Consider the following 576,716-nt stretch of genomic DNA (forward strand, 5'->3'; position numbering starts at 1 on the left):
CCTTTGTAAAGGAGTCAGGTCTGGGTTCCCAGATCCAACTCATTTTCCAGGCAGCCACACAGCGGCCATGAGGGAACTAATTTTTGAAGTATCACCAGGGCAATACTCAGATCAAAATCGCAGCATAGAGAAAGGTGGGGCGTCTGCGTCCTTCCTCTGTGCTGTTTTCCTGAGGCAAGATGCCCCACAATGGGACAAATAACATCCCAAGTGCCATTTTACGTCAGGAAAACAATACAGAGGAGAAACTCTCCTCCCCTCCCTGTGCCATGAATCTGAGTCAGGTCCTGGCAGTACTTTAAGAATGAGTTTCCAGCAGCAGCTGTGAGACTGGAGAGAAAGTGAGTTGACTTTAAGGAACCCAGACCCAACTTATCTAATAAGCTGATTCTAAAGAAAGAGATTAGGTAGAACTTGCTGTTTCGGCTAATGAGTGAAAACAGAACATTTTAGTGTCTAGTTTAGTTTAGTTTAGACTCTCAAAAGAATCAAGGCTAGTATGTGTTCATTATGCCCATAGCTACTCAGAGATGTGGAGGCCCAGAAAAAATATCTGAAGTACTGGGAGCATTCATCCCTTCCGGAGTGGACTTTGTTCCAATTTTTCTGACACGAAAAAAAAAAACCTCTTATGATTTTTTTACAATATATTAAGAGCATTTTTAAGAAAAGGCTTTTGTTTCTCCCTACAAACAGCATGAAAAAGTCTCAGAACTTTTTTCAGTTTTTTAACTGGTGAAATCCAAACATACCACAAAATAACACTCTGAACATTTCTCAGAAAGTTCATCATCAGCCCACCATTGCTATAACAGCTTGATCACAACTCAGTTCACAAGATATCCTAAATGCAAGCAGGGCTGAGTCCACAAGCAATCAAGTCATCCTTTTTGTATCCGAGCGCATCTTTTCCCCTTTTAAAATCCAGGTACTATTGTTCATGGAAACAAGTCTATTCAAGACTATTTGAAAATTGGTTTAACAAACCAAACAATGAGTTTTAAGTAAACAGGATGCCTCTGCTTCTTTGTACTACAAAGCAACTGGCTCATCTCTGGCAAGTCAGAGCTTAATATACATTACTTGGATCTAGATTTGTTTCTTCAACTTCAACCCTTTCCTGTTTTATAAAACATTGCAAACTTGTCCCGCCCACCCCCAGCCTTGCTTTCAAGCAATGGGTTGGATCCAGACAGATTTCCCATTCAGTCTTGCCCAATTTCCCTTCCCCGCACATGGCTTTTGTGCATTCCAGTCCTATGATCCCCAGCAGAACCATTTTTGATGGTCAAGGTCAATCCCCTCCTTTCTCATTCACCAACAGAAAAGGCTGCTTGGATCCAACACAATGGGCAGGATTCTACCACTCCATTGAGCAATGTTTGTTTGTTTGTTTATATTTATAACCCACTTTTCCTTTTGACTCAAGTTTCAAGCCTTTTCCCTGTCTAAGGAATCTTCTTCCATTATAAGTAGCAATGGAAGAACCCTACTTGGAGTAGGATTGCCAACTTCCAGGTGATGCCTGAAGATCTCCTGGGATTACGTTACAACTGATCTACAGGTAACAGAGATTAGTTCACCTGGAGAAAATGTTCGCTTTGGTAGGTGGACTCTATGGTGTTATACTCCACTGATATCCCTCCCCTCCCAAAATAGTGTCCACCTCAGGTTCCACCCCCAAAATCTCAAGGTATTTCCCAGTCTTGAGCTGGCAACCCTAACTTGGAAGCTGATTCTAAAGAAAGAGATTAGGTAGAACTTGCTGTTTCAGCTAATGAGTGAAAACAGAACATTCCTTGGAAAAGAATTCCCAAGATAACTCTGGTAATTACAAACTTTTTGAATATGCTACCATTTGAGATGCTTTTAAATCCCTGCTACATAGGGTTTCAACTAATGGTTCAGTATCTCTACTGACTTAAAGAATGCAGGAAGGTGTCCGAACCATAAAACAGTTGTTGCTAGTTATTTTGCTTTTGAATCGCTTACTTCTGTTTCTTGACTTGAAAATCCCCATTTCTATTTCACTTCTGCTTTGCTGCAAGCTGAACCTGTGATGACAGACTGCATCCTACCACCTTTTCCACTGGTGAATGAGGACAAGTAGGGTCAGCCCATGGTGGAGATTATGGGATCCATGTGAACAAAAGCCATAAGGGATGGTGGCTGTGAGGGAGAGAACTGGAAGAGATCAAGTAGAAAGACTGCTAAGATCCAACCCTCTGTTTTAGCACATTGTGTTAAAGCTGTAGTACTGCAGTCCTAAGCTCTGCTCATGACCTGAATTCGATCCATGGCGGAAGCTGGGTTTTCAGGTAGCCGGCTCCAGGTTGACTCAGCCTTCCATCCTTCTGAGGTCGGTAAAATGAGTACCCAGCTTGCTGGGGGGAGAGTGTAGATGACTGGGGAAGGCAATGGCAAAACCACCCCGTAAAAAGTCTGCCATGAAAACGTTGTGAAAGCAACATCACCCCAGGGTCAGAAACGACTGGTGCTTGCCCAGGGGACCTTTCCTTTCTTCTGTTTCCAGACACAAATTATTTCTTGCATATTTCCATGGTATTTGTATATCAATAAATCAGCCTTAAAGATTATACATATAAATGATGTGCATCTCTGTAGTTAACGGTATAAAAATACTGAACAACATTGTATATATAAACAAAGCTACAAAACCAACATGGATGTATTTTCCAGGCATGTACAACTTTAGTACATACAAACAGAATCCCAGATTGTTTAGATGATGCATTCACATGTTCTAAAACTGTATGGAAATAGAATAGGCATGCATTGCCCCATTCACAAAAAACAATCTATATTGGGAGGGTCATGCAAAGTGTTTGCTATTATATATGGTTGGAATGCCAAAACAGAATAGGGGTTAGAATAGCCAGATTCAAGTCCAACTTTGAAGACTAAAAAGATTTAGGGGGCATAAACTTTTGAGAGTCCAAGCTCTCTGTGTCATTCTGACTCTCAAGAACTTATACCCCAAGAATCTTGTTGGTATTTAAGTTCCTGGTGGAATCACGTCACAGCTGACTTGCAGTGATCCTCAGGCTGCCAGGTCTTATCTGGCTCCCAGTTTCTGGTGCCATAGAGTTTTTACCCCAAATCCTAGCACATCCGCTGCGTGAAGTGCCCACAGCAATTATGTCACTTCCAAGTGACATCATCATAGTGAGCACATCAGGTGCCGATGGAGCTCTTTGGGGGTGGGGATCCCCCTGCCAGTCGGCTCTATGCTGGTGAGTTGGGGGTCCCCAAACCAAGGAAACCCCTGCCCCCAGCAGGAGACTGGGAATACTAAGTGATCCCATAGGGTTTTCAAGGCAAGAGACATTCAAGGGTATTTGGCCATTGCCTGCCTCTGTGTAGCACCCCTGGACTTCCTTGGTGGTCTCCCATCAAAGTACTATTGAATGTGTAATTTTTATAATATGTATCGATTTTAAATTGTTTGTTGTGGTTTTTATACTGTGAGCCGCTCTGAGCCTGCTTCGGCGGGGAAGGCGGGATATAAATCAAATAAAATAAAATAAATAAAATCCAACAGGAACTTAGTAATGTATTTAAAGTGACACTGTCTTCAATAGCGCTATATTTTCCAATGCAGTTACAGAAGATGTGTTTTTAAAAGATGACCTTCCGCAGAAGTTTCAAATCTCAAACTCCACCCCATTGCGACAGGTAATCGACTTGCACACCTGTTTCAAAGTTATCTTCAGGCAAAGGATTTTATATACATAGAAAACAGCTTGTTAAAATTATTTTGCAATATTTCAAATGGCACACAAAGATTCCACAAGGATTTCCAAATAGTCAACATGCTCAAAATAGCTCACCTGCGAACAAGAGGATTACTCCTTATAAACATGTGGGTTTTCCTGTGAACTGATGAGGTCAGCCTAGCCTGGGCTATCCAGGTGAGGACTCTCAACAACGGAGGAGGTGTCTTTCTTCCTGCAATGAGGAAAGACTTTCCCAAATGGAACAAAAAAACCCTTTTTGTTGGGGGAATTCTTTCTCTGTTAGAAAAAAAGACTTCACAGAAGTCTTGGCAGAAAGGAGTCATTGGCTCTAATCCATATAGTTTATTTGAAAAAAATGTTTAATGAACCCAAAGATTTGGGGATATTATACTAAATCTTAATCTGTATTTCAAAGGTACAGGATATTTGCCTAAAGCTCCTTCAAAATATATGCAAGTACATACTAGCTGGGGGAGGGAAGGCACCATGATACAGCTCTTCAAAGCCAAGCAGGGTGGGTTCTTGGCAGGGAGACCACCAAGGAAGACTCTGCAGAGGAAGCCTAACCACCTCTGCTTCTGTCTTGAAAACCCCTTGCTGGGATCGCTACATGTCAGCTGCGGCTTGGCAGCACTTTATACACACGCATGCATGCTCTCCACAACAGCCTCCACATTCCTTTACAGTACATCTAGAACATCACAGAGACTTTCTCGGAACCAGTTTGGCTGCCAGAGTCCAGAGTTGTTGACTTTCTTGAGAGTTTATCTGGGAAAAGTCAGCAGCTGCTTAACAACCGACCAATATTGTGACATCTTTTGAAAAAGTCGAAGTGACAGGCTGCTTGAAGAACAAAGGCAATCTGTAATCTGAAGGGGGGTGGGGTGGGGAGAGAGCCTGAAAATAATACAGTCACCAACTGTTTGCAGTATGGTGTGTGGGCACACTCAGAGGCTGGTGTAAAGAAGAGGCCACGCATGAAACAAATGTTCTGAGCTTATCAGAGGAAAAGCATATTGCTTGACGCCTCAACGTGTGACATCCCATTTATATGATAGCAATCTGCCTCATGCTGTCCCTGGCAAAGTCTCAGATGAAGAAAAGGAAAGCAGTGTTTGCCCAGGGGAAACTGTGGGGAGGGGGAAGCTCCCTCAAAGATACTGCCGCTTCCTAAGACATGCACACACAGGTTTGTCTGGTTTTTTTTAAAAAAAAAATTGTAGGGCATTGCATTTTATGCCCATAGATTCCGTTGTTCATGGGTACAGAAGCGTCTGTCAGGGTCTGAACATACACAATTCTGACTGAGACAAGGTTGCCAGCACTGGGTTTGGAAATTCCTGGAGATTTTGGAGATGGAATCTGTGGAGGGCAGAGTTTGAAAGGACCTCAGCAGGGTACAATGCCATATGATGATAATGATATTGGATTTATACCCCGCCTTTGTCGGAGCGGGAGTAGCAGAGTGAGGGAGATGACTTGCCCGACACAGGGCTTCAGGAAAGAAAATCAGGCAGACACGTGCAACTAGTGCCAAAAGGTGTATTAACATATATACACGACAAGTGCTCTCTTGTGCAGTCTATACAATATCACCTCCACGGACAAAGTGCTTCGCCTAACCACCATCTCACAGGGAGAGACCTGTGTGATGCACACACAGATCATATATAGTCCAAGCAGCCAATCCTGGCCGTGCTGACTCAGCAGATTGCATCACTTGGCTTCTGCCGGCTCAAGCCGGTCTGCTGATCAGGTCACTGTGACCTAGCCTGGGAGCTAGATCACCAGCTGTCATACTGTAGCTGTCAGACTGGGTTTATGTAGATTCTTGCTCCAACACACCTCCTAATCTATTTAAACCCAGTGCACCAAAACACTTTACACAGTTTACGTACATGTCCACCAGCAACATTACAGTTCATATTTACGTAGCTCGGAACCCTTTCCGGAATTCGTTCAGGAACTCATCATGATTGTAAAACACATCATCGTGTTCCTGTTCAGCCAGCTCTTTCAGACGCTTGGCTTCAGCCTCCTTCTCCCTTGCCTCGCACTCTGCCACCCAGGCTTTCCATTTCTTAGCCTTTTCTTTTAACATTTCCTCTAATCCGGGTGGGTCTGGATTGACAGTCAGAGTGACATAGGGACACTTGTACCTAGCGGGACGTTGGCCTTTGGTGGACCTGGCAGACACCCGTGGCCCTGTGCTTGGACCAGCTTTGTCTTCTTCGGGTTGCTCTGTTCCCACCTCCTGGGCTGGTTGCTCTGCCCCTGTAATTGGGTGTTGAACCTCCTGACTCTCACACTTTACCTCCAGTTCCTGCATTTGAGGCTCTGCCTCCTGACTCTGCTCGTCAGGCTCTGTGCCAGCATTCGGCTCACCTTCTCCAGCCCCACTGGGTGCCACCTCCTGGGCTGGAGTTCTGGGCTGCGCTCCAACATCGTTATCGCTACTTGGCAGCAGGACAAATTGTTTCTGCAAGGAGTGCAACCTTGGCCAGCTGCTTTTTTCATTGAACTGGGCACTCTTACTAAGTGTTATCTTGCTTTTGCTATTGCAGAAACGATAACACCTGGCCCTTGGCTTGTAGCCCAGAAAAATTAGGCTCTCTGCCCGGACATCCCCCTCCCCGCTACTCGTGGAGTGGATGCCAACCCGAGCCCGTGACCCAAAGACTTTTAAAGAACTCAAATCTGGGGTCTTGTTCAACAGTAACCTGTAAGGCACATTTTTCACAGTATTACACCAAACCCTATTTTGCAAAAAAACAGCTGCATGTATGGTTTCTGCCCAATAGGTCATTGGCAGTTGTGCATCCTCTAACATGCAATACATCACATTCTGCAATACAGCCCCATGCCCATTTTCTCGGGGCGTTGCCGGGTTCGTCAGACGGTGGGCAATGCCCTTGTTCTCCAGCCAACGTTTCATCTGGTTAGATAAGAATTCCCCCCCTCTGTCGGTTTGTACGGCTAGGAGATTAACCCCTAATTGTCTCTCCACTGCTTTGACCCACTTGGTGAATGTCTTATACACCTCAGACTTATGCACCATGGTGAAAACCCACGCGTACCTCGTGTGGTCGTCGGTGGCCACCAAGCAGTATCTCCTCCCCGACAGACTCTTTGGCAATGGGCCAATAACGTCTAAATGGACTAGTTCCAGGGCTCGTGTGCTTTCCCTTGAGCTTTCTTTAGCAACAGCACACGCCTTGCTTTTGGTCTTCTTGCAGACCTGGCAATCCAAGTAACATTTGCAAGGATTTACTTTCAAACTAGGCACAAGCTCCAGGGTTTTCTTTAACGCCCTAAATCCGCAGTGCCCAAGTCTCCTATGGAGCAAATGTATACAATTATTGTGCACAGGCTCATTCGACACCTGAGCCACCTGGGCACAATCACTCTGGACCACATACAGTTTACCTTCCCTCTTTCCTGTCACAAGCAACTTTCCCCCACCTCCCAGGATTTTGCAGCAGGTTTTCTCAAATCTCACCTGGTATCCCTGGTCAAACAGTGTACTAACACTCAACAGGTTAGACTGCAGTGAGGGTACATACAACACATTTTGCAACATACAGTTCAGTGCAGGAAATTCCACATTGCCTGAGCAAACAGAATTGGCAGTGGTCCCATCAGCCAATCTCACATACTTATGCTCAGGACTGTCAATGTTTTTCAACAACTCCTTCTCGCAGCAGAGATGGCTCGTTGCCCCGGAGTCTAAAATCCAAGCAGACCCTGTGCTCTCTACTGCAGACGTGACCAGCCGGGTTGCTTCCTCACACGGGCTGGCGGTCCTCCGCTCTCGCCGCACACGCCCCCGCCTCTTCTCCCTCTCAGGGCAAGCTCGGAGCAGGTGCTGCGACGACCCGCATCCATAGCAGCGACGGACTGCAAACGCAGTCGGCTCCACTTCCTCCACCTTCGGACGCCTGCCAGCAGCAAAAGCTGGCTCATTCTTGGCTGTCTTCCCGGACACACCGATAACAGCACGCTGCCCGGCCGACACCCCCGGACAGCTCACGGCCGCAATTCTCTCTTGGAAGTCAAGCAGGTGGGCACAGACGTATTCCATGGTCAGGGTCGCTACGTCCACCGTCTCCAGAGAAGTTATCAGGGGAGTGTACTCAGGTGGCAACGACGACAGCAAAATGTACACTCTGTCGTCTGGAGCTACAGTCTTGCCTCTTGCCTCCAGCTCAACGAAACAGTCCGTTAGCCGTTTGATGTGATCTTTCACACACCCTCCAGCCGGCATAACGGTGCGGAACATCCTCCTTGTCAAGGCCATGAGGGAACCAGCAGTGGTGCTAACATGCACCGCACTCAACGCGTCCCAGGCAGCCTTGGGAGTGTCCTTCCCTCGCACATAAACCAGCTGGTCATCTCCTATAGATAGCACTATGTTGGCCAGTGCCTTATCCGATAACACAGTCTCGGCAGGAGATAAGTCAGCAGGGGGGTTACTCACGAACAGCCATTGCCCTTCACGCTTGAGGTAGTGTTGCATTCTCAGGCTCCACACCGCGTAGTTGGCTGAGGTGAGCTTCTCAACGGCTACTCCAAGCTGTTGCTGAGCCATCGTGCCGACTCCTCCTCACAGCTGGCTGCCGACGTCCCTCTGGCTCTCAAACAGAGAACGGTGGTGCTTCTGTGTCCTTCACCGGCGTTCCTCGCCTCCGGCTCTTTCCAAACTCACAGTCAGCTCAACTCTCAACTCTCTCCTCCGCGCAGCGGAACCGCCCTGGGCCCATAACCCTGTCGGAGCGGGAGTAGCAGAGTGAGGGAGATGACTTGCCCGACACAGGGCTTCAGGAAAGAAAATCAGGCAGACACGTGCAACTAGTGCCAAAAGGTGTATTAACATATATACACGACAAGTGCTCTCTTGTGCAGTCTATACAATATCACCTCCACGGACAAAGTGCTTCGCCTAACCACCATCTCACAGGGAGAGACCTGTGTGATGCACACACAGATCATATATAGTCCAAGCAGCCAATCCTGGCCGTGCTGACTCAGCAGATTGCATCACTTGGCTTCTGCCGGCTCAAGCCGGTCTGCTGATCAGGTCACTGTGACCTAGCCTGGGAGCTAGATCACCAGCTGTCATACTGTAGCTGTCAGACTGGGTTTATGTAGATTCTTGCTCCAACAGCCTTATACTCTAAATCTCAGAGTCTCAGAGCGGCTCACAATCTCCTTTATCTTCCTCCCCCACAACAGACACCCTATGAGGAAGGTGGGGGGCTGAGAGAACTTTCACAGAAGCGGCCCTTTTCAAAGACAGGTCTGTGACAGCTATGGCTGACCCAAGGCCATTCCAGCAGGTGCAAGTGGGGCAGTGGGGAATCAAACCTGGTTTTCCCAGATAAGAGTCCACACACAAACCACTTCACCAAACATAGAGTCCCCGCCTCCAAAGCAGCCATTTTCTCCAGGGGTTGAAGTAACCAAAGAGAGATCATGGCATTAATGGATAGAAAGCAATTAACAACAACCATGTATTTACAAAAGACTAAGTAAATTTTCCATGTATTTGATAAATATTAATACATAAACATCAAGGACTCACTCTACAGTGTTAACAAGCCCAGTCCAATCATCTGAAGCTGTTCTCTGTTGCAGAAGTCCGCTCGGTCCTCTTCACCTCAAGCGTCACCCAGTGCAAATAAAGTGCAATAGCCAATTAATGTTCTTTGTGTCTTTCTCATACTTGTGTTAAGTTGTAGACAAATAGCATAAAAGGCCACAATTCTGCAGACAGGGTTGCTCAAACACCTGTTTCAATAGGCTTCTTCAGAGCAGAATATGGGTAGCTACAGGGGGACTCATCCTGGTCATCTGCAGATCAATTGTAATAGCAGGTCTCCAGGAGCCACCTGGAAGTTGGCAACCCTAGAACTGGTTGAATAACCATAAGATGTACTATATTATTACCAATTTATATTGTTACCAATTTAAATACATTTGTTTTCATACTTTCCAATCTAGTAATTACCCAAATCATGTTTTAAGTGCATTGAATCAATGTGTATACAACTGTGAGAATCACAAGGACATACCCTGATTGTGTGAAAAGATTTTTTTTTCTTTCACAGTTATACAGCCCATTTTCTCCCATGGTTATGTCAAGACAGCCTATATGGGGTTGTCCATCTGGACTCCCATATGAGCACTGACCAAATCCAGACCACGGAATAGATCCTTCTCCGCTTCTTTTGTAGCTTCCAATGGCACACAGAAAGCTGCCACTATGGGTTGTCAGACACTCAGAAACAGAGATTAAGACTAGGCAAGAAGGGTCTATGAAAGAGGGATCATCTCCCATATTGAGAGCCAGTTTGGTGTAGTGGTTAAGTGCGTGGACTCTTATCTGGGAGAACTGGGTTTGATTCCCCACTCCTCCACATGAACCTGCTGATGTGATCTTGAGTCAGTCACAAGTTCTCACAGAGCTGTTCCGTTCAAGAACAGTTCTGGAAGAACTCTCTCAGCTCCCCCTACTCACAGGGTGTCTGTTGTGGGGAGGGGAAGGGAAGGGAAAGGAGATTGTAAGCCACTCTGAGACTCGTGTGGTTAGTAAAGGGCGGGATATAAATCCAATCTCTTCCTCTTCCTCATCCTCCCTAGGAATTAAGATCACAAGGAGAAGTCCTCTTGACTGCCACATCAACCAAAGAAGTTTGTCTGATGGCTGCACAGGAGAGGGCCTTTCTCAATGACAGTTCCTTGATAATGGAACAACCTCCCAAGCAAGGTGTGCCTGGCCCCGTCACTTCCAGTTTTTGGGATACAACTGAAGACAGTTTTATTCATGAGGGCATTCGCCTGCCTTATCAGCAGTTTAAAATTATTAATTTTAACTAGTGGCTTTTAGTCATTGTATTTTATTGCCCTAATCAAGCTAGCTTGCTCTCGTTAGATCTTGGAAACTAAGCAGGATTGGCCCTGGCTAGTTTTTGGATGGGAAGCCTCCATGGAAAACCAGGGACATAATATGAAGATATGCAGGGCTTTTTTTTGTGGCAGGAACTCCTTTGCATATTAGGCCACACACCTCTGATGTAGCCAATCTTCCAAGAGTTTACAGGGCTCTTCTTACAGGGCCTTCTGTAAGCTCTTAAGAGAACTGGCTAAATATAAAGGAGTGCCTGCTACAACCCTCCACCCCCCTGGAAACTGGTAATGGCAAATCACCTCTGAGGATCTCTTGCCTTGAAAACCCTACAGAGTCATCAAAACTCATCTCTGATTTGACAGCATTTTCTACCTTTGCATTTTGTTTTTATTTCCATTGCAAGCTGACTCAAGTTCCTTACAAGGTAGAAAGGGGGGCTGATAAACGTTTTAAATAACATTTGAGAAAGTGGCATTTTTAATCAGGGAGATGGTGCAGGGAATGAAATAAATAGCCCCTCTTCCCCCACCCCCGTCTTCCCCTTAAAACTGGAACGGCAGTGGCTCCGTGCTGTTAAGAAAATGTCAGGAAAAAGAATCACAGAGGTACATTGGACATTTCATTGCCAACAGAAGACTAACAGAACCCACTCTGAGCAGTTGTCTGGATAGCAAAACCTTTGTATTTTGGCAAGTATTTATTGCCCCATGTAAAGGATGTGATGTGCCTCGTTCCATTCACATTTGATAGTTCGCAAACGATATGGCCCTCGATGTATTTCTGTCTCCTTGCAACCGGCTTCCCTTTTATTAAAATGCAGGATAAATTGATTTACGGGAGAACAGATCTATGATATATTTTCCGGCTTTAAAAGGAAAGAGATTAGTAAAACTGCAGTTTGGAAAAAACTACTGCTTTCATGCAGTCAAGATTAAAAATTGAGGCTATGCCTTCCTTCCAAATCGCACCTCCTCTAGCAGAAATGAAGTTAAAAAAAAACAGCACTCTGAAGTTTAAGGATTGTTATGACTGCTTCTTGAATTTTTAAACACATGTCTTGACTGTTTATCTGAAATTGCATGTCAGCGGCAGCCATACCAGATACTTCACAGTTAATCTGAGCGGCTCACCTACTTTTCAGTGGCCCAATACCTATACAGTGAGCGAGTGTAAAGCTAAAAAGAGGATCTGGTTGTGTCTGAGCACAATGTTCTGTCACCTCCCCACTCTCTGAGGCAGTTACGATAAATATTTATAGCCAGGAATGACTTTGCATTTCTCATTTCTCATCACAGCTGTTTTGACCCGTCCCCCCCAAGTCACTCTGTCAGTTCCTCTTGTGCAAAATTAATCCGTCATTCTTTGCTTTTAGTTTTCTCACACCATTTCCCCCCCCCAACTAATGTGAAGAAGAAGAAGAAGGAGGAGGAGGAGGAGGAGGAGGAGGTTGCCAGTTCTGTATTGGAAAATACCTGGAGCCTTTGGGGGCAGATCTGAGAGAGGGTGGGATTGCAGGGGGGCCTAAGCACGGTGCAATGCCATAGAGCAGGGCTCTTTTGTAGAAAAAAGCCATCAGGAACTCATTTGCATATTAGGCCACACTCTTAATGTCACCATTGTTTCACACAGGGGTTTTTGTAGAAAAGGCCCTGTGGGGCCTCATTTGCATATTAGGCCACACCTCCTTACACTAAGAAAGCTGGAACTGTGTGTTCCTGCTCAAAAAAAGCCCTGCCGTAGAGTCCACCCTTCAAAGCAGCTATTTTATCTAGAGGAGCTGATCTCTGCCAGCTGGAGATCAGTTATAAAGGCAGGAGATCACCAGGCCCCACCTGGAGATTCGGCAAACAACTGGGAACGATACACAAATAGGTGGTTGTACTGGAGAGAACCATGCACAAAAAGTACACAATCACAATGTTTTCAATCTGCTATTTGTACCACTTATAAACTCCAAAATGCATAAAGCACACAGTTATACACACAAGTAAAGCACTAAATATAGCGCCAATGGCAATCTCAGTCGAAGTACTTGCGAGTCCACAGTCACTGTGATAATTGTCATCTTGCCCTGAAAATTATTCTCGTGGTGCTGGAAATCTTGCTGAAAACTCCAAAGGTAATTATATGAATAACTGAAGGATGACACGTCTCCTGGGTAAACTTCCACGTGTTTCGGCAATGTCCTTCATCGGATCACAATTATTCATAAATCTGGAACCAATGCTCAAGCTATTAACAATGCTGCTAATCTAACTCTTGCTTCAACAAACATTCACAGCTCTCCGTTGAAGCAAGAGATAGACTATCTGCATTGAAAACCCCCAGCAGGAACTCATTTGCATATCAGGCCATACCTCCTGATGTCACCACTGTTTCACACAGCAGAAACTTATTTGCATATTAGGCCACACTCTTTGATGCCAAATCAGCTGGAACTGCGTTCCTGTGCGTTCCTGCTTAAAAAAAAAAAATAAAACCCTGGTACCTTCCATTGTTCTGACTCAACGCTCTGCCATCTCATCTCAATGGATTCATTGCATAGGCCTCAGATAGATGAATGGAAGATATCTGCCTGCTTCCCCCGGTTTGGAGGCCCTCCCCTTGCTTCAGGGTTAGCAGAAAACTGGGGGGGAGGGAAATGTCTGCTCCATTATATCCTATGGAGACCAATTTCCACAGGGTATAATGGAGAGTTAACCCATGGGTATCTGGAGCTTGGGAGGGGGCGTTATTTCTTGAGATAGAAGCACCAAATTTTCAGCATAGTATCCAGTGCCTCTCCTCAAAACTCCCCCAAGTTTAAAAAAATGAGGTCCAGTTCTATGAGCCCCCAAAGAAGATGCCCCTATCCTTCATTATTTCCAAAAGAAGGGAAGACATTTAAAAGGTTTGTAGTCCCTTTAAATGTGATCACCAGAACTCCCTTCGGAGTTCAGTTGTGCTTGTCACACCTTTGCTCCTGTTTCCACTCCCAAAATCTCTCGGCTCCACCCCCAAAGTCCCCAGATGTTTCTTGAGTCAGACCTGGCAACCCTAGGCTGCTCCTAGGAGAATGCAGAAATTAAGGAGCTTTCTAGGATGGAGGGAAGCCCACTGTTGTGGGCTTCTCTAGAATATACCTGATTTCCTTCTGAGACGGCTACTTATCAAGCAGTTTAATTTGCACTTACATAGCAGTTACATTCTTTGTCACTTTTTAGGAGTTTTTCAAAATGAGATTTGATGCATTTAAAACAAAAATTAAATGCAAACTTTTAAAAGCAGCAGATTTCTGTACTAAATGATACATATCCACTCATTTATTCTCTTTTAAAATAATTATCAGTAATTGTTTCCAGTTACTTAGCAGTTTCAGTGTTTCCAATTGCCTTTTTGTAGTATTTCAAGTAAAGTGCACTCACATCTCAGGTAATGCTTCATGTTTCAATAAATTCTGTCACACTCCATTTTTTAATGCATTTTCCCTATAATTTCTGCTTGATGAACACACATCTGTTCCGCATGTTTCTCTTTGTCATTCTCATTTCCATATTAAATCTGATTTCTTACATGACACAGTGCCTGTTCTATTCTCTCAAGGTGTGGACTTCTACAAGCACCATGCAGCCAACAAATTTAACACAAATGCATCCATATATCTGTTTCTCTAGTCAGAGCAGATCTGCAGATCTCTAACTCTGTTAATTGGTCCCGCACGGAAAGAAAGATTTTTCTCCAAACTTGGAGGGACCCTCTAGGTTTGCAGAAAAATCCTAAAAGTTAAAAAAAAATAATCAGATACCGATTTCCCACTCACCTTACATCGCTCTCAGGTTCCTCGTCTCAGCGGGGCTTCCTTCCGATTTCAAACTATCTGCAGCTAGTGTTGGCTTGTTTGCGCTGCAAACAGAAACTGGTTTTTAGAGGTTTCTGTTTGCAGCCAACACTAGCTGCAGCCCTGGGGCAGATAGTGTGAAATCGGAAGGAAGCCCTGTTAAGAAGAGGAACTTGAGAGCAGCATAAGGTGAGTGGGAAATCAGCCAGAGGGAGTTAACCCCCCAAACAATGTCATCTGTGCATGCACATCCAATAAAGTGGCTACCTGGGGCCCTGCCAGCTGCTCTGCTACTGAGAAGACCGCTCCCGGGGAACCTGCCAGCTCCCAAGACTGTAGCTGAAGAGGAGGTCAAGATGCTTTAGAATGGCCACGGTCAGATGTACATTTTTATCTGACACAGCAGCGAATGCTCTTTGGATTTAAAGTACATGCCCATACAACAACATCTGGGAGTAGTCGGTGAGTTGTGGGTATCCCGTCATGCTGCGATTTACGGTCAGACTTTTTTGATAGTGGAGAAAATCCGGTCCTAAATGCTTGATGACGGGCCAAAAATGGATTTCCCTGTTTGATCACACCAGCGTTAGCAAGTCATCACAACTTGCATCCCAGATCGGTGCCATTTTTTTAAAAAATCTTAGCAATACACACATAACCACAGAATCAGCGAAAGGCAGCAGGGGCTCCCGGGTGCATTAAGCACCACAACAGATGCATTGCGAGCAACTGCAAATATTTCTTTTTAATTTGTTGGGGTTTAATTTTGTGACACAATCATTATTTAGTCCATGCTTCTAGAAAATAGTCCCTACGAGGTTGAGCCAATCAGCGGCATAGTGCAGGTGCAAGGGTCAAGCTGTCTGATCAGTCAACGATGGGACAGGCACTCTGCAAGGCAGATTATGTTTGGGATGTCTGATCGGGCAACAATGTTTCAAATAAGGACAGACAAAACAGGAGCGCCGTGCTGATGGATTAAATGGTGCATCTGACGGCAGCCTATCAATAATAAAAATAATCTGAAAGGCTGAGTCCAGCCTGGCAGTTTAAACTGACACAGGGACGGCTGGTAGACAGATTTAAAACTCAAGTCCAAATGTGCACATTTACCTCCCGTCCTATACTCACCCCGTCCTCTGGAGTCTCTGAAGCGGCTTACAAAGTGGTAGCAAATTCTTCTGCTGCACACCATCCACCCTTCCTGACGTTTGAACACGGGAGTGTGCAAGCGAGGCGGACAGGCAGTGTGAAGTTGTGAACCTGCCAATCTGCTCTAGGCACTCACTAGGGGTTTTTTTTTAAAAACTGCCCTGGGCGCATGGGCACATGAGTGCATGGCCACTAAAAATGTAAGGGGAAAAATAGGGTTGCCAAGTCCAATGAAAGAAAAATCTGGGGACTTTGGGGGTGGAGCCAGGAGACATTGGGGGTGGAGCCAAGAACAAGGATGTGACAAGCATAATTGAACTTCAAGGGAGTTCTTGCCATCACATTTAAAGAGACAGCACACCTTTTAAAATGCCTTTCTTCCATAGGAAATAATTAAGGATAGGGGCACCATATTTTGGGGCTCATAGAATTGGACCCTCTGGTCCAATCGTTTTGAAACTTGGGGGGTATTTTGGGGAGAGGCACTAGATGCTATACTAAAAATTTGGTGCCTCTACTTCAAAAAATAGCCCCCCAGAGCCCCCAATACCCACAGATCAATTTCCTATTATTCCCTATGGGAATCGTTCTCCATAGGGAATAATAGAGTGCCTAGTAGACATTTCCCTCCCCCCCCCACGCTTTCTAAAGGGGGGGAGGGCCTCCAAACTAGGGAATCCCTTGCCCCCTCCCTCTCTCACACACACACACTTACCAGATCTTCCTCCGGACAACTCTACTTCCTGTGAAAACGAAAGCAAAGAAAGGGAGGGGCCGTTCTCAAAAGCCCTTCCTGCTTCCGGCTTCCTGCCCAGCCTTAAAGGGGCAGACATTTTGCAAACGGCTCAGGAGCTCTACATGAAGCCTAAAGGTATGTTCTCCCCCCCCCTCCACCCCCCACCCCCGCTTCCAGAGTTTTGAAAAGCGGGAGGTGAGGCTGTGAAACCAGAAGTCTCCCGCCAGAGCGGGAGATTTGGGAAGCCTAGGGAAAAAAGAAACCCACACTGCACTATGGGGATGTTGCGTGACAACTGTCTCACTGCCAAAGTGCCTTCCGTGCAATATACGGGGGCTTTGTGGGGGAGGGCCAGAACGAGCTTCCACCACTCCTTTTTTAACCGGTACAATTTGGGAGGCCTGAAGCTGCCAGTCTAAACCCAGCCAAAGATTCCCCCTGGCAAAGCTACACGTGAAATGTGTAGGGGTCATATAATTATTAAAGGTTCTTTTTCCTGTGCACCATTTTGTGTTTTTCTCCTTCTGATTTTTTTTTACAGCCAAAGAGAATTCCTACCCCCTTAAACCTCCAGTTTCTCCTCAGTGATCTCTATTTATACTTTCCCCTTCATTAAAAGTGTACTCTTGCCCTCTCTCGGCCTGTTTTGGCTTCCAGCATGCCCACTTGTGGGATACCTAGTTTTGGAAAAGTGGTAATAAAAGATCCAGGCAAAACAAGCACATCAAGATAAGATGCAGCATCAGCTATGGGTATTTCTACAGAGATGTTTCAAAAAGGGCTGATAACCTTAGTGTTAGGCAATCCTCAGCATTTGTGCCAAACCATGGTACCACAGACCATTTTTGTTTGGGATGCAGGGGCCAGTTCCCCACCCTAAGTCCCTCAAGCACTGGCTGCACCACTGGGGCCACCTGAGTGGGAGAAGGCTATGGACATATTCAGGGCTTTTTTGTAGCAGGAACTCCTTTGCATATTAGGCCACACACCCCAATGTAGCCAATCCTCCAAGAGCTAACAGGGCTCTTTGTACAGGGCCTACTGTAAGCCCCAGGAGGATTGGCAACAACAGGGGTGTGTGGCCTAATAGGCAACGGAGTTCCTGCTACAGAAAAGGTCCCAGACATATCATTATTTCAAAGGAAGCCCCCCTGGAGAAAATAGTAAGTACAACTGGAGCCGGTGTGAAGATAAGCATTACAAGATAACCACCGGAAGCAATAAAACTTTCACACCAAGCGTTTAAATATGCATTTTTAGTGAAGTAAAACAAAAACAAAACTAAGGAACACTGAATATTCTTGAAATTTTTCCCGCAAAGTCTCTCAACAGTCACAAAGAATTATAGCCTCTTCAAACAGGACTTAATGAAGACGTGGGTGAAGTCTTTAAATTCTTAGTGTTCCACTTGTGATGGTACTAGGGTTGCCAAGTCCAACCCCAGAAATATCTGGGGACTTTGGGGGTGGAGCCAGGAGACTTTGGGGGTGGAGCCAGGAGACACTGAGGTGGAGCTAGGGGGAGGGGGGAAATGGCGCCGGGGAGCGTGGCGAGCCGCTGCGCCACTGCCGCCTCTTCTCCGCTCGCCGTGGCTGCTCCTCCGAGATGGGCTCAGCCTGAGCCCATCTCGGAGGAGCAGCCACGGCGAGCGGAGAAGAGGCGGCGCGGCGGCCTCGCCCGCTCCGCCTCTGGGGTGGAATCGGAGGTGGGGTGGAGGCGAGCCGGGGGCATGGCGAGCCGCGAGTCCGGGTCTTAGAAGGGCCTGGATTTGCGGCTCGCCATGCTCCTGGCCTGCCTCGCCCTCCCCTGCGCTGCTGCCGCCTCTTGGCTGCTCCTCCGAGATGGGCTCAGCCTGGGCCCATCTTGGAGGAGCAGCTGCGATGGGCGGGGAGGAGACGGCAGGCCCGCTCCAGGATGGGGCGGCTCACCATGCTCCCCGGTGCCGTTTCCCCCCTCCCCCCGCTTCCGTTTTTTTGGGGAGCGGGGGAAGAGGGTGGAAATCCTGGTGTCCCCCGCCAGGGCGGGAGGGTTGGGAAGCCTAGATGGTACAGAGAGAATAAGGAACCGCTTTTAAAAGGACTCCTCACGGCTTCAATAGTTCTTCCTCAGCCTCTTTCTCTCGACGTTACACGGAGCCACAGCTCTACTCCTTACAACATGGATCCACATGCTCTAATTTGCTGCTACTGGCTCTGCTACCGGTAGCAGCAAATTAGAGCATGTGGATCTATGTTGTAAGGAGTAGAGCTGTGGCTCCGTGTAACGTCGGGAGAAAGAGGCTGAGGAAGAACTATTGAAGCCGTGAGGAGTCCTTTTAAAAGTTCCTTATTACCTCTGTACCATCACGAGTGGAACACTAAGAATTTAAAGACTTCACCCACGTCTTCATTAAGTCCTATTTGAGGAGGCTATAATTCTTTGTGACTGTTGAGAGACTTTGTGGGGAAAATTTCAAGAATGTTTAGTGTTCCTTAGTTTTGTTTTGTTTTTTTACTTCACTAAAAATGCATATTTACATGCTTTGCGTGAAAGTTTTATTGCTTCCGGTGGTTATCTTGTATTGCTTATCCCCTGTAGAAAATGGCTGCTCTGGAGGATGGGCTCTGTGACATTATACCCTCCTGAGGTCCCTCCCCCCCAACCCACCTTTCCAGGCTCCTCCCCCAAATCTCCAGAGATTTCTGAACCCAACCTTAGCTTCGAGTGTGTTTGGTCTGGTCCTCATCTCTCCCTCTCCTTTTTGTTTGCCAGCACACCAATATCTTCAGTAAATATTGTGTGGGGTTTTGTTGGAGGGAAGTACTTGGGCCGCAACTTAAAGCTATTTAACGTGTGGGAAAGACAGAAGCAACGGAATCCATTGCAAGGAAGTTAATTTAAGTTAAACAAAGAGGAAACCACCGTTATAGTTACCAAGAAAATAAACTGCTCGTGACTGTTGCAGAATTTTAGAGATTCTAAGAGAAAACTAGATAAGTTTCTGCTGAGGATGCGGTTTTTTGGGGCACAGCAAATTCTGCTCTAAAGCAGTGGCTTGGATCATGGATCTCCAACCTTTCTGAGCTTCCAGGCACCTTCAGAATTCTGACACGGCTGCAAAACCAGTGCCACAAAATGGTTTGTATAGGAAACCGAGCCAGTCACAAAATGCCTGCTGCAGCTTAGCTTCAATCAGCAATATTTTTTTTTTAAATTTGCTCAACCAGCAGCCAATCAGAAGCTTTGCAGGGTAAAAGTGCCACCTGGCACCTCCCACTTTCTAAAAACATTTGGCAGATGTCAGTAAAAATGTTGATGGGCACTTTGGTGCCCACAGGCACCATGTTGGGGGGCTGGCTTAGATCTTTGGGTGATTCTTACAGTTGTATGATTCCTCAACAAAAGGAACAGCAGATTGCTGTGACTGCCACCAGATTAACCACAAGGAGGAAACAAGGAAACACTATATTAGATTTACGAAGTCTATAATCCACTTGCAAATAAGATAATTTTTGCAGATTGAATTAGGACGGAACAGAAGGACAATCACAGCAATGTCAGCAGTCTGGCACAACACACTGAAGCCTTTTGTGGGGTTTTTTTTTTTTTTGTGGGTGGAGAAACAGACAGCACCTCTCCTCGCTCCAAACATCAATTGAACAAGGAATCAGTTCACTCTTTCTTTGCTGTTTTTCACCTATCTTTTGTGGTCTGGCAGGTAGGCAGAGGTAGGCCATCACTGGCCCTCTGTATGTTCGTTCTTTTTACACACCTAGAATCATAGAGTTGGAAGTGTCATCTAGTCGAACCGCCTGCACAGTGCAGGAAATTCACAACTACCTCCCGTCCCCACCGACCCCTGCTGCATACCCAGAAGATGGCAAAAACAAAACAAAACCCCACTCCAGGATTCCTCAAGGATATCAAACCAGATCCAATGAGATGTACAAGTTTATGACAAGTAGATTTTCTGTGCCTGACATGCCTAAACTTAGTTGAAATTGCTCAATATAAAGAAGGGACTATTGAGCATTTGAGATGTCAGATTGCAACCCCAGAGATCTCCCCTTTACATTTAAATATGATGCTGAACTGGGAGGGGAAGGAATCCATTGCCACCCATGGGCTACATGACATACCTGGAATAATGCTTAATCAGAAGACACGGGGAGAGAAAGACAGTAGGATCAGAGAAAGTCTCGGGGGAGGGAAGCCATGGTTATCTTTTCTCCTGCTCTAGCAGAATATCTTAGAAGAGGGGGTCTTGGAGTTGTAGTTAGAGAAGATTTATTATTTTCTTTATTGGTCTGCTGTGTTGGGATAGAATACACAATTTAAAGACATTTCTTTCAGTTTACAGTGTCAAGGAATTGGTAATTTGTGAATTTGCTCTAAGATCACATGATCTTAATTTGTTCTAGAAAAGGCTAAAGTAGGGTTGCCAGGTATTGCCTGGCAACCAGTGGGAGGGGCCGTGGGCACAGATATGGGGGGCATGATGCCAGCTGCAGCATCATGTCATTTCTGGGAAAAATACCCCCCCCCCCCAGAAGTAACATAGGTAACTATAGGGCTGAGAACAGATGGCTGGTTCAGAGTGGCATCAAGCCACCCCGGAAGTGAGCCAGCCAGAAATGGAGCGGCTGGGAGCCTCTGGATGGCACGTAGCCTGTCCCAGAACAGGGACAGGCTGTGTGTGCCCTGGAGGAACTTCCAGAGTGCTCATGTGCCTGCTGGCCGCTCCCCGGGCACTTCCCAGACAGCTGGGGAAGCACCAGACAGCTGGGGAAGCACCTCAGAGTCGCCTCAGAATTTATGTACCACTTTGAAAGTGGTACCTTTCTAAGGCAGCTTCAATCCAGCCCAGGACGGGCTGCATGCAGGATGGGGATGGCAGGCAGAAATGCATATTTGTACATGCTTTTTTAATCCACCTGCCTGCAATCCCCAGGGCTGCTTAAACCGCCCATCTGTTATCAGCCTCGAAATCGCCAGAAACTCTCATATTGTTTTACCATAGAGTTATGGTGATTCCTAGAGCTACGCTATATCATTTCTGAGTTTTCACCAGAAATGATGTGACACTGCAGCTGGCATTGTGCTTTTAAAAAAAACAACAACACTCACACATGCACAGAGGAAGAAATCCCCCTCCCACACAAATGGCTTGCCAGCCATGGGCTTAAGACATTGTTATACAAGAAATTTTAATCATTATTAATTTTGGTTTTAAGCCATTCCTCATTTTGTTAACTCTGTATCTTTGGACCCAGAAACACAACATTTTCTTTATGAGTTAAGCTTTAATGAAGAGAATTTCTAAAATTAATTCCCTCCAGTTCAGCACTATAAAGGAGTATGGGAACTGCTGTGGCATGCATGCATGTTGAATAGCTTGGCTTAGCCTTTTAGAGGATGCCCAGATCCTTCATATGGTGCATTCCAGTGTGAACGTGTCACGTCTGGTGCAACTCTTTGTGGCTCTTACCGATTCTCCGGAACAGCTGCAAGAAGCGAAGGCACCTAAACTCTTTCTCCCTAGAAGGAGAAACCAAAGAAAAATTGTGGGTGTCTTGAAAGCAGACGTATCATTTTGCAAACACTGATTGGTCCTGAAGGTATTACTTAACTGTTCTTGTCACAAAATGTCATAGCATGGGCAATCAAAGAGGAAAGCGTTCAACTCCCCACAAATATCAAGTTCCACACGATACTCAGGCACAACAGAGTCACCGAACAAAACACCAGAATTATTTCAAACCAGCAGAGATACATGAACACCCTCATTACTGACAATTTATTAGTGATATAGGACTCAAACTGCTTGCTCAGAGGAATAAATTACCAAGTATAAATGGTTCAACCACCACTAATCAGCACTATTTTGACACTTACTGTGCATTTTAATGACACCATAAAGGGCAAAGTGTTATTACCCCTGCTGTCTTTTTATAAAGTACTCTAATGGTAGTGGGGGGAGGAAGATATTGGCTTGAGGGTGCTTTGGGGGGGGGGGGGGTAGGAACTGTTGATTATTAATTCACCAAACGGGTGTGAAATGCTTTCCATTTTCTTGCAGCTGCTTGCTGAAATTATTGATCTTCAGAAAAGCAGCTTCGGGCTTATCCTTTTTTGAAAAACAAAAAAATGTTATTAATAATGCAAAATACAAATCTTTGCATTGCAAACAGACAAAAAAATACACATCACAAGAGATGTTTATAAATACCCCTGGGCTGAATCCAAGTGTAACCTTCTGTCCATGGGAGGCACATCTGCTGGTGAAATGGAACTTCTGCTACCCACTGAAGTATATTGGACTTCCTAAAATGCAGCTCCTGGGAGCAGGGGACTCTCAGGAGCAGTGTGGATGATGAAGAGAGAGTCTGTGGGGGCAGTGGTGGGGTAGAGGCAAAAATCGCATGCGCACATCCTTCTGTTGGCAGAAAATAACTGTTGGATTTATAGGGTCTTCAGGTCCATGCTGGAAAATACCTGGAGACTTTGGGGATAGATCCAGGAGAGGGCGGGGTTTGAGAAGGGGAGGGGCCTCAGCATGGTGCAATGCCCTAGAGTCCACCCTTCCAAGCAGCCATTTTCTCCAGGGGAGTGGATCTCTGCCAGCTGGAGATCAGTTGTAAAAGCGGGAGATCTCCAGGCCCCACCTGGAGGCTGTCAATCCTATTTTAGCCCAATTTGATATTTCATATTTTAAACACTTTCTTTTTAGATTTTGTGCAAATAACATCTAAGAACAGGCAACGAGAAGAAGGAAGACAAAACTTAGCTGGGGATTGGCAACCCTAGTCAGAGCATGCACAAAGTGCCTTTTATTTTCCACAAATGGTAAAAAATAGGGCTTAGGTTTGCCAGGTCTCCCCTGGCCAGTGATGGGCTATGGTGCATTGGGGGTACCAGATCCAGGTGGGAACTTCTAGAGATGTGGGGATAGAGCCTGGGGAAGACAAGGACTTCAATGAGCCACCATGTCACAGAGTCCACCATCCAAGGCATCCAATGGAACTGATCTCAGTAGTATGGAGATAAGCTGTAATTCCAGGGATCCCATGCCCTTCCTGGAGGCTGGCATCCCTCTCTATGGTGGGGAATTCCTGGATATCAGTGTGTGGAGCTTAGGGAAGGGAGGAACCTCAGGTGGGAAGGTATAATACTATAGACTCCACCCTCCAAAGCAGTCATTTTCTCCAGGGGACCTGATCTCTGTCACCTGGTGGTTATGGCAGCCCTTGGTGTATGCTTAATCAGAAGTAACCAGTGCTTTTTTTAAGCAGGAACACACAGGAACGCAGTTCCGGCTGACTTGGTGTCAGGGGTGTGGACTAATATGCAAATAAGCTCCTGCTGGACTTTTTCTACAAAAAAAGCCCTGGAAGCAACTCAGGGCGTTTTCGCACAGGGCTTACCCCGGAGCGACGTCCCTCTTCACTGCGCAGCGACTGAGCGGATTTCGCACCAACTGCTCCACAGAACCCGGAAGAGCCGCGAAGAGCCGCGGCTTTTGCGTCACAAATGTAAACTGGTTTTTGGCAGTTTACATTTGCGATGCAAAAGCCACGGTACTTTGCGGCTCTTCCGGGTTCTGCGGAGCAGTTGGTGCGAAATCCACGCAGACGCTGCGCGGTGAAGAGGGACGTCGCTCCGGGGTAAGCCCTGTGTGAAAACGCCCTCAGTCTATCTTCAGTAGGATTTACTCTCAGCCAAATCTGTATAGTACTAAAGATGTAGGAGATTTGTTTATTCACAACCTAAGCCAGCAATTAAAACTGAATGACCATAAAATCATACATAAAAAGATTGGAGTGAACAGGTTTTGGATTGTTATGGCTAGGAAGTTATGAGAGGGGGGAGATGCAAGTTCCAAATTTCTTTTCTGGAACTGAGTTACTGAAGAAGTTAACTTCCGTTACTCTTCTCAGAGTCAGAGAAAAGGGTGAAAGGCAATATTTTCCTCCTCATACTAACAAAGAAGTTGCTATTATAGCAGAATTTCATTGTGAACCACATACTGGCGGACTTTCCTCTCCTGGGTTTTGTCTTTTATTAAAAGAAAACAGCTACCCTCCTTCTTGTTTAAAGGAGCATGCTCTGAATGTTTAAAAAGGGAAAAAAAACACCAAGCCTTATTCTGTTGTAGGCGCTTCTGAACAGGTGAGAAAACATCATGATTAAAAGCGACAGTACCCTACTTCTTTTAGGCTTTGGTAGCCATCAAAAGGTCTGCATCAGAGAAAGTTCCCGATTGGACAATTTTTTCCTTCCTCTTCTTCTGCCATTGAAAGAAGAAAGTGAGCTGTAAGCATGGGTAACCTACCCAATGAGCTACCATAATAGTTTGAATGTCCCTGAGTAAATGATTCTACAAAATTCCTCTATTGTTGCAGGCCAGGAAGGGACTTGCTACACTACTTAATTAAACAAAGAGATGGAAGACTGACAGCCTGCCATAAAGGTAAAGGTAGTCCCCTGTGCAAGCACCAGTCATTTCCGACTCTGGGGTGATGTTGCTTTCACGATGTTTTCGTGGCAGACTTTTTAATGGGGTGGTTTGCCATTGCCTTCCCCAGTCATCCACACTTGACCCCCAGCAATCTGGGTACTCATTTTACCGACCTCAAAAGGATGGAAGGCTGAGTCAATCTTGAGCCAGCTACCTGAACCCAGCTTCCACTGGGATTGAGCTCAGGTCGTGAGCAGAGCTTGGACTGCAGTACTGCAGCCTGCACCATACCCTGCACTATTTGGCAGAAACTGGGAGGGGATAAGCAGGAGGGGACTGGGGGCAGCCTGAGTTGGTAGATGCTGCCCCATTTGCCCTAATGGGCCAGACTCTATTATGAGCCTGTAAGCTGTATCCTTAGAGTTGCCAGCCTACATGTGGACCCTGGAGATCTAGAATTACAACTGTCCAGATGACAGAAATCAGTTCCTCTGAGGCAAATGGATGCTTTGGAGAGTGGGCTATATGGCATTGTACTCCACTGGGCTCCCTCTTGTCCCCAAACCCCACCCTCTCTCCAGCCCCTAGGGTTGCCAGGTCCCCTCATCGCTTCAGTGGGAGGGGTGTTGGGGGGCATTCTCGAGTGGGTTGGGGATGTTGCATGACATCACATCATCTACGCCAACGGTAATGCTCTGGGTTTTGGGTGAAAATCTATGATAAATTCACCCTCAAACCATAGAGTTCTGCCCAAATACCAGAGCATTCCCATGCAACATACCTCACAGCAACGTTCTTGTTTAGGGGCAGGTTTCCCCTGCCAGCCAGCTGATTCATGGCAGAGAGAAGCCCCCAAAACTGGGGGGGGGGGCTTCTCTGACCCAACCTTCTCTGACTGGCAACCCTACCATCTCCAAATCTCCAGATATTCCCCAGCCCAGAGCTGGCAACCCTTGTATTGTGAGCTTCTTTGGGTCCCCATGGGAGAGAAAAGTGGGATACCAATAAATAAATGATTTTTTGAGAATAAAGAAAACGCCTAGCAGTCCTTATATTAAAATTTTAAAAAATCATTTGGTCACTTTGGAGTTAATATTTGGAGTCAATAGAAACCAAACTGTGGTAAATTACTGGTGAACTTTCTATGATTGTCAGGTCTCTCTTAGCTACCAGTGGAGGAGGGGAGGGACCTTGCCAGAGCCAGGTTGGGAAACTCCTGGGCATTTCAGGATGGCGCTTGGGGAGGACAGGAACCTCAGTGGGGTACAATGCCACAGAGCCCACCCTCCAAAGCAGCCATTTTCTCCAGGGGAACTAATCTCTGTAGTCTGAGGATGAGGTGAAATTCCAGGGGATTCCCAGGTCCCACCTGGAGGCTGGCATCCTTAGAAGTCTCCTATATTCTCCCCCCGCCCCGTGGCGCGGAGTGGTAAAGCTGCAGTACTGCAGTCGGAACTCTCTGCTCATGACCTGAATTCGATCCCAGCGGAAGCTGGTTCAGGTAGCCGGCTCAGGTTGACTCAGCCTTCCATTCTTCCGAGGTCAGTAAAATGAGTCCCCAGTTTGCTGGGGGGGAAGTGTAGATGACTGTGGAAGGCAATGGCAAACCACCCCGTAAAAAGTCTGCCGTGAAAATGTGAAAGCAACGTCACCCCAGAGTTGGAAACGACTGGTGCTTGCACAGGGGACTACTTTTACCTTTTATATTTCCCCACCTGTTTAATTATTTGTGGTTTAACTGCTGCCTAATGCTAATTCATTCTTTCCTATAGCAAGTTGTAAGAAGTTGGGGGGTGGGGAGTCCTCTGTTCAGTGTTTTTAAAAATTCCATTAGGGTTGCCAATTCCAGGTTGGAGAAAGCAGGATTTGGTGAGGCAAGAAACCTCAGTGGAGTTTAAAAACCATAGAGTCTACCCTCCAAAGCAGTCCTTTTCCCAAGAAGAACTTCTCTCTGTAGCTAGAAGATGCACAGGCCCTTTGGACTCACTTGCAGTAATTTTTCGGAATTCTATCCCAATATTAATGTTTACTCTTAGTGTTAAGAACCACAGGAATTGTCTCTGGATTCAAAGTCCCCCACTCCCACCATTTCAAAACCAGGTTTCTGCTTTCAGAGCAACATGACACCGTTCCAAAATCAAATCAGCGTTTGGACTCCAAAGCTACCTGATGAGCTGTTTATGCTTCCACTATGAATGGAACTTTTGTGAAGCAAACACTTTACACTAAATACCACATTAAAATTGGCTGTACTGAGAAGGAAACAAAATACTAAGCCTAGCTATGTCCTGTCCTAAACTGTAAGTGAAGCGTTCTGTTTTTAATCTTTTCTAAATGAACCAATAAAAAATAGTGGCCGGGTGGGGGGGGGGCGCGGGGGTTGTTTGCTGAAGGTAGGCCATAGATGTTCACATCTGAAGGGCTGAAATTCAATTGCTGTTGTCTACAGGGTTTTTGTTTGTGGGTTTTTGTAGGGTTTTTGTGGGGAGGGGATCACGGCATTTTCAAAAATATGGAATCCACCTGTCATTTGGCTGCTCCATCAAGTGGAGTTTGTGATCTGTGTAGAAATGATTGTTAAAAAATACTAAGCCTGTATTTTGAAGGCTGAGGTAAATTGCAGCCATAGTGGCCAGTTCACTGAGTTAACCTTTTCCCGCCATCCAGTTTTGCCTCCCAGTGTTAATAACAGCCTGAGGGAGTTTGTTTGGATCAACAAAACTGCATGGGGAGGGAAAGGATCAAACCCTCCTCACTGCCTTTCTGCTCTAAATAGGCCCCCGTGGATGTTAATTTACCTTTAAAAAAGCACTGAACAAATATACTCACAGATCTCCCAGTTTCTCATTTAACTTAATCCTTAGAATTAATGTTGACAATAACATAAGAACATAAGAGAAGCCCTGCTGGATCAGGCCAGTGGCCCATCTCATCCAACACTCTGTCATTCAGTGGCCAAAACCTAGAAGGTCCACCAGTGAGGCCAGAAGCCCTCCCACTGTTGCTCCCTAAGCACCAAGTATACAGAGCATCACTGCCCCAGACAGCGTGTTCCGCCTATACTTTGTGGCTAATAGCTATTCATGGACCTCTGCTCCATACCTTTAACCAGTTCCTTCTTGAACTTGTCTATGCTTGTAGGTGCCGCCACTTCCCAAACAATGGAAATTATTTATTTGGACATTGATATGCAGCAGCCACTTCAGATACCTGTGACAATTTTCTCTTTAGAAATGCTGTTATATCCCTGTGGTTTTTCAAATAATCCCCTAAGACTGTCTGGAAGCATGACACAATGACCATGGAAGGATTGTAAAAAAAATAAGTTCTCCTTTGCACCAGTCGCATGATAAATGCAGTTAATCTTCACAGCCTTGACTATATTCAAAAATATATTTGCAGTTTCATTTTAAATGAATCTCATTCAGCAAGAACTTCTGCCTGAAATATTGAAAATTTACAGTTAGTTACACATAACCTCACTCCCTGATATTTTGTGGTTGCCTCTGCCTCTTGATGCAGCCATCTTGCGGTTGTATGTACCACTCGGTATCAAAAATCTAAAGGTGATCACAGGCTCAAAAGGGCTGAGGACCCCTGCATTAGGATATGTCAGTAAGAAGAAGATGAAGAAGATATTGGATTTATATCCCACCCTCCACTCCGAAGAGTCTCAGAGCGGTTCACAATCTCCTTTACCTTCCTCCCCCACAACGGACACCCTGTGAGGTGGGTGGGGCTGAGAGAGCTCTCCCAGAAGCCGCCCTTTCAAGGACAACTCTGTAAGAGCTATGGCTGACCCAAGGCCATGCCAGCAGGTGCAAGTGGAGGAGTGGGGAATCAAACCCGGTTCTCCCAGATAAGAGTCTGCACACTTAACCATTACACCAAACTGGTTTACAAATTTAAGCTTAAGGCTTACAAACATCTTATTTAGACAACAGCCACCTGGTTATTTCTCACTGTATGGAAAATACAGGGAATATCTTTAAACACTTTCTAATGAGGCCATACTTTCTTTTTGTGGTTGGCAACAGATATTCTAGGCCTGCTACACCTGAAAGCCAGTGTGGTTTAGTGGTTAAGAGTGGCAGATTCTAATCTGGGGTTTGATTCCCCACTTCTTCACATGAAGCCTGCTGGGCATTCTTCGGTTAGTCAGAGTTCTTTCAAAACACTCTCAATTTCACCAACCTCGCAAGCGACTGTTGTGGGAAGAAGAAAGAAGGGCAACTGTAAGCCACTTTGAGAAAGTGAGGTATAAAGACCAACTCTTCTACTTTGTTTTGAATTTACTTGAAAGGACTGTTTGGAACTTAGTGAAAGAAGTCTAAGCAGGTCTGCTTGGAAGTAAATGAGGCTCGGGAAACTGTTCTTAGGAGCATAGTCTTAGAACATTACATAGCTCCCTCATATTCGACAAAACCAAAGTCTCTTAGCACCCCCAAACATCTCTCACAGCGTGTGTCTCAGCCCAGCAGGGAACATGGGAAAAAGCTTCCCTTCTTTCCTCCAGGTGTAACAGGTTGACTTGTTTTCACCTTGACCCTGTCATTCAAAGGTCCTCCGTAAATATGCCCTCTGCAAAATGAGTCTCTTGACCTGTGCCCTCTTCTCCCGTTCCTCAAATAGATTTCATATTACAAACTCACAACTGGTAATTTAGTCCAATTCCTTTCAGCCAGCAGCCTCTCTCAGGAACAGGTTTTTGTTGGACTTAATATAGAAGTGATATTACTGCTAGGTTCACTCTCCACTACTCTCTTATTTCTGGGATGACATCCAATCCTCTCACCCCAGCCGTTTTTCCAGGAGTCTGACTTTTGTGAGCAATGAGGCTGCTTGGCTTTAAGTCACCACAACAAATGTTTACTCCCCCCTTACACACATCAGCAAAATTCCCAGCCCACCCACCAAAGCCATTATTCTGGACTTGGCTATACAAACTTCTGGTTATGTTTCTTGTTTGAAACAGTGCTTTTCTTACAAAGGTTACATTTTAGGGATTTGAGTCCAGCGACACCTTTAAGACGGATAAAAGGAAGTACTTCTTCACCCAAAGGGTGATTAACATGTGGAATTCACTGCCACAGGAGGTGGTGGGGGCTACAAGCATAGCCACCTTCAAGAGGGGGTTAGATAAAAATATGGAGCAGAGGTCCATCAGTGGCTATTAGCCACAGTGTGTGTGTGTGTGTATATATATATATATATATATATATATATATATATATATATATATATATATATATATATATTTGGCCGCTGTGTGACACAGAATGTTGGACTGGATGGGCCATTGGCCTGATCTAACATGGCTTCTCTTATGTTCTTAAGACCAGCAAAGTTTAATTTTGGGTACAAGCTTTCATACGCATGCACACTTATACTGAGAATTAAAAACTTTGTTGGTCTTAAAGGTGCCACTGGACTCAAACTTTGTTCAGTTGCTTCAGACCAACATGGCTACTCACCTGAGTTTAGGGACTTGTGGTGTTTGTTGTAGGCATAAAACTAATTTTTGATCCACATGACTTGACACTATTTAAAGCAAATTAGAGCTTAAAAAATTGTTCCTTCCTTTCCTTGCTCAGACTCTTCCCCCTATCTTCATTCCTCTGGAGTATTCCCTTTTCCACCCCACTCCTTCTTAGCCATGTTATTTCATCTGATCTCTTTTCAGACCCTCTCTCCATTTATAATTCTACTACTTCTCTTTCCCTAGGCAGCACAACAGCCAAGGTAGGGTTGCCAGGTCCAATTCAAGAAATATCTGGGGACTTTGGCAGTGGAGCCAGGAGACATTGGGGTCATACTGGTCTTCTTCAGTTAATCAGGCTGTTAAAATGGAACCCCATTTCAATAATTTCTTACACAGATTCGACGTTCAAAGCTAAAACAGAATCATTGGGTTCTCCAGCCTGGAGACTGGCAACCCTAAGCCAAGCCAAGGCCTGTAAATGCATCACCTCACCTGGAACATCAATTTGCTAGACCTCAGAATTTGGGGTGGGGAGGCAGGAATTAGGCTTTCTTAATGTGTGATGTTACAGCTTGCTTTTAAAGAATGAGAACTTAGAATAGGGCAGTTTTTAGCTAAAGAAAAAGAGGCTGGTGTTGCAATGGACTGGTCCCTTTTTAGCAGCCTCTTGTGAATTCAGACAATTGTTCAAGAGTAAGCAGAACGTCATGGAAGGACGTTCTAGTAGCTTCAGAAAAAGCAGTAAGGAGGTGGAAGGCTGTCAAAGGTGCCAAGCAGACTATTAAGTCTAGCTGTTTCAAAGTCTCCAAGAGTACCTTGCTTAATTGGACCCTGTGCAGCTGCAGAGTATTTGGTCTAATTGGCAAGTCACCTGATCAGCAACACGAATTATTGGTCAAGTTACATCACTGGCTATATGTTTGATTGGTCAACCAGAATCAGGCCATTGCAGGTCACTAGGCATAAAGAAAGATTCTTCACTTTGTTTCTGTCTTTTGTCAGTGTTACATCTAAACTTTGGTACCTTCTTGATTCTAAGTGGGCTGGAACTCCTCTTTGACAGATTTTTAAATACTGTTGCAATCAGTCTTGTCAAGGTAACATCTGGATCTAGAGCCAGTTTGGTGTAGTGGTTAAGTGCATGGACTCTTATCTGGGAGAACTGGGTTTGGTTCCCCACTCCTCCACTTGCAGCTGCTGGAATGGTCTTGGGTCAGCCATTGTCTGGCAGAGGTTGTCCTTGAAAGGGCAGCTGCTGTGAGAGCCCTCTCAGCCTCACCCACCTCACAGGATGTCTGTTGTGGGGGGAGGAGATATAGGAGATATTGTGAGCCACTCTGAGTCTGTGATTCAGGGAGAAGGGCAGGGTATAAATCTGCGATTCTTTTTCTTCAATGCTTGTAAAAGTGCTTAGGTCAGAGAGTTGTTGTTATTACTTTACCTTCTCTGTTCTTTTGTTGTTTATTCCTGCACAATCTTGTAATAAGTTGATTTAAATATCCCTTGCTCTATTCTTGGGTTTGGGGTCTTCAACCTGAATGCAGCTCTTATCTGCTACAGCTACCAAATTTACTGTTTATGGAACTCACTTAATAAGTGTTCTACCTTGCAGGGTTGACTTGTTTTTAGACCCAGGAGGGCTAGAGGCCAGTGGCATACCTAGCATATTTGACACCCAGGGTGGATCGTTTTTTAACACCCCCCTCTAAAATAGAAGGGGGGGGGGCAGCAGCAACAAGAGAGCTAACTTTGCAAGCTTTGTATGAGGAAGTGCAGGGAACATGATTCAGCCTAGAAACTGTACAGCTTGTCTCCCTGTCTAAGTACACCACTGGGAAGCAGGCACTCTCTTGTAACTCTCCCCCCCCCTCTCTCTCTCTCACACACACACATGCACAATGACAAGGGGTTTATGGGTGTGCAAGCATGTGTTGTCCACAAACATCCCTCTGTGGTTATGGTGCATATGTAAGCTCTCATCTCATGCTTCTCTGGGAATAAGCAAGTGAGTGTGGAAGGCGGGGAACTATTTTCACAGAACAAGCTTCCATGGTGAGAATTCAGGCTTTGAGGGGACAGCAGATGGAAATTTCCCCCCACCCCGTCCATTGTGTGTTGCCAGATGCGAGAATCTTGGTACACTGTAGGAAAATTAAAGGCCTCCTTAGGAAGGATGTGACTTGTTTCATTCTTGCAAGGCAATACGAGAGAATTCAGAGCTCCTCTAACTTTGGGTCCAAGTATTATGGCTGTTGCACCTTCTTGTGTAGCCAGAGATTCTCTTGCAACAGCATGGGGACCCCATTAAGAGCACACATTAACCAGCTGCATTGGCTCCAGGTTGAGTACTGGGTCAAATTCAAGGTTTTGATATTAACCTTCAAAGTCTCGAACAGTCTGGGGCCAGTGGACCTTCAGGACCGCCTCTCCCAATATACCCCCCAAAGAAGATGATATTGGATTTTTATGCCCCGCCATTTACTCAGAGCAGCTTACAATCTCCTTTCCCTTCCCTACAACAAACACCCTGTGAGGTAGGTGGGGCTGAGAGAGCTCTGAGAGAACTGCTTTTGAGAGAGTAACTCTGAGAGAACCCAAGGTTACCCAGCAGCTGCATGTGGAAGAGTGGGGAATCAAACCCAGTTCTCCCAGGTTAGCGTCTCCATCCCTAACCACGACACCAAACTGGCACTACGCTCTAGGGAGCAAACTCTCCTGGTGATCCCTGGCCCAAAAGATAGCCAGTTGTCCTTGACCAGGGCCTTTTCAGCCTTGGCCCCAGCCTGGTGGAGCTTTTTGCCTGGTGACATCCATGTCCTGCAGGACCTGGGACAATTCCACAGAGCCTGCAAGACAGAGATGTTCCACCAGGCCTATGGTTGAGGACAACAACGGTCCAGCATCAAGCCTTGCCTCCACTTCTTGCTCTCCTTCCATGGGGAGGGCATAAACTGACATCAGAACTTGTTTGTACTGTTTTGTTATTGACATTGTTATTAATCCAATCTCTTCTTTTATATTAAGTAATGTTTATAAATACAGAGGCAGACAAGGAGAGAGGCGGTCCAATGAGAGTCAGTGAGGAAACACCAAACAAAACAGAGGAATCTTTAAAAAATATTGCTATTTGTAACAAGAGTTACAATAAATAAATGGCATATAAACAATGATACCAACAGAAGTAGTATAAAATTCGATAACTTGAGAAGCTTCTTGAGCAATCATTTACATAACACAGTGCAGAAAAAAACATGGGAGAGGTAAATACAAGTACATTAAATACAGCTATAGTTCCAAGATATATCGGTTTGAGCAATCATATATCAGCATAGGTTAAATAATAGAAGTCAGGTTACATTAAGTTGTCAAAACGAAATCTAGTAAGCCTGGCCAATATTTCTTTAAAATTGGTTGCCATTTCTTAACTAAGTCTGTTAGGTTTGAAATATTCTCATGCTGAGTGATAGAATTTGTAATTTTGTCAGACATACAGTATTCTAGCAACTTAGACCGCCATCGTTGTAAGCTAGGGATAGAATCTTTTTTTGCAATAGGAGGTTGTGAGTGCTTTAGCAGCCATCAGCATCATCATGACAAGTTCATTTGGAGTCTTCACCAGGTGACAGAAAATAATGACAAAGGGAGACAGATGAATCTCTTTGGGGAGGGGAGTTCCAGAGTTTTGGCACCACAACCGTAGAGGCCTCTACTTAGGGTTGCCAAGTCCAATTCAAGAAATATCTGGGGACTTTGGGGGCGGAGCCAGGAACAAGGGTGTGACAAGCATAACTGAACTCCAAGGGAGTTCTGGCCATCACATTTAAAGGGACAGCACACTTTTTAAAATGTCTTCCTTCCATAGGAAATAATGAAGGATAGAGGCACCTTCTTTTGAAGCTCATAGAACTGGACCCCCTGGTCCAATCGTTTTGAAACTTGGGGGATACTTTGGGGAGAGGCACTAGATACGATACTGAAAATTTGGTGCCTCTACCTCAAAAAATAGCTCCCCCAGAGCCCCCGAAACCTCCAGATCAATTTCCCATTATACCCTATGAGAAATGATCTCCACATAGGGAATAATGAAGACGTTTCCCTCTCCTCCACACACACACACACCCTTCTCGCAAATCTGATGTAGGGGATTGGCCTCTCTACTCACCAGCCAGCTTCTTCATAGCAACACAGACACAGAAAGTTGAAGCCTTTCACCACCTCCGGAGGTGCAAAGGCACATGGTCCTTTGGGGTGGGGCAGGAAGCAGCCTAGGAAAGCTCCAGCTGCTGCAATGGAGCTGGGTGGGAAGGGGAGGGGCAAGGAGAAGCTGCTGCGATCCAAGGTGAGAAGGGAAGGGAAGGGAGGAGGAGAAGCATCGGGGATCGGTGGGAAGGGGGGAAGGGGAGAGGAAAAGCTGCTGGGATCTAAGCTGCGTGGGAAGGGCTGCCATTCCCCCCCCCCGCTTTCTGGATTTTGGGCGAGCGGAGGGAGGAGACTCCAAATCGGGGGTCCCCCGCCCAGGCGGGGGATTTGGGAAGCCTACCTCTTCTTGGGTTGCCACCATGTAGCCTCAGATGACAAGGACTTCTGATGATTTCTGGAGGGTTCAGATATGGCTGTAGGCAGTCCTTAAGGTATACTAGCCCCAGCCATATGTAGATTTAAAGGTCAATACCAGCACCTTGAATATGAACTAACCCATGCATTTAACAGCTATTGTACCTATCAAAACCATTGTCACTTGCTAATATGTACAGATATAGACAAGGCTTTTTTTGTAGCAGGAACTCCTTTGAATATTAGGCCTAACCCCCCTGATGTAGCCAATCCTCCCAAGAGCTTACAGGGCCTACTGTAAGCTCCAGGAAGATTGGCTACATTAGGAGTGTGTGACCTAATATGCAAAGGAGTTCCTGCCACAAAAAAAAGCTCTGGATGTAGGTGCTGTTAATGGCTGAAGGTCAAGAGCCAATTAAAAACTTAGCAACCCAGTCTTAGCAGGGATTCACAGGAAAGGCATTCTAAAAATGAGAACAAACAACAGTGAACAAGTAATATTAGGGACATAGCATTTTTTCTTTTTTTTTACTCCGAGGAAAAAGTTGAAATTGAAGCCTTCAGAAATCTGATCCATAAAAAGTAATTTGTTCACACTTTTTTTTGGTCATTCAGACACATCACACTTCCTGCCCTTGCAGGCCCTGCCAAACTGTCATGGAGCTGCATTTGCAAGAACGAAGCCAATTCTCTGTTCTGAAGCACAAAAAGCTGAAAACCCCACTCTCCCCGTCACTGACCACCTGGCCCAGCACAGAGCAGCTGAGAATTTCACTTCGCTAAAAACTCATTTCATGATGTTCCAAAGGAAGGTCTGAACACCAGCAGATCAAAGCATTCAACAATGAATGATTTGTTTATCTCCTGCCATTTTTTTGCCCCTGGGGAGTTCTCCTGGCATCATTTTAGAACATGTAACTTTGCATAAGCATAGGTGATTTGACAGCTTCTGGAACTAAAAAATAATAATAATATTTCATAAATATTCAAGCCACATCGCCAGTTTCAGACAAAAGCCTTGAACACCTGTCAGCTAAATTTTTCAAAAGACAATAAAATGCTGTTAAAAGAAATACTGTTTCCTTATCCAGAATTCAATTAGCCCATATTTGTTGTAAGGATAAACCAACTACATTAGCTTCCAATGATGCCCTTGCCATCATTTGGGGAAGACATTTATTTGTTAAAAGATTTGTATCTAACCTTTCCCATTACTACAAAGTTAAAACCAACTAATCCTGGGAGTAAGTTTTCATGTGGACACAAACCAACACAGCTATCCCCAACACTCTGGTGATGGCCTCTGTGTGACACAGAGTGTTGGACTGGATGGTCCATTGGCCTGATCCAGCACGGCTTTTCTTATGCTCTTATCTACCTGAATCGATCTTCATGAGTATCTGAAGAAGTATGCAAGCATGATGCACATGAAAGCTTATACCTAGAAATAAACTTTGTTGGTCTTAAAGGTGCCACTGAATTCAAACATGGTTCTGCTGCTTCAGACCAACACGATAGAAAAAAACAATGGTGACACAGTGTGAACAAGAACCCAAAAAACAACTGCGTCAGAAATACAAAACACTTATAACAAATTTTACAAAACATTTCTATTATAAATGTGCAAAAGCATCCACAAATTCATCTAAAGACAATAAAATACATAAAGAACATGAAGTCCCGAACAAAAGAATACTGTTCCAAGGGATGACTCCAAAGAACTTCAAAAAGTCTTTGTAGAGTAATACTACTCGAAAGTAGTAACCGTCACTTAAAATACGAAAGATGGGCGTGTGAGAGAAGCTAGTCTGAGGACTTTGTAAGTTGGCTTGTGAAGAAGCTGCGATGCAGCAGAACGTGATAAAAGCCGGTGATGGCGTGAAGGCAAGATTTTTTCCTTCGGAAGCCGACATCAGTGGAAGGACTCCGTTTGGGATTTACTTTCGAGTAGTATTATTCTACAAAGACTTTTTAAAGTTCTTCGGAGTCATCCTTTGGAACAGTATTCTTTTGTTCGGGACTTCATGTTTTTTATGTATTTTATTGTCTTTGGATGAATTTGTTGGTGCTTTTGCACATTTATAATAGAAATATTTTGTAAAATTTGTTATAAGTGTTTTGTATTTCTGGCGCAGTTGCTTCAGACCAGCATGGCTACCCACCTGAATCTTTCCCATTACTGTATAGTTTAATGCAGGGCTTTTTGTGTAGAAAAAAGCCCAGCAGGGACTCATTTGCATATTAGGCCACACTCTCTGATATCACCATTGTTTTGCACAGGGCTTTTCTGTAGAAAAAGCCCAGCATGAGCTCATTTGCATAGTAGGCCACACCCCTTGAAGCCAAGCCAGCTGGAACTGCGTTCCTGTATGTTCCTTCTGGCATGCAGAAGGTCCTAAGCTCCATCTCTGGCATCTCCAGTCACATGTATCTGGTAGGAGGTGATATGCAGGAACTCTACCTAAGATTCTAGAGAGATGCTGCCAGTCAGAGCAGGTGGAACTGATCTTCTTAGACCAATGATCTGACCCAGTATAAGGCAGCTTCATGTGGTCTTGTGTGCATTCAACTCAAACACTAGACATATGTCTTTAAATCTCTTCCAGGAGATAAAGCAGCCATAGTGCATTTTACCCACTCCTTCCCTGGTCCAGATGTCTGCCCCCCCCCCCTTTCTTCCTCCTATGACAAACAAGACTTCATGTGTGGCTATGTTCAATATGCTGCTTGCAACCCTGTCTTCTTGAATGCAGAATAGCTGCCACCTGTCACTAAGGTAACCTAACCACTGCATCTTAAAGTTACACAACGGCCGTGTTTTGCAGATGAGAATTAGCACGTTTTAAAAAACGCAGCCCTTGTGAGAAGTAACTATAGTCTCCCCACTTAACACAAAGAAATACAGTCTTGTTCGTCTTTCATTGTGATAACAACAAGCCTGCATTTGAATTATGTTCATTCAACGCTGCCTTTATTGAGCAAGGTCACTCAACACCACCAGCATAATTATGCGCTTTCGTCAACTGCTAGTCAATTGCAGTATATGGTGACTGTCAAGTGTCCATAGAAACTGTCGATCAAACACATTCTATCAAAGATTATCAGAATCCCAAACCAGATGAGAAATCTATGTATGACGCTCTAAGAGGGTCCTTAGGCCTCCTTTTCTTTTGATAGCTGATGTGTGGGGCTGCAATTGTTATTAAGACCAGAGCTTTTTTTTTTTTTTTTTTAGCAGGAACACACCAGAACACAGTTCTGACTGGCTTGGTGTCAGGGGGTGTGGCCTAATATGCAAATGAGTTCCTGCTGGGCGTTTTCCACAAAAAAGCTCGACGTGAAACAATTGCAATGTCAGGGGGTGTGGCCTAATATGCGAATGAATTCCTGCTGGGCTTTTTCTACCAAAAAAAGCCCAGATTAAGACTATGTTGTGAATGAAGAGGTCAGAGTTGCTGCTTTCCCAACCCTGAAAAGCCTATATGTTTGCCCTGATGGGGCAGATGGCACTGCTGTGGTGTTATTTTAGGCTGCAAAATGGGAGAGGACTAGAAGGCTTAAATAAATTTGTGGTGGTGGAAAGTGCCATCAAGTTGCTGATGACTTACAGAAACCCGGTAGGCAGCAGCCCTGCTCAGAACTCATGACAACAAGTATAGGCTCTGAGGCCCACACTATGCTCTTTCCTCCACTCAGTCTGTGGAGATGGCAGAAGAGACAGCATCGCTAGCCTTTTCCTTGAGCAAGACCAGAAGATGACTGAGGAGGGAAACTGCAGTTCTACATAAGGCTGCCAGCACTAGATTGGGTAGTGTTGCCAGCCTCCAGGTGGGGTCTGGAGATCTTCTGCTTTTATGACTGATCTTCAGCTGCCAGAGATCATCTCCCCTGGAGAAAATGGCTGCTGTGAAGGCTGGACTCTATGGCACTGTACCATGCTGAGGCCCCTCCCCTTCTCAAACCCCGCCCTCTCCTGGATCTACCCTCAAGGTCTCCAGGTATTTTCCAACACCAACCTGTCAACCCTAGGGTTGGGAAATACCTGGAGATTTTGGGGGTGGAGTCTGGGAGGGAAGGAAACTCAGTGGGGTATAATGCCATAGAGCAGGGGTGGCCAACGGTAGCTCTCCAGATGTTTTTTGCCTACAACTCCCATAAGCCCCAGCCATTGGCCATGCTGGCTGGGGCTGATGGGAGTTGTAGGCAAAAAACATCTGGATAGCTACCGTTGAAGAAATCCTTTGAAGAATTTCCTTGAAGAAATCCCTTGGCACCTGTCGCATCAACCATCACCAGTGGTCTGACCTAGCCTCAGATCACAAAGCATGGAGACACACCATCCACCAGGCTGTCTCTTCCTTTGAGAACGCACGCATAGCTGGTCTTGAGGACAAAAGGAGATTGAGGAAGAATTGCACTGCTACAGCACCAACCCTAAATCAGACTTTTCCCTGCAGCCACTGTGGCTGGAGCTGCCTGTCCCGCATTGGTCTTGTCAGCCACCAGCGAGCCTGCAGCAGACGTGGACTATTGCACCCTTCTTAAATCTTCGTTCGCGAAGCCAAGCCGAGAGAGAGCTACCGTTGTCCACCCCTGCCATAGAGTCCACCTTCCAAAGCAGTCATTTCCTCCAGGTGAACTGATCCCTGTTGCCTGGAGACCAATTGTAATAGTGGGAGATCTCTAGCCACCACCTGGAGGCTGGTGACCCTAGTACTATGAGTCCTTTAAAGCTAAAGAAAATTTTAAAAACTGGAACATTAAAAGCTCAGGGCTTGTCCATTACCAGAGAATAGGTTCCTCAGTATGGACTAAGAAACCAGTTACGAAAAAAGTGATAGCATTTCCCTGCATTACACTGCTTGAACCAGATGGTCTTTACATGCAGTATCACATAGAGAGAACTACTTTGTCTGGATTGTGCCACTTCAGATTGCAGGGCGGAAATCTCACATGTAAAGGCTGCTGATTAATTTGTCAGAAATAAGGCTACTCTTGCCTTTCTCCTCTTGTGTAATAATTTTCTGGGAGATTTTGTTGTTTTAAGAGAAAACATTCAGGCACGAGTTTCCCTCTTCTTGCCATCTGAAGTGATATAATCCACGGCCACCACTTGAAACATATGATATAGCTGGTGAGGTGGTTTGTTGGAGTGTGGTTTTGAGTACCATTTGAGTGCCAATGAACAAGAGCGAATTTTCTCTTACAGCTGACAGTCGTCTGCCAACAGGGCCGGCCCTAGATTGTCCCTAGGCAAGGCTAACTTTTGGTGCCCACTAGGGGTCCCAAATCCCCCGCTAGGCCTGGAGACCCCCGATTTGGAGCCTCCTCCTCCCGCTGGGTATAAAAGGGAAAGCGGGGGGGGGAGGGGGAGAACGGCAGCCCTTCCCACCCAGCCCCGATCGCAGCAGCCAGAGCTCTTCCTTTTTCTCAGGCTGCTTCCCGCCCCCAGTCAGCTGGCCGGTGAAGGGAGGGGAGCCCAGCCACGCCCCCAAAGGACCATGTGCCTTTGCACCTCCGGAGGTGAGTGAGTTCTGTCTCCTGCATCAGATTTCCCAGAAGGGGGGGGGGGGGCGGGGTGGAGGGGGGTGGAGAGGGAAACGTCTTCTCATAGGGTATAATGGGGAATTGATCTGGAGGTTTCGGGGGCTCTGGGGGAGCTGTTTTTTGAGGTAGAGGCACCAAATTTTCAATATAGTATCTAGTGCCTCTCCCCAAAGTATCCCCCAAATTTCAAAACGATTGGACCAAGGGGTCCAATTCTATGAGCCCCAAAAGAAGGTGCCCTTATCCTTCATTATTTCCTATGGAAGGAAGACATTTTAAAAGGTGTGCTGTCCCTTTAAATGTGATGGCCAGAACTCTCTTGGAGTTCAATTATGCTTGTCACACTCTTGTTCCTGGCTCCGCCCCAATGTCTCCTGGCTCCACCCCCAAAGTCTCCTGGCTCCACCCCCAAAGTCCCCAGATATTTCTTGAATTGGACTTGGCAACCCTAGTGCCCACCCCCCCCACTGATAACATGGTCACATGGGGGCACCCAATTCAGTGCTCCCAGAAGGCTGGCACCCTAGGAAATTGCCTGGGTCGCCTCGTGGCAGGACCAGCCCTGTCAGCCAAGGAAAAATAGTAAGCACCTGAAGTGAAGAACAAGCTCCTCTTTAGCCATTCATGGATGTTATCCTCGTTGGTGTTAACAGGGAACCCTTTGGGTTTCAGGGCTGTCATTCCAGGAAACTTCCACAAACATGAAGTTCAATTTCCATTTTTTTTTTAAAGAAGCAAAACATCACCAGGGCCCTTTACGCAACGTTCCTGGATAGAGACAGCTGAGTTTCTATAACAACACAGCTGTGTAACCTTCATGATGAAGTATGTCAGCACTTCCATTATTATAACCCCCATTTTTCAGAGGTTAATAACTTTGATGTAAAAATCTGCCGCTGTCTAAAGCTACACACAAGGACCCACGTGAAGCAGAGATGGTTATTTCCCCCACCACCACCATTCAAGTATGGCTGATTGCCCTCAAAGATCAAGATGGAGAGCAGTAGAAAAGAGCAGGAGTCCAGTTGCACCTTCAAGACTAACAAAATTTGTGGCAGGGGACGAGCTTTCACAAGTCACTGCTCATTCTTCAGATTAGCTCATCCCCTGCCACAAATTTTGTTAGTCTTTAAGAGTGGGACCTCAGAAGCATATAATGCCATACAGTCCATCTTCTAAAGCAGCCATTTTCTTCAGGAGAACTGATCTCTGTTGTCTGGAGAGCTCCAGGTCACACCTGAATATCGACACAACCCTTGCTCCAGTGGCATGGGCATTGTTGCACTATGTCTAAACAAATTGGGTCTGTGAAGCATGGCAAAGTAAAGATTGAGGGGAAACATGATCAAACCCTTCAAATACCCGGAGGGTTTCCATTTGAAGGAAGGCAAAGCCTTGTGTTCTCTGTTACTACAGAGGGCAAGACTAGATTTAATGAGGATAGAGCACATTTGAACATAAGGAGAAATTCTCTAATAGTAAAAGCATTTTGACAGTAAAACTAATTGCCTGGGAAAGCTTTAAAGGTTTTCAAGCAGAAGCTGGACAGCCATCTGTCAGAAATGCTCTAGCTTTGGATTTCTGGCACTGAGCAGGGTGCTGGAGTTGAGGGCCTAACAGCCATTCTCCCAGCTAGGGTTGCCAGGTCCAGCTCAGGAAATATCTGGGGACTTTGGGGGTGGAGACAGGAGCAAGGTTGTAACAAGAAAAATTGAACTATGAAGGGAGTTCTCACCATCACATTTAAAGGAGCCATGTTCCTTCCCTCCACTGGAAATACTAGGGGATGGGGCATATTATTTTGGGGCTCATAGAACTGGACCCCCTGGTCCAATCTTTAAAAAAAAATTGGGGGGGATGTTGAGGAGAGACACCAGATGCTATGCTAAAACTTTGGTGCCTCTACCTCAAAAAACAGTCCCCCCAGAGTAGGGCTGCCAATCCCCGGGTGGAGACAGGGGATCCCCCGGTTTGGAGGCCCTCCCCCCCCGCTTCAGGGTCATCAGAAACCAGGGGGAGGGGAGGGAAATGTCTGCCGGGAATTCTTATTATTCCCTACGGAGACTTATTCCCATAGGAAATAATGGATAATTGATCCGCAGGTATCTGGGGCTCTGGAAGGGTTGTTTTTTTGAGGTAGAGGCACCAAATTTTCAGTATAGCATCTGGTGCCCTCCCCAAAATACCCCCCCCCCAAGTTTCAAAAAGATTGGACCAGGGGGTTCAATTCTATGAGCCCCCCAAAGAAGGTGCCCCTATCCTGCATTATTTCCTATGGAAGGAAGGCATTTTAAATGGTGTGCAGTCCCTTTAAATGTGACGGCAAGAACTCCCTTTAGAGTTCAATTATGATTGCCACACCCTTGCTCTAGGTTCCATCCCCAATGTCTCCTGGCTCCACCCCCAAAGTCCCCTGGCTCCACCCCCAAAGTCCCCAGATATTTCTTGAATTGGACTTGGCAACCCTACCCCAGAGCCCCAGATACCTATAGATCAATTCCCCATGGAGACCAGGATATAATGGAATATAATGGAATGCTCAGCAGACATCCACCCCCTTCTGCTTTCTGATAACCCTGAAGCAGGGGGAGGGCCTCCAAATCAGGGGATCTCCCATCCCCAATTGGGGACTGGCAACCCTACTCCCAGTGACGGTGTGCCAGGTCCCTTCCCCTGGCTCCAGACCTAGATGTCAAGCATGTGGGTTCAATGACGAGTCGAAGTTGATACAAAGACTACATTTATTGATAGACCGATACTTTTGGCGAAGCCATTTCTTGAGAGTAATGAAACTGATACATTGATACAACACTTTTAAGGCTTACTTCAAAAGGATTCCAAGGGATGGGGCTGCGGGGTAGCATTCACACATAAACTATCAAAACTGTCTACGTTCCCATGGCGTTATCAGGACTTTGTCCTTGCCTTTTCCAGATGTCTCGTCCTCCCTTAGGAGAGTATATGGGAAGGTGCTGATTACTTGGTTCCCTTCTCATTACTCTTAATTAACAGCCATAAAGTGGGACAGGGGAAGGGAAAGAACAACAAACTAACAGAAATGGGTCCTCCATGACAATTCACAGACCAGGTTTAGGCAGGACCCTAAAACAATCAATTATCAATAGTATTCAACCATGCTTGACACTAGGGTTGCCAAATCCAATTCAAGAAATATCTGGGGGTGGAGCCAGGAGACATTGGGGTGGAGCCAAGATCAAGGCAAGCATAATTGAACTCCAAAGGGAGTTCTGGCCATCACATTTAAAGGAACGGCACACCTTTTTAATTCCTTCCTTCCATAGGAAATAATGAAGGATAGGGGAACCTTCTTTTGGGGCTCATAGAATTGGACTCCCTGGTCCAATCTTTTTGAAACTTGGGGGGTATTTTGGGGAGAGGCACTAGATGCTATACTGAAAATTTGGTGCCTCTACCCCAAAAAACAGCCCCCCCAGAGCCCCAGTTACCCGCAGATCAATTCTCCATGATTTTCTATGGGAATAAATCTCCATAGGGAATAATAGAGTTCCCTGCAGACATTTCCCTCCCCTCCCCCCCGCTTTCTGACGATCCTGAAATGGGGAGAGGACCTCCAAACCAGGGGATCCCCTGCCCCCACCTGGGGATTGGCAACACTATCCAGACCCCACCAGTCCTCTTCACTCAAGCAGAAGCAGAAGGTGGAAATGACATTGCCTGATGATGCATGACTTCGCTTCTTATTTGTACCATACATTGTACAGCGTACAATGACATCATGGTGCTCTAAGAATTACACGTCTCTATGGTAAAAAAAAACCACTATAAAGACAAGCAAATTCCTAAAGCATCATGACATCATCTCCATGTATCAACTGGAAGTGACATCACAACACCATACATCATCACATTGCTACCTGCCCACCAAAGGCTCCTGCTGGTTGCTAGTGTTCACATGGCAACCCTACCTATAAGGCCCCTTCCACCTCTAGGATCATGTGACTGATTACTTCCCATGCTGCTCTTGTGATGCAACCGCAAGTTGCCTTGGAAGAGTCCCATTTGCCATGCCTGAGAGGCAGGAGCAACAATAAGGGAAAGAGAAGGTCTGCTGGGACATCAGAAGGGATTCCCAGCATCCTCTGGGCAGCTGGAACAATGAAAGATCAGGACTGAAGGTGCAACAGCTGTATCCTGTCTTGATGCCTTGGAACCTTTAAAAGTACAGGCATGGTGTCCCAATAAGGACTTGGCAACACCCTCATTTTCTAAGAACAGAGGCAGAAAAAGGCAGGCACTGCAGTGATGCTGAAATAAGAGCAGCATGTGGCAGTGAAACAATATGTTTATGGTACATCTCAGATAAATATCCACCCCCTCAAATGTCCAGGTATTTCCAAATCCTGCCACGCTCTTTAGGCTTGCCTCCTTTAAAATGAATTATTTCTTTTCTAGGCACATTAAAAAGATCACTCCAATGACATGACAGGAAAGGTCAGGGGTTTTCCCCCTTGGTTTTAAATACAGCATTTTAGATAAACAGGCTGCCCAAGGCTGGGGCATGAATACAGGACAATGTCATGTGAAAATACAAAAAGAAAACAAAGCCCATGCAGAAGTCCGGTGGCTGAAATGGGCACAGTCCCCCACATGAAAGCAGCTCTACAGTCTGCACCTTGGCTCTTTTTTTTAAGTTACTTGCTTGGCGTGTAAGTTATTAAGTAAAAATAAATTTTGTTGTGGCAAAATTGAATTCTAGGTTCTGTTGCAGTGTAGAATGTGTGTGAGTGGTTTTACTCACAGGCAGGGGACTTGCAAACACCAGCAATGTTATTCTAAAGTTTGTCTAACTTGTAATATTCAGCTTTATTATGAAATTAGTGTCATTTCTCAAAAGTCATTCTCCTAGACTGCTGAACAAGAGTTTGGGAAATTCTGAGCATGCACAGTAAGCCCTCTGAAGACCAGGTGCTCCAAGCCAGCTGCTCTGTAATTGTGTGAGTGAAAGTCCTATAAGACTAAACTCCTTACTCTTGCAGAAATTCTCATTGATTCCTGTAGCTCTGTGCAGCCTAAGCAAACAAGCGATTCAATTGTTTGTTCAGTATCTTTTCTATTTGGGTCAGTTCTCTTGATTGTTTTTCTTCCTAAGATCTTACATAGTGGGTAGCCTCCACCTGTGTGAAGATCCTTCCTCATTTCTACATATATATATTTTCCTTTTTGGTGGGCAGTTGAATTTCCAGGTGGCTTCCTATCATTGGTTAGTGTAGGGAACTTTAATTCCCAATATAATAAAGGTCAGGCACTGTTCAAATACATGAGCCAAGAGAGAACTCTCAGAATAAAATTTTCTGAAGTCTCCCCAAGAAAGCTCATGAATTTTTGAGCAGAGGATCCCAGACTGTGTTTGCCCTTCACTAGGAAGCAGGCAAACTGAACAGCTGCACACCTGTGAAGAACATAGCACCTCTGTGGACTCCATCTGCTACCCAAGTACCACAGTTTCTCACTTGAAGAACCAGCAGTTCTGCACAACAAATGTCTGAAACAGCATCACGTGCGATCTATGCATATCAAGGTTCACCATGAAAAGCTGTTTTTAAAAGGCAAATTTGCTGTCTACCATTTGTTATTAAATCCAAATGTAAGGAAAAAAAAGTTTCTATGCCAAAAGTACTGTCTGTATATTCACACTATATATAGCCAGGGCTTTTTTTGCAGGAAAAAGCCCAGCAGGAACTTATTTGCATATTAGGCCACACAGCCCTGGCATCACCATTGTTTCACACAGGGCGTTTTTGTAGAAAAAGCCCAGCAGGAACTCATTTGCATATTAGGCCACACCCCTGATGCCAAGCCAGCCAGAACTGTGTTCCTGTGTGTTCCTGCTAAAAAAAAAAGCCCTGTATAAGTTTTATTTTTTAAACAAAAATGCAGTCTATGAATGTGTCTTAATTGTACTGCAACCTTCTGACCCTCCTGAATCACAAAGAAATACAATGTGTAAACAGATTTATTCCAGCAAGTTTTCTATCTTTTTTTTTAAAGGAGATTTTCTTAAAAAGCTGGGGTTACTCCGCTAATATCCATCAACAGCGGAAAACCCACAACTCTCAAAGCCTGGGGTTGTTCCAGCACATACAGGGGCAAAAAGCAGGTTTTCTTGCTATATGAAATTCTATGTCTTCAGGGCTGGATCAGCCAGGACATGTCAGGTTTACTTAAAGCCCAGGCAAAGTGAAGCAGCCATGTTGGAGAATGAGATTAAAGGAAATCGCTTTCATGGGGCTTAAACTGGATTCAATTAAAAACAAGAGAAAAGAACAAATTTGTCTTTTCATGTTCTCTGACAAAAGAACTGCTTGAATTAATTATATCGAACTGTGGTCTGGCAAGGATAATTCCAAACAGGCTTGGTTCTGTCTCACGATTCCTCTGAAATAGATTCTCACTTGTCTCAAACAAACTTACTTCCAGGTAAGCGTCTATGACAGAGCGACCAACTTCTCAACCATCCCCTGCTGCTGTACCTTCAGTGGAGGCTTCCATGGGCAGGAATTAGTGGATGGAGCCTTTCACAACATTGTGATAAACGGTATTGCCTGATAATCATGGTAGATCAAGCTGCCATTAAAGGCACAGCAAGAGGCTGAGAAGTTGGCACAGAGGATTGCAGCTTGAACTCCCATTTGATAAGGGGTGCTAAATTTTGTGCACATGGAGAGAGTGACATGAACCCTGTGCTAGGTTCCATTTATTTCAGCACTTGCCCTCCCCCCTAGACCATGCCAAACTTAATTTACTTCCCAGCATCCACTGGAGAGCCGGCGGGCTTGTTTGGAGAAAATTTAATGCTTCAAACAGCAAATTACAGGTTTACCGCCCTTTCCATGCAATGCTTCATTTTTGTAAAAAAAAGAAAAGAACAGAACCGAAAAATATCTCCTATCCATCTCTGCTTTGCACATGAATGGGCAGACTTTTGCATAGATCTGCCAGGAAAACATGATGCACAGAAATGCCAGTGTGAAAAAAATGCTAAGCCACAGGAGCCCTGAGCAACTGTTCTTATTGGATGGGCTTCTGCTCTATGAGGTACTTATCCTTGTGTGGGAATCCTGCCCTGAGAAACTGCTTGGTTCTCAGGTCTCACAAAGACCACAAACTGGAACTGGGTGCGACCATGTGCCTGGCATACCAGCCTGGAGCTCCCATATTCCGCATTGTGTCTGAAGAGTCAAAAGGGCACAGGCATCTCAAATCCGTGTTCACTCACATTCTCACTCTTTATGCTGACCCTTGCAGTATTGACAAATTGATGACTGTATTGAATCCTGTAAGCAATGGTCTGTCCCCCTTGAACAGATGCATCCTGTTGTTTGTTTAAACACTATGTACTAAGCAAATATGTAGCTTCAAGACAGAATGTATAAATAAAGTAAGGGTTGGCTGAGGAAGTCAGATCTCTCTTCTTCCCGAACCTACACGTGTCGACTGATGATTCCTTCATCCTTGGATTCACTTTTTCATTTGTTCCTCTTCCCTTCTTGTAGGATGCTGTTTTCCCTTGGTCAAAGAATGGTGCAGTGGTTAGAGCAGGGGTCTCCAGCCCTTTTGAACCTGCAGACACCTTTGGAATTCTGACACCACTTGGTGAGCACAGCCACAAAATGGCTGCCCCAGAAGGTGGAGCCAGCCACAAAATGGCTGCCACATCTTACCTTCAGTCACACTGTTGTGCTGTGGTGGCAACTGCTGCCACCACAATGTTTAAAAATATCTGCATAGCCAATTGAATTTCCTGTGACCAATCAGAAGCTTTGCTGGGCAAAAGCCTCACCTGGCCCTGCTCACTTTCTAAAATATGGTTGCCAACCTCCAGGTAGTGTCAGACACTGGAAAATTACTGTACTGAAATGCTTAGCTTAAATGAATGTGATGAAATGCTTAGCTCAACTGACTCCATTTTCTAACCTATATTACTCACCCTGGGAAGGGACCTTGCATATCAAAGTAGGAGCGTAGTATTTACTAACACTGGTGTGGATTCCTGTCCCGGGAACTAACAAAAGCAATTCCCCTTTGAAGATAAACTGCCTCCGGGGATGGCAGCTTAGCCATTCCTGTGAGATCAAGGACCGCATAGAGATAAGAGAAAGTTGCTGTGTGAAAAGTAACACTTCATAGTAAGAATGCTTGGGAACGTAGTTTTGCTTAGAAAACCTTTGATGTACAATTCCTTAAAGTAACTCCTCACTGGGGAGAATGTATCAGTTCCAATCTTTCTACCCTCAGAAACTATGAACTATCAAATAAAGCCTTAAACTTTGTATCCAATGGAGTCTGGTTGATTTGAAGTTCCATCGTCTGACAGGTAGTTACAATCAAAGAGAGCTGTGACTATAAGTAACTAATGTACAATAAGAAGAAGAAGAAGAAAACATATTCAAGAGAGTCATTTTGGTGTAGAGGTTAAGTGTGTGGACTCTTATCTGGGAGAACCAGGTTTGATTTCCCACTCCCACTAGCTCTTGTAGGAGCTGTCCTTGAAAGGGCAGCTGTTGTAAGAGCTCTCTCAGCCCCGCCTTCTTCACAGGGTGTCTGTTGTGTGTGGGGGGGAGGTCAAGAAGATTGTGATCGCTCTGAGACTCTGAGATTCAGAGTATAGGGCAGAATATAAATCCAATATCTAAAATCTATCTAAATATATATCAGTAATTCACAGTAACACACTGGTCAAAAGCACAGGAGGTATAAGTTCAATAGATCATACAACCAACTTTTAATCGCTCATCTCAATAAAATGCACTTTATTTAGACTTTATTGGATCAGCCCAAGCACTTTAGCTTTAAGAAGCTGGAAATCTATCGTATTTATTACATCTTAGAAAGACTTGTATATTATATTGCACTTTATTGAGATGAGTGATTGCAAATTGGTTGTAATTACTAAATTTGGAAGAATGTATAATATGATGTACTAGCCTTATACCTCCTATGCTTTTGACTAGTGTGTTCCTGTGAATTATTGATATATATGTTTTCTTGAATATATTACTGTATATTAATTACTTGTAATAATGGCTTTTGTCTTGGATTTTAACTTCTATACCATGCATCTGTCTTGACTGTAACCTCTAGGTGGTAGCAGGTGATCGCCTGGGATTTCAACTGATCTCCAGGACAGAGAGGTCAGTTCACCTTGAAAAAATGGCCCCTTTGGAAGGCATGAGACCCTGCTGAGAGACTCTGTGGCATGAGACCCTGCTGAGGTCCCTCCCCTCCCCTTCCCAAACCCCCACCCTCCTCAGGCTCCACCCCCAAAGTCCCCAGGGATTTCCCAACCTGAAGCTGACAAACCTGTTCTAAAACACTTGGCAATGGACACCACTGGGAGATCCCAGTTCAAATGCCCACTCCGCAGGGCCAGCCGGCCCAGTAGGAGATCTTAGGTCGTCACCTGGGCTGGCGGCCCTTGGGCAGCACTGAATTGGGTGCTCCCCACATGACTTGCGGCTGTGGGGGTGGGGATGGGGCCAGCACAGTGCTGCCTGCCTAGCCCTGCTGTAGCATGCCAAGTGAACAGCCAGCCACTCTGCCTACCCAGGGAAGGATCTCCCCCCTGCACCTCTCAGAGACCCTGAGAGGCATGGGCAGCAGGGCTTTCTCCCTGCTTGTGCAGGGAGAAATAAAATAAATTACATACTTTTAAAATGTCTCAGAGATTCCGAGAGGCGCAGGCTGTGGGGCAGCCCTATTGCTGTGGCCCAATTCCTCCATTCTATCCCATAGGACAGAATGGAGGGATCAGGCTGCCACTATGGTGCGACACTACAGAAGGGGTTTTAAACATTTGCATAATTCATTTGCATATGCCATGCACACCTGACATCACCTGAAGGTGTACTAAGTTATATCTGCTCAGCATCTATCTTAGAATGCTTCTTGAATTATAATTGTCATAATAAAATCTTACCGCCATCATACTGCTAGAATTATTTTCTCCTATGTGGTCACAGTGGCATGCTGAAAATTTCCATCTGTCTGCTTTATATGTTTTGGTTATGTTTCCATTTTTTGTGGGGGAAAATATTAGAAAGTTTGTCAAATCTTAGAGTTCAGCAAAATTCTCACAGGAGGTTTGAACAAGGGAGCCCAGAAGCAAGGGGGGAGGGGTAAAGAAAGAAAGAGCACAATAAAATATAGAGGTCCCGGAGCTCTGTTCCTGTGAACTCCCACCCAAAATGAGGCCTGTATATATATACACAGAGAGACTTTAAATGTACACTGGTGGAGTCTAAACTGATTGTGGGTGACCAGGAAAGAGATCATGCAGTTGTGACTGACAGCTCAACGAAATGCGGAGTTGGTGTGTGATGGTGGCGAAAAGGGCAAGTTCTATGCTAGAGATTATTAAGAAAGGGACTGGAAACATATAGTGGTCCATATCATGCTGTCCTACAGTATACGATACATGATGCTGCTGCATTTGGAATGCTGTATATGGTTCTGGTGGCTGTATCCCAAAGAGGATAGTGTTGCACCTGAAAAGGTTCCAAATAATCAAGAAGTTGGAGCACCATTCCTATGAGAAAAGGTTAAAGACTTCGGAAGATTTTTGTTTCAGAAGAAGAAATGCAGTTTAGGAAGAGTGTGATAAAAGTTTTTAAAGTAATGCATAATGTAGGGAAAGTGGATATAGAACTTTTTTGCCCTCTTCCAAACTTATAAGCACCCAATGAAGTTGAAAGGCAGTACAGTTCTGAGCTCAACACTCTCCATTATGACCCATAATCCTCTGAAGGGGAGTTTTGCCAATTATGGAGAATGAAAGTTCCTTCCCTCCCCTTCAAAAGGAACAGACGAGACTTAAAGGAAGAATCGCAGCAGAGGAGGGCAGACGAAAGTAGCAGGGCAAGACCTGAGTCACTATCTAACTTCCTTCTGAAACATCACACAAAAGCTCTATGCATAAATATGAGCTCATTTGTTTTAACAGCTCCTCCAGCTCCTTTGACAATTGGCTTATATCGGAGCTGGGGGTCTGCCTGAACAGGTCTTAGAGCAGCTTCAGACAGCCAGAGCTGGGTAAGAAGCCACCATCCTAAAAGGAAATGGTTTCCGTTTGCAAAATTCATTCTGACACAATGGCCTCGCCATTTTCACAAATCATCTCTGCAGAGCGCAGACGCTACTAGATGTGGCTCAACGTTCAAACCAGATGATATTCTAAGGTCTCTGAGGGACTGAGAGGGTTGTTGCGGAGTGCCTCAAGGCTGGGTGAGAGATGAAAAGTCACAGGTTCAAATATCACCTCTGTCACAAAATTATTACGTAATAATTATTGAAGATTTTGGGGTCAATTTTGGGGAGGGTTTGTGGAGAGAAGGTTTAGGTTTATTGGATTTATATCCCACCCTCCCCGCCAAAGCAGACTCAGGAGGGAGCTCAGTGGAGCATAATGTGATTGAATCCACCCTCCAGAGCAGCCATTTTCTCTAGAGTAACTGATCTTTGTAGTCTGGAGATCAGTTATAATATCAGGAGAACTCCTGGCCCAGCCTGGAGGTTGGCAGCCCTATTATGTGGCCTGTTTTAAGTCTGTTTCAAAGAACTCACCATGTGAAGTTTTGTTTTCATGTGGAAAATCTGTTCAGTTCATTCTACTTCATTCTAAAGTGAATTTGGCTTGCTGAGTTTGCTGCCTCAGGAATCCACCTCAAAAATTAATAATGATGTGATTTTTTTTTTTAGCTGATGACATTGTGAACATTATGCTTGCAGAGAGGATGCTTTTAAGTCACCCAGGCATTGTGTTTGATTTCAAACCATATGAAAGAAGAGAAACCATCTAATTTTGTTTCTTGTTTTTGGTGTGGGTATGCACCTGGAAGTCATGGCGAACTCTGGTGACTGACCCCTACTGGGGGCAGAAAGGAGGCTGAATAAAGCCTGCCCCTACACCTCCCAACTGCTGGTATTCCAAGGAGATCTCCTATCCATGTACTTGCCAGTACATTCTGTTTCTGTGTCTGTTTCTCTCCTTCAAGGCCTGGCTTCTACAGCTTCCTGCAAAAATGAGCAATGATTCATGGACCATGAAACATCCGGAGCTCTGAGAAAAGGGAGGCACACATCAGAATGATAAATGTGTGGGGTTTTTTTATCCTTTACACCAGCGTTTCCCATTTGCAGGGTCGCGACCCGGTACCGGGCCATGGAAGCCTCAATACTGGGTCACAAGAAAAGTCAAAGCTAGCCCCGCCCCCAGCAAAGCATGAGCTTTGCTCTGCTTCCTTCCTTTCCTGTCTCTCTGTTGTGCAGAGAAAAGCTAGGCTTGAAGACTGACACAGGCTGCAAAGCCTGAGCTCTGTTTTCCTTCCTTTTGTCCCCCAACATCTCTGTGTTGTGCAGATAAAAGCTAGGCTTGAAGACTGACACAGGCTGCAAAGCCTGAGTTCCATTTTCCTTGGAGACCTCTATAGAAGAAAGAGACAGGCTTTCCTGACTCCCGGCTCCACCCCCAAAGTCTCCTGGCTCTACCCCTGAATTTTAGTAGGCCATGAAGAAGAGTAAAAATAACCAGGCCATGGGGGGGGAAAGTTTGGGAAACCCTGCTTTACACCATAAAAGTCATATTACATTATAAACAGTATTTGCAAGTACTCATACCATAGATCACCTCAACAGGGGTCATTTCATACAAAAAGAGGTGCCAGAGTTAATAGCACATCTCATTTGCATATGCCACACACTCCTAACATCAACAGAAGGAGTACTAAATTATATCAGCTCAGCATCTACCTAAAAATGCTTCTTGAATTATAACTTACTCCCATGTCCCATCATACTTTTTAAATTACTTTCTCCTATGTGACTACAGTGGCTGATGAAGATGTCTGCTTTATATGTTTTGATTATTTCACCATTTTTCTTGTGGGGGGAAATATTAGAAAATTTGTCAAATCTTCAGAGTTTGAACAATGGAGCCCAGAAGCAAGTATGGGGGGCGGGGTAAAGAAAGAAAGAGCACAATAAAATTTAGAGGTTCCTGTGAGCTCCTGCCCAAAATGAGACCTGCCTCACAATATTTGCCTCACTCATACCATAGAACACTTAAACTAAGCAAAAGTGTATGCTGTACGGATGAGTTGGAAGATCTCCCTCAAATGTAGGGCTGCCAAGCCCCTGGGCTGGGCGGGGATTCTCCCACCCTGGAGGTTCCTAACCTGCCGGCCCACATTCGGCTGGCAGGGGGGAACCTCCCCCAACGTTGCTGGTGCGATGATGTCACCCAGAAGTGATGTCATCGTACCGGTGACATCGCTCGCCAGCCACTTTAAGTGTTTCCGGAAAAACTCTATGGTTTTCCTGGACGCTCTAGCAATTTGGGAGGGAAAACTCTATGGTACAATAGGTAGGCAGCAGGGGACTTGGGAACCCTACTGAAATGCCTATTTGTGAACAAATTGAGAAGGCCTGCCTGCTTCATCTTTTGGCAAGTGAAAATCCTACACCAGTTTTGAAGATTGCCTATGAGGAAGTGGAGTGACCGTGACAGAAGCCTCATTTGCAAAAGAAAACAGTCGTAATAGGGTTGCCAGGATGAGGGGTTAAGGTTGTCAGATCCAGCTTGGGAAACTCCTAAGATTTTGGAGTGGAGCCTAGGGAGGATAGGGACCTCAGTGAGAATCCATCCTCCAAAGTATCCATTTTCTCCATAGGGTTGCCAGGTCTGTGTTGGAAAATACCTGGAGATTTTGGGGGTGGATCCGGGAGAGGGCGGGGTTTGGGGAGGGGAGGAGCCTCAGCATAGTACAATGCCATAGAGTCCACCCTTCAAAGCAGCCATTTTCTCCAGGGGAGCAGATCTCTGCCAGCTGGAGATCAGTTGTATAAGATCTCCAGGCTCTACCTGGAGACTGGCAACCCTAACTGTATCAGGTGGGATTAGTTTTTCTCCTTATTCTACTAATTGCATTTTTGCCACATTCTACTAATTATGACATGTTTATCAATGCTGTGCAATGTCTGTCACACATTTGTGACAGATCAGTGGACTAATCTCTTCATATTTTTAGGATTAAGCTAGCATCAGTAAGGCCTAATGCACTGAAAACAAAATTTATTGGGATTTTGCTAGAAGAGATATGCAGTTTAACCCTTTGTCTCCTTTATGGCTTGCTCTCCCATGCTATAAGCTACGGTTTACAAAGCAGGATGTGTGCCCCCTGTCTGTGTATCCACTAATCACCTTTTTTATGCCACCCTTCCTCCAATAAATACTTTGCATGTCTCTCATGTCTCCATTTTTCATTACACCAGGCCTGTGAGGTAGGTTCAGCTGAGAGAAACTAGGCAAAGGTCATCCAGCACCCTTCAGAGCAGAGTGGGGATTTAAATTTAATTTAATTTGAATCTAAAGGCAAATTAAGAACGTAAGAACATAAGAGAAGCCATGTTGGATCAGGACAATGGCCCATCCAGTCCAACACTCTGTGTCACACACTGGCCAAAAAAAAAAAAAAATTCCTACCCAAGAAGGCTGCCTGGCTTGGTGCTGGAGGTGGGGGGGGGGAAGCTGTCAGGCCACTGTCGTGATGTCATTTCCGATAAGTGATGTCAGTCTTCTCAAGGAACCACTGGAAACTTTATGGTTTTTCCCATGGAGTATCTGGCAATTCTTAGAGAGGCTTGACATCGCTTCCAGGTTTTCTCTGGAAGTGATATCACGCTATCATTGATGGCTGCTCCCTGTTGTTTTTCTTGGTTGTCATTGTCACCCTATCCCTCTCAGCAGAATGCTTTAAGAAGTAAACTACGCTAGCTGTCTTCCTATCTTTGGAGTGATCCTCCCCCCCCCCCCTTCTCTCTGTTTTAGGTGTTAATTGTACTAACAGACTGGGGTGATTACAGACCGGCACTTTGGACTGACTCAGAGACAGCTTGGACATCGACCCAAAAAACCCTTCCACCCACAAACATCTGCCACCCGTCTCCAACCCATCCTCACCCTCTCCCCCTGTGGCCTCAGAGCAACTCCAAAAACTACCACTGTTGAAGTGGTAGCAAATATTTGAGCTACACACCAGTCGCCTCCTCGGCATCTGGAAGTGGAAGGATGCAAGTAAGGTGCCTTGGTTGTGTGAAACCACCAAGCCGCCCAAAGCTGTATCTGGCTTTTTTTAAAAAAAAAAACTTTGCCAGAGTGCTTGAGCACATGAGTACACCAGCACTTGACTCTTAGGGGGAGAAAAAGAGCAATCCGACTTCTGAGCTGCCTCACTGTCTAAACACTCCATGTTGCCTTGCATACGGGATGGGGCCGCCTCGCCGGGGAGTGTGTGGAGGCTTCAGAACGGCTCTTTTTGAGCCAGCTTGATTTGGAACACTTCCCACCCTCTCCAAACTACCCATCTGTTATCACCCATGGTGTATTTTTTACTCCATTTATACCTAGAGGCGTCAGGTATTCTGCTATATGTTTACTGTAAGGCCTCATTTTGGGCAGGATGTCACAGGAGCAGAGCTCTGGAACCTCTAGATTTTATTGTGCTCTTTTTTCTTACCCCCTCCCCCCAAAAAAAACTTGCTTCTGGGCTCCATTGTTCAAACCCCCTGTGAAAATTTTGCTGAACTTTAAGATTTGTCAAACTTCCCAAAATTTCCCCCCACAAAAATGGGAAAATAACCAAACCTATAAATCAGAGAGATGGAAATCTTCCTCATGCCACTGAGGAAGAAACTAATTTTAAAAGTATGATGGTGTGGTGCCCAGTAGTCCCTCTAGCCACTTCCATGCGAGGAGGCCAGCCTTAGCAACTTACTACCAGGGCACTAAGACTAATCCCAAGAGGGAAGCAAAGCTCTTCCACCTTCCCCCAAGGTTGCTGCCACCAGATCGGTATTTTTCAGGGCCCAATTCAACCCTGTTTGCCCTGAAGGATCAACAGTCTCCAAATGACCAAAGATATACTTATGGCTTTCACACTGTCTTCTGAGTAGGGCTGAAAGGCACTGGCCCCTTCCGGAAGCCACTGACACCAAACAAAAGGTTAAACAAAATTTATTCTGATAGTACAGGTATTTTCTCAACACCATGTAACAAAATAACAAAAGCTTTAAAAGTTGTCTGTTTACCTTGACCCTCAGGCCAATTGTAGTTAGCTATAGCGGCCCCGTGGCGCAGAGTGGTAAAGCAGCGGTACTGCAGTACTGTGGTCTGAACTCTCTGCTCACGACCTGAGTTCAATTCCAGCGGATTCAGGTAGCTGGTCCACGGTTGACTCAGCCTTCCATCCTTCCGAGGTCGGTAAATTGAGTACCCAGCTTGCTGGGAGGGAAGTGTAAAAGACTGGGGAAGGCAATGGCAAACCACCCCACAAAAAGTCTGCTGTGAAAACATTGTGAAAGCAACGTCACCCCAGAGTTGGAAACGACTCGTGCTTGCACAGGGGACTTTTCCTTTCCAAAAGCTCAGAGTTCCACAGGCACTCCCTTCTGGGACAGTCCAGCCAAATCCACCAGGATTCCCAATAATACTCTTACTGACCCTCAGGCCACCACAGCTCCTTGCCTAAGCAAGCAGCCCAGAAGACTCAAACAAGGAGAAGAAATCTCTTTTAGGAGCCCACCAGCCTCTAATTGGCAATCAAGGCTTAATGCCTTGCAGCTGGTAGTTCCACTCTGGGGCTTACAACAGAAGGCACTATAGATGGGAGTAAGGTTCTATGATGACAATAATAATTCAAGAAGCATTCTAAGGTAGATGCTGAGCTGATATAATTTAGTGCAACTTCCGGTGATGTCAGGGGTGTGTGGCATATGCAAATGAGTTACCGTAGGGTTGCCAAGTCCAATTCAAGAAATATCTGGGGACTTTGGGGGTGGAGCCAGGAAACACTGGGGTGGAGCCAGGAGCAAGGGTGTGGCAAGCATAATTTAACTGCAAGGGAGTTCTGGCCATCACATTTAAAGGGACTGCACACTTTTTAAAATGCCTTCCTTCCATAAGAAATAATGAAGGATAGGAGCAACTTCTTTTGGGGCTCATAGAATTGGACTCCCTGGTCCAATCTTTTTGAAACTTGGGGGGTATTTTGGGGAGAGGCACTGAACACTCTACTGAAAATTTGGTGCCTCTAGCTCAAAATCCACACACACACACACACACACCAAGCCTCAGATATCCATGGCTCAATTGTCCATTATTTCTTATGGGAATAAGTCTCCATAGGGAATAATAGAGTTCCCAGTAGCCATTTCCCTCCCCTCCCCCCACTTTCTGATGACCCTGAAACAGGGGGGAGGGCCTCCAAACTGGGGATCTCCTGCCCCCACCTGGGGACTGGTAACCCTAAATTGCCGAGAAGCTCAGAGTACTATGCCTGGCTGTCCTCTTGCCATTTTTCACCACAACAAACCTGTGTGGTTGGTTATGCTCACTTAATGAGTTTCTGAGTTGAGTGGGATTTGAATCCCGGTCTCCCATGCCTTCCTCCAACACTCAAAACTTAGTAGCGTCATCACATTGACCCTCAGGTAGAGAGGGAAGTGTGAAAACCTGCAGCCTGTAATTCTGTTTTTAAAGCTTCTAGGCTTTGAAATTCTAAAGGCATTGCCTAAACTTTAAAGTGAACTGAAATACCATTCATTCATGAGATTGGAAATCAAAGTTACCCTGTGTAAGATCTTGGCGGGGGGGGGGGGGCGGGGATTTTGCCCACATTTATGAAACATACCTTCAGCTTTTGAATTTTAGATTTGTAGAGAAAAGGCAGGAAAAGAAGCATGCTGCTAATATTTGATTCTGAACTTCTTTTGAAGTGAAGCAATCCCTCAATAATCTTTCGGTTATCCGCTCATTACCCTGAATGCAAGATGAATTCCGATTAGATCATATGAATGCTGTTAAGTGGAACAGATACATCATTATGAAGCAAAATCAATGCACCTGTACATACCTATGCAAGCCACATTATTTTTTATCTTCCAGGAATAACCTTGTTTTTGAGAATGCAAGAAAAGAGAAAGCAAGAACGAGAGCATTTTCATAAGGGAAAAGGGCTGCCACTGACTTGATATTCCAGAATGGGGCTTGTCCAAATCCACATGCTCAGGAGGTGATGGAGGAAATGAAAGAAAGAGACCCTCTCACCGTTTTTGTTTGAATTTCAACGTGGAGGGCATGTATTGCTTATGCAATTTGGCAGGCCAGGTCTTGGTGCAGGGGTTAAGAGCGGTGGACTCTAATCTGGAGAACTGGGTTTGATCCCACACTCCTCCACATGAAGCCTGCTGGGTGACCTTGAGCCAGTCACAGGTCCCTCAAAACTCTCTCAGCCCCACCTATCTCTCAAAGTGTCTGTTGCAGGGAGAGGAAGGAAAGGCAATTGTAAGCTACTCCAAGACTCTTTCAGATAGTGAAGAGCAGGGTATAAACCCAACTTTCTTCTTCCTCCTCTTCCTTCTTCTTCCTCCCCCCTCCCGTGGTGCTTCCAAAGCTGGTGGAAGAAAAATGTAGGGGGAGAATAGGATATGCCAGTGAAACCCTGAAGTGATGGCATGATATCAGTGGTGACACTCTAGGATTCACCCCAGATTATTTTTGGTTTTGCAATAGAGTTTGGGGCAAATTCTTGAGTGTTGCTCTAACATGAAGACATCACTTCTGATTTTTACTGAAAGTGATGTCACTTGGTGGTTAAGTGTGCGGACTCTTATCTGGGAGAACCGGGTTTGATTCCCCACTCCTCCACTTGCAGCTGCTGGAATGGCCTTGGGTCAGCCATAGCTCTCATAGGAGTTGTCCTCGAAAGGGCAGCTGCTACAAGAGCTCTCTCAGCCCCACCTACCTCAAGGGGTGTCTGTTGTGGTGGCAGGGGAGGTAAAGGAGATTGTAAGCTGCTCTGAGATTCAGAGTATAGGGTGGGATACAAATCCAATATCATCATCTTCTTCTTCTTGCTGGCATGCCAGTCCCTCCCCCTCCCAGTTCCTCCTAGTGGCTTGCCAGCTCAGGCTGGCGTTGCTATGTGTAAACTATATTAAGCTCTTATTTTATTTCAATTTTTAAAAGTTTTGAAATCAGGGAAATAGTTCCAATCAGGCAGCACTCAGTAGGGTGTCAATCCTTCCGATTATGCCTATGTATGGAAACAAAAGCTCAAAATCAGGAAAATACCGTCATTCAGGAGAACACTGCGAATGCCCCAGATTAGATGTTTTCAGACATGCACAACAAATACACTGAAGTAAACCAGTCATAAGGCGTAAACCAGTCATAAGTGCAGACTGATATAGCTGCAGTATTGCAGTCCAAGCTCTGCTCATGACTTGAGTTCGATCCCAGCAGAAGCTGGGTTCAGGTAGCCAGCTCAAGGATGACTCAGCCTTCCATCCTTCCAAAGTCGGTAAAATGAGCACCCATCTGGCTGGAGGTAAGGTGTAGATGACTGGGGAAGGCAATGTCAAACTACCCCATAAACAGTCTGCCAAGAAAATGTCCTGATGTGACATCACCCCATGGGTTGGTAACGACTCGCTGCTTGCACAAAGTACAACCTCCTTTTTAAACCAGTCATCTTTCACTCGTATATTCCTGGAGTGGCTGGGCATTTATAACTCTTAATTTGCATGTGGATGTCAATGTTCACCAAATATTGGGCATTAGCTCTAATATAAATGCATCTGTTATTTAAGTTCACCTGCTGGTATTGGTAGACACTTCCGGAACCTCATTCAATAATAAATCAACCCCTTAGATGTCTCAGCACATTCTCTTTTATTGGGTCGGCTATCACGATTCCCAATTTGCTCTCCTTTAGAGTGATTTCCTCAAATGGCTTTCAGACCTGAGATATTCTCATGGTAAAAGCCCTGTTGTCAAAGAAAAGAAAATGCCTACAAGAGAAGAATAATTTCTCTTTTTCCGACCTGTCCTAGTAACAACCTTTCATGAACTTTCTAGAGCAGACCATTTTCTGTCACAGTTGGAAAGAAGCCAAGGATGAATAGCTGATACAGGAAGCCAATCCAACCTGAGTAAGCAGGAGTCCGTGACTGTCTCCCTCCTGTGGTTTTTGCTTCTCGGCAAAACTTTGACATTTAAAAGAAAATTCCCCCCGGTGTGGGCTGCAGCTGGCAGTGGCTGTTAGCCGTACAATAGCATAAAAGCAAGGCCAGCGTCAGCATAGTCTATGGTGGGACATCTGCAGTGGCCCAGGATTCTGACACTGCCTGTTACCTTCGCTCCTACTTTGCCTCCTGTCTGCTCTTCCTTCACCCACTGACTTGCAAGAATCCCACTTCCTGTGCTCGCAGCTTCCTGGGCTGCCCAGCACCACCAGGAAAGAGTGTGTGGGTGGCACAAGCCCTTTCAGCCTACAGTTGTCAAGTCCAATTCAAGAAATATCTGGGGACTTTGGGGTGGAGCCAGGAGACATTGGAGGTGGAGCCAGGTTGTGACAACCTGGAACTATTTTTGGAACTGAGACAATTTGTACACCCAGAAACTGAATAAAAAGTATATTTGAGAGAGAGACACCACAACCTGCTCTACCAAACAATGCATTTACATCATATTATGCCCGTATTCTAAGATCTATTTAGGGAGCACGACACGTGTCATTCGGACACGTGTCCTTGAGCACAAATCTAGAATTAAAAACTTAGTGATGGATGCTCCTCTCACTGAGCATTTTGGGGATCTACAACATGACCCCAATTCGCTAAGATTTTTTGTGGTCGAAAAGTTCCCTCAGCGACTACAGGGAAAGGTGGACGTCATGAAGTGGTTATTAAAACGGGAAATGAGATGGATTTTTGTGCTGCGGACCTTAGCGCCATTGGGGCTTAACAACAATTGGAATCTTTCTTGTTATTTGTAATTGTTTTTAAAAATTTGTCAGATTAAGTTGTATTAGGTTTACTTACCATCATATATGAATATAGGGAGGAATCACTGCTAGATGAATGTAAGTGCAGCTTTAAGAACATTGTAAGCGCATTCACCTGTGGGCTTTAAATTCAGCATCTCTTAGAAAGGGGTTAGGAAATTGACCATATCTTGTGAGATTTGTTGTAAGCAGCAGCATCGAGATGTAATGAATTTGTTAGAAGGTATGAATTTTCCCACACTAGAGACTTTCCCACAGCGTATGCTTAATATTTTGTATGGATAAATACTTTGTATGGTTTAATATTTCATTTTTGTGTACAGCTTGTAGAAGCAAGTGCGAAACGTGGGACCAAAGTACTACCGCGTCGCGTTCCAAAATTTATGTGCCTTGCTGTACAAAAGGATAAGTTCTTTGGAGCATCATTCTCTATTTGAAATTCTTCAATGCAAAAATACTTCTTCTGGAAGCATTGTTCTTCATGAAAGACTTGACCGTTTGAATTTCTGCCTTCACCCATCCTTTGGAATTTCCTGGACATTGATTTGTCTGTAAATGACTTTGGATGAAGGTTTATGTTCCTTATTTGCCATTTATATATCGAATGCTTTTGCACAACTGAATATAAATTTCTAGTATTTGTATTTATTTGGTATTAGTATTTGGCAATTTGAGGTTGGGGTTTGCGGAGGTTTATTACCTTAATTTCCTGCTCTATTGTCCACGTTTGCTCTTTGTGGGTTGCTTAATCCCCGGTTGGGGGCAGGGGATCCCCTGGTTTTTAGGCTCTCCCTCCACTACAGGGTTATCAGAAAGTGGGGTGGGGGGTGGGATGGAAATGTCTGCTAGGCATTCCATCATTCCCTATGGAGACCGGTTCCCATAGGGTATAATGGAGAATCGATCCGTGGTTATCTGGGGCTCTGGGGGGGGGTTGTTTTTTGAAGTAGAGGCCCCAAATTTTCAGCATAGCATCCGATGCCTCTCCTCTAAACACTCCCCAAGTTTCAAAATGATTTGACTGGGAGTCCTACTCTATGAGCCCCAAAACAAGGTGACCCCATCCTTCATTATTTCCAATGGAGAGAAGACTTTTTAAAGGTGTGTGGTCCCTTTAAATCTGATGGAGTCCAATTGTGCTTGTTACAACCTTGCTCCTGGCTCCACCCCAATGTCTCCTGGCTCCACGCCCAAAGTCCTCAGATATTTCTTGAATTGGACCTGGCAACCCTACCCAAGTGGGTAAGTAAGTTTGTACTGAAGTAGGCGTTCTTTAAGTTATGCTGGCTGCAAGCCATATGCTTTTAAAGGACAATAGCAGCAACTTGAGTTGGGTTTTCAAGAACAGGAACTCTCTCAGCAACCAATGATGGCCCAGCAGCAGGAGCTTATAAACTCCAGCAAGAGAACACAGCTCAAATTGTGTGACATGTTGCTGTATCACCCTGCCTGCTATATTATTTATTGATTGATCCAAGATATTTTTCCATCACTCTCCCATAAGCTCAGTGTGGTAATAACACAGAATTAAAATCAATTGCAGAATAAACAACATTCAATGAAAAACATTCCTGGTCAATAATATTAAAAACAACATCATACTTTATACCAAATACTGCAAAATAGCATTTTGCCACTTGTCTACAAAACTGGTTGAGAAAAGTATTGGCCAAAGGAGGCTTTCTGGGAAAACCCAAGCTTTACAGGTTTTTCTGAAGGTCAGAAGGTGGGATCTGACAAACTGAATCAGGGAAGCTGTTCCAAAACTTGGGAGTTACCACCGAGAATGTTCTTTGCTCTGGTACCAGGGAACAACTGGTACCCTGGGAACAACTCACAAACAGAGCCGGCCTGCCCACTAGGCAAACTAGGCATTTGTCTAGGGCGTTGGCAGGGTGGGGGTGCCAAATTTGGCCTCCCCCCCCCCATCCTGCCCCCTAGACAAATCTGTTTGCCTCCCCAGCCTCCCTTCTTCACAATTTTAATGCTCGGAACGGGCAGTGAAGAACTGTGTTCCTGGGCTCCTTAAAGGCTGACACACACACACACCACCAATCAGCTGAATGGCAGGAAAAACCGCGGAGGCTGGCAGCTCCTATGCCCCTCCGCCGCACTCACCTGAGACCCTGGAGAGCTGCTCTCAGTCAGAGTAGACAATACAGGCCTCGATGGACCAAGGATCTGATTCAGTACAAAGCAGTTTGGTGTGTTCATCCCTAACCAGCTTTAGCATAATTTTAATTGGCAGGCACTTGGAGGAAGGCTTTTCGGCTGTTGCCACCTGACTAATGAATCTGCTCCCTCAGGAACAGAAAACAGCCACTTCCCTAATGGCCTTTCTGTCTGAAGAGCTGCCATTTCTGGAGGGCTTTTGAGCCAGTGCTGTGAAAAGTAGTGGAAATTAACTGTTTCATTGGAGAAAATTGATTTTTTAAAAAAACTGGTTTCATTGATATTATATTTTATAGAGTACATAGTCAACCACATTAGAGGCTCTTTTATTTTAGTTGAAAGACAATCTACAAACTAACTAAAGAAATGAAAACAAAATTGCGCACGTTTATTTAATTAATTGATTGAAAAGATTTATTAGCTGATTTTCTACCTTGCCGAACTCTAGGAGACTCGCAGTGCAAATAAAACATTTCTTAAAAAAAATATACAGAGTCCATAATTTAAATTCCCAATTAGATCCACTGGTAATTAAAATACTCCATCAGTCAAATGGAGCCGTAAATAAAACTGTTCCCAAATTCAGAAATTAATGTTGGAAATTCTTCTAGTTAAATTAGTATTTAACTAGAAAAGGGAGTGGAGCACGGCTCTCAGTTCTAGAACGATACAGGAAGAAGAAGAAGAAAAAAAGAGGAAGAGGAGGAGATTGGATTTATACCCTGCCCTTCACTACTCAAAGGATTCTTAGAGTGGCTTACAATCTCCTATCCCTTCCCTTCTCCTCAACAGAGACCTTTTGAGGTAGGCGGGGCTGAGAGAGCTCTGAGAGAAACTACTCTTGAGCAGAACAGCTCTGACAGTTATGTCTGACCCAAGGTCACTCTGGCAGTTGCAAGTGGAGAATCAAACCCGGTTCTCCCAGATAAGAGTCCGTGCACTTAGCCACTACACCAAACTGGCTCTGGAGCAGACTGGGAGAAATACTGTCCTCTGTAATGCCAGGTATGTCCCATCCAACAGCACAGCTCCCTGGTGAAGGCTGAAATACCCATCATACAACAAAACAAATTGCTGTCCTGAGCAAAAAGAGAGATTGGGGAGAGGGGGGAACAGGAACCGTTTTGCTGGGCTCCAAGAAAAGGAAGAGCACTTGGGGATGACAAAATTAATATTGTCTGCATTGCAGGCTGCGTAATTGAATTGTCAATTATGTTTTTTAAAATTGTCAATTACACCAGGCCCTCCCAAATGGATGAAGCGCCGCAAATTACAAAGCAATCTCTCTCTTCTCTGTGGCCTCTTAATAATAATCCGTGCCTCCCAAAGGCTCTCTGTGCCCGTGTCAAGGAGCCAAAGACCGTGACTGGATTTTTAAATGGTCTGTGTGCAGTTTTATGGCCATTACTTACATTTGCATCTAAGAAAGCTAAGGGGGGGTGGGGGGGGAATACATAGCAATCAGGTCCTCATATGTTAGGCTCTAAACTGCAGCTGATTACCAGACATTCCATTGCAGCTCTCAAAGCAAATATAATAGTTCAGGCGTGCATATGCCTTGTGTGTCAAGGGCTGGATTTGGGACGGAAAGCTGGGTTATTTATTAATGAATCCTGAGCCACAGAGAATATAAATTAAGTCCATCACTGGCTCTTTCAGACAGCAAAGAGATCAGCTCATGATAAACTTTCAGAGATCAGAACTCTGGTCCGGTTTGAAGCACAGCGCGAGGTGTGCATTTTGATCTCAGTCCTTTTTGTGCAACCAGGTGTGTGTATGTGGGAGTCATTTGTCTCTTCTCTTTCCTTCCTTCTTTATTGTAAGCTTGAAGGAAGAATTCTGTGTGATGTACAGGGAGAGACAGTGGCTCAATGGTAGAGCATCTGCTTGGTAAGCAGAAGGTCCTAGGTTCAATCCCCGACATCTCCAACTAAAAAGGGTCCAGACAAGTAGGCATGAAAAACCTCAGCATGAGACCCTGGAGAGTCATACAGAGAGGGACAGTGGCTCAGTGATAGAGCATCTGCTTGGTAAGCAGAAGGTCCTAGCTTCAGTCTCTGGCATCTCCAACTAAAAAGGGTCCAGGCATATAGGCATGAAAAACCTCAGCTTGAGACCCTGGAGAGCTGTTGCCAGTCTGAGTAGACAATACTGACTTTGATGAACTGAGGGTCTGATTCAGTATAAGGCAGCTTCATATGTTCATACTTTGTCCAAATAGCAATCATTGGTATGTTTAGGCACTTAATTAAGATTAATTATTATTTTTTCTTCTTTGCAAGGTTTATTTATTTATTTATTTATTTATTTTATGACTTCTATCCCGCCCTTCCCAACAAGTGGCTCAGGGCGGCTTACAATCACAGAAATCGAACATAAATAGACGTTAAACATAGAGCATTTAAATTTAAACATTAAACCGTTTAAAACATAGAACCATTTAAACAATTAAAACATTTAAAACAGGTCTCCTTATGAATCCTCCATTTTGCTCTTTGGTTGTCTTTTCCCATCACCTTCAGCTTCTATAATTGGTCCTTTTTTTTACCGCTTCCATGACAGCTAACAGGGCTTTTTTGTAGAAAAAGCCCAGCAGGAACTCATTTGCATATTAGGCCACATCCCCTGATGCCAAGCCAGCTGGAACTGCACTCCTGCGCATTCCAGCTCAAAAAAACCCCTGGCAACCAACAACCTAAGACCAAAGTTAGTCGTCACTGGCCCAAACAGCAGCCCATTAGGCTGCTGAATTATATGTTGTTGCAAGCAGGGATGCCATGAATATTGCATCAAATGTGTCTGACATTCAAACTAACTGTGTTCAAGGACTGTGTTGCTCAGACATGAGCTGATCATGGGGTCCATTTGGTTCAGCACAGAATGACTTGAATGGCTGCTCAGTGAGTTAGCCTCATTCCGCCCCCCCCCCCTTCAAAACTGTGTGTGTGCAAAAATGCTGCTGATCCAACCAGATCAGCAACTCTTAAAATCACTAAGGGCTACTGACAAGAACACTAACAGTACAATCCTAAAGAGACTTGGGATACTGTTGAGTTACAACCTATTCATGGTGACCCCATCCATAGGGCATTCCAGGCATAGATGAGCCGAGGTGGTTTGCCATTGCCTTCCTCTACGTAGCAGCCTCAGTCTTCCAGCATTTTCCTACTCCAGCATTTATTTATGATTGATTTTTATTATTTGTGACTGATGCCACTATGAAGCTGCCTGCTGAGTGGGGCAGCAGTGCTTCATCAAGCTGTGTGAAGACCTCTATGCATGAGAAGCCAATAGTGTTGTTCCACCCCATAAGGCAGAAGCAACCTGCCAAACAGCTATGCACCCCTTGTCAAATGAATGACAATTCTGTGGGGAGAAAATGGCTCCCTGTTCGCAACTGGTGAACAGGAAGGGGGCTGGATCATTCGTATAAGGCCCCCTATGTGCCACTGCAAAGGGCACTGTTTAAAAGATGTCCCTTATCATTCACCCGCAATTCTCTCAATGTACAAGTGCAAACTGTGTCTGGTTTAGTAGTAAGCCAATGTGAGGTCTGGATGTGTACACTAAAAACCAAGATGGAGTAGAGCCAAACAAAATGGTTCCTGGCAACTAAGCTCAAGTCTGTGCTTGCTATTTTTGGAGGTGGCTGTAGGGTGTCTGTTAGGCTAATAGTTTCCCCCCATCTAAAACAAGGAAGTATTTCCTGTGGAGGCCACAGATAAGAAGGTCTCACTTTCTCATTGGTATCTATCTCCAGCATCACTTCATCATATACAAAAGAATATTGATCCAAACTGTTGAAAACAATGTGGCTTGAAATGTGATTTTTTTTCCACTGCTGGCGGCTATGTAAACATGTCAATCTCTTCTGGTCACAAATAATTCAACAAATTACGCAAATCACTATGATTGAGCTTCCTATGCTACCTGAGATCTTACTATTGAGCAAATGCTCTGATCCTAATGGTAATTATATTAAAACTGGGACTATTCACCTGTTCCTTTCGATAGCATGATTAGTCATTGCTTCACTTTGGATCTCTGATTCCAGACCATCTTAGATCTTGGCAATACAAATGATGGGATTAATTTTGTTATGTATAAAATTATATCAATTATGACTCCTGGTATGTCAGACTCACAGGAAGCTAAACTTATTGCAGTTTGGTATCGCATTGATTATATATTGGTATATATATTTGATTATATAGTTGGTATCCCATTGAGTATATATTGATGTACTTCACTCTGAGCCCCTACGGGAGAATGGGCAGAATATAAATAAACTAATAATTATTATTATTATTACATACCTTACAGAGAATGAGTTATTCCAAATAATCCTATATGTCAAAGAATGCTATATTTCTGAATATTTCTATTTTAATTTCATTTGATCTTTGTATTTTATTGTCTAATCTAAGTAAGATATGAACTGTGCCCTTCTTTCTGTGTTTTTTTTTGTTGGAATGCATAAATTATTTTTGCAAGTTGTTGTACTGCAAATTGAATTTTTATTGTGGTTTGTTTTGTATATGACTTTATATTTAATCAAATTTGTTATTTGTTTAAAATAAATGAAAGAAGGTCTCCTTCCTTTGCAATCCTCCCTTCCTGATCAATTCACCCTAATTATTGGGCCACACTTTTCCTTCTAGCAATCAAGGGTCATCAGCAAACATTAGCATTCTTACCTTCTTGGTCAAATTACATCAAGAGACAGTTACAGTTCCTATCTATACCCAGAAACCCATCCACTCACACAGATGCAAACATAACAACATCTTTGTCTTTTCCTGGGAACCTCATTCAGCGTTTCCCACGACATTGTTTTACTCCCAGCTAATCCCATCACTACATTGTTCCAAGGAGTAATCATGTCACCCTGCCTCAGGACACATCTTTCCCTATAAAAATAGTACCCAGAGAGCTTAGTCTCTCTGTGTGTTTTCCTGGATCCAAACTGCACACCCAAGATGCTGGATGTCTTGCTCTTCTCCTAGACAGGCAGCCACCAAGAAGAAGAAGAAGATATTGGATTTCTATCCCGCCCTCCACAATCTCCTTTACCTTCCTCCCCCACAACAGACACCCTGTGAGGTGGGTGGGGCTGGAGAGGGCTCTCACAGCAACTGCCCTTTCAAGGACAACCTCTGCCAGAGCTATGGCGGACCCAAGGCCATGCTAACAGGTGCAAGTGGAGGAGTGGGGAATCAAACCCGGTTCTCCCAGATAAGAGTCCGCACACTTAACCACTACACCAAACTGGCTCTCCACCCTTGAATCCCTGCTATATCCCTTCTCACTCCTGTATTTCTGCCAGTTGTTGTGTTTGCTTCATGTGCACATTTATTTTCTGTATGTATGTATTATTTCCTTTTTAAATAAAACAACCTCTCCTGGTTAAATAACAGTCTGGTTCATTCTTTTTTTAGGGGAAAATCATGGTATACAATGGGGTGGGGGGGAGATCTCACTGTTACCTACTTTTGCTAGGCCAAGGTCTCCTTTAAGAGCTAATATGCCCCCAAATATTAGAAGACCACCCCTTTGGGTAACAGTAGGCGTTTGACCATCTCTGATCTCAAATTGCCCCACTCTTGCAAGCGGTGAACAATGAAGACAGCAGAAAGGAGAAAAGCTGGTGAATGGCAGCATCACATCACCAATTTTGTAGCAGAAAAGGGGTAGATGTGGTGGCCTTTTTAGTGGTAGGCACACAGCTCCTGTAATATCCAGTCCAAGGCGAACTTTGCAATTAAAAAGGCAAACATCAGGGACAAATCAGTGCAGACTTCTATAATATAGTGGGTTCTATGGATCGATGAGGCAAGGTGGTACTGAAACATCAGCTCTTTATTAATTTCAGCATAGTAAAGGCTAAGCATAAGACTGAAGAATGGGACAAAAGGGCCAACTATATATACACGTCAGGGTTCCTGCACAAGATTTAGATTTATTGGATTTATATCCCGCCCTCCCCGCCAGAGCAGGCTCAGGGCGGCTCACAACATGTAAAACAGAACAGTTGGCATTACATTATTAAAACCATTAAAACAGTTAAAAACATTCTCGTGCTAATATCAGTTGACACTGTTACATTTCAGATGGTGTTCAGGATATAAAATATCATTCCCTACTCTCATATCAGGCATTCCAGATTAAAGGCTAGCCGGAATAGTGTTGTTTTACAGGCCTTGCAGAACTGGGTGAGATCCCACAAGGCCCTAACTTCTTCTGGCAACTGATTCCACCATAAGGGGGCAGCGATCAAGAAGGCTCTCTCTTGAGGTGACTTTAATCTTGCTTCCCTTGGCCTGGGGATCACTAATAGATGTGTCCCAGATCTAAGTACCCTCTGGGGAACGTGTGGGGAGAGACGGTCCCTAAGGTAAGCAGGTCCTCAGCCATATAGGGCTTTAAAGGTGATAACCAGCACTTTGTAGCAAATCCGGTATACTATTGGCATCCAGTGCAGTTCCCGCAGCCTCGGCTGCATGTGCTCCCACTTGGGGAGCCCCAATAGCAGCCTAGCCGCCGCATTCTGCACTAGCTGCAGTTTCCAGGTTCGAGACAAGGGCAGCCCCATGTAGTGGGCAATACAGTAGTCCAATCTCAAGGTGACCGTTGCATGGATCACAGTTGCTAGGTCGCAGTGCTCGAGGAAGCGAACCAGCTGCCTCACCCACCTGAGATGGAAAAAGGCAGATTTGGCAGTGGCTGCTATCTGGGCCTCCATTGACAAGGACGGCTCCAGCAGCACCCCCAAGCTCTTGACCTTGGACGCTGTTGTCAGTGGTGCCCTGTCAAAAGCAATCATTCTATTGGTCCATTCAAACCGGCAGGGGGCCCATGATTGGAGCAGGGCAGCAGGGATTAGGATCCTGCTGCCAATTGTTCCCCAGTCCCCAAGCTCTGGTCATCTGGCTCCAATGAACCAGGCAGGCGGGAACACCCAATTCAGTTCTCACTTGAGTCTACATACATAACAGCTTCCAAACTGTGAGCCACAGAATAATGACTACAGAGGTGGACTGGCATCATATGTCTTGGTTAATTTTGTCTGCATATTTCGAATGTTCAGGTAAACTCTTCCACAGTATTTTTAAAAAATGCAGCAGAAAAAGCTGGACCTGATCTAACTAAAAATGCTCCAGGTGCACATTTAAGTGCTATATATATGACAACTTGATTGCTTCCTTATTTGGGGGGCTAGAAATTGTGGATGCCACTCAACTTGTCAGGCTGAAGAAGTGTCTTTTTTTTTTTTTTAATCGCAGACACTCAAATGGGAGGATCTGGTTTCTTGAGACTGCTCTGCAATAACTCACATCATTTCGGTCTGAAATCATTCATCAAACTTCTGTCGATTAAACAAATCCCAAATGGTTTTGTCAATAATTTCAACAGAGTGATGCTGTGGCATAAAAATACAAGAATGATCCAGCCCCTCGGTGTCCCCATGGAAGCCTCTGTGTGTATGATCATGAGCAGGATGCTCTGAGGCCCGATGCTTGTGTGGGTTGGGGATATGTAATTAATCTCAGGACTTTTTTTGAGCAGGGATACACAAGAATGCAGTTTCAGCTGGATTGGTGTCAGGACTCAGGGGTGTGTGGCCTAATATGCAATACAAATGCAAATGAGTTCCTCCAGGGCTTTTTCTACACAAAAGTCATGTGAAACAATGGTGACATCACAGGGTGTGGCCTAATATACAAATGAGTTCCTGCTGGGCTTTTTCTGGTTAATCTAGCAAAACTGCACGTGATTCTATGTTTTGAAAAACATAGAATCACGTGCAATAAATGTTCAAGGCCCAGGCTAGCCCAGTCTTGTCAGTCTTGGAAGCTATCAGCACTGGTTAGCAGAGGTGGAATTCTAGCAGGAGCTCCTTTGCATATTAGGCCACACATCCCTGATGTAGCCAATCCTCCAAGAGATTACAAAAAAGAGCCTTGTAAGCTCTTGGAAGATTGGCTACATCAGGGGCGTGTGGCCTAATATGCAAAGGAGCTCCTTCTAGAATTCCACCCCTGCTGGTTAGTATTTGGAAAGGAAACCCCACCTAAGGAAACCCAGGGCCTGCAGAAGCCTCTTGCAAGACCTGGAGGAGAAAGCAAAGGCACCAAAAAAGGATGAGGAATCAGAGAGAAGCTTTAGTATATAGACACATGCATGGTTTCATTCTTGAAAAAAGGAAATTCTAGTGCCCCACAGTGTCCAGTAACGTTGCCAGGCGTGGCATGGCAACTGGTGGGAGATGTGGGAAGGTGGGTGCTTACCACATGGGGGGATTGATTGACATCACTGCATGATGATGTCACTTCTGGTCCTGGAAGTTACATCATCACATGGCGATGACAATAACTTTCCCATCTGTTTGGCTAACCTGTTTTTGTCCACTGACAAACTGAGCATCAGCGGACAGCAGCCTAAATTGCTGGGTGTTTCTACACCATTAGCAGGCCCCTGACATGCCAAGTTGTCTTTACTCCAACAGTGCCAACTCCACCTGGGAATATATCCTTCGGAACTGCACCCATTTAGAAACCATGTTCTCTCATGGTCTGTGTGCTGCCAGGAGGCAGGACAACAGGAGGCCTAAATTAGGACTCTGTGTTTGGTTATTAACAAAGAAAAAATGAAATAAAGTCCCCTTTTTATGTGGTGAAAGGTTAATGACCAGGGCCAGCCCTAGACCAGGGGTGTCCAACATGCAGTTCAGGCCCCTGAGCAACTGGCTGTCATCTGCTTCCTTCTCCCTATACCTTCCTTCCTTCTGCATAACAAGCTTGCTTTGCAAGGTTTGCTCAATTGCACAGGAGCGACAGAGCAAAACCTCTATTTTCTCCATTGGCTGAGGCTCCTTCCCCTCCTGGTCCCCTGGGGAAGGAAGGAAAGAGCCAGAGCTTCCTTTGCCCAGTTCCCTGGATCCCATGGGAGAAATACAAAGAAAGCATCTTTAAGACCAATGAGTACTAACATTTTAAGCATGTTTTAATTTTTTTTTTTAAAAAAAAATCTTTAATTGTGTTTGTCGCTGCCAGTCTGAGCCGCTGCCAGTCTGAGAAGACAATACTGACTTTGATGGACCAAGGGTCTGATTCAGTGTAAGGCAGCTTCATATGTTCATATGTTCATATGTCTACGTCCTTTATAAAATTGATATCTCTGCTACCTAATCTTAAATAAGTACACACATGGCCCAGCCCAACATGGCTTGGCCCAACCCGACATGACCCGGCCCAACAAGGTCTCAAGATCCAGCCCTCATAACAAGTGATTTAAACACCCCTACCCTAGACCGTCTGGCACCCTACGCAAGGCTAACTTCTGGTGCCCCCCCCCCGCACTGATAACGTCACTGAGTCACATGGGGGGCACCTAATTTGGCACCCCCAGAAGGCTGGTGCCCTAGGCCATTGCCTAGTTTGCCTAGTGGCAGGGCCGGCCCTGGTAGTGACTTCCCACACCCCTGCCACTCCCATGCCTCTGTCACTCACCACATGAGACCAAACCTGCTGGAATGGCCTTGGGTCAGCCATAGCTCTGGCAGAGGTTGTCCTTGAAAGGGCAGCTGCTGTGAAAGCCCTCTCAGCCCCACCCACCTCACAGGGTGTCTGTTGTTGGGGGGGAAGGTAAAGGAGATTGTGAGCTGCTCTGAGACTCTGAGATTCAGAGTGGAGGATGGGATATAAATCCAATTTCTTCTTCTTCGTCGTCTTTGTCTTCTTCTTCTTCGGTAGAGAAATTGTGTGGACGGGACTGCTTTATATTTGTTAGTTGTGTGGAGGACTCAGTCTATGCACTGTGTTGTGCTTATGTCAGAAGAGATATGCCGCTCCTCTGTCATGCTATGGCCCTCAGTAATGTATGAACTAGCAGTGCTTTACATTTCTCATTCCCTTAGTATGCAAAGTTGGCCATCTGTATGCATATCGAAACTACTTTGGGTGAGAAGAAAATGGAGGAGTGGGGGAAAGACATCCATTTCAATCACTTTTTTGCATGCCCTTCCACAAATCTGGACTATCTGCCTCAGGCTGGATTAGTGCTACCTGTTTTACAGAGTGCTGCAAAACTAAGCATAGTTGAAGCTGGGATTAATGAGTTTTTCGTGAACTCAGAGACTCATTTTCTTTTTCTCACTGGGAGCAGGCAGCAAGGCATTTGCAGGAATCGATGAGCTGCAGTGTTCCTTTGCAGGCAAGGGACATTAACTGCTGCCTGGTCTCGGCCTACTTTCCCACCAACAACAGGCCTTACGGATCAACAGACATGAAGGGTAATACTCCACTTTGGAGTTTTAGAAAGGGAAGAACGATTGCATTTGAGAGGCATAAAGCCCCAGTTTCTTAATGACTTGGTTCTTCAAAACAGCAGTTTACCAGTTGTCCCAGAACACTTGTTGACCAGCATGCCATGAGCTTTGTGAACAGGTAGAGTTGGCAGGTCACATCACCCCTGGCCACCAGTGGAGAGATGGGGGGAGGTAGGATTGTCAGATCCAAGTTGGGAAACTCCTGGAAATTTGAGGATGGAGGCTAGGGAGGGCAAAGACCTCAGTGGGGTACAATGCCATAGAATTCACCCTCCAGAGCATCCATTTTCTCCAGGGGAACTGATCACTGTAGTCTGGAGATGAGCTGTAATTCCAGAGGATCCCCAGGTCCCACCTGAAGGTTGGGATTCCTATGAACAGGATTGCCAACTCTAAGTGGGGAAATTGATAGAGATTTGGATGTGGAGGGTGGGATTTGTGGAGGGCAGGACCTTCAGCAGGGTATAATTTCATAGAGTCCACCCTCTAAAACAGCAATTTTCTCGGGGGGAACTCATTCTAGTTTGGAGATCAATTGTAATTCAGTTATATTTCTAGGTCCCACCATAGGGCTGCCAAGCCCCCGGTCCGGGTGGGGAATCCACAGCCAGCCCACATTGGGCCAGCAGGGGGAACCTCCCCCTACATCACCTGGAAGTGATGTCATCAAAATGGTGGCACCTGAGCAGGGCTGCTCTGGGCATTTCTGGGAAAACTCTATGGTATTCCCAGCTGCTCTAGCAATTTGGGAGGGGAAACTCTATGGTACAATAGGTACCATGGAGTTTTTACCTCCCAAATGACTACAGTGTCCGAGAAAACCATAGAGTATCCCGGAAATGCCTAGAGTGACCCCGCACATGTGCCGCCATTTTGGCAACGTCACTTCCAGGTGATGTCATCGTGCCCCGCACACACTTTGCGTGCACAAAAGTCCCCTGCTCCGGAAAGCTGGGTATTTGATAACCCTACCCCACCAGGAGGTTGGCAACTCAACTTGTGAACAAGGCAAGATAGCGCTCAAGATTTGTCTCTTTTTAGGGTTGTCCTTTCATTTGAAAGCTAGATTAAAACAGTCCTTTTGAATATGGAAAAAAATCACCAAAAAGCTAATTTTTTGCCAGTCATCTCATTATGCGCCAAAGATGTCTTCTTTCCACCATGTGTGGTAAAATTAATTACAAATCTGGATTCAGGAGATATCTGGCCTTTGGGCCTGATAAAGATTCAGAAACAAAGAAATTGAGAGCCAGTAGTGGGTGTGCAGAAAATGAGGCTATAAACAAGGTTGCCAAACTCCAGGTGGACCCTGGAGATCTCCCAAAATTATCATTGATCTCCACCCTACAGAGATTGATTCCCTTGGAGGAAATGGCTGCTTTGGAAGGTGGACTGAATGGCTGCTGAGGTCCCCCCACAACCCCACTGCCCCTAGATTCTACCCCCAAATCTCCAGGAATTTTCCAACCCAGAGTTGGCCGTCTTAAGAACAAAAGAGAAGCCATGTTGGATCAGGCCAGTGACCCATCCAGTCCAAAATTCTGTGTCACACAGTGGCCAAAACTCAGGCGGTCCATCAGCGGGGCCAGAACTCCCAAAGCCCTTTCACTGTTGCCCCTCAAGCACTAAGAATACAGAGCATCATTGCCCCAGACAGAGTGTTCCATCAGTAAACCTGCAAAGAGGAATACCTAAAATGACGAAGGAAGGCATAAAGTCCAGCCCCCTCCCCTTGGTAAAAAGCACTGGATGCATCAATAGGGTGGCAGAGATGTCAGATGTCAGGGATTGCTTTCAGAAACATCACAGCAGGGTGTCTTGAGTGGCTGTTTTTTCATTGACATAGGGTTCTGTACCTTTATCTGCAACCAGACAGGCAGAAATCATGATGTGAATCTTTTCCTGCTTCAGCTGAAATGGTGTGGAAAGCTGCACCTGGATTTCTGCCTGCAGTCATGCAGCTATTAAGTGCAGAAGAGCCTAAAAGGGGCAATTGGGTTTTCATCCCACGGTAGAGAGATTTAAAGCTCAAGGCCACCATTCAGCCAGTGGGCAGGGTCACTTGAAAACTCATTGAAATCAGTGAGCTAAGCACATAAATCTCTATTGCACTGTGGACCAAAATCCAGTTGTATATGCCAAATATAAACGTTCCCTTCTCCTCTGCTTAGACTCGCAGGGTTGTCTGATGGCCAGCATTCCAAGAAATGAGAAGAGGGGAATTTTTAAAAATCCCAGCCAGAAGAGACGAAACAATTAGGTGACTCAAAAGGCTGAGGGGAAAATGGCTCTTTTCCAATATTTTTTGTGCAAATTTGTAAGTGTTGTATTTATATATGATACACTAAATCAAATTGTATTTTGTGTTTTGTTTGTACTTGGCACCTGTATGCTGGGCACACATCAGACATTTTGGGATGTAAGGGGAGGTATTCCTTTGATTTATTAAAGGCGTCTCTCTGTTTAATAAATCAAAGGAATACCTCCCCTTGCATTGTTACATTGGTTGTTGTTTTCTTCTTTTACTCAACCTTCTGGGCTACCTGATCACTCCAGCATCTCAAGGCCCAAGATTCCTGCTAGTGATATCAAAAGGTTGCTAATCCCTGAAAAGAAAATATCTCATACTGAAGCAGAGCATCAGAGTAAATGCCTTGTTCATCCCAGGTGTACAGCTTTTTTTATATATACCTGTTTGTCTTCCATTCCAGGGCCAATTTGCAGGGGACAGAGCAGCGTGTCAAATCAGGATAACGATCCTGGAGGAAGTAGCTACCTTTCCCAGCGTAAGGGGGATGGGTCGTGGCTCAGTGGTTGAGAATTTGGTTTTTATGCAGAAGGTCCCAAGCTCAATCCCCAGCATCTCCAGTTAACAAACAATCATGTTGTATAGGAGATATGAAAGACCTCTGCCTGAGATCTTCTCTTATGTTCTTAATGCTTGGTTGGCCTAATGCTGGACATCCTTTGCTGGGAGATGATTTTCAGTCCTGATCATGAATTTGCCTTGACCTGAAGAGCCCAGGCTAGCTTGATCTTGTCAGATCCCAGAAGCTAAGCAGGGTCAGCCCTGGTTAGTATTTGGGTGGGAGACCACCATGCAATACAGGGTTGCAATGCAGAGGCAGGAAACAGCAAAGCTCCTTTAGAACATAAGAGAAGCCATGTTGGATCAGGCCAACGGCCCATCCAGTCCAACACTCTGTGTCACATAGTGGCCAAAAAAAACCCCAGGAGTCATCAGGAGGTCCATCAGTGTGGCCAGGACGCTAGAAGCCCTTCCACTGTGCCCCCTCGAGCACCAAAGAATACAGAGCATCACTGCCCCAGACAGAGAGTTCCAACAATACATTGTGGCTAATAGCCACTCATGGACCTCTGCTCCACATGTTTAGCCAATCCCCTCTTGAAGCTGTCTATGCTTGTAGCCGCCGCCACCTCCTGTGGCAGTGAATTCCATATGTTAATCACCCTCTAGGTGAAGAAGTACTTTCTTTTATCTGTCCTAACCCGATTGCTCAGCAATTTCATTGAGTGCCCATGAGTTCTTGTATTGTAAAAAAGGGAGAAAAGTTCTTCCTTCTCTGTCCCATATATAATCTTGTAAACTTTGGTACATCTCTTGTCTTGAAAGCCCTGCGCAGTCACCATAAGTCAACTGTGACTTGATGGCACAAAAAGTCAGGTAAGTGGGGCTGTTGGCTGCAGAGCTGTCAGACTGATCACTGAGCTTGTTGGGCAGATGCTACCGGGCCACTGCTACAGGCATGCTGGATTTTTCAGCCCCCTGGAATAAGCTGGCAGTCCATGAAATGTGGTACTTCCTTCTGCTGTCACCTCCTGCTCTCCCCCTCCCCTTCCCTTTCTGCTCATTAAATTTTTCACTCCCGCTGTGAATGTTTATAAATTCATCTATGGCTTCCATTCCAAGCAGGCAGGCACAGATGGCTTTGGAATTTAAGCCATCAAATGTTCAGACCTGTCAGCCTGGCTATCTGTGTGGTCCAGAGATTTGTATTTCTGGCCTGGGAAGGCCTGGAGAAGGAGTCTTAAAGCCAGAGGCTATTGGCCAAATCCTTAGCCCCCTGGAAGCCTTTTTGGAAGCCCTTTTAGTGCCAGAATCCACATACAAAGACTCATTGGCTAGTCAGTTTCACTTGTTTTTGCCTGCAGATGCAAATAAGCAGGAACACACAGGAATGCAGTTCCAGCTGGCTTGGTGTCAGGGGGTGTGGTCTAATATGTAAATGAGTTCCTGTTGGGCTTTTTCTACCAAAAAGTCCTGTGTGAAGCAATGGTAGTATCAGGGGGTGTAGCCTAATAGGCAAATGAGTTCTTGCTGGGCCTTTTCTACCACCACCACCCCCCCCTGCAAATAAGGTATTTAGAGAAGTCGATGTGAGTGCTTGACCCTCAAGAGCCAGTTTGGTGTAGTGGTTAAGTGTGTGAACTCTTATCCAGGAGAACCAGGATTTTCCACTCCTCCTCCAGATGCAACTGCTGATATGATCTTGAGTAAGTCACAAGTTCTCACAGAGCTGTTCCTCTCAAGAGACATTTCTGTCAGAGTTCTCTCAGCCCTGCCTATCTCACAGATATTTTGTGGGGAGGGGAAGGGAAAGGAGATTGTAAGCCACTGAGACTCCTTTGGGTAGTAAAGGGTGGGGGTAGAAATCCAACCCACTAAGGTCCTTCCCTACCCCAAATCCTGCCTGCTCCATGGTCCCCCTCCAGGAATTTCCCAACCCATTTGGTAGCTTCAACTACCAGCTGTGAAAGACTGGCCTACTTGGTAATCCATTCATCTTCTTCCATGTGGTAATCACTGCCTTGCAGGAGGCTGCTCCAAACTTCAAAACAGACAAACAAAAAATATTCTGGCTTTGGGGGCAAGTTGAAGAAGCAGGTTCGTCCGTCCATCCATCCATCCATCCATCCATCCATCCATCCAGGAGATTTCTTTCCAGAGTCTTTCTTGAGGCAACTTACAATTAAAATAATAAATTATCAATATGAACACAAGTCATTAAAACAAGCCCAAGGATATAGAAACCAAATGAAGCTGACTGTAAAACAGACTTCAGGCTAGCTGGAAAGATAAAAACCATAATTAAAAGCCTAGGTTTAAAAAAGGTATGTTTTGACCTGGTGCTATGGTTGCAAGCTCTCAATAGGGAAATATCTGGAGACTCTGGGGGTAGAGCACATTAGGGCAAAAAATCCTAACCAAGTTATGTTAATAAGGTATACATTTGCTGAGACTGAAAGCGGAAAAGATCTCAGTGTCATAGTGGATAGTTCAATGACAGTGTCAACCCAGTGGGCTGCAGCAGTGAAAAAGGCAAACTTTTTGTTAAGGATTATTAGGAAAGGGACTGAGATTAAAACAGTCAATATTGTAATACCTGCATATGAGGTGACTTCATTTGGAATGCTGTGTACAGTTCTGGTCACCATTTCTCACAACGGACATTGCAGAGCTGGAAAAAGTACAGAGGAGGGCAACCAAAATGATCTGAGGGTTGGAGCATCTTCCTTATGAGGAAAGGCTGGGACTTTTCAGTGTACGGAAGAGACAACTAAGGGGAGACATGATGGAGAGCTGGTTTGGTGTAGTGGTTAAGTGTGCGGACTCTTATCTAGGAGAACCGGGTTTGATTCCCCACTCCTCCACTTGCATCTACTAGCATGGCCTTGGGTCAGCCATAGCTCTGGCAGAGGTTGTCCTTGAAAGGGCAGCTGCTGTGAGAGCCCTCTCCAGCCCCACCCACCTCACAGGGTGACTGTTGTGGGGGAGGAAGGTAAAGGAGATTGTGAGCCGCTCTGAGACTCTTCGGAGTGGAGGGCGGGATATAAATCCAATATCTTCTTCTTCTTCTTCTAGAGGTTTATAAAATTATGCATGGGGTGGAGAGAGTTGACAAAGAGAATTTTTTCCTCACAAATTCTAGAACTCGAGGGCATCCAATGAAGCTGATGGGCAGTAGGTTTAGGATAGGCAGAAGGAAATACTACTTCACAGAGAGAGTGAATGAAATGTGGAATTGGCTGCCACAAGATGTAGTGATGAATAAACAGGAATAAACAGCTTTACAGGGGGATTAAATAGATCCATGGAGGTTAAATCTATCGATGACTACTAGCCATGGTGACTGAGGGGAAACTCCACATTCAGAGGCACTAAGCCTGCATATCTCAGAGCCAGGAGGCAGCATCAAGTGAATACATAGGCCTCTATGCCCTGTTGTTGACCAGAGGAACTGGCTAGCCATTGTGTGAGATAGGATGTTGGATCACAAGTCTGATCGAGCAGGACTGTTCTGATGTTCCTATGTGCCTGAGGATGGTGCAGTTTTGAGAGGAGAAGGACCTCAGCAGTGTCAGTGCCATAGAGCCCACCCTTCAAAGCAGCCATTTTCTCCAGAGGAATAAGGATTGCCGAGTCCAATTCAAGAAATATCTGGGGACTTTGGGGGTGGAGCCAGGAGGCATTGGAGGTGGAGCCAGGAGCAAGGTTGTGACAAGCATGATTGAACTCCAAAGGGAATTCTGGCCATCACATTTAAAGGGAGCACACACCCTTTGAATGCCTTCCCTCCATTAGAAATAATGAAGGATAGGAGCACCTTCTTTGGGGGCTCATGGAATTGGACTCCCTAGTCCAATCCTTTTGAAACTTGGATGGTATTTTGGGGAGAGGCACCAGATGCGATGCTGAAAATTTGGTGCCTCTGCCTCAAAAAACAGCCCCCCCAGAGCCCCAGATACCCGCAGATACATTCTCCATTTTATACTATGGGAATCGGTCTCCATAGGGAATAGTGGAGTGCCCAGCAGACATTTCCCTCTCCCCCCCCCTGCACCTTCTTTTGGGGCTCATAGAACTGGACTCCCTAGTCTAATCTTTTTGAAACTTGGAGGGTGTTTTGAGGAGAGGTACTGGACGCTGTGCTGAAAATGTGCTGCTTTGACCTCAAAACACAGCCCCCTCTCAGAGCCCCAGATACTCACAGATCCATTCTCCATTATACCCTATGGGAACCTTTCTCCATAGGAAATAATGGAGTGCCCAGCAGTCATTTCAGTCCCCCCTTGCTTTCTGATGACCCTGAAGCGGGGGGAGGGCCTCTAAACCGGGGGATCCCCTGCCCCCACCTGGGGATTGTGTAAACCAAACAGAGAACACAGAGGAGAGTGGCAGGAGAAAACCCAAAGGGTTTCGTGTAAATCAGCCTCAGTGATCACACAAGGAACAGCACTGAGAAAATTAAATACTTTCTTATAAACACTCTCATGTAAATAAACTTTTAACCATCATAAAAAGTAAAAGGTAGCCCCCTGTGCAAGCACCAGCCATTTTCAACTCTGGGGTGATGTTGCTTTCACAACATTTTCACAGCAGACTTTTTACGGGGTGGTTTGCCCTTGCCTTCTCCAATCATCTACACTTCCCCCCCAACGAGCTGGGTACTCGTTAGGGTTGCCAAGTCCAATTAAAGAAAAATCTGGGGACTTTGGGGGCGGAGCCAGGAGACTTTGGGGGTGGAGCCAGGAGACATTGGGGGTGGAGCCAGGAACAAGGATGTGACGAGCATAATTGAACTCCAAGGGAGTTCTGGCCATCACATTTAAAGGGACAGCACGCCTTTTTAAATGCCTTTCTTCCGTAGGAAATAATTAAGGATCGGGGCACCATCTTTTGGGGCTCATAGAATTGGACCCTCTGGTCCAATATTTTTGAAACTTGGGGGGTATTTTGGAAAGAGGCACTAGCTGCTATACTAAAAATCTGGTGCCTCTACCTCAAAAAATAGCCCCCCCAGAGCCCCCAATACCCATGGATCAATTCCCTATTATTCTCTATGGGAATCGTTTCCATAGGGAATAATAGAGCGCCTAGAAGACATTTCCCTCCCCCCCACACGCTTCCTAAAGGGGGGGGCTCCATACCAGGGAATCCCCCCTCCCTCTCTCTCTCTCACACACACACACAAATGCTTAACGTACTTGGTCTTCTTCCAGCAGAATTTGCTTGCTGTGAAAACGAAAGCAAGCTGCACAGGAAAAGAAAGGGAGGGGCCGTTCCTGTTTCCTGTGCAGCCTTAAAGGGACACATTTTAAAAACGGATCCCAAGGTGTAAAACAACATGATGCCTACAGGTATGTTCTCTCTCCCCCCGCCCCCAGATTTTTTAAGAGCGGGGGAGGAGGCTGAAAATTCGGGGGTCCCCCACCAGGGTGGGAGGGTTGGGAAGCCTAGTACTCATTTTACCGACCTCGGAAGGATGGAAGGCTGAGCCAACCTTGAGCCGGCTACCTGAACCAGCTTCTGCTGGGATCGAACACAGGTCGTGAGCAGAGGGCTCCGACTGCAGTACTGCAGCATTATCACTCTGCGCCACGGGGCTCTTCTTTTAACCATCATACCCTGATACAAAAACACCAATCATGAGTGTAACAGAAAGACCTATGTAGGGACTTATAACAAACAGTCTGAATCAGTAAAAAATATATATATCCTACTTCCAAAGGATCCTCTGTCTTGCTTCCGAGGAACTCCAATGATGTAGGTTTCACTTCATTGAATGGAAACTTAATTGGGTGTAAAATCTATGGGATCTTGCCATGCTCTGATAAGCTCAACAAAAAGCTAGTCAAAGTTTTATTGTAGGCTTCCCAACCCTCCCGCCCTGGCGGGGGACCTCAGAATCTCCAGCCTCTTCCCCCGCTCCCCAAAAAAACGGAAGCGGGGGGAGGGGGGAAACGGCGCCAAGGAGCGCGGCGAGCCGCCCCATCAGCCTGAGCCCATCTCGGAGGAGCAGCTACGGTGAGTGGAGAAGAGGCGGCAACAGCGCAGCGGCCACTTGCTCCGAGGTGGGGCGGCTCGCCACGCTCCTTGGCGCTGTTTCCCCCCCTCCCCCCTAGCTCCACCCCAGTGTCTCCTGGCTCCACCCCCAAAGTCTCCTGGCTCTACCCCCAAAGTCCCCAGATATTTCTGAAATTGGACTTGGCAACCCTATTTTATCGAAATGGGGGAAGATAAAATACTACCTCGTTGCTGTGTTTGCTGTGCTTTGGAATATTACATTGAAGAATCATATTACGAAGTGAAAGCCTACATCTTCATTGGAGTTCCTTGGAAGCAAGACAGAGGATCCTTTGGAAGTAGAAGTGGTTTTTTTTTTTACTGCTTCAGACTGTTTGTTATACCTACATAAGTCTTTCTGTTACACTCATGATTTGTATTTTTGTATCAGGTTGTGATGGTTAAAAGTTTATTTATATGAGTGTGTTTATAAGAAAGTATTTAATTTGCTCAGTGCTGTTCCTTGTGTGATCACTGAGGCTGGTTTACACGGAACCCTTCAGGTTTTCTCCTGCCACTCACCTGGGGATTGGCATCCGTAAGAGGAATTGATCTCTGTTGTCTGGAGATCAGGTGTAATGGAGGTTGACAACCCTATATGGTGCCTCAAAGACAGTCATGGTTGATCCTCAATCATCATGAATTCCAGTGTCCTAAAAATTATCCAGAAACCTATTTAAAAAGTTTGCATTATGCAATTCCACCTAGAAAACCAGAATAGCAGTTTTTTTTTCAGAATCAGATGTGGGGGAAATATTTTTTTTAATCTGCTAAATGTTTGGACACTGGGGTTTTTCATGTGACAGCTGCTGCTGCTGCCTTCTTGGGGGCGTTTTTTTAAGGCGGGCATTATTGTCATCTAGAAAATGAGTGCATCAGGGAGAAGCCTAGGATAGAAGCTCTCTCCTCAATGAGCTAGTTGTCTGCACACAAAGATTTTAGGTACAGAAGGATCCTGGATGTGACTTCCCTGCCCCTCTGAAGTGGTGCAGACCAGGGAACACACTGTTCTGTGATCCTGCTGAAATGTGTGGCTCAGAAACGCCTTGCTAATTGTCTGCCAGAGGCTTCCTCTGCTTTAAAATGGCCGCCACCACAAAAATACCCCCTTTCGTGTTGGTATTCTTTAATTTCTTTTGCATGATGTATTTAGTGTTGACTGGTTTATATCTCAAATGGGAGCGAAGGCAGCATGGCATAGCCTGGTCTCATCAGGTCTTGGAAGGGTCATCAGCAGGGTCAGTACTTGGAAGGGAGACCACCAGGGCTTTTTTGTAGCAGGAACTCCTTTGCATATTAGGCCACACACCCCTGATGCAGCCAGTCCTCTAGGCTCTTCTTACAGAGCCTACTGTAAGCTCCAGGAGGACTGGTTACATCAGGGGTGTGTGGCCTAATATGCAAAGGAGTTCCTGCTACAAAAAAAGCCCTGGAGACCACCAAGGAGGACTCTGCAGAGGAAGGCAACAGCCGTTGAAGGAAACACCTCTGCTTTTCACTTGCCTTGAAAGCCCCTTGCTGGGGTTGCCACTGCAACTTGATAGCATTTTACACACACACATTTTTTATTCTAGCGGATGGTTTCTTTTCCCACACCTCTGGACTTTACTAATCAGGTGAGCATCGATAGTGCCATAGAGTCCACATTCCAGAGCAGCCATTTTGCCCAGGTGAACTGGTCTCTGTTGCCTGGAGACCAGTTGTAATCCCAGGAGATCTCCAGCCTCTACCTGAAAGTTGGCAGACCTAAAATAGGGGAACCTCATTATCGAACTAAACGAGATTATGGTGAACAACATTCTGTCATTGAAATCAGCATGGGATTAAAATGTAATCAAGTTGAGTTGCCAAGGGCCAGACATCCCAAACCCTGTGATTCATTGGTGAAGGGGGCTGGTGATGCTGTGGGCAAGGCCTGGTGATATCACATTGAGTAGCAGTAGTAATAGTAGTATTTCTAAATACCCCAGTAGGAATGGTGCCACACATTATCTTTAAGTGTGTGTGTGGGGGGGTGAATATCAGACATTGAAGAGATGAACTATTCAACACACACACATTAAAGTAGAAATTGCAGTATGAGCAGTTAGTATGGGATTACCTTCCATCTCTAATCTGGGTTTGGTAGCAATTATCACAAAAATGCATTCTGATCTTAAAAGAAGCCATCTAACGTTTGGACCAACTGATGGCTCTGAGATGTCGATTTGCTGCGCTGAGCACCAAAACCTGAGTCTCAGGACCAAAATCTGAAGTGATGCATTTCTATGCATGCGTGCATTAATGATTAGATAACCCATCCCCCGTGGTGTATAAGCCCATCTTCTCCTGACCTGTGGATGCTATTACCGACAGGCATTTTATTAAATAAACTGGTCAAAGCGGCAAATTATTACGGTGAAAATATGCTTTTGTCTTCAGCACTGGAGTACTGTTTCCCTTCTTTGTGGATGACATGTTTTTTCTAGTAGAGGAGCAACCTCTAGTGGCTTCTTTATAAAATGCAGCCTCTGAAGAGAAGCATATATATGAACAGAAGAGCATAAGAAGATGGGTAAGAAGACCAACAGTCCATTGAGTCCAGCGTCCTGTCTCACACAGCGGCCAAGCAGTCCCTCTGGCCAAGGCCTTCCCCTGATGTTGCCTCCTAGCTCTGGGATTCAGAGGCATAGTCTGAATGGGGAGGTACACTGGAACCAGGAGCTTGAAATCCTACTTAGGCTATATGCAAAGTCTCACTTGATGTGAAGGGAAATATCAGGAATAGCACTGAGTCAGACTAACAGAGCCTGGCCATCTCTTCTGAAATTCTTTTGCCAGAATGAGAAAAAGAAGAGTTCGTTTTTATACCCTGCTGTGCTTGCACAGGGGACCTTTCCTTTTCCCTTTCTCTATTCAAAGGAGTCTCAAAGTAGCTTACAATCACCTTCCCTCCCTCTCCCCACAACAGGCACCTTGTGAGGTAGGTGGGGCTGAGAGAGTTCTGCGAGGACTGTGACTGGCCCAAGATCATCCAGCAGGCTTCATGTGAAGGCGGAGCAGGGAATCAAGCCTAGTTCTCTAGATTAGAGTCCACCGCTCTTAACCACTACATCATGCTAGCTCTCAAAGGAGAGGTGAGATCAGAGAGAGAGAGAACCATGGAAACTTTTGAACAGATTTGTCCTAAGAGTTCTATGCCTCCCAAGCACATGAGGCCCAACCTGGTAAAGGTAAATTCAGTCAGTGGATAGTGTTGAGCTGTTGCCTGCTGTATTGTGAACTGAAGCCTCACCAGGAAGTTTTCATTGCATTGGATGAAATACAGGGACCAAGCGGAATTTCAGCTGTGCATACTATTACCTTATGTGAATTTTGAAGTGTGGAAGCTCAAGCGGAATCACCTTCTGAGGAAGGAAAACTTTTATATCCAGTGGAACAGGCTTCCTCAGGAGGTGGTGGTGGGCTCTCCTTCCTTGGAGGTTTTTAAACAGAGGATAGATGGCCATCTGACAGCAATGAAGATCCTGTGAATTTAGGAGGAGGTGTTTGTGAGTTTCCTGCATTGTGCAGGGGGTTAGACTAGATGACCCTGGAGGTCCCTTCCAACTCTATGATTCTATGATTCTGTATCCAGAATACGTGTATCTGTTTGGTGGATTTTTCATATGGATGCATTGCCTTTATGCTGTTGAAACTTTGTATGGATCTTATTATTGAAACTCTCTTATATTTGTCAGATTATTCAAGAGGACTGCTTTGTTTGTTGCTTACCAGTAAATGCTATTGTACTTTATCAGTGCTTTGTGATCACAGTTTATTTTCATTGATTTTTGACTTGTTTCACTGTGATCCTCCTGTTTGGTATTGTACTCTGAATTGAGACTGATCCATCTAGGGAGAGGAGGATTCGGCCTTTTCCATGCATTATTTTCCTGACCTGGAATGGCCCTAGGGAAACACTGTTTGCCCCAGCGGAGACATTTATGTGTGCCCAGGGTTGCCAGGCCAGGCCAGTGGTGACTGGCAGGAAGCTCAGGGGAAGGGATGGGACGGGGGTGGGGATGGGGTAGACATATTGTGCACCATTACATCCCTTCTAGGCAAAGCTCTTTTTTTGTTGCAGGGATTCCTTTGCATATTAGGCCACACACCCCTGATGCAGCCAGTCCTCCGAGAGCTTACAGTAGGCCCTGTAATAAGACCGTGGCTCAGAGTCGTAACGCTGCAGTACTGCAATCTGAGGTCTCTGCTCATGACCTGAGTTCAATCCCAGCAGAAACTGGGTTCAGGTAGCCAGCTCAAGGTTGACTCAGCCTTCCATCCTTCCAAGGTTGGCAAAATGAGTACCCAGCTTGCCGGGGGTAAAGTGTAGATGACTGGGAAAGGCAATGGCAAACCACCCTGTAAAAAAGTCTGTGATGAAAACATCCTGATGTGACATCACCACAGAGTTGGAAATGACTGTTGTTTGCATAGGGGACTACTTTTATCTTTTTAAGCTCTTGGAGGATTGGCTAAATAAAAGGGGTACAGCCTAATATGCAAAGGATTCCTGCTACAAAAAAAGGCTTGCTTCTAGGGGAAACCTGGAAGTGATGTAGGGTACCTCTAGGAATCACCTGAAATTCTATGGGCATACCATACTATGGTAACACCAAAGCGTTTCCAGTGATTCTTTGAGCTACCCTACATTACTTATGGGTTTCCCCTGCAAGTAACATAGCTATGCAGACAATGCCATGTTGTTGTTTTTAAGAAAATAGGGCTGGCAGCTCTCCATGTAGCCATTGGTATGTATATCTCAAGCCTCTTGCCCCTGCAGGCCATATCCTGATCCAGATTGGGTCTACACATGTCTGAGTTGCAGGGAAATCCCTTGACACGTTAGCTCAAAAGTCCCTGTGGTCCTTGCAATATGTGGATTGGTTCTGAAAGGGAAATGAAAGGAACAGAATGTGTTAGAGAAGTCTTAGAGAGATCTCCCAAATGTTTCTGCAAAGCTCTTGTTTTATTCAAATGCAAACTTAAGCAGAGTTAGTGGATGAGTCTGTTAGTTGATTCAAATTCATATGTTTCACCCGCTAATATTTTATTTAACCAGATGACAGACATAGTAATATTGGGTTGGATCCAATGATTCCTTTCCGCTAAGCGGGTTCCAGTGATCCAGTTATCCGGGTACTTTGCAAAACAGAACTCCTGAAGCGCATGGAATTTTGTTCCTGGGAATCAGCAGAGCCTCAGAATAGGTGTACAAGACAAATTGGGAGTCTGCAGTGGGAAAGGGGGACTGCTGGGAATCACCACCGCCCCCCCCCCCCAAAAAAGAAAACCCCAGAAATGTTGTTCCTCTGGAGAAACCAGACACCCTAGGCAAGGCTAACATCTTGGGGCCCTCCTGCACTGATAATGTCACTGAGTCACATGGGGGGGTGCACAATTGTGCCCTCAGAAGGCTAGCACCATAGGCAATGCTATGCAAAGTTCTCTTTGGCTGCAATCACACACACTAAATAATGCACTTTCAATCTGCTTTCAGTGCACTTTCCCACTGGGTTTTGCTGTGTGAACTGGCAAACTCCAGTGGGAAAGTGGATTTAAAATGTATTATTTTGAGTGTGTGATCACAGCCTTTACTTTGTGCATCTCTTACTCCTCACGCATTGTTTTGGAGCCTCTGCTTCAATGCCTATGTGACCTTCTGTCCTTCCCATGCAACGCAGCCCTGTGCCAAAATCTTCCCTGTCCATCATCCCACCGCTCTCCCAGGAGCTTCCAGAGTCAGGCCAATCAAAGAATCCATATAAAGGTACCTTTCAATTAATCAAAAACCATCCCCTGCAGCCTTGCTGCCTTGTTTAAAATGCTGCCACCCCTGCTCTTGCCACCCGCCACGTCAGACTCCGTCAAGTCTAAAATTAGCTTTATAATTCAAACAATAATCCAAATTAGCTGCTAGAAGCACAGCTGTGGAGGGGGGAAATATTTAATATTTGTCCCTCTCTGCATCTTTAATGTGTTGTGGATAAACACTGAGCTTTTTACTCGCTGGATCCAAGGCTGTAATCGCCTTGGTGATCACAACCATGAAGTTCCCAATTAGTGTACATAATAGCTTTTTAAGGCTTATCTTTTATTAAAGAGCTCAGGAAAGTATAGCTGTATAAAATTCTCATCCAACTAGGTTTTGTTAAGCTAAAAGTTAGAACCAGGTTGCATGTTAGTCTCTCCATAGCTAAATAGCACAGGTCTGCCTAGGCTTGCCAATAGCTAGCTCTGGGTTGGGAAATACCTGGAGATTTTGGGAGTGGAGGGTGGGGTTTGGGGAAGGGAGGGACCTCAGCAGGGTGTAATACCCCCAGAGCAGCCATTTTCTCCAGGGGAACTGATCTTGATCGCTGGGAGATCAGTTGTAATAGCAGACTATCCAGGGCTTTTTTTTCTGTAGCAGGAACTCCTTTGCATATTAGGCCACACACCCCTGATGTAGCCAATCCTCCTGAAGCTTACACGGCTCTTAGTACAGGACCCACTGTAAGCTCCAGGAGGATTGGTTACATCAGGGGTGTGGCCTAATATGCAAAGGAGTTCCTGCTACAAAAAAAGGCCCTGGGAGATCTCTGCCTGAGACCCTGAAGAGCTGCTCAGAGAAGTCAGAGCAATGTTCTGATCAGTATGCAGCAGCTTCATGTGTTTGTGAATCAGCCATTCAGCAAGTGTCACAGAGTAAGGACTTTTACAACAGGAAGAGGCATGTGATGGGTGTCTGGGGTCACCTGATTCCCAAGACCCCACAGATGTTGGGTTGCGGTATGACTCCAGTTTAGGCTTGCCAGTCCCCAGGCCTGGGCATGGGGTCCCCTGGTTTTGCAGGCTCCTCCCCACCACCAGCCAGCTGGCTGGCAGGGGGAAGCCCCACCCCAATAACTAAGATGTGCCTTTAGCTCTCAGGCAGGTTTAAAAAGTAAAGGTAGTCCCCTGTGCAAGCACCAGTCGTTTCAAGCTCTGGGGTGATGTCGCATCATGATGTTTTCATGGCAGACTTTTACAGGGTGGTTTGCCATTGCCTTCCCCAGTCATCTACACTTTCTCCCCAGCAAGCTGGGTACTCATTTTACCGACCTCGGAAGGATGGAAGGCTGAGTCAACCTTGAGCTGGCTACCTGAAGCTAGCAAACTGCTTGTGTTTTGGAAGGTGTGTGTTTGCCTTTAAATCCCAGTGAGACTGACGCTCATGGGGGTGGGATGAGCAGGCAGAGCTGCCTGTGTGAAAGAGGAAGAGTGTGACAGCCCAATCCCTCTGTTTGTTTTTCATTTGGAGAGCCAGTTTGGTGTAGTGGTTAAGTGTGCGGACTCTTATCTGGGAGAACCGGGTTTGATTCCCCACTCCTCCACTGGCACCTGCTGGAATGGCCTTGGGTCAGCCATAGCTCTGGCAGAGGTTGTCTTTGAAAGGGCAGCTGCTGTGGGAGTCTTCTCAGCCCCACCCACCTCACAGGGTGTCTGTTGTGGGGGAGGGAGATAAAGGAGATTGTGAGCCGCTCTGAGACTCTTGAGTGGAGGGCGGAATATAAATCCAGTGTCGTCGTCTTATTATTATTCCTTTCAGAAACTGTTTATATAGTGAAAGAGATAGTAAAGAGTTAACTGGCACCTGATTATGGGATAGAGGAAAACTCCACCCCTTAGACCTGTCTCTCCATAAATTGGTTGAAATACAGAAATAAATGAATAATCAAACAAGAAATGCCAGTGTTCCAAGCCTATTTTCTCTTCTGACCCATCTTTTTATACCAGATGCTGGTCTATTGCTCATTATTGTACAAAGGCCATTTCTCTTCTGGGGTGCTGAAATCTATTTTTAGTAGAATATAAGTCCTACTTCTCTGGGAAAATCTACAGAAACTACTAGCCATCTCTCCAGTCCAAACGGCAGAGTAGTTTTCTGGCTCTTGAACGTTTGACCTTTCTTCTGGTACTATGTTCCATTTTAGTGCATGTCGTACAGACATCTCCCCACTCCAATTTGGACTTCGCATGCTATAAAATCTATCGAGCGGAGCTGGCTGGTAGAAACGGGATCATTGCTGAGTTGGGCAGAATTCAAACTAACATGTTTAAAAGCCTTTGGCTCTTGTTGGTCCGAACCATTTCAAGCTCAAACTGAAATTTCAGCTGCCCAAAATACCCTTCTTTCCAAACATGTTTTGGCTGAGTCCTAAAAATAAAATGCCTTTGAGAAAATCGCTTTATTACTGGATTAATCTTTGAAGCAAAATAAACCACCATCGCATTGGGTTGGTTAAACAATGGCTAATTTGTCTTCCTCCCTTTCCCCCTTTTTTGCTTCCAAACTTTTGTGCCACCTGAAGGGTATTTGTTCCCCCTCAAACCATGATTGGTTTCCCCCCTTTTTTTCTTTTGGCTAACATGAATTTTTCTTTAAAAATACCCATGGAGTGTCCTGAATATGTAGAGACCCCTACCTTGTCTGTGGGTGGCCCTGTTAATTCATGATTGGCAGGGGTCCAACCAATTTACGAGTGCAGTTCGTGATTGTCATGTTTGATTAACTTCCACGCAGTCAGGAAAATCAGGAGGGCTTGTTTAGACAATAGGAACATTTGCTAAAAAAATTCCAGGTGTGACTGCCAATTAGAACTTGAAAGCTTCTGATGTATGTAATTTATATATCCTCTTGCTAGTTAATGATATATGTTAAAATGAAAGAGATAAAATCACCCGGGAATGGGTTCAACTCAATAGCTACCTGGCATGAATCCAAGACATTCTCATATTTACATTCAGTTGCTTTACCTGCAGTGACATCCTTTTACAAGTGATATAGCTGTTACAGGATCTGTTTCATTGGTGGCAGGGCTTTTTTTTTCATAGCAGGAACTCCTTTGCATATTAGGCCACAACCCCCTTATGTAGCCAATCCTCCAAGAGCTTACAAAGCTCTTATTACAGGGCCTGATGTAAACTCTTGGAGGATTGGCTGTATCAGGGGTGTGTGGCCTAATATGCAAAGGAGCTCCTGCTACAAGAAAAGCCCTGCTTGGTGGAGAGGTTACCAGAGATTTTAATGACATCTGCTTGTTTGGTAGTGAAACAGTGCCATCAAGCCATAGCTGATTTATGGTGACCCTATAGCAATTTCAAGGCAATGGAGAACCAGAGGAGGTTTGCCATTGCCCATTTCTGAGTAGCAATCCTGGGCTTTCCTGGTGGTCTCCCATCCAAATACTCACCAGGTGTAGGGCTGCCAAGCCCCCGGGCTGGATGGGGGTTCCCACATTGGGTTGGCAGGGGGAACCTCCCCTCACATCGCCAGTGTGATGATGTCACCTGCAAGTAATGTCATCGCGCCGGCAACATTGCACGCCGGCCGCTGTAGGTGTTTCCCAGAAAACTCTATGGTTTTCCCAGACGGTCTAACAATTTGAGAGGGAAAACTCTATGGTACAAGAAAGTCCCCCTCCAGAGGCCGCAGGGGACTTAGCAACCCTAACCAGGTGTGACCCTGCTTAGCTTCCAAGATCAGATGAAATCAAGCTATCCTGAGCCATCCAGACCAGGACTCTGTCTGTCTACAAATATACATATTGGGGTGATGGGAACAGGTAGCATCCAGGGCTATTCCATCTGCATAGCCTGCATATGGACCTTCCCTCACCCAGTTTCTTGTATCCATCTGCAGAACCCAGATCCCTGTTTTCTTCACTTGTGACACTGAACCCCCACCCCCTTAAAAAAAAACCCTTTATTCCAGCTTCAACCTAAGCACAACAGCTTGGATCCAAAGACCCTGGGAGACTGCTTCCACTCACAGAAACCTGCTAAAGCCTGAGCCTTGAAGGGCTTCCTGCAGGACTCTGCCTTATCTGGTTAGATTGGCGAGGACCCTTGGGAGGACCTTTTCAGCTGCTGCCCCCAGGTTATGATAAATCAGACCCTTGGGTGCCTTTAAATCACCTGGGAGTCCTGTTCACATGGACTGAAACAAATTTGGTCCCTACACAGAGCAGATGGGGAAGGAAGTCAGAGTCCCCAGTTTCTCATGGGGTATACGTAAATCAAGAGTCAGTTTTTAAAAGGCAATAAATTCACTCCAACAGGGTAAAGGTGAACTGACCAGGTAGGATCAGGACGTAAGACATGAACAATAACTGCAAGCATTCTAAAGTAAATTAAAAGCATTGTTATTCCAGAAGACTTCTGAGAACGTGTTATGAATGCTTTATTTTATTGTTGGGTTTCCCCTCCAGATGGCTGGTTTACGCCTGGATTGTGGTGCTGCTTTTCTGTTAATCTGCTGACTGCTTTTATTGCTGACTGCTTTTAATGTTCCCCTTTTTAATGTGTTATTGCTTTTATGCATTTGTTTGCAGCTCCTTTTACAGGATTTAAAAGGTTTGAGGATTTTAATGCATTTTTGATATTATTTTATTTTTGGGTAGACCACGTCAGTTCTCACTTGGACAGAAAGTTGGTGACATACATAAAATCAAAGAATATCCCACCCCCACCCCCAACTTCTCTTAAGGCTTGGTTTATATGTAAAAATTGTCATGCTGCTTACAAACATCAGAACAGGAATCTGAAGGCTACAAAGCAAACATAACTTTTAAAAATAATTTTAATTAACAGCGGGCTGTTGCTGTAAGCAGAAATGATTGATTTGGCTTAGTAATGGGAAATGCTTAAACCAACACACAGGTTATGCCGAATGAAATAGATGACTCCGATGGCTGCGGCAGAGAAATAATGGCTTTCCAGAATACTAAGGTCAGTCCCAAAGGTTGCAGTAGCTTACACTTCTTCAATTACCAGAACAACGCATGCAGAAAATAAGAAACAATAAGATGTGGCTGCAATAATTCTATTAGCGTTGGCAAGGGAAGCAAAAAGGAGAGCCTGTAGGTGAAAGCTGAGAGCTACATTCTCTGTTACACTTGGTGGAATATATTCTCTAGGGCAGAGACGCTGAATGACTTCCCTGTTGAGACTCACTCGATGCCTACCTGACTCTCTTTGGGGAGCCAGGTCAAAATACTTCTTTTTACCCAGGCTTTAACTTCTTTTTTTGTGTGTGGTTTTTATGGTCTGCTTCTAGCCCGAGGACAGTTTTACCAATATCATGTTAAACTGCTGGATGTTGTTTTATGCTGTTTCTTTTATCCCCTTGGCTTGGTTTTTATGACTTGTTTTATTATTGTTCATCATTAGGTTTCTATGTTTTATGATTTTATTTATTGCTTTTACTTTGTGAGCTGCTTCAGGGAGGTTTCAGGAAGGGCATGGAAGTTTTCTAAATTGACTCAGAGTGAGGTCCAATGTATTGGTCACTTGACAAGGAGAAGACATTAAAATATGCCTTGTGTGCACACATCCCCTAGTGGTATGGGAGGTTCTGGGGATAAGGTACCATCCACTGCAATAGCGGTGCAAATTCTCTTCTGGGCCATTAGCTAACTGCATGAATTATTTGGTTCCCCTTGGATAATTTCCCCTGAGAAAGCAAGAATGGGTGATGAGTGTTGGTGGAGAGGGGCTGACATGATTAGCCCTGACCAGGACTTCTATAGAGGCAGGAGCTCCTTTGTATATTAGGCCACACACCCCTGATGTATCCAATCCTCCAAGAGCTTAAAGGGCTCTTAGTACAGACCATTTGGATTTATTTGGATTTGTTTATTCACATTCTTAACTATAGCCCCGGAGGAGCGGCTGTCAGAAATGTGGCTTCCACTGGAATAAGATGCAGGCAAACGTTCTGACCCGAGTGCCAAACTCCCCTCCAAGGCTTATTGTGAAGAGGTTGATGCTCTGGAAAATGAGAAGTGAGAGAGACAAGAATTGTGTCTGATCAGATGTCCTGGGAATAAGCTGGGTACTGGCAGCTTTGTGGTTTTGGAAAGGGATGATGGGCAACACCATGTCCTATACATTCCACACTTTGGGTAGCACAGCCCACACATCAGAATCTTCCCACCTTACCTTGGCTCTTCAGGCTGAGCAAAATGGTCTGACATGCTACTGTCTGGCATGGAGTGGGGGCATGTGTGCCCTGACTTGGATAGCCCAGGTTCACGTGATCTCATCCAATCTCAAAGTGGGGTTGGACATGGTTAGTGACCGGATGGAAGACTACCAAGGATGTCCTGGGATGCTACAGAGGCAGAGCAATGGCAAACCACCTCTGTTTGTAGCTTGCTTTGAAAATGCTATGGGGTCACCATAAATTATCTGCAACCTGATGGCACTTTGCACACAGAAGTATGTGTGAACAGGGCCCTCTTTTATGATGGTTCGTATTACTGCCGCCCCACTTCTATGATGCTTTTCTGTATGTGCCAGGGATATTGGGCACATGTAGGACAGCAGTTGGTGAAGTCCCACAGGATGCAGAAATCAAGATCTGATGGTCTCCCTTCTCTTGGGTGGCATCTTGTACGATAACCCTGTGCCTAAGAAGTGCCCTCCTAGATTGGACTAATGGTCCATCTATTCCAGCATCTTGTTTCTCACAGCAGCCAATCAGACGCCCCAGAAGATACACAAGGAAGAGCATAGAGGCCAAAACATCCCTCTGTTTTTGCCTTCCCTGTCCCAGACTTCTATTTATTTAAAATATTTAGAATGTGGCATGCTACCCTGAACATGAAGGTTCCATTCAGTCACTTTGGCCACTGATGGATCTATCTTCCATAAATCCATGTAATAGACAGTCCAAAGCCACATGTAGTTGTTCATTTCCCAAGGAATCCCATGCAAAGAGGGTGCAACATATGTGGAAAGAGACACAGTAGATTCTGGATGGCCAGCTTGTATTCATAATCTAGATCTCCACTGCTGATATTTTCCATATGGTTGTGCAGAATACAGTCTATGCTGGCCCTGGAAATGAACCCCTTTGAACTGGGAAAAGTCCACAATGGGTAGACAAGGAAGAGGCAATAATGTGTAAACAAGGAAGAGGCAATAATGTGTAAACAGTATTGGTGGCACACAACAGACACTGAATGTATCCCAGCCTCAATGTTATGTATTCAAAGGACTTAGAGAAGACTTGTGTTATCTATGATTACCACTTGTGTGCTGTTCCAAAAAGTGACTTCAGTCATACTCAACCAGGTGAGTCAAGCAGAAAGGTGGTTGGAGAGGGAAGGAATGGAAATTAAGTCCTTTCACGAAAGCTTATAGGAACTGGGTATGTTTAGCCTGGAGAAGATAAGTCTTTGGTGGGAAGTCATCCAACTCAAGGCACGTGGAAGAGAGCGAAGGCATGTTCTCTGCTCTTTCAGAGGACAAGAAAAGACCGGATGGTCTTAAGTTACAGGAACACAGAAGTATGTGTGAACGGGGCACTCTTGTGTGATGGCTCGTATTACTGCCACCCCACTTCTATGATGCTCTTCTGTATGTGCCAGGGATATTGGGCACATGTAGGACAGCAGTTGGTGAAGTCTCACAGGATGCGGAAAACAAGGCAAGATCTGATGGTCTCCCTCCTCTTGGGTGGCATACCCCTGTGCCTAAGAAATCAAACACTAGAAGAATTTTGCTAATAGTGATAGCGGTTCAGCAGTGAAGCTTAGCAATGGGGTGGTGGGCTTTCTTTGCTGGAGGTCTTCAAGCAGAGGTCAAACAGCCATCTGCTGGGAACATTCTAGTTTTGGGTTTCCTGCACTGAGCTGGGGAATTGGACTAAGATGGCCTACAAGGCCCCTTTAAACTCGAGGACTCAGTCACTATTTTTGTCAGCTGAAGAGAAATCAGCCACTCCATTCCCTGTTCAGTATCTTGTCATCTATCCTGCCTAGGAAGAATAATGAGCTCTACTCTTCCATTTTTTAAAAAAGTGTTAATCTTTCCTCTGGCAGCATGCCGCTATAGCACTATTTTAACAATGGCGCCTGCTGTGGTACATTAATAACAGATCAATACTAGGCAGTCATCTCCTAAATGCAGAGCATTTCATTGCAGGAAGAAATATGACTGCTTGTAACTGACAGTTGTCTGAGCCAATCAGTTTTATGGCCAAGTATCTGCAATAAATGTGAGTCAGGCAGAGTTTTATTTGAATGGGAAGCTCTTGTAGAGGTTTCTGCTACAGGAAACAAAGCTGATTTTATGCACTAGGCAGCACGGTGAACCAGTAAATTACTCCTTTGCATTCATATTCCTGTGCTGATCCAGAGAGAGTGGTAAAAGATCAGGTGCCATCTTTGATATAAGACCAAAGCACTAGCAAACTTACTCAGAATCCTGTATATTCTTTTGCAAGAGAAAAGGTATTGGTGATTCACTTTATTGGTTTGGTTCATTTGCAGCCCTCCTCAGGCTTCCTAATTTGTAACTATCTCATGTCCAAATATGGAGCTCTTCTGGCTTGTTCTGCCATGAGGGAAACCTTATTCCAGGACTCCCCAGAGGTTTGGGTCACCAACCACAAAATGGCTGCTCCAGAAGGCCATGGCAACTGCAAAAAATGTCAGAAATTGAGGATGTGCATAACTCTGCCCAGGAGCCCTGTGGTGAAGGTGGTAAGCTGCAGTACTGCAGTCCAAGCTCTGCTCACGACCTGAGGTTGATCCTGGTGGAACCTGGGTTCAGGTAGCTGGTTCAAGTTTGACTCAGCCTTCCATCCTTCCAAGGTCAGTAAAACGAGTACCCAGCTTGCTGGGGGTGGGGGGGATGTAGATGACTGGGGAAGTCTGCCATGAAAATGTCATGATGTGACATCACCGCATGGATCGGTAACAATCCAGGGCTTGCACAGGGGACTACCTTTTTATAACTCTGCTAGTAAGTCTTAGAATATTATAGACAGAATCTCTGCTTTACAGGATATCTTTTAAAAGCAGCATAATGTTTAAAAATATTTTCTTACATACTGCAAAGGAAGTATACATTCTGAGCTGGTTAGAAACCCTCATCAGGCTGTACGTGTCTATTTTTCAGGCATCAGATCTGATTGTCTCTTTACATGAACTAGGCAAAAACCCCACCTGACACTTTCTGAAAATGCTTGGCAAGTACCAGGAAAGGTGTCAGTGGGTGCCACAGTGCCACATGTTAGGGAACTCTGCTTTATTCCATCGTTTCTGGTTTCTCTCAGAGGGCTTAAGTCTTGAAGCTGTCTGTGCTTGTGGCTGCCACCACTTCCTGCAGCAGTGAATTCCATGTGGTAATGACTCTTTGTTCTGCCATGAGGGAACATGGAGAGTCAGTTTGGTGTAGTGGTTAAGTATGTGGACTCTTATCCGGGAGAACCGGGTTTGATTCCCCACTCCTCCACTTACAGCTGCTGGAATGGCCTTGGGTTAGCCATGGCTGTTGCAGGAGTTGTCCTTGAAAGGGCAGCTGTTGTGAGAGCCCTCTTAACCTCACCCACGTCACAGGATGTCTGTTGTGGGGGGAGAAGATATAGGAGTTTGTAAGCTGCTCTGAGTCTCTGATTCAGAGAGAAGGGTGGGGTATAAATCTGCAATTCTTATTCTTATTCTTCTTTGGGTAAAGAAGGGCTTCCTTTTATATGATCTAAGCCTACTGATCAACACTTTCATTGAGTCCCCATGAGTTCTTGTATTGTGAGAAAAGGAGTAAAGCACTTCTTTCTCTACGTTCTCTGTCCCATGCATACTCTTGTAAACCTCTATCATTTAGTCATTATGGCTCACAGTCATTCCAAGGGGCTGTTCCGTGACTTCATCTACCCCCCCCCCTTTTAAAGCCAACAAAACTATTCATCAGTCATTATTACATTAAATAGCAATGAATGCCACAGAAAGTACTCTTTGAGGGAAACACTTCGCTTGCTCTCTTGAGTCTACTGTCCATCAATTTCATTGGTGGCCTGTGAGTACTTATTTTATGGAGAAAGAAGAAAAGGTGCTCCACTCTTGTAGAAGGGTGAGGAGCAATTTAGCCCCTTTGTTCCTTTTTATTCAAGCTCTGTGGGCTATTCCTCCATCCATAATCCCTCAGCCCCAGGAATAATGTTTCCAGAGGTCAGAAGGGGCTGCAAGATTCCTAGGTGTTATCCCATCCAGGCACTAAAAAGGCCAGCTTAGTTTGAGTGAAATTGTTGTGTCAAGTGCCTTTCAGCCACAGCCGGCACACACGATGCTGCCCTGTTCTGAATCAGAAATACAAAATAGAACTGTGATATAAGGGCTACCATACTTTTACTTATGAATTTCACAATAATAGACAATAAAAACAATTTTCAACAGAGCTCATTGTTGATTAGTCATACAGCATGTAATTAATGGAAGGGACAGTGACTCAGTGGTAGAGCATCTGCTTGGTAAGCAGAAGGTCCCAGGTTCAATCCCCGGCATCTCCTAAAAAAGGCAAATAGGTGTGAAAAACCTCAGCTTGAGACCCTGGAGACCTGCTGCCAGTCTTACTGACTTTGATGGACCAAGGGTCTGATTCAGTATAAGGCAGCTACATATGTTCATATATGTTCATATAACTAATAATAATAATAGATGCATTTCGTGTTGCCACTTCTTCATGTCTTCTTCTTGTTGAGCTGTATATAGTGAAGGAGTAAGCCAGTATCTTTTTTTAAAAAAAAAAAAAAGTGTGCAAAACCTTCCATTTCATTGCTGGCCAAAGCACTCTCCATAAAAGCACCACCTTAAAAATACAGATAACAATGCTGTGATAAAAAAATTTGTTATTACACTAATATGGTGCATTTAGAAGACTCTGGGAGGAATTCAAAACTTTATCCCCAAATTATTCACTTCATTATTACAGGGAACATATACTCATTGGATTCACCCATTGTTGCAATTGACTTTTCTATATGGAGCTGCCAATAAAATGATTGGCTTATTAGTGCAATAACAGATTTTATCAGAGCATGTATGGTATGGTAGCCCTTATCTCACAGTTCAATTTTGTATCTCTTGTCGGGTATCTTAACTGTGGTCCCATTTTTTTTTTTAATTCTGAATCAGAGCCTGCGTCCATCAAGGTCAGAACTGGCTATTCTGACTGGCAGCAGCTCTCCAGAGTCTCAGGTAGAGGTCATTCCCATCATCTACTGCCTGGTCCTTTTAATTGGAGATGGCAGGAATTGAACCTGGGACCTTCTGTATGCAAAGCAGAGGTCCTTCCCCCGAGCTACAGCTGCTCCCTTGCAACTATCCTGGTTTCTGAGATCACATTTAAGGAAGTTCCACAATGAAAAAAATGATTGGATTCTGCTGACGCACACCAGGAGAAAGCCTGTAAGATGTAGTGTTTAGCATGTTGGAGAAGAACCCAGGGCCATAGCCAGGATTTTAAAAGTTGGGGGCTTTTTAAAAAGTCGGGGTCACCCTTTCCCATCCACTGCAGGGCTTACCACTTTTCAGAAGCTTTCTGGGGTCGGGGCAAAAGCTGGAGGCTCTGAAAGTGGCCAAGTCAAGGCAGCCAACCCTAAAAACTTGGAGTCAAGAAGGGGCTGCACCTTGTGTGCAAGCAGAGGGGTTTCCCTCCATCTCCTTCTCCCCCACCCTGACACTTTGCAGCCAGCAGCTCCATCCATTCCCTCCCCTCCCTGGCCCACTCCATGTGGCTTCTTCCACCTCCCTCCTACTCGCCTGTGGCTTTTGCTGTTGCAGTGCACTCTACCCCGCTCAGCTCTCCCAGCTTCAGCTGCTGCTGCTGATGCTTCGCTGGCTCAGCCATGGCAAAAAAGAAAGAGAGAGAGAGAGAAACAGGCTGCACCCCAGAGGGCCTCTTGGTAGGGTTGCCAAGTCCAATTCAAGAAATATCTGGGGACTTTGGGGGTGGAGCCAGGAGACTTTGGGGTGGAGCCAGGAGGCATTAGGGGTGGAGCCAAGATCCAGGCTGTGACAAGCATAATTGAACTCCAAAGGGAGTTCTGGCCATCACATTTAAAAGGATGGCACACCTTTTCAATTCCTTCCTTCCATAAGATATCATGAAGGATAGGGTCACCTTCTTTTGGGGCTCATAGAATTGGACCCCCTGGTCCAATCTTTTTGAAACCTGGAGGGTATTTTGGGGAGAGGAACTAGATGCTATACTGAAAATTTGGTGCCTCTATCCCAAAAAACAGCCCCCCCAGAGCCCAGATACCCATGGATCAATTCTCCATGATTTTCTATGGGAATAAATCTCTATAGGGAATAACAGAGTTCCCAGCAGACATTTCCCTTCCCTCCCCCCGCTTTCTGACGACCCTGAAGCGAGGGAGGGCCTCCAAACCGGGGGGGGGGGGATCCCCTGCCCACACCTGGGGATTGGCAACCCTACCTCCTGGAAGTCGGGGCAGTGCCCTCACAGGCCCCCCCATGACTATGGACCTACAAGGACCTGGGATTGATGAGGATTGCCTCATGACCTTGAGCCACTCCCGCCTCTCTCAGTCTCATCTACTTCTCATAGGAAAGTTGAGAGGCTTAAAAAGAGGGAGGAGGAACCGTGCATACCGCCTAGAGATCCTTGGTGGAGCAGTGAGATATAATACACTAGACGGACATGAGTAACATAGAGGCACTTCAGCGCTACATGAGCTTTAGTGTTCCATGGGGTAACACTGCAAAAGGTTACCTCTGAACTGGAGTCCAAGAACAATTATCCTTCTGAACTGGCTCCTTGTACATTCCCTCCTGTACAATAATTAAGTCCTTTTTGTTGTTGTTGTTGTTGTTGTTTGCTAGTGGGTTGTAGAGAAATCTTTATGGATCCCACAAGACCTGCAGCAGAGCAGATTTAATGCATGCCTCTGATTCTTACGATTCCTTGGAGAACAATAAGTAGTGTGGCTTTGTCTAAAGTGGACTTTACAGGCTAATATAACTGATTTTGCTTTCTTTGAGGGGTCCAGGCTCACAACCATAAAACTCTTTAGGGTCACCATAAACACTGTGATAGATTTTCTTTTTCCTCAGCTCAAATGGGCTAGTAGTGACCCTTTGGAGTAGGCTTGACTCCTTTTCCCTGACATATGTAAGTGCTGTCAAATCACACCCGACTTATGACGACCCCAGCAAGGGGCTTTCTAGGCAAGTTTGAAGCAGATATAGTTTGTCATTACTTTCCTCTGCTGATGAAATGTGCTAAGAGCACACGAAAGCTTACATTCTGAATAAAACTTTGTTGGTCTTAAAGATACACTTGACTTCTACTTTGTTGTACTTCGTCAGACCAACACAGCAGCCCACTTGGATCTTTCCTCTGCAGAGTTTTCCTTGGTGGCCTCTCATCACACCAGCTTAGTTTGTGAAGTCTGATGAGATGAGGAGATACCATGCCAACTTTTTCTTGAACCACTTTTTCCTGAACCACTCAGGTATTTTTTTAAAAATTTAATATTTTTATTAAAAGATAATTCACCATACACATATCGGTCATAGGCAATAGGGATACATAGAGAGAAGGTGAAGGACAATTTAACATCGATAACTTAAAAAATATAGCTATATATAGAAACATTAATAACCTGTATATGATAGGCATATCACAATAAGTCAAATAAGAGATTGTTAAATTTTGTGACCCACTGCCAGGGGCAACACAGACCCCAGTGCCTGGTGGTAACTAAATGGGTGCCCAAACCATACTCAGATGCCACAAAGGTTGGCAGATGATAATCTTACTTCATTATTAACAGGCCTGCTTATCTTCAAGAGTCATTCTCTGTTAGGAGATGAAGTTCTGGACATGTTAATCATACAGGTGTCCATGGAGTTAGCTTCTGACTGAGTCTGCTGTCTTTCTTGTCGCCTTAGGTCTTCTTTTGTCAGAAGGCCTCACCACTGGTGTGGCTGCCTCATTTCCAGGTAGAACTTGGAAGTGACATAGGCTATCACTAGGAATTACTGGAAACTCTATGGTTTTACTATAGAGTTTCTGGTGATTTCCAGAGCTACCCTTTGTCACTTCCAAGTTTTACCTGTAAGTGACATTAACAATGTTGCCAATGTAACATACCTGCCCCCATGTCCCTCCCCCAGCCTTCTCACAAGGTTTAGCCTGGCAACTCTAGTGAACCCCCACGCTGCCATGGAAGCTCACTCTGTACAGTTGCCAACCTCCAGGTGGGGTATGGAGATCTCCCAGAATTACAACTGCCTTCCAGACTTCAGAGATCTGTTCTATAGAGAAATGGATGCTTTGGAGGGTAGACTCTATGGCATTATTTTGTGATCCACAATGGCTGAGGTTCCTCTCTTCTCCATCTCCATCCTCCCTAGATGTCACTCCCAGATGTCCAGGAATTTCTCAGTCCAGATTGGACACTTGTGTTGCTGGTTGACCTTGGGCCTGTTACACACTCCCAGTCTAACCTACTTCAGAGCAGCGCTTTTTTTGTAGCAGAAACGCCTTTGTATATTAGGCCACACACCCCTACTGTAGCCAGTCTTCCTGGAGCTTACAGTAGGCCCTGTACAAAGAGCCCTGTAAGCTCTTGGAGGATTGGCTACATCAGGGGTGTGGCCTAATATGCAAAGGAGCTCCTGCTACAAAAAAAAAAGCCCTGCCTCAGAGCTATTGTGCGGATAAGATGGAAGAGAGGAGAATGGGATAAGACAGTTTAAGTCTCCACTGGGGAGAAAGATTTGGTATAATCTGAAGGAAATAAATACATAAATGAGCATTCTGGCCACACTTGAATTTACCTTCACTTATCATCACTCAGCTGATTGGGGGTGGGGGGGGGGAAATGCTTCAAGCATCATGGGTGAGAATGACCTTAACAGCAACACCTTGCTTAAAAATCTATCACTTTGTTATATTTGCAGCAGGGTATGTTGAAGGGCATGCTATGATACTTGAAGGCCCCCACTGGCTGGACCTCATGGGAAATCACTCTAGGCACAGAGTGGAGGGAAGGGCCCCCAACCAAATTTGAACTGCATTATCTGTAAATTGGAATTCCTCTTTGATGTTAGTGGCATTCCAGCAGCATATAAATAGTGAGCGCTCAGGACTGGATTGAGGCTCATTGCTCTACCTTGTCAGCTCAGCAGCCTCCTAATATGTGGAACAGGAAGAAAATATTGAGCCATGCACCCTTTTAACACACTGAAGTCCCTTTTCAAAGACATTCAGTTTGAAGCAGCTTGACCTTGCCGAGAAACTCAATTGCATTTCTCTTCAAAAGGAGGCTGCTGGTTCCACTTTGTTTTGCAGGTTTCCATGGAAATAAACTTCACTGGACCTTATTTCAAGCATTACAGCAACACAGGAAATCTGGTCTTCTGCTAACGAACAAAAGTCTCTTTAAAACCCAGGCAGCAATTTGGATAAAATGAGACCAGGAGGAGGATGTTTAGGCAATCTTGGAAAGAAAATTGCTTGAATCTGGCTCTGGATTTTCTATTGTGGAGTCTCTTTTAAACTTATGTTTAAAGAATCCACATGATGCCCTGCATAAGGATGAGCTGAGTTGGAAACAGGGGAAGGATAAACCAGGACTGGATTTCAACCTAGCCAGAACTTCCAAGGTATGGAGGAAATTCACTTTAAAAATGTCCATCCAATCCTGCTGAAATCAAGGTGCGCTTACATGCTGGCTCCGAAAACACACAAAATGGCATTAAGTAAAACCACCGAGTCCAACCATTGATCCAGCTCTCCCAGTTCTTTCTGTCTTTTCAAACTGACAACAACTCTCCAAGATCTTTCTAATCCCTACTCCCTGAAATCCAGTTTGGTGTAGTGGTTAAATGTGCGGACTCTTATCTGGGAGAACCAGGTTTGATTCCCCACTCCTCCGCTTGCAGCTGCCGGAATGGCCTTGGGTCACCCATAGCTCTCACAGGAGTTGTCCTTGAAAGGGCAGTTTCTTGGAGAACTCTCTCAGCCCCACCCACCTCACAGGTTGCCTGTTGTGGGGGGAAAAGATAAAGGAGATTGTAAGCCACTCTGAAACTCTGATTCAGAGAGAAGGGCAAGGTATAAATCTACTGTCTTCTTCTTTTCCTCCTTCTTCCCACTAAAAACACCAGGGATTTAACTTGGGACCTTCTGTATGTCAGCTATTCCCTCCACTACTGAACTGTACCTGATGGTTTGGACAAGATTAAGCTGAAGCAAAGCACTACCCTGTTGACCAGGCAAAGGCAGGAGTTGCAGCAGCTCATCTAATCTGCAGGCTTCATGCCACTTGCCCAATGCTGGGGCCCAGGATAGCATATCCCACTGCTGTAAATCTGTGTCCTTTTTCCCCACAGTTCATGATAATGCTACACCACTCAAGAACACGACTCAGGGCTAAACTACAGGTTACAACATTTGCGAGTCTACCACAGGGACTCACAGCCATTTTGCAGCTGTACGTTCCTGGAAGATCTACATTTAAAAACAACATGGAGACCCTATTTGGATGGAAACCATGACATAAAGGAAGGATAACCTCCTGCCTTCCCTTCTGTGCTAGTCTACTTTACCGAAGCAGTACCAGAAGGTTGTTATTTGCTCTGTTTGTGAGGGGGCTGCAATCCCCTTCCCCAGGGCCTTTTTTATATCAGGAACTCCTTTGCATATTAGGCCACACCCCACTGATGTAGCCAATCCTCCAAGAGCTTATAGGGCTCTTCGTACAGGGCCTACTGTAAGCTCTGGGAGGATTGGCTACCTCAGCGGTGCGTGGCCTAATATGCAAAGGAGTTCCAGCTACAAAAAAAGCCCTGGACTACACTGCCCTGATGTAGCCAATCCTCCAAGAGCTTATAGGGCTCTTAGTGCATGGCCTACTGTAAATTTTTGGAGGACTGGCTACATCACGGGGGTGTGGCCTAATATGCAAAGGAGTTCCTGCTACAAAAAAGCCTTTCCCTCCCCAAAGGAGAAAATAATGTCCCTGTCACTGTTTTGCCTCAGGAAAAGGTACCTGGGGGAGGGAGGCAGTAGCCCCTCCTCCCCCCACACCATGGTCCCAATCTAAATCAGTACCCAAACTAGGATTTTGCTCACAAACAATCACTCACATCTTCATTGGTCTCATGAAAATCTGATTTCCTTGTCTTCTCTTTCAGAGGGTTGTAGCACTTCCTCCAGTGTGGACAGAGGTGGAACTAGTAGTAACACAAATCTGTCATTTGTACCCTTCTGGTTTGGTTTGACAGACATGTCTGGAGTGTACAGAGTGAAAATGGAACACCTATATATTCAATCTTAACAAAACAGGATACAAACAAATATTGGGGGAGACTTGTCTTAGCAGTAGTATGTGCGAAAAGGATACAGGGGTCTTAGTGGACCATACGCTGAACATGAGTCAACAGTGTGATGTGGTGGCTAAAAAGGCAAATGCAATTTTGGGCTGTACCAACAGAAGTATAGTGTCCAGATCACATGAAGTGATGGTATCGCTTTACTCTGCTCTGGTAAGACCTCACCTGGAGTACTGTGTTCAGTTTTGGGCACCACATAAAACAGGTCCAGAGGAGGGTGACAAAGATGGTGAGGGGTCTGGAGACCAAGTCCTCTGAAGAAAGGTTGAAGGAGCTGGGCAAGTTTAGCCTGGAGAGGAGGCGGCTGAGAGGTGATATGATCACCATCTTCAAGTACTTGATGGGCTGTCATATAGAGAATGGTGTAGAATTGTTTTCTGTGGCCTCAGAAGGTAGGACCAGAACCAGTGGGTTGAAATTAAATCAAAAGAGTTTCCGGTTCAACATTAGGAAGAACTTCCTGACCATTAGAGCAGTTCCTCAGTGGAATAGGCTTCCTCAGGAGGAGGTGGGCTCTCCTTCCTTGGAGGTTTTTAAACAGAGGCTAGATGGCCATCTGACAGCAATGAAGATCCTGTGAATTTTGGGGGAGGTATTTGTGAGTTTCCTGCATTGTGCAGGGGATTGGACTAAATGACCCTGGAGGTCCTTTCCAACTCTATGATTCTAAACATCCAGGAAACTTTACCAATAGTGAGGTCAGGTGGGAGCGCCAGAATTATAATAACCAGAAAGGGTTCAGGTTAACAGTGATTCAGTTTTGTGACAGAAGAGGCCTATGAGGGAATGTGTCACTCACTAGACTAGGTCCCCAGCTTGACTCCCTAATGGCTTAGCGACAACATTCACTGTATAATTAATTTATTAGACAATTTTCTGTAAAAGTACAAATCAATAAAACAGTGGCAGTGAAAATGGAATTTAAAAAAAAAGGACTAGAAAGAGCAGAAACATAATCTGAATTTAATAAGTCAGTCAATTTGTGAAGAATGCCTTTTGATATAATAATGCTGTCACCTGTGGGTGGGAGATATGCAGAGCAGTTGCTGGGCTTCAAAGCGTCTCTCCCCACATACACCGCCTGTATTTTTTAAAAGTTAAATTTAATTACTACAGTACTACTCCCTGCCCACTGAATGTAATGGATTTTCATTCTTTCATTTTCATATATGGCATTTCATTTGTGAACTGCCCACAGCAAGGTAGAGATGATGTACCCGAGCAATCTGGAGATGATTCACATGAACATAGGTTGGATTTTGTTTGTTTCAGTCGTTATGTTAGTTTTCTGCCTATACTAGAAGTCTGTGTATGTCATGCTAGCAGGAGAGTGGGCAAGCAGGTGTTTTGGTTTTACTCAGAACACCTCCAATATGACTGTTAAATCAAACTAACAGTACAGCTCTGCAAACATTTAAGTAGCGACCACATTTTTTAAAAAAAGGTAAAGGTAGTCCCCTGTGCAAGCACCAGCCGTTTTCAACTCTGGGGTGACGTTGCTTTCACAACGTTTTCACAGCAGACTTTTTATGGGGTGGTTTGCCATTGCCTTCCCCAGTCATCTACACTTTCCCCCCCAGCAAGCTGGGTACTCATTTTACCGACCTCGGAAGGATGGAAGGCTGAGTCAACCTCGAGCCGGCTACCTGAACCAGCTTCCGCTGGGATCAAACTCAGGTCATGAACAGAACTTAGGACTGCAGTACTGCAGCTTTACCACTCTGTGCCTCAGGACTCTTTGACCACATACTCACATTATTTAGATCCTCTAGATCAGAGCAAGCTTGGAAAAACAAACAGGAGGAGGAGGAGACTGGATTTATACCCCACACGTCACTGAGAGTCTGAGTGGCTTACAATCTCCTTTCCTTTCCCTTCCCAACCAGAGGGCTGCTCTATCAACTAGCTTTGGTGACTATGGGGAACCTCTACATTCAGAGACCATAAACCTCTGAATCTCAGTGACAAGAGGCAACTTCAGGGGAAAGCCTTGGCCTTCATGTCTGCTTTTTTGGCCCACCATAATAACTGGTGTGCCACTGTGATCAGACAGGATGCTGGTCTGATCCAGCAGGGCTCTTCTTATGTTCTTATGTTAGGCATAGATCCAGAGGAGAGAAGCAGGTTGAGGGCCAGAAACTTAGGAGGAAAGACCTATTAGGAAAGGTTGAAGAATCTGCCGCTTTTCAATTTAGGAAAGAGACAACTAAGGGGGACATGACAGAGCTTTATAAAAGTATGCATAGAGTAGAAAGAGTGGACAGAGAGAATGTTTTCTCCTTCTCCCAAAACTAGAACTAGAAGATATCCAATGAAGCTGATGGGCAGTAGATTCAGGATGGACAAAAGGAAACACTTCTTTACACGATGAGTCCTTGAAATGTGGAATTTGCTGTCTGGGGATGTAATGATGGCTGTGGGCATAGACAACTTTAAAAGGGGATTTGACAGATTCATGTAGAGTAGGTCTATCATGGTGACTAAGGGGAACCTCCATATTCAGAGACTCTGAATACAAGTGACAGGAGGCAAAATCAAAGGAAGGCCTCGGCCCCTATGCCCTTTTGCTGGTCCTGTAGAGGAAGTAGCTGAGACAGGATGCTGTGTTGGGACAGCACAGCACTGGATGGACTCTTCTCATGTTCTTACGTTCTTAACTGGAACATATGAACATATGAAGCTGCCTTATACTGAATCAGACCCTTGGTCCATCGAAATCAGTATTGACTACTCAGTCTGGCAGCAGCTCTCCAGGGTCTCAAGCTGAGGTTTTTCACACCTACTTGCCTGGATCCTTTTTAGTTGGAGATGCCGGGGGATTGAACCTGGGACCTTCTGCTTACCAAGCAGATGCTCTGCCACTGAGCCACCGCTCCTCCCCTGGAGATGCCAGGGATTGAATCTTGGACCTTTGGCATGCAAAGCAGATGCTCTGCCACTCTTGCCCTTTGGCTCAAGCCAAAGGCTTGTATCCCTGGCCAAAACCAGCCTTTAAATATGTGCAAAAAGGGGAGGGGCAGATGTTCATCCTGCACCCCTCCCAAGTTGCTGCTAGCTGCATTACAGTGAAAGAGACACATACCTATATGTGTACATGTCTCTCTTTCCCACCACTGCTACTAGTACCTGAAGGAAAGAAGAATTCTATCAGGGTAATGGTGCAGGAAGAAACATTGTCTTGTACAAAAGCCTTCTATCTTTCCAACGAGTTTTATATCCAGTCTTTTAAAAATGAGGTCTTAAAATAATGAGCGCCCGACCTGCCTGCAGTCCAAATGAATCTACTTTAGTATGAACCATCACTCATGGACATTTCTTTGTAATCCCTCTTCCCTCTCTGATAAAACCATAATCCAATTGTTGGGCCTCCCACAGAAAAACATCAGGAGGTCAGATCACAGATCTCCCTGCTAACGAGATTGGGGGAGGGGGGGGTGAGAGGAAGGCTATAGAGTATGCAAGGACCAAGTTAAAACCATTATAACACCCTTACATCATAACATCTCTTTTAGTATGACAACACAAGGAAAGTCAGTGATATAGATCAGGCAATGGGAAATAAATGCTAAAACACTGCTGCTGTCATTCTCAGCTTCATCTGCATGTCCTATCAATGGAATCCATTGCAAGGATATTTCAGGCTGTCCTTTTTATTTTTTTTATTTTTTTAAAAAGTCAAACAGTTTATTGAATACAGCACAGAAACAAAGTGATAAGTAGGGTTATATGAAAACAAGGCTTATCAAAATACCTTAAGGACTTATGTTACTAGTATGAAGAAAGACATGAAGTTCAGTTCATAGCTAAACATTGCAAGTACCTAGTGATAAAGATATATGGATTGAGAATTAATTAAAGGTTCTCTTTCAAAGTTATCTATTGAAGCACTGTAAGCATCTGTCCAAGCTGACCATTTAGACATATTACTTTTGGAGGTAAGCTGTGTGTTACACTGTGCTATCCAGTCTGTATCCTTATTTAGCAAAAAATAAGGATTGCAAGGACATTTTAGCTAGATTAGAGCCAAGCAGCACCTTAAGAGACCAACAGAGTTTTAGGGAGAACAACGTTCGAATCCAGAGCCACCATTAAGACCAATGAAGTTTTATTCAAGGTATACGCTATTGTGTGCACACTCCCTTCTTCAGATACATCAAAATGGATGCTTCCAGGCCATACATATAGGTAGAGGGTGAGCAGCATATTAGCATAAGCATAATAAACGGTGTCTAACAGATGCAAAGATCAAACTGGAATAACAAGCTAGGTTTGTTTGTCTATTTGTTAGGCTTATATCCCACCCTCCCCACTGAAGCAGGCTCAGGGCAGCGTATAAGACCAGTAGGCAAAACAATAACATAAAACCATTAAAATAACTATTCCATAAAGCAGCTACGTTAATACAGGTGCTATATTGTTACTATAATAATACGTTAATGCATTCATGGCGGTGAAGTACAGCAGATCTTCTTCACATCTTCATCACTGTTACATCCAGATATTCCAGAGAAACAGAATCTAGGTACAATTTATTCAGTGAAGTAGTCACCAATCTCAGCAATCAAAAGCTTGGTGGGAGAGCACGGTTTTACAGGCCCTGTGGAATTGAAGAAGGCCCTGCAGGGCCCAAACGTGGTAACCATTTGTTTGGGTTTAATTTGAGGGGAAAACATAGCAAAAGAAATAACTGTATCAAAGTCAGGCATCAATGGGCAGATATATTCTTCTTGATTGCAGGGTTCTGAGAGTAATTAACTGAGACCCTGTTGTTACAAGTCAGAGTTCTCTTTGCAAGATACCAAAAGGATGTGTTATTTCAGCACCCTGGTTAGCTCCCAGTCTTCCGCTCACAGCATACATTAATGCACGATCTTGGATGGAGCTACATCATAGGGCAATAGGTCAGCTGAAAGCCATCACAGACCCCTGGGCCGAGATTCTGTCTTGGACCCTTCATAGCACAATCCTCTATATGAGTCCTTCAAGTACTTGAAGATGGTGATCATATCACCTCTCAGCTGCCTCCTCTCCAGGCTATTTTTGAGGTCATTAATTCATAGGGTCACCATAAGTCAGAAGTGACTTGAGGGCACTTAACACGGGTTCATTTGCAAAGTTTACCACATATATTTGGTTTGCCATCTTAGCAATCCACCTCAACAAGAGCCAGCATGGTACAGAAGTTAAGAGCGGCGGACTCCAATCTGGAGAACTGAGGTTGATTCCCCAACTCCTCCTCCATGTGAAGCCTGCTGGGAGACCTTGGGCCAGTCACTGTTCTCTCAGAACTCTCTCAGCCCCACCTACCTCACAGTTCTGACTTATGGTGACCCTATGAATTAATGACCTCCAATATGTGGGGAGAGGAAGGGAAGGTGATTGTAAGCCACTTTGAGACTCCTGCGGGTAGAGGAAAGCAGTGTATAAAAACAACTCCTCTTCTTAGCCATGGGGACTTCTTAGCCCCAGCATATTACCATTCCATTCATGGGAAAGTCCAATGAGATGTAGATATTTGCAGATTTTAACCTGAAATCACTGTGTAAGGCATTTTGACATAGTAGGCCTTTTACATTCTGTGTAAATTTTGCAAACTTGTTTTTCTTTCACCTTAAGATAGAGAAAAGCAGGGTATAAAAAAGATTTTTTAAAAAAATTCTTTGACAATTCTGTGCTGATAGTGTGTGATCAGCAAGTGGCAATTACAATATTTGCATTATACTCCCCAGGGAAGGCAGCTTTCCACATTGGCTGGCCACAGAGCTCTGATTCGAAAGTATTTGTGTCATGATCCTAGGCCTAGTGCAGCCTACAGGCTCTAGGGAAGCCTGTGTTAGAGTAACTACAGGGCCTACATCTCCCAGAATCCCTTCTGTCCTTCTGATTGGGTGGGCAGAAGTTTTAGAGGAAAAACTTACCCAGTGAAGAAGAGATGGGTGGGGCCTGGGAGGAAACAATTAACAGACTAGCTAGAGAGGGGAAAGTGTTCTCTCTAGAAAGGCTGAACTGGGAAGAGGCTGCAGCAGGAGGGTTTCCTCATCCAAAGAGGAGTGAGTCAGTTGGAATCTGAAGGAGGGAATGTTTAGTTTGTTGCATCAGGGCTTTTACTTTCTTTGTAGCACCTTTACTGCTCTCCCCTTGTTTCCGGTTGCACTAAATAATTAAAGCCCACATGTTTGTTCTTGGGCACTTACAATAAACATCTTACTGTTATACTGCCTGGGTCCTCATGTCTCTTCAATCTTAATTAAAAGGTACTTGTTGAGAAGGAGGACACAGGGGTTGGGTGGGTGCTCTGGTCCCTCCCAGACAGATCTGTACCAGAGTGGTGGCAGCCAGTAGAGGCCCTTCCTGGTCCCCTGCTTGTGACAATCTGACTATCTAGCTAGCTGTGTGTCTATGGTAACCTCTGTCAAAGTCCTGGCTTTTTCCTTATTTTCAATTGTTGGTTCGCATAAGAAAATAGAGATGGGAGGAGGGTAACTTATTCACAATGCAATCCTAAGCAGAGTCAAACCCTACAAAGTCCACTGGAGTCAATGGAAAGGTATAACTCTGTTGAGGATGGCACTACCAGTTCAGCAAAGGTACAGCAAGTAATAACAACTTCCAAGGCAATACTCTGCATGTCTTTCAAATTAACTAATGTAGCTGCCTGTGGGGACCAACTAAGAACCAAGCAAATATTTCTACTCCGCCCTGCCCCCTTCCCTCTTCAGATTTAGATAACTTGTTGTTTCACACTTCTGTTTATATAAGAGCATTAGTCATAAAAGCACAACCCAAATCAATCTTTTCTGAATCGGAGGGGGTGGCATCTGTAAAATTACAACAGATATGCCTGGACCACCCCATTTGACACTTCTCTTGTGGCAGAACATTTTCTGGGAGGGTGGTTTTTTTTATTTTACAAATGAGGAAAATAAACAGCGGGACATTACATTTTACAAAAGCCTTTCCCAGTGAGTTTTTATTCCCATTCTTTTCAAAGCCGAATGCTGAATGACGAGCGCTCGATCTTCCTGCAGCCCAAATGAATCTCATTTTGTATGAACCATTGTTCACAGGCATTTCTTTGTGATTCTGTTTGGGTGCTATAAATCAGCTTGCCAACTTCTTGCACTGCATTCTGGGTAGAGAATAAATAAATAGGCACATATAACCATGCTTTAGTGAATCTGTGCTGAAATACATGCTGTTCACCACAGGTCAAGTTCCATCCTGCAGATGCTTGATCCAGAGTAATCTGACCTGCAGTAGAGCCAATAAGTAATAGGAGAGCCAGTTTGGTGTAGTGGATAAGTGCGCGGACTCTTATCTGGGAGAACCAGGTTTGATTCCCCACTCCTCCACTTGCAGCTGCTGGGATGGCCTTGAGTCAGCCATGACTCTCACAGAGGTTGTCCTTTAAAAGGCAGCTGCTGTGAGAGCTCTCTCAGCCCGACCTACCTCACAGGGTGTCTGTTGTGGGCAGGGGGGAATTTAGCAGGAGCTTCTTTGCATATTAGGCCACACAAGGCTCTTTTTTGTAAGCTCTTGGAGGATTGGCTACATCAGGGGTGTGTGGCCTAATATGCAAAGGAGCTCCTGCCAGAATTCCACCCCTAGTCATGGGGGGTGGGGGAAGATAAAGGAGATTGTGACCACTCTGAGACTCTGAGATTCAGAATATAGGGCGGGATATAAATCCAATATCTTCTTCTAATACATGGTACATTCATAAAGAAAGTCCCTCTCTCCTATGGTCCTGGCTCCATTGTGGGCAGCTTTCTTGGGAATAACCTGCCCTGGAGAGGAGTTACACACCTGAACAATTAGGTTCTTTCTAGTACAGTAGCAGAGACCAACAAGATTTTTGGAGTATGAGCTTTTGAGAATCAGAGCACCTTTTGTCAGATAGGGAGCTCTGACTCTCAAATGTTTATTGACCGAAAACTGTGCTAGTCTCTAAGGTGCTACTGAAATCAATTCTAGCTGTTCTGTAGGCCAACATGGCTACCCCCTGAAACACCTGAACCAATTCTCTTCTCATGGCAATTTGCTGCCCCCCCCCCAGTTAACCAATTCTTCTCTTTCCCCCTCTTCCTTTTTTGTTTGCACACCAACATCTTCTCATTGTAAACTTTGCTTAGCAAGTATAGAGCTGGTGTTTGCCTTGAATCCTAGGAATAAGATCCTAAATACTTCTTTGGTTCCCTAATTCATAGATCCAGCTCTAGAAATACAAAATGGCTGACCAGCCTCTGTATTTCCATACTTATACAATCCTTTTGTTAACCTGACTTGAGAGGCCAAATGAAATTACCTCAACATTATATATAGACAAGCTGGATCAGGTTCAGAGGAGGGCGACAAAGATGGTGAGAGGTTGGAGACCAAATCCTATGAAGAAAGGTTGAAGGACCTAGGTATGTTTAGCCTGGAGAGGAGGTGGCTGAAAGGTGATATGAAGTACTTGAAGGGCTGTCATATTGAGAATGGTGTGGAATTGTTTTCTGTGGCCCCAGAAGGTAGGACCAGAACCAATGGGTTGAAATTAAATCAAAAGAGTTTCCGGCTCAACATTAGGAAGAACTTCCTCACAGTTAGAGTGGTTCCTCAGTGGAGCATGCTTCCTCAGGAGGTGGTGGGCTCTCCTTCCTTGGAGGTATTTAAGCAGAGGCTAGATGGCCATCTAAAAGCAATGCTGATCCTGTAAATTTAGGGGGAGGTGTTTGTGAATTCCTGCATTGTGCAGGGGGTTGGAATAGATGACCCTGAGGGTCCTTTCCAACTCTGTGTAGAATAGTATGGATTGGGAGAAGACATATGATGAAAATATGAATTTGTATTATATGCTAGTAGCCATCGCATGACAGCTCAAACTGTGTTACTATGACCTATGTTTTCCATGGCTAGTATGCTATATAATGGCCACTAGGGGTACTAAAGCATCAGAGATACTAAAGATGCTTCTTCCTCTGGAAAAAAAGAGTCAGGGAAGTGATTCTTCTGAAGGGAAAATGTTGCAGGATTTATACAGGAGGAGGAAATAAATACCCAGATTAGGGATCAAGTAGAGAAGGAATCAATGACTTGTTATCTATGACTTTTGATGTTCCGTTTTCTGAATGCTGATGTGATGGGCATAGTTGCATCTTTTGAAAAAATAACATATTTATTCCAGCAGTAATGTGATATTGGGGACTGTAGAAAAGACTGAACACAACCAATGGGAAGCCAAAAAAAAGTTTGTGAGTGGAGGCTCTGGCATCTGGCTGATAATTGTTTATTGTTTATTGATTGATTGAAACAGGATGCTTGATTGGATAGTCTGATCCAATAACGATTCTCATGTAATGGAAGGAAAACCTGCAAGCTTTGAAATGCACAATGGCTTCTCTGTTATCTGATCTCCCAGGAAATTTGACAACAAGGGAAATTTGCAGCCATATAAACTCACCTTTCCAGAGAGCAATAACTTTTTTTTAAAGAACAAAGGAAGGAAATTGAATCTGGATGCCTTGATATTTTCAGTGTTAGTTTATTTGTGAAATTAAAGATGGCTATAACTAAGAAGTCAATAACTCAGCATAGAACTATGATTTCAGGCAGTTTTATTATTTGGGAAACTGAATCACATCTAAAACTTCAGCCCAACGTAATAAATATGCAGTCCCAGGAAACTCAACTGATATGAAAGTTTTCAAGTCTTGAGTGCTTATCTTAATGTTTGCATGTATATCTTGTTTATTCATGCGCAATGAAAGCTTGCTTTGTATGAGAATGCAACAGCATTTATGATATATTCAACGGAGCTTTCAGCAATATAACCATTAAAAATAGTAACTGTATTTATTTGATTAACAGATACCTTTCAGCACCTTGCTTCTTATCTCAAAGGCTACACTTTAAAAAGAGTGAATGTTGCAATAATCTTCTTGTCAGGGCTTTTTTTGGAGCAGGAGCTCCTTTGCATATTAGGCCACACCCTACTGATGTAGCCAATCCTCCAAGAGCTTACAGGGCTCTTCTTACAGGGCCTACTGTAAGCTGTTAGAGGATTGGCTACATCAGGGGTGGGTGGCATAATATGCTAACGAGTTCCTGCTACAAAAAAAGCCCTGCTAGCACTGGTAACTCTTGATATGCCAAGGAGTTCCTCCTACCTGCTTCTTGTACAAATGAACTGACCTGATAGGTATAGCCTAGGTTAGCCCAATCTTACCAGATCTTAGCAGCTAAGCAAGAGTGGCCTTGGTTAGTCTTTGAACAGAAAAACACCAAGGAAATCCAAGGTTGCTACACAATCGTAAACCACCTCTGTTAATCTCTTGCCTTGAAACCCCTGCAGGGTGGCCATAAATCAGCTTTGACTTGATGGCAACAAGAAAAAAGGGAACTGATTTAAATGAAAATATATACATTTTTATGAGCCAATTGATGGGATGGATTGAGTCATCTGTACTACAATTTGGTGGTTATTTCATGGTTGGTGTGCTACAAAAGAGGAAGTACTGGAGAGGGCAAAGAGAGGGGACAAGGAAGGCAGGTTGTGTCTGAACAAAACCATTGTACGTGTGTCAGGGGTTGTTTTGTAGAAAAATAGGTGGTGGAGCTCATTAACATAACTCATTAGCATATGCGCCCCCTCAGGCAAAAGCAACCCAATACAAGAAAGGAGAGCCCCATGCGAGTGAGGTCTGCTTGGGCTAGCTGGATCTCTAGCCAGTCCAAGTAGGCCTTGCTCACTTGGGGCTCTCCTGGGCTGCTCCCCCTCTAGTCAAAAAGTCAGCAAGCCACTCACCTTCCAAAATCACATAAGAAGTGGAGAAAGGGTGGTGTGGACTTTTCCAGGGGTTAATGAGGGCCGCTGGGGGCATGGCAAAGCCCCTGGTGGCTAGCTGGCTGCCCGTTCTCCTAATCCAAGGATTGTTATGCAGCCGCACCTACTATTCAATGGACAAGGTAGGTGGGGAGGAAGAGGGGGAACTGTCAGAAAGGTTCAGGAACTGTGCTCCTGTGTGCTCCTGCTGAATCTGAGGCCTGACGTGTATGCATGAATGTCATGTTCATTTTATTTTTACAAAATCAGTCTCGGTCTTAGACTATAGTCAATTAAGTAATCACATAATTTTCACAAAATCACAGTTGCATAACATACCATGTGCAAATTATTAACGAGCAATCCTATATCTGGTCATGAGCTGCCCTATTTCTTCTTCACAGGAATTACCTCATGGGCATCCCCTTCTCCATTGTAAGTGCTTACAGGGCCTTTTTTGTAGCAGGAACTCTTTTGCATATTAGGCCACACACCCCTGGGTTCTTATTCCAGGACCTACTGAAAGCTCCAAGAGGACTGACTACACCAGGGGTGTGTGGCCTAATATGCTAACAAGTTCCTGCTACAAAAAAAGCCCTGCAACTAGTAACTCTTGAGCTTCTCATTTTATACCCAGAGAAGGTCAGAGAAGGAACAAGATAATGCATGGAATGGAGAAAGTAGAGAAAGAAGTACTTTTCTCCCTTTCTCACAATACAAGAACTCGTGGGCATTCGATGAAATTGCTGAGCAGACAGGTTAAAACGGATAAAAGGAAGTACTTCTTCACCCAAAGGGTGATTAACATGTGGAATTCACTGCCACAGGAGGTGGTGGCGGCCACAAGTATAGCCACCTTCAAGAGGGGTTTAGATAAAAATATGGAGCAGAGGTCCATCAGTGGCTATTAGCCACAGTGTATGTGTGTATATAACATTTTTTGCCACTGTGTGACACAGAGTGTTGGACTTGATGGGCCATTGGCCTGATCCAACATGGCTTCTCTTATGTTCTTATGTTCTTAACAATAACATGAGAAGACCATCCAAAGAGAAACAGTACTTCCATTAAACTAGCAAACAGTGTGGGTAGGAACATTTATTCCTCTCTACTCCTTCTAAACTAGGAGTTATATGAACCCAAGTGGGTTCTCCCCAACACCCAGGACACCTCCTCCAACCGTCTAAAATTTGAAAATCAATTCCTATTTTCGCTGGGTAGTCCATCCCCATCAACAGAGGCATTAACTTAATCTCATCTAAGATGCAGTTCTATAAAAGGTGCCACTGCACAGTTTGGTCAGGCGAGGAATGATGGGGGAGAGGAAAATGGGATTTCAGAAATGAGCAATAGCTGGGGTGAAGAAACTGTCACTACGGCTTGCGGTTTAATATGGGTAGCGTTTAGAACGGCGTAGTACTGAGCAGAAAGATTGTTCCAAGAAAGCCAAATGAACCAAGAAAATCATTGCAGGGAAAGAGAGAATGAGCTACTCTTGGGCTTACATTCAGTGTGGATTGCTCCAGGCAGAAAGGTGCAAAATACATTCTTCAACTAAACCTGGCACAAACAGGAAATCTACTCAAAACTGCCTTTTGGCCAGTCAGGTTTCTACTGCTATCTCTTTTTTGAGGGAGCAAAATAAAGCCCATCCATCTCTACTAAAATTCTTCCTTAATAAGCTCTCTCTCTATACCCATGGATCAAGGTACTGCTGCGGAAAAGATGACATGCCATCAGTTCGAGAACCTTGCCTGACTGGGGCAAATCACAATCTCTCTTCTTAGAGACTTTTCTGATCTCACCATAGCCAGGAAACCAGTGTGGTATAGTGGTTAAGAATGGTGGACTCTAATCTGGAGAACTGGGTTTGATTCTTCACTCCTCCACGTGAAGTCAGCTGGGTGATCTTGGGCCAGTCACAGTCCTCTCAGAACTCTCTCAGCGCCACCTATCTCACAAGGTGACTGTTGTGGGGAGAGGAAGGGAAGGCAATTGTAAGGTGCTTTGTGACGTCTTAAAATTTTGAGGAAAAGTGGAATATAAAAGCTAACTACTCCTCTCAGCCATGGGGCTGGCTGCCCCAGCATCTCATCTTTCTACTCATGGGAAAGTCCAACGAGACACTGGTTTTGCAGATTTTAACATTAAATCACTATTTAAACTGTTTTGGCACAGTAGACCTCTTACGTTCTTGTGTAAATCTACAATCATGCATTGTTTCACTGTTCTAACTTACAGTTTTCAGCCGTGATGGAGAACTTATTTGAGAAATTTACCACAGCTAAAGCTGCACCCCTGTGTAATAAATATGCATTTCCAGGAACATCAGCTGATTGAAAGTCCAAAAGTCTTGAATGCTAATCTTAATGAGAGTGCAACAGAAACAAAATTTATTCCTCTCTACTCCTTCTAAACTAGGAGTTATATGGGTTCTCCCCAACACAAAGGACATCTCCTCCAACCTTCTAAAATCTAAAAATCAATTTCTATTTTCACTGAGCAGTCCATCCCCATCAGCAAAGGCCTTAACTTAATCTCATCTAAGATGCAGTTCTGTAAAAGATGCCACTGCTCTGATGCTCTCTGGTCACTACAACCAGACAGCCATTTTAAATCTTATACCGCACTGACTCCCACGTTGCCTTGGACTTCTGTAGTCCTGGAGCAGTGTAAGGGGACTCAGCGCTCTGGGTCTTATAGCAGGGCGATAAGAAAAGGGCCTTCCCTCTGCCAGTCTTTGGAATGGGAAAAGGAAGATGTGGGGAAGCAGTGAGGAATGTGGCTACTCTGGTTGTGATGTTGTTCTTTAACAATGACAGCCCTCAGGGCATTAATGCCAGGACATTAAAGTGTAGAGTTGCCAGACCAGACCATGAAACTTTACCATAGAGTTTCCAGCAATTCCCTAAAGGCGCTTCACATCAGAAATTCCAGTTAAAATGCCAGGGAAAGGCCAAACACTTTGGAATCCCTTGAAATGCTCTTTATTTTGCCTGGTACTTGTCTAATTGAGCCAGTTTGGTGTAGTGGTTAAGTGTGCAGACTCTTATCTGGGAGAACCGGGTTTGATTCCCCACTCCTCCACTTGCACCTGCTGGAATGGCCTTGGGTCAGCCATAGCTCTGGCAGAGGTTGTCCTTGAAAGGGCAGCTGCTGTGAGAGCCCTCTCCAGCCCCACCCACCTCACAGGGTGTCTGTTGTGAGGGGAGAAGATAAAGGAGATTGTAAGCCGCTCTGAGTCTCTGATTCAGGGAGAAGGGCGGGATATAAATCTGCAATTCTTCTTCTTCTTCTTCTAATTGCTGTTGCATTACGTTGGTGCCCCCTGGAGGGCCAACACAGATGTGTTACATTCTGTGCTACATTCTGCCCCTTTAATAGAGGTTTAACATACAGAAATGGGCAGTTCAAGTTTTTCTTTTCAAGGCATGACCCTAAACAGCAGCATCCAACAATTGCATGAGATCAAACTAATATTATCAGGACTTTTTTGTAGCAGGAATTCCTTTGCATATTAGGACACACACTAGAGTTGTGAATCCCCACACTAGAGTTGTGGGGCAGGGGATCCCCCGGTTTGGAGGCCCTCCCCCTGCTTCAGGGTCATCAAAAAAGAGGGGGTGTGTGGAATGTTTGCTGAACACTCTATTATTCCATATGGAGACCAATTTCCATAGGGTATAATGGAAAATTGATCCACTGGTATCTGGGACTCTGGGGCACTGTTTTTTTGAGAAATTTTCAGTATAGCATCCAGTGCCTCTCTCCATAGTACCCTCCAAGTTTCAAAAAGATTGGATGGGGGGGCGGTCCGATTCTATGAGCTCCAAAAGAAGGTGCCCCTATCCTTCATTATTTCCAATGGAAGGAAGGCATTTAAAAGGTGTGCGGTCCCTTGAAATGTGATGACTAAAACTTCCTTCAGAGTTCTATTATGCTTGTCCCAACCTTGCTCCTGGCTCCACCCCCAATGTCTCTTGGCTCCACCCCCCAAAGTCCCCAGATATTTCTTGAATTGGACTTGGCAGCCCTACCACACATCCCTGGTGTAGCCAATCCTCCTGGAGCTAACAGTAGGCCCTGTAAGAAAAGCCCTGTAAGCTCTTGGAGGATTGGCTACATCAGGGGTGTGTGGCGTAATATGCAAAGGTGTTCTGCTACAAAAAAAAGTCCTGAATATTATTAAGGAGACAAACTAGGGTTGCCAACCTCCAAGTGGTGGCTAGAACGCTCTCAGCCAACAGAGATCAGTTCACTTGGAGAAAATGGCCACTTTGGAGGGTGGCCTCCATGGGAGGGACAGTGGCTTGGTGGTAAAGCTTCTGCTTGGTAAGCAGAAGGTCCCCCGTTCAATCCCCGGCATCTCCAACTAAAAAGGGTCCAGGCAAATAGGCGTGAAAAACCTCAGCTTGAAACCCTGGAGAGCCGCTGCCAGTCTGAGTAGACAATACTGACTTTGATGGACTGAGGGTCTGATTCAGTATAAGGCAGCTTCATATGTTCATATATGTCCATATGTTCATGAAGTCCCTCCTCTCTACAAACCCTGCCCTCATCAGGCTCCACCCCCAAAATCTTCAGGTATTTCCCAACCCGGAATTGACAACCCTAGGTCAACCAAAGAGGCCGGTTTTAAAGCAAGCAATGCTATGGGAAGAGGGGCATACTGTGCCCAGCACAGGCCGGGCACACAGTAGTAACACCAAGTTAGCTTTGTTAGATGCGATTGCTCTGAAAAGGAGAAAACGGTGCTTATTAGGTCATCCCTTTTTGGAACAGCCCCATGACAATAATGATAAATGGCCCACCTCAGAGAGTTGTTGTGAGGATTAATTAGATGAGGATTATAGAGCATTTTGCATACTGGGTATGCTTTTTAAAATGATAAATAGTCGTATTTAATCCCATGAACAGTAGACGTCTCGCAGAGCTGCTGCACACACAGACACACAGAGGATATTTGACATCTTATTTTCTTCTCAATGAAGCCAAAGGAAAAGCATAACACAAAAAGTATGAGATTTAGCTTTTCAACTACCTCCAGGCTCTTCTGCCTTCCATCTCTCCATATGTTTTCATTTTTATGCTAATTTCCTTTTCATTCGTTTTTCTGCCCCAAGCTGTGCACATTCTTCAAGGAAATTCTGGTCCCCGGCAGGCAGCAGCTTCGCAGCCAAGAATGCGATTAAAATGCAAGTCCTCGTATTTAGGGGTGGTGGGTTTTTTGTTTTGTTTTGCTTCTTTTGCCCCAGGTGTTTCGATATGGATTTTCAAAACTCAGCTGGAATTGCTCAGCTGTAAGATCAGAGGCTATAAATCTGAAGTCTTTGATCCTCGATTACTGGTTAAATATTCCTAGGAAACCGTGCATGCATTTATAACTGAAATGAAAGCAGGAACGAAGAGTCTGCCTAATTCAGCGACTGGCTTGCTGCCAGATAGGGGGAGAAGGAAGCTGAGTCTGATGTCTTCACAGAAACCTAAACCAACAGGATGTGAGTGGGACAGTTCGTATTGGCCCAGTTCTGTGATGTCACACTAGTACAGTTGCCAGGTCCAGGTTGAGAAATACCTGGAGATTGTGGGGTTGGAGTCTGAGGTTGAGGATATAGTGCCACAGAGTTCACCTTTCAAAACGTTTGACAAAACTAACTTGGTGTTGCTATGCCATGCCGGGTCCATGTGCACAGTTTGCTCCTCTTCCCATAGCTTTACTAGATTTAAAACTGGTCCCTCTGGTTGACCTAGTGTTGCCAGCTTCAAGAAATATCTGGGGACTTTGGGGTGGAGCCTGGAGACATTGGGGTAGAGCCAGGAGCAAGGGTGTGACAAGCATAATTGAACTCCAAAGGGAGTTCTGGCCTTCACATTTAAAGGGACTGCACACCTTTTAAATGCCTTCCCTCCACTGGAAATAATGAAGGATAGGGACACCTTCTTTGGGGACTCATAGAAATGGACCCCCTGGTCCAATCTTTTTGAAACTTGGAGGGTATTTGGGGAGAGGCATTGGATGCTATGCTGAAAATTTGGTGCCTCTATCTCAAATAACAGTGCCCCAGAGCCCCAGTTACCTGTGGATCAATTCTCCAATTATACCCTATGGGAATTGGTCTCCATAAGGAATAATGGAGTGCCCAGAAGACATTCTCCCCCCCCCCCACTTTCTGATGACCCTGAAGCAGGGAGAGGGCCTCCAAACCAGGGAATTCTTTGCCCCCACCTGGGGATTGGCAACCCTAGATTGCAGTGTTCGTTAGCTATTCTGAGCCAACTATGGGACCGCCTCCTCCACTATGTCTCTGGAAGGCTGCTATGCTCTACTGGTCAAAATCTGCTGGTGATCCCCGGTCCTAAAGAGGTCCAGCTGTCCTCAATGAGGGCCAGAACTTTTTCAGTCCTAGCCCTGACCTGGTAGAACGCTCTGCCAGAAGACATCAGGGCCCTGCGGGATTTTTTACAGTTTATCAGGGCCTATAAGGCAGAGATGTTTCGCCAAGCCTTTGCATAAGAACAGCAATGGTTGCCATGCTGGCACCTTTTTCTCCCTACCCTGCTGAGGGGATCCCCCCACCCTCGATGTAATGACTGGGAACTGAACAATAGCGTTTTAAATGAGATGCCATTGGGGTTTATAACTTCTTTTTAATGTAATTGGTTTTATTAACTTAAATGTATGCATTTTGTTCTTGTGTTGTACATCGCCCAGAGCCTGGCACTGGCCAGGATGGGGCAATTAATCAAGTTAAAGAAAACAACAATAACAACGTTTCCCCTTTATTGTTTTACTGCTACATTAGCGGACAGGATTTTGATAGTTAATGCTGGCTTTACGTTTGTTTCACATGTGTTCTTCTTATATGTGCTGGTTTGGTTATTATGGATAGTGTTGACATACTTCCATGAAACTGTACCTATTATTCATTTGAGAAAATGTTTCCTGCTGTTTACTTTTTCTCCTCAGTAACCATTTCAGTTTGCTTACATCTCTGTTTCTGTCTTGTTCTTCAGCTGAACAACTGTGGAGCTGTGTGGAAGGGAATTCTGGGAAACATCTGAGAGGGATTCTGAATGCTACACCCCAGACCCCTGTTTAAGAGCTGGCACGTCACTAGCAATGTTCCCTCTAAACTGCAGAGTCTTGTGAGCAAAATGTTTACTTTGTGAGCTACTGGCATTAAAGTTGTGAGCTACTGCATAAATTGGTGTGCTCTGGGGCCATTTTTTCTGAGCTATGACAAAAATGTGTGAACTGGAGGCTAAAAATCTGTGAGCTGGCTCATGCTAACTCAGCTTAGAGGGAACACTTGTCACTAGTTAAAATCCTACTTCAGCTTAAATAAAATTGTTATTCCTTGAACCTCGGTCTCTCCCTATCCCCATCTGCAAGAGTTTCAGACTACACTAACAAAACTTACGCCGGCATAAACTCAGACTCATGAAAGCTTATGCCAGAATAAACTGTGTTTGTCTTTAAGGCTCCACGGGACTCCTGCTTTATCTTAATCCTCTTTTGTAGTTGTGTTATTCTGCGAAGTGCCGTGAACATGGATGGCACAGTTTGATTCATAAACAAACAAGAAACCAGCTTTTGAGTCTTGGTTGATAGGGAGAGGGGCTGATTGCCGACAGGTCATTTGTAATAACAATGGTGGCATCAGTAATGGATGTCTTCATCTATTTGGATTTTGAGTCTTCATACTGTTATTTTAGATTGCTTATGACTCAGAAGTTTCAAGTTTGTAAGCTGCTTTGAGTCCTGTGTTCCAGGAGAATACAAATATATAAATGGGGCATATAAATATTCTCAATAAATAAGAATCTGTCAGTAGGTGTGATAGACAAGGTAATTGAGAGAGTTGTGGCTGAATAACTCTAGAATTTCTTGAATGACACATCAGTCCTGGGCCCATTCCAGTCTGGCTTCTGCCCTGGCCATGGGATGGAGACAGCTGTGGTTGCCCTTACGGCAGGCAGTTCGATTGAGGTTGGTTGCATGGCTGGTCTTGTTGGATCTCACAGTAGTATTCAACATGGTTGATCACAACCTTCTGACTCACCACCTTGCTTACAGAGGAGTCCAGGGGGCAGGCCTGTTCACTGTTTTTTATCGTTTTAAACAATTTTATTAATAACATATGGTAACAATGACTGTTTATATCATTACTATCCCTAACCCATATGATATTTTCTAATCCCCCCTCCCTCTGTTACTAGACTCCCGCCTAAATTATATACTTGAGTTCACTTATAAAGGTACCCTTAACCAATCAAAGTTCAATTTCTCCCTTTTCTCATATTCATTATTAAAAAATTGTCCAATGTCTTTTTACATTCCACTCTTTATATATCCTCTAAATTTCTTCCATGCCCTTTTAAACACTTCCAAATCATAGTCTCTTAAAGTTCTTGTTAGTTTGTCCATCTCACTCCACGATAAAACTTTCACGATCCAATCCCATTTCTCTGGTATTTTTTCTTGCTTCCACAACTGCGCATACAATGTCCTAGCAGCTGAGAGCAAGTACCAAATTAGAGTTCTATCTTCTTTTGGAAATTTTTCCATTTGTAATCCCAACAAAAAAGTCTCTGCAACTTTCTTTAAGTCATATCCCAAAATTTTAGATATTTCTTGTTGTATCATCTGCCAAAACTTTTTCGCTTTTTCACAAGTCCACCACATATGATAAAAAGAACCCTCATGTTTCTTACATTTCCAACATCTATCCGACATCTTTTTACTCATCTTTGCGAGTTTTTTCGGACTCATATACCACCTATACATCATCTTGAAACAGTTCTCTTTAATACTCTGACATGTTGATATTTTCATTGAGTTCTTCCATAGATACTCCCATGTATCCATTTGTATTTCCTTATTTACATTAATTGCCCATTTAATCATTTGAGATTTTACTACTTCTTCTTCTGCAGACCATTTCAACAATAATTTATATATTTTCGATATTAATTTTTCATTGTCTCCAAGCAGAACCCTTTCCAATTCCGTTTGCTCACGTCTAATCCCAACAGATTTAATATCCTTTTCCATCAAGCTTTTTATTTGTTGCATTTGAAACCAGTCATACTTGTTATACTGTTTTTTAAAAAGGTTTTCCCCTTCAGACGTCCTGTGACACAGAATGTTGGACTGGATGGGCCTTTGGCCTGATCCAACATGGCTTCTCTTATGTTCTTATGTCCTTAGAATCCTACTGGTCTGCTCAGCAGGAATTACTCCCCAAAAGTTTTATTCAAAGTATAAGCTTTCTGAAGAAGTGTGCATGCACATAGAATCTTATATGCTGAATAAAACTTTGTTGGTCTTAAAGAAGCCACTGGACTCAAAAATTTAAAACTAGGGAGAGTCAATGTGTTGTCCTCAGCATGGAACAAAATGGGCATGTGAATATGTGCTCACATTTTGAAAAAGTTAACCTTCATTGAGATAGACCTTAGAATGGTTTGCACATATGTGCTCTCATTCTGTTGTGGCGGTTGGTGGGGTGTCTTTCTACGCTATCTATTTGGGTAGAGGACCCTTTAGGCAGATTGTGTTGAACAGTGCACAAAGATTTTAGCAACATGAATCATTTCTTCATTATTTAAAAATGCCAGAAAAATATGCTCCTCTGTATCACTACACCACAGGGTACAATTTAAAATGTAATTAACTCTCACTGACAATTAAACATTCTGCCAAATAAACAGCAAGTATCTCTCTCCCCCCCCCTTCCATGTTATTAATACAATTTTTTTTAATTGTTTGGTGTCTATCAGAGATGCAATATCACCGACTTAGAACAATTTGTAATTAAATTTGACCTAAGTAGAAACATGCCTTGGCTCACAAAGGCTTCATTTACTAAGTTCCTGGTTAGTTTCTGGAGCAGGTGAAGAGGAAAGCTCAGATGAAATTTCCATTAGCAATTAGGGTTACCAGTCTCGAGGTGGTGGCTGTAGAGCTCCTGGGATTCCGTCATCTCCAGGCGACAGAGATCAGTTCACCTGGAGAAAAAGGCAGCTTTGGAAAGAGGATTCTATACCACCAGGGCTTTTTTTGTAGCAGGGATTCCTTTGCATATTAGGCCACACACCCCTGATGTAGCCAATCCTCCAAGAACTTACAGGGCTCTTAATACAAGGTCTACTGTAAGCTCTTGGAGGATTGGCTACGTCAGGGGGGTGCAGCCTAATATGCAAAGGAATTCCTGCTACAAAAAAAGTCCTCTATACCCCATGAAGTCCTTCCTCTCCCCAAACTCTGCTTTCCTCAGTCTCCAGCCCCCAGATCTCCAGATATTTCCCAGCTCAGAACTGGCAACCCTCAGTCAACCAGAAGGGCCTTTTTTAAAATCTAGCAAAACTAGAACAAAGGAGCAAGCTGTGCACAGCACAGCACACCATAGTAACACCAAGTTAGTTTTGCCAAATGCAATTCCTCTGAAAAGGAGAAAATGGTACTCATTAGGTCATCCCTTTTTGGAATTGGCAACCCTAATAAGTAGCTATTTGCCTTTGTCCTTGTAGTATGAATATATGGTTTTTGTTTTAAAGGAATTTTGTTATTGAACATGTATTGATGGAAGAAAAACTTTGATCTCAATTTTTAATCTTACCAGCTGTACAGAAGAACCCAAAAGGTCCAATCTCATGACATAAAAGATAAGTAATTATGCATGAGCAATGTGTCTCTGCCCCAGTTGGGGAGGGGGAAAATGCTCCATGCAAATCTATATTTAGTGGTGGAGTCCTGCGAGCAAAAATTCTCCTTCATGAGCTACTGGCATTCAGGTTGTGAGCTACTGCACAAATTAGTCTGACTCTGGCCATTTTTCCTGAGCTAAGACAAAAATGTGTGAGCCGGAGGCTAAAAAACTGAGCTAGCTCACAGTAACTCAGCTTAGAGGGAACATTATATATGTCAGGTATGTCCAACAGGTAGATTGCGATCTACCAGTAGTAGATCGCGGAGGGGGCAGAGGTAGATCACCAGCTTCACTTGGTCTCATGGTTTGCTGGACAGGTGTTTGGGGTTTTTTTTTATTATTGTTTGGTGTGGTAGTATTTGATTATTGGTGCCAGTATGATGAATTCTTATTTTTACTTTTAGAACTGCACCTGTGGTTTTGGCATCATCCAGAGGTCTTCAGTTCCTGTTGATCTTTAATACTTTGGAACAGTGACAGTTTTGGACCAGATTCAGCCAGTGTTAACTTAGCACCTCAGCCACCCCAGTATAACGAAGGTGAGTGTTCCAAAGAAGAGCAAAACCTACCACTTTCATGATGAATGGGAAATGGACTACTTCATCATGGTGAAAGACAAGTGTTGTTGTCTACTTTGTAACGCCACTGTATCCTTGCCCAAAAAGGGTAATCTGGAGCGTCATTATAAGGCTCTGCACAGCAATAAGTTTGATGCTGATTTTCCACCCAAAAGTGAAATTCGTAAATTGAAGCTCAATGAACTTAAATCTAAATTGGCTGCACAGTGACAGTTGATGGCGAAGCCAAGGTCACATTCGGTCAATGCAACCATGGCATCCTTCAAGGTCAGCAACCTGATTGCAAAGAAATGCAAACCTTTCAATGATGGAGAATTTGTGAAAGATTGTTTTCTTGAAGCAGCAGGCAATCTTTTTGAAGGATTTAAAAATAAGAAAGAGATCATAACTGCTTTTCAAGATGTACTGTTGTCAAGAAACACCATCGTGCGGGGAATAGAAAAGATGTGGAGACACAACTGAACAATTGTTGGAGGATGTTTCAGTTTGTGTTGCTTTCTCACTCCAACTGGATGAATCTACAGACATAAGAGACATAGCCCAGTCTTTATCTGGATGATTTTTGAAGACTTCAGTGTTAAAGAAGAACTACTTGGAATGATTTCTTAAGGGAGATCTACCGGTCAGGAAATATTCAGCACTTTGTCTTTTGTGACAAAGTGTAATCTTCCATTGCATAAACTTGTTTCCATCACTACTGATGGAGCAAGAGCAATGACAGGTGAGGTTAACAGTTTCATAGGCCTCTGTAGACAGCATGATGACTTTCCAGATTTCTTTTCTTACCACTGCATCATCCACCAGCAAGTTCTGGCAAGAAAGAGACTCAATACAAAGACTGTCATGGACATCACTTTCAAAATTGTAAATTCAGTTCATTGAAGATCACTTCAAAGACAGCTTTTCAATCTTACTCTTGATAAAGGGGCAGTGGAAATAATTTCGCACACAGTTGTAAAGTGACTAAGTAGGCACAAATTTTTGCAAAGATTTCGTGATTTGCTGAATGAAATAAGAAGGTTTTTGAAGGAGAGGGGAGATGACAAAGCAGAGTTGGAAGATGAGGAGTGGTTATGTGATCTGGCATTTCTCGCTGACTTTACAGGCGAACTAAGTGATATGAACATTGAACTACAAGGTAAAAACAAATGCATTGGCCGAGCTGATGAGTACAGTTTCATCCTACAAGAGCAAATTTGAGGTAATGATGACTGACCTTGCTAACAGCACTTTTGATCATTTTCCTAATACGCAGGATCATCTGGGACAATATCCAAATTTTGTTTTTCAGAACGAGAAGTATGTGACAGAAATCTGCTCAGTTATCCAGGAATTCAAAAAAGATTCTGTGACTTCCAAAGAATTGAAAAAGTTGTGGAGTACTTGTCATATCTGAATGGATATGACAAGTACTACTATCCATATCTATTTTGAATGGACATTAAGCAAACTGCAGCTGCTATCAGTAAAAATTACTTATTGAACAAGGCATCTCTTGAAAACGAAATAGTAACCCTTAAAATGACATTTTTTTCAAGACCCGTGCTGAGCAAGAATCGTTTTGGAAGCTAGTGCCTAGAGACAAATTTCCCAAATTGAGAAGATGCAGTGAAACTGTACACTCCTGTTTCGGTTCAACTTATTTGTGTGAATCTGCGTTTTCCCATCTGAAAATGACAAAGGGTATACAGCATTCCAACATGACAGATGAACATCTCCAGGATTCCCTGAGACTGGCCTTCACGCAATATTCACCCAACTTCAAAAAGCTGGTGGATGAAATGCAGGCTCAGACGTCTCACTAATTAGCAAGAGCGAAGTTTTTAAGATTGCGTAAGATCAGCCTGGATCAATACTTGACCTACATTTAACAATAAAAGTTAAAGAAAGTTATTAAGACAGTTAAAGAAAGTTATAACAATACAAATTTAAGAAAAACTGTTTGCAGTTCTTTCTGGATCTTTGTCTCTCTGTTTTTGCTTATTTTGCTTACCAGTAAATGACAGGTGCATTGTAAATGGGGGGGGGGGCAGTGGAACCCAACTTTGGTGGGTTAAAATCTAATTCAAAACTAATTTGAAACGTAATTTTCATGGTGGTAGATCACCAGCACTTTTGTCTGGAAAAAATAGATCACGACCTGTTCGAAGTTGGACCTGCCTGATATATGAACATATGAAGCTGCCTTATACAGAATCAGACCAGTAGTCCATCAAGGTCAGTATTGTCTACTCAGACTGGCAGCAGCTCTCCAGAGTCTTAGACAGAGGGGGGTGTATTTTTTTTTAAATCACTGAATACCTGGCCTTTTTAACTGCTGGAGACTGAACCTGGGACTTTCTGCATGCCAAGCAGGTGCTCTACCAGTGAGCCAGTCTTCCCCAATTGTGTGTATTTTCTTTGACTAATCATCCCATTTTATAACATCTTCCCCCGTGTTATTTCTAGCATAAGTATTCATTGCTTGGGAGGTAATCCAACATGGTATAGCCCAGGGGTGGCCAGACTTGCTTAACGCAAGAGCCACATAGAATAAACATCAGATGTTTGAGAGCCAGAAGACAAGGAAAGAAGGAATGCAAACAGATGGAGGAGGGAGGGAGAGATGGAAAGAAAGCAACTTTAGCTTTAAAAGCATCCTCCAAGCTGCTGGTTGGCTTGGCTTAGAGAAGTGATCTAAAGAAACAAATGCCTTCTCCAAGCCAGCTGACTGGGTGGTGAGGGCTCTGAGAGCCACACAATATGTGTGAAAGAGCCACATGTAGCTCCCGAGTCACAGTTTGGCCCCCCTTGGTATAGCGTGATCTCATCAGATCTCGGAAGCTACACAGGGCCAGTATGTAAAGAGAAAAGGCTCTGCAGAGAAAAGCAACTGCAAATCAGATCTGCTTCTCATTTTTCTTGAAAGACCCTTGCTGGGGTCACCATATGTTGGTTATGACTTGATGGCATCTAAGTACACATTCACTGCTTTGCTGTGGAGTATTCAGAAGTATGCCATGGAGTAAGGCAGTGGTACTCACTCCACACGTCCTGACCTGGATGGCCGAGATTAGGCTAGTCTTGTCACATCTCAGAAGCTAAGCAAGTTAAGCCCTTGAATGAGAGACCGCTAAGAAGAGACCAGGGTTGCTATGCAGAGGCAGGTAATGGCAATCCACCTTTGTCTCTTGCCTTGAAAAGCCCATGAGGGGTCACCCTAAATCAATTGCAACTTGATCACACTTTCCACAGCACTCATTCTGTGGCTTGCGTAGAGCCACGTTTACAGTTACGAGGGACGGTGGCTCAGTGGTAGAGCATCTGCTTGGTAAACAGAAGGTCCCAGGTTCAATCCCTGGCATCTCCAAAAAAGGGTCCAGGCAAATAGGTGTGAAAAACCTCAGCTTGAGACCCTGGAGAACCGCTGCCAGTCTGAGAAGACAATACTGACTTTGATGGACCAAGGGTCTGATTCAGTAGAAGGCAGCTTCATATGTTCAAATGTTCAGTTTCCATCATAGTCTGGAGACCAAGTCTTATGAGGAGAGGCTGAAGGAGCTGGGTATGTTTAGCCTGGAGAGGAGGTGACTGAGAGGTGATATGATCGCCATCTTCAAGTACTTAAAGAGCTGTCATATACAAGATGGTGTGGAGTTGTTTTTTTGTTGCCCAGAAGGTTGGACCAGAACCAACGGGTTGAAATTAAACAAAAGAATTTTTGACTAAACATTAGGAAGAACTTCCTGACAGTTAGAGCTGTTCCTCAGTGGAACTAGGGTGGCCAGACCGTCCCGGGCGCCCGGGAATGTCCCGGTTCTGGCCCCCTATTCCCGCCTCCCGGGCTGGCTATACCGGGACCATTTAGAGGTCCCGGTTTAGCCAGGCCCGGAGGCGGTGGGCCGCGGGCGCCGGCGGGGAAGGCGGCGAGTGAGGGAGGGAGCGTCTCTGCGCGTGCGCAGGGCCCCTGCACACGCGCAGAGACGCTCCCTCCCTCACTCGCCGCCTTCCCCGCCCGCGCGCGGGGCCCGGCGGCGGTGGCGGCGGAGGCCTCTCCGTGGCCTCCGCTGGTCGCTGGAAGCCCTCCAGAGACTCTGGAGGGCCTCCAGCGACCAGCGGAGGCTGCGGAGAGGCCGCGGAGCAGCCGGCGCTGGTCCCGGAAGGCCTTCCAGAGACTCTGGAGGGCCTTCCGGGACCAGCGGAGGCCGCGGAGAGGCCGTGGAGCAGCCGGCGCTGGTCCCGGAAGGCCTTCCAGAGACTCTGGAGGGCCTTCCGGGACCAGCGCCGACCAGCGAAGGCCTCTCCGCGGCCTCCGCTGGTCGCTGGAGGCCCTCCAGAGACTCTGGAGGGTCTCCAGCAACCAGCGGAGGCCGCGGAGAGGCCGCGGAGCAGCCGGCGCTGGTCCCGGAAGGCCTTCCAGAGACTCTGGAGGGCCTTCCGGGACCAGCGCCGACCAGCGAAGGCCTCTCCGCGGCCTCCACTGGTCGCTGGAGGCCGCGGAGAGGCCGCGCAGCAGCCGGTGCTGGTCCCGGAAGGCCTTCCAGAGACTCTGGAGGGCCTCCAGCGACCAGCGCCGACCCGCGGAGGCCGCGGAGAGGCCGGCGCTGGTCGCTGGAGGTCCTCCAGAGACCAGCGGAGGCCCTCCCCGGCCTCCGCAGCCGCCGCCAGCCTCGCCAGCAGCACCAGCCGCCGGGAGGAGAGGCCGTCACCCGCCCTGGAAGAAGGTAAGCAGGGAGGGTGGGGGCCGAAAGCGGGGGGGGGCTGGCGAGAGGGGGCGGTCTTCCTTCCCTCCCTCCCTCCCTTCCTTCCTTCCTTCCTTCCTTCCTTCCTTCCTTCCTTCCTTCCTTCCTTCCTTCCTTCCTTCCTTCCTTCCTTCCTTCCTTCCTTCCTTCCCTCCCTCCCTCCCTCCCTCCTCCCTTCCTTCCTTCCCTCCCTCCTCCCTTCCTTCCTTCCTTCCTTCCTTCCTTCCTTCCTTCCTTCCTTCCTTCCTTCCCTCCCTCCCTCCCTCCCTCCCTTCCTTCCTTCCTTCCTTCCTTTCCTTCTTCCCTTCCTTCCCTCCCTCCTCCCTTCCTTCCCTCCCTCCCTCCTCCCTTCCTTCCTTTCTTTCTTCCTTCCTTCCCTTCCCTCCCTTCCCTCCCTCCTTCCTTCCCTCCCTCCCACCCTCCCTCCCTCCCTCCTTATGTTCTTATGTGACACAGAGTGTTGGACTGAATGGGCCACTGGCCTGATCCAACAGGGCTTCTCTTATGTTCTTATGTGACACAGAGTGTTGGACTGGATGGGCCACTGGCCTGATCCAACAGGGCTTCTCTTATGTTCTTATGTGACGCAGAGTGTTGGACTGGATGGGCCACTGGCCTGATCCAACAGGGCTTCTCTTATGTTCTTATGTGACGCAGAGTGTTGGACTGGATGGGCCACTGGCCTGATCCAACAGGGCTTCTCTTATGTTCTTATGTGACGCAGAGTGTTGGACTGGATGGGCCACTGGCCTGATCCAACAGGGCTTCTCTTATGTTCTTATGTGACGCAGAGTGTTGGTCTGGATGGGCCACTGGCCTGATCCAACAGGGCTTCTGTTATGTTCTTATGTGACGCAGAGTGTTGGACTGGATGGGCCACTGGCCTGATCCAACAGGGCTTCTCTTATGTTCTTATGTGAAGCAGAGTGTTGGACTGGATGGGCCACTGGCCTGATCCAACAGGGCTTCTCTTATGTTCTTATGTGACGCAGAGTGTTGGACTGGATGGGCCATTGGCCTGATCCAACAGGGCTTCTCTTATGTTCTTATGTGACAATACTGACTTTGGTGGACCCAAGCACTGATTCAGTGTAAGGGAGCTTTGTGTTTGTGACTGGAGTGGACAATACTGACTTTGGTGGACCCAAGCACTGATTCAGTGTAAGGGAGCTTTGTGTTTGTGTCTTCTGGTGCAATTTTGTTCTCAGATCCTGTATTTACTTCATCAGTATATGGGATAAGGCACTTTCTCAACTGTGCTGCATAATGCAGCCTATTTATTTTGTCCTGTTTGCTCTGTTGGCTCTATCTGCGCCACCTTCATCACTTTCGGGGTGTGGATCCCCCAGTGGGGTGGTCTCCCAACTCCCTCCGCCAGCTTTTTCTGATAGCCCTGCGCCCCCTCTTTCATTTGATATGTGTCCCGTGCAGGTGCCACCCTCCCGCCGGGAGATGCCGCAAAATGAGCCCCCTTGAGGCTTATGGCGGCAGGGCTCGGGGGAAGCGAGCTAGACTGCTGTTCTTTTGAGGGGTTATAGAGTGTTTCGAGCCCGTCCCTGTGGCATCGGTCCCATCATTGTAGGGCCCAGGGGGCCGGCGCAGCGGCCCGCTGAAGCAGCCTGTCGGTCACTTCCGGGTTCCTGTCCTGCATCTCGACCTGTGTTATTAGTGACAGGCTGCTTCGGCGGGCCACTGCGCCGGCCCCCTGGGTCCCACAATGATGGGACTGATGCCACAGGGACGGGCTCGAAACACTCTATAACCCCTCAAAAGAACAGCAGTCTAGCTCGCTTCCCCCGAGCCCTGCCGCCATAAGCCTCAAGGGGGCTCATTTTGCGGCATCTCCCGGCGGGAGGGTGGCACCCGCACGGGACACATATCAAATGAAAGAGGGGGCGCAGGGCTATCAGAAACAGCCGGCGGAGGGAGTCGGGAGACCACCCCACTGGGGGATCCACACCCTGAAAGTGATGAAGGTGGCGCAGATAGAGCCAACAGAGCAAACAGGACAAAATAAATAGGCTGCATTATGCAGCACAGTTGAGAAAGTGCCTTATACCATATACTGATGAAGTATATACAGGATTTGAGAACAAAATTGTTTCCGGCGGTGATATTTGGGGGATTTTTGGGGACGTCACAGGAAGTGCTGTGAAGTCACTTCCTGTTTCCGGCAGTGGCATTTGGGGGAAGTGATGTCACAGGAAGTGATGTCACTTCCCGTTTCCGGCAGGTGATGCGGGGAAATGATGTCACAGGAAGTGGTGTCACTTCCTGTTTCCGGCAGTGGCATGACGTCACCGGAAGTGACATCACTTCCTGTTTCCGGCGGCGCACGCGCTTCGCGCGCACACACCCCTACCTTCCCCCCCCAAAAGGTGTCCCTGGCTGGCCTTCAGACATTATGGTCACCCTAAGTGGAACAGGCTTCCTCAGGAAGTGGTGGGCTCTCCATCCTTGGAGGTTTTTAAACAGAGGCTAGATGGCCATCTGGCAGCAACACTGATTCTGTGAACTTAGGCAGATTATGGGAAAGAGGGCAGGAAGGGTTGCGTGCGTCAGTGCTTAGTTCTTGTGGCACTTTCTTACATGCCCAGGAAAATGCTGTTTGCCACTTTGGGGTCAGCAATTTTTCTCTAGGCCAGTTTGGCCAGGGATTCTGGAGGCTGCAGCTTACCCGTTTCTCCAGAGGCAGTAGGGTTGGGAAATTCCTGGATATTTTGGGTGGAGCTTGGGGAGGACAGGGTTTGGTGAGAAGGGCCTCAGCAGGCTGTAATGTCATAGAGTCCACCCTCCAGTGTAGCTGTTTTCTCCATATCTCCAACATCTGGAGATCATTTGTAATTCTAGGAGATCTCCAGGCCTCACCTGGAGGTTGGCAACTTTAGGGGCAACACCTGCCAACAACCCCCCCCCCCCAAAAAAAAGTCTCACTCGTCAATGGCTTTGTTCCTTTTCCTGAAACAGGGGGAAGGTTCCACACTGGGGAGCAATGCATAGATGTCAAGGAGCCACAGTAGCAGGGATTGGGCGATTCACAAATTTAACAACAGCAACAATACTCTGAGTGAGTATCGCTGCAATAAGGTGCCTGAGTTCAGAGGAAGAAATGCTCTGTGCACCCTTAAACCACTGTGAGTAAATTTTCAGCAGTTGTGGGTTATTTTACTCTTTCATGAGAAGTTGCATCTTCTGAAACGCCCTCTTCCGTGCAATTGTTATTATTTTCAACAACAGCAACGTTTAGAGCTTGCTTGGAACATTTGGAGTGTGTGCTGTGGTTCAACAAACACAGTCTCAGCATGAAGAAGTCCTGCCATCTTTGCATCTGGTAACTCATCTAGTGCTCTCACACCCACACAAACCTCTTGCTGTTTGGAAAAAAATGTGTTACTTTTTAATTACATTAGTAATTCTTGATTTGATGCAAAGGAGGGCTGGAAGGGAAAGAGGGCTCTGCAAATCCCATTTGTTCTGCTTCTTTTCCCTCAAACCCCAGGAATTCCTTTCCCCATGCTGCTAAACACACAAAAAAGATTGGGAATGTGAATCCTGCTTGACCTATTTGAGTTCTTTGGCATGAGAATGATTTCAAAGAAGACCTGCAACCAGGTTGCCTAGAATTGTCTCTTGAACAGAGGCAGAGCCTTGGAATTCAGTGTGTCAATGGAAGAATTTGGTTTCAGCTATGGAAGGAATATAACTTGTACTTTTGTTACCTTCCAGATCATCCATCCCTGCAGTTGTCAGTAAATAGTGATGAATCTCATCTATTATTTTCATGCTCATCAGTGGTGTTTGGGATACTTATGGAGAGCTGGTGTTTTTGCTGATGTGAGACCAGAGAGAAAAGGTTTATGACCATGGAGCCGTTTCTGAGCTGGGCTCTGAGATGCTGCATTTGCATTTGTGTTTTCTGGCAACAGGAATCCAACAGGTGATATGATCACCATCTTCAAGTACTTGAAGGAGGGATGGTAGCTCAGTGGTAGAGCATCTGCTTGGTAAGCAGAAGGTCCCAGGTTCAATCCCTGGCATCTCCAACTAAAAAGGGTCCAGGCAAATAGACGTGAGACCCTTCAGTTTGAGACCCTGGAGAGCCACTGCCAGTCTGAGTAAACAATACTGACTTTGATGGACCAAGGGTCTGATTCAGTAGAAGGCAGCTTCATATGTTCATAAGGGCTGTCATATACAGGAAGGTGCAGAATTGTTTTCTGTTGCCTCAGAAGGTCGGACCAGAATCAATGGGTTAAAATTAAATCAGAAGAGTGTTTTCAACATTAAGAAGAACTTCCTGACAGAGTAGTTCCTCAGTGGAACAGGCTTCCTCAGGAGGTGTGCTCTCCTTCCTTGTATGTTTTTAAACAAAGGCTAGAAGGCCATCTGACAGCAATGCTGATCCTGTGGATATAGGTGGAGGTATTTCTGAATTTCCTGTGTTGCGCAGGGGGTTGGACTCGATGACCCTGTGGGTCCCTTCCAACTTCATGATTCTACAGGCAGGGTTGCATGCACACACACACGCGTGCGCACACACACTGGTGGGGTCTGGTGATCTCCTGGAATCACCTCTGATCTCCAGACTACAGAGATCAGTCCCCTTGGAGAAAATGGCTGCTTTGGAGAGTGGGTTGTATAGCGTTATACCCCATTGTGGTCCTTCTTGTCCCCAAACCCTGCCTTCCCCAGGCCCCACTCCCCAAACTCCATGAATTTTCCAGCCCATTATTGGCAACCCCACCAACAGGTGGAAGCATGAATCCTCCCCCACCAGCATTTAGAGCAATGAGAAATATTTCACCAGTTGAATTTCTGCCTGCACCACTCCCTGCCCAACTGTTAACGGTCAACCAGGGGGGGTACCGTAAGTGCCGAGCATACTTTTATGAGTGGCGAATAAGAGCAAAAGGGAAGAGGCCTTAATATTCTGCATGCAATGAAATGCCCTTTCAGGAGCACACCCCGAGGGAGATTGACAATGTAATTTGGAGTTAAGAGGGGCTGCCAAAGGCATCTGCCAGCCTTTGCTCTTTTTAAATGAGTTTCCTATGACAAAGCTAATAATAGCCACCAAAAGCTTGCAGTTGGGAGATTTGCTCATGGGCAAGGTGCTGTCAGACATAATTACATTTGCTTTCTCCACTGTAAGTTATGTTTGTCTGCAAAAGAAATGGGTCTCTCTCTTAACACTGCTGAATGAAAAAGGCCAAATAGGTCCAGTTCCGTGTTACAATGTTTTGGTAGGTTTGGTTAGGATGGTCTAACGCCGCTGGATGATGAGAATTCCCCCTTCCCATGTAATTAGCCTGGATGTGCAATAGCCTGTGGTGACTTCCAGGAAGTCAAATGTATATTGCACTTTTCATAGAATCATAGAGTTGGAAGGGACCTCCAGGGTCATCTGGTCCAACCTCCTGCACAATGCAGGAATTCATAAATACCTCCCCCCCAACATACACCCCCAGTGACCCCTGCTCCGTGCTCAAAAGATGGCAAAAAAAAAATCCCTCCTGGAGAAAAATTGCTGCCTGACCCCAAAGTGGTGATCACTGTTTCCTTGGGTGTGTAAGAAAGGGCCATGAAAATGAAGCACCGATGCAACCCTCCTTCTCATGATCTGCCTAATTCACAGAATCAGTACTGCTGTCGGATAGCCATCTAGCCTCTGTTTAAAAACCTTCACTGAGGAACTGCTCTCTAAGTTGGGTGCTCAGCCCTATTTAATGTGGCATCTTATTAAGCCTCATGATAAAGTATGCATTGAAATCAGGAGTGCCAGACCTGGACTGTTAACCAGTGGTGGACAGTGATGCAATTCCTAGAGAGAACTGACATCACAACTGAGTAATAATAATAATAATAATAATAATAATAATAATAATAATAATAATAATTTTATTCTTATACCCCGCCCTCCCCCGCCAAAGGCGGGCTCAGGGCGGCTCACAAACATGGAATCCCATGATTCAGTAAAACAATACAAACAATCTCAGTACAATCAATGACAAATAAATTATATAAAATACCGGTAGATAAAATATATAAAATAGGTGCTAAAATACTGAAGTCGTAATATCCACAAGATGGCTAGGTGGCCGCATGTCAAGTTAATCAGGTTCTGTTTCAAAGGCAAGCTGGAAAAGAAATGTTTTGCAAGCCCTGCGGAATTGATTCAGGTCCCGCAGGGCTCGTATCATCTCTGGAAGGTGGTTCCACCAACGCAGGGCCATTATAGAGAAGGCTTGCTCCCTAGTAGCCTTCAACCTAGCTTCTCTTGGCCCAGGGACTGTTAGAAGGTTCTGAGAGCTAGATCTCAGTGCTCTCTGGGGAACATATGGGGAGAGGCGGTCCCTTAGGTAGGCAGGTCCTTGGCCATATAGGGCTTTAAAGGTGATAACCAGCACTTTATAGCGAACATGGTACACAACCGGCAGCCAATGCAGATCCCGCAGCCCAGGCCGCACGTGTTCCCACCGTGGTAGTCCCTCTAGCAGCCTGGCCGCCGCGTTCTGGACTACCTGGAGTTTCCGCGTTCGATATAAGGGCAGCCCCATGTAGAGGGCATTGCAGTAGTCTAGTCTCGAAGTGACCGTTGCGTGGATCACAGTTGCTAGGTCGCTGCGCTCCAAGAAGGGGGCCAACTGCCTCGCCCTCTTAAGATGGAAGAAGGCGGTTCTAGCAGTGGCAGCTATCTGGGCCTCCATTGATAAAGAGGATTCCAGTAGCACTCCCAGGCTCTTGACTTTGCGCACTGGTATCAGTGGTGCACCGTCAAAAGCCGGTAAGGTAATCTCCCCTTCCGGTCCACCGCGGCCCACACAAAGGACCTCAGTCTTCGCCGGATTCAACTTCAGCCCGCTCAGCCTGAGCCAGTCAGCCACGGCTTGTAATGCCCGGTCCAGAGTAGGGTTGCCAAATCCCCCTGGCTGTGTATAGGTGTTATCTCCCTGAACTGAATGCATCTTGTTTTTTACCATGACTGTTAGCTACCCAGAGTCCGCTTGCAGAGTGGGTGACATATAAATCCAAAGTAAAAAAAAAGTGAAATTATTTCATTTTCCTTCTTTTGTCCCCCCCCCCCTTAGTAAAAAAAAATCGAGAGGGAAGGCAGCATGGTATAGCGCAGGGGTGGCCAACGGTAACTCTCCAGATGTTTTTGCCTACAACTCCCATCAGCCCCAACCATTGACCATGCTGGCTGGGGCTGATGGGAGTTGTAGGCAAAAAACATCTGGAGAGCTACCATTGGCCACCCCTGGTATAGCTCAGTCTCATCTCAGAAGCTAAGTAGGGTTGATACTTGGATGGGAGACTATCATAGAAGACATTGGCAAACCACCTCTGCTTCTTACTTGCCTTGCAAACTCCTTGCTGGGATCACCACAAGTTGGCTGCAACTTGTTGCCACTTTACGCACACAAATAAAGGTGATTTCTTGAGTGAGAAACTGTCTGCATCCTTCTGGGTATCACATTCAAATAATCTTGTTTATGCACAAACAATTCTAGGCTCAGATTGAATGTGCGCACAAGTGCAATTTATCACACTGTTAGCAATGATGCAGTGTGAACATGCACACATGCAAATTATTCCCAAATGAAGCAATTTACTTATCTTTCTGGGTACCAAACTCTAGGGGTCATACATGGCAGCAAATACAGTGATCATGTGACCCACACAACCTCTAGAAACCTTTCTTCTCAGAGGCTGCAACTAACTCTGGTGTGGGGTTTCTCACTGTTTGCCTGAGGAAGATGGTACTGTTCCTTAGGGCAAGAAAGCTGATGGAATCTCTTGGAGTTCTTCTTGAACTTCAGAATGGGCTCCAGTAGTGTTCTAGAGATGCTGTCTCTTGGGGTGGCTCTAGAACTTCAGTCTCATTCTTCTACTCAGGATTGTTAGCTTCTTTGCTCAGCAAGGAGAAGTGGGCACCTTGGTCCACGATTCCTCATATTAGGTTATAGTAAGAGAATTATGCATCTTTGTTTGGGGCAACTGGACTGAGATGTGTTAGTTTCCTGCAAATATGTTTTAAGACTGTTGGTATAGATGCATCTCAGTTGTTTCTGAATACAAACAAAAACCTCTATAAATGTTTAATAAATATACCTTACTTATCCTAATACAAAATTTTATAGAGGGTATTTCAGGTTACAAAAGATTTAAGTAGTAGAATAATTATTTTAAAACCCATTTCTATTAAATATTTAGAGTGAAGAGGATGGTAGATGTACTCCTCTAAAAAAAGAATCCACTAATATACACAGGTGCTCTCTATCTTTCATCAAAGGGGTGGGGGCCCTGTACAGTTTAATTCCCAGGCAGAAAATCATTGGTCAGATGCCTACAAGTCATATCCTAGACCAAGAGTACTGTCTATTGGATGTTTGACCCTGTTGGTGGATTGATAGAACACATATCCCACTGGTGCTCTATCACCTGCACTGGCTCCAGATTGGGGACTGGATCAAGTTCAAGATTCTGGTTTTGACCTTTACAGTCCTTAATATTCAGGAACAGGCATACCTTTGGAACTGCCTTTCCCGGTATATCCCCTGTGGAGCGTTATGCTTGAGTGACCAAAATCTGCTCACTGTCCCTGGCCCAAATAGTATCTGACCATCCTTTACCAGGGCCAGGGCTTTTTTGGCCTTGGCTCTGGCCTGGTGGAGAAGAGGATCGAGGGATCCAGAAGAGAGCAGGGCCCTGCAGGGTTTGGTACAATTCTACAGGGTCTACAAAACAGAGTTGTTCTGCCAGACCTGTGGTTAAGGGCAGTATCGGGTGCTTGGCCAATAGGTACAGCAAGTGTTGGCTTCCCCCTCCTTTCTTCCCTTCTTCAGATGTTTTACATTGCCCCTTCATTTAAGTACATCATCTTAAATTGTAAATTGTATACTAATGGTTTTATTCGGGCTTTTTTTGAGCAGGAATGCACAGGAACACAGTTCCAGCTAGCTTGGTGTCAAAGGATGTGGCCTAATATGCAAATGAATTTCTGCTAGCCTTCTTCTACAAAAAAGCCCTGTGAGGAACAATGGTGACATAAGGAGGTGTGGCCTAATATGCAAATGAGTTCCTGCTGGGCTTTTTCTACAAAAAGTTCTGGTTTTATTGATTTTAGTGCTATTTATTAATTTATGTTGTATTTTAGAAGGTTGTTTTTACCTGCTCTGAGCCGGTTTCAGGCGAGTGGGCCGGTGCCTGGGAGTAGGCAAAGTAGGCAGTCACCTAGGGCGCCACCTGGCCTAGGGGGCAACACTGGGTGCCCCCTCCCTGACGCATGACTCTGGCTCCTGACCACTGTCACCTTGTCCTTTCCAGTCACCAAGCTGCCCTCAACAAAGCCAAACCACCCCCCTCTCCCCAATGTGTGACTTGGCCTCCCACCTCATCCTATCCTGCCACCCTCCTTCCTAACATGGCCAGCAAGCACTTATTCTAACATTTTTTTTATAACATCACTTCTTTTTTTAAAAAAAAATTAAAAATCAGTAAATTAAAAATGTGAAAAGTTTCAAGTCTAGTGCTCTTCAATTTTCCTATATTTTTAATAATGGGGGCGCTAGAGGGTGATTCGCCTAGGGCGCCAGAAAGCCCAGCACCAGCCCTGCATATTGCACAATGGACAAATAAACCTTTCCCTATTGCACAATTCTGTGTAATCCACTTTGAGTCCCTTAGAGAAAGGCTGACTATAAATAACATAAAGAAATACATTTTGCTTAGTGATCCATTGATACTTCATACTGACCTGTGAAAAATACACACAATAGAAATGTTTCCCTATTGCACAATGCATGTTTTCCTATTACACTTATTGGTAATGTGAAAGACCATCATCTGAGAACCTGGGGAGCGGCTGCCAGTCTGAGTAGACAATGCTGATCTTGAGGGAGCAATCGTCTGACTCAGTATAAGACAGCTTCATGTGTTCATGTATGTGGGAGCTTTTCTGTTGTAGGCTTCGTGATGTCACCGAAGTTTGCAGTTACCTAATTTTGAATACAAACCAGCTGTTAACCTTCTTGCAAAACAATTTTACTCCAGAAGTTCTTCTCAGGTCTGGAATGTGAAATAGGATTCTGCACACTTGTGATCATGGTCAAGGGGACAAAGTACTTCAATGGGTTTGTGAACGGCATAATTCCTGCTGCACTATAACCCCTTTACTGTTTCTGAAAATGACACTGATTACTGAGAAACGACACAAATTAAGCTGACTGCTTCCTATGCACAAGTATATAATTTCTTTCAACATTTAGCTCAGTTGCTGAAACTCTCATCAATTGCTTCCAATTATGTGACCAGACCTCCTGACAAAGCCACCTTTTATGTACCATTTAAAAGCCTGCCCTACTTTCAGAGAGCTCAGAGCAGTGCACTAGCATCCCCATTCTCGGTTTTATCCTTACAAAAACCCCGTGAGGTAGGTTAGGCTGAGAAATATAAGTAGCCCCAGGTTACTCAGTAAGTTTCATGCCAAAGTGGGAATTTGAATCAAAGACCAATTTCACACTCGGTTTGTTCCTGGAGGAGAGCCCTTTTGCTCCCGGTGCTTCTCTCAGTTTTCGCACAAGCTGCCCCAGAGCTGTGAGTTGGTGCTCCGCTTTCCCACAGTGAGCAAGATCCTCTTACAAGCTGTTTCTGCTTGCTGTGGAAAAGCAGCACGCCAACTTGCAGCTCCATGGCAGCTTGTGTGAAAACAGAGAGAAGCACCAGGGGGAAAAGGGCTCTCCACCCAGAACAAGCCCTAGTGTAAAATCAGTCTGGGTCTTCCAGAGCCTAATGCAACACTAACTGTTAGATCAGTTATTTCAGCCATTTCTTGCAAACATTTTAATGGAGAAACCTTAGTCAAGTGTACAAAACAGAAGAAGAAGAACTGTGCCCGGGGCAACAAGAGGAAAGGCCAGTTAGAGAGGATAGTGGGGTCAGCAGCACCTTCTTTCCTGATAAGTGTCATTCCTTGTCCATCTCCAGATTGCCATTCTTAAGGCAATATCCTCCTCCTCCTCCTCCTTCATGGAAATTCAAAATTCTCCACCTCTCTGTCTCTTAGCTTGTCACGCAGCTAGGAATCTAAGAACATCAGACAAGCCATGTTGGATCAGGTCAATGGCCCATCCAGTCCAACACTCTGTGTCACGCAGTGGCCAAAAAAACACAGGTGCCATCAGGAGGTCCATCAGTGGGGCCAGGACACCAGAAGCCCTCCCACTGTGCCCCCCCCCCAAGCACCAAGAATACAGAACATCACTGCTCCAGACAGGGAGTTCCAACAATACGCTGTGGCTAATAGCCACTGATGGACCTCTGCTCCATATGCTTATCCAATCCCCTCTTGAAGCGGTCTATGCTCTCTCTCTCTTCTCTTCACTATCAAGTATGTTAGTTCCTGAATAACACTTTCTCTATGCTTTAATCAGTGTACGTGCCTCTGTTGCAAAATCATGCAGCCAACACCTTTAATGTAGCTATTTCCATCCTCTCACCCCCACCCCAAACTCTCCTGTTCTCAGATTTACTTATCTGGGGGAAATTGGGAGATTGCTGAGAACTACATTTCCCAGGGGACAATACGATGAGATGAACAAATGTTCCCTAATATTATGACTTGAAAGTAGGGTTGGCAGGTCTGGGTTGGGAAATACCTGGGTATTTTGGGGGTGGAGCCTGAGGACGGTGCAGTTTGAGGAGGGGAGAGACTTATAATGCCATAGAGTCCTCTGTCCAAAGTGGCCGTTTTCTAAAGACGAATTGATTTCTGTCACCTGGAGATCAGTTGTAATAGTGGGAGGTCTCTGGCCATCACCTGGAGGTTGGCAACCCTACCTAGGAGTTAGCACTCAGGAAAATATACTTATTTTTTTAAATGTTTGCCAAGAAAAATTGGAATTACTGAGCTGATACCAAACTGAGGAGATGTTCCTTGTGCATTATATGAGGGAACAGAAGATTCTCCCCTCATGAATTAATCCAGAAATTTATTCCCCGGGCTGAAAATGTAATTTGTAACTTAGTACTTGAAAAAGTTGGTGAAGTTCTTGAACTTTGATTTGAATGGGATAAGGCATGAAAGGAGCTTCATTCAAGCAGAAGCAACCTAATTTTCCTCAGAGCTGGGCCAACTTTGTGCATGGCAGAGATTCACAGAGGTTTCGATCACAGTGATGAAGACCTGAACCTTGTGTTTCTCTTTCTATTTTAGGAGAGAAGCCAGCAGCCTGAAAAATTTCCAGAATGTCAAAACAGCAATAGGCTTTATTGGGATATTTGGTTAATATTTTGTTTGCCGGGTAAAAAAGTGTGACAAGGAGAAATGGGGGAGAACATAGGGCACAGAAAGAGAAGTAAAGAAAGTCAGAAATCCCCAAGTCATATCTATTACAAGGAGTATTTAAAGCCAGGCATAGACTTATGCCCAGAAGAAATTACTGAACTAGAAAGATTCTTTTGTACATTCTTTATAAAAACATACTTATTCAGACATATGTATAGAAAGAACATATGAAGAGATTCTGGTAAACTTCTGAACAGAGACAGGAGGTGGAAAGTACAGTCAGGTCAGAAAACTTACGGGTTTTCTGTATGGGTTTCAAGGTAAGAGACACTCAGAGGTAGGTTATCATTGCCTGCCTCCAGATAGCCACTTTGGACATCCTTGGTAGTCTTTCATCCAAGTGCAAGCCAGATCTGACCCTGCTTCGCTTCAGAGATCTGATGAGATCAGGCTAGCCTGGGCCATCCAGGTCAAACAAAAAATGAGGAACACATAGAACGGGATATAACAGTTCAACCAAGAACAGCTCCTTGTATAAATAGCATGCGGATCTGTTGTGAATCTGTTGTCTGAACAGACTGACAATAGAGTCAAGATGTACAAAGAGATATATTCATTCACAGACTGTATTGCAAAACAAAGGACTGAATTGTCATGGGATAGACTACTTGCATAAAGATGAAATGCATTCTGTGGAAGAGAGAACAGTGGAGGTGACTAGCCATGACAATGAGAAATGGCACCTTTATGTTCCAAGGGAGTATACCTCTGGCCAGGGCTTTTTTTGTAGCAGGAACGCCTTTGCATATTAGGCCACACACCCCTGATGTAGCCAATCCTCCAAGAGCTTCCATTACTCTTCTTACAGGGCCTTCTGTAAGCTCCAGGAGGATTGGCTACATCAGGGGTGTGTGGCCTAATATGCAAAGGAATTATTGCTACAAAAAAAGCCCTGCCTCTGGCTCTCAGATCTTGGAGGTGTACACAATGATAATGGTCCTAAGCTTGTCTAGTTTGTAGATTTCCACAGAGCATTGGGTTAGCCAGTGCTGAAGACAGCTTGCTTTGGTATACTTCTGTCCAGTCCATTATGGCCATTGCTATGTGCTTATCCAAATGAGAAGGGAGCACTCACTGGAGAAGATGCTGGGAAAGACAGAAGGCAAAAGAAGAAGGGGACGGCAAAAGATGAGATGGCTGGACAGCATTACTGATGGAACTAACACATATTCGAGCAGCCTTCAGAGGATGGTGGAAGACAGGAGGGCCTGGCGTGACTTGGTTCATGGGGTTGCAAAGAATCAGAATCGGCTGTGCGACTGAACAACAACAACAATGTGCTTATCAAAATGATCTATATTAACAACACTCTCACTGGAAAACAGAACAAAGTTTGAGTCCAGTGGCACCTTTAAGACCAACGAAGTTTTATTCAAGATATATATTTCATGTGCACTCACTCTTCTTCAGAAAATAGAGATCAACATAATTTGTTTAAAAGATACCTTGTGAACCCAGCACTGTAGAAAAAAGAAGTTAGCTGGTTCACTTATGACAACATCTTTGAGTACTTATGCACAGGAGGCTGATTTGGATTAAATGTTTCACATTGACATGCTCTGGGAAGCCATGCAAAGAACAATGGCACAGCTGCAAAGACAACATATGTTGACATCTGGTTCATATGAATGCTGTAGCATTCCCGAACCATTCATTGCTTATTCTCATTTACAGTGCATTCACTTCTATATAGAAAAAAAAAAACTTCCCTGCAGTGCTAAGTACATATAATCAGAAGTTAGAAGTAAGTCCCATTACACTCAGAAGGACTTACTTTCTAGCTTAGCATTGAGCTTCTTATGAATATTTATTTTCTGTGAGCTGAACAGTGATTGCATTTGGCATTTGGACAAATGTCACCATAAAGCCATGACAATATTTTGTTTTGTTCAGATTGTTGCAAAGGGTCAAATGTTGCCTGGTACAATACATGTCTCAATCATGGGTTAAACTCATGAAACAAGTTGTTTGGTAGAGATATCCAGAGGTGTGTAATTATAACATGCTCCTGGGGCACGTGAAATTTATGATCTGTGTGTGCAAATATAAATCTCTGGACTCCTGTCCTATTACCAAAATCTCAGATGTAGAATTATGTCCTGTTCACTACAGGAGGAGAACTCCATCCCATATGGAATAGCATGTAAGGGCACATCTGTAAGTGGTCCTTAGGTAGGATCAGATGTTCGTGCAAGCCTTCTCCTGCCTCATCTGCTCCACAAAAGCCGAGAGAAGTGGCTTCAGTCAGTTGGCTGCAAACCCAGACACCCTTCACAAATCTTTAAAATCAGGGGGGGGGGGTTGTAGCAGGAACTCCTTTGCATATTAGGCCACACACCCTTGATGTAGCCAATTTTCCAAGAATTTAGAGGGCTCTTAGTACAGGGTCTACTGTAAGCTCCAGGAGGATTGGCTACATCAAGGGTGTGTGGCCTAATATGCAAAGAAGTTCCTGCTAAAAAAAAAAGCCCTGTAAACCCTGAAGCTGCAGGGATGTGTACCAGCTGGAGTTGTGCTGTGTGGTCAGCAGTCATGTGTACCCTAGACATATACTGGTGTGACTGTGGCTCATTTTCCAGTTCAAACTCTAATCCAAGCTCCAATAATACTTTGCTGCCTCTCAGGGTTTTTCTGCATGCTCAACTTACTCCTGACTTTCTTGACATTCAACTCACAAACACCAGAATTAGCCTGGGCATGGTTCTGCCACATGTCTGCTCTCCCTCTGCATTTTCATAGTTGTGGAGTCAGCCTCCCCACCACATTTTTGCCTTAAATATTCAGGATTTTCAAGGGAGAGTACTATCATCATCAGTAGCTTCACAGCACTCCCTTTTATACTGGCTTATACAGATATCATATCTACATTTTTAAGGAAAGGTACTAAAATATCAGTATGTTGATATATACTGTCATAACGATAGGTTTAGCAGGTTCTCAGAATTCCCAGCTTTTATCTTTTTATAAAAAGTCTCCACTTTCTTTCTTTTCCTTGTAGATCTATCTATCTATCTATCTATCTATCTATCTATCTATCTATCTATCTATCTATCTATCTATCTATCTATCTATCTATCTATCTATCTATCTATCTATCATCTATCTATCTCTCTCTCTCTTCATCCCTTAGCCATATCTCGAAAACTTATACCCTGGAAATCTTGTTATCTTTAAAGTGCTACAGGCAGGGGTCGCTTTGTAGAAAAATAGGTGGTGGAGCTCATCCAGGGATTGTTATGCAGCTGCACCTACTATTCAATGGACAAGGTGGGGAGGAGGAGGGGGAACCCTCAGAAAGGTTCAGGAGCTGCGCTCCGGTGAGCTCCCACTGAATCTGAGGCCTGGCTACAGGACTTGAATCTTCCTCTGCTAAAGTAGTTCCTGACAAGGCAAGGTGGGGCTTCAGGTATGCCATTTGACTGTATGAAGGTGGAAACTGAGTGGGATGGTTCAGAATCCCAGGAAATTGTCCAGAAGACCCAAGAAGGGAAGTATGCAAGCAAAAAGCATCTGATTGGTAGTGTGTGGTTTTGGTGAGCAGTTCTAAACAGTCTAAATTCAATTGATCTGAGGCAAGAGAAGCTTTCTTTTAGAAATGTTAGCATGAAGGGTACTTTATGTGGCTAAAGGCACACTGATTAATCACTGAGAGACCTTGATTAATGATCTAATGGCAAGAGACTGGCTGCAGGAGGTTTCTCTTTGAGATAGCCTATTCAGTTACAATCAGCATGATTAAGTTAAGCACGGTTCTACTCACACTCCATCTTTCATCTTGGAAGGACTTGAAACTTTATCTTTGATGTGATCTCTTTTGGAATACTGTATACAGTTCTGGTGTCTCTAAAAGGCACTGGAGAAGCAGGAAAAGGGCAGAAAAGGGCAGCCAGTCTCTTGCCGTTAGATTAAAGCATCTATGAAGAAAGGATAAAGTGTCTGGGGCTTTTCAGTTCAGAAAGAAAGATGACTAAGATGGGACATTGCATGACAGAAGTTTATAAAATCATGCTTTGGGTGACATAGATTCTCCCTCTCCCATAATACTAACATTTGAGAGTACTCAGATTGATGGGCAATAGATTCAGGATGGATAAAAGGAAGTACTTTTTCACTCAACGAGTGAGTATATTGTGGAATTCACTGCCAGTGGGTGTAGTGATGGCCACAAGCATACATGCTTTAAGAGGAGGTCAGACAGATTCATAGAGAATAGGCCCATCTATGGTATTAGACATGATGACTAAAGGGAACCTCATATCTAGAGGTATTAAACCTCTGAAATCCAGGAACCATCAGAGGAGGCCCTGACTTTTATGCCTTGTTTGTTGACCCTCCAAAGCAACTGGATGTCCATTGTGTGAAACAGGCTGCTGGACCAGATGGCCCACTAATCTGATACAGTATACTCTTCCTATGTTCTTACTAGGTATCATTGGAGCCCCTGGACACGGGGGGCACTGTCAGATGATAGCATGGTCTCACTTTCTGAGGAAACCTGGAAGTGATATCACACCTCTCTGGGAATCACTGGAAACTCTATGATAAAACCATAGTTTCCACTGATTCCTAGAGTGGACTGAAATCACTTTTTGTTGGGGAAAAGCCACATCTGGCCCTACCTTTTAAAAAACACACTTGGCAGGCACCAGAAAAGGTATTGGTAAACACCCCACCCATGATGCGGAACCCAGTCTGAGCATACATGTGAAGAAGGCATACAAGAAAGGCATCGTGTATGATCTTTTAAGCGCTATTGAGGCATGCTTGTCACTGAACTCAAGTCAGTCTGAGAAAATACGGATAGGATCAAGTTGAACACTGTCATTCAGATGATCAATTTATCCCTGGGTTTTAAAATACCAATAATTGTATTTTATTGGTTTTAAATTGTATATAATTATAGATGTTTGAACTGTTAGCTGCCCTGGGTCCGCTCACAGAGATGGTGAGATAGAAATCTAAAGTTTTATATATATATATATATAAAAGAATATATATATATAAAAGAATGAGCAAGAACTTTTTCTAGAAAGGCTGTTAGAGAATTGTGTTCCTTTGATAGTTAGAAACCTGCTTTTGATGCTCTCTAGCCCACGTTATAAAGGGTCAATTCATATACCTCTGTTTATGTTCATACATAATAGTGCCTGCTGCCTGCAAATAAGGAAAACATATTGAGCAACTTAATTGTTAGGGTGGTTTTTTTTTTAATGCCATTGCTCTTGGACAGAGACAAGCATTGTAAAGCTTCAGTGAGTGAAATAGATTCTGCATGACAGGCTAAGTTATTGGCTTGGCTATTTTGCTGAATTAGGGCCAATTTTCCTTCCTGCCAGCGCAGTAAAAAAAGGGAATAGGGAAGCTGGCAGGCATATTCTTAGCTAGACGGTTCCTGTTTATAAGGGCAGGATTCTACAGTATGCTCCCAAGGGTTGTGTGTAGTCGGGCTTTTGTTTTTGGTGCTCTAGGCCCTTCTTGGTGGAAAGTTTCCAAGGTCTTCAAAGGAAACCGTATTCAACTATTCAGAAGAAGCACGTCTTTGGAAAATGTATGCAATGTATTTCAGGCAGTGCTTTAGGGACATGTCTCCAAGGATCTGTCTGTTCCCGTTTCCCCTCCAATTGACAAACTAGTTAAACGGGAATTCTTGGATGGAAGCTGATTTAAATCCATCACTGTCAATGTCACCCCAGTGGTGGTACAACAGTGGACATTTCTGGCACCCTGAGAGATCATTCCTTTCTTCAAATGTTATTTTACTCACTTTCACAAATGGCTTAAATGAGGAAATGAAAAAAAAAAAAAGCAAAAGCGTGTACAGAATGAAAAATTGACTGGCCGGAGAGCTGACCACCGCCCTAGGCAGAATGCAGAGGTAGGTAGCGGTCTAAAGACAACAGAGACCAAAAGAGCCAACCAGATTGGTCAACACAGATCACATCATCGATTCAGGGCTTTTTTTGTGAAAAAACCTGGCAGGAATGAATTTGCATATTGGGCCACCCCCTGACATCATTATTGTTTCACACAGAGTTTTTTTCTAGAAAAAGCCCAGCAGGAACTTATTTGCATATCAGGCCATACCCCCTGACACCAAGCCAGTCGAAACTTCATTCCTGTTCTGCACTGTAATATACATACATACACACACACACACACACACACAATGTTTGTTGTGAATTGCGTGGTCTTTTCATTGTTTTCCCTTCATTGGCAACAATAGAGGATGGGGCACCTTTTGGGTCTCACAGAGTTGGACTCCCTGGTCCAATCTTTTTAAAACTTGGGAGGGGGTGGTTTGAGGAGAGACTCCAGATGCTATGCTGAAAATTTGGTGCCTCTACCTCAAAAAAACAGGCCCCCCCACCAGAGCCCCAGATACCCATGGATCCATTCCAGGTTTATACCACCTGGAGGTTGGCTGCCCTGAGTCTGCTTTTGGAATGGGCGGGATATAAATTGAAGGTAGGTAAATAAATAAATAAATAAATAAATAAATAAATAAATAAATAAATTCTCCGTTATACTCTACGGGGACCAGTCCCCATATGGCATAATGGAGTGCCCATTGGACATTCAAACGGCCCCACCCACACTTTCTGCTAACCCAGAAGCTGGGAGAGGGCCTCTAAATCAGGGGATCCCCTACCCCCAACTGGGGACTGGCAACCCTGCATTCCTCAATGTAGGCAAGAGAATTGTTTTTATTTATAGAACATGCTGCTGACCCTTCAGGTAAGATAGTGACCCCCTGTGTGTTGTCTGTGGGCACCAAGGCACACACCAGTCTGTTTTCTGATGCTTCTTTGCATCTTCCCCAAAATATCTCTTCATCATCAGAGCAGATGCTTCAGAATGTTCCAGTAATGCAAGAAAGCTTACAAAGACATTGGGTGGGTGATAATACAATAAACATTGGAGTAGATTACTATACTATCCCTATATTCTAGTTCTAATCTGTGAGAATGCCGTCTTGTACATTTCTGTGTTGCACATTCTGTGAAAGGATAGCAGCCTGGCTCTTACTTGATGGTCTCTGGCAGGCTGTTCCACAATATGGGAGCTGCTATGGAGAATGTGAGGGAATGCTGGGCTTTTTTTGAGTGGGAGCGCACAGGAGCAGAGGTCTGCCTGGACTGGCCAGGGCTTTGGCTGGCATGCTGGGGAAGGCACAGAGAAGCATCTTTAAACACCTCCCCAATGGCTTCAGCCTTCCCCAGCACACCTGCTGCAGCAGGCACTCTGGGAAAGGCAGGGGGGAGCTCCTGCTGGGCTTTTTCTACCCAAAATGCCCTGTGTGAATGGAAAGTTGATTTTATTTGTTTGCAGGGTAGCACCTTCAATACGCCCAAAACTGGATGGCCCAGGCTAGCCCAGTCTCATCAGATCTAGGAAGCTAAGAAAGGTCATCCCTGGTTAGTATTTGGATGGGAACCCCCATGGAATTCCAGGATAACTATGCAGAAGAAAGAAGTGGCAAACAACTTCCATTGGTCTCTTGCCTTGAACGCCATACAGGGTCATCACAGTTGGCTGCAACTTAATGGCACTTTACACACATGCGCACACCTTCAAAATATCTGTAATTTGTGGGCCTTAACCCTCAGTTGCCCCATAGACAGTACTAGGGTTGCCAGCTGCGTGTCGGGAAATACCTAGAGCAGGGGTGGCCAACGGTAGCTCTCCAGATGTTTTTTTGCCTACAACTCCCATCAGCCCCAGCCAGCATGGCCAATGGCTGGGGCTGATGGGAGTTGTAGGCAAAAAACATCTGGAGAACTACCGTTGGCCACCCCTGACCTAGAGAATTGGAGGGTTGAACCTTGAAGGGGGTAGGGTTTGGGGAGGGAAGGAACTTCAACAGGGTATAATGTCATAGAGTTCACCTTTCAAAATGGCAATTTTCTCTAAATGAACCGATCTATATCAGCTGGAGAACAGTTGCAATAGTGAGAGATCTCTAGCCACCACATGCAGGTTGACATAAGGCTATACCACAATGTAATTAAATGCTTTGGTCTATACAGAAGTTTCTTCGGGATGGTGCCTTGCTTAAAATAATATATTAAAAATATTTATGTATTAAACATAATATATTAAAATATTTAAAATAATACAATAAAAATTGAGATGAACTTAAACTTTTGTGGGCATTCCACTGAAGATACTTATATCCCTGTGGGTCGACTGAGGAATAAGTTTTTGGAACAGGTCTATTATCTAGAAATCCTGTGTGGGCTTTGGATTTTGTATTTATACTGTGGACTCTGTATTTGACTTTATTGTGAAGACTATTGTAATATGTAGAATTGTGATGTTTGAATGCCTTGTAGAATGGTATGTTTGTATTTCTAAGACACTATTATAAAACAGAAAATTATACTCACATACATATACATCACTGTGGTTGCGATCAGACACGCTAAATGAAGCATTTCTCAATCCACTTTCAATGCACTTTACAACGATTTTGCCAGTTCACATAGTAAAATCCGGTTGGGAAATGCATTGAAAGTGCATTATTTAGTGTGTCTGATCACAGCCAGTAAGAACCTTTTTATTGTAGCGCTATCACAGCAATTCTTGTGTATTTTATACCACCTGGAGGTTGGCAACGCTAGCCAGTTCCCTACGATGTGCCCCAGATGGAAGGGAAGGAGTCACAGGAACCCAGAGGATTTACCCAGCCAGAGTAACAGTTCTTAATTTGAGTCAAAACATCATCCTGTACAGAATGTTTTTGTTATGCCAAGATTCAGACTTGGGAAGGGCCAAAAATAAAGGGGGGGGGGGAATTGGCATGGATGTGTACGATTGGGATGATGTACATGTTTTTGAAGCACCGGAATGGGAGTGCTAAAAGAGTTTGCCTGTTCCTATAAAAGGATCATTGAGTACTGCATATATTGCTGCGGTCCAAAGGAATGAACAAGAGCTGGGTGGAGGAGACAGGTTGGCTCCTGGGGGCACAGATGGCCATAATGATCACAATTGCCTCCCTGGGGCTACTCTTTGTATTTAATTTTGCACCATTGTTTTCCTTTTCAGTTGGGAGGGAGACGTTCGGGGCCAGGGGAAGACAGGAGTTTTGAATCCATTAGGAAAACTGGAAGCAGAGGTGGGGGGGATGGAAAACACCTTTTTGAGGGATGTGATGGAGAGATTTTGGTAGAAAGATGTTTAAAAGTGGAAAGGTTTGATGGGGAGGATTTAGCAAAGAAGCTAATATTGGAGAAATTTAAGGGGGGATGAATGGGGGAGTTGGGAGAGCAATTAAGTTTGGGGTAGGAGGTGGGAGTTGAATGAATTTTGGAGGGGAATTAATAGAAGAGGCAAGGATTCTCAAAAACAGTGCCTCTTCAGGTTTCACCTGTCTTGAATTCATTTGTAGCCTTGGATAAGTCACTTCATTCCATGTAGTCTGGTACTGTGTCTAACTGCAGCCTGACAAATAGTTGTGGAAAAACTTACAAGCAAGGCATCACACCAAAAGCACTTTTCTGTTTTAATTATCTGCCTCTAAACATGAAGGTTCCATTTAACTGTTGTGGCTGATGTAGGGTTGCCAGGTCTGTGTTGGAAAATACTTGGAGGCTTTGGGGGTGCAGGAGAGGGTGGGGTTTGGGGAAGGGAGGGGCCTAGGGTTGCCAAGTCCAATTCAAGAAATATCTGGGGGCTTTGGGGGTGGAGCCAGGAGACTTTGGGGGGTGGAGCCAGGAGACACTGGGGGCAGAGCCAGGAGCAAGGGTGTGACAAGCATAATTGAACTCCAAAGGAGTTCTGGCCATCACATTTAAAGGGACAGCACACATTTTGGAATGCCTTCCTTCCATAGAAAATAATGAAGGATAGGGGCACCTTCTTTTGGGGCTCATAGAATTGGACCCCCTGGTCCAATCTTTTTGAAACTTGGGAGGTATTTTGGGGAGAGGCACTAGATGCTATACGGAAAATTTGGCGCCTCTACCTCAAAAAACAGCCCCCCCAGATCCCCTGACACCCGTGGATCCATTCCCCATCATTCCCTATGGGAATCGTTCCTGGAGGTGCATAATGGCTATGGGGGTGGAGCTTCCCCCGCCGGCCAGCTGACTGGGGGAGGGGGAAAGCCTGTAAAACCGGGGGATCCCCCGCTGGGACCTGGGGATTGGGAAGCCTAGAGGGGCCTCAGCATGGTACAGTGCCATAGAGTCCACCCTTCAAAGCTGCCATTTTCTTCAGGGGAGCTGATCTCTGACAGCTGGAGAACAGTTGTAAAAGCTAGAGATCTCCAGGCCTCACCTGGAGGCTGCAAAACCAAAACATACTGTGATCAAATAACGAATGCAAATCATTCTACTAGTGCAAATAATTTGTTATATAAATATTTCACGTCACGTCACTGACATTCGTAATACATAACTCAAACCCACCACTGAGCACAAGACAACATTCACAAGGCAACCACTTATACAGTAAAGCGCTGAGTGCAACAAGGTGCTTGTATAATAATGATTTTGGAAAGTTCATTCCTAGAAGACTCCATAGGTCATAGGACTCCATTGGGTGGAGCCAAGGGAGAGTATAGTAGGAGGGGCTTAGTATGGTGAGTGAGGTTTGCAGCACTTAGAGTTTTTAGAGCCATCCACCATACCCAATTAATCTTAAAGTGAATTTTAAAAAAAACTTCGGTGAAAAAGGCTGAATTCTGCAATGCCAAAGCAATAATTATACAGATTTTATATCTGGGAATGAAAACAAACAAACCTCCACCACACAACTTTAAACTTTCTTTTGCCTCTACACAGGGCTTTTTTAAAGTAATATGCAAATGAGTTCTTGCTGGGCTTTTTCTACAAAAAAACCCCATGTGAAACAATGGAGACATCAGGGTGTGTGGCCTAATATGCAAATGAGTCCCTGCTGGGCTTTTTTTTTTTTTAACAAAAAAGTCCTGTCTTTACAGAGGTCTTATAAATGTTTTTTTTGGGGGGGGGGGGTAGTAGGGGAAACCCACATGAAGCAGTAAATTTATTGCACTGCCTGAGAGGTGTGGAAGAAAATGTAAAATATGCCATAGAAAACATGCACTGGAAAAAGTTCTAACCCAGGGGCTCTAACTGGATCCTGGGCTCTAAAGAATTTTAGAAAATTTCTAGAAGCTACCGAGTTATGCACACAAGTGCTGTCAAGTCACAACCTGCTCATGGCGACCCCAGCAAAGGGCTTTTAAGGCAAGTGAGAAGCAGAGGTGAGTTGCCATTGGCTTCCTTTGCAGGGTCTTCCTTGGTGGACTCCCGTCCAAGTACTGACCCTGCTTAGTTTCCAAGATTTGATGAGCTATACCCCATATTGCCTTCCCTCCTGGACCAATGAAGTTAGCAAACAGAAATCACAGTCTTGGGGAAGGGGTGAGAGTCATCAAACAGAACCTCCCAGTACAAACTCAATGCATGTAAAAAAATGCAGAAAACAATTATCATGTTTGAATCTTGGTATAAAGCGGCTTTCTTGGCTGGTCTTGCTGAAGTCCCTTCTCCCTACCTAGAAGTGGTTAGTAGCATCTCTGTGGTCTGCAGGCTTAATTCCCACTTGAGATCTCAGAAGTCCCCAGTTCCATTGTGACCTCAAATCCCACTTTCTCCCCATTTATGGGAGACATCCTATCTTTGTAGATAGATCCAAGTGGGCAGCCATGTTGGTCTGAAGCAGCAGAACAAAGTAGGAGTCAAGTTCATCTTTAAGTTGAACTTGACTCCTACTTTATCCTATTTTTTGTGTCACTCTCATCTGATTCCTTTTGCATGACGAGCAGCTAATGCATCTCACTAAGTGCATCTGATTGCCATGCATTAACAGAGGCTAGCAACAACAAAGTACATGCACCATCTGGAACCACCTGAATAAAGTAGCACAGGTCTTGAGGAAGCAAGTGCAGAAAAGATGGTCCTAAGGGCTGGGGAAAGCAGCCAGGAAAGAAAGAGAAAGATGTGTTGGCACTCACCCACTTGCAAGCTATCTTTACATCCACAAAAATAAACAGGAGTCTAGTGGCGCCTTAAACGCTTATAATATTTTATTCCAGCCTAAGCGTTCATGGTCTAAAGCATAGGTCCTCTTGATGCCGTGAGTGGATCCTGGCTATGCAGTCATTTTCTGAAAGTGTGCATTAGTCCATACAAGCTTACAATGTAATTAAATACTGCTACCAGTGCTACTAGCCTCGTGTTTAGGTGTTTAGGTGCATATCATTGGCATACATCTGAACGCAAATGTTCATTATCACACATGCATGTTAGTTTTGTAGGTATCTCAAGTGCACAATCCAGGGTCAAGACAAATTTTTTCAACTTGTAGGAGGGTTCGCAAAGGCAAAAAGAAAGGTGTGTGTGCTTATAAATATTGTGTAGGTGCTGTCATCTCATTTTGGATTTAGGGCAACTTTATGAACAACTCTGGAAAAAGAGGTGCCAGACTCTCAAGAGGAAAATGGAGAAACACATGGATGCCCCTCAAGAAATTTTAAACTTTTTTTTTTTTTGGAGAATTTTGTTCCCACAAAGAGCTCTGTTTCACTGCATTCCCCCAGGAAAAAAAAACATTCGTATGGATTAATGTCTTCCAAAATGTCCTATAATTAGCAGCTTTGTTAAAGTCTTGCAAACTGAGGGCTTTGGCCACTTTGATTCAGTTCATCTCATGTTGGGTCTTCCCTCTTGTCCTGCTGCCTTCAACTTTTCCTAGCATTATTGTCTTTCTCTTTCCAGTTACTCTTGTCTTCGTATAATGTGACCAAAATACAATAGCCTCGGTTTAGCCATTTCAGCTTCTAGTGACAGTTCAGGCTTGATTTGATCTAGAACCCACTGGTTTGTCTGTCATACATCAATCCAGTGACACTCTGAAGACTAACAACATTTTATTCTGGAAAGTGGGCTTTCTCACCAAAAGCTACCTGAAAAAGTAAGCAGTGACTCAAGATCACTTGTCACAAGTTTTGTTAGTCTTCAAGGTACTACCAGACTCTTGTTCTTTTTCTGTTCCTACAGAATGACTAACAGAACTACTTATCTTGATCTTGGAACAAATTTTGTCGGTCTTTCAGGTTCCACTGTGGACAGCAGGCATGTGAGGTAACCAGAAGCATCACCAGCTCATTCAACTCTTGAAGAGCAGGTGGCAGAGAAGGAATATTCCCCTCAGTTGTGACGAAGGGCTTTTGGGGTGTTTGTGTGAGGAGAAGAGGGAGGAGGGTCTGCAATAGAAAAGAGCAAGAGTCTAGCAGAACCTTGAAGACACAATTGTGGCGGGGGGGTGGGGGAGATGAGTTTTCATGAGTCACAGCTCCCTTCTTCAGATTCCTCCGTGGCTTATAAAAAGTCATCCCCTGGCATCGATTTCATTAGTCTTTAAGGCGCCACTGGACAGTCTTGCTCTTTTCTGCTGTGAGAGCCAGTTAGGTGTAGTGGCTAAGTCTGCCGACTCTAATCTGGGAGAACTGGGTTTGATTCCCCGCTCCTCCACTTGCAGCTGCTGGAATGGCCTTGGATCAGCCATAGCTCTGGCAGAGCTGTCCTTGAAAGGGCAGCTTCTGGGAGAGCTCTGTCAGCCCCAGCTACCTCACAGGATGTCTGTGAGGTGGGGGGAAGGTAAAGGAGATTGTGACCAGTGTTCCCTCGAAACTGAGTTAGTGTGAGCTAGCTCACAAATTTTATTTATATTTATTTATTTATTTGGTAACTTTTATCCCGCCCTTCCCACGAGTGGCTCAGGGCAGCTTACAACAAATAATAAAACAATAAAATCGAAACAAAGTTATTACATTTAAAAACAGACATTTAAAACCTAAAAAACCTTAAAATATTTAACATTAGAACTATACAGTATAATCACAGAAATCTGGCAGCTACATTTATCTAATCAGGCATAAGCTAACCGGAAGAGGGTTGTCTTACAGGCCCTGCGGAACTGAGCAAGATCCCGCAGGGCCCTCACCTCTTCCAGTAGCTGGTTCCACCACATAGGGGCCATTGTAGAAAAGGCCCTGTCTCTAGTTGCCTTGAGACGTACTTCCTTAGGCCCGGGGATATTGAGCAGGTTTTGAGTCCCAGACCTCAGTACTCTCTGGGGAACGTGTGGGGAGAGACGGTCCCTCCAGCTCACACATTTTTGTCTTAGCTCAGGAAGGATGACCCCAGAGTATAATAATTTATGCAGTAGATCACAAAGAAGAATTTTTGCTCACAAGGCTCTGCAGCTTAGAGGGAACACTGATTGTGACCAACGTTCCCTCTAAGCTGCACAGTCTTGTGAGCAAAAATTCTACTTTGTGAGCTACTGGCATTCAAGTTGTGAGTTGCTGCATCGATTAGTGTGCTCAGGGGCCATCCTTCCTGAGCTAAGACAAAAATGCGTGAGCCGAAGGCTTAAAATCTGTGAGCTAGCTAGCTCATGCTAACTCAGCTTAGAGGGAACACTGATTGTGACCGCTCAGAGATTCAGGGTATAGGGCGGGGTATATAGCCAATATCTTCTGCCGCTGCTGTTGCTACAGACGCACCAAGCACGGCTGCTGCCCACCTTGAGCCACCTTCCTAGGAGAGGCCGTGAAGCGGCCGGCCGGGGGAGGCTCTGGGAGGAAAGAGAAAGAGGCGGGCCCAGGCGAGCCGGCTCTGGCAGCGGGCGAGGGCAGGGAAGGGAAAGGCGGGCGGGAGCGCGCACTTGGGAAGAGGGAGCCGCGGCTTGCAGCAGCAGCCCCGTCAAGGGGGAGGGAGGACGGAGCAGGCGAATTAAAATGGCCACCAGCGGCTGCGGAGGGAGCCGCGGCAGGAGCGCCGCCTCTCTCGCTTCCCGGGATTGTCCTTTCGGCCCGGCGGGGCCTTGATTGATGGGGAGAGGAAGACGCGGCGGCGACGACGCTGGGAAGCGGCGAGCTGAGGGGAGCCCGACGGCGGGCGGCGCTGCTGCCGCCGCCGTTGCCTGAAATCCCCCCCCTCGCCTGGGCTGCAGCTTCGCCCTCGGAAAGAGAGGAGGACGGCCGCCCCTCCCCGCCCGGCGCTCTCTCCCCACAGCCTCCATTCTAGAGACACGTTGGGGGGTTATTTTTATTAAAATTTTTTATTAATTTTTATTATTTCTCGGCTGGGCGGCGGACCCCCCCCCCCCCGGACCTCTCCCCCTCCACCCCGGCTGGAGGGGCGGCCGCCGAGCGACCTCCTTTCCCCTTCCCTTCGGCTGCACTCGGGTGAGTCAAGCCAGGCGGGCTCTTCTTCCTTCGCCCTCCCCCCACCTCCTCAGTTTCCTCCCCGCTCCCTTGGGACCCGGTGCGACGGGGGACGAGGGTCGGGCGCGCCATTCCCCCCTTGCCCCTCTTCCCATCCTTGGCTTCCTTCCTAGGCCGCAGCGGCGGCTCCGAGCTCTCCTTAGACTCCTTCCCAGGGATGCTGCAGCAGGACCGGCGTCGTCTCTTGGCTTCTTTCCTATCCCGCTGTTTCCCACCCCCGCCGTTTCCACTGCCTCTTGAAAGGGTGGGGGGGGGGGGCCCGGCCCGGCATGACGGGCAAGAATAGGACGGGAAGCAGAAGTAGCTCCTTGAGTCAGACCCAGGACAAGAGCTCGACTTCCTTATTTTGTCCTTATTTCATTTCATTTGCTGCTGAGCTTTTAAAATGTATGGCTGTGGGCTTCATCCCCACCAAATGACTACCTTGATTGGAAAGGAAAGAAAATCGGAGGTTGCTCCTTGCTTCGGCTTCAGGAGGCAGGTTGAGAAATCCGAGGTCTGTAAAAGGCTTGCCTTTGGTTGTTGGGAAAGGGGACGGAAGGGCCTATGGAAACAGTGACAGGCGCTGCTCTTCCTTGGCCCTGCAGTGATTGCTGCTTTTAACTCTTTCTACTGCATGCTGCCTTTACCTTTGTTAAACTGTGGATGACCGCCTTTCAGATACTGGGGAGGGGGAGGGGGTGGGAGAAGAGAACGACAGCCTTTTTAAGAATCGATCCCAACCTTCCCTGCCTTGCCCTGCAGTACAATAAAAGGGAAATAACAAAAGGCATCAAAGCCCTGTGGATTAGGGGTGGTTTGTTTTGGTTTTTATAAAGTGCTTTTATGTGGCATGTCTGTAGCGGATGGAAAATGGTGTGAGTGTTTTGCATGCATGGAAGCTGTTAAAAATCAAAATTGGTGCAGGAGGGTGAAGGAGTATTTAGGCTGGGGGGGGGGGACCTTGAAATGACTAGTCATATCCGGGACTGCAATGTTGATTCCTTTTTTTTTTAATAAATAGAGGGAGGTCTTGATTGTGAGCTGCCAGTCTTGTAATGGTTAACGTTTGTAGATTTCTGTACCTTGACCCACCTTGAGGCCCCTTTTTGAGGTGAAAGGTGGCATACCCATATTCTAATATGAGAGAGAGAGACCCAAACCCACAAGGACCTGCCTTTTGGTTCCTTTTTAGTTTTAGAAGATTGAGGTCTTGGTTTGCAACCTTTTGACAACGGACGCACAGAGATTAAGTACATCAATAGAACCCAGCAAGTTTGTTTTGCAGTATTAGTTTCGTTGTGCTGCAGTGACCTGAGTGCAGGATTGTTCAGAGACCTTGTGGTGGCTTAATTCCACACACACACGCATTAATAGGCTAATTGGGCTCTCTCTCTCTCTTTTCCTGAATGGCGTTTATTAATAAGAGGGTCCAGAAAAAGAGATTTTCTTCCTCCTTTGAAACGAATATAATAGAACTTGCTCTTTATAATGGTTTCAGAACTTCAGCTGCTCACTTAGACCTAGTGAATGTCTTTGCTATGCCAGGCTAGAATTGGAGACTGTGGTAAGCAAGTCAGTGGTTTCTAAAATTGGGTACATGAGCATTTGTGGGTTCTTCCAGAGCCATGGTTTAAAAATAAAGACTATGGTGCTGTGGTTGAGTGGATTCTACAGTAAGGTGGGCCTTGAAGAACTTATGCAGTGCAGCCCATTGTAAAGATGTGGCTTTCAGCATTTTTTTAAAAAAAGAATACAGGGTATGTTAACTGACAGTTGTCTTCATTACTAACAAATGACACTCAAGTATTTCTCAGGTACATTAAAACATTAGTTGTTATGGATATTACAGGTAGCAAACTGACTGGGACTGATAGTATAAATATTATTTATGTGAAAGATATAGGTAGTTTTCAGTATATAAAATTCTAACTTTTCTATCTGTAAAATATAACATAGTATTTATGTCCTGAGACCAGAGCTCATATTGTTTTGGAACTGACATTGATGCTTCGGGAAAAAAAAGTTGTTCAGTACTATTAATTTAATAATAAAATGTTAAGCAATTATTAGAGATTTGTTTCTTTGGTGTCTACTATGGGCAGCTAACTTAACAAGTTCGGGTTGTGTAGACATGTTCCTTTTTTTGCTGATGTGCTGAAAATTTTAATTCAGATTCAAGAGAGAATATTGTTTCTTATAGAACTATTATTGAATAGTATCACCAACAATGTTTAAAGTAATTTGCCAGGGAAAGAAATTACTGAAGGAGCCCATGGAAACAATATGATGGAAAGTTAATGAATTCAAGTTCAAAACCTTTTGTTCAATAGCACCTAGTAGTAGTTTCCAAGTTCATTTGTTTACTACTTAGTGTTTGTATAGCACTTCTGAATAATCACAGCATTTCATGTATATGACCTTGTTATCTTTACAGCAAACCTGTAAGGTATTTGATTGGTGTCATCTCTGTATTGCACAGAGTGACTTGTTGAAGGCTGTTTAGGCAGTTCACAGCAGAGGTGAGCTTAGAACAGGGCACTTTCTGATTTGTGATTGACAGTACCTTCCTCAACAGAGTTACAGTCTTCTGAATTCATTGAACACATGAAAAAGCATGTATGGTCTGTGTTTATCATGTGAATGCATTTCACCACAAAGCATGCATGAGAAGCAGCAGCTTGTTTGGGTTTGCTGTTGAACATATATATAGCAAAATACATATGTGGGTACACCTGTTACTGAAGTGGAATTACGCTTATGTACTTTGGCCCTGGCAATACTACCCTCCCCCCCCCCCCCAAACTATTGAGAATTTATAACCCATCCAAAGTAGTGAGTTCAGAAACTGTGTAATTTCAGTGCTGTAAACTGATATTGAAACTAGACAGGCTGAGACTGTTGATCTGTATTCAATACTTTGATTTTTCAGAAAAGTATTATGGCACAGTAATAGTTTGGAATAAAAGATCGCCTTTTGAACCTCAGAATTGCAGTTCTGATGCTCATCAAATGCATATGACCCAGCAAAGTGTCCTTGCAGAGTCAGACCATTGGTCTGTCTTGATCTGTAATGTTTGGGTAGAGAAGATCTGCACGCTCCAGCCTTGCTGACATAGTCCTAGAAATGCTGGGGATTGATCCTGGAATGTTTTGCTTGCGTGATATCGCTTTACCCTTGGCCTATAAACCCTTTGATAACTCTAATAATGGGGCGCCAGAAATCTGTTTCTATTTTGTCACGCTATATTTCATGCTTTAATGCTCAGTGGATTAGTAGTATGGCTGTATTACTGGATATCTTTCTTGGCCTACTGTGAGGAGGACAAGGAAGGACCAAAATAAGTGGCAAGCTAGTGAAAATGTTGTGGGCTAGCTATTTTGTGGATATGTTTGCAAGGCTGATCTAAAAATCTCTTGAGGATGCCTGTGATTAATGTATGAAATAGTTAATTACTATTAGATTCATGCAGATAAATCTTTACTTGGAGAAAATAGTAACAATTTTATTTCTGTGTATATAATATTTTAAAATGTTCAACTTAGTTTCCCCCCCCCCCATTTTTTTCTTCATTTGTACTTAGTTACCGTAAGTATTATCAAATTTGTGGTACTCAGCACTTTTTTTGTAGCAGGAACTCCTTTGCATATTAGGCTACACTCCCCTGATGTAGCCAATCCTCTTACAGTAGGCCCTGTACTAAGAGCCCTGCATGCTCTTGGAGGATTGGCTACATTGAGGTGTGTGGCCTAATATGCAAAGTAGTTCCTGCTACAAAAAAGCACTGGTGGTGCATATAAACCAAATCTGAAATGAATCTGCTTCCATATGAGTATTGTAGGATTGCTGTTTTAAAGCCCAATCCTGAATTTGAAAAGTAGTGCCAAACGCAGTAGAATTTGTTCTTAGGTAACATGCTTAGGACTTTGTTCTTGGGTTCATGGCAGGGAATCCTTAGTCCAGGGGTGTCAAACATGCGGCTCAGAGGCCAAATCAGGCCCTTGGAGGGCTCCTATCAGGCCTCTGAGCAGTTGCTTGTCATCTGCTTCCTTTTCCCTTTCTCTTGCTTCCTTCTGCATCACAGCTTGCTTTGCCAGGCTTGCTCAATCACACTGGAGCTACAGAGCAAAATCTCTGTTTTCTCCATTGGCTGAGACTCCTCCCTTGGGGAGGAAGGGGGGGGGAGGGAGAGCTTGCTTTCAGTTGCACAACAGAGAGTCAAGCCTCTCTTCCTTTTGCTATGAGTTGGGGTTCTTCATTTTGCTTCCCTTGAGGCAAACAAGGCCCTCAGCACACTTTTCAGTCAGGAAGATGTCATATGGGGTGGGGGTGGGGGGGGGTCCCAGTCCCATTCCAGATAATTCCTTGTGATGCTTGGGTTGTAAGTTCCCAAAACTATGGAGAGTGCAGGGGCAGTTGGGAGAACTCCAACCAGACTTGTGGCAAAATGTCTTGTGTAGCTTGGACCCAAGTGTGTTCAGTTGTTGCAGAATTTGGGGTGTGCTGGCAGAACTGTAACATTTCTTGCTTTTATGAGAACTTCGGTTTTCTGGCAGTCTGCTCCCAGTTGCTATGAAATTGCTTTTTAGTCTCTTTGTGAAAAATCAGCTATTTTGGGTATAACTTTTTAAATTGTTTATTGTATGTTGATCCAGGATGATAAGTTTATTTGAAGTCTTATGTATTTCTTCATATTGGAAGGTAAACTGCTTCTCCCCCCCCACAATTTTGTTTTAAGGAATGATCCTTATATCTAATATCCAACAGCGGCTTCTGTGTGGATCACAGAATCTGTACAATAGGGGCAGCCAGGGCCCCAGGGATAGAATATAGGTTTCTAGAATTTAAAAAAAAGTTTTCCTGAAAAACAAATTCGAGTTAACCCCCAACAGTAAAAGCAACATCTGTGTATGTATAGATGCGAGCAGGGCTTTTTTTGTAGCAGGAACTTTGCATATTAGGCCATACCCCCTTGATGTAGCCAATCCTCCAATAGCTTATATGGCTCTTCTTTCAGGGCCTACTGTAAGTCCTTGAAGGATTGGCTAAATCAGGGGTGTGTGACCTAATATGCAAAGGAGTTCCTGCTAAAAAAACCCCCCTGGATGTAAGGGATCAGAAGAGACAAGTACCGATTTTGCACTAGACTTGTTCTGGGTGGAGAGCCCTTTTGCTCCTGGTGCTTCTCTCCATTTTCGCACAAGCTGCCCTGGAGTTGCGAGTTGGCACACTGCTTTTCCACAGCAAGTGAGATCCTCTTACGAGCAGTTTCTGCTTGCCACGGAAAAGCGGTACACCAACTCGCAGCTCTGGGGCAGCTTGTGTGAAAACCGAGAGAAGCGCTGAGGGCAAAAGGGCTCTCCACCCGGAACAAGCCCTAGGGCGAAGTTGGCCATAGTGTTTGGGTGGCAGAGCCCTGGCCATTTTACAGAACGCAGAGAGCATTTGGGCTTTTGTCCCCATGACTTGCAAAGTCTTCGAGGAAACTTCTTGAGAAGAAGCCCCATTCAATGCACGTAATACTTTCCCTTCAGTTTCCCCAAACTGAGCTAGTTTGGCATAGTTGTTAAGAGCACATTCTAATCTGAGAGAACTGGGTTTGATTCCCCACTCTTCCACATGCAGCTACTGGTGTGACCTCTCAAGATCAGTTCTTGAAAGAGCTCTCTCAGCTCCAACTACCTCATAGGGTGTCTTTTGTGGGGAGAGGAAGGGAAAGGAGATTGTAAGCTGCTCTGAGACTCCAAGTGAAGGGTGGGGTATAAATCCAAGCTCCGCTTCTTCAATTGTGAGCACAACAGCAGACTCCTCAAGAGGACACAAAAGGGGATGGGTGGAGGAGTGGTCTCTGAGGGGACTGGAAAGGGGGCAGGGGAGAAAATCCAAGGAACTGGTGGTGGTGGTGGGAAACGCTTGAGCTTTTTCTGCACTAACCTTGCTCCGCGGCAGCCTTCCGTTTCTGTCCAGAGCAAGCTAGTGATTCCGCACCAGCTGCTCCGTGCCACCATTTTGCTCCGGAGCAACCCACGATTTGGCGCACAGCAACGGAAACCTGTTTTTTCAGGTTTACGCTGCTGCGCGGCAAATCGCAGATTGCCCCGGAGCAAAATGGCGATGTGGAGCAACTGGTGTGGAATCGCTAGCTTGCTCCGGACAGAAAAGAAACCCTGCCACGGAGCAAGGTTAGTGCGGAAAAGGCCTTGGTAAAATAGCATTAAGAAAATCTGGGGTAACAGCAGAGGGAAACCAAACTGACAGCTGAACAATGCAGAATCAAAAAACAAACTGGCAGAAATGCAGAGTGAAGCTCAGCGGTACTGCACAATTATAAATATAGAGCGAGGTGAAAGCAGGAGGCAATGCAGAGCAACAAATATACTGTAAAGCAGAGCTGCTGTGAGAACAGGGAAAAGCCCCATGCAGGAAAGGCCTTGGAGACAGTAGGATGGGAAGGAAGAAAAGGGTGAACCAGAGATAGCAATTTGGGTAGGGAGTAGGGCTGTGGTTTTGAGTGGGAAAATGGGATATCCCGTAAGAAGAAGAAGATAATATTGGATGTATATCCCGCCCTCCACTCCGAAGAGTCTCAGAGCGGCTCACAATCTCCTTTACCTTCCTCCCCCACAACAGACACCCTGTGAGGTGGGTGGGGCTGGAGAGGGCTCCCACAGCAGCTGCCCTTTCAAGGACAACCTCTGCCAGAGCTATGGCTGACCCAAGGCCATGCTAGCAGGTGCAAGTGGAGGAGTGGGGAATCAAACCCGGTTCTCCCAGATAAGAGTCCACACACTTAACCACTACACCAAACTGGCTCTCCAGTTTGGGGAGGAGTGGAACCAATGTGGGGGTATGGTGAGGTAAAAGTAGGAAAATGGGCCCCACTTGCTTTACATATGCTTCATTACTTTAATTACTGCTGCAAGGTTAATAACTTTTTAAGAATTATAATTCAGTTGCTTCTTCAGCCCAGCAGTGTTTTATGAAAATTAAGGAAATACATACATTGATCAGGTTCTCTGCTTATCAAAGATAATGTTGTGAAGTTGGATTTGGTGTGTTGTACTTTTTTTTGCCTTGGTTGAGAACCATATATCTTAAGTTATTTTTCCAAGGATGTTTTTCTCTCTCTTTATTTTGAAAGGTATGTTTGCTAATTTTTGGCTGCTTTTTTGTAAGATCAGCTGTTAATCTTTTTTACCCCTTTATACTGATTTAATAATAATAATTATTATTTTTTTAAATGGGCCACTTGCAAGATAGAGATCTCTGCCTGCTAAAGGGATTCTTTAAATATGCAGAAATCAATGCCTTTGTAAATTAATCCAAACAGAAAATTCTGAAAAGACAGCATGATAAAGACTAAATTTGCTCTGGAAGGGAAGGGATTTTGAGACTTGAGTGTCTATTAAAGATGGGGGAGGCTTGGAGGCTGAAATCAATATTCTGAAGGCCCTGAGAACTCATAGAATTGCATGACTGAGAGAGTTTGAGTGGTGGGGTTATCAAATTATCCTAGGCAGGCCACCGCTTGTGAAAGAACAATTGTGAAGCTGATATCATTGATCTGTAGAAAAAGTTTCAATGGAAACATAGCACTCAGGGTGCAAGTAAGAGAGATCTGTCCAGGCACTGCTATTTGAATGAATCTGCAGGCGCTGGTAAGCAGCTTATAGCATTTCCTAATGATTATTTCAGTAATAGAAGATGTTTTGTTTAAAACTGTGAGCTCAGGACTTTTGGCACCGTTTATACAATCACATGATGCTTCCTGTGTTATTCCTGTTTCCGAATTGTGATTTCCAAGTAGATCATTTACCGTAAAAGACATCACAGTTAATCAAATCTCTGTATTTTTGGTCATCCTAATTAATTTTTTAACGGATTTATCTGAAGTATCCCCTTTATGAGAGGCTGGCAGTTTTAGGGAACTATTCTGATTATGTCCTGTTGTCATTATGACACTTTATTTGACTGTGGACTAATGTTACTACGGATATTTCAAAACAAAGATTTTGAAAGCTTATAAGTTTCTTTAGTGCATTGAAAAAACACATGTGCAAGAAGAGGGGTACATATTATTTCCTATAATAGTTCCATGACTTCTAATGGCAGTCTCTGTGCTGAAGCAACTTTATAATTAGTTTAGTTAAATGAACATGTAGCCCCTGAGGCTCTTTATTGTAGCCCATGGATTTTTCCTACCATTCAGAAAGCAGCTTTTGGTTATAAAGAGACACTGGAGAGGCACACAGATGTATGTAAGTTAAGTTATATGTCTGCTTTGAAAAGAGTTCTGGCTGCACTTTGTTCAGATGTACCGGTATCTTTCTAGGATTGACCTGAGGAGCGAAAGGTGGCTGTGAGCAGAGCTGATTGGTTGTGTCCTGTGACATGGCAAAGGCATCTCTCTCCCCCTCCTCCTTTCAAAGAGCATTGTTTCAAATTAAAATGATACCGTTCTGCAGATGTGTTTTGAAAGATTGCATAATTGTAGGGACAGCACTCGGAACAATTAATAAACCCCATAACCTTGGAAACCAGCAGTACGTATTATGCAAATCTGTTGTGTGCAGAGTAAACTTGTAGTGTCAGGGAGAAGGATCATTCCATTTGTGCATGAACTACACCAAAGGGCCAACTCAGTTATATACTTATTTCTTGGCTGTCGTTGAAGCTTGAATGTATTTTGGTGACGTGGTGCGTGAACGGAGGACTCATTGCTCTAGACCAGGGGTGGCCAAACTTGCTTAATGTAAGAGCCACATAGAATAAAGGTCAGATGTTTGAGAGCTGCAAGACATGAATGTCAGATGTTTGAAGGAAGGAAGGAAACTTTAATTTTAAATGCATTCTCCAAGCCACTGGCCAATGGAGTGGTGGGGGCGTATTTTCAATTGTGTGAAAGAGCCACATGTGGCTCCCAAGCTACAGTTTGGCCACCCCTGCTCTAGCGTACCTACCACATGTAGAGATGTGAAGAAGTGGTGTGCTGCCATTGGAGATCAGGTGCATATCTGATCAGGTGCATATCTACTTGGCCAGCCTCCAAGAAGGCATGTAAAGCTGTTTTAGGAAACCCTTTGGCAACTGGAATCTTTTAATTTTATTTAGTTATTGACTGCCTTTCTCTTTGAGACTCAAGGGAGGCTGCAAAATTTAGCAATGAAATAGGAATGGTATAATAGACATTATAATAAGATTGGCATACCAAGTTAGAAAATAATGCAATAAAACAGTATAAGTCCGTATACTGTAAGAATGTATATGTACCGTATACATAATGTATATGTACCGTATACATAAGAATGTATATGTACCGTATACATAAGAAATTCAAAAACTGGATTACAGAATTAAAAGCAAGAAATGCATACAGTGAATAGTGCCATAAACTACGCCCAAATCCCTTGTCTCTGTGTATAAGTGGCTCCTGAACCATTCCATTTGTCTAGCACTGCCTTTACAAAAATGATCTTTGTATTTGGTGAATCTGTTTTATTTATTGATACTTTTGTAGCATTAATTTAATGTATTTAATAATCGTTCTATTTTCTGACATTCTCTGAGCTGATCTGCCTTTCCCCCATGAAAGGGGCTGAGGACAAGACAAAAATGTTTCAATCAGTAAATTCCCAACCTGTCTCTGGGTTGTGCCAAAACCCATTAAAGTTTGCTGCTGCTTAGTATTTATCCCACCTTTTAACTGTACTCGTTTAAATAATGGGACTCATAACAAAATTGTTAAATCTGTACAAACTATGGAAATGGACATTTGTTCAAATATCTGTAAGGAGCTGTGTTTTTCTGGGCTGCCCCTACTTATGAGGTGCGTGAAAGTCAATGGATGAGCTGAAGAAGACATGCATGGATGTCTATGCAGGAAGGCCTCAGCCTAGCTATCCCTTTGTCAGTGGGATGGATTTTGCAGAGGGGCCTGCTCACATACACATTTTTGCATGTAAGTTGCATGGGTTTTATTAAAGCTTGTTAGGACCATGACCACGGCTTGCAGCAGCCTGAGGCTCCCACCCCCAGCATTTATAAAATATGTGCTCGGAGTGTGCGTGAATGAATGAATACAAAGAGGTTAATGTTTAAAGGCAGTTTGGGGAATGTTTACAGTTGTGGCCTTTCACCTGCATCTCACCTCTCACCAGTTGGTCCTTTACAAAACTTTTCGAAGGGACCGTCCCCTTAAATACCTGCTTCTGTCGGGGCATTAGAAGTTGTGATGGATGTCAGGTTTGTAACAAACTGGACTCTCTTTATGAAGCAGCATTGTGTGTGAATGAGTGCTTTTTCAGGCCTTGCAATAGCAAAGGTCTCTGCTTAGGCTCTTGGTGGTGAAAAGTGCCATCAAGTCACAGCTAACTTATGGTAACCCCATGGGGGTTTCAAGGCAAGAGACGTTCAGAAGTGGTTTGCTATTGCATTAACGACCCTGGTAGTATTCCTTGGAGGCCTTCCGTCCAAATACTAGTCAGAACTGACTCAGCCTAGCCTGGGCTATTCAGGTCAGGGTAGATTGTGGTCGACTTGCATTCAAATAGTAATTCTTGTTTAGCTGTCTTGCCTGTAACTCTCTCCAGAATTAATTGTTTTATGGCAGGGGTGGCCAGACTGTGGCTCAGGAGCCATATGTGGCTCTTTCACACACATTGCGTGGCTCTCGAAGCACCCACCACCCTGTCAGCTGGCTTGGAGAAGGCATTTCTCTCTTTAAATCACTTTGCCAAGCCAAGTCAACTGGTGACATGGAGAATGCAGTTAAAGTTGCTTTCTTTCCACTTCTCCATCCCCTGTCTTCCTGCCTTCTTTTCTTCCTTCCAGCTCTCAGACATCTGATGTTCATGTCTTGTGGCTCTCAGACGTTTGACATTTATTCTGTGTGGCTCTTATGTTAAGAAAGTTTGGGCACTCCTGTTTTATGGCAGCTACTCTAAAAATCCTTGGTTTGGACCCTCATAGGTTAACTATGAGGCCACTTCTGTTAATCCCCATTTAGATTTCAAGTTCAAATGGCTAGGAAATGTGGTAGTGCTATGTCCTTTGTACACAAGAACTCAGCTCTAAACACTTTTGGGGAGGCAATGCAAAGTGCCCTTGGTCAGAGGGACATTTGTCTTGTGTCTTCAATTCAGGGGTTATTATAAAAGAACTGTGCTAGAGTGGCATCAATAAATAAATAATAGACTTCACTGGCTTGCAAGTAATCCCCCCCCCTCCCAAAAGCCTCATATAATCAGATTTTGATCTCTTCTCTTGTCACCTGATGGGCTACTTGGATTATTTGAAAAAAATTCAAGTTCCCTGCCTAGATTTTTTTAAATCTGTCCCAACCAACTTAGGCAATTCTGATTAGACACGTATTATAAAAAGAGTTGTTTGAGGTGCACTTAAAAATAGGGCAGGGGTGAAAGGTCCAGTGATTGTGCAGCTGTGTGGTTAATAAATCAACATCATTAAGCCAAAGCAGGATTAGTTTATGAAAATCTACATTTAAAAAAATGGAAGTTGATTTCTGGCTTGCCAGTTTAAATTTTTACTTTGCCCTGTCTTTAAGTAGAGAAGGGAGGAGGGAAGGGATTTTTTTTGTTTAATTTTGTGTTATGTAATCATTACTTCATCAAGGAAATGCCAAGAAGGTACTGAAAGTTACATGAAACAACATGTGACCTCATTGGATATTTACGAGAGTCAGCACTTAAGCAGCCTTGTACATTTGTTTTTTAAAAAGTGGTTTGAGTGAATGTAGTACTGATCTATGTGGCATCTATGGATCTGTGGATCTATGTGTACTTAGATCAGTAAGATCAGCTGGTTCCTGCTATTTTAGAAAACAAACTTTCTAGGATGAATGCTGTAGGGGGGGGGGAACCCCAGAATGAACATTTTGGAGAACTTAAAGGCTAGTTTATGTGATCTGTCATGACATACTCTAGTAGGAAGGTCCAAGACCATGTGGGCAGACTTACTGAAGCTAACTTCTGAAGAGTAGCTGAAGACATTTACTCTCACTGCTATGTAGTAAGCAAAGGAAGTTTACTGGGTTAGCTAAATTCAAGTGGGTAACTGACTGTGTTGGTCTGAAGCAGCAGAACAAGGTTTGAGCACAGTGGCACCTTTAAGACCAACAGAGTTTACTCAAGGTATAAGCTACTTCAGATACATTGAAATGGAAGTTCCCAGGCCATATGTATATAGGTAGAGGGTGAGCAGCAAATCAGCATGCAACATAATGAAGATGTTTAACAGATGCAAGGGCCAAACAGGAATAACAAGTTTATATAGACACCAGTCTGCTGGCAGATTGAGGAATCCAATCCACTGAATTCATTGGGGTTTACTCTCAGGTAAGAACTCTGTGGCACAGAGTGGAAAAGCTGCATACTGCAGTCCGAGCTCTCTGCTCACAACCTGAGTTCGATCCTGATGGAAACTGGGTTCAGGTAGCTGGCTCAAGGTTGAGTCAGCCTTCCATCTTCTGAGGTCGGTAAAATGAGTACCCAGCTTGCTGGGGGGAAAGTGTAGATGACTGGGGAAGGCAATGGCAAACCACCTCGTAAAAAGTCTGCAATGAAAACATTGTGATGTGACGTCACCCCAGAGTTAGAAACGACTGGTGCTTGCACCTTTTTAAGAGTATAAGCCAATACTCCCTCTAAGCCAGGGGTCCTCAAACTACGGCCCGCGGGCCAGATGCGGCCCGCTGAGGACGTTTATGCGGCCCGCCGGGTTATGGCAAAATCAGACCGGAAGTGACGTTCGACCTAAACTCGCGTTAGCAATGCACACTTCCGGCACTGGCCTGAGGCGGCAGAGACAGAGTGTGAGGTGATACCGAGGTGAGGTGAGTTCCCAGGCCGGGGTGTGTGGTGTGGGGAAGGGAGAGAGATGCAGAAGACGGAGAACTGACGGCCCACGGCCTTGTACAGTAACGGCAGTCCGGCCCTCCAACAGTCTGAGGGACAGTGAACTGGCCCCCTATTTAAAAAGTTTGAGGACCCCTGCTCTAAGCTGTGGAGCCTTGTGAGCAAAATTTTTACTTTGTGAGCTACTGGCATTAAAGTTGTTAGCTACTGCACAAATTGGTTTGCTCTGGGGCCATTTTTTTCTTGAGCTAAGAGAAAAATCTGTGAGCCTGAGGCTAAACAACTGTGAGTTCACACTAACTCAACTTAGAGGGAGCACTGTTTTTTAAAAAGGTTGATTTCCTCTATTTTCGTTGCTCTTTGGTACCTTCATTCTATAAAAATGCTTTTAGAGCTTCTGTCTTGATTAACTGGCATAACCCTGATAAATGATGATAAATTAAATTTCTTTAAACAAATATGTGGTAAATTGTCACCTGGAATAGTAGCACAGTTTTATTTAATCAAGTGATACTGCCTGCATTAGCAAAATTGGTTAATTGTTAGGGATGGACATGAGCTGCATTTGTGCAGTTGGATTTGTGACTGAACCATGAGCTGGTTTGGGAATGGAATCAGTTTGTATCTTTTTTTGAGACATTTAAAGTTTAAATTCCTGCTTTCTGCTCCCTGTGAAAAGCCACGGGGGGGGGGGGGGAGAGGCAGAAAGCAGGGGTTTAAATGACTCCAAGTTATTTCATCCACAGCTTTCTGCTCAGCACAGTTTTTGGCTGTGAACAAAAAGCAGGGGGTGAAATGGCTGGGAGGCACCGCCAGCATTCTGCTGCCCATAGCTTTTTGCAGCGAGCAGAAAGCAAAGGGTGAAATGCCTCCCGGCATTTTCACCTTCTGCTTTTTGCATGCTGCCAAAAGCCACTGCGAGCAGAAAGCTGGGGATGAAATGGCATGGAGCCTTTTAAACCTCTGCTTTCTGCCCCTCCCCCCGGTGTTTTTAATGAAGAGTGGAAAGTTTTCTGCTTTTCATGGACCACCACAAACTGCATCAAAATTCATGGAAGTTTGTCCCCCTCCTTCAGTTTGTGAACCACAAATCACCCAAAATTTGTGATGAACTTCAGTAGGTGAGCTGGTTCGTGTCCATCCTTATAAATTATTCTTTAGTACCAACAAAAAAAGGGAAGAGATTTGATAGGTTCCTATAAGCTGGAAACTGTTTAAAATTGCTGTTACTAGTTCATACAATCAGCTGGAGTGCAATAATCTGATAATTTAGCTTTCATTGATAGATTTTGCATGGTAGGAAGGCCTTTCTCTGTGTGTGTCAAAGGAGAAACATAATTGTATGTTTATCACTTTGGTCTTAGGATAACTGTACTAGTTATTTTTCAGGGCCATCTACTGTTAGTGGCATACAATATATTTTCTCTTGTATTATGACTGTAACATTTATGTGTGTAAAGTGCTATCAAGTTGTAGTCAACTTATGGTGGCCCCAGCAAGGGCTTTTAAGACAAGTGAAAAGCAGAGGTGGTTTGCCATTGCCTTCCTCTACAGAGTCTTCCTTGGTGGTCTCCCACCCAAGCACTAACAACAGCTGACCTTGGCTTAACTGATCTGACAGATCAGGCTGCGCCATGACACCTTCCCTCCCCCATAATATTTATAATTAAGGATAAAAATAAAGGATGGATCTGAACTCTGTTCATATAGTAAATGCTTTGTTGCTATATTTTAGCATTTAGGTTGATCGGAAAATAATCTTCGTGGTTTCCTATACCCTTGAGTTTTTTTTGGGGGGGGGAGGGGGGACAATTTGTAGAGGGAATATAGGGAAAACTTGAGAGGCATACACAGTTCTTTCCTCCTCAGGAAAAATAGTTTCAGAAATCTACAAATGGGATAAAAACCACTCCACAAACAACTTGTCATATCTAACCAAGTGACTGATTTTGAAAAGATAAAGTTACTTTGAATGTTATAACTTTTGGAAATATTTCTCTGCTTCTCTTTATTTTAGATGTTGCTTGGCAACTGCTTGGTTTTAAACTCATACATTACTGCATTAACTCTTGTTGATAAAGTTGGTAACTAAGAGAGTATTTCTGACTTGTGGAGAGATGGATGACAATGGCATTTGCTAGTAGTCTGTTGGACAGCTATTCATGCTTATACATGTCAGTGACAAGATCATTCATTATATGTGCCCTTGGGTCTTCTGCATAATGACTAAAAGGAACAATAGCTTGGTTTTCAGTTCAGCTTATGGAATGCAGTTCTTTTCGACATGAGAATAAAAAGCTTTGGTAGATCAGTATGAATCACTTATCAACAATGCCTTTAGAGACACTGTACATCACATGTAATACAATGCCTTTACATCACATGTAATACAAAGTTTTTGTGGTTGTCTGTGGCTGATTTTTAAAAAAATGTAGCGGAATCTCTGGAGAAATCGGTCTCTAAAATATAAACATGAAGCTGTTCTTGAAGAAGAGGTATTGATACTAAAGAACAGGAATATTATATACCTGACAGACACTAGAAAATTGAAAGGTAAAGGAACATCAGTAGTACTTTTTGTTATATTTTTATTCCTGTTCATCACAGGTTACAAGCTTTAACCTCGTCTTGTCAGCACTAGGCCCGTTTGGATGTGACTTTCCCCTCACTTCTATGCGAGCAAGATCAGGAATAAGTCTTGTAGAACTCAACAGTTGTTTGAATGTTGAATCTCCCTTACTCCAGATGCTGGAATGTCTTTTGGTCTCATGTTTATGGAATGATCTTCCCATGTCTAAGGGAGGAGGAGAGGATGACACAGGGCTGCTGAGTGTCTTGTTCAAAAATCACCACGTGTACAAGTACGTTTACAGGAGATGAGGCAACATTGGAGCAGGCCCTTGAAGCCAAAATAGAAATCTAAAAATGGGCCTTCTTTTAAGGAACTTGGGGTTCTTTTCAGGGCTTTTTTTGTAGCAGGAACTCCTTTGTATATTAGGCCACACACCCCTGATGTAGCCAATCCTGGAGCTTACAGTAGGCCCTGTAAGAAAAGCTCTGTAAGCTCTTGGAGGATTGGCTGCATCAAGGGAGTGTGGCCTAATATGCAAAGGAGTTCCTACTACCAAAAAACCCACCCTGGTTCTTTTCCCATTTTGCTTCTGTATAGCCCAGTTGTATAGGTTAAGCTGAAAGAAGTGGCTGATGTAAGATCATCTAGTGAGCTTCATGGGAGAGTAGGGATTTGAGCCCAGGTTTCCATCTTAGTGCCCATTCCCTCTTCAAACTGCAGGTGGGGAACCTCATAATTTAAAAGTTTTATTTTTCTACTTTACTTTTGGAAGAGTCTGGATGGGGTGGGGCTTTAACAGAAGCACAAAATATTATTTATTTAGACAAACATACCATACAACTTTGCCATCCTTGGCTGATCCCAGATCAGTTGTCCCAGCCAATACAAGGCTAAAGGCTGTGAACCACAGGCTAAGAGTCAAGTACCAGGACTCTTCCAGTTTGAATCCAATGGCACCTTTAAGACCAAAAAAGTTTTATTCAAGGTATAAGCTTTTGTGCACGTGCAGGCTTCTTCAGTTACAATGGAATGGAAGCTACTAATCCATACATATAGATGAGCAGTAAATTAGCATACAACATCATAAAGATGTTTAACAGTTCAAGGACCAATCAGGAAGGAAGAGGATGAAGAGGAAGCAGCATCTTAGTTTATATGGTTGCCATTTGTTTCAGTTTAATTCTGGGGGAGGACACAGTGAAGGAAATAAATATGTTAAGATTGGTCCTTAAAGCTACTGACATAAACATGCATATGCAGTCCGAAACATATTTACCTGAACTTGCAACTTCCATTGATATGAATAGTGCTTTGGCTTTATGTTACCTGTGATTTTTGCCTTGCTGAAATGTTCCAAAGTTCACAACTATCATATTTACATCAGCATTTTTAATATGCAAGAAACATGCCTTATCTTTGGGCGTTGTGCCAAGTTTGTTTTGCTGACTCATTGGGGGGTTTTTTTGTTTATTTGCTTCCTCATCTGTAATCTTAACATTGAGATGTTTTCTTTTAATACTTAGTGTTGGGAACTGTGAAAGCCACTGAACTTGCTTCAGTTCTTATGTCATTGTAACAATAACATCAGCCACAGCTGTGGTTCTCGGGTAGATCTGGAGCAGACAACCCTTTTGGCCTGAATGCTAAACTCCATGCTAGACCTATCTGGAAAGATGATGTTCCAACAAACAAAGTGCTTGTGGGAGGTAGGGGAGAATGAGGCTTTTATTTCACCATACACACTGGGAGCACGCTGAGACCCAGTAAGGCTGCTAATGTCTCAGGGGCTTGCATCCGGCCAGGAGTCCCCAACTTTATTTTAGCCTGTGGGGACCTTTGGAATTCTGACACAGGGTGTTGGGCACAACTATAATATGACTGCCATAGGAGGTGGAGCCAACCACAAAATGGCTGCTGTGTGAAGTGGGAGCTGCACACATAATGAAACCCAAGAACATGGAAGAAGAAGGATAATTTTTTAAAATACACTGGGGAAAATAGGCTTGACAGAGAATAAAACCAGCACTGTGATAGCAGCTGAAACAGCATTATTTTAATCTGTGCAGTCAATCAGATCTCCAGCAACCATTTGGAAGCTCTGCTGGGCAAGAACTCCACCTTGCCCCACCCACCTTCTAAAAACAGTGGGTACAATGGTGCCCATGGCCTTATGTAAAGAAATTGCCCTGCAGGGGAGGGACAGTGGCTCAGTGGTAGAGTATCTGCTTGATAAGCGGAATGTCCCAGGTTCAATCCCTGGCATCTCCAACTAAAAAGGGTCCAGGCAAGTAGGTGTGAAAAACCTCAGCTTGGAGAGCCACTGCCAGTCTGAGTAGACAATACTGACTTTGATGGACCGAGGGTCTAATTCACTATAAGGCAACTTCATATGTTCATATATTCACATCAAACAAAATGGACTGGCATGCCAGTTTTCAACATGCATGCTGGATGCTGCCTGTCCCTGGGTTAATACATCGCACTAATTTGTTTAAAAAATTTTTTATATATATATATGTATAATATTTAAATATATATATGGAAATCCACTTGTTCAAAGCATTGAATTGAAAGGTGCATATGGAGTAATGGCTGTTTTACCTAAAATATTTTGATCCCCCTAAAGATTGGAACCCAGCATGGTTTACATGCATATATGCTCAGCATATCAAAGCGAAACATCTCTAAAACACCACAGAACAGCTGCATAACAAGATAAAGTAGCAGAACAGACCAGTACAGAACAGCCCATCTATCAGCATGTTGCCAGTTTCTTAAAAGCCCTCCAGAACAATCCTTGTTTATTCAGTTTTAATAGACAATGTAAAATGTGGGCACGTTCCTTCATTCTCCTGCTAGCCTGTTCTGGGATGTCAGAACAATGACAGAGCCTGCGTTTGGGTGGAGGACAAAGGTGCAATTGTATGGTAAATGAGCATTCAGGAGATCGTATCACATGCACAGGATCATACTAGGAAGAAGTTAAAGTGTTGGATTGGGACCAGGGAGACCCAGTCTCAATCTGTTTCTCTGTGTTTGGTTAGTCATTTGCTCTGTTTAACCTGCTGTTGATGGTTGGTAGGATAATGATGAAGAAGATGATGTTGGATTTATATCCCGCCCTATTTTCTGAATCTTAAGTCTCCTTTACCTCCCCCCCCAAAAAAAACAGACTCCCTATGAGATAGGTGGGGCTGAGAGGGCTCTCACAGACGCTGCCCTTTCAAGGACAACTCTGAGATATCTATGTCTGACCCAAGGCCTTTCCAGCAGGTGCAAGTGGAGGAGTGGGGAATCAAACCTGGTTCTCCCAGATAAGAGTTCACACACTTAACCACTACACCAAACTGGTTCTCATGGATAACGTGGATTGTGCATGTGGGGAACCATGTGCTTCTTGGAGGAAGGTTGATTTATAAATAAACATTAACTGGCAATAAATGCAAAGGCAGAATCAAGGGAATCAAAATTCAGGATTGGTTTAGGAGTGTTAGGAAGATAAGTGGTTTATTTAATTCAGCTGAAGGAAAATTAAATGATAATCTGCATTGCTTTGTAGCATATCTACATACACTAAGTAGCTTTCCAGCATGATCCTAAACAGAGTTGTACTCTTCTACGTCCGTTGAAGCCAATGGGTGTAACTCTGTTAAGGATTGCACTGTCAAAGAATGAATTATGGCTGTGAAAACTTGTTTTAAAAATAATCCCATGAAGGTTAAAATATTTCTCTACCTTTTCTTTGGATTGCCAACTCCATTATGGTGTTTTCTGTTTTTAAAGCTATAGTGATCAAAGAAAGGTGTGTACATGTTTGGGAAAGATTAAGTGAGGTGACAGGGCTAACATGCCCTGTATGAAATTCAAGTTGTATCTTTGTGGTGAGAAAAGAGAAAATGGGAGCAAGAAGCTTTTATTTGTGGAATACATCAGTTCATCTATTCTGACCAGTGTTCTTAATCTAAACTCTCTTTCAGCGGGCATTAAATATATATTTGAAATGTGTTGCAAAACTGAGAGTTAGCCTTTGCACGAGATGGTTGCGAAGACTTCTTGTGAGTGCAGTGAGCCATTACATATTCTAGAAATGAGAGAGAGGAAAAGGAAATTGCTCTTTCTTCATGGAAGAGTAACTAACATAATAGCTTTTGAAGTGTGGAGCCTAAAACATATTTTCACCTGAGGAAATTGGTCAGGCTTTCCAAAACTAAGAGTTGTTAGCAGAAGACAGTTCCTTCAGAAGAAGGAAAGTCTTCTAGAGTAGCCTTGCAAATAATATGGTGTGTGTGTGTGTGGGGGGGGACATCTACTACACCCTTCTTTCTGCATCTCTTTTCTCTTCCAAGGTTCCCTTAGCCCCTCCCCTTCCCTAATGACAGGGAAGCAGCTGGGTTAGCCACTTGCCATTTGGTGGTGGAAGATGGCGTCATCTCACTGCTGACTTGCAGCAATGCTGTGTGGGTTTTCAAGGCAAGAGCCTTTCTGTTTCTGTTTCTGTTTCCGTTTCCGTTTATTTCAATTTATATCCCGCCCTTCCCACCGAAGTGGCTCAGGGCGGCTCACAACATATATGATCTAACATAAATTTTAGATTTAAAATACATCAAGTTACAGCAGTTAAAACAATAAAATAATAAAACATATAAAACAAGCGATCTATCGGAATACTACACTACAACCTTCTATAGAGTTTCCAGTGCCAGTTAGTTATAGGCCAGCCGGAAGAGGGCTGTCTTACAGGCCCTGCGGAACTGGCCAAGGTCCCGCAGGGCCCTCACCTCTTCCGGCAGCTGGTTCCACCAGTAAGGAGCCGTTACAGAAAAGGCCCTGTCCCTGGTGGATTTCAGACGGGCCTCCTTTGGCCCGGGGATAACAAGCAGATTTTGGGAGCCCGAAACTCCCAGTACTCTCTGGGGAACATGTGGGGTGGTTTGCCATTGCCTGCCTCTGCATAGCAAACCTTGACTTCCTTGCGGGTCTCCCATCCAAGTACTAGCCAAGGCCAACCTTGAGTAGCTTTTGAGATCTGATGAGATCAGGCTCACCTGGGCCATCCATGTCTTGGCCGCTTGCTATTAGTACTGCCTAAACTGCGAGTGGTAACTGTCCTAACATACAGTCTCTGGATTCAGAAGGTAGGCTTTTAAATGGCTGCATCACAGAGAACGTGGCTGAGTTTCTGGAAGAAAGGACAGATGGCTTTAGTTATAACCCTGAATAAAGATGGAAGAAAGCATCTTACATCACAGCATTAAGTGTGGTGCCCTGTAATGAGGATTCTGGAGAGCCGGTTTGGTGTAGTGGTTAAGTGTGCGGACTCTTATCTGGGAGAACCGGGTTTGATTCCCCACTCCTCCACTTGCACCTGCTAGCATGGCCTTGGGTCAGCCATAGCTCTGGCAGAGGTTGTCCTTGAAAGGGCAGCTTCTGGGAGAGCCCTCTCCAGCCCCACCCACCTCACAGGGTGTCTGTTGTGGGGGAGGAAGGTAAAGGAGATTGTGAGCCGCTCTGAGACTCTTCAGAGTGGAGGGCGGGATATAAATCCAATATCTTCTTCTTCTTCTTCTTCTTCTTCTACAGGTGGATCTTTTTACCAGTTTTGGAGCTTACAGCTGATTCAGATGGGTAGCCATGTTGGTCTGAAGCAGCACTTTGCTGGTCTTAAAGGTGCCAATGGACTCAAACTTAATTCATTTCCAAGACTGGAAACCTTATGTACACCTTAGGTAGGCTCGATTAATGTTCATCTAGAAGGTGATATCACCTGGAGGAAGTTTTTACCACCATATGTGTGGTTATTTGCAGTCCTGCACTAATTCATTTGCGTGTCAAGTTACATCACTGGTGACTTTTCATCTCCATTGTATCACAGTATGACCCATCATGAGAAACTGACCGCAGCTGAGTCAGCTCTGGGTACTACTGATAAGATGCATCCACACCTTTTTTTTTGTTCTGACTTGGCAACTATCTTTAATGAAGGGCTAACTTGGGATTGATTTGCTTTTGCAAACAAGCTTGTGGGTGTAGCAGTTATATTGTGATTTGGAATATTTATAAGATGTCAATGGGCTGGCCTTCTACCTTTCTTTTGGCCATTGCTTTTATTGAGTTTCAGCTGACTCATGTTCTTTAAACTTAAAAAAAATATATGAAATGAATTCCTGTCATTTCACCTTTAATGCATGCATGCAAAAAATGTTGCATCTCTTAAACATGGAGGATGAGTGACAGGGTCACATGCTCATCTTCATCCTGTATAAATTAACCTGCCAAACATAGTTCAAGTTTTTGTCTGTAACCCTGTTAACCATGGTGAATGTTAGCCTGGGTCTTTTCTTAACCAGGATTTTGAAATTTTAGGAACATAAAATTTGCTTTTTTGAGCAGGAACACAGTTCCGGCTGGTTTTGCATCAGGGGGTATGGCTTAATATGCAAAAGATTTCTTGCTGAGCTTTTTCTACAAAAAAAAGCACTGGAGGGAAATGTTTAATTCTGATGATGTGATTGTTGTGGAATCACAGATTTTCATTGGTCTTGTTTCTTGTTAACCCTCGCCTTTTGTTGAATGAATCATACCCGTATAATCTTCATTGAGTCCATGCCTGCCCATGGAAATTAGCTCCGGGTGTTGTATGTAAAGGATGTATTATGTCTATGAGTTGTTCTTACTTATTCTTATTCCTCTTGCTACCTCCGTGCAGTGACTTAAGAACAAAAAAGATGTGGTTTGTCTCTCTCACACGTGTACTAATGTTTTACTTAATTTTATTCGCATAGAACTGTACATCGGATGTTTACGATCCTGAGTTGCATTCAGCATATTTTGCTTTGTTGACATATGCAGCAGGAAACTGTGTTTCACGCTGGGAAGAGTGGGTGGGAAGTGATGTGTGTCCCTGAAGACAGTGGCAAACTATGGTTTGCAGGTAGCCAGAGGGCTGTTTAGCATACTGTAGCTACCTACATATTCACTTGTGTGTCTCATAAAGGTTTGCCAGTTCCCAGTTGGTAAATACCTGGAGATTTGAGAGTTTGGGTTTGAGAAGAGGACTTAAACGGCATATAATGCCATAGAGTTCACCTTCCAGAGCAGTCATTTTTTTCCAGATGAACTGATATTTATCACCTAAAGATTGGTTGTAATAGCAGGAAATCTCCAGCCATTACCTGGAGGTTTGGCAAACACTGGAGAGCCAGTTTGGTGTAATGGTTAAGTGTGTGGACTCTTATCTGGGAGAAATGGGTTTGATTCCCCACTCCTGGCCCCTACATGTATGGTTTTTAAAGTAACCCCTCAAAAAAACCTCCATTAAAAGAACTTTCAGTTTTACATGTAGAACTGTTTACTCTCTGACTTAAAAGCATTCATTTTTGACAGAGATGAAGAGTGTTTTTTTTAAAAATCTGTTTTCAGCTATTTATTGTTTCAGAAAATTTAACAATCATGAGCGGATGCTGTTTGTCAATACAACATTAGACAAACTCGGTAGTTTCAATGTTGTAATTAATTTTTTCAGGTGATTATCCTTCAGAAGTGTGTGAGGGTACGTATATGTTTTATTGATACCCTTCCTCCCCACTCCACTCCTCTGCCCAGAGACAGTGGGAAGTGTGAGGGGGCAGGTGTCCCCCAATGCCTCTTGTGCCCTGACCCCCAGCTCCCAATCAGATCATAGTGGAGCTGGGCAGCAGCCCAAGTGTTTGTGTATGTGGGAAGGGGAGGCCTCACTTGCTCTCGTACAATCTCATCACATGGGGTGGCAAATTGAGTTGAGTCAGCACCACTTTGTTTGTGACAAATGGCTCTTGGGTTTTTTCCCCTCTCTGAGCATAACTTGTGACATTTCACATCCTACCTTTATAAAGCTTGCAGTGATGTGCAAAACAAACTATTTTAATGATGCTACCTGTTCTTGATTACTGAAAGCGCCATACCAGCTGCCTTTTGCTTGTTGGCCTTTCAGCAGAAATTATCAATATTTCCTGCATTGTTCTGCCTCCCCATAACCATGAGTCCAGAAACCTTTTTGAAAGCAAAATACATTTAATAATCCATTAAAAATAAAATCATGAATTTATCTGGATCTACAGGACAAATCAACAACAAAAGCTGTGCTTGTAGCACACCCAAAGTACTATGCAAAATATGCCTTCGATGTGGAGCAGAGGTCCATCAGTGACTATTAGCCACAGTGTATTGTTGGAACTCTCTTTCTGGGGCAGTGATGTTCTGTATTCTTGGTGCTTGGGGGGCACAGTGAGAGGGCTTCTAGTGTCCTGGCCCTACTGGTGGACCTCCTGTTGGCACTTTTTTTTTTTTGCCCACTGTGTGGCACAGAGTGTTGGACTGGATGGGCCATTGGCCTGATCCAACATGGCTTCTCTTCTGTTCTTAAAGCTAAAATTTTCATTATCTTTTCATAGGGTGAAATGGATATTGTAGTCATCAGTCTCATATGGGACTAAGAAGATAATATCAGAGGGCAGCCATGTTGGTCTGCAATAGGAGAGCTGGATTCGAGTTCAGTAGAACTTTTAAGAGACCGGCAAGATTTTTATGGTATTTACAAGTAATGCAAGGGATAAGATGTGCCAGTGTTCCCTCTAAGCTGAGTTAGCGTGAGCTAGCTCACAGATTTTTAGCCTCCACTCACACATTTTTGTCTTAGATCAGGAAGGATGACTCCAGAGCACAATAATTTATGTAGTAGCTCACAACTTTAATGCCAGTAGCTCACAGCTTTAATGCCAGTTGCTCACAAACTAGACACTGCAGCTTAGAGGGAACATTGCCAGTGAGCTCTGTGGATGAGTGTTAAACTCTGCTGAAATAATTGTAGGGAGAACCACATCAAAGGCATATTTTGCATAGTACTTTGGGTGTGCTATGAGCATAGTTTTCAGCACCTTAATGTTTTTCAGTGTGTCATTTCCCCCCTTAAATTTAAACAAGCGTAAGGGAAGTTCATGTTATAATTTTTTTAAAAGTATCATTCCAACAAAAAGAATTCTCACAAAAACTTTTGAATATTTAAACGTTTAAATGACACATTTTTTTTAAAAAAAATCAACTATTTCTGCTTAAATATTAGATGCTAATTGTACATATAATTAACACAAGGCTATTTTGAAATTTTATTTACTAAATACAAGTCAAAATATACATGCAACAATCGTGCTCTGTTTAAACCATCAGATAATTTTTAAAGAAAAATGCAGATTTTAATTTCTTTTTTTGCAAATCCTACACCATTGATTTTTGGCAGTGAAATATAGAGTGCATGCATACACATGCCAATATTTACTAGATATTTTAAAAATTCTCTGGAGCAGATTCCACTAGATTGCAACAGTTTTGACGAAGTTTTAAAGCATAATATACACTCTAATCTCTTTGTATGGGTTCCTAAGTTACCCTTATGTGCTGGAATGAGCTTTCTTAAAAGATGAGATGGGTCTGTGCAAGGTACAGTTGTCAATTTAAGGTCATCGTATCGTGAAAGCCCTACAGGTGTTACATTTTGTAACATGGGTAGTAGTAACCAGTATAATCAGAAGATTGCAATTAATTTTAGCCCTCGAAACTTTTCCATTTTCAGTTTCCTGCTCACTGTGGTTCTGTTCTTATCACTTTATATTCTGCTAGTTTTTAAAATTCATTGAAAACTGAGTAGTCAGCCTCTCAATATTGCTTGTAGGTGTCTGCCTGTTATGGTAGAGAGCTAAACGATAAGAAGCTTGGAATAAGGGTATGCTATTCAGAATGTGTAAATTATGCTGTCTGTATTATACGCTGCATGTGTGGGTGTGTATACATACATACAAATATATATATGCGCATGCCTGAAGGATGCATAATAAATGTGGTAATACACTGTGAGATTAGAAATGGCATTGCCAGACAAAGAAACTTGTACCTCCTATGGCCTGTTAAATTGTCAGAGAGGTTAATGGTGGTACTTATTTTTTATTGGCAGTTTTAGGGATTGGAGTGCTGTCCATGCACAGCATGAGGAGAACTTGAGAGCCATTATCGACAATAATAAAAGACTTTGTCCATGGCCAGCATAGCTCCTCGGAAAATAGAGCTCCGTGTCTCAAAATTGGTCCCTGGCTTCAGGATGATGGTGGGAGCGGCAGTGATGAAAACAAAGGGAATCCGAACATCAAGGGTTTTTATTGAGCAGGAACGCACAAGAACGCTGTTCTGGCTGGCTTGGTACCAGGGGGTGTGGCCTAATGCAAATGAGTTCCTGCTGGGTTTGTCTAGAAAAGAAGCCCTGCAAACATTCCATTCCGTGCAACGCTCAGAACTCCTCCCCATCTTCATGCATTGGAAGCTGTGGTTGCTCATGGCAGACATAACTCATCAGGTCTCAAAATCGGCCAGTCACTTCAGGATGACAGTGGGAGTTGCACTGCCAAGGGTGATTTGACCATCTCGGCACAGTTGAGCTCTGCAATATTCCCAGGGCCGGCGTGTGGGAGTAGGCGAGGTAGGCAGCAGCCTAGGATGCCACTTCACTGTGGGGGATGGGTGCCCCCTGACCCTGATGCTCTGTGTTGTTCTTTCTCGGCTCCAATCACTTGGAGCCGAGAAAGAATGAGGCAGCTTCTGCCCAGCTCCCTCCAAAGCCAGGAAGGGCTGGTCAGGGGGCAGGCTGATCTTTCTCTCTTGGCTCTGAGCGATCTGAGCTGAGAAAGAACACGTGAAAGCATGCCATTGCGATGACATCACTTCCAGGTGACATCATTGCACTGCATGTGCAAAGCACATGCAAATAGAGTCAGTGGGGAGGTAGCAAAGGGTTCTGCTAGGGGTGGCAGAATATTCCTCTGCTATTTGCAGTGGATGCAAAGGTTTACTTGTGTGGAGGTGGGAAGGTGCTGGCAGCACAGACAGGGAGAGTGAAAAATATCCCCTCTGTGAGAAAGCACTTTCCTGACCTGTTAGAACCTGTGTGGGATAGTGGTTAGGGTGCCAGATTAGGATCAAGAGGGCCAGTTTGGCATAGTGGTTAAGTGTGAGGACTCTTATCTGGGAGATCTGGCTTTGATTCCCCACTCCTCCACTTGCACAACACAAATTGTTACATGTGACTATGACATATTTTAATCTTAAAATAACAACATAAAATATAGGTAATACCTGTTCATTCGCATAAATGGAGATGAATGGTTATCCACAATTATAAATATCTATGGTGCTTTAAATGATATTTTTCCATATGGGCTTTTTTCTTTGTGGGCTTTTTTCCATGTGAGCATTTTTCCTGTGAGTATTTATGACTGTGGGTTTTTTCTGTGAGCTTTTTTCCTGTGGGCTTTTTTCATGGAACTGCTTTGCTATTACGGCTGAGATGCATAAAAATAGCTTTAAAGTTTCAGCTATAATTTTCTTTTTACAATGAGCTATATCTTACAATTGTCTGAATTTATGACTGTTGTGAATTCATGAAAGGCTATCTTTCTTTGTAAAGAAATAACAGCATGGAAAACCTTTTGATCAATCTGAGCATAATTCATGCATTTACATTATGGCTTGATAGTGCAGGCCAGTGATAGTCAAGTCCAGGGCCTTTTTTGTAGCAGGAACTCCTTTGCATATTAGGCCACACACCCAGGATGTAGCCAGTCCTCAAGAGCTTACAGGGTTCTTAGTACAGGGTCTATTGGAAGCTCCAAGAGGATTGGCTACATCAGGGGGTGTGGCCTAATATGCAAAAGAGTTCCTGCTACAGAAAAAGCTCTGGTCAAGTCACCCTAGGTGCCATTCACTGATCTCTCTGGGTGACATCTTATTCCAGTTTTATATCTTGGAACAACTTGATCTCTGCAATTGACTCAGTACTCTGATTGCAAATATTTATGATTCTGCTCAAAGAATATGGACATCATCTTCCATTTTAGAGTAAAACTATCCAGCTAGCAACTACTACTGGCTCCTGCTTGTGGATGAATTTATTTAGTTTCTATATGGCAGGAAAGTTATAAAAAAGTTTCAGAAGGGAAAAAGCAGAAAGGGAGTATTGGGAAGAAGGAAGTACCTTCAGATTTTGATTCCAGCCAGTGACTGTTAACAAAACCTGTCATGGCTTTAGATAGAATCCTATTTAAGGCCATCCTATATGAGGTCCTATTTACATTGCACTCATTTCACATGCCAGCAAGGTCATGTTAAAGATCCTACAAGCTAGGCTTCAGCAGTATGTCGATCGGGAACTACCAGAAGTTCAAGCTGGGTTTCGGAGAGGTAGAGGAACTAGAGATCAAATTGCCAACATTCGCTGGATTATGGAGAAAGCACGGGAGTATCAGAAAAAAGTCCGCATAGTCAAAGTGATGGTATTCCCAGTAGTAATGTATGGCTGTGAGAGCTGGACCATAAGGAAGGCCAAGTGCAGAAGAATAGATGCTTTTGAACTGTGGTGCTGGAGAAGAATCTTGAGAGTCCCTTGGACTGCAAGGAGATCAAATCAGTCAGTCCTAAGGGAAATCAACCCAGAGTGCTCACAGGAAGGTCAGATGCTGAAGATGAAGCTCAAATACTTTGGCCACCAAATGAGAAGGAAGCACTCCCTGGAGAAGATCCTGATGCTAGGAAAGACAGAAGGCAAAAGAAGAAGGGGACGGCAAAAGATGAGATGTCTGGACAGTGTTACTGATGAAACAAACACGAATTTGGGCAGACTTCGGAGGATGGTGGAAGACATGTGGCCTGGTGTGACTTTGTCCATGGGGTTGCAAAGAGTCGAACTTGACTGTGCGACTGAACAACAACAAAATTTGAGGTCATGAACAGTGTTACCCTCGAAATGAGAGATGTGTCGTAGAATAATAGACATAGGTAGCGAAGTATTTAAGGTACTATGGTGTACCCTATGAGGTTGTGTAAAAGCGTCATTCAATTTTAAATCAATATGTTTTATGGTTATAGCAAACTATTAGAGTGCATCTCTATTTAGGAAATATCTAAATAATAAATGGATTTTTAAAAATGTAAATCAATTATTTAAATTGGTGACAAAAATTGCTGATTTTAAAGCCTTGATTTAGATAAATTTACCCTGATTGCTAAAAGCGTTTTTAAGGCAAACTGTTTGGTTGTCTGCATGGTTAACTCTTTGCTGGTTTATAGCAATTTATATTTTTATATAAATATTTTTGTATATTAAGTCTGCTTTATTTGCTTTTTAACTATCTTGCTTAAATTGATCTTGTGCAAAGGTATTTTAATACAGGTTAATCTCCATGTCAGAAAACATTATGTGTGAGGCAGTTGCAGAATTATCATTATTGTGAGGTATCTTAAGGACTGCTTCTGGATTTTCTTTTGCTGCCAAGTTGCAGCTGATTTAGGGTGACCCCTTTGGGGTTTTGAGGCAAGAGACATTCAGACATGGTTTGTCATTGCCTGCGTCTGTGTAGTGGCCATGGTACTCCTTGGTAGTCTCCCATGTAAATAACCAACTAGGGCCTACCATTTTCCCATGCAAATACTAACCAGGGCCCACCCTCCTTGGCTTTCATCATCTGATAAAACAGGGGTGGCCAAACTTGCTTAGCATAAGAGCCACACTGAATAAATCTCAGATGTTTGAGAACCACAAACATTCCTCCTCTCTCTCTCTCTCGGCTTGACTTCGTGAACGAAGATTTAAGAAGGGTGCAGTAGTCCACGTCTGCTGCAGGCTCGCTGGTGGCTGACAAGACCAATGCGGGACAGGCAGATCCGGCCACAGTGGCTGCAGGGAAAAGTCTGATTTGGGGTTGGTGCTGTAGCAGTGCGATTCTTCCTCAATCTCCTTTTGTCCTCAAGACCAGCTATGCGTGCGTTCTCAAAGGAAGAGACAGCCTGGTGGATGGTGTGCCTCCATGCTTTGCGATCTGAGGCTAGGTCAGACCACTGGTGATGGTTGATGCGACAGGTGCCAAGGGATTTCTTCAAGGAGTCCTTGTACCTCTTCTTTGGTGCCCCTCTATTTCGATGGCCGGTGGAAAGTTTGCCATACAGAGCAATCTTGGGAAGGCGGTAGTTTTCCATCCTAGAAATATGCCCTGCCCAGCGCAGCTGCGTCTTCAACAGCAATGCTTCGATGCTTGTAACCTCCGCCCTCTTGAGGACTTCAGTGTTGGTCACAAAGTCACTCCAGTGGATGTTGAGGATGGTGCGAAGGCAGTGCTGATGAAAGCGCTCAAGGAGTCGCAGGTGATGACGGTATAAAACCCACAATTCGGAGCCGTAGATGAGGGTTGTCATCACAACCGCTTTGTAAACATTGATCTTTGTGCCTTTTTTCAGATGCTTGTTGCTCCACACTCTTTTGTGCAGTCGGCCAAATGCATGGTTTGCCTTTGCCAGCCTGTTGTCAATCTCCTTGTCGATCTTGGCATCTGAGGAGATGATGCACCCCAGGTAGCTGAACTGCTGGACTGTCTTCAGAACTGATTCACCCACAGTGATGCAGGGAGGGTGATAATCTTCCTGGGGTGCAGGCTGGTGGAGAACTTCTGTCTTCATCAGACTAACTTCTAGGCCGAATCGCTTGGCAGCCTCTGCAAAGCAGGACGTCATATGCTGCAGAGCTGATACCGAGTGGGAGACGAGTGCATCATCATCAGCAAACAGTAGCTCTCGGATGAGTTTTTCCATTGTCTTGGAGTGAGCCTTTAGTCGCCTCAGGTTGAACAGGCTGCCATCAGTGCGATAGCGGATGTAGACACCATCGTCATCATCTAGATCTACTGCGGCTCTTTGAAGCATCATGCTAAAGAAGATCGTAAAACATTAACGCTGCTGTATTCGCTCTCGCCCACCAGCTCCTGAGACGCCAACCACACCCCCATCTGATTCATTATGCAATTATATATTATTACACATATATATAGAGAGAGAGCATCAGGGAAGGAAGGGAGGAAGAAAGGAAGGAAAATAGATGGGTGGAAAGAAAGCAACTTTACTGGCTGACTTGGCTTGGAGAAGGGATTGAAAAGAGACAAATGCCTTCTCCAAGCCAGCCAACAGGGTAATGGGGGCTTTGAGAGCCACACAATGTGAGTGAAAGAGTCCCATGAGGCTCCTGAGCCACAGTTTGGCCACCCCTGTGTTAAAAAGTGATTAGCTTGGACTATCTAGATCAGGGCAGGTTTCTACACTGGGCTGCAAAAATACACAGCTTCTGTTTCTGCCTTCTGCTCTCTCCCCCCTTTGCCTCCATCACAATGTGCCCCCTTGGTCTAAAACTACCCTGTAACTCAAAAGAGAAAAGGAAAACTGCACCGAAGGATTAACAAGGAAGGGGAAGGCACAGTTTAGCTTTGCTTGCTCCCTGTATTGGTTGCAGGCAGAGCACCCACTTGACCCGCCTGCCCGCAGCTATCCCATGGTTCCTTCCGTGAGCTGGAGCTGGATTAACAGAAGAGCCCCATGAGTCATACCCACAAGGAGTACAATGTCATGCAGATGCTTTCCCTTTAAATGTGAGATGATGCTGTTGCCCATCTGGGGGTGGGGGGACATGTGGAAGCAGACAGAATTTTTTTTTTTGAAAAAAAACCACACTACTCAATGCTTTTGGGATTCTTCTAAAAGATTTTTCTGACTTTGCTCAGTCGCTCGTAACAGTAGTGGATTTCCTGTTTTTAGCCTGGTTTTGCTTTTGACGTGTGTGTTTGTGTGTGTGTGAAGGAGAAAGCCGGTACAGCTTGAAATCTTGAAACGTTAATGGCTGAATGTCAGGGATGGGAATGAAAAATATGGCAAAGCAGGCAGATTGAATTGACACAAAGTGCAAAAATTGAACTCATGAGGCACGTTACTTGAACCAAACCAGCCTTCAAGTTTGATGGAGTTGGAGGAAGGCAAATTTCTTGGAGTTTTTTTACTGATGCATCTGGCTCGATAAAGTCTCTCTGTTTTCAGAGTGAGTGTCTGCTCTCAGTGTTCTCTCCTTTTCATGCCCCATTATAATTTTGGGGGGCTCTACTGTCTATATTCTGCTTTCCACATTTCTTCTATGGGTTGGGAATGGGGAAGAGAGTGTGTTTTATAAGAGCTTGCTCGTTTTTGTTTTAATCCCATCCCGATTCCCATTTTATGGATATGTGTGGAGAGAGACTGTGATTCATAGGATCAAAATTCTGCTAGTCAGGGAATAGAAGTTAAAAACATAAAGCCTATTGTCTTGGAGCCCAGGCTAGCCTGATCTTTCTGCAAGATGAAGCTTTCGTGGACTGGTACTGGTCTGTGACCTGTTAGCAGCTGGGCTGCACAGGCATGGTGCTTTCAGCTTCCCATGTCACAGATTTGGGAGGCTGAGAGTGGCGGGATGGTGTGTCGCCATTGGCAGAGCAGGTTTGCTCTGAGGCTATTGTAGTTTATGCTACTTGCATAGCATGTACCTAGACAACAGTGGACAATATTACTGTTAGCTGAATGGTGGCGGTCTTTAAACAGGAGGGGAAGGCAGATTGGCTGCTTCTGCTGCCTTATGGGGAGGCAGCAGAAGCAGCTCCAGTCTCCCCCCATTTAAAGACCCCCGTGGGGGGCAGGGATGGGGGCAGGGACATGGCAGAAATCCCAGTGCAACCCCCCAGTTCCCAGTCCAAAAATCCCAGTGCCACTCCCTCCCCCATCCTTGGAAAAATTGTCTTCCATGAAACCGGTCCCTGGTGCCAAAAAAGGTTGGGAACCACTGTTCTGAAGAGAGCCAGTTTGGTGTAGTGGTTAAGTGCGTGGACTCTTATCTGGGAGAACTGGGTTTGATTCCCCACTCCTTCACTTGCAGCTGCTGGAATGGCCTTGGGTCAGCCATAGCTCTCGCAGCAGTTGTCCTTGAAGATAAAGGAGATTGTAAGCCGCTCTGAGACTCTTGATTCAGAGAGAAGGGCGAGGTATAAATCTTCCTTCTTCTTTCTTCTTCTTCTTCTTCCCCTTTGTCCATTGAAGTCAGTATTGTCTACACAGATGGGCAACGGGTTTCAGGCAGAAGTCTTTCACATCACCTACTGCTTGATCTTTTAAACGGGGATAGAGTTCTGGGGATTGAGTTGGAGACCTTCTGCATTCCAAGAGGATGCTCTACCCCTGAGCCACAACCCCTCCCCTCAGATCTCAAAAGCCAAGTAGGGTCAGCCCTGGTCAGAATTTGGATTGGGAGGCTACCAAGGAATACCAGGGTCACTATGCAGAGGCGGGCTGTGACAAACCACCTCTGGACCTCTCTTGCCTTGAAAACCCTACAGCGTCATTGTCAGTCAGATGTGACTTGACAGCAAAAACAAAAACAACGCCCCCCCCCCCCCATTTCTGAAGTCTTGTTTCCTTTCTGATTTATCCTAGTTACTGTGATTACTAATTCTGCCCTTCCTTCCTTTTCTTGTAGTAATTAACTAGAGGACAGGTTTGCGTGAAGAAAATCCTAGAAGGGGAATGGGCCCCATTCTCATGAATTCAACACCTGCATTTCAAGGAATGATATAAAGGTCAGTGATTCCAATATTTCTATAAGTATTTATAGCATTTAATAAATCTGTAGTATTTAATAATGACATGTATGACTGTAATATAGACTGTTCCAGTATATATAGACAGATGAATCTTGATTTTCTGTTGGTATAGAATGTTGCATGTTGCTCCAGTGCAGGTGCGATACTTGCTGAACCTTACAAATGGTTAAGGATGGGAAGTGGGCTGCTGGATTCTTGGTTTCTGTCTTCTTGCATGAGAATTCTCCCTGTCCTGCCCTTAGCCTTGTCTTGTAGAGTTGGATTGCAATGTATGTGGGCCTGGGTAAGTGCACGCATAATGCTTTCTTTGTTCAGTTGCTTCCAGTGCGCAAAGCAAATGGAGCTTACAGTAATGTCAGTTTTGTTACTTGTGAAGCAGAAATTTGCTAATTTTTGTCTGTGGGTGAGATCCATGAACGCTAGCTTCATACATCAGGGATCCCTAACCCTGGCAGAGCCAAACCGATTATCTCTCTCCCCTAATACTTCATGGGAAGAAGGAAAGCTCAAATGAAACTACACATTGACTAAGGAAAGCCCAGGTCCTTAGTCCTCTTGATCTACCATTGGAAAATCCTTTCATTTTAGCGTGAGCAGCCAGTGACGAGCCCTGTCTTACAGTGGCTCCCCTTTATTTATTAAAAACCATTTCCCACAGCACCTCTGTGGCTGCTGGAGGAACCCCAGCAGGGTCCAGGAAACTGGTCCCAATTGTTTAAACACAAGCATGTCCAGAAGACAGCAGAAGAGAGAGACAGGATAATCTTGATAGGCTAGAAAACTGAGCTAAAACTGGGCCACTTTAACACACACACACAAGCTTTTGAGAGTCAAAGCTCCCTTCGTCAGATATCTGAGGAAGGAAGTTTTGACTCTTGAAATCTTATATCCCACAAATCCTTGGCAGTCTAAAGAGCTACCAGACTCAAATCTAGGTCTTCTACTGCAGACCAACAGGCCTGCCCTCTGGAAACTACTGAATCAGCATGTGATAGTTGACACACAGGAGGGGTGGGGGAGAGCTTTGTGTGAAGCGGAACGGGTTCCTCCCTTTCCCCCTCTAGTTGTATTACAAATGAATCTGGCAACAGTGATGGACAGATCTGCGGCTTTGTGCCTCTGTCGTCAGGCCAGCTTGTGCACTGGTACAGCAAGCTCCGGGTGATCCCAGTGCAAAGCTCTCAGTTTTGCCTGAGCGATGTTTGTTTAAGGTTGGTTGGAAGTGGCTGATAACCGCGAGAAAAGAGAAGGCTGCTGCTCTCATTTCTTTAAAGAAAGAAGACTTACAACTTTAAGATGCCTGCAGAGAGACTGAGAAATACTAGGTATGATAATTAATTTGCATTGTGTTCACTGTGGAAAATTTGTTCTTGTCGAAATCACTGTGTAAGATATTCTGACTTTTTATTGGACATAACGGAAGAAGCATAGCGTTAATTAGCCGGGCAGGTAGACTAGTTTAATGTTAGGTGATGTATTTTGGAAGGCATGGTGTATGCATGGTGTATGCAGTCAGTTCTGTATTTTTTGCTGATAAAAAAGTATGCATTACAACATCTCTGTCACAGATGCTCCCCTTCATTTGAACCTGCACTGAACGTGGATATTGTTTTGTTCCATTGCTATAGAAATGGCATTAACACATTGCCAAGTTTTGTTTTCTCCTTGTGTTTTTGCATAGGAGATAAAAATGGGTCACGGGAAAGCTTAACACTTTTCCCCCAAGCACTCTACTTTTAAATAAACCATATGCTAAATAAACGACTAAAAATAAAACTTGAGAAACGAAATTTCTAGTTCACCTTGTCTCTCATTCCTCTTAGCAGTGTGAAGTAGCTAAATGTTTTAGATGTGGCAGAATGGTTATTATTAAAGAGTTTTCCAGTGCATAGATTCATTTTTAGTCTTCAGAAGTACACCTGTGCAAGTGATATGTGAATTACTTTGCATGTAAGAATCTACTTGTAATAGTCCCATCTTTAGAATAATGGAAAAGAAAGCAGCACGACATGGCTACTTTAAAACTCATTAATAAAAGCTGTAGAGCTCATACGTTCTAAAAAAACCTGCTTCTTACGGTTCAGTTGATATTACATTTGGTGTGAATGTGTTGCATGAACTTTATTTGTAAGTAACATAACTGCTTTGTGAGAGAAATAGCTGGGGAACACAGGACAGACACCGGCTGCTGTAGTCATCTCACTACAAGCTCTGATTGTATAGGTCCTTTCCAAGGTGGTAGAAGTGCCAGGAAAAACATTTTTATATATCAAAAGAGAATTTGATATTCAAGTCTTGTTTTCACTTTGGAAAACTTCCTTTCCAAGGCAGGGGCTCCTGGTCTTTCATTTTCTCTTTTCATAAACTGCAGGCTTAATCTGCACCCCCACCCCCTACCCCTGAGTTACATCTGTTGTAACATGACTTGGTTGATTAAGCTGTATTTATTCTTTATGCACTGTAGTCTGGATAATGTGTTCCACTGTAGTCTGGATAATGTGTTCCAATGTGTAGGGTGTGGTCTGGATAATGTGTTCCAATGTGTTTGGGTCGCTTATGGGCCCCTTCCAGTTTTATAACTCTCTCTGCTACCATTTTTGTTGAGAGTATGGAATGCTGCTTGGCCACAGTTGTGTTGCATATCATATAATCTGGATCAGTAGCACAAAAGTCTATATTCATTTTTTGAGATGCGATGGTATACTTGTAACACTTGACTGGGAACGATATATGCTTTCCCTCCAGAATTGTTGCATGGCACTTAGTGAACACGTGTAGTTGCCTTGGAGTTATTCTGTGCATATGAGGCAGTAAAAATGGGGAAATAATTCTCTGCCTAGCACTATTGTGCAGGAAGACGTCTCAGTGGGGGGCAGGAGCCCTTCCTCCCCCACGGCGGAATTCTGAGCCTAAATGGGCTCTCCTTTATTTATTAAAAGACATTTCCCACAGCACCTCTGTGGCTGCTGGGAACCCCAGCTGGGTCCAGGAAACTGGTCTCAATTCTTTAAAAAACAAGCATATCTAGAAAACAGTAGAAGAGATAGTCAGGATACAGGATAATCTTGACAGGCTAGAAAACTGGGCTAAAACAAATAAATGTAAAGTTCTGCGTTTAGGCAGGAAAAAAAATCCAATGCATAATTATAGGATGGTAGGAGACTTGTCTTGGCCGTAGTATCTGTGAAAAGGATCTAGGGGTTGTAGTGGACCATACACTGAATATGAATCAGCAGTGTGATACAGTAGCTAAAAAGGCAAATGCAATTTTGGGCTGTATTGACAGAAGCAGTGTCCAGATCACACAAAGTGATGGTATCATTTTACTCTGCTCTGATTAGACCTCACCTAGAGTATTGTATTCCGTTTTGGGCCCCGCAATATAAGAAGGATATAGACAAGCTGGAAGAGCAAGAGCAACGGAGATAGTGAGGAAGGGCTAAAGGAGCTGGATATGTTTAACCAGGAGAGGAGATGACTGAGAGGTGATATGATCACCATCTTCTGGTACTTGAAGGGCTGTCATATAGAAGATGATGCGGAGTAGTTTTCTGCGGCCCCAGAAAGTTGGACCAGATCCAGTAGGTTGAAATTAAATCAAAAGAGTTTCTGTCTAAACATTAGGAAGAACTTCCTGACAGAGCAGTTCCTCAGTGGAACAGACTTCCTTAGGAGGTGGTGGTCTCTCCTTCTTTCAAGGTTTTTAAACAGAGGCTAGATGGCCATCTGACAACAATGCTATGAACTTAGGCTAATCAGGGGGGCAGGAAGGGTTTCATCAGTGCTTAGTTCTCATTGCCCTTTCTTTCATATCCAGGGAAATGCCAGTCACCATACTGGAGTCAGGCAGCAATTTTTCTCCAGGCCAGTTTGGCCAGAGATCTTGGAGGGGCTTTTTTTTTTGTCATCGTCTGTGCATGGAGCAGGTGTCACTGGGGGTATGTGGGCGGGGAGGTATTTGTGCATTTCCTGCATTGTGGAGGGAATTGGACTACATGACCCTGGAGGTCCCTTCCAACTCTGTGATTCTGTGATTCTAGAAACTGTCCTGTTATTCTGCTTTACCTTGTACCTCTAACTATAGGAAATAAGACTTTAAAATAAATTCATTGGCATTTTCAGGAAGAGAATGAAGGCCATGGTCTTTTGGATTCTATTAAGTCTGTTCATGGTACTGAAGAAAAAATGGTAGCCCAGTTTTGCAAATTTCCCCTTAAAAACTGGCCAGCTTGACATCCCACAGAGCAGGGTTTTTTGGTTTGATTTTGATTTGGTTTGGTTTGCATTTATTTGGTGTTTAACTTAAAATCACCAAAATAGTAACTAGCAGTGAGAAATACTGTAATGGGCTGATGAGCATCTGCTATTGTGAAAGATGTGTGAGAATACTGTGAAGTATCTTTTAGCCTTACCCAAATAGATTTCATGGCTTGTGTTTCATACCATTATTATGATGATACTGTCTTACAATAAATAAATAAATAATGATATGGCAGTTAATGGAACTCTGTCATAAAAAACCCTTTTTTCTTCAGCCACACCTACAACAAAGTTTTGAGTTAGTTTCTAGCCATCTGTTCGCAAGTTTATGTTTCTGCTGAATTTAGCTGTGGGAGTTACTTATCATTTGAGATTGCAATTCTTCTATCTAGCCTAAACAAGGGGAAAGATGGAGGCTTTAATTCTCTTCCTGAAAACATCAATACCCTTCTTTGAAGATCATCTTTTATATCTAGAGCCCGAGGTGGTGCCTAATTCTGAGTAGTCTGGGGTTTGAATTTTTGTTCAGAAAGCAGTTTTGCAATTCCTGGAACGTTGGTGGGAACAAGTATTTTCTCCTGTCCCTTCTTACCAAGGGAAATGTATTATGTTGGTTCTATTTATTTATAACTTGTTTGAAATGACTATGACTTTTTTTTTTTTATGCCAGTTTAAATAGCTGGAAAAAAATATCTCCTGATGAATGTTTAGATAATTACCCGGTTGCTTACTTAAATAACACCCTTTGGAAGCAACCAAACCCATTGTATAGTCCTATAATAGCTATTGTTACACTAAATGCAGTGAGTATCGCTTAGCTGCTGCCTAACTGTTTTTGTTTTTAATAAATGTTTTGAAAGCTTTGGTATTATTTACCCTGAAATTATCATATGGTAATGTTTCATATTCATTTACCTGTTATGCTTTTATTTAGTTTCTTTTTATATATCTGTCTTTATTTTAGTATCACCTAGAGTGACTATATCTGAATTAACTGTCAGGCAAAACTGTTTGACCTTTCCTATAGTATTGGCAACCTTTCTTCTGATCTATTTTGGGATAAGGTTTCACATAGGTGTTCCAGGGGATGGTGTTTTGTTTGAGGACATTTGAAACCCATATATACAATGAGTTCCAGATAGGGAGATGTCCAGGGCTTTTTTTGTAGTAGGAATTTCTTTGCATATTAGGTCACACACCCCTGATGTAGCCAATCCTCCTGGAGCTTACAGTAGGCCCTGTAAGAAGGGCCCTGTAAGCTCTTGAAGAATTGGGTACAGCTTAATATACAAAGGAGTTTCTGCTACAAAAAAAAAGTAAAGTAAGTAAAGTAAAGTAAATTTATTTTTATATCCCGCCCTCCCCCGCCAAAGGTGGGCTCAGGGCGGCTCACAGACATGGAATACCATGATTTAAAAATACAATCTGGGCAAAACAAATTTAAATACAATTCAATTACATAGGTTAGTTAAAATAGATAAAACAGTTATAATGGATTAAAATTAGGTTAAGGTGCTATAATTCACAATCCTACATAAGATGGCTAGGTGGCTACAGGTCAGTTTAGCCGGGTTCTGTCTTAAAAGCAAGCTGAAAGAGAATGGTTTTGCAAGCCCTGCGAAACTGATTCAAGTCCCGCAGGGCTCGCACCGTCTCTGGAAGTTGATTCCACCATCGAGGGGCCATTGCTGAAAAGGCTTGCTCCCTGGTTGTCTTCAGTCTAGCCTCTCTTGGCCCAGGGATTGTTAAAAGATTTTGAGAGCTAGATCTCAGTGCTCTCTGGGGAACATATGGGGAGAGGCGGTCCCTAAGGTAGGCAGGTCCTCGGCCATATAGGGCTTTAAAGGTAATAATCAGCACCTTATAGTGAACACGGTACACAACCGGCAGCCAGTGCAGGTCCCGCAGCCCAGGCTGCACGTGTTCCCACCGGGGTAGTCCCACCAACAGCCTGGCCGCGCGTTCTGCACTACCTGAAGCTTCCGTGTTCAGCATAAGGGCAGCCTCATGTAGAGGGCATTGCAGTAGTCTAGTCTCGAGGTGACCGTTGCGTGGATCACAGTTGCTAGGTCGCTGCGTTCCAAGAAGGGAGCCAACTGTCTCGCCCTCCTGAGATGGAAGAAGGCGGATCTAGCAGTGGCAGCTATCTGGGCCTCCATTGATAAGGAGGATTCCAGTAGCACCCCCAGGCTCTTCACCCTGCGCACTGGTATCAGTGACGCACCTTCAAAAGCCGGTAGGGTGATCTCCCCTCCCGGTCCGCCACGGCCCACGCAAAGGACCTCAGTCTTCGCCGGATTCAGCTTCAGCCCACTCAGCCTGAGCCAGCCAGCCACGGAGCCAGCCTGAGCCAGCCAGCCCTGGAGATGTCAAAAAGCAAAATATTCATGTACTCGTAGGGTTGCCAATCTCTAGATGGGGAGGTACGGAAGGCACTGCCCCCGTGAAAATCATCGTGTAACTCAAAACTTCAAACACACTCAGAATGCTCAGAACACAACTTACTAATATTCATTCCTGTACAAACAGTAGAATAATTAACATTCCACGAAACAACCATAAGGTGGAACAGGTAAAGTGTCAGGTAAAGTCCTTAGTGTTTCCACCTTATGGTTATTTCATGGATTGTTAATTAATTATTCTACTGTTTGTACAGGAATGAATATTAGTAAGTTGTGTTCTGAGCATTCTGAGTGTGTTTGAAGTGTTGAGTTGAGTTACAGGATGATTTTCATGGGGGCAGTGCCTTCCTTAAATCCTGCTCTCTCTGTGATTCTCGCTTTCATTGCCAGATCTCCAAGTGAGGCCTGGGGATCTTCCTGAACGTCAGCTTATCTCCAAGCTACGGAGCTCAGTTCCTGTGGAGAAAATGGCTGTTTTGGAGGGTGAATGCTATGGGATTATACCTCTTTGAGGTCTCTCCCTCCCCCCAAAGCCTGTTCTTCCCCAGACTTCCAGGAATTTCCCAATCTGAACCTGGTGACCCTAATTGTAACATAGATTCTGAGCATGCTAAGCAAAATGAGATGCCTGAACTTCTCTTTTCTGGAGAGGTTCACAATGATTTCTACATATACATAGTCTGGTGATTTCACAGAAATCTTTTATTTCTCCCCTTACCATATGATGAATTGTATATAATCGTTCTTCAGTTGAGTTTCATGATGACATCCTGTTGTAATTAGCCATTGTAAGGTGACATGTTCTTCATGTATCTTGGAAATGTTTTATTTCTGTCCTCCTTCCCCTTAGCATGTGAGAAATCAGACCACATGTTTGTGAATGTGATAATGAAGGCTACATTTGTTGCATGTTGCATGGAGTGTGATACCTTTTGCAAAATTCAGCTTGGTTAGAAATCCTGGTTCCCCTCACCCAACTTAAAATGAAAAATGGCTTTCTTGCACTCATGTGAACTCAGGCTTGAAATCATACAAGAAGCCAGAGAGGAGCTGAATAGGACTTCCAGTTGCCAGAGGAGGGGAGTTCCATGCTCAGGACAGCTCCTTTTCCATGACTGTCAGAAGCAAAGTAAATTATAAGTATATATGGTTCAGAATAAGAGCCTTTCATGGTACAGAGTTTTGTATTCAAAGGATTTTAGTGCTGACTTGTATATTATACAGAATTGTATATTGTATATGCAGAATTGTATATTCACTAAAAACACATGGGCAAATGCATAGCCTTTTCCCCTCAGAATAAGGCAAACTAGGGCAGAGAATTTTGCTATCAGATGCTGTAATCAATCATCTGTGAAAACTTAGTATTTCAAGTAAGTTTCAAATGACTATGTAGATGTAAAGAAAACCAGTGTTTGTTCAGTCTTGCTTTTTAATCAGTAAGTTTGGTGTGTGTGTGTGTGGGCATGCATACTCATTTCTTTTCTCAGATCGTTTATCTTGATTGAATAAGCTGTGTAACTTCCATATGACAGGCTTACGCTCATCCTTTTTAAAAAACAAACAAACCTGGAACTCTGTATTTAGCTAGATATTGCACATTCAAGAAATCTTCTGTGGCTTGCTTTTATATCCCCTCCCCCGAATATTTTATTTACTTAATTTAAACCTCACTTTTCTCCACAATGGGGACCCGAAGTTGCTTACAGCATTCTCAGCTTCTCTGTTTTATCCTCACAGCAACTCTGTGAGCTGGGTAAATCTGTGAGTGAGTAACTGGTCCAAAGTTACCCAGCAAGCATCTATGGAGCTCTGGGATGGTAGGGTCTTCTAGAGCCTAGTCTGAGAACCTAACTACAACGCCATGCTGACTCACGCTATTACCACTTCTTCATAAATACAATAGTAGTTCCTAGTGGTTCTCTGTTTTCCATTTGCTGATGAAAGAGGTATCTTTCTGTGTCTGTGGTTTTGAGAGTTGATTAGCTGACCCTCAGAGGTGTTTATAATGTGTTAGGCTATTCCCCCCCCCCCCCAATAATTTCATTCTGATTCCCCAAAAACATGAGGAAGAGGGACTATTCAAAAGTGAAACAAGAATTTTTTTGTTGGGTTTTTAAACACAACCGTCAAGAATCTTTGGTTTGGACCTTGAAGAGTTATTGGACAAGGATAAATACTAAATAAATGCTAATCAGGGTGTGCCAATAGTTTGTCTTGGTTTCAATAGACGTTTGTTTATTTGCATACTCCATGATAGAGCAGACACAGGGCTGCGCCCACATTTCACTTGGAGACTTTTGAGTTTGGTAATTCAGAATCTTGATGGTGTAAATTGGCTGGCAGAATCTTTGATACAGTACTTTTCATTCTGGGACTTTTCTCAAATGAGGAAAATAGATCATGGTGCTATACTTTGCAGCATGGGTGTTCAAATTACAGGCTATGGGCTGCTGCCAGTTCACGGACCCCTTTCATCTGGTCCCTGAAGAAGTTGGAATGGTGGGAGTGGAGCTGCCAGCCTGGGACCTTCAGTATCTCCTACTCTGCATCATCTGTAGAGCTTTGTAAAATGAGGCTCACCTTGGCCCAGTCCACCAAATGCTTGCTGTAGCTCACCATGGCCCTCAGGCTTGAAAGTCTGGCTGTCCCTTCAGCCTGCAGTGCCGTAAGGGAGAGATTAGTTCTGACGTATCCATTGCTTAAAGTACAGATCCTGATTTCCCCCCCCCCCCTTCTCCCTAAAATGTTATGTTCACATTTAAAAGTATCTATAGTAATTATGGTACCTGGAGTGGTGTGTGTTGTTTCATCTTTCTTTTGGTTCTACCTGGGCAGAATAAAAGGAGTCTTCCGGAAACCGGCAAAGATGAATATGGTGAAAAGGATTATGGGTCGGCCTCGACAGGAGGAATGTAGCCCTCAGGATAACGCTCTAGGACTGATGCACTTGCGGCGACTTTTCACGGAACTGTGTCATCCTCCTCGGCACATGACTCAAAAAGAACAGGAAGAGAAGCTTTACATGATGCTGCCAGTTTTTAACAGGGTAAGCCCGGCACTACTACTACTACTACCTGTCCCTTTTAGGGTGAAATGGAGTGGGTGGGGAAGGTGGAAAGGAACTGCATTTAGAAACTTAATTATCTGATTAGCATTTTTGCCTTCTTTTAATAGCTAAAGCAGTGTGCCAGATTAAAGCGATGTGCAATGCCTACTACTGCACTGCTAACATCTTTCTCCTGGTAGATGTTTGAGTTTCCCCAGTGACTGTTTCTCAGATGGTCATTTTAACTGATGGATATTGTCCTGCTTCCAAGGCAGAAAGAGGCAACTTTGCCTCTGCTCGCTTGTCTCAACTGAGTAGTCTCTTAGGCCCAGCAAATATACTATTTAATGTTGCCTTCTGCATTTGGGTTCCAAGTCTGATTTTGTTTTGTTTTAAAGCGGTTCACAAGAATGAACTATTAATAAATCAGGTTTCGTTTCTCATTAAGAAGAATATTCCCGAGTAAAGCCAGAATTTGAGTCAGCTCAAATGCATGAACGCACTGGGCTAGCCAGTGTTGTGTAGTGGTTACACCAGGATCCAGGAGATCCAAGTTCGAATCCCCACACCACCATGGAAGTTTGTTGAGTGACCTTGGGTCAGTCTCATGCACATTCATCCTAGCCTATCTCATAGGGTTGTTGTGAGGATAAAATGGAGGAGAGGAGGATTATGTAAGCTGTCTTGGGGTCCTCGTGAGGAGAAAGAAGGAGCATAAATGAAGTGAATAATTTTTTTTAAATTAAATTATATCTACATCCTTAGCCCCTTTTATATTTTCTGTTGATTGTGCTCTGGAGGGTTTTGCAAGGAGTCTGAAGCCTAACAGGCTGAAAAATTTTCTGCCTTGGTAATGAATTCTGTGTTGATCATTGGAAGTAGAGGGGTAGATCTCACAAATTACTTGCACCGTTCGCAGAATTAACCTTCCAGGTGCCACTATTTGTGGAATATCCAGCTCAAGTTTTCCAGTGAATAAAGATTATTTGAAAGCAGCTACTAAAACAGTATTCTTATTGGGACAGGAGTCAAGTTAGGGTTGCCAGGTATGTGTTGGGAAATACCTGGAGATTTTGAGGGTGGAACTGGGAGAGAATGGGGTTTGGGGATGGGAGGAGTCTCAGCATGGTACAGTGCCATAGAGTCTATCCTTCAAAGCGGCCATTTTCTCCAGGGGAGCTCATCTCTGCCAGCTGGAGATCAGTTGTAAAAAGCAGGAGATCTCCAGGCCCCAGCTGGAGGCTGGCGACCCTAAATCAAGTAGAGCAAAGTTGATTTTAAAATTTCTGTCAGTTGTTTGTGAAATTGCAGTAATCTGGAACCTTAATTAAAGTCAGCTTGAATCTTATAATTACTTTTTCCTGATAGGGGTTTTGGATTCTTGGCTTAGAAATTTTTAGCTGTCTTGTAATATTATGCAACTTGCTGAATCTTTTAGATAGGGTTTTTGTGTGTGTGTCTGATATGGATATAAAATGATGTGCATTTTTATATAGTGAATATTTATGAATTTATTGTGGTTATTTTAAGGGAAATAACTTTACATCAGTTTCTTCTTCCCCCAGTTATTCTTGAATATTCATGGGCTTTATCTAATTGAAGCAGAGTGGATAGGCAATTTAAATGATTATGTTAAATCAAAGTGATTTCAAATCTCTAGGAAAGAACTGGCTTAATTTAAGTTTCCCACTTCGTATTTTGTAGGTTTCCTGAATTATGATGTATACCAATTTATTGCTACAACAATGAAAATTTATTTGTGGGGTACTAAATAGTGTGTGTATGTTCATGTATTTATACTGCCCTGGAGCATAATTCCAAATCTTAAATTGTGCCTCTAGTCTTCTTGAAAAGTTGAACTGTAAATGCTGTAAAATAATTTTTAAAAAATCTCTCTGGTTGCATGCCTTTTTTGTACTGCAGAATTTATATCTTTTTAGGGGATCAGGTGTGCAAGTTGGAAGACTTTCTGCACATGAAAGAAGGCTAAGCCAGGTCATTTATTTGATTCCAGGAATCAGACTAGCATAAATAACTAGCATTTTTTTTATTTGAACATCAGATTCTTTTTATTAAGAATATTGATTTTTATCCATCTGGGTTTGGAATCAATTGTATTGCATTTCTGAGCTTGCCGAATAACATTTACTTTCATTATGTGAACTTCTGATGCCCTGCTCTCTGCTTTTCTGCCTTCAATAATTTTCTTGAACTTGTTACTCTGTTTTAAACATGAAAATTTTCACTTGCAGCTTTTTGGTCTATTTTCTTTGACATTATTCTCCCATTCCTTAAGGTTTGCTTGTCTAGATATTGTTTCTTAAGTATTCTCTGCATGGTGCTATGGTAGGTTGCTGAACCAGTGGAATCCTATGCTCTGATATGGTGGTGGAGACCAAGTTTGTGTGTGTGTGTGTGGGGGGGGGAAGGTGGGAAGGTGGGAGAGAAGTCAACAGGCATCTCCATAGATGGAATTCCAACTAATTCTCACGCATCTCCGGTTCCGCATGGTCTCTTGCCCTCCTCTGCACTGGTGGAATCTTGCTGATGACTTTAGCCTCTGGCTGGCGCTGTGGGATTGCTTTGCCCATGTTATATCTTGAGTTAGTTCTATTCCGTCAATTGTTTATGAACCAGGGATGGGGAAAGTTGCCTTATCATCCATCATCATGATAACCAGAATTTTAAAACTGCTTTTCTTTCTGACTTCCTAGTTCATCTTAACGTCATTTTTGCATTACTGGTGTATCAATAAAAGATAGGGTTGCCAGCCTCCAGGTGGTGATTGGAGAAAACCCCAGGGTTCCGTGATGACCAGCCTCCAAGGAAGCAAGGGTTAAATAATAAATGCCCGTTATATTCAAGCACTCTCATACAAAACACACTATAAACATATCCTGATGTATAGAACACCCATAGTAAGTGCAAAGGAAGGACTATAATATTATACAAATATCCAAAACAATGCCTTTTCAAAATTCATCAAATAGTCCTTCAATTCCAAAGGAGTCCTCCGTCCAACGTCTCTTGAGGAAACCAAGCAGTGTTCCAGTTCCAAATGGATCTTATAACACAGCACCACAGCACAGCAGCACAGTGACGAGGTTGTACTTTATGTTCCCTCGTTTCACTTGAAGCTTTGACAAGCTGTGTCAAAAAAAGCTATAAACACATTATAAAAACCATTAAATCATATGGCCCCTGTGGGTCATACCTTTCAAAAATAATATTTCAGAGCATGGCAAGATTCCAACTATTTGCACGCATCCAAGTGACAGTTTCAAAAGTCTTGCACTTTGCCCTAGTGCTCATCTTACATAAATAATCACAGGTGTGAATGTTTAACAGTGTTCCTTAAAAGTATTTGATTCCAGGCTTGAGATACTACACAGTACATAACCTCCATGTAAATTAACAGCAAAGTTACATGTTTTACATATTCAGATAAACAGAAGAGAACACATTCATTTTAGTCCCAGTAGCCGTAGAAAGTGACCTTAAACAGGATCCAACAACAAGGGAAGGATCCCACTCATTATTAAGTCCCTGTGGCATGAGGGAACGCAGTTTAAAAATCCACCGCATTTCCTCCTGATGCAACCACTTAGTGGCATTGTATTTATTATACAGTCTGGGTGTAAATTTTGAAATCACATAATATCTGAGGGAGTCTAAGTCAAGCCTAGTTTATTCCTAGTTCGTCTTCATGTCATTTTTGCATTACTGATGTATCAATAAGAGATAGGGTTGCCAGCCTCCAGGTGGTGGCTGGAAATTTCTCACTATTGCAGCTGATCTCCAGGTGACAGATATCAGTTCACCTGGAGAAAATGTCCATTTAGGGACTCCTTCCCCTCCCCAAACCCCACCCCCTCAGGGACCACCCCCCAGATCTCTAGCTGTTTTTCAGCATGGAGCTGACAATCCTTATAAGAGAATTTATTTCCCTCCTTTTGTACGCAATAGAGACTCCATGATTGTTTTTTAATTCTTCTAATTTCTTACCAGTAGGCTTGAGATACTACTGCTGTGGATGGAATGTTTTGTTGCTATTCCAGTTTACATCATAGTGTAGATGTACATCACGTACCTGTCTCAGATGTGGCTTAGATGTGAACAGCATCTTAAAACCTATGATCCTAGTTGTTTAACTCAATTTGGTATTTATGGTTCTGTTTTATTTGGTGTTGGTGGCTCTTAAATATCTGATAAAGCAGCACTGACTGAGTTTTATTACTTGGATATCGCAGGAGGAAGACCAGTAAAATAGAGTAAGACAAGGAGCTGAATCAGACGTTTTGCATGTAAAAAATAATGCATGACTGTAACAAATACATGTTTGAAAACATGTACCATACAACATAAGCTAGGTTTGACTTCAGGGTCCTTGCTGGGCATTCTTTTGATGTCAGCCTGTATTTCTGCCACATTGTGTACAAATTGGTCGTAAATGGCTTATCACCAAATAATCCCATTGCTGTGGATTGTTTAATAAAATAGCTGTGTTTGTGAACTTTCACCAAACTTCTTTTCTGACTCACACTTTCTGAGAAGTAGGCTAAAAAACAATAACTCATCAGTCACCAGATTATTTTCCCTTGTTGTTGGATCCTTTCATATTTACAGTCTGGCACTGTGTTTGTATGCACGCATGCGTGTGTGTGTGTGCATTAGCACTGAATAACAATGAGCTAAAGCAGTGAGGATTGTTAGAGTACAAAAAGTGGACATTGTATTGAAAAGGTCTCTGCTAGCAAACAAAGCTTTGGTTCATGATGTGTTGTGTTTTCCCTGCTGCAGCTTCACTACCAGAGTCCTGAATTCTTAATGATGCATTTTAAGGTTCCTGAAGGATGGCATAAAGTGCGGTGTATCGTTTGAGGGCCCTGAAATGATGAGCTTGGTTTAAAAAAAAAATGAGTGAGAGAGAGAGAGAGAGAGACATAAAGTTTCCTAAGTGATTGACCTGAAATATATGGCTTGTGTTTGGAGTTCTTACAGTAAGAGGGTAAAGTGCTCTTGATTTAAATATGGAGAGGATCAATATTGAAGAAACCAGTGTCCATAAATTGCAGCTGGGCTCGGTAGCCAAGTGTTTCTTTCTGGTAGCCAGTTGTAAACTCCAACTCCTCCACAATAGTACCTACAGGGCTTTTTTTTTGTAGCAGGAACTCCTTTGCATATTAGGCCACATCCCCTTGATGTAGCCAATCCTCCAAGAGCTTACAGGGCTCTCCTTACAGGGCCTACTGTAAGCTCCAGGACAATTGGCTACATCAGGGGTTTGTGGTTTGATATGCAAAGGAGTTTCTGCTACAAAAAAACCCCTGAGTATTTAAAAGATACGGTAATTTATGGTCTAATCAGAGATTTTTTTGGGGAGTGTGTGTGCATACTCTTATAATGGAAATTGGGCCTCCAAAATCACATAAAACAAGGTTAGCACTCCCATCCCAGAGTCTGTAGTCATGAAATCTGCCCTCAAATCAAGAGAAGCCAAGAGTAGAGGGTCAGTGTAAATCAAGAAAGGGAGTATGGGGAGAAAGTAGGGAAAAAAATGGGGAGTGTTCCCTGTGTTGCAGGAATGCAGTTTGTCCAGGGTGGATCTTTATATTAAGGCGAGGTGAGATGCTGAGGCATCAACTGTATGACACAGGTGACGGCTCAATGTGACCTAGTGATTTGAACGTCAAACTGGAACTGGGGGTATTCAACCATGAAACTCTCTCAGTATCCTTAGGCCAGTAATTATCAGTCTGACCTATGTCACGGAGTTGTTAAGGATAAAATAAAAGTGGAGAAAACCGTGCAAGCTGCTCTGCCTTTCTTGGAGGAAATGCTGGATAAAAATGTGATATGTAGATAGATCCTTTGATTAGGTGAGGGATCTTTCCATTCTCCTGTTTGGCAGGGGACGAAAGCAAAGGTCAAATGGAGCCCTCCCAGATGAAAAGGAGGCAAGAAGGGTGGCATGGAGCCCGGCTGTTTTTCTGTGCCTCTAGAAGTTTTTTTGTTTACAGCTGCATGTTGCGTTTTCCACAGCCATCATTTTAAGACAATTCTGGCTGCAGGTTTTTCTAGTTCACATGCTGGTTTCCGAAAGTCCCAATACAGAGGAAAAGATTGAGCCTCGGGGGCAGGAACATTATTAAGCTGGCAACTGATTAGCATCGCCAGAAGCTGTACACTGTAGCCTTGTAGCATTTGTAAACGCACAGGGAGGTATGGGTAGAATACAGACATGCAGTTAACACCAGTGTTAGTGAACCACCTCCAATTGTTTAGCAGTCTTCTAAAGCGAAGGAGCAGTGATGCTGAGCTTTCAAGCCCAGACGCACCTTACGCTTGCTATGCGGAAGGTAGCCATGTGTAGCCAAGCTCTGCCTATTGCGAATTCTGCAGATTCCCCTGGAGACGGACGGAAAGCTGGAGCAGATTGTAGGCAAACACGCAGACAAAGAAGACCTGCGTGCAGCTTCTCTCCCTCTGTTGTTTATCTTTTGCTTGGCAGCTGATTCTTTTTTTTTCCCCTCTCCCTTGGAGTTGGGAGGAGGAGCAACAGCAAGGAAATCTGTCCACTGAGCAGAGCACTAAGCGCAGATAAACAACAGAGGGAGAAAGCTGGCTGGTAGTTTCTGCTTTCCTATGTCTTTCCCTACAGCCAGCTTCAGTTTTCTGTTAGGGAGGGTTTCAGAATTGCCAGCAGGCAGCAGTTACTACACATGGCTGCTATTGTCATGGACAAAGCAGGAGTCAAGTATCACCTTTAAGACCAACAAACTTTTATTCGGAATGCAAGCTTTCGTGTGCATGCACACTTCTTCAGACGAGGAATGAGGGACAGTAAGCAGAGTTGCATATAGCTGGTGGGGTTTGGAATGCAAAGTGGTACAAAGTTAAAATCCAATAGCAGAATAGTAAAATTAACAAATTCAGAAAACCCTTGATCAGGGTTGCATTGGCGTGGGACAGTGTGACTCGTAACCAGACTGTAACTCTGTGGTTATTCACACCTTTGCCACTGCCTGCGGCTGTAGAGTTGTAATTACCCTGTATTTAATAAATACATATATTTTCTAGAAGGTATTTTAATAATTCTGTTAAATGTCCACCAGAGTTCAGGTTGTTTGAAAATAAATAACAACTTCTGTCTGTGTCTTCTTACTTTAAATGTGTTTTAAAATGAGATGAGCAACTCGGTGAGCACCTTAAAGAGTCTGCCTAGGCCAGGTGCTTATGTATAACTGGTAGGGTTGCCAGCCTCCAGATGGGAACTGGAGATTCCCTGCTATTATGCTAGCACTGCCATCTTGTTCTGAATGTTTAAATATTGTGTTTTTATGGTTTTTACATTGCATTGACTCAGTTTTGCTCTCCTTTGGAGGTTTTTAAACAAAGGCTAGATGGCCATCTGACAGCAATGAGAATCCTGTGAATTTAGGGAGAGGTATTTGTGAGTTGGACCATAAGGTGTGAGAGTTGGACCATAAGGAAGGCTGAGAACAGAAGAGCTGTGGTGCTGGAGAAGAATCTTGAGAGTCCCTTGGACTGCAAGAAGATCCAATCAGTCAGTCTTAAGGGAAATCAACCCTGACTGTTCCCTGGAAGGTCAGATGCTGAAGCTGAAGCTCAAATACTTTGGCCACCAAATGAGAAGGGAGCACTCACTGGAGAAGACCCTAATGCTGGGAAAGACAGAAGGGAAAAGAAGAAGGAGACGGCAAAAGATGAGTTGGCTGGACAGCGTTACTAATGTAACTAACATGAATTTGAGCAGACTTCAGAGGATGGTAGAAGACAGGAGAGCCTGGCATAACTTTGTCCATGGAGTCGCAAAGAGTCAGACTCTACTGTGCGACTGAACGACAACAATTTGTGAGTTTCCTGCATTGTGCAGGGGGTTGACCTAGAGGACCCTGGAGGTCCCTTCCAACTCTATGATTCTATGAAATCACTCTGAGCCCTGTGCAAGTGGGGAAGGATGGTTAAAAAAAATCTAATTTAATAAACAAACAAACAGGAGAAAATGGATGTTTTGGAAGTTGGACTCTATGGCATTATGCCCTAAACCCTGCTCTCCTTGGGCTCCACCCTCAGAACCTCCAGGTATTTCTCAACCCAGAGCTGGCAACCTTGATAAGTGGAAAAGCACGGGAAGGGAGCTTCCCTGGTCTTGGGCAGTATTCAGCTGAACCTTGGATGTTGTACTGTACTGCATGGGGGGATGTTGGTGGGGCTCAGCACCACTTGGCATAATCCTGTACAGAAAAATAAACCTCTGTTAAGTGTCATGATCAAAACTTTTTATGCTTTGGAGTGAGCCTGGTTGCTGTACTTTGGAACGTCTGCATAGATATTAATTGGGACTTTAAAAAATTATTTGCAGGTATTTGGAAATGCTCCTCCAAGTACGATGATAGAAAAGTTTTCAGATCTCCTTCAGTTTACAACGCAAGTGTCAAGGTTAATGGTGACTGAAATTCGGCGGAGGGCCTCTAACAAGTCAACAGGTAAATGCATGAAAAGATTTACTCTTTGGCATTTGGGAGCTGAATATTGGCAATGTACAGCACCTTTGGGGATGGTTCATGGTGGGTCTGTCACCACTGTTGTTAGCAAACTGTCCATAACAGTCATTAACAAAAAATACTTTGAAAAGTCAATATCGCAAGCTATGGTTGGATTTTGAAGAAGGCTGCAATTAAACCTGAATTAAAATCCTTTTTCCCCCTGTGCTATTTTCCTGTTGCCAGATTTAAAATTTCTTAAGATGGCTAAAAATGTCCTACGCCTGTTGTAGAATCTGTTCACACATCATGAACAAATGGCAATATCTTAATTGTAGGCGCAATCCCAGCTTTTTGTGTTCTCGTGTCTTTCCTTCCCCTCATAGGCAGAGAATGACTGAAGGCTTTCTATTTTTGGTTTGTGACATCAGAATGAGATGACCAGGCTGAATAGGAGTTTCTTTCTCATAAACTGGAATAAAGTAGGATCAAACCATGGTTTAGATCCTGGTTTGGGGGGAAGAAACACTCTTTGTACAAACTCTTGTCTTCAGTTGCAGTTTGTCTTCCTCAGCTAGAAAGTCTTCAGTGATTTTCTGCATGGGGATGCTCCTTGAGGGAGCAAGGGTGCCAGTAAACAAGGTTTGCGGCCATCACAAACCAACTTCTACTTGTTGGTGATGTCTGAATGCACCCATAATTTGCTATGTTTATGGAAGAATTCGTAGACATAGATGGCTGGTCCTTGCGATTTATTTATTTATTTACTTCATACTTCACCATTCTCTCCAATGAGAACCCAAAGATTTATAATGATAAAGATAGCACAGGAGAAAGTAGATTCCCAAAAGAGATCTTATTTGCAACGTTGTATGTTAAGGTGTGATTTGGTCATGTTAACCATTTGCCAACCAGTTTGATAAGTTTATTATGCTGACCACAGCTGTACAAAATGATTGTGTGAATACAGTGTTACTGAGGATTGGAACACCAGTAGAAGACTGGGAAGGAAAAACAGCCCTAGAAAGCTCCCCTCCCCCCAAGGATGGAGAGAGAAAGGGATGGTCAGACTTGGCCACACTCCCCTTGAGGCAGGGGAGGGAGGAGAAGACAGCCTTTGCAACCCTCTGGGCATCTCCTTCCCTGGGCTGTGCAGGGCTCAGCCAGGCCAGGCTTCGCCTCCCCTTTCTACGGGCTGGCCCGGCCCTGGTAGTGGTGGCAGCGACCTACCAAGAGAAGTCCAGGTGCATAGCATGGTCATTCCATCCCTGGCTGGAATCCAGATTAGCTATGCTAGCTGTTCAGATTAAATCAACTCCTTATGAGCTTCCAGAATCTCTGTTGCCTGAATGTATTTTTTTATTTTTTATTTTCTTGGAGTCTAGATTTTACACTTGGGGTTTCATGCTCACTTATCCACAGGCAATGAAGCATGCAAATAGGATGGTAATAACTTTTCCCTTTTCAAATAAGGCAGTGAATTAATTTCATACAACTATAATAAAGTGTAGGCAGTGTTGTATATACTGTAACTCATAAAAGTAAATCTTGCATTGAGACATCACAGAGCGAGCTTGCTATTTAAAACTCCTGCTCCGCAGTGAGAAGAGATTATCATCATTTAAATAATAAAAGGCAGTCATTATAGTTGGTTTTTGAAATGGAATGGCTTATTTTCATGGGATATCGACTAGAAACTTTTTTTTTTCATATTTAAAAGAGTTGACTGTGTGACTGGAACTTAGCTTAAGTTCGTGCCTTCAGAGTCAAGGTCTTTTTTTAATGGCTCAAAATATTTCCTTCCTATCTGCTGACTTCTGATTACTAATATTTGTAGGAAAAATATTATGTGAAGTGTTATCGGTGGCACTTGAAAAATTCACCAACTGAGAAGTCAAGAGGCATATGTTTCCTTGTATGTAAAAAAGTTCAGAATGAATTACGGAAATGGTATGGAAGCTGAATGTTCAGTTAGTTTGCTGCACTCTTAAGAGTCTCTTTGGGTTACATTTTATGTGTACACCTAAAAGTGGAACCGGGGCAATTTTTTTTCCCTCAGGAACTCCTTTGCATATTAGGCCACACATTCCTGATGTAGCCAATCCTCCAGAGCTTACAGGGTTCTTAGAACAGGGCCTACTGTAAGCTCCAGGAGGATTGGCTACGTCAGGGGTGTGTGGCCTAATATGCAAAGGAGTTCCTGAGACAAAAAAAGCCCTGAGTGGAACTATGAATGGGGCAAATACCTATGCTATAAGGCATGCGAATTTGCCAAAGAAGAGCTTGTCTCAGCATACTGTATAAAGTGGCCCATAGATCATTATGGAGTGGCCTGATGGATTATGATGGGCATGTTTTGTAGGGGCATAGCATACATCAGTAGTATTGTACTTTGGGAACTTTGCTCTGCCTTGGCAGTGTGCTGGTGATCTGAGTGTCAGACTAGGATCTGGGAGACCCAGATTCGAATTCCCACTCTGACATGGGAGCTTGTTGGGTGAACCTTGGATACGTCTCTCACACACAAATCCTAGCCTATCTTATAGGGTTGTTGTGAGGATAAAATGAAGGAAAGGAGAACACTGTAAGCAGTTTCGAGGTCCCCACTGGGAAGAAAAGAAGGGGTGCAAGAAAAGGTGGGGTATAACCAAAGAAAATGACCAAAATAAATGATTACTAGGTTCAAGCACATTTGAGCATCTTGTGTACTCTTGGTTTTGGATCCCTACTTTTATGGAAAGAGACTAAAAGTAGTTTTCCATGTTTGTTTTCTGTCAAGGATTTATAAGCACTTCGAAAAATCACTTCTTTATAGTTCATCTAATGCTCAGTATACTCCAGTACAAATAGGAACTACCTTATGTTGTAATGTTTACCTGTTGTTGTTTTTTTTTTTTTAACTCACTAGAGGCTGCAAGCCGTGCCATAGTCCAGTTCCTGGAGATCAATCAGAGTGAAGAAGCCAGTAGAGGATGGATGTTGCTCACTACAATTAATTTACTAGCTTCATCTGGACAGGTAAACTTTCTCTTAGAAGACTTCTGATGTAAAGGAGTGCGAATATCATCAAAGTATAGGAGTTATGGAAGGAGAGATAAGGGTTATTAAAATGCATTTTTCTTCTATTTAGTCAGTAATCTGAGTTAACTTCTGCTTTACTTGTTTCTTCGAGGTTCATACTTTGTTCTGTGCTTCCCTTTGTGTGTGTGTGTGTTAAGTGCTGTTAAGTTACTTCCAAATTACCTCTAGAACACCCTGTCATTCAACCTTATTGTTATTCTCTCACTTCTCAAGATTTTATGCAAACAGTTTTAGGGTACTATAATATCTAGATTGCGTTCAATCCTGGTGGAAGCTGGGTTCAGGTAGTCGGCCCAAGGTTGACTCAGCCTTCCATCCTTCCGAGGTCAGTCAGCTCAAGTCTTACAAACTGAGGGCCATCCTTCCCTGTATTTAAGAATAGGTCCTAATGAGACTAGTTAATAAATTATACTATGTAAGATGTATAGGAATCAGACCAAGACAACTCTAGTGAGAATAGAGACTGCAGTTCAGATAAAGAATGACCAGAGCATGGATAAGGGCTTCATTGTTTCATTATATCACTTCAGCCATCTATCTGCAATGGTTTAGGTTGATGACCTGTTGGAGTCACTACTGACAGGCCTTATTCCATTTTAAAATAAAAGTAATCCTGTTTAAATATTGAGAACCATTAATTCATGTAGCATGCTGTCCTAATTAAAGTAGATTTCATGCTCGTACTATTCTCCTGCTCTTACTCTATTGCTGCCTTCTCACATTCTGCGGTTTAGAATTTGCTATCAGGTGGTATTTGCTACCAGGGGAAGGACGGTGGCTCAGTGGTAGAGCATCTGCTTGGAAAGCAGAAGGTCCCAGGTTCAATTCCCGGCATCTCCAACTAAAAAGGGTCCAGGCAAATAGGTGTGGAAAACCTCAGCTTGAGACCCTGGAGAGCCGCTGCCAGTCTGAGTAGACAATACTGACTGATGGACTGAGGGTCTGATTCAGTAGAAGGCAGCTTCATATGTTCATATGTTCTAAACATGAAGTGTTTTTTATAATTCCTGTCTGGGACTATGTAAGATGTATAGGAATCAGACCAAGACAACTCTAGTGAGAATAGAGACTGCAGTTCAGATAAAGAATGACCAGAGCATGGATAAGGGCTTCATTGTTTCTCTTGCACAAATTCAGTCTTATTGTTATTCTCTCACTTCTCAAGATTTTATGCATACAGTTTTAGGGTGCTTTAATATCTAGATCTGAGTTCGATTCTGGTGGAAGCTGGGTTCAGGTAGCCGGCTCAAGGTTGACTCAACCTTTCATCCTTCTGAGGTCAGTAAAATGAGTACCCAGCTTGCTGGGGGTAAAGTGTAGATAACTGGGGAAGGCAATGGAAAACCACCCTATAAAAGTCTGCCAAGAAAGCATCATGATGAGACGTCAGCCTATGGGTCGGTAATGACTCAGTGCTTGCATAGGGGACTACCTTTACCTTTTTTATAATATCTAGATAGGGAAGTGCTAGATGTTGACAAGATCTGTGCTAAGTCCATATATGTTTCCATTTACACATTATTGCATCCAAGCCATGGTTTATGGAGTATTTAAAATATATTTGACTTCTGAGATAATTAGAATGTTCTTGTCTTTGTGCTCTCAGAGTAACAGGTTTTAAAAATAAATGCTAATTCTGTGGCTTCAGCATATAACTTAAGTATTCTTCCAACCAGTTCAGGACCAATTGCATTAAATATAACAATAAATTCTGTCTTTGCTCTTTCTCCCCCCCCCCCTTGCAGAAAACAGTGGACTGCATGACGACTATGTCGGTGCCTTCCACGCTTGTGAAATGTCTCTATCTGTTTTTTGACCTTCCACATGTGCCTGAGGCAGCTGGAGGAGCCCAGAACGAGCTGCCTCTAGCTGAGCGGAGAGCGCTGTTGCAGAAAGTGTTTGTGCAGGTAACAGTGTGCAACCATGAGTGTTGCATTTCCAAATGCAGTTTCCTTCCCAAAGGAAAGGGGTTGGGGGAGGGGGAGCTGAAAATATGCTAGAAGGACCTTGTCTGGAAAAAACTCTTGGAAGCCGGAGAGGTTGACCACCACCACGGCAGAAAAACAGAAGCATGAGACATACTAGCAGTACAATTAGAAAAAAACACCACCAAGTAAGTTAAAAACAAAACAAAACTACAGAACACAGTGCTTTAAAGATACCATACTACAAGAACAGACCAGGACACAATACAGTAAATGGGTGAAAATGTAACAGTATTATTCAGTCAACAGCCCAATTGAAAAATACAGCTCTTAAATGGCCACTCAGCACATTAAATGTAACATTCTCCGGTGGTCTGGACAGTGGGTCGGTCCGACTACTGGGTATAGGCTCCTCCTCCTCTTCACAGGGTCGGGTCTTCTAAATGATCCGAAGGGGGGGAGTGGCCTATACCTCCCAGCTCCCGCCAGTTTTTTTCCCGGCCCTGCATGAGCAGGACGGGTTCTTCGCGAGCGCTCCTATAGAAGCGCAGAAGATCCGAAAAGAAAGAAGATTTACTGACCTTTTAAAAAGGCGCTGCAGGCTGGGAGCGTAGGGGTTAGCCCCAACAAACCCAGCAGGAGGGCAAACGCGCAGGGCTACTCATGAGTAGACCCTGCGGCGACGCGGCACACAGCTGAGGCGAGGAGGCCCTTTGAAGCTCCGTTTCCACCCAGGCGCGAGTGGAACGGAGCGGAGAGAAAAAAGCCAGCGTTTCTGTGGCAGCGGTAAGTCGTCCCGCGGCGGGGAGGATCTGCGCGGGCGATTTAGAGCCTGAAAAAAAAGGGATCTTTTGCTTTGGCACGCTGATCGCTGGCTGGGACCCTGAACTGACTAGCCTTTCATGCTTGGCAGTCGGGGGAGCTTGATTATGGGCACCTCTAAGGTTTTTTGACTGGTATGGTGCTACTAGCTCAACTAGAGGGCGCATTTTAAACTGCTACCCTCCATTTTAAGAGTTTTCCCGCCCTTTTTTACTAGTGTCTTCCTCTCACTTCCCTTATAGGGACCTGTGGTGAATCAAAATGGCAGCTAATTCCCAGAACAACTCCCCGAGTGAGTTTGACTTGCCTCTTCTATCAGGAACCCTGACACCTCAACAAGAGGCTCAGAATCCAGACCTTTCAGGGGAGGATGCCAAAACCAACCTTCTCCAATGGCTCAAAAGGGAAATGTTAAAAGAGTTGGGGCACTCCCCTTCTCCTCTGACGAGGCAAGAGGGAAGGAAAAGGGGCAGAGACCCCAGTCCTAGTGATACTCTGGGGCGTTCTAAGAGCAAGGTCCACATGGGTCTGGATTCACCTCTCCTGAGTTCTGCTGAAGAGTCGGAGGACTCTGACTTGCAGTCTGATAAAGAGGAAGGTGAACTATCAGATGAGGAAAACCCGACACGGTGCAGTCTAGACCTTTCCCCTTTGAATACTACTCCAAATTGCTCCCCAAGGTTTTGAGAACCCTTAATTTTGTGGCCACACCTAAAGAGGATGAGGAGTTGGACCCTGACCTTCCTACAGGTTCAGGGGAAATGATGCCAAAGCTGAGCAGTGCCCAAACTGGAGTTCCTTTACCGGAGGCCTTTTTTGCTCTGGTAAAGGCAGAGTGGGAACGGCCGGCCAAACCTAAGGCCAACCAAAAGGTCATCCCTAAACTATATTCTCTTATTCCACAGGCCACTAAGAGGCTAAAATTGCCAATGGTTGATGATCCTGTGACTAGTCTAATTTCCAATTCGGTCCTACCCATGGATGCTGATGGTTTACCCAGGGATCCATGTGATAGGAGAATTGAGCAGGCTTTACGCAAAGAGTTTGAGACGACATCATGGGTTATTAAAGCGGCCACAACGTCATCATTGTTCGCCAGAGCAATGTGCACGTGGTCCAACAACTTGGCAGCAGCTGACAGTGGAGCTCCCAAGGAATTTAAGGATGAGCTTAAAAAGATTGCCCTATCTGCTGCCTTTGTGGCAGACAGTTCTTTGGACACCATGCAACTAGCGGCCAGAGCCATGGCTTGTGGCGTGGCGGCTAGACGCAACATTTGACTGCGAAATTGGGAGGTTGATACTGCAGCCCAGGCTAGGGTCGTAGCAGTACCTTTTAAAGGAACCTTGCTGTTTGGGGAGGGCCTAGAGAGGTACCTTATTGAAAACAAAGATAAGAAGAAAGCCCTACCCTCCAAGGGTAAAGAACCAAAACAGCGAAAGCCCTTTCCTTCCTTTCGGGACTCCAAGAAGCAGCCCAGATCAGGTTCCTTTCGTTCCTTCAGAGGAAAGTGGCAACAGAAAGGGCGTGATTCCAAACCCTTTTACTCCGGAAAGTCAGATCAGAGTTCCAAACCCTCTTCCAAAAAAGGGGGATCTCAATGACTACTCCCTTCACCAGGTAACAGGGAGAATAGGGGGTCGCCTTTCCTCATTCGTAGGCATCTGGAACCAGGTTCTAGAGGTAGTGGAACATGGCTATGCCATAGAGTTCCTTTCCCCCCCTCCCAACCACTTTCGTTGGGTTCCACGGAAAAGAGACTTGGTGGCTCACAAAGCTATGCTGGTGGCCATTCAACATTTGGTGGATATAGGAGCAGTGGAACCCGTTCCAATATCCCAACAGGGTTTAGGAGTTTACTCCATAATATTTTTAGTCCCAAAAAAGAACGGGAGTTCAGAACCATCCTGGATCTGAAGTGGCTCAACAAGTTTGTTCCAACAAAGCACTTCAAAATGGAGACCCTTCGGTCAGTGTTACTAACCATTCAGCCTCAGGATTTTCTGGCTTCTTTGGACTTATCAGAGGCCTACTTACATGTGCCCATTCGGGAATCACACAGGAAGTTCCTACGCTTCTCCTACGGGGGGAAACATTTTCAATATCGGGCATTACCGTTCGGCCTGAAATCTATCACCCCGGGTCTTTACAAAGGTCCTGGTGACCCTGGTGGCGGAGCTGAGACTACAGGGCGTGGCCCTGTTCCCTTACCTGGTCGACATTCTGGTGAAGGGGGGGTCATTCCAACAATGCCAGAGAGACATTCACCGGACGGTGAACATGTTGCACAATCACGGCTTTGTGGTGAATCTGGAGAAGAGCAATCTTCTTCCCTCTCAGAGGCTAGGACATCTGGGAGTGGAGATAGATACAGCCGTAGACAGAGTATTTGTATCCCTGGAAGAAGGGAGAAGTTCTGTCTCCTCTTACGAGGGGTCCTTCAGCAAAGCAAGGTGTCGGTTATGGTGTTAGCACAGCTGCTAGGGATGATGGTCTCCTTTCAGGACCTACTCTCCTGGGCCAGGTTCCACACTCGCCCCCTGCAGTTTTTCCTTCTACCGTTCCAGGACGTTATAGGGAACAAAATCCCCAGTCTAGTGACATTGACACCAATAGTGAAATCCCAGTTGCAGTGGTGGATGGATCCGGATCTTTGCAGTTCAGGCCATCCCCTCCGCGAGCCCCTGAGAGTTTGTATGACCACAGACGCCAGTCTATGGGGTTGGGGGGCCCACTCACAGGATCAAATGATCCAGGGTCAATGGGAGCCCCACGAATCGAAACGGAGTATCAACTTCCTGGAACTCAGAGCGATTCGATTGGGATTACAGGGCTTGCAAGCTGTCCTGATCGGTTGCCATGTCCTGGTGAAAACAGACAATTCAACAGCCAAAGCGTATGTGAATCGGCAGGGGGGTACCAAGGTGAAATCTCTCCAGGCCGAGGCAAAATTCTTTTCGAATGGGCGGAGAACAATCTCCTATCAATCAAGGCAGTACATGTTCCTGGAAAGGACAATCTTTTGGCGGACTGGCTCAGCAGACGCTGGCTGGATCAGACGGAATGGATGTTGCACAGAGACACCTTCCGTCTGATAGTGGACAGGTACGGTCCGGTGACGGTGGACTTGTTTGCCACGGCAGAAAATCATCAAGTGGACAGGCTCTTTGCCAAACACAGAGACAAAAGAGCAGAAAACACCGATGCTCTCAGCGCCGAGTGGCCAGTGGGACTTCTGTATGCCTTCCCGCCCCTTCCTCTTTTACCCAGGGTGATTCGGAGGGTGGTAGAATTACGGGCGGAGATGGTACTAGTGGCTCCCTTCTGGCCGAGGCGGTCGTGGTTCCAGGAGCTTCTGAGGTTGTCGGTTCAGCCTCTTTGGCATCTGCCGAGGAGGGACGACCTTCTGTCTCAGGGCGGCATTTTTCACCCTCAACCAGACCTGTTACAGTTAACAGTCTGGAGGTTGAGCGGTTGCAGCTCGAGGATCTAGGTTACAACAAGAGGGTGGTGGACACTATGTTGGCATCACGCAAATGTTCCACGAATAGGGTATATAATACCACCTGGAAGGTCTTTTATTTATGGTCGACCCAACGAGGGTGGGACCCGATGTCGGTTAAGGTTAAAGGTGTCCTCGGATTTTTGCAGGAAGGGGCAAACAAGGGGCTTTCCACCAGCACGCTGCGAAGGCAGGTGGCTGCTATATCGGCTATACAAGGGGTGCGGGGACGTAAGACCCTGTCAACGCATCCGCATGTCAAAAGGTTTCTGAGGGGTGTTTCTCTTCTTAAACCTCCTCAGGTACACAGATTTCCCTCATGGAGGTTGAATGTAGTCCTACAGGCCTTGTGTGGGCGTCCTTTTGAACCTCTGGCTTCCTGCGGGATCAAGGAGTTAACCCTTAAAACGCTTTTTTAGTAGGCATCACCACAGCACGAAGAGTGTCTGAGTTAAGGGCATTGTCGGTTGACAAGGAGCTTTGCGTTTTCCATAATGAGAAGGTGGTTCTGAGACCAGATCCATCCTTTATTCCTAAAGTCAATTCCGTTTTTCATAGGTCACAGGAACTGGTTCTTCCAATTTTCTGCCCCAATCCTCAGTCCTCTAAGGAAAGGGAGTTACACTGCCTAGACGTTAGGAGGGCGCTTAGTTTTTATATTGAGCGCACCAAAGGGTGGAGAAAGTCTGATTCCCTGTTTGTTTCGTTCAGTAAAAAATCACAGGGACAGCAGGTTTCCACTTCTTCCCTTAGCAGATGGCTACGGGAATGTATTGATCTGGCCTACAAGGCCCAAGGTCAGACCCCTCCAGATGGGATCATGGCTCATTCTTTGAGGGGTGCTGCAACATCGGCTGTGTATCGGTCTTTCCCATCATTAGAAGCTGTGTGTAAGGCAGCAACTTGGAGATCGGTACATACCTTTACCAGACACTATAAGGTGGATAAATGGGCTTCAGCGGAGGCGGCCTTTGGGAGGCGTGTGCTGCAGCATGCACTCTAAACAGGGAAGCCGGTCCCGCCCGGGGATGTTCAGCTTTGTTACGTCCCAGTAGTCGGACCGACCCACTGTCCAGACCACCGGAGAACGGAAGATTGGTCACTTACCGTGAAGCTTCCTTCTCGGTGGACTGGCAGTGGGTCGGTCCGGCCCGCCCGTCAGAGGTTGAGCGGCTTCCTGGGTTTTGGAGGTGGATCTTGGAGCCTCATCTGTTCCTCTCCTGAGCGGTGTTGTTTTTCTGTATTGGCAACGTTTTGCTTCAATCTCCTATTTTAGGGGTGTTGAAGTGTAATAAACGGTTTTCCTCGTTCATCTGCCTCTGTATGTGAATGGGGAGGTTGTGGAACTTTTTTATTCCTAGGGGGATGCGGCTTGGATACACCTGGCGGGAGCTGGGAGGTATAGGCCACTCCCCCCCTTCGGATCATTTAGAAGACCCGACCCTGTGAAGAGGAGGAGGAGCCTATACCCAGTAGTCGGACCGACCCACTGCCAGTCCACCGAGAAGGAAGCTTCACGGTAAGTGACCAATCTTCCGTTCAAATGATGACACACTGGTCAAAACAGACAATCGATCTGGGAACAGCCTTCTGTTTTTTTTAAACAATAGAACTCCTATGTTGAAATAAGTTCCTGACAGAGGAGGTGAGCATCCATAACGGCACATTAGGAATCATAACTCACCTTTTTAATAACTGGTTTAGATGAGAGTACCAATAAGTAGATTTCTCAGTACAGGGATCTATGCAAGCTTTGTGCTGTGTCAGTAAATGCCTTTTGTTTTTCAGATCCTGGTGAAATTGTGCAGCTTTGTGTCCCCAGCGGAAGAGCTTGCTCAGAAGGACGATCTCCAGCTTCTATTCAGTGCAATAACCTCCTGGTGTCCTCCCTATAACCTGCCTTGGAGGAAAAGCGCAGGGGAAGTACTCATGACCATATCACGTCACGGCCTTAGCGTCAATGTAGTAAAATACATTCACGGTTGGTATTTCTTTCGTTTAAGCTAGTAGAATGTTTTTGTGCGGTCATATTTTTGTCTTGCTATTTTTTCTGTTTTTGTTTTCTTGGGCTATGTAATACATAAATGCAGATGGAATTGTATATGTTTCTATTCAGTAGGTAGCGTGTTGGACAGAGGCGTGCATTCTGACTCCACATTTGTCCCATCAGATCTGAAAATGATTTTCTGTTCAATAAAAATGTCAGATATTTATCCAACATTTAGTCCGGTACTTGTCAGTACCAAAAATCTGACTTCTGCATTTGTTATTTGATGAAAATAATGCTTGCTTCCCTTGACTCATGTTACCTCCTGAATAGAATGGGAGATGGGGATTGGGGACCCAAGCTATTGGAAGAGCAGCTAGGAAGTAGGGAAGCGAAGATTTTGAAGGGGAAAAGCTAGAACAGTGATCCACGCAATGGTCACCTCGAGACTAGATTACTGTAATGCCCTCTACATGGGGCTGCCTTTGTGCCAAACCCGGAAGCTGCAGCTAGTGCAGAACACGGCTGCCAGATTGTTGCTGGGGCTCCCAAAGCGGGAGCACATACAGCCGGGGCTGCACGAACTGCACTGGCTGCCAGTTATTTGTTACAAAGTGCTGCACTGGATTCGTTACAAAGTGCTTGTTATTACCTTTAAAGCCCTATATGGCCAAGGACCCGCCTACCTTAGGGACCGTCTCTCCCCGTATGAACCCCAGAGAGCACTGAGGTCAGCAGGGAAGAACCTGCTGACTATCCCCGCGCCAAAAGTGGTAAAGCTCCAGAGTACCCGTACTCGGGCTTTCTCTGTTATGGCTCCACAGCTGTGGAATCAGCTTCCAGAAGAAATGCGGGCCCTGCGGGACTTCGAACAGTTCCGCAGGGCCTGCAAGACCACCTTGTTCCGAATGGCCTTCACCAGCTGAAACTGCTAAACTGCTAACCAAACTTACCAGTGACCATAGCACCAAATACATTAATGTCTTTTTAGAATTTTAATAGATTTTAATCAATTGTAGTTAAAATGTTTATTATTATTATTATTGTACAATGTATGCATTAAGTTCTTGTTGTTAGCCGCCCTGAGCCACTTTGGCGGGGAGGGCGGGATACAAAGAAAATGTGACTGACTGACAGAACTGGAGAAGGGCTGGGCATGGAGGGTTGGATGTGGAGGCATAAGCAATAGGTAGAAATTGGGGGCGGGCCTGATCTAACAATGAGCCAGTCAAAGCCCGGCTGTTGCTGATGAGGGAAAAAATGGAATTACTCATTTCTTTTGGTTCCCCTACTTGCCTGGCTTAGCCTAAGCTCATCTGAGTTTGGGAGCTGAACAGGGTTACTTCGGTACCTGAAGTCAGGTTCTGAAATTCTGATTAAATTTTGAAATGCTCTGAAACGTCATTTCAAAATTGAATGTCATGTGGATAATCACAGGTTGCCATCCCGAATGTTGAGTTTCCATGCATGAGTTGGAGTAAACAGAAATGACTGTTGCCATCCCTGAGGCTAGGAGATAATGCCAAACTCTGTTTTTTTTGCCATCTGTAGTACACCTGATGATTCTGTTGGCATGCATCAGGGAATTCTTAAAGCCTCTATTTCTGCTTCCTGCTCAGAGACACAAAAAATGGAATGGAAGTTATCTGAAACCTAGGAGCCCATGATATGTAGCTTTAAGTTGGATATAGGGGATGCTACAGATTTCTCAATGTACTTGTTAAGCAGTCAAACTTACTGTGTTTGATACTCATGATCAGATAGATAGATACATTTTATTTGTATCCCGCCCTCCCCGACCAAGCGGCTCACTGCGGCTATCAGGACTTTTTTTGTAGCAGGAACTCCTTTGCATATTAGGCCACACACCCCTGCTGTAGCCAATCCTCCTGGAGCTTACAGTAGGCCCTGTACTAAGAACCCTGTAAGCTCTGGGAGCATTGGCTACATCAGGGGTGTGTGGCCTAATATGCAAAGGAGTTCCTGCTACAAAAAAAGCCCTGCTCATGATCAGACTGTGAGCCACTCAGGAGTATGTTTGGATTGCTCTGATCAACTCAGACGGCTGTTGAACAAGTTCATATCTGCCTGTTGGTCAGGAGCCAACTTATATTTTATCTGGGGTTCAGCTGGAAGTCATTTGCTACATAGAAACAGATTTGTTTTCTCTCCCCCTTTATTCCAAGCTGGGCAGAGACAGATACATTGCTTTTAAGCTATGCATTGCAAAAAAGGTGAGAACCAACTCATTTATCTCCCTGCCTCTCCAGGCTGTTTGGGGACAGAACATGCTTGTGAGCTCCTTTTTGGAAAAGGGAGAGAAGAAAGAGCTTGTTTCTCTTCTTTTTTGTAGCATGGAGCAGAGGAAGATAAGGTAACTCTCTCTCACTCTCACACCCCTCCTTCCTGCATCAACATGCTACATCTCAGCAAGTCCGGGAGGTAGCAAAGTTTCCAGGATGGGACATCAGAAGAGCCAACAGATCACCTGGGAGTTGTCTCCTGACCCCCTCAAAGAAACTTCCTTGGATGCAGAGCAAAATTTTGTCAGCAGGGGATCAGAAACTGACTCCCAGCTGACTGCTCATCAGTTGGGATTTGACTTTTGATGGCCGCAAGCAGCAAGCTGCTGTGAATACACACGATTGCAAACAGCTCATCAGTTGGCCGTCTGATCATTGCCGACAAGTGGATAGTGAGCCAAACTGGCAGGCATTTGAGGATTCCTAGTTGTATACAGCCCAGGGACAATGAATTTGACAGTCTTGCTCTAAACTTGTAGGGTGCAGAAAGATGTCGCAGCACAGATGGTTGGAAAAGACACTTTTTATTGTAATTCAGCAAGTTTGTAAAATGCCAAGTAGAGCTTTTCCTAAATTTCTGCTAGGCTGAATATATAGTCGTTTCTCATGTGAACGATTGTGGTTTTGTAACTTCTGCTGATGCTGAAAGCTCCCGAGAGGAGTTCCTGTTTCTCATTTACTCTTAAATGCCTTTATAGTTCCTTGCAAAGGCAGCTTGGCTAGTTGTTTCTGTTTTACTGCTGCTTTTTCTTTTCAGAACATTTACAGCAGATGGAAGAAAATTAAGCCACTGTCATGTTATGGGTCTCAAGTATACTGTATATAGTTCCCAAGAACTTGCAGGTTAATAGACTGTGGAACATTATTTAAAACTAATAGACTAGTTCCGTTCAGCTAATCTACTTTTTATATTTGAAATAAGCTGTAGGAAATACGCATTCAGTTCTGCCTAAATACGGAAACATGGTGTCTTAATTATTCCCTGATTAAGGAGCGAATTCTTTCACATTGAACTCCTTCCTCAAATGGTTACCTATCAGTTGCAGGCACAACAAATGCCTTCCTAGTAAGACAACTGGAAACAATTAGCTGATTGCATTAAATGTCCAGTAAGCAGGTTTGCCTTTAAACAGGCTTTCCGTTTCTTCAGGTCTATTATTTTTAATGCTCTTCAGAAATTTAAACTGCAGATTTATTGTAATTGCTTTAGAAATGTACGCCCCTCTTCCACACACTCCACAAATGATCATCGAAGCAGTTTATGTAACAATTTTTAAAATAATAAAATAAAAAATAATGCAAAATTGAGTTCTTGGTTTTTTACACAAACTCGGTTTGCACATTTTATGTATTATGTGTCAAACTCCTATCAGTTTTCACTGTTTCTGGCGACTGATCAGACTCATGAGACTTTTGCATAGTCACAAAGAGAATATTTGAAGTTTAAAAGATAAATTGATTTTTGATTTGTATTTAAGAGCTACTTTGCACATTTGGAAAAGTGGCACGAGTTGGATGAATGAACGTTTTGTAATTCCATTCAACAGATGGAGGAGGAAGTTGGTCTGGCTTAGCTGACTTGCTGGCTGAAATTATGGCTCTGAGTGGAACTTAAAAGTTCTCTTTTTGCATATTTCTTGCAGTTGTAAAAAGTGGAAAGGATGTGGGGGAAAAGGGTGTTTCTAGTGTCTGTTTTTGAAAACTGCTTGCTAAGTGGTCTTGTAATAGTTATGTGACAGTAGTGACTAATCCATATTAATTTAACATGCATACAATTGGGGATGTTAAAATGCTTATTCTGTCATGTAACCTTTGCAGAAAAAGAATGCTTGTCAACATGTATTCAGAACATGCAACAGTCGGATGACCTTTCACCTTTAGAAATAGTTGAGATGTTTGCTGGCCTTTCTTGCTTCCTCAAAGATTCCAGCGATGTCTCTCAAACGCTGTTGGATGACTTTAGGATATGGCAAGGCTATAACTTCCTCTTTGATCTCTTACTCAGGTATGCAAGCAAAGTTTGTCAATGTAACATTCTTGTCCGATCACATTGTTTTCCTTTTCTCAGCAAGGGCTGTCTCCCTGCATCAGGATATGTAATTCACGGAAGATGCTGAGGGAAAGTTGAATGTATCCAGTCCAGGGGTGGCCAAACTTACTTAATGTAAGAGCTACACAGAATAAATGTCAGATGTTTGAGAGCCGCCTGACAGATGGGAGGGAGGGAGAAAGGAAGGAAGGAAGGAAAATAGATGGAGGATGAAAAGGTGGAAAGAAAGCTACTTTAAATGCATTCTGCAAACTGCCAGCTGACTCGGCTTGGAGAAGTGATGTAAAAAGAGAAATGCCTTCTCCAAGCTGGTTAACGGGGCAGTGGGGGCTTCGAGAGCCACACAATATGTCTGAAAGAGCCACATGTGGCTCGGAAGCCACAGTTTGGCCACCCCTGATCCAATACTTATATGCTATGACGAAAAGATAATATTCCATAATGGAAATTGACATAGGCCTTAGTAGGGGTTGCCAGATCCAGGTTAGGAAATACCTGGAGATTTTGATGGTGGAGCCTGGGGAGGGTGGGGTTTGGGGAGAGGAGGGACTTCAGTGGTGTAGAATGCCATAGAATCCACTTTCCAAAGCAGGCGTTTTCCTCAGGTGAATTGATCCTGAGATCAGGGCCCTGTGGGACTTATTACTGTTTTGCAGGGCCTGTAAAATGGAGCTATTCCACCAGGCCTTTAACTGAGGCAGTGGGCATCCAATAAAAACTTGGCCTCCCTCTGCTGAAGCTACCATCTCCACGTAGCCCAGACTAAGAAGATCTTAGAAGCCTAATGGGGCCAGCTTGAACATCTGTGCATATGGATCAATGGTGTGACCTGTTGTTAATCTGTGCTGCTTTAAACTGTTTTAATTGTTTTGTGTTGTTTGTAATTTATCTGGTACGTTTTAAATTTTGCTCTGTGATCCGCCCTGAGCCCATTCGCGGGGAGGGTGGAATATAAATTGAAATAAAGACAAAAAGGTGGCTGCCCCGTGACTGTGGAAGAGCCTCTCAGAAGCAGTCAGGTGACTCCTGCTCTCCTGTCTTGCCAGAGAGGCTGTAGAAGAGTTTCTTAGAGTTTTGAAGATTTAATTTTTTTCAAGGAAGGGTAGGAAGTGGAATAAATGCTTGGAGAAAAAAATGTAGTTATATGCAGTGCTTATTTAAATATATGCAGTGCCCTGACTTGGATGGACCATGCTAACCTGAGCTTGGAAGTTAAGCAGAGTTGGCCTTGGTTAGTATTCGGATGGGAGACCACCAAGGAACACCAGGGTTGTTACGCAGAGGCAGGCAATGGCAAACCACCTGTGAACGTCTCTTGCCTTGAAAACCTGATGGGGTCGCCATAAGTTTGCTGTGACTTAATAGCAAAGGGGGGGGGGAGTACTTATCAGATAAAAGTGTCTCCACAGTGACACTGTTTCCGAGGGCTTTCTTCCATCAGCCCAGTCCATATTCTCGATTGTCAGCTAGTCAGGAATGCTGACTAATGGCTTATGGAGCTGACCTATTCCAAAGGGGAGGGATAGTGGCTCAGTGTAGAGCATCTGCTTGGTAAGCAGAAGGTCTCAGGGTCAATCCCTGTCGTCTCCAACTAAAAAGGGTCCAGGCAAGTAGGCATGAAAAATCTCAGCTTGAAACCCTGGAGAGCCGCTGCCAGTCTGAATAGATAATACTGACTTTGATGGACCGAGGGTCTGATCAGTATAAGGCAGCTTCATATGTTCATAAAGAGTTCAGCATGCACATGGCTTCATTCTTGACATTTTTTGGAAGGTGTCTGTTATAATAGGTCCAGGCCATTGGGTTTGTAGTGTAATTAAGTAGACGTGTCCCTTGAAATAATTTGATTATTATTATTATTATTTTAGTGTTTCTGATTGGTTTGAAAGAATGAATGGCTTTGTGTTGAGATTAGTTTGTTTTTCTGCAGGTTAGAACAAGCAAAAGAAGCCGAATCCAAGGATGCTCTGAAAGATTTGGTTAATCTGATAACCTCATTAACAACATATGGGGTCAATGAGTTAAAACCAGCTGGTGTTACAACAGGGGCACCTTTTCTGTTGCCTGGATTTGCAGTCCCACAGCCTGCAGGCAAAGGTGAGGGGTACTCTTTTCAGGTCATATAGAGAAGGAAGTCTGTGACTGTGTTTTCAGTCATTTCACTGCTGAAGTTTCCCCCATTAAATGGAAAGGCTTAGGTTGGCCTGAAAGATTCTTTCTTTGCCAGGTCCTTTAGATGAAGACAACTTGACTTTCCTTTTGTCACACAATCACTTTGTCTTCCGGAGGGAAACTGTGGCTGATATTTTGAGGCTCAGATCTTTAATTGCTGTTGTGTAGTGATAGTATAATTTGGAACTTTTGTCTCCAACATTAATAGGATGCCATGTCTAAGAACAGTAACACACAACAGCTTTTATCTACCTGCTTTGTGGTTCTTTTGTGCATCCTAAGAACATATAAGAAGAACCCTGCTGGAGTACACTAGTGGTCTGTCTGGTACAGCATCCTGTTTCAAACAGTGATCCACCAGCTCCTCTGGTGGTACAACAGCAGGGCATAGAGGCTGAGGCCTTCGCCTAATGTTACCTCCTAGCTCTGGCATCTGAAGGTTGACTACCTCTGAATGTGGAGGTTCGCTTTAGTCATTAAGAGTAGTAGCCACTTCGAGACCTATCTTCCATGAATCTATCTTAACACCCTTTTAAAGCTGTCAGTCCTGTGGCCATTGCTAATCTAACCTCCTTCTCCTCCAAGTGGTATGAGCATTTATAAAGCCGACTATTCCTTTCCACTGTGATCTCGTCCCCTCTTCACATGTAACTTGTCACGGCTGGGGCCGGGTCAGCCAAAGTCCAGAGGCAGTCCGAGGTCTGTAGCCAGCAAGCAGGAGTGTCCAAGGTGCCAAATCCAAATCGCTGTGCAAATATCGCAGGTCCGAGGTCCAGAAGCCGAGGTCAGGGAGTCCAGAAGTCAAAAGCCAAAGTCAGGGAGTCAGGAACCAAAGTCAAGCCGGAGTGGATGCTAGAACGTCAGGGAGATGACTAGTTGCTTCCACAAGGCCTCCTCCCAAAGCCCACAGCTATATAGCCCTCTGCTGGCTGTTGCCCATTTGGGCTAATTGCTGGCTCTGGGAGGCAGCCAGGATCCTGTTACAACTCAAGCATCCTTGCTCTTAGGAGGGCCAGAATCCTCTCAAAACTCAGGACTCAGGGCGCGTCTTGCTTGTGAGCGTGCCGCCCTCCTCCGATCCCTGAGGTCCTGACGGAGGTGGTCACGCACACGAGCCACCCGAGAGGGCGAGGCAGGGGGGCTGGGATCTTCTTCAGCAGGAGGCAGGGGTACTGGTGCAGGTGGCAGGGATACAGTTTCCTCGGCAGACTCGTCTTCCTCTGCAGGGTCCCCAGCACCCATGACATAACTGACAAAACCTGATGGTGGACCATGAAATCAGGAGTATATGAAGTCGTCATTTCTCAAACAAATGTTCCTTCCAAGCCCAGGGTGCTTGAAAAGAACTTATCAGCATCCTCTTAAAATCCAGAACTTCTTACCTATGTAGCATCATTGCAATGAAGACACTACTTAAATTCACGGGTCATGACTATATCTTTAAGGACGTCTTATCCACAGGGTATAGATGGAACTCTCTGTCTGGGGCAGAGATGTTCTGTATTCTTGGTGCTTGGGAGGGGCAACAGTGTGAGGGCTTCTAGTGTCCTGGCCCCACTGGTGGACCTTCTGATGGCACCTGGGTTTTTTGTCCACTGTGTGACTGTGTTGTACTTGATGGGCCATTGGCTTGATCCAACATGGCTTCTCTTATGTTCTTTTGTTCTTATGCTATCCTAAAAACAATCCTACTTGCCTCCCCTGTCTGGAACTGATATGTTGTCTGTTAATGCAGCTCTCCTGAGACCTCACTTGCTCTGTGAGGAGGGAGAACTTGTGCTACTACCACCCACCCCCCTGCACCCTGCAGGCTCAGTTTCCTGTGCTCTTATTTGCACTAACTAAAGAACAAATGTGTAACTTGAATTCATACTCTGTCTTGATTATGCTCAGACAATAATTTGTACATAAACTACTGTCCTTCCCCCCCCCCCCCACTGTTGTAGGCCATAACGTGAGGAATATCCAAGCATTTTCTGTCCTGCAAAATGCCTTTCTGAAGGCAAAAACTAGCTACCTTGCACAAATTATCCTCGATGCCATCTTAAATATATACATCGCGGACAATGCCAACTACTTCATCTTGGAGTCCCAACACACTTTGTCCCAGTTTGCGGAGAAGATTGCTAAGCTTCCAGAAGTACAGGCCAAATACTTTGAGATGCTTGAATTTGTCGTCTTTAGCCTGAACTACATACCTTGCAAAGAACTTATCAGCGTCAGCATCCTCTTAAAATCCAGCGTCTCTTACCCATGTAGCATCATTGCAATGAAGACACTACTTAAGTTCACGCGTCACGACTACATCTTTAAGGACGTCTTCAGGGAGGTGGGGCTCCTGGAAGTGATGGTGAACCTCTTACATAAGTATGCAGCTCTTTTGAAAGATCCTACACAGGCTTTGAATGATCAAGGTAAATTACTTTCTCCCCCCCTCCCCCTTTTTAAGTGTTTTAAATCAGGGGTGTCAAACATGTGGCCTGAGGGCCAAATCAGGCCCCCCAAGCAACTGGCTCTTTGCTTCCTTTTCCTTTTCTCTTGCTTCCTTCTACATCTCAGCTTGCTTTACAAGGCTTGTTCAGTCGCACAGGAGCTGCAGAGCAAAACTTTTATATTCTCCATTGGTTGAGGCTCCTACCCCTGTTGGTCCCTTGGGGAGGGAGGGAAAGAGCCAGAGCTTCCTTTTTCCAGTTCCCTGGATCCCTTGGAGAAATACAAAGAAAGCACTTTTAAGATCAAAAAATGCTAATGTTTTAATGTTTTTCTTTTAAAGTTTTTAAACAAATCTTTAGTTGTGTTTTGTCCTTTGAAATGTTTACTATCTAATCTTAAATAGTACACACGTGGCCTGGCCCAACAAGGCCTAGACCGGCCCGACAAGGTCTCATTTATGTTAGATCCGGCCCTGTTAACAATTGAGTTCGACACCCCTGTTCAGGACCAGATCTACATGTTTTTTGAGGGGGGGCAAAATTAAATGATGCCCCCTTATGGGCCATTCTATCTTATGGCCCCATAGAATACAATGGACTCCATACCCAATTTGGCGCCCCCCCCTCCGTCAGCGCCCGGGGCAAGCACCCCCCCTTTGCCCCCCCCAGATCTGGCCCTGCCCCTGTTTTAAATAATGCTTTATTTCCTTCTTTTGCTCACCTCTGCGTTTTCATTTCTCGTGCTGTGGAAAATGCACATCTCTCGTGTTGTTATCCTGAAAAGTAGGCTGCTATTGACACATGTGTAATTTCATATTTCTTCTAATTGGCTTCATCGTGCCACCCTTCCAGAGGCAATTTTGAAACTCTCTTTAAGCTTAGTTTTCTGCAGAATCTCGTGAGACATTGAGGCCATTTCCCAAGAATAAAGCTTGCTGCCCGCACATGTGAAATATTGATGAACTGTGTGTGAACACCTCTAGGTCATATCCAGTGTCCAAGATTAAAGCTATTTTTCACGGCGATTGTAAAGTTCAGGCAGTTCAGCGCTTGAAAGAAGAATGCCCTCCTGCTGCTGCTGTGTCACTACTTAAACATTTGTTTTAATGACAGCTGTATGCCGGGGGCCACAATGAAGCAGAGGAGTTAGTGAGAGTCATGGTAAGATCAGAAGGAGGGGCTGTGGCTCAGTGGTAGACAGAGGTCATTTTGTAGAAAAATAGGTGGTGGAGCTCATCCAGGAATTGTTATGCAGCTGCACCTGACAAGGTGGGAAGAAGGAGGGGGGGGGCGTCAGAAAGGTTCAGGAGCTGTGCTCCTGTGAGCTCCTGCTGAATTCAAGGCCTGGTGGTAGAGCATTTGTTTGGCATGCAGAAGGTCCCATGTTCGATGCCCAGCATCTCCAGTTAAAAGGACCAGCTAGTGGGTGATGGGAAAGACCTCTGCCTGAGACCTTGGAGAGTTGCCACCAGGCTGACAGTACTGACTTTGATGGCCCCATGGCCTGATTCAGTATAAGGCAGAGTCACATGTTCAGGAGTGTGAGAGCATTGCACGTGGGGAACCAGCATGGTGTACTGGTTAAAGTGTTGGGCTAGGACCTGGGTAAACCAGGTTCGAATCCCCATTCTGCCACGGAAGCTGGCTGAGTGACCTTGGGCAAGTCATATCCTCTCAGCCTAATCTACGTCACAGGGCTGTGGCGAGAATAAAACACAGGAGAGGAGAACGATGTAAGCCGCTTTGGGTCCCCAAAGAGGAAGATGGCATACAAATACAGTAAGTAAATAGAATTTAAAATTATGTAAACACCTTTCTATTTTTTTTCCAATTGTGGCTTTTTAAAATTGTTTTGTAGGGGACTCAAGAAACAACAGTTCATCTGAAGACCAAAAGCAGCTGGCTTTGCTGGTTATGGAAACGTTGACGGTGCTGCTTCAGGGTTCCAACACCAATGCAGGTATTCTGTCAGTCGACTGGTGAAGTGTGTGGAGCTGCGCTTCTTAGGGTGATACTTGACCTTGAAAAGGACTTAAACCTAAAGACAAATGACAGATCCCATGAAATATGGAAGGGCTGTATCAAGCAGGTTTTTGACTTTGGGGTGGGTGGGGATGGGTATACAGAACAAAATTATTTAATTTGCTTGGTCAGAGTCTCCCAATGAAACATCTGTTGTAGAGGATAAACTTGTTTCTAGCATGGCCGCATTCAAATATTTATGTCATGGATTAAAATGCATGTTATATGTACATAGATTACATACATATACAAACACATTCATGTATTTTAAACCACAAATATGAATACACATGCACAGGGGAGTAAAGTGTGGGTGTCTGAGGGCTTTATAGGTAAGAACCAGATTTGAACCTACAAGCATATTAGAAGCCTGTGTACCTGTTTAAGAACAGGTACTGCTTATGCACTTATATGGCTTATACCCAGAAGGTGGGATCCACATTCTACAGTTACTGGAGTCTCTAGGAAACCTTTACCAACACTTTTACAGTGGCTGTTCAGGACCACTAGGTCAAATGAACACTAATAGAAAAGAAACAACTCTTTTACAGAATGTCTATGACCACAGTGCGGATTCAACTGGCTTATCTAGCCACATTGTCAGTTTTGGCTTTAAAAAACACAGCCCTGTCTAGAGAGGCTTTGTGGCGTAACAAAATCTGAGAAAATCTAGGGCTTTTTTGTAGCAGGAACTGCTTTGCGTATTAGGACACACACTTCTGATGTAGCCAATCCTCCAAGAGCTTACAGGGCTCTTATTACAGGACCTACTGTAGGAGGACTGGCTACATCATGGGTGTGCAGCCTAATATGCAAAGGAGTTCCTGCTACAAAAAAAGCCCTGACTTAAAGGTTTAAGTGAAGAAACTTCAAAATGTAGACAAATAAAAAAACCAAAACTAAAAGTAAGTTTTACTTATACATTAATCACAACAAAATAATAGCCAGTGGACCACAGACACCATAAAAATAGCTCTAGTTCCCTTTACCACTGTGGCAGATACACTGTTTCCTACAGAACAGTCACCAAGTGACACGTATTTGGTTGGTCAAAGAATATGATAAAGCAACAAAACACCAAACGCGTTTCGACTGTTGTCTTCCTCTATGGTACAATCAGTATTATCCAGCTAAAAAGCTTCTGAGGAATGCAACAATCATCAAATAAAGCACAATATGTAAATATATCCACAAATCTCATACATCGGAAGGTCTCATGTTGAGTTGAACGTGAGGAGAATCCTTACATCCTTATCAAATCTTCTTTGAAGTCCTATATATGAGATGCAGGCACATGATCCGATCTTAAACAAATGGATAGGATAATATTCATATGAACATCAAACAGTATTCAAGACCAACTGGGGAAAAAATTCTGCTTCATAACAAAATCCGTCAGAATCTGACAGGTCACGCTGCAGAAGAATATCAGAATGTGAAGCTAGGCTAGAACCAGGTGTTGGGGCCGAGGATGGGTATATCTGGGTGATGGTGGGCAGAGCAGGCAGAACTGGGTAGATTATGGACAGAGTGGAGAGGGGGGTATCAGTATTTTGTGAGCCTTCAGACACAAATACTGGTTACTGGCTATCAGGAAAAAGCTGGCAGGTTGGCAGTCGTACTGCCTAATGAGATTCTCTTTTTTCCAACCGTTACAAGGAAGGAAGAGGAGGCAAGGGGAACGGATACCCTCCTGACCTTTCTCATTGCTTCTTTGCAGGTTGTAAGGGCTAGTAAAGCTGTCTCTTCCTGTGGATTAAGAAACAGAAAGTGAGCTTTTGGTGTGGCAGAACAACTTCTGAAAGCTTTCCTTAACTTGTGCAATATGGAGTACATTATCTCTGTTTTCATGTTAATGACTGATGTACCTTATTCAGCTCCTCCAGCTTGTGGGGGGCGGGAGCAGAAGACTATATAACAAATGAAAAGAATTAGGCAGAGCTGTCCAGAAATAATATGGAGACGGGGAACAAAATAATTGCACATAAATGGATATGGTTTGTAATTAAGCTGTAAAGTCTTTGTAATTAACACGGTATCTCATGCTTCCCTGTACAAACTCATGCCTTTGCAGAAGAACAGAAACAGTCCTATTACCATATTATATTGTAGCTACTGTACAAATTTGACTACTGGCTTATTGCTTAAGCAAATTAGCACTTCAAGCTACTGGAGTCTTGGTCATTTCTATCACTTCAGGCAGTTTCAGAGATCAGTACAAGGCTGTGGCCCCAGTCCAACACTTTGTGTGTGTTAGAGATGGAAACTTCTGAATGTATGTGCTTGTGTGTGCATGTAGTAGAATTTCACAGTCATGAATGAGATTGCTAAATAATTATGAGCTTTAAGAATGGATTTTGTCTTTGCTCATATGTTGCAGCCTATAAGTATTTATCCTCCTGTGTGGGAAGTCAGGGGTTGCTTCTTGAATGCTTAAGAAACTAGCTTCTAAATGCTTGTTGGCAGAGAGTGCAGACACTTGAGCCAATATGCTCAGTAGATAGATAGATAGATAGATAGATAGATAGATAGATAGATAGATAGATAGATAGATAGATAGATAGATAGATAGATAAATTTATTGTCATTGTTCTCAACAAAAGAGAGCAATGAAATGAGGTGCTCCTCCACAAACATACCAACACATCAAACACACATATTCATAAACTATTTAAATACATCTAAAACCATTTAAACCATTTAAATCCATCTAAAACAGATAATCATTCATAAAACCACAAAAAAAAGATAGCGTGCCTAGATTCACTCGGTGGCATCACAGCTATTCTTTTGTACTTACGTTCGTTATAGGTATCTTCAGAGAGTTTGGCGGAGCCAGGTGTGTGCACAACATAGTAAAATATCCACAGTGCAGGCAACATGCACTGATGATAATCCAGCAGCTGGTGCTGTCACCGAGTGGTGATGACGACATGGGTACCCTTTTGGGATTGATGCACTCCGCTCCACCTACAGAGCTACAATTGAAGACTGACATATTGAGGGTAAGAGCAACATGATGGAATGTGCTGATGCTCGTGAAGGTACAGTTTCAAGCACAATAAATAGCCTCCTGAAAAGCTGCTTCCATTTCATGCTCTGAAAGGGAAAATGTCTCCCTGTTTCAGGGGCATGCCATGTGCCGTCTGGAGGCTTCCGGTCCACTCCTTTTCTGGCTGGCTCTCTTCGGGGCCTCTAGATGCCGCCCTGAGCTGGCCGTCTGTAATCACCCTCTGTGTGTCTCTCTCTCTCTCTCATTTTAAGTACAGTTTTAGATGTTTTAACACTTTGGTGCTCACCGCCTTGGGGCCTTATTTGAGTGGAAAGGTGGCACAGAATTTTTTTTAAAAAAATAAAGTGGCTGTGTTTCAACTCTTGTTCAGTTGACAAGGAAGCTTTACTTAGCAGTAAATTTTGTGTGATGAACGACTTCTAGGAATTTTGCTCTATACATTTGGGATTTGCTCAGTCTTGTAAGAAAAATTAACACAGTTAATAGAACAAAATTTGAGTCCAGTGGCACCAGTATGGCTAGCTTCCCATTTGAATCTAACCCACCTGTTAAGTCTGTGATGAGTCTGAGTGGACTGACATGAATTAGGTACTCCATTCTTTTCTTTTCTTTTTTTAAATATCAATGAATGAAGGCTGATTTTGTGCATGTGAAACTGTCTGGAGAGAAGTTTAAATGTCAGCATTCAGATGCTTGAAATACAGCCTAGAAACATGTGGCAGTATGATACTTGTAGTAGCTTGTCTTTGTGACCTCCTGTTTTCCTTGCCTTGTCTGAATATCCATGCAGGCCCTGCTGTGTGTACTAAAAGAGAGTCACCGGACGAGAACAGTTTTTAGAAAAGTTGGTGGGTTTGTGTACGTCACATCGTTGCTTGTTGCCATGGAGAAGTCCTTGTGTTCTCCGCCCAAGAACGGCTGGGAGAAAGTGAACCAGAACCAAGTGTTCGAACTACTCCACACCGTTCTCTGCACCTTGGCTGCAGCAATGCGCTACGAGCCTGCCAACTCGCACTTCTTCAGAACAGAGATCCAATATGAGAAGCTGGCCGATGCCGTGAGGTTACTTGGCTGCTTCTCAGACTCCAGGAAAATCAGCCCTTTGAACATCTTCCCCTCCAACACCCAGCCCTTTCAAAGACTGTTGGAAGATGACCTGATCTCCATGGATTCTGTGTCGCCTACTTTGAGGCATTGCAGTAAACTCTTTATTTACCTCTACAAAGTAACTACAGACTCTTTTGACAGGTACGATTTTTGTAGCGTTTTGGGAGTAAAATACAATTGTGTTCAGAAATTACTGAGTTCCATCCTATGACTTTAACTGTGGCACCTCCCTGAGAGTGAGATACCTTCCCTGGGCTGAAGAGGCCCTTCCAATGCTAGCAGAACAGATCTTTGTAATCTAGGGTATTGATATTTCTGTGCTTCGGTGTTAGTTCAGAGGATTATTCACTCTCTGTTTTCAGCTGAGATTGACAAATGCCTTTCTTATTCTCCCCCCTGAAGCCATTGGTTTATTGTCTCTTTCCATGGAGGTCACGATGCATCCTCAAGGCCTCTTTGCAGTTCCATATTTGGGATGCTGAACATGCAAATGACTGTGCAGAGAGAGGGTTTGAGTGGATGGGGCTGGCTTCTGGCATTGCAAGCTACCTGGGCCAGTTCTTGACGTTTTGTTGTCCCAAGCCACCTCCCAGATCTGTGCCAGTGGCTGAACAAAGCAGAAGTCAAGTGCACCTTTAAGACCAACAACGTTTTATTCAGAACGTAAGCTTTCGTGTGCTCCAAGCACACTTCATCAGATGAGGAATCAGGTACAGTGTGCAGGGCTATATATAACTGGTAGCCAGTGGAGGGGTTTTTTGCATTCTAAACCACTGCCTACCAGTTATATATAGCCCCGCAAACTGTACATGATTCCTCGTCTGATGAAGTGTGTTTGGAGCACACAAAAGCTTACGTTCTGAATGAAGCGTCGTTGGTCTTAAAGGTGCACTTGACTCCTGCTTTGTTCTACTGCTTCAGACCAACACTTGGATCTAAGTGGCTGAACAGTTTGAGATGTGGCGCTTGCCACTTCCCATGGTGCAGTGGCCTGGAGCAAGCCAGGTCCCTTTCAGTACATTGGTGTCCTTCTCGTTGTGCCCTTTTAACTGCCTGGTCAGTGAAGGAGCCTGTCCTCTGCGATGATCAGATGTGGAGGACGAGTCTCCACTATGAGTTGCATTGAACAGGGAGTTTTGGTGCTGCCAGCAGGAAAAGGTGAAGAAAGAATTATCTCTTTTTCTTGCATCTGGTTAGTCTCTCTATATCCAGCAGCTTAAACATTAACAGAACCGAAGACGTTAATGAAAAGATAAATTTCAAAAGGCCTAATCACCAAAAGCACAATAAAAGAGGAGACTTCTTGGTGGCCTTCAAGACAGATAACAGGAAGCTGTAGGGCATCTATGCGTCTGCTTGTTTAAAAGGCTTCTGCTGCATCACTCTGTGTGCAGAAACACTGTTTTGTCTGTCTTTAATTAAAATTACCATCCTGCAGTGGAGCAGATGTTTTGCTTTTAACGTATTTTGTTTCTTTGCTCTTTGTCTCGTGTACACAAAGACCAAGATACTAGGTAGCGGAATCACATTTTTGATTATTTTAATAATTATGTAGGACTTTGAAGCGATACTGTTGGAATTCAAGGACTTTTTTATCGATTCAAGAAATGTTATGCTTTTAAGGAATGTTTTTATTTTTTTAATCCTGTTTTAAAAGACTTGTCGACTATATTTTTAATTATTAATTGGATATATTGAAGAATGCGCCATTTTCCTTTCTCTTCTACAGCTCTACCTTGTGTTTACAAAGGAAGTTCTTGGGTTTTCTCTTGGATAATAGGTTAGGTTTATACAGGGCTTTTTTTTGTAGCAGGAACTCCTTTGCATATTAGGCCACACACCCCTGATGTAGCCAATCCTCCAAGAACATACGAGGCTCTTGGTACATGGCCTGTTGTAAGCTCCAGGAGGATTGGCTACATCAGGGGTGTGTGGTCTAATATGCAAAGGAGTTCCTGCTACCAAAAAAGCCCTGATAGCTTTTAACTGGATAGCTCTTGGTGTGTATCTTCTATCAGTGTAACATGAGATGCTCTCTTTAAAATCCCCGAGTAATATTTTTATATACTAAATTGCTCAAGATAATTTCAGATTACTGATTCATTTATTTAGTGTAAGCTTTGTCTTGTTCTTGTTAAAACTGGAATTCGGAACATCTGGGATAACTTGGGTTGAGTTTTCTTCTGTTTCTCATTAGAAATTCAGATCATTTTTGTCTTTTCCATCTCCTCTTCCTCTTTTTGCCTGCAAACCTCATTAAGGATACTGTGTTAGTCTGTTTGATGCAGATTTAATCATAGCCGCTTACGCTACATGACCTTGGAGGTGATCCTGTGCTACTAATCCAGGTCTTTGCTACAATGCTGAGATTTGTTTCAAGGCTGTGTAAAAGCTGATAGTTTAAATTTGTTTACTGAACAAACTGAATGCAAGAGTTGCACTCCCAAAGGAAGATCTACATGCTTTGTATGCCTGTGTTTCAGAATCATGCATGCTCTTCAATGTCTTTGCTCTGGCTATTTCTAAAACATGTGTTTCTATTGGCGGAACTGTGAAAACTAACAAGCTTCTGGCTTCTTGTTTTCTTTTCTAACCTCTCTATCCCCTTCGTGTCTGTTTTGTCTGTAGTCGTGCGGAACAGATCCCTCCTTGCCTGACAAATGAGACTTCTCTCCCCTCTCCTTGGGGAACACCAGCTTTGTCCAGGAAAAGGTACTGATCCTCTTAAGAGAAGTTGTACTTTCTGCTGACTTCCAGATCTCTTTGTCGGCTGTTATGTTGTTATCTTTCTCAGAGTGAGACCTGTTACTGTCTTTTCAGCATTTTTCAAACTCTTAATTTGCTGGCAATTTCAGTCAGTGCCATCTGCTTGAAATAATCTCAAAACAATTGGGCATCAAATATGTTTGGAAATACTGTATCTTACTTAGCATTCAGTACAGCTATGGAAGAAGGAAGACAAGATTTAGAAGCCGATAATTTTAGATGATTTTTTTTCTGTTATAAGGCCAACCATGCTGTCCTGTGATGAAAAGCTGGATTACTGAGAAATAAGTATCTAAAGTGTGATCTTTGTGTGGGCCTGAGCTGGAAGAATCATTTTAATCACTTAAGACTACAGGAGTTTGGTTATTTAATTTGTGAATAGTCACCTATTAAAAAAACCAGCTGGGTGCAGTGTATAATGTCTGGTCAGGATTGGCAGAGAGTCAGGTTCGAACCCCTACTTGTCATGAATCTCTCTGGATGTGTAACCTACCTCACAGGGTTGTTGTGAGAATAAAATGCAGGAAGGCAAAACCTTGTGTGCTGTCGTGGGCTCTTTGCAAGAAGAGTGGCATAACAATGTACTTAAATAAATAAATGCTAGCTAGAAATAATAATGTAAAATATTAGCACAATAGGGACTGAATTTGGTTTAGGTTTGAAAGCTCCTGATGGGGAAGTACTTGGATACTTTGGGAGTGTAATGCGAGGAGAGCAGGGTTTGGGGAGGGGAGAGTCCTCAGCAGGCTACAATGTCCTAGAGTCCACTTTCTACAACAGCTGGGGAACTGATCTCTGTCTTCTGGAAATTCATAGTAACAGTGGGAGATCTCCAGGCTGCACCTGGAAGTTGGCAACCTTAATTGGGGCAGAGCCTTTCGCCCTGGTTGCTTGTTCTTTACGCCCATATCTGAGGGAACATTCTAAAATGAAATTGTTTAGGCATAGATTATTGGGTTGCCAACCCCCAGTTGGAGGCAGGGGATCCCCTCCCACCCACTTTAGGGTTATCAGAAAGTGGGGGGTAGGGTTTGAATGTCCACTGGGCATTCCATTATACCCTATGGAGACTGATTCCCATAGGGTATAATGGAGAATTGATCTGTAGGTATCTGGGGCTCTGGGGGAGCTGTTTTTTTAGGTAGAGGCACCAAATTTTAGCATATCATCTGGTGCCTCTCCTCAAAACAACCCCCAAATTTCAAAAAGATTGGACCAGGGGGTCCAGTTTTATCAGCCCCAGGAGAAGGTGCCCCATCCTTCATTATTTCCAAATGGAGGAATGCGATCCTTTTTAAATGTGATTGCCAGAACTCCCTTTGGAGTGCTTGTCACACCCTTGCTCCTGGCTTCACCCCCAAAGCCTCCTGGCTCCAACCCCAAAGCCCCAAGATATTCCTTGAGTTGGACCTGGCAGTCCTGGTATAGAATGTGAGTTAATCACTGTACAGTTGATTCTGGTGTTCTTGTGAAGTTTCTTAGCTCATGGAGACCTCCTCCTCCTGCTGCCTACACCCCCCGCACACTTTGTTTATTCCTGCTTCCTTAATCCTGGGATGACCTTATGGTGTTCCTCTTTCATCACCTTATTAAATGTAGAGATTTTTTTTTTAAAGAAAGCCAAAAGAGAGAATAATTTGATTTCTAAAAAATTCTGACTTTTGCTCTATTGTGGCTAGTTGAAGTCAACAAGCTTTCTGATTTGGTGTCCTTCAGGCAAGCCATACCAACTTTTGCTGTTGTCCTCTGTGCTGTTCTTTGCTGCATCATCACTTGCATTATAAATAAATGGCATTTCTTCTGCTCCCAAGCTATAATGATGAAATGCCCAAGTGCATAAAAACTTAGTAATGGAATCTATCGATAGCATCCAAATGAATTACTCTGAAACATATTGAATAATACAGGAATTGCCGGACAGGTGGCCATTTAGTGTTTGTTGTAAAGAAAAGGAAAAATAAAGGCAGTTCTTATGATGAAAAGAAAACAGTTTCTAAATATACCGTTCCCAAATTCACTTCCATTGGTTGTTAGTTTTAAAAGATGCACAAAAGTATTCATGTAGCACATTTGTTTTATTTTAACATTGATTCATCTTTGCAAGAGACAGTGGTGTCTAGGCTTGCTTTGTACACAAGTGAACACATTTTTCTTAGGAAAAAAAAGGCTGATATGGAACAGTTCTATCATATAGTGCAGAAATGGATGTTGAAATGGAAGGTTGAATTTTCAGGTGGGATATTTCATCTGAAGCAATGAGGCAAGTGTAAAAGAGAACCTTCTCTGACTGGATGGCTTTTAGACATTCCTACTGTGAATGTCTCTGTGCATCCTGAATGGTTAGAAGGATGAGGAAGGAAGTAAAGGGTTAAAAAACTGCATATAAGATGACCTAATCAAATGGGGGTAGTAAATAAACTAGGAAAATATAAAAAGTCCATCAAGTATTACCTCAATAGACACCAAACAAATTGCATCTTGATGGGAAAAGATATTTTCTGCTTGATGTTTTAGGAAGGAGATGATTCTGTAATAAAAATGGAGCTCATTTTTAGAATCTTAACAGATTCGTTAGTAATGGTAGTTCTGAAATCAAGGAATCTACTGTGTCTGAGGGGCATGTGTAATAAATTTTCAAAGTACACAAAGTGATTTTTCTCAGCATTTATACCTGGAGATCACAGTGTGAATTGTACATGTCTGCTTCTAAATGGGTTGAGGCTTCTTGGTGTAGAAGTGTGTCAAACAGCTTAATTACTTGCAATTACTTGAAAGATTGCATTTGTGGTACCTTTTGCAATAGGTGGCATACATAAAGTACACTTCTGCAATTCCATACTGAGCTCACGTGTTGTTGGTCTGAGTTTGGCTATGAGAACTTGGGTCCATATCTTTGGTCAACTGATCTTGAGTTAGCTACTGACTTTCTGTCTAACTGGGCCTGGTCAGATATGAGAGGCAAATGACCTTGTATTCCATCTTGAGCTTTTCTGGGGGAAAAGGGAATGTTATCAGTGTAATTTTTTAAATTTCAATAAAAATATTCAGTGACAGTCTTCTCACCGTCGGTACTAGGTATATCTTTGTCTCCTGCAAAGCTTCTATATTGCCCCTTCCTGTTAGTTAAGATGCGAAACAGGTTAAGTGACTGTTCAGTGACTTGTTAGCTTTCTACTTGGATATTATTCTTCCATTTCATTCTTCTTTTTCACATAGTCTCTTGGGGTCATGGTGATTGTGATGATGCCATAGATATGATTTTTGAATATCATGTCCTCTAGTCCAGGGGTGTTGAACTCGTTTGTTATGAGAGCCGGATCTGTCATAAATGAGACCTTGTTGGGCTGGGCCATGTCAGACCAGGCCATGTGTGTACCTGTTTAAGGTTAGGTAGCAGACATATAAACTTTATAAAGGACACAGACAAACACAATTAAATATATTTTTTAAAAAACATAAAACATACTTAAAACGTTAACACTTGTTGGTCTTAAAGATGCTTTCTTTGTATTTTTCCCATGAGATCTAGGGAACTGGACAAAGGAAGCTCTGGCTCTTCCCTTCCTTCCCCAGGGGACTGGGGGAGGGGGGAGGAACATCAGCCAATAGAAGGAAGGGTGGCTTGGCTCAGTAGCTCTTCTGTGCGGTTGAGAGAGCCTGAAAAAACAAGCTCTGCCTCCCTCCTCTTCTTCTTCCTCTTGGAGAAAATAGAGGTTTTGCTCTGTAGCTCCTATGCAATTGAGCAAGCCTTATAAAGCAAGCTGTTATGCAGAAGAAAGCAAGATGTAGGGAGAAAGAAGCAGATGACAGCCAGTTGCTCAGGGGCCTGATTCGGCCCCTGGACTGCATGTTTGACACCCTTGCTCTAGTCAGTTGGTATTTTGACTGAACTGGTTGTCTTTCTTCCTTGTTAGTCTCTCAGGTCCGTTTTGACATGTCTTGTTGGCAGAGTTGGAAGATGTTATGTCAGCTGTTTCTCCTGCGGTTGAATTCAAGGGTCACTTAATTCCCTGGAAGTTGCTAATACACAATACAGCTCCTTAAAAATGCTCACAATGTTTCAGAATGTAAGAAGCAAAAAGACAAGAGTGGTTGGGTGAATTCCAAAGGACATTTGTTCCTGAGTTTTTTTGTTCCAAAATACTAATTCCAACAAAAATAAGGACTACACAAAGACTGCACAAAAAAGTGCAGTGTTGCTCATTCATGTCCTGAAGTGATTCACTCAGTACAAACATAATATTCTCAGTTTACTAATGGTCGTTAAGAGATTAGAGGAGAGATGTGGATTGTGAGATCTATTCCATTCCACCTCCTGCACACACTGCCCTCTCCAAGGTTTGCTTTGGGATGCTGACCTGTTGCAGCTGGATTGGCGATAACCACCACTTTAACAGTGATTTTCAAGCAGATAAAGGGGATTTCAGGATGGCACTGAGTATGGCAAGCCCCAGTGCAGGCATTATGTGGTTGTGCTAAACCATAGCGGGGAGTGCAAGATCTCACAGCATTCTTTCTATATCCTGATTATGGGTGTGTTCACACTATACTAAATAATACATTTTGCAACTGGATTTTTGCTGGTCTTGCATAGTAAAAATCCAGTTGCAGAATGCATTATTTAGTGTAGTGTGAACACACCCTGTCTCTGGTCAGTCACGTTTGGGTGTGTGAGTTTTGTTTTCAGAGAAATGGACAGTGTTCCAGGCACCAGTGTTGACATAATGCTGCTGGTCTGTTTAACTCCATTTAGCCAATTGGGAAGTGGGGGGATCATGCAGCTGTATGTTTTCTCCCCAGCCTCAAGCCATCACACTTCTGGAGTGCAATTCTCCCTCTGCCCCAAGTTTAACAATTATTATTTTTTACATCAGGGACGATCAAACAGGAGTTTGTAAAGACTAACAAATCCTTAGTCTTAGAGTATTAGAGCTCCCTTCATCACATGCAATATAACGTGGGTCCTAGTCCATGAAAAATGATGCTGGAATAAAAACATGCTAGTCTTTAAGATGCCAGCTGTGTGTTTCTAGTTTGAGAAAATAGTTCAGATTTATTTAGGAGTGTTTCAGAATCTGTTGCTGGAGAGCTAGATTTGTCTGTGATTAGAAACAGACCTTATGTATTTCATATGCTGTTCCATCAAACCCCGAAAACTCTAGTATGTTTTTGTTTGAAAATATGAGTAATGATGTTTAAAAGCTCAGTTGGGATAGGAAAAAATTCCTTTGAGAGTTGAGGCAACAAAATAATTTGTAAGTGCTTTTAGTTAAGATTTATAAGTATAAAATATCAGTTGAACAGAAACCTATGGGGTTTTTAAAACCCCCGTGTTCTCACAACTCTGTTCCATTAATATTTATAATGAACACGTATACAGTAGGGATGCCTTTTGAGCTGTCATCACTGATTTCTGTGATGGGGCAAAATTCACTGCAGTGCTTGTGTCCTGTCAATTCATGCTGTTTTGAAACAATTGGTGTGAATGTCTCCTTTTCTCTAATGGCCACCCCTTCCACACATGTTGTGTGTCTCCCAAAGGAGCCAGGATTTACTATTTACTAACTTCGGTGTCAAGGCAAAGAGAGATGCATAAGGATGCAAATAGTGGTCACTGATTTATATAGTACATGTGTGTTTCCTTCTACTGTTGAAAAAAAGTAATTCCTTAACCTTTCCATATGCTGGTCTTATGGGGACTGTTATTCCCAACTTTTGTTTGTTTTAAGTCTCCTTCTAGCATGGTCATGTTGTAAAGTGCATACATATGTATTTTATCTTTCCGTGCAAAGAAAGTATTAAGAGTTTTAATAAAGACGTGTTTAATATTTGTTTACATCTTGCAGTTCTCAAACATCTGACGTTTATTCTATGTGGCTCTTACATTAAACAAGTTTGGTCACCACTGGCATGGGCAATCATCTTTCGTGGCCTGTGCTATAGAATGTCATATAGATTCAGAACTGTTGCCCATCAAACTATATGTGGTAACAGCAGAGGTCGTTTTGTAGAAAAAAAGGTGGTGGAGTTCATCCAGGGATTGTTATGCAGCTGCACTTACTATTCAGTGGACAAGGTAGGAAGAAGGAGGTGGAAATGTCAGAAAGGTTCAGGAGCTGCACTCCTGTGAGCTCCCGCTGAATCCGAGGCCTGGGTAACAGTATTTGCAGTGTCTGCTGGGTATTTAGGGCAACTAGAATTAAAGATTTGGAACACTTTCCCTACGACGAAAGGTTAAAACGCTTGGGGCTCTTTAGCTTGGAGAAACGTCAACTGCAGGGTGACATGATAGAGGTTTACAAGATAATGCATGGGATGGAGAATACAATACAAGAACTTGTGGGCATTCAATGAAATTGCTGAGCAGTCAGGTTAGAATGGATAAAAGGAAGTACTTCTTCACCCAAAGGGTGATTAACATGTGGAATTCACTGCCACAGGAGGTGGCGGCTACAGGCATAGCCAGCTTCAAAACGGGATTGGATAAACATATGGAGCAGAGGTCCATCAGTGGCTATTAGTCACAGCATATTATTGGAACTGTCTTGGCCAATGATGCTTTGTATTCTTGGTGCTTGGGGTGGGGGTGGGGGGCAAAGTGGAAGGGCTTCTAGCCCCTCTTGTGAACCTCCTGATGGCATTTGGGGTTTTTTTGGCCACTGTGTGACACAGAGTGTTGGACTGGATGGGCCATTGGCCTGATCCAACATGACTTCTCTTATGTTCTTATTTATTTATTTAGATAATTTATATTCAGCCCTTTCCCAAACGGGCTCAGGGCAGATAACAGCATTTTAGAAACAGTATAAAACAACAGTTAAAATCAATAAAAGTGAACAGGAACCTAGATTACCTAGATTTGGCAGCTCAGTTGGGCACATCATAATATACTATACTGAGCGTCTCAAATAGTATAAAACCAGTATTTCAGCAGAGGTGGTGTTGCAGCACAGGGCCAGCCGCTGCCTCAATCAAAAGTCTGACGGAATAGCGGGTAGGGAGAAACAGTCACAATAGTGGCTTGTAGTTAGAGGCCATAAAGAATGGCTGATCATTGACACAGTCTTGTTGGCCTTCATAAGGGCAGAAAGGCAGAGTATGAATTTTATTAAATAGTCATGGAATTTGTAGCCATTGGCCACATCGGTGATAGCCTCCATATCAATTTGGGTGTAGTTATGTTCTGCTGGAGTCATTGTTATGTAGAAGATGATGGGTGCTTGGTGACAATCCTCAAGTGGGTACATTCAGTCTAATCCTATATGGGGAAGCATCATGTGTGAAAATCCATGGCTTTTGTTCCCCACAATGGGCCAATAAGCTGTCATTCAGTGGCTCAAACCAGTTTGGAAGAAGGTGACTAGCATGACAGTCTTGAATGACAACTAGTTGCAAAAGCCTGAGGTCAGCTTTGTACTGTCTTTCAGCTTCGCTGATACTTTGCCCTGGTAGTTGATGAATTTGGAGTGGAAAAGGTAATCTAGGTTCTTATAGGGAAAAAAAATCTGCTCTTAAGTCTCTAATGAGATGATGGAAAACCCTGATTCAGAATCACTGTCTGTGATTCATGGAATACTGTGGATAGTACCTGTTGCTTCTGTTTTCTTCAGAGTAGCAGGAGATTACACAAATGGTGGTTGAGCTGTTATGTCCTTTTATGAGGCGCACACAAAGTATGCGGTGTTAATGACTTTGTGGCTTCAGTTGGAAGCATGAAGTTCTTTCTTAGCTGTATGATTTCTCTTGCTTTGCCACAATGCTCAACTCCGTAACCATGAGTGCTAGATGAGTTAATAACCTTCTTCTGCCGGTTAGATTGTATGGTACCCCACAGGTGTACAGGAGGCAGTGCTGGGGGATTTCTGCTCTGTCCCGTGATCATTAGCCTGGGGGGGTCCACATGGTTTGGTCTTATCCCTCATGCTATTTAATGTCTGTATGAAGCTACTGAGAGAGGTCATCAGGAAGTATAGGCTGCGGTATCACCAGGGCTTTTTTTTTGGTAGAAAAAACCAAGCAGGAATTCATTTGCATATTAGGCCACACCCCTGACACCAAGCTAGCCAGAACTGTGTTGCTGTTCAAAAAAAGCCCTGGGTGTCACCAATATGCAGATGATATCCAGCTGTACCTTTTCCACCTATTTATCCACCTAATTTTGAGGAAGCTACAGACGTTCTGGTCGAGAGAAAGAGATTGAGTTTCTTGATGCTCTCAATGACTGTGCTATGGAGCAGATGGTCTCAGAACCTACCAGGGGTGGGGCGATCCTGGATCTGGTCCTAAGTAATGCCCAAGACTTGGTGAGAGACGTAAAAGTGATTGCGCCGCTTGGGAACAGTGACCATAATGTTATTGATTTCACCATTTGTATAAATAGGGAGTTGCCCAAAAAGACCGCCACAACCACATTTAACTTTAAAAGGGGTAAATTCTCTGAGATGAGGAGGCATGTGAGGAGGAAACTGAAAGGAAAGGTAAATACGGTCAAAACCCTTGGGGAAGCTTGGAGACTATTTAAAACTATAATCCTAGAAGCTCAGATAAAATACATACCACAAGTTAGGAAAGGCACAAACAGGTATAAGAAGAGGCCAGCATGGTTAACAAACAAAGTAATGGAAGCTGTAAAAGGTAAGAAGGACTCCTTTAAGCGGTGGAAAACCAGTCCAAGTGAGATTAATAAAAGGGAACACAGGCAGTGGCAAATCAAATGCAAGACTGTGATCAGGCAGGCAAAAAGGGACTATGAGGAGCATATTGCAAAAAACATAAAGACCAACAATAAAAATTTCTTCAAATATATTAGAAGTAGGAAACCAGCCAGGGAAGCAGTGGGGCCCTTGGATGACCATGGGGTAAAAGGATTACTGAAGGAGGATGGGGAAATGGCTGAGAAGCTGAATGCATTTTTTGCCTCCGTCTTCACCGTGGAAGATGAGAAGTGTTTGCCCGCCCCAGAACCACTAATATTGGAAGGGGTGTTGAAAGACCTGAGTCAGATTGAGGTGACAAAAGAGGAGGTCCTACAACTAATAGACAAATTAAAAACTAATAAGTCACCGGGTCCGGATGGCATACATCCGAGAGTTCTGAAAGAACTCAAAGTTGAACTTGTGGATCTTCTAACAAAAATCTGTAATCTTTCATTGAAATCTGCCTCCGTTTCTGAGGACTGGAAGGTAGCAAATGTCACCCCCATCTTTAAAAAGGGTTCCAGAGGAGATCCGGGAAATTACAGGCCAGTCAGTCTGACTTCAATACCGGGAAAGTTGGTAGAAACCATTATCAAGGACAGAATGAGTAGGCACATTGATGAACACGGGTTATTGAGGAAGACTCAGCATGGGTTCTGCAAGGGAAGATCTTGCCTCACTAACCTGTTACATTTCTTTGAGGGGGTGAACAAACATGTGGACAAAGGAGACCCGATAGATGTTGTTTACCTTGACTTCCAGAAAGCTTTTGATAAAGTTCCTCATCAAAGGCTCCTTAGAAAGCTTGAGAGTCTTGGAGTAAAAGGACAGGTCCTCTTGTGGATCAAAAACTGGCTGAGTAATAGGAAGCAGAGAGTGAGTATAAATGGGCAGTCTTCGCAGTGGAGGACGGTAAGCAGTGGGATGCCGCAGGGCTCGGTACTGGGTCCCATCCTCTTTAACTTGTTCATAAATGATTTAGAGTTGGGAGTGAGCAGTGAAGTGGCCAAATTTGCGGATGACACTAAATTGTTCAGGGTGGTGAGAACCAGAGAGGATTGTGAGGAACTCCAAAGGGATCTGTTGAGGCTGGGTGAGTGGGCGTCAACGTGGCAGATGCGGTTCAATGTGGCCAAGTGCAAAGTAATGCACATTGGGGCCAAGAATCCCAGCTACAAATACAAGTTGATGGGGTGTGAACTGGCAGAGACAGACCAAGAGAGAGATCTTGGGGTCATGGTAGATAATTCACTGAAAATGTCAAGACAGTGTGCGTTTGCAATAAAAAAGGCCAACGCCATGCTGGGAATTATTAGGAAGGGAATTGAAAACAAATCAGCCAGTATCATAATGCCTCTGTATAAATCGATGGTGCGGTCTCATTTGGAGTACTGTGTGCAGTTCTGGTCGCCGCACCTCAAAAAGGATATTATAGCATTGGAGAAAGTTCAGAAAAGGGCAACTAAAATGATTAAAGGGCTGGAACACCTTCCCTATGAAGAAAGGTTGAAACGCTTAGGGCTCTTTAGCTTGGAGAAACGTCGACTGAGGGGTGACATGATAGAAGTTTACAAGATAATGCATGGGATGGGGAAAGTAGAGAAAGAAGTACTTTTCTCCCTTTCTCACAATACAAGAACTCGTGGGCATTCGATGAAATTGCTGAGCAGACAGGTTAAAACGGATAAAAGGAAGTACTTCTTCACCCAAAGGGTGATTAACATGTGGAATTCACTGCCACAGGAGGTGGTGGCGTCCACAAGCATAGCCACCTTCAAGAAGGGGTTAGATAAAAATATGGAGCAGAGGTCCATCAGTGGCTATTAGCCACAGTGTGTGTGTGTGTGTGTGTATATATATATATATATTTGGCCGCTGTGTGACACAGAATGTTGGACTGGATGGGCCATTGGCCTGATCTAACATGGCTTCTCTTATGTTCTTATGTTCTTAACTGGTGTTTGAAGAAGAAGAAGATGATGATGATACTGGATTTATATCCCGCCCTCCACTCCGAAGAGTCTCAGAGCAGCTCACAATCTCCTTTACCTTCCTCCCCCGCAACAATCACCCTGTGAGGTGGGTGGGGCTGGAGAGGGCTCTCACAGCAGCTGCCCTTTCAAGGACAACCTCTGCCAGAGCTATGGCTGACCCAAGGCCATACTAGCAGGTGCAAGTGGAGGAGTGGGGAATCAAACCCGGTTCTCCCAGATAAGAGTCCACACACTTAACCACTACACCAAACCGGCTCTCCGGTTTGGAGTCAGTAACGGATCAAATGAGGGTGAATAGGCTGAAACGTAATCCTAACAAGGCAGAGGGTTAGTAGAAAAGCAGCCCAAGGAGCTGAGATCTCTCCCGTATTGGATGGGGTTATATTCCCCTTGAAAAGCCACATTCACAGCTTGACTCAGCAGTCACCTTAGGAGACCAGGTGACTGCTGGGGCTTGACACGTTTTCAGCCAATTTTGGCTGGTGCATTACCTGCAGCTGTTCCTGACTCAGTCATATCTAGCTCCAGTGACCCACGCCTTAGTTAATTGAGCTTAGACCATTACAGCTAGCTCTGCTCTGGGCTACCCTAGAAGAATGTTCAGGGGCTGTGCTAGTGCGGAATGCTGTGGTTAGACAGCTCATCAGGGCCAACTACCATGAGCATGTGAGCCCAGTACTACAGCAATTATGCTGGCTTCCGATCCTCTCCAGAGTCCAATTCCAGGGTCTTTTAAAGCCCTGCATAGCTCGGCATCGGGTGTCTGAAGGACAGTCCTCCCACCTCCAGTTTTATCTTTTAAAAATAAAGCTAAAACTGTGGTGCTATTGAGCATGAATGATCCCTATTGGAATGACTGGGGAAATGAAAGCACAATAGATCCAGGCTTTATGAGGTTATAGTCACCCCAAACTATCATAACATACCATTTTCTGTACAGAAAATTCACTATACTGGCATTTGAGTTCAGTTGACCACAACTGCAAAACTTTGGTTATCAACATATAAATTTGATGTAGCTTTGTCTGCTTTATACAGTGTGGTATAGCGGTTAAGCTCCATGGCGCAGAGTGGTAAAGCTGCAGTACTGCAGTCTAAGCGCTGCTCATGACCTGAGTTCGATCCCAGTGGAAGCTGGGTTCAGGTAGCTGGCTCAGTGTTGACAGGGGACCGCCTTTACCTTTTTATAGTGGTTAAGAATGGTGGACTCTGATTTGGAGAACTAGGTTTGATTCCCCACTCCTCCTCCACCTGAAGCCTGCTGGGTGACCTCTTGCCAGTGACAGTTTCTCTCAGAGCTCTCTCAGCCTCACCTACCTCACAAAGTGCCTGTTGCGGGGAGAGGAAGGGAAGGTGATTGTAAGCTGCTTTGAAACTCTTTAGGGCATAGAAAAGCAGGGTATAAAAGCCAAATCCTTCTCCTCCTGTAATTAACCCTTTCACAGCATAAAGGTTCAGTGCTTTTTTACCTTTTTTTTAAATGGAAGATTGTGCTGAGATAGTATGGTTTCCCCCATATATAGTATTTTGATAGCTGATAAAGAGTTGGTTAAGATAGAAGGAAATGAAATTGACATTCTAGGAAGGAACCTACATACCCTGCAGTTGCATATTGCCAATGTGAACATGCTTATGTGAACCAGCCTATAAAATGCTGGGCAGTGGTTACTAGAAAATTCTAGGAAAAAATAAAAATACAATTTTTTTGTGTGTGTGCTTCATTCGACTGCTGTGTATTTTTTCCACAGAAGCCTCATAATACTATAAGAATGAAAGGTGTCTTATCTTCATCTCCTCCTCCTTTAGGCATGCATATCATTGTTCTTCAACCCCAGCAGTATTCCCTCCCAAAAATTCTGGGGATTTGAAGCTGCACAAAGGAACGGTGCCTCTGCAGAGCTTGGATGCAGTCATCATTCACCCCGGAGCAATGCTTTCCATGTTAGACCTCCTTGTCTCTGTTGGGTCCACTACGCAGCCAGAAGTAAGAGTTTTTTCAAGGAGATCATTTAAACTGTGTGTGTGTGGGGGGGGGGGGGGGTCAAGTGCTACAACAAAAGTCATGAAGGGTTCCATCTTTTAAAAGTTAATTTGAATTAATGGCCTTGCATTGGTGTCGGCTAGCTTTTCTACTAGCAGGAGAGGGAGGAAGTACCATCTCAGCTAATTTTCCCTTCTTCACAGCAGCCCCTTGTTGCTTTTTGTCCACACAGGTCACCTGGGAGAGGGAGGGGTAGAAGGAGCCCTCCTTTGTCTTGTGAAAAAAAATTGGTGAAATCCAGCCCCTTCACTTTAATGGTTTCAGATAACACTGAGTTCTGTTAAGGAAGCAGGGGATGTGAATCTTATCGTATTTCTGGTCTGGATCCATTTTGAAATGTGGCATGGGGGTGTTTTAAAAACAGGGAGGGGTTTTTTTTTGGGGGGGGGGAGAAGTTGTTGCTTGCTTAAAAAGCAGTTGTAATCTGCTACGGGAGCTTCTGCTCAGAGAAGAAAAAGCCAAGCATTCGTGCTTGCCCAAAGTAGCTAACTGGATCACAGCCATTATATACAAATAAAAAAAGCACATGCCTAATTGGGAACTGGAGCCTGTTTTTCAGAATCCCATGCCAGTATTTTGATACAATCTGGCAGCCATATTGGAAGAGCCAACGGTAAAAAGAAGCTGACATTACTAACAAACCATTACTAGGGTTTTTGAAAAACACTCTTGAAAGCTTGGGAGTATAGTTTGAGGCTTATATTGTTACATGTTATGAGAAGACTGTTGATAAGTGTGTTAATCCGTGGTTCCAGACAGTATGCACAATTCTCCTCTTTTTAAAAATCCTCATAACATCCTTGCGATCTTAGGTGCAGGGAAAATAGTAGAATCACAGAGATGGAAGGGGCCATACAGGCCATCTAGTCCAACCCCCTGCTCAATGCAGGATCAACTTAGAGCACCCCTGACAAGTGTTTGTCAAGTCGCTGCTTAAAGACTGCCAGTGAGGGGGGGAGCTCACCACCTCCCTAGGTAGCTGATTCTACTGTGGAACGCTTACTGTAAAAACGTTTTTCCTAATATCCAGCTGGTACCCTCCCACGCTTAATTTAAACCCATTGTTGTTAGTCCTTTGCTCGCTGCCAACAGGAACAGCTCCTTGCCCTCCTTTAAGTGTCAGCCCTTCAGATACTTAAAGAGAGTAGCCATGTCTCCTCTCAACCTCCTCTTCTCCATACTGAACATTCCCAAGTCCCTCAGCCTTTCCTCAGCTAATGAACTTCATGGCTCATTGGGTATTTGAACCTGAGATTCCCTAATTTTACTCTGGTGCCTTGACCATTGCTCCACACCATAGAGCATTATTTACATTTATAAAATAGTTTATGCTAGCACGGTTCTTTTTCACAAAGGGACAGCTGTCTTTGAAACTCATAAAGCTTCAATTAGATTTGATTGGGATGCATCTCTCAGTATACAAAGAGCTACTTCAGGTGCACAGAAGTGTTTGTGCTTGCCTGATTGTTGTCTTTTTTGCCTTTGAGCAGAAGCTCAAGAATGTGAGCCTTAAGCCATGCTGGAAACGCTTCTGTTAATGACATATTGGTGTCTTTTTGTACTAATATTTTTGCATGACAATCCGTAGCATGCCCTGGATCTTCAGCTTGCAGTGGCCAACATCTTGCAGTCCCTAGTGCACACAGAAAGAAACCAACAGGTCATGTGTGAAGCGGGACTCCATGCCCGGCTTCTCCAGAGATGCAGTGCTGCTCTTGCTGATGAAGACCATCCCTTGCATCCGCCTCTCCAGAGAATGTTTGAAAGGCTGGCCTCTCAAGCACTGGAACCAGTGGTGCTGAGGTAAGTAGAAAGAATCAGATCCGTGGTAAAGGTAGTTCCCTGTGCAAGCACTGGGTCATTACTGACCCATGGGATGACGTCACATTAGGATGTTTTCTTGGCAGACTTTGCCATTGCCTTCCCCAGTCATCTGCACTTTACCCCCAGCAGTAACATTCATGGATTTTGTTGGGCAGGTATAGTTGGTTGGGAGCAACCATAATATTACTAGTTCTCTTATGAGTGTTTCCTGTTGGTCACTGTACAAGGGCAGAGGTCCCCAGCCTTCTTAAATCTGCAGGTACTTCTGGAATTTGGAGAGCAGGCAGTGAGTGGGTACTACAGAAAAATGGATGCTGTGTGGGTTGGGTCAAATCACATAATTTTTTTTGGGGGGGGGATTCAATGAAATGGAGTGTTAGAATTTTGTTGCATAGCTCAAAAATGCCTTTAAATAGAATGCAGTTACTTGAAAGTAGACCCTAGTGGTCTCAGTGGAATTGACTTTCAAGTCTTGCATTGTACTGACCAGTGTTCTTCTCAACTTATTTGAGTGTAGGTGCATTGAACTCAGGTTTCATTCTGAATAACTATACAGTGGCTTTGACTGTAAATTTATATGTAAACTTCTTTTGTAGAACAGAGTGTGAGTCCAGAGGCACCTTTAAGACCAACAAAGTTTAATTATGGGTATAAGTTTTTGTGTGCTTGTACACTTCTTGAACACTTTGAAACAGGTTTTCTCAAGCCTCAGTAGAGAGAGGGTGGAAAGTTTAATTGCCAGGAAGGGCAAGTTAGAGTCAAGTAACTAGGCGATAACTTAGCTGAGATTGGATTAAAGCAGTTGGTAAGAAGACGACGACATTGGATTTATATCCTGCCCTATACTCTGAATCTCAGAGTCTCAGAGCGGTCACAAACTCCTTTACTTTGCCCCCCCCCCTCCACACACAACAGACATCCTGTGAGGTAGTGGGGCTGAGAGAGCTCTTACAGCAGCTGCCCTTTCAAGGACAACTCCTACGAGAGCTATGGCTGACCCAAGGCCGTTCCAGCAAGTGCAACTGGAGGAGTGGGGAATCTAACCCGGTTCTCCTAGATAAGAGTCTGCGCACTTAACCACTACACCAAACTGGCTCTTAAGACCTGTGACCAGCAGCAAATTAGCATACAAATACAAGAGTTAACAAACAGATGTGAGAACTAAGTTTGAGTCCAGAATTAAATGTTATTGATTAAGATCAGTTCTCACATCTGGACTCAAAACTTTGTTCTGTTGCTTCAGAGCAACATAGCTGCCCCACCTGAATCTATCCTCTTTTGTATCAGTTTTTCTAAACTGTATTTTGATTTTAAATAAAGTAGTATAATTTTGATAGCCTGTTTTTCCTATTTAGGCCTTTTGAATTGCTGTGACCCAGTTAGGGGTGTGTGAGCATAGAAGCAGTGGTTTTTTTTTTATGGATAGCTGTATAATCTGGTTGTGTTTGTATTGTTTCTCTCACATGCTCATTGTACTGTTTTAAAAAAAAATCTTTAAAATCCTCTGTTAGGCAGAGGTAAAACCGGCAAGTTGGCTGTATTTCCTGGGGCAGGATGAGCAAAAAGCTTCCTTGACTTGCTTTCCATTCATCCGGTTCCCTTTTCCGCATTGGTTGTCTCCACATAGCTGGGTTCTTATGGGAGGGCCTGTGGCTCAGCGAGTAGACCATCTGCTTTGTATGCTGAAGGCCCCAGGTTCAGTCCTTGGCTTCTCCAGTTAAGAATCTGATAGTTAATAATGTGAAATAACCTCCACTTGAAACCTTGGAGAACTGCTGCCACTCTGCCTAGACAATACAGATCTTGATACAGACCTGGAGGAAGAACCCTATGAGGAAAGGCTGAGGGGCCTTGGGAATGTTCAGTCTGGAGAAGAGGAGATTGAGGAGGGACAGGGTTGCTCTCTTTAAATATTTGAAGGGCTGTCATTTAGAGGAGGGCAAGGAGCTGTTCCACTTGGCAACTGAGGAAAGGACCCAAAGCAGTGGGCTCAAATTATGAACAGAAAGGTACCGGCTGGATATTAGGAAAAATATTTTACAGTCAGAGTAGTTCAGAGGCGGAACCAGCTGCCTAGGAAGGTGGTGAGCTCCCCTTCATTGGCAGTCTTCAAAACGCGGCTGGATGATTATTTGTCTGAGATGCTTTAGGCTGATCCTGCATGGAGCAGGGGGTTGGACTAGATGGTCTGTATGGCCCCTTCCAACTCTATGATTCTATGATGGACAAATGATCTCATTTAGAATGAGGAAGCTTCATGTATATGCGCATACTTCCTTCAGAGTGCTCAGAGTACATGTGAAGAAGAAGACGACTGCAGATTTATAACCCACCCTTCTCTCTGAATCGGAGACTCCGAGCGCCTTACAATCTCCTATATCTTCTCCCCCCACAACAGACACCCTGTGAGGTGGGTGGGGCTGAGAGGGCTCTCACAGAAGCTGCTCTTTCAAGGACAACTTCTGCAAGAGCTATGGCCGACCCAAAGCCATGCCAGCAGCTGCAAGTGGAGGAGTGGGGAATCAAACCCGGTTCTCCCAAATAAGAGTTCGCACACTTAACCGCTACACCAAATTGTGTTCAGCCTGATATTGGTGTGTGCATAGTTCTTTCCCCCTCCATCAGTTTTTTTGGGGGTTTTGCATATCTTTGGGGCTTCCCCAGCAGCCTTAATTGGTAGGGACACGCTCCTGCCTTTTGACATACAATGCATCTGCAAATTAACTACCCACTTTATTAATAGGCTGAATGATGGGCAACAGGAGAAGAATTAAGTAATCTCAAGCACGCTGTTTTTTGCTATCTTAAGCATATTTTTAGATTTAATTGGATAAACGGTGAGACACTTTTTTTAACATAAGAAAACGGAAAGATTATTTTTCTAGCTGTTTGGCGTTCAGAGGCCTGTTGAAGATTTTTTCCATCATTCATTTAGACTCTTGCTGATGTGAGCCAGAAAACATGCTTGCCAAAATGAAAATGGAAAAAAAAACCCCCAAACCCTGGTAATCTTGGGAATCTTAAAAAAGAACTTGTACTCTGCTGTGTTTCTAATAACCAGCTGGCTTGTCTGCATTCATAGTATTTGGAAATCCAGCACTTGGTGGTCACTTCTGTATTTTCATCACTTTCTACGCCTGGTGCATTTTCCTGACACACGTATATAATTAGGCCAGTAGGCTTACAGTGCAGTCCTAAGCAGAAGTTGCTCCCTTCTAAGCCCACAGAGGTCAATGTGCTTAGAAAGGGGTAAGTCGCTTTAGGATAGATTCCTTGATGATGCCTGGTCTTGACTGGACCCTGGCTAAGCCAGATGTAAATGATTTTGGCACTCTTGGTAGTTCATTCTTACTGGAGATAAAGCAAGCTTGATAAGAGACTTTATTTAAATGCTAGTTGTTTGTATCCAGCACAGCAAAACAGAAGTACAGTATTAGAACATCAGAGCCTCATGACGCAAAGATGGTAAAGCTGCAGTACTACAGTCGGAGCCCTCTCCTCACGACCTGAGTTTGATCCCAGCGGAAGCTGGTTCAGGTAGCTGGCTCCAGGTTGACTCAGCCTTCCATCCTTCCGAGGTCGGTAAAATGAGTACCCAGCTGGGGGGAAAGTGTAGATGACGGGGGAAGGCAATGGCAAACCACCCCGTAAAAAGTCTGCCATGAAAACGTTGTGAAAGCAACGTCACCTCAGAGTCGAAAATGATTGGTGCTTGCACAGGGGACTACCTTTACCTTTCAGCGGCCCTGTGGCACAGAGTGGTAAAGCAGCAGTACTGTGGTCTGAACTCTCTGCTCACGACCTGAGTTCGATTCCAGCAGAAGCTGGATTCAGGTAGCCAGCCCAAGGTTGATTCAGCCTTCCATCCTTCCGAGGTTGGTAAAATGAGGACCCAGCTTGCAGGGGAGAAAGTGTAGATGACTGGGCAAGGCAATGGCAAACCACCCCGTAAAAAGTCTGCCGTGAAAACGTGAAAGCCACGTCACCCCAGAGTCGGAAACGACTGGCACTTGCACAGGGCACCTTTCCTTTTCCCCTTTCCTGTTGATATCCAGCACAGCAAAACAGAAGTACAGTATTAGAAAGATTGCTTTATGTTTAAATGAGGGTCCCCTTATATTTTGTTTTACTTTCTGAATCAGTTAATTAAATGCATGCTGAGAAAGCATATGTACTTGACTTCACATAGCTATTTAGAGGAAACACAGACTGTCTTGAAGCCTCTCTTTCCAATGCTCTGTCTCTGTCTTTTTTAATAGGGAATTTTTACGTTTGGGAAATCCTCTGAATTGTGGCGCCTGGGACAAAAAGCTATTGAAACGATACAGGGTGCATAAGCCAAGCTCATTAAGTTATGAGCCGGAGATGAGAAGTAAGTGTTTAGGTGTTTGAAATAGGCTTTTTAAAAAAATTTCTAAAATGTATACTCTGCCTTTCTGCCCTCATAGGGGTCACCAAAGTGGCTAACAAATTAAACACATAGATAGCAGAACATGTCTTAAAAGCCATTAAAGCCAAACAAACACACTTCATTAAAACAATTAAAACCAAGCTAAAATACACACAGAAAAAGATAAAATCAGTTTGGGGGAATACAAGCTTCGGAGGCAGAGGGGCTTGAAGTGTAAACTTGCCTCCTTAACCACATTTAAGGGACTGCATTGTATCTACAGTGACTCACTGTCTTAAGGTTGCTGAGATGTAGTCATTCCATTGAAATACCAACATCATATCCAGTCCTTTTTCCATTTCAATGTAAAGCAAAATGCCTTTTCGTCTCCTCCTGACTGGCAGAACAAACTTGGAGACCAGTGAGTTCATATGGTAAAATCAGGCCTATATCTACAGAACTGTATACTTTTCATTTGAAAGTAATATCTAGAGGCTGCCGTGTTCCAGCGTACAGATTTGTTTTAGTGATACTAAATCCATTAAGATCTGCATTTAGCTTGAGTTGGAACAAAGGAAGCCAGTTTTCTTTTTGAATTCAATTCACAGCCAAGCTAGCGTTGCAGAATTCAGGTTTGTTGTACTCTGTTGACTTCATTAGGACTTGGCTGATTTAACTTTTAAGTATTTCCATTTAAGAAGATTGTTCTATTTGTCACTGTATCTAGAAACTTGTTTTTGTGTATACAAAACTCCCTTTAGCTCTACAGGGCTGATTTCCCAGGTAGTTGTTTTTAATCTGGACTCAGCTTCATTAAAATAAGCTTGCAGGAAATGAAAGCCACGGTATCAGCATTGTACAGCGTTTGCATCAAGCTGTTAGTAGCATCGTTATATGAATTAAACCCGATTCTCTTAAATCTTAGGATATGGTAGAAATAAATGAACAGTGGGGGGTTTTTTTGGCTGTAGTTTTTTTTGTAGTGGGCTTCCAAACAATGGGATGTGATGAATCTACTAATCTGAAAAATCTTGTTTTGTTTCTCGGCTTCTACTGTAGATAGCATGGTTACATCAATGGAAGGCCTGGGTACTGACTGTGTGTTCAGCTTACATGAAGATAATCACTACAGGATAAGTAAAAGCCTTTTAAAACCAGCAGAAGGAAGCACAGTACCCCTGACAAGAGTGAAATGTTTGGTCTCCATGACAACCCCACATGATATTAGACTTCATGGGTCGTCAGTTACTCCAGCATTTATTGAATTTGACACGTCTCTTGAAGGGTTTGGGTAAGGTCTTGCAATGCATGTATCCTTTTTTGTTTCAAAGGAATGTTTCTAATTACTGATGCACTGTTTTTGATTCTAAAACAATTAGTTTTGCCTTGGATGGTTGCTCTGATAGATTACTGACTCCTCAAAGACAAGTGTGTGCTAAGTCGATCGGGTGTGTGTTTAGAGCCCTTGTCCCAGTGAAGGAGTGACACTGGCACCCAGTTTTTGTAAAAGTTCCTTCCCTCCAAATGAGGGGTTGTGAAGAGTTGGTAGAAGGGGCTAATGCTAGAGGCTAAAGTTGTATAGCAGCAGCAGCAGCAGAGTCCTTAACACAAATCCCCGGGGAGCTCAAAACTCTGCTTTCGGAATCCCAGACAATATTAGCAAGCGTGAAGGTTGCCACTACATAATCAGGTAGAGGAGAAATGGCAGTTGTGGGAAAGAAAAAAACCCTCTTTGGGACTCCTCGCATAAAAGCAACTTTGCAGGCATGCACCTGCAAGACATCTAAGAGACACCTTCTTATGCCTCATCTATCTGTGCTTATCCTTGGTGGTGGTGAAAAGTGCCATCAGGTCTTAACAGTCTTATGGCAACCCTGCAGAGTTTTCGGGGTAAGAGATGTTCAGAGGTGGTTGGCCACTGCCAGCCTCTATGTAGCAACCCTGGCGTTCCTTGGTGGTCTCCCATCCGGATAGTGACCAGGGCCAACACTGCTTAGCTTATTTGACAAGAAAGGGCTAGCCTGGACTAGCCTTAGTGCCCCATGAAATTCCTGCATGTTATTTAGGGTCAGGGGTGGAATTCTAGCAGGAGCTCCTTTGCATATTAGGCCACACACCCTTGATGTAGCCAAGAGCTTACAAGGCTCTTTTTGGTAAGCTCTTGGAGAATTGGCTACATCAGGGGTGTGTGGCCTAATATGCAAAGGAGTTCCTGCTAGAATTCCACCTCTGTTAGGGTGCTTCTCAGAGCGCCCTGGCAGTTGATGCTTAGGGTCTTGTCTGCCAGCTTGCAATGTTCCCTTCCAGTGCTTATGTTCTTGGTACAGCTGTGCTCCAGAGAGCACTCATGTAATACCCCAGACCCCTTCTCCTCTAGGAATCCAGATTCACAACTCTCTTTTGACATTCACTTCAGGCATTTTAGAAAGCACACGTTCACGCAGACAGCTGAGACGAGCATAGGTCATGCACTGCTTGCTGAAAAATTCAGCAAACGCTTGTTAATTTCCCCTCCGATGCAAATTCCCCACCTTTACTCTAAAAAAAGCGTACGCAGAAGGAGCAGGTGTTTACAGGGCTCGCTTGCTTTGAGTGGTGTTTGTCATCTTGCCAAATCATGTTCAAGTCACGGAAATGTTAACTTCTAATGAATTTCCCTCTATTCAACAGCTGTCTGTTCTTGCCGAGCTTGGCACCTCACAACGCGCTGACCAACAACGTAGTTACGACGGGTCTTACCGATGGCACTGTGGTCAGTGGAATTGGGACTGGTAGGTCTTTTGGCATAGCCATGTCAGATGGGTGCTTCTGACATCTTCTGAAAATAGCTCTGTGCTTAAATGGCTCAGTTTACGTTCATTTTAACGGTTGTGAACACTCTAGTCCCCTTGCTTCAGAAGGGCTGTGTTCATAATGGTTGGCATTCCATAAGGTTTTTACTGTTTGTCAGTCAGTGCTACCAGTTTCTCCGTCTGATGAAAGGGCGTGGTTAGCAGAGTCACAGAAAGAGGCAGAAGAGCTAATTCCCATAAAATGGGATTTTACTAGCTCATTAGGCAGATTGGAGGGGAGAGGGTCTGTGTCTGTTTTAGTGCCTCTCGAAGCATCGCCTTATTTTCAGCAATGGTTGAGTGGGGGGAGGGGAATGGAAAGGGCGTTTGAGTCTTTGCTCCGTGTGGCAATGAAACCACTGTAATGAAATGTGAAAAAGCGGAGAGCGTTGGCTGCTTAGGCGCTAGAATCCACAGCCAAATACAGGAACCAGGGGGACGGGGGACGCATACCTGAAGTTGCTGAGGCGGTTGTGCAAATGTTTCTTGTCTTTGTTGCACTGTGAGGTCAGTCTCACTACCCAGCAGTCCCCAGCCTTTTTGACACCAGGGACTGGTTTTGTGGAAGACAATTTTCCCATGGACTGGGGGGGGAGGAGGATGGTTTCAGGATGATACAATTGTGCACTTTATTTCTATTATTACAGTGTAATATATAATGACATAATTGTATAACTCACCATAATGCAGAATCAGTGGGCGCCCTGAATTAGTTTTCCTGCAACTAGACAGTCCCATCTTGAGGTGATAGGAGACAGTGACACTCCTGTGTGGCCCAGTTCGTGCTCCGGTCTGGTGCCACCACTGATCTGTTAGGGGGTGGAGCTTGGGCAGTTTTGCATGTGGGAGCAGCTGTAGGTGCTCGCTCGCCTGCTGCTCACCTCCTGTGCGGGCTGGTTGCTAACAGGCCACAGGCAGATACCAGCCCATGGCCCGAAGGGTGGGGACCCCTGTTATTACCTATCTATGCAATTCAGGAAGACAAGAAATACAGGGTCATGTTGCCAATGATCCTTGGCTTGTGTTGTGAGGGCAGGTAGCTCAACTGCCCTGTCTAGCCCAGCTTGGAAAGATGTGAATTGTTGCCTAGTTGCTTCATCAACATGGGAACATGTTCCAATGAGGGCAGTGCTGCTTCGTTTACCCTCTGCTATAGCAATATAAAACTAGACACCATTGGATATGTACAGGGCTTTTATGTAGCAGGAACTTCTTTGCATATTAGGCCATACCCCTCTGAAGTAGCCAATCCTCCAAGATTCGCTACATTTGGAGGATTTGCTACATCAGGGGTGTGTGTCCTGATATGCAAAGGAGTTTCTGCTACAAAAAAGCCCTGGATATGTAGCATCATGATATCCATCTCGCTGCACGATTCCTGATTGGCTGGGAGTGAGGGAACCAAAAACAATGCCAGAGAAGAGGCATAGGGACATTTGTAATGGCTGTGAAAAAAAGAGGAAATGGTTTGGTTGGGTTTCTTTCGTGACACCTACCCTACAAGCCTGCTTTCCCCCAACAACATTTTCAAGGATGAAGATTCAGCACAATGGAAATGTTCGTTGGACTTTTTCAGAAAAATGCTAGAATTTCCAGTATTTGATAAGGCAGTAGTTTCAGTTACATTACCAGTAGAGTCTCATCCTATTGTCAGAAGCCTGCATCTCCCCATTGTCCCTTGGATCCTTTGTTCCCTGAGCTGTTCTTTGTAGGGTGAAGGTCCATTCTGTTACAGGTTTTTTTAGCCAAGTTTAATAAGATGTTTATTATACAAGCATTATTGTCATAAACATGTTGGAAGGGGTCACTAAAGTCTGTGTGATTTAAATTTTTACATCTTCTAATGCGGGGTGGCCAAACATTTAATGTCAGAGCCGCACAGAATAAAAGTCAGATGTTTGAGAGCCACAAGGCAGTAATGTCAAATATTTGAGAGCTGCAAGACAGGAAGGTAGAAAGAAAGCAACTTTAACTTTAAATGCATTCTCCAAGCCACTGGCTAGCTTGGCTTGGAGAAGCAATTTAAAGAGACAAATGGCTTCTCCAAGCTGGCTGATGGGATAGTGGGGGCTTCAAGAGCCACACAATATGTGCGAAAGAGCCACATGTGGCTCCCGAGCCTCAGTTTGGCCGCCCCTGTTCTAATGTGAAGTTATAATGTATTATTACACGCACACACACAGTAACAGTAGGCAGTATTAATGCATGCTATGTTGAAGCCAGCTGTGGAGGGTTATGAAGAAACTGCAGAAAGACTCCGTATGATAGCCTTCATTTCAAGCTGAAGTGTTGTGGTTTCTCCCCGCCCCCTCCACAGGAGAGCGACTTTTCCCACCACCCTCTGGTTTGAGCTATTCAAGTTGGTTTTGCATAGAACATTTTAGCGTGTCCCCGAGTCATCATCCGGTCAGACTTCTTACAGTCGTAAGACGAGCAAACAGCTCGGAGCAGCACTACGTTTGTCTCGCCATCGTTCTCTCTGCAAAAGACCGGTCGCTGATTGTATCCACCAAGGAAGAGCTACTTCAGAACTATGGTATGCCTCCTACTGTATTATGTACGTTTTTTGGAAACGTGACAGGCGTTGTTAGAGAAAGTTTTTATTGCTGTGTTCCTAGCACCAAATGATTTTTTATACAGTAAATGAAAACTGATGTTTTTTTTTTTTTTTTTTACTTTCCTATAACTTTAGGGGTTGTGGTTTACTAGTCTAAACATACAGCAAATTTCAGCAGTATTGACTCAGTCTGTTACAGAGCATCAGTGCACTGAATATGAAAGTTCTGGTACTTAACAATTTTATTCTGTTTTGCTGTCCCTATTGTGCTTTTATAACATTGAGGCTAGTCTGTTGTGTGGGTGCCGACTGTCTGATTGTTCTGACGCCGAGTGCAGAGGATGCAGTACTGCTTCCTGTCACACAGTTGATTCCTTAGAGTGTAGTTATGTATGAACCATCATGGACTCTCACTTGAATATTGTTTTGGGGTTGGGTTTTTTTTGTCTTCAGTTGATGATTTCAGTGAAGAATCCTCCTGCTACGAAATCCTCCCTTGCTGTGCTCGGTTTCGTTGCGGTGAATACGTCATAGAAGGCCAGTGGCATCATATGGTCCTGGTGATGAGCAAAGGCATGCTGAAAAATAGCACCGCTGCACTCTACATAGACGGGCAGCTTATTAATACAGTCAAGGTATGCTGAATATTTCAAACTCTCACAGAGATATTAGAGTGTGCACGTACACTGTGTGCGTGCTGTATATTATTAACTTCACAAAACAGTGTACGTTTTTGTGTTTTTGAGCATTGTTTTGTATGTGCGGCGAAGGCGGCACCATTTGTTTCTTAGCTGAATTGTTTGGCCAGGGAAAGGCTGCTGCTGCTCTGCGCAGCATGGAAGTTCCTTACTCCAGGCAAGGATGGAGGGGAGAATCAATATTTAATGCTTGTCACTTTCTTTCAAAGCCTTTTAATGGCATAAAATAATGAAACGAAAACATAGGCAGGATCCAAAATGGGTGAAACCGAGTAAAAACTACGCTGGCCAGAAGGGCAGTCAAGACAATACCACAGAAAAACCAATCAAACTGGCCTCCCCCCTTCATTCCATCCCAGTGCTATAAGATCTGCTGGACTTGGACAATAGGCCACATCTGTGAGGCAGAACCTGCCATTTTAGTCTCTATTGTCACTCTGTAGTTTTAGATTTTATATATTTAAATTGGTCTTTTATTGTTTTTACTGTTGATTGTTTTATGATGTAGCTTGCCCTGAGCCTGTCCTATGGGAAGGGCGGGCGAAATATCAAATTAAATAAATAAATATTCATTGCCCTTGCCCAGAATTATGATAGCCCCTATGCAATACAACAGCCAAATACCCAGCCACCAGCTCCATCCATCTGGGTGATCCACCAACAAGCAAATGCTGGGCAACTTCCACTGGAGAGCCTGAAAGGTCAGAAGCAATAGAATCATAAGTTGCCATATAGCTTGTCAAGGTTTGAGACTGATACAAATCCAGAGTGCCAGTGTTGCTTTAAACGCGTTCATGTGATGGCTTCTAGCTGTGAAGTGATCATGGAAAGACGGGGTGTCTCTCCAAACTGGTTGCAGAATTGCCATCACGGCAAAACTGCTTAGGTGACCCTTTGTAAGGACTGCTTAGGTGACCCTTTGTAAAGCTGTGTGCTCCTTTGATTCACCGGTCTGTGCGTTTTTAGACTTAATTCCTGCACTAAGGAAGGAAACCTCATACTCCATCCCATCCATATCTTTCTAGTGTATTGTATCAAAGCAGAGGGTTGAAGTGAGCACTCAGGGTCATTGTTGGGGCTTGGTGAGGTCAGATGGCTCTCAGGACGCTGCAGTCTTAGCATGCCCATTGCTGGCTTGCTAATATGCCCTAGTGGGCTGCACACATTATTGTTTGCCCTGTTTCCCCAGGTGGCAAGTGACATGGCAGAACTGCCACGCACTCCTGATCACGAAGGATTAGGCACTCCACCTTCTTTAATGCACAGTGCAGTGGGTAGCTCGTCTTTCCTCTGCCGGATCTCAGGTACATACACACCAAAAAGAGGACCTACCTATACCAGCATCACTGCTGCCTTGCGGAAGAGGAGCAGGTGATGATTGAGGGCAGCCGCGGCTGCTTTTATAACTGAGGGAGCTGCAAAAGTGTGGCTAAGGCTCACTTGCTTACCTGTGTTCATCTCCAGTGGGTGCTAGATATGTCTGGAGGACAGAGTGCAATTGCTTCATCCAGGCTGTTTTGCAGCAGTGCAGAAGGTTTTGGGGGTTACCTGCAACTTTCTGCTAGGAGAAGTGCTTAGGCTCTTCTGTTTTCCTTTTAGTCCTGTCATGCTGATAGGGCTTGAAGGAAAACCAAGAGTCCCATTCTGCTGTCTTTTATCTTGTACATAAGAGGAAGCCACTGGAGTAATTTTGCCCTGGGACCTCTCATACCTGGAGCTGGCCTGAGTGTTGTGCAGGTGATCATATGCCTAGCAAATACAAGAACTAAAAACCTGAATGCACGATTGAATGACTGGAAGAGTGTTATCCAGGTAAGGGTCACAGAAAAAGTAGCTGTTAAAAACTCAGACCAGGTGTGGAGTCAGAATACAAGATGTGGATGACTGGAATGATCAGATGTTTCCATTGCTGTTGCTGCTGCACAGGTACCTGTAACCTGAGCAGGAGCAGAGGAAGGCTAGCCTGTAGGATGCCACACCATGATTGTCCAAAGCCCAATGCAAATTCTTATGGAGCTTTTGTCTGGAGATCAAAGCAGGGTTACGGCATCTCCTGGCAGGAAATACGGGTTCCATGGTAACTATTTTCTAGTTTGTTAAAGGCCTATCCACCTAACCTTATATATGCAAAAGGGAAACCAAAGTTTCGAATCTAGTGGCGCTTTTAAAAATAACATAGTTTTATTCAAGGTATAAGCTTTTGGGTGCGTGTGGTTCTGTGCAAAATGCCTGGAAATATGTAATAGTAGTTGGAAGTTGACCACCCTCTGTCTGAATTGCCACAGCGGCTAGAGAATGTTCCGTTTTTATGGCAGAAGTCTTGCAAAGAATAAAGCCCTGTGCTCTTTATTTGTGAAGCAAAGACTTCTGCAAAGTATCGTGTTGTACGCTGCTTTATTTTCACAGGTTTATGTCTTAATAAATGGTTTGCTGCTAAAGGGAAGCAGGCTGGCTTCAGGGCTTATTTTTGAAAAAAAAAAAATCCCTTGTAGAAAAGCAGAGACAAAAATAAACTCAAGCTGTACAGCCACCTTTTCTTCTTTAAAAAAAAAGTCCACTCGAGTCTTAAAAACTGAGATAAAGGCAGAATTCAAAACGTGTTTTTCTTCTCCATACCCTGCTGCTGAGTTTTCAGTTGAGTGCTCTGTGCCCTCAAAAGCTTCTATTGTTCAGTTACCAAAGCTCTGATATTTATAAATGTGACCACTTGGCTTTTCTGTGAGATTGCAGCACTGCATCTCTTTAAGGCAAGAAGCTGGTCGTGAGGCATGGGTGGTAGTGGGGGTCAGTACTCCTGAAATGAGAGATGGCACATGTGGCCTCTAACACATTGGACAGTGTAAAGCCTTTAGAAGGGAGCTTTTCTTCAACGTTATAGCTAAAAGCTTGTACTTAGAAATGAGAAAACTTGTACTTGGTGGGTGGGGGGTGGGAAGCCTTCTATATAGGCAATCTGTAGTGTTTTTCCTTTTGAATTAGAAACAAAAAACCGATTGCATTTCCTTTTGCTGTTGTGGTAAATTTTCGCTTTCACTTGGCGCTTTGGTTTTGTGCTGAAACAGACAAGGTGAACAAGAAAACCTGAGTGGGCAGAGATTGCCCTGCTCTTTTCTCCATTGAGTTTCTCGAGTCTCCCATTTGTTTAATAATTATTGTGGTCGAGAGCCAAAGAACCACTTTGTCAAAAGGGGCTTTGGGCTCATGTTTCTCAAATGTTAACCCACCATGCCGTGTTGTAAATCCTTTTTGAAACTGAGTGGAGAGTTGTTTGGAGGTGGAATGAGGGTTTGTTATTAAAAGGAAAAGACAACCCAAAAAGCTCACTGACTGTGTCTGAGCCCCAGGTCTCATTTTAAAGCAGCTGTAGAAAAGAGCAAGAGTCCAGTAGCACCTTAAAAGAGTAACAAAATTGGTGGCAGGGTATGCGCTTTCGGACACAGATAGAATGTGAGTCTAGCTGTCCTTATATCTTGGATAGTGGAGTAATTTCAGATGCAAAATAATAGCAGATGAATGACAATAGCTGGTGTGATTGGATTAGGTGTGATATGCAGAGGGATAGTAGGCATGGAGAAATCAGTATTGCTAATGAGATGGGAAACCTAGGACTCAGTTCAGTCCACGAGGCTGCGTTGTCTTGAGCTTCATTATCAGCTGAAGTTCAGCTCTTTCTCTTTCTAATCTCCCTTTGTAATTCCTTTATAAGATGGAGTCCGTATATCCTGATACTCCTAAAGTGATGAGGCCTATGCTTGAGACAATGAGATGTTCAGGGTTGATCATCAGGTTTATGTATCTTTGGCAGGAGGTAGAAAGTGCCCAGTCTCAGGGTGTTTTCAGGGTGTATCCATATATATTTTCCCCTGGTATGTGTGTGGGCAATTTCTGTATGATTTTGTTGAGCTCTTGCTGGGATTCCTGTGTGGGGCCTGAGGACAGTGACCTGTAGAAACTGGTGTTTGAGAGTTGTCGCTCATGATCTTGTGTATGTTTTGTTTGTCTAAGGCTTTTTGTAGAAAAAGCTCAGCAGGAATATTTGCATATTAGGCCACATCCCCTGATGCTAAGCCAGCCAGAACTGTGTTCCTTTGCGTTCCTGCTCAAAAGAAGTCCTGGTTTTGTCCATTATGACAATGGCTCCTTCCTTCTCAGCTTGTTTTAGTACAACATCTGAATTGTTTTTCAGGTTGTTTATGGTATTCATTTCTGTGTGATTGAGATTGAAGAAGAAGATACTGGATTTATATCTCACCCTATACTCTGAATCTCAGAGTCTCAGAGCGGTCACAATCTCCTTTACCTCCTCCCCCCCCCCCCCACAACAGACACCCTGTGAGGTAGGTGGGGCTGAGAGAGTGCTTACAGTAGCTGCCCTTTCAAGAACAATTCCTACGAGAACTATGGCTGACCCAAGGCTATTCCAGCAGCTGCAAGCAGAGGAGTGAGGAATCAAACCTGGTTCGCCCAGATAAGAGTTCGTGCGTTTAACCACTCCACCAAACTGGCTCTCTGGATCTTGAGCAGTGATTTTTGTTCATTATTTCAGCTTGAGCTTAGTGGTAGAAGCATTCTGTATATAGGTCCAATATGGTGTTGTGGCCCTCAGAGGGAGTCTGCATAGAGTCCTTCGTTCTATAGTGTGAGTGGAAGCTAATTGGTCACCCTTATACTGTTCATTGGTGGAAAGGTGAGGAGGTGTCTTTTCGGCAGTAGATTGTTCAAGCTGTGAGCAGGCTGTCTGACCGAGTGTGTTCTGTGCTGTGGTGAAAGTATTCCTTCAAATGTAGATGGTGGGAAAAAGCCTTCAGGTCTCCCCAGAGGTGTATTCTCTGTGTGGCTTTTGTGGAGCAGAAAGATAATCCACTTGAAAGGACAGATTCCTCTGCTCAGTTGAGAGTATGCTGGGAAAGGTTAACAATATTGCTGGTTTGGTTTTTGTCATGACTCATGGCTTGTAAAAGGTTGGAAAGTTTTTTGTCCTTCTGGTTTTGTAGAGAAGTTAGTTGCATATTGCAGATGCCTTGTCTCCTGTTGTGAGATGCCTTCGAAAAAGGTTGATTCTGTAGACAGGAGTCGAGTTCAGTGAGCTTTTGGTACAAGATGCTCACCAAATGTTTCAGTAGCTTTTTGGACCATGCATGTCACAAATTCTCATCATAGTTTGTAGGGTAAGTGGTTTGTAGTGGATTTTTTATTCTCAGTCCCTTTGGTGTAACGTTAAGTCTTCTGCATTTGGTGAAAAGTATGATGTCTGTTTGTACCTGTGCAAACTTCTTCACAAGATAGGTGATTTTAACTACCCGCAGATTGATTGGGTCAATATGTGTTCTGGTCGAGAGAAAGACATTGAGTTTCTTGATGTTCTCAATGACTGTGCTATGGAGCAGATGGTCTCAGAACCTACCAGGGGTGGGGTGATCCTGGATTTGGTCCTAAGTAATGCCCAAGACTTGGTGAGAGATGTAAAAGTGATCGCACCGCTTGGAAGCAGTGACCATAATGTTATTGATTTCACCGTTTGTATAAATAGAGAGTTGACCCAAAAGACGGGCACAACCACGTTTAACTTTAAAAGGAATCCCAGCTACAAATACAAGTTGATGGGGTGTGAACTGGCAGAGACTGACCAAGAGAGAGATCTTGGGGTTGTGATAGATAACTCACTGAATATGTCAAGACAGTGTGCGATTGCAATAAAAAAGGCCAACGCCATGCTGGGAATTATTAGGAAGGGAATTGAAAACAAATCAGCCAGTATCATAATGCCCCTGTATAAATTGATGGTGCGGTCTCATTTGGAATACTGTATGCAATTCTGGTCACCGCACCTCAAAAAGGATATTATAGCATTGGAAACAGTCCAGAAAAGGGCAGCTAGAATGATTAAAGGGTTGGAACACTTTCCCTATGAAGAAAAGTTAAAACGCTTGGGGCTCTTTAGCTTGGAGAAACGTCGACTGCAGGGTGACATGATAGAGGTTTACAAGACATGATAGAGGTTTAGGGAGGGACGGTGGCTCAGTGGTAGAGCATCTGCTTGGTAAGCAGAAGGTCCCAGGTTCAATCCCTGGGATCTCCAAAAAAGGGTCCAGGCAAATAGTTGTGAAAAACCTCAGCATGAGACCCTGGAGAGCTGCGGCCAGTCTGAGTAGACAATACTGACTTCGATGGACCAAGGGTCTGATTCAGTATAAGGCAGCTTCATATGTCCATAAGATAATGCATGGGATGGAGAAAGTAGAGAAAGAAGTACTTTTCTCCCTTTCTCACAATACAAGAACTCGTGGGCATTCGATAAAATTGCTGAGCAGTCAGGTTAAAACGGATAAAAGGAAGTACTTCTTCACCCAAAGGGTGATTAACATGTGGAATTCACTGCCACAGGAGGCGGTAGCAGCTATAAGCATAGACAGCTTCAAGAGGGGGCTAGATAAAAATATGGAGAAGAGGTCCATCAGTGGCTATTAGCCACAGTGTGTGTATATATGTGTGTGTGTGTGTATGTATGTGTGTGTGTATATATATATATATATATATATATATATAATTTTTTTTTTTCGGCCACTGTGTGACACAGAGTGTTGGACTGGATGGGCCATTGGCCTGATCCAACATGGCTTCTCTTATGTTCTTAAGATTGGTGGATTTCCATTTTGTATGGCTAAATGTGGTGCCTTCCATGGAGATAGAGCAAAATTCATCACTGTGTTTGTCTGTAGCAGTGAAAAAGAGCAAGAGTCCAGTAGCTCCTTAATGACTAACAAAATTTGTGGCAGGGTATGAGCTTTCATGTTCGCATCTTCAGATGCAGCTAGAATGTGAGTCCATCTGTCCTCATATCTTGGAGAGTGAAGTGATTTCAGATGCTGAATGACGGAAGCAGGCAAATGACAATAGCAGGCATGATTGGCTTAGGTGTGATATGCAGAGGGGTAGTAGGCATGGGGAACTCACCTCACCATTGATAATGAGACAGGAAACCTAGGTATTGATTCATTCCAGGAGGCTGCACTGTTTTGAGCTTCATTAGCAGTTGCAATTCAACAGTCTTTCTTTTGAAATCTCTCTTTGACATTCCTTTGCAAGAGAACTGCTCTTCTTAGCTCAGCAACTGAATGTCCTGGAAGGTTAAAGTAGCTGTTTGAATTCTGGGCAAAAGCCTTTTTGAACTGTTGATTGCCCTGTGTGTGTTCATAGCATGTAGTGCTTTTTTTCATAAAGTATATCGGTACAAACGTAGTTTTGGAGAAAAAAACTCTAATCTGTAAGAACCCAAGTTAACAAAAAATACACAAAATGTAAGCTGCATCTTGCTTTTATCATTTTCCTTTTAATATTTTGTGTCTCTAGACGTATTTTTCCTAGCATAAAACTGTTAGAGCTGTTATCTTTGGCAAATGACTACCTAGCTTGCCCAGCAGACATATTTTTCCCAGCATAAAACTATTAGAGCTGTTATCTTTGGCAAATGACTATCTAGCCTGCGCAGCTGGGACAGTGACTTGCCCTAGTTCTCAAAGGTTCTGATTTTGTTCAAGTTCTGCAGTGTGCATTATTTGGATGGGATGATCAGAATGTACCTTGAAATTGCCTGTAGAGAATAATCAAGTCATGATTATTTATTTATTTATTTCATTGCTTTTTCTATTGTGCTCTTTCCAAGAGTGGGCTCAGGGTGGGTTACAACAGTAGATTAAAACAAGAAATCAGACATTTCAAATTTATAAGACACTCACCTGATCTAGATTTATTTATTTATTTATTTATTTTATTGTTTAGATATATATTCCGCCCTCCCCAGAAGCGGACTCAGGGCGGATCAGATTATAAAAATAAACATAAAATCAATCAATATAAATACCAATTCATTTCAATAAAACAATATAAATTCATTTAAAACACAGGGTTTCCAGCTGCACTCAATTGGTCTTCATAAACTGGGCTACGTACAATAATGGATAATACTTCAGTTATCAGCAGTATCAGCAGTATAAGGGGAGGCTAAGATCTTCCTGGATGTCCAGTTGCCTCAACCAAAGGCTTGGCAGAAGATGGCGTTCAAACAGTGGTGTCCTGATAGTCTTTAACATAAAATATAGTAAATGCCCTGTACTTGGCCAAGCCAAGACGAGGATTTATCATCTAAAGTCCTCAGGCGACTTCGTAAATGGTGACAAATAACAGATAACAGAAGGGGCCACTGATAGTGCACAGCAATATGTAAATGGGCTTTATGTTGTACTTGTTTTGTTGAGGAAGTTGTGTTTTGGAGGGCATATTCACCATGTACCTTGCCATCCTTAAGACATGGCCTCATCAAAGGCAGATTACAATTTTGTGTTTTGTTGGATGAGGCTTGTTAATTTTATTTATTTTACAAAACGTATACTCCCAAAATGTATACTCTCATAAGGACCACTAAGGCAGCCTGGTTATCTTGCACGAGTGGTAAGATGTATGTAAGATATGTATATGAAGAAGTGGACATTTCTGAGTCCCCTCTCCTTTTTTTTTAACAGCTTCACTATATTCACAGTAGTCCTGGCGGTTCGAGTTGTGCCAATCCACCAGTGGTTAGCACAGTTTATGCCTATATAGGCACACCACCTGCCCAACGCCAGCTGTCTTCTTTGGTTTGGCGTTTGGGGCCAACTCATTTCCTAGAAGAAGTGCTGCCTCCCTCAAGCATTAGCACAATTTATGAACTGGGACCAAACTATGTTGGAAGTTTTCAAGCGGTCTATATACCATGTAAGTAGAACTAAGCCTGTTGTATTAGGGTTGGTGGTCTCAGGGCTACTTTTTCAGTTGTGGAGGCAGCCTTTTGGGAAGGAGAGTGCTCGTTGTCAAAGACAGCACTAATGTTCCTGTTCTACATTACTGTCCCCATTGTAACTTGGAGTCTGTAAATGCATCCAGAGATCTGATACATTCTGGACAAAGGTAGTTTCGAGCAGGGTTTTTGTTGTAGCAGGAACTCCTTTGCGTATTAGGCCACACATCTCTGGTATAGCTGATCCTCCAAGAGTTTACAGTAGGCCCTGTACTAAGAACCCTGTAAACTCTTGGAGGATTGGCTGCATCAGGAGGATTTGGCTTAATATGCAAAGGAGTTCCTGCTACAAAAAAAGCCCTGATTTTGAGAGAGTAGTTGTGTTGGTCTGCAGTAGGAGGAGCTAGATTGGAGTCCAGTAGCAATTTACAGACTAATAAGATTTTTGGGGTAGTAGCTTTTGGGAGACAAAGTTCCCTTCATCAGATACTATCTGGACAAATGCATTTCTTGGCCTGTGTCTTGAGCTGATTTCCCACTCACCTTATTCCGCTCTCACATTCTTCTTCTCAAATTCCTCTTTTTTGCACTGCAAACAGAAACCTCTAAAAATCAGTTTCTGTTTGTGGTGCAAAAATGCCTACGCTAGCTGCAGCCCCGGGGCAGATAGTGTGAAATCAGAAGGAAGCTCCGCTAAGAAGAGGAACGTGAGAGCAGTGTAAAGTGAGCGGGAAATCGATTTAAGTGCAAGAACTGGGTTGGCTATTTTGCAAAGTCAGTGCATCCAGTAATTAAAAGTGAACTGTGAGAGGTCAATGTCATGTAGGGAGCCAGGCTAGGATATTGGAGACCTGGGTACATAAAGCTCGCTGGATATCCTTGAGCTAGTCATATCTTCTCTTTGCCTAGCCTACTTCACAAAGTTGTGAAGAAATATAATGGGGGAGGGAGAAGAATTCTATGTGCTCTGCGAACCCTTTGGAAGAAGGCTGGGTTCTAAATATACTAGACAGGAAAAAAAATGGCAGCTCCCGTGTACTGCTGTAAAAATTTTAAAACGAGGCATGTTAAGACTTTAAGTGGGGAAATAAGTAGTTTTGTGTTGTTAGCCAGCAAACAAACAAAACCTCTCTCCTCTCCAACCTCTTAAGTTTTAGAAAATAAAAATTGTCACTGGGAAATACTGTGCTGGTGATAGAATTTCAAGGGACCACTCTATAGTTCATTTGAATAGACATTTCTACAAGTGCGTAATGATGGTATTAGTATTTGGGAAGGGCTTATGGCTCAGCGGCAGAGCATCTGCTTGGCATGCAGGAGGTCCCAGGTTCAATCCCCAGCATCTCCAATTAAAAGGAACAGGTAGGAGGTGATAAGAAAGACTTCTTCCTGAGACCCTGGAAAGCCACTGCCAGTCTGAGCAGACAGTACTGATCTTGACGGAGCAAGGGTCTAATTCAGTATAAAGCAACATTATATGTACATTTATGTGTATTGTACAGAACGTTTCACATTCCTTACTTGGTAATCTTTATAACAAACCTGTAAAGGTAGAGCTTCTTAACACCCATGTTGTGGATGCAGCTTTGAGACTGAAAAATGGAGTCTTCCTCAAGCAACTTGATTACTCGTGGCTAAGAGAAACTTTGAACTGAATGGTTGCCAAAGCTCATGCACTTAATCATCATTATCTCATAAAATGTTTCTGACTCTGCAGGTAAAGATTCCAAGCCAGAAGGCCTCAGTCCCTGTCCAGTATCTTTGGTACCGGAGGAAAAAGTCTCTTTTGGTCTCTATGCACTTTCTGTTTCCTCACTGACTGTGGCAAGGATTAGGAAAGTTTATAACAAACTGGATAGCAAGGCCATTGCCAAACAGGTAAGCTGGAAAACGCATGTTGGTGATGCTTCTAAGCACCTGGCCGATTTTACAGGATTAATTAAAAAACTGTCCCATTACGTAGCCATGGTGGGTTTCAGAAATTCTCACATTTGGGGAGCTTTACTTCAGTGATAAGAAGAGCCCCGTGGTGCAGAATGGTAAAACTGCAGTACTGCAGTCTGAGTTTTCTGCTCACAACCTGAGTTCAATCCCGGCAGAAGCTGGGTCCAGGTAGCCGGCTCAAGGTTGACTCAGCCTTCCATCCTTCCGAGGTCGGTAAAATGAGTACCCAGTTTGCTGGGGGTAAACTGTAGATGACTGGGGAAGGCAATGGCAATAGTAAAAAAAAGTCTGCTGTGAAAACGTCGTGATGCAACGTCAGCTCAGAGTCAGAAACCACTGGTGCTTGCACAGGGGACTACCTTTACCTTTTTACTTCAGTGATGGCTCAGGAATGTATGGTGAAGGTCACCTCCTGCATTCATAGCATACAATGGAATTTGTAAATGGACTGAGATTGCTGGATTGAGACTGCAATCTTGATACTGTAATTTTACTTTTTTTACATTCAGTTTAAAGTACTGGATAATCATTAGGAGCTAGCGCATATGGGAGTGGGCAGAACAGCAGCATGAAGGGAGGGCAGAGGATCAGTAGCACTGAGAAGGGAGGGCAGCCAGAACAGTGCAGAGGAGGGCCAATGAATGAACAAGAGCACCACTGTCACCGGGGGTTCCCTTTCCTCTTCAAATTTCTCTCAGGTTCAAGCTAGTATATCTCCTGATATCCTCTGGGAGGCTACTCCAAAGCAAGGAAGTGGCAATAGAACCCCCCCCCCCACTCACACACACAAATAGACAGCAACGGAATATATGAACTCTGTTTAGCATTGTTGCGCTGAGTGAAAACTTAGAAGTAGCAAAGTTCTTATTAAGATTTGAAGAACTGTAGGAGATCTCTAGGATTAGTGGAACTGGGGGTTCATAGAAAACGTGGCTGAATTCTAGTTTCTGTCCCACAGGTTTGTTTCCTTTTAAGGTAAGCATCTGTTGAGTATGAGATTACAAAATCTAGAAAGGTACCACAGACATAATCCAGTTTCTCTGAATATGGAGGAATTACATTGTATCTATTAACATGTTGTTAAAAACTTCTAGGAAAAAAGCTCACATACCCTCTTTCTAAGATATGTCTCATCGGCTGACAGTTTTTCTTTTCTTTCAAAGTTGGCCCAGTGTCCCTTCTGCCTCTATTTAAATGCATTAAACACGGTGGGGTGTGTCCAGCCATGCAGTTGGGAATTTCATCCTGTCAGAAGAGGGTGTGGTGATTTTTTTTTTGTCAGTTCCCTCGTTCCACTGCAGACCCCCACTTCCCCTCCTGTGCTGTTCTTGAGGGCTCAGAAACGGGTGGGGTGGGGGCTCAGTGTGGTGCAGCAGGACAGTGACGAGGCATTCTGCCCCACAAACTCCATGGATGGTTGGATACATCCCATGATTTCTCAACAGGTGTTATCCACTTGATCATTTTTTCTTTTTGGCTTTAATTAGTTGGCTGTTTCATCTCATGAGAATGCCACTCCAGTGAAACTGCTGCATAATTCAGGAGGACATCTGAACGGACCTGCACGTACAGTCGGTGCAGCTCTGATAGGATACTTGGGTGAGATGAAGTGCACCTCTGCCTCTTGTTTCTTTTCCATGTCCCATAGTAGAGCACAGTGTTAGGAGGTCCTTAGCCATGCTTAGACGCTCAGACACAAACCTACGGTATTCTTACGTATACAGTATTTACTCAAATGCAAGGCTAGTTTTTTCACAGAAATGCCATGATAGGGGGAATTGTCTTACATTCACATACATGTTATAGATGATGATGTTGTTTGGGGTGTAACATTTTAAAGGGTCGGGGTTGTCTTGGTAGATACCGTCTTGGTAGATACCCACTCAGGGTGAATGAACACTTTAGCACATTGATTGGGAAATTTCCCTGATGTTCCTTAATGTGGTATAATATGTTCAGGGGGCTTGAATTTGAAGCATGGCTTTCAATCATGTATTTTACCTTGCGGTATTGGCAGTATATAAAAAAAAATCTGCAGCACTGAGATATCCGTTAGAATGCATGCTTAACCAGTGCCAGTTGTAGCAGGCAGCCAGCCCCTTGAAGCACACATTTCTTACCAGCTTTGGTTGTTCCTACTCCTCAGGGAGCCAGTTTTGGCTTCTGGGAAGGTGTGATTTTGGTGATATGTGACCTGGGATAGTAGACTATATGAAAATTATAAACATGCTTGTAAAATTATAAGCATTGAGGGTGGGGTGCTGGTGGTTTTTTACCTTCCGACCCCAACCTGTAGTTTTGCTGAATTAACTGCAATATCACACATGGGATAATGTTATTCCTGAAGGGCACCTTCTTAAAACCAAGATTTATTGGGGGGGATTTGACACCTTTTAACTAAAGAGTTTCATTTTCTTACTTGCATCTGATCTCAAAGGAAGCACTCCCTGATTCTCTCTTGAAAGTAAAATATACTAGAATTATTGACCGCCCCCCCCCATAGTGGCTTTACTGTCTCTACAGATAAATCAGTTTTCCTTCCTTGTGTATCACTAGTAGGTTTGAAGCCCCATGGCGCAGAGTGGTGTAAAGCTTCAGTACTGCAGTCCTAAGCTCTGCTCACAACCTGAGTTCGATCCCAGCGGAAGCTGGGTTCAGGTAGCCAACTCAAGGTTGACTCAGTCTTCCATCCAGCCTGAGCTTTCTGTTCACAACCTGAGTTCGATCCCGGCGGAAGCTGGGTTCAGGTAGCCAACTCAAGGTTGACTCAGCCTTCCATCCAGCCTGAGCTTTCTGTTCACAACCTGAGTTCGATCCCGGCAGAAGCTGGGTTCAGGTAGCTGACTCAAGGTTGACTCAGCCTTCCATCCTTCAGAGGTCGGTAAAATGAGTACCCAGCTTGCTGGGAGGAAAGTGTAGATGACTGGGGAAGGCAATGCAAACTACCCCGTAAAAGTCTGCTGTGAAAACGTCGTGAAAGCAACGTCACCCCAGAGTCGGAAACGACTGGTGCTTGTACAGGGGACTACCTTTACCTTTTTTTAGTAGGTCTCTGTGCATCATACTAGTGGGCTCTGCTCCAGCACAGAGCAGAGTTTCGGAAACGTCCACAGCTCTGAAACAGGCACAGAAAGGCCTTCCCTGGGGACAGAGACTCAATTCCTTCTGCTCACTGAGGGAGAGTCAAGGGAAACAGGAGAATCCTTTGGCCTGTTATTTGGAACTTGCTGTAAAAGTTACCTTGCATTGTACCGTCGTTCTTTAATCAAGCTAATTTTGATGAGTTTATTTTTGCCATCTTATGTTCAGGAGTAAGAACGTTCGTCCCTAAGCCCGTTGCCACTACATTACAGTACATAGGTGGAGCAGCTGCCATTCTGGGTCTGGTAGCCATGGCCTCAGATGTAGAGGGACTCTATGCTGCCGTGAAGGCCCTTGTATGTGTAGTCAAGAGCAACCCTCTGGCTAGCAAAGAAATGGAGAGGATCAAAGGTTATCAGGTAGGTGAGAAGACAGACATCGCTGCTAGTATGCGTTGCATTCTTTTGTAACTTTACAATTCAGATACTGATACTTGATGCAGAGTAGAACAGAATTTGTGTCCAGTGGCACCTTTAAGATCAGTGTAGTTTAATTCTGGGTATACTCTTTTGTGCACATGCACACAAGAGCTTATACCCTGAATTAAAGTTTGTTCATCTTAATTTAATTTAATTTCATTTTTTAGGTTTATATCTTGCCCTTTCCCACAAGCAGGCTCAGGGCGGCTTACAACAGAAATTTATATACCTGTTACAAATTAAAACATCACAAAAACATAACAGTATAAAAACATAACAGTGTAAAAACAAAGACAACACAGCGTCACAAACATAGACGGCGAGCCTGCAGCAGCATATAGGTTAATACCTTCAGCACAGTCACCATGATGATAAGGCGATGGGAAGGCCACTTAATAGCAAAGGGACGCCCACGGGATCAATTAAAAGCCTGGCGGAAGATCTTAAAGGTGCCACTGGATTCAAACTTTGTTCTGTTGCTTCAGACCCGCACAGCTATCCACCTGAATCTATTGTCATAAAGCAAATATTCCTAATGCCGTGCCCTAAAAAAAAAGTCAGTTGGATGCTTTAAAAAAAAAAATCCTGATACTGTAATGTATTTTTTTTTGTTAGTAACAGCTTAGATGGCCAAGGAGGGAAGTATTGTGGTTTCACCCTAGAAGATGGTCATCACTCTAGATCTCTGACACCTGCTAGCTCAGCAGAGACTCTGATTGCTGCCAAATAAAAGGAAGGGCACCTGGGAGAAGTCATGAGGAATTTCTATTATTAATATAACCAAGGACACTGCACCACGGGTGTCTGCTGGAAGGGCATTTGAAGCCAGCAGTGAGGCTGATTATTTGTGTTGTCTTGGAAAAACAACAACACATGGATTGGTTTGGGCGAATGAAAGGGATGTATCTCTGAAATGAGAATTACTTGCAGTCTTAGAAAAAGATACGTGGCGTGTGCCGGATGAGACCCTTATAAGCTGCCAGTAGCCCTACTGTGTGTGTACCTATTATACAGTGGCTCAACAATAAGTGTCAAATGCAATTTATAATGAGCCATTTCGTGCCCACTGGCTTCTGAGTAGATCTTGCTCATATGAGTCTCATGTATGGGACTTTTTTTGTAGCAGGAACTCCTTTGCATATTAGGTCACACACCCCTGATGTAGCCAATCCTCCTGGAGCTCACAGTAGGCCCTGTATAAGAGTCCTGTAAACGCTTGGAGGATTGGCTACATCAAGGGGGTGTGGCCTAATATGCAAAGGAGTTCCTGCTACAAAAAAACCCCTGCCCATGTACGATTTTTTTTAAAAAAAAGCAACAAGCTTGGCCAGCATTATGAGATGGCTTTGGTTTCCCCCCCCCCTCCGATTATTTTCAGTAGACATCAAATACGTATGTCCTCTGAAAACCTTTAAAACAGCTAGACAAGTTGCTTGTTTCAGCATAGAGGTAGGATTCACAAGTGCACTTGTGTGGGATACAGAAATTGCTTCCCTCTAAACAGCTGTTTTTTAAAAAGTTCTAAATCCCACGTTGAGAAATTGTCTTCTAAAGATACAGTTGTTCCTCACCTGAGCTCCAGTTATATCCGCCTGAATGATCAAAGATTAAATTTGTAGAAGGTTCTTACTGTTGTGTTCCTTTTAATTCAATGCACCAAAATATTTTTTTTCCTTTGATGTATACGGATTCAGTGCAGTATAAGTTGCTAGCAGAAGACATCAGTTCAGAATGCCTGATATTTGGGGGTTGATGTCAGCTTAATCTCAGTCTGCTTTTCCAGTGTAACTCTCGATATTATTGGTATAAAGGAACATGTTCTTTTAGGAAAGCATGTCCGTCTGTCTGAGTTTGCTTCTATTCATTGTGCTTGGGTGAAATTGATTTTGTTTTGTGGTCTGCAAAATGCTTTAAGAATTGTAAAAGACAATATTGTGTTCTTCTTCCCTTTTATTTCAGTTACTGGCAATGCTGTTAAAGAAGAAACGCTGTCTTTTGAATAGCCACATTCTTCATCTGACCTTTTCCTTGGTTGGGACTGTTGACAGTGGGCACGAAACATCCATTATTCCAAATTCAACCGCCTTCCAGGACCTCCTTTGTGACTTTGAGGTACATAAGGCATATCTCTAAAGCTAGTAATTATTAGGGTCATGAGCAAACCTGGGGCAACTGTACTTTCTGAAGCATGCCACTGAAAGAGATGACTGGAGAGTCTTATCCACTGTGTGCAGAGAGCCACTAATCAACCAAGCACTGTTGATTGACTGCAGTATAGCCCCTACTAAAATGTAGTGCACCTTTTGAGAGACAGTTTGGTGTAGTGGTTAAGTGTGCAGACTCTTATCTGGGAGAACTGGGCCTGAGTCCCCACTCCTCCACATGCACCTGCTGATGTGACCTTGAGTCAGTCACAAGTTCTTGTAGAGTTGTTCCTCTCAAGAGCAGTTTCTGTTAGAGCTCTCTCAGCCCCACTTACCTCACAGGGTGTCTGTTGTGGGGAGGGGAAGGAGATTGTAAGCTGCTCTGAGACGCCTTCGGGTAGTGAAGGGCAGAATAAAATCCAATCTCCTCCTCCTCTTTTTCGTGAAGGGCAGGATAAAATCCAATATCCTCCTCCTCTTTTTCGTGAAGGCAAGGTTTGTGTTAATTTTTTTAACTAAACAGGAAAAATCCGGAAGAGTGTTTGAAAGAATACAGGATCAACCTTGAGCCAGTTGTAGTATAAATATTTAATTGTTGTTAGCTGCCCTGAGCCTGCTTCGGCAGGGAGGGCGGGATATAAATGCAAAGAATAAATAAATAAATATTCTTCCTTCAGGAGACGCATTGTATTTACTAAACCAGCTTGGTGTATTGATTAGTGTCTGATTCAGATCAGGGAGACGCAGGTTCAAATCCCCACTCTCTGCCATAGAAGCTTGCTGGGTGATCTTGAACCAGATACACACTCTCAGCCTAACCTTACCTCACAGGGTGATTGTGAGGATAAAATGGAGGAGAGGAGACTGTTGTAAGCTGCTTTGGGGTGAAGGATGAGATATAATGGAAAAAAACAGAATAAATAAAACATTATCAAAATGGATAAACAAAATGAAAAATAAAGTTATTTCTACGGTGAAATGAAGAAGGTGCCAGTACAATGTAGAAAATACTGTGTTTGAAGTTAAAAATTGGCGTGGATTTTAGAGGAAAGTTCTGCTTTCCAAAAGGAAGAAGCCATCTCAATGATAGCACAGTGTTCAGGCCTTTTGATATACAGGTGGATTCCTTGAAGAAGAGTCCTCTTTTCAGCTAGAACTGGCTAGTAGGACATAAAACTGCAGTTCCTCTTGGCATCCCTTAAGTCATCATTACAAGGTTGATTGTAGTACTCTGACAACTGTCAGTCTTCACCTGCCCTAACCACCTTTCCAAGTGTATAACATAGCCACAAAGGCAGTAGGTGCCTGGTGGTTGGGAAAATGAGGGCGGAGGGGCTGGGTGTCTGCCCCACAAATACTTACTTAGTAAGGTTGGCGTGAATGAAGTGGCATGGAAGATTGTGCTTACCCACTCTTGCATTTGAATGGAAGCCCCCATGCACTTTGACGGGGGAGGGGCAGTGAAAACCAGTACAGAACTAAGGTAGTAGGCAAAAAGATTTGACTTGACAGGATTAAATGATAAGGAACAGCACAGAGGCCGATTTTGCACTCACCTTACACCGTTCTCACGTTCGTCTTCTCAGCGTGGCTTCCTTCCGATTCACACTATCTGCCCTGGGGCTGCAGCAAGCGTCAGTGTTTTCGCGCAGCAAACAGAAACTGATTTTTAGCGGTTTCTGTATGCGGCGTGAAAATGCTGATGCTTGTTGCAGCCGCGGGGCAGATACTGTGAAATCGGAAGGAGCCACGCTGAGAAGACGAATGTGAGACTGGCGTAAGGTGAGTGGGAAATCGGTCACAGTCATTAAATCCACCAAAGTCATTAGATAGGTCCACATGGAGGTCGTTTTTAAAGAGTGAAAGGGAATTTGGATCTGGAGGGCAAGGAAGGAGGTTGTGGCGTTTAGTTCGCATAGAGAAAAATATTGTCATTGAAAGTAAGAAGCAGGAGCTGAGGGGGTGTGTGGGGTGGGGAGAAGGTGTCAGCAGCAGATTACCTCAAGCAGACAAGTTGAGAAATGATTGGACAGGTGAATTGAGATGAAGTGGAGAAGGGGAGGAGGTATAAATGAGAGGAGTTTTGATTATGAGATTGATTCGCCGTAGCTTTCCCCGTCGCTGCTGAGGCTGAAAATGGTGTGCAATGCGATCATAGCAACAGAATAGAAAAAAGCTATTATTTTGGCAGTGGAGGGCTGACAGGAGAAGAGCTGCAAAGAGGAGGTTGCAGTAATTGAGATGAGAAATGGCTGGGCCATGCACAAGGGCTTCCTCTGTAACAGTAGTAGAAAACAAAGGTCCCCAGAGAGCAGAGAGCTTGTTCCTGTGAACATTTTCCTGTTACTATCTATCTACTATCTGTTTCTTCGACAACTAAGATTGGTTTTTTTTAACCATTATTGTCTCTTCCTCAGTCATAGTATAACATTTTTCTCATTCAGTAACATTCCAGTAGTACAAATGCAATTCATATAGGATGGATAGGGAGTCAAGGGCGGTGTTTTAAACACTACAGTATTGCTGAATGGATACATTACCCACTGTTTAGTCTTCATATGGTGTTTCCCCCCGCCCCAATTACGTTAACACACTGATCCCTTACATAAATGGAAAATGAAAAGCATAATCCTTATTTCCATTTAACTCCTGTTCAGGATTGCTTTAGATGTTCTTTGACATTAAACGCTGGAGCTTTCATTATCTAGTAATCTGCCAATTTTTGTGCTCTCCTGTAAGAAGCGAAGAAAGAGTGTTTAAAAAGTTATGATGACACCATTCATGCTCCACTTCCTTTTTACAATGAAAGAATTTTCAGTGTTTCTTTAAGAAGAAGAAGACTGCAGATTCATACCCCACCCTTCTCTCTGAATCAGAGACTCAGAGCTGCTTACAATCTCCTATATCTTCTCCCCCCACAACAGACACCCTGTGAGGTGGATGGGGCTGAGAGGGCTCTCACAGCAGCTGCCCTTTCAAGGACCCAAAGCCATTCCAGCAGGTGCAAGTGGAGGAGGGGGGAATCAAGCCCGGTTCCCCCAGATGAGAGTCCACACACTTCACCACTACACCAAACTGGCTCTCTTAAGATATTTATATTCCGCCTTAGATATTTATATTCCACCTTATATCCTTGGACTCAAGGTGACTAACAAAGCAACAAGTTGAAAGCATGTAAAAATAGCACAACAGTTAATCAGCAAGGTTAGTTGGCCCCAGTACTAAAGCAGTAACTGGCAGTGATAAACTACGGGTAGAATAACTGCGATAAATGAACTTTCTACTCTGTATTTCAGGTTTGGCTGCATGCACCTTATGAACTTCACCTTTCATTATTTGAACATTTCATTGAACTTCTGACTGAATCCAGGTAATAGCTGACGCGTGTTGTATGAACTATGCTAATGTTTTATAATGCAAGCTTTGTCTTCTTGTAAATAGCCTTAGAAAATGAATATTCGATTGCTTAAGCTTAGTCCTGTTGCACAATTTAATTTTTCATGTTTGTGGTGATGGAGGAGCTCCAGTAAGATGGAAAAAATAGGTTATCTGCAAACTGTAATTCAAGGGAACTGTTCAGAATAGGAAATCTCAGTCCATCTCCCTTGGAAGGCTCTTTCTGATCATTTTTAGCTATGAAGTGTTCAGCACAAGCTGCAAATATATTGTAGGGTCAATATGTGCTGACAACTCATCCTTTAGAGAAACTTGGGTTTCTAAAAGTTCCTTCCACCAAATATGATTCCACATTAGTGGTTATATTCCCATTACATCATATGATCACAGTCGTGTGGATTCCTAGCTCCTCCTAGATGTAGCAATAGGCTTCTCCAGAAGAGAACCATAGCAGCTGTTGACAAACACTGTATTAAAAAGAGGCTACTCAGGTGAGTGAAAGGTTCTTAAATTGTCCGTTTGTCTTTCAGCGAAGCAGCAAAGAATGCTAAACTGATGAGGGAGTTCCAGCTGATCCCCAAACTGTTACTGACTCTTCGAGATATGTCTTTGTCACAGCCAACTATTGCTGCCATGAGCAATGTGCTGAGCTATTTGCTTCAGGGTTTCCCAAGCAGCAACGACCTACTCAGGTAACCATCGAATTTCACTGAGCTCCTTTAAAAAAAAAAAGGTGTACATATGTTTCTCTGGGCAAATACATTTTCGTTCCTATGAGTCCTTATTTCCCTTCCAGAAAATTCCTAGTTGTTTGGTGTAGTGGTTAAGTGTGAGGACTCTTATCTGGGAGAGCCGGGTTTGATTCTCCACTCCTCCACTTGCAGCTGCTGGGATGGCTTTAGGTCAGCCATAGCTATCGCAGGAGTTGTCCTTGAAAGGGCAGCAGCTATGAGAGCCCTCTCAGCCCCACCCACCTCACAGGGTGTCTGTTGTTGGGGAGGGTGATAAAGGAGATTGTGAGCTGCTCTGAGATTCGGAGTGGAGGGCGGGATATAAATCCAATATCTTCTGTCTTCTTCCAGAAAATTCCTAGTTTTATAAAAGTGGGCCAGATTTTGCCAGTCTAGAGAATATAAACATTTTCTAAAGTTCAGGTCTTTGTATATAATTTTATCTTGGGAAGTGGTACTAATCTTTCTGCACTGGCTACAACTTTTCTACCTTAAAGGATCCTTTTCAGTTCCATTTGGAGGTCTCCTTTCTCAGAAGTATTCTGTTTATAGTATCTTCATCTGTATTTGTCATCCTTGCTAACCCAGTTTCCTATTTGTTTGGCCATTGTTTTACGCATCGAAGGCTGAGGCAGCCTCAGTCAGTCTCTCTAAATGTCAGAATCTGCATTTTTTAAAATAATTGCCTCTTAGTATTACTTTTTTGCGCTGTAGCTAATGCTAATTAGTGACAAATTTAAACTCCATCTGTCACACAAGTGCGTGCCACTTTTTTCGCTTCCCTTTATCCACCAAGGTTTGGACAGTTCATCTCCTCTACTCTGCCTACATTTGCAGTCTGTGAGAAATTTGTCGTCATGGAGATGAACAGTGAAGAAAAGCTGGACACTGGTAAGTACTTCCTGAGAAATATGGGAAGAGAAGGGGCCACTTGAGACATAGTCTTTCATTACCATGGATATGGTTCACTGTGCCTGACTTGAACATAATAAGCTATTTGCTTTTAAACATTCTGCATTTACAAAGAGTACTGAGGGAACTCTCTATGAAGTCTGTCTGTCTGTCTGTCTGTCTATCGGTCGTCTGTCTGTCTATCATCTGTCTATCATCTCTCTCTATATATATATATATCTCACACAAATAGTGCTTTCTCCTCCATTTGATATTGACAAACACTGAGGGAACTATCTATGAAGTCTATCTATCTGTCTGTGTGTCTACCTACCTACTTACCTACCTACCTACCTCTCTCTCTCTCGGCTTGGCTTCGCGAACGAAGATTCAAATAGTCCTTTCTCCTTCATTTGATATTGTACACAAACACACTCCCCCCCACTCATTTTATTAAAGCGGCCTAGCTGTTGTGTCCCTCTGAAGTGAAAAGAACATTAACTGTGAACTGTTAGACATTGGAGGTGTTGTGTCTTCTGCCACAGGCATGCTGCAGAAGACGCAGCATCTTAACGCTCTTTCTTGGGGGAGAAAATCCCAATGATTCTTCCAAGCAAACATATTTAGGATTGGGGCTGCTGTTCAGTTGAAGTGGTAAAGTCCTAGAAATCCGCAGGGTGCATCAACCTAGAATTCCACAAATCGGTCGGTCCGTCATCCTGAGAGAGAAGAAGGCTTTTAGTTAGGAGGGCCCAGATTACTTTGCACACCTCTGATCAAAGCATTACAAAAAATAGTTACATTAGGAGAGACCTGGATAGCCCAGGCTAGCCCAGTCTTATCAGATCTTGGAAGTTAAGCAGGGTTGACCCTGGTCAGTATTTGGATGGGAGACCATCAAGAAAAAACAGGGTTGCTACACAGAGGCAGGCAACAGCAAACCACCTCTGAACATCTCTTGCCTTGAAAACTTCATGAGGGCTTGCCATAAGTCGGCTGTGACTTGATGGCAAAAGAGAACAGGGAAGAATAAATGCTAAACTAATTAAATAAAGTAAGAGTGAGGAAAGGGAGAAAAGTCAGACTTTTTATAGTTGATGGTATCTGGGGACAGAATAAGTCTGTTCATTTTTAGTCAAATACTAGCTCAAGAACTCATCTTAGATATTTTGAAATGAGCTGTCTGTTCTAAGGCTTCAAGACTCAACAGGTCTCTGGCCTCACATTAAAATCCTTAGAATGTGCATATCCTTCCAGTACTGTACAACAATATGCTTTGCAACCAGTATGGCTTGTATCAGGAGGCATTTCAACATGGCCCATGGATGTAAAATTGCGGGAGGGGATGAGAGCCACATTGCTTTTGAGCAGTTGTCTTTTATGGCAGCATCAAAGCAGATGAATTCATCTCAAAGATGCTACTTGCTGAATAAGACATAAGGGCAAGTCCAAGGAGGAACCCTTAAAAGTGGGCGGATCGCTTTATCACTGTTTCAGTTGAATTTTAGTGGTATGTCTTATGTTCCACTGAGTGCAGGCATGTTCTAGTTTTGGATGGAGCATCCCTAACACAGGCCTGTAAAAGAAACCGGTTTTGTGTGGTGCTGCAACCCAGTCCAGAATTTCCAGTATTTCTGGAGGTTCTGACGCCCTTCCCATGGCCTTATGGTTTGAGAGACTTTTATTTACATAAGGACTGTGAACATGTGGTGTGGGAAATCTAAAAGAAAGGAAAACATTAGATGTGGTGGGTGATCTTTGGAAGGTGCAGCTCTGTGTATTGCCATCTTTTTATCCAGGTAACCCTTGGCTGTATAAATCATACCTCCATGTAACTTGTGCCTCTTGTGCATGACACTTTGTATGTGTATGTTATGACCTGTTGGAACACAATTTATTTTAGTATATTTCTATTCCGCCCATTCCTCATAGGGCTCAGGGTGGAGTACAACATATGATAAAACAATAAAATACAATACAGACATTTTATAAACAAACAACTCAACAGCACTCAGACAATTTTCCATGTCATCACATATTGCCCAGCCTGACGGTCTCACATCATGATAAGGTGTTATCCCATAGAGAAGGCAGATGATATTCCATTTTATAGCACAGGTGACAGTGCCGGCAGGGGAGGCCAACCAGATCAAGAATAGACGCCCACAGCCTCAACTAAAAGCCTGGCAGAACAGCTCCATTTTACAGGCCCTACGGAAGGCTTATAAGCCAGGTAGAGCCCGGATCTCTGTAGGGAGCTGATTCCACCAGGTCGGAACCAGGACTGAAAAAGCCCTGGCCCTAGTTGAGGTAAGGCAGATGTGTCTTTTTCCACTTGTGGACAATTCAGTAGATAATAATATTTGTTGGCAAATAGAATCCTATTAGGTATATTAAAAGTGGTATATTAGGTATATTGAAAGTTGACTATGTTAGGTTTATTAAAAGTGGACTATGTGTGTGTTTTTATTTAGGAACAGAGGAGGACTTTGGAGGCCTTGTTAGCGCAAATCTTATTCTTCTGAGGAACAGACTGCTGGACATCCTGCTTAAGCTTATGTATACATCTAAAGAAAAAACAAGCGTCAACTTGCAGTGAGTATAAATGATCTGAAGTTTGGTGGGAAATATAACTGTGGCATAGAAATATAAGAAGGAAGATCCTTGTGTTACCCAAATAGGCGGTCTCCTAATTCGTTGGGGAAATTGACTTTAAAGGAGACAAAGTGAGAGGGGATAACTGGAATTCTTTCCAGTTTTTCTCTTAAGAGAACTCTCTAAATAAACCAGGCAGATGTTCAACCAGAAAGGGGTTTTTTTTAATTAAAAAAAGAATAAAGGATAAAACATGTATACAAACATACTGAAGCGCACATAAAAGGATAGCTAAGAGAAAATCAGGGAGGAAAAGGGAAAAAGCAATTTTGGGAAAGGCTATAATTATGAGTCTCAAAGAAAGAGGTCTGTGGAGGTAGCAGCAAAACTACCAGTGTTTTACAATGAGAAGGAGAGAAGACCCAACTGATATGGATCTGAGTGTACAAACATAGCACTGGTGGTGATGGCAAAATGCTCTCTGGGGCAAGCTGACATATTTGCCCCCCAAACAATAACTAGAGTAGATTTTAAATTCTTTACCGTTCTGTCTTACTCTCCTACGGTGTCCACTTCTAAGAAATTCAAATCTGATAAAGAAAAAAAAACCTGGAATTTTTAATTTAGTTAAGATGATCCTAGTCAGAATTTTGTCTGCCAAATCAGATGTATACAATTCTGTCCATATAATAATTTCTGAGCAGCAAGAAAATTTCCTTGGTCTTTTTGTTCATTTGTCATCAGCTGTAATTATTTCTCAAGCCCCCTCCCCAGGTGGTAGCTTTGCAAGTACTTCTGAGGGTTTGTTTCCATAACTTTGTTTCTTTCAACTCCCAGTTTTTGTTTTGCATCATTCTAACTGCCCAGACAGCTGTTCCTGTGGTCTTTTTAACACAGTGTTTCAGGTTGCCTGATGTGATCCAAAAGCGGCTGCTGTTTCAAATATTTTCTTTGTTAAAATCTCTGCTGTTTTTATATGCGAGGAGAGATATATAATTTCCCCTCACATAACAAGCCATACCAACTTCCGTAGCAGAAAACTAATTAATGTCTGCTGGGGAATGAATTAATACAATTCATCCAGAAGTTGTTTTTCCTCCATCACTATCTCATTATGTCCTTTTATTAATTGCCAGTGAATGCTTGTTAATGTTTGTGAAGAATTCCAAATTACTGTAAGGCCATTGTCTGTGTGTGTGTATATATATCATAGCATCTACAGTATGTCACAGAAGTGGGTACACCCCCTCACATTTTGTAAATATTTAAGTATACCTTTTCATGTGACAACACTGAAGAAATGACCTTGACTAGTGTAAAGTAGTGAGTCTACAGCTTGTATAACAGTGTAAATGTGCTGTCCCCTCAGAATTACGCAACACACAGCCATTACTGTCTAAACTTCTGGCAACAAAGGTGAGTACACCCCTAAGTGATAATGTCCAAATGGGGCCCAAGTAGCCGTTTTCCCTCCCTGGTGTCATGTGACTCGTTAGTGGTACAAGGTATCAGGTGTGAAGAGGGAGCAGGTTATCACTCTCACTCCCTCATACTGGTCACTGGAAGTTCCACATGGCACCTCATGGCAATGAACTCTATGAGGATCTGAAAAAACGAATTGTTGCTCTACATAAAGATGGCCTAAGCTATAAGAAGATTGCCAAGACCGTGAAACTGAGCTGCAGCACGGTGGCCAAGACCATACAGTGGTTTAACAGGACAGGTTCCACTAAGAACAGGCCTCGCCATGGTTGACCAAAAAAGTTGAGTGCCCGTGCTCAGCATCATATCCAGAGGCTGGTTTTGGGAAATAGACGTATGAGTGCTGCCAGCATTGCTACAGAGGTTGAAGGGGTGGGGGGTCAGCCTGTCTGTGCTCAGACCATATGCCACATGCTGCATCAAATTGGTCTGCAGAGCTGTCGTCCAAGAAGGAAGCCTCTTCTAAAGATGATGCACAAGAAAACCTGCAAATGGTTTGCTGCAGACAACCATGCCCTGGGGTCCGATGAGACCAAGATAAACTTATTTGGTTCAGATGGTGTCAAGCGTTTGTGGCGGCAACCAGGTGAGGAGTACAAAGACAAGTGTGTCTTGTCTACAGTCAAGCATGGTGGTGGGAATGTCATGGTCTGGGGCTGCATGAGTGCTGCTGGCACTGGGGAGCTACAGTTCATTGAGGGAACCATGAATGCCAACACGTACTGTGACATACTGAAGCACAGCATGATCCCCTCCCTTCAGAGACTGGGCCGCAGGGAAGTATTCCAACATGATAACGACCCCAAACACACCTCCAGAACGACCACTGCCTTGCTAAAGAAGCTGAGGGTAAAGGTGATGGAATGGCCAAGCATGTCTCCAGACCTAAACCCTATTGAGCATCTGTGGGGCATCCTGAAATGGAAGGTGGAGGTGTGCAAGGTCTCTAACATCCACCAGCTACGTGACGTCATCGTGGAGGAGTGGAAGAGGACTCCAGTGGCAACCTGTGAAGCTCTGATGAACTCTATGCCCAAGAGGGTTAAGGCAGTGCTGGAAAATAATGGTGGCCACACAAAATATTGACACTTTGGGCCCCATTTGGACATTATCACTTAGGAGTGTACTCACTTTTGTTGCTGGCAGTTTAGACATTAATGGCTGTGTGTTGTGTAATTTTGAGGGGACAGCACATTTACACTGCTATACAAGCTGTAGACTCACTACTTTACATTGTAGCCAAGTGTCATTTCTTCAGTGTTGTCACATGAAAAGATATACTTAAATATTTACAAAATGTGAGGGGGTGAATTCACTTCTGTGACATACTGTATATTAACAGCTACAATTGGGTCAAAAAGCATGGAGAGACCAAAAATGTGTTTATTTTTTAGTGAGAATTGGTGTGGGAGGAGGAGAAAATGTACATTAATGTCTTCCTGAGTTCAGAAATATTCAAGAATTCAACATTAGTTGTCTTAAAGCTGTTGGTAATTTTATTGATCAAATTTTTGCAAGTCTTTGTATCCTCTAAGGCTAACCTATTTTGTTTGGTTTTCGTATGCTGTCCTCTCTAAGCAATTCTGTGGCATTTTCCCTGTCTTTACTTAGGGCTTGTGAAGAGCTGATTCGGACTCTTGGATTTGACTGGGTTATGCTGTTCATGGAGGAACATCTGCATCCTACCACAGTGACTGCAGCCATGAGGATTCTGGTGGTCTTGCTGAGCAATCCAACGATTCTCATCAAGTTCAAGGAAGGTCTCAGTGGCGGAGGCTGGCTTGACCAGACGGATTCTGTCTTGACAAACAAGATTGGAACTGTGCTCGGTATGATTATTTTTTTTAAATGTTGACCAAATATGTGTCTGCTGTCTTTAATCCAAATGTTGTGTGGTTAAAACAAAGCTGACTTGAGAGATGAAACCGTCTTCTGTATAGTATTTTACTTCCTTGAGGTGGCACCAGAAGTGATTTTCTGTAGATCGATACCTTGAAGATTTAAATGGGGTGACCCAATGACACATGATCGGACCTGGCTCCTTTAGCTGAGGCTGTCGTCTCTTATAGTTATTGGCAAGCAAATGGCTTATTAATACAACAACTTTTTGGTGTCAAAGCAGGTTTCATGAATGACTCATTAAGACGCAAGCTTTTAAAAAATGTATTTATTCTATAAATTCCATTTGTATTGATAAGTCAGCTGCGTCAAGGGTCGTCCGTGGCTTTATCAAACACAAAGCACCTTGGTGAGTTTCATGGGTCTGTGGCAGTTCTGAGCCGCCAGATCATTCGTGGCTCAGAGTGTACCGCCTTGGAAGACACATGTGGAAACACTTGCTTGAGTCACTGCAGTGTAGTGGTTACGAGTGTTCGAATCCCCACTTGTGCCACGGAAGCTTGCTGGGCCTGTCATCCTCTCTCAGCCTAACCTATCTCACAGGGTTGTCATGAGGACAAAGTGCAGGAGAGGATGATGTAATTGTAAGCTGCTTTGGGTCCCCATTGGGGAGAAAGGCAGGGTATAAAATAAATAAAAGCCAGTGTACTTGAGAGCACTCCCATATTATTGTCGTAATCTCCTTGCCACAGAGCAAAGAGATGTTCAGAGATGGTTTGCCGTTGCCTTTCTCTGTCTTGCAACCTCTGTGTTCCTTGGTGGTCTCCCATCCAGCTAGTGACCATGCCTGACCTTGCTTAGCTCGCAAGCCATGATGACCTTGGGCCAAACTGTGCTATTTGGGCTGAGCCATGCAATTGCATGGTCACTTCTTGAGCACAGTGAGCAATTCGTAAAAGAAATTCTGTGCCTTAAATGTAATTACTTTGCATCACTCTGCACAGTGATAGAACACCTGAGCAGTAGGCAAATAATGAACTGTTCTGTAATTGAAGCCAAGGTTTCCTCCCCTCAAATGAATACATTTGGTGTTCTTTATGACCTGTTACTCTTTGTCCTGGCTGGTATTTTGAGCAATGTTTTCTTGTAGGATACATTAGTGAATCAGGAGAAAAGGCCATTTAAACATTCAAACAGGATAGATTAGGTTAAATGACAGACACCTGTATGGCAGCCCCATAACTCTACCCAAATGGCAGGATAAATTTTTTTCCCCAGTGATTTATCTCCCTCCTTTTTCCGTTTTCCATTTTAAAAAATCCCCTGCTTCTTTTGTAGCAACGCCACAATGTGGGAGTGCTGTTGTTATGTCTTTGCTTTTACATATATTTTTCTGTTAGTAAATTGTACATAGAGAACAAGCAATACTGTGTGGGAGGATTCTTGCCCCCCCCCGGAATATATTGAGAAAAAGAATGCTTTGAAATATTATTGTATTTATATTGTACATTAAGTGGCAGCATCAAGACTCCAAAACAAAGTCACTGGTTGCTATAGCAGAATTGTAGCTACAGGCTGTCCAATTGAGAAACTGTTTCATTTCAAAGGCTACAGTGGTGTCTCCCCCTGAAACTTAAGAAAGGTATTTTAATGGTGTATTCAACGATCATTCAGTAATTGGGACAAGACCTTTATGTATTGGTCTTAATCTGAAAAGTTGACGAGGAAGCGTTTATCCCATGGAGTGGTGACCTTATAAACAGGGCTTAACCTAGCATCTTTTTATGGCTCTTTTGTGTTTCCCTTCTCTCCCTCAGGCTTTAACGTTGGCAGAAGCGCAGGCGGCCGATCGACTGTCAGGGAAATTAATCGGGACGCCTGTCATTTCCCGGGCTTTCCGGTTCTTCAGTCCTTTCTTCCTAAGCACACAAATGTCCCTGCGCTCTATTTTCTTCTCATGGCACTTTTCCTGCAGCAGCCAGTCACTGAGCTGCCCGAAAACCCGCAGGTCAGTGCACCTGTCATCACCAGCCGATGTAATCAGGGTTGCCAGGTAGGGATTATTTAGTAAGATACTGACTATGTTAAGCGTAATACCATGCTGAGAAAAAAAAGTGATGGTTCAAAAATAAACTTTGCAATGAAAATATTTCTGCTCTGTGTTGATGGGTACAAGGGGTGATCGGAGTTTCCCCCATCTTGGGGGAACTTGAGCTAACGGCTGCTTTCTATTCCAAAACGGATCCTTGTATTTTTCTGAAATATAATGCTTTTGAGAGTATGGTGTATTAAAGTGGTGGTATCAGCTTGCTGGGGGGAAAGTGTAGATGACTGGGGAAGGCAATGGCAAACTACCCCATAAAAAGTCTGCCGTGAAAGTGTTGTGAAAGCAACGTCACCCCAGAGGCGAAAATGACTGGTGCTCGCACCTTTATCTTTTTTAAATCTTTTCCTCTCCATCAAAACTGCAAGTGAGCAAGTTGGAGTTCTGCAAGGAATTGTTGGGGAGGGTGGAGAGAAGGAAGGAAGGAAGGAATGAACATTTGGGAAATATACCTTTCCTCCCCCCCACTCCCTCCCCAAACATCACAAAGTTTGAGTCCAGTGGCACCTTTAAGATCAACAAAGTTTAATTTGGGTATGAGCAAAAGCTTACACCAACAAAGTGTAATGCTTATACCCAGAATTAAACTTTGTTGGTCTTAAAGGTGCCACTGGACTCAAACTTTTTTCTGTTGCTTCAGCCCAACGTGGCTACCCACCTGAACCTTGTTCCAAAGTGCTGACTTGCTGTGGTTTGGGACTAGGTAGACATGTCCTAGTCTCCCCTTCAAAGGATACTATGCCCTGACCTGATAGTCCAGGCTAGCCCAATCTCGTCAGATCTTGGAAGCTAAGCAGCTTTGGCCCTGGCTGCTCTTTGGATAGGTGACCTCCAAGAAATACCAGGGGCACGACACAGAGGCAGGGCAATGGCAAACCACCTCTGAAACTTCTGTTGCCTTAAAAACAAGTCTACCCCACCACTTAGTGGTGCATGACACTAAAGAAGAAGACGACATTGGATTTATATTCTGCCCTCTACTCAAGAGTCTCAGAGCAGCTCACAATCTCCTTTATCTCCCTCCCCCACAACAGACACCCTGTGAGGTGGGTGGGGCTGAGAGGACTCTCACAGCAGCTGCCCTTTCAAGGACAACCTCTGCCAGAGCTATGGCTGACCCAAGGCCATGCCAGCAGGTGCAAGTGGAGGAGTGGGGAATCAAACCTGGTTCTCCCAGATAAGAGTCCGCACACTTAACCACTACACCAAACTGGCTCTCAAGGAGCTAGAAATTCTGGCTGCCAGACAATCTTGGGATAGGATAATCTTGCCATAGGATAATAATTATTATTACTGCGATACTATATTAGGGGCTTTATCTTTTCTAAAATTTAAGATCCACATATCTTTGTATACCCAAGAAGCCCCCTACCTTCTGCAGGACTTTGTTTTTGTTGCCCTGTCTCCTGTTGAGGCCAATAGACTCCTGTGCCTTTTTAGAATTCCATTGAACTTGATGGAGATCTCCATAGTTACTGTACACAGTTGTCACTGCAAGAAGTTGGGGGTTTTCCCCTTAGAATGGTTTTGTTTTTTATAAATGGAAAATGAATGCCTTACTTGGTGCAATATGCTACTTGGAAAGAATGGAATGAGTTTTAGCCAAGATACTATACTACTTTTTAAGAATGTGGGGTAGCCCCTTTAGAATGTGGGGTAGCCCATCTAGAAGTTCCTTAAAGTTTTTTTTTTTTTAAATTTGTAGCACCGTTTTGATTTTCAGTAAGGCTGAATTCTAAAAGAATCGAATTCAGCAAAATGTGGTTGAACTCTGTATATTGCTGGAAAGGAGAGAGGAGATCAGTAGATTCTTTTAGTACTTTCCTTCTGTGTACATATAGATCCCATCTCATGTAGGGTTTTTCTTAAGGTGTGCCTGGAGGCCTTGAGGCTCTGGTGCAGGCCACTGACATTGCCAGTTCACTAAGACAGGACTACTGCAGCATTCAGAGTACAAATGATGCACTTGGTAGGCCCCCTAATTCCACGGAATAATTCACTCTCAGAATCCAGTGGGCCACATACTTCATCAGAATCCTGTTTGATGTACTGATTCACGTCAAGTGTTCAGCACTCCAAAGTCTTTACTCACAGAACTTGAATGTTAATAGATGATTCCAGGGCTTTTTTTTAGCAGGAACACCTTTGCATATTAGGCCACACACCCCTGATACAGCCAGTTCTCCCAAGAGCTTACAGTAGGCTCTGTACTAAGAACCCTGTAAGCTCTTGGAGGACTGGCTACATTGGGTGTGTGGCCAAATATGCAAAGGAGTTCCTGATACAAAAAAAAGCCCTGGGTGATTCTGTACAATGTTACTTTTGAGACTTGAGGCAGTGTTGCACGTTTGAGAAACAGTGGTTGTGTATATAAGAAGTGCCATCAAGTTGCAGCCAACTTGTGGCAGCCTCTTAGAGTTTTCAAGGCAAGAGACATATAGAGAAGGTTTGTTATTGTCTGCCTCTATGTAGCAACCCCGGAGTTCCTTGGTCATTTCCCATCCCAGTACTAACCAGGGCTGACCCCACTCAACTTCTGAGATTGGACTAGCCTCAGCTACCCAGGTCAGGGCCAAACGATGATTACTAATCATTAAACGCTTTCAGGCCATTATCAGTGGCTATTAGCCAAGCTAGTTGTGATTCCTACATTATTTCTCTTATTCATTCTGCCGTCTGCACAGAAACTTTGCATGCTTCTGGGTAGGTGATTGAGCATTAAATGGGAAATTAATTTAACTGAGGCCACCATTCCAAAACAAAGCACGGTGTAGAACTTTGCCAGGCTGGCAAATAGGCATGAAAAACCTCAGCTTGAGACCCTGGAGAGCCACTGCCAGTCTGAGTAGACAATACTGACTTTGATGGACCCATGGTCTGATTCAGTAGAGGGCAGCTTCATATGTTCATATAGTAATGCTCTTTTTTTGTTTGGTCTCAGATCGATCTAGGTCAAATACATGATGACACAATAGCGTCTTGACCAGTCACCTAAAAAAAGAGCTTTAACAGGCTCACAGTTATATAAATCCAAGTTGGAGGATTTTCATGTTGTTATAATTCCTACATCTTTGGGACACACATGGGAGATTTCTTAGCTAATGGTCCACTTGAATAGGGGAGGGACGGTGAGTCAGTGGTAGAGCATCTGCTTGGGAAGCAGAAGGTCCCAGGTTCAATCCCTGGCATCTCCAAAAAAGGGTCCAGGCAAATAGGTGTGAAAAACCTCAGCTTGAGACCCTGGAGAGCCGCTGCCAGTCTGAGAAGACAATACTGACTTTGATGGACCCATGGTCTGATTCAGTATAAGGCAGCTACATATGTTCAATAGGGATCTTATTATATATTCAGTAATAAATAGAAGCCGATCTTCAGGCTTGCAGAGAAGTGATGGCATGAATGAACATATCCTGCCCCACCAACACCATCAGATAGATCTGTACAAATGCATCATGAAATTAAAATATCAAGCACTTGCATGATATGCTTTGCAGTTTAGTTACATGTGAAATGCCTGTAAACGAACAAATTGCAAAGTGACATGAGAAAGTAGATCCTGTGTTGACTTTTGGTTTTTCCTCTCCCTTTTCTTCTGTTTCTCTCCATTCAATAGTTTGACTTGGATTCAATTTGGACGTTTATCTTCGGTGTTCCTGCTTCGAGTGGGACTGTGGTCTCTTCAATTCACAACGTTTGCACAGAAGCTGCCTTCTTATTACTGGGAATGCTCAGGAGTATGTTGAATTCAGTAAGTAGGGAAGTGCTTTGGATAGTTCATTCTCGATTTGACTCGATTGATTCATAGGATGCCTTTCTCATGGGGACTGAAGACGGATTGCACACAGTGAGTCAGTTCAGTGGACAAAATGGGACATTCAAGCAACCAGTGATTTAGGATTCTAGAAGTCTGGAACCACCAGAAAGAACTGGTGGTTCTTTCACATGATGCATTAAGCAGTACAGAAATTATACAAATAGGATAGTACTTACAGTAAGCTACACGTGGTAGTATTGGCCACAGTCCCTAACAGAAGCAACAGCAGAGATTGGATTTATACCCCGCCCTTCACTACCTGAAGGAGTCTCAGAGTGGCTTATAATCTCCTTTCCCTCCCCACAACAGACTCCCTGTGGGGTAGGTGGAGCTGAGAAAGCTCGGACAGAAACTGCTCTTGAAAGGAACAGCTCTGCAAGAACTTGTGACTGACTCAAGGTGACATCAGCAGGTGCATGTGGAGGAATGGGGAATCAAACCCAGTTCTTCCAGATAAGAGTCCGAGCACTTAACCACTACATCAAACTGGCTCTTGGACAGTTTATCCAAGCAAGTTTGTAAAACCATTTTGTACAGTGCAACTCTTATTACTGGCACAGAAAAGCCATAAGAACATAAGAGAAGCCATGTTGGATCAGGCCAATGGCCCATCCAGTCCAAGACTCTGTGTCACACAGTGGCCAAAAAACCCCAGATGCCATCAGGAGGTCCATTGGTAGGGCCATTCAAGACCTCTTGAACAGTTCTACATAGTATGAAGAAAGCCAGGAGAGCAGGAGTTTTCCTGCCCTCCTTAGGCAACCCGTCCCACAAGGCAGAAGCCACAATGGAGAAAATATATTTGCAGGTGGTTGTTGGTTTTGCCCCTTTGCAGGTTGGCAGCTGCAGAAGCTCCAGCTGACTTGAGCAGAGTTGTCGTGGGGGAACATAGGGAGATGACAGTCCTGCAAATGAGGAGCCAAGACCATGAATGGCTTTATCTGTGATATCCAGTGCCTTAAACTGAGATTGGCAAAATATTACATTGTTTTGTTGACTTTTTGCAGTGGAAAACTCAAAAGTGAAGGTCCACAAAGAGTTTCCCCCACCAAACATGAGTGAGACGTATGTCTGTGTTGCTTTAGTTATGTAACAGCAACAGCATCATATCAGCAGAAATATCAGATACTCGCCCTGAGAAACGTTGGACCATTCGTCTAAAAAAGAAAGCAGAATGTTTTAAGCATATGGCATAATAGCTGCATTCAGACATCACAGAACGACATATAATTCGTGTCTGGCAAGATTGATACTGAAATTCCTTCGTCCTCGCCTGCCAATGTACTACACAAAAATAGAGGAATTTGTGGTTTTGGAAGTCTTTAGCATAACTTGAACTGAATCTGGGGTCTTCAAGACATCTGGGCTAAAACTGTGGTTTGTAGCAAGAAACTAAATGAAGTTTCTTGGAGAGTTCCATTTTGGCATTGCAGCAAATTGCAAGTTTCCTAAAGCAGGAAAACCCGCAGTCTTAGCATAGTGCATAAAAGGGAGAGAACCCCAGGATTTTAGTTTTTTTCTTATCGCAAGCAAACTATGGTCTGTTCGTGGAACCTCCACTCAGTCATGATCTTTCCTCTGTCCATGTTGCGTTCTTTCATTGGGTGAATACATCATTACTAATTTATTCATCTTTTATATGGTGGTTTTCTCAGTATCCTGTAAGCATATTATCCCACAGTGTATTCCTCCAACTGAATTACTGCAATGATGGAGCCAATATTAATAAATGCTTTGTGAGGCATTATAGACCTGCAATCTCCTTTTGAATAACCCTGGAATATGCTTTGCACTAAGTGAATATTAACATTAAGCCAGAAAATTACAATTCTTTGTTCATTGCATGTAGTTGATAGAGAACTGAAGTTTGGAGGTGGAAAAAGCCTGGTCACTTACGCAGTTCGTCAGGTGGCCTTGAGCAAATCACTATCATTCCACTTAACCTTGAAATAGGTTAAGCGAAATGATAGTGATTTGCTCAAGGAGTTGCTAAAACCAATGAGATCAAGCTTTAAAGCACTTTACCAAAAGTACTATTAAAAAGTAATAGGTAGATGGCTATCATAATGCCTTTTGAGAGAGATGCATCTTGCTTACTTTTTTAAGGGCGATGTTAAGTTAAAGTAGTCATCAACCAATTTTTTTTTTTCTTTCATTGCAGCCTTGGCAGTCGGAAGAAGAGGGTTCTTGGCTTCGTGAATACCCAGTCACTTTGATGCAGTTCTTCCGCTACTTATATCACAATGTTCCTGACCTGGCTTCGATGTGGATGAGCCCAGAGTTCCTTTGTGCATTGGCAGCCACTGTGTTCCCTTTCAATATCCGACCATACTCAGAAATGGTAGGTGGCAGGGTTAAAAATGGTAGTTAGCTTGCCTTTTCAGCTCTCTCTTATATATGGCATCTTGAATTGAAATTATATGAAAATTCTGACACCTGTCTGTGTTAGTTAAGTAAAGCAGAATAATACAGTATTTTCCCTTTTCTTGGAGGAAAACTGATATGAGCACAGTTGTGCACACCATTGTTATCTCTAGATTGGTGTCCTGTGAAATGCTGTACGTGAGACTGTATTTAAAAAGCATTTTGAAACTTCAGCGGGCATGGAATGCAGCAGCTATAATAGAGGCCTGTTTGTTGGTTCATGGAACTCAAATATTGTACCCTCTCCACTCAGCCTATTTCTGTATTCAGTGTTAGTTTTGGCCTTTGTAAAGTACTAAATTATTTGGGACTAGTTTCTCTAAAGGATCACCTGTATTCCCTGTGAGCCTACTCAGATCCTTAGATATTAGGTCTTGTTCTTTGTTCCACCTCCCATAAGTGACATGTTGGTGGCGGCGTTGGCCATACTGTGGAATTCTCTGCATCCAGGGGTCTATTGTTACTGATTGTTAGCCGCCCTGAGTCCGCTTGCGGAGAGGGTGGGATAAAAATTTAAAGTAATAAATAAATAACAAATATTGGGTTGCTTCTCTGCTCTTTTTCAGATGACTGGTCAAGACACTATTGTGTCATCATTAATTTGGTCTGGATACTTTTAAAACCTGAGATGTGATTTTGAGTATTTCTGCAGATATGCCGCTACTTATTTTAATTGTGTGTTTTACTTGTTGTTTTCCTGTTTTTAAACACCTTGGGCATCTCCCCCCCCAACCCCCGTTGGTGTTAGGATTATTTGAAGGTGGGTGGAGGAAAGGGATTGAAAGTATTTTAATTAAATAAATATATACAGCCAAGTACAGAACGAGGCAGTTTATTTCAATTCTTTCTTCATAACAAAGCTCTTACATTTTCACCAGCTGAATTATATTGCAAGAGCAAGATGGCTAATTTTGAAATTATTGTTTTCTTGTAAATTGCTTTCAAGATAACAGCTGGGGTTTCGTATCTGTCATAAAAAAAAAGTCATCTGCCTCTGAAACTTGAGAACGAATACAGAAAAGGCACATTAAGCAAAGCCAGGATAAGCGTTGCTGAAAGATGTCAAGAATGCAGGTCACGGGCAGTGGTATTGACAGCACTCCCTTTGTTACTTCTCTTTGTTATTTACTTTCTAAGGGAAAAAAGAGTCAGCAAAAAGACTGGATGTTTCAGGTTTTAGCCAAAATCTTATCTCAAATGAAAGGAAAAGTTAAACATTATCTAGGCCAAATACATGATGTCACAATTGTGTCTTGACCAGTCATCTAAAAAAAGAGCCTTAGCAGGCTCACAATTAAATGTCTGCTTGTTAAATAAATCCAAGAAGGAGGATTTTTATTTTAAGCTCCAACCGTATGGTTGTTGGTTTTTTGTCTGTGCGATACGATTTTAGAGGCAGGGCTGATTGTGAAACTTCCTAATTGTACCATAAAACTTGCTAGTCTTGGCTGCAATCCCTATTGTAAGTGTCCTGCTAAAGTTAGTGCTTACTTAATAGTTCTAGATGGGCTTACTTAATAGTTCTGGATGGGCTTGCTTCCATAAGAGGATAAGAATAGATCTGAAGAGAATCTGACTGTATAGAGCTGCCTTCTGCAGTCAAAACCACTATTGAATACTCTGGCTGGCAAAGACTGAAGGATCTCAGGCTGTGGTCTTTCCCAGTCTTGCTAAGAAATATGCTTTCTAAACTGGAGATCTCAGGGACTGAACTTGAGACTTTGTGTCTGGAAAGCGAGCGTTCTGACAGTTTTGCTTCCATCCTCACCCACCTGAAGGGCAAAAGCTCTCCTCAGAAATGGTAGATTTTTAGAGTGTCCAGGTGCAGAAGAGCAGAATGTAGATGTGTTCCCATAGCCAAAGAGATAATGCTTTTTTCTATTCCTGCAATACACCCTCTACTCATACCTGCAGTGTCTTCTCTGTACTGCTGTTAAAGGTTCAGGGGCCCTGTCCCATAATGCATCCGGTCACTCGCATTCAACATTCTGAAATGGAGCATCACTTGATTTCTACAGGGTTTTATGCTCCCTCACTCCAGTGAATCACAATGGTGGCAAACCAAATTGTATTCTTTGCTCTTCTCCCTCTTAACATAGGCTGTCCGCTGTCTCTTAAGCAGTTACCTGGGACACACAGATCCCTAAATGGGGAGTGCCACATGAAGAAGGAACTGAGAGTTAGTGTAGAGTTGGACTCAGACCAGAGAGACCTGGGTTGAAATTTTTGCTCAGTTAGCGACTTTGTTAATTCACTACCTTCCAGCATGTAGTGAGAATAAAATAATTCCAGTAATCGCCACATTCCACTTGTTAAAGGAGTAAAATTAAGTCTGTGCTGTGATTAAATTCCTCCTGTCTAGCAAGAGGCAATTAAAAATCGAGAACAGTCAAAAGAAATGAGTATATATAACAGCAGCATATCAAGGTAGAAAAATAGCTGTGAAGTGTCTCCTTTCTCCTTGCTGAGTTATAATAAATTACTGATCATAATAAATTACTGATCGTTATAATAAATTACTGATCATTGTGTTATTGCTACCTGTTTTGAACAGGTTACTGATTTGGATGATGAAGTTGGATCCCCAGCCGAAGAATTCAAAGCGTTTGCTTCTGATACAGGAATGAACCGGAGTCAGTCAGAATACTGCAACGTAGGGTCCAAGACCTACCTGACAAACCATCCTGCAAAGAAGTTTGTGTTTGACTTCATGCAAGTGCTGATAATTGATAACCTCTGCCTTACACCTGCAAGCAAGCAGACTCCATTGATAGACCTCCTTCTAGAGGTAAAGTCGGTCTGTTTTCATTGTTCCCTAAAACAAAGCATATTCATCATAAGGAATACTTTTCTTGCTGCGTTGTTTATTGATGAATATTGATTAAGCAAGTATCACAAGGCTTGGCAGGTGTCAGTCTTCAAGTTAAATCCTGCTGTCCCCTGCCTCAGAGCTAAATAGCCTATCAGTTTCCAGCCTCCGCCCTCCCTCTAAAAGATACCAGAACGTGCTTAAGAGAAAGACAGAAGAGTGACCAAGGAAGAGAAGTGTCTTCTTGCATGTTCATTCACTTCTCCCTGCTGTAGTTTCTAAAGCATCTTGGATTTGAGCCGGAGAAGCTAGGAGAATTCTTTTTTCTTTCTTTCAAATACATTTTATTGTAATTTTACAAAATATATAGAGTACTGATATGAGATGAAGAACTGATGTAATATAAAATCACATCTTACTTATTGCAGATAGCCCAAAAACATTTATGAATAATCAGTAATATGAGACGAATGAATCATAAATACATTCAAATTTAGAAATAAGAAAGGAAAATAAAAATAAAATAGTACTGAAAATCCCAGTATTTTTGAACTCTAATCACTTTGTTAGCCATAATGTAAATACTACCACAAGGAAAGGTCATTAATTATATCTAGGAGAACTCTTTTTTCTTGTTGCACTACAGGGAGAGAGAAGAAGGCAGAGAGGGATGTGTAAATGAATGGTCTTGGCTGTGTTTCCGGTTTTGGGCCAGCCTGCATGTGACACATCCCATGGGTTTGACGTGGGGATTTGCAGCAGGATGCCAGCTGTGAGGTCCTTGTATAGACTCAGTTCAGAAGTGCTGCAGGGCCCCTGCCCTGCCTAGCTCAGGCAAGCCCGATTCTCTGGAAGCTAAACAGGGCCAACTGTAGTTATCACTTAGATGGGAGACTTCTTTGAAATATCCAGTCAAGAGGACAGGGGCAGGATCTATTCAGCAACCTCTATGAATATCCTCCAGGCCCCCAGTAGGGGTCAGTCACCAGAGATCTACATTACTTCCAGGTGCAAATACACACGTGCACCCCCCCTCCAAATAAACAAAAAAATAATATAAAAAAAAGTAGTGCTGCAGGTCCCAATTTGGATCAGAATCATAGATCCTGCTTTTCCCCCTCCTGCCAGTGCTGTATGTCTGATCTACAGTTGACCTGGGGGAGAGTAAGTTGACCCTTCTTGGATGTCTTGATGAACGTGTGAGCCATTAATCCTTGTGGAACACCGTGGCAATCACTCACATGGTATATGTAATGTGTAGTTTGGGCCTTCGAAGCAACTCAAGAAGGAGAAAACAAGGAACTTAATGATTGACAGAAGAAGGATGTCTTGCTTATATGCTACTCCAGTGTTTTTTTGGTAGAAAAAGGCCAGCAAGAACTCATTTGCATATTAGGCCACACATCCTGATGTCATCATTGTTTCACATAGGGCTTTTTTGTAGAAAAAGCCCAGCAGGAATTAATTTACATATTAGGCCACACCTCCTGACACTAAGCCAGCCAGAACTGTGTTCCTGCTCAAAGCTCTGTGCTCCTCTATTTCCCCCCCACACACACACAGAAGGGGAAGGGAATATATGCTCCTCTACCCCCCCCCTCCTGTGGCACAGAGTGTTAAAGCTGCAGTACTGCAGTCCTAAGCTCTGCTCACGACCTGAGTTCGATCCCCAGCAGTAGCTGGTTTTTCAGGTAGCCGGCTCGAGGTTGACTCAGCCTTCCATCCTTCTGAGGTCTGTAAAATGAGTACCCAGCTTGCTGGGGGGAAAGTGTAGATGACTGGGGAAGGCAATGGCAAACCACCCTGTAAAAAGTCTGCCGTGAAAACGTTGTGAAAGCAACGTCACCCCAGAGTCGAAAACAACTGGTGCTTGCACAGGGACCCCCCCCACACACACACACAAGGGGAAGGGAATATCTTCTCTACTCCCCCCTCCACACACGCAAGTGGAAGGAAATATATGCTCCTCTACTTCCTCCCTCACATACACACACACAAGGGGAAGGGAGTATCTTTCACACATTAACTCACTCATTCTCCCCCATTTATAGGGACACGCTGCAAAAACTGCATTGGCATCTGTTATAATAGTATATGAACCTTTTTAATGTTATATCAAGATCCCCTAGAAAATGTTTTTTCTTTCTTCTTCAAGTAACATCTTAAGTTGCTCTTTGATAACAGCTGCATCAAGGGAATTTTTAAAGGAAAGCATAAATATGGTGTTTTTATTCTGGAAGTTAGAAATGGGTCTCATTGTAGATAGCATTGCGTGTGAAATTTGAGCTTGAGGCAGACCTACAGCGCACGGCTGTACAGCAACTCAGGGCAGCTTCTAATCCTCTTTCCTTCTTATCTGTCCTTTACTTACTAGGCCTCTCCTGAAAGATCAACAAGGGCACAGCAGAAAGAATTTCAGACCTATATTTTGGACAGTGTGATGGACCACTTGCTGGCGGCTGATGTTTTACTGGGTAACACTAATTGTAGTGCTATTCCTTTGATAACTTTAAAACAACACAATTCTGAGTTTCTCGAAAATGACATTGCAGAGCTAGAGAGACTGCAGAAGAGAGCATTCAAAGTGATTAAGGGGTTGGAGCACCTTTCCTGTGAGGAAAAGATGGAGAGTCTGGGATCTGTCAGTTTAGAACAAAAGATGAAGAGCCAGGGCATGATAGAGGTTTATAAAATTATACATGGAGCAGAGAAAGTGGATTGAGAGAATTTCCCTTTCTCCCAGAATAGTGGTACTTGGGGGAGCCCAGTGTTGTTGAGCAATGGATTCAGGACAGACAAAAGGAAACAACTTCTTTGCTCAATGAGTAAGTACATTGTGTAATTCAGTGCCATTTGTCGCAGCGATGGCTACAAAGGGGGTTAGATTCGGCCCTGACCTGGATAGTTTAGGCAAGCTGGATCTCATCAGATCTGGAAAGCTAAGCAGGGCTCACTCTGGCAAGTATTTAGAAGGGAGGCCTCCAGAGAATACCAGGGCTGGGAGGCAGAGGCAGGCTATCAAGGCACTTCTCTGAATGTACTCCATGTAGGAATGTAGGAGTTGCCAGAGGTTGCCGTGACTTCCAGGCATGGGTACATGTGCGCGCACACACACACACACACACACACAAAGAAAACAAAAAGGGGTTAGATTCATGGAGGAGAGGTTCATCAGTGGTTAAAGGGAACCTCTGTAGTCAGAAGCAGCAAATTTTTGCCCTGTCTGTTCCATCAACGTGCTCTGTCCATTCACTGGAATGATTTATTTATGTAAGCCGAGATTTAGCAAGAAGTAGGTGGGCTGAGTATCGATCCATCCTTGAGAGGTTCAGTACTAATTTTTGCATGTGTATGTGATATTCTTCTGCTGGAAAGCAATTTGTGTATTTCTTTTTTAGCCTGCCTTATGCCATTGATACTGTTATAAGTAGTTCATCTCTGAGTTTAAATTAAGGCTGCACTCAGGCAACATGTCCATGACGGGTGCAAAAACAACTCATTCTCATGCACCATCTTTGTCTTTCGAATGAAGTGAAGTTGATTGCTTCCTGGTTACAGTTGAAACTAACTGGTTACAACTGAACTGGTTACAACTGAACTCTTGTTTCTCATGATTTCTGAATGTAGGTGCCTGAAGCTAACTGGAAGTTTACTTCCTCCCCACAAATTGGAGTTCTAAGTTTCAGTTGAATCCCCATTTTTGATGGGGAAACAACCTTGCATTCAGACATCATGGTAAATTGTTCCTTGGCTGAAGGCTTCTTAAATCAGAAAGCTTTCTGTGACAGTACATGCATGGGGCAAAGAAGGTGGGGAATATGCAGGCACAACAACAAGGTGTTTCTGTGCCTGTCATGAACAAACAGAGGTTTTTAATGACACCTGGATGTATCCCAATATTTTTTGCAATATTTAGTTAAAACGAAATGATGATGATCATCATCATCGTCATCATCCTGTGGCAGTGGGTATAATATATAGCCAGGAGAGCCAAAGATTGTCTGGCAACCTAAAATTATAGCTTTTTTGGTGGCAACCTAGATTTATTTTTCTTTGGGGGGGGGCTGAGAGAGTTGTGACTGGCCCAAGGCCACCTGGCTGGCTTCATGTGGCAGAGTGGGGAATCGAGCCAGGTTCTCCAGATTAGAGTCCACTGCTAACCACTATACCAAACTGGTTCTCAGTTTGTTTATTTAATTAATTAATTTTATTATATTTATCCCCCCGCCCTTCCCTGTTGGGCTCAGGACGGCTAACAACAGTTAAAACACCGAAAGATAAATATTACAATAAAATCATAAGAATCATAAGAACATCTTAACATATACAATTTAATCGCTAGATGGCGTTAATTCTTGATTTGTGCTGTTTACTGTAGTTTCAAAACACTACTGCAGTGTTAAAACAAAAATATGATTTTATGCATATTCCTTCCAACGTTTGTTGTCCTTGCATAGATTTTCTCTGTGTATTCAGGAATGGCTTTTAAAATTCTTGTGCTGTTCTCATTGTCATTCAGGTGAGGATGCCTCCCTTCCTATTACAAGTGGTGGAAGCTACCAAGTCCTTGTCAACAACGTGTTCTATTTCACGCAGCGAGTGGTGGATAAGCTTTGGCAAGGCATGTTCAATAAGGAATCCAAGCTGCTTATAGATTTCATAATCCAGTTAATTGCACAGGTAGGTATCCTCTAGTCTTACATATCGTTTGCTCCACATGATGGAAATGGATTGGTGCAGGAGTCCTCCAGTGTGGGGGTTTTTTTGTACTGGACTATCTCAGTATATCAAATCACAAAGAAAAAAGCATTTCATGTTCATTTCTTGTAGTTGAGATAAATTACTATGAAAATTAAATTGTGAGCCATTTGACAAAAAGCTAAGGGCGCTGAATAATGGAGTTTCAGTCTACTTCAGTGACCGTTCTTGCAAGTGGATTTTGCCATTTCTCACAGTAAAATCCAGTTGCAAAGTGCATTGAAAGTGTGCTATTCGTGTGGGTGAAAGCACCCAAAGTATTTGACACTGTTGACTAATTTTCTTACAACCTCTTGCTGTAGTATTTTATTTTACTTCGTGTATCATCTGCCTTTTTCATTGGGACTCAAGGCATATTTACAGAATTATAAAACATCTGTATGTAATAAAGACCTGTAAATACATACAAATAAACAATGCAATAAAATTAGATCAGAGAACTGTGATTTAAGAGTGGTGTAATACAACCAATGAAGTGGATTACAGGATTGGAGAACAGTAAACGAAAGCCAGGCTAATAACTGCCAATGAACAATGCAGTGTTGAGGCATGGGAACTCCCCAGAAGTTTAACAGACAACGGGGTTTTTTTTTATGAGCAGGAACGCACTTCCGGTTGGCTTGGTGTCAGGGGGCGTGACCTAATATGCCAATGAATGCCTGTGTGAAACAATTATGACATCAGTGGTTGTGGCTTAATATGCAAATGAGTTCCTGCTGGGCTTTCTCTAGGGAAAAAAAAGCCCTGATAGACCACTACAACTCTGTTTTGGGGATGAGCAAATTTCACAACCCAACCCCCCCCCCCCCGCCCCCCGTTTGTCTCTTCTCCTGAGATGCTTTGGATAGTCTCCCCCTCCCCCCCAATCCACCTTATAACATGAATCAGAATATTGTAATTAAATTCTTGAGGCAAAAGCTGTCTGGTACTCTCCTTCATTGCCCTCCTTGCTGTAAGAAATCATTTTAAAAAATCACCTCAATGACAACAATGTGGTGCTAACAATTAATTATTGTTTTAGGAGACGTTTCTAGGCAGTTAAACCTTTAATATGAGTGGACAAAACTAATGCCAGTAGTCTTTTTCTGAAAAGCACGCTTGGTTGTGTATAAATGTCACTGTTAAACATGTTCGTTTTTGTTCAGTCGAAAAGGCGATCTCAGGGATTATCGCTTGATGCCGTTTATCACTGCCTGAATAGGACCATCTTATACCAGTTCTCACGGCCACACAAAACTGTTCCCCAGCAAGTCGCTCTCCTTGACTCTCTCAGGATGCTGACTGTCAACCGGAACCTCATCCTGGGGCCCGGGAACCATGACCAAGAATTCATCAGTTGTTTGGCTCATTGCTTGATTAACCTGCATGCAGGGAGGTGAGCATCCAAGAAGGTGTTTCTTGTTTACCAGTTGGTTTAGTAAATTATCAAGAGCCAGACAATGGTGCTCTCTTTTGCTTCCTGTCTTTCTTTTTCTCTTTGGCTGTGATATATTAGTGGAAAGTGTCTTCAGGTCATGACTTACTTAATGGCAACCATAAAGAGAGGGGAAATAAACTAAACCAATCAAGCAGAAACCTCCAGAGGATGTTTAGAGTACTAGTAAGGGGCCCAAAGTTAAAAACATCAATAGCTATAGACAGAAGTGCATGTGCTTATTATAAAAACCTTGTAGGGGCCCAAATGAAGCCTCATAAAATCACTGAAGTGACAAATGCACAAAAGAGAAGAACCATATATGACCTGACGTGTTCCGGCCTGTAGAGGCCTTCTTCAAAGGTCAGATAGTCCCCAGTATTTCAAATTGTCCCCAGCAGCAGTGAGCTTGGAAAGTAAATAATGGAGAAGGAACATGGACAAACATGGACAATTACAGCATACAAAAAAGCCCCAGTTACACTTAATATAGGACTCAAAATGGAATGTTCCAATCTGGAAATAAATTACACATGTAAAAAAAAATGTTGAGAGGCCACAAACGTATCTGGCCTTATGTCAGCAGCAATTACATACACTAGAAATAGTAATATTGTCAGTATATACCTTCCAGTTTAGGTCCTAAGAGTACAAGTAAAATCCCCTTATCAGGGCCAGTGCAATATCAGTATGCATCATATGGTGACCCCTTGTGGAGTTTTCAGGGCAAGAGATGTTCAGAGGTGATTTGCCATATCTCTTCTGCATTGCGACCCTAGACTTCCTTGGTGGTCTCCCATCCAGGGCTTTTTTTTGTAGCAGGAACTCCTTTGCATATAAGGCCACACACCCCTGATGTAGCCAATTCTCCAAGGGCGTTTTCGCACTGACCTTAATCAGCAGCGACGCCCCTCTTCACCGCGCAGGATCGGCGCGAATTTCGCACTAATTGCTGCGGAGCACCCGGAAGAGCCGGAAAGTCCCGCGGCTTTTGCGGCGCAAACGGAAACCACCAAAAACCAGTTTCCATTTGCGCCGCAAAAGCCGCGGGACTTTCCGGCTCTTCCAGGTGCTCCGCGACAATTAGTGCGAAATCCGCGCCGATCCTGCGCGGTGAAGAGGGGCGTCGCTGCTGATTAAGGTCAGTGCGAAAACGCCCCAAGAGTTTGCAGGGTTCTTCTAACAGGGCCTGCTGTAAGCTCTTGGAGGATTGGCTACATCAGGGGCGTGTGGCCTAATATGCAAAAGAGTTCCTGCTACAAAAAAAGCCCTGCTCCCATCCAAATACTAACCAGGGCCAGCCCTGTAGCCAGGATTTGGGAAGTCGGGGGCCTCACATTTTTTCAGGAGGCACTTAGTGGCCTCCCCACCTTAGCCTTCCGTCCCACAATCACGCTGCCAGCACACACACCCCAACCTTAAGTCAGGGCTGGATCTACAGAAATAAGAGAAATTGCGGGGCAGGGGCACTAAGGGGACAGCTGCCATATTCCGCCCTGAGCCTGCTTTGGTGGGGTAGGGCGGGATATAAATCGAATGAAATAAAATAAAATAAATAAAATCTCGTCCAGGTTCCAGCTATTTTTTCCTGCAGCAGAACTGACCAAAAGAGGGGGAGAGCAAGAATACCACCAGAGACAAATCTCAGGACACAGCCCTACCTTCCTCTTTGTGCATTACAGTATTTTGAAGTCCCCCCCCCCCTTTCTCGTGCACTCAAATATATACAAAAGCAGCATTTCTTCCCTGATGTCAGATGTCTTGCTTTTGAGCGCACGAGAAAGCGGGGGTGGGGGCGGATATTAAGGCCATATTCTTATTTTTGCATTCCGAAACAAATGGGCTGAATGCATCATTTCTCAGTATGGCACCCAATACAAAATGTGGCAGATTTTATTGTGAAGAATTTCCCCAAACAAGTTTACAGATCATCACTTAAGGGACTGAATCATGGAATTAAAAAGTCACAAACAAATTTACATAATTGGGAAGGATGAGATTCAGACGACACAACTGTGGGGAAGAAAATAGCCCGTCGCCCTGGCTAATGTGAAAGGAGGCGTGGTCTGGAAGTTTGGAAGGCGTGCAGCTTGAAAAAGGGTCGGGGTGTTTTTTGCTTCCTGTGTCTCGTAGCTGCAGTTGCAGATCTTAATGAGAGGATGGGACTGGCTGTGCTGAAGCAGCTGCTGCTTTAATGATCAGTGGCGTCGTCAGTGAGAGACAGAATGGTTGGAACTTGATTTCTCCTTCCCTCCCTTCTTTTAGAGATGGTTGAAATGTTTAGCCTCCATTCTGAACCAGATGGGGAAACTCTTAGGCTACAGCCGAGGGTGGCAATGCCGTGTGTGTTTGCTTTGTAATCCACTGGTATGGATCCTCTTAGCAGGAACTGCTGCTGGTGGGGGAGAGGGGAGTTTGTGCATCTGTTTTCTTTGACAAGTGACTCACATACAGGTTTTATTCAGGCGCCTCCTCCCCATCCCAAGCCGCACAGAGCAAGGCAGCCGAGGGGGAGGGGGAGCCAAGTCCGAGCCGGTCCCAAGGCCAAAGGGAGGGAGCCAGCCGAGCCGCCCAGAGCAAGCCAGCCAGGGAAGGAGCCGAGCTGGCTGGTTGGTGGGGTCTTTTAACGCCTCTTCTGCCTCCCCCAGATCCAGCCTTGCCTTCCGTTCCCTTCCCTGTTCACTGTGTCTTCCCTCCCTTTCCCCCACCACTCAGACTGTGCAGGAGGGATGGCTGAGGCAGCCTCTGTCAGGAGTTAAAGAGCTGATCGGTGGGGCCCTTCAATGGCGCTGGAAGGAGGCGGCAACTGCTTCTGCCACCCCTCCCACGCCTGATTAGAATTGTGACGAGCCAGGGGCAAGTTGGGAGGCCAGGTAGGGCTGGAAAGTTAGGGGGTCTTGCAAATAAGTCAGGGGGCTATTCCCCGTGAGGCCCCCTCAAGGCAACGGGCCTGACCAGGGCTAACCCTCTTTAGCTTCCCATATCTGGCAGGATTGAGCTAGCCTGAGCCATCCGAGTCAGGGCTTTGACTTTTAAAGAACAGTTACTCAGTTATTTGTCTGAGCTGTTCACCAGTGTCCAGACTGAAGGAAATGGCTCCTTATTAATACTCTTGTCACATAAAGTCACTCATTTTGTGGTGAAGAGAGAGATCAAAAGAGGGAGTTCTTCACAGGTTTTGTGGTGCGAGTCTGACATCCTTCATACTTACATGACAGGTATGTGCCAGGCACTCTAGAAATGGTGTGCCTTTAGATGAACTTTATTCCTTTTCTAACATAACCTGAACAGCATTTTTTTTTTAAATTTCAAATCGTCCCCAGCAGCAGTGAACTTGGAAAGTAAATAATGGAGAAGGAACATGGACAAACGGTTCCAAGTAACTTATTCAAGCTTTACTGTTTCAATAGCACTGCTACAACCATGTGAATAAACTTCAGAGCAGAAATACATTAATTGCCATGCTTATTGTGGTCCCTTCTTCACATATGTAAGCTAGTTAACCTCAAGGGGGAAGACACAGCTACCCATTTTGGGCCTTTCTCCCTGCAGAAAGCTTAAGAACATAAGAGAAGCCATGATAGATCAGGCCAGTGGCCCATCCTTTCCAACATTCTGTCATACTGTAGTAAAATAAAGCAGGTGCCATCAGAAGGTCCACTAGTGGGGCCAGGACACTCCCATTGTTTCCCCTGCAAACACCAAGAATACAGAGCATCACTTGCCCCAGACAGTTCCATCTATATCCTGTGACTAATAGGCATTGAAGGACCTCTGCTCTATATGTTTATCCAATCCCCTCCTGATGCCATCTATGCATGTAGCTGCCACCTCCTCCTGTGGAGAGCCAGTTTGGTGTAGTGGTTAAGTGTGCAGACTCTTATCTGGGAGAACCGGGTTTGATTCCCCACTCTTCCACTTGCACCTGCTGGAATGGCCTTGGGTCAGCCATAGCTCTGGCAGAGGTTGTCCTTGAAAGGGCAGCTGCTGTGAGAGCCCTCTCCAGCCCCACCCACCTCACAGGGTGTCTGTTGTTGGGGAGGAAGGTAAAGGAGATTGTGAGCCGCTCTGAGACTCTTCGGAGTGGAGGGCGGGATAGAAATCCAATATCTTCTTCTTCTTCTGAATTCCATGTGTTAATCACCCTTTGGGTGGAAAAGTACTTCCTTTTATCCATTCTAACTCAGCTGTTCAGCAATTTCATTGAGTGCCCACGAGTTCTTGTATTGTGAGAAAGGTACTTCTTTCTCTACCTTCTCTATCCCATGCTTGAGGCCTGGTCTAGAAGAGTGGTTTCTACGTGTTAAACTGTTTTTCTACCACAGTGCATAGACTACAGCTTGCAGATTACTTTCCCCATGGTACTTTAAACTAACAGGATCTAATTCTCGCATCATGGCCTAGTGTCCGCTTCATCAAATGCGTGTAGTGGGCCCTTACTAGGCAAAATATTTGTGTTTCAGCTTATTTTTTTCCACAATAGACTAACACAGCCTTCTGACCTTATTTTACTTATAAACATTTGTTGCCCACACAATACTAGATTGTGAACATATGAAGCTGCCTTATATTGAATCAGACCCTTGGTCCGTCAAAGTCAGTATTGTCTTCTCGGACTGGCAGTGGCTCTCCAGGGTCTCAAGCTGAGGATTTTCACGCCTACTTGCCTGGACCCTTTTTGGAGATGCCAGGGATTGAACCTGGGACCTTCTGCTTACCAAGCAGATGCTCTACCACTGAGCCACCATCCCTCATGGGGAAGGAAGGTTTATAGCAGGGATGGCCAGACTGTGGCTCTTTCACACATATCGTGCGGCTCTCTAAGCCCCCACTGCCCTGTTGGCGGTTTGGAGAAGGCATTTGTCTCTTTAAAGCATTTCTCCAAGCCAAGCCAGCCAGTAACTTGGCTTGGAGAATGCATTTAAAGTTAAAGTTCCTTTCTTTCCACCTCTCCCTCCCTATCTATTTTCCTCCCTCCTTCCCTTCTTCAAACATCTTACGTTCATGTCTTGTGACTCTCAAACATCTGACATTTATTCTGTGTGGCTCCTACATTAAGCAAGTTTGGCCACCCATGGTTTATAGCTTTCTTCCTGACATGATTAGATTTTTTTTCTGTGTGCAATTTAGGGGGGTGAGAAGTATCCAAACATACAATACCCCTCTTTAAAGTACGTAATATTTTCCGTGAAGTTTTATCATACAATAGATGGTTCATGTAGACAAGGGCACTGTCCTGGTGTTGGTAAAGAGGAAGGGAGCCCTCTGGTGGGCAGAAGGTTTATTAATGAGCTATATACTGTGGAGCCACCTATAAGGAAACCTACAAAACAGGCACTTTTTGTAGGATGCTTCTTGAATCACTCCATATCTGCCTGCCGGTTGTGATGTACTTCATCTGATGGTTGGACCATTCCCCCAACATACATGAAGCTTCTCTGCCTTTTCCCTCCAAAGCAGATACATCCAAGTACATGGTGAATTTTTCAGCATTGATTAAGGTGGTAGTAAGTTCTTAGAGTGATACCACAGATTAATACGCCTTGCCCCCACCTACCGGTTATCCTCAGCGTGTGCCTTTGAGGATTTAAAACAGCGAGATAAAACTATCTGATTCTGAACCTGGCTCCCAGCCAGTGTTCCCTCTTAAGCTGAGTTAGTGTGAGCTAGCTCACAGTTTTTTAGCCTCCGACTCACACATTTTTGTCTTTGTTCAGGAAGGATGACCCCTGAGCACACTAATTTATGAGAGCCAGTTCGGTGTAGTGGTTAAGTGTGCGGACTCTTATCTGGGAGAACCGGGTGATTCCCCACTCCTCCACTTGCACCTGCTAGTATGGCCTTGGGTCAGCCATAGCTCTGGCAGAGGTTGTCCTTGAAAGGGCAGCTGCTGTGAGAGCCCTCTCCAGCCCCACCCACCTCACAGGGTGTCTGTTGTGGGGGAGGAAGATAAAGGAGATTGTGAGCCGCTCTGAGACTCTTCGGAGTGGAGGATGGGACAAAAATCCAATATCTTCTTCTTCTTAATTTATGCAGTAGCCAAATCACTTGCTCACAGCTTTAATGCTAGAAGCTCACACGAAGTGGAATTTTTGCTCACAAGACTCCACAGCTTAGAGGGAGCATTGCTTCCAGTGTGTGGCTTGCAGAAGCCTCACAGTTGGGGCAGGTAAGGACAGGGAAAGATGTCTTTGTGAACCTGGGTTTCTGTGAAAGTCTTCAATTTAATTTTAAAAAACAGAGAGAGGAAGAGAAAATAAATATAAAAAAATTAATGCCAAGATCTTGTAAAATTACTCTATGAATCTTGGGAGTCATTTTCATTTGCTGAGCCAACCAGGCAGCATTGGCTGTCTAGGCAATCCAAACTGAGATCTTATGAGGTAGTCTCATGATATTTTCAATGCTAATTTACTCCACTATGAAGCAGAAGAGAGGTCAGTGATGGGGAGGAAGTGGACATCCATGAAGATGGGAGGCAGGCAGGGAGGGAGCAGAACCAGTAGGGAAGGTAAATTGAGCAGAAGGGGTAGTGAATGGGGACGAGAGGGAGGAGAAATTAATTGCCACCTTATGCACATCTTGCCTTCTTTTGCAAGGTTCCCCTTCTGGTTTTTAAGAGATGCTTACCGTCTTTTGTTTATAGAATCATAGGATGGTTCGGGGCAGCTTGAAGCTGCCCCCAAAGACACCCAGCTGGAAATAGAGTGCCGCAGAGCTTCTGGATGGTGCTTGGAAAAGGAGCGGGCCATGGGCGCCTGGGGAGCATCTGGAACGCTCATGCATTCAAAGTGGTGCCTTTTTGAGCCAGCTCCCAGCAAACTGGGGTGACTCGGGGGTGGGAGGCACATGTGCGCATGTGGATGCACTTTTCTGGTCCACCTGCCTCCTGCCCCCCCCCAGGTGGCTTTAAAAGCCCATCTGTTATCAGCCATAGAATCACAGAGTTGGAAGGGCCATACAGACCATGAAGTCCAACCCCCTGCTCAATGCAGGATCAGCCTACAGCATCCCTGGCAAGTGTTTGTCCAGCCACTTCTTAAGGACTGCCAGTGAGGTGGAGCTCACAACCTCCCTGGGTAGCTGATTCCACTGTTGAACAACTCGTACTATTAAAAAGTTTTCCCTGATATCCAGCTGGTACCTTCCTGCATTTAATTTAAACCCGTTATTGCAAGTCCCCTCCTCTGCTGCCAATCGGAACAGCTCCCTGCCCTCATCTAAGTGAAAGCCCCTTCAGATACTTAAAGAGAGCGGCCATGTCCCCAATCTGTCAGCTGATCTGCTTTCTTTCCTGACCACTTTCCCTTTACCTCTTTCCCCAAGCAAATACCTTCCCTTTGTTTCTAATATTCTTATTGGGTTACCTTTGCAGCAGCGTAGATGGGTTTGGCCTGGAAGCAGAAGCCAGGATGACTACTTGGCACATCATGATCCCTTCTGACATAGAGCCAGATGGAGTCTACAATCAAGACGTTAGCGAAGGTAATAACACCTACTAAGTCAGCTAGAGGGCTGTTTGTCTCCATCAGCTGGTTACGTATTTCTCATGCATTCCTCTTGCCTTCCTGGTCTGTCGTGTTTCAGGTCTTCTTGGTAAAGTGGAAAAGAGGAGATTAGAAATAGTAAACAGAGTGGACACCAAGGGTACTGTATTGAATGTGCTGCATCAAAGGCCGCATTATTAAAATATAGGTCTAGTCAGGTCTAATTGACAGCAAATAGAGGATAATCTCATCTATGAACCACTCACGCCGATTAGAGGCTGCTTTTTGCTGTAAGACGATCCCAGTAAACATCGGTCAGGAATAATTAGGATTAGGCCTAATCCCTGTTGCCCAGTGAAATCAGCAGGACTCATCATCACTCATGGCAAGTAGCAATCGACCCTGCGCTAGGCGGAATGAATGGTTTTATTGGAGCTGTGTTTTGAAAAACACTGGAGTGAGTAGTTAAGATGCAGAAGGCTGAAAGGGACGAGTAAACAAACCTCCAATTGAGCATCAGAAGATTAAAACAAGGAAAAGAAAGCCTGATAAAATTCAGAAAGTGGAGTTGTCCAAGTAGACTGGCTGAGCTCTCTCTTTATTTCCATCTTCGTTCGCAGTATTGACCCAAAGTTAAATAGTTAAAAAATATTGTAGGCTTTGTAGAAACTTGTATGTTATTATTTTTTCCTCTGTATCAGTACCTAGCTATTAACCATGGTGGGAAGGGGGGCTCGATCAGCACAGAGTCTGAACATGTGCTTAAAATCAAAAGCCAGCCATTGGCTAGGGTTCTCTATGGTGGCAAAATGAGGTCACCGTATCCCAGAGATCCCCAGTATTTTTAAGCCTGTGGGCACCTTTGGAATTCTGGCACCGGGTGGTGGGCTGTCACAAAAGGCAGAGCTGCAGACATGGATGAAGCCTGAATGCCAGGGAGAAGAAGGATAATTTAAAAAATACCCTGTGGTGGCAGCTGCCACTGAAACAACATTATTCTAATTTACCCAGCCAATTGAATGTTGAGCGGCTGGTGAGAAATCCTGTTGGACAAAGAGCCCTATCTGACCCCACCCACTTTCTAAAAACACTTGGTGGGCGTCAGGAAAGGTGCTGCCGGGCACCACACTGGAGACCTTGACTATTTCCTTTGGCATGTATGCAGTGATGAAATGGCTAGATGCTTGATGTTGGTTGATAGAGTAGAAGCTGGTTGAATTTCAGACCAGAATATCCAGTAAGAATTATGGGCTTGTGCATCTCTGTTTCATTCTGCTTCTTGGTATACAGTAATGATCAGCATGAACATATGAACGTATGAAGCTGCCTTATACTGAATCAGACCCTCGGTCCATCAAAGTCAGTATCGTCTATTCAGACTGGCAGCGGCTCTCCAGGGTCTCAAGCTGAGGTTTTTCACGCCTATTTGCCTGGGCCCTTTTTAGTTGGAGATGCTGGGGATTGAACCTGGGACCTTCTGTTTACCAAGCAGATGCTCTTCCGCTGAGCCACCATCCTTCCCCATGACTGTAAACATTCACTTCCCTCACATTGGTTGCAATCTGCATGTATGCTGTTGTTGCATTGAATAAAGTTGGTATGTTATTACTACTGTGCATTAGACAAAGAATTGACCAAGATCTAAAGTCAGGCCTCGAATTCAGCAGGAGCTCACAGGATCTCAGCTCCTGAACCTTTCTGAGGGTTCCCCCTCCTCCTTCCCGCTTTGCCCATTGATAGTAGGTGCAGCTGCATAACAATCCTTGGATGAGCTCCACCACCTATTTTTGTACAAAACGACCCCTGCCTAAAGTTAATACCTAAAAATGGAGTTGGCATTGCCAGCCCTGAGCCTGTCATACAGGCGGATTACTAGACTTATCAGATGGGAATGGGGCAGCAAATTAAGGGGCAAGAGTCATGCTGGGAGCCGCGTGCAAGTCCCTGCTGCTGAAGTTCTGCTACTTTATCCTAGCATGAATGGAGTGGAGCACGTGCCCTAGAATCTTTTGCTGTGATGCTATTCTGCTAGACAACACGTACCATTTTCATGGGGGTATCCCCTGTCCCATCTACGGTGGCAAAGTCTGTCCTGGTGATTGGAAACCACTTATCTGCGTCACAGTCTCACAGGCAGTGTTCCCTCTAATCCCCCCCCTTCCCCACGCAGAGCAGTTCACAGCCTAAGCAGATTATAAGTGCTGACTTGTGCAACTGAACAGCAGCAACAAAATCTTAAAACGGGCAATGGAGTGCCAGACCCTGCGCAGCTCCAGATTTGCCGCTGAGCGGGGCTTCCTGTCTTAATGAGTGGCTGCTCATGCACACAGCTTAGAGGCAAGTAAACGTGTGGAAGTTGCAGCCCCAAACAAACCAGTATTTCCCCTGCTACCATGTATGTGGCCTAAAAGACAATAATTTTCAAGGCTCTCCCCTCCACCCCTGCCGCCTGAATGCTTGAAATTGATTCTTATTTTACTGAAGAAGCTTTGGGAATGGCTGTTGGCAATCTAGGAGCATATCACTTAAGAGCCATGCATTTTCTCAGTATTCTCCCTCCCAGGGGTCGTTTTGTAGAAAAATAGGTGGCGGAGCTCATCCGGGATTGTTATGCAGCTGCACCTACTTTTCAATGGACGAGGTGGGAAGGTTCAGGAGCTGCGCTCCTCTGATCTCCTGCTGAATCCAAGGTGTGCTCCCTCCCAGGAAGAGTCACTTGTGAAAACAACTTAAAAGCTATTAAAGGGATACCTCCGGCGCAGGGTGTTAAAGCTGCTGTACTGCAGTCCTAAGCTCTGCTCACAACCTGAGTTTGATCCCCGGTGGAAGCTGGGTACTCATTTTACCGACCTCAGAAGGATGGAAGGCTGAGTCAACCTCAAGCCGGCTACCTGAAACCCAGCTTCCACCGGGGATCGAACTCAGGTCGTGAGCAGAGCTTAGGACTGCTGGTGGGGAAGCATAGATGACTGGGGAAGGCAATGGCAAACCACCCCGTAAAAAGTCTGCCGTGAAAATGTTGTGAAAGCAACGTCACCCCAAAGTCGGAAACGACTGGTGCTTGCACAGGAGACCTTTCCTTTCCTGGGTAGTATTAGGACTGAGAGCCATATGCAGTCCTGCTCCTGTTGCTGCTATTATAGCCACTCACTTTTCTAAACATATCATTTTCAGCAGCAGCACCACTGCTTCATGTAGAACTCCAGCCTAGCCAGAGAAGTCAGGGATCCTGCTGTAGTCAGGGGGACACATGTTTATGCAGTCTGTATTTCAACACACACATGTGTGTGTGTTTGTCTGTACAGTGCTGTCAAGTTGCAGCCAACGTTTGGCAACCTGGTAGAGTTTTCAAGGCGAGAGACGCTCAGAGATTACTTGCCATTGTCTGGCCTCCCGTCCAAACACTAACGGCATTCTACCATTCTTTAAAAAGGGTTCCAGAGGAGATCCGGGAAATTACAGGCCAGTCAGTCTGACTTCAATACCGGGAAAGTTGGTAGAAACCATTATCAAGGACAGAATGAGTAGGCACATTGATGAACACGGGTTATTGAGGAAGACTCAGCATGGGTTCTGCAAGGGAAGATCTTGCCTCACTAACCTGTTACATTTCTTTGAGGGGGTGAACAAACATGTGGACAAAGGAGACCCGATAGATGTTGTTTACCTTGACTTCCAGAAAGCTTTTGATAAAGTTCCTCATCAAAGGCTCCTTAGAAAGCTTGAGAGTCATGGAGTAAAAGGACAGGTCCTCTTGTGGATCAAAAACTGGCTGAGTAATAGGAAGCAGAGAGTGAGTATAAATGGGCAGTCTTCGCAGTGGAGGACGGTAAGCAGTGAGGTGCCGCAGGGCTCGGTACTGGGTCCCATCCTCTTTAACTTGTTCATAAATGATTTAGAGTTGGGAGTGAGCAGTGAAGTGGCCAAATTTGCGGATGACACTAAATTGTTCAGGGTGGTGAGAACCAGAGAGGATTGTGAGGAACTCCAAAGGGATCTGTTGAGGCTGGGTGAGTGGGCGTCAACGTGGCAGATGCGGTTCAATGTGGCCAAGTGCAAAGTAATGCACATTGGGGCCAAGAATCCCAGCTACAAATACAAGTTGATGGGGTGTGAACTGGCAGAGACAGACCAAGAGAGAGATCTTGGGGTCATGGTAGATAATTCACTGAAAATGTCAAGACAGTGTGCGTTTGCAATAAAAAAGGCCAACGCCATGCTGGGAATTATTAGGAAGGGAATTGAAAACAAATCAGCCAGTATCATAATGCCTCTGTATAAATCGATGGTGCGGTCTCATTTGGAGTACTGTGTGCAGTTCTGGTCGCTGCACCTCAAAAAGGATATTATAGCATTGGAGAAAGTTCAGAAAAGGGCAACTAAAATGATTAAAGGGCTGGAACACCTTCCCTATGAAGAAAGGTTGAAACGCTTAGGGCTCTTTAGCTTGGAGAAACGTCGACTGAGGGGTGACATGATAGAAGTTTACAAGATAATGCATGGGATGGAGAAAGTAGAGAAAGAAGTACTTTTCTCCCTTTCTCACAATACAAGAACTCGTGGGCATTCGATGAAATTGCTGAGCAGACAGGTTAAAACGGATAAAAGGAAGTACTTTTTCACCCAAAGGGTGATTAACATGTGGAATTCACTGCCACAGGAGGTGGTGGCATCCACAAGCATAGCCACCTTCAAGAAGGGGTTAGATAAAAATATGGAGCAGAGGTCCATCAGTGGCTATTAGCCACAGTGTGTGTGTGTGTGTGTGTGTGTGTGTGTGTATATATATATATATATTTGGCCGCTGTGTGACACAGAATGTTGGACTGGATGGGCCATTGGCCTGATCTAACATGGCTTCTCTTATGTTCTTATGTACCATGTTGTGAAGAGCAGGTTGATAGAGTTGTGTAGCGGCAGTGCAGTCCTTAATGCAAATCCCCAGAGAGCTCAGAACTCTGCTTTTGGAATCCCAAGAAATATTAGCAAACATGAGGGTTGCCAGCACATAAACAGGTCGGGGAGAAGACTCTTAGGGACTCCTTGCATAAAAGCAAACTTTCAGGCATGCCCCTGCAAAACATCTAAGAAGATTATTAGGGTTTGTAGAATCTTTCGGGATCAAGTGCCGTGTTCTACTGGAGAAAGTTTTCCTTCCTTTCCTTTTGATCCCAAAAGATTCTACAAACCCTAATGATGTTACCAGCTGTGAAAACCTGAAATCTTTGATCTAAGAAGATTCTTCGGAAACACCTGCTTATGCCTCACCAGCCTGTACCTATCCTAGGGGCTGGTGGTGGAAAGCGCTGTCAGGTCTCAGCTGACGTATGGTGACTCCATTGGGTTTTCAAGACGAGACATTCAGAGGTAGTTTGTCATTGCCTGCCTCTGTGTAGCACCCCTGGACTTCCTTGATGGTCTCCCATCCAAGTACTGATCAGGACTGACCCTGCTTTGGTTCTGAGATCTGATGAGATTGGGCTAGCCTGGGCTATCCAAGTCTGGGCATTTCAGCATCTTAGAGTAAAATAACATATCAGCAAAAGTTCCTGTTGTACATAACCGTATCAGTTAGTGCAAAATAAATCAAAAGGGTCTGAATAGTTGTAGCTTACTCAGAGCGATGGGCATAGCTCTCATCTGTTGCTCGCTCCACATGGCCAGCGTTAACTCACAGTGGTGCTGTTTTCACTTTTTAGGCCGCCAGCTTCTTCTAAAGGCCGTGAATCGTGTGTGGACAGAGCTGATCTACAGCAAGAAGCAAGTTTTGGAGGAGGCATTCAAAGTATCCCTCCCTGTCAACGAAAGAGGTCATGTGGACATTACCCTGGTGAAGCCCCTCGTCGAAGAAGCCAGTTTAAAGTGCTGGCAGAATCATTTGGGTAAGAATTATCTGTCTTATGTGAGATATTGCATTGGTTGTTGCTGTCTGTTTAGCAGCATCTCTTCTTAGACAACAGAAATTACTGTGTTTCAGCTCTTCATGCTTGTGGTTGTGATATTGGTGGGTGGCGCTGTATATTTTTAACACATGAGTAAAAATGGAGGAGGGGAGTTACATAAAGTAGCTTTACTACCATGTGAAATAAACTTTGCAATGTTGTGAGGGTGGGGGAAGGAAGCAGCCCTTTTGTAACCAATAAAATAAAATTAGGATGGCTCTTTGGTGTGATTAGACAAATCAGTGCAGTTCACTCAAGATGCTTCCTTTTGAGAAACTGAAGGTTATTTCTCATATTTTGCTTTGTAATCTTTTAAATTACCCTTGGTTTGCTGCTTCTCTTGACAAGCGTTTCGTGCATCTGCTGGAATTTGGCTGTTTGGAATTATTTTGTTTTAAGTATTGGTTAGCCGCCTTTCTTCCTTATGGAGCTCAAGGCAGCTTACAACATAGATAACATCCATCCATAAAAAACATAAAACCCAAAAGTTAAAATCACAGTTGAGGACATAACCAAAAGCGATCCTAAATAAAACCGTCTTCAACTGCCTCTTAAGGGGCCAGGTGCATCTCTCCAGGAAGGTTGTTCCATAATCCTGGGGCTACAACTAATAAGACCCTCTCTTCTGTCCCCATTAAACAAGCTTCTTTGATGTGACAGTCAGGAGGGCCTCTCCCTGTGATCTTTGTTCCCAGGCAGAAACATGTGGGAGAACACAGTCCTTCAGATACCTGATCCCAAGCCATGTAGGGTATTAATAATTCCACTGTAATTGTATTCGGTACTTGTATGTACAGCTTTTTTATTTTAAGAAGAAGAAAACTGCAGATTTATACCCCGCCCTTCTCTCTGAATCAGAGACTCAGAGCAGCTTACAATCTCCTATATCGTCTCCCCCCACAACAGACACCCTGTGAGGTGGGTGGGGCTGAGAGGGCTCTCACAGCAGCTGCCCTTTCAAGGACAACTCCTGCGAGAGCTATGGCTGACCCAAGGCCATTCCAGCAGCTGTATGTGGAGGAGTGGGGAATCAAACCCAGTTCTCCCAGATAGAGTTCGCACACTTAACCGCTACACCAAACTGGCTCTACACCAAACTTAAGAGATGGTGGTGATAAAAAGCAGCAGACTGTAATTGGGGGGGGGGGGGGAATTAAGAGGATTTAGCACCTGAAACTGTATTGTTTCTGGCTTCGACAGTACTCTGTTCTGCAATTAGGGAAGTGGTTATAGCTTTTAGAACTCAGTGGGGGTTGGAAAATGAATACAATGAATTCATCATTAGTGCTATTCCAGTCTGCCAGAACCGCAGACTGAACAATTGCAAAATGTGAAGGAGTTTAAATCTCAGCTCTGGCACTTGAGAGAAGACTGTTCCTGATTTTAATGCCATGTTCCTCCTTCCTGAAATTTCAACAGCGGCTCACCTTTGACCCTTGGTTCTTGTCGGTGGAAGGAGGAGTATAGCAGTTATGTTCTTCAAAAATGATACCTGTATCTTTTCCCAGGATGCTCTAGTTGATCTATGTTTTATTTCAAAACAGCCCAGAATTATTATTGTAAAACCTTTGAAAGAAAAAGAAGTCCATATACTGATTACTGATATGCACCATTCTGTGGATGGGGCTTGACACGTGTGCCTTGCTAGCATTGCCTTAGGTAGAGTCAAGAGCAGAATTTCGGGGCTTTCTGTTAGAGCTCTTCTAGTTTGTATGCGAAGTACATAAGAACATAAGAGAAGCCATATTGGATCAGGCCAATGATGGCCCATCTGGTCGAACGCTCTGTGTCACTCAGTGGCCCAGACCCCAGGAGTATGTTAACTGTGGGGAAACTGAGAAGACTATTCAGATAAGACCAATGTGCCAGAGTGGGTTTTAGGTCATGCTCTATTCGCAGACTTGCTAAAGGTTTTACAACAGTCTCACATTATTTCTTCAGTATAGCTGAATTTATTTGTCAGACTTATACACTCCCTTCGTGCCCCAGTGGGGCATTCGGAGTGGCTTGTGTTACAGAACTGGGTGTTGTGTGAAGAACAGAACAGGAAAGTAGTTGTGGAGCATCATCTCCTTGCTTGAAGGCCAGGGAGAGAGAGGGCCTCCTTTGGGATGCTTTTGGGGTCTGGGAGCTCAAGAACAGGAAACAGAGAGTGAAAGTGGGCACCAAGAGGCAAAGGTGCAGATGCAGGTAATGGAGAAGTGTCAAGAAGGAGAAAGGGCCACCTGGAATGTGGAGCTTCTCAGTGTATACTCTGCAGGGGCTGGGATCAGGAACTCACTCATGTTTCTTTTAAGGCCCTGGAGCACAGGGGTGGTGCTTCTTCACCTTGTTCTTTGCCTGTCTGGGCTTACCAATGCAAAGATGTGTTTACTTGCTGAGTCAGTCTAAGAGTTTTGGGAATGGTACAATAGGAATCAGTCTTCTGCTGATTGTCTGTGTATTGTATGGGGTCCAACGGTTGTATTTTGGAGAAAAAAACGAACTCAGTTTTTCTGTTGGAATTCTAGCTCATGAAAAGAAATGTATCAGTCGAGGAGAAGCATTGGTCCCAACAACCCAGTCTAAACTTTCACGAGTCAGCAGTGGTTTTGGCCTCTCAAAGCTAACTGGATCAAGAAGAAACCGAAAAGAAAGTGGGCTGAACAAACACAATCTGTCCACGCAGGTAGCTTATATTACTTAAAGGCAAAAGATGGCAGAAAGGAAAGCCATTTGTCATATCCTGTGCAGCAGATTACTTGTTTCATGAATTCGATATTTTTGTATGCTGTATCCTGCAAGTAAAAGACAACGGTGATACCGTCACAACCTTAACCCTTGATAGCAGTTAAGCACTTTGAATTTTAGCATGTGGAAAAGAGAAGCCCATTCAAATGTTTTTCTGGATCAGGATATTTTAGAACATTATATTGAGATGGCAAAAATACCAGAGTCACACAAACAATCAAAATGTCTTGAATTTTTGCATGTTCCACATGTGTGTGGGCTGAAAAGAGAAACTTTTCTCTGGATCTCATTATATTGGGTTGGATCCAACTTTTCTGCCCGTGAAAAGGGAAGACCTCCCCCCAAATCTCTTCTGGAGATCAAGTTATGTTGGATAGCCCTGTCTTGGATAGTCCAGGCTAGGCTGATCTTGGGAGCTAAACAGGGTCAGTCTTGGCTAGTATTTGGAAGGACGACCTCCAAGGAACACCAGGGTCACGACACAGAGGCAGTCAATGGCAAACCTCCTCTGAAATGTCTCTTGCCTTAAAAACAAGTCTAGCTGAGCACTTAGTGGTGCATAATGCTAAAAGAGCTAGAACTAGCTGCCAGACAATCTTAAGATCTCCTGGCTATTCTATACAGTGTCATATGATTATTATTATGTTGGGCATGGACTCTAGAGAGGAAAAGGAACTGAGAGCAATTGAGTGAGCTGGATCCAACTTATTTTATTTTATTTAAAATGAGGCACTCAAGGTTGCTTACAAAGTAAAAACAATACAATTGTAAAGACTTAAATTGTCATCAGCATTGAACTCATCAGGGGCAGAAGAAACGTACAGGGTAAAAGCAGTATTCAGCAGCATAAAACAACATTTAAGCAATTTAGCAGGGAACATGAAAGAGCACTCATAAATATATTTGTGTTTTTTGTCATTAGGAAATCTCTCAGTGGATGTTTACGCACATCGCAGTAGTTCGAGACTTGGTAGACATGCAGTATAAAGAATATCAAGAGGTAAATTGGAGCAGTAATCACAGTGCTTTTTTTAAACATGCGTGCATGAATGTAATTTGTAATACTGGTCACCAAATGTAACAGATGGGTCAGTGTTTTTAATTTTCCAATGTTTTGTTAAAATTATATCACTTAGAGAAGCAACAGTTCTGAGTTGCATTTTTGCAGGGGTTTTCAGATGCAGATGTGCAAAAATTTAATTTGAATAGAGGCTGATGCTTTTTTTAAAAATCAGAGGTAGGATATGGCATTTGTTGTGAGGGAGCAAAGAGGAGGACTGTCGTCTCCTGAAACTCTTATCTTCAGTTTCCTGTATTCCATGCAGGGATGAGTCTCTGACTCCAATGAACACAGAGAGAAATTTTTTTCTGTTGCCTGCCTCGGAACAGTGCTGAAACTGCTATGTAACCTTATCTCTGCAAAGAGCTCTTGCATCTCTTGCATCTCTTTGCTCCAAGGCCTTATCAAGGGCTTTCAGCAGAACTGCATAGTACAAGATAGCGCTGCGCTTTCAAATCAGATCCTGTGCTTATTTGACATATGGTTAAGCCTACCGTGGCAGCTAACCCACAGTGTTCTTTATAGCGGCAACAAAATGCATTGAAGTATGTGACTGAGGAGTGGTCTCAAATCGAATACGAGTTGTTACGTGAGAGAGGATTATGGGGCCCTCCCATTGGCTCTCACCTAGACAAATGGATGCTGGAGATGACGGAAGGGCCCTGTCGAATGAGGAAGAAGATGGTGCGGAACGACATGTTCTACATTCAGTATCCTTACATGCCGGATGCTGAACATGAGACCAACATGCTGGTAAGTGCTGTTATGCTGCAGTACTTACTTGTAGTAACTTATAGCAGTAGAATTGTGTTTCATAATGCTCAAAATATGAAATGTTTCACTGGCAGCAACTGTTTGTGGGTGGGCCTGCTGGTGAAAGCTCGTTGATGAGTCTGGTTTCGGGGCAGAATTACTTCATAAAGCCGTATACCTCCATAGTGACTTCCAATTAGGAAGATCGTCACCAAGACTCTAGAGAAGAATTGGGAGATGATACAATAGGGTTGTAGTTTATCCATGCACTACGTGGTGTACAAATCTGCACATCTGACTGTCCTTAGCCAATAAAAGACATACAGCTGGAGTCCAGGTGAAGAAGGAAAGGGGGAGAAATGTTTATTGCAATAACCGGAGAGCAGAGTTAGGCCATAGCCAGCATTGCCAAGCTGCTCTGAATTTTTTCTAAATGGTTACAGTCTTAGAAACACATTGATGACACACCGGCACATGTGATCACATACACATACCAATTGGCTGCAGCCTCCTGCCTAATTTCATTGCGAGAGCCAGCTACACACCGCTGACACACTTTGGCAGCCTGGCATTAGTCGACTGGTTGAACACTGTGGCACAGCAAGAGATTCAATACGTGTGCATCTGCCTTGATCAGATAACTCCAGTTTTGGACTATAAGAACCCCTTACTTCTCTAATGTTACCTAGAAACACCGTAGAAATACAGTAAGGCGCATAGTGCAAGGGTATAGATAAGACTGGTATGTTGGTACTCTTGTCCTTTTTTCTTCTTCTCAGTCAGGCCTAGCTGTGCGTTAAGCCTTAAGGATGTTACTTAAGTGAGCTTGTGGCCTTCTAACTAAAGCTGCATCCCACATAAGGGATAAGACAGGCCTATTGGAATTTGTGACCCACCGAGCCAAATGCAGCCCGTGTGCCATATATTGTACTTTACACCTTTCCCTCCCAAGCAGAACACTTTGAGGCAAGCACCAAAATAAGGAGCTCTCTGACGATCCACTACATAAAAGCTGTTAGGCTACAGACAGCTTAGCAGATCACAAGGTGTCAAAACCTGGCCAAAGAAATTTGGGAAGCTGGAAAAAGTTTAGGGCAAGGCATGGCTCCGGCAAGCATCACGCTTTCAGGAGGAGGACAGAGGGACAGCTCTTCACTGTGTTTGTGGCTTTGTAGAAAGAAACACAGCATTCTAAAAGACTGCTAAATTGAGTCACTGAGAAACCAAGTATCAATAGAATTGCTATAATATATGTACTGGAAAGTGCATGTTATCACCTTTGATGTTACATCATCAGGTTTGCATTAAACCTGAGTTTGGCTTTGTCTTATGCTTAGCAGAGTCTGAGCATTTCGTGAAACTAAGCTACAGACCTCTCTGCTGCTTTTGTGGTTTGCCTCCTCTGGTGCGTGAGGTTTAAAGTTCAGTCTGGTACCAGGGAAGATGCAGATCTTATTTCACTTTTGGCTCGGTTTTGCCCACAGACGGCTGACCGTTCTCTATAGTTGCGTGATGTGTCATGCAGTTCTTTCTCAACGTGAATTTTTGTTCCCTGATATTTCTTGTACTTAATGCCCTATTTTCAGTCTGACTTCTCAAGTAAACCTCCCGAGACACCTGACGATACCATTCCTCAAAAGGTAAAGAAACAAAAACCTCTACCCACAGGGTTGAAAGAATGCGCGAAGGATAGAAACTTCTCTGTGCATGTTAGGCAACCTTAACAAAGGCTTCTATGGTTGGCTTTCCACGTGCTTTTTTCTCAGTTAACTGTTCTTAGGATTAATGATTTTACTGTGAATACCTTTAGAGGATGTGGCTGTGTTCTCTCCAGTCTTCACCTAATCTGACGTCTCTGTAGCTGTTTTCTGTCTGTGCTGCACACTAACAGGCTGTGATGGGCTGTGCTGTCACTGTTCTCACCGTAAAAATGTGTTTCGGCTTGGAATCTGAACTAACGGACTATGACGTATTTAGTAACGGGCAGTTTGACAGTTCGCATGCTGGCTATTTGACTTAAGCGTAGCATTGCGGTGCTGATAAATGGTCTTAGGGCATTGTGGTGGCAATGCAATTGGTGCACCCCCATGCCAAAAGTGTGTCCAAGGTCATATCCAGTACACTGGGACTGTTATTCGTAATTCTCAGCTCTCTTGCCTTCACATCAGCAGAGCTAAATATCTCTATAGGCACGTGGATATGTGTAAAACATACCCCATTTAATTCACAGCAGTCAAAGGACTTCAAAAGTGATCCAAAAATTATACCTGCAAGAACTGACTAAAACCATTTTGCTCTCTTCCGACTGAGCAAAACATTTACTTATTTTACACTATAGCGGCTTCTGTATTTTCGATTTAGGACGAGCGTATTCAATTTATTCAATTTACTGCAGTGGTATTTTGCTTCCAAAATACAGCACTCGGAATGTGGTGGAAAGCTAAAAAGATTCCGCGTTCTACAAATTACATAGGTTCACATTTTTGTAATTTGTAGAACACACTTCCAAAGAGACTCTTGTAATTCTGCCCATCACTAAATATAACATACCTTCACTCATTTTGAACTAGTTGTTTAATCCAGTGTTTTGAAAATCATAAAACCAATGCATTAATTTGTAAGAATTTTAATTGAGGAGTTTTGCCGATTTGTTGGGTTTTATTTTTTCTAGGTAATTTGATTTATATCAGTAGCAATAGTATGATGTACCACCTTATACCAACCGTTAAAGATAAAAAAACCTTAATTTAAAAGCCTGAAGTGTAATTGCAGATTTTTGTAGCCTATAACCATAGAAGAGGAGTTTGGGCTGAATTTTAACCTCCCAGCAGGCTTCAGATGCAACAAAGTGCAGCATCTCTTGTTCCTTTCCTGACCCTTCAATCCTGCTGCCTTTTATTCCCATGAATGCAAGAGGCTTACGATCCACATCAGTGTCTTTTGTCATACTAACATAATTTTAATTGCAACTATCATGTAAATATTTGTGCTGTGGTTATGCACACGCATCCACTGAAGTCACTGACACTTGGAGCTGTTCACTTGGTGTGTTGGGAACATGGCTTGAATGGATCTGTGCGGAATTGGGGGATGGGATTAAATGGTTTTTAGGAGCGATCCATCACCTGCACAGCCCGCAGCTCAACCATATTTACTGTGCTGTCTTGAAGCTGGTTGCTTGGGTTGAGTGATGAACTGAGCCCAAAATGAGGCCGTTTGCCTGGTTGTCCCATGCAGAGCTTCCAAGAAGCACCGAGTGAGTAACAAAGGTGGCGTGAGAGTGTACCAGAACAGAACTTTAGTAAAACATTATGTCATTTCAAGAAAAATAACAACAAACATTTCTTCCTCTTCGATGGTTGAGCTTTAAGGTTTTTGTATAACAAAACTAGAGCTGTGACGAAGTACATTGTATCCTGACATTCCACCCGCCAGTATTCCAATTTGGTCATGATCCATTGGCCCTGATGAAATCTGTAGGATTATAAGGCTGTGAAAACATCTGCAGCATATACACTGTGAAGTAGCACCGAAGGTGAAAAGTGGTTTGGGGCAATTTGTGTCTATGAACAAATTGCGTTTCCATTACTTGAACAATACAGGATAGTTTAATGCAGAGTGATTTCTGTACAGCCTTATCCTTTATGCAAGACAAGCTTGGGGCTTTGTGAGAAATAACAGGAAGGAAGAGCCATGTCTGAAAACCTTTCTTTCTAGGATCATTTGATCTTGAGAAGGCTGATGTGTCTCCCTCCCTCACCATTTTTTCCCTCTTAAACTGGCTTTCAGTTGTCAGTGTTTACAGCTCTTGGAGCTATTCCCCCTGCCTCCAGTTTTGTTCTGGTTAATTTACAAAGTCAATTTTGTGTGTGTGTAGATGTGGGGGAGCTGGTTGAGTGCAACAGAGACCCAAGCCTGGCCTGTTGTTTGCCTGCTGTCATGATTAGCATGGGGGGGGGGGGGGCAGTCACATATTTTACAATTAATCCAAAATATTTTAAAAGATTAACTAAATTAACTGGGTACCACCCGGGAACTTGTGTTAAAAATCAGCTATCAAAGACAGATACGAGTTTGTCAATCCTTTGTGACAGTTTGCAAAACACACTGAATGTGTTTTGATGGGTCTGGGTTGAAATGCTGTTATTTATCCTGCAGCGTACAGTTCTGACCATTGTTTCAGTGGAAGAGTAGCTGCCTTCATTCCAAATGACAGACTACGAAAACTCCAATTAGCTTATAATTGACAGCGACAGGGCTAGACAACAGGCAGGTTCTGAACGGAGTGTATCTAGGATATTATTTTGCTCAGAGAGTGACTCGAGCATTTAATTCAATTATCATTTCAAGAAACCAGCTCGCTACCGAAGAGCTATAAGTTATGACAGCAAAGAATACTACATGCGCCTGGCTTCTGGAAACCCCGCTGTCTTCCAAGATACCATCGAAGAAAGTTCTGAAGGAGAAGCCGCTCAGCAGGAGCCGGAACATGGAGAAGACACAATTGCAAGAGTGAAAGGTTAGCTCTTGGGCAGCAACGTCCTTTTATGCACTTTATAGACTCATTAACGCCTCTGCTGTGTCGAGAAGCAACTGGTTACTTTTTACATCATTCTTGTCGGAGAAAATCCAATTTAGGACCAAGCAGAAGCATTTAACTAGGGGATCTTCCTTTTGACATGAGACCGATCAGGGTAATAACGATACTTTGAAATTTGTCTTCTCTAACTATGAAGGGGAGCTACCCTAAGAAATGACCAGCAGTGGTTTACTGAAGCGTATGCTGCCATCTGATCGCACCATCTTCTCTGTGTGCAAATGCTTCTTCCCTTTTGATACAGTATATTTATCCTTTCCTTTATTTGCTGCCTCTCCCTCCTGTTTGGTGTAGCTTTAAATACTTGAGACCCGAAGGGAACAGTCACTTTTGTTATTTGCAGGCCAAGATTCTTAGGATTTACATTTTCTCTTAAGGGCTGGACAGGGATTTGTCTCTCTCTCGTTGTTATCCCACCTTCCTCCAAGGAGCTTGGTGTAGCATACAGGGGCTTAACATCTTATCCCCTCTTAATTACTCTGTGAAGTATATTAGACTGAGAGCATGTGGTTTGCCTGGTCTACCCTCACTAAAAAAAAGGTAAAGGCAAGCACCAGTCATTTCCGACTCTGGGGTGATGTCGTATCACGACATTTTTACAGGGTAGTTTGCCATTGCCTTCCCCAATCATTTACACTTCCCCCCCAGCAAGCTGGGTACTCATTTTACTGACCTCGGAAGGATGAAAGGCTGAATCAACCTTGAGCCTGCTACCTGAACCCAGCCTCCGCCGGGATCGAACTCAGGTCGTGAGCAGAGCTTAGGACAGCAGTGCTGCAGCTTTACCACTCTGCACCACGGGGCTGCAGTTCAGTGGCAGAGCCTCTACTTGGCATGCAGACGCTCCCAAGTTCAGTCCCTGAGATCTCCAGTTAAAAGGGATCTGGCAGTAAGTGGTGAGAAAGACCTCCGCCTGGGATCATAGGGAGCCCCTGCCAGTCAGAGCAGACCATACTGACCTTGATGGACCTATGGTCTGATTCAGCAAAAGGCAGCTTTATGTGTTGTTTGTAGCTGAGTAAGATTTGGGCGGTCCTGGTTTAGGTAGCTCAGCCTCACATTGGTGCCACTTGTTAAATGGAGATACAGCGACCGCAGAATTACTGGCAGGATAAACCAAATTAGGGAATGAATAAACCAAATAAGGAAATGCTGTCTGCTTAGCGTTCTTTTTTGGGGGGGGGGCACGTTATAAGTATAAAATAAGAGTGTTGTAGGTCTTTATTTGAATTGATTATTTTGCAGAGCTGCTTGTACACTCAGTGCGGCTGATTGACGGAGGCCAATATGCTGCTGACCCATTCTGTTTCTTCGGTTCAGGTCTTGTTAAACCACCCCTGAAGAGGTCTCGTTCGGCTCCTGACGGCGGAGATGAGGAGAACCAGGAGCAGCTGCAGGATCAGATTGCCGAGAGTAGCTCCATAGATGAAGAGGAGAAAACTGATAACACAACTCTGCTCCGACTGCTAGAAGAAGGGGAAAAGGTACATGGCTTCTAGCATCTCATGCTTTTTAGTGCTCAGCATTACCAGATCTAATTTTTTTAAATAAATAAATAAGGATGTACTCTTTTGAATTGCCATTATTCACACTTTAGAAACAAAGCTTGCTATCTGTTTGGCACAGGAGGCACACATGTGGCTCTTTCACACATAAAGTGTGACTCTCAAAGTCCCCACCATCCCATTGGCTGACTTGGAAAAGGTATCTCTTTCTTTAAATCACTTCTCCAAGCCAGCTGACAGCTTGGAGAATGCATTTAGAGTTGCTTTCTTTCCACCTCTCCTTCCCTCTTCCCTCCCCATCTGTTTTTCTTCCTTCCTCCCTCCCTCCCTCGTTAAGTAAGTTTGGCCACCCCCTGGTTTGGCACATGGTTTCTTGAGTCTGTTGGGTTTACACATTCCAAATTGTTGTTCAGCCAATCTCAAAGGAATAGAACAAGAATGTTTTGCACCCAAAAATGAAAGGCAAGCCTACTGGGGTGCTGGATGTGCTCCCAGCATGTCTGGTCACATACAACTTTAATCTCCCTCCCCCTCCCTTTAGATTGCTGCCACACTAAAATCTTCCTAAGTGGACACTGCAGGGGAAATTGGACATTCGGACTAAAAAGATTGGCTATGCTTGGAATAGGGAATAGAAGGTGAGGCTGAGAAGGTTCTGAGGGAAAAGTGACTGGCCCAAGGTCAACCAGCAGGCCTCATGTCTCAAAGCGGCTTGCAATCGCTTCCTCTCCCCACACTAGGCATCTTGTGAGGCAGGGGGGACTGAGAGAACTCTGAGAGAACTGTGGCTGGCCCAGGGTTTCATGTGAAGGAGGAGTGGGGAATCAAACCAGGCTCTGCAGATTAGAGTCCACTGCCACACCACACTAGCTGTTTAAAATGCTAGATGGTCAAGCTTTTAAATAGTCATGCAGTAAATTCTTTTTAAAAGTTTCCTTTACTGTTGTTTCTGTATTGAATATATATATATTGTTTCCAGTTGTGCATGTAAGCTTTCATCTAAATATATAAAATTCAAAAGAATATATATATTCTTTTGAGATAGTACATCACTTTAGGATAAGAAAGATGATGATTATAAACCATTATTCAACCCCAAATTGAGACTGAGCATCCAGATCCATTTCTTGGCCAGCCTTGTTATTCAGTCCCCTTAAAGGTTCTTTAATCCATTTGAAAAAGTTCATGGTTTTGGTAGCTTTTGAGAGCATGGAAAGGATCAAGATACGTTTAATCCTCTCCTTTGGTTTATTATCACGCTATTATTTAAGCTCATTCTCATGACTGAATCCTTCCTCTGTGTTATGTGTCTGACTGCATTAAGATTCATTTTTTAAAGTATTATTATAAATGAACATTATGAGCTTTTGCACAGTTTATTTATCTTCGGGCATAAGGGGAAACATATGGGAGGGGGATTACCAGTTTTCAGATAATCAAATATAATTTATATCAGTCCCCAGTGCCTTTGAATTTCAGATGAAAATCTGGTAAGACTTTGTTTGTAGGTTCCTAGGAATCAGCATGACACTGCTGGGGAAAGAGTCTTCAGATTTTGTTGGCTCTTCTCGAATGTCAGATTGAGCATGTTATAAATAGATCTCTTGTGGAGACTTGCTGTCTTTTCTATTCATCCTTGCTTAGTGTCATTGTGGCTTCCAAGTTCCTTGTGACATGAAAGGCAGAGCCCCCCAGTGCTACCGACAAAAGAAAGTCACAACTGGAAAGGTGTTCTATGAACTGGAAGAATTACTTTCCTTTCCTTTTTTTTTTTTTTTTAGTTTGGAAGACGTAAAAAAGATCCTTTGCTCCTGTGGTGTAACTTATAAGTAAACCTTTTCAATGGAAGGGTGGAATTGAATTTGTTTGTTTTTTTTCTTTTTGTTTAAAGAGCAACACGACAACAGGGGATTGGCTAAGGTCCCATTGGTACTGGGGAGCCAGTTTGCTGTAGTGGTTAAATGTGCGGACTCTTACCTGGGAGAACCGGGTTTGATTCCCCACTCCTCCACTTGCACCTGCTAGCATGGCCTTGGGTCAGCCATAGCTCTGGCAGAGGTTGTCCTTGAAAGGGCAGCTGCTGTGAGAGCCCTCTCCAGCCCCACCCACCTCACAGGGTGTCTGTTGTGGGGGAGGAAGGTAAAGGAGATTGTGAGCCGCTCTGAGACTCTTTGGAGTGGAGGGCAGGATATAAATCCAATATCTTCTTCTACTGCTTGGGTTCTCCCTTATTAATAGGGTTGCAAACTTCCCAGTAGTGGCTGGAGATCTCCTGGGATTACAGCTGCTCCCCAGGCAACAGAGAAAATGGAGAAAATGGCCACTTTGGACGGTAGACTCTATGACATTTTACCCCATAGAAGTCCCTCCCCTCCCCCAACCCTGCCCTCAGCTCCAGCTGCCAAGTCTCCTAATAAGTAGGGTTCTAGCCCGGAGCTTGGAACCCTTCTTATTAAGGACTTAACCTTAATGAAGGAACATTCCTTGGATTTTATTACAGATTCAACACATGTACCGCTGTGCACGAGTTCAAGGCTTAGACACCAGTGAGGGGCTGCTTCTCTTTGGTAAAGAGCACTTCTACGTTATCGATGGATTCACAATGACTGCCACCAGGGAAATACGGGACATTGAGACCTTACCTCCAAAGTAAGTAGATTACTCAAGAGGTGGCAAATCTGTTTAAAAGGCAGGAGAGGGGGGGGGAAAGAGTCTGTGAAAATCAGACGTTCTCAAAGGCATGAGAAAGCTCCAATTTCTGCTGTTAGTGCAGCTTGAAAGACATAATCACATCTAAGCAGAATAATGTGAAATCAGATCTTAGTCCCCAAATCCCAATTAAAGTAGTATGATTTTGGCAACATATTGAGCATTGCTGTTAAAGCTAATATAATGAGTGTGACCATAAAAGATTGGTGAGGAAAAACTAGAATTGCTTAATAGAATCTATGATCTACAGTTTTTCTCAGCCCGTGGTGTATTTCCATTCCAACTGTGTAATAGAAGCGTGGCCAGCCTCCAGGTGGCCTGGAAATCTCCCAGAATTCTCTCCAGACTGGGGAATTCAGTTCCTTTGGGCAGGTGGGGCAAATGGTAGCTTTAGAAGGCACTATGTATGGCACTATGCCCGGCCCTCCCCACACTCCACCCCTAAATCTCCAGAGCTGGATGTTCCTGAATTGCATTCTTAGCAAATGATGCTAACTTTAATGAAAATCCGAATAGATTATATAGTGTTATTTTCTCCTCTTCTCTACAGTATGCACGAGCCAATTATACCTAGGGGAGCACGACAGGGCCCAAGTCAATTGAAAAGAACATGCAGTATTTTTGCATATGAAGATATCAAGGAGGTGCACAAAAGACGATATCTGTTACAGGTGATGCCACTGTTGCTGAATTTTTTCTATTGGGGAAAGCAGTTTTATTTATTTATTTTATTCCGCCCTTTCCCAGACGGGCTCAGGGCGGATAACAACATTTTAAGAACAGTAAAACAACAGTTAAAACCAATAAAAGTGAATAATACAGTCTGGCAGCTCAGTTGGGCACATCATAATATACTGAGAGTCTCAGACATCAGATAGTATAAGTAATATTTTTAATATCTGGGCATTGAGAATCACTTTCCTGTGTGCTTCAAGTGGAAGAAGCTACTACAAAGAGGAATCTATCTATATATACCTTTGGAAAGTGTAAGACTGGGGAAGGCAATGGCAAACTACCCCGTAAAAAGTCTGCCGTGAAAACGTTGTGAAAGAAACGTCACCCCAGAGTTGGAAACGACTGGTGCTTGCACAGGGGACCTTTCCTTTTTCCTTTTGTAAATGCTTTTGTTTGGAAGCCAACAAATTTCATTCTTATAAAAAAAAAGTTTGACAGAAGCAACAGAGATAATTTTAAACATCTGTTTGACTATTCACCACTGATTCAAGCAAAGGGGAGGTCATAAATCGATTGCGCAGATTAAAAAAAAAATTAAAAATTCTTCTGGGCCCCATAGTAGCCCACAGCAGTCTTTTTAATGTCCTGCTGACAACTTTTAAAATAACTTGCTATTTCATTGCAGCCAATTGCTGTCGAAGTGTTCTCGGGAGATGGACGCAACTACCTTCTCGCTTTTCAGAAAGGGGTTAGAAATAAAGTCTACCAAAGGTATTATAAACTGGTTTTCAGTTGTCTTTCAGTAAATATTGTATACATCAGGGGTGTCAAACATATGGCCATGAACTGTCCCATACAGGTCTTTTATCTGGCCTGCAAGCAACTGCTTATTAACTTTGTTGTCAGATGTCCGAGGTTGTGCATTACGTCCCTGTATGCTGTCCCAGTGCTCATAAGTAGTGAGCAGTGAAAGTGGGAGGCTGGGCATCGGGGAAGACACTTTAAGGAAATGCTGCAAGAGTGTTAATGTTTAAAGCATGTTTGTATTTTGAGTAAAAAGTAATATCGTTAATTGGGTTCGCCTGTGTGTTTTATAAAAAAAAAGTTAATATCTCCATTATCTGGCATTACATTTTATGGGTACAAACAAAGATCAGTGGTACAAAGAAAGATCAATGCAGTGTAATTCCAAAATTATAACTAAAGCATTATATATTTTAAATTCTCATTCATTCTGCTTTCATGTACTTCAAAGATACGATAATAACTAGGGGTGTGCAAAAAAAAAAAAATTCAACATTACACGGATTCGGAAGTATACGGGGGAAAAAAAATCGGAATCCCCGTATACTGCTGAATACCGCATTCGGAATAGCCTCATATACGGTAGATGCGCGGCTATTTCCGAATATACGGCCCTATTATACCCTATGGGCCATTGAAATCAATGGCAAATAGGGTATATTTGAAGCCGCCTGGAGGGGAGGGGGTTTGAGGGAGAGCCCCCAAATTTGCAGCGGACCTGCAGGGGACTCTCCCTCCAACCCCCCCCCCAAGTACCAAAAAGATTGGGCCAGGGGATCCCGTTCCAGGGGCACCCAAAGAGGGTGCCCCTATTCCATCATTATACCCTATGGGCCATTGAAATCAATGGCAACATAGGGCATAATTAGAGGCTACTGGGGGGCAGGGGGTTTGAGGGAGAGCCCCCAAATTTGCAGGGGACCTGCAGGGGACTCTCCCCTCCAACCCCCCCAAGTTCCAAAAAGATTGGGCCAGGGGGTCTTTGTCTTTGGGCTCCCCAAAAGGCCCATTGCCAACAATGATGGGGAAAGCCCAATTAGCCACTTCCTCACTGTAATTGTCGTGGGAAAAGTGTCTCTGGGGAGCAGGGGGTTTTGAGGAGAGCCCCCCAAACTGCTGTGCAGCTTCAGGGCACTGTCCCACACAAAACCCACAAGGCCAAAAAAAATTGGACCAGGGGATCCAATTCCTCGGGCACCCAAAGCCAAACCTAACCACATCAGAGAATCTCTATAGGACCCAAATGCACTACATCCCTCTATCTACTCTATGAACCCTGCAGGCCTGGAAGCAATATAAACCCAGTTGCCAACGTCACTGCCACACAAAACACAATCTGCTCAAGGTCTGCTCTGCAGACCTGGCTGCAGCAAACCCAGATGCCAGCTCTCCAGCCCTGCCCCAAACAACACGGGGAGAGCTGGCCAACCACAGCAAGCCTGCTGGCTCTGGTTCTCTCACCCAGGTGCCAGCTTCCCTGCCACAGAACACACAATCTACAGATGCCAGCTCTCCAGCCCTGCCCCAAACAACACGGAGAGAGCTGGCCAACCACAACAAGCCTGCTGGTTCTAGGTCTCTCACCCAGGTGCCAGCTTCCCTGCCACAGAACACACAATCTACTCTATAAAAACAAGAAAGTGACCCAGCCCACACACACCCTCGCCAACCCCCACACCAACCAGAGGTAATTTAAAAAAACCAAAACAAAACCAGCAGAATCACAAAAGGCCAAGTGTTAAAAAAGTGGCCTTTTCACCAACAAGAAAGCTCAGGCCAAATAAGTCAGTGTGAGAGATTGTGCTGCTGCTGGCTGGCCCTTGGCTTCAGCTGCTGCTCTCTCACTCAACCTTACCAGACTTCCCTGGACTAGAGAAGACAAGGTAAGACAGTCTTGGGGTTCTTGTTTTTGCAATGCATTTTGCAAATGCATGCTTTGGATTGGCTGCTGGGGCTCCTCTTCCCCCTCCCCCCCTCCCTGATCCCAGGGAGGCTATGGGAGAGGCGGGAAGAGGCCACTAAAGGTGGGAAAGTAGGCAAGCAGCTCCACTGAGGCTGCAGAAGCTACTTTCCTGCCTTTTCCATTGACAGCCGTATACTTCCGAATAGCTATTCGGCAGTATACGGCGAGCCGTATTCGGCTGCCGCATAATAGGCGGCAATGGGAATCGGCTATGGCCAATTCCGTATACAGCCGAATCAGTGTTGATTCGGCTGTATATACGGTTCGGCCGAACCGAATGCACACCCCTAATAATAACCTGCACTTAGTCAATACAAACAATATATCCTTCAGGTTAATAAATTGTACATGTCTTATAATAATTCATTCATTTACAGTGAAGTTCATCGTTAGCCTTGAACCATATATCCAGACCAAAAAATAATTCATTCAGGAAATAAAGTCCTTCAAACCGCGTAGTTGATTTCTGAATATCCAAAATGATCCAAGAAAATCCAGATGAAGACTCCAGAATGTGCTCTTTGTTTTGTATTATCTTTAACTAATGGGCACTAAGAATTATATATTACTTGCTGATGAACTTAATCTTCATTTCACATACTTAATGAGGATTAAATTCATCTTAATAATTAATGAGTTAATAATCGATGCATGCATGACCCGGCCCAACAAAACAACATTTATATCAGATCCAGCCCTTGTAACAAATGAGTTTGACCCTTCTGGACGATTCTGACAAAAAATCCTAAACAGGCTAGGAAGCGTAGCAGTCAGGGCCTAAAATAATAGGTCCTTTCATGGATCAGTAGTTGAACAGAACTAGAAGAAGAAGAAGACCGTAGATTTATATCCCGCCCTTCTCTCTGAATCAGAGTCTCAGAGCAGCCTACAATCTCCTTTATCTTCTTCCCCTACAACAGTCACCCTGTGAGGTGGGTAGGGCTGGGAGAGCTCTCCTAGAAGCTGCCCTTTCAAGGATAGCTCTTCCAGAGCTATGGCTGACCCAAGGCCATTCCAGCAAGTGCAAGTGGAGGAGTGGGGAATCAAACCTGGTTCTCCCAGATAAGAGTCCATACACTTAACCAATACACCAAACTGGCTCTATGGACAAAAATTAGTAATAGGAAATGGTTTGCTCCAGCCATCAAGATGATGCAAAGCCTGTTTAAGCCTCAACCCTGTATTCAGGGATAAAAATATTTTCCAGATGGCATTAATTATTCTGGGTAGTAAAAGCTCTAGGCTGACTGAAGACGGGGAGGAGGGGCAGAGGGGAGGCAGACTAAGGGCTTTTCGAGTTCTCTTCCTCATTTGTGTGTTCCTCTTGCTTTGACTCTCCCCCCCCCCCCCCCGCCCGCTGTTCATTCCTTGTTTCTCTTTCTCTAATGGTTAGTTCAATACTGCATTGGTTTATGTCTGGCTTTAAACTGAAGTTTTTAATGCTTCAGGGACATAAATGATCTGAAACTGAATTAGCCACTAGAGGGAGCAAAATACGTGCAAAACAGACACACACACCCCTCCCTCCAAAAAGCAACAGGAACTCACTGGTGAGGAGAATGGGAATGCGGAAAGACCTGAGGTGAATGAGCAGCAATTCTACAATGATTTACATGTTCTCAATACATGTGCATTTGTTTCTCACTTGTAATGAGCAAGTCACATGCGTCCCCCAGTTTAGATAACATCAGCTCTGAAGATTGAAGTGTACATTTTACTACTTTTTTTTTTGCAGTACATAGTATATATGTAACAATTGAAAATAGGAACAGTGGCCTAATTAAGGTGCTAAGTAATTGGCAGTAGCCACCATATTAGGCTACATTCAGATCTCACAGCCCCCTGAAATTAAACTTGTGCGGCATAAATACCTGCTGTACCTGTATGTGCCACTTGCTCCTTGCACTCTTTATGCCAAGGTACTTGTTACAGATCTTGCTGCAATACTATCTTAAGCCAAGAAGAAATGTGGGGTAAAATTATTTCAATAAGTAAGACACGATCAAGCTCCTGTATTTGATACCCAAATACAGGAGTGAATTGGAGGTTGTTTAGTCTAGGCAAGCTGGGATTCTAAACTGAGATTTAACCCAGGTTTGGAATTCTGGTTTGTGAGGAAAAGCAAACTCCAGTTTACCAAGGAGTCTCCTTAGAACATCTCAGCATACTGAGGTTTGAGCACATGAAGTTGCCTTCATACTGAATCGGTATATTTATCCATAAAGATTTCATAGTGAATCAGTATATTGATCCATAAAGTTGTGTGTTCTGATTAGGATAGCCATATCCACACTGGAGACCGGGTGGGGTGGGTCTGCCCCTCACTGCCAGTCAGCTGCCTGGCCGGTGGGACTTACCAGCAGCAGGGGAGGCCTATACCAGGATTTCAGCGTTGTCACCACATTGCTTGCAATGACACAGAGATGCTGGTATAGACCTTCCCTACTGCTGCTGAGTCCCACCACACTGCCTGCTGGTTGCCTAACTCTGACTGGCAGTGGCTTTCTTAGGATCTCAGGTAAAGGTCTTTCACGTCACCTCCTACCTGATCCATTTAACTGGAGATGCCAGGGATTGAACCTGGGACCTTCTGCATGCAAAGCAGATGCTGTGTCACTCAGCCACAGCCTTGATCAGACTAGGATGTGTTCAGTCAAGCTCTGTGCATTAGAGGGGTTGGGGTGGGGTGTATGCATAAGCACAGCAAAAAACTGTACTGATGTGTAATAGAAGTTTGCTGCTTTTCTGATGTCTGAACATAGAGTCTAAGTCTAATTGGAGCATGTACCCCACCCCTTTTACTATTATTATCTTAATTTTGTAAAAAATATTAAATAAAATAATAAAACAATACAATAATATATAATATATAATATAATAAACAAAAGACAAAAAGAAAAACATAAAAGAAAGCATAAACTTGGTACTTTGAAGCTATAGTTACAGGCGCAATAATATATCTAGAAATAAATGAAGCTTTTATACAGATTTTTCTGCTCTGCCATATAGCTCAAAAGTGGATACCATATTGCTGTTTTCATACTGAGTAACTATTATGTTAATTTTTGAAAAGGTTTTTGGCTGTAGTTCCATCTTTAACCGACAGCTCAGAATCTGTGTCCGGACAGCGACCCAACACCAGCGTAGAGCAAGGGTGAGCATTTGTGCTTTGTTTTATGCATTTGGAAGTAAATGCTGGTTTTAATCAGTCATCTGCTTCATCCAGATTTTGCAAAGGTTGAGCCTTCTGTTTTTTTCCTCTTTCTCCCACATAGATAACGTGTATTTTCCTGAGTAATAAATAAAGGGGAGTTGAAGAAGAAGGAAGGCAGAAATATACATGCAATCCTAATTTGTCACAGTCTCCTCGAAGTCTGTTGGCTGGGCTGTTTCTTCACAGAAGCAATATATTAATTTTGGAAAGAGTTCTTGGAAAGGGATTCCCATAATTTTAAGAAGCCCGAGGTCCTGTTGCAAAGCTCCAGAGGGCTCCAGTATTCAGAAGGAGCTGCCAAATTAGGAGGGCCCCCCCCATTCTGTTCATTATTGAGAATGATTCCAGATGTGAAAAGCTGTTTGTTTTTAACTATATTTTAAGTATTACATTTCTGCCAATGTAAAATATGAAAACAAACAATGCAGAAGCCAAGAAAAGTGGATGAAACAGCAGAATTCCTCCATGCTATTGATGGTCTCTTTGAGAATGAACGGTGTGAACTCTCCAGCCATGTGTGTTTCCCTGCGCAGTGAACTAAGGGAAGGGCATTTATTAAGTTATCTAGTTGTTTTTGCCAAGAGCTGTTGATGAAAGTAGGTCAGACTAAGGCCTTTTCCCTGTGGCTTCTTTTCCCCAAGTTCGATGTGCTTGGGAAGTGGTTTTTTGTTTTGTTTTTTTCTGCTTCTCCACAGCATTTTGGTACACCTCCCAGATTTCCTTCCGCTTTTCGCCGATCTTTCCTAAGCCTGTTTTGATGCAAAGTATCGGGAACGGTTACAGCAAACCCGGGATGGCTGTGATGCTGATGAGTTTTCCTAGTCCCACAGCAGCCATTTTACTTGCTCTTCTCTGCAAGGCAGACATTTCCTCACCTTGCTGTTGGGGACTTCTTTTGTTTTGTTTTGTTTTTCACTCAGTGATCAGGTTCTCTGAATTCTCAGATATCATTTTTTTAAAAGAGTAAGTCTACTGCTTTTTGTTGCAGAGATATAAGAGGAAAGGTGTATTTTTGCAGTGAAAGTAATTAGAGAGAATGCTGGGAATTTGGAGAACCTGGGAGGGCAGTTGATGCTGGGAGGCTGGTGCAGGGATGCTGCAGAGAATCTGGCCTGTGGAAGCCTCCTTGCTGCAGTACTGTATCAGCAACTGCAGCCACAGTTGAAAATTCACACAAGCGTGTCCTCATGTGCAAAGCACCTGAGAGGATGTTGCTTTTTCAAGACTGCCCAGTGAGGTTCTTTAGTGGCTAGGTGGAGAGCTGGATCTGTGACACATCTTTACAGAACATAGATACAGTAACAGCTGTAATTTAATGGATTAAAATGAAGAGAGTCCACTTTACATATATTAACAGACACAAGGGCCAAACTGGAATGACAAGCTTAGTTTATATGGTTACCATTTGTTTAATTCTAAGGGGAAACATAGTGAAGGAAATAAATATGTAAAATTGGGAGATTGATGTGCAGATGTACCCTTCTTAATTGTGAAATGCTAAGAGCGTTCTTTGTTGACATACATATGTAGTGCTGGGTGTTACACTACATTGTTGTGACACATCTTTACAGAACATAGATACAGTAACAGCTGTGATTTAATGGATTAAAATAAAGAGAGTCCACTTTACATATATTAACTTGCATGTATCTATTGCAGAAATACTGACTGTTTCTGATTTTTCATAGGTCTGGCTTGCTGAGCACTCTAGTTGGGGAAAAATCTGTCACACAAAGGTGGGAGGTAAGCAGAAAATGTAGCTTAGTTTCCTGTTTCCTATGTGGGAAAAGTGGAGTACGTGGACATGAATTCTTGTGTCCAAATGTTCTGCTACATTTCTCGTTTCCATATTTTGTTAAGAAGTAGACAACTTCCTAAAAATTAGATAAACCTGAGAGCAACCTCACCAGAGGACTTAGAAGTTGTAAGTTTCCTTATTAGAAAATGAATTGAAATGCTGTTGTTTTTTTTTTTTGCTTTAATCTCTACAAAGAGGGGTGAAATCAGTAATTTCCAGTACTTGATGCATTTAAACACTTTGGCTGGCCGATCCTATAATGACCTTATGCAGTATCCTGTTTTCCCGTGGATTCTTGCAGACTATGATTCAGAGGTAAACACAAAACTGTCTCTTTTTATGCTTGATCTTGTCAGTAAGGTTCACCATTTATAAAATCTGTTTTTGGGAAGCCTAAAATCCCAACATTTAAAAGTAGCCTGAATTAGGTCTGGAAAAATGCTTAATTAGTTGGCTAGAAGCATGATGCTAATACCCAAGAATCAGCCCTGACCTAAATTTTGTGATGTGGAATTATATATTGAAATTAAAGGCCTAACTTTTAACTAGATGAGTGTTCGTTCATTCATTTATGAATGAAATAAGCTCTTCGAAGGGGCTGGTGGACCCAAGTGAAGTAATCATGACAAAATTATTGTATAATATGATTAATTTTTCCAAATCACTTCCCATTAGGTTTGGAGACTGGCAGGCATTAGGAACTGTGCTGCTGATTGCTGCTTAAATGTTATAGTGCTTAGATATGAAATATGGATCTAGACTGGCAGTGGTTTGTAAGCAATGATACCAAAATCTTTGCCTCAGTAGGGGAAGGTTATCTTATAAGCTGCTGGAGCAGTTAGATTGTAAAGTATTTTTTTAAAAAAAATCAAGAACTAGAAACTTTTTGTGCATGGAACAGGGGCCACTGGGGGTGTGTGGTGGGGAGGTATTTGTGGATTTCCTGCATTGTTTGGTCCCTTCCAACCCTATGATTCTATGAAATTACAGACGCAAGGGCCAAACCAGAATGACAAGCTTAGTTTATATTGTCACCATTTTTTTAATTCTAAGGGGAAACATAGTGAAGAAAATAAATATGTCAGATTTGGAGATTGATGGGCAGATGTACCCTTAATTGTGGAATGCTGAGAGTATTCTTTATTGACATACATATGTAGTGAGTCACAAATATGTTTCATGGTCAGGAAAGTGTGAATCAATGAGAAATCCTCTCCAAGAATTGACTTTCGTTTTTGCTTGGCTCTTGGCTTAAAGGAGCTGGACCTTACCAACCCCAAGACGTTCAGAACCCTGTCTAAACCAATGGGGGCACAGACAGAGGAAAGGTTAGCTCAGTATAAGAAGCGCTACAAAGACTGGGAAGATCCTAATGGTAAGTCCATTGTGCATAAGGGTGTGAAGGATGTGACTCTACCTAATAGTGCAGTGCTAATTGCATTGATTGCGAAGACCTTAGAACACAGCCTACAAATTAATATATAGCCATTGACTTTTTCAGCTTCAGCTGTTCTCCTTTACGCATGTTGTACATGTAAGAGAGATCTGTAGAGGTATTTGCACAAGATAAAACTTTTGCTACTACCTTCCCATAATCGTTCTGCTAATGCATCTCTGCAGCTGTATCAAGGCCAAGTATCTCTGTTACTGCACAGATACTCTAGAGGAAAATAAGTAGTCCTGAAACTACAAGGATAAGATACCTCAATAAACTTATTAACCCAATGGATGTGTGTGCGCGTTGTGTGCTGTCACGTCACTTCTGACTTACAGCAACTCTATGACTGAATATCCTCCAAAACATCCTATTCTTAACAGCCTTGCTCGGATCTTGCAGACTGAGGGCCGTGGCTTCCTTGATTGAGTCGGTCCATTTCATGTTGGGTCCTCCTTTAACCCAAATACCACACCGTCACACAGCAGAGGCCTAGGAGGGCCTTCTGCTGGCTGCCACCACTCTGGTGACGGTCTGCATGGGAGAGCCCACAGCATCCAACCACCCCTGTTTTCCTTATTAGTAAACACCTCTTAACCGCAACCAAGGAGACTTGAGGACCCAGGCAGTTAAACAACAGCAACAATTTATTTACAGTGCTCAAACAATAATGTAGGTGATAAACATGTAGTGCAATAGTGAAATATGTATACAGTAAAGGTGGTGTAAAACAAAAAGAAAAGCCCTAAGACAACTTGCTAAAAGTTCCCTTCTCTAATACCAAACTCACCCCTTGGATAAGCGATCTCTCCTGCTGCCTTCTCTCCTGCAGCCTTTTCTGAGAGAACACACCCTGTCTGTGTTTGGTCCTTTTAAGCTTTCCTCCCAGGTCCCATCCCTTGCCACGCAACTGGAGGGCCAGAGGGGATCCTGGGAAATGTAGGCCCTCTATAGCTACTCCTAGTCAGGCTTCTCTGGAGCCTGTAGGCCTCATTAGACTTATCATCATGACACACAGCTAAATGCTTTCTTTGTGCCCAGCAGCAACAAAAGTGTAGGACAGACATGGGAATATTAATTGAAGAAACATAAAGATCTTTCCCCCTCCCTCTTCCAAATGTGGGGATTTCAAAAAGGCAGCTCTTAATTGGATGGTGAAAGGTAGGATATGAGCCAGGGGTGGCCAAACTGTGGCTCAGGAGCCGCATGTGACTCTTTAATACATATTGTGTGGCTCTCAAAGCTCCCCAGCTCCATTGACTGGCTTGGAGAAGATATTTCTCTCTTTAAATCACTTCTCCAAGCCAAGTCAACCGATAGCTTGGAGAATGCATTTCAATTTAAAGTTGCTTTCTTTCCCCTTCCCCCATCTGTTTTCCTTCCCTCCCTCCCTCCCCCCCCCCCTCTCTCTCTCTCTCTCTCTCTCTGCGGCTCTTGAACATCTGACATTTATACTATGTGGCTCTTACATTAAGCAGGTTGGCCACCCCTGATATAAGCTATCAGTCATCACCATTTTTTGAAGACTCAGATTGCAGCAAAGATGTTTGGATAGCTGTGGAGGTTGTAGGGAATGGGGCATTAGTTCAGTTCTTATGACATGGTTCAGATGTAACAAAAAGCCATAGCATATTTAACTGTGGCTAGGTTGGGGAACAAGGACTTGACTCAGTCCTGGTTTGTCTTGGCAAATTCCAGTTGCAGCAACTCTGTCTTCCCTCCATCTTCTTTGCAGTGACCTGGCTGCGGTCCCTGCCCGCATTTCAACACCACCCAGCTTCTCTTGAGTCACTAAGGGACCAGCCCTAAGCAGTTCTGCTCAGATGCAAGTCTATTCAATGGGACTTGTTTCAAGAAAATGTTCTCAGGACTTTAATCTGTCAGTTATCATTGACCGGTGGCCCTGTGGAGGCAGGAAAGTCACTCTCCCAGCAAGACAGCAGCAATTGGTTCATGGCCCCTTAACTGATTTTCTTTTTAAATTCTCCCTTTATCACAACTAAATCATAAGAATAAAACCACATGCTATATCAGTGGCACTAGTCACTGTTTAAAATAGCAAAAATGGATAAGAATGCACATGATATATGTTGCACATGATATATATGTATATAACCATCTGCATATGTGATGGACATACAGATAGGCAAAGAATTATTAGTTGTCAGTTGTAGAGCATTTGAAAATTGGACTGGGTAAAGATTTTCCATCTTCAGCTGAAGTTATCCTATTAAGCTATACAGCTATGTTCCCAAAGGAAATGCGGAATGTTACTCTGTGCTTGTTAATTGCAGCTAGAATTGTCCTTCTGTGTTATTCTCATCTGAATTATGATACAGCTTCTAGCAAATAGCTCCTTCAAGCATTCTTACAGAATGGGTAACCAAAAAGATTTGGGGGGGAGGGGCGGGAATTGCCTATGTAAGTATCAGTGTCAATTACAAAAATAAATAAATAAAATCTAAAATTAAGTCACTAAAACTTCAAATTATGAATATTCATCCGTTTTGGTTTCATATGTAAGTACCTTCCTGATATACAGATAAACTGAAATGGATGGATTTCGATACAAAGATTTTACTATTTACAGTTTCAACTATTTACTATTTACAGTTCCAACTATTTACTATTTAAAGTTGCTATTTAATATATAATTTAAACTTTTTTGTATTTGACATGGATATTTCCATAGACGAGGTTTTTCTTTTTTCAACTTTTTGGGGTACCCGGTTTGTTCCGAGTTGAAATTCTCCTTACCTTCTTTGTTCATTTTGCTATTCTCTTGAGTAATCCTTTGCCCAGAAAGCTGTGCAAAGGAGGTGGCATTTGAGTAGGCTTGGATTGTTAGGCAAGAGCAAGAGAAACTCCCTTATTTCTTCTGTAGGTAGAAATAAGGTATTTCTGTTGGTATTTCTTCTGCAAAAAAATAAAACAAAGGAGCTCCTTTCCATTGCATTTGGGCCTCCCTCTTTTTCCCCACTTCCTCCTCCTCTTAAAAAGATAGCCTGACCAATAAGCAGCTGTGGTATTGTTGGCTTGACACACCTTTGAAATAGAGTGTTACTGCCCACTGTGGGCTGCTGCTATAAGGAGTGAGTCAGGTCTCCCAAAGAAAGCTTGTAATTGTCCTTGGTAGGCCTCAAGTGTTATGACGCACAACTCTCTTGTTGTGGCAGGTCTGAGAGCAATGGGATGGCCTTTTGTTTTGTTTTTTAGTTGACTCTTCCTTTTTTGCGGGGACTTTAAATGGCATCACAGGCTGATAATGAGCTGAGCTGTAGCTGATTCGTTCAGTCTGCAGCAGTTTGTGGTGATTCAGCCGTCTTGCTATTGTTATCCTGGGCCAACTTGCTCAGTCACTTTTCCCCTTTAATCTGATTTACTCATGGCTGCACATCCAACCCAGGCAGTCTCGGTATTGCTAGTTGGGGAGATGGGAACAGGTGTATTGTTTGCTTAAGGAGTTTTGTCTTATTCAGTTGAGGAAGCTCTGCTGTATAACTTAATCAACCCATAGAAGCCTGGTGGCTTCCAGTGATTTGTGGAAATGTTACAACACTAAATCACCTGATAAAGATGCTAAAGAAGCCAAAAGAGATGGCAAAAGGTGCTAAAGAAGCCATACGTTCAGCAGCACATACTGTGGCTAATTTGAAGTACAGCTTGAAAACTTTATAAAAATATTTGTTACCTTGCTAGGCAAATTACTTGATCACCAGTTAATGGATTGCTCCCAGTGTAAGCAGCTGCAGTGTTAAATCATAAAAATGTAAATAGCTATCAGTGTCTTATTGTCACAGTTCTGCATTAAAAAAAAAAAGAAGTAATTTAGTATGGCCTAATTTATGGGCATTTCCTTTTCAATTACTGCATTCATTTCCCCCCCTTTCAGGTGAGACGCCAGCATATCATTATGGGACACACTATTCATCTGCAATGATAGTAGCTTCGTATCTTGTGCGAATGGAGCCCTTCACACAGATATTTTTAAGGCTGCAGGTATGACGTGCACTTCTGAAACCTTTGCCCCTTCTTGGCTGTAAGACCCAACATGTGACGACAGTGGCTGCGACTCAGATGTAGATCATCTGTTTGATATGCAGAAAGTCCCAAGTGCAATTCCTGGCCTCTCCAGTTGAAAGGACCAGGTAGTAGAGCAGGTGATGGGAAAGGCCTCTAACTGAAACCTTAAGAGAGCCCCTGCTAGTCTAGGTAGGCCATAGTGTCCTTGAGGAAGTGAGCAGTGACTCATGAAAGCTCCTACCCTGCCATGAATTTTGTTATTTAAGGTATGACTGGACTCTTGCTCTTTTCTATTGATGGACCAAGGATCTGATTCAGAATAAGGCAGCGTTGTGTGCCATTTAATAAACAAACCTCCCCACCCCACCCCCACACACACATCTGACACTTATGTTGTAGTCCTCATGGCTGCCACACTAGTGTGCTCAAGGGAATATGGCCACTGTGCTTGTTGCTTTGGTATGTTGGCAGCTTAATTTGAATGCTTCCGTTTGAAGATGATTGTGCTCATCTACGAAAGCTTAAGTCTGTACGCTGCCCCAAGACTCTTGTTTGTTTCTGCTGCAGTAGGCTAATCTGACTACCTTTATAGACTTTAAACATGGCATGAGCAGTGTCAATATTGTAGGAGTAAAAGTGGTCTTGCAAGCATTTTGTTTGAACAAGATCTAAGTTTGAATTTTCATGAAAACGCAGAATACCTCTGATGATAAGCTTTTGGGAAAGCATTTGGCCAGTTTAGTAGATGGGTTTTTCTGGCTTTTTCCATGCTTTGTTGCAAAGCATTTTGATTCAACAAAATTATATAACTTTAAAAAGTGGTAAATGCTGCTTAAGACCAAGGTCTGCATTGTCTATTCCAATCGGATTGAGCGATCAAATCCACGGGTGAGATTTCTTTGACTGCAGCCTGCGACCTTTAAAAAGGAAAAAATGTTTACTAAAATACATGCCCAAGTTCACTAGAGCACAAAGCTTTGGGAAACTATCAAACTGCTACATGGTATTACAGAACTAATAAAAGAAACCTAGTAAACATAATAAAAACATATGTGGCTAACTGAGTGGTATAGTCACTGGCGTTACTTCACATTCCCTTTTATGGAATAGCTACAAGCTGACAGGAACTTTTAAAAAAGAGGCTGGTCAGGACTTCACTCCACTACTTCTCTGGGTTCCCTAGCCCTTCTGTTTGTTATTGACAGTCTGTTCAGAGCTTCCTGTCCCAGGGAGGAGGGCTAAACTTTAATTTTTCATGGAACTGGGAGTGGATTCCCGCCTTCTCTCCAATCAAATTAAGATGCACACCCCAACTTTTTATGACCCTACTCACTGTATTCAAAAAGCCATCTATCTTGCCTCTTCCTGAGCAGTGCGCAAATGGTCATTACCATGCTGCTAATCTGTCTCCTTAAAGGAAACTCATCTCCCAGGCAGCAGTTTGAGAAGTTTGTAATTCCAGCCCCAGAAAGAGACTCTTTTTCCTGAAACCAGGACCTCCAAGGATTAAAGGATCCTTGCATCTATCACAACAGGGCTGGCACACACAACCCCTCCCCAGCCATGGTGTTTTGTTTTGTTGTTGTTTTCACTCTTGATTCATAGTTGTGATGACCAGCCCAGCCAGCTCCCACGATGTAATGAAAAATGTGTCTCTTTTTGTTCTAAAGGGCGGCCATTTTGACCTGGCTGATAGGATGTTCCACAGCGTGCGTGAAGCCTGGTACTCTGCCTCCAAGCACAACATGGCAGATGTCAAGGAGCTCATCCCAGAATTTTTCTACCTCCCAGAGTTATTGCTCAATTCCAACAACTTTGATCTAGGTGGGGAAAGTGGCTTCTGATCTCCTTACTGTTCCTTTCTGATGCATACCTTGCTGAATAATGGTTATAATTTTGTTACATGTGTTTAGTAACAATATATCCTACAACTGTTAACAGGAGAGCATGCTTATAAGACTGATATCAGAGTTGGAGTGCTTGCCTGAACTGTATACTCAATAGTCCATAGCAGTAGTGGCCAAACTGTGACTTGGGAGTCACATGTGGCTCTTTCACACATATTGTGTGGCTCTAAGAGCTTTCTTTCCACCTCTTCCACCTCTCCATCCCCCCTCCCCCATCTATTTATTTCCTTCCTTCCTTCCCTTCCTTTTTATGGGAAGGCTGTTTACGGGAAAAGGCGGAACATAAGCCTACTAAATAAAATAAATTTCCTTCCTTCCTTTCTTCCCTTCCTTTCCTTGTCTTAGGGCTCTCAAACCTCTGACATTCATGTCTTGAGGCTCTCAAATGTCTGATTTTTTTCCTATGTTTCTCTTGCATTAAGCCAGTTTGGCCACCCATGGTCCAGAGTCTCATTCAAACATGCCCTTAATTGCAAGCAAATTCTGCTTTACTAAAAGCCAGTGTTTTGTTTTTATAGGTTGCAAGCAGAATGGCACTAAGCTTGGGGATGTGATACTGCCCCCATGGGCTAAAGGCGATCCCCGTGAATTTATCAGAGTTCATCGGGAGGTAATATACCTCGTCCATCACATTCCTTGATCCAGATCTTGAGTTGGTATTTGTGCAAAGAACATAACATAAGAGAAGCCATGTTGGATCAGGCCAGTGGCCCATTCAGTCCAACACTGTGTCACACAGTAGCCAATATATGTGTGTGTGTGTGAATACACACACATATACATACATAACACACACACATATATATGAACATATGAAGCTGCCTTATACTGAATCAGACCCTTGGTCCATCAAAGTCAGTATTGTCTACTCAGACTGGCAGCGGCTCTTCAGGGTCTCAAGCTGAGATTTTTCACACCAATTTGCCTGAACCCTTTTTTGGAGATGCCAGGGATTGAACCTGGGACCTTCTGCTTACCAAGCAGATGCTCTACCACTGAGTTACCGTCCCTCCCCTCATATACACACACACACACACACACACACACTGTGCCTAATAGCCACTGATGGACCTTTGCTTCATATTTTTATCCAATCCCCTCTTAAAGCTGGCTATGCTTGTAGTCTCCACCACCTTCTGTGGCAGTGAATTCCACACCCTTTGGGTGAAGAAGTACTTCCTTTTATCATGGTGCTAAAGACATCATGGTGCTTTTCCTATCTGATAGTACCCTTGGCTGCAGTGGGTTGGACCAATAAACTGTGATTGGCTCTCCACCCACAGGATATGCCTCTCCCTCCCCCCACAGCTACCTGTGCCTTCCCACCAGGCTTCTCTGGAGGGCTGGGAACTTGCATCTTGAGCGGGAAATTACATCCTGCCTCCCACCCCACCCCCACACAGAGAAGTTTCTGTTTGCCCAAGGGCAACTTTGGGTTCCAGCCAGTACCAGCTGTGAAATTTGTACTATTTCATTAAGATATTCTGTGTTTCGCCCACCCCCTCTAAAGCACTAACAGGTAATGCTTGATCTAACATATATATTTTAAATTACAGGCTTTGGAATGCGATTTTGTGAGTGCACACCTACATGAGTGGATTGACTTAATCTTTGGCTATAAACAGCAAGGACCTGCCGCCGTAGAAGCTGTCAATGTCTTCCATCATCTTTTCTACGAGGGGCAAGTGGACATATACAACATAAATGATCCCTTAAAAGAAACAGCCACCATAGGATTCATTAATAACTTTGGACAGATCCCCAAACAGGTAATGGTGTTTCAGTTTGGATTTGTTTAGGACCACACAACAGAGTCACTATATGATAATTTCCAAGCTTGACTACTGTAAGACTTCGCTTGCGGGGGTTTCACTTAAGAGTCAGTTTACAAACTTCATCTGAATCCAGAATATGGCAGCCAGATTGAGAACTGGGGATAACTGTGGGAAACATATTTCCCCATTTGAAAGAACTTTACAAGCTCCCAGTCTGTTTCAAAGCACAGTTCACATCCCTAGCACTGACATGTGAGGGCATAAACATTCTGGAATGGGCGGTTCTTAAAGACCACTTGTTCCCTTATGTACCTGCCTGCTTACTAAGAGGCTCTTCTCTAGATTCTTCTTTCTTCTGAAAGTAGGCAGCTGGTTCCTGGAGAGAGGACTTCACTCTGGGTCGGCCCCCTGATAAGTGAAACTTCACCTGTTCTCAAATTCACCTGGCATCTCTGCTAACATCTTTTAGGTGTTGGGTGAAATCTGCCTCTTTATCAGTGATTTTAATCACACATGAGGGCTATCACTGTGAAATATGGTTTTGTGACTGATTTTACCATTTTTATTATACTTTTCTTATTTGCTACCTTTGTTATTTTAATGGGAAAGAGCAAGATAAGAAAAATTTCCATAAACTTATAATGTTTATTCGCTCATCCTCTGGTCTTGCACTTTGAGAGATCTGCGTTTTCCTTGCTTAAGTCTGAGGGGTCATGGGGGTGGGGGAGGAGAAGCAATCTCAAAGCACATGCTTTTGTATAGTCACAGAAGGAAGTAGGCTGGCAAACTAGTATAATGTGGCAAATGTGTTTGACCAGATACTGGAGCATAGGTGGAAGGAAAGAGAAAGGATGTGCTTAGAGAGGGAGGTCCCCAGGGCATGTTAACCAGACCTTTTTTTGATGGCGCATTCTCTTCCTGTTCCTCTAAGCTGGGCAGGAACAGAAGGGGTGCTTTTCATTTCATGGTATCCTATGGTATCAGGATGAGGGATGTCAAAAACTTCTCAGTGAACCAGTTCCGCTGTCAGCCTTACCTTGGTCAGCCCTCATGATCAGACTGCAAGCCAATCAGGGATATGTTCAGCTTGACCGAGCAACTTGGACAGCTGCTGAAGAAGCCGGAAGCTAGCCGTTGCATCAGAGCCCAAATCACAGCAGATGGAGGGATGAGCTGTGAGTTGAGTTCCGTTCCAGCACTCCACCCCCAGCAAAAGAGCTACAAAGTGAAGTTGCAAAAGGGAGCGGAGAAATAGCTGGTTTCTTTTTAGGCTGGTTAGGGATGGAAGCAGTGCTTTATTTTTTTTATTATTATGATTTTAGTTTTAAAAATATTATTCAGCCCAAACCGGAAGCAGTGCTTTAGATCTCTGCATTACAAACGGGATAGAAGGAAGAGCACACAGTACTCCAAATGAGACTGCGCCATTGATTTATACAGGGGCATTATGATACTGGCTGATTTGTTTTCAGTTCCCTTCCTAATAATTCCCAGCATGGTGTTGGCCTTCTTTATTGCAATCGCACACTGTCTTATCCTCTTTGCATGCCTGGGGTGATGTTAGATGTGATAAACACACTGAAATGTTACCGATTCATCCTCATCACGTGATGGACTGAAGTAAGTGGAAACAGCCTGCATGTTTTCTATGGGTGTGAAATCCCATTCTTGGCCCTCTGAGACAAGTACGCAGGAAAATTTTTCTCTGTTCTACTACTTAACTCGATCAGGGCTGGTAGAAGTCCTTTCAGTGAAAAATGAACCACTTCAGACAGAACAGATTCTCCACAACAAGCAACCTTAATAAACCATACAAAAGTTTATGCCTTGCCTTATTTCCCCATTTGTGACTTTCTCATGGCCAGGGATACTATGGAATGAATGAATTCCCTTGCACTAGTAGCAGGAACAGCAAAATAATCTGTTCCATCCCAAAGCATGGGTATTCCTTGGAGAGTATCTTTGCAATGAGCCTCATGGACCGAGCTCTGAAAGGGGCTGTTCCAGCAACCAACTATATGTAATCTTGCTGTGTGTAATCCTGTCATGTGTTCTGTTCTCCTGCTGCAGTTGTTTAAGAAACCGCATCCACCAAAGCGAGTGAGAAGCCGAATGAATGGAGAGTTGATTGGGATTTCTGTCCCACCCAGTGCTGCAAGTGACAAGATCTTTTTCCATCACTTAGACAACCTCAGGCCTTCTCTTGCACCAGTAAAAGGTGAACATGGCTGGCCTTTTTGCTGACCCTTGGTTGTGTTTGACACTGTCTGTCTTAGTTGTATACTCTGCTAGAGCCAATGTTCCCGTTGAGTTAGTGTGAACTCACTTTTTTAGCCTCCGGCTCACACATTTTTGTCTTAGCTCAGGAAAAATGGCCCCAGAGCAAACTGATTTATGCAGCAGCTCACAACTTTACTGTCATTCACTCACAAAGTAGAATTTGTGCTCACAAGACTCCACAGCTAAGCAGGAGCATTTGGCTAGAGCCATACCTGTGTACGACTTTAATACATTAATCTCTCTCTGTAGTGTCTGTATCCAATGAGGGACCTGAGATCAAATTTGGCTCTCCTGGCCCACTTGATATTTGGTATATCCCATCAAAATAGGGGCTTACACTCACCAAGCCACACAAACTTAAGCAAGACTTGAATAATGGGTTGGATCCCATGGAAGATTTCTGCGTGAGCAACAGTCTTAGAAGAAGTGTTAAAATAACTCCTTGCTGTCTGCTTGCACAAACTGAAAGTGATTCTATCGCTGCACACCCTAGACTCAGAACATGGGATTTCTTCTGATATGATACCATGATAGGTGTAGCATTTGCTGAATCTCAGACAGAGGGAACATTTGTTTTCCTAAACTGAAGTTTGTGTTTGCTGCTCACCTCTGTCGCCTCTTTTATTCTTTGAGCAGAGCTGAAGGAGCCCGTGGGGCAGATCGTGTGCACAGACAAAGGAATTCTGGCCGTCGAGCAGAATAAAGTGCTCATCCCACCTGCCTGGAATAAAACCTTTGCTTGGGGTTACGCAGATCTCAGCTGTCGGCTAGGAGCCTACGAGTCAGACAAGGTTCGCATCCTTAATTTCTGTACTTCTTCCTCTGAATGTTAACTTTACCTTACATAGTTGATGGTAGAAAAAAATGATTGCTTAGCGTGAACGTGTGAAGTTGCCTTATACCAAGTCCGTTGGGGTCAGCAATGTCTACTCAGATTGGCAGTGGCTCGCCAGGGTCTTTGGTGGAGGTCTTTCACATTGTCTCCCGCCAGATCCCTTCAACTGAAGAAGGTGGAGATTGAACCTTGAACCTTCTGCACGCAAAGCAGATGTTCTACCACTGTGCCGTATCCTGTTGGCATATCGTTAAGCTGAGGAGGAGAGGGAAAGCATTCGGTTTCTAAGGAACAGTTCCTATGCATTTCTTATCTTGAAGTTTACCCATATAATTTGTTAGAGCACTATCTTGTGAATAGTAAAAAAAATCCAGGGCATTTCACATTGGGGGCGGGGAGTGGAGGACTCCACACTGTCCCTGGAATTTACCAATTGTCCTTCTACCACTCCCTCCTTGGGTTTGCTTCCCCTCTGCAAAGACTGATCCCTGAACCCAGCTCCTTGGTGGAGAGTAGAACTTCAAAGTGCACTGCTGTGTCTTGGAGCTAGCTTTTGGGGAAGGAGAAACCCACTTTTAAGCCTTACGGGGCCAAACTGTAGGAAACATGTTGCCCGCTTGTCCCTCCTACAGTTGAGTCTTGGGTTTTTTTGATACACGCTGTCACTGCCTTTCCCTGAACTGGATCTTTCTGAGACAGACATACAATGTTGGACTGGTTGTTCCTTGGTAAGTTGACCCAGGCTTTGTTCAACTCTTTCACTTTTCTAGGCTGTTATTGTTTACGAATGCCTGTCGGAATGGGGCCAGGTTCTCTGTGCCATCTGCCCAAATCCCAAACTGGTCATTACTGGGGGAACCAGCACGGTTGTCTGCGTGTGGGAAATGGGCACTTCCAAGGAAAAAGCCAAAGCACTCACTCTTAAGCAGGTAACTATGTATTCCAGCATATTTTTCTTTACTTCAGTTATACCCCACCTTTCTCCCTAACGGGGACCCAAACTGTTTACACCATTCTCCTCTCTTGCATTTTATCCTTGCATCTCTGTGGGGCATGTTAGACTGAGAGGAACTGACTGGCTGAAGGTTACCCAGCGAGCTTCCATGGCAGAGTAGGGATGTGAACCTGAGTCTCTGAGATCCTAGTCCGACATGCTAACCGCTGCTACTCTGTATGAAAGCAGAGTTCTAGCATTATATGCTGACACATGAAATTAAACCTTTGGGGAAGTATTTCGTGGTGTGAATGTAAATGGGGAGATATGTCCTCCCCGTGGTGTATACACTAAAATGTCTTTGAGAGAAGGGACAGGAGTGCTCTGGGTGCTGCCAGGGCTCTAGAAAGCTTTGCATGAATCCATCTATGTGACCATTTCAAACAATTGCTTTTGTCACAACTGTAGTGGTTAAGTGCGTGGACTCTTATCTGGGATAGCCGGCTTTGATTCCCCATTCCTCCACCTGCACCTGCTGGAATGGCCTTGGGTCAGCCATAGCTTTCACAGGAATTGTCCTTGAAAGGGCAGCTGCTGTAAGAGCTCTCTCAGCCCCACTTACCTCACAGGGTGTCTGTTGTGGGGGGGGGGGAGGTAAAGGAGATTGTAACCGCTCTGAGACTCTGAGGTTCAGAGTATAGGGTGGGATATAAATCCAATATCATCATCTTCTCCTTCTTTAAGTTCACCCAGTTTGATACCTTTGCAGCCAACCAAGTGAACACTTGTCTCTGCAGAGATTTCTGGACTAGAAATGAGTGTCTGGGAGGCAGGTAGTACTTGTATAAGGAACCTGTTTTGAACCTCCTGAACTAAACCCTTTCCTGATTAATTCTTTGTTGATTTCACCATCTACATTCTCTGTTCAGCTCACTGAGGCTTGCTTGGGAAACTCCCATAGACACACTCTGCAACCTCCACTGCTGTATTCTCTTTCCATAGCACAGCGTTGCTCAGAAACTGCATTTAACTGGCTGTTACAAGCAAGCAATGATGCATTTTTCCCCTAGTCTGCATTTTACTTCGTTTCTTGAAAGCTAAACAGATCTGCTGTCTTCCTCTGCAAATGTTTTGGCATTCATCACATCCCCTTCTGCTGTCCTTTCAGGCGCTGCTGGGCCATACGGAGACAGTCACGTGTTTGACAGCCTCACTGGCCTATCACATCATTGTGAGCGGATCCCGTGACCGGACCTGCATCATCTGGGATTTGAATAAACTCTCCTTTGTAACCCAGCTTCGGGGTCACCGGGCCCCCGTTTCAGCACTCTGCATTAACGAACTGACGGTACGAACCAACGTGCACTGGTGAAGCATCCTTGCTAGATGTGGCTTTCTGGAAGATTACATTGGCTGCTTCTTTTACAAAGATATCTTACTTAGAAAATGACTTTATTTGGTTGTGTCCACGGCCATTCTCTCCCTGCTGGGTTAGACCACCACATACAAAACTTAAGTGTTGGTATTTTAAGGTGATACGTTGTTAATTCATCACTAAATGAAAACAAATCAGAAGAGTCCCTCTTGGCCTTTTGGCAGCAAGGAAAGCCACTTTGTAAACATGTTAGTGGAGAAGAAGGGTATACATTTTTGTAAAATAATAATTAATTGATCAAAACCCTGACTTGGATGGCCAAGGCTAGCCTCGTCTCAGAAGCTATGTAGAAGATTTTGGAAGATTTTGGATTTATATCCTGCCCTGTACTCTGAATCTCAGAGTCTCAGAGTGGTCACAATCTCCTCTACCTTCTCCCTCCCCCTGTGAGGTAGGTGGGGCTGAGAGTACTTTTATAGCAGCTGCCCTTTCAAGGACAGCTTCTATGAAAGCTATGGCTGACCCAAGGCCATCCCAGCAGGTGCAAGTGGAGGAGTGGGGAATCAGACCCGGTTCTCCCAGATAAGAGTCCGCGCACTTATCCACTACACCAAACTGGGCCAAAATAGAGTTGGCCCAGGTTGCTACTTGGATGGGGGACCACAATGGAAGTTCATGGTCACTATGCAGAGGCAGGCAATAGCAAGCCTCCTCCATTTGTCTCTTGCCTTGCAAACCCTACAGGGTTGCCATAAGCTGGCTGCAACTTAACAGCCCTTTTCACTCCCACCAATTGACTAAAGTTGCCTGTTGGCTGTTTCTAGAAATCTAGCATTAGTAGTCGGGAAGCATTGTTTGCTGTTCTTGCACCTGATTTGTGAGGGCCTAGAAGCTAGGGAGCCTGATTCTTCTGAGGACAGAGGCTTTATTGTACATTACAATAAAGATGCTCCACAGTGCTTGAATACATGAAGTAGTTATCTGATATTGAGTCAGATCCTTGTTCTGTCAAGGTCAGTTTTGTCTACTGTGGTTCTCCAAGGTTTCAGCTGGAGGTCTTTCACATCATCGCTTGCTACCTGATCCTTTTATCTAGAGATGCCAGGGGCTGAAACTGGGACCTTCTGCCTGCAGAGCAGAAGCCATTCTTTTAGGTGGGAGCTGTGTATCAGTAGTGGAGCGCCACATGGGTGGGGCCAGTTCATTGGCTTTACCCAATGTGATGCTCCTAGGCCCAGGCCACAACTGGGGAGGAATGGTTTTTCCAATTGGCCATGCCTGCATGATGCTTGGACTTTCACATGTTATTACAACTATATATGAAAAGCATGACACAGTCAGATCTGATAGGGTCTTGAGTCAGTTGGAGATTCTTGAGCTGGCCAACCCAGCTTTGCCTTTCTTCTGAGATCCCTCCCCCACCCTTGGAACATCAAATGATGACGCAGCTTTGTGTTGGATAGCCTTCACTCTTGCCCGAGGATTTTCTTTTAAGATCTAATCATGTTCAGAACTTTCTTTTCCCTTTTCCAGGGGGACATTGTATCCTGTGCTGGCACTTACATCCACGTGTGGAGCATTAATGGCAATCCCATAGTGAGTGTGAATACTTTCACCGGGCGCAGCCAGCAAATCCTGTGCTGCTGCATGTCGGAAATGAACGAATGGGATACTCAGAACGTTATTGTGACCGGGCATTCAGATGGGGTGGTCCGAGTAAGTACCAATGGCGACGCTGAGATAAATGTATGGAAGGGATAGCATATCTCTCTAACTACTTGATGTCATGGGACGTTGTTACGTGCCTCTGCTGCTCTTGTTCCTAGGGCCACCTCACACTTGAGACACCCCCTCACTGAATCAGACCCTTGGTCCATCAGTGTCAGTATTGTCTACTCTGACTGGCAGCAGCTCTCCAAGGTTTCAGGCTGAGGTCTTTCACATCACCTATTGCCTGGTCCTTTTAACTGGAAATGCCGGGAATTGAACCTGGGACCACTGCTCCACTGCTGAGCCATGCCCCCTCCCCAGTTAGCGGATAGTTTGCATATATTGATGAGAGAAACGCAAACCAGGTCTCCATAGTGCTTGATGTTATAGTAGCCTCTTAAAATGTGTCATGGAATCCCCTGTATAGAATTTCTGGGGACTTATTCCAAATTGCTGCTCTTTCCCTGTTCAGGTAACTACTACTAAAGTAGCTTCAAAGATCAAGTTCTAAGCAAGTGGGTAAAGTGTTCCGCCCCATTTAATCTGGGCATACAGGACAAGCAGGGTCAGGAATGTAATACTGTTTTAACTGCCGCATTGCTGTCAAGGCAAATGGGATTTTTCACGCGTTGTTAGTTTTCCCAGCTCTTCATGAGCAGGAAGAGCCATAAATACGAAGGTTATGAATGTAAATGTCCATTAGAGGGCTGTTGGGATTGCATACATGTTCTTTTCCTCTTAAAGATATTTTTTCTTCTGAATACTAGATCGAATTGCTTTTTAATGCTTTATGAAGTGTTTTTCAAGTGTTCCTCTGTGGTTTTGAAAAATGACCATTTGGTTTTAATAGCAAATTAGTGTCTTGAAATTGCCTGAGAAGCCCTTGCCAAATTACACAGAGGCCTAATTCTCTCAAATAGCAAATCAGGCAGATATACCCACATCTCGGCTGTGCCAGTAAGTGGGCGTACACAATTGAACACCTTTATCAAAAACTATACATAACTTTACCCAAAAGTATCATGTTGGGCTGATGGAACTCTTTTTATAGTTCTTTGGATCCTGGTTATACTCAATGCAATTTGAATCCAGTAGCCAGGGATGGGCACAAGCTGGCTCACCAATGAAAGCTCATGATAAATTTTGACTGGTTCGTGAAGCGAAGCTTGCGGCAGGTCAACCAACATGAATTTTCAAGCTGTTTGTTGTGGTTCATGAATGGATACATGTAAATATTTACCAAACTTCAATCTAAATATTTAGCAAACTTCAAAGTGACAGGTGGGATGAAACTTAAGAGGACAGGTACAGGAGCATCCAGGGGAAGTCCCCTGTGCCTTTGATGTCTCTACTTTGCACAGGATCCAGTCTATACATTCCTGAACTTTCTGAACTTGACCTAAAATGGCCACCTGTCATTTCCTCAGAAAGCACTTTCCTGGGGAATGCCTCCTTTAGGGGGGCTGTAACTTGGACCCTGTAACTCCAGTCATCACCAAACTTGGAGGGCAGATAGAGGAGAGTCAGACAGAGATCTGTGGCAAGTTTGCCCTTTCTGCTTAGTCACAAACCTCAGAAATCGAACAAGTTCGTTGAGTCCCTAAAAGTTCATGACAGTTCATGGCTCATGAACTGGGCATGCCATGAACCACAAACTGAATTGCATTTTCCCGGTTCGTGCCAATCTCTACCAGCTGCACTTCAGAGGCCAACCAAGTTTTTAGGTTATAAGCTTTCAAGGGTCAAAGATCCCTTTGTCAGCTTTGACTCTTAAAAGCTCAAATCCTGAAAATCTTGTTGGTCTCTAAAGTACCACTGGACTCGGATCTTACAGTTCTACTGTAGACCAGTGTGGCTACCCTTTGAAACTGACTATACTCCCTTCCTGTTTTTTTTTAAAAATGTCTCTGAATGTTTGTTCACAATTCACTGCTTTGAATCTGGCAAGACGGAATAGATGACTAAGAATTTATCTATTATAGGCAACCATTATTACCAGGTTAACTTGAAAAGGGTTCAAGACAGCAGTCCAGGATCTTCAGGTTGCCCAACTCAATGAATGGGTTTTTTCCCTTTCAAAATACAGTTATAGAGACGGAGACAGCAGATGGTACAGCTGCAACCTAGCTAGCTTAGTCAAAGGATTTTATTGCGAACAAAAACCCTGCATAGTTTCCAGCCACTTGGATTGAAGTATGAGAGCTGGCTTTCAAGGTTACATGTTGAAATGTTATTAAAGTTTGCAGAAATAATCAACTTGAACAGTGATGACAAATATTTTCGATTGGCTAACATTCTCTTTAGCAAAAAGTATGCACAGTCTATGGTGAGCAAACCGTTCTGCAATTAAATCACAGTGAAGAGAAACAATTTTTGAATTACTTACATTGGCAACCACCTGTTTCCCAGGAAATATTTCCATGACCTCCCAAGTAATTTTTAGAACCTTGAAGCTGTTCTGGATGTTCTTGAACAAGCTAACCTCTGCTGACTGTTCTGGAGGAAGTAAGGGCTTCTTGAAGTTGCACAGCCTCTAATTTAAAACAAATGTTGATCATAACAAACAACTGACCATTTACACAAGACAGAAACTCATGAACAACCCTTGTCCATAAATTCTTAAATGAGTTAACTTTCAGTAAATGAGTTAACTTTCCTGTTTGCTTTTAAACAAGCAAGGCAAGAAATATCTGGCTTTTAAGTTCAAGACTGAACAAAAGGCCATCAGCATCAAATGAAACATGAATGTGTGCCAGAGTCCAGATCTGCTTACCACACTTTGATCTGATTCTCCTAGTTCTGGCGGATGGAGTTCCTGCAGGTCCCAGAAACACCAGCTCCTGAACCCGTGGAGGTACTTGAGATACAGGAAGAGTGTCCAGAAACACAAATAGGTGATTATGATGTTAAGTTTGTTGTTTTTCTCCTGTCTTTCAAGTTATCAATGACTGCAAGTGTAAAATATATGCTCTTGTGATGCAGATTTGGAATATCAGTGTCAGGTCTGTGACTATCTTCAATAACAACAACTCTCCTTTTTCAGGATTAGCGTTTATTGTAAGACAGGATAGTACCACTGGCAAGGCCAGTGGCAAAATTAAGGCGGGGTGCAGGCGAGTTCCACAATACGTATATATATAGAAGCAGTTAGCCGTTACATGTGCGCTGGATTTTCTGGCACGAGATAAGTTCAAAACACTAAAATGTTGCAGACATTTTCACATCACAATATTCGTTAGCAAAACACTCTAACAATAGTGCTGACCTTGAAAGGCCTTGAATAGTGCTGACCTTGTGTTAAAGGGCCTAGATACTTTCATTTCCCAGCAGCATAGCAGGTGTTTCAGCACAGAGCAGTAAGATAATAAAACACTGAAATGGCAAGGGATCTTGACATCAATGGTGGGGGGAAATGAATTGTGTATGTGTCAAAGGGCTGGAGCCCCTGAAAGAGGAAGGTGGAGGAGGCTTCGAACAGCCTTGTCTCTTCAGGGGCTCCAGACATTAACCGGAGGCGTTCCTCTCTTGTTTCCTTGAGAAGTGAAGGATTGAGAACAGTCCTTGCCTGCTAGATCATGCACCAAGGTGCTGCTGTCTAGCAGGAAATAAACAGGTGTTGTTTTCCCGTGCGAGCGTGGGGAAAGTCCAAAGCTGAAAGTAACGAGGGGCATGTTGAGAGAATTTACATTCTTGGCTTTCACACAGCGGTGTCAGAACCCAGTCATGTTTGAGGTTTTCACTCTTTCCCCAGCGGCTCAAGTGACAGAATCGCTCCCATCTTCAAGGAGTCACTGTGTAGCTTGCTGATGAGCTTAGAGGACGTGCTAAGGTCACAAAACAACAAGGGAAAAGCATGGCCTTATCTTTGAATGCAGTACTTGTCTGTCTTATTTCTGAAGATCCGCTTCTCCTCAGTAGACAAACACGAGCATGGCCTTGTCTTGTTTTCCTGTCGCTACGTCAGCAGCAGTGAAATTAACCTGGAAAACAACTCCCTCCACCAGATATGGATTGTGCGACTATGGCCGTGTGTGTTTATGGCAAAGCTGTCGTGCTGCTGAGCAGGATGTGAACCAGAGTCATTTTTTTTTTTGCACTGTGTCTAATAGGGCAGGAAGCCCAGGATGAGGAGAGCAGCGATTCTGAAGCGGAAGAGCAGGGTCTCAGCCAGGACGCAAAGCTGCCAGAGGGCCAGAACCAGCCGGGCAGCACCAGCCACAGGCCTCGGTCAGCTTCAAGCCGAGCAGCGGCAGCGTGGTCGGCGGACAGCAGCTCGGACGACTCGAGGCGCTGGTCAGACCAGCTCAGCTTGGATGAAAAGGACGGCTTCATCTTTGTAAATTACTCTGATGGGCAGACGAAGGGATACCCCCACCCTCAGGTCAACCACCCGCATCTGACTCAGGGGGAGCTACGGCATTACAGCAAGCTCAAGCCAGGTATGGCAGGGGAATTCCTCTTTGCAAACTATTCCTTGTAGCCTGCGCCATCAGTTGCATTTCACCGATGTGTGTTCTCACACAGCACAGTGAGACACCTTGTTTTGCCCCCTCGCCAAACACGGCGAGAGGGGGAGAGGGGGCACTTGTGGGCAGCTTCATGTCTCTTGCTCTCTTTGCAAGCCCGTTGGAGGCTGGAGGCAGCAGAGAGGACGGAGCACGCAGTCGGGGAGTGCCTTGTCTCTGCCAGAGACCGTTTTTTGAGCCAGAGCCCTGGCCAAGCCACCCGGAACTACATTCCTGTTCAAAAAAAGCCCTGGATGGGGGAAGGGAGAGGTGGAAAGAAAGCAACATTAACTTTAAATGTATTCTCCAAGTTGGCAGCTGGAGAAGTGATTTAAAGAGAAATGCCTTCTCCAAGCTGGCCGATGGGGTGGGGGGGCTTCAAGAGCCATACAGTATGTGTGAAAAAGCCAATTGGCTCCTGAGCCACAGCTTGACCGCCTCTGCTCTGGAACATTCTTCAGAGTTTAGACACCTGTCCCAGGTTGGCCATGTGGACATTTGAACAAGGACTCTAGCTCCTGTGCTACCTGTAGACCAGATTTCCTGCTCCTGGCCAACGTGCTGAACTTTCTCCGCAGCAATTCAGTGGAGCAGTGGTTGATGGCCTCATCCACTGTGGATGCTAACGTTCTCCCTTTTTTTGTTTCATAGGCTACAGGTGGGAGCGTCAGCTAGTATTTAGGAGCAAGCTCACTATGCACACCGCCTTTGATCGCAAGGACAACGCACATCCTGCAGAGATCACAGCACTAGGCATTTCCAAGTGAGTGAATGGCTCTCTTGTCCGTGTGTGTGCATCTTCAAAACAATGCAGCACCAGTGATTCTGGCCTCACAGGTGAAGTCTTGTACTGCATCAGACCCCGTGGTCTGACACAGTCAGTATTGTGTAGTCAAGCTGGCAGCTTCTGTCCACAGTCTCAGGCAGAGGTCTCACGTCGACTACTATAAAATATTTTTAACTGTTGATGCCGGGGACTGAACCTGGAACCGGCTGCATGCAACGCAGACGTTCTTTCACCGAGATGCAGCTCCTCCCCATACTGAAACAAAAGCGCAGACTGACTTCAAAGTTAATCCATTCTTGTGATCCAATCAGGGATATTGGCCACTGGTTACATATAGATTTAAATTGACCGGACACACTTTCTGTAGATCTGTTTGGTGGCTGCTAGGCATGATGGCTCACTACACCCATTTTGTTTGGAGGTGGCTTCTGGAGTACCATATTGGGGGTGGGGAGGAGACAAAGGGGGACAGTCCCAGCGATGGTCCTGCTGGTCCTGCTTGTGAGCTCCCAAGATGCATCTGGTGGGAAAAAGAAAGCTCCAGCAAGCAGCTGTGTTGAGCTGGTTTGACAAAGCCTTTATATTTCAAGTGAAATGGGGAAACCGGTTCCTTTTAACCCGGGGACCCCTTCAGCTGCTAATACTCTCCTTGCCAGCCATAAGACTACCTGAAAGGTGCTGCTGTGTAACGCCTACGTTTTTTGCAGAGACCACAGCAGGATTCTTGTAGGCGACAGCAGAGGCCGAGTTTTCAGCTGGTCAGTGAGTGACCAACCCGGCCGTTCCGCCGCTGACCACTGGGTGAAAGACGAGGGGGGAGACAGTTGCTCCAGCTGCTCCGTGAGGTTCTCTCTCACTGAAAGACGTCACCACTGCAGGAACTGCGGGCAGCTCTTCTGCCAGAAGTAAGACCGAGCTTTGCTCTCCTGTAGCGTTATTCCTGAGCATTCTGCTGCTTGTGTCTTTGCAAGAGCAGCCAATAGAGGGCTCCTTCATTCGTATCAGTAGTAGTCGGGCATCTTCTTTCTTCCCCTTCCTCTCCTCCCCCCACTTCACACATTCAGTGCAATTCTCTAATCCTAGGTGAGTGCATGTTTATTTTAGAGGTAGCTGACATGAATAATCTCATTATTTGCCCTGTAGTGGAAATGGACTAAAATAGTGACATAATTCACGGAAGCTCAGAGAAGCAGGGTTATGAACTACCTCTGACATTAAGTTGGGAAACCTGATGAGCTGTTTCGACAGCATTTAATTTGTAAAGGTGGATTCCCAGTTTATGGCTAACAGCAAGCTGCCATCTGTTCTTCCTGCAATGCACCAGCTTGATCATTGCTGTTTGGGCTTTTTCCAAAGCCATCTTTCTCCATGGTCCGGCAGAGCCTCAGACACCGACCTGTCTTGACCCTCCTCACTTTCCTCAACCAACACTTACTACTCAACACTTGATTGACACGTGAGATGCCGATTATTTGCTCCTGTAACACCTGGCTGTGCTAGAAATTGCATTTCAGTTCCAGTGGTGGCTCTTCCCTGGTTGTGTTCAGTTGATTCCCTGCTAGTTAGTTCCCTCTGGTGTCATCAGGAAGCCCCCCCCCCCCCCCCCCAGCAAGCTGCAGTCTGGCTCTGATCAAATGAGTGCATGCAAAAAAAACCCTCACCCCCTCCTAAAAAAACCCCTTAATTTAATTTTCCAATTTATTCCAATTTAAGCGGGCTCAGGGTGGATTACAACATTAAAAACTTCACAACAACGTTAAATAAACCGCATCCAAACAAAACGATATCATAATTACAGGATTATCAGATTAGATCAAAACCCAGGATCCACGTCATTGGCTACCAGCCATAAAACTACGTTAATGCTTTTCACGTTCTTCTCCTCAGGTGCAGTCGCTTCCAGTCTGAGATCAAGCGTCTGAAGATCTCCTCCCCGGTGCGGGTGTGCCAGAACTGTTACTATAACCTGCAGCACGAGCGAGGCCCCGAAGAGGGGTCCTGGAATTAGCAGGGCGTCAGCCGCACCATGCGCCGGCAGGGGGCCTCCAGAACTCAGTGACTTCGCGGCAGGAACGAGTAGCACATTCACAAGGGGACTGCAGTGCTGGCCCTTCACACGTTTCATCTTCAGACTCGTGTGCCAAAAGCACCGCAAGAGAAAAGGGATCATTGACTTCAAACGTCCATCGTCAAGAGATGGGGATGCAGAGAGTCACACGGCCCGTGAGTGGCAGCGGGGAGACGAGTGGGTCGCGGTGTCTGCAGTTGAGCTCCCGAGACCCACTCTTCCCAGCCAGCGCGGCTCCAAGGAAAACATGCCCATCCTTTTCACCATCTCTTCTTCTGTCTTGGTTTTGTAGAGCTAGTCACCTTATTTGTGTTGCCGGAAGGAGGCAGCTTTTTAGAAAATAGTTGTAAATCTGCTGCCTTTGTGAGCAAACTGTGGATACTGTAAATAGATATAATGGCCTTTTTATCTAAATGCGAACCTAACTGCCTGTTACATGGGACTTCAGACCAACCACTATACTTCAGCTCATCTGTCTACTTAAATACGAATTATTTTGTTTTATAAAAACAAGGGGGGAAGCATCAAGAGGCATTATTATTATTTTTGGTTTGATTTTTCCTTTCTTTCCAATCCCAGCTGCATGTTTGTCTTTTTAAAGTTACTTATGTTATCTTAATTTAAACCAGGCTCTTCGGAGAGAAAAGGGAAGTTTAAAAAAAAAAGAAGAAGAACAAAACCCAATCTGTTTTCTCATGTTGGGGGGAATAGTTTATTCTCAACTGTAAGATAACAAGGACCTTCTTTGGTTGTGTTACTTTTTATACTGAAGCTCTTCAGCGCCTCTGTCTTCGTATTTAATAAGGTCTCTTTTTATACAGAGCAGACCCTGCCTTTGGACTCATTCTTTACCACTGCAGCGATCAGCTGGCCCGGGTATCGCAAAGGCCGGCTCTGACCCTAGATAGTAGTAAATGGCTTGCATGAGAAACACTTAGTCTCCCCCCCCCCCCCGCCCCATGACACGCACACACACTGGAGAAGAAAATGAAATAGTTGCAATACATGCTGTATTTTTTTCCCTCTTAGGTACTGGCTGCAGAAACAGCTTGCAGTCTTTGCTCTTAACAACTGGATAACGCTAATTCTAGGCATGATTCACATTTCTGGTGCACAGCCCCTCCCCCTACATGAATGGGAGTCTTGTGAGACCAGTGGCCCATTTTCCACGCACTTCAATGAGACTTGCTTCCCTGCAGCCTGCCCACCCTCCACTGGTACACCATTAACTTCGAAGCATTAACTTTCACTAAAGGCATTCTTATCTTGCAGGTTGGCATTTAAGATCTAAAATGTGTGTCTCTCTGTTTGAAGCAACTCTCTTTCTCAGTGCTAGAGACGCCTCGACTTCACAGATGGAGAGGGAACCTCACGCAGCTGATTCAACCCACGGACATGAGGTTTTCCAAAGGGGGGGGCGTGGCTTATTTTGTTCAGTGCAAAGTATATGGATATTCTGTAAATGGGTGATGAGATATGTTGCTCTTAAGAACTTGTTAGTCGTGGTCCACAGGAGACCCGCTGTGGGAAAAGAAAGGTCACGAATCTCCACCCCCCCAAACCGCCGCCCACTGGGAAGTGAAACCAAAGGGACGTGACCTTGGGAGGTGAAACAGCGGGAAATTGGGATTGGTATCACTTTGGGGGGAAACAGCAGGAGGCTTTCCAATGGCCTGCATATCTTGCACAGGGAAAAGGGGAGCCTTCTACCTCACGGCTCTTGACAAAGCCGTGCTCCCTTTTTCAGCAGTAAGCACATCTCACTGGCATTTGGGTCCCCTTAATCTTCCTTGGTAAGAAGAGAGATTGATGCACTGATTAAAACATTACCAATGTATTTTGAAAATGGTGTCTTTTTAACAGCCCTGACAGGCAGATGAATTGTGTTTGAAATTGTCTAAAAGCTCCACTCAGTCCTGAGCATTTCGATTCCTTCAGTAAATTCACTTAGTTTAACTTCAGAAGTCTGTCTCTTTAAACCTGAAAGGAGGTGGGGGGAACAATCCAGTTTTTATTATTCCAAATGAAATTCTTAGCACTGGAATAGCAACAATGCAACTAATGCTGGGTCATTAGAAGAAGGCAGGATTGTTGTAGATGTTTACTGTGTCCTCTCTTTTGTAAAAAGTTGGGGGCTTTTTTGAGCGAGTGTTAACTTCATAGACACCTTGTACCAGTGTTATTTTACGCTTTCAACATTTGGCGCTCTTCTCTAACGGAAGGTCATCCCTCCCCATCCCCAGCCCGGATGATGGTGTTAAACTTCTAGTTGGTGTCTTTGAAGTTTGGTGTAGGTTGCGCACCTGTGCCTGCTTAGTCAGGAGTGAATCCTACACATTTGTATAGCCAACAGGGCACGGTGACGGCAGAAGTCTCCTGCTGGTGAGATTAGGGGCACTTGGCTCAACTGCATCGCGATTACACTGCCCATGCTCCATTCATTCTAGCAGCTACTTGCCTAAAACTGTTCTTACAAGGAACAGCCCCGCTCTTTGTGCAGGTGGGCCTTGCCAGCAGCTGGTATGGGCACGTATGGCTAAGTTGAACCTCCTTTAACAAAACTCACAGACTTTCGTCAGAGCGGGGAGGGAATTCTGGACTAACTAGTCTGGCGGGTGCTGGCTACTTCACACTCCACAGCCTTCTGTTTCTCCGAGGGGCAATTGATGTGTTTGCATCAAAACTCCTTGCTGTGGCAGAAGCATTCCACTGGCTCGTTCCTCTACCGAGAACCTCACATCTCTCCTCTGGCCTCGTCCCTTAGTGTGTTACTTTTGCAGGGGCATCCAGATGTCCTCTTTCTGTTTGTAGTGGCTGTAGCGTTCGTGCTTACAAAGACGAGATTGGCTGCCTCTCGCCTTCCATCAGTCCAATAGCAAAAACACTTTAGAAATGTTATTTTGCACTTTCTCATGTATAAAAAAAAAATCCGTAGAAACTTATTTTTTGGCTTTGTATCATTCAAAGACTCCTTTTTTGTTTTAGTAAATGAACTGTGTATAAAAATATTTATGCAGTTAAAACTGTTTTTAGAAAATATTTTTAATTTCAGCAAGTTTGGTTACTTGTTGCATGACTTAACACAACTGACTTTTTGTGTCAGTACAATGTATATTTTTTGTCCTGTTATTAACTGGTAATGCGCCCTAGGTAAATGGCCATTTATTTGTACAGCAACCGGAGTAAACTAAAGATAACTGGCTATAACTGGAGGGGTGGAATTTTGTACTATATTGCAGAATCCAATTTTGTTTTTTTGGTGGTTATGTAAAAGGCCTGAAGAATTACTATCTAGTGTGCAATCTGTGATATCTGAATGTTTATTGTATATTTGTCTCCAATGCAAAAAGGTAGAGTAACACAACTACAATACATGATTAAATGCAATAGTTCAGGTACTTTTTTTTTTCATTTCAAATAAATACTTGCTATTTACCACCAGATTAGTCTGTGCACATCTCATTAAAGAACTGTGGGTGAAATTTTAGTTCTAAATTATGCAAACTGTGGGCTGATCTTGGATCATAATTTGTAATTATAATTGGGGGGTGGTATTTATGAATTTCCTGCATTGTGAAGGGGGTTGGACTAGATGACCCTGGAGGTCCCTTCCAACTCTGATTCACACAGTATTATTATTAACATTAGTATTAATATTATTATTAGTGAATTGCCAATGCGAGGCTCTAGGTGATGTACAGCAAAAATACACATAAAATCAATAAAACCAGTTATTTAAAGCAGTTGTAACCCAATGAGCATACTTTATAATGTGCCATAATTCTGCTTTCTAGGCATTGGTAGCAGTCCCCCCCTTAAGTGAAGGGGAGGAGGGGGGTGCCAGCCTGGCAACCGTCGCTGTCCTCAAGCAAAAGTCTAATGGAACATCTCTGCTTTACAGGCCCTGTGGAATTTTAAAAGATCCCAAAGGGCCCAGGTGTCTTCCAGCAGAGTTCCACCGGGTCGGGGTCTTCAGCCTTTCCAGACCCAGAGGAGGAGCCAGGGTCTCTCAGCCCCACCTGCCCTAAAAAGGAATCCTTTCTGCTGCTGAAAGGTCTCACTGTGGTGGTCCTCTTAGCATACATATAAACAGATGCAAGGGACTCAGCATCCTTAATGCCTGGCCCTTAGCAGGTCTTCCAGAAATCCCTAACAGGTGGAAGATAACCACAATGTAAGTTTTCTTGTGAAAGGATGGCTTACAGACATCTTCTGTTTATTGCTGGCAGAAAGTGCTGTCAAGACAAAACCAACTTACGGCAACCCTTTAGTTTTTAAGGTAAGAGAGGAATAAGGTGGTTTTGCCATTGCCTGCCTCTGCATAGGAATGATGTTCTTCCTTAGTGGTCTCCCATCCAAGTACTAACCAAGGCCAATCTTGCTTAGCTTCTGAGATCTGACAAGATTAGGCTAGCCTGGGCTATCCAAATCTGTTTCATACACGAATAGAACAACCTCCTCTTATGTAATTGGCACTCTAGTTCTGATTCCACCATCATAATGGATGGCTGGAGCTCTTGGCTCTCCAGTTTTCATGTCCACTCGCACACAAAGACATTAAAAAGCCAGTATTAAAGTACCACAACTATTGGGTTGGTTTTCATTTTAACATTTGAGGATTAATTTATATTTGGCCACTTATCTATGTTCATTTGATGCCTGCACCCTGTTCCAGAAACAGCAGGGGTGGCGTGTGCCTGGATGTCATATCTCAGTGTATCTGTTATAAGTTGCGCTGGGAAGTGGAAGATCAAATGGAATGCCTTGTAAAAGGCTGGGTCTGGCTCTTAGTGGATAGGCCAAAACAGTACTAATCTCCAATGGAACAAAGAGTCCAGTGGCACCTTCCTGCTTTGCAGGAAGGGTGGGATATAAGTAAAAATAAATAAGACCAACAGTTTTATTCAAGGTAGGAGCACGCATACTTCCTCTATGGAGACCACTGAATTAGAGAAAATGCTACCTATCCAAGGGAAAATGGCCCAAGAACAAGTAGAATTTAGGATGAAGATGCCTAATACTGATTCCAGTGAAATTTGTTTTTGTTGACAGTCACTGATCCTCAAAGGTCAGCCTACTCTACCAAAATTGGTTGTGCAAAGAAACAGCAGTTATAGTAGCTGGAAGGCAGCTATTTCCTCCCATTGGTTCTCCAGAAAGAATGGTAACTCAGAAATCCTGCAGTTTCCCCCCCTAACTGGTGAGAGCTGCTTGGCTGAAATTGTGGGCCAGGTCCACTTACTCTTTGTATCACAGATTTTAAGCCTTACTACAATCAGTCCTTTTTAGTGTTTTGCTAGCCACCTTGATCTGTTTGCTTTGATGAAAGATGGGATTAAAATTGTGTTAAAATAAATGCATTAGAAAGATCATCTACATTCACCCCTTCACAGCATCCTTTCAAAAGCTACCAGTGGTATCTTCTTCCCCTCTCTGCTAGTCTGTAAAGCTTAGTATTTTGCTGATAGAAGACACTAGCAAAATACACCTTGAACCAAAGGGAAAGAGTGGGGGAGGGAAGGGATGTTTATATAAATAAAGCAGCATTTATTAACTATCAGGACTCTCTAGTTTGCTCACCAGCCCCTAAATGTGCAGTAATACAATATCAGGTTGCCTGGGTTAAAAAACAAACAAACCCACTGTATTTGAAGGAAGGCTGAGCTGTTTAACCTAACACTGAAGGCTCAATCCTTTCTTGACTTTTGTGTACTTATAGCAGGTGAAAGTGGAAAGAGTTTGACTTTACATTTCTGACTTAGGCAGGTCTTAACATTTCTCTTAGGGGAGCAGCCAACCCCACACTGCGCTTCAACAAGTATAATGTTTGAGAGGATGGTCTTTAAAGAGAACCAGCTCTAAGGTACATGAAAAACAGCATTTCCACAAGAGAGGTGGTGGTTTTTGAAATAATGAGGAAGGGGGGATTTATTGATAAGCTTCAGCCTATTCCCCCTCCAAAAAAAAAACATTCACAGGGAGGAAAAGTCAGGCTATTAAGATTTGATCAAAGCTTTATTAACCTCCTGCCTCTAAGAAACAGTCAACTGAAACATACATTTCAAGGTTCAAAATTTACAGTATATATACATACAACTTTTTGACAGTTTTTGCTAAACCAGGTAACAGTGTCTTGCACTAAAGACATGCAAAAAAGAAAAAAAAAGTTACTGGGGGGCGGGGTCAGTGGGTTGTTCCCTACTAAGCAGCCTGTCCGAATGGACCTTGTTCTCTTGTTTCACTGTAAGAATCAGCTTTAAATTGTACTTGGTAAAACCTCAGTCTCTTCTAGAAGGGGAAATAGAACAGATGAAGAATTTAGCTGTTGCGGGTGCCATTGAACCAAGCCCAGTGCCTGCCCCACCTTTACTTGTTTTAAATCAAGCTTGCATGTCAAAGGCTGAGGCTCAGGAAGGGTTCACCCTGAAGAGCACTGCTTTAGGTATGTGTTTACTTGGGGGGGGGGGGAAGCAGCATGCCTGAAGTGTGTGATCTCCTGTCGATAGAAACGAGCTTAGCTAGTAGTCCAAAAAACGTGGGAGGCCTTGCTCAGTGGTATCCAACACACATTAGCAACACACATCAGAAGTGGGAAGCACACATCCAAAGACTCCAGGAAGCATTCATCTTTTAATAAGTAGCAACATTTTATAATAGTGTCCCTTAACAGTGCAAATGGAGCCGGTAGATTCATCTCCAGCATTCAATGGCTTAAATAGTCTTATTTTTTTTAATACAAATGCTATAAAAATTACACCAAAAATAATCCAAAAGATACAATTTTACATTAAAATTAAGCTTTACATTAAAATTAAGCTTTACAGTTTTATATGATCCAGTCTTCAGAATGAAACAAGTAGGCAGAGTATCTTTCTAACAAAACTACCGTAATGTTCTAAGTCCCAAAGGTTTATGAGTGACAGCTTACTTCAGTGCAAATATTCCTACAGATGCTTTTGGATTCGAACCCGCTGCTGGCATCATTCCCATGGCTACTCTATTCTTTTATTTCCAGTTTGAGGCTGTTTTTTTTTTGTTCCAGCTTAACAGTCATGCCTGGATCTCTCTGTTCTGCGTGAGATTGTGCAATAAGTAGATATCTAATGTCACTGTTCATCACAGAGAAATCTTCAGTGGAAGACTATGTGGTGGAGACTGATTGTATTTTAAAATATAAAATATTGTATTTTAAAATATAAATATCAGCCCTGTTCAGCGGTGCGTCCACCCTGGCACTACTGAAGGCAAAAAAAGGGGAAGCTTTGGAAGTTGGGGGAGAATGTTTAATTGTGTAACTAGGCTGCTTTCCTCACCCGGCGAAGGACTTTCGCAATCACTTGTTTCCTGGGATCCCCAGAGAAATGAGTCACCTGAAGAAATCCAACATGTGCCGATCTGTACAGCAGGCAAGGCTCCTGCAGCTCACGAGAAGCAGTGTGGCTGCAAAGTCTGTTGTGCAAGAGGATTTCTTCAGAGAACCCAAAAGGCAGCAGCAGAAATTATGACGTGGCACAAAAAAGAGAGTCTGACTCCAGTCTTAGGTTACCAAGAGCACAGCGAGAGGAGCGGTTGCATCCCTCGCCCTGAAGGCAAAAGATCAGGGAATCAGGGCCTATGACGTGGCTCCTCTCCCACACCAAGTCTGGCCCACTTTCCGGGATAATCACTGCCAGTGAGGGGAAAGAGCCATATTAGCAGACCTTCCTGTCTTGACCTTCAACTACTATCATTCCTAGAGTGACGCAAGAAAGGGAACCCGCAGCCTTCTCTTCCGACACTGCCAAGGTAATGTCAGAAGGGACTCTTTGTACTGGAGACTGGTGATGTACTTGTCCACTTACTACAGATTCCATAGTAAATGGGCTGTGGCCTTGTACACTGACCATCCTACCACTGTTCTAGGGAGCCACGCTTAAAACTGAGCCTCCAGCTACCATGGCTGCTGTGACAATAGAAACAGATGGTCCTTCCTGGTCAAACGCAGAGGTTAATCTCTGGCACTCTCTCTCTGTTCCCATCAAGCAGCACCAGAAGAAGCACCTTCAACCCTTCAGAAAACCTTTCGCCCAGATGCTCTGAGCGAATGCAATCTCACCTGCACTAAGTGTGGCGCAGTGTCCTCCTGCACTGACCTCGATGATATGAACGTGAGCGCTGCCAGAGCACAGACTGTTCTTCCAGGCTCGCCTTCATTGCTCCAAGGCCTGCTTAGGAAAAGCTTTCTCAAAGCCGGCAACCTCCCTGCCTTAAATCCTACTTAGTTACCACTGAACCACATTTCTTTTGGCATTTGTGTGCTTTTGTATTCATTGTTTGTATTAGATTTTTTTTCTTAAAGTCGTCTGTTTTGGTTTATGACGTGATAAAAGGAAAACTGCATAAAAGCAACGAGGAAACAGCTCATGCCACAAATAGCACAAGAGTCATGTGCCACACAGAACTCATGGAGCTCTGATAACATTCAATGTGTCCAGATGCCCTGCTGATGCCACAGATGTTGTAACCATATGATGCTGGCCCTAACACCCTCGAGACCGAGCTGGTGGAGGACGCACTCACATCCGTCTCACAAGAAGGCCGGCACAGGCCGCCAGTCTACATGAGGGTGACCTAAATATTGCTGACTTAGCACTTGTATTGCACTGATCGCAAACAAGGGGAAGCTGTTTCCAGTCAACACACCTGTAGGCTGAGGCACCAATAACCAAGGCTCCTTTCAGAGAGCAGCCAATCCCTGGGGTCTGGAAGTCCCCAAACAGAAAGTGATGGCACGGAAAGAGGCCTGACCTTCTACTGGCCATTTGGATTCTACTGGGAAGATCCTGGCAACCTCCCCAAAGGCATTTATTTCCCTTTTGTGGCTGACTCTATGTCCACCGCTAGGAATAAAACTAACTGGAGAAACCTGGCATAGGTGCCTGTCTCACTGCAGGCTGTTTTCTACATGCAATACAAAGAGCATCTACCCACCCACCGATCAGTTACAGTTCAGTCATTCTGTCACCTAAAGTGGCAATGATAACCAGTGCAGTACTATACAGCGTCACTAACTGAGCCAGAGTCACTAAATATCATCGCAACAAAACAAATTTATATAAAGTAATAGCACACTCCCTTGGATTCCTTTTGTTTGTGCGGGAGTGTGTTGCATAACCATTTTAACCAACTGTGAAGCAGGAAAGAAAGACGAGTTGCATTACGTCAGAACCAAGAGGGGTGGGGGGAGAGAGAGACAATGCACACAAAAACATGCAATTGTTTAAAAGAGAGAAAGAGAAACTTAAAAAATCTTGCATGGCCTCCTGGTTATTCACAGTAATCTCAGTAATAGACATTCATGTCGCCTGACTCACGGTCTGGCTTCAGTCCAACTCATGGTGATTTGCACAAGAAAAACCTGCTCTTCCAGCTGTGCTTTTCTTTCGTAGTCCCCAGTTTGGTCCTCCTACCCCTTCTGAAGGATCCCTTTTTCAATGAGGTGTGACTTGAGCATTTTGTAGACATTTAACTGCTGCTCTGGCTGGAGTACCAACAGTTGTTTCAACAACTTGCTGGGATTGGGGCCTCTGGCAGTTAGACAAAAGGAGACAAGAAAGGGGGAAAAGTCAGTTCCTTAAGCTGCAATACGACCTTCCACTCCCCCCCCTTTTCCTACAGGGTCAAATATGCAGTTATAAAGAGTCTAGAGGTTTTCCTTAAATGCTAACAAAAGGGAAAGGTACAAACTAGCTATTAGGATTTTTTGTTCTATTACAGTAGCAGTAGTCCAGCAGTGAAATCAGCTGCCTAGGGAGGCGCTGAACTTCCTGTTGCTGGCAGTATTCAAGTGGACAAACACTTCTCAGGAATGTATTAGGGTGATTAGGAGAGCCAGTTTGGTGTAGTGGTTAAGTGTGCGGACTCTTATCTGGGAGAACCGGGTTTGATTCCCCACTCCTCCACTTGCACCTGCTGGAATGGCCTTGGGTCAGCCATAGCTCTGGCAGAGGTTGTCCTTGAAAGGGCAGCTGCTGTGAGAGCCCTCTCCAGCCCCACCCACCTCACAGGGTGTCTGTTGTGGGGGAGGAAGGTAAAGGAGATTGTGAGCCGCTCTGAGACTCTTCGGAGTGGAGGGCGGGATATAAATCCAGTATCATCATCATCATCTGGAACTCAGCAGGGGGTTGGCCTGTATGGCCCCTTCCAACTCTATGGTCCAACATCTACAGCACTGGGAAGCCAGCAAGCACCTTAGTGAAGCAGCACTGAACAAGCATATAGCAAGTTCTACTGCAGCAACACCCCTCCCCCCCATTTCCCTCATCATCCTACCAGAACACCATTAAGAGAAAAAAAGACTATCTGTGCAAGAACCACCATGTTTCTTGTTTCAAACATGTAAGAAAACAAATGACTCTTCTCTTCCTCTTCCCTGCCCTTTATGCCAGCATGTCCCAGGGGTTCCGTCATTCCTCTATGCACGCAAGCCCCTTGCTGCTCCAAGGTGACCCAGGGCATCCAGAGGGATTCCTTAAGAGCAAGGCTTGGGATAAGGGGGTTACTCCCCACCCACCTGAAAGATGCAAGTGTGCTGTGGAGCTAACAAAGCTGCTCTCTTGGTTGCCCCACATGACCATTTATTTTTTAAAAAACCTAGCTGCATATCCTGCAAGGGCCAAGCCCTCTTATTATCTCATGAAAGCATGTCTGAAGTCTTTGGGGAGGGGCCTTCTTAAAAGCTTTGGGAAAGTCTAAGGGCACAGAGTCTAGTTTTGAGAAGCCCAAGGAATTCTAGATGGTTTGGGAGGCTAGAATTTCCTTCCACCGATCCTTCCTCAGCAAGTTTTGTGCTAGCAGCTATTGCAACAATTCTAGCCTGGGAAATGGTTCTCAGCCATTTATCTGGGACAAATCTGATGGACCTCCTGTGATTTTTTTTTAATTTAAGTGGGCTGAGGCTAGCCTGATCTCGTCAGATCTTGGAAGCGAAGCAGGTTAGTATTTGGATGGGAGACCACCAAGGAAGTCCGGGGTCACAAACGCAGAAGCAGGCAATGGCAAACCACCTTTGAACGTCTCTTGCCTTGAAACCCCCTCTGGCATCACTGCAAGTCGGATGCAATTTGATGGCAGTTTCCACCACTAGCACTGGCTACTTTTCTAACCTTCAAACAAGGATGCAGATTTTAGAAGCATTCTGTATTTTGACCAAAAGAAATGTAAGGACCTTCAGATAATGCCATGTGGCCCTGGTCCCAGGGTATTTTTATTTTTATAAAGTGCAAACTAGGTCATCCTTCTAATACAGTTTTTATATGGCGTAGACAATGCTAAAGGCCAATGCAAAGAAACAGTCAGACCTGATAGAGATCTTCAGCCATTACACCATTCACAGTGTTATCCATGTGAATTTACCTTACGAAACTGGTGATGTAGACATGTACGAAAGTAGCCATCAAGTACTGACAGTCAAAGCGATCCATGATTCCACCATGGCCTGGAATAGTGTCTGCAAAATCCTTTAGGGAGATAAGAAAGCAGAAAGCAAGGGTCACTGGGGGTAGCTGTGAACTTCCTGCATTGTGTGGAGGGTTGGATTACATCTGGATCAAGGCGGCTCAGCGGTACTGATGTTGTTAGACCTATTAGCTGCATTCGATACAGTTGACCATCAGTTGCTGACCCGCCGCCTCGCCGACGCAGGTATTCAGGGGTTGGCCTTGCAATGGCTTTCCTCTTTCCTTGATGGTCGGGGACAAACGGTGGTGATTGGGGGTGAACTGTCCCAGAGGCACCCACTTAATTGTGAGATGCCACAGGGGGCAGTGCTCTCCCCAATGTTATTCAACATCTACATGTGCCCCCTTGCCCAGAGGTATGGATTGGGTTGTCACCAATATGCTGATGACACCCAACTCTATCTACTGATGGACGGCAGGCCTGACTGTGTCCCAAAAAACCTAGACCTGGCGTTGCAAGCTGTGGCAGGCTGGCTCAGGCTGAGTAGGTTGAAGTTGAACTAACGAAGACAAAGGTCCTTTGCCTGAGTCACAGCGGTCTGGGTAGGGAAATCCCCCTACCAGCATTTGATGGTGCACCATTGCAAATGGCGTGCAAGGTCAAGAGCTTGGGGGTGCTGCTGGAGCCTACCTTGACAATGGAGGCCAGATAGCAGCCACTGCTAAATCCGCTTTTTCTCATCTTAGGCGGGTGAAGCAGTTGGTCCCTTTCCTGGAGCGCGGTGGCCTAGCAACAGTGATCCATGCGGTGGTCACCTCAAGGTTGGACTACTGTAATGCCCTCTACATGGGGCTGCCCCTGTGCCGAACCCAGAAACTTCAGCTAGTGCAGAATACAACAGCCAGGCTGTTATTGGGGCTCTCTAGATGGGAACACATACAGCCAGGGCTGCAGGAACTGTACTAGTTGCCAATAGTGTACTGGATTCGGTACAAGGTGCTGGTCATTACCTTTAAAGCCCTATATGGCGAAGGACCTGCCTACCTGAGGGACCGTCTCTCCCCATATATTCCCCAGAGGGTACTGCGAGCTGGTTCTCAAAATCTATTGACAATCCCCGGACCAAAGGAGGCCGAGCTGAAAGTTACTAGAGAAAGGGCCTTTTCGATCTTAGCCCCCACTGGTGGAACCAATTGCCAGAAGAGGTGCGGGACTCGTGGAGCCTTACTCAGTTCCGCAGGGCCTGCAAGACTGCTCTTTTTCAGCTGGCCTTTACTTAATGATCTTACAACATACTGTTGAATGAATACCGTCGCCACGGAAAAACTGTACGATGTATAACACCAAGTTTTTTAATATTAATTTAATCCTAGAATGTTTTTAATTACAATGGTGATTAATTTTATAAATAGTTGAGTTATAATATATATGTACTTATAATATGTATTGTTTTAACTGTTGAAGTGCCTGTGTTGTAAGCCGCCCTGAGCCTGCTTCAGCGGGGAGGACGGGGTACAAATTAAATATTATTATTACCCTTGGGGTCCCTTTCAGTTCTATGTTTCTAAGCCCCATACAGTGAACACTATTCTCTTCAACTAGTTCTCATTCAAGACAGTCAACTGATTAAAGAAATATTTGTTTATCACCTGCCTTTGAAACCAGTTGACTTCACTGTAAAATCATGGCCAAGCCATTCAAGCGATGGGTCAAAGTGTTTTGCATTTAGTAAGACACTCGTAAGAAATGGGGGGGGGACACACCAGATTTTCAGTTTACATTGCTTAAAAACAATTACAGAAAGTACACCACAAAAGGCTCAAAATAAAAGCCCCCCTAATATGGTACTCACCTTGATTTTGAAAGCTCTTTTGAAGCCACTAGCAAAAAAGCCACCGAAAGGCCCAATTAAGGAGGCAAATGTTGACAAAGCAATGCTGTGCAACTGGAATGGATACAGGTTCACTGTTTCCTGCAAAAATAATCATTATGAATATTATCCATCTCCAGTGCTCCTTAATCTGGCAGACTCTCCACCTACACCTCCAAACCACTCAAGGGCAAATGCAGCCCTGCAATTCCAACCTGACAAGCAAGAACGGGTCACATTCTCTAGAACAACAGCTCCCAGCCTGCTTGGTATGGTAATACGTAAGTCCAAATTGACTTGGTATGGGTGACCCATCTAAGGCTAGCCCAAGGTATGTTTTTTTTTCTGCCCTAGGCAAACTAGGACCTTGGCATTCACATGGTTTAACATTTCACTTTCAGATGTTTCTGAAAAACCAACATTACATAAAGGGCGCAGCTATTGCCTGCCCCCAATATGGACCCCAAGCAAGTGACATTCCAACATACCCAGCCTTTATGTCTGGAGACTACATTCCAGCCTCTGTCCATCCTCCACTGCTCTCTCTAATTCTCCCCCCACCTGTACATTTCTAATACACTTGTGCTAGTAACCATCCACACACATGTGCAGTGCAGAAAAAAAGACTAACTGATGTATGACATGGAAGCTACTGTTTCCAGAGTCAGATTTTGGCTTTCAAGAAGAGAAGGAGAGCAATGGGAAGGGCAGAGGCGGCCACGGGGGACAGCTGGCCTGGGACCCACTTGCGGAAGCTGCATGACCCACTTTTGGGTCTCAAGCTGGGTAACACGGCATTAGTGATTACATCCATGTCACTTCTTCTTCAACAAAGAAGCACTTCCAATAACAGTGGTATTGTTGGTGATATCAGTGAACCTCCCAGGTGTACAAAGTCCATTCTTTGCTGACAAGAGAGCAGCAGGCTCTGGCCTCACCAGGCAGATGACGTCTGAGGCCAGAAGGCACAGATCCTTCCTCCTGCTTCCTGCCGGATGGTGCAGGCTGCAATGGAGAGAGGGGGTTCCACCCAGACTGCATCTCAGCTGATCTCAGCTCTCCTGCCCAGTCCCTCCAGGCAGCATGCCTCCAAGGAGAGCAGACTCTTAATTCTCAGCTACCCTTAAGGATCACAGGAGGCTGAGTGGATTGTGGTGGCAGAGTAGCCCTGAAACTCAAGATCTCGCCAGGCAGCTAGTTTGTTTATTTAACTGATTTTATCTAACAAAAATGTATCCTGGCCTTTCTAACTTCACACGTGCCATCAGTTCAGGCTGAGCATGAAACAAATAAATCCAGCAGCAGCCAAAGAGTAGCAGCGCACACAGAAAAGGTGCAGAATAAGGGGCATCAGCTTCTATGATCGAGGAATACAAGGATGGCCTGTCTTCTCATCCCCACCTCCTACCCTCAGGCTCAAGGAACTCTCAGAGGATGTCTTACTGTATAAGCTGTATTCTTGTATGTATAAGGTCTTTGATATGCTGGAAGAAGCCTTATGTTGAACCAAATGTACACTGTAGAGAGACAGATGGATGGGAATATGAGGTTGTTTCATAAGAGAACCAAAAGGTGGAGATGTTGCGGAAAAATTTTGGTCCCCTTATGAAGTCAGCCCATGAGAGATTTAAGCCATTTACTATTTACACTGTTTGAAGTACCTAGAAATTACTGGAAGCCAAAATCTGTAGTCAGCTGCTAGAAGAAAGTAGGTCAGTGAGAGAGAGTTTATCCAAGGACAATCTTAGATGAGAAGATGAGAAAAGAAACTATTCTGGAGAGAAAGATGTTTTGGGATAAACAGATGGGAAAAAATCAGATATGGAGGAAGTTCTCACCGGGCAGTAGCTGAGCTAGCCCAAGAACTAAAGATAGATGGATATTGGCCAGTACCATCTGCAGTTGCAGCTGGTGAGAAAAGGGTCTGTCCTGGGAGAGAGATATTATCAGAGATAAGTGATAAAGTCCTCAGGCAAAAACCTATATAAGCCTTAGAAATTTCCCACAATCTCGCTGCTTGCATCAGAGCACTTTCTCTGGACAGGTCAAGCGAAGAAAGCCGAGTTAAAGATCTTTAACTTAAGATATGGGCTGACAGAACTTAGAGAGAAGAAAGATTGAGAGTTTCAGAATTTTGGTAGACTTAGATTCTTAGACAGGTATATGACTATGTTGCTGTTGTTCAGTTGCACAGCTGAGTCTGACTTTTTGCAACTCCAAGGACAAAGTCATGCCAGGCCCTCCTATCTTTCACCATCCTCCAAAGTCTGCTCATATTTGTGTTAGTTACATCAGTAACGCTGTCTAGCCATCTCATCTTTTGAGGTCCCCTTCTTCTTTTGCTTTCTATCTTTCCCAGCATCAGGATTATAGTAGATGACTCTTAGCATATAACTATAAGAGGTTATTGAGAAGTAGAGTAACTACTGAAACTGGATTCTAACGTATAAGAATGTATCTGAGTTTTAACTGTGAGCATAATGTAATAGTGGTATCTAACTGTTTTGCTTTTCTATATATAGCTTAAGAAAGCTGTCCTGAGAGAAAACTGGAGTACAATAAAGTTTATCTGTTGTTCTGAAAGGCTACTGGATCTCCATGTATTAGGTTCCTGAGAATTTCAGGCTGTTTTGGGGAACTGTGGGTACAGAAAGTGTTTATGAAATATATTAAAAGAAAATCCCCCAACACATTTGTCTGCTGTCCTTGCCATAGGCAGATTCTGCTTCTCTCTCATCACAGGAGGCCCTCCCCTCCAAAAAAGTTCATCTGCAAAAGAGCTTCTGCCAGCCTTTTCAGACTTTCCAAAAGAACAATGGCAGCACAATATATAGAATACAAAAATATTGTGCAAAAACACACACGCTTGACTAGTTTATACAAAATAAAGTAAATTGTATTACGTCATATAATGAACAGCCTGTTTGGCTTTAATTTCTGATTGTATGAATGTATGCCTACTTTTGTAGGCTGTTCATTATATGACATAATGCAATTTACTTTATTTTGTATAAACTAGTCAAGAGTGTGTGTTTTTGCACAATATTTTTTGATATTTTTGTTTTCAGACTTTCCAAGCTGCCCTAAAAGCCCAGAGAATCCAGGCAAAATCACCTCAAATGTATCAGTAATGGGAGTACTTTTCAGCCACTTCCTCTGACCATTCTTTGTCCTAAGACAGATCACAGACACCTTTTTTCATGCTATGTTGCTGCTTCCCTACCCCCAGCAGTGAACAGCGGGATGTCTCCAGCAGCTTGCGTCTTAGTGGGCTCCGTCCACCACCATGCTAGAGATGATCATGGCAGGGTATGCCCCAAAGCTCCTCAGAACTTGGAGAGATGCCACCAAGGCACGGTATGTAGCCAGGATCCCAAACATGAAAAGGTCTGATTCAGTTGATGGGTGATCTGCAAGTGGATGCTACAGGCTTTGCTGTGCAAACTGATTGCGAGAAGCTTGAAGGGACTGCAATTAAACCCTTTGCAAACCCAGAAAACCACCAGTTGGACAGACTGCAAAGTTGTCAGTATCCTCTAGTTTCTGGGCTGGATGCTGCTGGCCAGAAGACCTCCTCTTATTCTTTTGCCTCTGTGCCTTCAGCCAAATCAAGTCCATCAAATCTAGTACAAACCTACCAAAATGGGGACTGTCATAATAACAGATAGTTCACTACCCAGGAGGTACCTCTTGTACCTTCAAAGGGAAAAAAGAATGAAAGACTGTTCTGTTCATACAGTTTCTACTTAACCTGATCTAAAGGCAGAGGGGGAAAAGACAGAAATCAGCTGGAGAACTGGTCACCCCTCAGACCTTCACGCTCCTAAAACATTTCATCCCATGTCTTGACCTCTTCTTGCTTTAATTTAAAGGTTCTTCTGCACTTACCCTGCCCAGTACAACCTGCAGCAACGGTGGTATGGCATATTTTTGTAACTGGAACAGTTCTGAAGGCTCACACTCTGTGGCAAACCTGTTCGTCTCACTGCTGTACTCCACAGGACATACAAAATACTGATATTGAGCCAAAAGGTACGACATCTGAAAGACACAGGAAGCAGCCATGAGATCCCTTGGAAATATAAGAGGGCTTCACAAAGTTTGTAGGAGATCTTCTTTCCGAGGGGGGGGAGGGGGAAGTGAACGATCCATGCCTTTCAAGGTGCAACTAAGGCCCAGCTTAGAAACTACATAGCACAGCATTGTTTCCATGGCCCCCACCTTCATGGCTGCTCCTACACAACCCTGGGTAACAAGAACCTCTTCTGCCCGCATGCTTAGGGCAGATGGCATAGTTACCGATCTTGCTGGTGACACCAGCTCAACACCCACCACGGGAAACAAAGCCTTTTGTAGCTGTCATTCCCCACACTTTTCTCAGCCTTAATTTATTAAGGACCTAATTGCACGGAAGCTGCAGCCGATTGGCAGCATTTCAAGCTCATCCATGCCAGTTTGAGAATCCAGTGCCAAGTAGCACAGCATTAGTATGAAAAGAGAGACATCCACTTACAATGAATCCAAACACAACGGTGGTAAAGAAGCCACCAATGAAGCCTTCCCAGGTCTTTTTGGGAGACAGCTGATCAACAAGACAGAAAGAAGAAAGTTACAATTTTGGCATCTCAGAATTAATGAAAAAGGGGGCACGCAATTCTTGACAGGCAGCAGGAAAACAACATTAAAAAAAAACCTCCTGTTGACACTGAATATTCAGGTGATGCCCCAGGGATCTTTTAATTTGCAGTATTACTTACTATAAGACTGTGCGTAGCTCCAAGTTACTGCAGACACAGGAGCTTGTAATTCAGAGAGCCAGCCTACAAAAAAATCTAAGCAAACAAAACCCTTTGCAAGCAATACTCCCTGTAAGCTGTGGAGTCTTGTGAGCAAAAATACTACTTTGTGAGCTGCTGGCATTAAAGTTGTGAGCTACTGCGTAAATTGGTTCGCTCTCGGGCCATCCTTCCTGAGTGAAGACAAAAATGTGTGAGCCAGAGGCTAAAAAACTGTGAGCCAGCTCACGCTAACTCAGCTTAGAGGGGACACTGTTTGCGAGTACAGTTGGTTTGGTGGAGATGGACAGACAGTGCCCAATATCAGTGGCAAGGGCACTACCAACTAGAGGTCTTTGAAACGATAAGCAAGCTTTACACACATCTCTGGCAAGAGCACCAGGTAGGCAAGTAGCAAGAACAGGATCTGGCAAAGCCAGCAATTGGCAGAGGGGCTGAGAGAGCTTGCTCCCTGCAGCCGATCTTTCCTGACAGCCAGCATAAACAAAGAGCTGGTAAAGAACTACAGTATCCCTACGCCAGGGTCCTAGAATGGCTGCAGTAAAAGATGATCTGAGAAATGAAAGTTGAGAACACGAGAGCAAGGCATTCCATTAAGAAAGCTGGCTCTGCCTACATGCCTGCAGAACATGCACCATCAGAAGATGTGTCTAATAAACCAAAGAAATTACATCTCAATGCCAATTTGCTAATATTGCAGGCCGTCTGGCCTCAAAAGGAGGAAAGCTCTCTGAAATAGCCACGACTGATATGAAGCAGGGGCACTCACTTTGGCCCCAACAGCTCTGCTCCCCAAAAAAGCCTCTTCACAGAGCACCCAAGAACAGAAGCCCACCCTAAAACACCTGCATGGCCTCGGCAGTATCTTAAAATTATTATTACTCACTCAAACTCTGTACCTTAATCAAAGGAGTCCTCCCAAAGAAGAATCCAAAGATATACGCAGCAATATCATTGCAAATAACACTTGAGATTGGAACAAGAAACCTAAGTAATAAAAAAGAAGAAATATTAAGAAATAATTCCAAGTCAAAGTGATACAAATGTTCCTATGAAGACTGGGTGGCTTGTAGGAGATTCCGGATGACTTGCAGCCACATCAGAACTGCCCTTACGACAATTACTGCTTTCTCTCTTACTTTTTTCTTTAAACAAAAGCTGGATAAAAATCTTAAGAGCACATGTTTGTAAGAGGACCACTTCTCAGAATCACAGGCTTGTTATCAGAGGAAATTCCCAACACTATAAATCAGGGATGTCAAACTCATTTCTCATGAGTGCCAGATTGACATAAATGAGACCTTGTTGGGCCAGGCCGTGTTGGGCTGAGCCATGTGTGTACCTATTTAAAATTAGGTAGCAGAGATATTAACTTCATAAAGGACACAAAAACACAAAGAATTTTTTTTAAAAAATAACTTAAAACATTAGCACTCATTGGTCTTAAAGGTGCTTTCTTTGCATTTCTCCCATGGGATCCAGAGAACTGGGCAAAGGAAGCTCTGGCTCTTTCCTTCCTTCCCCAGGGGACCAGGAGAGGGAGGAGCCTCAACCAATGGAGAAAATAGAGGTTTTGCTCTGTAGCTTCTGTGTGACTGAGCAAGCCTGGCAAAGCAAGCTGTGATGCAGAAGGGAGTGAGAGAGAGGGAGAAGGAAGCAGATGACAGCCAGTTGCTTGGGGGCCTGATAGGAGCCCTCTGGGGGCCTGATTCAGCCTCCAAGCCACATGTTTGATACCCTTGCTATAAATTTATGCCAAACATTCTGGAAGCTGTTAAATAAGTTAGGAAATGAGTAACTGGAGGGGGGGGACAGGAAACCAGCTGCCTCAAAAGAAAGAAGCAAAATGCCTGCATACAAGCAAAGCTTATACACAAAATCTGCATTAAAATTAAAATAAACACCACTGACCAGGTCATCATCCCCCTCTCCAAAAAGTAGGAAAAGCAAGAAAGAGGAAGGGAGCTGAAGCTGGGTTCCTTCATACAGCACAAAATCTAATTTCCATTTAAATGGTCTGAGGCTGGTGAAGAACAGGACACCAGGGCTGGGATCCAGAGTACTTGAGGTCAGGCAAAGGGCTTTGTGGTAGCCTAGAGAAACAGTTGCCTCGTGCCATTTCACCAACTGCTTTTGAAAAAGTAGTTTGCAATGGAGAGTTCGGGGTGGGGGGGGCTTGTTTGTGATGAACAAGTTTAAAACATGCTTTGGGGCTCATGAGTCTAGCATCTCAGTACTTTCCAGGGTCAGTATACAACAATACTTTTCCAAAATGCAGATCCTGTTCCTAGCCAGAGGTTTCCTGACTTGCTCGTCTACAAGCATCTTATGCCTTTCTTTAAAGCGGTCCTGGCTCACACCCCAGTCCTAGAGACACTGGAAAGCGATTGAGAAATATGTTTATTGGACTTCCAAGATAACGAATTTAGGACAGTGACGCTGCTCTGTGTTCTGTCTTGGATTCACTGGGAATACAGTAAAGGCAGTGATCAGAGGATGAAGGCTTGCTAGTATAAAGGAGGACCCCCAGGTATTCACAGGACAGGCATCCACAATTTGCTTTCTCATTGATTCCAGATAGTTTACAAAGCTCAAATGAGATTTTGCTCAATATCGTCATAAAAAAACCCAAAAGCGTCCATGTGAAACAACATATATACATGAGTGAGATATATGCATAGATTTGCAAGAATTGCTGTCCCCTTACCAGATCATGCCTTCAAACAGATTTTGGATGACAAGATGAGATTGAGTTACAGTGATCAGCAAAGTGACATGAGTCCATGCGAACTGTTAACAGTGCAATAACACAACAGTTAGTGACGACAACACGGATCAATACACCTAAATAAAAATGGTAGCTCAGCCAAAGGAGCTACACACACACCAAACACACACACATAATCTAAAATATGAGAAGGTGCACAAACAGGATATTGCAATCTAGCTTTGTTAGTTTCTGAGACAAGACAACAGTTATTTAAAAAAAGATTTCAAAACAAATGGCCACAATTTTCCATCTTATAATTAATTTTTTCTTCTTTTAAAAAATTGTATCTTAATGTGAATGACACAGAAGGGAAATGGAATGCGGTACAATATTCTGGATGCATATATATATATATATATAATAGACATTCTGGAATTAAAACACTGATATGTCAGTGACAAAGTTATGGAGAAATCATGCTACATAATTATGAACATTTACTGAGAAAAGTTACTTCCTATGAACAGACGGTTTAACAGTTAGCACATTTAACCCTTCACACATCTGAACTACAAAATGAACTAAGGATGAAAGAAGTGTCCCTTCCACATCAGTGAACTGCCATTTATTGTCTCTCCAATGATTTACTTGTATCATTCAATAACCGTTTCTGGTGCAGCTCACATCTGAAGAATTAATATCTAGGGGCTGGATTTCACTGGCCACTTTTCTCCACTGCAGACATGCCTACAATCATGCAGGTAACACAATGTGCAATCTCATGACAAGCAGGCAGAATCTGTCTATGATCCCAGAGGCACATATGAAGAGCATGCGCTCATCCTTCTAGGGAGGGCTGTGGCTCACTGGCAGAGCATATGCTTTGACTGCTGAAGGCCCCAGGTTCAAGCCAGATAAAAGGACCAGGGAGCAGATGTCAGAGACCCTGGAGAGCAGCTGCCAGCCTGAGTAGCCAATACTGGCCTCACTGGGCCAAGGGTCTGATTCAGTATAAGGCAGCTTCATGTGCGTTCATGTGTCTAGTACAGGCGTGGCCAAACCGTGGATCTCCAAGCCCCCACTGCCTCATCAGCCAGCTTGGAGAAGGTATTTATCTCTCTAAATTATTTCCCCAAGCCAAGCCAGCCAATGGCTTGGAGAATGCATTTAAAGTCGCTTTCTTTCCACATCTCCCTCCCTCATCTGTCTTTCTTCCTTTCTTTCTTTCCTCCCTCCCTTCCTGTCTTGTGGCTCTCAACCATCTGACATTCATATCTTATGGCTCTTGAACACCTGACATTTATTCTTTGCAGCTCTTATGTTAAGTAAGTTTGGCCACCCCTGGTCTAGTACGTCTTAACAGTGCATTTCTGATCATGCACAACAAGGGATTATGTACTACTTGAAGTTTTGGGGCGTTATCACTCGGCACAGTTGAAAGCGTTTCTGCAACCATCCTGAAAAAAACAGCACTGTTTGGAGGTTATCCCATGAGATTAGCGGTATTAAAAGGACATCCCACAGAATGATAACAATCATAGGAGGCTGGTCTTAGCACAGAACTTCAGAACAAATCTCTTTTCCTTTGGGTCGCCTAGTTTTTGTAACCCTATTTAAATTCCAATCAGCTTTTCCCTGGTTTTGCTCTGAGGATTTTTCAAATGCTCCGTCAGTGCGGCTGACAGATGTCTACGGAAAGCAACAGTTTTACTTCCCCATCAAGATCCAGCCAACACTTTCACCTGATGGAATGAAGCCTCACAGGAATAGTTTTCAACAAAGGACAACAACAAACCTATGATTACAAATTGCTCACAGTGTCTCTGCCATGTCAGATTTGTATTAATAAGCACTGGGGGGGGGACAACTTTGACTTATTGTAGCTTTAACTATGTATTTCCAACATTCGTGGAAGAAATTAGTGCAGCTGATTATTCTGAGACTCAATTTAGCAGCTGAAGGATCCGTACACACCATGTAAAACTGCAGACGATAGTGCCTCTTCACCAGACTCAACACAAACAAGCAGAAACCTGGGCAAAGAGGAGAAAACATGTTTGCCATCATTGTTCTAATTACATGGAACCATCACAGTGTGACTCGGAATGGAAAGGTTTCTCACTACATCAGCCTTGCTGTACAAGCAACCTTAGGCCCACCCCAAGTTATTTAAGAAGGCTGTGTTCAGATGTAAAGCATCTGCTTGGCATGTGGAAGGCCTCAGGTTCGATCTCCGGCATCTCCAGTTAAAAGAACCAGATGATAAGTGATGGGAAAGATCTCTGCAGGAGACCCTGCTGAGCCACTGGCAGTCTGGGCAGACAACAGTGTGTGATGGACCAAGATCCAAGTATAGGGCAACTTCATGTGCTCGTGTGACTCCATTTTTTTCCTAGAGAATGATAAGTTTTCCATTACACTTAATGCAACACAGAGCCAAGTTAGCACTGGGATAACTTCTTCCAGATCCAGGGATGTGACAGCAATGAGCAAACTTCCAAAATGTGTCTCCCCCCCCCACCCCCCACAATAATTTCAGGCATGCTTCTACCCACAGAAAACATTAAACTGCAAGCATAATTTTGCCTTTCAGAGGTGAATGAATCCTCAAAATTACATCTCAGGCGATCAAGAGAACAAAGAATGCAGATAACAGATTGTAAGCAAGGTCAGGTCTAGCTTGTAAAGCTTGTGAGTTTTATTATTAAAAGCCTCAAGTAAAACAGAACTAAGCACATCCTTGCTACAAACAGCTCAGCATAGAAATCGGCTGAAAGTCGGCATAATCAGCGTTCTAAAGCCTCAACAGCTGAACACTCTGAAGGCCTAACAGAAATAGAGGTCTGTTTACTGCCTACCTCAGGCAGAATATGCAGGAGGCTCTTCAGAGAGGAAAGGTTGGTGTGCCTACTAAGTACAAGTATAGCTGAGAGTGGGAAGGTATTCTGCTTCCCTGCAAATCTTACTTTCTGACACAAGAACATGAAACCAGGTCTCTCATCAATGTATCTCAAAATGGGGAGAGGGGTCTAGACTGAAAGCTGCAAGTTCTGCATCCACCATAGTATCTCCTCTGCAAATAGTTTTATTGCTCAGTGCTTTCCAGTTCATGTTTATGCAAAATTATTTGGCTGACTTGGCAGCATACAAGATTGGTAAACCTATAAATACCATTCTCAGAAGTTGGCTCCAGTTCCAATGGCCTACATTACACGTGTTCAATCTGGCATCAGTTTTTGCTTTTCTTGTCAGTACATGCAGTATCTGCTGCACCTCTTTGCAAGTGTCTGATAATAGCTCCTCAGACATGCAAAGATCACCTCCTTATACGCTAGATTCAAATATTACAGGCAGCCAAAGAAGCAGCCTTAGTATACTGTTTTTCAGCTGTCAACGTGTCTTCCCCCAGGCAGGCAAAATTAAAAGCATTTCTCTGGTGTTCTAAAACCTTACTTGGCCTATTCCAGAATGGGCTTTGGTCTTGTATGGTCTACCAAACCTTTTTGAGCCTGTGGGCACCTTCAGAATTCTGACACCATCACTTAATGCCTGCCAAAGGAGGAAGAGACAACTGCTAAGTGTCAGGGAGCAAGGTTATATATTACTCCAACAGTACCTCTTCAACGTTTCGGGCTGAAGCTCCAAACTGGAGAGCCAGATTGGTGTAGTGCTTAAGACTGTGGACTCTAATCTGGGAGAACGGGGTTCGATTCCCCACTCCTCCACATGCAGCTACCGGTGTGACCTTGGCTCAGCCACAAGTTCTCTCAGAGCTGTGTTCTCAAGGGCAGTTCTTGGAGAGCTCTCTTTGCCCCACCTACCTCACAGGACGTCTGTTGTGGGGAGAGGAAGGGAAGGAGACTGTAAAGCCCTCTGAGATTCCATGTGAAGGGTGGGGTATAAATCCAATCTCTTCTTCAAAAAGCCCACCTGGCCTTGACCACTTTCTAAAAGCATTTGGCAAGCAGCAGGAAGGCAGATGCCACACTGCCCACAGAAGCCACGAAGGGAATCCCTGGCTTATCTTTTCTTCTTCCCTCCTCCACTTAAGATTACTGACATCTTCAGGAGCTCTTGGTTAGTTGACTTTTTAAAAAAATTCTACCTTGCCTTTCTATTATTAAAAGCGTCAAGTGATCCTAACGATGTGACTCTTGCTTGAGAAACACTTGGAGACCTGACATGAGACCCACCTAGTCTACTTTTATTACAAGCATCAGGCTGAGACTCAGTGTGGCCCTTGTGGTTAGAGGGTCAGAGCAGGGTCTGGAAGGCCTCAGTTCAGCTATTGTGTTGCCATGGAAGTCCGGGGGTTCAGTCTGGGCCAGCTGCGCTCTCGCTCCCTCTCTCAGGCTAACCTATCCTGACAAGATAAAGCGAAGACGAAATGGAGAAATAAAGAATGCTATCGGCTTCTTCAGGCCCCCGCTGGGGAGAAAAGCAGAGTCTAAATGCGTGTGCGTGAAGTGCCATCAAGTTGCAGCTGACTGACAGTAAGTCCCTCATGGGGTTTTCAAGGCAGGAGACTTCAGAGATGGTTTCCCATTGCCTGCATCTGTGCAGCAGCCCTGGACTTCAGCGGTGGGGTCTCCCATCAAAGGACTAATCAGGGACCACTCTGCTCATCTTCTGAGATCAAATGAGATCAGGCTAGGCTACCTGAGCCATTCCAGGCAGTGCAGAGTCTAAATAGCTAAATAAAAATTAAAGTTACAGGAACCGGTCAGTGTTTCTCTGGTGGACCATGAATTGACTTTTTGATCACTCCTGTTCTCTACTATGTGTGACCAGGATTAAGTTTGAAAACTTGAATTGTTGTATGCAGTTTGTTCATGTCTCGGCTGGTTTTAGGAAAGGAGCAAATTAAAAACTGGCCTTGAGTCTCAGTGGGAAAATCAACATATAAACAAAGTAAATAAATATACAGGTCACTATGGAAAGGAATGCTATAAGTATTATATAGTATTATACAGTATATACTTACAGTGTTATAGAAATAGTATTATCATTCCAAAAATTACAAATAAATATACAGGACCCTAATGGCAAGGCGTACTATATAGTTGGAAAAAATAAAATGGTCACTGACAAGATGCACAGTTACCTGCTAGATAGAGAGTAAAAGATATAAATCGGTGGTAGCGAATTAGGAACTGAAGTTGTTCTCGCCTTTGAACAAACGTCGCAAAGTAATCTGCTACAGTCTCTCCATAAAAGAAGTAGTTCACGCATAGTAAGAAATACCTGTAATATAGAGAGTAGCTAAGTTACCTTGGGGGACAGGGTAGTACCTAAAATATAAATCCACTTTTCATAGGGGTAGATCTTTGGAGAAATAAACTAAAAGCCTGAAAATTTACAGAGTTTATATTAGGGAAGCCAGACATTCTCTACATATATTACATTCTGCAAAGCTATGAAGTCTTGTTTGAACAAGCAGATACATGAAGACGGAGGAAGAGGAGAAAAGAAGAATGCAATCTTTTTAATTGTTCAGTTATCTTAATTGTTCAACAGTATTCATTATCGCAGTGGGTTAGGAAATGACTGCAGATTATGTTTTTGTAACATTCTATTTTAGAACTGCTATGAATAAAAAGTTTTAAGTATTTAGATGCATTTAAAGTGCCAATAATCCAACGGCTATGAGACACGTAATTACATCCTAGATCTGGGCTTATTGTACTATAAAGTCATCTTGATGGAATGAAATGGGAAAAGGCTAGAAGAAGAGCTAGAATAAACATTTCCACTCACTACTTACCAGCTTAACGTCCGAAACCATGGCAAGTCATAAGAATGATAGACTCTATAACCTATAGTAATAATTTCATGGAAACATTTCACTTGTATGCTCAGCACCTGAAATTAAGGCAAAGGGTCGGTGAGTTTCCACATAAATACAGGCCGCTTCCACAAAAACCTGAAAATAAATACAATGTAAGACATGCATTGCATTCACACAGTGACTGTCTAGATCAGGCATAGCCAAACTGCGGCTCGGGAGCCACATGTGACTCTTTCACACATAATGTGTGGCTCTTGAAGCCCCCACTGTCCTGTCGGCCGGCTTGGAGAATGCATTCAAAGTTAAAGTTGCTTTCTTTCCACATCTCCCTCCCTCCTCCATCTACTTGCTTTCTTTCTTCCTTCCTTGCAGCTCTCAAACATCTGACTTATGTTAAGTAAGTCTGGCCACCCCTGGTCTAGATCACCTGGACCAAGGGGCCCCAATGTGGTGTCCAGGGGCACCTTTCCTGGTACTTCCAAAGTGTTTTTAGAAAGTGGGCCAAACCAGTTGGGCCTTCTGCCTAACAGGGCATCTGATTGGACATTAAAGATCTGATAGTCTGGGCAGATCTTTAAAACGTTTTGGTGGCTGCTGCCAACACAGCATAAGGGTCTTTGCTGCGAGGCTTTGCCTCCTATGACAGCTCTTTCATAGCTGCACCCACCACCCTGTGTCAGCATTCCAAAAGCACCCGCAGGCTCAAAAAGACTGGAGATCCCCCAAAAGATAACCTTACTTTGAAACTGAACCATTTGACACAGTGATGTGTTCACAGATGAATTCTGGTCTTGGTTCAGACATAGCTCAAAATTCACTACAGTTAGTCAGTAACATCAAGATTCAGCTCACATTCAAATTTTGCAATAATGTCTTGACATAGGCTGGTTTCTCCCTGTCTCCCCTACAGACATACTGCTGGTATCTCAGTCTGCACTATAGAAAGAGAAGTGCCAGAGAAAAGGCCATATTTATCCAAATTCATAATAAAAATAAGTGTGCCATCAAGTCATGAGTGACTCATGGTGGCCCCAGGACCAGGGGTTTTCAAGGCTAGAGATGAGCAGAGGTGGTTTACCTACCACTACCTTCCTCTGCATAGCAATCATAGTCTTCCTTAGTTTTCTCCCACTCAGCATTAACCATGGCCGACCCCGCTTAGAATACAGGCTCTGACAAGATTGGACCAAGTTGGGCTATCAGGCCACTCTGCATTCATAACATCATGCAGTTTGTTAATTTCAAGCAACGGTTTCAAATCCTAGTTTCACAGTCCCTAACCAACCACAATCAGTGGAATGGCTCATATTTGGACAATCACACAAAACAAATTTAAAGTAGTTAAGCTAGCAATGTAGCAGCTTGAATAGCTCAGTTTGGCCTGGGTTTGTCAGGGCCTGGGAGCTAAGTGGGGGTCAACCATGGTCAATTGTTGGATGGGAGACCACCAAGGAAGATGGAAGTTGTTGTGTGGAAGAAGGCAATGGCAAAGTACCTCACCTGTTGCTTTGAACACCCCATGACTGGGGCTGCTATGAGTCAGCTGTGATTCAATGGCACCTCCACCTTCTTCATGCAATGCCTGAACCTGATCTAGGAGATCCAGTCATTTCAGGGATTCAGTGCACAGGCTCCTTCATTTGCAATAGTAGGAAGAACTTTAGTTGCACCATATATTACTGCAAATAGGAAAGTACGCAGATTTCATGTTTCCAACTAGGACCACAGCTGTCAGTTATAAAAGCAAAGGAGGCTTTGAGCAGCAGTCTGTACAAATATGACAACTGTGTAGTCTGGGTTTCAGAATATAAAAAGGGGGAGGGGAGGCAGGTTGAACTAGCTGTTTTCAATCAATTTATCACATATGCTAGATCAACAGAGCACCTTGATGGCTTAGCAAGCTTACCAACAGCATCAGCATGAACGATCCCATGTATATGACAAGGAAAAAAAATGAAATCATAGCTAAAGTTAAAATCCCACGAATCCACCAATTCTTCCATCTGCAAAGACAAAAGCAAATAAAAACTGCATTATAATTATCCACTTCATAGTGAAAGGGCTGGATCCTAAGGGAGGGAGTGGATTATAATTATCCACTTCTTCATAGTGAAAGGGCTGGATCCTATGGGAGGGATTACTGAAGATCCCCCTCTCAACAGAAAGGTTTTGGAAGAGGTGAACCTTACAGACGGGGGTCAAAGGAGCTCCAGCAAGAAAGGGGAAGTTGCATTCCTTGACAATCAATGAATCTAGCCCACCAGGAACAGTTGTTAAGAAAATGAAGAATCAGAACGAATCTATATTCTAAATCTACAGCCAGTGATGGAAATTGTTGTGAACAGAGGAATACTATATGCACTACTTTAACTACTGTTCACCAATTCTAAAATCAATTTCCAGGTGAGAATACAAATACAGTTTTATGCCTAGTAGAATGATTTCATACTAAGAAGGGCACGATAAACAATATATCAATAAAATGGTATAGACAAGAGACATCAAAGTTTTTTTCAAGGATCAGTTTCTGCAAATGCCTGATATTTAACTACTTTTGAAAACACCTATCTGCCTTCAAATGGTTGCCTGAATAGAGCTCCAAATAACTGATGAATAGAGCTCCAAGCAACAGAGTCCTAAAACAAAGTATTGGTTTGCATGCAGTCTACTTTTGCAGAGACGATTAAGTTTACAGTAATTCTTGTACAGATGCATTATTAATTTTCTTCTTCCAATACCTGGAAGACAAGCCAGATAAGGCCTTTTTAAAAATTTCTGGAGTTCTGTCTGTTGGTGGAGGAACTTCAGGAACATCAGCATCGCTTCGGAGGTCGAGCTCTCCAAACCTGTCCTCTCCAACCACATCCTAGAACAGAAAGTGCAAGTTGTGAAGGCTTTGGAAGCTAAGCACACCAACTAGAATATGGATTACCCACAGTAAGTGTTCTTGCAATAAAGCCACACTGGCGGTTTGACCTTATTGCAACAGACACTTACCCAAGTGAGATGTGGAAAGCAACTGGAACACAGCAACCGGCTCACAAGGTGTGATACCTAGCTTGAAAACTTCACTTTGCCTCCAACAAATCAATATTTCATAAGCATCATTTTTCAAACTTCAGAAAAGTTCTACGGTTTGGGATCATGGTTCTAAATTACTTTTACACCAGGCACCAAACCTGGATATAGCAAAATATTTAACTGAAACATTCTCAAGATCTGGCTTACCCATCTAAGTGTACATATACATACCTAATACAGCTTGTACACACCCTGGAAATCCCAGGCCTCTGGGCATGTACTGAGTTTTCCAGCTCAAATTCTTGCACTCCTAACCAGTGTTTCCTCTAAACTGAGTTAGTGAGCTAGGTCACAGAATTTTAGCCTCCAGCTCACATATTTTTGTCTTAGCTCAGGGCACACCAATTTATGCAGTAGCTCACAACTTTAATGCCACTAGCTCACAAAGTAGATTTTTTGCTCACAAGACTCTGCAGCTTAGAGGAAACATTGATCCTAACCAGAATGTCTCTGACCCAGCAAATATATATATATATATATTTTAAATTATAAACTGCCACCATTCAGTTTTCTAGGCAACCAGCACTCTTTACTCTAAATTTTCTCCCTAATATTAAACAGTCTCAACCCTCAGTAGCATGGGTAAAGCAGAACTGACATAGGGTAGGCAACTCGAAACAGCACCAATTCAAAATGTGAAACCTGCTTATCATAAAAATAAAACTAGAAATGTTTATGGAATTTTTAAAAGGTAACAAAATAAGGGGGGGAAATATGAGCATTCCTAGAGTGACTAGTGCTAGACAAGTCATGGGCGGGGGGGAGTCTTTTTTAGAAAAAACAGGAATTTGGGAGGGAAACTGAATTATATGCAACACTTACTTTTCAATTATACCCAATACTTAATTTTCAATACTTAGACTTCTTTTATTACTCTACCAGCTAGCCAGCTCATCAGACTTTTTGTGGACGGATTCATTCTACCTGTTAGATTTCTGCCAAGTCTGTGAAATCGGCAAGAAGCACTTTATTGCTGTGGATTAGAAATTCATAAAACCTTCGCCGGACTTGGTTATCTGCTGTGCACATTTTTCTTTGCTCAATCTTTGTTGATAGTTTACTCTTAAAAATGTATTTGTAAATCATTAAACACTTTTCATAATTTTATTGTAATTTGGATTACTTACACAGCTATTATTGGTGTTGTTCAACTATCAACAACTGACTTCCACATACAATTAAAAGCACCAGCTCTACTTAACCTTTCCAACAGATTTCAAAAGTTCTAGAAGGTATTAGAATTAACCAATGCAAAAGGACAGACGATTATAACAAGAACCACAAAGCACAGTAATTCAAATTAAACATCTGTGAATGCTGGAAGTTATCACTTCAATGGAGAAGGACTTAGCAGATATTTCACATTCATCCGGGTGCAGGAAGAAGTTTCAACAATTTGTTTTTTTGCCATCAAATCCCTGCCAACCTATGGCAACCTGTAGGTTATCAAGACAAGAGATGACCAGAGCTGGTTTTGCTGTTGCCTGTCTCTGAGTCACACCCCTAGACTCCAGTCTATTATTGCACATGACATTGACCTGTTATTGCACTAATGGTCTCTGACTCTTCTTACTTACCAGAATTACCAACTGTGATTTAATCCTGGTTTGGAACTGTAGTTTCATGGGGAAAAGACAAACCACATTTTTTGACAAACAACAGTTTGCTGTGAAAATGGAAATCATTACTACGTTATGTGTGAATGGAGAAGTATAAGGGAGGAGGGAGTACACAAGGATATCAAATAACTGCTAACTGGGATCTGAACTGTGGCACCGTTTTACATCGGGTCATCAGAGGTCTGCGTTGGCTGCCATATTGTTGAAAACCAACAGTTATATCAGCTAAAAAAAATGCCAAAAGAAATAAGCCAAAATTGCAGTGAGAAGATTCCCGAGCACCTTGAACTTTCTGAGAGAATTCTGTAGTCCTCTAGAGCTTGCTACAAAATAGAACAGATTGCTGAGATTTTTTTTTCTTAAAAGCACTCAGACAATACTTATTCCACCTATTAGTCAAACTTAGCTCATACTTCGCAGAGAGCTGAACCATGGACCAAAACAAATGCTCTAGCAACTCTGTGTTTCACAAACCCTCGCATAACTGACACTGGTATTTCCCCATAATTTACAGGGTTAATTTATAAACTGTGGCAGAGAAATAGTTTTGAGGCCTCAACAGCCTTTACCATCACTACCGCATATAGAGTGGTTCAGTTCTCAAAGGAAAAGGTAGAGAAATACAAACCGCTAATAGCTGAAGAACAAGGTTCTTTACTGTGTTCCTCCCCATTAAAAATTTGTGCATTTATTGAAGAAAGTAGGAAGTCAGAGTAAGGTAAGTGGAAGAGGAGTCCATGTGTACCTTCTGAATTTTTGCCATTCAACTCAAGGGGGTGACCTATTTTTCATGTGTTTAAATTTCCCCCTCATGAGATCTCAGAAGTTAAACTGGGTTGTCTCTGACTAGTACTTGGATGGGAGACTACCAAGGCAATCCAGGGTTGTTATGCAAAGGCAAGAGATGACAAACCACCTCTGAATGTCTTCTGCTCTAAAAACCCTATGGGCTTTCTGTAAGTCAGCTGCAACTTGATGACACTTTCAAGTCAAGTTCAAGTTCAAGTCCTATAATAAAATAATAAAAATACAAACTGGATCTAAAATGAAGGAAACAATTAAGACAATGTCACTGAGGGAAAAAACACTAAAAACAGAATTAATCAAATACTCATTGCCTTTTCCTAGATATAGAACAGAGGTGGGGAAAGTCAGGCCCAAGGGTCATTTATGGCCCTTGAGATCACTTGGTCTGGCCCTCAGGGCCTGCTGGGCTAAGCCCCCCTCTCATGGGCATTGTGAAGGACTTCTGCTGGGATATGTGGGTGCCTTTAAAGGTTTGCTGGGAGCAGCTGGAGGGAGGGAGGGGTCGCAGAGGTGGAGGGTGGGAGCCAGCTACCCTTAGTTCAATTTGCACGTGATTATCCCAGATGGTGTGGCCTAATATGCTAATGAGTATGTGACCTAATATGATAAGATTAGGGGATGTGGTCTAATAAGCCTGGACCTAGGCATTTGCCTAGGGCGATGGGTCGGGGTCTGTGTGTGCTGAATTAGGCTCTCCCCACGTAACTTCAAATAGAAAAACAATTATTTGCATTAATTTTTCCAGCCTGAATCGTTCTCCCTCGGTGGAGCACTGTTTTTTAAGTTGATAATTTTGTATGGCCCGCAAATGATGTTATAAATATCCAAATGGTCCTTGGCAGAAAAAAGGTTCCCCAACCCTTATACAGTACAACAGCCACTCAGCCACTAATGCAGTCAAACTGGTAGATTTATCAGCAAGTAAATACTGGGTAATTCTTTCCGGAGGGCCAGAGAGATTAGAAATAGCAGGATCAAGAAGTTGCTGGCGAATCTTACAGAACATAGGGCAACAGAGAAGAATATGGGTAATTGAATCTGGTTCCAGTAGACAATATTTACACGATCTGTTCTCAAAAGGGATATTATGGTATCTGCCAGAAAGAACAGATGATGGGAAAATATTCAATCTGGCAAGCATAAAAGCCTGATTGTGTTGGGAATTAGTAAGATTTTGCATATAAGCAACTCCTTGCCCTGCAGAGGGCAACAAACAAAAAAAAACATGAAGAACAAATCAAGTCAATTCCTGCTACAATAATCTGGCTCTCAATGTCCCAAATTCTTTGATGAATGTGAAGATGACACTTTCCACCACCAACTTTCCTCACAGCCTGAACAGAGACAGGCCAACTCCTTTCCCATAATCCTAGACAGAGTGTATTGACTCACCAAGAGAAGAGACTGACTAGAATAACTGATTTAAATCAAGTTTCCATTTGCAGAGTTCATGCAAACTGACCGATAACTATTAGGATATGTTTGGATTTATAGTCTCAAGGGGAAAAGGCAAACCACATTTTAGGACATAAACAATGGCTTGCTGTGCAAATGGAAATCATTATTAGGACACATGTGAATGTAGAAGGGAGAAGGAAGTACACAGGGGTACCTTGTATGAAGATAAATGAAATCTATTGCAATTATTGAAGAAAGCAGAAAGAGTACTAAAGGAGTCTGTGTTTTTGCCAGTGAACTCAGATAGGAACAGCCTTTGGCATTCAAACGTTCAAACTATTGAGAGGAGGGGGCAACAAGGAAACTAGTTTATTTACTGAGAAGAAGGGGGCAACAGGGAAATTAGTTTGTTTGTTTTATTAACAAAATTTACGTCTCCGCCTTTTTGCCCTCAGCACTGCCACCAGCAGCTAACAGATTTTTAAATACAACAAAAATACATTTGAAAACAAAACAAAAACACATCACTACAACAATTAAAACCAAAACTAAACTACACATGCAAAAATATTAACAACTACAGTTACAACATAGGACAGGAAAGAGGGATCACTGACAGCATGATAGATGGGTATAAAGCATAGAAGAAGATGGGGACAACAGAAGGGGACAGAAGAGTCACGCTCGGAAGACTGTCTCAGAGTTTTGGAGCCACAACCAAGAGGCCCCTCTCCCAGGCTGCCATCTGCCTAATCTCAGAATGCGAGGCGGGGGGGGCACCCCAAAGCAAGGCCTTAGAACAGAGGTGTCAAACATGCGGTCCAGGGGACGAATCAGGCCCCCAAGCAACTGGCTGTCATCTGCTTCTTTCTCCCTATATCTTGCTTCCTTCTGCATAACAGCTTGCTTTGCAAGGCTTGCTCAATTGCACAGGAGCTGCAGAGCAAAATCTCTGTTTTCTCCATTGGCTGAGGCTCCTCCCTTGAGGAGGAAGGGAAAGAGAGGCAAAGCTTGTTTTTCTAGGCTCTCTCAATCACACAGCAGAGCTACTGAGCCAAGTATCTCTTCCTTCTTTTTACTGAGGTTCCTCCCCTGCCCAGTTCACTTGAGAAGGAAGGAAAGAGCCACAGCTTCCTTTGCCCAGTTCCCTGGATCTCATGGGAGAAATACAAAGAAGGCACCTTTAAGGCCAACAAGTGCTAACATTGTTTTTTTAAAAAAAAAAAATATTTAATTGTGTTTGTCTGTGTCCTTTATAAAGTTTATATCTCTGCTACCTAATCTTAAATAGGTACACACATGGCCCGGCCCAACCCAAAGTCTCATTGATGTCAGATCCAGCCCACATAACAAAAAAGTTTGACACCCCTGCCTTAGAAGATACTCATAGTGGTCAGTCAGATTCATGTGGATAGGCAGTCCATCAGGTATGGTGGTCCCAAGCCACATAAGGCTTTAACAGATAACACCAGAATCTTGAATTGTGCCCAGAAACAGTCCGGAAGCCAATATAGATGGGCTAAGACTGGAGTGATAACGGTCTCTATGACAGACACATACACCCTCCAGCCAACATCTTGGTTGCAAACCAAGCAAAAACTGTGAAATAATTAATGAAAAAACTCAATACACAACTTAATAATCTTATTGCAAAATATTTTAAAGACAAAAACTTATTAGCTAAATAATTATTTAAAGATATACAACACAAGAAATCATAATATCAAAAATTCATCCTAATTACAATCAAGTAACAATTGACAATACTATCAAAGTTTCATTATTTCATTTATTCAAGTCCTTTTAATAACGTCAGTTTCCAACTTCTTAAAAACTCACAACGATTCACCCGTTTCAACAGGCTGAATTAAACTGCTGGTGCTCCAGATATAATTCCACAGGAAAAGTTTCTGTGTTTTCAAGATACTTATTCAGTCTTGCCAAATTTCAGGCTTCCAATATTCATACAAGAACTTTTCAAATGTGAAGTTGAAGTGGGTATACAGCAAGCCTCTGACAGGAATGCACCTTTACTTCTCTTTCTGGGAAAAACCCTTCCTCAGAGAGGCATATCCCACAACACTAAAACAGCACAAATCATAATGCATTACACATCTATCACAAATTGTAACTTTTAAAACCCAATGTAACCAAACGTTACTATATTCACTGTATCTTATTACCTATCACTTCTGCACAGCATTCATGCACAGAGAAAATCTCGTCCGTGCCGCTATCACATGCCCCTCTATATTCTCGTCAATTACATACAGCTGTCCTATTTCTTAAAGTGACATCTATGCATTAACAAAAGAAACAGAAAGAGGAAAACAAACACCCTTACATATAATTTACACAACTTACAATTATCAAGAAAAGCTAGGTATCACACTACTATTGGTCAAGTATTACAAATAACAGGAAAGATCCATAAAGGAATTTAAACTTTCTGGCTCCATTGATTTCATTTTAAAAATCCAGATCGCCTCTTCCCTTAATAAAGTTTTCTGAATCTCACTTTGGCTTTGATGCTGTCCCTGATGTACGTAAAGAACACCAAACTTCATAGGCATCCCGATCCCGAACAACCTGGTTGCAGCATTTTGCATCAACTGACGTTTCTGAACACTTTTCAAGGGTAACCCCTATGCAAATGACATGGCAGTTATCTAATACAGATGGAACCAGGATCTGCACCACAGTGGCCAGATCTTTTCTGCCCAGGAAAGGCCAAAGCCTATTAACCAGACAAAGCTGGTAAAAGGCATTTTTGGCCACAGCTGCCATCTACTTATTCAGCAGTAGTCTGGGTTCAAGAGTACGCCCAGATCATAGACCTGGTCTTTCAAAGGGAGTGCAACACCATCCAGAACAGATGGCAACTTGAGTTCCAGATCAGATGTGTGTATCAGTAGGACTTCCATCTTGTTGGGATTAAGCTTCAGTTTATTAGCCTGCATTCACTCCAAGATAGCCTCCAGGCACCAATTCAGGGCTTCTACAGCTTCTCTGGGATGCACAAGATAAAGCTGAGTGTCATCTGCATGTCAGTGAGAACCCAGCCCAAACCTCCAGATGATCTTATCCAGCAGTTTCATACAGATATTGAGCACAGAAGGAATCTTGCAGGACCCCCATGGCAAACAGGCAGAGCAGCAGTCCCCAGTACCATTTTCTGAAACCAACCCTCCAGACAGGACTTGAACCAACGGGACTTGGAACTAGTTAAAAATTTATTTAGATTACTAGGACTTCTAAACTGTACAGCAAGCGAATCCTTCAGCATAGGAATGCATCTAACTCGAAGCAGCCAAAGAGCTAGAAGAGTCAGCCTCACGTAAAAGTCATCCAAGGAAAAAAACCACTCATCTGGTCCCAAGCACAAGCCTCAGCAGCAGGGGTCATTTTGTAGAAAAACAGGTAGTGGAGATCATCCAGGGATTGTTATGCAGCTACACATACTATTCAATGGACAAGGAGGTGGAACTCTCAGAAAGGTTCAGGCGCTTCCACTGAATCCGAGGCCTGCTCAGCAGTATTTGGAGGAATCGCAAGACTTTGAAAATTAGCTTGAGGTTCCATTGGCCACCTTAATAATTTTCGAAGTCTTCAAATGGCTACAGTAAGAACTGCATCTTTCTAGCTCCTATTACTAAGGATGTAAGGAAATGTCACATCTTTCCTTAAAAGACAGCAGTCTAACACATCCATTCTCATATTACTGAAATCAGCAAACTCTTCACAGAACCCTTGGCAGAGTATCTATAGAAAAATGACTAGTGGTTCAGTGCATTTTCAGCTGCTAAACTGCATCAAGACAAAAAGAATGCTTTAGCAATGTCACTGCACAGTTTAAACAACTAGTGTGTTTGCTGCACCAAATTAAAGTGAAACAGACTGGGTAATCACTATGTGGTAGAGAAAACCAACAGCCGTTCTTTGACTATGTAAGGTACATCACAAAAGTGATAAAGGCTTTTAATTTGAGCCTTCTGCTTGATTTCTCATACGGACTATTTCAAGATCAATATCGCAGATTGAACTGAATATTTTGAGATGGGGAGGGAGAGTGCCTCAGTGATAAAGCATCTCTGCTTTGAATGTAAAATGTCCCAGGTTCAATCTCTGGCATCTCCAGTTAAAAGGACAAGGTGATAGGAAAGCCCAAGACACTGTACAGCCCAACAGTCTGAGTAGACACACAGACCTTGACAGACTAATGATCTAATTTGCATATGACAACTACATCTGCCCATCTAGATGTTGTCATTTGTCTCTGCTTTCCCTGTACCAGCATGCCAGAGAATAGAAGTCTGAGCATCACATAGCCAAGAAGTCAGAGGTCCAAATTCCAAATACAGTTGCTTGACTATACTACTATATTACAGACGTTCTAAACTCTGCATTCATACAGTACACTAATTAACATGCTGAACAAAGTAGGAGTCAAGTATCACCTTTAAGACCAACAAAGTTTTATTCAGAATGTAAGTTTTCGTATGCATGCATACTTCTTCAGATGAGGGAATGGAGAACAGTGAGCAGAACTTACATATAGCTGGTAGGTAGTGGTTAAGAATGTAAAGTGATACAAAGCTAGGGTCCAATTTCAAAATAGTGTAATAAGCAAACTGAAAGACCATTTGGTCTGGATAGCATTTGCATGGGAAATAACAGGTAACAAAAATTGCCTGTTAATTTCTAATTAATTGCTAATTAACAGGCAACTTTTATTACCTTTTATTGGTTTCCCATGCAAATGCTATCCAGACCAAATGGTCTTTCAATTTGTTTATTACACTATTTTGCCACTGGATCCTTACTTAGAATTACAGAATCATAGAGCTGGAAGGGGCCTCCAGGGTCATCAAGTCCAACCCCCTGCACAATGCAGGAAACCCACAAATACCTATCCCAAATTCAAAGGATCTTCATTGCTGTCAGATGGCCATCTAGCCTCTGTTTAAAAACCTCCAAGGAAGGAGAGCCCACCACCTCCCGAGGAAGCCTGTTCTACTGAGGAATCACTCTAACGGTCAGGAAGTTCTTCCTAATGTTGAGCCGGAAACTCTTTTGATTTAATTTCAACCCATTGGTTCTGGTCCTACCTTCTGGGGCCACAGAAAACAATTCCACACCCACTTTGTATCACTTTACATTCTTAACCAGTATCCACCAACTAACTATATGTAAGTTCTGCTCACTGTACCCCATTCCCTCGTCTGAAGTAGTATGCATGCATTCAAAAGCTTACATTCTGAATAAAATTCTGTTGGTCTTAAAAGTGATACTTGAGTCCTACTTTGTTCTACATCTTCAGGCCAACACCACTGCCCACCTGGACCTAGTTAACATGCTATCCAATCCTATGTATCTTTACTAAGAAATAAGTTCCACTAAGCTGAGTGGCACTTATATCAGGTAACTGGGCATAGGACTACTGCTTGTACTCTGCTGTCACAAGCAGTGCAACCTGAAACTGAGTTACACCTTTCCAAGTTAATTGACTTTAATGGACTTAAAAGGACATATCTCTGCTTAGATTGCATCAATATTTTTTGAAAGGTAATACACATAAGGATAAAATAATATGCTCTGTTAAAGGATTATATCAATGCCTGTAAATGTTATTAGAACCAAGTAAGGAATGGAAATAGGAAAGTGGCATTTTTAAATCTGAACCTAAGAGTGTTCACGCGTCACTCAGAAACAATCAATTACATAATATTTAAACTGTGTCATTCCACTTCTGTTCCTGGATAAATTTCCAAACAACATTTAGCAAATAAAAAATATTCTAGTCCTATCATAGCCAAGAATACTTTGTTTCCAAAGATGTCAGAATCCTAGAAGATGTAACCTCTTGAATAAACATATCACATATGGAAATATTTTGTATAATGTCACTAGGCGATTATCAGGTTTATTTAACTAATCATATCAGGAGTTCAGAAGAAATTCCATCCCAATCAAGACTAGTTTTTTTTTTTCACACTGGAGTACTAGTACAAATAAGACAGTCTTGGGTTCCAAGATGAGGGAAATTATTGTGTTGTGTGGGATACTGAGATAATATATGTGAAGTAGCTTGAACACTTGAAATGAACCATACGAATATTTAGTATTCCTATTCCTATGTATCAGTATTACTATTTCTGTTTCAAGCTTTCCCTGTAGAATGGTTTACTTGCACAAGCTACTTGGATTTGTAAATTCCTTACCTTGTAGAGAAGGTACCAACAGCATGGTACCTTTTGCTCAATGTACTGGATGCTGTAATAGACTGTAAACTGAATGTGTGTGTGTTACCTGTTAGGACATGGTTATGACCATGCTCTCCAACTTACACAATTTTATATTTTTAAAAATGGATTCCAAGAAGGCAGGTACCAGGTCAGAGAATGTACTTTACATTCCAACAGCTTCCTAAAACTGCTGTTGCGCTGCATGAACTGGCCTAAGAGAGGCACAGCAGCACCAAGCACTGAACAGCCCTGAAGAACTTCCTTTACAAATACAGGATGCACAAATCATTGTAGGAGGTCTCCATTTCAACATTCATCTGACTGCTCCACCCCATTCACTATCACCTGCCCCAAAGGCCTCAGAACCACTGGGAGCTACAAGTATCAGCCTAGTAACAAGCTAGTTCTGGAAAGAGGAATGGCAAACGCCATGTGAGATTCTCTAGCATTAATACAAACTGTTAGTGATAACTTAATAAATAACTGAAGCATATTGTCTCCCCCTGCTTGCCCTCATATACCCCACTCTAGTTTAAGAACAAGCTAGCTGATCTAAAGGTTCCAACTAAGCAGTGATAAATCTCTCTCTAGAGTAGATTTCCAACTTATCTCAGAAATTATTTACAAGTACTATTTTAAAGGCGGCAATAAAAGATTATTGCTGAAGAGCAGAATGCATGCTTTTGATATATGAGGTTCCAGTCCACATCTTATGCCTAGTGTTTCCAGATCTGTTTGAGCCACTGGACAGCCAACTTCAGAAAAAATGCTAGTCACAGCAGACAGGATTGAAGGGGGGGGCTACTCATACAACTTTCTTTATTATTTAGAAACCTTTTTATGCAGCCTTTCACCCAGTTCAGGGTCCCCCAAGCAGCAAACCATCAAAATATTAAAACATTTTAAAATGCACACAGACACACACATATATACATGCACATGAGCAGGAAGGAGTGTCAATTAAGGTCACTGAAGGAACACCAAACAAAACAAAAAAAAGGTCTTCTCATGATGGTAGAAGACAGTGATTTGTTGTTGTTGCTATCAAGTCACAACTGACTTATGGCAGCCCTGTGGGGTTTTCAAGGCTACAGCCTGGTATTCCTTGGTGGTTTCCCATCCAAATACGGGACGACCCTCCTTAGCTTCCCAGATTTGATGAAATCAGGCTAGCCTGGACCAGGGCAAAAGACAGTGATAGAGGGGAACAAACCAATCTCCACAGGGGAGGAAATTTCACAATTGTGGAGTTATGACCAAGAAGGCCTGTTCATGGGTTGCCATGCTTGTAACCCCAGAAAGAGGAGGAACCCAAAGCAGGGCTTGCAAACCTGACCATATCAGAGTAGGCAATCCTTAAGGCATGCTGGGCTGGCCCCATGCTATGCAGGGCTTTACAGGCCAACACCAGTACCTTGAACTGGGCTGAGAAGCAACATGGGAGCCAGTGTAAGTGGAATACCAGTGAGCATTCCGACCTCTGTACCAATTGTAGCTTCCAAACACTAAGGGGAACCTATGAACAGTGTATTGCTGCCGTCTAATTTACACATAACACACCAGCTTAGATTATGAATGTAAATTGCTACCTTTATCTCCCCCATGCTAATGGAATCTACCCTGCCAATAAAAAGTTTGTTACCTCTTATCAGAAGTTCTATATAAACAGATCTATAGCTAAGGTAGGTTGACCAATGTCATCACAACTGAGTGTCCAGGCAATTTGCAGCTGCGGGAGAACATCAGGTTCATTTTAGATCATGCTCCAAATCATAGAATTAAATTAGTGAAAGCCAGTGAATGCAGTGGTGGCCACAGGTATAGATGGCTTTAAAAGGGGACTGGGAAGATTCACAGTGGATTGTCCATCAATGGCTACTAGCCACAATGCTTTTTTGCATAAAGGAACCTTTTTTTTAAAAAGTGTTGGTACTCATATACAAGGCTGCGCCAATTTCTGCCAATTCCCACATCAGAACTTGGAAGAACTCTGAAAAAAAGGAGCCCATGGGGAGTGGTGTGGTTTATGTGTGGGGAAGTGCCGTCAAGTCACAACCAATTTATGGCAGCCCCATAGGGTTTACAAGGCAAGAAATAAATAGAAGTGGTTTGCCTTCCCTGCCTCTGCTTAGCAGCTCTGGTCTTCCTTTGAGATCTCCCATCCAAGTACTAACCAGGGCTCACCCTGCTTTGCTTCTGAGATCTAATGAGATTGGGCCAGCTTGGTGCCATCCAGTTCAGGACACTAGCCTAACTGGTGAGTACTGCCTCACACACACACTCACTAATGGGCACCCCCACAACCAGAGGGAGTAAATCTCTGAATGCCAGTACTGAGGCAACATAAGCGGAAGACCTTGACCTCTATGACCTGTTCCTTGGTCCCTCCAGGACAACTTGTTGGCCATTGTTTGAAAAAGAATGCTATATTCAAAAGACCACTGGTCTGATCCAGCAGGATACCTCTAATGTCATGTTTACATTTTCTCAGAAGGACAACATAGAAACATGACTGCCTGCCCAGTCCATGCGCAAAACCAAGTTTAGTTCTCACAAACAGTAAATGGTCTGGGGTGCACTCATTCAGACTGCTGCTCACATAATACTGAACTCTTCTTTTTAATAAAAATCCATGTACAAAAAAGCTAGGATGTCAGGGAGCAAACACCACACAACTTTTCTACGTGCAGAGAATTATTTCTCCATGGACAACCATTCAACTATGTGAGCACCCAACGCTAAAACAGTACAGTCTAAACACAGGCTTGCCTCCCCATGTACTGTTTTCAGAAATAGCCCCAAGTCCACATCTAAGAAAATACTCCAGATTCATGTAAATACATTAGGTTTTCAACTACTGTGGAAAGAGTTCCCCAGCAACAGAAAGTTGGAAACTAGTAGCCTGCTTCCTAAAATGTTTTCAGAGACTAAGAATGCTGAATACTACTAAATAATAAACCTGCTTCGGGAAAAATGTTACACATTTCCAGTAATCTATGCTTTGAATTCATATTCAAAGGCAACACGCAAGTGCTGATATTATTCCATCTTCCTTTTTTTAAATTGCTGTAGATAATCAAAGTGCCAAAGAACAGAGAGACTCTCATCAGTTCAGTTTCAAGTTCCCTGACCCAGAAAAGAATGCTGCAATATTTGGTGGCATGCACTGCTTGAACATTAGCCTCACGCTTTCATTTATTGTGTCCTGTAGTCAGTTTGATTCATATTTAGCACAAGAATCACATCCATCTTTCAACAGCCAAGGTTGTCTTTTGGCTACACTAAAAAAATACAAAAACCTAAATTGCAGACCGTGCACCATTCTACCCACCTCTGCCTTCCAGCTGCATGCACAAAATCAAATACAAGGATTTTTTTTTAAAAAAATCTTCATTTCAAATTATTCACTTCAAATCACATCTACAGCCCGCAGGCAAAGGCTTGCCAGAGTTAGAAAGTCATAAAAGATTATGAACTATCATGGAGGTGTTGATATAACCACTAAAGCACATTCAGCCTGGGCATGTCTGACTTCCTTCTCTGTGCACAGGGTCAATGTATTAATGAAATAGCTGTTTACACCCTATAGCTAACCTAAATGCCGAGAAAGGGGAGGAGAGATACAAGGAAGAGCCTCCTACATACAGTACACACTGCAGGTACAGAAGGAATGGCCTTTTACTGCAGAGAGACATAACTCCACGTTTTTAAACCTTTACCAACTCAGTCTTTACTCTCCAAATGCTGAGGGGGGAGGGGTTCGTCTCTATGCATAAATTCTAAGCTCACATAGTTCCTTCTGGATAAAACACTGACAGGTCTTAAGAGCTATTGGGAAAGAAGTGCAACTTCAGGAGAGGGAGGGGAAGAAAATAAATACCTGCCTTCAACTTCATTACTCAAGCATGTCTTGGGAGGTGAAATTATAACTGAGTGAAAGAGGAGATGGTGAAAAAGTCTCTCTTCCAAACAGTCATGGTCCTTTTGGAAGGCAAGAGCAGAATGTATTTCATTAGAAGGAAGAAGTGATACATCAGAGCTCAAAGAGAAAGGGTGGCTGATGCAAAGGCGATGTAAATAATTCTCTCCAAGAGCAGACCCCCCTTACCCGGGACTCGGGAGGCAGGGAATAAGATGAGAGAAGTCCAACCAGATTTACCTTGTCAGTGATGCTTGCAGCTTCATGATCTCCCCCGGCTCCTCCTCGCTTCCTCAGCTCCGACATTTCCCTGGTGTAAGGTCAATAAACAGCAGCAACAGCAAAAGCAGGGAGGGAAGGAAGTAGGATGGCTGCATTCACAGGGCCGGCCTGCCGCTCTAACGGGGTAACTACAGAGCTTAATTTCAAAAGTTTAGGCTCGGCCACCCACTTTGCTGCCTAAAGACAAAGTCTCACAGACCACAGGAATCCTCCCCCCCTTCCCCCCCCCCCAACACTGCAAAAGTAAGGCAAACCTAGAAGGATCCTATGGATGCCTTTGAAAGGGTTTCCTCATGACCCCTATGAGGCAGTCCCAAAACAGGCAACCTCCCCTTCAGAAAGACCCCAGTAAAAACCTTCCCTTCTTAAAAAGAGCACCCCACACACTTTGTAAGGCTTCAGAAGAGATCTGTTTCTAAGTCCAAGGGGGGAAATTAGAACCTGCCTGCCCTCCTCCTCTCTCCCCCCCCCCCAAATACATATAGATTCCCAAATATTAAGATCCACTTCTACAGACACATCTGCATAATTTTTAAAAAAAAAAAAAACAAACCCACACAGTGGAACCTCGAAATGTCAGGTAAGCTCTTTAAAAGGGTCAGTTAAAATATATATTATTTCACCTTCAAGGTGAGGGGTTAGACTAGATTCTCCCTCCTCCTTCTTTAAAAGTCACTCTCTTGAAGGGAAGCCCCTCACCAAAACTAGGACTCCCCCCCATGGGCCACACACACCCTCCCCCCCCGCAGGGTCCCCTCCCCTGCTCCCCGCTAAGGAAAGCAGAGCGCCTCTTTCTCTCTCTCTATCCCCCTCCTTTCCTTTTCAAGGACCCTTCAATGGGGGGGAGGGGAGGCACCCCGTGGTCAAGTGCCCCTCCCCCCACTGGCGCGCGAGCGCGCTCTCGCCGTTCTCCTGCGGGCCAAGGCTCAGCAACGACTCCAGGTGAGCGCGCGACAGGGAGAGCGCGGCCCCCCTCCCCCTTTGCCTCCAACTAGAGGGACGCTACTGCGTTGCTAACGCCACGCGCACGCGCGCTGCTGCCGCTAAAGTCGGGGGTGGGGGGGGGAGGTGGCCGCGACTCTTCGCACCGCAAAGCTCAGAAGGGCTCTCGCGCTCCCTCCGCTCTCATCCAGCAACCGCTCCCCTCGCGCTCGGCGGTTCCGACTGTCGCGCGGCGCCCGAGCCACGCCCCCTGGTGTGATGTATTTGGCGCCGCCCCCCTCGTGCTCTTCTGTCTCTCACCTCTTCCCCTTTGGAAAAGAAAGTGGCCACTGCGATTGCGCAGAAGGAGTTCGAAGAAGACGCGGGATTCTTTGACTCGGTGAAGGTGGAGCCGCGCGACGAGAACTTTTGGGGTGAATGGCGAGAGCGGAAAGGACCGTCGATCCAGGTTTGGTTAATGCACCTGACAGACGTGGTCTTAAAAGCAAAGATATTTTAAAAAACGGTGGAAAACCAGAAAAAAATATTTTGGGAGTCATGTCTGAATTGTATGAAATTTCTCATTTTCTTCTTAGCCTAGTGAGGTCATCTTCACTTGTTTGTATTTCTTGATAATTAATATTTTATTGGAATTTTTAATAAAGAGCTATGATAATACAAAGGACATTAGTGTGCTGAGTATAAGAACATAAGAGAAGCCATGTTAGATCAAGCCAATGGCTCACCCAGTCCAACACTCTGTGTCACACAGTGGCAAAAAAACCCCAAATGCCATCAGGAGTTCCAGAAGCCCTCCCACTGTTGCCCCTCCAAAGCACCAAGAATACAGAGCATCACTGCCCCAGACAGAGCATTCCAACAATACGCTGTGGCTAATAGCCACTGATGGACCTCTGTTCCATATGTTTATCCGATCCCCTCTTGAAGCTGTCTATGCTTGTAGGCACCACCACCTCCTGTGGCAGTGAATTCCATGTGTCAAAATATCAAAATACAACCAAGCAATAAGTATGAAAGAAAAACCAAAATAGGATCCAAATATGATCATAATCACAAGACTCCAAGAACCTTACAAATGTCAAAAGCACAGACAAGCCAGTGTAGTATAGTGATGAAGGATGCTAGATAGTATTTAGGAGACCTGGGTTTGAATGTCCACTTGAAGTTCACTGGGTGACTTTGGCCTAGTCATACTCTTTCAGCCTAACCTACCTCACAGGGTTGTTGTGAGATGAAATGCAGGAGAGGAGAACAATGTAAGCTGCTTTTAGTCCCTATTGGTGGCGAAAGGTGGGCTACAAATGAAGTAAGTAAACAAGTAAATAAATATTTAACAGTGGGCAATACTGAGCTTTGTGGACCAGCTGTCCATCTCAACATAAAACAGTTTTGGACTTCAACTTCTCCAAAGTTATCATAGACCTTCGTGGGTTTTGTATTCAAGATCTCATCTTTCCACCCCATATGAGTAAATTCAACACTCATGGTTCCTCCTGGGAAATATAATCCATAGCTGGTTGACAGGTATGGATTATATTTCCCCACCCTTTAAACACCAAGGACATGCTCAAATGTTCACACCAAAGGGACGTCCTATTGGACTTGGAAGGAAGAGAGAGAGGGAGGAGGGGGAGGGGGAAAGAAAGCAAATTTAACTTAAATGCATTTTCCAAGCCGCTGGCTAGCTTGGCTTGGATAAGGGATTTAAGAGACAAAATGCTTTCTCCAAGCTGGCCAACAGGGCAGTGGGGGCTTTGCGAGCCACACAGTATGTGTGAAAGAGCCACAGGTGGCTCCCAAGCCACAGTTTGGCCACCCCTGACCTAGTATCTGTTCCTTAACTGGAGATGCCAGGGATTGAACCTGGGACTTTCTGCCTGCCAAGCACATGCTCTGCCACTGAACCATAGCCCCATGTGTAGTGATAGTTGATAAACCTTGAATGTGTCTAATCTGTTTTAAGAAGCGAAACTAATAGAGTCTTATTGTACCGAAAAAATGTTGTCAGCTACTCATTGCCAAGTTGTTTACAGCTGAACCTGTCAAGCAACCTCTGTGTCCCTTCCCAGCACATACAGGGCAAGCTTCAAATCTGATTTGGCCCTAGACAAAATTCCATCTTATAGCCCAAGCATTTGCACATTCCCAGACATGACACTTCTTCCCTCCTGGTGTCTCTTTCATTGGTGCCTTTGTGTCATGAAGGAGGAAGAAAAAGTTGAATAAAACCTTTTGGTGCCCCTCTGCTTGGGAAATGGGAGACTGCCCATCATGATCCTAGGCTAGTGAAACCTACAGGCTCCAGGAACACCTGTATCAGAGTAGCTACGTTGCCTACATTTCCTGGGATCCCTTCTGTCCCTCTGATTGGATGAGTAGCAGTTTTTGAGGGAAAACTTGCCCAGTGGAGATTAGAGGAAGGAACCAAAAGGCCAAGCTAAAGAGCGGGAAGTGTTGTCTCTGGAGAGGCTGCATTCAGGAGCATTCTCTCTGAAAAGACTGCAGCAGGAGAGTTCCTTCACCCAAGGGGTAGTGAATCTGTTGGCATTAGAGGAAGGGAACATTTAGTTAGTCGTATCAGGGCTGTTATTTTCTTTGTATCACCTTTACTGCTTCTACCTTTCACTGTTGCACTAATAATTAAAACTCACTTGTTTATTCTTGAGCACTTACCATGAAATTGTTATTCTGCCTGGAGTCCTCACATCTCTTTGATCACGGATGGAAGTACTTCTTGAGAAGGAAGACACAGTGGTTGGGTAGGTGCTCTGGGCCCTCCCAGACTGACCCATACCAGAGTGGTGGCAGCCAGTAGAAGGCCCTCCCTGGTCCCCTGCTTGTGACATTGTCTTTGAGGTACTTGTGACATCACAGGCCTCTAGTGATCTCTTTCCACTTGGAGGGGCACTGTTGGGAAGCAGTGAAGTAGCTACTCCTTCAAATCCTCCCCAGTTGGCAATTTGCAGTCATAGGTAGGCCCTCCTGGATCTCTAAGACTATTGTAACTATCACACTGTGGTAACTCTTAACTCTGCTTTTGCAAACATGTATTAAATGACAGCTTTCCTGCATACAGTCATACCTCTTTTATTTGTGCAACTGTGTGTAAACGAGAACAGAAGAAACCAACAGGGTGGTATCATAATTGAAGCTAGATATTATATTTGCTTTCACAACAATTCAGAATAGGAGAGGCAGGTGGTTCCAGGTAAGTGAAGTTTATTGTGTCCGTGGATTCCTGAATGATATTCACAGTGTACTTTTTCTAGCCACTCCTAACTCTTTTCCAGGCAATAAAAGACTGTTGATTTTCTAAGAACAATTTTGTTGCCCAGAAGGGCTCATCTTGTCTGCTTGTCTCAACTGGTTGTGTTCATTATTGGGCACACCAGATGATGAACTCATTTGGGCAACCATTTGATCATTTCTGAACACTAGGGATCTGTTTGGTGCTCAGGGAAAAAAGGGTGTGTTAGCTTTCAGTACATTAAAAAGGTAACGGTAGTGGGAAATGCAGTTCTGAGATCTGCATGTACTTAAATGCATGAGCACTTAACTAGTTTAGTGGTTAGATCGTCAGACTAAGATCTGGGAGACCCAGGTTCAAATCCATCTCTCTCATGGAAGCCCAATCACACATTCTCTGACTAACTGACCTCATGGAGTTGTTGTGAGGATAAAATTGAAAATGGAAGCTGCTTTGGGTCTCCACTGGGGGAAAAGGAAGGAGGGGTATAAATGAAATAAGTAAAGCTGAAGATTTGGGGGCAGATAAAAGAAATGTCGATTGGTGAGTGCGAAAGAGACAGACATGCAGCCTCTGCATGTGTGTTCTATTGCAGTGGTCCCCAACCCCTGGGCTGTGGACCGGTACCAGTCCATGGCCTGCTAGCAACCGGGCTGTAAGTTGTATAATTATTTCATTATATATTACAATGTAGTTATAATAATAAGAAGACATTGGATTTATATCCTGCCCTCCACTCCAAATCTCAGAGTCTCAGAGCAGCTCACAATCTCCTTTCACTTCCTCCCCCATAAGAGACACCCTGTGAGGTGGGTGGGGCTGAGAGAGCTCTCCCAGAAGCTGCCCTTTCAAAGACAACTCTGCGAGAGTTATGACTGACCCAAGGCCATTCCAGCAGCTGCAAGTGGAGGAGTGGGAAATCAAACCCGGTTCTGCCAAATAAGAGTCCACACACTTAACCACTACACCAAACTAATAGAAATAAAGTGCACAGTTGTATCATCCCAAATCTATCGCCCCCCCACCCCTGATCCATGGAAAATTTTTCTTCCAGAAAACTGGTCCCTGGTGCCAAAAAGGTTGGGGACCGCTGTTCTATTGGAACTAAATTAGAAACAGAGTTTGCAAGACAATAAACATTAATACATTTCTTTTAAGGCATCCTTCTCCAATATATGGAACAATGCAATAAGATATGTATAATTAAAACATATGGGAGAGAAGAAGAGATTGGATTTATACCCCACCCTTCATTACCTGAAGGAGTCTCAGAGCAGCTTACAATCTCCTTTCCCTTCCCCTCTCCACAAGACACCCTATGAGGTAAGTGGTGCTGAGAGAGCTCTGACAGAAACTGCTTTTGGGAGAACAGCTCTGAGTGAGTTATGACTGACACAAGGTCACTCTAGCAGTTGCGTGTGGAGGAGTGGGGAATCAAACCTGGTTCTTTCAGATGAAAGTCCATGCATTTAACCACTACACCAAATTTGCTGATAATAGTTTCTTTCAATTCAGTTAAGTGACCAGTTATTGCATGATGCAACTTTGTGCTGAACAAAATTCAACTTTTCTGGTCTACCAAGTACCAAAGTCTTTCAGTGCAGCCCTCTTGGAATGAAACCCACAATAAAGCAAAAGCTCATGGCTAAATACTGCAAAAAGTGTTGTGTATTTCTGAAAATATAGAATAAAGTGCTTATAAATATAAAATTTCTACAAAACATACAATATCACTGTGCATGAACAGTCTAAACCCACTCTATGCAGGCTCAAAAAAACAGACCTCAATTCAGTTCTCATATGGCTTAGAAAAGTCCACACAAGCTCATTTGAGTTGCTAACCTCCATTCACAGACTCCACTCCTGCTGGGCAAAACCAATTAAATTCATTCATGGAGATTCCAGAAGCAAAAAAAAAAGGGGATAGGATAAGAGAGTGCCAGGAGGAGAGAAAGAGGAAATAAGTGTGGTAGAGGAAGAGGAAGTAACCTCCACACATTCTTGCAGGTTCCCTGCTTATTTATAGATGCACAAGTAGTCAGCAACAGGATGCAGACAACTGGATAGGCAGCACAAGTCGTGCTCAGAAGCCTCAAAGCTAATAGCAGGAAAAGTCTAAATCATTCACAGAGGGGCATATTTCCAGGTCTTCCAGGCAGCCAGTCTCGCTAACCTTTGTGAAGATAAGTTTCAGAGGGGAGTTGTGTTGGTCTGCAGTAGAACAGCTGGATTTGAGTCCAATAGCACCTTCGAAACTAGTGAAATTTTGAGGGTATGAACTTGCAAGAGTCAGAGTTACCTTCATCAAACAGCAGGTCAAGTATCTATCAAAGGGAGCTTTGGCTCTTGAAAGTTTATACCTCAAAAATCTCATTAGTCTCTAAGGTGCTACTGGGCTCGAATACGGCTGTTTAACCTCCACGTTTCAGAAATTTCCATACAGATGGTTTTTCTTCCAGCAGAGTCACTCTTAAGTCTTAGCAAGACAAAATGACAATTTATATAGATTAGCTATTGCATTTCCTCCTGAAGAGCTGGACTAAATTAACCCTAGAGCATACCAAGAAAATAACATAAGAGAAGCCATGTTGGATCAGGCCAAGGTCCATCCAGTCCAACACTCTGTGGCCAAAAAACCCCCCCCATCAGGACCTGTATCCCATCAGGAGGTCCATCAGTGGAGCCGGGACATTATTCCTCCCTATCAGGCCTTGAATTCAGCAGGAACTCACAGGAGTGCAGCTCCTGAACCTTTCTGACGGTTCCTCCTCTTCCTCCTTCCCACCTTGTCCATTGAGTAGTAGGTGCAGCTGCATAACAATCCCTGGATCAGCTCCACCACCTATTTTTCTACAAAACAACCCCTGCCACTGATACCTTCTGAAGTTGCTGTTCCCTTCCCATTCCATTAGCCACAGCTAAATAAAACTGTCAATCAAATGACTGGTTTAAGGAATAGTTGTGCAAGGCGTTCCAGTGACTCTTGCTGCTGCATTCCTGTCTTTATTGTTGAGGTGTTAATGACTCCATTCTTTAGAAGTTGCAAATGGCTCACAGTCATTATTGGACACTGGGCAAACGTTATGCTAAAGAAGGGAAGTGAGAATAGCATGAGCACTTCGATATGCATCTCTGCACTCAAAAGCTGGACAAATCACATCTGATCAGGACTGCCCTACATTATTTCTTTGCCATGGAGGTTTCCTCTACGGCTGAGCAAATATTCCACTGAACAAATAGTGATTTGATTACAGTATGTGAACTGGAGGGCCATCTTCAGGTCCTATTTTGGACTACTTCAGTCAGCCTTTCAAGATGGGGTTGACAGTCCTGACTGCTGTGACGCCTACTACTTGCCTATTTGGCCCAAGTCCATCACAGCTAGTGAAGGCTGGCGTTGATGGGATACAGGTCCTCTTGGGAGGTATTATCAACTTGTCTCTGAGTTCAGAGACGTTCCCAGGTGCTTTAAAAATGGCAGCGGTGGGAGTGCTCTTAAAAAAGCCATCCTTTGGATTTGGCCAACTACTGCCCAGTGTTGAACCTCCCATTTCTGGGTAAGGTGGTTGAGAGTGGTAGCAGAACAATCCCAGGTTTTCTGGATGACTCCTCTATCATGGACTCATTCCAGTCTGGCTTCTGCCCTGGCTATGGGATGGAGATGGTTCTGGTCACCTTCACATATGACTTCCAGATGCATCTGAATCGGGGTGGGTCAACACTGCTGGTGTTACTCAGTCTAACAGTAGTGACTATGTAGTGTCTAACACAGTTGACTAAGATCTTTTGGGCCACTGCCTTGTTTAGGTGGGAATACGAAGGGCTGCTTTGTGGTGGCTCATCTCTTTTCTACATGGTCAGGAGCAGAAAGTGGCAATTGAGGAGAGGGTTTCACCACACTACCCTCTGGTGTGCGGGTTCTCACGGGCAATCCTCTCCCCTGTCTTATTTAACATTTTTTTATCATTGTTGTAAGCTGTCCTGAGCCCTGTGTGCAGGGAAGGGTGGGATAAAAATCTAACAAAATAAATAAATAAAAAAATAAAAAATCATGAACACACCCCTCTGATATCGGGGGGGGGGGGGCTTTGTTTTTTTTTAAAAAAATTGAATGCTTGAAATTGTTCTAAACTGCATTATGAATGAAATTGTTCTAAACTGCCCATTCTATCCCTGTCCCCTCCCCCACCCACTTTGCCCAGTCTCCCTAACAAAAGTGAATGGTATTCCCAGTAGTAATGTATGGCTGTGAGAGTTGGACCATAAGGAAAGCCAAGCGCAGAAGAATAGATGCTTTCGAGTTATGGTGCTGGAGAAGACTCTTGAGAGTCCCTTGGACTGCAAGGAGATCAAATCAGTATCAGTCCTAAGGGAAATCAACCCTGACTGTTCTCTGGAAGGACAGATGCTGAAGCTGAAGCTCAAATACTTTGGCCACCAAATGAGAAGGGAGCACTCACTGGAGAAGACCCTAATGCTGGGAAAGACAGAAGGCAAAAGAAGAAGGGGACGGCAAAAGATGGGATGGCTGGGCAGCATTACTGATATAACTAGCATGAATTTGAGCGGACTTTGGAGGATGGTGGAAGCCAGGAGGGGCTGGCGTGGCTTGGTCCATGGGGGTCGCAAAGAGTTGGACTTGACTGTGCGACTGAACAACAACAACCTAACAAAGGATGGCCCAGGCTAGCCTGATCTCATCAGATCTCAGAAGCTAAGCAGGGTCAGCCCTGGTAAGTATGGGGATGGGAGACCACCAAGGACGACAGGAATTGTTATGTTGAGGCAGGCAATGGCAAACCACCTCTGAATGTCTCTTGCTTTGAAAACTCTACAAGATTGCCATAATTCAGTTGTAACTTGATGGCTCTTTACACCACCAACAAAGGGGGGCTTTTTTTAGTGGGGGTCTATGTGCATTATTCTGGGGCACAGGGAAGCTGCATGTCTTGGCTTTTGAGTGCTCCACCATTGTCCATTTGCCTTGCTCCGCTCCCAAGCTGAGTGTGCTAAGTTGGATCCCAAATATTCTATACTGATTGCTGTTGACTGGGCAGGTACAGAAACAGCACATAGGCTCAAAAAGCTGCTGATTTTAAATAGCACCTGACCTATCTGTGATGAATCCAGATCATATGTAATCTGAGCAAGTTAGCAAACTGTGGGTGTGTGCCGACATCAGCTGCCTGGCCCAGTGCCACGGCGAATGCCACCTTCTAAGGAGATGGAAAACAAATCACTCCAAGAAAACACTGCTTTGACTTAAGCTGCAAACAGATCTCCTGTGCAATTTGCATGGAGTGCTTCACTCAACAGGAAGGAGCCACTGAAAGCCAGATAGTTTTTAATGGCACATTTGCAAAAATTAACCCTAACCTGGCTCTCCGGAAGAGGCTTTTCACAATGAGCATAACAACCCAGAAGCATCAGTTTGCATATAGAAGCAATTTATGGAAGGGGAACTGAGGCTGAGAAATCATGTCTGGCTTCTAAGCATGGAATGGATTAATGGTGGAGCATGGGTCTCATTTATTTAAAACATTTTTGTCCAGCCTTTCCCGTGGCTCATAGAGCTTATAATACATCATTAAAACACCAAATAAGTTGCCTCCCTCCCTCCAAGCTAATAAATGCTGTAGCAAATTAAACCCTCAATGAACTTCCCTAAAAGTTTCTGAAGATGTTGCAGGGTCAGTAAAGAGTCCACAGCAGGGGCCAAAACATTTTCATACAACTTTTGCATTATCTACTTTAATTTTTTGTGGTCCACTCATGACGTTCCGGCTAGGTTTGACAGAACCGTAACTATGGCTTATTTGAGCAATAGTTTGTGACACCAGGATTTGACTCACATGTGATCATTCACATCCTTGTCTGCCTTGACAAATACTGTTTATATCACCTTTGCGCTTTCCCCTGCCTCCCAGCAGAGACCCAATTTGTATTTTGACACGCATCGCGACAAGGGCAGCTCTGGGAACAAGCCACGGTGTCTGTATTGATCTGTCATGTGAAGCCATATTTGAACTATGTCAAACTATGTGTCAGGTGGGTAGCTGTGTTGGTCTGCAATAGCAAAAACAGCAGGATTTGAGCCCAGTAGCATCTTAAAGACTAGCAAAAATGTCCAGGGTATAAATTTTTAGAGTCAGATATTCTAACTCAAGAGTCCCCAATGTGATGGCCATGGGCACCACAGCACCCGCTGATGCTTTTCTTGGCCAACACCAAGGGTTTTTAGAAATTGTGGGGCCAAGTGGAGTTTTTGCTCAGCAAAGGTTCTGATTGGCTGTTGGAGATCTGACTGGCAGTGCAGACTTTTAAAAATGTTGCCTTGTCAGCAGCTGCTGAAGGTGACTGAAGGTAAGCTGTGGCAACCATTTTGTGACTGGCTCTGCCTCCTACAGCAGCCATTTTGCAGAAGCAATGTTGTGCCTGCGCCCCACATTGTGTTGGAATTCCAAAGTTGTCTTTAGACTAAAAAAATTGGGGACCCCTGCCCTAGCTAACCATAGTTAGTGAAGTGGCTCTTGGTTGGACAATCAGCCCTGAACTAAATCAAGTCATGGTTTTGGATGACATCTGAACAGAGTCTTAAGTGTACAACAAAGAAAACGAGAACTTGTACATCCAGTTGAGAAGATTTTCTTGGAAAGCAGAAGCGGAACATTTAGGAGGAAACAAAACTGAAAAGCATAATAAAATATTCAGGTGAGATGGAACACACACTTAAAACAGGCAACAAGGGAAAGAAAGTGCTGTCTTCAGAGCCCAGAGAAATGAGGAGATATATGAATGGAAGAAAGCAGAGCAGGTGTTAGAGAAAGGAAAGGAATGTGGCAGGTAAGAGAAAATGAACAGGTGGATTATCTGGGTGTAGCCACAAAAGACAAATGAATGTGTAATGACAGTACTAGATTGGTGTGGAAATAATTAAGAGGCTAGAAGGGAATTGCTTGAGAAGCATGCCATTTTTAGGGTTGGAGCCAACTGGTAAAAAAGGGAAGAGAGGGTCACGTGAAACTACATTATACTGAAACAGACCTTTTGTCCATCAAAGTCATTATCATCTACTCAGACCTGCAACTGCTCTCCAAAGTCCCAGGCAGAGGTCTTTCACATCACCTATCACTTGGTCCTTTAACTGGAGAAGCTGGGGATTGAACCTGGAACCTATAGCATATCAAGCAAATACTCTCCCACTGAGCCACAGCCCCTCCATTTTGACCACTCAAAATGCTATGCATTGAGTGGGGTTTTGACCACTCAAAAGGCTATGCATGGGAGCTCCATGGACAAAAGTAATGAGGAATGAGAGCTGTAACAGGGAGGGGAATTGGCTAATACTGAACTAAAAAAGCTGACTGGATCCAATTTATGGTTCTTCTGTAGCTAAGGTTTGTGGAGATATTCCCAACATTCAAAATTATCTGCTTTGGGATATGAACATGTCCCAACTGTAATGCTCAGCAGAGCATTACAAACTGAGTCCCATCCCATACATACATGTTCTTGTGTGGCTTTGAATATAAATAGAGATTGCAAGATTCTCTGTGTTTTCCAGTTTTCCAGCTGTGTTTTCCACCTGTCATGTATCAATAAGCAGCTATTCTTGCAACGGACTGTCGTCAATCATTGAACTGTTGGGGACTTGACGCAACAGACCAATTAGACTTTGATTAATTAGACTTCAGTACTCTAATGCAGCAGTCCACAACCACTGGGCTGTGGACCGGGACCGGTTCGTGGCCTGCTAGCAACTGGGGTGCAGAGCAAGCCAGAGGCACCGCACAGCCCCCACATGCCTGGGATCTGGGCGGACGAAAGAGGCAGCATAGCCTCAGGTGGGGGTCTTTAAATGGGACAGGGAGGCAGATTGGCCTTCTGCCACCTGGCCACGTAGTGGGGAGGTGGCAGAAACAGCCCCAGTGTCTCCCCCATTTAAAGACCCCCATTGGGGGAGGTACAGGGTAGGGGCAGGGGGGCAGCCTGGTGGCAAAAATCCCAGTGCCGCCCCCCCCCAATGGTCCGTGGAGAAATTGTCTTCCACGAAACCGGTCCCTGATGCCAAAAAGATTGGGAGCCACTGCTCTAATGAGTAGCACCTTTCCAGGGACCGAGGCAGACAGAAGGCCTTCCCATCACCTGTTCCCCACCAGTCATTTTGCAGGTGGATACCCAAAAGTCTTGGATTCTCAACACCTTGTTCATGCTGAATCTCACTGAGAAATGGAAATCTGTGTGAAACGGCCAATGTCAGTTGTTTTCTGTATACATGTCCAAAGGTCTTTATTCCATAATTTTGTTGTAGACAGACTATACATCCATGCAGCCTTTTGTTGGAGCTAGTATTTTGGGCTAATTCTCTCAGAAGGTATCTTGAAGAGCTGTCCTCCACAAAGATCCCAGGTGTTCAAGGAGAGAGGTCAGCTGAATTTCCAGGCTGGTGCTGAGAACTTCAGTTGCCAGGGAGCAATCGAATACAGTTGTATATGTGCAACACTATCAGTATGCATGTGCCAATGTTAAAAGCTGGAAACCGCTTGAAAATAGATGAGATTTCCTCAGATGCTCACCAAAAAAAGGTTGTAATTATTGAGCCCATTCCTAATCGAGCTAAGTAGAGTTCATCCATCACTAAGGAGTCCCTAATACTTTACGAAGGTAATACAAACTGATCTTCGTCTGATCCCAAGCTCCCCTTCAACCCATCACTTGGGAAGTTAAAAGCTTATGAACTTAAACTGACCTCAGGTTGACAGATCTCTACCATTTAGAGGCTTCACTAGCATTTAGAGGCTTCACTAGCTATACTGAGTTAGATGGTTGGCCGGTGTTCCTTCTAAGCTGAGTTAGCGTAAGAACATAAGAGAAACCATGTTGGATCAGGCCAGTGGCCCATCCAGTCCAACACTCTGTCACACAGTGGCCAAAAAACCCAAGTGCCATCAGGAGGTCCACCAGTGGGGCTAGAAGCCCTCCCACTGTGCCCCCCACCAAGCACCAAGAATACAGAGCATCACTGCCCCAGAGAGAGAGTTCCAACAATAGGCTAATAGCCACTGATAGACCTCTGCTCCATATGTTTATCCAATCCCCTATTGAAGCTGTATATGCTTGCAACCACCACTACCTCCTGTGGCAGTGAATTCCATGTGTTAATCACCCTTTGGGTGAAGAAGTACTTCCTTTTATCAGTTCTAACCCGACTGCTCAGCAATTTCATTGAATGTCCACGAGTTCTCTGAAATTGCTGAGCAGTCGGGTTAGAACTGCTACCTCACAGATTTTTAGCCTCTAGCTGACACATTTTTGTTTTAGCTCAGGAAGGATGACCCCAGAGGACAATAATTTGTGCAGTAGCTCACAACTTTAATGCAAGTAGCTCACAAAGTAGAATATTTGCTCACAAGACTCGACAGCTTAGAGCAGGGGTCCTCAAACTACGCCCCGTGGGCCAGATGCGGCCCGCTGAGGACGTTTATGCGGCCCACCGGGTTATGGCAAAATCAGACCGGAAGTGACGTTCGACCTAAACTCGCGTTAGCAACGCACACTTCCGGCACTGGGCTGAGGCGGCGGAGACAGAGTGTGAGGTGATACCGAGGTGAGGTGAGGTCCCAGGCCGGGGTGTGTGGTGTGGGGAAGGGAGAGAGATGCAGAAGACGGAGAACTGACGGCCCCGCGGCCTTGTACAGTAACGGCAGTCCGGCCCTCCAACAGTCTGAGGGACAGTGAACTGGCCCCCTATTTAAAAAGTTTGAGGACCCCTGGCTTAGAGGGAAACATTGCTGTTGGCCCATCTAACCCGGCCTTTGGTACTCTAATAAGTAGCACTTATCCAGGAACTGTGGCAGACCATCACCTGTTCCCCAACATCCTTTAACTAAAGATATCAAAGAGATTAAAAATCTCTGAAAACCATGACAGATTAAAGCCGCCTGTAGTTCTCTCATTGTCCTTTCTTGTGTAACCAAATGCAGCACATTCTGGTTGGACCAGTCCTGGAGGTTGTAGATGAGAGAGGATATTCCATTTTGCTGTATTTGCAAGGTTTCTGTCAAGTTCACACAGCCCCAGAGAAGGAGCAAGATCTGCAGCCTGACATCCTGGTTCTACTTTTTAGCGTTCTTTCCCATCCGCTTATCATTTCCCCTTTCTTTCTCATCTCCCCAGCTCCTCTTGGTGTCCTTTTTATGCTGCAAAAATCTGCTTGTTTCTTTGACCTTATTATGCCATTTCCCACTAGGGCCGGCCTTATTTGTTCACTTCCTTAGATCTTTATTTAAAGTCTGCTTATCTTGCAGAGATGCAAGTTGGATTACACAAGTCTAAAAATATACAAGAAAAACAATATAATATATTTAAAACCAGTGGGGTAAAGCTCCAACAGTTTTGCTTGGGGGAGGGGCCTGTTGGGTATTTTTTTTAAATATTTGTGTGTGTGTATGCGTGTGTACGCACCTGGAAGTTATGGTGACCTCTGATGACTGACCTGTACTAGAGGCCTGGAGGATATTCAGAGAGGTGGCTGAATAGAGCCTGCCCCTGTCCTCCCAAACTACTGGTATTTCAAGGAAGTCTCCCATCCAAGTACTAACCGTAGTCGACCCTCCTGACCTTTTTCAGATGATGGGAGGTACACTGTGGCCACTTTTTAACCTGGGTTATGTACAGGCTCATATTGGCTTCCTTTCACCTCAGCTCCAATTGCTCATTCAGAAACAAGCCTACTCCCGCCTTCCAGAACTCCGACCAATGAGTGCAAAGGAACTGCAAAGATTGCCAATCGGTCAATTCTTATGGTTGAAATTGCTAAACGTTGTTAAAAATCATTTTGAACATGTTTTGCCACCTGCACCCTGGGCCTGCCTGCTCAATATTCAGCAAGCTTCTCAAAGGCATCTGAGCAGCCAGCGTTGGTAACAAAATGCTGAACCTGAAGGACCGTCATTCTCATTTCCTCGACATAGCATTAATATACCTCTTCTGAAGCCTCAAGGCATTTTCATGCCTAATCATGCTGCGAGGCTTCCGAAGACGCTGGAAGGTAAGCCCCGGATGCAGATGGAACATGATATTGAGAGAGAGAGAGAGACTTGCCAAAGTTTACATTGCAGATTCACAGTACAGACAAGATTCATATCAAGGTCATCCTGGTGTATTTATATTTGTTTTCTTGCCCTTTTATCCATTTGAGAATTTATTGCAAATGATCGTGGTTGGAGTTGTCTGGTGTTTCATAATCCATTGATGTTTGCTTGTAAAACACCTAAAAGGTTAATATGCAATTAAAGGGCCGGACATTAAAAACAAAGTGTAAAAAAATCATAAATCATGTATTTATTGTTGAAATCTAAAACCATTTAAGGGCTCATCATAAGCCTCTATCCTATGTGAAATCATAAAACCTCAATGGGAACCCACTCAACTTGACCCAATTGTTAAGGCTCCCACTTGAGTTAAAAAATGAAGGTTGTTGTAGCAAAGAGGCTATTTGATCCTCTGAGTAGCTAAACATGCCAAAATCCTTATATGACATGATGTGTGCACTAGCTACTCTCCCCAATAAATGACCAAAGAATAACAAATAAGGGAAAGAAACTTAACCCAAAAACTGGAGTAAGAAACCTAAAAGGATAATATGCAATTAAAGGGCCAAACGTTAAAAACAAAGTATAAAAAAATCATAAATCAACATACATGTATTTATTGTTGAAAGCTAAAACCATTTAAGGGCCCATCATAAGCCTCTATCCCGGGGTTTCCCAAACTTTTCTTTCCCATGGCCCAGTTATTTTTATACTTCTCCTTCGTGGCCCACTAAAATTTGGGGGTGGAGCCAGGAGACTTTGGGGGTGGAGCCGGGAGACAGGAATTATGTTATTTCCTGTGTCAAGGACCAAGTGATGTCACTTCTGGGGCACACTGAACCAAAATTCCACTTTTTCCTGTGATGTCACTTCCAGGGCACTCCCCCAAACCTGCCTCTCCTTCGGAAGTAAATTCACTTTCAGAAAAATCTCTCTGAAACTCATACTGAGCCAAAATGGGGATGGAAAGTGGGCGGTCGTCTCTTTTCACCCCCACACCTGCATGCACCTATCTGTTTGTGTATTCTTCTCCAGCTTGCAAGCACTCCTAATGCCCATGTACAGTTGCCTGCATCACCTACACATTCCTTCCTCAACAGCACTGGCCAGTGTATGCAGTTGGGAGTGCTGTTGCCATAGCCATCAGGAATGCCAGCTCTGTGTACCACCCACACTGGGCCCTGGCAACTGCTTTACCTCAAAATATGCACATTTAGTAGGCCCTTCCTTCAGCTGCTACTACTGGAACCCTGCCTCAAGCTACAACCAAGCTTGCTTGGTTTCAAGAAAATCTTTTGACAGCTATTTTTCATACTTTTCTTTGGTTGAAACACGGCGAAATTGCTGTGAAAGGTAGCAGAGAATTGTACTGCAATTAATCAATTAATTTCAAGTTATATGAAGTTCATAGAAGCTTTTCTGCAGTTATCCCAAAAAGGATATTTAATGAGGGACTTGCAGCTTTTTACTGGCTGTGTTTCCCATGCCATTAAAAGCAACCTATTGTGCAGATACTTACCCAGTGAGCTACTTTCATCCTTTTTAATATCTACAGGAGGAGTTTAATTTTGGTGTCAGACAGCTGTTAAAAGCAGGACCAGTAAAATGGTGCCAAGTTCATAGTACCATCTCTTCCAGTGCTGTTGAGATTTCTGTGTGAGTGAGTGAGAGTAAGAGGTGTGGGGCAGAAAGAGATTATTGGAGATTACTGCGGTAATCTCTTTCTGCCCCACACCTCTTACTCTCACTCACTCACACAGAAATCTCATAGAAAGGCCACCTGGCTACAACTGGGGGTGCCAACTTTTCATTGCAGAGCTCCTATGTCTGCAACAACAGTATGATGAACAGAAAAGTTTCATCCAGTAAAAATGGAAGGAAAGAAAGAAAGAGAAAGGGGAAAGAAAGGAAAGGAAAGGAAAGAATGAAATGGAAGGACGGAAGGAAGGAAAGAAAGAAAAAGAAAGAAAGAAAGAAAGAAAGAAAGAAAGAAAGAAAGAAAGAAAGAAAGAAAGAAAGAAAGAAAGAAAGAAAGAAAGAAAGAAAGAAAGAAAGAACATAAACATAAGAGGAGCCATGTTGGATCAGGCCAGTGGACTATCTAGTCCAAAATTCCCTCATACAATGCCCCAAAAGCATCAGAATGTCCACCAGTAGGGCCAGGGCACTAGAAGCCCTCCCACTGTTGCTTTCCTCCCCCCCCCCCCCAGCACCAAGAATATAGACAGAGCATCACTTGCAGGGAAAGAAAGAAAGAAGGGGGGGAGCAAAAAAAAAAAAGCCTTCCTCACCATCAGATGACCCCAGCCAGCAAAAATACTGCCCAGGGGTTGTTTGGTAAAAAAAAATAGCTACTGGAATGCCCACTCCCTGCCCCTCCCGGCTGAAAAAGACACACACACCCTTCTTTGCCACCCAGGCCTCCCAGGGAAATCTCCCCAAAGGCACATGAAAGCTCATACCTTGAAGAACACTTCATGGGTCTAAAGGGCCAGTGGATGCTAGCTTTTCTCTCAAACACTGGGAGCAGGGGAGAAGGAAGGAGAGACAGCCCAGCTCCTTTCTGCACAGCACAGAGATGGGCCGGGGCTAGCTTTGCTGGGGGCGGAGCTAGCTTTGGCTTTTCTTGTGACCCGGTAGTAAGGCTTCTGTGACCGGGTACCGGGTCACGACCCTGCAAATGGGAAACACTGCTCTATCCTATGTAAAATCATAAAACCTCAGTGGGAACCCACTCAACTTGACCTAATTGTTACGGCTCCCACTTGAGTTAAAAAATGAAGGTTGTTGTAGCAAAGAGGCTATTTGATCAAAGAGAAACAATATCAAACTGAGGTGAACTCAACAAAAGTAGAAACAAACACTTAGCACCAGAAAGTTAAAAAAAATCAACCATAAATCATGCAATTTATTGGCCAGCAGAAGAGGAAGCCCCTTGATGTGTGTGTGTTTGTGTGTGAGAGAGAGGGAGAAAAGAGCTGTCGAGCAATGTTCCCTCTAAGCTGCAGAGTCTTGTGAGCAAAAATTCTACTTTGTGAGCTACTGGTATTACAGTTGTGAGCTACTGCGTAAATTAGTGTGCTCTGAGGTCATCCTTCCTGAGCTAAGACAAAAATGTGTTAGCTGGAGGCTAAAAATCTGTGAGCTAGCTCACACTAACTCAGCTTAGAGGGAACACAGCTGTCAAGTCATTTTTAACTCATGGCATCCCTATGGATTAATGACCTCTACTGTTAACAGCCTTGCTCAGGTCTTGCAAATGGAGGGCTGTGGCTTCCTTGAGTGAGTCAATCCATCTCATGGTGGGGCGTGAGGAAGCATTCCCTGCTGCCTTCAACTTTTCCTAGCCTGATTGTCTTTTCCAGTGCCTCTTGTCTTCCCATCATGTGGCCAAAGCACAATAAAAGGTAAAAGTAGTCCCCTGTGCAAGCACCAGTCATTCCCGACTCTGGGGTGACATTGCTTTCACAACGTTTTTATGGCAGTCTTTTTACGGGGTGGTTTGCCATTGCCTTCCCCACAAAGCACAATAGCCTCAGTTTCATCATCTCAGCTTCTAGGAGGGTTCAGGCTTCTGGTATTCCAAGGAGGTCTCCCATCCAGGTACTTGCCTGAGTTGACCCTGCTTAGCTTCTGAGATCTGAGAAGATTGGGCTTGCCTGGGCTATCCAGGTCAGGGCACTCTGCCCCACAATTTGAAGGGAAGGTGAGCATCGGCTGCCTACTGTTGTGGGGAGGGTGAGTGCTCTCCAGTGTACCCTGATCTCCAGGGCTTTTTTTCTAGCAGGAACTCCTTTGCATATTAGGCCACACACCCCTGATGTAGCCAATCCTCCTGGAGCTTACAGTAGGCCCAGTACTAACAGCCCTGTAAGCTCTTGGAGGATTGGCTACATCAGGGGCGTGTGGCCTAATATGTAAAGGAGTTCCTGCTTGAAAAAAATGTGAAACTGGACGACGCCTATGCAGCATGCTCCTTGGAGCCCAGCAGGGATAAATTAACCAATTGTAAAAGCTGAAGAAGAGCCAATTGCAATTTCTAAAAATTGACTCCTATTGAAGTTGTATGCTGCCACTCATCCCTCCTATTCTACTTTAACAGAGCCATGGGGTGGGAGCCACAGCTCAGTGGCAGAGCCTCTTTCTCGTATGCACAAGGTCTTGTCCCTGGCACCTCCAACTAAAAGGCTCAAGTAGAAATGGCCGTCTCAAAGTCTTATCCCTAGCACCTCTACCTAAAAGGATCAAGTAGTGTTCTCACAGTTTTTATTGCTTAATCTCACAATTTTTTAAAAAAAAAATGTAAAATAAAAAATTAAATTAAAAATGTAAATAGTTTCACGTTTCTTCATTTCTCCAATTATCTGTTTTATAATTTTGGGGGGGGAGGGGTGCTAGTAGGCAGCTCGGCTAGGGCACCAAAAACCCTGGCACCCCACTGCAGGCACCACCTGAAAGTTGGCTTCCCACTAAAAGGCCACAAACTCCAAGAGGTACAATTCATGACATTTCTATTCAAAATTCAAAAGTACAGGGTAAGCACAAAGACCATTCACAACAGTCGTCATAACAATCTCTGCTTAAACCCTGGTTAATACTCTTAAATCAATTACATTCTAATGCAGCAGTCTACATACATTACAATAAACCTGTTCGTCTTCAAAATGCTACAGAATGCCTTTTTTCATAAGGAAAAAGCAGCTGTGACGCCCATGGAAAAGCATTCAGACGTGGAGCTAGGATCCCTTACAATAAATTAATACAAATTAGTTTATTAAATATTAAAGAAATTAAAAATGAAATAAAGTTGCATCCCAAGAAATTACATTGTTTTCCATGAATTTATGGCATACAGTTTAGGAGGTTATTCTGGAATTCTGGCCCAGCTGGTGGACCTCCTGATGCACCTGGATGTTGGCCACGGTGTGACACAGAGGGTTGGACTGGATGGGCCATTGGCATGATTCAGCATGGCTCCTCTTATGTTCTGGGAAATAATCCAAGGTGGGTAGCTGTGTTAGCCTGTAGCAGTAGAAAAGAGCAGGCGTCCAGGAGCACCTTAAAGGCTAGCTAAATTTGTGGCTCGGGATGAATTTTTGTGAGTCACTGCTTACTTCTTCAGATACGGTGGTGTCATATACTGCTGCAAATTTTTTTAGTCTTTAAGGTGCTACTGGACTCTTGCTCTTCTCTAGGAAATAACCATGAGGGTTCACCAGGACCAGCCATGCCACTAGGCAATTGCCTAGGGCACCGACCTTCTGCGGCACCAAATTGGGCACCTCCCATGTGACTCAATGACATCAGTGCAGAGGGTGTACCAGACAGTCTCAGGCTGGCCCTGGAATTCACACAACTTACCCCCTCACTCCCAGCCCATGGTTTAGCCTGAGGAGGTGGCCTGTAAGCCCAGGCTTTGTAGGGCCTGAGGCCTTGTTATTAGCTTTTGGAGTCACATGCCCAGTCAAGTGATCTAAGACCAGGACTAGCTCTATTGAGCAATTTGTAAGATTCTGTACCTGGATTAACACAAATCCTGTTTCAAGCCTCATCCTGTGTCTTAAAATGGGATAACAAACCCCAGTGATTTCTTTTCAACCAGAAAATTTCATACTAAAAAACCCCCCCTTATTCTTTATATTAATAATCCTAGCTGTGAGTTGGTGTTTCACACGGGGCTGAAGCCTGGTTCCTCAGCAGATTATACAGCAAAGCAAATAGATTTTTCAGCAATGTGGAAAAGGTAGCCTGAAGGTAGAAAACTGGAAACCCCATGATTTGAAGGGTTCAGGTGCATAGCTGTGTTGGTCTGAACCAGGGGTGGCCAAACTGCAGCTCGGGAGCCACATGTGGCTCTTTCACACATATTGTGCCGCTCTCAAAGCCTCCACCGCCCCATCAGCTGGCTTGGAGGAAGCATTTCTCATTAAATCACTTCTCCAAGCCAAGTCAGCTGGTGACTTGGAGAATGCATTTGAGGTTAAAGTTGTTTTCTTTCTACCTCCCCCTTTCTCCCCTCCCCCATCTTCCTGCCTGCCTGCCTGCCTGCTCTCAGATATTTATATCTTGTGGCTCTCAAACATCCAACATTTATGTCATACAACTCTCAAACATCTGATGTTTATTCTACATGACTCTTACATTAAGCAAGTTTGGCCATCCCTGGACTGAAGCTACAGAACAAAATTTGCGTCTAGTGGCACCTTTAAGATCAACAAAGTTTGGTCTTAAAGCTTGTACCCAGAATTAAACTTTGTTAGTCTTAAAGGTGCCATGGCTTCAAACTTTGTTCCGTGATTTAGGGTTGAACAGGCTTAAAACAAGCAACAAGAGAAATGACCACTAGGTGGCCCTATTGCAACGTATTATGCTGTACCCTATTACTTGGCGTCTTGAGAAAATATATAATTCCCCAGTGCTGCTTTTCATGGAAGTTCTAATTATATTTTATACATTTTATTTTTGCAATTAAAATTTAGCAGCCTTTCGCCTGAGAACCAAATCATATGTCTTTAGCAAGGCATTTTAAGTATAAGAAATAAACATATTTATTAAAAATAAAAACATTTAATAACCATACGCTCGATATCTTAATTTTATTTGCAGGAGCTTAAATGCTTTTTTTTTTTGGCCAGACATCCCATAAACTGCAAATAAAATGTTTTGACTCATCAAGGGTAAAAGTCAATCTACTTTGGAGGGGGGCTATTAAATGTTTATTGGTTTATCAATACAAAATGTAACAAATGCAAGAATGGGTTTGTGTCATATCGTTCTGTATCGTAGAGAGCTGCTATATAAACCCTTGATAAAGCTGAACTATCCCCATTCCTTTTTGTACGCATCTTCTCTAACAAAGTACGTAATTCAGGTTATAAAGGATTTCATAAAATGTTAGATGCTGTTCATGGCAAGGAGGAAATGACATGGGGAAGGGGCGGTGGCTCAGTGGCAGAGCATCTGCTTTGTATGCAGAAGGTCCCAGGTTCAATCCCCATCCTCTCCAGTTAAAAAGGGTCTATAAGGTGATGTGAAAACCCTCAGCCTGAGACCCTGGAGAGCCATTGACAGTCTGAGTAGACAATACTGCCCTTGATGGGCCAATGGTCTGATTCAGAATAAGTTTCATGTGTTCAGGTGACATCCTGACAGAGTTTGAATTCATCAGAAGCTCAGAGGAGCACCGCTCCAGAACCTCCAGCCGGGTTCTGCATGCAGTGGGGAGTTCTCTCCCCGCTGCGCACAGATCCCCGGGCATATGCAAGTGAAATATGCTACTGAGCTCCTGCACCTTTTTTCGCTACAAAATGACCTCTGCATCCTGATAACTCTCTATGAAAGGGACTAGGCCAGAGGTGGCCAAACTGTGGCTCAGGAGCCAATTGTGGCTCTTTCACATATCTTGTGTGGTGCTTGAAGCCCCCACCGCACTGCTGGCCAGCTTGGAGAAGGCAACTCTCTTTTTAATTCACTTCGCCAAGGCAGCCAGCAGCTTGGAGAATACATTTAAAGTTAAAGTTGCTTTCTTTCCACATTTCCCGAGCCTTCCCATCTATTTTCCTTCCTTCCTTCCTCCCTCCCAGGGGTGGAATTCTAGCAGGAGCTCCTTTGCATATCAGGCCACACACTCCTGATGTAGCCAATCCTCCAAGAGCTTACAAAAAAGAGCCTTGTCAGCTCTTGGAAGACTGGCTACATCAGGGGTGTGTGGCCTAATATGCAAAGGAGCTCCTGCTAGAATTCCACCCCGCCCCTTCCTTCCCATCTTGCAGCTCTCTAACATCTGACGTTCATGTCTTGAGGCTCTCAAACATTTAATGTTTATTCTTTGTGGCTCTTATGTTAGGCAAGTTTGGCCACCCCTGGACTAGGCATTTTTCTCCAGATGTGTTGCTTAACCTGGTTCTTCAGACAGCTCCTCTTTTTCCCCTCCCTGCTCTGCTAGGCAGATAGCACCCTGACCTGGATAGCCCAGGCTAACTGGAACTGGTCAGACCCCGGAAGCTAATTAGGGTTGGCTCTGGTCAGTCTTTGGATGATGGGAGGCCACCAAGGGAGCCCAGGGTTGCTGTGAAGAGGCAGGCAGGGCTGCCTTAGGTGAGCTGTGACCTGGAAGTAAAAACTTAAAATTAAACAGCAAAAATAAGAATGTCTCATGCTCCTGGGGAGTCAACAAACATGGCTGCTTTGCTGTGCTGGGCAAGAAGCCATGGCCGCCTCCATTAGACATTTGCTTTTAAAAAGCCATCCAACCCTCAGTAGGCTTCTGGCCTGCTCAGCCTTCCCAAGCTGCCTCCCGACTTCTCATCTTTTCTGTTCCTGCTCTCTTTCAGCCTCTTGTCTTTGTTGTAAATCCACATGAGTCTAGCAGTGCAAATAAAAAGAGGTGTTTGAAGGCTGTCAGCAGGCCTGGAGAAAAATGTCTAGACCGTTTCATAGAGATTTAATGGGATGTCCTATACCTCCATGCCTTGACAAAGTTCACCTGCCTATTTCCACACACCGATGCTGTATTAAAGGGACAGGACATTCCCCCCCTCCAGGCCAGTTGGCAAGCCTGCTGGTAGGCTTCATTCTTTTAAAAATATATATATATTATCCCATTTCTCAGCTTAAAGCTTCCAAGGCAGCTGGGGAGGAGGTGGCAAGCTTTATTTAGCAACTTATCCGATTATCCTCCATGCCCCCAGCAAGGGGTCAGTCATCACAAGTTGCCATGATTTCCAGGTGCACAAATGCACTCACACATGCACACAAATGCACATGTGCACATATAAATGCAAGTATGCAACAACAAAAAAGAAATTAATGAGCAATAGGCATAGAGCAGATAAAAGGAAGAAGAAGAAGAAGAAGATATTGGATTTATATCCCGCCCTCCACTCCAAAGAGTCTCAGAGCGGCTCACAATCTCCTTTACCTTCCTCCCCCACAACAGACACCCTGTGAGGTGGGTGGGGCTAAGAGAGCTCTTACAGCAGCTGCCCTTTCAAGGACAACCTCTGCCAGGGCTATGGCTGACCCAAGGCCATTCCAGCAGGTGCAAGTGGAGGAGTGGGGAATCAAACCCGGTTCTCCCAGATAAGAGTCCACACACTTAACCACTACACCAAACTGAAGTACTTCTTCACCCAAAAAGTAACTATCTCCTGGAATTCCCTGCCGCAGGAAGTGGTGGCAGCTACAAGCACAGACAGCTCCATAGGTGGATTGGATAAACATATGGAGCTGAGGTCCATTGGTGGCTATTAGCCACAAGGTATAGAGGAAACACTCTGTCTGGGGCAGTGATGCTCTGTATTCTTGGTGTTTGGAGGGGGGGCACAGTGGGAGGGCTCCTAGAGTCCTGGCCCCTGTGGTGAACTTCCCAATGGCACCTGGGTTTTGGCCACTTTGTGGCACAGAGTGTTGGACTGGATGAACCATTGGCCTGATGTGGGTTTCTGCGTGAAGAAACAGTTTACATTTTAGAAGAGGTAGAGGAAGAAACAGATAACTGGTTCAGCCCTCTCAGCCCCACCTATGTCCCAGGGTATCTCTTGTGGGGGAGGAAGGTAAAGGAGATTGTGAGCCACTCTGAGACTCTTTGGAGTGGAGGGCGGGATATAAATCCAATATCTTCTTCTCTCTCTTGGATCTAAAGTGGGGTGCTAAGTCTGCTGTCCTGTAGCAGTGCCTCTGTCTGTCTTAATCTCATCTATTTTATCTAATCTATTTAACAAATATTACCAGCTTGCCAAGTCTCCAGCATTCTCATCCAAAGGGAGCCAACCCAAGTAAACGCTGCCCTGGAACTCCTTGTTATTCAAAAAAGTGGGCTCACATTGCATGTATTAGCTGCCTTGGTGGCCCTTATTATGGTGGGGGGAGAGAGAGGTTAACAAACATCTTGTTGCTGTTTCTTTTCATCATTTGTTTAAAACATATCAAACCATGAAAAAATGTTTACAATGACATTACCTCTGACTCTGACCATGCACAGAGTACTCTTTATTATCGTGAGCCACCAAAACTCTACTAGGCACTTAGAACTATGTTACATAAATTATTCCAGGTATGCACAGGCAAGAGCACTCCCAAACTGTTGATTCCAAAAATTATTTAATACAATATTTTTAATCCAAAAATTATACTGACCTGTGGGATACAAACACAGCAGCTCTCCCAGGAAACCATATTTGGAGGGGAAATGTACTGTTCTCATTCTACATTTATCTAAATCAAAGCCAGCCAGGAATTTTTTTCCATTGAATTCATTTAATGAAGTATACGCCAAGAATATGTGATGTAATTGTAACTTGCATGCAAATGTAAGACAACTCCTTTTTATGGCATACTTTGGGAGGGGGAGACACTAGTCTTGCATTGGAGTAAATACTGAGAATGTATTCCAGAACTGCATTGTTAAACTGCATGAATGTCTCCCAAAAATGAGAGAAGAAAAAGAGCTTCATGCAACACCCCCCCCCCAAAAGGAAGTTTACAGTTAAAACACAAACAAGAAACAAAGTGATAAAATGAATATAGCTCAAAAAGTCTCAAAAACTAGTACGACCACGAAATATAATTCATCAAGGCCTGACCTGAATAGCCCAGACTAGCCTGATCCCGTCAGATCTTGGAGGCTAAACAGCGTCAGCCCTAGTTAGTGACTGGATCGGAGACCACCAAGGAAGCCCGGGGTCGTGGTGCCGAGGGAGACAATGGTGAACCACCTCTGAACATCTCTTGCCTTGAAAACCCTACAGAGCTACTGTACATCCATCATAGATAGTAAAAAACACAAAAAACATTTTGACTGCGCAGCCACTGATCCCATTAATATAACATTATACAGACAATAGTAGAATTAATCAGCGGGTCGTCTTACAAATGCAACTTTCTGAGTAGCTCTCTGACCACCTTACTTGCTCTAAGTGAATTTTGTTTCAGATGTGTAACCATGTTGGTTTGCAGTAGAACATAAAAGTTCCACTTCAACAGAAGCTTAAAGACCACCTAGATGTCCAGGATAAGGTTTCAAGAATTAAGACTCCTTTTGTCAGGCCTCTCAAAGGCATACCCTCTGGAAATCTAGCTGGTCTTTATGGTGCTACTGAGCTGGCATTTCGCTATTCTAAGCAAGTGTTACAGGCAGTGGAATGGGCAGGTGCCCTGTTTATTGCAGTCAAGGCCATAAATCTTTCCCCTACCCTTAAAAAGAAGGGGGTACTGTGCCAATGTCGCTGGTATAATTATTACGAGGTATTTAAAAAAGCAAACACACACACTGCCTTTTAACAATTTAATCTTGGATCTAGCTACAATCAGGCTTTCAAACCTTATCACGATTCTGTTGAAATCTCACCTCTGCTAAAATTCAGGATCACATACCCCCCCCCCCCCTTCTCCACCACCAGCGCTCTGAACTGCAAGACAATCCCATGGAACAAAATGGGACTTACCTCTGTGTAAGCAGGCTGGCTGTTACTGAGCGGCTCTTACTCTGTCCCCCACATGACCCCAGGCCCATAAAATAAAAGGTGACCCAGTTGACATTCTTTAATATATTACTGTTAATGTGAAACTAACGTCCCAAGCTCTTTGCGTTTAAAAAAATCCATCTTTTACAAGCAAAATGTGCAGCGCTTTATGATTTACTCTGAAAGTGCTAATCAATGACCCTCCCCCCCTCCCTTCTGAGACCCTGATGGGAAGGAAAATGCTGAAATACGATTTTTTAAAAATCATAAAAATGTACACATAAGAATCACATTCCTCCCCCCTCCCCCCCCCGCATACCACTTAGATCATCAATTTAATTATTTCCAGTTCCTTGACAGTGGGCTGCTGCCTGCCAACAATTTCTAAGCAGGACTTTGCATTGATTTCAAAGGGATCTTGCTTCGAGATTAATGGTATCACATGGCTTGCTGTATTTTCATCAAATGACCAAAGAAAGTATATAATTTTCCAGTTAAGTCCGTTAAATTCCAGTATATTTTGCCATTAATGGAAGCCGGTTTGTAAAACTGAGATTTTTAAATTTTTTTTGTCCTGAAAGGACATCTGTACATGTGATTGGAACCCTCAAGATGAGTGAATTAGGACAGATGTTTCTCTCCTTAGTTTACTTTTTCATTTTATGTTACATTTTCGGCCTTTGCTGTTCCTCAGAGATTCTATATGTGTGCGACCATGTGTATTTTTCTTTTAGAAAGAGTAGCTGCAAAGCAAGAATTAATGGGCCTGGAGAGCTGGTTTGGTATAGTGGTTAAGTGTGCAGACTTATTTGGTTTGATTCCCCACTCCTCCACTTGCAGCTGCCAGGATGGCCTTGGGACAGCTCTTGCAGAGTTGTCCTTGAAAGGGCAGCTTTTGTGAGAGCTCTCTCAGCCCCACCCACCTCGCAGGGTGTCTGTTGCGGGGGAGGTAAAGCAGATTGTGAGCTGCTCTGAGATTCAGAGTATAGGGTGGAGTATAAATCATCATCCCCCTCCTCCCCCCTATGCAGGGAGCAAAACCAAAATGAGAGAAGTGTTTTTTGTTAAGAAGCCAAGGCATTGTGCAGTTGTTGGCATGGCACAGGGCTCCCCATTCATTGCCTTGAACTCAGCTTCGAATTCTTGGATTGTGTGAAAAACTCCAGCAATGAAGTGGGAGCGACAGGGAAAGAATCAGGCCTGCATTGACTAGTGCAGGGCTCAGATTTAAACAGAAATAATCTGCCAAACGTCAGATACTCAAGCCCCCCATGTGGTACCTATGAAAGAGAGTCACATACAGTATTTCATTGCATCAAGAATAGTCAAGTAGCAAATGCCAGGTATAAAGCTCTGGAATAGTTAGTGAGGAGAGGAGCTGTTTTTCAGTGGGCGAAGCACAGCGGGGAGGGACGGTGGCTCAGTGGCAGAGCATCTGCTTGGCAAACAGGAGGTCCCAGGTTCAATCCCTGGCATCTCCAACTAAAAAGGGTTCAGGTAAATAGGTGTGGAAAACCTCAGATTGAGACCCTGGAGAGCCGCTGCCAGTCTGAGAAGGCAATACTGACTTTGATGGACCAAGAGTCTGATTCAGTAGAAGGCAACTTTGTATGTTCAAATGTTCACATGCTTTGTATACAGAAGAGCCCAGAGTTGACACCTGGTCTCTCCTAACCAAGGGTTTTCAAGGCAAGAGATGAACAGAGATGGTTTGCTATTGCTTGCCTCTGGGTATCAACCCTGGACATCATGGACTTCCTTGGTGGTCTCCCATCTAAGGACTAACCAGCGTACTGTAGTGGTTAAGAGTGGTGGATTCTAATCTTGAGAACCAGGTTCGATTCCCCACTCCTCTTCCACATGAAGCCTGCTGGGTGACCTTGGGACAGTCCCAGTTCTCTCCAGACTCTCTCAGCCCCACCTGCTTCACAAGGTGCCTGTTGTGGGGAGAGGAAGGGAAGGTGATGGTAAGCAGTTCGGAGACTCCTTCGGGTAAAGAAAGGAAAGGAAATGTCCCCTGTTCAAGCACCAGTCGTTTCTGACTCTGGGATGATGTTGCTTTCACAACGTTTCCACGGCAGACTTTTTACGGGGTGGTTTGCCATTGCCTTCCCCAGTCATATACACTTTCCCCCCAGCAACCTGGGCACTCATTTTACCAACCTCGGAAAAGTGGACTATAAAAATCAGCTCCTCTTCTTCTAACCAGGGCTGACTCTGCTAACTTTCAGCCTTGTGCTAGCTTTGGCTGTCCAGGAATTACTGGGGGGGGGGGGAGACTGGAAGAGGAGGAGGAAGAGGAGGAGAAGGAAGAAGAAGAAATTGGGTTTATATCCTGCCCTATACTCTGATTAGGTAGCAGATATATAAACTGTTTAAAGGACACAGACAAACACAACTAAAGATTTTTTTAAAAAACAACCTTAAAATGAAACATGCTTAAAAACATAAGCATTTGTTGGTCTTAAAGGTGTTTTCTTTGTATTTCTCCCATGGGATCCAGGGAACTGGGCAAAGGAAGCTCTGGCTCTTTCCCTCCCTCCTCAGGAGGGGGAGGAGCTTCAACCAGTGGAGAAAATTGAAGTTTTGCTGTGTAGCTCCTGTGCGATTGAGCAAGCTTTGCAAAGCAAGCTGAGATGCAGAAGGAAGCAAGAGAGAGGGAGAAGGAAGCAGACAAGAGCCAGTTGCTTGGGGGCCTGATTTGGCCCCAGGGCCACATGTTTGACACCCATGAGTTAGAGTGTCAGACTAAGAGCTGGAAGACCTAGGCTGGAATCCCAGCACTTCCAGGGAAGCTTGCTGGGTGACCTTGGGCCAGTCATAAGCTCTCAGCTGAACCTACCTTACAGAACTTGAGGGCATCCAATGAAACTGGCAGGCAGTAGGTTCACACAGAGAGTGATTAGAATGTGGGTTTTGCTGCCAGAGGATGTAGTGATGCTGCAGAACTGAACAACTTTAAAAGGGGATTAGGTAGATTCATGAAGGATATGTCTATCAAGAAGCTACTAGCCATGGTGACTGAGAGAAACCTCCACATTCAGAAGTACTCATCCTCTGAATACCAGAGCCTGGAAGCTTCATCAGAGGAAGGCCTCGGCCCTCCCAGGAACTGCTTGGCCTCCTTGTGGGACAGGATGCTGAACTAGATGGACTATTGGTCTGATCCAGCAGGTTCTTCTTATGTTCTTATGTCAGTGCACCTCACAAAAGATACTATAGCATTGGAAAAGTGCAGAAAAGGGCAACTAGAATGATTAAAGGGTTGGAACACTTTCGCTATGAAGAAAGGTTGAAACACTTGGGGCTCTTTTGCTTGGAGAAACGTCGACTGCGGGGTGACATGATAGAGGTTTACAAGATTATGCGTGGGATGGAGAAAGTAGAGAAAGAAGTACTTTTCTCCCTTTCTCACAATACAAGAACTCGTGGGCATTCAATGAAATTGCTAAGCAGTCGGGTTAGAACTTATTAAAGGAAGTACTTATTCACCCAAAAGGTGATTAACACGTGGAATTCACTGCCACAGTAGGTGGCAGCAGCTGCAAGCATAGACAGCTTCAAGAGGGGAATGGATAAGCATATGGAGCAGTGGCTTGTTGTTGGAACTCTCTGTCTTGGGCAGTAATGCTCTGTATTCTTGTGCTGGGGGCACAGTGGAAGGCCTTCTGACCACACTGGTGGACCTCCTGATGGCACTTGGGTTTTTTTGGCCACTGTGTGACATAGAGTGTTGGACTGGATGGGCCATTAGTCTGATCCAACATGGCTTCTCTTATGTTCTTATTATATAAGCCACTTAGGGTCCCTTTCGGGGGAAAAAGTGGGATAGAAATGAAGTAAATAAATAAAATAAACCGATTTGGAGGAAATACTTGGATATGTTCGTGGTTTCACTCATGTTTTCAGCAGGTCATACTTGTAAAAGTCATTGATTGGCCAACCCCCAATTTAGCCAAATTAAAGGATTTAAGAAAAACTAAACTGCAGCTTCAAATATAATCCAAGGCATTTTTAATGTAGTGTTTGAAGTGTGTACTCTGACCACAAGGGGGCAACAGCCGCTCAAATATTTATGGGCCATACTGCACAACATTCCAATACCATATCAGGGCTGCTAATATTTTTTTTCGGGGGGGGGGGGGGATTTCTTGTCAGAGTAGCAAAATGTTGGCGCATCAAGAAAACATGTATAGTTTTCAATGCCCAATTCCTCTCCCAGGAAGAAGGCATTTTCTTTCTCTAACATTCAGAAAGAAAGAACCAAAAACAACTACCGCGCATACACATAGCCAAGTAGGAAACTTCGATTAAGCCCCCAAATCGGTTCTAGCAGATTCATCGTTATGAATTAAATGTAATCCCCATTGCCCTTTCTTTCCAAAACCAGATTTTCGCCCCTCTTAAGAAGTTATTTTGCAGCAGGTTTCCCAGCTGTGATTAGTTGCTAGCGACGGAGAGCTCCCTTCCCCATACCACAGAGGAAAGGCTGCTGTCTGGGTGGAAACCGCTCCGAGGCGAGGCCCGTTCCCAAAGGCAGATGGAGAAGCTTAGGAGGACCCACAAGCCTTCCTTTCGAACAGGGAAGAAAACACACACACACCCCCGGACACTCCGGGACTCATCTCCAAACCGGAGCCTGACTTCCAAGGAAACGCAAGCTTGGCAAACAGTTCCGCGGATCTGGGGGTGGGATTTAACCTAAACCTCCTCAAAGGATCTGTTCTAACTGGGCTCACGTCGCTCGGGGCGGACATCCGCAGAGGTCGGCTCAACTAAATCGAACAGCCCACCAGGAATTCTGTCCCAATGAAATCTCCGGGGTCTTGAAAGCGCCTCAAAGTCGCCTTTGCCCTGTCCGTCGAGGACATCTTCGGCCCCAGAACCCCCTGAGAGTTTGATTCCCCACTCCTCCACTTGCAGCTGCTGGAATGGCCTTGGGTCAGTCATAACTCTCGCAGAGGTTGTCCTTGAAAGGGCAGCTGCTGGGAGAGCTCTCTCAGCACACCTCACAGGGTGTCTGTTGTGGTGGGGGGGGGGGAGAGATAGGAGATTGTAATCCGCTCCAAGTCTGATTTAGAGAGAAAGGCGGCGTATAAATCTGCACTCTTCTTCTTGACTGAGAGTGAAAGAGACGGCTGGCCCAGGCCTCGCAGGGAGCTCATGGTAGGAGGAGGATTCGAACTCAGTGTCTTTGTGGGGCTAATATTTTGTTTTTATACTGACCCGGATCACGGCGCAGGTTAGGTTCAGGCCAAACAGGGTCGGTGCTGGTGGGCGCTTGAATGGGAGACCACCCAGGGTTGCGAGGCAAAGGCCGGCAACGGCAAACCACCTCCGGAAGTCTCTGGTCTGGAAAACCCTTGGGGAGCGAGCGCCATCAATCGGCTTTTAAGTTGCTTCCTTAGCAAATACCCACATCGCAAGGCGATTGCTGATCTCACACTTCCTGCTTTTCCAGAACAAAAACGATAAGAACAAGGGGTGTGTGTGTGTGTGAGAGAGAAAGAGAGGGAGAGAGTGTGTGAGTGTGAGTGTGAAGTGCCTCAAGTCGCTTCTACCTTATGGGGGCCCTATGAATGAATGAGAGCCCCGTGGTAAAGCTGCAGTACTGCAGTCGGAGCCCTCTGCTCACGACCTGAGTTCGATCCCTGCGGAAGCCGGGTTCAGGTAGCCGGCTCCAGGTTGACTCAGCCTTCCATCCTTCCAAGGTCGGTCAAACGAGTCCCCAGCTTGCTGGGGGGGGGAGTGTAGATGACTGGGGAAGGCAATGGCAAACCACCCCGTAAAAAGTCTGCCGTGAAAACGCTGTGAAAGCAACGTCACCCCAGAGTGGAAAACGACTGGTGCTTGCACAAGGGACAGACGGCCTTTACCTTTTATGAATGAATGACCTCCAAAACCTCCCACGATCAGCAGCAGCCTTGGCCAGGTCTCTCCAGTTCACCTGGGGCTTCCTTTTCCCCGCGCTGCCTTCTGCCTTTCCTAGCATGGGTTTGCGTCAAGGAGCAAAACGTTCTACGGAGCGCAGGAGGGCTCTGCTCCCAGGAAGCGTCGTGCGCGAGGGGGCTTTCCCACGTGCCAGATCATGCGGTTTCCATGCACTTCGGTGCAGTTTGCGAGTGGGTTCTGCAAATTCCCCACAGCAAAATCGAGTAGCAGAGTGCATCGAAAGGGAAAGAGAACGCGCACTCCCACCCATTAAACAAGCCGCTTTGCAATCGGGTCTTTATTGTGCAGGAAGAGCAAAATCCACGTGCCAACGGTGGCACCCAAAGTCTACAAAGGTGGGCAATCGAGGGAGTGGAGGAGGATAGTGATAGCGAGGAGGAACGGGGAGAGCACTCTGCCTTGCTGCCAGCTTCACTGGCAAGAAGGGGGGGGGGGAGAGATGCGCTGGAGGCAGTTCCAGGCGGGAGGGGCAGCGAGAGACCTTGCGCGTTTGGGAGATCTAGCTGAGCCTCAGCCAAAGGCACGCCGGGAAGCCCCGGTTAATGTTCTCCACGGTCGCTACGCAGAGGCAGGCAAGGGCAAACCACCGCTGAACGTCTCTTGCCTGGGAAACGCGGGTGGGGCTCGCCTGTGGAGTCAGCTGCGACTCCGCGGCAGCAAGGACAAAAGGCTCCCTGTTGGGTGTGAAATAAAATCCGATCAATAGATGTCTCCCCCCCACACACACCTCCGCTTTGACAGGGGGGGGGCAAGAGTTTGGTCCCGCGCAGTGGTGGCAAGCCGCGGGTTCAGACGTGAAGACTTATGTTGGGATCCTGCAACGCGCTGCGGGAAGAAGGAGACTACAGATTTATACCCCGCCCTTCTCTCGGAATCAGAGTCTCAGAGCGGCTTACAATCTCCTATATCTTCTCCCCCCACAACAGGCACCCTGTGAGGTGGGTGGGCCTGAGAGGGCCCTCACAGCAGCTGCCCTTTCAAGGACAACTCCTGCGAGAGCTATGGCTGACCCAAGGCCATTCCAGCAGGTCCAAGTGGAGGAGCGGGGAATCAAAGCCGGTTCTCCCAGATAAGAGTCCGCACACTTAACCACGACACCAAACTAGCTCTACACACCACTGCACCAAACAATCCCTCCAAACTGGGAGGGATTTCACTGCCTGCTTGGCGGCTTCCTTCCCAGACGCCTTCGGCCAGTCGTGGATTCCACAGGCCCGGGGGAAGCCAGCTCGGGTTTTGCCCCCGGGGTGCCTTTGGAGGCGGGGGGGAGGAGACTGCTGGCGAAATCCTGGCCGCCTCTTCCACAGCAGAGAGCAGCAGAACCGCCCGCTGGCCTGGCCCCGATCCAAGTCGAGTTTGCCCCGGCTGAGCGGTTCCCTTGGCCTGCGAAGAGGCCTCGGAGCGACGTCCCCCCTGTTCAGCGATGCGCCCCGCCCCGGCCGCCCCCCCCGGTGTATTTCTTTGTGTTTGATCTCTTCTTGTAGACTTGGCTTCTTCCCGACCCGCTAGCGGCCTCAGGGCAAATCGCATCCCTGTGCTTCTCCCAGCAGGGCAAGTAAAGCTGGTTGTTTGGGCGGCCTTCGGGAGTCAACAGCCGTCGAGCTGCTCGACACCCGGTGCATGAGATTTCCCTGGAGCCTAAAGCAAACGCTTCCTTCTCTTTCTGCCTTTCCCAACTCTGCGCGGAAAAACTGGGCCGAAACCTCCGGGCTGTCCCCTTAGAAGCAGGCCACGCGCGCCGCCCCCACCCGCAGCCCCAATACAGGGGAAGCGAAACTTTGAAGACATCTTTTCCGAAGCAACGCTTTGGGGACGCTGTAACCTTCTCAGATGTTTTCATATGTTTGGGGAGGGACGGTGGCTCAGTGGTAGAGCATCTGCTTGGGAAGCAGAAGGTCCCAGGTTCAATCCCTGGCATCTCCAAAAAAGGGTCCAGGCAAGTAGGCGTGGAAATCCTCAGCTTGAGACCCTGGAGAGCCGCTGCCAGTCTGAGTAGACAATACTGACTTTGATGGACCCAGGGTCTGATTCAGTAGAAGGCAGCTTCATATGTTCAATATTGTTTTTGGGCCCTGCGAAAGGGACCCGCGGCAGCTCAGATCCACCCAGTAGGCGGTATCACTTGGACGCCACCAGTTCGGAATGCAGGAGCGCCTGTGGCATTTTTTTTTTTAAATAGTGGCTTCTGTGTCCAGACAATATCCTCGCGTGCATTCAAGGAGGAACCAACGAAGGAAAGTATAGCACAGTTGCCTCCCAGATATTCTAATTTTGCCAGGGGCACGAAACTTTTAACGCGGGGACAGCGTTAAAAAAAAAAAAAAAGATGACACCGCCACCTTTTGGTCTGAAGTGGAACAGTCCGCAGGGACGGCACCTCCTTCCTCGAGAGGTGTAGCGCGGCTTCGAGTTTTGGGCTTCCTCCCCCCCCCCTCCCCCACATCCCGTGGGTACGCTGAAAACAGTTTAGGCGCAATGTTCCCTCTAAGCTGTAGAGTCTTGTGAGCAAATACCCTCCTTCGTGTGAGCTACTGGCATTCAAGTTGGGGAGGGACAGTGGCTCAGTGGTAGAGCATCCGCTTGGTAAGCAGAAGGTCCCAGGTTCAATCCCCGGCATCTCCAACGAAAAAGGGTCCAGGCAAAATAGACGTGAAAAACCTCAGATTGAGACCCTGGAAAGCTGCTGCTGCTGCCAGTCTGAGTAGACAATACTGACTTTGATGGACCAAGGCAGCTTCCTGTGCTCAAGTTCTGAGCTGCTGCGTAAATTAGTTTGTTCTCGGGAGACATTTTTCCTGAGCCAAGACAAAAATGTGTGAGCCGGAGGCTAAAAAACGGAACTAGCTCACACTTAGAGGAAACACTGCTTAGGTGGACGGTTAAAAATGGAAGCCGTGGAACAGCTCAATGGAGACAGAGAGAGGGAAGAAGGGGGCCGAGAGGGAACATCTCCTACGTAGTTTCCCCTCTCCATTTTACCCTCACAACACCCCTGTGAGGTAGGTTTGGCTGAGAGCGCGTGACCGGCACAAGGTCACCCAGCAAGCTTCCACGGCAGAGTAGGGTGTTCGAGAGCCTAGGCGGAGACTCGAAGCGCTACTGAGCTTTGGGTGGATCTCTGTCTATCGGCGGCATGGTATAGGCCGACCTGGTCAGCTCTGCGAAGCTAAGCGGGCTGGGTCTTTGGATGGGGGACCACCAAAGAAGTCTCCGAGGAAAGCAACGGCAAGCCACCCCTCTGCGTCTCCCTTCCTTTGAAAGCCGCTTCCTGGCGTTGCCATCGGTCGGTAGAGAATCGAGCGCTTGCTCTGTCTGCCTGCGGGTCTGCCCGTCCAGTCTTAATGGCTTCATTCACCTTCCAGCATTAAAGGAAACAAAACATTTCGGCTCCAATTAAAATGTAAATCAGTTGCTTTAACATGCAGACTGCTGCCCACCCCCGCTGCAAAGTCTGCCGGCTCGACCTCCTGCTTGCAGAACCGCACTCGCCTGCTGGCGCCTCCGCCAACGTTTCGGTTTCGTCCCCCCCGCTCTGCCCTCCCCGCCCCCCAGATCAGGAGCGCCCTTCGTGCGCCCCCGGGAAGAAAAGGTGCCTTCTAGAGGGCGCTCGCTTTTCCCCAGGTTATTTCGCCAAGGGAGGCAGCCGCACTCGGGCCGTCGCTCCTCTCGCAAGGGGGCGCGTTTTCCTTGCCCCGGCAGCCGCTCGCAGCCACAGAGCGTCTTGTCCTCGCTCGGGCGCCAGACCTCTTCTTCCTGCGCTTCTCTTCTTGCGCTTTGAGCTTTGGGTAGGAAACAGGGCCAGTGGGTGGCGGAGCAGCGCACTCTTCATATTGCTCAAACGAGCACTCTCGATTCAGTCCAGTTTCAGTCCGCATTGCATTTACTGCTAGTCCTGTAGCTGAGACTAGTTTATGAAAGTCTGCATGCACACGAAGACTTATGCCCAGAATTAAACTCCGTGGGTCTTCAACAGGGGTGGCCAATCTGCGACTCGGGGAGCCGGTGGCTCTTTCACACATCATGTGTGGCTCTTGAAGCCCTCGCTGTCTTGTCTGCCGCCTTGGAGAAAATACATTTAAAATTAAAGTTGCTTTCTTTCCACATCTCTCTTCCTCCTCCATCTGCTTGCTTTCTTTCCTCCTCCCTTCTTTCCTTGCAGCTCTCAAACATCTGACATTTATTCTATGTGGCTCTTACGTTAAGTAAGTTTGGCCACCCCCGTCTTAAAGGCGCCGCTGGTCTCAAACCAACCCAGCCACCTGAATCCAATCTCCCAGCGGTTCGCCCTGGAGGCCGGCCAATCCACTTCCAGAAGGCCCGTCTGTCCAGCCCGCGTTTAAACGTGTGAAAGGCTGGTTCAGATGATCCCACTGGTCCTCTTCTCAGAAGTCTTTCTCGGGGAATGGTTTTTATCTTCCTCTCCTAGCCGGGGATGGATTTCCAGCGCCTCATTTCTGCACACAAGAATTCCAGCCCCACAGTCCCCAAACTCCGCCGCAGTCCTCAGGGGATTGTGTGGGTTTCCACGGGAAATCGAAATCAAGTAAAGGAGAGGGGAAGTCTTTGGCCCCCAGAGGTTTCCCTGCCTCGTTCCGAAACACTGTACAAGAATCTTAGATGGCCTGGCGGGGGGTTAAAATGACACCGCCCCCAGCAGCTCCAGGTAGATGTGGGTATAGAAGATGTTCCCTCGCGGGGGTGGGAATCGCAGGAAGAAAAAGCGTCCCTTTCGCAAGTGCCCTTCAGCCTTTGCTTCGATACTTTATGGGAAGCACGAGGAAGAAGACATAAAGAAGGCCGGGAGGGGGAGGGAGGGAGAGGGGGGGCTTGGTCTCCGGAAGCACCGTGACCTGGGCCAGCGGCAGGCGAGTCTGCTCAGGTAGTCCGCCTGGGCGTGTGAATCCATCTATCTGCAGGTCTCTTCTGTCCACCGCGCCGCTTTTCCTTCTTACTACAGTGGTCACGGATCTTTTAAAGGGCGTAAACTAACTTCACTGGAAGGAAAGGTTATTTTTCAAGGGAGTGCATTAGGTAGTCGAATTTTCCTTCCTTCTTTCCTTCCTTCCTTCCTTCCTTCCTTCCTTCCTTCCTTCCTTCCTTCCTTCCTTCCTTCCTTCCTTCCATCCTCCCTCCCTCCCTCCCTTCCTTCCTCCCTTTCTTCCTCCCTTCCATCCTTCCTTCCTCCCTCCCTCCCTCCCTTCCTTCCTTCCTTCCTCCCTTCCTTCCTCCCTTCCTTCCTTCCTTCCATCCTCCCTCCCTCCCTTTCTCCCTCCCTCCCTCCCTCCCTCCCTCCCTCCCTCCCTTCCTTCCTTCCTTCCTTCCTTCCTTCCTTCCTTCCTCCCTCCCTCCCTCCCTCCCTCCTTCCCTCCCTCCCTCCCTTCCTTCCTTCCTTCCTTCCTTCCTTCCTTCCTTCCTTCCTTCCTTCCTTCCTTCCTTCCTTCCTCTCTCTCTCTCTCTCTTTTTCTTTTTCTTTCTTAAAAAAGCTTAATTGAATAGTTAGCCAGCATCCCTTTCCGGCTCAGACCCCCGACGCGTTTCCTTAGCCGTACATTGGAACTTATTTTCCCGAATTGTCGCAGTCTCAGGCAAATAGCATGGTGTTTGCGAACGTTCAAAGAGCTTCCCCATACATCAGTACTATTTAAACCAGCCCTTGTTATTGGCGGGGGGCGGCTAAAGAGATCGCGTCTCAACTCAGTCCCTGGCTTGAGGTCATATTTATGTCAGCTCTTCTCCGCCGCCGGGCTCGGTGAGAACGACTCCGGAGTCAGGCAGGCAGAAGAGTGCGCTCCAGTCCGATCCTAGAGCAGTTATTCTGAGCCCCTTTCAGGATCCGAGTGCCGCGGAAACGCGAGCCTTTTAGAACAGAGCGCAATCGACAGAAATTCCCCCGGTGGTGGCTTGCTTGGCCCGCAGATACCGCGGTGATTAAAAGCTCCGCCGGTTGAATTCCCGCCTGTCTTGCAGCAAGTTGAACGCACCCTCGGGGCGGTGGCACGTGTGAACAGGAGCTGAAAATGGGGACTCTCTTCCCCCTCCCCCACGCCCTGTCCCCAAGTCCTTCTGATTCTTCCGCAGGGTCGTAAGTGCCCTACTCTAAAGTAAAGCCTGCCCGGTTGCCGACTCCACAACCTCAAGTCTTAACGCGCCGCCAGGATAACGAGGTTAAGGCAGTGAGTCCGAGTGAAGCTGGAGCTAATGGGAGGAGAGCGCTGGGGAGTTTCACCGGCGCCCACAATGCATTTTCCTTTTCCAGACAAAGCATAAAGTCGCAAACAACCGTGAGCCTGTTGAATATTTTCTCCCCGTCTCGTCTTCGGCCTACATTTTCCCAGATGTTTCCAGAGCTTTTGAGCCACAGAGGAAAGCTGTGGCGCGGGACTCATTTTAGGATACCCTTGTCTCAGAAGTGGGAACAGTAAACATGCTGCCCCCCTTTCCCCAAAGGTGCCAAAACTCTCCCCCCACCCACCCCAACCCCGCTGCTAAATTCTGCCCAGAACGTCTCGAATCCAGTGCAGAAAGGGAGCGCTCCCGTTCCGGAAAGCCAAGAGGCCGCTCTCATTAGACTTGCAAATAGGGCTTTTGATCTAGCTGGCTTGACTTTCAACTTTCTCCCGTTGCCTTGAAAAGCTTCAAGAGCCGGCGAATGTTCACCACCCTTTCGGGATATATCTGAGACTGGGAAGTCAGACTGGCTGATCCTCATACCGAACCAAAGACCGTTTGAGGGCCCAGTCCGGCCCAGGCTCAAGCACGTGTTGAACTCCCCTCCTAAAGGATTTAGACGCCGCCTGGGGCGCGAGGAGGAGAAGCCCTTTTAGGGAAAGGCGGACAATTACTTGGAGACCGGGAGCTTTCGCCATCCCTTCTCCGGGACACCCATATTTTTCGAAGTGGTGAAAGATCCTCCGAAGAGCAACCATTGCATCGCGCGATATAGTTAAAACATTTTCATGACATTTTAAAGGAGACCCGTGGAGGGAGGGGGGTTGCCAAGATAAGAGGTCATAGTGAGAATCGGAAGGAAGGAAGGAAGGAAGGAAGGAAGGAAGGAAGGAAGGAAGGAAGGAAGAAAGAAAGAAAGAAAGAAAGAAAGAAAGAAAGAAAGAAAGAAAGAAAGAAAGAAAGAAAGAAAGAAAGAAAGAAAGAAAGAAAGAAAGAAAGAAAGAAAGAAAGAAAGAAGCTAATATGACCCATCGCTTTCTTACTAACCCAAACTGCTTTGTCTGGACTTTTTGTATTATTTTTAAAAAAACAGACGTCGTTGTGTCTGCGGCAGGTCCCCAACTTTTAAACTTTGCTTATTCTGTGCAAATGAAGTGTTTTGTTTTAATCTCGGGATGGTGGAGGAAGGTGAGGGGGGGGAAGAGAAAGAACCAACAGGGCGCTCCTAAATATAGCATTTCGCCCCCCTCCCCACCCCCCGTGAGCCGATGCGCAGTTGCCCGCGGTTGACCTGCAGTTAATATTGGGTAAATACAGTTATTATAACGGGAACCACCCCCACCGCGCATCCCCGGACAGCTTAAACAGGCTTCACAGAGGAGAAGGGAATGAAAGGGGAAAGCCTGGCCGAAGCGGGGGGGGGGAGGGGAGGGGGGCGTGCGGCAGTATTCAAAGGCGGGCGCGGGGAGGGGGCCGGGGGGCTGTCTTGGAGCTTCTCTATAGGTTTGTTTAAGGAGTAACAAATTCCGTTTCCTTGGGGATGCCCCATATGGCGCTTCGTAGGGCTTTCAGAGCAGGGCTGGGATGCGGTTGGCTTTGAATGGGAAAAGAAGGGGAGGCAAATCTCTGTCTTTTAATTCGGAGTTATAATTGGTCTATATCAGGCGCGCTGCTGGCACGCACACTCCAGAACGCACCCCCCCCCCATCGATTGGCTGTAGTTTCCAGACGCGTTTTGCACAAATCGCCCCCCCTCTCCTTTTCTTCTTTTTCTCCCCCCCCCCCCCCAAGGTTTCCTTTCCTGGGCTCTTTTCCCAGCGGGTCTCCTCCAGGGTTTCGACTTCGCGGGGTCCGCGCTCAATATGCAAATGAGGAGCCTGAGCAGCCCCGCCCCTTTGGGGGAGGGAGGGGCTGGCTGCGCAACGCAGCGCTCTCTGGCCCCCTCTCTCTCTCTCTCCAGCCTCCCCCCCCCCCAAGAAAGCCGGTCCTATAAGGAAGCGGGAGCCCGGCTGCGCCCCTCCTTCCGCCGCCGCCTGTTTCTGGACGCCTCTCCAAAGTTCTTGCCGTGCCCCCTTTATAGCTCCAGGAGAGCGGGAGGGATGGGGATGTTTTATCACCTTTGAGGGGCCGGGCCTGATCTGTCCGGGAGAGAGAGGGAGCGAAGGGAAGGCGCCGGCAGACAGAGAGAGCCGCGGCCGAGCCAGATCCGAGGAAGGAGAGGGGAGCGCAGCGCCCACTTGGGAAACGGAGGTTCCGAGTCGGGAGGGGGACTCCAGAGCCGTCGAACAGCCGGCGGCGCGCTAGGAGCGAGGAGAGAGAAGCCGAGCGGCTCCGGACTCGGTCGCGTTTAGACGGCCGAAGGAGAAGCGTCGCGGGTTCCCAGGAGAAGGGAGATCTTCTTTGGAGGCGGCGCGGAGGTCCCGGCGGGGGCGATTTTCTTCTTCTTCTTCGGAGCGGGAAGATTTTATGCCCAGAGGGAGAGGAGACCACTCCGGGCCCCCGCAAGCCGTCTAGGAGGCTGGAGTTGGAGATCTTTGCCCGAGAAGGGGCTTCCGGCGCTCGCAGCGGCTGGGTGGCTCTCCCCTGAGCGGGGGGCGAGGGGATTTCTGTTTCCCGGGAAGGTGACCTTTGGGGGCTGTTTCCCCCGTCTGCAGGAGGGAGAGACTTTTGGAAAGCTCGCTTCAACCCACGTTCCCTGGCGGCGAGGAGGGAGGAAGAAGCAAGAAAAGAAAAACGCGGAGGCCTTTCTGGAGGCGCCCCATACCCCCAGTTCTGGCAGAGCATCAGCCCCCCCACCCCGCTGCCCGTATCCCTCAATTTCCTTAAATCCTCTTCCTTGGGCATTTCCTTCGAGTTGCACTTTCCTATCCCAACGCGCCCTTTGCTCCTGCAGGGGGGGACGCCCGATCCCCAAGGAGGCCTCTCTCCGGGTACCCCTGGGGAGAGCCAGCCTCCCCCCACTCACTCAGAGAGCCCCTCACCGCTTGCTTCCTTTAGCCCCCGAAGGCTCAGCTCCTCCTTCCAGTCCTCCCAGATGCAGCCCTTCCCCGGGCGCACCACCCCCCTTTCCCAGCAGCCCCCCACGCCCCCCTCTTTCTCTCCCTTTCTGCAACGTTAGAAAGAGCGGGTCGGAGAAGGCGCCGGGCCCAGAGCGTCTCTAGGGCTTCATCCCCGGGCAGAGAGACCCCTGGACAGCCCCCCCCCCCCATCTCTCCTCATCCACTTTCCAAGCTCCGGGCCACTTTCTCTCCCGCTCCTTCTCCTGCCCGGGATCCCAGCCTCTCTGCGCTCTCCAAAGAGGGAGCCAGCCGCTCGGGGACCCCTCCCAGCCGACGCCGAGCCTTCCCTTCTGAGCCCCCAAAGCGGGCAGCCCGCGCAGCGACCCCCGAAGCTGGGCCTCGCCGCTGGCCCTGCCCGTCTCCCAAGCCCAGCGCCCCGACCGCTCCCCTGCCCGCCCCCGGTAGCGCCGCGGGGGCCTTCCCGGTGCGCCCCCTCGGAGGCCGGCCGCCCGGCGCGGGGATGCTGGCGGTGGGGCAGATGGATGGCAGCCCCCGGCAGAGCGCCTTCCTGCTCAGCAGCCCGCCGCTGGCCGCCCTGCACAGCATGGCCGAGATGAAGACCCCCCTCTACCCGGCCGCCGCCTACCCGCTGCCCCCCGCCGCCCTCTCCTCCGCCTCCTCCTCCTCGGCCGCCTCCTCCGCCTCCGCCTCGCCCTCGCCGCCCCTGGGCTCCCCCACGCCCGCCGCCCTCAAGCCGCCCAACCCCGGCGCCCTCCCCGCGCAGCAGCAGCAGCAGCAGCAGCAGCTCCTGGCCGCCACCCCGCACGGCATCAACGACATCCTCAGCCGGCCCTCCATGCCCCCCGCAGCCGCCGCCGCCGCCTCCGCCTCGCCCGCCGCCGCCGCCGCCGCCGCCGGCCTCCTCGCCGGCCTGCCGCGCTTCAGCAGCCTCAGCCCGCCGCCGCCGCCGCCGCCGCCCGCCCTCTACTTCAGCCCCAGCGCCGCCGCCGCCGCCGTGGCCGCCGTGGGACGCTACCCCAAGCCCCTGGCCGAGCTGCCCGGCAGGACCCCCATCTTCTGGCCCGGGGTCATGCAGAGCCCCCCCTGGAGGGACGCCCGCCTCGCCTGCACGCCGCGTGAGTAGCCGCCCCGCCCCGCCCCGCCGCACACGTCCAAGCCAGCCGGAAAGGGCATCCAGGCGCGCTGAGATCCCGCACCCGAAACCCTGCACTTTCCAACTGGGTTAGGCCAGGCCGCACAAGTCAAAAAAACAGTGGGAAAGGGCCTCCAGCGGTGCCCACTCCTGAGGTCGGGCACACGAAATAATGCGCTTTCCGTCCACTTTCCAACAGGGTTAGGCCAGGCCGCACAAGTCAAATCCAGTGGGAAAGGGCATCCAAAGTGCACTGTTTAGCGATGCCCTCTCCTGAGATCAGGCACAGGAAATAATGCACTTTCCATCCACTTTCCAACGGGATGAGGCCAGGTCACACAAGGGAAATCCAGTAGGGAAGGGCATCGAAAGTGCATCGTTTAGTGCGGGTGATCGCAGCCTTAAAGTGCCAAGGCTGCCTCCATTCTCAGGCCACATCCCATTGCTGGCTTCCCTGGTGTCTCTAACTTCGTGGCCTGACCAACGTTCCCTCCCTCTGAGCTGAGGAGTCTTGTCAGCAAAAATCCTACTTCGTGAGCTACTGGCGTGCGAGTTGTGAGCGGGCGATTTGGCTACGGGCATGAATTAGCTTGCTCCGGGGCCCTCTTTCCTGAGCGAAGACAAAACTGGGTGGGCCGGGAACGAAAAACCCTATGAGCTAGCTCACACTAACTCAGCTTAGAGGGAACACTGGCACTGATCTCTCTAGATTCCCCCGCCTTACATTCCCTGATAGCCTTTCTTCCAAGCTCCTTCAGTAGGCGCTCACTGCCCCCTCGAATGGGCACCCGCAAATCATTAGCCCTCCCAGACCCCTAAAGGCCTGCAGCCCGCCTCTGGACACCGTGGGGAACCCCCGCAACCTCCAGTGCCCCCTCTCCCCCCCCCCCGCTCAATTGTCCCCTGCCTTTCCCTCCTGTCTTCATTGGACACGGAGCCCCACATTCTGTCTCTTCTCTCCCCTTTCCTCTTGGACCTGGGAGCAGGAACGCATCAGTGGGCCCCCCGCTTCAGGGGTCTCCCTTCCACTTTCTGCCCTGATCTTCCCCCCACTAGAAGGCAGGGAAGCATCAACCTGCCAAGAACCCGGAGGAAAAGGAAAGGCCATGATTTTGTATTCCCTGCCCTGCTTTCTTCCGTGGGGCCTCTTGTGACGCGGCCTTGGGGCGTCAGATCCGAACCAGATTCCCGCAGACATTAAAACCCGTGGCATTTTCGGGGCGGGGGTGCGTAAGAGGCCTTGCAGGGCATTGTAACGGGGTTACTCTCTACCCACGTCTGCATTTTTGGGGGGGAGGGGGGCGACTTCTAAGTGTCCTTTGGTAAAGGGACAAGAGAACTCGTGGAGTAGCAGCCCCAGCTCTCTGCGCGCGCGCGTGGAGTAGCAGCAGCCCCAACGCTCTTCATCAACTCGTTGGGGGGTTTTCGAAGCTGTAGTTGGCTGCGGGGCTCGCAGCATCCCGGAGAGCGGCTGCCTCAAGGCCTCTCCTCTCGCCCAGGCCGCAGGAGCCTCGGAGCGGTGTGCGGGCCGCTCTTGCTGTCGCCGGTAGTTCTTGAGCGCGCTTGTCCTCGGGCCCTGGGTGGCTGGGCAAAGGATGCTTTTCAAAAGCAAGACGTTTCCGGAGTCCCCTTTGCAGTCTGTCGAGTTGCAGAGCTGGGGATGTTTTCTTCCAAACGAAAGTTGTCCCCAGCCGGCAGCCGCGTTTTCTGAAAGGGAAACCCCTCCCTGGGTTTTGGAAGGCGGCCGCTCCATTGGCGAACAGAGCCGGGCGAAGGGCTCCAGGCTGCAGCTGTACGCAAAACGACTCGGGAGTAAATAAAACGGGAACCTCCACGGGGATCAGCCTTGCGAGCGGTTCTCTGGAAGGGTCTGCGGGCGGCTTTTCCCGTTGCTGGATTTTGACCGCGGGGCTCGCCTCGTCCAAGAGAAATCGTAACTTCCATTTAGAACGCATTTCGGAGGGTCTCTTTAGAGGCGGTCCGTGTGAACGGGAGAATGTCAATTCGGAGCGAAAGGAACCCTTGTTGCGGAAAGTATTTCCTGCACCATTCGGCTCTGTATTATTTTTAAAAAAATTGTTTTGATTTTTTTTTAAACATTTATTTTTCTAGGGGATTTTTAAAAATCGAATACATTTCGGATACAGAAAGGCTCCGTTAAGTTTAGTAACAGTGATAGATTATCTGATTTCCTTCGTTCTTTCTTCACGGTCACCGCGTTCTGCAAGAAAGTAAAGGAAACGAAAGGGGGAGACGAAGAGAGTGAGGCCCGGTTCTTAAGCTCTTAAGTTTTCTTAAGAAGAATCATTTTAAAGGAATGAATTTAAGCCGTCCTTTCAATTGCCAGCCTAGGTTCTCAGACTATAAAGAGGGAACCCAGACCCTTTTGATGCACGCAACATCTTCATTTCCCACTGGAGATTCTCCCCCCCCCCCCATCATTATTTTATTTAAGGCGTGCTTGGTTTCTCCAAAATCACATGCGCAAAATTTTACGCTGTTTTTATTTTACTTTAAAAAAAACAAACCCAACCCCACAAAACCCAGTTCCTTCTCTTTCCTCTCTTCGTCCCTGTTCTCCAGACCAAGGCTCGATTTTGCTGGACAAAGACGGCAAAAGGAAACACACCCGACCGACCTTCTCCGGACAGCAGATCTTCGCCTTGGAAAAGACTTTTGAGCAAACCAAGTATTTGGCCGGCCCGGAAAGAGCCAGGCTGGCTTACTCGCTGGGCATGACGGAGAGCCAAGTCAAGGTGAGAGGAGAATGACGGTCCCCTTGCAGGGCTGGGCTTGAACACGGGAGGGAACCCAAGCCCGACCAAAAGGAAGCCGCCTCCCCCCCCCACCCCCCATTCCCTTTTCTCACCAAAGGGCGCCGGCTCTTGGTGGAGATCGAGGCTGCTTTTAGAAACCAGCGCCGGGGCCCGAAACTTTCCAAATGTCTGCGAAAACGCCACTGCTTTGAATCAGTTTGTCTCCTGCTCGGAAGCCAGATGGTTTTAATTGTTTTAATTCATTGAATTGCTGGTTGACTGCTTTTTAACTGTAGTTGGTTTTGTTGTAATCCGCCCTGAGCCCCTTCACGGGGTAGGGCGGAATAGAAATCCACAAAATAAATAAGTATAGAGTTGAATAAATAAATGTGTTCTCTTCGGGAGCAAATTGTTCCAAGAGGACAATATTTAGATGATGGTGATACTACTACTACTACTTCTAATAATAATAATAATAATAATAATAATAATAATAATAATAATAATAATAATAATAATAATAATAATAATAATAATACAGTGTTGCTTGGAACAGTAAGAATCCGCAATTCCCAAGAATTTAGCTGGATCTCTGCTTGCAGAACAGTGTCTGCCAGTTAGATATCTGACTGACAATTATCATGGCCCTCCTCTTTGCAGTTTCCAGTGTACAAACACAGGGTCATACTATCAAATCCACTTGTCCCGACCCCAAGTTTGGACCGTTTATCTTCCAGTTTAAACGAGCGATGATACGATTATGACCAGGTCTGCCTTCTTTCTAAATTAATCTGACGCTCTTCTCCACCCTCAGTCTGAAATATGTTCCCATGCAAAAAGTTTAATCCTTCCCCCCAAAATATCCAGAAGCCTGGGGGACTTTGGGGTGTCAACTCGAGTAGAAAGTCTTCAGGGTAAAGGGTTTCAGAGTCATTTGAAATGTCACCCCCAGGGTTGGTGGTGCTGGTGAAATCGTCTGAAGAGCTCGATCCAAAACTTCCCCCCAAAAGGTGGTTTGGCACAGGGGCTGGAATACACTGACCGATTCCAAAGCAGCCGGCAAAAAAGAAGCTTGCTGGAAATTGCAAGTCGCGACCTGAAGCCTCTCCTGGAGAATGGCACGAGCAGAAAAGCTATTTGCTTGTTTGTTTATTTCAAATAGGTCTAGACCCGAATTTTTCCAGGCATCCCTTAACCCATAGCCAGCATTTCTTCAGAGGCCCCAAAGGTTTGTAGGTTGCACGAGGGAGCCTGGCTCTTTATCAGCAGATTGGTCATATAGCGATAATATTTAGGATGCTGCTGCTTAGGATCCTGCAAAATGCCTTCTTCTCTGTCTACAGGACACGGCTGCATTATCAGTTTCGGTTTCGAGACTAGCAAAGTCTATGTCGCTGGCATTGAATCTTGCCCTTTTGGTTTGTGGATCACAGATTTGGACAGAGGAAAACCCAAGCCAGGAAATTCATTTCTCCCCATTGAAATCGACAACATTTTACAGAGTCTAACTGGGGTTAGATAGATGATCGCTGTGCTCTCTCTCCGCCCCCCCCCCCTTTTACGCGCATGTCTGAAACCTCACAATAGGGTGAACCGAAGAGACCTTTTTCTGAATGGGACCAGAATGGAGTTAACAAGCATAAAAGTAGATAAGGCGGCTCACAAAGCCCTCCCGCCACCCTTGAATGTGTTGATCTCAATGGAGAACTAGGCAGACCTGTCAAGTGGATTAGACAGGGGGAGAACCGGTTATTCTCCCCCGTCCCCTTTTTTCCCCCAAAGAGAAAATTCTCTAGACGTCCTTTGGAACAAATGTAGCTGAGCAGGTTGTGTGTGTGTGTGTAAAAGCGGGAGGGAGAGGATCCCTTTACGAATCGTCTCTTCTTCCTGGAGTTATCTTGGAGACCCTCATTTGTCAATGTAAATATGTCCAAAAGGCTGTGAATAAATTAGTACAGCCTTGCTTAACAGAAGCAAGAAGCCACCCACTTACTGTGGAGAGAGGTGATATATATAAAATAGCTAGAAAGGAAATGTTTATTGTAAATGGAGGGTTTCTTTCTTCATATCTGAGCGGAATAGAAGTGTGGTAAAGGAGATACAGCCCAGAACACTGAATTATTATTATTATTATTATTATTATTATTATTATTATTATTATTATTATTATTATTATTATTATTATTATTATTATTATTATTATTATTATTATTATTATTATGCAATTTCCAAGAACTTGGCTGGATCTCAAACTGCAGAACACGATCTACCAGTCAAATATCTGACTCTGACGATTCTTCTTCTTCTTCTTCTTCTTCTTCTTCTTCTTCTTCTTCTTCTTCTTCTTCTTCTTCTTCTTCTTCTTCTTCTTCTTCTTCTTCTTCTTCATCATCATCACCATCCTCATCATCACCATCATCATCATCTAGTTTTTGCCGGTCAGGAGATTCAAATCTTTGGGCAGAGTAGGAAGAAAGTATTGATCAGTTGCTAGACAACCCACTTTTTGTTTCAAAATTTTTTTATTGTAATTATGAATATGATCAGGGGTAAAAACGGTGAGGGAAGGGGAAGAGGGAAAGGGGGGGGATGAGGGATGAGAAGATATTGTACACGTCTTCACTCTCTTTCAACCCATAGGTGGTAGACTTCTATACTATAACATTTCAACACCTTAAAACTCTATAAAAAATTCCCATTTTTCTTTATCCATTCAAAGAAAGGACATCTCTCCAACGCTTCTTGCTTAGGTTTATCATTTAAAATGTCTGTCAACCTCCATTTCAGCTGTTTCTATATTTTCTGTGTCAATTCTTCTATAGTTGGTACTTCTTTCTTTTTCCAGTGTTTGGCAAAAATTATTCTGGCTGCAGTTACACTTTTGACTGGGACAGATTTTGACACACAGGGGATCGATGGGGGGGGAGAGTTTTTAATAAACCTGTCAAAATTTGATTGTTTTCAATGGGAATTGAAAGGACTAGCTTTTTCCTGGCTTGAGCTCCTTCGTATTATTTTGCATCAAGTGTAGCAGAAGTAGCCCAGCTTAATTCATCTGGGAAAGGAGAGGTGAACATATCAGCTCCTTACCCTAAAGTGCATTCCATTGTGTCCAATGGGCTTTCCTTCAAAATAAGGTTGAAGTCGCCTGCACTTTTACTTGGAGGCTAGTTTCATTGATGACAGAAAGGGGCTTATGTTCGATCTGATGCGTGCAAATGAGTGTAGAGTTTCCGTGTTGCTTCGAAGGCAGAGCATGCCGAAGTGTAGCCTTCAATGCCGTCGTGTTTCTGGGGATTGGGAGGACTGTTTGGGAAGGAAGCCAGGTTGAAGTTCCACCAAGATGGTTTGCATAAGATGGGGAAGGGGGAGGGCAGTATTAATTATATAGAGAAGCAGTTCAGCCTTAAAAATAGAACAAACACACTCCCAAATTACAAAACAGAAGAAGCAAGCATGCAAAATGAAGGGGGTGGGGGGTGGGAAGAGGGCTGAACTTGGATCTAATTGGTCAAACTTGTTTCCACCCCTTTCCTCTCTCTTTTAGAAGCACATGGTGATGGCGTTCACTCTGAATTACACTGAAGCACAGCAATGACAAATAACTAGGGGGGGTGTTCCTTATTTTCACGGCATAGATGAGGGGGCGGGGGTCACTCTTGATGCACACTTTTTAAAAGTCTGGATTAAAGTGTGCAAGGATGGTGGGAGGCATCTGGAAAGTAAGTAAGAGGGAGAAAAGAAGGAAATGCAGAGTGAAAAAAAAATAAGGACATCTTAGGATTCAGTATTTGGTCTGCAGTCCTGTGTACCTTGTGGATGCTTAAGCCATTGAGATTGAAGCAAAATAACTGTATAGGGTTGAATAAACGAAGATTCCTGCTATAAGGAATGATAATAAACAGCCGAAACAAACAGCTGTGCATGTGAAATCCCTTTAATTAAGACGTTAGTGGGGACAGGAATCCAGGTTAGTTGGGCATCACCTAAGCAAAGTTAAACCCTTTTGAATGCCATCAGTTCCCCCAAAAGAAGGCTAAGCAAAATAGATAGGGCGGCTGTTGAAGCATATGGAATTTAAAAGTGCTTAAAAGGTGAATGGTTATCATAATTGTATTTTAAAACAGGGCAGCCACCTACCTGGTTCTTTTCTGCATAACAGGGGGGTGGGGGAGGAAACAGGTCTCTGCCCCAAGGAACTTTCAGACTTAGAAGTGTAGTAAAGGAGATACAGCCCAGGAAAGGAAGGGTTGAAAGGATGTGAATAAATACGGCTGGGGGGGAAGTCTGAGGTTCAAAACCAAGAATTTCCCACAACACCAACACACATTCCAAAGAACTGTGAAGCTATAACTCAAAATGCAGTAAGCATTCCAATTATTTTATGTAATAAGTACTTTAAAACACAGCCTCTGATCTGCAGTTCCAACAGGCTAACATTTTATTTCTTAAAATGAGCTGTATTTTCTGAATGCTATGCATTGTTTGAAGACAGGCTAGTGACAGTACCACAAAGCCAATGCATGTTCCTAGTCCAAAGTGCTTATAAGTAAGGGGCTGTTAACAACTGTGTGCTGATTATTATTATTGTTATTATTATTATTACTATTATCATCATCATCATTATTAAACAGCAATCACTGGAGCTAATGTAATATTACTGGCATTCATACAGCGATAGATTTATTAATAGCACTGTCAGTGATTTGCTTGCATTTTTATAAGATTTGTGACAATATACATGTGAAGTAGTTTGCATAAAACTTTACATGTTTTTGGGGTTTTCAAGGCAAGAGATGATCAGGAGCGGTTTGCCTTCCTCCACATAGAGGACTTCTGTGGTGGTCTCCCATCCCTATACTAGCCAGAGCCAATCCTCCTTACTAGGATTGTCTAGAGTACCAGTCTTTTGGGAGCACCGAATTATATGAACATATGAAGCTGCCTTATGGACCCTTGGTCCATCAAAGTCAGTATTGTCTACTTAGACTGGCAGCGGCTCTCCAGGGTCCCAAGCTGAGTTTTTTCACACCTATTTGCCTGGACCCTTTTTTGGAGATGCCGGGGATTGAACCTGGGACCTTCTGCTTCCCAAGCAGATGCTCTACCACTCAGCCACCATCCCTCCCTGTTGGGTGACCACCATACGACTCCGTGACATTATCAGTGTGTGCGTGTGTGCCAGAAGTTAGCCTTGCCTAGGTTGTCAGACAGTCTAGGGCTAGCCGTGCTCTTTAGCTTCCAAGGTATGGCAAGACTAGGCTAGCCTGGGCCAACCAGGTCTGGGTATAAATTTTTCTTCCTTAGCAAATAAATAACATGCACATAGTCAATTAACAATGTCTAAGAGTAACGGTAGTGGAAGTAAATGATTAGATATACTGATGAGATTGGCTACCAGTAATACTCAAGGTGGTGATAATAAATAATGGCTAAGGACACCAGCGCAATCGTAACCTTATTTATGTGGAGTGAAATCCTATTGATCCTAAGGGAAGTTACATCTCTGTATTTAAAGAGGGCACCTCTAGATGGGAATGCACATCCCTTTGCATATCAAAAGACACGCATTCCATTTTGTGGGGCTCACATGTGATGTGATGTCAACAGGGAGACACCGAGAGAGGCACAGCATCAGTGGTGCATATGGGAGACTCCTGTTTAGGGTTGCAATTTAAATTTTTAGACTGACAGTCCCCTGGTAACAAAGCTGTCACTATAATAATGGCACAGTGACTTCACTGGTGACAATCACACAAGTTGCTTTTTGCTGTGTGATTAGCGGTGCCTCTGATTAACTTCATTCCATTTTCTGTTGGTTTTATGCAATTCCAGCACACTTCCAAAGTGGTACCAGAATCCCTGTCTCTACAAGAAAAAATACTACAGTGTGGTATGCTCTAAGCAGGGGTGGTATACTCTAAGCAGAATACTCTAAGCAGGGGTGGAATTCCAGCAGGAGCTGCTTTGCATACTGGGCCACACACCCCTCTTTTTTGTAAGCTCTTGGAGGATTGGCTACATCAGGGGTGTGTGGCCTGATATGCAAGAGCTCCTGCTAGAATTTCACCCCTGTGTTAATGTGTCTCTAATACTGATGTTAGGAAGTAAGCTGGGGTTGAGCTGATTTGTGGCACATGGCTGTTAGTGATATTTTCTCGAATATCTCAGTATCTTTGTCATTTTTTTAAAAAAGTGCAGTGATGATATTATTGTTATGCTCTTGCTGACTTCATTGCAGTATTGTTGATGGAAAGTTGTGGTTAATATTCAGTAGTATTCTTCCTGAGCTTTTGATATGGTTTTTAAATTTCATTTTATTGACTTCATTTATACCCTGCCTTTCTCCATAATGGGAACTCAAAGTGGGTTCCATCATTCTCTTTTCCTCCATTTAATATTCACAACAGCCTTCAATGTAGATTAGACTGAGAGTGTGTGACTGCCCCAAGGTCAGCCAGCAAAATTCCATGGCAGAGTGGGGATTCAAACCCAGGGTCTTCCAGATCCTTGTCTGGGACTCTAACTACTATCCCACACAGGGCTTTTTTTGTAGCAGGAACTCCTTTGCATATTAGGCTACACACCCCTGATGTAGCCAATCCTCCAAGAGCTTACAGGGTTCTTAGTACAGGACCTACTGTAAGCTCCAGTAGGATTGACTACATCCAGAGGGTGTGGCCTAATATGCAAATGAGTTCCCACTACAAAAAAAGCCCTGTATCGATGTAATAATAATTAAACACTTCAGCAGCAGCAGTTGCTGCTGCTGCTGCTGCTGCTGCTGCTACTACTACTTGAAATAGGGTTTGGATAATTTACACTGAAGTCTCAGGAGACAACAGAATAGAAAAGAAAGAACAGGAGAAGATTGTTAAATACCAAGACCTTCAAACAGAGTTAGAGCACCTCTGGTAGAAGAAGGTGACCATTGTGCCAGTTGTCCTTGGAGCCCCTGGAGTGCCTACATGTCTCGGGGAACATCTGGACATTCTGGGCACTGAACAAATAACACCAGCTCAGCTCCAGAAGACAGTGTTGCTTGGAACAGTAAGAATCCTATGAAGGATGCATCTGCAATTCCCAAGAATGTGATTGGATCTCAAATTGCAGAACATCAACTACCAGTCAAAAACCTGACTGTGATAATTCATAATATTATATAGGACCACTTTCTGATGTTTAAAATCAATGAGAGATCTTTGAATAGATTTCAGATTTTATCCTCTGGGCTTATGCTTTCCTGAAAAAAGACTTCACAAGGGACTCTGGCCACAACTATGTGTTTATGCTAGGGTGCCCAGTAGATCTGATGCCAGTAAGGGCTGTCTGTGTAAAATAATAGCTGCTTTACAGGAATAGCAGCTACTCCATACTACAGCAGCAACAGAAGGAAAGAAGATAATTCTGCCTTTATCCTCTAGAGGGATGTCTGTAAATCTGCTTTGGAGTGTATAAAAGAACGGAAGAAATATCTATAGGAATGGGGGGGGTTGGTAGGAAAAAGTCCAGCAAGAACTCATTTGCATATTAGGCCACACCCCTGACACCAAGCCAGCCAGAACTGTGTTCCTGCTAAAAAAAAAAAAGGCCTGTATAGGAAAGAGAGAAAGAGAAAGAGAAAAAGAAGGAAGGAATCGAGAGTTGTAAAGGTAGATCCTTAATATGAAAGCAGGAACTATGGAAGTCCCAGTAATAACTAGCACAGTCACCCAATTAAAGAAATCTTAGTTGATTAACCATGTGAATTTAGTTAACCAGGAAACTGATTAAATTTGCATGAATTTGTATAAAATGACAAACATTTTACAGATAAATGTTATGGGTTTATTATGCTGATCTCTTGGTTAGTTAAGGCAGCATATGCTATTGTCCCCTTTATCTTCCTAACAACCCTGTATGTTAGTGGACACTGAAAAATGACTGGCTCAGTGATTGGAACCAGCATCTCTTGGCCTGGGTTCCTAGTCCAGTTTACAAACCCATCGTGCCTGCCATAATCTTATGAAAGGCATTCCCTGTGTATGTGTGAGAGAATTGGGGGGAGGGGAATAACTCTTCAAAAATTGTACCTGTCACCAGTGTTCCCTCTAAGCTGATTTTGTGCAAGCTAGCTCACAGTTTTTTAGCTTCTGGCTCACACGTTTTTGTCTTAGCTCAGGAGAAATGGTCTCAGAGCATACTCGTCTATGTGGTAACTCACAGCTTTAATGCCAGTAAATTGCAAAGTAGAATTTTTGCTCCCAAGACTCCACAGCTTACAGGGAGTCACTCACCATTTCTGTAAACAGCATTTACAATCATTGCTTTTATTTGCTGCACAACAAACTGGTGATACATTTTTAATCAGACAACTGTAATCAGTTAACCTAACCAGTTCATTGACCAAATGCTCCAATCTTGTAGAAACGGCATGCCAGCAACGCGATGATCATAATAATCGGGGCTTTTTTGTAGCAGGAACTCCTTTGCCTATTGGGCCACACACCCCTGATGAAGCCAATCCCCCAAGAGTTTACAGCAGGCCCTGTAATAAGAGCCCTGTAAGCTCCTGGAGGATTGGTTACATCAAGGGGGTGTGACCTAATATGCAAAGGAGTTCCTGCTACAAAAAAAGCCCTGATAATAATACAATCAACATATGTAGACTGCAACCATTGCTGCAGTATAGTATCTTCATGGTTATGTGCACGAAAGCTTATACACAGAATTAAACTTTGTTGTTCTTAAAGATGGCACTACTGGACTCAGACTTTGGAATAATAATTGTGATGAGGATGTCTGTTCTGTGGGGAACGCTGGAAAATGTTCTCTATGGAAAGTATGCTTAGGATGGCGTTGATGTAATCAGTTCTTGTTTTAGAAAGAAGACTTTGGTTTAGCTGCTTTTGCTCTAGGACACAATTCATCTGGAAGTTTTTTCTGCACAAGCCAAACCGAAGTAAACAAGAGCCCTGCAAGAGCTTTGCCGTTCCCAGCCCCCATTACTTTCCATGGGGGGGGGGATTTCACAGCAGATGCGGCTCCCTTAAGGTGCTAATCGTTTGGTCTCAGACGCTGCACTCTTGGAATCAAACTGAAGGCACATCCAAATGCTTCCTTTAAACTAGGCTGCGCATCAGGCAATCGGCTTGCTGATTTTATGTGACCAAGAGAGTCAAAATCCAGAACTGGAGTGGGAGACCCCCTTGAAATACCAGGAAAGCAGAGCAGGCTTTCTTCAGCCACCTCCCTGAATATCCTCCAGGCCCTCAGTAGAGGTCAGTCACCAGAGGTCACCATGACTTCCAGGTGCAGGCACAAAAATAGAAAAATACGCACCCCCCCCCCCCCCAATCCAAGCATTTCAGTCTTTGTTGGGATGCAAACCAGAAGGCAGAGGCTTGTAGAAGTGGTAGGTAGCCATGCTGTGTTTAGAATGACTGCCATTGCTGCATACATGTCTTTCCCCCACCCCAGAGTACTTAATCTAGGTTAACAACCACTCCAGGGTTAATACGGTCAACCATAAGCATTGAGCCAGTAAAAACCATGCTTGTAAATGGAGCCAGGTTGGCAAGGCATACTGAGGAGCAATATAGTTCAGATGGGGGTGGGGTGGGGGGGAAATATCTGTTTTCTTCTTCTTTCAAGCTTTTTATTATCCACATGGCGCAATGGGTAGAGAGCGTTGGCCTAGGATCCCGGTCTGAATCCTTGCTTCACCATGGAAGCTTGCTGTGTGACCTTGGGCAGGTCGCCCACTTTCAGCCTTCCTCACAGGGGCGTCATGAATATAAAATGGAGGCGAGGAGGAGAATGACGTCAGCAGCTCTGGGTCCCCATGGGAGAGGAAGGCGGGGTATAAATGAAGCCAATAAAAATCAAACAAACAAACACATGGCAAAGAGGCTAAGTGAAAAAGTCAATGGGCAGGAAACTGTATAGACCGGTTTATTTATTGATGGTTTATGTACAACGTTTACGGGCTCACATTTCTCCCAAGCAACTCCTGAGCATATTAGGCTGACTGAAACAAGGAATTTTTTCCCTTTTTTTTCAAATCGGTATTTGTTCCTGAACTGGGTTTTTGTAGAGACATTCTTGGGGATGAATTAAAAGTAAGTTAAAATGATTCAGCTGTCAACAAAATCAAAGTAAAATCAAAGCAGTGCCAGATTAAACCTTGTGAAGGCCCCTAGGCAAAATCTTGGGGGCCCCCTCTCAAATTATCTCAGTCAGAGCACCCCCTCCCCACTGCTCATGGTCCCCACGGCAGCTTTCAGGCACCTTCTCAAAAGCCCCTTTGACAAAGCTGTGGGGGAGAGGCACAGAGAGGCAAACTTGGTGACAACGCCAGCAGCAGCTGCTCCAGGCAATTCAAGCAAAGAGCGGCTCAGTTGCTGGCTGCATGTGCAGGCTGGGAGGGCTGCAAGCAGTGGGAAAATGGGGGGGGGGAGAGACAGCCTGGGGCCCCTAAGGGCATGGGGGCCCATAGGCCAGTGCCTACTTGACCTAATTGTTAATCCGGCCTTGTAAGAAGGCTGGCAGAGGTTAGCTTTTGGGGTTCAGAATGACTGCTCAGTCACTCCTTTCTTCCGATTGGTCGCTGGCTGCCCCCCACCCCACCCCCAGCCGGTCCCAAAGTAGCAAAAGCAGGATTGCACGAGGCTGCTTTAAAAGGGAACCTCCTTCACCAACTGATGACCTCATCTCATGGCCTGGCTGGCCTGCCCAGGAAATATGCAAGAAGGCATCCGTCTCTTGCTCTCTGGGCATGCCTATGAGCAGACCATCCTTCCAAAAGGAGAGCTGTGTAAGAGCTTGCAGCTAAACAAGTGGGATTCTGTGACACGCTCGGTCCCATCCTGAGGACGCCTGTTCAAGATCATATGTCATTCTCTTCACCATTCCTCTGAATCAGTTCCTGTTATTACTATAGAGGGGGGAAACCCAGGAAAGTAAACATTGTCACATACAAAAGTCATGCAACACCCATTAACTATCTTGCCTAACAATCTGGCTAATAAGTCAGCAAGGGGAGTGGTTATTGTTTTGGACTGGGCCAGGGGTGGCCAAACTTGCTTAATGTAAGAGCCACAGAGAATAAGTATCAGGTTTGAGACCCTCAAGACATGAACATCAGATGTTTGAGAGCAGAAGGCAGGCAGGCAAAAATAGATGGGGAGGGAGGGAGAGGTAGAAAGAAAACAACTTTAACTTTAAACACATTCTCCAAGCTGTTGGCTGGCTTGGAAAAATGATTGGAAGAGACAAATGCCTTCTCCAAGCTGGCTGATGGGGGGGGGGGGGGGCTTTGAGAGCCACTCAATATGTGTGAAAGGGCCACATGTGGCTCCTGAGCCACAGTTTGGCCACCCCTAGACTAGGAAGAAGAAGAAGATATTGGATTTATATCCCGCCCTCCACTACAAATCTCAGAGTCTCAGGGTGGCTCACAATCTCCTTTACCTTCCTCCCCCGCAACAGACACCCTGTGAGGTGGGTGGGGCTGGAGAGGGCTGTCACAGCAGCTGCCCTTTCAAGGACAACCTCTGCCAGAGCTATGGCTGACCCAAGGCCATTCCAGCAGCTTCAAGTGGAGGAGTGGGGAATCAAATGTGATTTGTGCATCCGCCATGGTTACTTTGTTATATATACTATTAATTAATATTTTGTTATGTTTATTAACTTTTCTGTTTGGCCTTGCCGTTCAAATTTTATTTATTTATTTAGAAAAGTGACGGCGAGTGGTATGTGGAAGCGAAATAAAACAGGAATACAGGGGCGCTATAGAAAGAAGCCCTGGATGCATTCCACCAGACTTTCAATGACTTTCACCCCACCATCAACCTGACAATGAACCAGTCTATGCAAGAAATACATTTTCTGGACACTGTTTATTAGGTCAAGATGGGTAGTCACGTTAGTCTGTCTGCAGCAGTAGAAAAGAGCAAGATTCCAGGAGCACCTGAAAGACTAACAACATTTGTGGCAAGCAATGAGTTTTGGTGAGTCACTCCCTACTTATTCAGATATTCAGTGACTCCTGAAAGCTTTGCCACAAATTGCATTAGGTTGCGCCACATAAAATGAAATAAATCGAATAAAGTAAAGTAAAGTAAAATCTGTAGACTGACTTCATCAGGCTCACTGAGCACCCATTAGTCTTCAAGCTGCCGCTGGGCTCACCTTGACCACTTCCCCACTAGCCTTATGCCCCCCTCACGCTCCTCTTCTCCACGGGGCTTCCATTGGATTTCATGCGATCTGTCCCCCGGCTGCAACTAGCTTCGCCTTTTTTGCACAGCAAACAGAAACCGGGACCAATTTCGCACTAGACCTTTAATCCTGGTTTAGCCCTGTGCCCAAACTGACATTCTACACTAGAATCAGAGAACCCAGCTCTATGACTCTATGATTTTAGTGTAGAATGTCAGTTTGGGGACAGGGCTAAACCAGGATTAAAGGTCTCCTGCGAAATTGGTTGGGTTTTTAGAGGATCTTGTCTGCTGTGCCAGTTGCAGCCTTGGGGCAGCTTGTGGAAATGGAAGTTCCCCTGAGAAGAGGAGAGTGAGAGTGAGGTAAGGATAGTGGGAAGCCGGTCCTTTTCTTTTGCTGCCGCAGAGCCATGCAGCTACCCAGGCTAACCCAATTCATTTCGGATTAACTAATCCGGATTAATTTAATCCGGATCGAGGAGTGAGGTTCTGCGGGGTGGCCACTCCTGGTCGCCAGAGCGCTTCCCTCCGGTCCCTCTCTGTTCAGCCTTCTTCCTCTCTCCTCCTCAGGTGTGGTTCCAGAACCGGCGGACCAAGTGGCGGAAGAAACACGCGGCGGAGATGGCGACGGCCAAGAAGAAGCAGGACTCGGAGACGGAGCGGCTGAAGGGCGCGTCGGAGAACGAGGAGGAGGACGACGACTACAACAAGCCCCTGGACCCCAACTCCGACGACGAGAAGATCACGCAGCTGCTCAAGAAGCACAAGACCGGCGGCGGGGCGGCCGGCAGCGCCAGCAGCAGCCTCCTGCTGCACACGTCCGAGACCGACGGCTCCTCCTAGACGCCCGCGGCGGAAGGGGACGGGACTGCTCCGCTGAGACGCGCCTACAGATCTATTTTTCTATGGAGCCCCGCCGCGGGGAGGAGCCCGAGAGACTCTGGGTTGGACGGCGCCGTCTGCCCGGGACTTTGGCGCGCCGCTCCCTCTTCTTCTCACCCGGGTGGTGGTGGATAGATCCGACGGACTCGCAGCCTCTCCAGCTGGCTAGAAGGAGCCCGGGGAGGCTGGGCTGGGGCCGCTCTTTGTAAATACCCGCCAGGCGGATTCCCCAGCCTGGGACTATTGAACGTGTAAAATACCGGGGGTAGGGGGGGGCGGGGTTAGAAGGCGCGATTTCGTCGGGTTTCTGTCTCTTTCTGGCCCCTGGGGCTTGCGGGAACGTAGAGTCTGCAAGTCTTCTCGTTTTGGTTGCAGAGTAGTGGGATTTGTGGCAGACTGACGGGGGAGGGGGGCGGGATTTCTTCCTTTGGAGCAGACCATTCTCTCTCTCCCTCCCCCACCCCTCCAGTTACCGTGCGGATGGGTGCAAGGATTTGGGCCCAGCAAAGGAAAGGAGGGGAGAATAGTTTTTTTTAAAGTTGTTATCTCCAACCAACTATTATGGTTGTCAGCTTCGGGGTTACACAGGAGTTTTCCTCACGCAGGAAGCAGCGTTCTGTGTCACCGGGGCTATGATCACACACACTAAATAATGCACTTTCAATCCACTTTCAATGCACTTTCCGGCTGGATTTTGCCAATTCACACAGTAAAATGCAGTTGGAAAGTGGATTGAAAGTGCATTATTTAGTGTGTGTTTGATCGCAGCCCTCGACACTCACATCGTTGGTTCCAACTGAGAACTGCGGCCCCAGCAGCACAATTCGTCGGGGGTTAGTTTCCTTTGAAATCGATCAGACACACTTCGATGTAAATAGGCCGGCCCCCGTTAGTTGTCACACACGGCCCTCTCGGTTTCTTTTCAGCTTTGACGGGAGCCCCAGACAAGGGAGAGATCTTGGAAACCTCGCCTCAGATATCAGCGCGGTGTTTGGTTGTTGTTTTAATTGCTGTGCGGAGGGGGCGGGGTTAAGGCCTGGGAAGAGACGCTCGTTAGAACAGCGACGTGCAGAAATTGGCTGACTTTCCCAGTAAACCCGCGATTTAAAGGGTTTTTAGCTTAAAAACGACAAATTCCTTGGTGTTTTTAGATGTTGCACTGAAAATATGGAATGGTCTCTCTCTGTCTCCCTCTCTCTGTCTGTCTCTCACTCACATAACGAATACTATAGAATGTAAATTGTTCCCCCCCCTTTTTTTAAAAAAAGAAAAGAAAAGCTAATAATAATGTCCTATTAGCATCTTAACCTTTTATTAATTTATATGGCAACTTTTCGGTTTGTGAAGAGAACGAAAACCTTTGCAAGACCAATTCCACGCAATGCACTTTGTTTCGTTTTGAAGAGAAACCCATTAAAATCCGTTGCAAGACGTCTGTTGCCTGGAGGGGGGGGAGGGCTGCGGGGAGGGGGGGGAACCGCAGATCCTGGAATCTCAACGGAGAATAAAAACGGAAGCTGAGAAACGAATCAATTATTTTTCGCTCGAGCAGGAGAAGGTCATCCTCCAATAGACAGTATTTTAAAAACGCAACGCCCTAGAAAAGCCAGTGTTCGTTTCTTTAGGGTTTCTATTTTCTGTAATGTTTTTCGAAAAGCATTTTTTTATTGTTGTTGCCCCCTTTCTTTGGAGGTTTCGTGGTTTCCCTATTTATTCGCCTGGGGGGGGGGGGAGTCATTTCAGGCGAATCCATCGCTGGCCAGTTTTCAGCCTGGAAACACAGGAGGGGTCTCGAGGGGGCGGTGGGGGGAGAAAGTGATACCATGATAAAGGGGAGGGGAGAGAAATTCCTTCCAGAGAGGAGGGGGGGGGGAGAAAAAAAGAAAGAAGGGAGGGAAGGAAGGAAGGAGATGAAAACGTAGAAAAGATGAAAGGGGAAAGGAAAGGAAAGGAAAGGAAAGGAAAGGAAAGGAAAGGAAAGGAAAGGAAAGGAAAGGAAAGGAAAGGAAAGGAAAGGAAAGGAAGGAGACAAAAAGGGGAAGAGGAGGAAAGAAGGAAAGAAATAAGAAAGCTGAATTGAGAACGGGAAAGAACTAAATTAATTAGGCTGTGATCACGCGCACTAAATAATGCACACTTTCCAACCGGAGTTTGCCAGTTCACACAGTAAAATCCAGTAGGAAAGTGGATTTAAAGTGCATTATGTGATGATTACATGTGTGTGATCACAGCCTTAATACCCTGCCTTTCCCCACGACGGGGACCCAATGCCGTTCACATCACTCACAACAACCACCCTGTGAGGTAGGCCAGGCCGACTGCGTGTGAGTAGCCCAAGGCCACCCAGCAAGGTTCCGTGGCCGAAAGAGGGAGTCGAACCTGAGTTTCCCGGCTCCTAGCCCGACACTTTAACCACTACACCACCGCTGGCTTGCCAAAAGAAACGAGAATAACGGAAAGGAAGGTTTTTTAAAGTATGAAAGACTAATCATTGTGTTGGAACCCCTCTTCCCCAGCTTAGATTAGAAGGCTTTGAAGACAGAGCCCGTCACTATTCGCAAGGGCAATTCAGTGGAGCCTCCCCGTTCAGCGGCAGTCTATCTTTCCAGAGCAGATGCCTGGAGCAGAGCCTCTGCCTTGCTCGTGAGCTTCGAGAGGCCTCCCCAGGCGACCTCGACCCGATCCAGCAACCAGCAGGGGTCTTCTCAGGCTCTCGTGGTCTATTGAGTTGCCTACAGAATGAAGATGCCGCACCGGAGAGAGAAAGTGTGTCGCTGCGACCACGCACACTAAACAATGCACTTTCAGCGCACTTCCCGCCTGGATTTCACTGTGTGAACAAGCAAATCCAGCTGGAAAGCACATCACACACACTAAACTATGCACTTTCAATCCGTTTTCAGCGCACTTTCACACTTTGTGTGAAAAGTCCAGTTGGAAAGTGCATTGAAAGTGCATTATTTAGTGTGAGTGATCACAGCCTCTGTGTGTGTGTGTGTGTGTGTGTGAGAGAGAGAGAGAGAATGAATGAATGAACGAACGAACCAACGAACGAACATTCACAAAATGCAAGGGGCATCTCTCTGCTGAATCTGATCTAACGTCTGCTTAAAGCAGCTCGCGGGTTTTCTAAACACAAATTACGCATTTCTCCTCCTCCGCCCTGCAAACGCGAAAGCAAAGGAACGCGGCTTCTCGCCGGGTTTATTTTGCGTCGCCTGAAGGCTGCGCTTGGGATGACGCTCCTTTAGAGCCCAACGATCCTCCGTTCCCTTCTGGTAAATACTGGTTAGTTCCTCTCTGTGCTCCACAAATGCAAATTGAAATAAGTTGCGGCAGAGATCGAGCGGTTCGAGGCCCTGCAATTTCCCTCCCCCCCACTCGGAAATAACAGCTACGACGTTCAGTTGGGTTTAGGGGCGGGGGGAGGGGTTAGAGTTAACCCTCGGGATCCAAAATAAGAAAGGAGACTTGTGGCACCTTAAAGACTAACCGATTTATCGTGGCAGGAAATCATGTGGGTGCCACGAACAAAAGGACTGGTCCGGGAAGGCTGCTTGTGGCACAATAAACAGGTTGGTATTGAACGCTCCGCAAGACTCCTTTGCTTTTAGTCCCAGACAAATGCGCAGGAACCTTACCAGGAAGGGAACGTCTCAGTAAACATGTCCTCCCTCCCTCCCTTTTCCTTGTTCTAACCATGTTTCTGTCTTGTGCTTTTTTAAAAAGAAAAGTAAATTGTTTCTGCATTTTTGGATAAACTGTAGGAAATTTCTGCCATACTCAGAAGAGGAAAATGTTATATGAGAACAGGGGAAACAAAGGTCAGCATCTAACTGCCGGGATCAACCTAGTTCTTCTTTTTCATCATTCTTCTTTTTCTTTGATACTGCAAAACGTTCAAGGAAAAAAATTTCCTTGACACAACTCATTTTAAAAATTGTTTAATCTTGAACAACCTCTCACTCTGTGTGTGTGGTTTGCACATTTGGTAATTTATGACAGCTGTTGACTGTCAGACCTAAAAAAAAAAAAAAAAAAGGTAAACCTCTGATTGTGGTTATGCTGTGTTAGGTTAGTGAGCTTTTGGGTTCCACAGGGCTCATTGTGCTTTTCTCAATCTCTTCCAGTACAAAGATGCCAGTTGCTTTCCCCTGAAACTAAGGGACAGAACTTTGCATGCTGAATAATCAGAAAAGAAGCTAGCAGAAAGGTTCCAATACCTTTTTGTTTAGAAGGCATTTGCCCATAATGCCCCTTTTTATTTTAAATTATTTCTGTTGTTGATGTTTACGGTGTTCTTTTTAGCCACCCTGGGGGACTTTTTTGTTTGAAATTCCAAACTTTACTCACCCCTGCAGCTGTTGACATTCTGCCTTCTGCTCATTCTTAATAAAACAGACCTGGTCTCCTGTCGCAGTGGAATATTACTCAGCATTAGGGTGCTGGTATTGAGTTCCATTACCCTATAAGTTGGGCCAGTATTATCATATTCATTTCTAGGCCTCAGATTCAGCAGGAGCTCACAGGAGCACAGCTCCTGAACTTTTCTGAGGGTTCCCCCTCCTCCTCCTCCCCCACACCTACCTTGTCCATTGAACAGTAGGTGCAGCTGCATAACAATCCCTGGATTAGGAGAGCAGGCAGTCAGCCAGTCACCAGGAGCTTTGCCCACACCCAGCAGCCCTCATTAACCCCTGGAGAAGCCCACACCACCCTTTCTCCACTTCTTATGTGGTTTTGGGCAGCGGGTAGCCTTTTGACTGGGGAGGCAGGAGAGCCCCAAGCGAGTGAGGCCTGCTTGGGCTGGCTGGATCTCTACCTAGCCCAAGCAGGCCTTGCTTACCTGGGGCTCTCCTACTTGTATCAGGTTGCTTTTGGCAGTTGGGTGGGTGGCATATGCTAATGAGTCATGCTAATGAGCTCCACCACCTATTTTTCTACAAAACAACCCCTGTTCATTTTACATCTGGGATACCAGGAGAGAGCAGTTTAAACTTCATTATTCATACTCTCTTAGCCACTAGTAGTAGTAGAGTTTATAGTATGTGGCCATTGGCTGGTACAAATTAAAATATACTAAATTAAATTAAATATACTAAATTTAGCCAGTTTGGTGTAGTGGTTAAGTGTGCGGACTCTTATCTGGGAGAACCGGGTTTGATTCCCCACTCCTCCACTTGCACCTGCTAGCATGGCCTTGGGTCAGCCACAGTTCTGGCAGAGGTTGTCCTTGAAAGGGCAGCTGCTGTGAGAGCCCTCTCCAGCCCCACCCACCTCACAGGGTGTCTGTTGTGGGGGAGGAAGGTAAAGGAGATTGTGAGCCGCTCTGAGACTCTTCGGAGTGGAGGGCGGGATATAAATCCAATATCTTCTTCTTCTTCTTCTAAATTAAAATATACTAAAACACAGTAGAAAGTTACAAAAAAATGAAATATAATATCTATTTCGCCTTCACTTTCATATAGTTACTTTAATCTTTTAAAATACAGACATCCAGCTCCAGGGATTCACAGGCAGGTTCAAGAAATACAAATTACATATTAGGTCTTTACATTTCATTTAGCTGCTTTCATGAGAATCACCTTTCCTCTGACTTTCCTAGCTGCTAACACAAAAAGTGCCACCTTAGAAACAAAAGGATCCACATCTCTTAGCCACTAGGAGAGCTTTTTTTTTTTTGTAGCAGGAACTTCTTTGCATATTAGGCCACACACCCCTGATGTAACCAATCCGGGCTCTTAGTACAGGGCCTACTGTAATCTCCACGAGGATTCGCTACATCACAGGGTGTGGCCTAAAATGCAAAGGAATTCCTGCTACAAAAAAAGCCCTGGCCACTAGGATATGGGCACTTCTCTTTCTAGGATGTGGTCAGAGGAGAATTGTCACTGACTGATTTTGCACTACGCTTGTTCCAGCTGGAGAGCCCTTTTGCTACCAGGGCTTCTCTCCCTTTTCGCACAATTTGCCCTGGAGCTGCAAGTTGGCGCGCCACTATTCTGCAGCAAGTGAGATCCCCTGACAAGTGGTTTCTGGTTGCTGTGGAATAGCGGCATGCCAACGCACAGCTCAAGGGCAACTTGCGCGAAAATGGCGAGGGCTCTCCAACTGGAACAAGCATAGTGCGAAATCAGTCACTGTCTGGGGGGGGGGAGGGGTAGGGTTCCTGGTAGCTAGGAAGAACAGCAGGAAATTCAGCAGGTGAAGCTTTTCTCATCACTGCACCTGTAGGCCTTCTAGTTTTCACAAGGCTATTAATGGAGTTAAAAGGTTTAAAAAGAGCAAAGAAAGAAAGAGTCTTGAGATTCCAACAGGAATTATGAGGTATTTTGTGGATTTATATAGGAAATACATTGGTGGCTGGTTGTCTTCACTTTCTCCTGCAGAATATTGAGCACATGAAGTTGAATCACAGCCTTGGCCCATCAAAGTCAGCATTGCCCACTCTGACTGGCAGCAGCTCTCCAGGGTCTTGGGCAGAGTCCTTTCACACATCACCTACACACAGTCAGATTCTTTGAACTGGAGATGCTGGGGATTGAACCCTGGGACCTTCTGCATGCTAAGGAAATACTCTGCCACTGAGGAAATACTGTGCCATTAAGGAAATAGCCCTTCCCCAATACTCAGAAGTCTCTATTCAAATGTCTTGGTTCCTCTCTGAGAAGACTCTCCTAAGACTCAGTCAACTTTTCAGTGTTGCCAGCTGATTCCAAAACCTGATACAAGGGCATCTAGAGTCCCTTTTTGAGTGTTCGATAACACATTGCAGTGGGAAAGAATACCAGAGATGTGTTTTTCAGGACAGCACTTCTTTAAAAGCTTTGCAAAAATGTCTGGTCCCCCCCCCACACACCCCAAAGATGAAGTCTAGCAATATATTGGCAGACTTTCAAATCAGTCAGTTTCCCATGAATGTTTTCAGTGAATTCATTTGCATGTTGATTTATAATAATGGAAATAGTGTCAGAGGGTAGCCATGTATTCTGCAGCTGAACAATGAGATTTGTGTCGAGTAGGATCTTCATCAGCAAGAGTTTAGGGGATGAGCTTTTGAGGTCCAAAGCTCCCTTCATCAGATGAAGTGAACTGTGACTCCAAAACTTACACCCTGAAATTCTTGCTGGTCTCTAAGGCGCTACTCAACTCAGATCTACCTGTTCTAATAACCAGGGCTTTTTTTGTAGCAGGAACTCCTATGCATATTAGGCCACACCTTCCTGATGTAGCCAATCCTCCTGGAGCTTACTGCAGGCCCTGTAATAACAGCCCTGTAAGCTCTTTTTGAACATTAAAGTACCTTACACAGATGCTGAATTGTAAGGGGGAGTTTTGCATCCCCCCCCCCAAAAAAAATATTTGGTTGCTCAATGTGTGCAGGAAAATATTGCAATGAAAAAAAAATTAGTGGAGTAGGGAAGATGGACAATTACTAGGTGAATCAACATAACCAGGCTCACAGTTGGGTCTACCTGCATGTGGGATATGAGTGCGCAGCGATTCTTGAATCTGGAAATACACAAAATGTCTGGCCATCAGGTATTGCTCCACTTCTGCCAATTCAGGCACTTTGAGTTCTACATTTTGAAAAAAGGTTTTGAGCTTCAAAATGAGGAACCAATGAAGGCAGAGTATATCTCCGTTTTACAAGAAATGTGGGCCCAAACCATTATCGAAGGAGTATGCACAGTCTGACACCAACAACTTTAAATTTTTGGTTTAGAGTAATTTTTAGCATATTAACTTTGCAACATTTCAACAAATGACTACGTGCCAAATTTTGGCATGGAATGACTGATCTGTGCACCTGAACACTATCACTGTATCTGAAGGCTTTGACTCTCTTAAGTTCATACCCTCAGAATCTTGTTGGTCTCTGAGATGCTACTGGACTTTCTCCTATGTGGCCAACATGGCTGCCTTTCTGAAGCAGTTATATACAGTTCACCAGGCTGGCGTTCAACTGGAACAAGGACTTTTGGATTCACTTGCCACCGTTTTGCTAGGATATACAGACTCCATCCTTTGAATTATGTAATTAAAAATGTCCCAATGTGTACAAAAACACATTTTGATGTATATTCTCTTGTATCTGGTTTGTAACTCAATTCACCACTTCTATAACATTAAACACCATTAAAATTACCCTTCATTTGAGCTTGGGGTTGTAACAGTGTTATAGCCCAATTGCTGAACAAAGCTTGTCAGCTATTTTAATTTCCCTTCTGAGGCACTCGTGAGTCTTTAGCAGGGCTTTTTCTGAGCAGGAACGCACAGGTACGCTGTTCCGGCTGGCTTGGCACCAGAGGGTCTGGCCTAACATGCAAATGAGTTCCTGATAGGCTTTTTTCTACAAAAAAAGCTCTGTGGAACAATCATGATGTCGGGGTGTGTGGCCTGATATGCAAATGAGTTCCTGCTGGGCTTTTTCTAACAAAAAAGCCTTGGCCTTGAGCCATGTGAACTCCAGTTCTTGTGGGAAAGATCTTCACACAAAATATATCCCAACATTGTACTACAGTTTTCCCATGGGAAAACCACTTGTCTCCTCTAGTAAAAATATAAAACATGGGTCAGGTTGCCAGGTCCTCTTGGCTGCTGGTGGGAGGTGGGGGCATGGTTGCTAGATGCAGGTTGGGAAATTCCTGGAGATTTGGGAGTAGAACCTGAAGAGGACAGGGGGCCTCAGTAGGGTACAACGCAATAGAATTCACCCTCCAAAGCAGCCATTTTCTCCATGGGAACTGATCTCTGTTGACTGGAGATGAGCAGTAATACCAGAAGATCCCTGGGTCCCACCGGCAGTCTGGCATCCTACAATATGTTACTTCCTTCATTATGCAGCCAGTGGGCCTCGCCATGCAAGGAGGTTCATATGGACTTAAGGAGATGACCAGGCCACTGAAAGTCCCTCCCCCACCCCAGATACACTCTGGGTTGCCCCTTCACAACACCTTGATCCAACACCATAATAAAAAAAATCATAACATACTCAGTTTAATGGGTGATCAAGGAACCTGGAATTTTGTAAACCTGACAGGGTTCTTCTGTATCCAACAGTAGTTATTTCCTTTCACCGTAATGGCTAGGATGGCCAGTTTTGGGTTGGGAAATACCTGGAGATTTTGGGGGTGAAGCCTGAGCAGGGTGGGGTGTAGGGAGGGAAAGAAGGAACCTGCCATAGAATCCGCCCTCCAGAGCAGCCATTTTTTCCTGGGAAATTGATCTTGGTAGATTGGAGATTGACTGTAATAGTGGGAGATCTCCAGGCATCACCTGGAGGCAGTGCTGGCCCAAGGGCGCATGGTGCCCGAGGCAGGCACCATCCGTCGCCCCACCAACCCCCCCAGCACTGCAATGCAGAGCCACGCTCTGTTGCACTCTCCAGCGTGCTTCCTGCCCATTGCCCGTGCCATCTCTGCTGGCCTGCTGCTACTGCCGCTGCCTGCCCCTCCTTTCCCTTCGCGTCACCTCGCCCCCTCGTGGGAAAGGAGGGATGGGCGGTAGTGGTGGGCCGGTGGAGGAGGCATGGGCGGCACACAGGGGGTGTGTGAAGGGAAGGGAAAGGAAAGGAGGGGCGGGCAGTGGTAGCGGCAGCAGCAGTGGGCCAGCAGAGGAGGCATGGTCAGTGCATTGGGGTGTGTGTGTGAAGGGAATGAGCGAGTGGGCACTGCACCTGGGGGGGTGACAGGAAGTAAAAGGAGGGTTCCGTGGCAACCACAGTGGCGGCGGGCAAGAAGGCAGGCAAAGTAGGTGCTTGCCTGGGGCACCGAGAGGGGGAGGAGCCCAATTCAGGAGGACCCCACCCTCCCAGCGTCCTAGCAAAACCGCCTAGTTTGCCTAGTGGGTGAGCTGGCCCTGCCTGGAGGCTGGGAGGCCTCGTAATGGCAGCATGGAAGCCCCTTTTGCTTCTGGTTGACTTCAAGGACTGACTTTTGGGTTTCCAGTTAATTAACTTCTGCCCAGAAGTCCAGCTGGCCACCAGTTTGCTTGGCACTATGAAGTGGCACCAAATCGAGGAGAGGGAAAGCTCAGCTGTGATCGCTCCATTAGCTTCATTTTGTCCAGGTTGTTTGAGAAAGGCAGCCTTTTTTTGTGGTCACACAGATGCACATTGTTTTAAATGCCCTTCACTAAGGCTGTTTAAAAAAAAAGGGGGGGGGGAATCCTCCTCCCAAAATGGAGTTTTGGGATCTCTCCCATGGACTGTCCAATAATAAGCCTTTTATTAAGACAGCTGATAAATAACATCACCTTCACTAGCTTTAGAGAGACAATGGAGGGAGAAAATGTCAGTGGTTTTTATAAGGTTGGGAGTTCACATGCTGGTATTTGAGAGCTCAGAGTGCTTTTGAGGATGAAACTAAAGGGACAAAGTCACAGGCAGAGAAAGGACTGAGTGAAGATGGTTGGTATCTGCCACTTAAAAATGCTACTCAAAGCACCAGCTGTACCTAAATTTGGCATTATTATAGCCTAGCTCTTAATTCTGTTTACTGGGAGGAACACCCTTTTGAGTTCGATCCCCGGTGGGTTTTCAGGTAGCTGGCTCGAGGTTGACTCAGCCTTCTATCCTTCCGAGATCAGTAAAATGAGTACCCAGTTTGCTGGGGGGAAAGTGTAGATGACTGGGGAAGGCAATGGCAAACCACCCTGTAAAACGTGAAAGCAATGTCACCCCAGTTGGAAACGACTGGTGCTTGCACAGGGGACCTTTCCTTTCTTTTCCAAACCTCCCCAAATACTTCTGAGCAGGGCTTTTTTTTGTATCAGGAACTCCTTTGCATATTAGGCCACACACCCCTGATGTAGCCAATCCTCCTGGAAGAAGATGAAGAAGGAGATATTGGATTTATATCCCTCCCTATACTCTGAATCGCAGAGTCTCAGAGCGGTCACAATCTCCCTTTACCTCCAGGTGGGACCTTAAGATCTTCTAGAATTACAACTGATTCCCAGACTACAGAGCTCAGTTCCCCTGGGTGAAAATGGCTGCTCTGGCTGATGGATTCTGCACCATCATGCCCTGCTGAGGTTCCTTGCTTCCCCCAAACTCCTTCCCTGAATCCCCAGTTATTTTCTGACTCAGAGTTGGCATCTCCAGGAGCATAGGGCAGTATTTGTTGGTCTCATCCCTTTTTAGTCCTTACAGCTCTATGAGCTAAGTGAGGCGGAGAGAGAAAATTGCTGGTTTCTAATCATCCGGGAACCCCATGGCTGGACGGGGATTCGAACCTTGTTCTCCGGGGTCTTGGGTTGCCAACTACCTCAATTAAAATTGTCTCATCCCCTTAACAGAGGCTCAATGGGATGCTGTGAACCTCCATGCCCTGACAAGCTTCAGCTGCCCATTATCACACATTAATCTTGTATTAATGAGAGCTAGTTTGGTGTAGTGGTTAAGTGTGCGGACTCTTATCTGGGAGAACCGGGTTTGATTCCCCACTCCTCCACTTGCACCTGCTGGAATGGCCTTGGGTCAGCCATAGCTCTGGCAGAGGTTGTCCTTAAAAGGGCAGCTGCTGTGAGAGCCTTCTCCAGCCCCACCCACCTCACAGGGTGTCTGTTGTGGGGGAGGAAGGCAAAGGAGATTGTGAGCCGCTCTGAGACTCTTTGGAGTGGAGGGTGGGATATAAATCCAATATCTTCTTCTTTTTCTATTAGCAGGACTGGGCTTTTTCTCCAGGCCCGGTGGCAACCCAAGAGCCACCTCTTGCCTCCCTGAAGCAGAGGAAAACCTGGACTAGCGTTTGTGCTTTAAGAAAGAGGCAAGTGGGCACCAGAAAACAGAGGCTGGCCCCATATCACCCACAGGTACTGTGCTGGAGATCCCTGGATGTTGCTAGATAAATTCCCTTACGTTTAATGGGAATGCAAGGATTGTGGTTTTACATGATTCCGCATTGGGCAGCTACAGCAAAAGCTGGGTTCAGTCCCCAGCATCTGTCTAAAAGGGTCAGGAAGTAGGGGATGTGTGAAAGGCCTCAGCCTGAGAATCTGGAGAGCCACTGCCTGAGTAAGCACTACTGATGCTCAGATTTGGTATAAGGTGTAGTGAACAGCTGCACCAAAATTCTCCACCCTGAGGCCACCCATGAAGTGTGGGCAGGATATTACTATTACGTAACATTGGGGAGGGGCATCTCCAGTTCCAAGGACCAGGCAGTAGGTGATGTGAAAGACTTCGGCCTGAGATTCTGGAGAGCTGTGGCCAATCTGAGTAGACAAGACTGACTGAGTAGACAATAATGACTTTGATGGACCAAGGGAACTTCAGCTGCACCCTGATGCATTGCATTTAACTCAATGACATAAGCCAAAGAAAGGTCTCTGCCCCAAGCCACTGCAATCTAAAGTTTGGAGACAAGAGGACTTCTGCAATCCGGATGCTCTTGTTTATTGAATGCTCTGTTTTGGCGATTGTACTACACTATGCACAATCTGTGCTGAGTCCCTGCAAGAAAGGCGGACTACAAATTAAAAAATAAATATTTAGACCTTGCTTTTCTTTCTAATGGGGGACCAAAATGCCTTACCCTTTTATTTTCCCCTCCTTCATTTTCTCCCCTTCTCCACACAGCAACAACCTTGTGAGGTAGGTTATGTGCGAGTGAATGAGAGAATGGCCAAAAGTCACTCAGTGAGTATCCATGGCAGAATGGGGATTCTAACCTGATACACCCTGATTCTAGGGTTGCCAACCTTCAGAGGGGACTTGGAGATCTCCTGCTTTTACAGTTGGCAGAGATCAGCTCCCCCAGAGAAAATGGCTGCTTTGAAGGGTGGACTATAAGGCATTGCACAATGCTGAGGCCTCTCCCCTCTCCAAACCCCGCCCTCTCACAGCTCCACCCCCAAAGTCTCCAGGTGTTTTCCAACACAGACCACGTTACAGAAGAGATGTGGTCCAAAAATGGAGTGACACAGTTACATTTCTTCCTTGTTCGGCCTTAAGGCAGATTTCAAGCTGGTTTCAAAGAGAAAGCAGCCAAGGCAGAAAAACTCCAGTGTTCTGGAAAGAAGACGACGACTACAGATTTATACCCTGCCATTCTCTCTGAATCAGAGACTCAGAGTGGCTTACAATCGCCTATATCTTCTCACCCCACAACAGACACCCTGTGAGGTGGGTGGGGCTGAGAGGGCTCTCACAGACTCTGCTCTTTCAAGGACAACTCCTGCGATAGCTATGGCTAACTCAAGGCCATTCCAGCAGCTGCAAGTGGAGGAGTGAAGAATCAAACCCGTTTCTCCCAGATAAGAGTCTGCACACTTAACCACTACACCAAACTGGCTCTCCTGCTGCTCTTCAGGTACTGGTTTGGGCCTCATCTGAACATCATATTCTGAAATAAATCCTGTTTCAATTTTGGTTGTCCCCCCTAAGCCCTAATTCAGATCACTGTGCTTTGGGCAGGCTGAGGTTTTGCTTGCTGGGAGCAGCGTCAGTTACCTTCTCGCAGGGATTGCTTCCACGTGGAGCGACTCCATTTAAGTAATGGGCCATCACTGTCTGACCTTAAGCTTGGGCAGGATAACTACTCAGTTAATGCTCAAGTGGAGTTAATAAAATCGCAGCCATTTGGCTAAACTGAAGGTGACAGGAGTCCAAACCCTTATTTCAGAAATAGCTGGCTTCTTGCAGGAGAGAGAGGGAGAGAGATAGATTTTCAGCTTCAAGAGACTCTAGATCAATGTTGGCCAAACTTGCTTAACATAAGAGCTACATAGAATAAACATGAGATGTTGGAAGGAAGGAAGGAGAAGAAGACTGCAGATTTATACTCCGCCCTTCTCTCTGAATCAGAGATTCGGAGCGGCTTACAATCTCCTATATCTTCTTCCCCCACAACAGACACCCTGTGAGGTGGGTGGGGCTAAGAGGGCTCTCACAGCAGCTGCCCTTTCAAGGACAACTCCTGCGATAGCTGTGGCTAACACAAGGCCATTCCAGCAGGTACAAGTGGAGGAGTGGGGAATCAAACCCGGTTCTCCCAGATAAGAGTCTGCACACTTAACCACTACACCAAACTGGCTCTCCTGCTGCTCTTCAGGTACTGGTTTGGGCCTCATCTGAACATCATATTCTGAAATAAATCCTGTTTCAATTTTGGTTGTCCCCCCTAAGCCCTAATTCAGATCACTGTGCTTTGGGCAGGCTGAGGTTTTGCTTGCTGGGAGCAGCGTCAGTTACCTTCTCGCAGGGATTGCTTCCACGTGGAGCGACTCCATTTAAGTAATGGGCCATCACTGTCTGACCTTAAGCTTGGGCAGGATAACTACTCAGTTAATGCTCAAGTGGAGTTAATAAAATCGCAGCCATTTGGCTAAACTGAAGGTGACAGGAGTCCAAACCCTTATTTCAGAAATAGCTGGCTTCTTGCAGGAGAGAGAGGGAGAGAGATAGATTTTCAGCTTCAAGAGACTCTAGATCAATGTTGGCCAAACTTGCTTAACATAAGAGCTACATAGAATAAACATGAGATGTTGGAAGGAAGGAAGGAGAAGAAGACTGCAGATTTATACTCCGCCCTTCTCTCTGAATCAGAGATTCGGAGCGGCTTACAATCTCCTATATCTTCTTCCCCCACAACAGACACCCTGTGAGGTGGGTGGGGCTAAGAGGGCTCTCACAGCAGCTGCCCTTTCAAGGACAACTCCTGCGATAGCTGTGGCTAACACAAGGCCATTCCAGCAGGTACAAGTGGAGGAGTGGGGAATCAAACCCGGTTCTCCCAGATAAGAGTCCACACTTAACCATTACTACACCAAGGAAGGAAGGAAAGAAGGAAAATAGATGGCGGAGGGAGAGGAGAGGTGAAAAGAAAGCGACTTTAACTTTAAATGCATTCTCCGAGCTGCTGGCTGTCTTGGCTAGGTGAAGTGATTTAAAGAGAGAAATGCCTTCTATAAGTCGGCCAGCAGGATGGTGGGGGCTTTGAGAGCCACACAATAAGTGTGAAAGAGCCACATGTGGCTCCTGAGCCACAGATTGGCCACCCCTGCTCTAAATATCTAGTTTTGATGAGGCTGGAAGTAAGTAAGAATTTCCCCCCCTCTTTGCTTTGTTTTTAATTTCTCCATCTCCCGTTTTTGATTAAGTTTTTCCTGTAAGATACTTAAAAAAAAACCTTTTTGAAGAACAAGGCTGGACAACTTTGGAGTGTTCTCCATTGGTTCTTAGGTCAATTCACAAGATACATAAAGTCCATGCAGCAAACATGTGGTCTCTACAAGGACATTAGGTCAGACAGGCACCTGAAGTCCTGTGCTGGGAATTCATTTCCCAGGAATACATGGGCCCCTATTCAAGAGGGGGATTTCACCCCCACAACTCTGAGCCCAAACAGCACTTTTATTTATTTACTTCGTTTATATCTCACCTTTCTCCCCAATGGAGACCCAAACTGGCTTACCTCATTTTTCTCTCTTCCATGTTATCCTTACAACAACCCTGTGAGGTAGGTAAGACCGTTTCAGCTCCTTCTGTGCCGACTGTCTCTTTATACACATAACAGTATCCCATGTAGTCAAATGATGCATTCTTTTTTGGACTGTTCCATTTAGATTGCACGTGAGGAAAACTGTATGTGTGAATGCCCTCCCATGAAATAATTCCCTCCAAGGTAAAAAAGAAGAAGAAGAAGAGTGAACATGTCAGAGCGACATGTGTTCCATGCTAGCCTTCTTCTGCTAATGCTACTTTTCTGTATGCTGAAACATTTGTGTTTAATGGGAGAGGTGACCATGTTCGTTCCTGGAGCCTTATATGGTACAGTCCTCCCCACCCCTCACTCCCAAACTCCAGATCTCATGCTCTTGTTTAGGATTGCTAGCTCCAGGTTGGGAAATCCCTGGAGATTTGGGGGATGGAGATTAAGGAGGGTATGACTTGGGGATGGGAGGGGAGGGCATAATACCAGGGCTTTTTAAAAGCAGGAATGCACAGGAACACAGTTCTGGTTGGCTAGGCGCCAGGGGTGTGTGGCCTAATATGCAAACGAATTCCTGCTGGGTTTTCTCCTACAAAAAGCCCCGCACAAACAATGGTGATTTCAGGGGGTGTGGCCTAATATGCAAATAAGTTCCTGCTGGGCTTTTTACTACCAAAAAAGCCCTGCACAACGTCATACAGCCCACCTTCCAGAGCAGTCATTTGATCCAGGCGTACTGATCTCTGTCACCTGGAGATCAGTTGTAATCCTAGGAGATCTCCAGACCCCACCTGGAGATTGGCAACCTCAGTTCTCCTGCATGCATTGCGTGCCTCTGAGTGGTGTTGGAAGCTGAGCGACTGTAGCGGTCATCCGCCATCCTCTTTATCATATCAAAATAATACTGTGTCTCTTGTTCCACCCCCCCCCCCCCCGCCCCCAAGAACAGGCTCCGCAGAGGTCAATGTGATCTGACATCTGTGAGACGAGCTGCCTCAGATCCCAATTGCTTTTTAAAATACTCTGTAATACCGCCGTACCCCAAACCCCTTCCTCTGGGCTGAATTTACTTTCATTGCCAAACATTGATATGCTGAAGCGGAGAGAGCCCATCAGCTCATCGTGACAAGCGGCTCTGCCAAATTATTCCATAAACCTGTTCCCCCGGAGGGTTGAGGTTGGTGGGGTAGTCTCCAAGGATTTCCTCGCCGATTGCAAGGAGGGGGGGGGGAGATAAGAAAGGATGCAAAAGGGAAGCATTTACATTTGGAGTCTACAGGGGAGAAATCAACAGCTATCAAACCCTCCGCAGTTTTTTCCTCTGATCAGATTATTATTGGCTTTGCTAGGAATCGTTTTTTTTAAAAAAAATGATAGTCTTTTTTGCATTCCATAAATCATCACTGGACTTCCACCTAGGTCAGGCAAAACTACCATCTCTTGAAGAGGTCTGTGTCTCTTCCAAGCTTTTTGTTAGAGCAGGGGTCGCCAACAGTAGCTCTCCAGATATTTTTTGCCTACAACTCCCATCAGCCCCAGCCAGCATCTAACTCCTTTGTTAGAGCATAACAGCTGTTTACCTGCTACTGTAAAAATAGATACATTTACGTTTTTTCAGGGCTATTTTTGTAGCAGGAATTCTTTGGCATATTAGGCCACCCCCCCCCCCCATGTAGCCGATCCTGGAGCTTACAGTAGGCCCTGTAGTAAGAGCCCTGTAAGCTCTTGGAGGATTGGCTAGATCAGGAGTGTACAGCCTAATAGGCAAAGGAGCTCCTGCATTTTTTTTTTTAAATATCTGACCTCCACCTTTCTGCCTTGATGGTTATTCAAGGTAATTTGTAATTAAAAGACTGAAAACTTCTCACATGCCGAAGATCAGATCACATACCGAAGATCAGATAGTCCCAGCACCAGGGTTTCTGACACCCTAGACCCCTGTCCCCGCCGCAGCAAGGGCGGTGCAGCAGGGGAGGCTCCAAGCGCTTCTGAGTGCACTGGGGAGCACACTGCGCATGCGCCACCTGACCAGGTTAAAATAATCTTTTTCTTAAGTAAACATACACCGAATCACAACTTTAGTCATCCTTATAGGCCTCAGTGGGAGGAACGGCAGCATGGTATAGCCCAGGGGTGGCCAAACTATGGCTCAGGAGCCACATGTGGCTCTTTTCACACATATTATGTGGCTCTCTAAACCCTCTCATGTGGCTGGTTTGCAGAAGGCATTTGGCTCTTTAAATCACTTATCCAATCCAAGCCAGCAGGCAGCTTGGAGAATGTATTTAAAGTTCCTTCCTTCCTTCCTTCCTTCCTTCCTTCCTTCCTTCCTTCCTTCCTTCCTTCCTTCCTTCCTTCCTTCCTTCCTTCCTTCTCTCAAACACCCGATGTTCCTGTTTTGCGGCTCTCAAACATCTGACTTTTATTCTCCGTGGCTCTCACATTAAGCAAGTTTGGCCACCCCTGGTATAGCCCAATCTCATCAGATATTGAATGCCAAATAGGAAAATTAATGAGCAGTAGACTTAGAACAGATAACAGGAAACACTTCTTCACCCAAAGAGTAATTAACTTGTGGAATTCACTGCCACAGAAAGTGGTGGCGGCTATAAGCATAGACAGCTTCAACAGGATATTGGATAAGCATATGGAGAAGAGGTCCACCAGTGGCTCAGGTACAGATGCAACACTCTGTTTGGGGCAGTGATTCTCTGTATTCTTGGTGCCTGGGGAGGGGGCAACAGTGGGAGGGCTTCTGGAGTTCTGGCCCCGCTGGTGGACCTCCTGATGGCACTTGGGTTTTGGCCAAAGAGTGTTAGACTGCATGAGCCACTGACCTGATCCAGCATGACTTCTCTTATGTCCTTATGTTCCAGGGTCAGAACTTGGAAGAGAGACCACCAAGGAAGATTCTGCAGAGGAAGGCAATGACAAACCATCCCTGCTTCTCACTTGCTTTGAAAGCCCCCTGCTGAGGTCAACATAAGTTGGCTGCAACTTGATAGTACTTTACAGACATGCAGGCCTCAGTTCCACATGGTTTTTCAGCTGAAGTTCATTGCCCAGAGTCACCTTGGGGTGGCCACTGGAACTGACTTTAAGTCAGGGTTAATTCACAATTGACCATTGACATGAGCCATGTGCTCACCTGGCCACATCTGCTGAATGGTCGTATTGATTTGGGATTGGTGAACTCCATCTGTTCTGGTTCAGAAATCATTCAAATTTACTGGATTATTTTTCTTGGTGTCCTCTACATCTGGTTCACTATTTCTGAAGACCAGCCTGCTCTCTCGGCCTGGCACATGAGTACATAATAATAATAATAATAATAATAATAATAATAATAATAATAATAATAATAATAGCAATAACAAGAAGAAGAAGATTATATTGGATTTATATCCCACCCTATACTCTGAATCTCAGAGCAGTCACAATCTCCTTTACCTTCTTCCCCCACATCAGACACCCTGTGAGGTGGGTGGGGCTGAGAGGGCTCTCACAGAAGCTGCCCTTTCAAGGACAACTCCAAGGACAACTTCAAGGACAATGGCCTTGGGTCAGCCATAACTCTGGCAGAGGTTGTCCTTGAGAGGGCAGCTGTTGTAAGAGCCTTCTCAGCCCCACCCATCTCACAGGGTGTCTGCTGTGGGGGAGGAAAATAAAGGAGATTGTGAGCCGCTCTGAGATTTGGAATGGAGGGTGGGATATAAATCCAATATTATCTTCGTCTTCTGTGAGAACTATGGTTGGTCCAAGGCCATTCCAGCAGGTGCAAGTGGAGAAGTAGGGAATCAAACCCAGTTCTCCCAGATAAGAGTCCGCACATACAGGGCTTTTTCTGAGCAGGAACACAGTTCCAGCTGGCTTGGTGCCAGGGGTGTGGCCTAATATGCAAATGAGTTCCTGCTGGGCTTTTTCTACAAAGAACAGCCTGCACACACTTAACCACTACACCAAATTGTCTCTCTATAGGCCTGTAGAAAGATGTTGAAAAAAGATGATGGAGAGGCTGAGCAAGATCAAGAATTTTCCACGTCTTCCCTGAAATTCACAAAGCGTTGTACCCAATTGAACTCCCAGATCTGATTAAACTGATGGGAAGCTTTGGGTAGAAATTTATTCACCTTCCCATAAGCTGAAAATGATTCACTGGCAGACTTTTACGGAGTGGTTTGCCATCACCTTCCCCAGTCATCTACACTTAACTTCCAGCAAGCTGGGTACTCATTTTACCGACCTCGGAAAGATGGATGGCTGAGTCAACCTTGAGTTGGCTACCTGAACCCAGCTCCCGCTGGGATCGAACTCAGGTCATGAGCAGAGCTTGGACTGCAGTACTGCAGCTCACCATGCTGCGCCAAGGGGCTCCTACAATCATTGTTTAGATAGGGCAAAATACCAGGACCCAAATGCAATTGTGGTGCAGCCCACCAAACTATTTTCCATCTGTCCCAGGAATGTGAGAGTCGTACTTCCAGGGAGATGTCATAGAGCTCTTTGAACTTTCCCAAGCTGCGACTGAGAGGACTGAAAATCTAGATATTAGTATTTAGGGGAAATTGCCCAGTCAGCCTGTATACCCATTGTATCAGCTTGGTTCCGTATTTTATATTATATGCTTCCTGTTTGTAACTCTGCCCTATGATAAATAATAGACTAATTTACCTCACAGGGTTGTTGTGAAGATAAAATGGAGAGGGGAATGAAGTAAGCCGGTTTGGGTCCCCACTGGGGGAAAAGGTGGAATATAATTAAAGCAAATAATGAAATCTCCTCCATTTTTACACAACATCCCCTCTTCTCTGTGTGGCTATGGCAGGGGTGGCCAATGGTAGCTCTCCAGATGTTTTTTGCCTACAACTCCCATCAGCCCCAGCCATTGGCCATGCTGGCTGGGGCTGATGGGAGTTGTAGGCAAAAAAAAACATCTGGAGAGCTACCTTTGGCCACCCCTGGGCTATGGGATCCTAATGTTTATTGCACAACAAAGCAAAAAGGTGAAAAATGAATAAAGATCTCTTGCCTTTCTCCTAGGCTGCAACTGGCCAGAACCTTTTTACTCCAGAGTAACTCTTTTCGAGTCAATGGGTCTGGAATAGAGGTGGTCAGCTCTTGGTTTAATATAACCTGTCTCCCTCTCCTCCAGTTCCTGTCTTCCTTCTCAATCACTCCTTAAAAGTCACTGTCAAGCCAGCCCATCTCATTCCTCTTTATGCAAATCCATCACTGTCAAACCATTAGTGTATTGCAGGGGCTGGTATTGAAGTGCCTTCTTTTTAATTTGGCTCAGTCAAAGGCGAGGCCCATTGCTCAGGAATTATAGCAACTAGGAGACTATCGTATTGGTGATGAGCACTCGGTTAATAAAAAGCCAACAGATAAAAAAGCAGGGTCATCTCATAGAGCAAACACTTAATGAAATGGCATCCGTGGGGGAATGGGTGGGGACTGTGTCTTTCTGTCCAAAGGGGCAGAAGGCTCCACCTAGTAAGTTAAAAGACAAGACTGGTAAAATAATCTTCCAGTTATAAGTTACAAGTCCAAGTAATATGGGCTTCCATTTTTCTTTTGCTCTGTTTTTAAAAAAGAGAAGTAAAGGTAGTCCCCTGTGCAAGCACCAGTTGTTTCTGGCTCTGGGGTGACGTCACATCACGATGTTTTCACAGCAGACTTTTTACGGGATGGTTTGCCATTGCTTTCCCCAGTCCATCTACACTTTCCCCCCAGCAAGCTGGAGACTCATTTTACTGGCCTCGGAAGGACGGAAGGTTGAGTCAACCTTGAGCTGGCTACCTGAACCTAGCTTCCGCCAGGATCGAACTTGGACTGCAGTTCTGCAGCTTTACCACTCTGCGCCACAGGGCTTTCTTTGAGCAGAAATGCACAGGAAAGCAGTTCTGGCTGGTTTGGTGTCAGGGGGTGTGGACTAATATGAAAATTAATTCCAGTTGGTTTACACATATTTTGCAGGGGTGGAGAGTGAGAGCCGATTTAAATATACTTCAATGAGGCAGTGGGATAGTCAAATTCTAGATGGATGTTCCTCACATGGTGCCTCACAGGGGTCATTTCATAGAAAAAGAGGTTGCAGAGCTCATTAGCATAACTTATTTGCACAACATATTTGCGTATGCCATACACTTCTGACATCACCGAAAGGTGTACTAAATTATATCAGCTCAGCATCTACCTTAAAATGCTTCTTGAATTGTAACTGTCATAATAAAACCTAACTTCCAATTATTTTCTCCTATGTAGCGCAGAGTGGTAAAGCTGCAGTGCTGCAGTTCGAACTCTCTGCTCATGACCTGAGTTCGATCCCCGCAGAAGCTGGGTTCAGGTAGCCAGCTCCAGGTTGACTCAGCCTTCCATCCTTCCAAGGTCAGTAAAATGAGTACCCAGCTTGCTGGGAGGAAAGTGTAGATGACTGGGGAAGGCAACGGCAAACCACCCCGTAAAAAAGTCTGTCGTGAAAACATCGTGATGCGACGTCACCCCAGAGTCAAAAACGACTGGTGCTTGCACAGGGGACTACCTTTTTTTTTTTTTTTAATGTGGCCAGTGGCATGATGGAGATTTCCATCTGTCTGCTTTATATGTTTTGGTTATTTCCCCATTTTCTGTGGGGAAAAATATCAGAAAGTTTGTCAAATCTTAAGGGTTCAGCAAAATTATCACAAGCTATTTGAAGAAGGGGGTCCAGAAGCAAGAGGTTTTTTTTGGGGGGGGGGTAAAGAAAGAAAGAGCATAATAAAATTTAGACGCTCCGACTGTTTGGCTGTGCATAAGCAGAACAAAATGTTGAAAAATCACTATATATTATGGCTGGTTTTCTTTAAATAATAATAGCTTAGTCGAAGAGCACATACTTTGCATACAGTAGGTCCCTAGTTCAGTAACTGGCATTTCCCGTTACTCTGGCAGCAGGCACTGAGAGAGTCCGAGGAGCCATTTCTGACTTAGGTGGACTGATGGTGCAACCCAGCATAGGGCAACTACTTCACCATGCTGGGCTGGGCCTTCCACCACCGCAGGCCCCTGGTGGTGGGCAGGGATCTCCTGGAATTACAACTGGTCTCCACGTGACAGAGATCAGTTCCCCTGGAGCAAATGGCTGCTTTGGAAGGTGGACTCCAGGGCTTTTTTTTGTAGCAGGAACTCCTTTGCATATTAGGCCACACATCCCTGATGTAGCCAATCCTCCTAGAGCTTACAGTAGGCCCTGTAATAAGAGCCTTGTAAGCTCTTGGATGATTGGCTACATCAGGGGTGTGTGGCCTAATATGCAAAGGAGTTCCTGCTACAAAAAAAGCCCTGGTGGATTCTGCCATTATTCCTCACTGGTGTTGGCTCAGTTATGAACTTCCCAGGTGATCTTAGGCACACTCACTAATCTGCAGTTTAGGAATAAAAATACTGTCCTACCTTACAGGGGAGTCTTAAAGATGACTAGAATAATGTAGTTTCAGGTGGGTAGCTGCATTGGTCTGTAGTAGAAGTAGGCTTGCCAATCCCCAGGTCCCAGCGGGGGTTCCTCTGCTTTCCCAGGCTCCTTCCCGCCTCCAGTCAGCTGGCCAGCGGGGGGGAGGGGCAGAAACCCCTCCCCCACAGCCACCATGTGACTTTCTACCTCCGGAGGCTTCAGTCTCCGATTGAAAGGCTTCTTCTTGGGATGGTGTGTCTGTGTTACTTTGAAGAAGTTGGCAGCAACTCATGAGTAGAGAGACCAATCCCTCGCTTCAGAGTCACCAGAAACGGGGTGGGGGGAGGGAAATGTCTGCTGAGCACTTCATTATTCCCTATGTGGAGATCGATTCTCATAGGATATAATGGGGAATTGATCTGGAGGTTTCAGGGGCTCTGGGGGAGCTGTTTTTTGAGGTAGAGGCACCAGATTTTCAAGTATCTAGTGCCTCTCCCCAAAGTACCCCCCTAAGTTTCAAAACGATTGGACCAGGGGGTTCAATTCTATGAGCCCCCAAAGAAGGTGCCCCTATCCTTCATTATTTCCTATGGAAGGAAGACATTTTAAAAGGTGTGCGGTCCCTTTAAATGTGATGGCCAGAATTCCCTTGGAGTTCAATTATGCTTGTCACACCCTTGTTCCTGGCTCCGCCCCCAAAGTCTCCTGGCTCCACCCCCAAAGTCTCCTGGCTCCACCCCCAAAGTCCCCAGATATTTCTTGCATTGGACTTGGCAACCCTAGAGGAGCAAGATTCAAGTCTAGTAGCACCTTAAAGACCAACAAGATTTCCAGGGTAGAAGCTTTTGAGAGTCAAAACTCCCTTAAGGGATGTGATTTAAATATACTGAAGTATGATGTAGATAATAATGGAAATAACAACAAGATAACCCATTGTTCAAGGAGATTGCTGTGACACGGTGCATACTTTGGATGCAGATAGAGAGAAGGTCCAAATCCTGCCATTTCTAAATGGAAATAAGAGATACTGCTGAATATGGTGAGCTAATGGGTCAATATGATCAAGACAGCTTCACGTGTTCACATGTGATAGCTACTGTGTCGACTTCTGCCATCTAGGCAGGGCTTTTTTTGGTAGCAGGAACTCCTTTGCATATTAGGCCACACCCCTCCCCAATGTAGCCAATCCTCCTGGAGTTTACAGTAGGCCCTGTACTAAGAGTAGGGCTGCCAAGCCCCCAGCCCGGGTGGGGGTTCTCCCACCCTGGAGGTTCCCAACCCACTGGCCCACATTGGGCAGGCGGGGCGAACCTCTCCCGATGTCTGGTGCGATGACGTCACCCGCAAGTTCCTGCTACAGAAAACGTCCCGGCTGGAATGAAGGGTTATTTTCAGTTGAAGCTGTATGTGTGTATCGATTTCCCTCAAGGAATCCCACATGCATGGGCACTAGTGAGTGAAAACAGGATGGGAAAAAGCTATGAAATGAAAGAGGAAGCAGAAATTCTCCCCCGTTTCTAGGCCTTATGATTCAATGACAACAGCTATTAACTGAAAACAACACCACCTTTCTTGTATTCATTATTAAAATATAATTGTTTTTCATAATTCTAGCATAATAATCTCTCTCCCTCTCCCCATGATTATTCTATTTCCCCACGTTAAATGTACTTTTCCTTACATATTAATTGCCAGCCTAGCAATCGACTTCCAGAGGGATTTTATTATCATTATTATTTTTTTTGTTAAGAAAAGAAAGGAGCATACAAAGATCCTCTAGAACAATCTCCCGGGCTTAATGAGCATGTTGCCCACCTCCTTACCACCCCAGCATGGTAATTGAGCAGATCTATTAACTTGTTACACTAGATTTGTTTAAAGAGACTATTACACAGTCATTTAATCAATTTGTTACACTGAAGGTCCTGACTTATGAGACACTTGCCGTATGATTCCTTAATGACTGAATTAATTTGTTTTAATAAAAACCAACATTGTGTACAAGTGCATTTCAAGAAATGAAATTTTGGAGAGCGGAACAGTCCAGCGCTTCATCTGATTAGATTTTCTTCCCCCCCCACTTCCTGTGATTGCTCTAAGACTGGCATTGCCTTCCTTAGCTGCAGTGGTATAGAGGCGCATTTTTCTTTTTTATAGCATCATTAATTTAATATGGATCATTAGTTCTTTATACACATGCATGTTCTGACAAATGTGCCCAATGAATAATGCACCTAATGTGTTCAGGGCTCAAATGCATCACATCATAAACAGAAACGGCTTGGAAAATAAATAATTATCATAAATAATCATCGGCGTAACAGCAATTAATATCAGACCGGGCCTGTTCTTTCACGCCTCGGTGCACTAAAGGCTTGTTTTACACATCCAAAACCGGGCGCTTAAGGCAACAGAACAAACCGGGGGTCTAAACGGGAACACAAATAGATTTAGGGGGGAATTAGAGGTTATCTGGAGAGTGCATGTAGGGCAACAAAATCGGTTTAGCTTCTGATGCAACCTGACGTCTCTGGAATAAATGTAAATAAACACCGAGCTGGGAGTGTGTGCTGAGAAAAAGGACTTGATGGTATTGATTATGCAAAATAATTGCTGCATTACCAATGTTAATGCACTATGTTAATGTAGTTCAAAGGGATGGATTTCAGAAGGCAAACAGCACAGAGCTGGGATATATGAGAAGTTCTTGATAGGGAGGGAAAAAAGATTTCCTGCCGAAGAAGCAAAAAGAGAAGGGGAAGTCTTCCAGTGTGCTGAGTTCATCATTACTGGTATGAAGGATCACCCCAAATGAAGCTAATATGGAGAATGATGTACACATTTCAGCAAAAATCAGCACTCTGACGGCCTTTGCGCTGCTCATGGGATGCATTAAAAGGATCTGAGTAATGTAGCTAAGAACTCCTGAAGCCAAAGGCTCACTCAATAGTTTCACAATGATCATTACAAGAGAGAGGGATGTGCGAGATATATGTCTTATCAATGGATGCTCTGGGAGAAAGGCTTCTTTCATAAAAGTTTATGCTTTAGAAAATTTCCTCCTGGGTCAGATTGGGCAGGGGGCAGGCTTGCCAGCTTCCAGGTGGTAGCTGGAGATCTCCAGGTTTTGGAAATGATTTGCAGGTGACAGAGATCAGTTCACCTGGAGAAAATGGCTGCTCTAGAATGTGGACTCATAATGAACATAAGAGAAGCCATGTTGGATCAGTCTAATGGCCCATCCAGTCCAACACTCTGTTACACAGTAGCCAAAACCCCCCAGATGCCATCAGGAAGTCCATCAGTGTGTGCCCTATGACTCCCCCTACTAAAGCTTTCTTCAATGGAGAAAAGCATAGATCCCACATCTACAAAGAAAGGCATAGATCCCGTAATGAGAGGCCAAATGTCGATTTCCCTTCAGAATGAGACCTCTACTTTCTCCCTAAGATATTCCTGGGGGTCTCCTGTCCCTCAAGACAGAGGGGCATTTTGAGAGATGATTTGGGCTGAAAGGGGACTGGCAAAAATTGCTTCCCTGAACCTGCAGAAATCTACTCAAGATCCAACCCAAAGACTTTTGGATGAAAATCTCAATCAGATGAATCCTTCCTCACATCCCATCAGAAAAATTAAATCTCCATTGGAAGAAGTCTTTCTCTCTGGAAGGAAGACACAGCAGAAGTGACTAACAGAATCCAACTTACCAGAAGGGAGTCCCCAGATCCATCCAGGCTTGCCATTTTCCCACTTCCGGTAGGCATTCTCCCATTGTTCTTTCCCAGGGCTTTTTTTTTTGGTAGTAGGAATCCTTTGCATATTAGGCCACACACCCCTGATGTAGCCAATCCTCCTGGAACATACAGTAGGCCCTGTACTAAGAGCTCTGTAAGCTCTTGGAGGATTGGCTACATCAGTCCAACATCTGTGTCACATAGTGGCAACCCCCCCCCCCCCAAGTGCCATCAGGAGGTTCACAAGCGGGGCTAGAGACCTGCTCCTTCCCACCCTTGCTTCTGGGATGTATGGGAGAATACTGAGGCGCAAAAATTACACCACGTGACATGTGGATGTCATGTTCTGTAGAAAACCCAGAAGGGATGTCAGTGTGTCAGCTGATGCTATGGAAAAATCTGTGGTAATGCCATACCTAACATCCACCCCCAAATAGGGTGACAGAGATCAGTTCATCCGGAGAAAATGGCTGCTTTAGAAGGTGGACTTTGTGGCACTATATCCATATATACATCCCTCCTCAAGCTCCACCCACAAAATCCCCAAGTATTTCAGAACCCGGAGCTGGCAACCCAATCCCCAAAACTCCCAGTGGGGCCAGGTAGTAGTCTGGCATCCCTTTATCCAACTTAATAAACAGGCCTTATGACCACAAAAGCCACCATCCTGCCCCATATTTTGGAAACTGGTGACTTGAAGTGGAACCACCAGTGAAATGAAAAAAAATTCTTCTGAAAAACACACAAATCATCAGTTTACTTTCTTGTTTTTAACCAATAAATTAAGTGATTAAAATCAGGATTACATTAGCTCAATGTCTTGAAGATTAGGTTTTGTTTTTCTTTTGACTGAACAACACATTTGATTTAGACATAGTAGCAAAGCTAGGGATTTGGGGCCCTGAGGTGATCCTGGTAGACTGGAGGCCATTTTGAACCCTTTACAGAAGAGAGAAGGAACATTCTGTCCTGCAGTTAGTGATCATAAGTGACAAATAAAGCTGCAACACACTTTCAACAGCTGACAAATGTTCTCTCAAGTTGGATTCAGTGATAACACGGCACATCCAAATTGATTTGCTTTCATTCTTTCCCCCCTCAATATCTGAGAAGGGTATGAAATCAACAATTTGTTGAAACTATTTAGTAAAACCTACCGGGAGATCATTTGGGTATTACTGACACGGATGCTTGATACCTGAGCTGACTTGGGAAACTTGACATATTAAGCGAAACATTTGCCAGGACAATAAGGTATTGTCAATATCAGTGGAGGTCTTGATGGGATGTTTTAATGCACTCTTCAGTTTGTCAGGGATTATGATGAAGGCATTAAGTCTTTGGCGCTGAATGCGCTGGCAGCTGCGCCATCACATGTCTCCTGTCTTTAGCAGACAGGGCTTTTTTTGAACAGGAACCCCCAGGAACGCAGTTCTGGCTGGTTCAGTGTCAGGGGTTGTGGCCTAATATGCAAATGAGTTCCTGCTGGGATTTTTCTACAAAAAACCCTGTGTAAAACAATGGTGATGTCAGGGGTGTGGTGTAATAGGCAAATGAATTCCTGCTGGGCTTTTTCTACCAGAAAAGCCCTGTTTTCAGGCATGACTGATCTAACTTTTAGGTAGCAGTCCTTGCGTGAGTGGAAAGTTGCAGCTGACTCCTGGCGTTCCTGTAGGGTAGGGGTTCTTAAGTTGGGGTCCATGGACCATTGGGGGGTCCATGGATGGGCTTCAGGGGGTCTGTGAGCCAGGCACAAAAATATTATTTTTTCTCTGTTTTTTCCCTCTTACTTTGAAAGTTGTTCTTTGTGAACAACATTCCTAATTATGCTATTATGGTAAAGATTCACCCCAAACAAATGTAGGAGAGCATGCAATACTATGGTACAGATTTAGGCAATGTACGTTCGCTATCTATCTATCTATCTATCTATCTATCTATCTATCTATCTATCTATCTATCTATCTATCTATCTATCTATCTATCTATCTATCTATCTATCTCTCTATCTCTCTCTCTATCTATCTATCTATCTATCTATCTATCTATCTATCTATCTATCTATCTATCTATCTATCTATCTATCTATCTATCTATCCATCCATCCATCCATCCATCCATCCATCCATCCATCCATCCGTAGCTTTCATCATCAGATTCGCAAAGGGATCTGTGGTCCCCCAAAATTAAAAACCACTGCTGTAGGATTTTCAAGGCAATAACCTAACAGAGGTGGTTTACCAGTGCCTTCCTTTTTATTTTGTGTTGGGGTGAGCAACTCATTATGCCTGGGCACTGGGGGGCGCTACATTACACTGTGAATAGATGTTATCTCTTTGAATGAGATGCCTCTCTTTGTCTTAACCTGGGAGCTGCCCTCTGACCCCTCCTCTCTCCCTCCCCCTCCCCCCCACTCACTTTGTCCTCTCACTTGCTTTCCATGGCTTTCTATGGTGGAGACACACATCTCTGCAGGTCTGTTCTCTTGATACAATGCCCTTGTACTCCCGTACACATGATGCCCAGACAAGCTGGCCTTTAGATTAGGCTTCTTTCTCTTCTTTTGACTGCAACCTCAATGTGAACTGGATCTACTTGAATAAATGTAAGTTTGCGTTTTTTTGCAATCTACTTATTGGGAGATTTATTTACTGCGTTCAGTATCAAGCTTCTATGACTGGGCAAAAGTCTGCCATATTATCCAAATATCCCAATGTTTCCACTCTATAATTCATTGGTGGTCTCCCATCCCTAACCAGGGCAGATCCTGTTCACCTTCTGAGCCCAGATGAGATTAGGCTTGTTGAGACAGCCCTTGAACCTCCTTAATCTTCTATATTGTTGATGTTGTTAATTTTCATTTATAGCCTACATTTTGCATTGACATTCAAGGTGGATTACAAACAGAGAAAGCATAACTGGGAATTTGAGCATCTTAAAAAAAACCACAAGGCTACCATTTTATTGCCCTAATGGTTAATCCATCCTTATGTATCCTTCATAAAACAAACACAAAAATATTTGAATTGGGCCACGGAGTCCCTTTCACAGCCCCAAATTAACTTCTTCCTTTCTTTTCCCCTTTTCCAGCTTGCCCATCAGCTGGGCATTTACTGGCTATCTCTAATGGATTTGACCTTTTGCCGGTTTTAACAGATGTTGCTCATGACCATTTCAAAAAGCTTGTTTAAAGTTAACAACATGAAGCACTGGAGGGTCACTGGGTCAACTCAAGGTCATTTTAATCCTACCCAAAGGTTAATTAGATCACTGCATTAAAACAAGAACGGAGTATACTTGGCTATGCCTTAATGAGACTGGGCAGGTTGGGGCCTCTACGGTGACTCATAGTCCCTCCTAACAAGAAAGGCATTCCATAAATCAGGCAAATTTTAAAAAACGTTTGCACAGAATCATGGCTTTTATACTGTCATTCATTCACTGTGGTTTGTTGCTTCTTCTTCAATAGGATACCGAACAACATTTGTTTGAAGGGTGGTGGTTCTTGTTACAGTCAATCACTGTACATAGCATATGGTGAAATACAAAGGTCTCTGCACCTAGGGGCTTACAATCAAAATTTTGGTTGAGGAGGAGTCAACAGGAGGAGAGGACGACAGCGGCAAGGGCAGAAAACCCTACAAAAGTAACAGTGGCTGCAATCCAAAGGACACTTACCTGGGAGGAAGCACCAGATCTTGAATTCAACAGGATCTCACAGGAGCACAGCTCCTGAACCTTTCTGAGGGTTCCCCCTCCTCCTCCCCACCTTGTCCATTGAATAGCAGGTGAAGCTGCATAACAGTCCCTGGAGGAGCTCCACCACCTATTTTTCTACAAAACGACCCCTGGGAAGCACCACTGCATAAAATGGGGCTTACTTTTAAGTAGACCTGTTTGGGCTTGCTTCCTTTAGATCTGCAAGTTTTGTTGATCAGAACAATAGATTAAAGCACATCCCTTTGTGAGAAAAGCAGGATCAAAAAGTTCTGAATAAACAGAGGGACATCAACTGAGCATTTTTGGTAATCTGAATTTTTAGAAGGTTGACTGGTTGAAACACAGCCAAAAATCTGTTACTGGTCAGCAGTTTTATCGAAAAGGGAAAGTGTGCCAAAGTTTGCCATGGTTGTCCCTTCAGACACATCCATAAACACAGAGAAGAGAATAGAAACCTCTTCCCCATGGGGCAATACTACCGTCACTGGGGCTTCGTCCATCAGGTATGCAGTGGGACTAGTTGAGTGAATTTTTCCCAATTAGTTGGTACCTGACAGGAGGAAGGATGGGAAAGATCTACAGGATTACCTTCACCCATCCAGCAGGCCCTGTGTGTGTTAGGGTAGCCAACCACCAGGTGAGTCTTAGAAACTTCTTGGGATTTCAGTTGGTCTCCAGGCTACAGAGATCAGTTCACGTGGAGAAAATGGCTGCTTTGGACAGTGTTGCCAGGTTCTTTTGTCTTGCAGGTGGGGGGATTTGGAGGACATTCTGGGAGTTGGCGGGGATGTCCCTGTGGTGAGGTGGCACCCGAGGCAGCCGCCTACATTGATGTCACCTGGAAGTGCATCTGAGGCAGCCACCTACATTGATGTCACCTGGAAGTGCATCTGAGGCAGCCACCTACATTGATGTCACCTGGAAGTGCATCTGAGGCAGCCACCTACATTGATGTCACCTGGAAGTGCACCCGAGGCAGCCGCCTACATTGATGTCACCTGGAAGTGCACCCGAGGCAGCCACCTACATTGATGTCACCTGGAAGTGCACCTGAGGCAGCTGCCTACATTGATGTCACCTGGAAGTGACATCATTGCAGCAGTGACACTCGGTATGATCCTCTGGTTTTTGGACAAAACTCTATGATAAAAATCAGCATCAAATAATGGAGTTTTGACCCAAAACCAGAGTGTCACTGCACAACATCCCTGATGCAATGACATCAATTCCGTGTGATGTTGGGGATGTTGCGTGTGATGCCGCTGTTTGGGGGCAAGGTTTTCCTCACTGGCCAGCTGGCTAGTAGTATGCAGAAGCCCCCCAAACTGTGGTATTCTCTGCCCAGAACTGGGGGATGGGGTTTTTGCTGCCCAGGCCACCATGACATCTACGCCTCCCCCCATGAGGGTCGGAGTGAGGCAGCAGCGCACTCAGATGCCAGGCAGGCAAAAGGGGCCATGGGGCTGCTGTGCTCACTCAAAGGCTGTCTCCTCTTGCAGGGAAGACAGCTGAGAGTGAGGCCACATGGCCCCTTTTGTTCACCCGGCTGCCAGATGGGCAAAAGGGGCCATGAGGATGCTGTTCCTCACTTAGAGGCTATCTCCTCTTGCAGGGGAGGCAGCCGGGAGCGAGGCTGCACAGCCCCTTTTGTTCACCTGGCTGCTGGGTGGGCAAAAGGGGCCATGGGGCTGCTGTGCCACACTCTGAGGCTGCTTCCCCTGCAAGAAGAGGCAGCCTCAGAGCGAGGCCATTCTCCTCCAAGCCCGGCTAGAAAGCTGGGCTTGGAGGAGACCACACACTGGCCCACAGTCCCACCGCTCTCAGAATGGCAGAGCAGTGGGAGATGGTGCCTGAAGGTGCCCTGTGGTGAGGTGGCATGCGAGGCAGCCACCTACCTCACCTACTCCCACCCACCGGCCATGGGGATGGGAGCCCTAGCTTTGGAAGGTAGAATCCATGGCATTATATCCTACTGAGGTCCCTTGGAGGCACCTCTCCTCAAATCTCCAGGAGTTTCCCAATCTGGATTTGGCAACCTTAGTATATGTATGTGAGGGGATAGGGCCAAAGTTCCAGGAGCCCCTGATCAGCTCAGAGGGAGTCATTGTCAGGGACCTCTAGTGGTTTTGAGCAGTGCTGGATTAAACCCTGTGGAGGCCCCTAGGCAGTTGAAATTTTGGGGGGCCTCTTGCAAATTATCACAGAGTCTGATCACCCACCCTGTCACCTGCAGCCCCTGCTGTAGCATGCAGGGACCTTCTCAAAAGCTGCTTTTACTAAGCTGCAGGGGAGAGGCAGAGGCAAACTTGGCGACAATGCCAGCAGCAGCCACACCAGGCAAGTCGAGCAAAGAGCCGCTTAGTTGCTGGCTGCGCGTGCAGGCTGGGAGGACTGCATGCAGGGGAAAACTGGGAGAAAAGCCGGCCTGGGGCCCCTAAAGGCATGGGGGCCAATAGGCCAGTGCCTACTTGGCCTAATTGTTAATCTGGCTCTGGCTTTTGGTGAAAGGTTGTAGTTCCCCAAAGGAAGTGACTCTCGTAGGGTTACCAAGTCCAATTCAAGAAATATCTGGGGACTTTGGGGCTAGAGCCAGGAGACTTTGGGGATGGAGCTAGGAGCAAGGCTGAGAGAAGCATAATTGAACTGCAAAAGGAGTTTTGGCCATCACATTTAAAGGGACCGCACACCTTTTTAAATGCCCTTTCTTCCATAGGAAATAATGAAGGATAGGGGCACCTTCTTTTGGGGTTCATAGAATTGGAACCCCTGGTCCAATCTTTTTGAAACTTGGGGGGTATTTTGGGGAGAGGGACTGTTTGCTATACTGCAAATTTGGTTCCTTACCTCAAAATACAGCCCCCCCCCCGAGCCCCAGATACCCATGGATCAATTCTCCATTATTCCCTATGGGAATAAGTCTCCATAGGGAATAATGGAGTTGAAATTTCCCTCCCCTCCCTCCCACTTTCTGATGACCCTGAAGTGGGGGGAGGGCCTCCAAACCATGGGGTCCCCTGCCCCCATCTGGGGATTGGCAACTCTAGACTCCAGTATAGTTGTGTATACGAAAGCCCTCTTAGTACTGATCTAAGGAAGCTTCAGCACCTAAACTTCTCATTTGAAGAAAATAATAGAGGCCCAACTTGTACTATGTCTAGTCACATAGCTTGTGATCTTAACCATCAGCTTTTTCTCCTACCCCACCTTACCACTCTCCATTACGAGTCATCATTCATGCTGCTGCCCTTTTATTCAGGATCATAAATACTGCAGCCCCGAGCCCCCCCCCCCCGATGTTTTCTAAAGTCCCGCAACCATGTTGCGTCACTGTTCCCTGATCTAGGCACACTGATGAAATGGTGCCAAAGCTTTCATTGCAATTTCATTAACATATGCATGAGTCGCACTTTTGCAGTGTTGCAGAAACAACACAAATTGGTTTGTGAATTGTAAACTCCCCTTTCTTCTCCTGGTTAGTTTGTCATCCCTCCCCCACACCCCATGAAATCCCAAACAGAAGATTAGCAAAGCCACTGTGCTTGGATTGTCCTTGGCACAGTGAAACACTCTCACATCTATTAATGTGAGACTCTGCTTCGTTGTGCCCATTTCCCTTTCTTTCTTCTGCGGATTTCTGTGTACCGAGAGCACCAGGGAATTCTGGCCTTTAGCGCACAAAGAAGTGTGTGCTGCTGCTCGGGCTGGTGTGAACTATCAGCCAGCTTCTTAATGCTACTTAATTAGGCGAAATGGCCTACATTTCATCCCTGAAGCCTGTCTCAAGGAACATGAGGACTACAAACCTCCAGGTACACCTAGAGCTTTTTTGGAATTCCAGATGATCTCCAGATGGGGTTGCTAACTCTGGGCTGAGAAGTTCCTGAACAGTTTTTTGAGGGGAGAGTCTAAAGAGGGCATGGTTTCGGGACAGGAGGCAGGGGCCTCAGTACAATATAGTGCCATAAAATCTATCCTCGAAAGCAGCCATTTTCCCTAGGGGAACTGATCTTGTTCATCTTGAGATCAACTGTAATAAGCACGAGATCGCCAAGTGCCTCTTGGAAGTTGGCAACCCTCTCTCCAAATGACCAGAGATCAGTTCCCATGGAGGAAATGGCAGCTTTGGTGACTTTTGGATTGCCAACCACCAGGTGGAGCCTGTTGATCTCCCACAATTAGGGATGGATGCAAACTCGGAAAATGTGGTTTGTGGCACGCCTGTCTTGACAGCCATGAAATGTCACGAACTTTTAGGCACCAAACAAACCAATTCAGTTTGTGAGGTTCATGACGTGGCAGAATAGCCCTGCCGCATGCTAGAGACAGCCAACTCATAGGGGATCTCAGTTTGACTCTCCCCTACCTGCCCCCCCCCCCCAAGTTTGGTAAGGACTGGATTTATGGGATACAAGTTACAGCCCTCCCAAGAAGATGCCACCAGGGAAGCGCTTTCTGGGGAAACAACAGGTGCAGCTTCAGGAGTTTTAGAAGTGTATAGAATAGATATTGTGCAAGCTATAGAATAGGTATTGTGCAAACTTGCCAGGAACCTCCCCTGGATACTCCCCTACATGCCCCCAAGTTACATGCAGATTGGACTGAGGGGGTCTCAGTTATGGCCTGCAAAAAAGATGCCCCCAGGAAAGAGCTTTTGGGGAAAATGTCAAACGTAGGCTCAAAAGTGCACAGAATGGATCACCTGCAAGCAACGCACACCAAATGCACAGGGAACCTCATTCTTTTGCATGCACTTGCTTCGAAGTTTGATAAACATTTTGATTGAGTGGAAATAGTCTGACTGGATATGTATCCATTCACGAACCACCACAAACTGCTTGAAAGTCCATGGAAAGTTCGTGCTGGTTGACCTGCTGCAAACTTCAGTTTGCGAACCATGAACTGGCCAAAAATTCCTCACAAACTGAAGTTTGTGAACCAGCTTGAACCCATCCCTACCCACAATTACAACTGATCTCTAGACTTCAGAGATAAGTTCCCCTGGTGAAAAAACAGAACCTTTGAAGCATGGACTTCAATGTATTACATCTCGGTTTGCCCGTTTCCAGATTGAGGTAGGGGATCTCCTATCCCCAGAGTCTGTTGATGCTGCTCAGCTGGGCAGTGGGAGGAAATGCCTGGTTGAAGTAGGGAGTGACTGATCAGAGTCCCTGGAATGATGATGTAGCTCCTGGTGCAACCCCAAATTGATGTAATCACACTGGGTAACACGCTAGCATTTGGCCAAAACTCTGGCAAAACCATAAAGCTGGTGGGAGATGGTTAGCTGTTAATGCAAGATGCAGGAGTTGGACCAGGAAGGGGAAAGCTAGATAAGTAGGTGTGATCAAAGACTTTGCTCTTTTGGCTCATCTCCTAAGCTCCTGAGTCTTTGTGTTAAGTAATGGATATCATTGTATAAATTAATAGAACTTGTTGTACAATAATTATCTGGGATTAGTGACACGCCATCAGAAATCACTCTTGGTGTATTTGCTTCAGGTGCGATCTCTGTAATTAAATATTAAAATAAGAGCATTTATTAACTTGGCAGAACTCTTAACTGAAGCTATTATACAAGGGAAATGTCTTTATTGCATTTTGCCTTGATAGAAGAGGACAGGATTGTGAAATTCTATATTTGGGGAGATCTATTGATGCTGTTATAGAGAGAATAAAAGCTGTAATAAACATTTCAAGTGGAAATACATTGGGAATAGCAGACTTCTCACATCAGCTTTAATTTAATTTTTCCTGCTGGAAAAGATCACTTTTGCCTCACATTGTTCCCCAGAAATAAAGAAACCTTTTTTTGCTGATTTAATTAGAGCGGCGTTTCCTTCTAGGTTTCGCATTCTGTATTCTTGAAATTGCTTTGAGTGCAGGACAAAACTATCAATAGAGAAAGCAATTTTTAAAAGGCACCATTGTAGCTTACATTCTCTCTTCCTTTCCCTTTGCCAGTTTCAATTCATTGCTCAATTTAAGTATGGAAATAACGTTTGTCAAAGGCTTCTTGACATATGAATTTTGCCCTACGCGTACACGCACAAAAATGAGTGCGCCTACCGCTTGGATTTCCAACCCATTTATTGTACAATATACAGGTAATCCAATCTACTGCCAGAAACCTGGTTTGCGGGGCTCTGCTCCGTTACAATGACTTGCTTTCAGCTTGGTTGTTTTCTCATATTTTCTTTCTCCTTGAACTGAAAAAAAAAAAAATAGTAGACCAGATGCAATCTGGGCTGATGGAAACAACTGGATTGACTTTATCAATCCAAAGGATTTAGGTGGCCCATCCAGCAGAATAACGGCATCAAATAACCCAACAGTCCAGTTGATTTGGATGGGACCACAGAGGGGGTCTGGGAATGGCAACTGTCTGGAACTTTGGAGTGACCTTACATGGGTTGTAGATCAAGCCTAAAAACTAAAATTACTAAACTAAGGCTATTGTAAAAAAAGGTAAAGGTAATCCTCTGTGCAAGCATCGAGTTGTTACCAGCCCATGAAGTGACATCGCATCACAATGTTTTCTTGGCACACTTTTTACGGGGTGGTTTGCCATTGTCTTCCCCAGTCAGCTACACTTCCCCCCCCCCCAGCAAGCTGGGTACTCATTTTACTGACCCCGGAAGGATGGAAGACTGAGTCAACTTTGAGCCTTGGCATCCATGACTGGCAATCTCTATGTATGCCTGGCCCACCGGGATCAAACTCAGGTTGTGAGCAGAGCTTGGACTGCAGTACTGCAGCTTACCACTCTGCGCCATGGGGCTGCTGAGGCTATTGTACTTTGGTTATACTATGAGAAGACAAGACTCTCTGGGGGAAAACAATAATGCTGGGGAAAGTTGAAAGAAGCAAGAACCAACATGAGATAGATCAACTCTGTAAAGGAAGCCCAGCCCTCCATTTGCAAAACTGGAGCAAGGCTGCTAACCATAGGATGTTTTGGAGGCCATTAATCCATTGGGTCACCATATGTCAGAAACAACTTCCATTAAGACCACCTGCCAACACTCCAAATTCTGTTTAAGAATTAGACCATCCAGTTTTTCATTTATGTTTGAGGAAAGCACTTGGGCTTTGGTTTGATTCTTGGCATAAGCTATGACAGATATCCCCAATCTCAGGAAGACTGTGAGAACTTTTGGAATTCTGAAGACAGGGAGTGGCTACTATTCAAAATGGCTGCTATGGGATCTGTATCCAGTTACAAAATGGCTACCAGGTGTACTTGAATCAATCCGAAAACATGGGGAGATTGCAAGTCAAGCATCCCCCTACAATGGAGGCAGCTGTCTTGTGAATGGATACTCCCTGCAGGCACAAAGGTGTTGCCTCCTGGTCCGATGGCTATTGGCTTTGAGGGAAGACATGATCTGGGAAAGACCAGGCACCAAGGAACCCATCAGAGAGTGTCATGTTGCCACACCGAGAATCACTGAGCTATGTCCATTGCTATATTCGAGTTCAGTAGCACATTAGAGACCAACCAAGATTTTTTTGAGGGTATGAGCTTTTGAGAGTCATAGTTTCTTTTGTCAGATACCTATTGTGTAAAATACCTATAGCTATCTATGGCCATTGTGTTGTGTATCCAATGTTTATTGAATGGATCACCGGCTGAAATACTTCCCTCATATGAGATGACTTTCCTCTCATTCTCTTCCCCCCATGCCCTGTTTATGGCAAAGAAGCAACTGATGATGACTGGTCCAAGAGATCTGACAGCCGACCTTAAATTACTTCACATTGTGGGTAGGGTATCTATATCACCTCTGTATAGAAGGCGGCAACTGTGCTCATTGCTCATATTGATTTACATGAGGCGGTGCAGTGAGCGTACAATTAATAGTGAATTTCATTGGCAGCCAGCTGTTAGCCTCATAATTTACGGGGGGGGGGGGGCAGCTTCGTTGAGGAATAAAAAGACCCATATTATTAGGAACTGTATTTTTAGTATTTTAAAAGTCACGTCCAGCTTTCATTATTTTAGAAGATTATAATTAATGTGGAATATTTGCTATGTAGTCCTGGGCACCCACCCCCTCTATACTATGCTATGTAGAATAAGTGGTTCTTGAGAAACCTAGATGATGAATCAATCTAATAGAGGGGCCCCCAATGCTCCCTCTAAGCTGTGGAGTCTTGTGAGCAAAAATTGTACTTCATGACCTACTGGCGTTAAAGTTGTGAGCGAGCGATTTAGCTAAATTCATTTGCTCTGGGGCCACCCTTCTTGACTGAGACAAAAATGTGCGATCTGGAGGCTAAATAACTGTGAGCTAGCTCACACTAACTCAGCTTAGAGGGAACACTGCCTTCAACCTTTATGAGCTTGTAGGCACCTTTGGAATTCTGACACAGTGTGGTAGGTGCAACCATAAAATGGCTGCCATAAAATGGCTCCTGCAGGAGGTGGGGCTAGCTACAAAATCAGTGCCCCAGCTTACATTCACTCACACAGCAACATTTAAAAAAGCAACATTTTGAAAAATCTGCACAGCCAATCAAATTTCCAGTGGCCAATTAGAAGCCTTGCTGGGCAAAACCCCCACAATGACCTGCCCACTTTCTAAAAACACTTGGTGGGTGACAGAAAAAGGTGTCAACAGATACCTTGGCACCCATGAGCTCCACACTAGGGATCTCTAGGAACAGATGACCTGTTTCCCACATGAAATGAAGTAGGTAGGGGTGGAACATAGGGAAGCAGTCCACCTTTGATTGTCATAAGGCGCTCCTTATAATTTTTGGCACAAGCCAGTTTGGCATAGTGGTCAACAGCAGCAGACTCTAATCTGCGAGAACCAGGTTTGATTCCCCACTCCTCCACGTGCACCTGCAGAGTGACCTTGGACCAGTCACAGTTATCTCAGAGCTGTTCTCCCAAGAGCAGTTCTCTCAGAGCTGTCAGCCCCACCTACCTCACAGGGTGTCTGTTGTGGGGAGAGGAAGGGGAGGAGACTGTAAACTGCTCTGAGACTTCAAGTGAAGGGTGGGATATAAATCCAGTCTCCTCCTCCTCCACCACCCTTCATTTTAATGGTCTATATTGCCCTCTGCACATAAAGGGTCTCTCTACAATGCAGGGTGCATCTCAAAGGAGGTATCTCATGTACCATAATGGCTTCTAAAGATAGTCAAAGACCACGATCAATAAGCATAATCCCAGTCATGTTTTTTCCATTCTGGTTATGATCCAGGGATGGGACCTGACAACCACACTGCAAATAGAATTATGGATTTGTCCATGCATACTTTATCCTTTAAAAAAAAAGGAAAATAGTCAGAATTCTGTAGCAAGGTAAACCCAATTTTGTGTCAAGAAAAGGTGGATTTACTGACCAATGTAAATTAACACAGATGAAACAAATTTGCATGATTGATTTGCGGAGTCTCTTTTTGCGCATAATTTTTTCTATACTTACTAAATTACATAATTTATGCCCGCTTTTCTTATTCATGGGAAAGAGCCAGAAGCTATACAAGTTACTAAAACTTCACCTCCAGAGCACCTAGTATTTTTTTTTCAACAACATTACTTACACAAAGATTTCAGGTTTTCACGGCTGGTAACATCATTAGGGTTTGTAGAATCTTTCGGGCTCAAGTGCCGTGTTCTACTGGAGAAAGTTTTCCTTCCAGACGTTTCGTTCTCAGCTGCGGAGAACATCCTCAGTGGTGTTGCAGCCGGAGCAGGCGCTCTGACCTTCTTGGCTGCTGTGCAATTTTTGGCACAAGCCAGTTTGGCATAGTGGTTAACAGCAGCAAAGGTCAATGCACAGCAGCCAAGAAGGTCAGAGCGCCTGCTCCGGCTGCAACGCCACTGAGGATGTTCTCCGCAGCCGAGAACGAAACGTCTGGAAGGAAAACTTTCTCCAGTAGAACACGGCACTTGAGCCCGAAAGATTCTACAAACCCTAATTACTTACACACTTGTATGTCTTAGGTTTGCAAGGTCCCCCCTGACCATGGGCAGGGGATGGAAGGGGGGGGGGCAGGTAGGGCTATCAGATCCCGGTCGAAGAACTCCAGGAGATTTGGGGGTGGCACCTGGGAAGGACAGGGGCCTTAGTGAGGTGCAATGTCACAGAGTTCGCCCTCCAAAGCATCCATTTTCTCCAGGGGAGCTGATCTCTGTAGTTTGGAGATGAGGGAGAGGCTGTGACTCTGTGCTTGGCCCAGGTTCAAGAGGTTCAGTAGACAATAAGGATGGGCGTGAACCTCATCACAAACTTAATTTCATGATGAACATTGCCAGTTTGTGGTTTGTGAACTGGAAGTTCATGCTCATCCCTATCCATGACCTTCCACGTGGTTTTGGGGAGGTTCGTGGGGTTCATGTTGGGAAGCAGGGAGGGATCGCTGAACTTTCGACAGGCCTATAACACCTAAGTGAGAGAGGACTGCCACTTTACATTGCTGAGCAACATCACTTATGAGGAACTATGACCACTATAAGATCACAGTCAGAAAAAGAAAGAAATTTGTGATCCACCCAGAAAAAGAAATTTGTGATCCGCCCAGAAAAAGAAAGAAATTTGTTGTAAGCCGCCGTGAGTCCGCTTGCGGAGAGGGCGGGATATAAATTGAAAGTAATAAATAAATAAATCCCGCCTATACCAAAAATTTCTGAGTAGCATCATGAATGTATCTTAATTGTTAGGTTTTATTGTTTTTAAATTGTAACCTCAAATTGCGATTTTAACTGATTGCTAGCTGCCCTGAGTCCACTTGTGGAGGGGACGGGATAGAAAACTAAAGAAATAAATACAAATAAATAAATAAATAAATGGCATCCATCCATTTTAGCCTCAGGTTACAAATGTGGCTACTTAAGGCAGATCCTTCTGCCATTCCGGTGTGACTCTTTCCTGAGCACTACCTTGTTGGAAGACGCCCCCCCTCCCACTCCTGATCAGTTTGGGTCCTTGTCCTGTTGGGTCCTGTTAGGCTGAAATAGATGCAAGCCATTTCAGCGATCCCTTTTGTCCCCCCCCTCCAATGCTTACAAGCTTTCTCTGTTGTCTGTTGTCTTAATTCTTGCTGGCTGGCTTCCCAGAGGCATTTGGTTAGTTAAGCGAGATGTTGAACGAGGTGGCCCAATCCTTTGGTTTGATCCTGTACGTTCATCAGATTTGTGTGCTCTCTGCTTCTATGCAAGCCAGTTGGTTTTTCACATGTTTACTGGACTCCATTCCCAACTGTGTTGAAAAGGACTTAAGACCAGCACTTTCGAATGGTAGGGAAGATTGCAAATTCATGCTGCAGGGGAAACCTCAGCATCAGCAGTTAAAAGTTGCTTGTGTTGGCCCTGACAAAGCTAAAGGGACTCATTCAGCCTAAGGAGTTTGAGGTCTGCCACTTTCGGATGAAACGGGAGAAGACAAAATTCTCCCTGCTCCTTTGTTTGGAACTGTTCTACATCATCAGCAGGAAAGAATGTATTAAACAGCTTTTAAAAGGATGTCTGTGAAGGTTACAATACAGTTCTCTTTGGCCAAACCCAACAAGGGATCTAATAAACACAAATTCCACAAGATTTTTTTTTAACCCCAAAACCAAGTTTTCTCATAGTTAATATTAGAATGGGTCACACACTGGGCTAGGGACTGTATTAAACAATTGGAAAAACAGGTTTTGAACAGCTGCTCCAATGCCATGCTGAAGTTTCACGACACTTCTGCTTCAAAAAACGTGAGCTCGGTATGTTTTAATGCAGTTCTGCTTTGATGTTGATGATGTTCGGGTTTATAATCCAAAGGTCTTTGAAGGGTGTAGAATGTCCCTTGTTTGAGCAGAAGAGGATTAAACTCAACTGTCTGGATGCATTTTAAGGACGGTGACTCAAACGTCGATGGGGAGAAGAAATCCCCAGCAGGCAAGGACTACAGCTTGTTGCCTCTTGGAAAGTTCTCCAAATAAGGCCCACTGTACCTCCCCAATGGGACAGCGCCCATAAAATAGGCTGGGGCAGTTCTTCTCGGGAGCCTACTCAGTGCAGTGGCTGCCCCAGGCTTTTGCAGCCCGAGGATCTATTTTTTTAGTATAACTCCCTTTCCTGAGCAGCAGTAGCAGCCTGGTAGTCTGTTTGTTCCCATATGGCAATGACTCTTCCCCACCACAGGGGGTGCTGTGAGCCAGACCCTGGCTATTTTCAGCAAAAGCAGCTGGGTCTGATGAAGGGATTCAAGCCATACTTCATCCCCAACCTCCAGGTGAGGCCTGGGGATCTGACAGTATAGCTTATTTTCAGACTATAGAAATCAGTTTCCCTGGAGCAAATGGCTGTTTGTGCTGCCTTTCCTGGGCTCCATCCACAAAATCTCCATGTATTTCCCAAACTAGAGTTGGCATCTGTCCCAGAGTCCTCAGTGACCCCCTCATAGGGGAGTTTCTCAAAATCCAGCCCCAATCTACCCCACTTTTGGCCAGGTCAAAAAGCTCTAGGAATTTTACAGGTTGGAGTTGGGAATCCTGCCCCACCCCTCTTATGGCAATTTGGAATTTGAGCAGAATTTTTTTCTGGTGGAGGGAGAGGAACTGTGATCTTTGCCTCTGTTACTTCTGCAGCTGGTGGCTGGTTCCAGCTTCAGAGCTTCAAATGGTGAGGATGGGAGGAGAGAAGGTGGAGAAAAGAGCCCCGGGGGCTTGATTAAAGCCCTGGGCAGGTTGGTTCTGGCCCATGGGCCAGTCATTTGACACCCCTGCACTACAGCATCTCTGCACAATGTGCCAGCATGATCACATCACTTCCGGGTGACACCATCATGCCATGCACACAAAGTATGCGTGAGGGAAGTCCCCCTCACTGGTAGCCAGAGATCACCTGGTAATCCTATCCCCATACGTCAGTGACATGCCCCTTCACAACAATGCCCAGCATACAGAGGAACTGAATTTTCCTTCCCTCCTCTAGGGTTAGGAGAGAAGCCACATGGTATTGCCCAATTTTGTTAGCTCTCAGAAGCTAAGCAGAATCAGTACTTGGGTGGGAGACTCCCATATAGGGGTGGAATGCTAGCAGGAGCTCCTTTGCATTTTAGGCCACACCCCCTAATGTACTCAATCCTCCAAGAGTTTACAAAGCTCTTTTTTGTAAGCTTTTGGAGGATTGGCTACATCAGGGGTGTGTGGCCCAATATGCAAAGGAGCTCCTGCTAGAATTTCAGCCCTGTCCCCATGGAAGATCCAGGTTGCCATGCAGAGGAAGGCAACAGTAAACTACCTCTGCTTCTCTCTTGCCTTGAAAGCCCTTTGGTGGGGTAGCCATAAGTCAGTTTCAACTTGATAGTGTAACCCCTAGCTAGGAATGGAATGAGCCCTGAAGGGGTGGAGCTTGTAGAGGCAGAAGGATGTAGACTGTGGAAAGCAAAGGAGGGAAGCAAGACTGCCCTGCTGTAGAAATTGAACCTTAATCATAGACTCTTAACACCTTGGTTAAGGTAACTATGATTTATGGATGGAAACTGGTAATGGAGGGAAACTTTCATTCTAAATAGTAAATTTTAGAATTATTGTTTCAGGGCTATATTATCTAGCCGGGAGTTCATTGGAGACCCTTATCTTGGAAGCTGGTGCACAGAGTGTTCAGTTGGAGACTTCTTGGCCACCAACAAGAGGAAAGAGATAAACTTTGGGGATGGCAAACCGGGATGGAGGGAAGCGTTAATTGTTTGGATTTTAAAAGATCTCTGTTCTGTTGTGTTACTTAGATCTAGGTTTTTGTAACATCATGTTAAGGAGGTCTTTTTTTTTTTTTGTAGAAAAAAGCCCAACAGGAGCCTATTTGCATATTATGCCAGATCCCCTGACATCATCACAGGAACTGTTTTTTTCACAACAGGAGCTCATTTGCATATTAGGCCATGCCCCCTGACATCAAGCCAGCTGGAGCTGTGTTCATGTGTGTTCCTGCTCAAATAAAAGCCCTGATGTTAAGTGAAAAGTAAAAATGTGTTATTTAGTTTAAATTATTGTAAAACACATTTTGAAGTCCTGCCCCAACGAACCCACAAGCTAAGGTTACGATAGCATTTGCATGCATATGTCATCTAGGGTTACTAACCTCCAGGGCTTTTTTTGAGCAGGAATGCACAGGAATGCAGTCCTGGCTGGCTTGATGTCAGGGGCGGTGGCCTAATATGCAAATGAGTTCCTGCTGTGAAACAACGTGCAAAGCAATGGTGATGTCAGGGGGTGTGGCCTAATATGCAAATAGTTCAATATGCAAATAGTTTTTCTACAAAAAAAGCCCTACTAACCTCAAGATAAAAGAGCCCCGTGGTGCAGAATGGTAAAGCTGCAGTACTGCAGTTGGAGCCCTCTGCTCACGACCTGAGTTCGATCCCAGCGGAAGCTGGTTCAGGTAGCTGACTCAGGTTGACTCAGCCTTCCATCCTTCCGAGGTCGGTAAAATGAGTACCCAGCTTGCTGGGGGGAAAGTGTAGATGACTGGGGAAGGCAATGACAAACCACCTCGTAAAAAGTCCGCTGTGAAAACTTGAAAGCAATGTCACCCCAGAGTTTGAAATGACTGATGCTTGCACAGGGGACTACCTTTATCTTTTAAACCTCAAGATAAGGGCCTGGAGTTTACCTAGAATTACCACTCATCTTCAGACTACAGAGATCAGTTCCCCTGGAAAAAATGACAGATGGGGTGGATTCTAAGGCTTTACATCTTTGCTGAGCTCCCGCCCCTCCACAGGCTCCACTCTCTTTTCCCTCCCCAAATCTTCAGCAATTTCCGAAGGCAGAATTAGCAATCCTAAAGCTTCATCTCCTAGACAAAAGGGAGATACTTAATCAATAATGACCTCAGAGACCTCAGTCATGTAATCTTCTGAGATAACAATCTCTCTTTCTTTCTTTCTTTCTTTCTTTCTTTCTTTCTTTCTTTCTTTCTTTCTTTCTTTCTTTCTTTCTTTCTTTCTTTCTTTCTTTCTTTCTTTCTTTCTTTCTTTCTTTCTTTCTTCTTTCTTTCTTTCTTTCTTTCTTTCTTTCTTTCTTTCTTTCTTTCTTTCTTTCTTTCTTTCTTTCTTTCTTTCTTTCTTTCCTCTCTCTCTCTCTCTCTCTCTCTCCATGTGTGTGTTCCAAGATTGATTGCGCGCCTATGGTTCATCTGTTGTTCATATGGCAATGTCTCCATTCCTACCTCAGATTTGATCTGGGTGTTTGATTCCCTCCAAAAAATAGGGTTAACCTTTATATGAAAACATTTACCCTCGCATAAAATATCAGGATAATTAAAAAAAAAAAAACTGGATTTTTTTTTGTACGCAGGGCGGCATTGTTTGTTTGCTCTTTCATTTGTCGACAAAAGAGTTGTCAAAAGTAATGTTTATAATAATTTAACGGGTTATTTGCTTATTAGATATTAATCATTCTGCTGCGGTTAGGGGTCCCGGCTGGTGCTCTTCGCCTAGAACAGTGATTCTGATCTCAATTAGATTATGTCTCTCTCCTTTAGCTCCCCATAAATCATTCCGGCAAACTGAAATTAACAGCTACTGGAGCGCATTAATAATCTACCTCACACATTGGAAAATGCATTAGCTGGAACCCTCCCATCGCTCCGACTGTTAAGCACATCATTTTGTTTATGAAATATAAACATTTCATGGAAGAGCACTCACACATTTCTCCGGGCCTTGTGACAGCTAAAAGGATGGCTCACAATTGCCAGTCACTCAAGCGCCCAAATAAAGTTTGTTTAAATCCATGAGTCTGTGACTGCCCCATTTTCTCAGGCATTAAACACACACACACACACACACAAGAAATAACAACAATTTCGAATAACACAGCTTTTTCTCTGTGCTTCAAGGCCTAGGGATACCAGACTTTCCAGCGATTGCAGTGGAGTGGGTGTATGCGTGTGCGCATGCGCATGTGGAGGATCAATTCTCAAGCCAAACCGCCCAAGCAATTGCATGGGGTGGCACAATGGGAGGGTGCTGATATGCCACAGGGCTCAGCCAGCTCCCGGGCATTGCTGGGGACAATATATTTATTTATTTATAAATAAATAATAGTGAGAAGGAAGGCAGGAAGGGTTACAGGAGTGCTTCGTTCTCGTGGTCCTTTCTTACATGCCCAGGGAAATGTTGTTTACCACTTTGGGGTCAGGAAGCAATTTTTCTCCAGGCCAATTTGGCCAAGGATCCTGGAGGCTTTTTTGCTGTTAGCCGCCCTGAGCCCGCTAAGGTGGGGAGGGCGGGATAGAAATAAAATTTATTATTATTATTATTATTATTATTATTATCTTCTGGGCATGAAGCAGGTGTCACTGGGTGTGTGTGTGTGTGGGGGGAGGTATTTGTGAATTTCCTGCACTGTGCAGGGGGTTGGACTAGATGGCCCTGCAGGTCCCTTCCAACTATGATTTATTCATTTGCATTTGCAGCATGATGGGGAGCCCCGTTAGTCTGTCTGTAGCAGTAGAAAAAGAGCAAGAGTCCAGGAGCACCTGAAAGACTGACACGATTTGTGGCAGGGTATTGATTGATTGATTGATTGTTAATTTCTACTCCGCCCTGTCCCACAAGTGGGCTCAGGGCAGAGGACAACAGAACTGAGCAATAGCAATTTACAATAACAATTAGCAGCAAATAAGCCATTAAACAGTAAAAGCAATAAAACTATTAAAACCCTCCATTTCAGGGGGTAGACAAACTAGTCAAGCTACGATACAAATAAAGCTGGAATCGATGGTGCAAGAACAGGCCCGAGTGAAGGTGGAATACTGCAACAAGGGAGGCTAGATTCCATGTATTATGGACTCCTGCTGCCTCACTCAAAAGGTCTGGCAGAACAGCTCCATTTTGCAGGCCCTACGAAAAGGTAGTAGGGCAAGTAGGGCCTGGATCTCTAGCAAGAGCAGATCCAAAGAAGTTAGCAGTGACCAGGGCTGACCCTAGACTGTCTGGCACCCTTGGTGAGGCTAACTTCTGGCATCCCCCCCCCCTTCACTGATAACATCACTGAGACACATCAAGGGTGAAGAAGAAGAAGAAGATATTGGATTTATATCCCGCCCTCCACTCCGAAGAGTCTCAGAGCGGCTCACAATCTCCTTTACCTTCCTCCCCCACTTCAGACACCCTGTGAGGTGGGTGGGGCTGAGAGGGCTCTCACAGCAGCTGCCCTTTCAAGGACAACCTCTGCCAGAGCTATGGCTGACCCAAGGCCATTCCAGCAGGTGCAAGTGGAGGAGTGGGGAATCAAACCCGGTTCTCCCAGATAAGAGTCCGCACACTTAACCACTTCACCAACTGGCCCAATTTGGTGCCCCCAAAGGCCAGCACCCTAGGCGATAGCCTAGTTTGCCTAGTGGCAGGGCTAGCCCTGGCAGTGACTCACAAAAGTGCATACCCTGACACAAATGTTGTTAGTCTTTGGGGTGTTACTGGACTCTTACTCTTTTCTATTGCCATTCCAGACTTTCATTTTTAACGTCTTTCGCTTTTTCCATTTTTTCAAGACCAATTATCATTTAAAAAGAAAAGAAAGAAAGTCCCCAGAATGTCCACTGGTAGCACAAGAAGGGAAAAGGTGTCCAGTGCCTTAGGAGAAGCTAGGGTTGCCAATCCCCAGGTGGGGGCAGGGGCAGAGGCGTCACTAGGGTGGGTTGCACCCTGGGGCCAAGTGCGCCGGAGGGAAGCAACCCGAAGAAAGAGCTCGGCCGAATGGCGCTCTTTAAACTCTGCTTGCCTTAAAAGTGAAATCCGGGCTGTTTGTACCTTCTGGGCTCTGATGTCACCGCCTCCCTCCTTCCCCTGCCACCTCTCCCCGCCTCTGCACATTTGCCCTGCTTCATAAGCCGGCCCTTGGCTGCCCGCCCCGCACTCCACCTCGCGGGGAACCACGTTCTCTCCGAGCGGCGGCCACCACAGCACCACCTCGCCTCAGGTGCCTCTCGGCGCGAGCCCCCCAAACCCGAGGAGGGCTCTTCTCAGAGACTTTCGCCTGCCTGCGGAGAGCTGCGCTTTCCTCTTCCCTCCCAGCCTTCTCTCGCTTCTCCCAACCTTGTCCGCGGTTGCCACTGCCTTGAAAGAGCCTCCCTGCGTCTCCCGCCAATAAAGACCGTTTTCCTCCGCTGTGATTGCTTGCCGCCTGCCGCCTTCAAAGAGCCCTAGGGGGGCCAATGAGAATGCTCTGGGGGAGGGCCAATGGCCCCTTTGGCTCCGCCCTAGTGATGCCGCTGGGCAGGGGATCCCCTGGTTTGGAGACCCTCCCCCCGCTTCAGGGTCGTCAGAAAGCGGGGGGAGGGGAGGGAAATGTCTGCAGGGAACTCTGTTATTCCCTATAGAGATTTATTCCCATAGAAAATCATGGAGAATTGATCTGCGGGTATCTGGGGCTCTGGGAGAGCTGCTTTTCGGGGTAGAGGCACCAAATTTTCAGTATAGCATCTAGTGCCTCTCCCCAAGATACCCCCCAAGTTTCAAAAGGATTGGACCAGGGGGTCCAATTCTATGAGCCCCAAAAGAAGGTGCCCCTATCCTTCATGATTTCCTATGGAAGGAAGGAAATGAAAAGGTGTGCCGTCCCTTTCAATGTGATGGCCAGAACTCCCTTTGGAGTTCAATTATGCTTGTCACAGCCTTGATCTTGGCTCCACCCCTAATGTCTCCTGGCTCCACCCCCAAAGTCCCCAGCTATTTCTTGAATTGGACTTGGCAACCCTAGGAGAAGCCAATTGCACAGTATTGCATTCTTTGGAAAGAATAGCATGAAGCAACTTGTCAAACCCTGCCCTAATCAGCCTCCATGCCCTAAATCTCCAGACATCTCTCAACTCAGAGTTGGCAACCCAGTTTTTTTTTTTGGAGAATTTTTGTTATTCGGAACCCCCTTGCTCTCCATGCAGAACAGAAAGAAAAACTGCATCACCATGTTTCAGCCCATCCTTTGAAAATATGACCACCAGCAGCTACAGCCAACATATACAGTGCAATAGTGGGTAGGGGTGGGAAAGGAGTTGGTGAAAACCAGGGCTTTTTTTGTACCAGGAACTCCTTTGCATATTAGGCCACACACCCCTGAGAGCCAGTTTGGTGTAGTGGTTAAGTGAGTGGACTCTTATCTGGGAGAACCGGGTTTGATTCCCCACTCCTCCACTTGCACCTGCTAGCATGGCCTTGGGTCAGCCATAGCTCTGGCAGAGGTTGTCCTTGAAAGGGCAGCTACTGTGAGAGCCCTCTCCAGCCCCACCCACCTCACAGGGTGTCTGATGTGGGGGAGGAAGGTAAAGGAGATTGTGAGCCGCTCTGAGACTCTTTGGAGTGGAGGGCGGGATATAAATCCATTATCTTCTTCTTCTTCTTGATGTAGCCAGTCCTGGAGCTTACAGTAGATCCTGTACTACGAGCCCTGTAAACTCTTGGAGGATTGGCTACATCAAGGGGGTGTGGTCTAATTTGCAAAAGAGTTCCTGCTACAAAAAAAGCCCTGAAATGATTTTTTTTAAACACAAACAAACATTACCTGGAAACTGCACACTTCTACCCCTCCTCCCCCCAAAAAATTGGTTCATACGCATCTGGGATTAGGAGCTTCACGGGGGTGGCTTGAGCCCCAGTACCTTTTTTTTTACATTCTTTTGCACAGGGCTTTTTTGGTAGAAAAAGCCTTGCAGGAACTCATTTGCATATTAGGCCACACCCCCTGACATCACCATTGTTTCACACCCCCTGTCAGAAAGCCAGCCGGAACTAAAAAAAAAGCCCTGCTTTTGCATGTGCATGCGTGTGTGTGCATGCGTACCCATGCCTGGAAGTCATGGCAACCTCTGGTGACTCCTACTGGGGTGTGGAGGACATTCAGAGAAGTGACTTGAAAGCCTGCCTCTGCCTTCCGGGCCTGGTATTCTCTGGAGATCTCCCTTCCAAATACTTGTCAGGGTCAGCCCTGCTTAGCTTCCCAGATCTGATGAGATCAGGCTTACCTGAGCTATCCAGGTTGGGGCCCCAGCACCTATTTCGATAAAGACATTAGCCCTTGTTTGTGTCTTCCCTGGGCTGCTGCTTGCTGTATCCCATCATTGCACATTCAATATAAGTATGAATTGGGCTCAGGTGGGGATCTATCTCTGGGTTGATATCCTTTTGCCTGATGGATGTAAAGAGGCGCTGTGAGCCTTACACGTCACAATCCATTTTACTATTTGTTTAAAAATGGAAATTCACTGTCCCCAAATGGCCGGTTCGGATCAATACAGCAAATTAAGCCTGTAATTCTTGCCATGGAACGCAGCGGGTGTCCAATAAAATACACGGGAGAGAGGAAGAATCCCCTCCACACCCATTGCTACCGAAGGCCTTTCATTCCGCCCCCCCCCCGCCACAGTTGAACTCACCAGAGACCGATTTCCCACTCACCATACACCACTCTCACGTTCCTCTTTTCAGCAGGGCTTCCTTCCGATTTCAAACTATCTGCCCTGGGGCTGCAAGTAACGTCGGTGTTTTCATGCAGCAAACAGAAACCTCTAAAAACCAGTTTCTGTTTGCAGCACGAAACCACCGATGCTACTTGCAGCCCCGGGGCAGATAGTGTGAAATCGGAAGGAAGCCCTGCTGAGAAGAAGAACGTGAGAGCGGCGTAAGGTGAATGGGAAATCGGTCAGAGTCTTCTCCCACCCAAAAAAACATAGCCATGTAATGTGAGAGCATGTTTCTTTCCTCCTTGATGCATACTACCAGAGAGTTCTTTTGACTTTCTAATGGGTATACTCTGAGATAGGGTTGCCAAGTCCAATTCAAGAAATATCTGGGGACTTTGGGGGTGGAGTCAGGAGACTTTGGGGGTGGAGCCAGGAGACATTAGGGATGGAGTCAAAATCAAGGCTGTGACAAGCATAATTGAGCTCCAAAGGGAGTTCTGGCCATCACATTGAAAGGGACGGCACACCTTTTCAATTCCTTCCTTCCAAAGGAAATAATGAAGGATAGGGACACCTTCTTTTGGGGCTCATAGAATTGGACCCCCTGGTCCAATCTTTTTGAAACTTGGTGGGTATTTTGGGGAGAGGCACTAGATGCTATACTGAAAATTTGGTGCCTCTACTCCAAAAAACAGCCCCCACAAAGCCCCACAAACCCGCAGATCAATTCTCCATGATTTTTTATGGGAATAAATCTCCATAGGGAATAACAGAGTTCCCAGCAGACATTTCCCTCCCCCACCCCCGCTTTCTGATGACCCTGAAGCGGGGGGAGGGCCTCCAAACCGGGGGATCCCCTGCCCCCACCTGGGGATTGGCAACCCTACTCTGAGAAGAACAGAAATGCACAGCCATGTTATATTTTTGTGCATCTCCTTAGGGATAAAAAAAATCTGATTTCGCACTAAGCTTGCTTCGTGGCAGACTTCCATTTTTCTCTGGAACCAGCGTAGTGATTTCACACAAGCTGCTCCGCGCTGCCATTTTTCATCATGGCAACCCCGTATTTGATGCGCAGCAACATAAACCTGAAAAAACAGGTTTATATTGCCACATGTCAAATTGGGGGTCGCCATGACGAAAAATGGCGGCATGGAGCAGCTTGTGCGAAATCGCTAGCTTGCTTCGCAGAAAAGGGGAAGCCTGCTGCAGAGCAAGGTTAGTGTGAAATCAGTCTCTAATAACATGAGAATCCATCAGAGCTGAACTAAATATGTGCAGATACTCAAAATGTGCCCCCAGATCTCCAAATCTGCCATGGAATTCTTGAACATGACTTGAATTCACCTATATATGCAAAGTTAAGCTTCAAAACTGAGTTGCATTAACCTTCTGGATAGCTCTGATTGTTTTCAGTGTACCAAACTTCAGAAACCACGAGCTTCAAATAGTGTCCCTTATCATTGCATGCCAACCATCAAATCCAGTCAAATCATGTCAGCTGTCATAAAATGCATACTGAAATCCAGTATCACTGAACGTCATATCTTAATTATTAAATAATGTATGGACAGGGAACAGTTATGAACCAGTTGGCTTGCATCTGTATACTGATTTTATTAAAAGAACAAAGTTTGAGTACAGTGGCACCTTTTAGATTAATAGTTTTATTCTGGATATAAGCTTTTGTGGGCCTGCACACTTCTTCAGATACGTTTTATTAACAGTTTGCAAAGAAAAGCTGGTGGGTTTCCATTCTCAAATTTGTCCTGAACAAAAGGGAACATACTACCTAGCAGGGCTTTTTTTGTAGCAGGAGCTCCTTTGCATATTAGACCCCACCTCCCTGATGTAGCCAGTCCTCTTGGAGCTTACAGTAGGCTCTGTACTAAGAGCCCTGTAAGTTTTTGGGGGATTGGCTACATCATGGGGGTGTGGCCTAATATACAAAGGAGTTCCTGCTACAAAAAAAGCCCTGCTACCTAGTATGAAAAGCAATTTCTCTAGAAGGTTTCCTGCATGATATGGACCCAGATCTGTGTCATCTACATTCATGTCCCCAGGGGGGGAAAAGGTAACTTGATGGTAATTGGCATCTACAGGAGAGAAACACTCTTCACAAAATGATTCTGATACTGATAGAGCTCCTCGTATAAAGAGTGGAGTGGCAGGGAAGAACGTTTCTTCTTTCCCAGCCAATTCAGGCATGATTAACTAATGTTAGACTTGACAAGTCAATGCAGGCCTTATCCTCCCTGCCCCCCCCCCCCCAACTGCCTCTTTCTTTGGAGAAGCAAAGATTTATGGCCTCGTCTGAAAATGAGGAGGGTTGCTGTGGAAGAAGGATTTTTTTTAAAAAAAAGTTTCTTTAGTATTTTTCATAGGAGCACTGATGTCTCTACGACTTAATGGATATGCCCTTTGCTTTGGGTTGCCACCAAATCCCGGCAGGGACCGGACTTTAATGGGAAGTTATGGTATTCTCCATCCACAAATCAGGAGGAAGATTCCTTTTGTGGAGAGGGGGAAGTGCATTTACTGAAATTTACAACAGAACCAGAAAGGTTTTTATGAGTTTCCCATGCTTAGCTTCACTAAGCTACGCTTGCCTAAAGATGGAGAGAGTCCTCCTCTCCTTTGGAGGGGGGGGGGAGAGGGGGAGGGGGACAGCAGCGACAGCAGCCCCCCTTTTAGAGAACTGAAACTTTTCAGGCAACCTAAGCTAATAGAATGGATGTATGATGCAGGGAGAAGAGCAGCAGGAGTGCAGTTTGCTATTTTACTTTGATTTTCACTGAAAATGGCTCCAACTGTTATTGTAAGCCACTTGGAACCATGAGATCAGGTGGGAAATACATAAAGTCCAGGGGCTCTGAATGAGGTAACATCAGGGGAACGCCTCTGCCTCTATGCCGTGTTTCTTGGCCTTTTAGGATAATTGATTGGCCGTTATGTGAAACAGAGTCCAATAGTACAAAGTTTGAGACCAGGGGCAGTTTAAAAAGTTCTGAAGAAGTGTGTGTGCGCACAAAAGCTGATTCCCAGAATTAAACTTTGTTGGTTTTAAAGGTGCCAGCGGACTCAAACTTTGTTCTGTTGCTTCAGACCAACATGGCTACCCACCTGAATCTATCTTCATGAGAAGATAAATGACACAGGTATGGAACAATTCCTCCCAGCATCGAGACTGTCACAAGTCACAAGTGTTTTTCTTAGCCCAGCAGTAAAGATGATGTACTAGAAGCAGATGCTGGATGTATGAAAGAGTCAAGACTTCATAATTGGCTCAATATTTACATCCGTACTCCAAAACTAGGAAAGCGTAACAGCTGGGCTTATAAAACTCTACATTACAGCATCCTCTACTTTTTGTATCAGCCACATTCTCTCAGGAAGTCAGAAATTCTTGAACGTTCAGATTTTGTACCTGTAAAACCTTGGCTCGTGGGCTGCAAATTATGAAAACAAAGTTCCTAACATCTTTACAGTCCAGCATCTCCGACAAATACATCCTCTTGTTCCCTAATAGTGAGGTGAGAAAACAACAGAGTGAGCTTATCTCCATGATGTGGGGAATTGTGTCCAGTTGTGTCCAGTTAGTCAAAAGTTAGTCATCAGGAACAGCATTAGCTTCCATGGCGTAAGCAAAGGAAACTATGATAGCTGGGTTTCTAAAAACCCTGAAGGTCAGTATATAATATTTTACCATACATGATTCCATTCTCAGTTTTGGGGGTATAGAAATGGCATCAGGTGTGATTACCCCACTCAAAGATAGTCAGAAATGACCACCTATCACACCTGGAACACCATCTGCTTCTCTGGTTTGGATAGATACTTGAGTTTTAAACACTGTACTCCGTTGCACAATTACTGCAGTCTAAAAGCCCACTGGGTTGGATCCAACCTGTTTTTCTGCTGGAGAAAAAGGAAGGAAGGGGAGGGTCTCCTTCAACTATTAAAAGAGGTTACAGTAAGGGTTACTGGACACCATTGGATAAAAGTCATGTGGGATAGGAGCTGTAGTAAGGAGGGGGAACCAGGTAAGATGGAATGAAAAAGCTGGCTGGATTCAGCCCATTGACTTCAAAAGATCTTGACATGAGTAACTCAAGGTCAGCATTAGCATTTGTTAGAGAACAAGGCTTCCAGTGGGGTTAGAGTTGCCAGGTCTGACTCAGGAAATATCTGGGGACTTCAGGGGTGGAGCCGAGAGACTTTGAGGGTGGAGCCAGGAGCAAGGTTGTGACAAGCAGGCCTCAGATTCAGCAGAAGCTCACAGGAGCACAGCTGAACTTTTCCAATGGCTCTCCCTCTCCCTCCCCACCTACCTTGTCCATTGAATAGGAGGTCCAGCTGCATAACAATCCCTGGATTAGGAGAGCGGGCAACCAGCCAGCTAGCCACCAAGGGCACATCCCCAGCAGCCCTCATTAACCCCTGGAAAAGCTCACACCACCCTTTCTCCACTTCTTATGTGATTTTGGGCAGTGGGTGGCTTGCTGGCCTGCTGACTTTTTGACTGGGGGGGCAGCCCAGTAAAGCCCCAGGTGAGCAAGGCCTGCTTGGGCTGGCTAGATCTCTAGGCCTTGCTTGCCTGGGGCTCTCCTTTTTGTATCGGGTTGCTTTTGGCTGGGGGGATATGCTAATGAGTTATGCTAATGAGCTCCATCTCCTATTTTTCTACAAAACGACCCCTTGTGACATATATAATCGGATTTCAAAGGGCGTTCTGGCCATCACATTTAAAGGGACTGCACTCCTTTTAAATGCATTTCCTTCACTGGAAATGATGGAGGAGGGGGCACCTTCTTTTGGGGCTCAAAGCATTGGACCCCCCTGGTCCAATCTTTTTGAAACTTGGGGATTATTTTGAGGAGAGGCACCAGATGCTATGTTGAAAATTTGGTGCCTCTTCCCCTCCCAAGCTTCAGAAACCCACAGATCAATTCTCCATTATACCCTATGGGGACTAGTCTCTATAAGATATAATGGAGTGCCCAGCATACATTCAAAATCCTTTCCCTCCACTTTCTGATAACCCTGAAGTGGGGGAGAGCCTCCAAACCATGGGATCCCCTGTCCCCTACTGGGGATTAGCAACCCAGGTCTCCACAGAAGTGAGGGACTCCAGAGGAGGGAAGGCTCAGTGGTAGAGCATCTGCTTGGCATGTAGAAGGTCCAAGGTTCAGTCCCCAGCATCTCCAGTGAAAAGATCTGAAAGTAGGTGATGTGAACGACCTTTACCTGAGATCCTGAAGAGCCACTGCCAGTCTGAGTAGACAGTACTTCCTTTGAAAGACCAAAGGTCTGATTCAGTGTAAGGCAACTTCATGTGTTCATGTGTACACTCAGGGGTCATTTTGTAGAAAAATAGATGGTGGAGCTCATCTAGGGATTGTTATGCAGCTGCACATACTATTCAATGGACTTGGAGGTGGAACTCTCAGGAGGAGGTGGAACTCTCAGGAGGAGGTGGAACTCTCAGGAGGAGGAGGAACTCTCAGAAAGGTTCAGGAGCTGCGCTCCTGTGAGCTCCCACTGAATCTGAGACCTGTGTACACCTCTGGTTATCTCCCTGCTTACAGAGGTGCCCTAAAAAGCCTACACAGTAAAAAAATAAATCCAGATTTTATTGCTTTAAAGAATTTAAATTGGAAGGGATAGAACTCACACAAACTGGGCCTTTGCTCTTCTGGGAACTCATATGGCTTCGCAGTGAAGTTTGTGTGGTGGATGAGAGTGGTTTCAAGCTGCCGCATTATCACACTATTTCACCACCTCCCCACCACCGAATGGGTGAATTGGAGCCATGTGTCCAGGCCTAACAGCTGGGATTGACTGGATTTCCCTCCCCTACTGACAGAGTGCAATCTGTATGTTGCTTTGAGGGAAAGCCTTAGAAATTTATGATGATTATCAATGCGTTTCACTCAGTATGTAGGAGAAAATATGAGAAACATATTTCATGATAAAGTAGGTTTCTAGTTAACAGGACAAAATGAGAGTAAAGCAATAGATCAGCATAATATGTCAAGCGAGTGGAAAGTCCAATTTATTGGAAATAAATAATATCCAGCATTCGCAAGTACAGAATATGAAAAACAATTGATTCAGGAAATAGAAATCTCTGCTCAGTAGGAATGGGTGCATTTGGCTATTAACAGGACCTGATTAACAAATCTATTCATTTCTGACAGATCTCTGTAGGGTTGCCAATCCCCAGGTGAGGGCAGGGGATCCCCCGGTTTGGAGGCCTTCCCCTGCTTCAGGGTCATCAGAAAGCTGGGGGAGGGGAGGGAAATGTCTGCTGGGAACTCCATTATTCCCTATGCAGACTTATTCCCATAGGAAATAATGGAGAATTGATCTGGGGCTTGGGGGGGGGGCTGGTGTTTGAGGTGGAGGCACCAAATTTCCAGTATAGCATCCAGTATTGCTCCCCAAAATACCCCCAAAGTTTCAAAAAGATTGGACCAGAGAATCCAATTCTATGAGCCCCAAGAGAAGGTGCCCTTATCCTTTACTAGTTCCTATGGAAGGAAAGCATTTTAAAAGATGTGAGGTCCCTTTATATGTGATGGCCAGAACTCCCTTTGGAGTTCAATTACGCTTGGCACACCTTTGCTCCTGGCTCCACCCCCAAAGTCTCCTGGCTCCACCCCCAAAGTCCCCAGATATTTCTTGAATTGGACTTGGCAACCCTAGATCTCTGCTCTCTTCAAAGACACTCCAGCATTGATGGCACTATAAGCAATTCACCTAAAAATAAGGGCATGATCCCGCTAGCACATGCCATGCACACACAAGTAGATCATTCCACAGCCCAATGGATCATTCCACATCATGCCAGCCATTAGCCATAATATGAGGACTGAGGAGGAGGCAGGAGTCCCCAGGTTTGCCACAGGGCACACTGCCATTTCCAGCAGTGAATTCCACCCTGGGAACTCTTCACTGCACTACAGAGGCCTGATTCTGGTTGGGTCCCCTGAGGCACAGTGGGAGGAGGAGATCCTTCGTTCCCCCAGTGCTGTTTTCCCAACACAAAACAAAACCAGGGATATCACATGATTGTCTGCCCCCCAAATGCCATTTAGGGTTAGAAAAATGCAAGGAGGGAAGGCAGGATCCCGTCTTTCCCCTGTGCCGTGGTGGTCCTGGCCAAAATCATGCCCCTGCATTAGAGCTTAAAAGAATTCCTGGGTTAGAACTCATTCTTTAAAACGATAGCGTGTCCTCAGGGTAAACACGGGGACAGTATCTCTACTAGTTTGGCCCTTATAATCCAAGGCTGGTGAGGATCATGCTCAAAATTATGGGTTGGACCCAACCAGCTTTTTGCTGATGAGGAAGAAGAAGAAGAAGAAGAAGAAGAAGAAGAAGAAGAAGAAGAAGAAGAAGAAGAAGAAGAAGAAGAAGAAGAAGAAGAAGAAGAAGAAGAAGAATTACAGTCAACCTGTGAGGAACATGGGGTTGAGAGAGCTCTTCGAGAACTGCTCTTTGACTACAAAAAAAAAGCTATGCTGGAGATCATGAGACCAGTTAGGGTTGCCAGCTCTCAGGCGGCGCTTGGAGATCTCCCGCTATTACAATTTCTCTCCAGATGGCCAAGATCAGTTCCCCTGGAGAAAATGGCTGCTTTGGCTGCTTTGTGGCATTATACTCTGCTGAGTTCCCTCCACTCCCCAAACCTTGCCCTTCCCAGGCTCCATCCCCCCAAATTTCCAGATATTTCTCAACTCAAGAGCTGGCAGCCCTGAATGCACAAAAGTTATGAGGGGTGCAGGCTGTCGTAGAAAAGGGAATTAAGCAGGACTGAGTGTAAAAGCTGGCTGGAAGCAACCCTGTGTTTAAACTCATTGAAGACCATATCTGTGTTCCTCTGTGATGACCATGACTTCTCAATATTTTCAGCATCTCAAAACAATATTTGACATTTCAGGTAAGATGCTCTCTAAAGCAACTGAGAATTGCATTCCAAAATTTTATTTTTAATTATCTAGCTGACAAGTTATTTATGTATTTATTTACTTATAGTCCAGATACTCAGGGTGGCTTATAAAAGTAGGGGAAAGCAATGTAATAAAGAAAAAGTGTATGAGACACACCATAAAGATTGCAACAACCAAGTTACAAATATTAGATAACAATGTGGTACAAACAAGATAATACATGAAATAGGCAGTGCAATAAACCACAACCCTCACCAACCTTCTGGTCAATTTCATTTAATACAACTCTGTTCCCTTTATAAAAATGCCCTCATGAACTATTTCGTTTTATGAGAAACGAGTTCTCCTAATGCTGGAATAAGCGGGAGGAACACATCCAGTTTCTTCTCTCTCTATACTGTGTTGATCCAGGGATGAGGAATGTGGGCTCTTAAAGTAAACAAATATTGGGGAGGTCACAGGGGAACCCTGGTCACCTGACCATTACTTTTCTACAAGGTAAGACTTTTCCCACAGGAGGAGAGGGAGGGAAAAACACCTTTGTCTGAAGTAGCCGTGTCCCATCTTTTATCAGCACATTATGCTGCTTTTGTCACTGTGTTTGAGTATGTTTATCATGGGAAAATACGAGCCTGTTTGTCCCTTCATAAGTAGCCTTTGTTAGCCAATCTTGACCTCTTTGCCCCTCATTAGGTGGCTAATTCCGACAGCCAAGATTCTTATCTCTATGGTCAGGCTGCATAATGTTGGCTATACTCATGAAGGCCATGTGAATTGTTTATGCCTAATGCAGTCATCAGCATCTTTATGTGCAGTACTAGGGCCAGTTTATAGGCTGGATCCACAGACTTTTTGGTTCAATCATGGCCAATTTCCCTCCTTCTAACAGCCCTTGTTCCTAGACTTTTTGGTCTAGGCATGTCCCATGATATCCAGTGTTACCTTTTTTTGTTTGTCAAACAACCAGTCCTCCATTTTTCAACAGAGAAAACTCCGGGGCTTTTTTTGAGTAGGAACACACAGGAACGCAGTTCCGCCTGGCTTGGTGTCAGGGGGTGCAGCCTAATATGCAAATGAGTTCCTGCTGAGCTTTTTCAACAACAGCAACAGAAGCTCTGGGAAAATCCAACTGTGGATCCGACCCAATATGTTTGGTCACATGATCAGCTGTGGGCAAGGTCACATGGACTCATGATCCAAGGGAAATTCCAGGAATGTCTTAGTTGTCTCCATTCCCATTTTCAAAATAGCCACACAAATGGTATGGACTGTGTGTTTGATAACCTTGTGATCATACAGCTCATAACTGGTTCTTCCATTCATTTACTAGTAGCAACCACAAATATTTCTATGGGTTATAATGAATATGCAAGATCTTTTTGGGGGGGAACTGTTCTGCTTACATCAGACTTCTTACAGCAGGGGTGGCCAATGGTAGCTCTCCAGATGTTTTTTGCCTACAACTCCCATCAGCCCCAGCCAGCATGACCAATGGCTGGGGCTGATGGGAGTTGTAGGCAAAAAACATCTGGAGAGCTACCGTTGGCCTGTCTTACAGGACTGGAAAGTAGAATTAGAATATTAGAAAGCAGAATATTACTTTAGATGTCTGATTCTCTATGTGGATTGGTTCACATTTGTGGACTTCCCATTTTATTGAGGTTTGTTGTCCAGCTCTGGTCTGGTTGTCAGTTTCTGTACCCTCAACATAAAACCTTGTTTGTTCAAGGTTCTGGTTCATGAGTACCAAAGCTGAAAATCCACGAGTCGCCCTTTTCAGACAACACGGCTGCCACGCATATTGGTTGCTAGACTCCCATTCGTTATGGGTGGACACGGAAACATCTAGAAAAGGCTTTTGGTATCCAACGTCTGGACACAAAGCAGATCTCGTGAGCTACATGATGCATATGGAAGCCGCCCATCCCCGCTTGAGTAGATCAATACACAGATAAACCAATTTGAACCAGCAATTTATGAGTTTGACTGCCTGGCAGGAATAGCTCCCATGTCTGTGAAAAAGTAATATTACTATTGTCTACATCTCTTGCTTCCATTCCATTTATTTCCGTGCCAACAAATAACAGTAATACCAACAAAAAGAAAGGCAAGCAGGATAAAGCTCAGTACAACTATTTATGGAATAGTTTCCATTGCGGTTGCCAGCAGGCTAAGCACTGAATGCTAACATTTATGATGTATAATGTCTCTGGCTACTACGCGTGGCCCCAATTTGGGCACACCTGCCATTAACACCAGCATGGCAGTTATTTTACTGGGGGTGACAGATTGTGAGGTAGGGAGAGTAATTCAGACTATTACCCAGGTGAAGGCATGAAAGCTCGGTGATATATGAAGACCACTTAAATTCATTGTATCTTGTACATCACATCTTTGATAGATTATAGCTGTGGCATTAAAATGGAAATGGTTTCTCTGAGGCCTGACAGGGGCTGGGGTGACCTGTGACCTCCCTCTGAGGAATGTGACTGACCGAATTATCAGTTAAGAGAAAAATCTACGGGGAATAGACTCACAGTGATGGAGAATACACCATGCATATATATATATTTTTTAAAAACTTTGGGCTTGATTGAAAGCGGTGGCATTCGAAACCGTCGCTCTTTCTCCTCACAGCTCCTGCTTCGCTCTGCGCTCCTCCCCCTCCCGTCTCCCAGCCCGCCTTGGACTCCTCATCTCTCTGCTGCTTTCATACCGGCAGGCCTCCCGGTATTGATTGAAAAATTGTTATTAGAGATAGAAGGCCTCCTGCTTGCTGCCTAGTGATTTAATCTTGAAAACATTTAATTTTATGAAGCGGTAAATGATCGTGGCATGCTCCCTCGTGTTTGGGAGCAGCTGGCTCTTTAGCTGCTCACCCTGACTGGTCCCCTGTGTCCTTTTTGCAATCATGTGCTCCCGTCCCCTTTGCTTAACAAGTTATTTCAATTTCTAAAACGAATGCCGAACAAGAGAAAAGACAACATGCAAATTGAGGGCCGGGGAAGCGCCATTCACACATGAAAAAACAGCCCTTGGAATTCCCTCAACTCTGCCCGCCCTTCCCCTCCCCTCCCCTTCCCCCTTTGCATCTGTCATGAAAGGGAGCAGTGGGGGGGGGGGGGGAGGAGGAGAGGAACAGAGCCTATGTTCTCATCAAATTGTTTTTACCAATGACCTGACACCACCATCTATAATTAATTACATCATTTACATTAGACTATTGACTAAACAAATACATAAATCATAGGCAGAGTCAATAGATGCAGACATATTTAATCATGTTCTAAATAATGATTACTGCTCCCATAATGCAATAATTATTTTCAGCAGCTGACTTGAATTAATTTTCTGTCAAAGTGCCATCTGAGGAAAGAAAGCCAAATCAAGAAGAGGATGAAGAAGGAGGCATCCATGATGGAGAAGCTGTCCAATCTGTCTTCCCCCTCCCTGGGCCATCCTTGCTACTATAATCCTCCTTTCTCTCACTCTCTGGGCTGAATTCTGCCTATTCCGGGTACATCCTGGAACATTCGTTTGCACTCAGCGAATTCGGCAGAAGTTGGAGTGTTTGAGAATCTTCAGGGATTTCTTGGGTCTCCTTTCTTTGACTTCCACAGTGGATCAATAGCCAGATGAAGACACACTGATCACCAGGGCCTTTTTTTTGTAGCAGGAACTCCTATGCATGTTAGACCACACCCCCTGATGCAGCCAATCCTCCTGGAGCTTACAGTAGGCCCTGTAAGAGGAGCCCTGTTAGTTCTTGGAGGATTGGCTACATCAGGGGTGTGTGGCCTAATATGCAAAGGAGTTCCTGCTACAAACAAAGCCCTGATGATCACTATACATAGATTCAGACCATGCAAGACAGAAATGGCTTGGCTCTCTGTATAGGGGGCTGTATTATGCCATGGCATGAACGTCACTTGCACATGAAACACATTGTCCATTCTCCAACTGTCTCTACTACCCCAACAGAAACTTTGCAAAATATTCTTATTTTGCTGTTTGTTTGAATATATTGTTAGAGGTTAAGGCTTTTTTTTTTAAAAAAAATGATAATCATATTATTTTTGTTTTATTAATATCCAATTTAAAAGAGTTTTTCAGTTGAATACAAGCCACTTCCAGCTTGTGTTAATCATAAATAATACTTATTATGCATATAATTGCAGTGTTTCATATACTTTATGTAAATAATAGTATTCTTCACAACAGTAGGTCTGTATTATTATCCACAGTGGCTGCAGATGCACGACTGAGGCTGAGGGAAAGAACCTTGAATAAGGCCATTGAGGGAGGTTGTGGATGAGCTGATGAGTGAGTTTGTAGATGGGGTTGAGGATTACAGCTGATAGACCACACTTCACAAAATCCTCATATCATGCCTGGGTCCACCAGCAAAACTTTCTATCAGATGTGTGTTGAATGTTCCCTGCTTAGAACAAGGGCTTTTTTTGTAGCAGGAAATCCTTTGCATATTAGGTCACACACCCCTGATGTAGCCAATCCTCCAAGAGCTTACAGGGTTCTTAGTACAGGGCCTACTGTAAGTTCCAGGAGGATTGGCTACATCAGAGGGGTGGGGCCTAATATGAAAAGAAGTTCCTCCTACAAAAAAAAGCCCTGCTTAGAACTCAGTTCCCAGGCTCATGAGGCCCAATTTAGATCAGGAGCATATGTATGGAAAGGACAGGTTTAAGCATCAATTTGTGCCATATTGCTAACCTGAAATGGCCTGGGGAATGTCATCTACCCCCCCCCCACACACACACACATATTCAGATGTTAAATAATGCCTCTGCTTACCTGGTGAGGTTATGTTGGCTGAGAGAAGCTTTCTGGAAAGCTCATTCTTTACAGTAGCTATGAGACAGAGCTGGGAACCACAAAATCTGGAGTTCAAATCTTACTTCTGTCATGAAAATGCAAAGCGGCTTTTGAAATCCACAACCCAACCTCATCTAACAGAGATGGATGTCCTGCTATTTTACAATACCATTTCTTCTAATAGCAAATTTCAATGTCAGATAAGGTATGTGTTCCTGACTTCCCAGATGTTGAAAAATAGCATTTTACAGGACTTTTTTTGTAGAAAAGGCCCAGCAGGAACTCATTTGCATACTAGGCCACACACCCCTGATGCCAAGCCAGCTAGAACTGTGTTCCTTTGCATTCCTGCTCAAAAAAAGTCCTGGCATTTTATAAATTAAAAAGGACACTCTACTCTTCCCTCTGCAATGTGTTCATTTTTAAAGTTTACTTCACCTATACCCTGACTTTGTCCCCCAAGAGGACCCAAAGTGGCTTAAATTGTTCTTTCCTCCTCAGTTTTAGCCTCACAACTATCTTGTGAGGTAAGTTAGGCAGAGAATGTGTGACTGGCCACACCCACTCAGCAAGTTTTCATGGCAGAGGGCGCAACTAGACATGATTGTATTCCCAGGTTGGACTAGTGAATGCTGCCACCATTTCAAAGTCTAATCTGGGTGATTTCAAAATACCAGGGCTTTTTTTGTAGCAGGAACTCCTTTGCATATTAGGCTACAGCCTCCTGATGTAGCCAATCCTCCAAGAGCTTACAGTAGACCCTGTACTAAGAGCCCTGTAAGCTCTTGGAGGATTGGCTACATCAGGGGGTGCAGCCTAATATGCAAAGGAGTTCCTGCTACAAAAAAGCCCTGCAAAATACACGGTGTGGTAAAACCAGATGATCTCTCCCATGTCTTCTCAAGTGCTGAGATGGCCACTGGAGGCAACCGTTTTGGCTCTTGATAAAGTACAGGAGAAGGAACGCAAGTGACTGGTCCCCCTGTGTTGCATCCTTGCGGCATCTTTAAATTGCTTGTGCTAGGCTCTAAAATGGCAGTGGCATGCCTGGGTCTGACCCGGGGCACTGTCAAAACTAACTGTGAGCAGAGTGGGGATTCGAACCTGCATCTCTGTGAACCTAATCTGACATTCTAACCAGTAAACAACACTGGGTTATTGTCTTGCAGGAGCCACGTAATGCTGAAAGCAGTTGTGCATCAGTTAAAAAAAACAAGAAAAAAACAAGGAGGGAACAGAGGGGGCAAAGGGAAATTGATCTACTTGACCCCCTAACTGACATCCTAATGAGAGAAGGTTTGCATCTGGGTGAAAAATCCCAATTGTTTATCCCCCCATGATTCACTGCAGACCCCAAATTGTAGGGATAATTAGTCTGACCCGCCATACAGGGCTGTTGTAAAAATTACAAGGTAGGTGTATGCAAAACTCTTCGAAACCTCTAAGAACACAATCCAAAGCAGAATTATACAGATTTAGGAGTGTAACTTTGTTTAGGGTTATTTCAGAAGGGTAGCCATATTGGCTCTCTCATGGCCGGGAAAGACAGAAGGCAAAAGAAGGGGACAACAAAAGATGAGATGGCTGGACAGCATTACTGATGTAACTAACACAAATCTGAGCAGACTTCAGAGGATGGTGGAAAACAGGAGGGCCTGGCGTGACTTGGTCCATGGGGTCACAAAGAGTCGGATTCGACTGTGCGACTGAACAACAACAACAAAAAGCCATATTGGTCTGCAATAAAACAGCTAGATTCAAGTCCACTGGCACCTTGGAGACTAAAAAGATCTTTGAGATATAAGACTTTACGAGTCAAAGTTCTTATATCTGATGAAGGGAACTGCTCGTCTCGAATCCAGCTCTTTGCTTAGGATTATACTTCATAAATGCAAAAGCACTTCATAAATGCAAAGTATTATCATTCCACTAATCATACAGAAGCCTAGGAAGCCAGCATTGGGCCCATCAGCCGCTTCTCCAAAAACAAGCCAATCTGCTAAAATTAAATTAAATATTAACATCCTCCGCTTACGAGTTGCACCGCCAGCGTAATACGTGCGCCCTTAATGAACCGCCATTTATTTACACCTCAAACAAAGAGGGCCCTCGGCTGCCTGAAAGTAGTTAAATTGCCCTCTTCCTGGTGAAATTTATTGCCATTTAAACATGCCAAAAGGCCATTCTACCGGTCATTACAATAATCTATCATTTCTGCAACTGCCGGGTATCCTGCTCCGTGGTCAAATTCAATCTGAGAAGGGTCAACAGAATTTTTTCCACCAAATGCTTCCCCCCTTGACTGTCATCAATTTACTTTTGTCAACAAAAAGGGCATTACCACCGAATGAAATAGAAGATCCCCCTTAAGACCTCTGGCAAACAACAGGAGCTGCTCAGACGAACAGCATCTCTCTCTTGCTGCCCTGCGCAAGGATTTCTGTGTGTGTTGCGCCATGCATGCGAGGGCCCGCTAGTGTGTCGGCAACAGAAGCCATGAATTTGGCATCCTGTCTGTCTCCAGGCACCCCGACAAATGGAAGCCATACATAATTGCCACAGATGCTATTAATAATCCAGGGTTCCCATTCATCAGCAAAGACGCCATTTTGTGTAGGGATACATTTTTCTTTAGGAGTTTATGATTACCTTTAAAAAAATAATGACTTTGACATTCTTTTCTTCCCTTCCATTTGCCCTTCCTCTCTAGTATTTTGCTTGCTTGCTTTCTTGACTTTTTATATACTCCTGGACAAGATTTGTAAAAGGGTGTGTAGGTACACTAGGCTTGCCGGCCTCCAGGTGGGCCTGGGGATTGCACAGAATTACAGCTCATCTGCAGACTACAGAGTTTAGTCCACTTGGAGATGATGGATGCTTTGAAGGGTGGATTCTGTGGCATTGGACCCTATTGAGTTTCCTGTTCTCCCCAAGCTCCACCTCCAAATCTCCAGGAATTTCCAAACTGGCAACTCTACCCCACCAGTAGCTGGGGGGAAACACGAACATATGAAGCTGTCTTATACTGATTCAGACCCTTGGTCTATCAGTATAAGAGCCAGCTTGGTGTAGTGGTTAAGTGAGCGGACTCTTATCTGGGAGAATCAGGTTTGATTCCCCACTCATCCACTTGAAGCTGCTGAAATGTCCTTGGGTCAGCCATAGCTCTGGCAGAGGTTGTCCTCGAAAGGGCAGCTGCTGTGAGAGCTCTCTCAGCCCCACCCACCTCACAGAGTGTCTGTTGTGGGGAAGAAGGTAAAGGAGATTGTGAGCCGCTCTAAGACTCTAAGATTCAGAGTGAAGAGCAGGATACAAATCCAATATCTTCTTCATCAAGGTTGTTTACTCAGATGGTCAGCAGCTCCCCAGCATCTCAGGCAGGGTCTTTCATATCACCTACTTCCTGGTCCTTTAACTGGAGATGTCAGGGATTGAACCTGGAACCTTCTGCATGCCAAGTGGAAGCTCTTCCGCTGAACCACAGCACCTATTTGGATGAACCACTGTCAAGGCTTTGAGACTGAGTGGGGTAGGTAAGAGAAAAAATCTGACAATGTTCCCCTCGGTATTCATTGATACTTCTCCTTCACTTTGTTGTTATAGCTAGGTAAGAAGGAAGAACAGGCCTTTTATGTTGCCAGCTCTGTGGTACTGGTCCCCCCATAAACTAAGTAAAATTAATCCTGACGTTGAGCCATATTGCATGAAATTATGCGGGGACCAGGCTGACTTTATCCACGGTTGGTGGAAATGCAGATACATTTCAAACTTCTGGCAGCAGATAAAGCACCAGACCAGATCAAAAAAATTACATCGGTAGACTTACCTGTGGAACTAGACATCTTTCTGCTGCATAACTGGAAAGGAACAAAAATCAGCGCTAGCAAAGCAGAATTAGTACACACGTTAATCGCCTCAGCCAGACTGGTTATTGCTTCAACATGGGTGAACAAAATGTTACCCACTCTAGAAATGTGGTATAATAGAGTGTGAGATGCATTTATTATGTGCAAGATTGCTTACCACACAAACGACATCCCATACGATCAATATGAAAAACGCTTTGTTGCTATATGGTATCCTCTTCTAATGTATCTTTCAGAGAATGACATCATCCCCAAAAACCCATATTATAAAAAGTTAATTTATTTTTAGAATGTCTTTCTTGTCTGTATTTAGTTCAGGTTAAATTGACTTCTGATAGAGTAGTTTACTGCTACTGTATAACTTGTATTATAACATCAAATATGTATGCATTGTTATTTCGTTAAATTTGTACTATGACAAAATCTTCAATAAAGCCCATTTTCATTGGAAAAAAAAAGTTGCCAGCTCTGGACTGGGAAATTTCTGGAGATTTCTGGGGGTGGAGTCCTTGGGAGGGTGGGGTTTGGGATGGGAGGGAGCTCAGCACAGTATAACGCCATAGACTGTTCCCCCCAAAGAAGCCATTTTCTCAGGAGATCTAATCCCTTTCATCAGAAGCAGGGATGGTCAGAAACTGAAAAAACAGTTTGGTTCATGGTTCATAGCATGCCCCGTTTGTGAACGTGGACCATTACGAACTTTTAGCTGTTTCAGTCTGTGAGGCAGTAGAGTGCCCTCTGCTGTGCTAGAGACACCAAACTTAGAGGGGATTTCTGACTCTCCTCTACCTGCCTTCCAACAAGGTCTGAGTTATAGCCCCCCAAATAAAGAGCCCCCACTTTTCTGGGGTCATCTTCTGCGGGGGGCCATAACTTGGACCCCGTAAATCCAATCCTCACCAAACTTGGAGGCAAGTAGACGGGAGCCAGCCAGAGATCCCCAGAGAATTTGGTGTCTCTAGCTTGCACAGGATCTGTTCTACACACTCCTGATCCTCCTGAACCTGCTGCTGTCAAGATGACTGCTTCAGTAATAGTGATAGGTGTAGGTTCAGGAGGTTCAGAAGTGTATAGAATGGATCCTGTACAAGTAATGGGACATCCCCTGGATGCTCCTCTACATGCCCTCCAAGTTGTTGCTTTGAAGTTATAGAAATGTTTTGACTGGGTGGAGACAGTCTGTCTGGAAATATCTCCACTCACGAAGAAGAAGACTGTAGATTTATACCCCCCTCTTCTTTTGGAATCAGAGTCTCAGAGCAGCTTACAATCTCCTTTATCTTCTTCCCCCACAACAGTCACCCTGTGAGGTGGGTGGGGCTGAGAGAGCTCTCACAGCAGCTGCCCTCTCAAGGACAGCTCTGCGATAGCTATGGCTGACCCAAGGCCATTCCAGCAGCTGCAAATGGAAGAGTGGGGAATCAAACCTGGTTCTCCCAGATAAGAGTCCGCACACTTAACCATTACACCAAACTGGCTCAAACCAGCATGAACCTCAACGAATAGCTTTAAAGTTCATGGGAAATTTGAGCTAGTTGACCTGCCACAAACTTGACTTTGTGAACAGTGAACCACTCAAAATTCATCACAAATTTTTGTTAATGAGCCGGTTCATGCCCATCCCTTGTCAGGCGATCAGTTGTAGTCAACCATAGGTAGGGTTGCCAGCTGTCAGGTTTTTATAAGCTTTTATAAGTGATGTGCAGCTGGCAGAGATCAGCTCCCCTGGAGAAAGTGGCTGCTTTGAAGGGTGGACTTTATGGCACTGAGGCTGCTGAGGCTCCTCCCCTCCCTAAACCCCACCCTCCCCAGCATCCACACCCAAAGTCTCCAGGTATTTTCAAACACAGACAGGCAACCCTAAATGTAGACCTTACCAGTATTCTGAATTTGGCTCAGGGCCAATTAAGCAATGAAACTGAAGAACGTTTTTATCCAATTAGCTGTAACGCTGATGTAGGAAGCACTTAAGGGGGAATTACGGGTGGTTCCTACATTCCCAGCTGTGGTGTAACATCAACTTGCTCTTGGAATCAATGGGAACTCTATGATAAACACCATAGAGTTTCTAGGGGTTCCTAGGCCAATGTGACATCACTTCTGGTTCCTCCTAGAAGGGGCATCATGCCCCACATCCCTTCCCCAGATCTCCAGCTATAACATAGTGGGTTCAACGCATGGAAGAGGCGAGGGGGTAGTGAACATCAGCTCTTTATTAGGTACAGCATTAGGCAGGCTGCACTTCAAGACTGGCAAAGTGGGCCAACAGGACCAACTATACCTCAGGATTGCCACACAAGCGTGCTATTGGGTCATTCAAACCAGCAGGGGGCTCATGATTGGTGCAGGGCAGCAGGGATTTGGATCCTGCTGCCCATTGTTCCCAAGTCCCCAAGCTCCATTCGTATGGCTCCAATGAGCCCGGCAGGAACGCCCATTTCAGTCCTCACTAGAGTCCACAAACACAACACCAGCGGACTGCCAGCCATCAGCTGACAGCCCTACATCTAAAAATGAAGAGATTGTGACACAACCGTTAAGTTTCCAGGACTTTGTCCTCCAAAGTCACCTTGTACGGGTGTCTTAGAATACCTCCCCACTTGGGGAAGTGAAAGCAGGAAATAATATCGTTATAAAAGCATCCATTGGTAGCTTATTCATCCCTTTAACTGTGTTGCTGAGGCAAAACGACACCCTGCCATTCCCTCAGATGCTGCCTACAAGTTACAAAGGACCTAACAATTTATTCTGAGAAAATGAAAGGTAGTGAGGTGAGACAGGGAAGTATTAAAAACTTAATGAACATTAAATATATGGTCTGCACTGAAATGCAGCTGGGACTAAAGGCAGAGTCCTCAATATTCCCTCTTTGATTATTTTATAAAATCCCTTGACTGTGTGATTGGCAGCAATGTGTGCATGTGTTTGTGGTAGTAGTGGTAGCGGGGAGCATGATAGAAAGGGAACAAATAAAGGAATGGTCTTCCCCAGTGTACTTGTGGTTAAAAAGATTGTGGCACCTTCCAGGCCTATAGCTGGGGAATCATAGGTATATGTTTTATTTACTCTAAAAATGTCTTATTTATTAGGGTTGCCAACAGCCTGGAGGATAAAAATGTCCCATCTCTTTAATAGAAGGTGAATGTGCAGAAAAGGGCAGCTGAAGCTTGTCATGGCTTGGAGGGAAGTGACATAGAACCATAGAGTTGGAAGGGATCTCCGGGGTAATCTAGTCCAACCCCCTGAACAATGCAGGCAATTCACAAATACCGCCCCCCCCCAAGAAAAAAAATTCACAAGATCCACATTGCTGTCAGATGGCCATCCAGCCTCTGTTTAAAAACCTCCAAAGAAGGAGAGCCAACCAACTCCCGAGGAAGCCTGTTTTGATCGTTTTGAGACATCACTCGCTCAGTAACATCCCATGAGCACTTTATTTTCCCCCAGTCTGCGGGCAACCTTCTTGCCAAAACGGCTTCATGGGGATCTTCTGGGTGAAGCTGCCTTCTACGGAATCAGACCCTTGGTCTATCCAGGTCAGTATTATCTATTCAGATCGGCAGTGGCTCTCCAGCGTCTCAGGGAGAGGTCTTTCCCCTCACCTCCTACCTGTCCTTTTAAGTGGAGATACCGGATATCGAACCTGGGACCTTCTGTATGCCACGCAGAGGCTCAGCCAGCAGTAAAATAAAATGATATTTTATTTTGTATCAGTAAAAATAATGATATCCAACACCAAGTCAACAGTGAAACAAGGCACCTGTTTACTATGATTCCAGTCCCCCTCATTAATTCAAATCAGTCCCCTCAGAAAGCCTACTGGAACAGAATGGGTTGTATTAGCCTCCTGAATATAGAACTGAGCTGCGCAGGCAGGCCTCCATAGAGGAGGAAATCCCACAACCACCACAGATGAGCCCTTGCTCTTTGTCGTGTATCCAGCCTCTGATAATGATGGGTTTGGAGCAGGGCTCTCTCCATTGATCTGTATGTGTGTGTGTGGGAGGGTCATATGGCATAAAGCTGCAAGGCAGTGTTACGCAGTGGTTAGAGTATCTGATTTAGGGTTACTCACTCAATTCCTGAGGATTTGAGAGCAGTGCCTGGGGAAGGCAGAGTTTAGGGTTGGATCTCAGCAGGATACAATGCTATAGAGTCCACCCTCTGAAGGTGCCATTTCCTCTGGAGGAACTGATCTCTGCAGCCTGGGAGAACTGTAGGCTTCATGTGGACGTTGACAGCCCTAGTCAAAGATCGAGGAGCCCAAGGTTTGAATCCCCGCTCTGCCACGGAAGCTTGCTGGGTAACCTTGAGATGGTCACACTCTCACAACCTAACCCATCTCACTGGGTCATTGTGAGGGTAAAATGGAAGAGAGCAGAATGATGTAAGCTTCTTTGGATCCAGCTTGGGGAGAAAGGAAAGGTCCCCAATGCAAGCACCAGTTGTTTCCGACTCTGGGATGACGTTGCTTTCACAACGTTTTCATGGCAGACTTTTTACGGGGTGATTTGCCATTGCCTTCCCCAGTCATCTACACTCCCCCCCACCAGCAAGCTGGGTACTCATTTTACAGACCTCGGACGGATGGAAGACTGAATCAACCTCGAGCCGGCTACCTGAAAATCCAGCATCCGCCGGGGATTGAACTTAGGTCGTGAGCAGAGCTTAGCACTGCAGTACTGCAGCTTTAACACTCTGCCCCATGGGGATCTTTTTTGGAAAGAAAGGCAGGGTATAAATGAAGTAAATAAGATAGCCAGGTCCAGCCCATTGAAGACTTTAAAGATTGATAACCAGCAGTTTGAGTTGGGCTAGCATTGGCTCACTCCAAGTGGCCAAGTATCCTACCACTAACAGAACCCCAGTTCTCTCTGAAAGAAGCAACAAAGCTGACACAGGAAGGAAAGAGACTGGCAGTACAGGAGAAATTCTATTTTAATTCACTAGGAAGCAGCAATATATGCATCTTTTTGTGTATGTGTAGGAGCAACATAAATTCGAAGAAGAAATTGGATTTATACCCCACCCTTCAGTACCTGAAGGAGTCTCAGAGTGGTTTACCATCTCTTTCCCATTCCCCTCCCCACAACAGACACCCTGTGAGGTAGGTGGGGCCGAGAGAGCTCTGACAGAAACTGTACTTGAGAGAACAGCCCTGACAGAGTTATGACTGACCCAAGTTCACTCCAGCAATTGCAAGTGGAGGAGTGGGGAATCAAACCTGGTTCTCCCAGATCAGAGTCCGTGCACTTAACCACTACACCAAACTAGCTCTCAGATTAAAAACAAAACAAGAAGAACTAGAATAATTAGAAGAAGGGCCTTGGCTCAGTGGTAGGTTATGCAGATAAGTCCCAGGTTCAATCCCTGGCATCTCCAGTTAAATGAATTGGGTGTTAGGTTTTATGAAGAACTGCTACTTAGGACCTTGGAGAGCAGCTGCCAGTCTGAGTTGACAATACTGACACGGATGGACTAATGATTTGATTCAGTATAAGGTCACTGCATGTGTACAAATAAACTAATAAAACCAGAAATACTTCCCTTTCAAAACCTCATTTTAATGTCATAAAAGAGGGCTCTGTACATAAGAATCCATGCATGTCTTTGTAATCTGTTGAAAGGTGGGAAAAGGCTTAATTCTTACACAGTGGTTGTGAATACTGCGTGTGCAAAGAGCCATTAAATCACAGCCAACTTATGGTGACACAGTAGAGTTTTTAAGGGAAAAGACATTCAGGGGTGGTTCGCCATCGCCTGCCTCGACATAGCAACCCTGGACTTCCTTGGAGGTCTCCCATCTAAGTACTAACCAGGGCTGACCCTGATCAGCTTCCAAGATCTGGTGAAACTAGGCTAGTCTGGGCTTTCCAGGTCAGGGGTGTCAGTTTGGTGTATTGATTAAGTGAGCAGACTCTTATCTGGGAGAACTGGGTTTGATTCCCCACTCCTCCACTTGCAGCTGCTGGAATGGCCTTGGGTCAGCCATAGCTCTCGTAGGAGTTGTCCTTGAAAGGGCAGCTTCTGGGAGAGCTCTCTCAGCCCCACCCACCTCACAGGATGTCTGTTGTGGGAGGGGGGGAGGAAGGTAAAGGAGATTGTGACCGCTCTGAGACTCAGATTCAGAATATCAGGCGGGATATAAATTCAATATCATCATCTTCTTCATGAATACTACACAAACTTATATCTCCCTAACAAAAAAGAAAAAGAAAGGCTAGAGATGTTGCTTAAAAGTATGAGAGACTAGAGACTTTGAGTTAATTTCCTCCTCCTCCCCCCAAAAAATCAGGGAGGAGGTAATAATGTCGCCAGCTGCAAGCAGCTGGCAAAATTTGAAGCTCACCTCAAAACACACGGTGGGTATACTGAGCTTCTTTCTCCATTCAGAATGGAGGACAACCTTTTAACCATGTTCCCTGCTTTGGCCGGCTGCATTCTCTGCCAAAGTAAACTCAAATCTTATCTTTACCTTGCTGCTGAAGACTGAGTTACAGAGAAGAAAATTCAGAAAACCGATGTTGCATGCAAACCTCACCCCCAACCCAACCCCGGACACTGTATTTCAAAACGTGAAGGTTTATCAGACAGAGAAGGTGATGACAGTCTGACATAGACCCTTTATGCTGGACCCAATGTAAAACAAGAGTCCATTTATAAAACTTATTAACTTTGCCAATACTTTCTGTCTGGGTTGCAACCATTCTTCAGGCTAAGTGGCAACAGATTTATAGTGGCAGGATAGATTTCAGGAAAACACATTCATGAGTAGATGCCCCGTTCTGACAACTGGGATGGGGCAGGGTGATCTCTTGAAGTTCAGAATATACATGAAACTACTGGAAGACTTCTTTATTTATACCAGGGGTGGCCAAAATGTGGCTCAGAAGCCACATGTGGCTTTTTCACACATATTATGTGGCTCTCAAAGCCCTCAACGTCCCATCAGCCAGCTTGGAGAAGGCATTTGTCTTTTTAAATCAGTTCTCCAAGCCAAGCCAGTTGGCTGCTTGGAAAATACATTTAAAGTCTTTCTTTCTTTCTTTCTTTCTTTCTTTCTTTCTTTCTTTCTTTCTTTCTTTCTTTCTTTCTTTCTTTCTTTCTTTCTTTCTTTCTTTCTTTCTTTCTTTCTTTCTTTCTTTCTTTCTTTCTCCTCATGTAATTAGATGCAGTTAGAAGATACCCAAATGCTCAAAGGAAAAGAAAGGTCCCCTGTGCAAGCACCAGTCGTTTCCGACATTTCTTTCACAACGTTTTCATGGCAGACTTTTTACGGGGTGGTTTGCCATTGCCTTTTCCAGTCATCTATGCTTCCCCCCCAGCAGGCTGGGTACTCATTCTACCGACCTCGGAACGATGGAAGGCTGAGTCAACCTCAAGCTGGCTACCTGAAAACCCAGCTTTTACCGGGGATCGAACTCAGGTTGTGAGCAGAGCTTAGGACTGCAGTACTGCAGCTTTAACGCTCTGTACCACGGTGCTCTTCAAATGCTCAAAAACCTCTCTTAAATGATTATCAGTTCAAGAAAACAGCAACTGGCTGTTACCTTTAGGACTGGAATTGGTGGAGAATTACATGAACAACTGGTTGTGCAAGATAAGCATAAAAAACATAGTAGTTACATTTCCAGATGTTGAACCAAAAAGGAACTTGAAGGAATCCAACAGCCTCAGCTCTAAAACCCTTTGCTCCTGGAAAAGCAGGGATGAGAGAGCAAGGAAAGGGGCCTCTTCAGCTTTTAATAGTCTGCCAGGGACTTGTGTCCAAAACACTTTGGCATTCAATGCACGTGGTCTTTTTTGTGCATCAAAGTTCAAACTGCTTTGGGCACCAGAGAATAAAGGGAAACATTTGTCTTTATTCTATTCTATTGCTAAACTGGTCTGTCTTTACAGGGAAATGCTAGATTGCACACTGAGGATGAAAAGTGGTGTTTTAAGCAGTGTGCGTGTGTGGAACCAAACTTCCTCCCAGTACTCTTCCTCTGATCAAAGGACACATAGATTGACCATTTGGGGCAGCTGTGAAAGACTGGTCATTGCTGGTCTGAAGAGCTTTTTTGTAGAAAAAGCCCAGCAGGAACTCATTTGTATATTAGGCCACACCCCCGATGCCAAGCCAACCAGAAGTGTATTCCTGCTTAAAAAAAAAAAGCCTTGCTGGTCTGTGATTTGGTTGCGACTCTCTCCCCTGCAGGCAACAAATTTCCTGAGCCCAATTCAAGTAGGTAGGTAGGTAGTCCCCTCTGCAAGCACCAGTTATTCCAGACTCTGGGGTGATGTCACATCATGACGTTTTCATGGAAGACTTTTTACGGGGTGGTTTACCATTGCCTTCCCCATTCACCTACGTTTTACCCCCAGCAATCTGGGGACTCATTTTACTGACCTCGGAAGGCTGAGCCAACCTTGAGCCTGCTACCTGAATCCAGTTTCCTCCAGGATCAAACTCAGGTCATGAGCAGAGCTTGGACTGTAATTGTTTGGGGCGTTACTGCACCTGGCTCAACAGTCTCTACATCTCACTCCGCTGATGGTCCAGCTCTTCCAAATTTGTCCCAACATAGATCACTGGAGCATCCGGCTGTAAGCATCCCTTGGAGCTTGCTGTAATGCAGGGTAGCAATCGTCAGCTGAGTAACCGCTTAGGAGTGCAATGCTAAGCAGAGTTCCATCCTTCTAAGTCCATTGACTTTGATAGATTTAGAAACGCGTAACTATGTTAACAAAGAGCCCCGTGGTGCAGAGTGGTCAGCTGCAGTACTGCAGCCCAAGCTCTGTTCATGACCTGAGTTTGATCCCGGCGGAAGCTGGATTCAGGCAGCTGGCTCAGGGTTGACTCAGCCTTCCATCCTTCCGAGGTTGGTCAAATGAGTACCCAGCTTGCTGTGGGGGGGAAGTGTAGATGACTGGGGAAGGCAATGGCAAACCACCCCATAAAAAGTCTGCCGTGAAAACGTCAGGATGCGACATCACCTCAGAGTTCAGAAACGACTGGTGTTTGCAGAGGGGACTACCTTTACTTTTAAACTGTGTTAACATTTCCTCTGTAGACCTCTCAGTCAAAATATACCAATCCATTTAAAGGATGTCCCAATCTGCATGGGTGCTATTTATCGGGCGAGGGGGACATAAAATAGATCAGATTTAGTTTAGGGTTGCCAGTTCCGTCTTGGGAAATTCCTGGAGATTTGGGGCCAGAAGCTCAAATACTTTGGCCACCAAGTGAGAAGGGAGCACACACTGCAGAAGATCCTGATGCTGGGAAAGACGGAAGGCAAAAGAAGAAGGGGACGGCAAAAGATGAGATGGCTGGACAGCGTTACTGACGTAACTAACACAAATTTGAGCAGACTTTGGAGGATGGTGGAAGACAGGAGGGCCTGGCATGACTTTGTCCATGAGGTCACAAAGAATCGGACTCGACTGTGTGACTGAACAACAACAAAAGCCACTCTGAGTGAAGGGCGGGGTATAAATCCAATCTCCTCTTCTTCAATGCCATAGAGTACACCAGGGGTGGGCAAATTTGCTTAATGTAAGAGCCACATAGGATAAACATCAGATGGCTGAAAGCCGCAAGACATGAACATCAGATGTCTGAGAGCCGCAAGACATGACTGTCAGATGTTGGAGAGCCATGACAGGAAGGAAGAGAGGGAGGAAGAAAGGACAGCAAATAGCTTGAGTGGGAGGGGGAAGTAGAAAGAAAGCAACTTTAAATACATTCTACAAGCTGCCAGCTGGCTTGGCTCAGAGAAGTGACTTAAAGAGACAGATGCCTTCTCCAAGAAGGCCAATGGGGCAGTGCGGGTTTCGAGAGCCACTCAATATGTGTGAAAGAGCCACATGTGGCTCCCGAGCCACAGTTTGGCCACCCCTGGAGTACACCCACCAAAACAGCCATTTTCTCCAGAGAAACTGATCTCTGTAGCCTGGAGATTCAAAGCAGTTCTGTGAGATCTCTAAGCATTTAGTCAGTGAATTAATTATTTTCTCCTGCTAATAGGGTTCCCAAGTCCCCTGTAGCCTCCATAGAGTTTTCCCTCCCAAATTGCTACAGCGTCCAGGAAAACCATAGAGTTTTCCCAGAAATGCCTAGAGCAGCCCGCGAGTGATGTCTCTGGTGCAATGACATCACTTCCGGGCGATGTCATCACGCCGGTGACGTCGGGGGAGGTTCCCCCAGCTGGCCCAATGTGGGCTGGCGGGTTGGGAACCTCCAGGGCGGGAGAACCCCTGCCCTGCCTGGAGGCTTGGTAGCCCTACTTGCTAAACCAGTGGCTCCTCAGCAGCAGCAGCAGCAACAGCGTATAGGAATTTCTGTTCTTTGCACCCAACAGCAACTGTGCAATTGCTGAACAGTTCTTACACCCCCTCCATAAATGCTCTCCTAATCCTCTGCCAATTAGACGGACTTTCTTTTTTAAAGCCAATGTTTGCACAGTCTATTGTGCCACATCAGTGCAAAGCATTATTCATTAACTGGAGAAGATGCGCGATCCTTCTTCACTGCCTCTCCACTTCTGCTCGAGCGGCGTTGCAGCGCCTGGCTCAACGGTCTCTACCTTTCACTCTGCAGATGGCTCAGCTTTTCCCCAACATAGATCACCAGAGCATCCGGCTGTAAGTAAAGTTTGGGGCCTGCAGTAACGCACGGTGGCAATTGTCAGTTGACTAGCCACTTAGCAGGGCAATTCTAAGCAGAGTTCCACCCTTCTAAGCCCATTGACTTTGACAGATTTAGAAAGGTGTAAGAAGGCCTCATTTGGGGCTGGAGATCATAGGAGTGGAACTCCAGAACCTCTACATTTTATTGTGCTCTTTCTTTCTAAGAAGAGGAGTAGGAGAAGAAGAAGAAGACATTGGATTTATATCCCACCCTATACTCTGAATCTCAGAGTGGTCACAATCTCCTTTACTTTCCTCTCCACAACAGACACCCTGTGAGGTGGGTTGGGCCGAGAGAGCTCTCACAGAAGCCGCCCTTTCAAGGACAACCTCTGCCAGAGCTGTGGCTGACTCATGGCCATTCCAGCAGCTGCAAGTGGAGGAGTGGGGAATCAAACCCGGTTCTCCCAGTTAAGAGTCCACGCATTTAACCACTACACCAAACTAGCTCTCACTACACCAAACTGCCCCCCTCAACAAAAATACTTGCTTCTGCTTGTTCAAACCCCCAGCGGGAATTTTGCTGAACTCTAAGATTTGACAAACTTTCTAATATTTTCCCCCGCAAAAAAACAGGGAAAATAACCAAAACATATAAAGCGGACAAATGGAAATCTTCATCATGCCACTGTGCCATGTTGGAGAACCCTGATTTAAATAATATCAATAATACTAGTCATTTTCAGTGCTGGGTGACTCCAGTCCAAGCCAACTGATCTCAGTACATTTAGTCTGGATTAATTCTGGACAGGATTACACTGCATGTTGTTGTAACTGCCACAAATTCTGCAGGCCATTCATATTATTTAAAAACAAACCTAACACCATAGGGGACCTCCCCTAAAAAAAGGACATACCCCCCCCCCCCCTAAAAACAATCCAAAATTGGTCTGACACATATTTAAAACTACAGGGAATATTGCAGGCAGAAATAGAACTCCATAAATATGAAAAAGCACATTAAAAATGAATCAATCACTTGCTCACAAAGTATTAGAAACGACAAGTGATATATGCACTTTCAGTTGTGAAGGCAACAGTCTTCAACAGGAGGTCCTAAACAGATGCGGGAGTATTTCTTTTAAAGCGAATGTTGGAACAGGTCCTTTAAGAAAAACAAATTTCCAATATGTTTATTTAATAACCTAGTAATCTTCCCAAGGCATGTGAACAAAAAGGCTCTGAGAAAGAACAGTGGTGAATGGAGTCAATTTTCTGCAGGCAAGGGAAATGTCTGGAGGGGCCCTGCTGGACTAAAATTCTAAACCTGCAACTTGACTTTTGTGGGTTATCCTGCAAACAAGGGGAGGGGTGGGTGATCAGCAACAAAAAGCCTGTTAGCTCACTCACAACATTCTAGAGCAGCGGTCCCCAACCTTTTCGGTACCAGGGACCGGTTTTGTGGTAGATAATTTCTCCACGGACCGGGACCGGGGGATGGTTTTGGGATGATACAATTGTGCACTTTATTTCTATTAGTTTGATGTGGTGGTTAAGTGTGTGGACTCTTCACTCCTCCACTTGCAGCTGCTGGAATGGCCTTGGGTCAGCCATAGCTCTCACAGAGTTGTCCTTGAAAGGGCAGCTTCTGGGGAGAGCTCTCTCAGCCCCACCTCACAGGGTGTCTGTTGTGAGGTAGGTAGGTAAAGGAGATTGTGAGCCACTCTGAGACTCTGACATTTGGAGAGGAGGGCAGGATGTAAATCCAATTTCTTCTTCTTCCATTGTAATATATAATGAAATAATTATACAACTGCCCCCAAAGAGCCCTGTCATTATGTGACATGCCCTGTGCAATGACATCACCTAGAAGTGATGTCATCATGCTGGGCAAGTCACCCTGGAGACACTCTAGGATTTGCAGTAACAACTCTGGTACCATAGAGTTTTACCGTGAATCCTAGAGCATCCCCAGTGTGGCACACCTTGCATGATGACAGCACTTCTGGGTGACATCATTGCACTACACATGTGAAGTGTAGTCCCCCGTCACAATGGTGGAGGGATTTAGCAACCCTATTTTGCCACAATGCCAAAAAATCACAGAAAGTGGAGTTTTTTTTAATAAAATTGAAGATGAGAGTAGAAGTCACCCTTTTCAATTCAGAGGGGTTGTGGCTAAATGGCAGAGTATCTATTTTGCATGAAAAGGTCCCTAGCTCAATTCCCAGGATCTCCTCTCTCTCTCTCTCGGCTTGGCTTCGCGAACGAAGATTTAAGAAGGGTGCAATAGTCCACGTTTGCTGCAGGCTCGCTGGTGGCTGACAAGACCAATGTGGGACAGGCAGGTCCGGCCACAGCGGCTGCAGGGAAAAGTCTGATTTAGGGTTGGTGCTGTAGCAGTGCGATTCTTCCTCAATCTCCTTTTGTCCTCAAGACCAGCTATGCGTGCGTTCTCAAAGGAAGAGACAGCCTGGTGGATGGTGTGCCTCCATGCTTTGCGATCTGAGGCTAGGTCAGACCACTGGTGATGGTTGATGTGACAGGTGCTAAGGGATTTCTTCAAGGAGTCCTTGTACCTCTTCTTTGGTGCCCCTCTATTTCGATGGCCGGTGGAGAGTTCGCCATACAGGGCAATCTTGGGAAGGCGGTGGTTTTCCATCCTAGAAATATGCCCTGCCCAGCGCAGCTGCGTCTTCAACAGCAGTGCCTCGATGCTGGTAACCTCTGCCCGCTTGAGGACTTCAGTGTTGGTCACAAAGTCACTCCAGTGGATGTTGAGGATGGTGCGAAGGCAGCGCTGATGAAAGCGCTCAAGGAGTCGCAGGTGATGACGGTATAAAACCCACGATTCGGAGCCATAGATGAGGGTTGTCATCACAACCGCTTTGTAAACATTGATCTTTGTGCCTTTTTTCAGATGCTTGTTGCTCCACACTCTTTTGTGCAGTCGGCCAAATGCACGGTTTGCCTTTGCCAGCCTGTTGTCAATCTCCTTGTCGATCTTGGCATCTGAGGAGATGATGCACCCCAGGTAGCTGAACTGCTGGACTGTCTTCAGAACTGATTCACCCACAGTGGTGCAGGGAGGGTGATAATCTTCCTGGGGTGCAGGCTGGTGGAGAACTTCTGTCTTCTTCAGACTAACTTCTAGGCCGAATAGCTTGGCAGCCTCTGCAAAGCAGGACGTCATATGCTGCAGAGCTGATATTGAGTGGGAGACGAGTGCAGCATCATCAGCAAACAGTAGCTCTCGGATGAGTTTTTCCATTGTCTTGGAGTGTGCCTTTAGTCGCCTCAGATTGAACAGGCTGCCATCGGTGCGATAGCGGATGTAGGAGAAGCCAATTAGCAGGTGCTGTGAAAGAACTCTGCTCGAGATCCTGGAGAGCTGCTACCAGTCAGAGAAGACAATATTGACCTTAGTGAACCAGCACCCTGACTCAGTGTAAGGCAACTGCTTCAATACAGCTCACCTTATCTAGATCTCTATTTAATCCCATTTGCTATTGAATAGGGTCAGTTTTCTAACATCACAGTACAATCATAGTCTCACACTGTCTAATCTCTATGTGGAATGCTTTTGCTGTCAGTTAAACTCACATACACAAATTGTATTAGACATATATTCAGCATCCCAAAGAAGTGTACAAGTGAAATAACAATAATAAATTGGCCCCTGGCCTCTCTGCTTGGATGAGTTTGCTTTGCACTATTGCTGGTGTAACAGAAGGTTATCCTGTTTTTGTGTTCTCTACTGACATTACAGGAGTCCAAGACTAGCTTGCTCCTTCTGCAAGGTCGGTTTGCGCAAAATCACAGTGTTCCTTAAGACTGCCAAAATCACAGTGTTCCTTAAGGTGGTGGCTGGAGGTCTCATGGAATTACAACTGATCTCCATGCTACAGAGACCAGTTCCCCTGAAGAAAATGGCTGCCTTGAAAGGTGGATTCCATGACGTTATACCCCTTTGAAGGCCCTCCTCTCCCCAAACCCTGCCATCCTCTGGCTCCACCCCATAAATCCCCGGGTATTTTCCAACCCAGAGCTGATCATCCTAGCATTCCTGTGTCCTAGGGTTGCCGAGTCCCTCACAGTTTTCCCTCCCAAATGGCTAGAGCATCCACCATAGAGTTTTCCCAGAAATGCCTAGAGTGGCTGCCATGTGACATTGCCGGCACGATGATGTCACTTCCGGGTGACGTCATCGAGCTAGTGACGTCGGGGGAGGTTCACCCCACCAGACCAATGTGCTTGGCAGCCCTGCTGTGTCCTAATTTACACAAGCTTTGGCCTTCCATGACACTTTCAGGGATATGTTTGGAGCAAAGGAAGCAGAAAAGAAAAGCAGGACAGTCAGCATATCGTCGTGTGAATACCGTGGCTTTGGGATAGCTCCATCATGAGAATCCATCAAGACAGGAGGGGGGGGCTGAAATACTGGGGAAACGGCTTGCATCAAGTGTGGATCCACCCCCTCCCCTGCCACCCATTCCCTCTGCCCCCAGTCTGCATGTTTTACAAAGGCAGGCGTAAAAATAAAAGAGACTGCACTCGCAGCACTGATAACCGCCCTCTATCCAGCAGTGGTGGGCCGTTGTCCACATTCTGCCCAGCCAATTCTCTTCCCCAGTACCGCAGCTGAGCTGCCCTCTGTGACCAACCCTGTTTATCACTTGAAGATGCAATAAAAATAACAAATGCCCGAAGTAAACCTAATTCACTGTGCTACTTAGTATTTGAAATACATAAATATGTCAAGCAAAAGACCTCTAATAGACCCTTTTATCCGGGTAATAGTGTACATATAATTTTCCTCTCATTAGGACAAAAACTGCCTGGGGAGCCCTTGGCCCATCCTTCATCCATTTAATCTGCATTAGTTTACTTTTTGCCTTGTGTTTAATCTGTTTCCCTTCAAGGTATTTTGAATAAATCAATAGGAATACATGATTGTTTAATGATTTTTGCGGGAGCGCTCCCTTCGACCACAGCTGCATGATTTAGAATGACTAATTCCACTTTTTACAATTGATCCTGCCGAGCTTGGGACCATCCGTTCCACGTACAGTTAAGGAAAGAAGGGAACTGGAGCCAGCTGATGAATAATCTGGGAGATTTGAAAAGGACTGTCTCAATTATCTAGGAGATGGACACCCCGCACCTGCCCCTGGCTCTACGAAGTGCTGATACAGCTACTGCACCTGTGTTGACTCTTTCTGTCGATCTTCCTGCAGGCACCTCAGTAGACCATGGAAAATTGCAGGGTCGGCACAGGTGGCGAAGTCTATCTAAGGGAAAGATGGACCATCCTATTGTGTTCTCTCTTTTGGTGCTGCTTTCATTTGTTGGCACGGGATAAGGACACCCAGAAAGGTTGCCAGGTCTATGTTGGAAAATACCTGGAGATTTTGGGGGAGGATCCAGGAGAGAATGGGGTTTGGGGAGGGGAGGGGCCTCAGCATGGTACAATGCCATACACAGCCCACCTTTCAAAGCAGCCATTTTTCTCCAGGGGAGCTGATCTCTGCCAGCAGGAGATCAGCTTGGTGTAGTGGTTAAGTGTATGGACAGTCTGGGAGAACTGGGCTTGATTCCCTGCTTCTTAACATACACCTGCTGATGTGACCTTGAATTAGTCACACAAGTTCTCTCAAGGCTGTTCTGCTCAAGAGCAGTTCTGGGAGAGCTCTCTCAGCCCCACAGGGCATCTGTTGTGGGGAGGGGAAGGGAAAGGAGATTGTAAGCCACTCTGAGACTCCTTTGGTTAGTGAAGGGCAGGGTATAAATCCAATCTCTTCTCTTCTTCAGTTGTAAAAAGTGGGAGATCTCCAGGCCCCACCTGGAGGCTGGCAACCATACAACAGAAGCTGTGGTGTGGACACATTGTAATTAACATGTTCTGAGGTCCAGGGTTATTTTATTTTATTTTATTTTATTTTTGGCATTCAGTCAGTGATTGTTTGACTTCGTTTATACCCCACTTTCTCTTTAAAGCAGCCTGAATAGCCTAGACCAGCTCAAGCTTATCCAAGCTTGGAAGTGAAGTAGGGTCATCAGCCACGATTTCTGTCTGGATGGGAGGCCACCAAGGAAGATTATAGTTGCTATGGAGAGGAAGACAATGGCTCAGCACCCCTGCTCATCTCTTGCCCTGAAAACACCGCAAGGGGTCACCATTAGTGACTTGACAGCAGTTAATTATTATTCTTCCTCCCAAATGAGGCCCCAAAGTGGCTTTCAGCATTCTCCTGTTCTCTGTTTTATGACCCTCCCAATAACCCTGTGGTACAAGTTAGGCTGAGAGTGTGTATGGCTGGCCCAAGGTCACTCAACAAGCTTGCATGGTCTCCCCAATCTTAATCAGGCCTTCTACCCATTCATCATGCTGGTCCTTGATAGTGGCCTGAAAGCTGCTGGAAATACTGTAGGCTAGTGGCATGAGCATCTCCAGGGGTGTGGAATGATATGGTCAGATATTGGAAGCTAAGCAGGTCGGTACTTGGATGGGAGACCACCAACGAAGACTCTGCAGAGGAAGGCAACGACAAACTACTTCTGCTTCTCACTTGTCTTGAAAGCCCCTTGCTGGGGTCACCATAAGTTAGTTGTGACTTATGCATACATACATACAAAGATGCACAGTGACAACTCTGTGCATTAGCTGTAAAGTGTGAGAGCCTCACACTATGTGAATTGTCTGAATTGTGGAGAGAACTGCCACATTGGCATGTTATTGCAGTGGTTGACACTATGGGCATGTTCAGGGGTCGCTTTGTAGAAAAATAGGTGGCAGAGCTCATCCAGGGATTGCTATGCAGCTGCAGCTACTATTCAATGGACAAGGTAGGGAGGAGGAGGTGGAATGTCAGAAAGGTTCAGGAGCTGCACTCCTGTGAGCTCCTGCTGAATCTGAGGCCTGGGCATGTTTTATAAGAACAAGCCACATGGTGAAAAGATCCACATATTATGTTTGCTGCACAGATTTGTCATTATGGGGAAGTGTTTCCAGTACAAACAATACTTTTCTTCAGAATGTATACAGGTGCGTGAATATCCACCAGCGGGGAGGGGAGAAGAAATGTGATAACAGCAGAACTCCCCACCTGGATCTATACACCTTTGGTATCCTCTGGAAACATAACCTATGTCATGGGTGGCCAAACTTGCCTAACATAAGAGCCACATAGAATAAATGTCAGATGTTTGGGAGATGCAAGACATGAACGAATATTACACACACATCTTTATTAAAACTCTTAATACTTTCTTTGCACAGAAAGTTAAATATGTATGCATGAACTTTACAACACGGTACTGCTAGCATTCTAACATGGTTATGTTGTAAAGTGGGAATAACAGTCCCTATAAGACCAGCATAGGGAAAGGTTAGGGAATTATTTTTTTGCACCAGTGGGAAAAGGAAACACACATGTACCATATAAATCACTGACCAACGTTTGGTGATATCATTATGCATCTCTTTTTGCCTTGACACCAAGGTTAGTAAACACAGCTCCTACAGGAGCTATGAAACTAAGAGGGAACCCTGCGTTGCCCTCTTCAATTCTATTCCTCCTTCCAGTGGCTCCCTCAGCTCTTGAGCTCTCTTTCCCTGCTCTAGGTCTCCAGGTGACCTCTGTGGTGGAGAAGAAGAGCTTGCAAGCCTGCCTATTTCCCTCTCCTTCCCCACTTCACACATGGTGGAAATAGTTGCCTACCTATGGGTCAGCACTCAGAGGCTGACTGAGGTCTTGATGCTAAGCATGCTTACTTGAGAATAAGCCTGCATTACTTTCCTCCTTGACCTCCAGGAGCTGCACAATATGTGATGAGCCGCATGTGGCTCCTGAGCCACAGCTTGGCCACCCCATTGTGTATACAAATGGTACATCTACAGCTCTGGGCATATGCTGGGAATACTTATGCACACTGCTATTGTTTCCTGTCGATAAATGCGGACAGAGAGTGCTTTCTGAAATGAGAAAAAGTTTCATTTTGTTTTTTAATATGTCTGTTGTTGTACACTTTGCTTCCTCCCCCCCTGCTTTGCAAACTCCCTTCAAGGTCGAGTGTGGGGGGGCAGAGAGAGAGAGATGTGGACACTTATTTTGTTTTGTTTGGCATGCTGTCAGTGACCCCTCCTTCCTGACCAATGAAGGGGGGGTCAGGATGGCTGATTTTAATGGTGCAAAAATGTGAATTTATCATGTATGGTTGACATTGTTATCTGCCTTGGCGGCCCCTGTGAGGTCAGAAAGGTGCAATATAAATTTTTGTAAGTTAAAAAAATATATAAACACGCCATTTAAGATTGAATAAATCATTTACCTTCTTTAAACGACTCCAGACAGGGGCGGGTGGGGGTGAGGGAGGAGATGCAATTCTGCTTGGTGTTTCTGTGTCTACCTGCCGGCACAGGTCAAAATCCGCCAAAAGCTTGCTGGATAATAGCTTTGTATTTGTTCTAGTTCCAAGAGACTGCCAGACATGCGCTTCTCCAAATTGCTGAGGCATATAATGATATCGGGCTTGCAAACTGGAACGGTCTGGACCTAGGAAACAGTCTTTTTATTTTATTTCAGTTGTGCAAAGAATACTTAAATGTCCACCTCCTCCACACCCCTGTCATCTGAACTTTTACTCCTGATTGCTGGCAATAGTACTAAGATTGGCATTAGGAAGCTGATGAAGATTCAAATGTCATATTCCACCTGTGGTCTGAAATGATGCAGACCAGGGACAGTTTTGACATTCTGCTAGGGATTGAGTTTCAGGGGAGCAGATGGTGTGGAAGAGATAGGAACATAAGAGAAGCCATGTTGGATCAGGCCAATGGCTCATCCAGTCCAACACTCTGTGTCACACAGTGGCAAAAAAAAACCAGGCACCATCAGGAGGCACACCAGTGGGGCAGGACCCCAGAAGCCCTCTCTCCCCCTGCCAGCACTAAGAATACAGAGCATCACTTGCCCCAGACAGAGAGTTCCATAGGTACCTTGTGGCTAATAGCCACTGATGGACCTCTGCTCTATATGCTTATCCAATCCCCTCTTGAAGTCATCTACGCATGTAGCTGCCACCACCCCCTGTGGCAGTGAATTCCATGTGTTAATCACCCTTTGGGTGAAGAAGTACTTCCTTTTATCCATTCTAACCCGACTGCTCAGCAACTTCATTGAGTGCCCACAAGTTCTTGTGAGAAAGGGAGAAAAGTACTTCTTTTGCTAACTTCTGTATCCCATGCATGATCTTGTAAACCTCCATCATGTCACCCCAACCACACATGTGAAATAATGCAGTTTCAATTCACTTTCAATCCACTTTTCAATTCTATGCATTAGAGTTGGAAAGTGCATTGAAAGTGGAGTCAACTGGATTTTACTGTGTGAACTGGCAAAAAGTGAATTGAAAGTGCATTATTTAGCACGTGATTGCAGCTAGATCAATGTATTTATTTATTCATTTAGATATTTATACCCTGCTCTTCTTCCCAATAGGGACCCAAAGCAGCTTACAATGTGGCATTTCCCCCTCCTCCACTTTATCCTTACAATCATCTTGTTGGGTGGGTTAGGCTGAAATAATGATTGGCCCTCCAGTGAGCTTCTAAAGCAGACCAAAGATTCAGGACTGGTCTCCCAGATCTTATTCTGGCACTCTAACCACAATATCACATTGGCTTTCAGAGACAGCAAATCACCATCTCCTCATTCAGGTTTTTGAGTCTGTAGCAAGCCTTGACCCCAACCTTTACTGAAACCTTGATGGAGCATGTGCTAGATATGCTGTGTATGAATATAGGCAACGTGTGTATTTTGCACTTATGTATAGCTTTGGTATGAGCAGACTAATTGCTGTTGTTTTGTGGGTTTTGGTTTGTGGGTACAGAAGCTGAATGCAGATGCAAAATATGCAAAGCTGCCCTGTTCAGATGGTGAATGCACATATCTGAAGAGTCATGGGTAGAGTCTGCTTCCGATACACACAGTTTGCTGGGCTCCCAACGTGTGTGGATGTAGTCTCTGAGAAGGGCTTAGATGTGACCCCATCTGGCAAAGTCTGCAAAGATGGCCCAAACTAGGCTGATCTCAACAGACCTCAGAAGCTAAGCAAGGTTTGTCCTGGTTAGTATTTGCATGGGAGACCACCAAGGAAGTCCAGGGTTGTTACACAGAGGCAGAAAATGGCAAAACCACCTCTGAACCCCTCTTGCCTTGAAAACCCTACCAGGTCACCATAAGCCAGGTGTGACTTGATGGCACTTTCCACCATCATGTGAGTGCCAAGGGTATGTCTAATTTTAAAGTGGAACTCACTTCATTATTTCTCCCCCCTATCTATAGGTATTTCAAGTATCTAATTCTGTCCCTGTGGTTCCCTGACAACTTTGATGGAACGATATTAGAGGAGAGGTGACAAACTATGCCAAAGGAACATAGCTAATTCTTGACAGCTGCCCTGCCCACTGTGTCTTGCTCAGAACATCCTGTTGTTATGCAGGATTGGGGTTTGACCTTGAGAATCTTCCTATCTCATCTTAAAAGACTCCTCGGAAAACTCAGGATGTTGATTCACCCATGTGTCTGCTTTAAGGGCGAATTCATCATGGCAGTTTTTCAGATGGTTATCAGTTCAATGACCCGGTCCCAAGGACACTGCCAAGCCCTAATTGCCAACCATATTGAGTAATTAATGGGATCACACACACCTATGAAGCTGCCTTATATTGAATTAGAACACTGGTCTATCAAGTTCATTGGTACAAGTGGAGGTCTTTTGCCTGAGACCAGATCTTTTTAACTAGAGATGCTGGGGATTGAACCAGGCACCTTCTGCATGCAAAACCATGACCTTTTGCCTATCTGTTGCCCACCAGTAAAAGCAAGCAACAAAGAACATAAGAACAAAAAGAATGCTTTATATCAGGGGTGGCCAAACTGTGGCTCAGGAGCCACATGTGGCTCTTTCACACATATTATGTGGCTCTTGAAGACCCTATACCCTGTCAGCCGACTAGGAGAAGGAATTTCTCTCTTTAAATAATTTCTCCAAGCTAAGCCAGCTGGTAGCTTGGAGAATGCATTTAATGTTGCTTTCTTTCCATCTCTCCCTCTTCTCTCCCCCATCTATTTGCCTGCCTGTTTTCCTTCCTTCAAACATCTGATGTTCATGTCCTACTACAGAAAAAGCCCTGTGAGAAAATATCCCCTAGTTGTCTGGATTCATTGGGTGGTGTAGAGTGAGCAATGGAAACTCTGATGTTCATGTTTTGCAGCTCTCAAACATCTGATGTTTATTTTATGTGGCTCTTACATTAACTCTGATGTTCATGTTTTGCAGCTCTCAAACATCTGATGTTTATTTTATGTGGCTCTTACATTAAGCAAGTTTGGCCACCCCTGCTTTATATCATTCCCAATAATTGTAACACATGAACTAAGAAGATGCCTAAATGAAAACTGAGAGAGGCAGAAGGGATTTCTTGCACTTTGAGAGATTTCCTGCATCCTGAGAGAACTTTCCTGCTGTGCATGGATAACAGGGCTTTGGGGAGGACCTCAAAAGCTTCCCAGTAAGGGGACAGAGATGAGCATGACTATAGCCCTCATATTGCATGTGAACAATGGCAGCATGAAAACAGCACACATGCTTTTATGTGTGTGCTGAAAGAGAAGAATGCACATCTCATGCCAGCAGGGACAGTCCACACTTACTGATGCAGAGAGAGGTGAGCAGAAAACCTCACCTTGCCGGATCAGAAGAGTATCAAAATGGCTTGGTGCAGCCAAAAATAAACCCCTTCTTTGTCCCACCCTGTTTCTGCTCTTCAAGGACATTTTCAAGGATCCTCACTTTCACTGAGGTATCAGCAACAGTTTTCTACCACAACACATACTCACTTGTATCCTGTTCACGTCACTTCAATAGAGATGGTTGTTCACATGAATTGGGCTTTGAAGGACCTCTCTGGGTTGTTTGTTATTTGTGCCTTTCAGGCAATGCAGCATTATAATGTGAAAGAAAAGCACGGATCAGGAAACTAAAGTGATTTTTTTTAATGGCAATATGGAGTCTTATAGCCAACATCATGAGATTCCCTAATCTGCTCTCAGATGTGGTTGGTATTCAAGAGGACTGGTGACGTTCCTACAGCATACCACTCTTTGAGCTACTAGGGTTTCTTTTTTTCTTAAAGATAAAATAAGGGTATGTTTGAAAAGGCTGTGACTGAACAAGGCCTCTTAGGCATGTTTTACTAATTTTACATAAGAATAGTTATATATAAGCTCTGACCTGGATAGCCCAGGATAGCCCCATCTTGGCAGATCCCAGAAGTTAAGCAGGGTTGGTTCTGGTTAGTACTTGGATGGGAGATCCCCAAGGAAGTCCAGGGTTCTGATGCAGAGGCAGGCAATGGCAAACCATCTCCAAACATCTCTTTCCTTGACAACCCTACAGTCACTGTAAGTCAGCCGTGAGTTGCTCTCACTTACCACCAGGGGTACGAGACTCTTTTTTGTAAGCTCCTGGAGGATGGCTACATCAGGAATGTGTGACCTGATATGCAAAGGAGCTCCTGCTAGAATTCCACCTCTGCTTACCACCATAATCAGTTATGCACAAGGGCCTTTGAGATGTCTGTGTTTCATATAAGGCACACAAACATTTGCTTATCATTTGGTACATATAGAAAGTTGAGGACGAGAGTTTCCATTGCTCACTCTGCACCACCCAATGAATCCAGACAAGTAGGAGATATTCTCACAGGGCTCTTTCTGTAGCAAGAACTGCTTTGCGTATTAGGCCACACACCCCTGATGTAGCCAATTCTCCTGGAATTTACAGCAGGCCCTGTACTAAGAGCCCTGTAAGCTCTTGGGGGATTAGCTACATCGGGTGTGTGGCCTAATATGCAAAGGAGCTCCTGCCACGAAAAAAAAAGCCCTGCTTGCTCACCGCCACCCCACACCCACTTCTTGCACAGGCTGCATTTAGCAACTTCCTCCTTGTCTTTCTCCTCCCACGAGTTCTATCCCTGCTAGAATTTTCAAGTTACTTGCTTCACTGTCATTGCAAGTTATAATCCAGAGTGAGATATGATATTCAGGAACTGGTTTAGCAAAATTATGACTCTCTGGGCTAAACCCAATGCCTGTTTTTTGTCACTGGGAATTTCATTCTATGGGACCCATTACATATCAGATCAGGTTCTGCATAAATGATGCAGGATATTCATAATATTAAACAGCCCTCATTTCAATGCCATAGAACCAAATACTGCAATGTGGGGGTACAATGCCATAGAATTCACCCTCCAAAGCAGCCATTTTCTCAAGGAGAACTGATCTCTGTAGTCTGGAGATGAGCTATAATTCTGGAGGATCCCCTGGTCTCACCTGGAGGCTGGCATCCCTAACTAGTGGTAAATTGTGATTTCTAAGCAAAGCATTTGGAGAAGTCAGGTAATGAACGAGTAGCATTCAGGGAAGCCAGCAGAATATTCCCCCAATTGCTTGCTGCCCTTTGTTCCTTTGCAGAAAATCATTTTATACCTGTAAAACAGTATTTTCCTCCCTAGAACCTACTTCCCCCCATTTTTTTGCCTCCCCCCTAGATATTTTTTCCTAGTGATAGCACTGGTGATTTCAACATAAAAAAGAATGGAGCCACAATCTCTGCCATAAAGTCTTTTATCCTTCACATTTCCTAGTAAAAATTGTAGAAGACCTGCCAAAAATACAATCAAGCGAACATATCACGTTTTTTTCCCTTCAGTCTGACAAACCTTGGCTGCGCACTGAAAACCTCTGCCCAAGGCCTGCTAGTTTCCTGCCCATAAATATCACTTCTATTTGCAAATGACAGTATAAATGGACCATTTTAATAGTTTTATTCATCTTTTTTCAATGCCCCATAAACATTTTCCCCCTACTGTATCAGTTCTTCCTGATTTGGATTCCAGAACGGATATAGCTGTTGGAAGGAATGTTTGCCTAGCCTAGCATATACTGCAACTTCTTAATGGAGGGTGGGTTTAGGTTCTTGTTCTCATGAGCTATAATACAGTGGGTTCGATGCATTGAAGAGGCAAAGTGGTAGTGAAGATCAGCTCTTTATTAGGCACAGCATTAGGTAGGCTGCACTTCAAGACTGCAGAACTGAGCCAACGGGGCCAACTATATACAACTCAGGGTTCCCGCTCAAGCACGTTATTGGGTGATTCAAACCAGCAGGGGCCCTGGGATTGGTGCAGGGCAGCAGGGATTTGGATCCTGCTGCCCATTGTTCCCACGTCCCCAAGCCCCGTTCTTATGGCTCCAATGAGCCAGGCAGGAATACCCTATTCAGTCTTCACTTGAGTCCACATACACAACATGAGCAATTATGCTCACAGGGGTAGCGGGGGGACTTGGGCGAATTATCCTGAGAATGAATCAGTATGAGAAGAAAACACCAGCCTTTCTCCGCCATCCCTCCACAGTAGCCCACTGCAGCCTATGGCTGCCAAGAATATATATATATTAAATGCAGCCTTGTGTGCTTACTTGAATTTCTTACTGGAGGTGACAAAGGGTAGCTCTAGGAATCACCAAAAACTCTATGCAAAGCTAGGTCGTTTTCGCACTCACCTTCCGCCGGCACGACCCCCCTCTTCACCGTGCAGGATCTGCGCGGATTTCGCACTAAACGCTGCGGAGCAGCCAGAAAAGCCGGAAGCTCCCGTCGCAAAAGCCGCGCAAACGCCAAACTGCTTTTTGGCAGTTTCAGTTTGAGCGGCTTTTGCGCCGGGAGCTTCCGGCTTTTCTGGCTGCTCCGCAGCGTTTAGTGCGAAATCCGCGCAGATCCTGCGCGGTGAAGAGGGGGGTTGCGCCGGCGGAAGGTGAGTGCGAAAACGACCCTAGAGTTTCTCATAATTCCTAAGGCTACTAGAACTTACCTTTATCATTTCCAGGGTAGAGGAAATGATTGTTCAACTAGTCTAACTTCACAGCCCAGATATATATGCTTCTGAGTCACCCAATGGCTCAGAAGATCAATCTGCCATTGTATAGCAATAGAAATTGGTTATGCATGCAGACCCGTGGTGCACAGTGGTAAACTGCAATACTGCAAACAAAGCTCTGCTCACAACCTGAGCTGGATCCTGGAGGAAGCTGGGTTCAGGTAGCCAGCTCAAGGTTGACTCAGACCGATTTCACACCTTACGCTGCTCTCATGTTCATCTTCTAAGTGTGGTTTTCTTCGGATTTCCCACTATCTGCCCCATAGCTGCAGCAAGGATCAGCGTTTTCACGCAGCAAACAGAAACTGGTTTTTAGCGGTTTCTGTTTGCTGCATGAAAATGATGATCCTTGCTGAAGCCTCAGGGCAGATAGTGGGAAATTGGAAGAAAGCCGCGCTGAGAAGACGAATGTGAGAACGGCATAAGGTGAGTGCAAAATCGGTCTCAGCCTTCCATCCTTCCAAGCTCAATAAAATGAGTACCCAGCTTGCTGGCGGTAAAGTGTAGATGACCGGGGAAGGGAATAGCAAACCACCCCATAAAAAGTTTGCCAAGAAAACATGATGGGACATCACCCAATGGGTCAGTAACGACTCAGTGCTACCTTTTTATACATGCAGAGGAGATCCGGTTAACTTCTCAACAGCTATTGTTATCACAAATGGTTAACTATTTGGCTCTCTAGGGTAGCTGAAAGGAACTATAAGGGATATGAACCCAAGAGCCTCCAAGAGAAGCTGGACTATAATTTCAAACAAATGCAGAATTTTGTTCAAACAACATATTTGTGAATGTTCTCCAGTCTGCACAACCTGGCAAGCCAAGCCATCTGTCTTCTTTGCATCCGACAAATCTTTTTTGCATCAGGTCAACGTGCCATCGCCATGCAAACAGAGGTGCTGTGCTCCTAAATGCTGCCTTGCCAATCCCCAGAGCCATTAATCCCATTAATTGTATATAAAAAGACTTGTAGCCAATTCTACAAATGAGTAAACACAGAGATAAAATTGTAATTGTACCAGTCCCACAAATTGGATTCGGATCCTCATTGAACAATCCTGTTTCATTTCAGCAATTTTATTACCACTCTTACTGGAACAAATCACTTTATTCCACAGAAAGGGGAGTGGAGGGGGGGGGTTAGTCAAAGAATCTCTTCTTGCAGGCAATATCTCAAAGCTCTGTAACACTAACCAGCAATTACGTTTGTCAGGGGTTTTTCTATAAGCAATTCAGCTAATGGCTTGTGACAGATAAAAAAACTCAAAAATGTTCATTCAAATCCTGTCTTCTGAAATATAGATATAACTCCTGAGGAGAGCTGAAACTGCCTTTTAATGGAATGAATGTTTCTGGCTGTAATCTGGCTAAAGATTTGCACAAAGCAGATTTGCTCCAGATAGCTTTGAATATCAGTGAACTTGTGGGTGTGTATGTGTGTGGGCATGCGTAAATAGGGTTGTCAACCTCCAGGTGGTGGCTGGAAATATCCTGCTGTTACGACTGATCTCCAGGTGGCAGCGATCAGTTCTCCTGGAGAAAATGGCTGCTTTGGAAGGTGGACTCTAGAGCAGGGGTCCTCAAACTTTTTAAATAGGGGGCCAGTTCACTGTCCCTCAGACTGTTGGAGGGCCGGACTGCTGTTACTGTACAAGGCCGCGGGCCGTCAGTTCTCTGTCTTCTGCATCTCTCTCCCTTCCCCACACCACACAGCCCGGCCTGGGAACTCACCTCACCTCGGTATCACCTCACACTCTGTCTCCGCCGCCTCAGCCCAGTGCCGGAAGTGTGTGTTGCTAACGCGAGTTTAGGTTGAGCGTCACTTCCGGTCTGATTTTGCCGTAATCCGGCAGGCCGCATAAACGTCCTCAGCGGGCCGCATCTGGCCCGTGGGCCGTAGTTTGAGGACCCCTGCTCTAGAGCATTATACCCTGCTGTGGTCACTCCCCTCCCTAAACCCTGCCCTGCTCAGGCTCCACCCCCAAAATCTCCAGATATTTCCCAGCTAGGCTTGCCAATCCCCAGGTCCCAGCAGGGGTTCTTCCGCTTTCCCAGGCTCCTTCCTGCCCTCAGTCAGCTGGCCGGCAGAGGGAAGCCCTGCCCCAGAGGACCAGGTGACTTTCCCCCTCCGGAGGCTTCAGACTCCAATTGAAAGGCTTCCTCTTGGGATGGGGTGTCTGTGTTACTTTGGAGAAATTGGCAGCAACTCATGAGTAGAGAGGCCAATCCGTCGCTTCAGAGTCACCAGAAACGGGGGGGGGGGGGGAGGGAACGTTTGCTGAGCACTTCATTATTCCCTATGTGGAGATCGATTCTCATAGGGTATGATGGGGAATTGATCTCGAGGTTTCAGGGGCTCTGGGGGAGCTGTTTTTTGAGATAGAGACACCAAATTTTCAGTATAGTATCTAGTGCCTCTCCCCAAAGTACCCCCCAAGTTTCAAAACGATTGGACCAGGGGGTCTAATTCTATGAGCCCCAGAAGAAAGTGCCCCTATCCTTCATTATTTCCTATGGAAGGAAGACATTTAAAAAGGTGTGCTATCCCTTTAAATGTGATGGCCAGAATTCCCTTGGAGTTCAATTATGCTTGTCACACCCTTGTTCCTGTCTCCGCCCCCAATGTCTCCTGGCTCCACCCCCAAAGTCTCCTGGCTCCATTCCCAAAGTCCCCAGAAATTTCTTGAATTGGACTTGGCAACCCTATTCCCAGCTGATCTCCAGGTGACAGAGATCAGTTGACCCAGAGAAAATGGCCACTTTGGAAGGGGGACTCTATAACATTATACTCTGCTGTGGTCACTTCCCTCCTTAAACTCCACCCTCCTAAAGCGCCACTCCTGAAATCTCCAAGTATTTCGCAACTCAGAGCTGGAAATCCACTGTAGCACTAGAACGACGAGCATTATGTATTTTGCATCAACAACATCCTCTTACTATACATCACAGCCTAATGTTGATGTCACATTTACTTTTGATGTATTTGGTTAATGTGGTGGAATTATAGTGAAGATGGGGGCAGTTCTTTTTTTATTTATTTATTTATTTTATTTATTTATCTGGGATTTATATCCCGCCCTTCCCATCGAGTGGCTCAGGGCGGCTTACAACATATGTAAAACTAACATAAAAATAAATTACACTATAAAATTAACATTTCATTAAATAATTAAAATCCAACGTTTGTTATAAATGTACATGTCGTTAAAATCAGACAGCGGTCGTAAAGCTACACTCTATTCAAATTCAAATACTGATTCGGTATACCGTCTTCAACATTTCAATGTTCCATATTCGATATTCAGTAGTCGGTATACAGGTATACAAGGATACAAGGCCTGTATAGTAGCCTGAATTTGCTTAGGCCTCTCTGTTTAGTTAGCTCCCATAAGGCATTGCAGGAGGCTCTCCAAGCCTGACAATGCGCCCTGCGCTTGGCAAAGTTTGTTACAGAGCCAGGCCATTCAAGAAGGGATGAGTTAGTGAGGAAAAATATAATTCTAGCCCTCAGAATGCTGTCTTGAAAAGAGTTCTAGACTGGGAACATCTGTGCTTTAGAATGTTTTAACAGATGAGCATGTGTGTTTTTTCTAACAGAAATGATCTTTATTTAATATTCCAAAATTACAATGAATGTAACATTAAAGCCAAAACACATAACAGTTTGCATGCTTAATAACTGACAATAAATGTTATTTTCTGTTTCAAAACTGTTCATTGGAACTCTGATGGCATCAGCCGGTTGTCAGAAATTTGGTGGCTCAAAACAACAACAAATACTCCAGCCAAACCAAACCCCCTGCAAGTCTTGTGACTTCCATGGCTAAATTCCAAATTCATGACATTTCAACATTTAAAAAAAACACTTCTGTGGGGGCTATAATATTGGATCATCATAGCAATCCTTATGTCCTGTCAAGTTGATTTTTGGCACAGAGGTTTTAGGACCCATCAAATGCCTCTTTCCCATCATGTTATCTCAGGAGAGATTCCTCAGACTGTTTACTCTGGAGAACCATGGCCCAACTGAACTCAGCAAGACAATTGTTGTCAGGTGTCCGGAATGGGATTTCCCACCATGCTCTTTTTAAAACCTTTTGGCTTTGTTGCCGTGCCTCGCTCTCCGATTCCCCTTTTGTCTGCCTCATGAAGTAAAACTTTCAGGAAGAGTTCATAGAAATCCTTGCATTCCTATTCTCTGTGTAAATGGCCCCGTTTGAACAAACACTCTCCCAGCTCAAGCGAAAGACTCCTCTTGCCTTTCAGCTTGATGATCTACATATACAGCTCCATTCAGGACCTAGTGTTTCCAATCCATTCTTGAGGCATTTCATTCCAAAGGCAAACTTTTTTTTAGAAAAGCCATTTCTCCTCCCTTCCTTACATCACCACCAGCCATCTCTCTCTCTCTTTCCCCCTTCTCTCTCTCTCTCCCCCCCCCCCCCACCCAAATTCTCCTTCAAAAGGAGAGGCCTGCCCTAGCGGTGTTTACTTAGACCTCAAACAGATTCGAGCCAGTGATGTCAGATTAAAGGAAGAAAGGAGGGCAAAATCAAAGCCCACTAAACGGGGCATAAAAGGCCGTGGCTGGCAACCAATCTGTTCGACTTCCAACTCCTTGCACTTTATGAATAAAAGGTCAATCTGGTATTGGCAACCAAATGTTAATGTTCTTATGAGGGTTTAAGCTGCTTTAACAGCTGAATGACTGACAGTAAGCCCACCAGGCCACACCTAATCTTGTAACAACAGGAGGGGAAAGACAGAACTTCTTTCTACCTCCCACAACAGGGACACAGAAGAGGCAGCGCAAGAGCCAATCATTTACCAATTGTGTAAAGAACACTTCAGGATAAATAGTTCCCTCTCACTCTCCACCACCTTCTTTTTTATTATTCCATCTGTCCTCCCTGCTGCCGGATCTACATGGTTTATGGCAACCTATTTTGTGTTTTGGTCTTTTCTGCCTTCCTCCCCTCCCCCATCCTAGAAACACTTCATATGGCAACTTCTACTCCATTTTCTAATGGCAAAGAGCAGAATTAAATGCAAAAACATATGAGGAAAGCAAAGAGGTGTTGAGGGGTAAGGGGGAGATGGTCCTGATCTATCAGACTCGATTCTGCTGTGGAGCGAATTTTGCACAAATTTGGAAATATTCTGATTTTTTTTAAATGCTAATTTTAAAGAATTATAAAAGTGAAGTCTGCTAATCAGCTGCCAAATTCTGTATTGCATTTTCCCCTTCGTGCTCTAAAATATAAGATATATTTTTTAGTTTTTTGGAAGCAAATCCAGTTTAAAAGAATTTGCTTGAAATCAGCTGCAGCTCCAGTGACTGGAGCTTCATAAAACCAGTCCTAGAGTCAGGGCTTTTTTTGTAGCAGGAACTCCTTTGCATATTAGGCCACACACCCCTGATGTAGCCAATCCTCCAAGAGCTTACCAGGCTCTTAGTACAGGGCCTACTGTAAGCTCTTGGAGGATTGGCTACATCAGGGGTGTGTGGCCTAATATGCTAAGGAGTTCCTGCTACAAAAAAAGCCCTGCAATATTTAGCGTTAGCAACTAATTAAAGAATTTTGATTCATTAATTATCAGTGTCTTAGCCCATTACTCAGTTAAATTTAAATAAATTACCAAAACATCAACAGAGGCACTTTTTTGAGATACTGAAGGAACCACGAGGTTAGTTTCTCTTTATTAAATTGAAAGTTACCACTTCTTGTTGTACCAAAAAGCTGTGATCATTTTTCTTTAGCAGCCTCAAGGAAGGTTGAAATGCAGGGTAAAAATATCTTAAGTAAATAAACTGGCTTGATCTTTCGTTTATATTATGTAAAATATGTAATGCCTACCTACCTTCTGGTTAGCTGTACTTGTTAACATCTGCTAAATTTATTTCTGGAAAACTCAGGATCTTCTAAAAACAAATGAATCCCTAATATATAAAATAACTTGACAGTGAAATCATTGGTACATTAGCTCAGTATTGACTCAGTACTGATACTCCTTAGGATACTCCTTAGACAAAATAATACATGGATGCAAATCTGTCATAAAGTGGCAAAATTCAGAAAGCAAGGGGGCACATTTCAGTCTTCTAGGAGAGGGGTCCCCAACCCCCGGGCCGTGGCCTGGTACTGGTCCATGGCCTGTTAGCAACCAGGCCTTGAGTTGTATAATTTTTTCATTATATATTACAATGCAGTAATAATAATAAGACGGCATTGGATTTATATCCCATCCTCCACTCCGAATCTCAGAGTCTCAGAGCGGCTCACAATCTCCTTTACCTTCCTCCCCCACAACAGACAACCTGTGAGGTGGGTGAGGCTGAGAAAGCTCTCCTAGTAGCTGCCCTTTTCAAGGACAGGTCTGCGAGAGCTATGGCTAACCCAAGGCCATTCTAACAGCTGCAAGTGGAGTAGTGGGAAATCAAACCCAGATCTCCCAGATAAGAGTCTGCATACTTAACCATTACACCAAAGTAATAGAAATAAAGTGCACAATTGTATTATCCCAAAACCATCATGCCCCCACCCCTCCGCCGGTCTGTGGAAAAATTGTCATCCACAAAACTGGTCCCTGGTGCCAAAAAGATTGGGGACCACTGTTCTAGGACATTTTGTCACTGACATTCTCCAACAAAATAAGTACAAATTAGGGTTGTGAGGTCCAATTCAGGAAGTATCTGGGGACTTTGGAGGTGGAGCTAGGAGACTTTCAGGGTGGAGCCAGGAGCAAGGTTGTGACAAGCAAAACTGAACTCCAAAGAGAGTTCTGGCCATCACATTTAAAGGGATCTTGCTCCTTTTAAATGCCTTCCTTCCATTGGAAATAGTGGAGGATGGAGGCACCTTTTTGGGGGGCTCATAGAACTAGACCCTCTTGGTCCAATTTCTTTGAAACTTGGCAATTTGTTGAGGAGGCAGACTACATGCTATACTGAACATTTAATGTGTCACATTGTAAAGGTTCTTGACCTTCCAATACATTGCAGGAACAGAAGAAGTTTGCTGCCAGATAAGCACTGTAAGTTCACTCAGGCCACTAAGGACAGAGAAAGCTACAATTCCCAGAAAATCAGAGTACAAATGACCTAGGATCTTATCCTTTGGCTTATTGTCAGTGGTGGAGACATTAATGTGCAGGGCCTTAACCATTATTAACATCTGTTTCCCCATACAGGTGAAGGACCCCATTCGGTGAAATAGGGGTGAAATTCCCCGCTCTATCAACTGGTAAAGATTCCTTCAGATCTATAAACAGTTCTGGGCTCATCTCCCTCCAATTCCTACTCCACCACAGACAGAGCCCAGGAATGAGGCAATTGCCACTCATGTCCCCTGAGCTCAAGTAAGGGATGAGGCTGTCCATGAAAAGGAGGTTTAGAGAAGGGTTTCTGACCATAAATACCTGACCACGCCTGAAGGTAGCCTGGAGACATATAGTATGGTGGCCAAGGTGGATAATTCTGTGACTAGGGTTGCCAAGTCTAACTCAGATAATATCTGGGGACTTTGGGGGTGGGGCCGGGAGACTTTGGGGGTGGAGCCATGAGACTTTCCCTAAAATAAATAAAAACACAGCAGTGCAGTTCCCCTGAATACAGTCTTCATTTCCTCACCCAAGCAGCTGCAGATCATCTCTCTCTCTCTCACACACACACACACAGAAGCAAAAATAAAACAGTTTGCAATCCCACACTCATGTGGTCTCACTGGGGCAGTTTACTCACGAGTTGCTGAGTTTCCAATAACACAGGGAAACCAAAGGTTCAAGTTTACCCTTTACTATGCAAACAGCCTCTGAAAAGCTTCCTGACCTCTATTTGAACAAACGGAGGGTCTGGGCTGCTTTCACAGCTACTGAGAGCAGCCACATTGTTCTGCCTGCTCACCCTGCCCTCATTCAGCCTTAAAGACACAGACACACCATCCAAAAAGGAAGCCTTTGCAAGCTTTCTCTTAGTGTTCTGAAGGGGAAAGGCACATGGTAGCTGTGGGGGGGCGGAGCTTCCCCCTGCTGGCCAGCTGACTGGGGGCAGGAAGGAGCCTGGGAGAGTGGGAGAACCCCCACTGGGACCTGGAGACTGGCAAGCCTATCTGTGACCAAGGCCATGACTTGGCAATTTCAGGGCCTGAATAGTGTTCTTGCACAAACTGGCAAGTTTGGTTCAACTCAGACTCGGACACAGAGGACTCAGAATAGAGCATCAGGGTCCACTGTGGCACTAAAATCGCATCATCAGATGGCTTCAAAGCTGGAGGCAAGGAGTGCCTCTGCCTGTTAGCTTCCTTTGGAACTTATAAAGCCTTTAGCTTTATCCTTGTGCCTCAACTTTTGTTTGGATTTTTTGGCAGGTGGTTCCGAGGACTCGCATTCCGGAATCAACTGAGAGAGTGAAGGTGAATGCTGTTTGGAGTCCAAAGGTGGAACTACTGGAACCAGTGACTCAAGGTCAGAATGCTATCCTCTGGCAGAAGAAGCCACTGGAATCAACCAAAGTGACAAAAGTGTTTTGAGGGTAGATTGGTGGTTGGAACTTTTGGAACCGAGTAGGTAGAAGCTGGTCTTGGAAGGATCCAATTTCGAGAGAATTGGGAAGGTAAATGCCTTCTCCCAAAGCACAATCCTTGGTCTGGTTGGGGGGGGGGGGCAGAGCAGGTCAGTGAAAGCTGCCTCACCCAAAAGAAATGTCAGCAGAAGAATGTCTCTGAAGAAAAACAGCCTTGAAACTGAATCCAAAGAACAAAGCTGAGCACTCTTAAGTAGAATGAAGAGCTACTAAAAATGGTTCAAAGACAGTGCGAAGCAAAGGAGTTCCTATAGCAGTGGTGGCAAAAGAGAAACTGAGGGGAGGAGAGCATGCAGCAAGAATTCCTTTGCATATTAGGCCACACCCCCTGATGTAGCCAATCCTCCAAGAGCTTACAGGGCTTAATACAGGGCCTACTGTAAGCTCCAGGAGGATTGGCTACATCAGGGGTGTGTGGCCTAATATGCAAAGGAGTTCCTGCTACAAAAAAACCCCCTGCCCTGGAGAATGTGATGGTTTGAGTGGGAAAAGCAGTTGCATTGCTCTGGAGGGAAAGGGTGCTTCCTGCCCTTGGCTCCAACTTCCAAAGGAAGCTAAAAGACTCCTATCTAAAGACTGGCGTACACAGGCCCATTCTCCCTGTAGGGCTGCACAAAAGATGGAAGAAGAACCACATATATAAGTACCTGCTGAAGTATCTACCCTATTAACAAAGTAGGCTCTAGTCCTTGAAAACTTCTGCCAGAATATATATTAGTCTTCAATGTGTCACAACAGGGGTCCCTGAACCCAGGGCTGCGGATCCGTTGGCAACCGGGCTGCACAGCTCTGCCCCCCTCCCCGCAGCAGCACACAGCCTCGTCACCCCGCCCGTCCCTGCAGTGCCTCCCCCTCCCTCCGTTTGTATAAATTAAAGGCCAGGGAAGGCAGAGATGAAGCACTCCCTGCCTCTTTAAAGGCTGACCCCTCCCCCCCTGCCAATCACCTGATTGGCGGGGAAACCGCAGCAGTAGTGCGAGTGACCGGCTGAAAAAGCCATGCTGCCTTTGCTTCGTTTCCACTTCCTTCCCACGCCCAGGAAGGAGATGGGAATGAGGCAAAGGCAGTGTGGCTTTTTCAGCCGCTCACTTGTGCTGCTGCCTCGGTTTCCCCACCGATCATCTGATTGGCAGGGGGGAGGGGTCAGCCTTTAAAGAGCCAGGGAGCGCTTCACTGCCACCTTCCCTGGCTGTTAACTTGTACAAACAGGAGGAGAAGGAGGCGCCGCGGGGGGGGGGGGGCGGGAGGAGGAGGCATGGTGGGGGCCCCCAAATTCGGTGCCCACACCCTGTCAGCCCTGGGGCTGCAGTGGGTGGGCTGGCCCTGGGGCCTGCCCCTGGGACCAAAAAGGTTGGCGACCATTGTGTCACAAGACTCCAGTTACTCAATATATATAAAGGATGATACAATAATTCTATTTAATTATTTAGTCCCATGGTAGTATTTCTATTATGTTTGGTTTATTTGCTGTAGGAAATATGTTCCAAGTTTAAGTGAAAGTTAAACTGAAATTCCCTGTTACAACAACACATCAAAACCACAGTATCCTCAAGTCCAAAATAAATGAGTGGACTTACCTCTTCCCTTCCCAGGTTAAAAAAATGCCCCACAGGTTAATCAAAAATACTAAAGCTATAGCCAATTAATCTAATTATGAAACCAATTAAAGCTTGCTAATTTATTAGAATTTATGCTAGAGAAATCCAACTGATATTGGCTAATAGGAATGGACCTGTTGCAAAAACCTACAATCTATATACCTAATGTAAATTCTTTGGCATATAGGATGGCTTTCTTATGTCTTTTAATACCTATATGGCTTTAAAACAAGAGCTGGTAACCTGAATATCTCATGTTGCTGCTTGCTGAATTTCCCTATTCCTTGCCTCTTCCTCGCTCTCAATTCCCTTTTCCTATTTGCTTTCTCTTACTTACTTAGATGAACAAGTATCACCTTTAAGACCGACACAGTTTTATTCAGAATGTAAGCTTTCATATGTAATTACCAAGATGAAGGCTGAAGAATTCAAGACTGTGAATTTATATACATCAATACCTAGGAATAATACTGCGATTTAATTTTATGACCTTTTTTTCTTCTGCAAAACTTGTGGCATCCTGATAATATATGTGCTTTTCTGCATTTCAAGCTTACATAAAATTATTACCTCTGCGTTTTACTGTGAAAGAAAACAGGGGAAACTTCATAGATGACTTCTCTCATAAAACCATTTTTAAAATTGTGGATACTCCTGCCATTCTCAGGAGGCACATTCAAAATGAAAAGTGTCTGGGAGCCTTCCTCGATTGTATCAAGCAAGAGCCTGGTCATGAACAGAGGTTAACCGTTCCCCCCACCCCCTTTAAAAATAGCAACAGTGTCAATACTTGGAATACGATTTTTTAAAAGTCAGACAACAGGCATACTGCAGAAGTAATTCATGTCTGGCATTTACAAACAGTAATGTGATCTTTCCACTAGAGCCCTTGCCAAGTCAAGCAAGATTTTTTTTTTTAAATTAATTTTTTTCAAAGGTGAATTTAGTGCTAATGAAACTAAAAGACCGATAGCATTAACCAGAGGCAGAAGGAAGCAGGCAGTGCATCTGACTTCTCTGTTTGGGCAGGAACATTGAACATTCCTATGCTAAAAATAAGAGAAAAATAGCCAAACTAGCTTTAGCTTGTCTCTGAGCTTAATACAGTGCCCTTCGTGGGCTTGGGGCTTTCTATGACTCTTCGACATGCTATCTGTGGCTTTTCTGGGCACCGTTGCAGAAAGTGGCACCTGCCCCATGTTTCAGGAAAGTGGGCAAAGCCTTTGCACAGTGGAGCTTCCGATGGGCAGCTGGTTCCCACTAGGTTTTGCCAAAACAAGGCTGACAACCAGCGCAGGACTCAACAAAAGAGGAGTTCAACAAGTCATGCAAGTTATTGAGTCATACATTCTTCCTCTGTCATACATTATTCAAGTCATACATTCTTCTTCTGGAAGAAGAATGGGAGATTAAAAGGTTCGAAATAGATGACGTGAGGTATTGTGACCAGTTGTAGAACAGCTAAGGACCAATCTTGTGACCAATCGTAGAACAGCTAAGGAAATCTGGGGAAAGTTACAACAGAAATATGCTTTGAAAGCACAGAAGCATACTTTGCTTTTAA

The 576,716-nt window shown here is 44.7% G+C and overlaps 3 protein-coding genes and 1 long non-coding RNA gene across 7 annotated transcripts; 3 read left to right on the forward strand and 1 right to left on the reverse strand.

Moving 5' to 3' along the window:
• The first annotated feature begins 61,388 nt into the window (after positions 1-61,388).
• Positions 61,389-61,913, forward strand: LOC132577556 (uncharacterized). Its single transcript, XR_009555835.1, has 2 exons — positions 61,389-61,492; positions 61,600-61,913. It is a non-coding gene; the product is annotated as an uncharacterized LOC132577556 (long non-coding RNA).
• A 98,164-nt stretch (positions 61,914-160,077) lies between these two features.
• WDFY3 (WD repeat and FYVE domain containing 3) lies at positions 160,078-372,613 on the forward strand. 4 transcript variants are annotated; one of them, XM_060247100.1, is made up of 67 exons: positions 160,078-160,216; positions 193,069-193,168; positions 202,693-202,903; positions 211,290-211,413; positions 214,319-214,428; positions 216,237-216,398; positions 222,529-222,721; positions 226,849-227,035; positions 229,011-229,177; positions 231,199-231,666; positions 233,543-233,644; positions 236,518-236,711; positions 237,510-237,967; positions 240,455-240,538; positions 253,089-253,266; positions 254,912-255,126; positions 259,407-259,519; positions 260,597-260,828; positions 262,208-262,308; positions 264,686-264,904; positions 265,379-265,560; positions 274,143-274,374; positions 276,114-276,274; positions 277,828-277,939; positions 279,650-279,840; positions 281,860-282,012; positions 285,341-285,414; positions 285,971-286,132; positions 286,968-287,062; positions 289,537-289,657; positions 292,751-292,968; positions 294,796-295,031; positions 298,696-298,830; positions 301,058-301,237; positions 303,875-304,108; positions 306,504-306,603; positions 308,649-308,809; positions 310,033-310,262; positions 317,677-317,786; positions 323,488-323,670; positions 326,241-326,398; positions 327,383-327,460; positions 328,046-328,273; positions 329,860-329,913; positions 332,624-332,792; positions 334,191-334,354; positions 336,876-337,024; positions 337,635-337,755; positions 338,445-338,530; positions 343,600-343,680; positions 345,429-345,483; positions 345,734-345,853; positions 346,796-346,913; positions 350,866-350,972; positions 352,667-352,820; positions 353,422-353,513; positions 354,460-354,672; positions 356,749-356,896; positions 357,595-357,749; positions 358,564-358,722; positions 359,896-360,075; positions 361,636-361,818; positions 364,610-364,706; positions 365,922-366,251; positions 366,969-367,080; positions 367,812-368,009; positions 368,992-372,613. In XM_060247100.1, the coding sequence occupies exons 3-67, from the start codon at positions 202,724-202,726 to the stop codon at positions 369,110-369,112; spliced, it is 10,587 nt and encodes a 3,528-aa protein (XP_060103083.1). In that variant the 5' UTR covers positions 160,078-160,216; positions 193,069-193,168; positions 202,693-202,723; the 3' UTR covers positions 369,113-372,613. The 4 variants fall into 4 exon arrangements, with proteins under 4 accessions (XP_060103083.1, XP_060103084.1, XP_060103085.1 ...); XM_060247101.1 differs by having other exon boundaries at positions 160,143-160,216; positions 294,796-294,986; XM_060247102.1 differs by lacking the exon at positions 329,860-329,913 and having other exon boundaries at positions 160,143-160,216.
• Positions 372,614-375,783: 3,170 nt separating this feature from the next.
• Positions 375,784-414,296, reverse strand: CDS1 (CDP-diacylglycerol synthase 1). Its single transcript, XM_060247104.1, has 13 exons — positions 413,085-414,296; positions 398,514-398,641; positions 397,682-397,778; positions 395,752-395,849; positions 395,092-395,231; positions 391,962-392,020; positions 389,985-390,067; positions 388,177-388,264; positions 386,995-387,063; positions 386,370-386,522; positions 382,464-382,583; positions 380,567-380,670; positions 375,784-378,738 (listed from the first exon to the last, which is right to left on the reverse strand). Exons 1-13 carry the CDS (start codon positions 413,148-413,150, stop codon positions 378,618-378,620), a joined length of 1,326 nt encoding a protein of 441 aa, XP_060103087.1. The 5' UTR covers positions 413,151-414,296; the 3' UTR covers positions 375,784-378,617.
• A 41,213-nt stretch (positions 414,297-455,509) lies between these two features.
• On the forward strand, positions 455,510-471,941 carry NKX6-1 (NK6 homeobox 1). Its single transcript, XM_060247349.1, has 3 exons — positions 455,510-456,125; positions 458,726-458,898; positions 471,669-471,941. Exons 1-3 carry the CDS (start codon positions 455,510-455,512, stop codon positions 471,939-471,941), a joined length of 1,062 nt encoding a protein of 353 aa, XP_060103332.1.
• Positions 471,942-576,716: the final 104,775 nt, after the last annotated feature.

The sequence above is a fragment of the Heteronotia binoei genome, chromosome 9 (genome assembly GCF_032191835.1).
Source record: "Heteronotia binoei isolate CCM8104 ecotype False Entrance Well chromosome 9, APGP_CSIRO_Hbin_v1, whole genome shotgun sequence".
NCBI lineage: Eukaryota > Metazoa > Chordata > Lepidosauria > Squamata > Gekkonidae > Heteronotia > Heteronotia binoei.

Bases quoted from the DNA above. Each gene is read 5' to 3' on its own strand.
- WDFY3 (XM_060247100.1), top strand. From the start codon at position 202,724: ATGAATATGGTGAAAAGGATTATGGGTCGGCCTCGACAGGAGGAATGT. The intron at 236,712-237,509 runs GTAAGAGCAACA...ATATCCATGCAG, and splicing joins TGAAGACTGACATATTGAGG to GCCCTGCTGTGTGTACTAAA. The intron at 357,750-358,563 runs GTTCGCATCCTT...TCACTTTTCTAG, and splicing joins GAGCCTACGAGTCAGACAAG to GCTGTTATTGTTTACGAATG.
- CDS1 (XM_060247104.1), bottom strand. From the start codon at position 413,150: ATGTCGGAGCTGAGGAAGCGAGGAGGAGCCGGGGGAGATCATGAAGCT. The intron at 382,584-386,369 runs GTAAGTGCAGAA...TTATTTTTGCAG, and splicing joins TGCAGGTTGTACTGGGCAGG to GAAACAGTGAACCTGTATCC. The intron at 380,671-382,463 runs GTGAGTACCATA...ATCTCCCTAAAG, and splicing joins AAAGAGCTTTCAAAATCAAG to GATTTTGCAGACACTATTCC.
- NKX6-1 (XM_060247349.1), top strand. From the start codon at position 455,510: ATGCTGGCGGTGGGGCAGATGGATGGCAGCCCCCGGCAGAGCGCCTTC. The intron at 456,126-458,725 runs GTGAGTAGCCGC...CCTGTTCTCCAG, and splicing joins CCGCCTCGCCTGCACGCCGC to ACCAAGGCTCGATTTTGCTG. The intron at 458,899-471,668 runs GTGAGAGGAGAA...TCTCCTCCTCAG, and splicing joins TGACGGAGAGCCAAGTCAAG to GTGTGGTTCCAGAACCGGCG.